The sequence below is a fragment of the Bos javanicus genome, chromosome 22 (assembly GCF_032452875.1).
Source record: "Bos javanicus breed banteng chromosome 22, ARS-OSU_banteng_1.0, whole genome shotgun sequence".
Classification (NCBI taxonomy): domain Eukaryota; kingdom Metazoa; phylum Chordata; class Mammalia; order Artiodactyla; family Bovidae; genus Bos; species Bos javanicus.
The window spans coordinates 37,024,118-37,463,698 of NC_083889.1; the positions used below are offsets into that span (position 1 = coordinate 37,024,118).

The following is a 439,581-nucleotide window of genomic DNA, read 5'->3' on the forward strand; positions in this document are numbered from 1 at the left end:
TTTAGGATAGTAAGGAGACAAGCAAAAAGAACTCAGGAAGAAGGCTAGCTAGCAAGAGAATGAGCACATGGGCCCTGGGGTTTCAAGCTTGCCCTGTATGTGATTACTTAATGAGGGTAGAAATAGATAGGGCCATTTTTCATCCTTCTCCTCCTCTACCAACACTTAGTAAATACGAAGTAGATTATATGTAAGTTTTACAAACTTTTAAAATAGTCCATTTTGGGGGTAATGGGACTGTTGTGTACCTTGATTATGCTGGTGGTTGGAAGTCTGTGTGAATTAATCAAAACTGCCAGAACTCTGCACTAAGATGGGTGATTTTTACTGTGGGGAAATTATGTTTTAATTTTAAAAACTCCCCCCTCTTCCCTCCTCGGCACCCCTCCCCCCGCCCCCGCCCATAGCCCGGCTACAGGAGAGGGACCTGGAGGTGTCCCCTGCCCCTAACTTCCACGGCGAGGGTGAGGGAAGAGCCTTGAGGGGAGGCGGGCCCAGGTGAGGGAAGGGAGTTGGCCCTGGTGGGCCGGCGGGAAGCCGGGAACGGGAGAAAATAGCACAGCTGGGCGCGCTCCGGGAGGGATGGGAAGGGCCCGTGGACCGCGGGGCGAACCCGGGGAGGGCGGGGGGATGCCGGGAGAGAGGGAGGGACCTGCGGGCGGGAGGGCGAGAGGCAGGGGCGAGGGAGGAGGGCCAGGCGTGCGCTGCGGAGCCAGCCGGGGGCAGCGAGGCGGAGACAGGCCACCGGCCGCCGAGGGTGCCCGCCCAGGCGACCCGCCCTCGCGGCCGCGGTGCGGACGGACGAACGGACGGCGCTGCGTGCAGGAGGCGCCCGGCCATGTTCAGCCGGAGCTCCCGGAAAAGACTCTCCAGCCGCTCGGTGAGTGTCCCCCGCCCGAGCGGGGCCAGTCTCCGGGTGCCCCGTCCCGCCGCGAGCGCCCCTGTGCAGGCTCCCTCCGACCCGCGGCTGCGCACCTGTGGCCCCAGGTAAGCCGGCCCCGCGAACGGGGGTGCGGCCCGGGCGCGCGGGAGCGCTCGTAGGGGCTGAAGGCTTTAAGTCCGGATCCCCAATCCCGGGAAAAGCCGGGCTGGGAACCGTGACCCTGAATGTCACAGTCCGGGGGCGCCCAGGGAAGCCCTCTCCTTTGCCCCTTCCCTTCAGACAGGTCAGAATCCCCGTACCCAAGCCCCAGCATCCAGCGTCTTGGAGCTCTAGCCGTGAACCTGACTTTGGGGCGGTTTTAGGGGGGTGTCCCGTTCTGCTCCCTTCCCGGGAGCATCAGTCAGTCTGGTTCAAGGAGAGCACGCAATGGTCGCCTCTCGGGGACTCCGGGGAGCAGAAAGGTCTTGCTTTTGTTTCTTAGAAACCCGTGACCAAGGTGTCTAGGGGAGACAAAGCCCCAGCCAGGGCCATTTCTTAGTGGCTTGGTGCCCACGCCAGAGGCAGCCCGAACTGGGTCCGCACAGCCGTCCCCAGGCGGGAGACCACCCCTCGGGCCCTGCAGCGCTTGCCCTAAATCCCCCAACGTCAAGAGGAGCTTTGAAGTAGAATCAGAGGAGATGGGGTGAGCAAGGCAGGCCGTCCTGCCTGGGACACAAGTGGGGCTCTGGAGGAAGCCCGGTGGTGGAAACATGCTTGTGTTGTCTTTTTGTTTTGAAGTTGACCGGACTGGGGCGGATCGAGAGAGGCCAGCCATGTAATGCCTGTGGTGACCAGTGCCCGGGGTTTGCCTTGCATAAATGGAGGTAGGACCCCTTATGTGGGATTCCTGGAGACAGCACCACTGCAGGGGGAAGCTGCACAGATAAATCCACATATGTGTATATATGCACACATGTGCATTTTTTGCCTTTTAAATGCACTTGAAGTCACATGGAAAGAATGCAAAGGCTGTTCCTTTAAGAGAGGGACTACATCTGCTACAAATATTGAAGGTGGAAGTGGCGGCCAGACACTGTGGATGCAGGAGGGCCCAACTCTGGCTGCAATTCCCTAATGTGAGAGTTTGGGGTCTCTTGTACCACCCTCTGTGAGTCTAAGTCACTCTGTACCAAATGACTCGATTTAGGCAGGACAGTTTTTCCAAGTGCCACAGTACTGCATATGTGGGATTCCTGGGACTAGCTGGTGTTTTCCAATTGTGTTTTTAATTCAGCCTCTGTAACTCTGGGTCCTAACCGCAAACCCACCACTGCCCGCCTGTGCTGTGTCAACCCTCTTCGGTGGCCAGATGTTTCTTATTAATGTGCCGTGAATGTTGACTTCCAGGCAGCCCCAGCCTGGATTGGAATGATTATGTTTGGGGGACAAGGAATCTGGGTGCCCTCCCAGTACATCTGGCTGCTGAGGCTCTGGCGGGGAAAAGTTAGGGTGCAGGCTGACAGGCTCTGTTTGGTAATACAAAGAGAAGGGAGAGGTTCTTCTTGGCAACTTCATGAAAAGGCAAAACTGGGGACAGGACAAAATTCTTCAGTGTTGTAACCCGTTCTCTCTTTGCTTAATGCATCTTCCTCCCTCACCCCCACTCCCCCCATGCCCCTTTGAAGAAGGCTGTTTCTGGATACTAGGGAGAAAGCCTGCTTTGCTTCCCCCCGCCACTCTGTTTGTGCTTCTCTTCTTTTTCCCAATTGGTCATGTGTGCTGGGCACCCAGTTCTAAAGAAGCTCCCAGCCGGCTCCTTCAGAAATTAAATGCTTTTGTTCTTGCCTCTGAAGGGCTGGCAGCCTCTTTGCCTTTGTTTCAGGGCACTGAGCGCAGCCCTTATGGCTCCCGAGCATTTAATAACTTCTGTGTCGGATGCAAGGCCTGGTGACCTTATAAATATGTAATGGGCAGACATAGGCTTCCATCAGTCCCGCTGATGTTGTAGTCCCAGTAGGTGGCTCTGGACTGGCCCCTCGTGTGTCCCAAATGTGAAAGGGGCGATATGTGGAAATACATGTGGAAGCCTGATTTTGTCAGGCAAATCCAGTGTGACAGCACTACTGATCACTTCCTGTTTGATCCATTCTTTGCTCCACTGGGGGTGGGAAGGCAGAGTGATGAACAGGAGAATGATTTCTGGCTCCTCCCCTACTCTGGAGCCTTTAGGACAACTTCTGATCAGAGGCCTGTAGGGCAGTGGTACAGTGTAGCCAGAGTCCCCTGCTTCCAATCTGACTTCCAGCCAGTCATTCTCCCTAGGTCTCAGTTTTCCTATCCAGTTAAATGGGCATCATAATGATACTTACCTCACAGCTTTATTGTAGGGATTAAGCCAGATGTTGAAAACACATTGTTTGCCCCATACCAGGCGTACGATATATATTAGCTTCTGTCAGTTATTTTGAGCTTCCTCTCGGCTAGTGCCTGGGAGGAAGCATAACGAGCTCACTAGAGGTTGTGGGATCTGCTGGTCACTGCAGATTGTCAGGATCTCTGCGTCTTGCAGAACTTTCAGCAATGTTAACCCAGCTGGTTTGGTGAGGGGAAAACAAGTGTTTTATTTTCAGCCCATTATGGAGTCTTTCTTTTGGAAAGAGAGCCTTTCATGAGGCTGGGATGGGTTTTCATGCCCAGTTTCCCCACTAGCAGCCGAAAGCCTCCATGAATAGGGTTTTTATGGCATTTCCATTCATGGCTGGAAAGGAAACAGCTTCTTGCCTTTTGCCCCTTTTCCCTCACGGGCATGCTCTTGGGTGACTTTTTGGAGAAGAAGGAGAACCATTTCTGAGTTACGGCACAAGATTCTTCTTGGGCAGTTAGGAATCCCTGGCATGCTCCTTTTCCAGTACTCTGACTTGGGAGATCTCTGAGCTCCTGGGAGAGACAGTCACGTCTGAATAGGAGGAAAGGCCTGACACAAAGTGGAAAGACTGCCTTTGGCCTGTTTCATGGAGAGTGAATTGTCCTTGTTCCAAAGCAGCATGACACCCTAAATACTGCCATTCCTGGACCTCATCTATTCTTGTGGCTTCCACAAGGTCCCCCTCCCCGGCATCGTCCACACCGCAGGCATCTCCATCAAGCAGAACAGACTTGGGTTCCTGCCTTCAACACCGAAGTTCTAGGGAGGAAGCGGGTTGTAAACAAACTTTGCTTCCCTTTCTGGCGTGCTGGGGCTTTGAAGTCCGGGAGGAGCTGGGCTGTGGCCTTGCTCTGGTTTTGCCTAGCTGTGTGACCTTGGGCAGAAGACTCAGGCTCCCTGAGTTTCATCTTCCTCAGCTCTCACGCTGGGATCTCGCCTCTGAACAAATATTTGAGGGCCTGCTTTGTGCCAGGCTCTCGACAGGTGCTGGGGATGGAGCGAACAGGACAGACAGGGTTCCTGCTCTTGTTCAGCAAATAATTACATTTTAGATAAGGTGGTCTGGAGAGGACTCTCTGAGGAGGTGACATTTGCACAGACACTGAGATGAAGCAAAGGAGGAGGGTCCTGTTGATTCAACCTGGGTCAGGAACTGCCAGTGCCCGCATCTCATGGGAGCGTTGTTAGAAATGCTGAGTCTCGGGCCCTGCCCTGGACTTAGTGAATCTGGCTTCAGGCCTTAACAGGGTCCCCAGCTGATTCATGTGCATGGTAAAGATTGCGGAAAGCTGAATTACAGCACCTGGCACTGCTTACTCCAGCTCACTCTCTGCCCTCTGGGGCTCCTGTGTGTGATAAATTTGCCTCAGGTTCTGTGAAAGTCTGTTATATTTTATGGAGATTTTCCTGAGGGATCATACTCCTTCAATTATAGCATCACCCACACCATTTGGTGGCAAATGAGGGGATTTTTAGGAATTCTTAGAAAAAGTAAATAACAAAACCACAGAATTTCTTGGCCTTGGAGAAGAAAATGTTTGTAACTGTCAGCCAAAGCGCCCTCTTCCGCCCGACGTAGGGCAGTTGGGGAGCAAAGGTGAACACTGTGCCCTGCAGGTGATCTGCACCACCCCCCGCAAAAAAAATAAAAAGCAGCCCCTCATGGCAGCCCAGGGCAAATCCCACAGGGACAGGGCTGCTGAAGGAGTTCTCATTAAGGGGAAGATTAAGGCATCTTTGTGGACTGTGGCCAGGAGAAAATCATTAATAACTAGGCACTTAGTATACTGTGCCATGTATACCACAGCTCTCTGAGCAGGGCTTAATTGGACTTGCTTGTTTGTACCTAGGTTGAGTAGGGAGCGGGGAATAGCCATTTGGACAGTGAAGGTTTGCCCTTTGAATGCCTAGGCACTGAGGAATAGCGATACCAAAGCAACTGTTAGCAGCGACCAGGCTGTACGCTTACTCTGTCCAAAAGTGTGTCTCCCTGTTTGTACGTGCATTTCTGTCACGTCCTCACCAAAGCCTGGGAGGTGGATGTGATGCTTTTCCTAACGAGGAGACTGAGGCTCAGAGTGGTTCCATCATTGGCCCAAGGTCTCCTGGCTACCGAGAATGAAGCTCGGATTTGGCTCTTAACACCCAGCCTGCTTTCTCTGTGACTGTCTGCCCCAGTGACTTCTCTATTCTAAGGAAGAGGTCACAGACTAGAGGCCCTCGACTCATACCCAGCCTGCAGGTGGGTTCTGTGTGGTCTGCACATTGCATTAAACGGGGGACTTTTTCTGACATTAACAGCCAGGTTTCCAGTTTCTCTTAAAGAATCCCAAGCTGTGGTAGCATGGGGCCGACTTTGCTGTGTGGCAGTAACTGGCAACACACAAGCGGTCTTCATTTGATGGGTGTAATCTTGGCTCATTGTGGTCACCAATATTCCAGTTGCTTTCGGGGACCTATTTTCCCATCCTTCCAATCTTTCCCTTGTAACAGTCCTTGGAGCTGGGTGCAATTATTTATACCCCTTCTAATATATAAGGAAAGTGAGTCTTAGGTTTCACAGCTTGCGTAAGGTTCTTCAGTCCCCAGTCAATGCTATTCCAACCATCTCTGACTTCAAAATTCTGTGTTCTGGGCTAGGACTTCTCAGACTTGGCTGGCATGTGAATCACCAGGGGATCCTGTCCAAATGCAGATTCTGATTCAGCAGGCTCCAGGGCAGGGAACTAAGATGCATTTTTCAACAAGCTCCTGGGTGATGCTGATGCTGCTCGTCCAGGACCATACTCTGAATAGGAGTTGGCAACTAGGTCCTGCTGGGCACATCAGACCCTTTGCCTATTTTGTATGACTCAGAAGTCATGCATGGTTTTAACATCTTTTAATGGTTAGAAAAAAAAAGAATGCTATTTCGTGACGTATGCAGATTCTTTGAAAATCAGATTTCAGTGCCCATAAATTGTTATCTGGACAAAGTCACTCCCATGCATTAATGTATTGTCTGTGGCTGTTTTTGAGCTACAATGATAGAGTTGAGTACTTGCGAGAGTGTACAGTTTATAAAGCCAGAAACATTTACTATCTGTCCATTTACAGAAAATGTTCTCCTGTACCACTCATAGAGGAATATGCAAGTAGCTTCTCTTAATTTTAGCAGAAGGATTTCTGAGAACCTTTGGATTCAGGGCTGGAGGAAACATCCCCTTCAACCTGGATGAGAATGGTGCTAAAAAATCAAAGGCAACCGAAAACCAGGGAACAGACTACAGCCATTTCTAAAGGGCATGTGGAGATGAGGCTTGCAAGACCAGATCAATGAACCTCCAGTGGATTGTAAGCTCCTTGTAATCCCTTTAACATTTCAGCTTTGCTGATAAATGTAGATTTGACTCTCGCAATAAAAGGCGGGCTTTCAGAACAAGCCTCCTGGAGTTGCACTTTGATGAGCGGCTGACACGGAAAGCCCAGAGCAGTAGTAGCCTTGTGAAGTCGTTATAATTATGCAGAGTGGTTAGTCTGGGGACAAGGGCTGCCTTTCCAGGCAGGATGCTTGGACTCTGAGTGACCGCGCCCCCGAAGCAGCGCTCACTGGGTCAGCCAAGACTGTGCCTCGAACAGCGTCTTTCCTTTGTTGCCCTGGTAATTGTGTTGATTGATGATTGGGGCAGTAATTTGGGGAGATGCCGGCCTGCTTTCCTTTAGTGGGTTGTAATTTGGCTAAGAAATGGGTTTCCACTGGATTGTTTTTTTTTTTTGGCTTGGGGAGGAAAAACACTCAGTCAGTTGATGTGCCAAGAGAAGTGGGGGAAAAGGAGGTGGGGTGCGTGTGCATATGTCTGTATAATGCACATGTGCATAAGACATGCTCGCAGTCCTCTAGGTAGGGAAAGATACTTACCAGCTAAGAAAGCTGGTTGTCTTACCTTACTTATGTCTTGGGCATTTGATAATATGCCTGATAGAACCTGAAACACCTAAATAGGTTTTTCTCTTGAGGAAATATATAAGTTCATCCCATTGTGGCTGTTTTAGCTCTGATTTTGAAATAAGACATGGCTATTATAGAAAGATTTAAAACATCACACATTCATACATGTACACACACACATATAAAGAATATGTAGCAGAGAGAAGAAAACCTTTAATCCTACCTTCAAAGGCAGGAATCCGAAAATCACAGCCAGTAGAACAAAATCATTCTGCTGTCTTGTTATAGCCTTGTAGCTAAGAATAGTCCTAACATTTTTAAATGGTTGCCAGAAAAAAAATCAGAATTACATTTTGTGGCACATAAAATTTACTTGAAATTTCAGTTTCAAGTCCATAAATAAAGTTTGAATGGAAAACAGCCATGCCTGTTCATTTAGTTTCATCTTTGGTTCCTTTTGGGTTTCTCTGGTGACTCAGTGGTAAAGAATCTGCCTGCTAAGCAGGAGGCTAAGTCACTTCAGTCGTGTCCGACTCCGTGCGACCCCATAGACGGCAGCCCACCAGGCTCCCCCATCCCTGGGATTCTCCAGGCAAGAACACTGGAGTAGGTTGCCATTTCCTTCTCCAGTACATGAAAGTGAAAAGTGAAAGTGAAGTCACTCAGTCGTGTCCGACTCTTCTTGACCCCATGGACTGCAGCCTTCCAGGCTCCTCTGTCCATGGGATTTTCCAGGCAAGAGTACTGGAGTGGGGTGCCATTGCCTTCTCCTGCTAAGCAGGAGACACAGGTCCAATTCCTGGGTTGGGAAGATCCCCTAGAGGAGGAAATGGCTACCCACTCCAGTATTCTTACCTGGGAAATCCTGTGAACAGAGAATCCTGGTGGGCTACCGTCCATGGGGTTGGAAAGAATCGGACACAAGTCAGCGACTAAACAAGAGCATGGCTGCTTTGACAATAGCTGAATTGAGTAGTTGAGACAGCCCTCATGGTGCACAGAACTGAAAGTACTAGGTTAGCCAGAAAGGTCTTTCAGGATTTTCCATAAAATGTTATGGAAAAACCTTAGTGAACTTTTTGGCCAATCCAGTATTTCCTAGCTGGCTCTATACAGAGTATAAACTATTTACTCACCTTACATCTGGAGATATATGTTGTTTATGGTTTGGTGTTTTATTTCAAATTATCATCATCTATTTATTAAGATTATTTAATAAATTTAATGTATTAGTTATTAAGATCTTGTAGAAAATATGCATTCTACATGTGGTCTTTTATAGCTTTTTTTCATACTTGGCAATACTTCATGGACATCTTTATATGTCAATATATAAATGATATAAAGATCTAATATATTTATTAGCTTTTAGAATCCAGTATATGGGTTATCATTGAGTTAAATGTCTTTGGTTCGTGGCTGCTTCAGCTGTTTTCCTTTGTTCTTTATCATATAGCTCATGACAGTAGATCTTGTGCTATGACATGCTGATGTGGAGCTCTTGTCAAATGGTCTTCTAAAGAGATGGTGCCAGCTTTCACCCCCATTTTTTAAAAAATTGGACTATATTTGTGTGTTTTCTTCGAGGTGAAACTTTGACACATATCGCTTATGGAGCAACCTGGCAAGTAACCTTGTTTAATCCCCCCGAGTAACAATTTATACCTGATGAAAAGTGAGAGAACACGTGGCATCGATCACCATCTTGTTTTCAAGATACACTCTTGTCTTTAACCCTCGAAGTGATACTCATAGCCTATTGAAAGAGCGCCATTCATATGCTTCTGTTGTTGAAGGTTGGTGGATAAAGGAAATCGAATGACTTGTTTTGCAGTCTCTCGATTCAGAAAGCTGGAAGATTATCCTTTAACCCTGTAATTAATGAATATCCTAGAGGGAATTCCCCGTGAACTGAGGGAACATTTCCTAAAGGGAATTTTGACATCAAAAATATCAAAAGATCAGCCTGTGTTGTATATGGGAGAACCATGGGCATTGATTTCTGGGAAGAAATAAGTATTTCCAGGCAGTGTCATAAAAATTTCTGTGAAGCTCATGAGAGCTTCTAGGTGCCCATTCTAGCTGAGTGGTTAAAGGGACAGGCTTTGAAGATACTTCGTAGGAACTGTAGTCTTGGTTCTGCCTCTTATAAGCTGAGTATTCTTAGGAAAGTGACTTAACCTTTCTGAGCCTGTCTTGGTTTTCTAATCTTGGTATTCTCAGTGTGGGAATACTATTATTACTCTAAGTTATCCTCTGAGGTTATTGTGAGTGTTAAATGGGATAATGTGTGTGTTGTGCTTCACTGGGCATGATGTATAGGCTTCATATCCATTTCTGGTTGGAAGAAGGCTTAATGGAAACACAATTGGATAAGGAGCAAGAGACCTGGGTTCATGGCTCTGACATTGTAGATTATATGACAGAACAAGGCACTTCCCCACCATGAGCCACAGTCATTCATTTGCTAAAAATGGAGGTGATGATCGTTGTCATAGAGCCTTAACTCAGAAGAGAGAGAGTGGAGTCCCCCTCTGATGTGAGGATTTAGCCTCTAAAGGAATTAGACTTCCTGATGGAATAGCAGAATCCTATGGCTCATTGCACACTCACCTGGGGATATTTACACTTTAGGTTGAATAAAATTAGAAGAATTGGACCCTATACCCTCACAATCTCTTTGAAGTTGTGATGTTTGTAAGAGCATATGATGTTTGTAAAAACAGGTTGCAGTCTGTAACAGGAAGACAACATGTAAACTCTGCCCCTGGGATCAGTATTTATTTACGAAGGGTCTTTTTTTTGTGCCAGGCACTCTTGAAAATTCATGTTCAAAGTAAAAACCACACATAATCAAGACAATACTTTCTTCATTTTCTCCTAGCCTGCTTGATAAGTATGATTTTTTTCCTTGGTGCTCAGTGTGCCATGCTAAACACTTCCATTTACACAATCACCAGTCCCTTAAGCAGAAGCTCCCTTTTCTAAGCTATGAGAAACAAGGATATTTACATAATACCTGAACCCAGATCATACCCTGAAAACTCCTGAGATGAAATCTGCACTGTACCTATGTCTTGTTGATACTACACAGCATTTAAAATTTAGACTAGTTGCCAACTATTGATATTTTGGATAAAAATTCAGACTTAAGGTTTCCTCTGGAATAAAGAAAAAATAGTGAAAACAATGACAAATTGTGGCAACTCGTATTCCTTGCTTCCTTCTAGATAGAATACACTTGTTGAAATTTTTCTGCAGTCCCCAACATTCTCTGAATCACCTGTTACATCCCTGGCTGGCCATGTAGTCATCTGATGTTGTGACCACTGATTTGAAGAAGTGAGTAAGGAATGTGTACTACTAGAAGGATGCTATGAATGGAAGATTGGGATAAAGGTGCCACTTGGTGGCAACGTCTGTGCTAAGCATGACATCTAAGCAGCTAAACCCTCCCTGTCCCAGAGATGTTCTTGGGCTGGAGCTGACGTGATTGAGGACCTGCTGTGTGCTTGGCTTCTTTCTTCTTTTGTCATCCTCAGAACAGTTTTCTAATGCATGTCCTTTATTTTCTCCTTTTTAAATCTGGGGGGAAAAACAAAACAAAACCTGAAGCCCAGGGGAAGCTAGGTGAAATGTCCTAGGTCATGTAAATAATAAGTAGTGGAGTCGGGTTTGAAACCAGGTCTTGAGGGCTTGAGTTCACAAATTCTTTAACAAAGAGAGAGTGTTAAGCTCTTTCATTTTGACTCCCATGGTCTAAATATAAAACAGTACCTTGGCAAAAACAGAATCTTATATTCTCACTGGCCTGGGGATGACATCGGACTATTGTCAGATATCAGAAGAACCCTAGGCTAGTTGGCTTATTTGAGGCTGGGGTCTTGAAGGTGGAACTCCTATAAAATTAGAGGGTGTGGTGTTGAGCTTATTGGGGTGTCTGAAAGGTGAGAAATTGCATTAAATATAATGCGATGTCCAGTAAAAGGCTCCTTGCAATTTTCTAATCAGATCAGCATACATTAAAGGGGGCTCCATTCGGCTTGTTGATAACTTTGGTGTCAAACTGGGGCCTCTGGGGAGTTTGTGAAAGCTGGCGGTGGGGGGGCATTCTTCAGACATGCCATTTGCATGTTTCCTAGAGGAAGCATCCACCAGAGGGCTCAGTTAAGGGAGGGAGTTGGCAGTACTTCCCTTCAGCCAATCAGAGGTCAAAGCAAGTTGAAAATAAGCAAGATGATCATCCAGTCTTCAGATCTGTGTTTTTGAACTTCTGCTCCTCATTACTTTACTAAGTCTCACACCATGCTGCAAGACAGACCCAAGCACATCTGACTGTCAGAAGGCATTTAATGAGAGCGTTATTTGATTTTAGGTTGGTAAACTACCTGATGATGCAGAAACTGCCTTCACAATTCTTTAAAGCTGACTCATTATGTGTACATATAACATCCAGAGCAGGTCCTTCACGTTTGCATGCTGAGGAATTAGGCCTCTGGGGAACTTATTAGAAGAATGCAGGTGTTTTCTTTCTTCAACGACACTATGCAATTACTCTAATAATATAATTTCTCAAAGTCTTTTGTTTCGCAGTTAGGCACCCAGGAGCGCTCCTGTCATTTGCATCCTTGATGACTTGGTCTTTGGAGCTTCTGTAGCGACTTGCTGAGTTGTTCGGAAATTATAGCGACAGGCTTCGGTCATCTTTATGAAGACACGAATTTGCAAACAATAGATAACTGGGAGACTCTCCATCATCCTGAGTCTCGAATATTTGAAGCCATAGGGAAGGACACAATCATGTTTTCCTTGGTTCTGGGACACAAAACCATTAATAGTTGTGTCCAACTGCTAAGGCAGCGGAATCCCACTCCAGTACTCTTGCCTGGCAAATCCCATGGATGGAGGAGCCTGGTAGGCTGCAGTCTATGGGGTCGCGAAGAGTCGGACATGACTGAAGTGACTTAGCAGCAGCAGCTAGGGATTTTGGATAACTTTTTTAAAATTACAGAATCATGGTGATAGCATTTTATGGCAGGTTTATTTTTAACTTTTTCTTTTATGTTGGAGTAGAGCCGATTAACAATGTTGTGATAGTTTCAGGTGGACGGCAGAGGGACTCAGTCGTCCATATACACGTATCCATTCTCCTCCAAATTCCCCTCGCATCCAGCCTACCACATAACACTGAGCAGAGTTTCAGGCAGGTACATTTACTTAAAATAGTAAATAGTATTTAAAACAATTCATTTTGATCCAATTGTTATGTAAGTGTGCAGTGCAGACAGCTTGGAAAATTGAACAAAATCAAATGATTTATTTTAAAAAAATAGCAGTATCTTCTTCACACGAGGTTGAGTACAGATCTCTTAGCTTTAGGGTGTGATTCCCTTCTAGTCTAGTTTGTTTATGGTAGAGTATGATTAGTTGTATTCATTTTCTAAAGCTGCCAAAACAATTGCCCACAGACTGGGTGGCTTCAAACAACACAATCTGTGGCCCCACAGTTGTGAAGGCTGCAAGTCCAAAGTCAAGGTGTTGGTACAGTTGGTCCTGTGCAGGCTCTGAGGGGGAATCCACCCATGCTGTCTTAGCTTCTGGGGACCTTCTTGGCAGTGCTTGGCCTTCGAGGCTTTCAGAAGTATCGCTCCCTTCTCTTCCTCTGTGTTTCTGGCCTTTTCCCTTTTTAAGGACTTGTCATTGCATTTAGGCACGATGATCTCATCAACTTAATTACATCTACAAAGACCTTTTTCAAAATAAGATCACATTTTGAGATTTGGGTGGATCTTTGAAGGGACCACTCTTCGACCCATTGTAATAATTCTGGAAATAAAGCATATATATATATATATTTACAGTATATATACATATATAATATACATTTAATATATATAGTTAAATATATAGTTATATATTAGATATATAGTTAATATATCTTAAAACATATGTGATTTCATATTCTTAAGCAGTATGTCCAATTTGGGCTTTCTAAATGTGTTCTTTGTGAAACGACAGTGGTGTGGGAGGGCTGGTCCTTGACTGCGGGGCACCTTTGTGGGGACTATGCCTTACTTGTCTTTCCTGGGCCAGTTAAATATCTGCAGCAGGAGGGGGCTGTACAAGCTGCTGTTCGTGGATGGCTCTCTGAGACGGAATCTGCTGCCCATATTGATGAATTCAGCTGTCTGAATCAGCTGACCCCCGGGTCATCCTATGAAGTCCATCCATCTTCTTTGAGCTTTTGTTGGGCTTTGCCAGGGAGATGTATAGGAAATGAACTGGTAGTCTGTGGACAGTTATTTGTGGGAAGTGCTTTTCGCCCTAGGACCTTTTAATTAATGTCTAGGCTATGTAATTGATTCACTTGCAAAGGGGAAAAAAAGTGAGCTTCTTTAGAAAAGGAAATTTTTCATCCTCCTAGAAATCAGCCCCACAAAACCCTGCCTGAGATGACTTCCTCTACCCCTCCCTCAGTCAGTACCCCCCACCCCCCACTCCCCATCATTTCTCTGTAAATAACATCAAGAAAATTATAACACTAATTGTACTCCCTCATTCCCTGATTTCTGTCAAATCCAGCATGAATGGATCTAGGCTTTCCAGAATAAATTATGTGAAATAAATTGAAAGCAGATTATGATTTTTTATCATCATGTTAGCTATCATGAATGGAACGTTAACAATGGACTAGGGCATAGTATATTCTAAGCACGTTTCTTGTCTTCCTGTTTAATTCTTGAAACCTGTTCTGACAGAAACAGCACTATCCACATTGTTTTCACAAGGAAACTGGGAGGCTGCAAGAATGAGTTACTTTTCCCGAGGTTACACAGCTAGTGAGTACTCAAACCAAGGTTAGATCTTACAACCCCAACTGTAGTTTGGACTCTTAAACCCCACAGTATGTGCCTGGCTCTGGAAGTATCTTATAATAAGACTCTAAACCGTGGTTTTCACAGTTCAGTATTCATCAGAATCAACTGGAGGGTTGCTCCCCTTTCTCCTCAGAGTTTCTCATTCATTAGATATCAGCAGATGATTAGAATATCTGATCACCTAATAATTTAAGTTTTCTGCTGCTACTGCTGCTAAGTCGCTTCAGTCGTGTCCGACTCTGTGCGACCCCACAGACGGCAGCCCACCAGGCTCCTCCGTCCCTGGGATTCTCCAGGCAAGAACATTGGAGTGGGTTGCCATTTCCTTCTCCAATGCATGAAAGGGAGAAGGGAAAGTGACACGACTCTTAGCAACCCCGTGGACTGCAGCCTACTAGACTCCTCCGTCCATGGGATTTTCCAGGCAAGAGAAACTAGGTGTTGCTGCTACTGGTCCAAATACTTTGAGAACCACAGGTCAACACTGTAGCCCTTCTCCAGGACTTATAGTCACATCCATTTATCAGACCAGATAAACATGATTTAAATGATTGTCCAGTTTACTAGTCCATACGTTTTCTTATCACAAAGAAACAATGTAGGTTACTATTACCTGGTTGGTATTGATGTAGAGCGCTTGGAATTTAGTTTGTAAAGAAGGCCCCACCCCCACAAAAGCCTGCGTATAATCTTAGTTTCTTCCTCTTTCCTGTCATGTAGAGGCCATGAAATTTAATAAAGTTAATAAAGTGGTTTTTGAGCTCTTTTGTCAGCTGGAAAGTAGAACCAGCCAAGGTCTGGTATCCATGAAGATGACTAAAGATAAATGTTCTAGCCCAACCAGACAACCTAGATAGCATATTAAAAAGCAGAGACATTACTCTGCCAACAAAGGTCCGTCTAGTCAAGGCTATGGTTTTTCCGGTGGTCATATATGGATGTGAGAGTTGGACTGTGAAGAAAGCTGAGTGCCGAAGAATTGATGCTTCTGAACTGTGGTGTTGGAGAAGACTCTTGAGAGTCCCTTGGACTGCAAGGAGATCCAACCAGTCCATCCTAAAAGAGATCAGCCCTGGGATTTCTTTGGAAGGAATGATGCTAAAGCTGAAACTCCAGTACTTTGGCCACCTCATGTGAAGAGTTGACTCATTGGAAAAGACCCTGATGCTGGGAGGGATTGGGGGCAGGAGGAGAAGGGGACGACAGAGGATGAGATGGCTGGATGGTATCACTGACTCTATGGACGCGAGTTTGAGTGAACTCCAGGAGTTGATGATGGACAGGGAGGCCTGGCGTGCTGCGATTCATGGGGTCGCAAAGAGTCAGACACGACTGAGCAACTGAACTGAGCCCAACCAGATAGTAAAATACATTGTAAAGCGATATAAAGGAAAACGGTACGTTACTAGAGCAGAAATGGATTTTTTACAAGAAACTCAGATATCTCCCTAAATCAACCCAGGTATTTTAAGATGATGATCTGTGATAAAGGTGATATGTATTTAAAAGCAGTGGGGAAAAGATTCAATAAATGGTGCTAGGACGAGCAGCTTTTCATTTGGAATGAAAAGATTAATCCAAAACTTTTCAGTGTAAAGAACATTTGATTATGGAAAAATGCTTTTACAAATTGGGAAAGTGAAAAGCATATCTAAATTCAAATATTCCTTCTTCCTTTTTCTCTTACTCCCTCCTCTCTTGCAGTGCTGACCCCCTGCTGGTCCCCAAACACAGGCATAGTTTCACCTTAGGGAATCTGCCCTTGCCTGGACATCCCCCGGGACCAGCCCCCTACATACCTATCAGTTTTTTCTCTTGCTTCCCTCCAGATCTCTCTTCCCTTCACGCTTGTGTTCCGTGATCATCTTTAAATTGTGTTCAGATCCCTTCCTTTTCCCTTCGTCTTAACTCTTTGTTTTTTCAGAGCACTTATTAGCACCTGACATTATACTTTTAATAGATTATCTGGCTTTTGTTCTCACCCTAGAATTAAGTTGCCTTAGCTCCACGGGAATTTAAACTTCATGAGGATATTTTGTTCCATGTTTCCTTTGTTCAATTCTCTAATACCCAGAAAAATATCTAGTGTGCAGCAAAAAACCTACCAGAATTTGTTGACTGAATGAATAAATGGATGGATGATAGGAATCCCAGATGTTGTCAAGGAAGATGAGTTATTTTGACATGAAATAATTTAAAAATTGTCAAAACAAAATTGAAAAAAAAATTGGAACAGATAGGATAGAGACAGAGGCCTAGTTTTTTAAGATATGAAAACAGCTCTAATAAAAATATGAAATGATTCATTAGAAAATTGGGCAACTGATCTCATTAGGCAGGTGTTTGAGAAGGTATAATTTGTTTTCATAGTAATGTTCTTATATATATATATATTTTAATTTTTATTCCTTTATTTCTCATGTGTTCCCCATCCTGAACCCTCCTCCCTCCTCCCTCCCCATACCATCCCTCTGGGTCGTCCCAGTGCACCAGCCCCAAGCATCCAGCATCGTGCATTGAACCTGGACTGGCATCTCGTTTCATACATGACATTTCACATGTTTCAATGCCATTCTCCCAAATCTTCCCACGCTCTCCCTCTCCCACAGAGTCCATAAGCCTGTTCTATACATCAGTGTCTCTTTTGCTGTCTCGTATACAGGGTTATCGTTACCATCTTTCTAAATTCCATATATATGCGTTAGTATACTGTATTGGTGTTTTTCCTTCTGGTTTACTTCACTCTGTATAATAGGCTCCAGTTTCATCCACCTCATTAGAACTGATTCAAATGTATTCTTTTTAATGGCTGAGTAATACTCCATTGTGTATATGTACCACAGCTTTGTTATCCATTCATCTGCTGATGGACATCTAGGTTGCTTCCATGTCCTGGCTATTATAAACAGTGCTGCGATGAACACTGGGGTACACGTGTCTCTTTCCCTTCTGGTTTCCTCAGTGTGTATGCCCAGCAGTGGGATTGCTGGATCATAAGGCAGTTCTATTTCCAGTTTTTTAAGGAATCTCCACACTGTTCTCCATAGTGGCTGTACTAGTTTGCATTCCCACCAACAGTGTAAGAGGGTTCCCTTTTCTCCACATCCTCTCCAGCATTTATTATTTGTAGACTTTTGGATCGCAGCCATTCTGACTGGTGTGAAATGGTATCTCATAGTGGTTTTGATTTGCATTTCTCTGATAATGAGTGATGTTGAGCATCTTTTCATGTGTTTGTTAGCCATCTGTATGTCTTCTTTGGAGAAATGTCTATTTAGATCTTTGGCCCATTTTTTGATTGGGTCATTTATTTTTCTGGAGTTGAGCTGGAGGAGTTGCTTGTATATTTTTGGGATTAGTTGTTTGTCGGTTGCTTCATTTGCTATTATTTTCTCCCATTCTGAAGGCTGTCTTTTCACCTTGCTTATAGTTTCCTTTGATGTGCAGAAGCTTTTAAGTTGAATTAGGTCCCATTTGTTTATTTTTGCTTTTATTTCCAATATTCTGGGAGGTGGGTCATAGAGGATCCTGCTGTGATGTATGTCAGAGAGTGTTTTGTCTATGTTCTCCTCTAGGAGTTTTATAGTTTCTGGTCTTACGTTGAGATCTTTAATCCATTTTGAGTTTATTTTTGTGTATGGTGTTAGAAAGTGTTCTAGTTTCATTCTTTTACAAGTGGTTGACCAGATTTCCCAGCACCACTTGTTAAAGAGATTGTCTTTAATCCATTGTATATTCTTGCCTCCTTTGTCAAAGATAAGGTGTCCATATGTGCGTGGATTTATCTCTGGGCTTTCTATTTTGTTCCATTGATCTATACTTCTGTCTTTGTGCCAGTACCATACTGTCTTGATAACTGTGGCTTTGTAGTAGAGCCTGAAGTCAGGTAGGTTGATTCCTCCAGTTCCATTTTTCTTTCTCAAGATCGCTTTGGCTATTCGAGGTTTTTTGTATTTCCATACAAATTGTGAAATTATTTGTTCTAGCTCTGTGAAGAATACTGTTGGTAGCTTGATAGGGATTGCATTCAATCTATAAATTGCTTTGGGTAGTATACTCATTTTCACTATATTGATTCTTCCAATCCATGAACATGGTATATTTCTCCATCTATTAGTGTCCTCTTTGATTTCTTTCACCAGTGTTTTATAGTTTTCTATATATAGGTCTTTAGTTTCTTTAGGTAGATATATTCCTAAGTATTTTATTCTTTTCGTTGCAATGGTGAATGGAATTGTTTCCTTAATTTCTCTTTCTGTTTTCTCATTATTAGTTTATAGGAATGCAAGGGATTTCTGTGTGTTGATTTTATATCCTGCAACTTTACTATAATCATTGATTAGTTCTAGTAATTTTCTGGTGGAGTCTTTAGGGTTTTCTATGTAGAGGATCATGTCATCTGCAAATAGTGAGAGTTTTACTTCTTCTTTTCCAATTTGGATTCCTTTTATTTCTTTTTCTGCTCTGATTGCTGTGGCCAAAACTTCCAAAACTATGTTGAATAGTAATGGTGAAAGTGGGCACCCTTGTCTTGTTCCTGACTTTAGAGGAAATGCTTTCAATTTTTCACCATTGAGGATAATGTTTGCTGTGGGTTTGTCATATATAGCTTTTATTATGTTGAGGTATGTTCCTTCTATTCCTGCTTTCTGGAGAGTTTTTATCATAAATGGGTGTTGAATTTTGTCAAAGGCTTTCTCTGCATCTATTGAGATAATCATATGGTTTTTGTTTTTCAATTTGTTAATGTGGTGTATTACATTGATTGATTTGCGGATATTGAAGAATCCTTGCATCCCTGGGATAAAGCCCACTTGGTCATGGTGTATGATCTTTTTAATGTGTTGTTGGATTCTGATTGCTAGAATTTTGTTTAGGATTTTTGCATCTATATTCATCAGTGATATTGGCCTGTAGTTTTCTTTTTTTGTGGGATCTTTGTCAGGTTTTGGTATTAGGGTGATGGTGGCCTCATAGAATGAGTTTGGAAGTTTACCTTCCTCTGCAATTTTCTGGAAGAGTTTGAGCAGGATAGGTGTTAGCTCTTCTCTAAATTTTTGGTAGAATTCAGCTGTGAAGCCGTCTGGACCTGGGCTTTTGTTTGCTGGAAGATTTTTGATTACAGTTTCAATTTCCGTGCTTGTGATGGGTCTGTTAAGGTTTTCTATTTCTTCCTGGTCGAGTTTTGGAAAGTTGTACTTTTCTAAGAATTTGTCCATTTCTTCCTTGTTGTCCATTTTATTGGCATATAATTGTTGATAATAGTCTCTTATGATCCTTTGTATTTCTGTGTTGTCTTTTGTGATCTCTCCATTTTTGTTTCTAATTTTATTGATTTGATTTTTCTCCCTTTGTTTCTTGATGAGTCTGGCTAATGGTTTATCAATTTTATTTATCCTTTCAAAGAACCAGCTTTTGGCTTTGTTGATTTTTGCTATGGTCTCTTTTGTTTCTTTTGCATTTATTTCTGCTCTAATTTTTAAGATTTCTTTCCTTCTACTAACCCTGGGGTTCTTCATTTCTTCCTTTTCTAGTTGCTTTAGGTGTAGAGTTAGGTTATTTATTTGACTTTTTTCTTGTTTCTTGAGGTGTGCCTGTATTGCTATAAACTTTCCCCTTAGGATTGCTTTTACTGTGTCCCACAGGTTTTGGGTTGTTGTGTTTTCATTTTCATTCGTTTCTATGCAAATTTTGATTTCTTTTTTGATTTCTTCTGTGATTTGTTGGTTATTCAGCAGGGTGTTGTTCATCCTCCATATGTTGGAATTTTTAATAGTTTTTCTCCTGTAATTGAGATCTAATCTTACTGCATTGTGGTCAGAAAAGATGCTTGGAATGATTTCTATTTTTTTGAATTTACCAAGGCTAGCTTTATGGCCCAGGATGTGATCTATCCTGGAGAAGGTTCCATGTGCGCTTGAGAAAAAGGTGAAATTCATTGTTTTGGGATGAAATGTCCTATAGATATCAATTAGGTCTAACTGGTCTATTGTATCATTTAAAGTTTGTGTTTCCTTGTTAATTTTCTGTTTAGTTTATCTATCCATAGGTGTGAGTGGGGTATTAAAGTCTCCCACTATTATTGTGTTATTGTTAATTTCTCCTTTCATACTTGTTAGCATTTGTCTTACATACTGCGGTGCTCCCATGTTGGGTGCATATATATTTATAATTGTTATATCTTCTTCTTGGATTGATCCTTTGATCATTATGTAGTGACCTTCTTTGTCTCTTTTCACAGCCTTTGTTTTAAAGTCTATTTTATCTGATATGAGTATTGCTACTCCTGCTTTCTTTTGGTCCCTATTTGCATGGAAAATCTTTTTCCAGCCCTTCACTTTCAGTCTGTATGTGTCCCCTGTTTTGAGGTGGGTCTCCTGTAGACAACATATATAAGGGTCTTGTTTTTGTATCCATTCAGCCAGTCTTTGTCTTTTGGTTGGGGCATTCAACCCATTTACGTTTAAGGTAATTACTGATAAGTATGATCCCGTTGCCATTTACTTTATTGTTTGGGGTTCGAATTTATACACCATTTTTGTGTTTCCTGTCTAGAGAATATCCTTTAGTATTTGTTGGAGAGCTGGTTTGGTGGTGCAGAATTCTCTCAGCTTTTGCTTGTCTGAGAAGCTTTTGATTTCTCCTTCATACTTGAATGAAATCCTTGCTGGGTACAATAATCTGGGCTGTAGGTTATTTTCTTTCATCATTTTAAGTATGTCTTGCCATTCCCTCCTGGCTTGAAGAGTTTCTGTTGAAAGATCAGCTGTTATCCTTATGGGAATTCCCTTGTGTGTTATTTGTTGTTTTTCCCTTGCTGCTTTTAATATTTGTTCTTTGTGTTTGATCTTTGTTAATTTGATTAATACGTGTCTTGGGGTGTTTCGCCTTGGGTTTATCCTGTTTGGGATTCTCTGGGTTTCTTGGACTTGGGTGATTATTTCCTTCCCCAGTTTAGGGAAGTTTTCAACTATTATCTCCTCAAGTATTTTCTCATGGTCTTTCTTTTTGTCTTCTTCTTCTGGAACCCCTATGATTCGAATGTTGTAGCGTTTAATATTGTCCTGGAGGTCTCTGAGATTGTCCTCATTTCTTTTAATTCGTTTTTCTTTTATTCTCTCTGATTCATTTATTTCTACCATTCTATCTTCTAATTCACTAATCCTATCTTCTGCCTCTGTCATTCTACTATTTGTTGCCTCCAGAGTGTTTTTAATTTCATTTATTGCATTATTCATTATATATTGACTCTTTTTTATTTCTTCTAGATCCTTGTTAAACCTTTCTTGCATCTTCTCAATCCTTGTCTCCAAGCTATTTATCTGTGATTCTATTTTAATTTCAAGATTTTGGATCAATTTCACTATCATTATTCGGAATTCTTTATCAGGTAGATTCCCTATCTCTTCCTCTTTTGTTTGGTTTGGTGGGCATTTATCCTGTTCCTTTATCTGCTGGCTATTCCTCTGTCTCTTCATCTTGTTTAAATTGCTGAGTTTGGGGTGTCCTTTCTGTATTCTGGCAGTTTGTGGAGTTCTCTTTATTGTGGCTTTTCCTCGCTGTGTGTGGGTTTGTACAGGTGGCTTGTCAAGGTTTCCTGGTTAGGGAAGCTTGTGTCGGTGTTCTGATGGGTGGAGCTGTATTTCTTCTCTTTGTTCAGTCGCGCTCCTTTCGAAGAGTTGGATTGCTTTTCTGGGTGCCTGATGTCCTCTGCCGGCATTCAGAAGTTGTTTTGTGGAATTTACTGGACGTTTAAATGCTCTTTTGATGAATTTGTGGGGGAGAAAGTGTTCTCCCCGTCCTACTCCTCCGCCATCTTGGCTCCTCCTCCGGAACTTCTTATATCTTTGCAGATTGCCTCTGGGGCTTTAAAAATGGAGAATCTCAATTGTGAAAGGGCTTCTAAGACTGAAAAGTCCCCAAAGTTGCTAGAAGCATGGCTCCTCACCCATAGGATCCGCCAACAACGCTGACGACTCACTCACTCCAGAAGCATCTCAGAGGCATGCCCTCTCAAAGAGCAGTAATGTTCTTATGTTTCCATTTATTTGTGCGTCTAGTATAAGTAGCTCTTAGAAAATGTTTGTGATGTCTATATTCAATTAACTATAGCATCTCTTTTCCTAAGAAGTATTAAAACAGTATGCATACTCATGTTTTGGGCTAAGCTTTGTTGGCTTCTATCAAGAAGATTAAAAGGCCTTTTAAGATTCCTTAGGATTTGGAGTTGTCTATGGGTATGAACAAGACCCATAGCTGTGCTAGTGTGATCCAAGAGATGACAAGAAAGACCGAGTAAAAGACTACCAAATCCACAACATCAGAAATCACCTCTGTGTCTAGGGATGTGGGCATTTCACCGCTAATGGGTATCTTTCTCTTTTCCTGTCATGACGATTTAGGAGTGTTGCCTGTGGCCTTTAGAGGCCTGGGGACTGAGATGTAAATTCTTTTGTGGTCTGTGAGATTGTACCATCACAATGCAGGTAGTCCTGCCTCCAATGCCAATGCCATTCTTCCCCAGTGAGAAGCAGTGAAAAGTTTTGGAGGCAGCAGGTGCCTTTGGGAAGTGCTTAGTACATATCCGATGTTTGGAAACTTCTCTGGACCTCAGTTTCCCTCATCTATATATTGAGGGAGATTATAGAATAGGAAGCCCTTCTCTCTCCCCCCATCGTTAATACATGGTGATAGTATTGCAAGGGTTTTCCTGCTCAGATAATCAACTGAAGAGATTTGGACAAGAAGAAATTAAGGAGAGAGAACAGAAATTTTTCAGTCAATCCGCTTGCCTGATAAGCGTCCCCTTTTCAGGATGCTCGCACTCTTCTGCTCGCTTGGGTTGTGGTGGTGTAGAATCGTATATCTGCCAAGTGTGAATTTGTTTGTTTCTTACACTACTTATTGCCAGTTACATCTGCTACTGTAGTTAAGTTACCTACATAAACCCATGACATATGAATGTGAGAAGAAAGAAGAGTTATTTATATGAAAATTAAGCTGAGTGCTTGGAAATGACCTGAAGCAATTTAAAAATATTGGGAGAGAGGCAGAAATTGTAAAACGACTTAGATTTTTTTTGACAGCACCTTTAAGTTCTGACACTACTTAAAAAAAAACACCTCAAAAAACAAGCAACAAATAACACCACCAAAAAAAAAAAAAAAGACAAACCAACCGGATAAGAGAAAACCTGCACTGGGAATTGAAGAAGATCCATTATAGGTGTGTTTTATGGTACTGGATCTGTAAGCCCATAAGCTAAATTCCCTTGCCCACTAGAAAGGAATGTATGGTTATGTATTTCAAGAAAATAGAAGATATGTATGATTCTTTTGTGATTCCTCAATGTTATAGACACTGCTACTTTCCTCATGTACTTTGTCTACTCCTTAGAACCATTACCTTCAAAATACTGTCCAGCAAATATATTAAGACAGTATTTCCTAGCCCTCCTTGCTTCTAGGGATTGCCATTGACTAAGCTCTAGCCAAAGGCATATAAATAAAAATAGTAAGTACAGCTTCTGGAAAGTACTTTTGAAAGGAGAGCATGTACCGTTTTTGCTGACTTCTTGTCTACCGGAATGTGGATGTGAGAGCTGGAGCTCAAGCAACTACATTGGACCATGAGGTAGAAGCCCTCTGTTGTAAAAGGCAGAATATGACATGCAATGCCTGGGTCCCTGATGACCGCAGAGACAATAGCACAGCCTTGGACTGTGTAACTCCAGACTGTATTTCCATGAGAGATAATTTTCATCTTGTTTAAGCCATTATTATTTTGAATTTTCAGTCATCTACAGCCACATATCAAGCCAACAGGACTATAACAATGGGATGTATGTTGTATTTTCAGTGGTTGATAACCCAAGCTGTCCTTTTAATTTTAGGAGTTCTTGGTAAGGGCAGGTGTGCTGTTCCAGAATACACTGTTCTGAGGCAGGGATGCCTTCATCTGAAATCTTGGCGTTTTGTAAGTTCTTAGAGTGCATGACTCATGGTGGTAATAGGTATTAAAGAGAGTAATTTTTTCCTGTTGGTCAATTGCTCTCTGAATATGCACTGTTATCTATCGAGGAATAACCTGGGCCAACTCAGGAATGTCATCATGTAGCACTGATTTCACCCTCTGAGAAAGTGCATGTCCTGTTTTGGAATGTGTTTAGTACTGCTTATTTTAGGATTAAAGGGTAGTAGAGTGAAGGAATACATTTAATCCATTTGATGGTCCCTATCGTTTTACCAGCAGACTGAGCAGAGGAGTTGGGTTCACATTACATCCGTGGAGAGGCATGCCACAGCGCTACTGTGTGGGAGTGTGGACAAGGGTGAAACCCTATCGCCTTTGTGTGAGCACAGAACGACATGTGCCTTTTTAACCTCGTAATTAAATAATCACCGTCCAAAAACGTTTCTCTCTGGAACGTCTGCCCCGTTGGTTGTATCCCAGAATAGTTTTGTGTGAAAGTCTTTAAGCAGGAATTACCTTTATGATGGTTATTCCTGACCAGCTTTCTCAAATTATCTGAGCACAGTGTTAAATTGGTAATAAAAAGTGTCTGAGAAAAAATTAGATGACATTTTGGGGTCAAGTTTTCAAAAGGAAGAGGAACACACTGGGAAATGGATTTATGAAAAGCTTAAAGGGAATTCATTCATTCAAGAAAGTTTATCATGTATGTGCTATGGCTTTATGCATGTATGCTGAGTCACTCAGTTGTGTTTGACTCTTTGCGACCTCATGGACTGCAGCCCTCCAGGCTCCTCAGTCTGTGGGATTCTCCAGGCAGGAATACTGGAGGGGGTTGCCATGTCCTCCTCCAGGGGATCTTCCGAACCCAGGGATCGAACCCACGTCTCCTGGACTGTAGGTGAATTCTTTATCCACTTGCCATAAAATACAGTAAAACTGATGTCATAAATGAGTATATTTTCAATTCGTTGGATGTCCCTCTTTGATACATATGCATACATACAGGTATGCACATGCAGTATACATAGATCAGTACGAATGTGTGTATATGTGTGTATATATATGTACATATGTTTTGTTTTTTAACACAAATGGTGGCATAGATACTTACTTTTTATCACTTAACAGTAGATCTTGGAGGATTTTTAACATTAGTATATTATTATATATAAATATTGTTATAGAAAAAAAAACAGACCAGGCAATAGCCCATTATATAGCTATGTCATAATTTTTTTTAACCAGTTGTCTGCTGATGATCATTTAAGATGTTTAAAATTTCTGGATAATGCAGTGGTGCTTTAGCAGACATTATTTGTAGCTTGTCCCTGCCTTTTCATTTGACAGTATTTGCAGGGTAAATTCCTAAACACAGAATCATCAAATCAAAATGTATGTGCAAATTAATTAGTTGAGTATTACTAAATAGAAAAAATAATGGTTTCCAAAGATGTTTAGATCTATCAGTGTATATGAGGGTGAAAGATTAAGTTTACATGACTGGACATTTAACTTCAAAAAACTTTTTCGAATGCCGTTTAAAGCATTTATTTTGTATTGTGGTAAGGTAGTCATGGCTACCCAGGTGGTGCTGGTGGTAAAGAATCTCCCTGCCAGTGTAGGAGACATAAGGGATGCAGGTTTGATCCCTGGGTCAGGAAGATTCCCTGGAGGAGGACATGGTAACCCACTCCAGCATTCTTGCCTGGAGATTCCCCATGGACAGAGGAGCCTGGTGGGCTACAGTCCATAAGGTCACAAAGAGTCGGACATGACTGAAGTACCTTAGCACGCATGTACAAGATAGTCATAGCTGGGATGCCATCTTGATTTATTATGTTGATACACCACCCTCAAGTTTTTGCAAAACCATTAAATTGGATTTAACCTACTTGCCCTGAGGTAGGAGTTTTTAGGTAACTTAATGCTGATGGAGACTCTTTGGGAATAAGATAGATCATCATTATTATAGACAAAGACCAATATACTGTCAGCATGCAGTACCGATGGTGCCCGTGGTACTGAATTCTGGTGTATCAGAGTGTGAGTTTGTGTTCTGTCACATGACTGGGTAGAAAGAGGCAGAAGGCCGGTGTTAATGATTTTGGTACTGGTCCATTCTGCCCCTAATTTTTTTTTTTTTAATCTCATCTGAGTCTTGATTTACAGATCTGTAAAAATCAAGGAGTTTCGTAAATTGGGGAAGAAACCCTCTCTCCCTCACTGTTCCCATCACACTCTAGAAATGTTGCTTAAACCTTAAACCCAGTTTGAAAGGTATGGTTTAACTGTGTGCCTGGCAGCATTTCTTTCTCTCCATCTCCTCTGTATCGTGCTCTGCTGGAAACCACTATTACTTCTTGCTTCAACAGGTACCCTGGTCTACCTAACAGATTTCCCCACTTCTGCCTTTTCACCCCTCTAATCCATTTTCCACCCCTCTAATCCATTTTCCACCCAGCCCTCAGATACAAAGAGGTAGTTCTTATGAAATATTGAGCAGATAAAAATATTAATAAAATATGTATAAGACAAAAACAACAGTGTTGTGATGGACACCCACGAACCTGCCACCTGGCTTTAGGAAAAAGAACCTTACTATCTCTTGTGATTCCATCCTTTTTCCTCTCTCAGCGGTAACTAGTGTCTTGAATTATGAATTTATCACATCCTTAGCTTGTTTCATAGTTTTGCCATAATTTATGTCTTACTAGGCGTCTTTGCTTCTGTAGTGTTCTTTTGGGACACAATATTCAAGAGGTTTCTGAAGCATGTGCCCAGGATTGGCCTTGCCAGGTCATCTGGCACGTACCTGGGACTTCGCTAAACAAGGATGCACTGCTTTCCAAAGTTAATACTCCGTCAGCAGTGAAGGTTCTGCTTGTTCTCATCCTTGGCCATACTTGGTTTTATCTGATCCCTCCTTAGTCCTTTGTACATGGTGGCTTCCTCTCCCTAGAATGTCCTTTCCCCATCTATTCCAGAACTTGCTGCTGCTTGCATCTTTCCACTCTCAGTTTAAATGTCACCTTCTCAGAACATTTCTCTGCACATAAGCCCCTCTTGCCCCCAGACTATAAGGGCAGGAACCTGTGTCTTCTTGGTTCATCATTGTGTTTTTAAAAAGCACCTTGATTTTCTGGAAGGTGCTCAATAAATAGTTGAAATGAGAGTAAGCAATGGTATGAATCAAGTCCTTTCTGGTCTGAAGTCTTCTGTGTCAAATGATGTAAAGATTTGAGAAAGCTCAAGAGAACCCACTCTGTTTGGCTCTGGCTTCAAGGCAGCTTTGTGATGAAGATGGTTTCAGAAGACCTCCTCTGAAGGGGTGTGGATGCTTAGCTACTCTGGTGGAACATTTCCACCAGCAGACATGAAAAATGTCTGTGTGCAATAAATGAATAAATGGAGCGTAAATAAATGAACAAGCAGAGCATACATAAATAGGGCATGCATAAACAGGAGTTATAGACATGCTTGTCTCCCAAGTAACAAAGTAGGTGAAGGTGCTCTTGAGGTGCAGAATTAACCGATATTCTAGCAGCCCTGAGTGGGACTGAAAAGTAAGTGATCCCAGATGGGAGACCTGGGGAGGTTTTAGTCCAGAGCTCAAATTCCCAGTGTGGACATTCGAATTTGCCTGTGGATGTTTGTGGGGTTTTTCCTGTGCTCATGGGAGTTGGTTTCTTTCAGTCCTTAGGGGTGGCCCATTTTCTTTGAGCTCAGCCTGGTGAAAGCTGGGCGGTGCAGCCTCAGTACTGGGCAGACTGGGTCGGAGTGGCAGGTCACTCTTGAAGATTAACACAGAAACATCCCTAAATAATGTTTTAGTATCCATAAATAATGAAATCCATCACATGGAGTCATTTACAGCCTGCAAAGCACTTTCTCATACATAATCTGATTGCCTAGAAATGGGAGGGAATTGACTTGTGTTCAAGATTCCTGTGAAATCCCAGCAACAGGGATGCCATGCAGGGAGGTGATCATAAGCTCCGGCTGGAATCTCCATTACTCATTGACCAGCTCTGTCAATTTGGATATGTCACTTAGGCTCTCTGAACCTCGATTTCCTCATCTGTAAAATGGGAACATCAATACTTCTCTAAGTTTCCAGTGAGGGAAGTGATATGATAATGATAAAACACTTGGCACAGTATCTGGCACATGGGAAGTGCTTCAATTTCTTTTTCCTCTAAAGAGTTATCTTTAATTTATATATGATGGAGCAAGAGATACCCAAAGGAGATTGACATGCTGGAGTATGTAGTTGAAACTGGGCCCAGAATGCAGATCTAGGCACTTTCTGGCCAGTATTTTTGGGACACACTTCTCTCTCAGAACAGCTCAGATATCTTAAGCCTCTCTTAATTAAGCTCTTTCTATGAAAGAGCTACTCTTATTTTTTTTTTTAAGGTTTTGCAAGTCTGTTTTGCTTCAATACATTCTTAGTCATTTATGATTTAAAAAGGGGAGGATTAAGACTGAACAATTGGCAGCAGCCTGTAGATACAAATGCCTTTGAGGACTGCTAAAAAGGAAGCAGGAAGTAGAAGAGGGTAAGTAAAACTGTCAGAGCATCAGCCTCCAGACTGCAGGTCCCTGGAAGAAAAAGCTCTAAGGGGCTCTCTGTGCCCCTTGCTTGTGTGCTGACATGTGAGGACCTCTCTAAGTCTGTGGCCAAGAGGAAATGCCTCTTTGAGAGAAGTCAGCTTAGTGTGAAAAGGATGGGCAGGCTGACTTGGGATAATTAGTGGCCCAGTGAGGCAGAAAAAGCTCCTCCAAGCCTCCTTGTTGCCCACTGGCTGATGGACCTCCCCACCGTTGTTGCAACTCTGATTCTTTTCCTGACATCTTTCCAGAACAGTGTTTCTTAACGTGGCCTCCCATAGATAGAGCACTCCTGAACAAGGATGGAAAAAAACTGACATCTTTTGTTTCTACTAACCCCTACTTGAACTTTAGCATTTCCCTGAATTATGAGTGAAGGTAATGGACCACAGTGATTGCATTAACAATACCTGTACCTTTAGCACCAATAAAAATCCCAGATGTTTTCATATCATGTTAATGGTCATGGAAGTCATCTTGAAAGATCATTAATGCTCATCATTGTTTAGAAATCATGGCACTTAGTAGATTTACTTCTGGATCTTTGTATATCATATTTCAGTTGATATTACCATATAAACCAAGCTATATAAATTATAGCTTATATATAACAATATTTATAATTGTATGCTAAAAACTATAGCTTATATGCTGTGTATTATTAATTATATAAACTATATGTGTAGCGTGTACTTATATGTAAAGACAAATTGCTACATCAGATTTTTAAAATATTTTAATAACTATTTTAACATAACTGGCTTCCTTTATAATCTGATATATTTTGTTTTGCTTCCCTTGTGGCTCAGCTGGTAAAGAATTTGCTTGCAGTGTGGGAGACCTGGGTTCTATCCCTGGGTTGGGAAGATCCCCTAGAGAAGGGAAAGGCCACCCACTCCAGTATTCTGACCTGGAGAATTCATATTTTGTTTTACTCATTGTATTATGAGAAGGGGTTCATGCTGCTGCTGCTGCTAAATCGCTTCAGTTGTGTCCAACTCTGTGAGACCCCAGAGACGGCAGCCCACCAAGCTCCCCCATCCCTGGGATTCTCCAAGCAAGAACACTGGAGTGGGTTGCCATTTCCTTAATGCCCGTAGGGAGGGTGAGGCACAGAACAGATGAAGACTGATGCTTGTTCTGAAGGGAGGATAGAGGAGAGGGAGGAAGAGGAGGATCTGCCCTGGATATTTTAGTTGTTGTCTGTCTTTAGAAGTCTGTGAATTTAGTAGAGTGGAGGTGGCTTTGGCTTTTCTTAACCACACTGTTGAGTATTTATTTTTCAAACTTTCCTTTTCACCAAGAGAAGCATTTTGCTGTTCAGAGACTTGTCCCCCTACCCTCAGCATTTTGTGAAGTGTCATCTTCTCTGATTCCCTGAGGACAGGGTGGAAAGGAGAGTCCCCAGAGGTGAATTGGAGCTTCCTGTGTTTCTGAGGTCCCTCCTCTTCACCGGCATTCACTTCACACACATACACAAGCATGCTTTCGGCTTCCCTCCCTCTTCCCTTCACTGCATGACGAATGCCTTCTCCCCAGCCCTCCTCCCGATGCAAGTTTGAAGAGAGGAGGAAAGCAAAACCAGGCCATTGCCAGGCGCCAGCGAGAACATATTAGGAAACTGCCATGTGTCTTCATCTGTTCGCTTGGAAAGGGCCCGGGCATAGAAGTTCCTTTTTCTCCCAGGCAGCATGGCTTAGAACAGAGCTTCCCAAAGCCACCTGTTCATGTGTTCCCTCTGTGACTTTTGCCACATCTAGGGACCTGCCCTGCTGCTGAGAGGCAATTGTGGGTCGTAAGCCTGCTTTCAGGACCTTGCCTGGGTTCCTGCCCCAGTTCTGCCACTTGGCAGCTGTGTGTCTCTCTAAATCTTGGTGTCAGTGTCCTTATCTGTAAAGTGAGAATTGAGATAGTTTGTACCTTGCAAGGTTGTTAGAAAAATTTAAAAAGTTAATACTAAAGTTCGTGAGAACCATTCTTCAAATCCAGATCTGTCTGGTCTGAAAAACTAGGACAAGTTCCTTACTCTTACTGATGGCTACTGCTTCACCTGGACAGTGATACTTGTCTCAAAAAATAGTTACAGGATTTAACCAAGAGGGACTCTGTGAGGTTTATGGAGTTTTGTGAGGATTAAATGAGATCATAACGTTAATAAGCTTAGAAAAGTGGCTGCCACATATTAAATTAAATTCTTCCATATAAATGCTAATTACCACACCTGACTAATAAAGGTATTTAATAAATGTTAACTTTGGTTGTTGTCATTAAGCCTCTAGGCTCAGTACTCTTTGTTCATTCTCATTATTGAGCGCATGTCTTTAATGTTATCTGGTAATGGCTACTCCTTGGAGCTAAACATCTAATTGCACTGGGAAGACTTTTTACTGATGATGCCTAATAAAAGGGGAACCTCTTTTTAATCTATTGACTCTTCCACTGCACAATTAGTTTGCTTTCAATTTTTGTTTTCTGCCACAGTTGGTAGTCTGTGAAAAGAGGCCTGCCTGTTTTGTTTCTTAAAGACCAAATATTTTTTCTTGGCTTGGTGGTATTCACACCTAGCTACTTAGAATTTAAAGGAAAAAAAAAATGGGATTTTAGAAAATCATTTTAATATCCTCCATGTGAAAAGGGAAAAATTCACTGTAAGACATCTAGTTTAGACTATTATGAAATATTATGTCTGAGAAATGTAATGTGTTCATCTAAAAAATTTAAAGGCATATTACCTTCACTTTAATGGAAATATCAGCAGTGCTTTTTAATTAGGTTTCTTTTAACTCCCCACATTTTCAGGCTAAGAAAAGGTCAAGACAGTTTCTGAAGAAAGATCTAAGTTTTAATTTTTCTCACTTTATAATCACATTCTTTTTTTACTTCTCAATAGCTGACATTCTAAAAATAATCTTGTTTTGGCTCATAGGCTTCCTCTATCTGGCCTAGAATGATTTTTTTTGGAGGGGGGAGATGTTATCACTGCATTTGGTTTCCAGTGATAATCTAGGTGGACTTAGAAGAATTCCCCCAGCAAAACCTTGTGAGGTCAGCCAGGGCAAATGTTTAACATTTCGGCAACTTATCTCCTTGTTTGTTTAGCATTTCTTAGCCTTTGAAGCTTCCCATAAATAGTCATGAAGTTATCACAGAGGGAATCAGCTAAGATGAATTGATGTTATTCCCAAATGCAAGTCCCGTGCCAGGAGCTGGCTGGTGCTTCAGTAAGATGGCGGTGGAAGCAATCTTGCCTGCCCCTCCTCATGGCCTAATAAACTACACCATTATTGGTTCTCTTGTTGGCTAGGCCTATCGGACCTTCAATAAGCCTATTGGATTTTTATTTCATCCTGGTGCTTTGGAGTATGAGGTAGTAAACAGAAACCTGTATCTCCAAACTACAGAGGTAATTTGCCAGTTATATGGATGCTTGTTGGGGGATAATAAGTGCCTCCAAAGTACAACCCCTAATACATGCACACTCCTCAGTGCTACCATCACTTGCAAGGAATTCAGAATAGAAAAATATACCAGGCTCAATGAACTGGATAATTGTCCCAAGCACCTCTTTTGCTTTAACGACAGAGGCAGACTGTTGTGAAATATGGTGGTTACATTGCTCCTCATTGAAAGTCCTGCGGGTGGCACCGTGTCAGCTCCAGAAAGTGAGGAGATTGGAGCTCCAGGTGGAAGATAAAGCATGAAAAAGGCCTTTGTGAGCATCTGCCCTTTTCCCCTGATCCCTTACCCCCTCTTCTAGTCTGCATGGGTACAGTATGGACTTGCATCTGTGAGCCAATCCTTCAGACTCAGTGGCTGACTTGAAATTGAGCAATTGAAAGGAAGGAAAGGTTTCTGCATTGGGAGACTGGGTGATGCTGAATACCGAAAGCCAGGAGGAGGAAGAAAAGAGAGGGAAGGAAAGGAGGAGGGATTCAGGTAAGACAGGGTTGAATGGCCCAGAGGACATTCTGATAGACACATTCTGGAGGCTTATCCTGGATTCGGGCTCAAGAATATGGTTGGGGCTTCAGATAAAGACATTGTTAGTCGGACTTCCCTGGTGGTTCCGTGTTTAAGCATTCTCCTGCCAATGCGGAGGACACAGGTTTGATCCCTGGGCTGGGAAGATTTCATGTGCCACAGGACAACTAAGCCCACATGCCACAACTACTTAAGCCCTCTTACCTTAGAGCCCATGCTCTGCAACAGGAGAAACCACCACAATTAGAAACCCATGCACTGCAACTGGAGAGAGTAGACGCTGCTCACTTCAACTAGAGAAAGCCTGTGAATAGCAGCGAAAACCCAGTGCAGCCAAAAATAAATACATTAAAAAAATTTTAAATAGATATTGTGAGTCATTTGTGTTTAGGAAGTTGAGGGTAGGTAGTTAAAACCATGGAAGCAATATGACCAGGAAAAGGTATGTGTGTCTGTTAGTCATTCAGTCATGTCCAACTCTTTGCAACCCCATGGGCTGTAGCCTGCCAGATTCCTCTGTCCATAGAATTCTCCAGGGAAGAATACTAGAGCAGGTTGTCATTTTCTTCTCCAGGGGATCTTCCTGACCCAGGCATTGAACCTGGGTCTCCGAATTGTAGGCAGATTTTTTATCATCTGAGCCACCAGGGAAGCCCAGGAAAAGGTATAGACACTGTTCTGTAAGGTAAGAAAAGTGTGTTATTGGTGAAGAATTGTATGTGCCTGCAGGTAACACAGACCCCCCTAAAAAAACAAAAGTTAGCTTAAATGCAGTAGGAGTTTTATTTTTAATACATAATGAGGAACACTGAGTAAGTGCAATCGAGGATGGGTTGCCAGCTCAGTGCTGTCACCTGAGACCCTTCTGTTCCGGCTCATCCAATCTTTAGCACGTTCTCTTGTCCTCAAGAGAACACTGTGGCTTTTCTTGCCCCTCTCCCCCCACCCTGTCCCATATCCCCACCCTATACATTCAGTATATTTCAGGCAGGAAGAAAGGAGAGGAAAGGAGGAAAAGCGTTGTTTCAGTTGAATTATCTTCCTTTCATGGATGATCCACCCATGCCATCTCATTGGCCCGAACGTGGTCACATGACCATCCCTACCTGCAAGGGAAGTTAGGAAATGTAGTTGTTGAACTAGATTCATTGGCATCCTGACTGTAATATTGGTGTTCTGTCAGCAGGGCACAAGGGCCGCAGGAAAGTTTAAATTAATGAATTAAACATTGAGCAATATTTATTGAATGCTGACTGTATGAAATATGTAGAAATTCTTCAAGTGGCTTTCTTCTCTTTACAATCTTCTTCCAATTGGATCAGGTCCCACCCTGGGAAAAATTGTATGGTCCAGGACCAGTCTGTTGCTTAACTTCCATTATTGCATTTGGTCTTCACCTAAAACCCTCTGAGACTGGCACTGTTATATCCATTCTACAGGTAAAGAAACTGAGGCACAGAAAGGTTATGTTATTTGCCTGGTGTCCCACAGCTACTGACCCTATTTTCAGTGCTCTCTGCTACTATTTTGCCCCCGTTTACACAACCCAGATCCTACCTTCTGCCAAATCCCTTAACTTTTGGTGCCCAGTTCTCTTGTATCTGTTCATTTCATAAGTTAAATTCCTCACTACTGAAAGGTAAAGTACTTGCTTACCTCTAAAAAAATTACCTAGAATTTACGTTTCTTATTAGAACTTGCATTTTAATAGACTCATTTTGTATGAGAAAGTGACAAATCCAGAAGAATGCATCCTCTAGAGTTTTCACCTGCATGGAAGTGGGAAGTATTTGAGGGGATGTTGTTAGAGTCATTTCAGTGATGGAAAGCTGACCCTGTTGGCAAGATGGGACAGGTGTGTTCATGTTTCAACACCGAATCTGTTTGGGGAAGATAGAGTGAAAGAGAAGGAAATAAATAAGTGTGGACATTTTGCCTGTCATTCTACTCATGGTGGTGCCTAGCACAGTGTGATCAGAGCAGGAAGTACATGAATCTTTTGGTTCTTGTTGATTCAGCTTCCCGGTGCCTCTGGTGGTGTGGGCTTTTTGCCACATCGAGGGGGATGTTAGTATTTTAAAGATACATATTTTTAATTCACTGTGGGTCTTTGGTACAAGCTTGTGACTCTGGCACTCATATGAAGCAGCAGTGCCTTTTGTAAATACTAGAGGAAAGCTGGTGGGATGGATATATCAGGAGAAATGGTTATCATTTTCCAAGATGGCACCTCTTTCAAGTATGTTGTGAAGAGTTATCTTACTCTTGTCAACTTAAAGAAAATGCACAACGTGAGTGTTGTGAGTCAGGTTTTATTTGGGGCAAAATGAGGACTATCACTGGGGCAGGGAAAGGAGGCAGCATTTCACATAGCTCTGAGAAATTGCTCCCGAGAGATAGGAGGAAGGTCAGTATATATGTGATTTTGGTGAAGTGGGAGTACGTGTAGTCCAGCACACATTTTTTGCAGAAAGTTTCTGCTAGTCTCATGAAGGTTACCTCTAACCATGAGGAGCAGATATCACCATGAAGGATCTTAGTGCTTTTTTAAATATGAGGAGATACAAGAATTGGGCTCATAAGATCAGCTCCTGAAAATATCTAATTATCTGAAGACCTGTTTTGCCAGTTTTTCCCAGAGCACAGAGTGCCTCGTTTCTGTTCTCACTCTGAACTCCTTTCAGGACGGTGTTCAGAATCAGCAACTGCAGAAGCAACATGATATAATCCTTGTAGAGGTAGATGGCATCTGCCAATGGCAAGTGCCAATTTGTGGTTGACAGTCTACATGAGTGCTTCTCAGCCTTGGCACTATTGACATTTTGGACTGAATAATTTTTTTTTTTTTTTTGGTGGGGAGCTGTCTTCTGCATTGTGTATTTAGCAGCATCCCTGATCTCTACCAGTCAAATGCTGTGACAACCCAAAGTGTCTTTGGACATCACCACATGTGCCCTGGAGGCAAATCACCCTGGTTGAGAACCACTATTTTTCTTGATCTGACCTTGTATACTAACTCAAAACCTAAACCCTGCCTGAGATGTAACTCCAGTCCATGTTTTTCTAGCTTTATTGAGATATAATTGATACAGACCATTTCCAGTCCATATTTATGGAATCCTGTAAAACTGACAGGGATGGGATATTCGGGGCTTAGAAAACTACCATGCCTCTACATTGGGTAGAGACAATTAGAATCTGCCTAATTGTAACATGCCATTAAATCATCTCTCCATTAAATATTGAGTGCCTGCAACATACAAGGCAGTGCACTAAGGCCATGTACAGCACGGCAAAGCATACATGTAGTTCCTGCCTCATAAAGCTTCTACTCTACTTCTTCACACTCACGGAGCATGAAGCATCCGATTACAGATTTTATTTAATTGTAGCAAGTACTCTACAGGGAAGGAGTTGAGCTGCTCAAGCATCAAGGACTGAAGAAAACGATATTTAGCCATTTAATCTGGAAGATAACCAAGTGATAGGCAAGTGAAGGGGGAACAGTATCCTGGGCAGAGGTAACTGCATGTGCAAAGGTCCTGAGGCAGGAAGGAATGTCACATATTTGGACTGAACACCAGGACAGCAGATGTACAGAAAATAAGGCAGAGAATGGAAGAGATGAATGAAAGGCAAAGAAGAATGTCTGCACCAGATCGTCTTGGAAATTGAGGAGTTTATCTTAAGATTAATGGGAAGCCGTTGAATGATTTTACACAGAGCAGTTAAGATTCAATTTGTGCTTTAAAAGATCAGCCTGTCTCTGTGTAGGTCCAAGAATCACAGGTTTCTCTCCAGACTATAAGGGATTGATCTCTTTCCCTGCTGGACAACTCTGATGGAGCCTTTTGAGGTTACCATGACCATTGGTGCCAGCACCCATCCTCCAACCACCCCAGTATGGAAGCTTTTAAAATTTTAAATAAAAGAAGCCATTTCTGTTCGTGTTCTCCCTTTGTTGTCCTTCTTTAAACCGTGATTGAAGCTAGGCTCACATATCTGAAAACCCCAGAGAAGAAAATCATTTCCATAGCAGCTGTAACCATGGGAAACCTTCAAAATAGCTCCCGTTCCTATATTCCGCTCCGCTCTATTTATTGGTTGGCCGAAAATGAGGACTCGCATTTTGGTGGTGTTCTTTTTGTCAAAATCCATGAAGATGAGAGTCTTCTTTTCACTTCCACATGCACCTTATGATAGCTTGAGAATCGAAAGATGGCCTATTGAGGGTGAGGAAGAAAATATGAGGCCATTAGGATGCCTTCATTTGTTCATAAGTTACAAACACTCAAGGGGAATGTTGATTTAGATAATGAGGTCTCCGGTTTCTCTTCCTCTTGCTTGTTTCCTCCCAGGAAGTACGATAGCACCAAGTACATCTTCCCTGAGAGCTATCAGGAGCAAACCTCTTTTTTTTTTCTTTTCTTTTTGAGACATTTGAAAGTGGTTTCATCAGTTTCCTTTCCATTATATCCTCACGGGCTTTTGGTAACAAGCCATCTCTTTGTCACTCCAGAGAGATGCTCGAAATTCTTCCAGAAACACTTGATTCCCCTTTGGAGAGTTTCTGTCATAAAAGTCAGGGCTTGTTTTGGGCTGAATCTCTGGTATGGTACCTCTTTTTTTAAGGGGTGGGCACAGGGTAGACATGGGCAGGTCATTTCTTTTGATGAGCTGATTTTAGGGAAATGAAGACATGACAGTGAATCAGAAGTTATTGCTGTAAAGGTTAATAAGGAGACTGAAACATCCAAGTTTAGTGTTTGCTTTTGGACTTTGGCCAGGCCACTGGGAGAGGCTCAGGAGGAGAGCTGAGAGAGGAAATATGAAGTTCAGGCAAGTTCGTTACATGCACTCTCATTTCCAAAATGTTTGAAAACCATGTCGAGAAATGCATAAGTTAAACCAGCTGCTGGCAGCTTTTGTTTTCATAGCACTCCAGGGTCACCACAGATAACAGGGCAAGTTCTCCAGGTTCTCAGCATGTATGAGGGAAGGCTGGGGAGGTTTCCTTTATGCAGCACTCTTACTGTAACAGGGTGGCATCCTTTTACCTCCAGAACTCACTGCATGAAAAGAACTCATGACTCTTGTTGGGCTGGACTTAGCATCTCTTATTGAACTTTGAGGTTTTTGTTTTCAAACAAGGTACTCAGGCTCTGGCAATCAGTTAGTTAGAATCATGACACAGGAATTTAAGAGGTTTACCCTGGTTCAAGAGCTTGGCCTGGCCTTCTGAAGTTTTCCCGTTGACATTCATGGGCTTGATTAGAGTTCAGTTGTAAAAATTAAATACAACGATCTATGCAGCTTGCCTGGCATATGCTCCATAAATGTCAGTTCTTGTCTCTTATTAAACTTTTATAAGGGCAGTCTTAAGAGAATACAATTGGATATGTTTGACCGAATCACATTGGGGCTGGGCATGTTGAGATAACGTCAACGGCCAAAGCGAGTGGTGTATCATCCCATCAGAGGCCTGGAACGGTAACCATGCCTTGAGTCTCTTGCTTGAGGTCAAGACTGGCTAGCCTGAAAGCAATCTTCTCAAAATGGTCTCCAGAGCGAAGAGCTTGACAGCTTGCCCTGCTAGCAGTTGGTGGTCTCTTTCAGGCCAGCGGAGTTGGTTGGTCATCACCAAAGATGCGAGTGCCCATGCTTATAAAACTTACTACCCAAAGCTGCCTATTAACATGTTTTTCCAGTTGAGAAGTCATTAATCATTAAATAGGAAGTGCCTCTGTGTCCTTTAGCCTATGTTTTGGCTCACTGAAAATTTTTTCAGTATGCATCCATCTTTCAAGAGTACTTTGAGAAATTCCTAGATGCAAGACTTTTCTTCAAAGACCCTATTGCTCAATTCTAAGATTCGTTTATTTGTTTATTTTTGGCTGTGCTGTCTTCGTTGCTGTGCAGACTTTCTCTAGTTGTGGCGAATGGGGGTTGCTCTCTAGGTGTGGTCGTGGGCCTCTCATTGTGGTGGCTTCTTTTGTTGCAGAGCATGGGCTCTAGACACGTGGGCTTCAGTAGGTGTGGCGCTTGGGCTCCAGAGCATAGGCTCAGTAGTTGTGGCGCACAGACCTAGTTGCTCCAAGCAGGTGGGATCCTGCGGGACCAGGAATCACATCCATGTCCCCCTTCACTGTCAGGCAGATTCTTAATCACTAGACCACCAGGGAAGTGTGTGTTCTGTTGCTCGGTCATGTCTGACTGTGACCCCATAGACTGCAGCCCACTAGGCTCCTCTGTCCATGGAATTTTCCAAGGCAAATGGAGTGGGTTGCCATTTCTTTATAGAGGGAATCTTCCTGGCCCCCACTAGGGGGGGGCCTCTTCTGCATTGCCAGGTGGATTCTTTACCACTGAGCCACCAGTGAAGCTCCTGCTCAATTCTTGATAAGCAAATCTTACATAAATCCCAGAGTAAATCACCTTTCCTTTCTTTGTCCTTTAGAACCTTAGACCTAGGAAGCCTCTTGGAGACTACCTGGAATATCTGGTTGAGAACACTGATTGGCAGGGAGAGGAAGTTCAGTATTATAAGCAAATGTTTTTGCTGGCAGATAAAAGATCAGAATCTGAATCTAATGTGGTGGTTTCCAAAGTAAGGTCTATAAATATTGTGAACATTAAAAAATGATCTTCTAGTATTTATTTAAAAATTACAAGTTACAGATATAAAACTTCTACTTTGCAGAGGACAGTTCGTAACTGATAATCATGTCAGTTGCTTAAGGGTGTTGCTTAACTTGTTCTTGCTCTCAAACTAAGCCCTGCTCTCTGGAGATTGGCAGATGGGGGTAGGAAGGGTGTGAGGATGAGGAGGCTGTGTGAGACCTTCCTCCTTTTAAAGTCTGTCTTTAACAAGAAATGATTTTATGCTAAAGACATCTGATTCTAGGAATCAGAAGATTGGTGTTTTAAATCTCTCTGTGGATGTTATTTGGGCGGGGTGGGGGGACGGTTTTGAATTTAGACAGAACAGGATGCGCTTCCTGACACTTCTAACACCTAAATTTGTGAGCAAATCCTACAACTTGTCAGGTTCCCATTTCCCCCTCAGCATGATGAAGTGCATAATGTTTCTTTCATGAGATTATTGTGAATATTAAATGATATATATTATATATGGAAAGCCTTGACCACAGTGTCTGGCAATAGCTAAATATTATTATTAGCATTAAGATCAGCGGCAGCTTTCTACTCTTGAACTTGAGTCCATGCTAACAGAGAAGGTCCTTCAACTTCCCTGTAATATGAACACATTATTGAAAATATCTGACTTAACTTATTTTCCTTTTTGCTAATCTCTTCACCTGAGTGAATCAGACTACTCTTACCAGTAGGAAAAGATGTGTGTTAGTTGGGTATTCCTTTTTTTTTTTTTTTACTTCTGAAGACTCCTGTGACCACATTCAGTTGAATCTTCTGATTTTAGGCTATTTATTTACCAGCATCCTGATAAACTAAGCATATGAACATATTTTGTTTCCAGCCCTTTCACTTATCCTTGAGAATCTGAGTCCCACAGCAGGGACACAAAGGTTCTATTTAAAACTTTGTGACGATGAAAAGAACAAGAACTCTTGCAGGAACAGGGCCGAGATGCAAAAGAGCTTGCCCTTTCTCACACATGGAACTAATTGTGACATTCATCCCAGGGCCCAAGTCCTGCATGAGGACCCCAGAGCCCATGTTGTAAAGATGTTTTGGAATCCCACCTCTGTCATTGCCCAGTTGGAGGGGCTGTAATATCAGCTTGGAACTATGCAAAAATAATAAAGTTGAACATTCTTTCGGAAAGATGACCCATATGTTTAATATATCACAGTATGTGGACCAAAGTCAGGTTCTATTACAGGCCACATAAAAGCTTCACGTAGGTGGTTTGTCTCCGTCTTTTTTCTTCATTCTTTTCTCAGAATGTGAATTTACTAAGCTAGCTTCCCTGTATGGCGCTGTTCTCTCATTCTGTGACCCACAAAATGAGGGAGATTTGAATCCTGCATTCACCCTTCTGAGTTCTGGGATATGCTTTCATGAGCATCATCTCCTCTGACCAAAAGGGCCATTAATCATAATACTGGAGCTAACAGAACTCTGTGGTTTTCTACCCTTCTCTGAAAACCCCTTAAATCACATTTTTATTTTTGATTAGCTAGTTCTCAATAAATGGATTTTATATAAATTCCTATGGTTTTTTATAACTAGTCTTCAATAGTATTTAATTATTAAGTATTTATTATTAAGTGAAGTGCCATTAAAACCAGTACAGGTGAAAATGTCACTGTATTTCTGTCCACAAATAAGAATTTGTATTTGAATGGCCCTTAACAGTTTGTCAAAACCCTTTTGAATAGATTATTTCATGGGATTATTTCCTTGCTTTTGTTTTTTTATGATCACCATTTTCAGGTGATGGCTCAGAGGGTTGAAGTGGTTTGTTCCACATAGCTGGTGGGTGACGGAGCCATGATGAGAGTCTATTTCTTCCTCTGACACCAGAGTCCTTGCTTCTGCCCCAAGTGGCCTCCCTGTAGTCTTGTTGAAGTTTATATTGACCAAGGCACCAACATGGGAGAATCAAGCATTTTTCGAGCACCTTCCATAGCCTTGTTCTGTATACATGACTTAAACTTCTCTACAATCCTCTGAAGTAAGTAGGAGGTTTTACAGATGAGAAAATAGCCTTAGAGAGGTCCAGTGTCTGGCACAAAGTCCAAAGTTATTAATTTGTAAATTTTAGATTTATTTCTGTGACCTGTGGTCCAGGCTGACTTTCTATAGAACAGTTAAAAACTGTGGGCTGCACACAGTGCCTGCTAAGGAAGGCAAGTCAGTGAAACATTTAGAACAATTGCAAGTGAATTTGTTAAAGTTGGAGCTTCTACAAAGATAATCTGCAAATATTTGAAAAATAGGCACATCCATTGACATTCAGTGGCCAAAGTAGCAGAATACGGTGGCCCATCTTGGTCCCAGGTAACTTGTTTTGTTTTTTCTTTGCTTGAGCAGAAGATTGCACTTTCTCTTAGAACCAGGGAATAGGAAAAGGGTTCAAAGATAAAAGCTTGGTGGGGGTGAGCTGTGCTGTGCTGTGAGGTGAGCTGTGCTGTGCTGTGCTGTGCTTCATGTCACCTCTTCCACTCAGCCCTGATGGCATTAGGTTATTCTCTTCCACTGTAGGAAGAGGATGGAATTTAGATCCTCTGCTGCTACGTCACTTCAGTCGTCTCCGACTCTGTGTGACCCCATAGACGGCAGCCCACCAGGCTCCCCGTCCCTGGGATTCTCTTGGCAAGAACACTGGAGTGGGTTGCCATTTCCTTCTCCAATGTGTGAAAGTGAAAAGTGAAAATGAAGTCGCTCAGTCGTGTCTGACTCTTAGCGACCCCATGGACTGCAGCCCACCAGGCTCCTCTGTCCATGGGATTTTCCAGGCAAAAGTACTGGAGTGGTGTGCCATTGCCTTCTCTGAGTTAGCTATTACAATAGTGGTGTGTAACAAATAACCCCTGAATCTCAGTGGCATGCAACACTAAGCATTTTTTCTCTATTTGTGTATTTTCTGGGTTTGCTGGAGTGGCTCTGCCCTTCCTTTCATCCTCTTCCTGGGAGCAGTGAACAACCCTGAAATATATATATATATTCAGATTCTTTTCCCTTACCAGCTATGCCAAAATGTTGAGTATAGTGCCTTGTGCTATACAGCAGGTCCTTGTTGGTAATCTGTTTTATGTACAATTGTGTATCTGTTAATCCCATGCTCCTAATTTATCTGTCCCCCTTTCTCCTTAGGTAGCAGTAAGTTTGTTTTCTATGTCTGTGAGTCTATTTCTGTTTTTTAAATAAGTTGTACTGATATCATTTTTTTTATTCTACATATAAATGACAGTGTATTAATATGATTTGTCTTTCTCTGACTTTAAGCTTTTCACCATTGAGTATGATGTTAGCTGTGGATTAGTTACATATGGCCTTTATTATATTTAGGTATGTTCCCTCCTTGGCTACTTTCTGGAGAGTTCTTATAATAAATGGATGCTGATTTATCAAAAGATTTTTTTCTGCATCTGTTGAGATGATCACGTGGTTTTTATTCTTCAGTTTGTTACTGTGTATCATACCGATTGTCTTGCCCTGCGCTTAATCGCTCAGTCATACCCGACTCTTTGTGACCCGTGAACTGTAGCCCACCAGGCGCCTCTGTCCATGGGGATTCCCCAGGCAAGAATACTGGAGTGGGTTGCCATGCCCTCCTCCAGAGGATCTTCTCAACCCAGGAGTCGGACCCGGGTTTCCCACATTGCAGGCGGACTCTTTACCATCTATTGGGAAAATACCTGCAAATCCTTGCATCCTTGGGATAAATCCCACTTGATCATGATGTGTGATCCTTTTAATGTATTGTTGGATTCATTTTGCTAGTATTTTTTGAGGATTTTTGCATCTGTGTTCATCAATCATGCTGCTGTTGCTGCTGCTGCTAAGTCACTTTAGTCGTGTTCGACTCTGTGCAACTCTGTTCGACTCTGCCTCCCACCAGGCTCTTCTGTCCCTGGGATTCTCCAGGAAAGAATACTGGAGTGGGTTGCCATTTTCTTCTCCAATGCATGCATGCATGCTAAGTTGCTTCAGTCATGTCCGACTCTGTGCGACCCTATGGACAGCAGCCCACCAGGCTCCTCTGTCCACAGGATTCTCTAGACAAGAATACTGGAGTGGGTCATCAATGATACTGGCCTGTAATTTTCTTTTTATGTGGTATCTTTGTCTGGTTTTGGTATCTGGGTGGTGGTGGACTCATAGAATGAGACAGGAAGTATTCCTTTCTCCACAGATTTTTGGAATAGTTTCAGAAGGATAGGTGTTAGCTCTTCTCTAAACATTTGGTAGAATTCTTTGGTAGAATTTTTACTTTTTTTAAAAAAAGTGGTTCCTGTTTTAAGAAACCACAGTGATATTAAACACAGATATCCCGTTTTCTGAAAGTCCTCTTTATGCTGCTTTGCTTTTACCAAAGACCTTCCTTAGTGTCTGTTTTCACTAACCGAAAGAAATCTAAAGAGAAGTCTTTTGCATTTGTGAAAAAGAGAATTGCTCCTTCACTTTACACTGTTTCAGCTTATGAAAGGTTTCATAGGAATGTTCTACTTTCAGATAGCTGGGCAAACCTGTAGTAGTTTTTATAAGTGTCTTTAAACCCTGTGTTGCTCCCCCAAGTTATTTTGCTTTTTTTGTGTGTGGCCTGAGAAATCTCAGACTCTGAGAACCACTGATGTAGACCAACTGTCCCTCTGAAGCTGGAATCTGGAGATTTCTCCACGTCCGTAAGGACGCTTTCAGATTCTGTTGGATTACCTCCAGAGATAGACAGTTGCCATCACTGGCCAATTACGACCATTGGATCATCCTTCCTTATGCCAGTGAAAAATCCTCTTCCCAGTCGTGATAGGAGACATTCAGTCAGCAGTGATCTTTAGCACTGCAAGAATACAAAGAGGAACACGCTTACCTTCCATCTGCCTAGTGTGCGTTCTTTGAACTCACTAAGTTGGAATTTTGTAATAATTTGCTGTCCATCTGAAACATAGGGATGCTTCAGAAGTTAACTGGCCTTTATTGTAATTTAGAGCCCTGTCTGGATTGAGTAATCAGTGAAGTAACCCAGTGATTACCCAGGGTTGAGTAATCAGTGAAGCGAGAGTATGGTTCTGTAGCCTCAGCCTCTCTCCATACCCCAGGGCAGCCTCTCCCATAGAATTCCTCATTTGGCTGAGGGCCCTGTAGGTTGTTCATTCCATCTGGGGGGATCAGAACCTGAAGAAGTCAGTGTCCTCCACTCTCAGAGGACCTTCAGGCTTGCTGGACTTCACTCCTCTCCCAGAGCCAGGATCTCCACGCTACGAGCAATTAGTGCAGTAATGAAAACCTACAGCAGAGGGCGATCTCTCATGCATATCAAGGCTGCCTTTGCGGTGATGTCTATTAGATTGAAAAACCCATGGAAAAGTTTCTTTAATTAGGCCAGCTTCATAAAGGAGAGAGAAATCCCTTCTCCTAGAGGCCATCTTTTATGTGTAGGAAGGGTGATTTTCTTGAAGGGGAAATTTCCCTCTTCCGCCTACCCCACCTCCTGACACTATTGGGTCTAATTTGTGAAGTTCAAAGATAGAAGGGGCTTTGCTGTAGAGTAGCTATTCTGGATTTTGTTCATTTGTTTTTGTTTTTTTAAATCAAATGTACAGAGTGGTGGGACATTCGAACACAATGCAGCCAGCCTTGCTGACTTATTAGACTATCTTCACAGCCCCCTGCACAGAGGATTAGCCCAGAGAGGATCATTAATGCCAAACATCTGTTTTTCTTTCATGTGCCAGGCACTCACTCTGCTGAGTCTGTCTTATGCAATATTTCATTTAATAGTCGCAAAACCCCATAAGATAGATAGGTTTGTTATTGCCATTTTATGGGAAGGGAAATGGAGACCCTGAGATAAAGGGAATTGCTGTGTGACCTTGAACAAGTCCCTGGATTTCTCTGGGCTCCACCTTGCTCTTCTCTGAAACAAAGACACATTAAATAGGCTCCAAAATCCCTGTTTCCTCTAGGTTCCAGACAAAATCAAATCAAAAGCACTGAAGCAAAACTTATTATGAAAATGGGAAATCTTTATTATGCGGGGGTGGGGAAGTTATCGTAATTGACAAGGAACTAGGGCTGTGCTTTTGCGCTTTGTTGAAAAGTGCCTGAGCTGAGCCTATGGTGTGTTGAGGAACCCAGCATCAGTTTAGTTTAACATCCATAAATGTTGAAATGCTGAGCCTGGACCAATTTTAGCAATAACCTGCCTCAGTTTCTGGGTAAAATGGGAACTGCATGAGAGGTTCTGAAAGCTTGGCCACTTAGCATCTGCTTCAGCTCATCCATGAAATGCAGAAGCAAAGTGTTAGCATATTGAATTATGCAAAAGAGATGCGTCTCCTTTAATTTTTCCTGATAAAAATTTAGCAAAATTCCTGACTTGCCCCGGCTCCTAAAATAAATTTTCAAGAAGGAAACAAATAAAGCTTTTAGTGGCCGATCTTCTTAGATGCAAGTTTTATCCTCTGAAGCATCAGCCACTGTCAGAGGTCTTACTGTGAATCTGTTCTAGTGGTTTTATATTCTTTCATACCTCTCACTGAGTTAGTTTCATACCCAGCCTCTCACTAGGCTCTGCATGCTGGGTGCTACTTAGCAGAGATGCGGTGGAGATAAGAGAGAAAAAGTCATGGTAAGTGGTTCTTAAGGAACAGGGGGCATACCTTGGTTGCATCTGAACTGGGCCATGTGCATTATAAAAGGCAGGGGTGATTCTTTAATGTTTTGAGGGTTTTATAGACCATGTGATGACAAGGAATCATTTTAAAAAGAGAAAAAACTTTCAGGTACAGGTGAGACGCTTATTGGATATATTAAGGTGAATATATTAAGTTTTGCTGTAAGAAACTGGCAGGGAAGATCTGGGCTGGCTGGGAAAAAATATATTCAGGAACTATCAGCTAAAAATATATTCAGGAAAAAATATATCAGGAACATCGATGGTATTTAAATTTGTGGTGAAGAGCAGTTAGGGAGAGGATTGATGTCAGACAGAGAGCCTGTCCAAAGTTTGAGGCTTTGCACTGTTCAGAGGATTTAGAGGGGAAGAGGAATCAGAGAAGGAATCAGAGAAGGGGAAAATGTGTCCTTAGATAAATATTCTATTAGCAGAGTTTAGCACAAATGCACACATATGCACAGAGCACTGTTAAAAGTCCTGGTTCCAGCTTTTCACAAGTGAATTCTCCCCTCCCAAATAACCTTGCCTGGCAGAGATGCTGTTTTGTCAGAGGAAGCAGCAGGAGCTGCTAAGCTGAGATGATGATTCATTATCTGTTAATGGTTTCCCCCCGTGGTTTTTCTTTATTCTCACAACCCCCCACCCTCTTTTAGTGGAGTTTTCCATGGGCTGCAAAATCTATCTCTGGAAAATATCCAAGATTCTCAAGCCTTCTGGACTTTTCTTGACTCATGGAACCTGAGAACTTCTAGGCCAATCAGAATCAGTGGCTGTTAAACTCTGCCTGAAATTTGGTTCACTCCTCTGTATACATACTTATGATGGTTGATTTTAGGTGTCAGCTGGGTAGAGCTGTGCGGAGCCCAGAAAGTTGGTTAAGCTTTATTCTGGGTGCTTCTGTAAGAATGTTTGGGGATGAGAATAACATTTATATCAGTGGACTGGAGTAAAACAGAGTGCCCTCCCTAGTATGGAGTTAGCCTTGTCTAGTCCGCCGAAGGCCTGCAGAGAACAAAACGACTAGCCCTTCACTGAGTAAGAGAATGGTCAGGTAACTGCCTTCGGACTTCATCTGCAGTATCGCTTTAACTCTTTCTGCCTGATAACCTGCAGACTGGAATTGGGCCCTCCATGCACATTTCCAACTTCTCATCTTCCATTATTATGTGAGACAATTCCTTACATAGGCATACCTTATTTGACTGTGCTTCGCAATCCCATCACTTCATGGGAAATAGTTGGGGAAACAGTGTCAGACTTTATTTTTCTGGGCTCCAAAATCACTACAGATGGTGACTGCAGGCATGAAATTAAAAGACGCTTACTCCTTGGAAGGAAAGTTATGACCAACCTAGATAGCATATTCAAAAGCAGAGACATTACTTTGTCAACAAAGGTTCGTCTAGTCAAGGCTGTGGTTTTTCCTATGGTTATGTGTGGATGTGAGAGTTGGACTGTGAAGAAGGCTGAGCGCTGAAGAATTGATGCTTTTTTTTTTTTTGGAATCAAGATTTTTTTTCTTCTTCTTGATTTATTTATTTTTTAATTTTATTTTATTTTTAAACTTTACATAATTGTATTAGTTTTGCCAAATATCAAAATGAATCCGCCACAGGTATACATGTGTTCCCCATCCTGAACCCTCCTCCCTCCTCCCTCCCCATACCATCCCTCTGGGTCGTCCCAGTGCACTAGCCCCAAGCATCCAGTATCGTGCATCGAACCTGGACTGGCAACTCGTTTCTTACATGATATTTTACATGTTTCAATGTCATTGACTCTTGAGAGTCCCTTGGACTGCAAAGAGATCCAACCAGTCCATTCTGAAGGAGATCAGCCCTGGGATTTCTTTGGAAGGAATGATGCTAAAGCTGAAAGTCTAGTACTTTAGTCACTTCCTGCGAAGAGTTGACTCATTGGAAAAGACTCTGATGCTGGGAAGGATTGGGGGCAAGAGGAGAAGGGAACGACACAGGATGAGATGGCTGGATGGCATCACTGACTCGATGGATGTGAGTCTGGGTGAACTCCAGGAATTGGTGATGGACAGGGAGGCCTGGCATGCTGCGATTCATGGGGTCGCAAAGAGTCGGACACGACTGAGTGACTGATCTGATCTGATCTCGAAGATATTACATTTTTCACAAATTGAATGTTTGTGGTAACCCTGTGTTGAGCAACCCCACTGGGGTCGTTTTCCCAACAGCATTTGTTCACTTCATGTCTCTGTGTCATATTTTAGTAATTATCAGAATATTTCAAACCCTCCACCAGGACAAAAGATTATGACTGGCTGAAGGCTCAAATGATGGTTAGCATTTTAGCTATTAAATATTCTTGACAGTATGAACATTGTTTTTTTAGACATAATGCTATTGCATACTTAGTAGCCTATAGGATCGTATAAACATACCTACATAACTTTTGTATGCACTGGGAAACCAAAAAATTTGTGCGACCCGCTTTGTTGTGATATTCGCTTTATGGCAGTGGTCTGGAACTGAACCTGCAGTGTCCCCGAGGCGCGTGTGTAATCAGCTAATATCTCTCAGTCTCTCTCTCTCCCCGACCTGCTCCCTCCTTTTTTCCCCCCACTTCCCCACCTCTCTCTATATATCCCTATTGGTCTGTTTCTGATAGAGTTACCACTATTCTGTATCTCTCTGTGAGCATGAACTTCAAAGGCCTAGCCAGATACAACCTGACTTTTGTACTGCGGAGATCTCCATTTGTTCTGGGATGGCATGGACGATGGTGGAGGTTTTAGCACTGTCTGCATTGCATATGTGCATACTCAGTCGTGATTGACTCTTGCAATCCTGTGGACTGTAGCCCACCTGGCTCCTCTGTCTGTGGGAATTTTCCAGGCAAGAATACTGAAGTGGATTGTTATTTCCTCCTCCAGGGATCTTTCTGACCCAGGGATTGAACTGGTGTCTCCTGCATCTCCTGCCTTGGCAGATGGATTCTTTACCACTGCAGCACCTGGGGAGCCCACTGGCGACACTGAGTGAAAGTTTATTATACAGACCCCAGTGCTGGGAGTGCTGCCGTTGTTAGGTGGTTGTAGGATGCCTGTTGGCCTGAAAGGGCTGTTTTTACCCCATTCTATTGACTGAGCTCTTCCCAGCACAGTAGTCTGCTGACAAACAGCCTTCTTTGCACACTTTACAGATTGTAGAGAACAGCAAGTTAGTGAACAGAAAGCAAGAGAAGAACGAAGGACTAATATATGGACTTCCTTTACTTTAGCAAGTGTATATTCAGTGGATGAAAAGATACCCCAAAGCATTTATAAGCAATGTTTACACAATGTTTTAGAAGCCATCTTCTCATACCTCAGCACCAGGATAGCTGGGCTGTGATTACACTGTGGTTGATGGTAGCACCGAACCAGTATGGTGGTGAAGGAGGACAGGAGTGGTGCCAACTTCCAGGAGCAGCTGAATGGACCAAGGTGGGACCCGGGCAGTGCCTACCCCAGCACAGACCAGGCTTCAGAGAAGGAGGCAGGGGTGGGCAGGGGTGACATGGTCAGCACAGGCCAAGCTCAAGGTGCCTAGGGTATGTGGGAAGAGCTGGCACCCATTCACCAGCCAAGATAAACCAGCATCTGGCCTCCCCCTCACTACAGCAAGGTGCTGGGAGCCGAGCGGGGCCCTCGTGACTCTTTACTGTCACGAGAATGTCTTTCAAAGACCTTACCGTGGCTCCCTGTGTCAAGGATGGATCAGACAGAGCCATCATTTACTACTGATGAGTGCATCAAGCAAAGGAGTGTGCCAACAAAGCTGAATCAACAATTAGGAAAAGTTTAGACCTATTTGAGACACAATACGTGCTTCAGCCTATATATCACTTAGCAATTTCTGACCAGCCGTTCACTTTTATGCACACATATGTGATAGAGAGAATAAAAGAAATTGCAGTTTGGAATTTCAGTGTGCATTTTTATATCAATTTCGAATAAGTTTAGTGTTTTGAATATAATCACGGAATAGTCTCACTCGACACAAAAGGAACCAAGCCAAGTGCTGGGCTTTTTCCCTTTCTCCTCTGCTTCTTGGAACTTTATTGATTTCCTCCCTGCATGATCTATATTCAGAGATTGGCAGTAGCCAGTCAGACCTCTCATCTTGAATCTTATCCTTGTGTTCTCCCTGGAAACTGTCTTAGTTAATATACAAATGGAAGAAACACTAAATTAGACTAGCCAGGCACTGAGTAAAATGTGGGCGTTTTTAGACAGAATAGTCTTTCTGTCAGGAACAAAAGATTCAGAAGCTCGGAGGGTTATTTATAAATCGGTCATATGACAAGGCTCTCGAGGTGCATCCGAGTCAGGAGAGGGACAGTACACGGTAGTGGCAAAAAATGCGATCTTCGGGACCACACAGACCTGGATTCAAGTCCTGGCTTTTCTTTTTACTATGTGTGGACTCTTAGCCCAGTTATGAAACTGCTGGCCTCAGTGTCCACATCTGTAAAAGTGGCATCCTCTCAACATCTATTGCGAGGTTTATTTTAAAAATTAAGAGTAATAATTCATAGAAAGTGCTTAACACAGAGCCCATGACGTAGCAGTTGCTGAATGATTATTCTCCATTATTGCAATTACTGTGGCTTAGTGTATGTTAAGTTGCTTGCAACCCCATGGACTGTAGCCCACCAGGCTCCTCTGTCCATGAGATTCTCCAGGCAAGAATACTGGAGTAGGTTGCCATTTCTTTCTCTGTGGGATCTTCCTGACCCAGCTATCTGAACCCATGTTTCTTACTTCTCCTGCATTGGCAGGTGGGTTCTTTACCACTAAGTGTCACTTAGTAGTTCTAGGCAATAAATCATAACCTCTGTTCTAGGTCTGCCAGAGGCGTTCAACCTTTGTTCAGAGTGATTTGGTCTCTATTTGTTGGTGACTGTCCATCCTGGTTTTCATAACAGCTTGTAAATATTCTTCCAAGTGCTTGATGAAATTACCTTGAATACACCCTCAAAAGGTCTCCAGGATGTCCAGCTTTGGCATTTGGACCACTCTTCCCAGGATATGTTTCTGACTTTGGGCTCAGAAAATATTACTCCCGTCCCTCTGAGTGACCACCAGGGCCTGTGTGGTCATTGATCACATCAGTGGCCCTAAGTCTTCCCTCCATCTTCTGTTTGTGTAGTTTATGGTCCTCTCCTCCTCACACCCTGTGCTCAGCCAAGGAATTGATTTGGCCACTGGGATATCGGCAAACATAGGACAGCCACTTAAAGTGCAGGCATGTTTCTGTTCTCACTCTTCCCTCTGTCATCTTCCAGAGAAAGATGCACCTGCTATTAGCCTCCTGGTCCAGGAAAGGAATGAGAGGTATTAAACAAGGGCAGAGCAGAGCAGCCAAACTCATCTGAAATCAGCCAGCCCACCCCTCAGATGCAGCAGGCAGCCCGGCTCCCACAGACACCGGGGGAAGAGGTGCCAATAGAGAACTGATACAGCCAGGCAGGAAGGAAACGCTCTCTTCCTGTGGTTGATGTATCCACGAGAAAAATGTTGGGATTTTTGTCTTTTTAAATTTTTATGTTGCAAATAGGCTTGATGTTAGAAAGAAAATGTCGCTGCAAGCTGACTCGTCCTCAGGAGTGCCAACCAGATTTTCAGCTTGTGGCAGGATGTCGTTATTTAACGTCTGTTGGGAAATAAAACCTGTGTACTCATTTGAAGCTGCTTGTAAGTGCCACCAACAATCATCTGTACAAATGGGGAAGGGGGCGGGAAGGGGAGTTTGTTTCCTTGCCACATTTTGCTGGTAAGTACACAGACGAGTGAAGGCCCAGTCCTTACATCAGCACCTTGCAAGGCCTCAGAGGTCACAGCTGCTGGGAGCAGTGAGGCTGCTCAGGTGAGGGACTCTGGCAGGGGCAGACACCCAAGACCGCCCGGATCCTCCTGCTTCTGATGCCTGTGCCCTCAGCTGTTTAGGATCCCAAGCATTCCGCCATGATTGCACTCATTATATGCTGGGGGTCTGTTTGGGAGAGAAGGAGGCTTCTCCCACTAGCCTGTGAGTCTTCTGAGGGCAGCAAGTTGGCCCTATTCTTTTTGTTTATGAACTGTCTGGCATGTAGTGGACCCTGAGAGTGAGTGAGTGAATGAATTAATGAATGAATGATGTACCATTAAGTATATTCAAGGTGCTGAATTTTATCCTTGATGGACATATGTACTTCAGAGACTGCAAAAAAAGAAGAAAAAAAAGACATATATGATACTGGACCAATTATATAATGTTTTGAGGGAAGCTCTAGGTTTTACATGTGTAGAGGGCAATAAAGATGAAAATGATTTTGCTTCAACATGAGAATTAGTCAAATAAACGTAAAGGATTTAGCATTGCTCCTGGCATACTGTCCACGGCTAATAGTATGTGAGTGATGGTGGTAAGGCTGATGCTGAGATTTATACTTTAATAGAATAAACTATGAGCACAGACAGAAGTCCCCCAAAGAGAATCCATATGCAAGTACTTGAGTGGAGAGTTATGAGAAACCCACAGTCCTCATGGAAATCTAGGCAGGGGCACAGCTACGTAACCAGAGTGCTGCTGCCCCTGGGAGAGGTTGGGGGCAGAGCAGAGAAGCTGTGGGTGCGACTCTAAGGAGAACGTGGAGTTTGAAGGATGGGTGAGTTGTTGACAGTGGTCGTTCATGTGATCCAGACTTTGGGTCTTTAAGGAATTCTGAGAAGGTACAGTTCCCTCAGGGTGTGCGATTCTGGAAGAGGTTGGTGAGGAAAGTGCCGCCTCCTTCGGGCCTTGCACAAACAGAGGTCAGAGTTTTCTTGGGAGTGAATATAGAAGAGACAGCCTTACTTTATTTAATGGGCTCGTTAGAATTTTATTCCTGTATTCAGGATAGAAAAATTGTATTCCAGAGGACATCCTCAGCTCCTCCTCCTGCTCTCTCTTCCTGTTTCTGCCTTTGTTGCTTCCATGTTTTTTCGCTATTCACAAAAGGTCCAAACTGTAGAACACATCTGGCTTCCAACCTCAGATGCTGCTGATTTACTTCCCGTGTGGTTTTAGGAAAGGTGTGTTGCTGTTTCTTGAATTTTTTAAAATTTATTTTATTGAAATATAGTTGATTTACAATGCTGGGTTCATTTCTTCTGTACACCAAAGTGATTCAGGGTTTATACACAAATACATTCTTTTCTTTTTCATGTTCTTTAACATGACAGTTTATCACGGGATATTGAATATGTTTCCCTGAGCTGTACAATAGAATCTTGTTATTTATTTATCTATATATGCCAATTTGGATCCACTAAGCCCACACTCCCAATGCATCCCTCCTTATCCCTTAGCAACCATGTGTCTGTTCTCTACGTCTGTGAGTCTGTTTCACAGATGAGTTCATGTGTGCCATAGTTTATATTTCACATGTACATAATATATGGTGTTTGTCTTTCTGTTTCTATGGGTCTTGATTTTCTCATCTGTAAAAATGGGAAAGCAGTTCCTACTTCAAGTTTCGTGAGAAGGTCACTTGACGTAATATGTGCTGAGGTTTCTTAATAAATGATGGTGGCCTCCATTACTCAGGTTTTATTCCTTCTGCCATTCAAGTACAAAGGACTCTTTTCACCCTTCCTCAGGCCCTGATGATAAACCAGGCGTCTTCCCAAGGGATAGTCGGTTGTTTACCGTCATGTGCCACGTTTTCATACAGAAATCTCCTTTGAGCATGTTTTATCCCTGAGGCCTTGCCTGCTACTATCATCTGGGCTCGCATTTTACTTCTTACTTTTCATCAACTGGTGGCCACCCCCCAGAGCTGATAACCAGCACTCAAGAGATGGGTCTAGCCCCTTAATTCATGCCAGCCTCCAGTTCAATTGGCTGGTGCTGGTGACTCAGTGTTTTGATGATCATACCCGGTTGCCACCTTTACAGTCATGGATTTGCAGGACAAGTGATTAGGAGGTGAATTATCAGTGCTTATCCATGAGGACTATAATTCAGGGACTGGCAACACCTGGACTGTGATCAGATGGCCCACATATACAAACACAAGAGTGTGAGGGAATCAGAGACTGTCCATTCAGGCCACTTTCTAGAGGAATAAGGTTCGTAAGTGTTTCTCTTCTTGGGAACTATAGGCATCTCGGTTTTGGTCAATTCTTCCTGACACAGGACTGAGTCACAGGTACAGCATCCTTGTCCTTTATACACTAAATACACAAAGCACCAAAAAATGCCCTCAAGCATTTCTGGATGTTCCTGGTGGGAGGATGATGGTGGACATGGTTCTCCGCTCGTGTTTGGTGGAAAACCTCTGTGTGACTGGCCAAACAGAAGCAGTAACAATGTTTTATAAGCACATTGCAGAGTAAAATTTAAAATAGAAAAGCCTACTTAATAAATAAAATCAATGAACATTTACCTTGATACTCAGTGTAACCCTAGCCATTCTTCAAGCCTGACAGATAGCAGCCCTGAACTATTTCCTTTAGCTTATACCCACCAACTACACTTGGCCAGGGATTAGTCTGTGTGGGAAATAAGATGCAGTTCTTGCCCTTCAGAAGCTAACATTTGTAGACCTGCCAGGGTGAAACACCGCTGGCTTCAAAGCATCGCGTAGCAGAAGCCTGGGCAGGGAACTTGTATTTCCTTTACCATCTCACTCTAGAAAGGAATAGACCTTTATCTCATTTACCTGGGATCTTGTAAAGCTGTATTACCCTATGGACTCCAGTTGATGGGTTCATCTTCTTTTCACACTTAGAATGAAGTGGAGAAATGTTATGTGAACAAAAATGCTTTTCACAGTATTCAGTAAACACTGGGACACAGATGGTCAGACTTGATAAACAGCACTGGCCACAGCATTGGAAATGGGCCTTTGGGGCCACCCTCTGGTATTATGAATTAACCCTTTGTTGTTGGTTGGGCTGCCTCAGGGAAGTCGCTGGGGAAGTAGTTATTTTGCCAAGGATTTCAATATTTTAACGATAGGTATGGGGGTTCTCGCTTACTACCCAGAGGCAGCCTTATGTGTCAGTCCTTGGGATCCTCCTTTTCCAGACTGGAGAACACGGCCCAGGTCACCAGATTCTGAGGCCCGTGCCAAGCCTCCCCAGCCCCCACATACCTTTTCATTTTCACCCTATCAACTGTGCGTCCTCATTAAGCACTGTTAGTGACACACAGACTGGACCGAAGAGCTTTTAGAAAAAGTATATCTGTTTATCCCAGGGCAGACCTTATAAACACATTTAATAAAGATGTAAGAAATTTTTAGTTCAGTTAAGTTGCTCAGTCATGTCTGACTCCTTGCCATCCCGTGGACTGCAGCACCCCAGGCTTCCCTGTCCATCACCAACTCCCGGAGCTTCCTTAAACTCATGTCCATCAAATCGGTGATGCCATCCAACCATCTCATCCTCTGTCGTCCCCTTCTGCCTTCAATCTTTCCCAGCTTAGTTTTTAAGCTAAACATAAAGGTTTTTTGTTTTTTTAACTTCCCTTCCGTCAAGTACCAGTTATGCTTTTTCTCTTTTTATACAAATACAAGCTCATGTGGTATCTTTTTAAAGGAGGTTCCGCCATCCTTTGAACCAGATCACCTACACAGGGCTGGCTCCCCGGCAATCTCCTCCCAGCCCTGATGCGAGGTGTTTTTGTTTCTGTGGTTTCAAGACAAACCTCTATCATTTGTCCGACGTAGCATTTTGTGGTCAGGGACATACGTGCAGAAAGCTTATTGAAGTTGATTGGCATCCTCCTCTTACAAATTGCTACCTTTTGAGATTTTCCTTTGGTTTTCTTTGGCAACATTAATTTCGGTCTGGAGAATTTGGCAGTGTCAGATTTCTGCTGGCTTTTGTGTGTTTAATATTATAATTGCCTTTATCTGTTCTTTTTACCTCCAACTTGGGAAGAACGTTTATGCACAGTGCTCTGTGTTTGCACAGAGGATACTATACGTGTATAAATGTGTTTGATTTCTGTTCACTGGTTTGTTTTAACATGGCTTTTCAGTACAACATGGTGGAAATGCAGGCCTTTGAATCCATTTGATAATCATCAACAACCCAAATAAGAACATGAAAAGGGGTATTTATCCCAATCATAACCCCTAAAGATGTATTAGCATTTGAAAGAAAAATGTGCCTGAGAAGATAGAACAGCAAAATGGACTGTTTAGCAAACATTTGTAGAGTTGTAAGTCATTAAGTCATCTTTGTTCAAGGCTTTAGGTGAAAAGACCTAATTTGTCAACTGCCTTATGGAGGAAGAGAAATTTGTGCCTCTAAGACTTGGTAATTTTAGTCAAATCAGATCTTTATTGACATGTAGCGCTGAAACTCTGCCCAGGAACATTTTTTAAACAGATAATTATTTAGTCATGAATCAGAGCCTCTGTAAAAAGGAAAGTGTTGGTGAGTGGAATGGGGAGTGCTCCCTTTGAAATTTAATATCCCTCAATTTGTTCCTTTTCTGAAACTGGGAGAGGCTCATTCTGAGTCCTTTCTTCATTTTCTCCTGTGGTTCTGAGCCACGTCTTGAGCTCTCTTTGCAGAGTCCTTGTGGAAGGCTTTGAAGGACCAGAGAGAAATAGAGTCACTGCAGGGATCTGTACACAGGAAGTGGTGTTGAAGAGGAAGGGAGATGTGACTCAGGATAGAGGAGGGAGGGCAGATTGATAGGTTAGAGCGGTAGAAAGACAGACAGACGGGCCAGTCCTACGCCTGGCTGAGCCTCTGGGGACAGCCCAGGGCACAATGGTACAGCCAGGCACATGCTGTTGTTGTTACGGTGAACCTGGGTGGGGGTTCAGAATATCTTGGTAGTAATAGTAGAAGCACCAGCAGCTGATTTTTCACAAGTTTTGTTAGTTTCGGGTGTGTATAGTGAAGTGAATCGGGTATACATATACCTTTTCTTCTTTAGATTATTTTCTCATGCAACCCATTACAGAATATTGAGTAGAGTTCCCTGTGACCAGCAGCTGGTTTTCACTGAGGCCCACTGTCGGCCATTTAACATGCCAGTGTTTTGATTGGATTATTCCCTCTAATCCTTAGAGCATCCTTAGGAGAATGAAATTTATTATCCTCATTTTCCATAGAGGAAACTGAGACTGAGAGTTAGAAACTCTGAAGTTAAAAGAAATAATCATTCCGTTGGAGAAGGGGGCATGCCGTAAATGATTTTCTTTTCACATGATGCAATCTGTAGGAGTCTCTTTGAGACCCATCTCCATGGGGATATTCCGATTGAGATGTGACAGAGACGGCATAAGTGTGAAAGTGAAAAATACTTTGAAGTAGCCTTCCACTGTTTGGGAAGTCTCAAATTACACTAAGTCAAAGAGGCCAGAATGTATTGATCTGTTTTCATTTTTATTGCAAGACGTAGAACTTTTAGTATAGTAACGTGTCGCAGTTATTCTAGAAGGGGTTCTAGCACATGTTTCTAAATTTGGCCATAAAACCACTCTTTCCCTCCCTCCCTTCTATCCTTCTCTCCCTCCCTTCCTTCACTATCTATTAACTTCTCAAAAAATATACATGAAGTCCCTTTAGAGAAGCATGGATGAAAGTGTAGAATGGATGACTAGAAGGAAAATGATCTAAGTACCCTCCTAGGTTGTACTCCTGACTCTTCATAATTTGGGGAAAAATTTCGTTTCTCTCAGCCAAAGTTTTCCCTGTATAGCTTGGAATTTGTGTGTTTCTTGTACTGTGTTACAGAGATGTGTTAATTGTGAATAGTTAAAACATTTCATTCCGGACACTAAACTGATGTGAAGAGCATTTCATTCTCATAATACGTTGAGAATATGTTGTCATTCTTTAATAGTGGTCCCAGAGAAGAGGGAATTTGAGTTTTCTTTCAGTGCCTAAGGGTTAAATAATCTAAACTATTGAAATCAGTGGTTTTCTTCATGCCTGGGAAGTTGGAAAGAGCATGTTCAAGATGACTGAGATGATCAGATCCTGCTGAGGTTGTATTAACTCCATTGAAAGCCTCAGATGGAAGCTGATAATCCTACTTGGATTAAGAGCTGGATTCTGAGCTGGAGTCCATGAAAACCTTGGTTTTGTTCTTTTGATGTAGGGTTCATGGTGACACTTAAGCCCACATGGGACAGAACTAGAGAGCAGTCACTAGACCAAGGACAGTTTGTATAGTCAAAGAAGAAAAATCACCCCTCCCAGAATCCCATGGGCCAAAAGAGCCTGGACCAAATTAGACAGAGTGTGGCAACCATATTGTGGAAAGAGTCACTTTGTCTTTCTTTTCCTTTGAAGGATCACATGTAGAGCCAGAAGGAAAAAAGACATTTTCCCAACACCGAAAAGGAAAAATGCAGTTGAGGCTTCTGAAATGAACTGTAAAAGGCACAGACCTGTGGAAAGAATACATTTTCTGCTCAGTGAAGTTATGTATTTAGCAGCTTTCTGATGAAGCGTGAGTGTAACCAAGTTTTGTTACTGAAACTTAAGACCAAGTCTTAATGACTGAGGGCTATGGAGGCAAGGCCGCCACCTCACTGTCCGTCAAAGATTCCATCCCAGTTAGAAAGAATGTAAATTGTCTTTCCATCCTCATAGCTCCAGGTTGGTGGTAGTTTTTGCTTTTTCCACCCTTCTTTCTTGTATAGTTCATTGACAATTCTGCTCATGCTTTAAAATAATCCGAGCTCGAAGTGGGGCTTGCATTTCACTGATTTTGATTACTCCCACAGACTGTATTTATTTGCCATTTAAATCATCTTTGTCTGGAGATTTCAGTTCTGCCGCATCTGATCTCTGCTGTTGTTAACTAAGGAAAAGGAAGGGAAGGCAGGTCCCTTCAGAGGGGCCTGTTGTTTGAGAGGCCTCCAAGGAAGACGGGGAGAAAATAAAATTCCTCATGACAAGGAAGGCTTGGCTGCTTACTCAAGCCCTTGTCTGGTGCCTATCACTCTTTCTGGAACTTGATGGATGGATGTGCTTTCAGGAAGGTCCTTATCATGTGAGATACACAACACTTACTGTTTCCATGCAGCTGGGCCCTAGATTCTGTTCCATAGACTCTTGTCCTGCAACTCTGCTCTCCTTTGTCCTGCCACACTGGGCGACATGAGGCACTGGGTGTCCAAGGGCTCTCCCCCTGAGTTCAAGGACCTGGAGTCCTGGCACATGAACCAAATATCAAAATTTGGGATAAATTCAGTTAATTTTCAAGAAAGACTGCACATTCACAGTGCCCTCCAGAGCCATGCTGGAGCCTGAGGCAAAAGGGGAAAAAAGATCAGTACTATGATAAAATGTTGGTATATATTCCTTGTCCTTGTTGATAAGGCCATTTACCCTATATTAAGTACTTACTCTATTGGACTGTGAAGAAAGCTGAGCACTGAAGAACTGATGCTTTTGAACTGTGGTGTTGGAGAAGACTCTTGAGAGTCCCTTGGACTGCAAGGACATCCAACCAGTCCATCCTAAAGGGGATCAGTCCTGGGTGTTCATTGGAAGGACTGATGCTGAAGCTGAAACTCCAATACTTTGGCCACCTCATGCGAAGAGTTGACTCATTGGAAAAGACCCTGATGCTGGGAGGGATGGGGGGCAGGAGGAGAAGGGGATGACAGAGGATGAGATAGCTGGATGGCATCACCGACTCTATGGACACGAGTTTGAGTGAACTCTGGGAGTTGGTGATGGACAGGGAGGCCTGGCGTGCTGCGATTCATGGGGTCGCAAAGAGTCAGACACGACTGAGCGACTGAACTGTGCCTTATGGCACATAGATATCTGTCTAGCATGTGGAACGTGCATCCCTGGAAACGTTAACAAATAGTAACTCATGAAATCACCCTGAAATAGGTACAGTGATTATCCTGATTCTAGAAATCAAGAAACTGAGGCACCAAGAAATTAAGTTACTTGTCTGAAGTCATCACTTAGCCACAAAGGCAGAAGCAGGATACTAGTCCCCATGTGTCTAGCTCTGAGCCTCTTCTGATCTGTTGTTCTTGAGGGACAGAACATTTTTCTCTCTGTTCCATGAGACTTGATTTCTGTTCAGCTACTTGAAGTTTTCCATTTCCATTTCCAAGAGGACTTGACTCCTGCCCAGGAGATAATGCATCAAATTCAAGTGGAACCTGAAATATAAGATCCGAGGAAAGTATGTGGAAGACCTTGATTCAGTTAATCCAGGTAAAAGAGGGAGATGGATGTTAGTCTAGTTGCTTCCCACTTGTACTAGACATGATTTTTATAGCTTTTTAAAAATTGTAATATAGAAAATATCTGTGTGAATACTAGTTGGTTCTTCAGTGATGTTACAGCATAGTTTCATTGCTTTCACTTTCTTTTTCTTCAGATATGTTCATCTCAGAATTCTTGTTCGGAAATTTAGGTTTTGACTTAAAATTTTACCACCCTTGATCCATAGACATGTGTTGACCAGTGTGGTAAGTGCTTAGCACATATGATCATTGACCACTTGAAATGCACTTCGTATTAATTGAGATGTGCTCTCAGCACAGAGTTGTTTGAAGACTTAGTGTGATTAACAGAATCTAAATTATCTCATTAATTTTTATGTTGATTACATACGACAGTGATTTTCTGGATCTACTCATTTAAATAAATATACTGTTAAAATTAATTTCACTTGTTAGCATTTTTTTAATGTGGCTAGTAGAAAACTTTACATCACATATGTGACTCAAATTTATTTCTGTTGCACAGTACCGCTATAAAATATTGCCTGTCAGCTGTTCCATTTTGAGGCAAGAGGTTGGTGTGTTTGTTTTGATTTGTTTGTTAACTGTCGCAGGAGCAAGTAAAATTTGCCAAAAGAGAAAGAAAGGGAAAATCGTAGGCGCTTAAGACTTTTAGCCCAGTTATAGTTTCTTTGTTAAAGAATTTTCACCTTTTGTCTCTGCCGTCTCAGCAGACATGTGAATTCTTTAGGCTGTAGCATTAATTTGTATTCTGAGAGGTTTGTAAACAGCAAAAAACTGGGCCTGTTTTTCAGAACAGCTGCCTGTAAATGATTTCATCAGACTCTAAATACAGCTTAGGTGTTCATTTTGGCGTTGAATACTGATAGGCCTGCCTGTGTTTGCCATGTGCAGGGCTCTGGTGCATCTTCCTCAAAGTCTTCGTGCAGAATGGTTCTCTGGGCCCTAGGGCCTGATGTCGTGGTCCTCAGACTTGAGTTTGCAGAAGAACCACCTGGTGACCCAGAGTGGCTGCACATCCCTGGGGGCTGATCCCTGGGGCATCTGGTTTAGCTCCTCTGGACCAAGCACATCAGCCGTATTATTTCTAACAAACCCCTCAGGCTCACCTCTCCATTGTAACTTGGGTATTAACATGGTCTGTCTCCCACTTTGTCTTAAGGATATCTTTGCTTTTTCCAGAAAGTGTTCCTCAGTCATCCAGTCCCTTTCTCCTTCCTTCTCACACACTATAGAATCTAATTTACTTCCAAGTAGATATCAGCCAGTCTTAGCTATCCAAAAAAAAAAAAAAATCCTTTTAGTGAAAGTGCCTTTATGTCTTAATTGTCTTAACTGCCTTATGGATCGGTGAAATTGAACTTGAAAGATAGCTGAAGTCCTCTTTGAAGTAAATTAGATAATTTTTCAGCAAATGTTAACTTCAGTGCTCTGCACAAAGACAATGCTTCATAAATATTTATTAAATGAATGAATTTCTGTCCTGTTCATATTCTTTGCAAGTTGCATGAATCCTGCTGATCACCTAGGGTGTTTATCTTTAGTGCCAGAGGCAGAAACTAAGTAAACACCTACATGGAGGATTCAAATGAGGGCTTTAATGCCATACTGTAGAATGTACCTTAATGGAGCAAATAAGAAGGACCCTCATGAGTAGTTGAACGTAATTTCCCCCTCCATAATTTTCTTCAGCTCTTTTTGGTCCAATGCATGTAACCATTCCCCAATCTCCATCTCTTCCTTAGAGTGGAACTATATTTGTCTGAACTCTGGCTTGCAAGTGACAGAGACCAGTTTTATAAAGCGGTTTATGCACAAAAGCAAGAATTTATAAGTTGAGCTTATTGCAATACTGAGGCAAGACTTCATGCAGAGGCTCAAGGAATATCATTAGGACATGAGTCTTTCTGTTGCTTGGTTTTATTGTCAGACTGTCTCCACCCTCATGGACCAGACAACCAGATGGTTGTCCATGGTTAAACCCCCTCTTAAATGTCCTCACTCCACCAAAGACCTTGGCTCCCCATATAGCTCCAGGAAAATTTCTGGGAATTGGCTCTGGTTGAAATGTGTATCTTACCTGGAACGTGGCCATGCAAATGAAATGCTCGACTTTGCAAATCTGGGTCACATAACCTCCCCTGGATCAGGGTATAAAGCCAGCCTCACCCAAACTGCTGGAGTAGAGAGAGAATAGTATGGCACCCCAAAGTCAGTGCAAGGTCAGTTGACCATTGAAAAGAGGAAAAGGTACAGCTGGCAAAATAAATCAAAGAACCACTTTAAAAACCTACAAAGGAATTGGTTTTTCTCTTTCTAAATGAGATTGACTATCGCTACAGAAACTATAACCCTTCCCCTATTTCCGAAGTCATGGTTGCAGGCATTCCCAAGTCATCAGCAGACTGGGAGCTCCTTGGGGCAGAGAATGCTCTATAATGATCTTTGGACTTACCCTGGTACACTGCAAACAGCAGGTTTTTAATCAGTGTTCCAATAGACAGAGGGCTTCCCTTGAGGCTCAGCTGGTAAAGAATCCACTTGCAATGTGGGAAGGTCCCTGGGTTTGATCCCTGGGTTGGGAATATCCCCTGGAGAAGGGAAAGGCTACCCACTCCAGTATTCGGGCCTGGAGAATTCCATGGCCTGTATAGTCCATGGGGTTGCAAAGAGTCGGACACAACTGAGTGACTCTCACTTCACTTTACTTCAATAGACAGAATCGTGTGGTATACCTACTGTGTGCCCGGTACTCTTACATTAATGAATATCTCTTGTTGCAGTAATCAAACTGGCTGCTATCCCACAGCCTGCTGAAGGAGAACTTTGAGATGATGCAAACGTGGCTCTAAATCTGATGCTGCCATTGACTAAACAAGTCACCTGCCCCTGTAGGCCTCACTTTGTGTGTTTATAAAATGAGACTGGCATAGTCCCTCCACATAGAGCCAGTGTGGTGATTAAATGAGATTATGCATGTAAAGTGCTTTACGCAGTAGCTGGCCTGTAGTGAGAGCTGATGCACAGTAATTAACAATCAGTTCAGTTCAGTCGCTCAGTTGTGTCTGACTCTTTGCGACCCCATGAATCTCAGCACACCAGGCCTCCCTGTCCATCACCAACTCCCGGAGTTCACTGAGATTCACGTCCATCGAGTCAGTGATGCCATCCAGCCATCTCATCCTCTGTCATCCCCTTCTCCTCCTGACCCCAATCCCTCCCAGCATCAGGGTCTTTTCCAGTGAGTCAACTCTTCGCATGAGGTGGCCAAAGTACTGGAGTTCCAGCTTTAGCATCATTCCTTCCAAAGAAATCCCAGGGCTGATCTCCTTCAGAATGGACTGGTTGGATCTCCTTGCAGTCCAAGGGACTCTCAACAGTCTTCTCCAACACCACACTTCAAAAGCATCAATTCTTCATCACTCAGCTTTTTTCACAGTCCAACTCTCACATCCATACATGACCACTGGAAAAACCATAGCCTTGACTAGATGAACCTTTGTTGGCAAAGTAATGTCTCTGCTTTTCAATATGCTGTCTAGGTTGGTCATAACTTTTCTTCCAAGGAGTAAGCATCTTTTAATTTCATGGCTGCATTCACCATCTGCAGTGATTTTGGAGCCCCAAAAAATAGAGTCTGACACTGTTTCCACTGTTTCCCCATCTATTTCCCATGAAGTGATGGGACCAGATGCCATGATCTTAGTTTTCTGAATGTTGAGCTTTAAGCCAACTTTTTCCTCTCCTCTTTCACTTTCATCAAGAGGCTTTTTAGTTCCTCTTCACTTTCTGCCATAAGGGTGGTGTCATCTGCATATCTGAGGTCATTGATATTTCTCCCGGCAATCTTGATTCCAGCTTGTGCTTCTTTGAGCCCCGCGTTTCTCATGATGTACTCTGCATATAAGTTAAATAAGCAGGGTGACAATATACAGCCTTGACGTACTCCTTTTCCTATTAGGAACTAGTCTGTTGTTCCATGTCCAGTTCTAACTGTTTCTTCCTGACCTGCATACAGATTTCTCAAGAGGCAGGTCAGGTGGTCTGGTATTCCCATCTCTTTCAGAATTTTCCACAGTTTATTGTGATCCACACAGTCAAAGGCTTTGGCATAGTCAATAAAGCAGAAATAGATGTTTTTCTGGAACTCTCTTGCTTTTTCCCTGATCCAGCAGATGTTGGCAATTTGGTCTCTGGTTCCTCTGCCTTTTCTAAAACCAGCTTGAACATCTGGAAGTTCACGGTTCACGTATTGCTGAAGCCTGGCTTGGAGAATTTTGAGCATTACTTTAGTAGCGTGTGAGATGAGTGCAATTGTGCGGTAGTTTGAGCATTCTTTGGCATTGCCTTTCTTTGGGATCGGAATGAAAACCGCCCTTTTCCAGTCCTGTGGCCACTGCTGAGTTTTCCAAATTTGCTGGCATATTGAGTGCAGCACTTTCACAGCATCATCTTTGAGGATTAGTATCTTTATATTTCAAAGAACAAGTGCTGACCATTTGTATTTTCTCAGTCAGCATCTGGTAGGTTTTTGCTATATCCTAGATCCTTTACTAGACCAGATAAAGATGAAATGAAGCAGAGAAAAGTCCCACGCTAGGGGAATGTGTGGTTTATTGGAAGGGGCAGTCAGTTAAACAAGATAGCGCAGGTAATGCTTATGACTGCATGGTCCATGTGGTTGCTTCCCCAGAGTGGTGTACAACGAAAGGAATTTCAAACTCACCCAGGTTTCTAGAATAGCGTGAAGGGGGAGCACGCACCTGCCAAAATGTGTCATTCCCCTTTTTTCCTCGTCTGCTGATTGCCCTCAGCCTGCTGAGACAGGCAGTGCCTGCATGTCGTGGACCTCGATGGCCTTTCCTGCCCCACCCCTGTCACGCCCTACTGCCAAGACTCCTGGAGTTCGGGGGCCATGTCCTTTCTGACCTTGAATTCTCCATGCAGTTACTTTCTCTGCCTCAAAGGCTCTCTCTATCCACTTTCCCTTCAAGACTTAATTCAAGCATCACCTTCTGTGATAGGTCTTCCCAGCCTGTTGGCCTCAGTTGGGTACCTCTCTTCTCGTTTTTCATCTCTCTTGCCTTCCTGGTTCCCTTAGAACCTAGTGCATGTCCCCCTTACACTCTGGACCCTCTGATAATGTGACTGTCAGCATCCCTCAGCCTCCCTAACTGTCATGTGTAGACTATAGGCTGGTCCTCCTAATAACCAGGGAGGAAAGAGGGGAGGGATACATGGGGAGAATGGGATTGACATATGCACACTACTATATATAAAGTAGATAACTGTGTTGTATAGCACAGGGAAGTCCACTGAATACTCTGAAATGACGTATATGGGAAGGCAGTCTGAAAAAGAGTGGATAGACGCATATGTATAACTGATTTCCGGAGAAGACAATGGCACCCCACTCCAGTACTTTTGCCTGGAGAATCCCATGGATGGAGGAGCCTGGTAGGCTGCAGTCCATGGGGTCGCTAAGAGTCAGACACGACTGAGCGACTTCCCTTTCACTTTTCACTTTCATGCATTGGAGAGGAAATGGCAACCCACTCCAGTGTTCTTGCCTGGAGAATCCCAGGGACGGGGGGCCTGGTGGGCTGCCGTCTCTGGGGTCGCACAGAGTCGGACACGACTGAAGTGACTTAGCAGCAGCAGCAGCAGAACTGATTTCACTTTGCTGTACACCTGAAACTAACACAATGTTGTAAATCAACTATACTCCGATATTTCTTCTTAATAAATTTTTTTAAAAAACAAGAAGTCATGATTTTCTGTATTCTCAGGCAGCCCGGCACCATATGGGATGGTGGGAGAGAAGGAAAAGGACCTTCCCAGAGATAAGCCAGCAAGTCCTCTAAGGTTGACAGTCCTCTGTGGGGGCATTTTGAACAGGGTCTCTTCCTTGTGAAAGATGTTTTCTGATACAAGTTATAAAGTGGCAGTAAAGGCAAGATAGCATAGGGATGGCTAGACTTCTCCCGTGAGGATGAACTTTTAGCTCTTACTGACAATGAGCAAGGTGCTTAACCTCTTAAACCTCCTTATCACCAAAAAAAAAAAAAAAAAGACACGATGACAAGTCTTGTTTCCTAGGGTTACTATGAGCATTTAAGAGATGATGTAAGGAAAACCCTTTGCACGGTACTTAGTGTCTAATGAAGTCCCCAGTAGTAGTGGGTGCTGTTGTTATAAATGTGTAAATATATTTTGGAGACCTCCAATGGTTTTTCAAAATGAACCATCAGTAACAGTTTTCATCAAGGAAGTGGTTTGATGGTTTTGTATGACAGTTGGGAAGAAGGAAACAAGAACATGTCATTTGCAAAGGGGGAACATAATTTTGTTTTGGTTGCTTTTTGCTTTTGTTTTTCACACCTGTTTTCTCAGGGGAATGGGACCTAGTGTCTTGCCAAATCTTAACAACAAGTAAAATATGTGGTTTAATGTCCTCAGCAGTCGTCACAAATTGTGAAATCAAATCTCTCATTTGCTTTGGAGCGTCCGGACGGCAAGGACAGCTGGAGTGTTGCTATTTTTTCTTTCAAATAAAAGAGTCAGCTCCTCGTTACCATAGAAACCACCAACCTAATTATAAGGAGTTTTGTTCACTAGATAAAAGTCATCATTTCTCTCTCCTCCCCACGCTCGTACAGGTCCCCAAAATATTGCTGTGGATTTGGTCCTGGATGAAAAGATCTGCCCTCTTTAGCTAAAGGGTTTTAGTGCACTGACCAGCTCACACAGGAAAGCAAGCAATCAGGCTGGCCTGAGACTTTATCAGATACCATCCACAGCTCACATTCTCCTTCAGAAACAGTCATGAGCATTTAGCAGGAACACATTGGTGTTTTTAAAAGTAAACTTCAAAGACAGATGCTCCTAACCCCTCCTACCATGAAGTAGACATGCTCTTTCTTGTTTGCAAATAGAAGGGTGGACCCCAGCTCTGGAATTCTCCTGTTCTAGGCTTTTGTGTTAAGATTCGGAGATCAATCATATTATATAACATTGCAGTGTTTGGAGAGGAAATGCTAAACCTTGAGTTTCTAAGAGCTGACAGTCTGTTTCACATGCGTGTGGATTTTGCTAGGATGGAAAGTAGTTGTTTTCCCTTTACAAATTCGGGTACCATCAGGGCTCACCCAGAGCATGGGGAGGCTTCTTGTGCCTGCTTCTCTCTCCTTGAACTTGTCCCATCTGTTTACTGACCTTCATGCATCTGTGTATCTGAGTGGAGAGACTTTTCTTTGACCCTAGAGAGGTATTCTCTCAGAGATCAGCTGATAGAAAGCTAAGTGGCACTGAAGACCAAGAGTCTTGGATATATTTTGGGCATAAGGTTACTTAGGGATTAGAGATTTACAAATGCAGTTAATGCCTCTTTTTTTTTTGAGATTCCATTTATAGAATCTGCCAGCTGTAGGTCAGTGCTGGTGTTGAGCACATTGCTTGCATTTTGTAGGCACCGTAATACTAATTTGAGAAGGGAATGTCCCATAAGCACATGTCAGGAGTTTTGGAAGATACATCAGGCCATTTGGCATGGGGGTAGGGGGTCAGGAGAAAGCCTGAGAGTAAAGGCAGGAGTCCCAGCAGAAGCTATAAACATGAGAAGAAGGTTATGTAAATATGTGTGGGGGTGGCATGGGGAGAGCATGGGGGAAATGGCCCTACAACTTGGGTAACATCCCAGGACAGGTAAGTGTTTCCTTTGTCCAAAAAAGCTATCTCGATTTGGATGGCGTTTCTTTGACCTGTACTTGCTCCTTGTGTGGTGGTCTCTGCTGTTCCTGATATGTGACCCCTGTTGCGGGTGCTGATGATTGTAGTTGTAATGGTCACGGCAGCAAGGATGGTGGAAGTTGGAAATGCTGGTGATCACCATATTGATGCAGTGCTGGGTGGTCAATATTTTTTGAGTACTTTCTCAGCGCCAGACCTTGTTCTGAACAGTTATATGTCTAGTTTTCCATGTGTAGGGCAGAAACCTAGAAATCGTTGTTCTTTCTCTCACACCTGCCATCAAACCGTTGGCAAGTTTGCTCAGCACTGTCTTGAGAGCCTCTCTCTTGCGCCTCTCTGGCTGTACCCTTTGCTGCCACCTTTCACTGTCTTGCCTCCAGGGTGCTACTCCCGGGGCCCCCAGATTTCATCCCTATCTCTTACAGTGCATTCTCACTGCAGGAAGGTGGCCTTCTGAACCCCACCTCCTGCTTCCCTTCACGTGGACGGTAAAATCCAGGACCTTACGACCATTTAGGCCCCAAACGCCCGTCTCACTGGTTTTACTCCCTGAGGCTTACTCTGCTCCAGTCACCAACCTTCTCCCTTCAGCCAGGAGATTGCAAGGTCAAGTAGAAGAAAGTGAGGATATTATATTGGTGTTTAAAAAGCATCTTTATTCAGATAGTTTATATCCCACACATTTAACCCATTTTAAGTGTATAATGCAATGGCTTTTAGTATATTCACAGGAGTTGGGCATCCATTATCACCATCAGTTTTTAGATGTTTTTATTACTTCAAAAGGAAATCTCATACCCCTTTGCCCTGATCCCCCAAATTTCCCTTCACTCCCATCCCTGACAACCACTTACCTATTTCTTAGCTCTACAGGTTTGTCCATTCTGGACATTTCAGGTTTTATTTTATTTTTTTAAAATGATTAGCTTACATTCCAGCAATATGTATTGGTTTTCCTATGGAAATATAAAGTTTCCTGTTAGAATAAACTTACCAAAATAAATTAATAAGCTTAAACAATGTTGACTAGAATAAGTGGTATGTGTATAAAGGTACAAATTGCTCTGGTGGCTGGTGGAGGCCTGGAGGTAGGCAGGCATCCTCACAGGGGAACACACCAGGGCAATTTGGGAATTGTGGCTGGTCTACGATTCCAGCTCAGCTGGTCTAGTCTACAATTCTAGCTCAACTGGTCTAGTCATCTTTGGACGTTCAGTGCCCGCACACGCGTGTCACCAGAAATACCCAACACTTGACACTGCCTGATGCAAACCGAGTACTTATCAGGCAGGCGATCGTTGCTGGCCAAGTTCAGGCATAGCCGAGAGGAAGCTCTGAGTCCTCCCCACCCTCCACCCTGCTGCAGTTTGATCACTTCTTTGTTGCTTTGTCTCTGCCCCTGCTGCTTCACCTGCCCCAGCAGAGAGCTTTACTTAAAGAGTATCCGCTGACCAAGAGCAAGGGGTAAAGCCTGCCATTTGAGGGTATCTGAGTAGCTGCCTCCACCCTCTGAAACATCACAGCTAGCTTTCAAGTTAGAAACGCATCGCCCTTAACCAAGTTGACAAAACCACAGGTTACCTCTCTATGTTTTTGCAAATTGCATCAAACCAAACATCAAAAGCCCAATTCCATGGGGGCCGAGTGCGTTTGTTATCCGTTTAGCAAATGACCCCTGGACATGTTTCCATACCCCAGCATGTGGAATGCATCAGCAGACCAGAAACATGATCCGTGTTGTTGTTGTTTGGTTTGGTTTGTTTTTTTTACAAAACCATTGCACAAGTAAATTGAGATTTTAAAAATGCTTTTTTCACATGTTATTCTCTGGTTGGAGCAGCCATATGTTAAAGTAAGCTTCACCTATGGCAACAGTTTTCATCTGAGACTTATTTTAGCTGTTAATGAAAGAGTCCGTGGGTGGTGAGCAGAATCTTGTGCAGAGCTGCTAGAGAATCAGAACTAATGGCTTTTGTCTTTTTGCCTTGTGGATCTAAACCGTTTTGATTTTTGTCCAGATTATGGATGGGGTGAAGCGAAGCCACCATTATTGCAGGACCTAAGCTAGCCTCTGTCTGCGTCCAGGGAGAAGTTATTATCTAGGGTGAAGCTCAGTAGGGGAGAGGAGGAGCCAGAACTCAGACTGTTGGCTCCTAATCCCAGCTCTACCACCACTTAATAGCTGTGTGAAAATTATGAGTTCTACCCCTTCCAGGTTTAGGTTGCTTTATCTGAAAAGTGGGCATGATGACACCTACCTTATAGGACTTTTGTCGGTCAAATGAAATAGCACATGCCAAGTTCTTTGCATAATGCTTGGCATACAGTGAACTCACCTGCCATTATTGGTGTTATTTTTGTTGTTTTCCGCTCATTTTCAGAGGCAGTGGAGAATTCGGCTCTCTGGGTACATCTGAAATGTTCTCTGATATCTGGTCTAGTTGCATTTACTTGCCACACTGGCCTCTTTGTTTCTTGAAGACACCAGCTTTGATCCCACCTCAGAGCCTTTGTGCTTGCTGGTCCCCTGTCCAGCCTGCCCTTCTCCCAGCACTTGACGTGGTCACTCCTTGTTAACCTTCAGGTCTCTCTTTAATGTCTCCTCCCCCGCTTCCAATTCTCTGTTACTTCACTGTGTTTCCTTTTCTGTACTTGCCTCCCCCTGAAATTGTCTTCTTCATTTGTCTCCTTGTCTCTTGTCTATTATCCCGACTAGAAGGGGAGCTCCATAAAGGAAGGATCCTTATCTGCCTTCTCTGAGATCGTTGCATGGTACACAGTAGGTACTCCTTAAATATCTGTGGAATTGCAGTGTACAACTTGGAGTTCAAATACAGGGTTTTTTTAAGTAGTGGGACATGAAGTTCTAGAATGAGCCTAATGCTAGAAAGGTTACTGTAAGATTTTAAAAATCTTGCATTCTGATTTTCGGTGTTACCTCTTCCCCAGCAGCCCCTGGATCCAATTTGTTGTCATCAGGAAGAAGGCAGAAAGAATGACAACTAATGTTGCTAGAAACTGAATTTGGTTTAAAGGCCATCAGAGGATTTAGTTTTCACAACAGGATATAAGAAACCATGTTTTGCCTTTGGCAGAATGCAGACAAATGGATGGACTGTGTTACCTCTTCTTGACCACTTAGTGGATGTGTCAAGGGAACGATTGGAAGGATTATAATGAAAAATTTTGTGTCTTGAATGCCACATTTAGGGAAAAAGAGCATCCTTCCGAGGACAGGCATCTCAGTGGATACATGCTGTTCTGTCTCTAGTTCCTTTGGGTAATTGGAGGCAGGAATAAAGAAGTAAACTCATATATACTTATTACTGAAGGCAGTGGCACCCCACTCTAGTACTCTTGCCTGGAAAATCCCATGGACGGAAGAGCCTGGTAGGCTGCAGTCCACGGGGTCGCACAGAGTCGGACACGACTGAGCGACTTCACTTTCACTTTTCACTTTCATGCATTGGAGAAGGAAATGGCAACCCACTCCAGTGTTCTTGCCTGGAGAATCCCAGGGACGGAGGAGCCTGTTGGGCTGCCATCTGTGGGGTCGCGCAGAGTTGGACACGACTGAAGCGACTTAGCAGCAGTAGCAGCAGCTTATTACAATAAATACTATGAGGGAAAAATAAGGCAAAGATATGGTTTTGATAAGAGAAATAATCATTGCAGGCAACCTACTATAATTTGGATAATCAAAGTAAGTGAAGGAATACCTTAGAGAAGATGAATATAGTTTCATTATTTTGGCATGAAAAAAAAATAGACTCTGATAGCCCTTACACCAGATTCCTGGCCCCTCCACTGCTAGCACAGGACAGAGGACAGCACTGACTCTTGAAGGACCCAGTTGGTTTATCTCTTTTTCAGACTCTCCTTGCTCCAGCATCCCTCCCTTTCCCTATCTCCATCCCCAGCCGGTAGGAATGAGCATCTTGTGGTACATAGCCTCACAGGGGCCTTGGACCTGCTGGACATCCTGCTTCTGGGGCACTTTAATGAAAAACAAAATCTCTTGCAGGGAAGGGGAGTAAGGACAATGATGGCTTCTGCGTAAATGTGCTTGTTGGACACCTGCAGTGCTCCAGAAACCTCCAGAACAGAACCTTAGTGCTATTTGGAATTGCACAGAAAAGTGGGTGTTTTGGCAACTGCCACCCATTCTCCCACCCATTCACCAACTCAGCAGGGCTGTCTATTTCTTTAAATCTACTTCTGTTTAGAAAGTGCAGATTTACTTGAGGGCTGACTGTGTGCCAGCGTCCAGAAGAAGCACCTCACAGAAATCTCCAAGGTTTCTGCCACAGGGTGTGCCTCTATATGTGTTATTATTATTGACCACTTTTTCTATATCACATGATGTGTACCTCTATATTAATTATGTTATATTTTGCCACTTTTTCAACAAACAGCAAAACTAACTTACTATATCAGTATGTATCTACAGTCATTTTAATAACAGCATACTTTTCTATGTATCATGTGTATCCTAATTTATTTCACCAAATCCCTGTAACTGGACACCTGCTGGCCTTCTCCCTCAGATGAAAGAATAAGGTTGCTGCAGTGCTTTCTTTCATGGTTCCAAAGTATAGGTCTGGATGTGTTTGTACACAGGTCTTTTTAAACTCATCTAGTTGTTTCTTTAGGATAATTCCTAGAATGGTATCTGCTCCTTACTAAAAAGGATATTTCAGGAAAATTCCATGGCTGCAGACATTCAGACCTGCAAAGAATATAGTTGCTGTGATTAAGCTTTTAGCCTGACTCTCTGTTTCCTGGATTAGTAACTGCTGGTTGGCTGGCTGACTGCCTGCAGCTTCCAAGGAGCAATGCAGTCGGGTAGAGAGAGATGGAAGCTTGGTGTTATATTATGACATGGTACATTTAATAAGAGAAACATGCTAAATATCTAGGACAGAGGGAAGTTGCACCTACCTAACCCCACCCAAGTGTCACATGCTTCTATAGCGTTAGCCATATGAAGAGCAGGGAGGGTGAGCAGTTTGGGCTTATAAAGTGAGATGTACCAGGCAGGACAGCCAGAGACAGAGCCAGAAAATTAGCCAACTGCCATAGCAGAGATAGCTGGATATGAATTATTGAGAATCTTAGGACCAACCTCTGGACTTGATACCAGATATGATGAGGCAAACCTTGGAAGGGCTCTTTTGTTGTTGCTGAGTCATGTCTGACCATTTGTGACGCCATGAGCTACAGCACACCAGGCTTCCCTGTCCTTCACTATCTCCTGGAGCTTGGGCTCTAAGGCTGGCTAATTTGCAGTTTAAAAGTTTTCTTCTGGCTTAGAGATGGAGAATGGTTGCACAACAGACATGTTTAGGGCCAGAGAGATGTGTTGGAAGGAGGATGCAGTTTTAAAAGTAAGAAGCATCTATTTTTCCAGGTCATGGGTTTTTAGACACTGCATGGTCAAAGAATAGGAATGAGAGGAGCAGACTGGAAATTATTTACATGAGAGGCCTCCACCTAAAGCTAAGCTAACAGGGATATTTGACCCCTGGAATTCTACCCCAAAATGTGCATATATGCTGGTCGTTATTAAAAATATTTCCAGTGAGCGGTAAGTTCTTGGATGTTGGGCATAAACAACCTGTAGAACCTATTTGTTCTGGCTAGAATTAGCAGATATTCAAAAGGACCCCCGTAGATGAGTGATCTTAATGGAATGATGACCATCTTCTAAAGCTGGATTATGGTAATAGTCACACGACTTGATAAACTTACTAAAAATCACTGATTTATATATTCTAAATGTATGAATTTTGAGATATACTCCAAACACTTAAAAAGTGGAAGGGTCCCCATAGTCCCAAAGTAAAGAGTGAAAAACCAATAAATTATACATGTTGAATTAAGATGTAAGGATTAACTTCCTTGTTTCAGTTCTGCTAGGTTATGGTGCCTAGTTGTTTAGTCAAAGACTAGTTAGTTTAGATGGTGCCCTGAAGATATTTTTTAGATGTGATTTAGGTTTACAATCACTGACTTTAAGTAAAGCAGATTACTCTGTATATTGTGTGTGTATGTGTGTGTTAGTCACTCAGTCATGTCCAATTCTTTGCAACCCCATGGACTATAGCCTGCTTGGCTTATCTATCCAGGGTATCCTCCAGGCAATAATACTGGAGTGGGTTACCATCCCCTTCTCCAGGGCATCTTCCTGACGCAAGGATTGGACCTGGGTCTCCTGTATTGCAGGTGGATTCTTGACCATCTGAACCAGTGGCCTATATCGTGTGCCTGGGCCTTATCCAGTTATTTGAAGGCCTTAAGAGAAAGAATTGAGTTCCCATGAGAAAGAAAAATTTCTGCCTCCAGGGTGCCACATAGAAACCCCACCCAAGCACCCAGGCTGCTGGCTTGCCCTACAGATTTCAGACTCAAGACAGCAATGACTCTTACCCGAATTGTCAGCCTGCCCTAAGTATTTCAGACTTGCCAGCCCCCACAATTGTATGAGCCAATTCCTTAAAATACATCTCTCTCTATAGATAGATACAGACATGGAAGATACTTTACTGATTCTGCTTCTCTGGAGACCCCTGAATGATGCATAAGGTAAATTGAAGTATTTCAGTTGCTTTCATTTTTTAAGTTGGTGTCACTATAGAAATCATATTCTGTCCTGTTATTCACAGTTGTGCTACTCTTATTTGTGTGTTGGGCTGCCCTGTTGGGTCTGGTTGGTATGGCATGTGTTATGGTGGAAGGGAATTAGGCAGAAACCCTGAGAGTTCTGGATCTGCTCCATGCACACTGAGGGTGTCAGCTCCAGGACACTATGGGTGGGTAGGTAGGCCGTGTAGTCTGGCCTTGGAGGGTGGTCTGAAAAAGGGAGGTGGGAGGCAGGCCAGCCCACTGGCCACTTCTTGTGCAGTGAAGGACCCAACTGAAACATGGGGAATGACTGTCCCTGTTTGACTGAGGCTCTCTGAAACCCAGCCACACTTCCTTGGTCTTCAGTCTGAGTGTGTGTTTTGAAAGAAGACACACCAGTAGTGATGGTCAGCTGCAGCTCTGACTTTTATTAAGGGTTGGCAGGAATCCATATGGAAATGACAGCTGGTCCCCAGATGAGCTCTGGTTCTCTTCACATAGTGTCACAACTCAGTTTGTCATCTTGCATCTTTGCACTGAGGAAGCTAGTGGCTGTTTCTCCTATTTCACTTTTTGCCATGGCTTGTGGGAATTGGGAGAAAAGTCATCTAGGGAAACATTTCTGGGGAATGTTAGAAGAGTGGAGACTTCTTGCACAGAACACACTGGAACTTAAGTTCACATTGAAATGATCCAGTCTGTTGAACACATGCTATGTGCCAGGAATTGTGTGAGGCTTTGGGACTACTATTAGTCGGAACACATAATGTTCTTGCAGTCTTGCTGCCTGAAGGAAGAAACAAAGAAAGAGAACCTACCCTGACTTGAAAATTGGTACAAAGTTCTATTCTGAAACAGAGAAAGAAAGAAAACAACTGTTAGCCATGTCCATGGTTAACCTGTGAAAGATTGCCCAAATGTGGTGCCTGAGAAAGTCTTGTCTGGAGACTCAGTCGTGGTTCACGTGTTGGTATTTAGTTCTGCCTAGGTTCTAGAATATTTGTAGGAGATCACCATATGATTTAGTAGAAAGTTGATGTTGAACTGTAGGCATATTACCTGGTCCAAAGTCTTCCTGCATGCTGAACCACAGGCCAATAAATCGAGTTGTTGGGGGCAGGAGATAGTGACTTCATTAGAAAAGCTAGCAGACCAAGAAAATGGTGGACTGGTATCCCAAAACACCATCTTAACCAAGTTTGAATTCAGGTTTCTTTTATACAAAAAAGAGAAGGGGTACGGTTGGTTGTTATAAACTTCTTGGTGCCAAAATCCTTTGTTTCTTGCAGGTGTCCAAGTAGGTCTGGTCACCATATTCCTGTAAACCTCCAACAAGACAAATGTTATACTCTGTTCTGTAACTTTTAATCTCTATATAAATGGATGTGTTATATTTCAAAGATCAGAGCCTTAAGAACGGGCTACCCTGTGTATTTCAGGCTGTAGACAACATTCTACAAAAGCATGACTAAATATTTGCAATGGAGCACAAAAGTTAAAGCGAAGAGAAAAGATTCAGTGCAGAATCATGTTTGTCCTTCCTTGTTAGTTTTCACTGTTTATTGGCTCTTTTTTGCAGGTCCTTATTCTCTTTAAGGGAACAGTCCTTGTTCCTTCATGCATAAAATCCTTCCACTCAGAGTACTGTGGCAAGGGGCAAATGAAATACTACCATAAAAAGAGTGTGTATGGAGATGCTCTGTGCTGAGCACTAAGAGCTATGTTGTAACAGTCTAAGAAGTGCTCCCTGATTTTTGTGAAATTACAATATAAGGAGAGAAGTGGATCTGAAATGGAGTGTGTACAATTGTCTGTGAATGTGTATGTGTGAGGGTGTGTGCGTGAGCCTGCAGATGAGACCCATGTGTTTAGGAGAGGTATTGTCTCAAAGAAATACCTTTTGACAACTAAAGATAATTTCAAAAAACCATCCATTCTTTCCTTGCTTTTCTCAAACATCGTGGAAAGATACTTGAAAACAGTCTTTAAAAAAAAAACTATTTTCCCCACCCATCCACTTCCCTCATGCAGTTAGTTGCCCTTCATCTTTCTCTTCCAAACTTCCCTAGGAATTCCTTGGAAAACACTCTTCTCCCTGGCCCCCTCCTCCACACATCTCTTTGGTTTCTCCTTTCCTACCCGCCCTCACTTTCTCTCAGTTCAACTTCATAAAGGCTTAAATTAGTCTCCTGAATCAATAATGCAAACTGTCCCGTGTCTTCAAACCAGAGACCTCAGATGGGGAACAGGGAGGGTTTAAGGTAGACATGGGAAGTCAGGTTAACAAAGCCAAAACCTGCGTACATGGACGGAGAAAGGCTGAAAACATGTGCATCAATGGAAATCACATGGTCTCCTGTACCTACTGCTGCAACATGTCCCAACTGTGGGAATCCATGATTAGGGCCACAGATGCTGCCTGGGAAGGTCATGGGAAATCTCAAAGAGGGGGTCTCTGCACTGGGTCTTAGAGTGTTACTGAACAGAAGTTCATGTGCTTGACACACAGTGAGGACAGTCAAACCAAAATGTCAGAGTTTGGAACAGAGAAAGGTTTATTGCAGGACCATGCAAGGAGACAGGTGACTGGTACCCCCCAAACCCTGAACCCCCTGAAGGGTTTCAGCAAAGCGTTTTTAAAGGCAAGGGTAGTTGCAGATTTCTTGGTGTAGCAATCCCTTGTTCCTGCAGCTATACAAGTAGGTATGGTCGCCATATTCCTGTAAACCTCCAATAAGACAAATGTTATTCTCAGTTCTGTCACTTTTTATTTCTACATGAATGGAGAAATGTTATACTCTTAACTTTAAAGTGAGAGCCTTGAGAATGGGCTACCCTGTATTTCAAGCTATTGGCAACGTTCTTAACTTGAAGCAAAAGCAATAATATACAAAGGTTAACATTCAAGAAACAGATGTAATATGGAGTCAGATTTGGTCTTCTCTGTTAGAAGAGGACAGGCCCAAGTGCATTAGTGTGGCAGCCTGAAGCCATGTGCTGTGAACTAAGGAAGGGAAAGATGGTCTTTGTGCCTGAAATGTCAGAGGCGGGGAAGCAGAAGGTAGAAAATGAGACTGAACTGGTTGTTTGGGGGCCGTGTGTACTATGTGCTCGCTCTACACAGAAAATCTCCATTCTCTTGTTGCAGATGGCTCTTGACACCTGCAGGTTGATTTGTAAATGATCCCTCCCATGACTGCAAGGGAAGGTGGCTAAGATTGTTATGGCTGATCCTGGGCAACCATCCCTGTCCCCTGAAAAACTGTCGACCCATGCTGGCAGCATCTTAGTTCACAAAGGGAAGTGTTCAGTGTTTATTTAGCTGCTTTCTGAAAATCACATCACTCTGGGCTACAATGAACAGAAACCTAACTTAAAGTGAGAGATACAAAAAAGCCTTAAATTTTGTTGTACACAGTACCCTGAGGGAAAGGGAGCTCTCTTTTTCTACTCCTTCCCACAAAAGTCGTGTGACTGTCTTTTCTTGCACTTAGGTGGGTGCATATGCCCATCTGTGAACTCTGGTCAAGATGATGGGCTATGCCGATTGGCCAGTCCTGGCTTCTTTGTAATGGGATGGGGGCTGCCCAACCTATTCAAGCCTCATAAACTGAGAGTAGGGGAAGGAGGGGGTTTCCCAGAAGAAAATCTAGATGCTGATACCAGAAGGATCTGGAGGAGACTAAAACCCAAATGCCCACCACAAATAGCTTCCTGTCCATCTCATATTCTCACACTGATGAGCAATGAGAAAAATGACCTCCATCAGAGATGAGTATAGCAATTGTTAGGGCTTTTTATGGAGGAAGGAGTAGAGTGACTTCAGGGAATATATGTGCAGCAGGAAAAAAAAAACAAACAAAGATTTGAAATGAAGCCCAGCATCTTATTGGTTTTTTAGTGTCTTGTTTGCTGAGGAGAATTAAGCAAGAAGAGAACTGATTGCATCTAATTGCCTGTAAAAAGTGTTCAAAAGACATTTTATCACACAATTTAGATGAGTAAACAGCTAGGAGGTGAATGCCACCCTCTGAAGTAATAAACAGAAGGGAAAAGTCTGTCTTCATATTGTATCTATTTGTGCTTTCACCAGTGCCGCCTGTGTTCATGGCTAAAACTGAGGAGGAGTTACATTAACTCAGGACAGATGGTGCTTAATACTGACCACACATGAAGACTGGTGGCCCCAGGCTCCAAGTTCAGGCAGAAGGCAAGACAGATTTACTTCCATATGGGATGAATACCATTAAATGCTAGGATGCTGTGGTTGTAGTTTGGGAGTGGAAATGGCAGAATTACCTTGGTTAGGTAGATACTGTTGTTACTCTTGGTAATTTACCATTTTATAACAGGGCTTTACTATTTACTGCATGCTTTCAGGCACACCTGTTCACTTTATCCTCCCCCAAATTTTGTGCAATTAAAAAGTGTGTCTCCATTTTTACAGATCATTGATTCAAGATCATAAAGCTATACTGTATTGGGCTCAATGCTTGGGCATTTGTGTCCATACCTTTGACTCAAAACCCAGGGATATTTTGACTACTTCATAATTACTAGCCCATAAGTCACTCTCAGTTGTTAAATGCTTACATTTCTCTTTTGGGGGTAGTGGAGGGAGTAGAAGGAAAGATAGCTTTATTGAGGAAGCTGCCAGTCCTGGGGAGAAGGTGGACTCATGCCCTAAAGAACCAACTCCTGCCTCCTCAGACTTTGCTCAGAGATAATATAGGGGAAAGAGGAAGGGGATACATTCTGGGCAGAGTGTAGTGTTCTGTTTTCAGAAATGGTTATCATGACCATTGGTGCCAAACTTCGATCATGTCTCTCTTGCAGTTGGAATATATCAGGCCATGTCTCTGGTTAGTTATTTCTGCTGATCTTGGAGGGTATTTCGGGGAGGCAGAAGGTAGCAGTGGCTCTCCCTGGAGTCACAAAAGCTGGTGGTAGAAACATCAAGGAGTGAGTTCCACCCACTGGAACTCCCACTGTAGGCAGACACCCTGCCTGTGTCCTTATATTTCTCTATATGCCCACCAGGGAGGGATTAAGAATTAAACTGCCTAGGTTCAAGGCTAAATTCACCTCCTCTACCCACAGGGTCTTAGTAATCTTCCTAAGTCTTCTTGACTCCATTCTTTAATTCCCAAAGTACACACATGACGGTTGAATGGGGGAGGGAAGAATATATCAACACTCATATTAATATTTATTTTTAAATAATTTAGCTTCACTAATACTTGAAAACTTTCTTTTGAAATTATCTAAAATTATAGAAAGTTACAGAATTAGTATGGAGAGTCCCCAGGTACCCTTCTGCCAGTTTTCCCTAAGGCTAATATCTTAAAAAAAATTATTGTACGATCATCATAACCAGGAAATTAACATTGACACAATGTCATTAACTCAACCACATACCTTATTCATAATTCACCAGCTTTCCCATTAATGTCTTCGTTTCCTGCTCCTGGATCTTTTCCAGGATCTCACGTTGCATTGGTTTTCATGTCTTCTTGTCTATAACTCTAATCTGTGACAGTTCCTTTTTATTTCATGACTTTGACATAGTTGAACAGAACTGATCATTTATTTGAGTGTTCCTCAATTTGGATTTGTCTGATATTTTTGCATGATTTGATTGGGGTATGCTTTTTTTGACTGGAAGACCATTGAAGTCCTGCTGTTCTTTTCAGTACATCTTGTCAGGAAGTGCGTGATATCAGCATGTCTTGGTATCAGTGATGCTAGTTTTGGGCACTTTTTTTAAGGTAGTGTCTGCCAGGTTTCTCTGCTGTAAAGTTACTATTTTTCCCTTTGTAAGTATTGCTTGTCTTGTGGGGAGACACTTTGATACAATGCATGTATTCGGTTTGTCATTGTACTTTTGCTTATCAGTTGTAGCTTCCGTTGATGATGTTTGCCTGCAACAGTTAATACCGAAGCATTTGCCTAATGTACTTGATTAAAATTTATTAAGTAAGTTCTCTTCAGTGCTCTTATTCAGATGTCATGTTTTATAGTGACATGCCATAGTAGTATTTATTTTCCCATTTTCTTCCTCTGTGTTTATTCACATGAGTATTTTTACCCTCTTAGAGTAATAGTTCATGGGAAATTTGATAAATATCTCATTTTATAATCATAACACCAGAAGAACTTTTTGGAAGCATTATCACTGACTTGTAGAATTGGCAGAAGGCTAGAGAATTTAGCTTGGAAGTCTGAGGTCATGCAGGACCCATGAAAAAGACAATATTCTACTTTTGATAGCCCACTGGAGGCAAAGTCAACCTGACCATTTCACCTGATGTTATATCACCAAGATTTCTATATGCTTCCAGTATTACCAGTTACCATTTTACATACCTGCATAATATTCCACAGAGAAGGCAATGGCACCCCACTCCAGTACTCTTGCCTGGAAAATCGCATGGACGGAGGAGCCTGGTAGGCTGCCGTCTATGGGGTCGCACAGAGTTGGACATGACTGAAGTGACTTAGCATAGCATAGCATAGCATAGCATAGCATAATATTCCACATATTATGGGGGATATTGAATGTTTAGGTTGTTCCAAATTTAATACTGGTACATTAATAAATACCTTCATGCTCAAGTGTTTCTGAAACTTGGGTGCATGCTGGAATCAGCCAGGGAGTTGAAGAAATACTGATGTCTGGGTCCCACCTCCTTTCAGAATCTGATATAACAGATAAGGCTTTTTCTTGGACATGGGGATCTTTCAGAGATCTCCACAGATCCTAATGTGTAGCCGAGGTTGAGAACCACTGGTCTAGAAGCTTCTGTGGCTCACGTGACATACATTTTCTTGTACATAAAGAATCCATGCATTCACTACTACTTGTTGACCACAAAAACTTGTTCTGTTTTCTCTCCATTTGACCTAAAGCACACAAATACTCACACTCAGATGCATTCACACACGTAGGCAACCTAATACTGCTTTATAGTATTACTACTTCCTGCTTATATGAACAAAGTAAGTTTTATGACTTCACTGTGCTTTTTTTTTTTTGTCTATAAAATGGTGATATATTAGTGTCTCTCTCCTTGCATCTTGCGGATGAGTCAAGAGTCAAAATTCATATTCCTTATGCAAAACTCTTGAGTGCAGGCATTTTAGAGCACAGTTTGGCGGTATCTATTAGAATGTGTATCCCCTGCCCTCTGAAAAAAACTTTCAGGCTTATGAGTGTCTTCACAATATTGGGTTGAGAAACCACCATGATATTGTTTGTCTAGGGCTGAGTATTAAAGTCATGGCACCATCGTGATGATGGCTGGATTTAATACAATGCATGGAGGGGTGTTAACCTCCTCTTCTCATTGGGACCTGGCCACTTTTACTGTTGCCATCTCAGCATATGGTAGGTTTCCATACCAGTTCTTTTGTTTGTTTTTCTTATTTCATTTAAAATGTGATTTTGACTTTAACCCCTGATACCATAGTTTTAAGTGACCTGTGTGACATCCTAAGCATTTGCTCACAAATGCCAGATTCTCAAATGAAAGTTGAAATAAAGTTAAGTAACAGAGTGGATGATAGTAAATTCAGGACTAGAATCAGCCTAAATATAATTCTTTTTAAATTCTGAAGCTTTTCATTAATTAAAAATAATAGCTACGGGTACTGAGCACTTACTCTTGACCAGGTATCATGATGAACATTTTACAAGTTGTATTTGATCTTCACAATTGAACCTGCAAGGGATAGCTTGAGTTTGAATGTTTATTCCTTTATTGATATAAAGTTGATATGTAATATTGTGTTAGTTTCAGGTATACAGTAGAGTGATTTGGTCATTGCTTCTACATTGCTATATGTATACAAATATGTGTGTATATATATATATATACATTCTTTATTTTCCAATTCTTATCCATTATAGATATTGAATATAGTTTCCTGTGCCATATAGTAAATCCTTGTTTAATTTACTTTATATGTAGTATTGGGTAACAGTGTGTTTGTTTTCTATGTCTGTGATTCTCTTTCTCTTTAGTAAATAATTTCATTTGTACTATTGTTTAGAGTCCATGTGTAAGTGATATTGTACAATATTTATCTTTCCCTGACTTACTTCACTTAGTATAATGATCTCTAGGTCTCTCTAGGCTGCTGCAAATGGTATTATTTCCTCCTTCTCATGGCTGAGTAGTATTCCATTGTGTATGTATACCACATCACCTTTATCCATCCATCTCCTGATGGGCAGTTAGTATTTATTTTAAAGTTGAGGAAATGTAATAATAATAATTTACTCAATCCTTTTCATATCCCAGATGCTATTCAAACAGTCTTGTTTGAATGCATTTGCTAATAACTTATTTGCTCCAGGAGAGGATAAGTAACTTGCTCATTGTCATACAACCCATCAGCACAGAGCTGAGAATTAAACCCCTTCCAGTCTGCCTGACTGCCAGTGGCGGTTAACTTGATTGCTAGATTTGATTGCTTTCCCTAAAGGCTGATGCTTGGTCAGCTCCCTAAGTATCCAGGTGCAGAGGATACAAGGGAGATTTTTTTGTTTGTTTCATTTCAGTCTCAGCCAAGCGTCTACCATACTGGCAGGTGACATCTAGGAACAGAGGGACTGTAGCAGCTTGGTGATTGCTGGCCCCTGATCCTGTGCTTGCCTGTCTTTTTATGATGCAGTGCCTGTAAGGTAGGGTATGCTTAGTCAGTGTTATGTGACATTAGGTTTATGAATTAAAAATATCAAATAGAATAAATAGGCTTTTGTTAATAATGTTCACACCAAAGGGAAGAAAAGTGCCTGTTGATTTTCATGCCAGACAAGAGTGGACCCTTCAAGGCAAATCAGCTTAGAATCAGTTGTCCTAAAGCTTGTGCAGTTCATCCCAGCCATGTAGGGAAAAACAGTTCCTTCTTGCTTATCATTCACAGTGAAGATGCTTACTTTAAGGGGTGCTGGTGTTGCTAGACAGATTTTGTAAATGTTAGCCCATTTATGCTAGCCTTAAATGCTAGTCTCTAATTGAATCTTGAATGTTGAGCTTCGGGTTCTTTATTCTGTTGGCTTGGAAACCCCCACATTTCTGTGACTTTTCAGAGTCCAAGTATTCATTCTGTGCCTAGCTAATTTCCCTGAAACAGAAATGTTTCCAAAGGATTAATGCCCAGCTCTGTCGCAAGGTGGTCCTTTCCTCCTCACGCCAGCAACCTCCTCCATGCCCAGTTGTCATGTTTCATGAGAAGCTTCGCGCTCAGTGGGCATTTCAGCATGTGTGTGCCAGCGTCTTGCAGCAGCATTTTCCATGCCTCCTGAGAAACAGATTAGGGGAAGTGATGGATGCTGAAATTGGTTTTGACAGATCTCTAATCTTCTTTCTAACTGAAAGCTGTTATTGGAGGGGGGTTCCTAGGGGTGCTTCTTGCACAAATTCCATTTCCATCCCTCTCGGAGCTCTTGTAGCTTCCTCATCCCACCAGCATCTGTGGACTCTGGGTGCTAAGGAGTGAGGGGAGGGACAGCAGAGGGCGAGCGGTCCAACAGTAATTGTGTTCTCACTGTGGAGGAAGAGACCGGTCTTTCTTCTCTAGGTGGGAATGGATTCTTTGGCATTAATGTTCACTTATTAGTCTTAGGTCAGCAGTAAGAAGATAGGTAAAGTGGGGGGAAAGGATTAAAGGGTGGGGACAGACCTGTTCTCTTTTATACAGATGATGACTGTTTGCTTTCAAAGTGCCTTCCAGATGGGCCAAAGGATATGAACAGAAAGTGTAGAGAAGCTGAATGCATGTGGCAGATGGTGATGTTAGAAGTTCAGCTCAGCAGCAATAAGCAGTAGAAAGTAAAACAAAAATGAGACAGCATTTTACCTATTAAATAACAAAGCTCCATTTTTTTTGAATTGTCAGTGATAATACTTAATGTTGAAGGATGCTGGGTGATAGGCATATACTGCTGTTGGGAATACACATTGGTTCAAAATCTCTGGCAAGATATTATAAGCCTGAAAAATATTCATGCACTGTAACTCAGTGATGAAATTTCCAGGAATTTTTACTAAGCAAATAATAATTTTTTTTAAAAGGAAGTGTATCACTTGGGTATTCATAAAAACTTTTTTTTTTCATAATTGCAAATTAGAAATAAATATCTAGCAGTAAGGTTATAGAACATTCTAGCAATAGCTGGAATATTATTGAATGTTATTGAATATTATGGAATGTGTTGAAACAGTATATCCATTAAAACTGTTAACTAAAGTTTTTATGATATGGAAAATGCATATGATATATTGATAAGTAAAAGTTGTCTAGTGGTTTTTTCTTTTTTTCGAATAATACATACATGTAAGAAAAAAGACAAGGGATTTACATCAAAATGTTAATGATTATCATGTCTGGGTGGTATAATTTTCTTTACCTTATTTAAAAAAATTCTGTATATACTTCACTTATTTAATTCTACTCTGTTCAGCATTCATTTAACCAGTGAATATTAAGTGCCAATTATATATCAGTACTGACTTTTTAAAGCAGTATTTGTCTTAGGAGCGTTTTTATTTTTACATGTGCGTCAGTTGATGACAGTATTGAGAGCTGCTTTCTCAGGGCTGTCAGTGGAGTGTGAGTTTTTACAGATGAGGACTAATGAGCCCTCCTGTGCTTCCCACTGTATGAGCCTGCTGGTCAGGAGGAGAAACATGGAGAGGTCCTCCTCCTCCTTCTGTCCTTATTTCATGGTCTCATGAACACTGTGGATTCATGATACTTGGAAAAGGATAATAGGAAAGTGCTAGAGGTGCCATGAACTTACCAAGGGAAATCCACAAACAATGGATATTAAAAATGCAGGAGCTATAAAGAATGACTTTTCTATTTTGGGAGCAGGATATTTATTTTTAAAATAAGGAAGAAAAGATGGGAAAGAGGAAGGGAGGGTGGAGGGAGAGATGGAAGGAGTTCCCCAAAATGCCATCACAATAAATAATAACATTTAAATATTTGTTTAAATGTTTGTAAAATGTTTTAATTTGTAAAACATTTGTTATATGTTTCTTTGGATATGCCAATGCTCTTTCATTGTATAAGTTAGGGCTTTCCTGTTTTAAAACAAAATTACTCCAAATGCATATGAATTATATTATCATTGATTTTGTTTATGAAATGATGGTACTCCAAGTGTTAACTGTTTGAGTCAAATATCTTCACCTCTAGCAAGGAGCCTGTCTCTCCAGCACAGTCCTCAGTGTTTGGTAGGCACAGCTTAGATAACCTTCATCATGATGTCTGACATATTGGGGTCATGGTCCCATCATTTTGGTCAACTGAGTAGTTACCTATATGGATGAATAGCTTTTGGTAGTTGACTGTCCAGTTATTACATCTGTCTAGTGTTTGCAGAAAGCAGGCACATCTGTAGAGATTTGAGTATAAATTCTGAAATTAGACCATTGGGGGCCACATGCCAGCTCTGTATATTTGCCACATGACCTCGGCAAGCTCAGCTCTCTGGATCTCAGTTTCTACATCAGTAATATGGGAAAAACAATTTCTGTCTTAAGGGATTGTTATAAAGATAGAATAAGTTTTTGTTGTGGACTTTATTATTTGCACAAGTATTGCCTCTCCTGGACCCCCAGAAGAATTTATCTGTTTGTTCTGTTGATTTCAAGCATGACCATGTAATATATTTTGGCCAGTGAATTTTGAGTGGAAGGACACATGTTGCTTCCTGGCCTGGTTTGCCATGTTCTCCTTTCCCTCTCCCTTAAGACTGATCGTGCTCTTGGTAGAAGCTGCTCTATCAGCCCCGATTCAGGAGTGGGAAACAATGGGGCAGAGCTACAGCTAGTGACCACGCTGCATGAGGGGTACTCCCTGTGTGTGATCATAAGCATGGGGCTTCTCAGATCGCTCGCTACTGTGGCATGACTTCTCCTAACTTTACTAATATGTGAATTAAATTTTCAGCTCTCAAGTTGGTGCCTGTCACGTGGTAATGTTCAACCAGCATTAGTTTGTGTAGTTATGTGTCTCCACATTTCATATTTTTTCATTTGTTGGCCCCAATATTTGGCTACTTTTAAAAAATCTCTTCGATCTTTTGCTGTCCATTAAGACATGAAAATGTCACTGACTTTGGCCGGTTTGTTCCTATAGTTCAAGAGTAGAACAGCAAAGGGATTATGGGGGAAGATGTATTTAGGAGAGAAGCCGATATAACAGTATTTTTGATCAGGGGTCAAGACCAGTGACTTAAGGACCAAATCTGGTCCAGTGCCTAGTTTTGTAACAACTGTTAGCTAAGAATGGTTTTTATATTTGTTAATAGCTAGAGAAAACAAAAACAAAGAAAATGTTTTCTGACAGCTGAAAATTATGTGAAATTGAAATTTCAGTACCCATAAACTTGTTCTAACAGAGCCGCACCCTTTCATGTAAGTATTATCTGTGGCTGCTTGCCCAGGTTGCCTTAATAATTGGTCCCAGTGTCCTAATCTCTGCATATCATAGGATTACTTTAAATATCTAAAGAACCTATATGTATAGCAACATATTGAAAAGAACAAAAGTCAGTGATGTACTCTTAAATGAGGAAAACCTGTATTACAGAGGGTGTCATTTAAACCTCTTTTTTTGTTTTAAGGTGTTCCTGAAAAAATTATTAGAAATACATATAGACTAAAATCTTAAGAGGAGTGGCCAGGCAGTGGGCTTTTGCCTAATTTTTGTGTTACAAGAATCTGTGCCTTTTGACATTTTCTTTCTGTTTAAGGCATTGAGTATGTAATTTGAGAAGTTATTTCAAAAGAATAAAATAAAAGTATACTGTAAGTTAAAGGGAGCAATAACTCATTTCACAATGTTTGGGGCCTCTCAAGCCCTCATCCTGGGTTGTGCTGAAAAGACAGAAAAGGTTCTGTGCCAGAGAGTGTCTCCTTCCAACCCCATCAACCCCATTCCATTGTTTTATGGGCCATCTGGAAACAGAAACATCCTGTTCTTTCCATACTTTTTCAGTCTTGGCATCTGAACCTGGCATCACCTATGTGCTTTGGAAATTGTACTTCGAATTTGAGAGTTTCCTAGAACCCCATGGAACTCCCAGATGCTCTAGGACCTATGTACTCAGCTGTGACTGGAAGACACCAGTTCCAACTTGTGCAAGTGCTCCAAGGACAGTTCTGCATTTTAAGAGTGCCCTTCTATGACTCAGGGCCAGGACTGCCAAGTCCTTGTAACCTCAGGCTTGAGCGTCAGATGTTCATCTGTAGAGGTGTCACTGGCGCAGCTGAAGAGGGGTGGTGGTGTGGGCTCTTTTGGCAGAGCAGACTTCCTCACTGGTGGACACACCTGAACTGGGAGAAGGGGTGCTGGTCATCTGAGCCATCTGTCTCGGCCGTGGACTCCTCACTCCCAGGCAGGCAGCCTCCTCAGTGTCCAGGAACCACCCTTGGTATAAGTGATGTGACTCTGGAGCCTCCTTCGACGAGTGTGCTTACACAATTCCTTCTTTGTTCTCCAGGGCCTGGGCAGACCAAATGCTCTCCAGAAGGCATCTCAGCAGGTGTCTTGGGATGTGTGTGCTTTATTTAGGCTTCCTCATCCTATAGCACTTACTGGACAGGCTAGATCAAAAAGGCGGCAGCCCTCCCTCCTCCAAAAAAAAAGAATGCGGGAACAGAGTATATTGTTCAAGTCCATTAGAGGGAAAGTGATTCACCACTGTGCATCCTTAGATTATACTGTACTTTTGTTCCCAGGATAAAAGACAGGCAGAGGCGATATAACTCAATGGTTAAACAGTTTGATGAGGGTCAAGTGCACCTGCATTCAGGTCCAGGTGCTGATGTAAGCTGCCCAAGTGCCCTTGGACCTGTGCCTTAACCTTGGTAAATTTTGCTTTCCCCATTGCTAGAAAGAAGATGCAGAAAAAGCACCTACTTCCTGGCATTAAAAGCAATAACTGGGGTGTCATGTGAGGCATAGTGTGATGTGTGGTGCACAGTAAGTACTCAGGGAGTTCAGTTGTTTATCTTTTTAGACTTTCTTGACACATTTAGCCCTTGGAGCAGGTGCAAAGGACCTGTTGTATCTGTGATCCATGTGAGGATTTTTTCGCTAAGCTTAAGAAACGTAGTAGCCAAAGTCGAATTTGGGAACAATTTGCATCTTTTAAAATTTCTGTTTATTCTTAAAATCTTTTTCAAGTTCAAAACTTCCTGCCATTCCCGTCTTCTACCAAGAGAATAACACCAGTAATCGTCACAATAATGGCAACAACAAATACTCAAACCCGTCATTGTGTAAGTATTTTGCTCCGTTCATCCTTATAATAAACTGTATGAAGTTCAAGCTATTATCATCCCCATTTTTCAGGTCAGGAAAATGAGGCACAAAGAGTTTTTTAAGTAAGTCACCCAAGGTTATGCGAGTAATAAATGGTGGAGCTGGGATTCAGTTGCAGACCATCTGGTTGTGGGCCACTGGCTCTTCATGGCACCTTAGGAAGAATTTTCCACATAGCAATGCTCGTTATTTTCATACTTGAATCTAGCCTGTTCCTTTAAGAAGAACTAGACAGTGAATAGTTGAGCACATTCAAAGCAAGGTTTCATTCTGGCCTTGGAAGGAAATGAATCATACTTACTCTTTGAACAGTTTTGAAAAGAACTTTCACTAGATCTATGAAATGTCAAACAAACTGAATCAGATTTTTCCTTTTGTATGAAGGTAAACTCTAGGTAGCTCAGACTGATGATCAAACGAGTTATTAAGTTGAAAAGTATAAACATTTTTCTGCACCTAAATCTTTTTTGCTTTCATTTGTCAGTCTGTCAGGAGTGGAGGATTCTACTGGAGAATTCTGCAAGGCCGAGTTTCTCAACCATAGCACTATTGACATTTTGGGTCACAAAATTCTGTATTGTGTAGTCTGCCCTGTGCATTGCGGGATGTTTAGCAGCATCCTTGGCTTCTATATCACCCTCTAAATTTATTTCATTTTTTGACTGCACCACGTAGCATATGGGATCTCAGTTCCCCAACCAGGAATCAAACCACAGCCCTTACATTGGAAGCCCAGAGTCTTAACCACTGGACCACTAGGCAAGTCCCCTAGAGGACCCTCTAGATGCCAGTAGAGCCCCCCTGTCCCCAGTGGCACAACCAAAAATGTCTCTAGACATCCCATTCCTAATGTCCCTGGGGAGCAGAATTGCCCCCCTGGTGGAGAACTGTGGCTCCAAATTCCCACTAGATCTGTCTTGGAATTCGAGTTCTGTCATGTGCTCTCTCAGTAGGTTAATGTGTGACCGTGTCTTAAAAGCCTTCCCATCTTTGATTCTCTCATCTATGCAGAAGGGCATGTAGATCCCCTCCTATACGATGACTGGGAGTATAAAATGAGAAAACCTAATTAAATTATACTGAATGATTAATATGTATGCTTTGTTTTGGACTCTTCTTTTCCTTCCAAGCTCTAAAATTCAACGATTCTAATCATAAATATAGTTTTTAGTTTCCCTCCAGATGCTAACATATGTATGTGATAAATCAATTTATATTTCTCTGGAAGACAACTCTTGGGAATGAAAGTTGAGAACAATTTCTTTTCTTTTTCCTTTTTCCCCCTTGTTTTGCTGAATTTATATATTCTAACACAAAAAAAATTTTTTTAATTTTTATTCCATGTGAAGAATTGTTCAGAGAAGATCAAGGCCATCTCTTTTGAATATCCACTAACAGTTGAAAAGGAGATGAGTTGAATTAACAGCTCTAGGGATTTCTATTAGCTAAGACAGGGAACTTTCAGACCAAGATCTCGGACAGTGAAAGTTCATCACCAGAGCAGGGGCTAGAATTGCCTTTCTTGGAGACGAGCGAAACCTAGAAAGTCGCTGATCCGGAACGCTCTGAAGCTGCCTTGTAAATGTGGGAAACAGTCTTCGCCTTGCAGGTTTGCCCTTGACTATGCTGCAGGCTCTGCTTCTGTTCTGAGCTCCCGAGAGAGATTCTGGAACAATTCACCGAGTGTTTCATCTTTCTTCCCCATGGTTCAGGCCCCTTCCTTCCCAACCCTCTCTCACCACGCAGCCAACAGACAGACTCAAGAAACAGTTGGCTGAACTTTAGCACTTAAGACCTTGATGAAGGCAAAAACAAAAACAGGGAATAATTAGTCCCAGTTTGTCAGCAATTAATTGTACTTTGAATGTAATTTTTTATTATTGGAGGCTTAGGCGAACAGAATGCCGTGGTTCTATGGTTCTTAAGCAGCCAGAGCACGCCTGAGGTACCCCTGCACTGAGTCATCTGTACAGCTTCTTCAAAAGATGGATACTTGGACCCTGTCTCTGGGCTGTAAGTCAGGAGGGTTGAGAGGTGCCAGACGAATGTATTGAATACACATACACACCATGCTCCTCATAATTACTTAATTGTTGAAAGCATGAGCTTTGGATCTTGGACATTTCATATCTGTGTTTCTTCTCATTTGTAAGTGGGAATAATGATAGCTTCCAACCACACGGGCTTGTTGAGAGGATGGTGAAGACGATTTAAACCAAGTGCTTAGCGGAGCCCAGCAGAGATGAGGCCTCAGTTTGCATTAGCTGGTGGTGTTGCCGCTCAGATCATCGTCGTCATCACCTCTCCTGCCCTGGAAATCTTGGGCTGCTCTCGATTCCTCTCTTTGTGTATTTCCTTCCTAATTATCAAAACCACTTGCCAAATCCTGACAAGTCCAGGTCCTCTTGAGGCTGTTTGTAGCCTTTCCCTACCCCCTTTTTTCTACTTTTCTCCTCTGCTTCATGCCTTGCCAGGACTGCAGGCAGCCTCTTCACTGATCTTCCTGCCTTCCTGTTTGTTCTTTAAGGTGCAGCCAGAGTGATCTTTCAAGTGGGATATCCTTCCCTGGCTTCTCACCCTCCATTGCATTTAGAATAAAAACAAATTTTGCCCTCAGTTTACGCAGCCTGCCTGCTCTGATCACCAGGCATCGCCTCATGCCACTTTCTTCCTTGTCTGCCATGTGTGAAGCACCATGATCTCTGACTACATTCAGCTGGACTTGTGCCAAGTTCTTTTCTACCTCAGGAGCTTTGCACAGGCTCCTCCTGAAGCTCCTGATGACTGTCCACATAGCTGCCTCCTTCTCACTTAAGCTCTCAGCCGTCATTGTCTCTTTAGCTAGGTTTTATTTGACCACACCCATTCAACATCTGTCTCTTACTCCCCATTATTTCAACCTCAGGCTACCCTCTGTGCTCTTAGCATGAGGCACTCTGTCATTATTTTGTTTATTTGTTGTATTTTCTCATACCCTTTCACTGTAATGTGAGAACCATAGGGGAAGCACCTATGTTTTTTTTAAAGTCACCAGCTGGTCTCTGGAACCTCATTCAGTGCTCATCCCACAGAGGATGCTCAGAAAATATTAGTGAGATGAAAGAATGAATGAATTCAAAGTGAATGACTTTGCTTGTTTATTCATTCATATATCCACAGACGTGTGTTGAGTAGCTCCTGGAGACAGGACGAGCTGGATATCTGAAAAAAAGAAGAGATAGAGGGGTGTAATCTACAACCCATGGGAATGTTTTGATTTTTCCAGAGCCCTTGGACTGATTTTACTTTTTGAGCATAGCAAGTTGTGTAATTATATGATTTTTCCTTTTCCACATCAGCTGCTGCAGATTTGGAGCCAAATTTGTGGCCCATACATCTTCTTGGTATGCAGTTTCGCCTCATTCTTGGATCCACTTCACATCCCTGTCCTCATTTTTCTTTTCCTTTTGTTCCTATTTTTAATTTATGCTGTCTTGTATTTGATGTATCCTCATAAGCTGCCTTAACTTCTCCCTGTAACAAGACAAAGTAGACATCCATCAATCTATACAAATTTGACGAGAAGCGCTTTATGAGAGGGATAAATAAAGTGCTTCTGGCGTTAGAGAGGCGGATATTTCCCAGGGGACATCTGTAAGCTCCAGGGAGTGGGGAGCGGGAGGTGAGCGCCTTCTCCAGGAGAGACTGAACATGCCGTAGGCACAGGAAATGTGACTGCAGTGGAGATTAGTAAAGGGAGGATTTAATTCAGGTAACTGGTTATTTTGCCTGTTCTGGCTGCACACTGGAGCTCTGGACCTCATACTGTTTTTTCTCATTATCTTGCTTCTTTAGAAGTACCATATAATTTTCAAAATAATCAGGAGGAGGCACCCACTCTCCTCTTCCTCTGAAGGTTCAGACACGTTTTTCTCATAACTGTCTTATCGATTCTCAGCCGATCTGTGTGATTTGGGAGCACAGGAGCTTGCTGCTTCTCCTTTTTTGTTCACTATTGTGTTTGTTTACAGGGCATCCTCCTGCAGATCTGGACAGTGAAGAGAATCAGACATCTTTGGGGTTCTGGGGGACTTTTATGTACAATGCGGTGAGCTCACCCTTCCTCTGGTTCCACCTTCCTGGTCTCCTCCATACATGGAGCCTGAATCTCTGGTCCAGACCTCTCCCAGGACCCCAACTTGTGTATTCAGAGCTCCTCTCTGTGTCTCTCTCTCTTCTTGGATGATTGGTAGATGTCAGAAGCTTGATGTGTCCAAAATTGGATTCCTGGTCTCTCCCTACCCCCACCCCCCCATTCCAGCTTCATCTTTTGCCACCTCCGTGGATGATAGTTCCATTCATCTGACTTTTCAGGCCAAAAGCTTTGAGGTCACCTTGGACTCTTCTCTTACTCTGGCATCTCTCACTCAGTCCAGCAGGAAGCACTGGGGTCCTGCCTTCACAGTAGCAGCGTATGTGAGTCACCCAGTTGTGTCCAACTGTTTGCAACCCCATGGACTGTAGCCCACCAGGCTCCTCTGTCCATAGAATTCTCCCGGCAGGAATACTGGAGTGGGTTGCGGTTCCGTTCTCCAGGGGATCTTCCCAGCCCAGAGATAGAGCCTGGGTCTCCTGCATTGCAGGCAGATTCTTTACCATTGGAGCCATCAGGAAGCCCCCACAGTAGGCAGACTTTGATCTTTTCCCACCACTACACCATGATTCCCTAATTCTGGTCACTCTCATCTGTTACCTGAATCCCAGTAATAGCATCATTTCCATCCCAGCCTCCAGCAGTCTTTGGAAAACCTTCCAGATGGGCTCCCCACACCCATTATTTCATCATGCTCAGTCTAAAACCCAAAGGTCTTCAGTGGACTCATGTCACCACGTGATCAACAGACCCTTGTCCCTACCATTAATTCCTCTCGGTCTTTATGAGTCTCATAAACCCCTACACTCTCTCAGGCTCACAGCTTCAGCCACATTGGGCTGTTTCTGTTCCTTGAAGAAGCCTTGCCTGCTCCTGCCTCAGGACCTTTGCATCACATGTCCCTTTTGCCTGGCATGCCTTTACCTCCCTAAAGTCTTTGGTCTCCTTGGGCAATCTGTTTCAGATGCCTACATTCCTCTCTGGGATTCCCCATCTCTCTAGCACACTGTTTTTCTTCTATGCAAAACACTTAACTGTTTTTCTTTTTTGAAATGTTATTTATTTATTTATTTTTACCTGTGCTGAGTGTTCGTTGCCACGCAGGCTTTTTTCTAGATGTGGCAAGTGCGGACTACTCTTTAGTTGTGGTGCACGGGTTTCTCACTGCAAGGGCTTCTCTTATTTGGGACGTGGGCTATAGGGCACATGGTCTTCCATAGTTGTAGCACCTGGGGTCAGTAGTTGCAGCTCCCAGGCTCCTGACCACAGCCTCCGTAGTTGTGGCACATGGGCTTAGTTGTTCTTCAGCCTGTGGGATCGTCCCAGGCCAGGAATCGAACCCATGTCTCTGCATTGGCAGGCAGATCTTCACCACTGAGCCACCAGGAAAGCCCCACTTAACCACTTTATAACACAATGGTTTTTTGTGTTTTTTTTGACTGCACTGGGTCTTAGTTGCAACATGAGGGATCTTTAGTCTTCATTTAGGAATATTTAGTAGCAGCATGTGAACTCTTACTTGTGGCATGTGGGATCTAGTTCCCTAATAAGGGATCATGCTTGAGCCTCCTGCATTGGGAGTGCAGAATCTTAGCCACTGGATCACCAGGGAAGTCCCAATGCTTTAGTTTTTTTTTTTTTTTTTGATCTGTCTATCCTTCTCCCTTTTCATACTGACAAAGGTCCGTCTAGTCAAAGCTATGGTTTTTCCAGTAGTCATGTATGAATGTGAGAGTTGGACCCTAAAGAAAGCTGAGTGCCAAACAATTGATACTTTTGAACTGTGGTCTTGGAGAGGACTCTTGAGAGTCCCTTGGTGTGCAAGGAGATCAAACCAGTCTATCCTAAAGGAAATCAGTCCTGAATATTCGTTGGAAGGACTGATGCTGAAGCTCCAATACTTTGGCCACCTGATGCAAAGAACTGACTCATTTGCAAAGACCCTGATGCTGGGAAAGATTGAAGGCAAGAGGAGAAGGGAACAACAGAGGATGAGATGGTTGGATGGCATTACTGACTCAATGGACATGAGTTTGAGCAAGCTCTGGGAGTTGGTGAAGGACAGGGAAGCCTGGTGTGCTGCAGTCCATGGGGTCACAAAGAGTCAGACATGACTGAGTGACTGAACTGAACTGATCCCTCTCCTGCCCTGCAGTAAATGTAAGGCTGAGGATATTTGTCTTATTCTCTAATCCCAGGGCTCTAGGACGGTGCCTGACACATTGCTGATTCTTCATCATCATTGTTGAATTAGTGAATAAAGCCCTGTCTCTTCTCCAGTCGGTGTGCTCCTCATCCCTTACGGTCATTTGATCTGGTACACTGTCCTAGTTTAGGAGCCCATCAAGAAAGTGTTAATTACATTGATAAGGCTGGGGCAGATTCTTCCAGAATAAATTATGACATACCGGCACCCTCCACGTGAACCTTGCTCAATTCCTCTGTAACCCTCTCTTCGGGAGCCTCCTGGATCCATCTGGAAACCATTCCAGTAAACATCCATCCTGTATAATAGATCACTATTTTCCTTGTGCATATGACTCTGGCTCCCCAGAGCCTGCAGTCAGCATGGAGATGGATTTCTTATCTCCGTGGCTTCATTAAGAGTGTACATATTTGGTTGCCAGTGCTACGCTTCTCCACAGTGCAGTTTGTTGCAACAAAAGAAAGCGTTTGCCAAATGATTTGTCAGCATATGCTATAAAGCCACACAGGAACTCTTTATGTAACTGGAAAGTACTGATCCCAATTAGTGACAAATTAAAGACCGAGAAGGAAAAAAATGATGTTGCTTTCTTCAGAGGAACCTAGAGGGTTGGTGTGAATGTATACGGGTGGGGTGGGAAGGAAGAGGAGTCGAGAGGCAGAGAGCAGGATAGGAGCAGACTGTGGGTGATGGAATCTAGTTCAGGGCCCCAGGAGACAGAGTTTAGCATCATGGGGCCCAGTTATCTACTCAACTCCCGTATTCTTCAAGGTGATAACCTTTCCAGGCCAGCTAGTCTCATGCCTCAAGTTCTTGGAAAGAGAGACATTCATAGAGGCTTTCTGAAACAGCAGGGACCAGAGCTGACTTCCCAAGGACTGGGAGTCGTGCTGTGGTGCCAGGCGGAGCCCCCGGGTGGCTTGGTGAGCTGGGATGGTGCAGCTCAGGGAAGGAGCTGAAGTTGGCAGCCCCGTGCGAACTCAGCCGCTTGCAATCCTGGCTGCCTTTGAAAGTGACTCACCTCCACATCAGGGGAGCACATTAGACAAGTCTGGCTTCTTCTCCACGAATAAATATTTGACCTCTTGATGTTCTCCAGGCGTCTTCCTAATTAGGAAACTCAGACAGCTCTCTAAGAACAAAACCAAACATGGCTTCCCAGGGCAGGGCAGGGCCGGGCCTCCTTCCCCTGCCTTAAGACCTCGAGCCCGCAGCACCCAGGTCAGTCTCTGAGACTTGCTTCCTGTGATAGAGTGTGTAAGTGGCATTTTTGGTTTGTTTCCATTAGAAGAAAAGAACTTCCCTTATCAAAACCAAATGTTTATCTAGTAAGAGACTTGCTTCATCTCACATTCTTTTTGGCAACGTCAGCAAGCGAATGTCAGCACTAGGAGGATAGACAAATATGTGTGCTCAGCTGGTTGGGTAGACGATGGTTTGAATTGAGACTGCCCCGCAAAGGACCCGTTGCTCTGATTGACTGCATGCCTGGGGATGGGGAGGACCGTGGAAAATCCTCCTGGTTTATGCTGAAGCTCTTTCTGTGGTAATGTTCCTTAGAATGTTTTTTAAACTGAGTGAATTCAAGAATTTACAATTGTTAGATCAGGGCAGGGTTTTAAACTTTTATGATGTAGCCGCGAGGCTCTCAGACTAAACGGACACCAAATATACTCAGGGCGCGGGGCGTGGTTTGGGGGTCCAGACTCCTTTACTTCAAGGCGTTGTTCTTGAGCTCAGTTTTCTCTGACTGAAAACTAGTCTTCCCTCTACCCGCCCCACCTCTCCCACCAACTCCTACCCTCATCAGCAGGAAGATATTGTACATTAAGAAAATATTTCTTGGGAAATGAAGAAAGGGAATTGGGAGCTGGGCTGCAAACTTCCAAATGGTTCTTGAGTCGAGTGATTTTTGCCTTGCTGCCTGGTTGCCAGAGCGACTTCACCCACAGCCCCCCTTACAACACTTATCCTAGAGTTAGTCCAAGTTGAGGATACAAAAGACAGTCTCCGGCCACACAGTCAGTGGACAAGCTCTCCTGCACATTGTTTAATGATCAGCCCAGATGTCTGTCCTGCGTGTCGGATAAGACAGTCCCAGCAGAGGCTGGATGAGAAACAGGCACATCTCCACAGTTCACAGTGTCGTATCTCTCTTCGGCTAGCATCTGATTACAGCCATGTATATTATTTAAAAGGTGCTTAAAAAAAAAAAAAAAAACCTGACTACAGGGGAAAATCAAATGGCTTTCTCTTCCTGCTCTCTGTGGATGATGTTTTAATCACGGTGCACATAAAGATGTGGTGTTTGCTGGTGGAATTTGTCAAAACTAATAAGGCAGTTTTCTATCCTGTGGCAGCCCCGCTTAAGTAGCTAATGTCGTTACTCGGGACAGCCCCCGGTGTGCTCTGCGTTTCTAGAGTGTGCTATTCTTACTGGTCTCTCTCCTTCAAGACCTACTTGGAAAGAACCACGTCACTGTGTTCGTCACTTTCATGCAAGTCCTGCCAATGTATGTGGACCTGCGTGTTCCAGGGGTGAAAATTACGACTGTTTAGGTAGTTAGGTTCATTAATATAGAAGGGGTTTTTAAATACCAGTAGCTCAGGGCACATGGGGCTTGAGAGTCTGAGGTCCAGAGCTGGGTGAGAGGTAGGTAGCACCTCCTTGGAACTGCTGTGGTCCTAAAAGCCCAGACTAGTTAGTACATTCAGAAGATGCTCAGCCAGGACTGGGGTGACTTGCAGGGTGGAAGATATGCCCAACCATGAGACCACAGTCCACAATAGGCTTCAGACTAACACGTTCCCCAAGTGACATTTGACCCACAGTGGCATAGCAAAACTCTAAAGCAGGGGTCAGCAATTTACAACTCAAGGCTGGCTCATGGCATGCTTTTGTAAATAAAGTTGTATTGAGACATAGTTATGAGGTTTATCCTCGGTGGCTGCTTTCCCTCTGCAGTGGCAGAGGTAAGTAGCTAGGAGAGAGACCACACACCTGCAAAGGTGAAAATACCAACTTGTGGGTCCTTTACAGAAAGAGTTTGCCAGCCTTTGATGGATTTTCAACTTAGAGGCCCCAGTTTTCCAAGGGTATGCATTCATGGCCTTCCGTCGAATGAATCCCCTGAAATAACATGCAGAACATTTCACGTGCGCACGTGTGTGTGTCCCAAATAGGAATTTCTGGAGAAAGAGTGCATAGGTTATAATAGTTTTGGCAAGGTGTCTATGATCCTAAAATAAAGGTCCTTAGCTTGATAGGCAAATTTTACCCCATTTATAAGCTTGTCTTCTCCTTTTCCATGACTTCTATCTCTGTCCTAAGCCCTCTAGGATCCTGCTAAGTAACTGGTGTGAAAGGTAAATTATATGTGGAGTATGAGTGTCTAAAAGGAATGTGTTTTCCTCCGTGAGAATAGTTTTGTTTTAATCAGAGCCTTCCTTCCATGCAAGAATCTAATGGTCATGTCAAGGGGGCAACATTAGAAACAGAATGAAAGATGGGGTTGGGGAGGAGTGGCCAGGAAGGTGTTGGCTGGAGGCAAGTAGAGTTGGACTATAAAGAAAGCTGAGCGCAGAAGAATTGATGCTTTTGAACTGTGGTGTTGGAGGAGACTCTTGAGAGTCCCTAGGACTGCAAAGAGATCCAACCAGTCCATCCTAAAGGAAGTCAGTCCTGAATATTCATTGGAAGGACTGATGCTGAAGCTGAAACTCCAGTACTTTGACGCCTGATGCAAAGAACTGACTCCTTGGAAAAAACCTGATGCTGGAAAAGATAGAAGGCAGGAGGAGAAGGGGACAACAGAGGATGAGATGGTTGGATGGCATCACTGACTCAATGGACATGAGTTTGAGTAAGCTCCGGGAGTTGGTGATGGACAGGGAAGCCTGTCATGCTGCAGTCCATGGGGTCACAAAGAGTCGAACACGACTGAGCAACTGAACTGAACTAAGTGGAACTTTTTTATGTCCTTTTTAAAGAGACAATAGGGCAGTCATCTTTCTGACCAGGAAAGCCAGAAAACCATAATAGAACATGTAAGGCAGTAGGCTAAGTATTTTCTATGAAATGGCTTACATCCTACTCACATCTCGCTCAGGAGTTAGCATCTGTAATGTTAGAATGTTGGCCAGTGCAAAGTGCGCACAATATGACTGTTAGTGACTAGTTATCTTCCTCTGTCCATGGGATTTCACAGGCAGCTAAACAACAAAAAGTTACCTTCCTCAGCCTCACCATCCCCATCAATTGTCTGAGGAAACTGAGGCTCTGGCTTGTTGTCTAAGATTTAGAAGTCCTGGAAATCACGGGCATGGGATCTTGTCTGTCAGTCTCAGGAGGTGGCACTGGAGTCCAAGCCTGTTAACTTCCAAAGTTTTCGCTTTGTTTTTACGCCCTCTTTTTCTAGCCAACTCCATGGACACCAGGATGCGGGTGGTTCCTCTTTCAAAAGCTACCCAGATAGAATCTTGTGGTGTTGGTCTCAAGAAACACATCCTCCTCTCCACTGTATTTCCTCCTCATCTCAGCTCTTTGAGAGACCTTATCTTTAGAGTCCTGGCTCAAGAGCAGAGGTTCTCAAACCTGGCTGTCCATCTATACATCCTAGGAGGCATAAAAAGGGTGCGGATTCTCGGTAACTACTCCAGGACCTACTAGATCAGCACTTCTGAGGATGGGCCTTGAGAGTCTGTATATTTTATAACCCTCTCTATGTAGTCATGTTTCAACCAGCCAAGCGTTGGCCCATCAACTGCTGCTTGGACACTGCTGCTGTCAGTGCCACCCAGGCTCTGGCCATGTCAGGTGGTCAGGACGGGGGCGTAATTGTTACTGAGATCTGACTGCTTCCACAAAGGTGACTCACCCTCCTTTTGGAAACAGGCAAGATGTTCCCTCTTTGCAGTTGGGTCCTCCTGTCCAAACAGAGCCCAGAGTCTGTGGGTGGTCCTAGGCAGGCAGGAGGGCTCCCTTCTGGCAGAGCCGAGAGGGAACAGGCTGAGCTGCAGTTGGTTCTTGGGAAGAGAATAGAGAAGGGTGGGGGTGGTTGGCCCAGAAACAGAGGATCAGGAAGTTGGTTCCCAACTCCCAAGTGGAGTTGGAGGAGGGAAAGAGTATTCCTCTTTTTCTCTTAGGCCTCATTTTAAGATCTTTACTACATCTTCATTTAACTCTTTAAGAGCCGTGGAAGTTAGAGCTACCCCATTGAGAAGAAAAAAGAAAAGCTTCTTGTGTAACAAGTGATAGTCCCTTATTTCAGAGTTTATGAGCGACATCCTCAGGGTTCATACCAGTGACCCCTCTCCCCAAGCCTGGCTAGTTACGAATTGGCCACTGCACTCGAAATCCGCGCGTAGGTCTAAATTACATACCGACTGAAAGTATGAGAGGGGGTAGGCTACAAGCTTGGAAACGAATACAGGACCCAGCAGGCGAGCTTGCCAGATTCTTGATGAGAAATCCGAACCACTCAAAAAAAATTAGAGCAAGGTGCTCTCTGTGTGTGCCTGTTTGCATGTGAACACATTTGCTAGTCTGCATGGGTCTTTTTAGGGGGTCAGAGCAATTAACCTTTTTTCCTTCCTTTTAACTGAACGTTTGGAAAGAACTTGCAGGATTTAAAGTTTGGAAAGTAAGCAGTGAAAGACATATTTATGTTAAAGTCGATATTTGAGAGTCTTCTTTCCTCCTAAGCAACATGAGTAACTACCAGAGGGAATTGAGCACTTTGAGTCATGCATTTTGATGTCTGCCTGGCTTTCCTGGTGAGTTGATGTCCCTGGAATCTCAGGGGTATGTGGAAACGTTTTTTATTATGTGGTCCTCTCCTGAGTTAACTCAGGCAGGGGGCCATGTCATCACTGAAATGTAGATTGCCCATAATATCTCTGCTAATTGAGGTATTAATTATACAGAAACAAACAAAAAAAAAGAGTCCCTTTTCTAATTCTAACTTCTCTAAATTCTTTGCTGCTCAGATGTGGCTGGGTACAAAGTTTGGATTGGGATGTAATCTCCTGTTCAACTAGTATATGGATTTGAGAAGGAATGGCAGATGAAGTCAGCCTAATTAAAATGAAGCTCTAATTAGTTGAAGAAAAGGAGAGAAATGTAGTATCACACTCGTACAGCATTAACGATCACACTCCCCACCCCAAGCATCTTCCCTTGGCTCTGTTAGTATTACTTAGAGACCAAGACTTGAACTCAGTTCCCCTGTGGGCTTCACTGCCTCCTCTGAGAGGGGTCCCAACCTAAGAGCATCCGTGGAGAGTACTGACAATTGCCAAGGAGGCCTGGCTTGTGAATTGCCAACTGTATTCATTATGACTCTGGGCCTGGAGGGACCGCATTGTCTGGCTACCCATCACCATGTTCATTGTTCCTCAAGAATAAAAATATTTCTCTTTTTAACAGCAGACACATACAGAAGTAGGACTAACCCAGGTCTTTTTTTTTTTTTTTTTAACATTTTTATTGGAGTCTAGTTGATTCACAATGTTGTGTTAGTTTCAGATGTACAACAGAGTGAATCAGTTGTACATATACATATATCCACTGTTGTTTAGATTCTTTTCCCATATAGGTTGTTACAGACTATTGAGTTGAGTGCCTTGTGCCATACAGTAGGTCCTTATTAATAAGTTATCTGTTTTATATGTAGTGCTGTGTATATGGCAGCCCCAGTCTCCCAGTTTATCCCTCCCTCATCCTTTTCCCTCTGGTAATTGTACATTTGCTTTCTACATCTGTGACTCTATTTCTGTTTTGTAAATAAGTTCATTTTTATCACTTTTTTAGATTCCACATGTAAGATGAACCAGGTTTAAGGGAGCAGCTGAGCTTTAGCCACTGACCTGAATCGTCAAAGCTGTCCTTAAGGGTGGGGAAATTACAGAAGTGACCTAATTTAAATAATTTTTAATAGCTTTATTGAGAAATAATTTATATACCATATGACTTGTCCATATAAAGTGTACAGTTCCATGATCATTAGTGTCTTCACAGAGTTGTGCAGCTATCAACATTGTCTAATTCCAGAACATTTTCCTAGTCTGAAGGAAAAAAATAAACCATATCCATTAACATCATCACTTCTTCTCTCCCAGCCCTAGTAACCCCTAATCTAGATTATGTCAATGGATTTACTTATTCTGGGCCTTTCTTATAAATCAGTCATATAATATATGACCTTTTGTGACTGGCCTGTTTGATTTAGCTTAAATTAAACTGTTTTCCAGTTTCATCTGCTACTTCTGCTAAGTCACTTCAGTCGTGTCCGACTCTGCGCGACCCCACAGACGGCAACCCACCAGGGTCCCCCATCCCTGAGATTCTCCAGGCAAGAACACTGGAGTGGGTTGCCATTTCCTTCTCCAATACGTGAAAGTGAAAAGTGAAAGTGAAGTCGCTCAGTCGTGTCCAACTCTTAGTAACCCCATGGACTGCAGCCTTCCAGGCTCCTCCATCCATGGGATTTTCCAGGCAAGAGTACTGGAGTGGGGTGCTATTGCCTTCTCTGCCAGTTTCATCTATGTTATAGCAATTATCAGTACCTCACATTTTTCTTGCTGGATAATACAATAATTCCATTGTATGTGTATACCACATTTTGTCTTTTTCAAATGTTGTTGGACAAATTTGTGTTGTTTCCACTTTTTAGCTACTATGAATAATATTGCTGTATACATCCGTGTACAGGGTTTCGTGTGGACATATGCTTTCTTTTCTCTCGGGTGTTATACCTATGAATAGAATTTCTGAATCAGAGAGTAAATCTATCTCTGACATTTTGAGAAATGGTCAAACTGTCCCATAGTGGATACATAGTCTTACATTCCCATCAGCAATACATAAGAGGAGCCATCTCTCCACATCATCACCAATACTTATTATTTCTGTCTTTTGATTATAATCATCCTAGTAGATATGGTTTTCATTGTGGTTTTGATTTCTTTTTCTATGTTGGTTCAGAATGTTGAGTATTTTTTTTGCAAGTCTATTGATCATTGTATACTTTCTGCAGAGAAATGTCTACTCAAATATTGCCCACTTTTGAGTTATCTTTTTCTTGTTGAGTGTTAAGTTTCTTTCTATATTCTAGATAGTAGTCCCAAATCAGATATATGCTTTACAGATACTTCTTTCCCATTCTGTGGATTGTCTCCACTTTCTTGGTGGTATCCTTTGAAGCACCAAATGTTTTTAATTATAACAAAGCCCAAGATATCCATATTTTTCTTTTGTCATTTGTGATTGGGGTCAGAGCTAAGAAACTATTGTCTATTCCAAGATTATGAAAAACTCTTGTTTTTTCATGTAGGAATTTTATAGTCATAGCTCTTACAGTTAAGTCTGTGATCCATTTTGTGTTAATTTTTGTGTGTGATGTGAGGAAGCAGTTCAAATTCTTTATTTTACATGTGGATCCCCAGTTGTCCCAGAACCATTGGTTAAAAAGATTTATTTCCCCCATTGAATTGTTTTGACACTCTTTTAAAAAAAAATCAGTTGACAATAGATGCTTGAGTGTATTTCTGGGCTCTCTATTCTGTTTCATTAATCTAAATGTCTATCTTTATGCCAGTACCAGACTATCTTTTAATTATTGCAACTTTATAGTCCCATCACTTTATGGGAAATAGATGGGGAAACAGTGGAAACAGTGTCAGACTCTGTTTTGGGGGGCTCCAAAATCACTGCAGATGGTGATTGCAGCCATGAAATTAAAAGACGCTTACTCCTTGGAAGAAAAGTTATGACCAACCTAGATAGCATATTCAAAAGCAGAGACATTACTTTGCTAACAAAGGTCCGTCTAGTCAAGGCTATGGTTTTTCCAGTGGTCATGTATGGATGTGAGAGTTGGACTGTGAAGAGAGCTGAGCACCAAAGAATTTATGCTTTTGAACTGTGGTGTTGGAGAAGACTCTTGAGAGTCCCTTGGACTGCAAGGAGATCCAACCAGTCCATCCCAAAGGAGATCAGTCCTGGGTGTTCATTGGAAGGACTGATGCTGAAGCTGAAACTCCAGTACTTTGGCCCCCTGATGCGAAGAGTTGACTCATTGGAAAAGACCCTGATGCTGGGAGGGATTGGGGACAAGAGGAGAAGGGGACAACAGAGGATGAGATGGCTGGATGGCATCACCGACTCAATGGACATGAGTTTGGGTAAACTCTGGGAGTTGGTGATGGACAGGGAAGCCTGGCGTGCTGTGATTCATGGGGTCGCAAAGAGTTGGACACGACTGAGCAAGTGAACTGAACTGATAGTCAATTTTGAAATGGGGAAATGAGAGTCTTCCAACTCTTCTCTTTTAGGATTGTCTTGGCTATTCGGGGTCCCTTGAATTTCCATATGAAACGTGTCAATTGTGAAAAATAGCTAGTTGGGATTTTATATTACGTCCCATATTTGAATAGGTCCTCAATTTACTGGTTGGAGTCCGTAACTCGGAGGTAGTCTAGAGTGAGACTGAAAAATGGAGTGAGAAGACGGTCACCCCACTGACTTTTCCTGCTGCAGTTAAAACACACACTTACACTCACACACACACACCCTTAGGCCCACGTATACAGGTTAACTTGAAATTCTCATCTACCTCCACCATCATCTAGGCCCTTGGCAATTCTGCTACTGTATGTGTTTTGGAAGTAATATCATTATTCCCATTGTACACATCACTTGAGTCTCGTGGGAGATGATTGGTAGTTGGTTTATCACACTGTCTGGTGTAGAGTGAGTGCTTGGTTAAATGTTTACCATTGTTGTTGTTGCTTTCCTCAGTGATATCAGTCACCTAGAGAAGTAATAAGTCCTTAAAAGGTAGATCTCAGTAATATGTACACTTAACTCCTTGGATTAATGACATAGGAAATCAGATGTGAAGTCTAGAGTGAAAGTGAAAGTCGCTCAGTCATGTCCAACTCTTTGGGACCCCATCGACTGTAGTCCATGGAATTCTCCAGGCCAGAATACTGGAGTGGGTAGCCTTTCCCTTCTCTAGGGGATCTTCCCAACCCAGGGATTACACCCAAGTCTCCCTCATTGCAGGCAGATTCTTTACCATCTGAGTCACCAGGGAAGCCTGAAGTCTAGAGTAGCGCTTCTCAAAAGTTAGAGTGTAAGAATCACTCAGGGATCCTATTAAAATACAGGTTCTGATTCAGTGAGTCTTGGATGGAGTCTCAGATCCTGCCTTTCTAACAAGCCTTTGGGTGATGCTTTTGAGGAACAGCGTGGTGGAAGTCCTAAAGGGCACACCCAGGTAAGAGGTGTTCAAGACTGTCGCTGACACTTGGGGACAGACTGGACATTAGAAGGGAAGACTTGCATCAGTGGAAATTGAGAAAGCTATACTAAGAGACTTGGATTGTCTGCTGTTCCTCGTTACTGTGGTCTTTCCCCTTTTGCTGTCCCACAGTATTCAGTAAGTGTTGTCTGAGCCAAAGGTATCCAAAACTCTTTTAGAAAATGTTTGATCACAGACTGCCAAATAGTGTGTATTTACTAATCAATAAAGTATATGCACATACTCCTGTGATTGGCTGAAACAGGCCGTACTTGCTTTGCATGACAGCATGGGACTGTAAAAATAACCATGCAAGCCGAAACTGCAGAGTGATCTTAATAAGCAATGTGAAAATTTACAATTGTATTGTGACCTTTAAATTTTTTTTCAAAACAGTAAAAATTCTTACTGTTGGTTATAAATGCATAGGGAAATAAGAAAACTACTAAAATTAATATTTAGTACACTGCAACTTCAAGAATTGGAAACATTGAGGATTACAATGTTTTACTTCTTTGGACAAACCTTAAGAGCAGTTTGAACAGTGCTTGTCTTCCTCTTATCTTATGATACAGATGAAGCATCTTGTCTAGACCATGGCAGATTGTCATACTCCTTTCTAAGTTGGGATCAGTTTCCATTTTATGCTTTGTAGTTTCATGATATGTAACTGAGAGCTCCTTACTTTTTTGTCATGTGTCACTGACTCTGGAACATATGTGCATGCTCAGTCACATCTCTTTGTGACCCTATGAACTGTAGTCCACCAGGCTCCTCTGTCCTTAATCCCAGGCAAGAGTACTGGAGTGGGTTGCCATTTAGTCCTTCAGGGGATCTCCCCCACCCAGGGGTCAAACCCATGTCTCCCACGTCTCCTACATTGGCAGGCGTATTCTTTACCACCGAACCACCTGGGAAGCCCCTTCTGGAGCGTACATCTTCACCCTTTTTTGTCACTACCATTTGCCTTTATGTCATTAAGTGTTCATCTTCATTAAATTACTCTGGCTCCATATTGCATAGGTATCATTGGGAGGCAAGAAGACAACACAACTACATGCTTTACTGTCTCTGCATGAACTGAGATGCTCAGTGACCAGTCACTGGCAGACTGAAAGAAACGGCTGGTCACTGATCATAATGTGCACCTGGTATTTATTGATAATAATGATTTGTGGACTGAAGCAGTGATGTTTATACTTTATGCAAATCACTCACAGTGAATAAACTATAGAAAGTGAAATTTGAATCATGATGAGCGGCCAGAGTTGAGAAAACTGGAATAACTGAAATTTGTGCGTAAGCAACTATGCAACGCAAAGACTGTATTCCAAAGTATGATATATACGTAAAATAAGATTCACAGTTAATCATAGTATGCAAAAATGTGTACTTCAAAGAGCCATCTTGATCATTTTTTACCAAATTATGGTTAGTTCTCCTAGTTGTTCTTAATTTATAGTCTCTCGTCAAAGGAGCCCGTATCAGAAGTAGGAGGCGCAATAACTCAGCCATTTGTCTCATTTTATGTGTTTTCATTAGACAGTTATATAGTGGATTTTTTGTAGTAATCTGTTGAGATCAATTGGAAATGTTGGTTCAAATATACCAGGTGCCCATATCCCATAAACTCATTTAACCTGGAAATCAGTAACCTCACTGTCAGCTGTCCCAGATTGTAGCTCTCCCGCCTTTTCCTCAGGGTGCTGTCAGTGCCACATAGGCACGCCACAGGACCGTCTGACAAAACTCAAGTGAGGGCCCCTGAGTCAAACCGTGTATAAAATACCCATAAGTTTAATGCCCTAAATTTTAAGTAAAAATCAATTTAAAGATAAACTCTAATATTTTCACTTAATTCACTGTGGAGACCACTAGCCTACACATTCTGGTTATGCTCGAGTTGTGCTCTAGCTAAGGGAAGCGTCCTTTGTTGGAACAGGGAAGAGGTCGGTTTTTCTGTACTGCCAGTGTGGTGAATGGCACTCGAAGGTTCTTAAAGACAGTGTCCTCAAAACTTTTTGCACAACAGACTCACCTGGGACCCTAGTTTTATTTATTTACTTATTCATTCATTCATTCTTGTATAGCTGTTGAGGCACCCCCTCTGGCAAGCAGCCTTTGTACTGTCTTCTTAGTGACCGTATTTGACAAGGAAGGTATCTCTTGTAGTCACTTAAGTACCAGTAGAAGAAACTTACCTGAGCATGAAGTCATTGCTGGTAGCTCTGGCCTCTGGAGATGACTCCATGGTTGTAATAGAGTCCTACAAATGCTGGAATAGGCCTAGGTTTCTTTACAGTGTTCAGTTGTAGCTTCCCCTCTGAAGCCTGTTCTACAGTTAAAAATGAAAACATTTACTGGACATCCCAGTGGGTAGCAGATAATATGGTGACCAAACACCAAAGAATAGTGTTGCCCTTCAAGAAGTTCTAAAGCAAACAAGATCCAGTCAGCCCACAAAGGATGAGGGTCAGGGATACCCAAGACAGAGTTAATTTCCAGAGTTAATTCCCAAAGAGGCTGGTTGAGCTGTTGAAGGCCTCTCAAGAAGTGTGCCTCAGAGCTAGTCTTGGTCCCTTAATTTCCTGGCCCTTTTCCTTGGCCTATTTACGTATAGTGTGAGACCCACCTGCTCTGCAGAGTTTATTAAAACTCTGTTTCCTGGGCTCTACCCTAAGTGGTTGGAATTATAATGGGGTGACATGGAGGCTGGAAGTCTGCATTTTAAACAGGTTACCTGGGTAAGTGCTCATTAGTGAAAGTTGCTCAGTCGTGTCCAACTCTTTGTGACCCCATGGACTATATAGTCCATGGAATTCACCAGACCAGAATACTGGAGTGGGTAGCCTTTCCCTTCTCCAAGGGATCTTCCCAACCCAGGTCTCCCAGTGCAGCCGATTCTTTACCAGCTGAACCACAAGGAGTACTGGAGTGGGTAGCCGATCCCTTCTCCAGGGGATCTTCCCAACCCAGGAATCAAACCGGGGTCTCCAGCATTGCAGGTGGATTCTTTATCAACTGATCTGTCAAGGAAGACCAGGTGCCCATTCAGGCATGCTCAATTTGGAGAATCTTGGTCCTGGCTTAACCTGCCATTATGCAGTCTTCCACCCTTTATGCCTTGTACACGAAGTTCTAGAATTCAGATAGTAAATGGGACAGGTTTCTAGTGTTCCTATAAGATTGATGTGTATATATTGAACACTGGTCCAAAAGAATGATTATCTCTCGTTGGTGAGAGGAGTCGTTTCCTAAGAAATATTTGTAGACAGTACTGAGTTTTTCATAATATATCCAAGTTTGTTGAGAAGTTACTTGATGTTTAGTGGGCATTTAGAGCCACAGCAATGCCCATCTGCCAGCCAGGCTTAGCACAACTTGAAAATGCAGGAGCTTTGGAATTGGACAAGGAAATGGTAACCCACTCCAGTGTTCTTGCCTGGAGAATCCCAGGGACGGGGAGCCTGGTGGGCTGCCGTCTGTGGGGTCGCACAGTCAGACACGACTGAAGTGACTTAGAGCAGTAGCAGCAAGGTCAATTTTTGCTTCTGTTGCTTCTTAGTTAGGTGAAATTGGACAATTTATTTGAACTCTGAGTCTCAGTTTCCTCATCCCAAGTGAAGTATAGTTATATCAGTTTTGAAGAGCTCTTGGGAAGAGTATATGAGAAAATGCAAAGAACTTAATAAAAGGGATATGATTTCTATTCTAGAACTGACATACTGTTTTTTCTATTTGGGGGGCAATCAGGTCATATTTCAAATGCATTAACTGCGTTGACTGAAGAAAACCTTAGGTGAACTCTTTTGTAGACAAAGATTTCTGAAACTCCTCCAAAGCTTCTGCTCTGCGTTTCGCGTTATTATGTGGTAATAATGTGGGTACAGGTACAAAGAGTATATTTAAGAGGTACAAAGAAATATAAAGTGATGTCTTCTTTATACACAAGCAGCTCCCAAGGCCAGTTGGGGAGAAGATAGAGATACTAAGAGCCTTGCTTTTGTTTGTCTCTTGACAGTTCCCGATATGGTGTTACATTTTATCCTCATGGCAACCCGAGGGTTGATAGGGCCGCAAGGATCGTCATCACCTCCATTCCACAGGCTAGGAAATTGAGACTCTGCAGGCTTTTGACTTGATTGTTGTAACTAGTACTCAGACTCTGAATTCTGCTCATACTGCCTCCCCATGCCCATGAAACAATCAGAAAGCAAAGCTTGATCACTAACGGCCAGATGTGTACCTGGGGGTTTTAATGGATTGCTTCTCTTATACCCGTTCCTTTGCATGCTTTGTTTGCAGGAATAAGGTGAGACCCATGCTGGTTTCTGAATGGACTCTGATGTACTCGGGGGCCCTGGAATTCACTTACTGGCCTACTCTTTATCAACGTGCTCTGTCTTGGCATTTTTCATTCTATGACACGTCGAGTTTGTAAAAGCACATACCCCCGGCTACAGCTCATCTCCTTTGTGCTGACTTGAAAATAATTAAGGCACATGTAAAGTCAGCATATCTGTCTTCCGAATGTTTTAAAAAAAAAATGGGTGTCTTGTTGAAATTGAATTAACTGTTGGAATCAAGAACACAGTAACTATTTTAAGTAATTCTCTTGAACTTTTTTTTTAATCTGTTTTTCAATATGTAAAGTAGGCCTATGGCTTCTTACCTACCTCAGAGTAGAATCCAGTGGCTTTAATTAATGACTGTTTCTTAAGGGCCAGACAGGGTCAGCATCAGCATCATCATTATTATTTTATTTTCACATGACCATCACTATCTTCATTCTCCTCACCATTGTCATGATTATCATCACATACAGCCCCTTTACATAATGCCTGTACTTCAAGGACACAGAAACATTTTGCTTTAATAAGCTCCAAAACTTTTTCTCCTCTCCCTCCCAACTACCTTTCCATTTCTGTTGCTCTGGGATTTGGCAACCCAATTTAATTTCTGATGAGAAGACACTCTGGAAAATTGAAATGAGATAACAGGAGTTGATTGGGGAAAAAAAATAACTTCATCTTAACTCTTAAAGCAGAAGACATCAGGTTCCCTAATCCCTTCCTTTCGTCCTTGAAAATAGAACATCAGCCACCGAGTGCACCTGTGCCGATTTCTAAAATGAATCTGTGGCAGCCGTTGCCAGAGTAGCAATTAGACAATTAAAGCTAAATTTCACCTGCAGAGGCAGGCTGCAGAATGCCGGTGATTTGACCTTCCACACTTGGGGATGAGGTAAATAATCCGTGGGAGATGGAGTGATGTCATGGAATTGGTATTGGCAGGGAAATCCGGCGATGGTGTGCTTCTCGGCTGACCTCTACGGCCTGGGGGGACGTTGGATGCAGTGCAGAATTCAACCATTGTTTGTCCACTTCTCCACTGTGATACTCATATTACACCTTCCCTTCTTCCTCGTAGAGTTGCAGATAAGGAAATCACCCAGCCTGTCACCCTGCTGGGTTTGTTTGTTTGTTTTCCCAGAGTACTTTTATCATAACTGAAAGATCTTTTTGATTCCTTTAGTTATTTTTCTGTCTTTTCCACCATCCACTGCTCCCTCACCATATCTGTAACCTCCACAAAGTGAGACCTTCTTATCCATCTTGCTCCTCTTTCTATGCACAGTCCCCATGACAGGAGCGAGTAGCAAATGCTCAATAAACATTGGTTGCATCAGTGTGTTAAAAATGCCTTGGACAGGGACTTCCCTGGCAGTCCACACTTCCACTAAAGAAGGCATGGGTTCAATCCCGGGTCAGGGAATTAGGATCCCTCATGCTGCATGATATGATCAAAAATAAAGAAACACGGTAAAAAAAAAAAAAAAAATGCTTTGGACACAGAAAGCAGAAACTAAGCAGCCCAGAAGCTAAATTTGGCCTGTTGGTTTGCACAATATTGTTTAAAATACTGAATTCATAGTGAGCATGTAAATACGATAAGCTATCATACAGAAGACACATTTCTGGCTTTTCTGGATAGTCTGTCAAAAGATGTGGCACACTGGACCAGCCTTAGGAGAAGAGGCGGGGCCTAAAACAGCGATTCTTAAAGTGTGGTCCTCAGTTCAGCAGCATCAGCATTACTGAGGAGCTTGTTAGAAATACACTGTCCATCCTGACCTACTAAAGCATTGGGCAGTTTTTATTTTAACAAGCTCTCTAGGTGATTTGTTGCACCTTAAAGCCTGAGACCTACTCACTGTCCCTAGAGGTTACTGAGTGACTGGCTTTGAGAACAGAAGGCCTAGGTTAAAATCTGGCTTTGCTGGGTGGGGTTAGAGTTACCTAACCTCAGAGCCTGGTGGGCTGCAGTCCATGGGGTCGCTAAGAGTCGGACATGACTGAGCGACTTCACTTCCACTTTTCACTTTCATGCATTGGAGAAGGAAATGGCAACCCACGCCAGTGTTCTTGCCTGGAGAATCCCAGGGACGGGGGAGCCTGGTGGGCTGCCGTGTTTGGAGTCGCACAGAGTCGGACATGACTGAAGCGACTTAGCAGCAGCAGCAACCTCACTGTGCTCACGTATGTGGACGATAATAGGTCCTTCCTTTTGTGGTTAGGAGGATTAAATGAGTTAGTATATACAAAGCCCTTAGACCCTTAGCATCATAGCTTAACAAATGTTCCTGGCTGTTATCTTGGCTATAATAAGCTGACGTTGAACAGGCAACTTTTTTGTAGTTGGATGTCTACTTTATTAGGACCCCACCCAGCCTGCCTCCTTCCTTCACGTACCATGCTCCGCCCCTGTGGGCATTCAGGCTGTCATCCTTGACATAAAGGAACTTCCTCATTGTCACCAGTGACTCCCACACCCTCCCATCAAAGAGTAGTGTTAGGTACCTACTGTGTGCCTACTGGATTCCAAGCACTGAGCTAGGCTCCTGGGATGTTTTATCTTCTTCTATTTCCCAACAGCCCTATAAAGTTAATATTATTAAATTTACTTTATAGATGAAGAATTAGCAATTCAGAGAGGTTAAGTAATTTGCCTCCGGGCCACACAGCGTGGAGCAGGAATCTAATCCAGGTGTTGAACTTCAAAGTCTGCTTTGTTTTCTCTTAAAAAAAAAAAAAAAAAGGGACCCATGCCATTGTAGCTTACACATGATTTAAAAGGCATTGAAGTGTTTTTAGGTGGTGAGGAGGATGGTTTTAGTTGGTTGCAAATTCTGTGTTGAAGAAAATAATCAAGTGCATAGTGAAAAAATTAATACATATCTAATTCTTCCACAAACCTGAGGGGAAAGTCTGAACTGGTATTAGTAGGTCTGTTAACTATTATATGAAATTTCAGTTCAGTTCAGTTGCTCAGTCATGTCCGATTCTTTGTGACCCCATGGACTGCAGCATGCCAGGCCTCCCTGTCCATCACCAACTCCCAGAGTTTACTCACACTCATGTCCATTGAGTCAGTGATACCATCCAACCATCTCATCCTCTGTTGTCCCCTTCTCCTCCCGCCTTCAATCTTTCCCAGCATCAGGGTCTTTTCAGATGAGTCAGTTCTTCGCATCAGGTGGCCAAAGTATTGGAGTTTCAGCTTCAGCATCAGTCCTTCCAATGAATGTTCAGGACTGATGTCCTTTAGGATGGACTGGTTGGATTTCCTTGCAGTCCAAGGGACTCTCAAGAGTCTTCTCCAACACCACAGTTTAAAAGCATCAGTGCTTTGGCTGGAATTAAATGAAATTCCAGTTTAATAGTCCTTAAGATTATATGTTTTAGTGACATCTGTACTCTATATAGACTCACAAAGAGTTGGACACAACTGAGCGACTTCACTTTCACTTCACTTTTATATTGAAACATAATTGAAATAAATGCTACATCTTTTTACTCAGCCATTTCTGAGGCGACACTTACTGAAATGATTTGTCAAGGATAGTCCGTACAGGTTCTGACCAAGAGGGGTTGTTCATTGAAGGTTTGCTTCATACATTCCCCACCACCTTTTCAAGGGACATATTATTTAATCTGATCTTAGTGATTCAGGGCTTCCCTGGTGGCTCAGATGGTAAAGCATCTGCCTGCAATGTGGGAGACCCGGGTTTGATTCCTGGGTCAGGAAGATTCCCCTGGAGAGGGAAATGGCAATCCACTCCAGCACTCTTGCCTGGAAAATCCCATGGACGGAGGAGCCTGATAGGCTACAGTCCATGGGGTCACAAAGAGTCAGACACGACTGAGCGACTTCACTTTCACTTAGTGATTCAAGGTCACTAGCTAATAGTGATCTGTTACTTGTAACACCCCTTTCTCCACAGGCTGAGAGCCTTTATGAGCAAGTGTGTCTAGTGGAATTGAGTATGGGTGAGCGCCCACGTGCTCAGTTGTGTCCAGCTCTTTGCGACCCCATGGACTGTAGCCTGACAGGCTCCTCTATCCATGGGATTTTTCAGGCAAGAATATTGGAGTGGGTTGCCATTTCCTTCTCCAGGGGATCTTCCCGATCTCCAGGGATTGAACATGCATCTGTGTCTCCTGCATTGACTGGTGGGTTCTTTGCCAGTTGAGCCACCAGGGAAGACCGAAATTGATTATACTTTTAATGATTATTTTTGCAAGTTTAATTCTTGTTATGGCAAATGAAAAGAATTTTTACACATAATAATTGTATAAAGTTCCATTTTCAAATACTTATTTTGGTGAGACGAGGAGCTGATTAAAACTATGCGATATAGGGGTGGGGGAGCAGGAGGTATAAACTATTAGGTGTAAGGTAGGAGGATGTATTATACAACACAGGAAATATAGCCAATATTTTGTAATAACTGTAAACGGAGTATAACCTTTAAAAATTGTATAAAACATGTTTAAAACTGTGCTAAATCAGTAGTACATGTAGTCTGTAGACTTAGGATAGTTCATGGAAGTAGAATATAAATGACAAATGTGTGGAAACAACTGCTCCTGTCATCATGTGCTGATGGACACCCATGTCGAAGAAGGACACCCGTGCCTGCCATTATGCCCAGACTTATCCTTAAGGCCTCTACTTGGACTCATCAAGGCTCTCAGAGGACACCAAGCTCCGTTTTCTTCTTTTTCCTCTCTAGCAGCTTGCTGTCCACATTACCCTCAAGCTTCTTGCCAGCAGAGACCTGGTAGAAAATCAAGCCTAACCGAGGACAGGTAGATAGGGTGTAGGTCTGTTAACTCTGGAGAGAGGGACACATCAGTGTTTTGGGAAGTGGAGCTTGGATCCTACCCTCCAGGGGCAGAGGCTGTGGCTCTGTGACTCACTCTAGACCAGCACCACCCACAAGCAGGTTCGTAAACTGGGAAAAGGATCCTGACCAAGAAGCAGTGCTGGGGGAAGGCTGGGTGGGCATGGGTGTGTGGGTGTGGGTGTGGTCTTGCTCCTTCGTGTGATTTGAATCTGCTACCCTGACTCTTTGAGAAAGAAAAGAGCATCCTTGGGAATTTCCTCCCAGAAATAGGGCAGCTTGCCCAGTGGTTGAGCTCTTTGGGATGGATTGAGAAAGACCTGAATCGGATTCCTGGATATCTGTTACCAGCATTTTGACCTGGGGCAAGTCTTTTAAGCTCTTGTTATCTGAAAAATAGGCATGGCATGTTAAACAAGTAAGTTGACGGAAACCAAGGATGCTGCACGGAACCTGGTATGCCAGAGGGATGGTTGTTGTTGAAGTTGGGTGTCGAGCTGGGTGAGGGGATGCTAATACTATATGCTTCCCAACTAAAACTCTGAAAGCTAACATGTAGGCCTGGGATCACCTGATCATGTACAAGTCAGGGTTCTCCAGAGAAAAAGAACCCAAAAGACACATAGTTGGCGCGTGAAGAACATGGGTTTGAACTGTGTGTGTCCACTTATAGGTCTTTTTCAATCAATGTGTACTAACACTACTATACAATCTGCAGTTGGTTGAATGTGCAGATGTAGAAGCATGGATATGAGGGCCAACTGTAAAGTTATAGGTGGATTTTTGACTGCACGGGGGTCAGTGACCCTAATCTCCATGTTGTTGAAGGTTAAACTGTGTGTGGAGAGAGAGAGAAAGGGGGAAGGAGAAAGAGAGGGAGGAAAGGGTGAAGAATGAAGAGAGGGAGAGAGAGGGAGAGAAGCAGGTGGAGAATGAGGAGAGAGATTTATTTTAGGGAATTGATTCACATAGTTGTGGAGGCTGCAAGTCCAAGTCTGCAGGATAGATGGGTAGCCTGGAGACCCAGAGAAGAGTTACAGTAAGAATCCAGAGGTCTTTTGCTGGCAGAATTTCCTCCTCTTCCAGGGAAGTCAGCTTCTCTGTTAAAGCCTTTGAACTGATATCATGAGACTCAACATATGTTATGGAGGGCAATCTACTTCACTCACGATTTACTGATTTAAATGGTCATCTGATCTTTAAAATACCTTTGCAGAAACACATGGGATCATGTTTGACCAGATATCTGGATACTGTGACCTAGCTTACTTGACACATAAAATGAACCATCACAGATCTTGTTCCTGTGTTCTGGTGGCCTTTGGGGAAATCACTAGTGGAACTGTATTATTGATTTCCTTCTATGTGAAGTACAGTTCTTTATATCTCAACAGGCAGAACTATAATACAAACTAGTTTAAGGAAAAAAAGGAGGGGGTGGGTGTGAGTGACTCAGTGGCTCAAACCGCCAGGGATTCTAGCTTCTAGATCAAGTTCCCCTGATATGAGGCGCCCTCCCTGTTTTGTCTCCATTTTCATGCACGTGCTCTTGGCTTAAAATCTTCACAGAATGTTTTTCTTCTCAGGACTTCCATGGGAAATCCTGCACCTGCATCTCATTGGCTCAGTTGGGTCACATGCCTGCCCCTCAACAAATCACTGCAGCAAAGGCAGTGAATGCACTGATTGGCTTAGACTGGGTCAGGGAGCCTACACTGGAGCTGATCTTCACCCAAGCCAAGTGGGCTGTAGTGCAGAGAAAGAACAATTCCCCGTGGGAATCAGTTGTTTGCAGGAGGAGGATGACAGGTTGACGGAAGGGCTGGAACATCACATGACTACTCCAGCCTCACATTTAAAGCTCTCCTCTCCTTGCCTGTCCCATTGCCCTCCTTTCAGTCTTTGCCTTCCTTATCCTCATCTGTGCCTCAACCATTTTCTATCCCTTTAAAAACCTGGTTCTTGCTTTGCTAATTTTGCAACTCCCAATTCGTCTAAGAAAGCAGATGCCTCAGAAGCAGGCTGCCTCAGAGAGCAGTTTTGCGCCTGATTCTGTACGTGTGATCATTGCCCAGGGACAGTCTGGTACCAGCCTATCAGTCAGTGCAGTGCGTATGTTCCTGGCGTGGGCGGATGGCTCAGAGTGACTTAGTACTAACTGGTGCTGGGAAGAAGGCAAGTTATGCCTGTTCTGTTTGTCCAATAGCCAGAGATCTGCAGGAGGGACTTTGGAAGGGAAACTGGGAGCTTACCTGTGAGTTGTAGCTGACTAGAAGACATCTCACACTAGAAGGATTAACATTAGGGGCAAAGCTACTTGCAAACCCTTTTTTATTTTTGGTCCTAATTGTGTGGGTGTGGGTGTATATTTTAAGACAGCTTTATTGAGATTTAATTCACATATCATACAGTTCACTCATTTAAAGTGAAGAATTTTTTTAAAAAGCGTATTTTCAGGGTTGTGAAACTATCACTGAAATCTAATTAAGAATATTTTTATCATCCCTGAAAGAAACTTCATACCTATTAGCAGTGACTGTCCATGTTCCTCTTCCCCTGGGCCTCTGGCAACCATACTTTCTGACCCCACAGATTTGAGTATTCTGAACATTTACTATAAATGGAATCATGCAATCTGTAGCCTTTTCTGATTGGCTTCTTGCACTTAGCATAATGTTTTCAAGCTTCATACATGTTGTTGCCTATGTCCATGTGTCATTTCCTTTTTATTGCCACCTAATCATCCATTGTATGGATGTACTGCAGCTGATGGGTTACATATGGGTTACTTCCACTTTGGGACTTTTATGAATAATGCTACTGTGAACATTTGTGTAAGTTTTTGTGTGTATGTGTATTTTCATTCCTGGTGGGGTATATACCTAGGAAGGATTGTAATTGCTGGGTCATAGGGAAACTCTGTGCCTAACTAGGAGGAAGTTTGCAAAGCAGCTGCACAGTTTTGCATTGTTACCGGCATTGCATAACCTTGCCAAAGCTTGCTGTTGTCTGTGTTTTTGATTATGGCCATTCTAGTGGGTGGGAGGTTGTGTCTTGTGGTTTTGTTTGGCATTTCCCTGGTGGCTAGTGATACAGGCATCGTTTCATGTGCTCACTGGCTATTTGTATACCTTCTCTGAGGAAATACATTTTACCTATTTTTATTTTATTGGGATGTCTTTCTATTAACAAGTTGTAAATGTTCTCTATATATTCCGGCTGCTAATATTTTTGATTTAGGCTCTTGAATTCATATGAACCTTCTGGGTCAATGAGAATATCTTCTATTCAACCCTGGGGAAAATCAAAGGATACACTAAGTTGTCATGGATAATATTGCTAATAATTTTCAGGTGTCATTTAAAGATGTCTCTGAACCTGACTCCTCATTTCTCTCCCACTTTTTTTTTTTTTGAAGGATGTCAAAATTACTGAAAGAACAGCACAAGAAATATCCCTATACGTTCCTCTAGATCCGTTAGTCATTTATCTTTGGCCACATTTGCTTGCTTTTTCTGTGTGTGTGTGTGTGTGTGTGTTTGGTGGGGATGGGGGAGAGGATGGTGGCAGGTATAATTTTTCCAGGCTGAATTCTTTGAAAGTAATTTGCAAACATAAGGACCCATTACCTCAAAGATCTTTAGCTGGCAGGCTGTGAACCAGGTTATGCTCCTCCATAACCACCATGCCTTTATCATATCTAAGAAGTGTCAGATTGTTTCAGTAGTCCCAAATATGTAATCCATATTCATATTTCCCCAGTATTCCCCCAAATGCTCTTTCCTGCCTTAAAAAAAAAAAGTTCAGGAAAATCCATACAAGGTTCACCTTGGGTGTCATGTCTCCTAAATACTAGAAAAATTTCCTCCTTGCTTGTTTTTTTGTGATATTGAATTTTTTGGAAGAGTTCAGGCTAGTTATCTTATAGAATGACCCATATTATGGACTTTTCTAACTGTTCCCATAAGATTAGAATTAGAATAGACCTTTGTTGGCAGGCATATTGCATGGGTGACGTTATGTCCTTCCCTTGTGTCATATTGGCTGGTACCTGATGTCAGTTTGTCCTGTAACTGTTGGTGCTTGGTTTGATCATTTGATCAAGGGGGTGTCTGCCAGGTCTCTCTATTATAAAGGTAACTTTTCCCAGTATAGTTAATAATTAACCTGTGTAAACCTCTTGTTCCCCAGAACCTTGCACCCAGCTTTGGCATCCATTGATGATCCTTGCTTGAGTCAGTTATTACGTTGGGAGTTACAGAATGTTGAGTTTCTAATTCTATTATCCAGTCACAATTTTTCTGCTAGAATTCTTCTGTCAAGCAAAGCTTTACCTTTTATTTTCTCATACTTTTAAGAATTTCCTTTCTCTCTGCCCTCCTCTGGTTCATTTTTTTTTTCTTTTTTAAAAATAATCATCATGACTTGAGGGTCATTTTAATCACTGTCATTTTCTAATTAAAACAACATTTAAATTGTTTACCCTCTCAATAGGCATTTTTGAGTTCCTACTATGCACTAAGCATTATGGCTTAAAATCCTTAGATTATCTTTAAGTCTTCTTTCAGGCCTAAAATGTTTTGTGATTCTATGAGATTCTAAGGTGCATCCTTCTATGTGCATTTTTATATTTTTCTCTACCTCTGAATTGTGTGTTTAATTCCATTTATTCATTCATTTTATCTTAGTGTTTTGTGAGACTGTCTTTGTAGACTTGTTTGTTTTTTATTAAAGGAAGCCAAAACACGTGAGGCATTGTAGAATAATCTGGATCTCTCAGTGTTCAAGGCCTAAGGGAAAGCCATCTCTGTAGGCGTGATGAAGTTTCTGAAGCTGCCCAAGCTGTGTAGCAGCTTACCTAATTCCCTCCAGCTTACCTAATTCCTGATAAAGTAAATGGCTCTGCAAGTCACAGGCATAGTATTAGATAGGCTTCCAGCTTGCATTGGCTAAGTCATTGGCCACCACCCCCCTTCTAAAATAAAAATAGCACTTAAAATCCTACAGGCAGTTCTGCCTGCCATTCTGTTCACAAGGTCTGTGCTTAGCTCGTGTGTGAGACAGGAGATGGGCCTCTGCTTTTCCAGAACTCTCTTGCCTCTTGAGTGTGGGCTTCTCACGCACAGTCATTTCATGTGTTTAGATTCTCTCTTACGTAAAACTAACAATATAATATTACACATTGCATTTATACTCTTGTTATGCACCATAGCTTATAGTCTGCTGCTGCTACTGCTAAGTCACTTCAGTCGTGTCCAACTCTGTGTGACCCCATAGACGGCAGCCCACCAGGCTCCTCCGTCCCTGGAATTCTCCAGGCAAGAACACTGGAGTGGGTTGCCATTTCCTTCTCCAACGCAGGAAAGTGAAAAGTAAAAGTGAAGTCGCCCAGTCATGTCCGATTCCATGGTAATTCTCCTGTATGAGGTTATCAGTTATATTATACCTCATCGGTAATTCAAGAGATGAGTTAACTGTTGCTGTATTATTTTTGCCTCATTTGATGACTTCAGATCCTAACCTCTGGCTGAGTGTCTATTATCCTGCTCTTGCAAACTCATCTCTATATAGTTTTGACATACATCTCTTTTCCTTTAAAACCTTTTTCCTTTTTATTATGCTGGTGAAACCCACTAGCCTTGGTTAATGACTCCTTCTGAAGTGCTGGTCGCAGTTACGTTTGTGCATGTCCGCCTCCCCTTCACCCCCTACCCTTCCCCAGTAGCTGACAGAAGAAATGGGAATTATGAACCCCGAGATATCCAAAAGTGCCTATTTTACTGCTGTCCTGAAATTAGATCCTTGTCTGCAGTAAATAACGGTGCACACCTAGTGAATAAAAGCATGCCAGTTTATTGGTTTTTTTTTTATCTGTGCTTTTTCCTTAGGAAGGCTAGATTTAGAGCTTGTATTAATTAACTTGGTGGCAAGCAACAGAAACTGATTTTGCTAATTTCAATAAAAAGGGAGGCTATAGAGTGCCTCTCAGATTCTAAGGCAAAGCAGAAATAGCAGACCTCAGAAGAATAGGACCTAAGCGTCATGGGAGCAGGAACCCATGTCCGTTGGTCCTGTTTCTTCCGTCTTGTGCCCCCTGCTAAAAATCCTTCAGTCACGGTAGAGAAAAACTAAATGGACCTGACTGGGATCACGTGCCTGGTAAAGGGTGGATGTCGAGCGTTGGAATGTGATTGACATTCTCACCAAAACTGGAGAAGAGGCATGTTACCAAGGGAAACCTGGGCTCTCTTCCCCATAGAAGAGCAAAGGAGATTGGACAGACATAAATATCACTGCCCTCAATCAAGCAGCACCCTATGAAAATGGGAAAATGTTAGTTACTCAGTCGTGTCCAACTCTTTGCGACCCCTGGGACTGTAGCCCGCCAGGCTCCTCTGTCCATGGGATTCTCCAGGCAAGAACACTGGAGTGGGTAGCCATTCCCTTCTCCAGGGCATCTTCCCAACCCAGGGGTGGAACTCAGGTCTCCTGCACTGCAGGAGGATTCATTAACCGTCCAGGCCACCAGGGAATGCATCTTTGTGAATCATTTCTGTGATGCCTGATACTTTGAAGAGCAAAGTATTCAGTCATTTTCCCTCCCAAAATTGCCATGAATCTTATAACAGACTTTATCTGATGATCCAGACATGCAAAGGATTACCTGTCCCCTAACTTTATCTTCCTTCTCCTTACCTGGTCCTCTAGAAATCCTGGTAGTTAATTACATCTCTGTGGGGGGTGGTGGTGGCGGTCGGGGGTGGGGAACGCACAGAAGGGAAGAGAGAAATAGAGAAAGAAGGAAAATGGCTGAGAATGGGTTAATATGACTGACTCCCTTCTGGAAATTTCCAGCTGTCAAATATTTGTTTCCGGGGACCAGCACTGTTCTCATTAGAAATTCCCTGGCTTGGTCACTGCTGCCTGGAGCTGTGGGTATGTAAATGTCAACTCTCTCACTGGCAAGTTGGTGAAATTTGCTGATGACACAAATCTGCGTAGGTTTGGGAGAAAGCAGGATTGTGAGAAACTCCAGATGCATCAGAGCAAACTGTGAGTCACTCAGATGGGTCAATGGAGAGCCAGCTTGTTGGGTGGCAGTGGGAAGGGACAGAAAGGAATTAGCATAGTTAGCACCAGGAAGAAAGAAGTCAAACCTGAGGCCAGCAGTGTCATCCAGGGGCCTTCTGCAATAGTGTCTCAAGTTCTTTCTTGGATCTGTGTACTAAATTTGACTCTTCCTGTGTCAGAGAGAGAGAGAAAGGAGGGGAAAAAAATAGAGCTATGCAATCAGAGTGAGACTGTGAAGCTCCTGTTCCCACACCCAGAGCTATTTTTAATAAGAATGTTGATAATAATAACAGTTAACCATTTATTGATTACTTACAGGGTACAAGGCATTGTTCCTGGACATGTTATATCTATAATTAATCTACTCAGTAACTAAAGGAGGAAATTCAGTTGGGAAAATTGGGACTTCGGAACCACAGCTAGAATGTGGTCAGAAAAGAGTAAGAATAAAAACCTTAGCACTTCTGCCATGTAGATAGTAGCTGCCTGACTTATTCCTGCCTCTTGCAGTATTAGTTAGGGTCCTTCAGCCCATCGGAGGACCCCATACCAAAGCCCCAAGTTTCAAGTGTTTATTCATATTTCCTATTTTTTAACTTTTTATTGGAGTACACAGTTAATTTACACATATTTTCACTTAACTATTTGTTGATTTGTTTCCCTATTGCTGGACTAGCACCCTTTGAGGTTGAAGAGGAGCCCCACTAGGAAAACCAACTTCTTAATTCTCATTTATACCCATAACCAGAAACCTCAGCCATTTCTCCTATTTAAAGGTTGCTTTAGGCCTCCTAAATTCGTGTTTAGCTCCTTGGTCGAAATGGTAAAATGAGACAGAATTTGGCCCTTCCCTCTCTATTTTGAACTGGAACCTGAGTTTGGCTTAGCATATTAAGAGCCGGGCTCAGAAGGAAGAGGAGGAACCTGGCATTTGCTAGTGAGCAATTAAGAAAGCAGAGCTGACAGTTCCTGAGCACCTGCTAGATTTCAGGACACATTACCATATTTAATTCTCACAGAAACCCCTGCAAGGTATTCGAGAACTGTCCCATTTTATTTTTCTACCCAATAAACTACGCATGGATAGTTTCTAGGGTTTGCCCAGAGATACACAGCTTGCAAATGCTAAAGCCAGCATTTTTCATTTTTGTCTTCTCTTTCTCTCACTCTATGGACTCCACCTTCAAAACGTATTTTGGAGGAGGAAAAGAAAACATAATTTTCTAATCTAGAATAAAATGCTTACTAGAGTACTGACATATGAACCACTGTCTGAATTTTAGAAAAATCTCAGTAGAAATTGTGAAAATGGAACTAAACTTGATAAGGAAATCATTAATCTATAGTAAAAAAAAAATGTATTTAGAATCTGAATCTGACTTAGAGGAAACAGCCCCTCTGTTACCCCCACCCCACCCCAACTTGAGCTTCCATCCAGATGATAATGATGATGATACTTTTTAAGTTGGCTTTATTGAGGTATACATAATTAACATACAATAAGTTCACTTTTTATTTTCTTTTTAAAATTTTATTTGGTAGTAGTTAACATTTATTGAGCACTTACTATGTGGTAGGCAGATTTTAATGCTTTATACACATCATTTTATCTTCATATCCACTCTGAGGTAGGTATCGTTACTTGCCCATCTTTGTTGTTCTAAAATATCTTGCCCAGATTATTGCAGTAGCCCCTCAGCTGCCCAGGCCTCTCCAGGCTCTTCTCAACAGTACCCAGAGTAATGCTTCCAACCTGTTGAATTACTCACATCACCAAAATCGCGTTCAGAATCCCATTGTAACATTCAGGAACTCATCTTCTCCTGCTCTCCCCTTTTCTCGTGCCACCCCACCATCTGGTCTCCACAATGGTCTTAGTTGAGTTCCTTCTTCACTACTTGGAGAGCCTGGAATGCTGTTCCCAAGACATCCGTGGAGCTTGTTTGCTGACGGCTGTCACGTCACCTTCCCAGTGAGGCTGACTCTGCCCAGACTCTTTGAAATTATAAGTATAGAAAAGCCCCAGGTTAAGGGCAGTGTGATAGGCAGGAACTGATAGATTGTTTCCACAACCTCTGCCCTGATGTTACTCCCATGATTGCGTTGTTTATATGGCAAAAGGCAAAAAGGATGTATCTGCGTTACAACTAAAAAGAAGTAAATTCCAGCACTCACCTGATGCAGCTTGAAGTGAATTCTTCGCCTAGAGCCTCTAGATGAGAGGCTAAGACCATGATCTGTTTGCAGGTTTGTGACACATGAAACAGAGAACCTCGTAAAGCCCCCTGGACTTCTGACCTCCAGAACTGTGGGATCTGGAAAGACTGGTGTTTTAAGCTTCTAGGTCTGCGGTGATTTGTTAGAGTAGCAATGGAGACCTCATACAGATGGTGGATAAATAGAATTCCTCTCTTCAGGCAGAGGGGCCTGTGGATCAGCACCCATCTGTGGAGCTCTGTTGGGAAAGGTCTGAGACTGCTGGCAGGCTCTGTGATGGATTAGCAGTGGCTTAAAGTTTGCCACACATGTGCCATCCCTGGTCTGGGCTCTTCCTGCTGAACTAAATAGAAAGGTGTGGTTAGATGGAGTTAAGTTGTTAGGCTAGAGTCAGAACAGAGAACATGGGTCACTAAAGAAAACAAGCCAGCAGAATAAGAATCAAGAATGTAACACTGTCTTAGTTGGTTCAGATTGCTGTAACAAAAATACAGACAACATGGCTTGTAAATAGCAAACATTGATTACTTACAGTTCTAGAGGCTGGGAAAGCCAAGATCAAGGTAGTGGAAGATTCAGTGATGAAAACCAGCTTCCAGGTTCATGGACAGTTGTCTTCTGGCTGTGTCTTCATGATGGAAGGGTCAAGCAGGCATTCTAGAGTCATTTTTTTAACTTAACATTTATTTTACTTAAATAATTGCTTTACAATATTGTGATGGTTTTGCCGTGCATAAACCTGAAATGGCCACAGGTATACATGTGTCCCCCCACCCTGAACCCCCCTCCCACCTCCTTCCCCATCCCATCCCTCTGGGTTGTCCCAGAGCACCGGCCTTGGGTGCCCTGCCTCATGCATCACACTTGCGCTGGTCATCTGTTCTACATATGGTAATGTACGTGTTTCAGTGCTATTCTCTCAAATCATTTATAAGGGTGCCAATCTCATTCTTGAGGGCTCCAGCCTCATGGCCAAATCACCTCATGAAGTCCTCACCTCCTAACACCATCACACTTGGAATTAGTGTTTTAAAATATGAATTTGGGGAATGTACAAATATTCAGTCTGTAGCAAAAATTTGAAATGTAAATTCTATTATGGTACAGATTTTTGCTTGGTTTAATCACTTATCTATCCTCAGTATCTGAAACAGTGGTAGGGCTAGAGTAGGTGCTTAATAAAATTTTTCAACTAAAGATCTATATAACAAGGAATAGGAGATAAGTATATTCTGAAGGTTAACTGAATATGTTTTCATATTATAGGGACCTGATGTCAAATTCCATTTCCACCACTTAACAATTTCCTTATCGCAAACAAGGAGATAAGAGTGATTTCTTGCCAGTGTAGCAGTGAGAATAAATGAGATAACATGCTTATTATCCAGAGCCCCGTGCCTGGCACCTGGTCAGATTTGTCCAGTGGTAGCTGTTTTAAAATCACTATATCCTTCAGGCTTCTTAGCTGTAAGTTATGGCCATGAGCTTGGGCTGATTGGAGCAGGGAGACTGTTATTCAAAGATTATCAGGAAGTTCACTAAATCATCCAGAGGCTGGAGAGCCAGGCTCTGAGCACAGACAGATCAAAGGGTGGCATTCTGTTGAGTCAGCCAAGAGTCATGTCCAAGAGGGGTCCACCTGGACATGGCTGCCACTGCAGCGCACAGTGGCGGCTGCAGTAAGTTATGAGCTGCAGCCGCCACTGTGATGCAGCTCATACCTTACTGCAGCAGCTTCTCCATCCATGTTGCTGCTGGTTGACAGATGGGCATCACCCCCAATCCCTGTTCCTTTGTGTCATCAGATCCAGACTCTAGGCTCTACACAAGGCCACACAACTGCTCAGGGCTTCCTCCAGCTGCCTGGAGAGCCAGGAGTGAGGTTTGGACTTGTCATCTTCTCTGCGGAGAGATAGGTTGTCTGTTCCACTTATAAGGCAGGGATCCTCCAATCGTAGGAAGGAGTTTAGATGCCAGACAGTCCTCTTATACCTCCTGCCCCACGAAGACCAAATCCCTTCTATTCATTTTTTGGTCCTGATCCAAAGTCAGAAATACTGTTTCAAGAAGGCAGGGGAAGCCCTGGGGTTCAGTCTTAGGTTGATTCCAGGTAGAAGGGGTGCTTCCTGGGTCCTTCAGGTATATTCAGATATAGAGGAGAGTGTCTTTTTGTCCATTTGACACTGGCTTTCAATTGACCCCTTCTAGTTATTTGTACCAGGGTCATGCATAGTTAAAGGTCACTTATATCCAGCCTCAGAACGTGGTTAGAGCAGGGAGGCATCTGTAAGCATGAATTCCAATACTCTTTGGCCTTCATGCTTCTGAGAAAATGTGTAGAACTTGTGAACGATCCAGTGCTGACTGATTCCATGGTAATACAGTCAAATGTTGACTGTCATTCTTTTCCTGTGTGTTTTATACCTGAGAATGCTTTCTAGAAATAATCACATGATAATAGATAATGTTATTTAATGCTGATCACATTATAGCCATTGAGTAAATGCTTTAAGTTGTATGTGGTCTCATAAAAATCCTTCCTTTTGTGAGGTGCAGTATAATTGCTTCTATTTTATAGACCAGGAGACTGAGGCTTGGGGAGCAGGTCAACCAGGTTATAAGTAGTGGAATTTGGCTATGAACCAAGGTGTGCCTGACACCAAAGCATATGGTCTTAACCACAAATTTGTGTGAAGCTGATAGAATGTGAGCAGTAAAGATCCTTTTACAGAGCAAGCTGTGCCATTCAGTGTTATGAATTGTCACTATAGTGTGCAAATTCGGCAGAAAGACTATAGAAAATCCACAGGTGCCCTTTCAGATTTGTTGTGAGAATTTGGAAATATTTGAATCTCCATGTCTTTCCTTAAGATTTTGCCTGAAGATGAAGTTTTGGCTTTTTTTTTTTTTTTAATAGTAATGGCAGTATGAGAGAACATATAATTTTTTCTGTAATCAAGATGATGAACTGAGTTGCCTGTATTTATTTCCATTAGCACAGTGATTACATATAATCAAAACCAAGCATCATCAGAAAAGGTCAGATAACAACAAACACAGGCTAGAAAAGATGAGTTATCTTTTCTCAGAAAAGATTTGTGCAGGCCCACTAAGAAGAAGGGGCTTCCCTTGTGGTTCAGCTGGTAAAGAATGGGGTCGCAAAGAGTTAGACACTACTGAGCAACTTTCACTTTCGCTTCAAACTAAGAAGAAATACCTCTATCCCTACCTGCTCTTGACGCCAACCCCCAATACTCTGCTCTGCCTTTTCCTTTTGTTTCACACTTTACCTTCTAACATGCTAATTGATTATTAATTGAAATCTTGATTATCATTGCCTCCTTTTAAAACATAAGCTCATAAGCCTTTGTTTCATTCTGTGATAGATCCCAAATGCTGGGGAAGAGTAGCTGCAGAGCAGATATTCAAATACTGGTCGGATGAGTCGATGAATATAATAAGTAGTAGTAGAAGTAGAATTAGATAAGAGGACATTCTCTAAAAGTATGACATATGTTTGCAGGATGGTTTCAGTCATCTATTGATGGGAAACAAGCCACCTCACGATGCAGTGGCTTAGGACAACCCATCAGTTGGCTACCATTCTATGGGTCAGGAATTTGGACAGGGCTCAGCTTGGGCTTCCCTGGAGACTCAGACGGTAAAGAATCTGCCTGTAATGGGAGAGACCAGGGTTCAGTCCCTGGGTTGGGAAGACCCCCTGGAGAAGGGACTGGCAACCCATTCCTGTATTCTTGCCTGGAGACTTCCATGGACAGAGGAGCCTGGCAGGCTACAGTCCATGGGATCACGAAGAGTCAGACACGACTGAGCAAAATGAATTCAGATTCATTCAGTTCAGCTTGCATGTCTGTCTATGTTCCACGTGGTGATGGCTGAGACAACTCAAATGATTCTAGGGATTTCAGGATGGCCTCATTCACATGACTGGGTCCTGGCAGTTGGCCAGGCTGCCCCATTTTCCTCATGTGGGCTCTCTCCCACCTCCAGCCTGCCGTCTTGCAAGGCCTTTCTCTCCATGGGGCCTCCCTCTCCAGCCTGATAGTCTGGACTTCTGTACATGGTGGCTGGGTCCCCAGAGTGACAGTGGAAGCTCCGAGGCCTCTCAGGGCCACAGCTCCCAGAATGTCTCTTCCACCACGTTGTGTGGTGAGAGCCAGCCCAGATCCTCAGGCTGGGGCTGGGGACTCTGCCTCATGGTGGGAAGAGCAGCACCTTGACAAAAACAGATGGGAAGGTGGCAGCTCTTACACTTCACATTTTCGGTTTTTTTTTTTTTTTTTTTTTCCAGTTTCCTTTTTTCTTTTTTTTTTTTTAATTGTGGCAAAACAAAGGTAACATAAAATTTACCATTTTACCCATGTTTAACAGTTATTGGCATGAAGATATTCACATTGTTGTGCATCACCACCATCCTTTTCCAGACCCCCTCTTTATTTTTGAATTTCCCTAAACAGAAATTTGGTCTTCATTGATCAATAATTCCCTGTTCCTCCTCCTCCTCTTCCTCCCCGCCCCCAACCCCTAATAACCACCATTCTACGTTCTGTCTGTATTAGTACTACCTCGGGCATAATCTGTTTAGAGACATCATTTGTATGGACAGTATTTGTCTTTTTGTGACTGACGTCATTTTCTTAGGATAACATCCCCATTGTTCATCCGTATTGTAGCATGTGTCAGATTTTTCTTCCTTTCTAAGGCTTGTTATACTCTTTCCTAGATACATGCAGCATTTTGTTTGTCCATTCATTCTCCAGTGGACACCTGGGTTGCTTCCGCATTTTGGCTACGGTGAATAATGCTGCTGTGAACACGGGTGTACAGATGTGTCTGCTTTCAGTTCTTTTTGGTGTTTACCCAGAAGTGGAGGGTCTGAATTACATGGTAATTCATGTTTAATTTTTTGAGGAACTTCCATCCTGTTTTACATAGTAATTGCACCATTCTACAGAGAGGGAGCACCTATTAATCCATAATATTAATAACACAAGAACACAACCCATAATATTAATAATACAGGACAAGGAAGCCTGGAATTCTGCAGTCTGTGGGATCACAAAGAGTTGGGCACAACTTGGTGACTGAACAAAAGCCACAGCTAATAACACAGTAATGTAATCTCATTTGTAACTTTTATAAGGAATCTTTTTTTTTTTCCCCCTGCTGCAACTGAAACATATTCTGACACAGTTTCCCTTTATATAAAGATTTTCTTCCTTTATTTTCCCACATCTATGTATGGGTCCTATGGGACTTGATTTATGTCAGGTTTTCCTTCCTCTATTATAGAGAAAGTCTATTCCAAGCTCAACTAAATGGCAAAGGATAGTGACACCCAGGTCTCTGCTTTCTGCCTTTCTTAAACTCTAGCTCACATAGATTTCTGGGCTAGGGTGGCATCATTTTCCCTGAAAAGCTTTGGAGCATTGCCCCAGAAGACAATTCAGAAGTGCCCTCAACGTCCCAGCGTTTTCCAGCCCTCTGTGACTAATCTGAAAATGAATCTTTTGAGAAAACGAAGGGGGAAAAAAGAAAAAAGTACCCTCCCAAGACTAGCAATGAGAAATTGCTAAAAATAATGGTCGCTTTATTGTTTCTCTTCCTAAAGGCCATAGTTTTGGCTGCTGTTAGCTATTATTCATTCCCCTGGGGCACATTTTATTTTCTCTGAAAGACTGTATAGTAAGGGAGAACAACTTATAATTTAGTCTACAAATTGTGTGTGACATTTCTGGGTCCTATTTGGTGGTTTTTATCTCTATTATTGTCTGAGAAGAGCTTTTTGTTCATGGGCATTGTTTGAAAGCAGGTAATATCCCTCATAAACAGGCATCTCCTTCTGCAAAGATATATAGTTTGGCTCCTTTCTGTATTTACTCCTTATATTTATAATACTGTCTGATAGCCCAAGCTATAACAAGAATCATTACTTTGTTCGTATCTATAAAGCCTTCAGTATTGGGAGGAGGTAAAAGTGGGTGTGTTGGGATTTCTCTAGGCTTTTTTTGGAGTAAGAATGTTCTTCCATTTTCCTTTGGAGGTAAACTTTGATTCAGAACTTTTCAAAATTCAGCCACCCAAATATGGATTCTGCAGTGTCCTAAGAAGAGCAAAACAAGGGCTTTGTTGTCTGGCACATGTAGGTTTGAGTTGATACAGACCCATTCATTATCTGTGTGATTTGGGGAAAGTTCTCCGTCTATGTCAGCATGAGTTACTGCAAGTGTAAAATGCTGAAACCAAAAGTACCTATCTCAGCAGACTAATTGGACAGTCAAGGAAAAGTGCCTAGTACAAAGTATAAGCTAAGTAATTATTCTTCCTATGCGTAAATTCTGAGTTCTGATCTTATCAGTCTACTTATTTTCATCTCTGAATGCACAGAGTTTAGATAAGTATTCAAAACTAATCTGCTAAAAAGAACCGTTACAGCAAAAACAGTGTATATATTGCAGAGCTTTATATAATTTGCTTTTTCCCTATGTTTTCAGCTTTAATAGTAATAATTAGAGCACCTGAGGTTTTTTGAGCATTACTGTGTACTAGAAATTGAGCTAAGCATTTTACATGTATTGATTCATTTAAACTTTACACTGGGAACATAGTACACTGGGAACATACACTGGGAACATATAATTATGCCCATTTAGAAATGAGGAAACTAAGGCCAATAAAGGAATTTTAAGTCCCTCTTTAAGTCAGTAAGTAGCATAGCCAAAATTTGAATTCCTGTAGTCTGGCTCCAGTGTCCAAACATTTAACTTCATGAGTTTTCATAGTTTTTGTTCTCAAGACCCTTTTAGTACTTAAAAGAGCATTATTTTATGTGGGTTATATCTATAAATATTTACCATAATCAGAATTCAAACTGGGAACTTGAGAAATTCACTTACTAAATTTATTTAAAATACAAAAATAAGAAACTTATTATATGTTACCATAAATGCCGTATTTTCCAAACCCCCCAAAAATTAGTCTGCACAATGGCATTTTTTTTTAAAATCTTAATGTCTGGCTTAATAGAAGACAGCTGGATAATCATATCTGCTTCTGTATTCAATTTGCTTTGATATTCCAAATTATTGTGCCTCTTGAAAACTCCATTTAACATTCATTAGTGAATGGGAGTGAAAATGACAAGTAACATCTTAGTGTTATTATGAAAATATTTTTACCTCCCAGTCCCCCTGGAAAGATTTTGGGAGTCCCTGGGAGCTTCACGACCACACTTTGAGAGCTATATCTACTGTTTCCTGCTTTTCAGGTAAAAAAGTTTATAATCAGGTTAGAACAGGGAAGGGAAGAGAAGAGGTATTAGGAGCTATTTCTGAACCACCAAATAAAACACAGGGATGGCTGGCACAGTTGGCAGCCTAATTTCACCTACTGTTTCTAATTTAATTCTTGTGATTTGCCTGAGGAATAAATATCTTTAATATATATTTTATAGTTATGAACAATGAGACTAAAATACTGAGTCTTGCTCAGAGACATCCAGCAGAGTTAGGGTTTGAACCCTTCATCTGATTCACTAGTGCCTACTCATTCTTCCCTTTTCCTAGGAAGTAATTGATACACTTTATGTTACTTTAAACCACTATTATTGAGGGCCTTTTATTAATCAGGACTCTGGGTTATAGTGACAGAAGTCCAATTCAAACTTGTTTCAACTAAGAAAAGGAAATATATTGGCAGTGAAAGCAAGTGGTAAGTGGACTTCAAGCATAACAGGGTTTAGGTATTCAGCTAACAAAATCAGACTTAGGATTTTCATTTTTCATCTCTTGCATTTGGCTTCCCTCTCAGTTAGCATCATTCTCAGGCAGGATTTGATCTAGCAAACCTTGGCTTTATCTAACCAACTTGACAACCCATGCAGAAAGAAAGTGAATCTTTCCCCAGAGTTTCTGCAAGTGGTCTTGAGGCTGACTCTTATTGGTCCACTTGGGACAAGAGTTTGTCCTAAAACTAATCCCTGGGCCACAAAGGTAGAGGACTGCAGATTGGGACCATGTGCCAGTCCCTGGAGCCTAAGGGAGTAGTAGGGTCAAACCAACCTACTCCTATGTCAGCCTCAATTATTTCCTCTGAGACTAGGGGAGAGGCGATTCACAAATGAGAACTGGGATGCTCATACCAGAAAAATGAGTCAAGGGATTCTGAGCAGGTAAAACTTGAAAGATGTCTACAGCAGATCCTGTTTTTCTCATGTATACTACCTTAGCTTCCACACAAAGAACATTCCTTGATTTCTGCCTCCCCCTTCCCTTTCTCATTCTACAGGGTATTTTTATGGGATGCTGTGATCATGTCATAATGTTCTTTGGGCCCTGCTCTTAAGGAATTTACAATGTTGTTCTGGAGATGAATCAGACTTACACACAAAATGCTCTAAAAACAGTTACTAAGCAACAAATTAGCATATGGAGATGAAATCCTATTACAGGTTAAATGTCTGCGCCAAGGGATTATATAGAGGATGACAGCAGACACAAGTGTGGGACGGAGCAGCACTTTATGGTATATATTGCATGGCAACAGACACACTGTGCTTTCTTCTGAAAAAGCACGCTAAGTCTTTTTGTCTCTTCCTGGGAAACAGTCTGTCGAAGTTGAAAGATTACAAGTTGAAAGTCAGAAACTGAACAAAAGCTAGATGCCGCCTTCTTTTCCTCATCGCTAGTCCTGGTATTTGCTTTCTGGCCAGATTTTTCATGTGCAAGTAAAATCTAAGAAGCACACCATTCCTTTTTTTAACATTCTACTGCCCTCACATGTGAAGTGTGTACATTTTTCAACAACTGGTATCTAGGTAACTATTCAGTCCTGCACTCTGATGAGGGACAAAATGAAGTAATTTGGGGGGTGATGGTTATTTTCACTGGAACGAGGTGTAGTTCAGAAGAGGGAGTGGCTGAGTGTTGAAACCAGGGAGCTCAATAATACAGGTGCTGATAAACTACCAGGGCTTCAACTTTGTGATCAGATCAAGGTAAATTACAAGAAATGAAATATTAAAAGAAACCTCTTATTTAACCAAGATATTATTTAGCAGCTTAAGATTTCTGTTTTAAAGGGTATTAAAAAAAATAACTTCCAGCATTTCATACACTGTGACTGAGCATTGTTATTAACTGCTGTGAGGCATTTGTTTAAACAGAGAAGGAAAAATGTAGCTTGTATTTAGTGAAGCCTGTTTAGCTGTTAACCTAGCTTCAGGAATTCAAATATTGTTACATTTATTTCAAGAGTCAAAAACAGCCGCTCTGCATTAATCTTCACTTGATTTTGCTTTGAAATTTTCAGGGATTGTTTTCTCCAAAGCTCTTGTTTCCAACCTAAACATGAACAGATCGAAATTTCTTGCTCAGGCATTGTAAAGCTAACTTGATCCAGTGCATAAAAAAAGAAAGAAATGGAAGAAATTGGCATTTCTACAACCAGTTGGAAACTTTTATCTCCAGGTTTTGGGATTTGATGCTTAAAACTGTACTACGTGCGTTGGCCTGAATTCCACTTTCACTCTGAGTCCTGAGTGGTCATCGAAAAGAGCTAATGAGCTTGCCCTTTTCATTCTCAACTTGCTTTTCGATGGCACATAGTGGGACATTTGTTTTTCTTTGCAGTTTCCACTCTTTCCTCCATTTTGATAAAGTCTCTCCACTATAGGTAGTAGAACTCCACCTGATAAACTGGAAACCCATTTCTTTTCATTACTTAGAAGCATTTTCAGTATCATTACCTTGGCAGCCTTGGCTGCCAGAACAAAATACTATAGACTGGGTGACTTAATACAGATTTACTGTCTCACAGTTCTACAGGCTGAAAGGTCGAGATCAGGAAGCCAGCAAGGTTCATTTCTGGTGAGGCCTTTCTTCTTGGATTGTTGTCAGCCACCTTCTTGCTGTGAATTCACCTGGCCTTTTCCTCTGTACATGTAGGAAGAGATCTCTGGTGTCTCTTCCTCTTATAAGGGCATATGTGTGCGTGTGCTGTCGTGTCTGACTCTTCGTGACCCCATGGATGGTAACCTGCCAGGTTCCTCTGTCCATGGAATTTTCCAGGCAAAAATACTGGAGCAGGTTGCCATTTTGTACTCCAGGGAATCTTCCCAACCCAAGGATTGAACCTGCATCTCTTGCATCTCCTGCATTGGCAAGAGGATTCTTTACCACTGAACCACCTGGGAAGGCCGTAGTGGTATCAGTCATGAAGAATTAAGGCCCACCCTTGTAACCTCACTTAACCTCTGTCCTTGTTTGTAGGCCCTAAGTCCAAATACAGAGGGGATAGGGCTTCCATATATGAATTTAGAGGTGATGAGGGAACGCATTCAGTCCATAACAATCTTTTTTGTTTTCCTTTCACGAGGAATGAGGTAAAAGTCTTTTCTGTGTTTCCAAATCACATGGTGTTCTTGTCGACCACGATCTCTGCTAGAATTCGGCAAGCACGCTGTGGGTGGAAAAAGGACACAGTAAACTGTTTCAGCTGGTGAGAGTGATGTGCAAGATGAAAAGCACAGAGAGTTTAATTTCTTCTTATTCTCTCTTCCTATGAATATAGCCTGTCCTATTGGTAACTGCCTATTTATTTCCGGGCCGTCTTCTGATGGATGCCTGTTATTAAAATAGATGGGGCTCTGAAGTAGTAGTAACAGAGACGATTTCCCTGGGCGAGGAGGTTTGCTTAGTGTGGAGATGAGCCCTGTGTTCAGCAATCTAGTCTTTGTCAGAAGACTGGAGAGCAAAGACCCAGGGTAGCACTTTCAGCCTTGTTCCATCGTTTTACCATGGAGTTTCAACGTGTCCAGGCATTTTCTAAGATAATTGGCTTTGGCCCCTGATGCTGTAATTGTGTGTGCCCACTTGTTATTTATTTATAATAGAATGATGTTTGAAACCTGGTAGATGTTGTTCCCTGTTATTGCAGAATTATGGCCAAGACCCAGAATCGGGCCAGAGGGCACAGGTACCCCACATTACAAGCTGAGAAGTTGGAGCCATCCAGGGCTTGCCATCAGCCTCCATTGCAGGAGGTCAGGCCTTGCCTGCTTTACCTCCCAACCCAAGTTGATAGAAGAGGCAAAATAGAAAAAAGATATTGTCTTTTTAGGTAGAAGAATATTTACCCAAAGCCGTACCTTCCTTGCATTCCTGTAAGAGAAGTCGGGGGGATTATCCCCTTGTTGTGAGCTGACCAAAGCTAACGTGACCCCTCTAGATTCTTTGGAAGCGGCTGAAGAGATTAGAGTTGGTTAGCATTAGCCATTCTTCTATAACCTTGCTCCAGTTTTAATGAAAGCAGGCCTCAGACCAGATTCTCCCACACATGCAGACATTTACTAAATGAATATTCATTAGCAGAGCTGGCTCAAAACAGCTCATAAACCCTTTCTGCAAGCCCAGGGCTGTTCCAGCTCGCTGCCGAGTAGAACAGCGATGCTCTTCCGTGGTCAGGGAATGGAATCATCAGGGCAGCTTTACAAAGGCCGTGATACCGGTCCCCCCTCCAGAGATTCCTACACTGTTGATCTAAATGGTGAGGTCTGGCTGTTGGAATTCTGAAGCTTTCCATGCAAGGCCAAGGTTGAAAACCAATGTTTTGGATGTTCCCACCATACCCAGTATGAAATTATTAGAGACCAACCCAGCAACATCGCAGAGGCAGGATTCTGTCTTCTCTAGTTAGGACTCTCCAGTTAGAAAGAATCCTGTCAGTGGTTACATCTTGAGTTGAAGATTATGTCAGGGTCTTATTATAAGGGGTTCAGGATACAGGCCCGAGTGGATTTTTTTCCCTAGTTCATCAGGGCTGGAAAGTGTATTCAGACTGTGTTAGCCCCTTCAAGCATCCTAAACACCTTGGATTTCATAACTGATACCGTTTCTATCATCTGTCATGCTAATGAACAGGTCATTTCACCCATAAGAATCTGTTTTGGCTTCCCTGGTACTAATTAACAAGTGCTGGTTTTTGCTTAAGCTCAGCTAAGGGAAATGTGCTTATGGCAGCTCACTTAGCTTATGAACCTTTCCAGTGTGGTGTAACTGGTCTTCCCAAGTCTGTGTATTCTTGGTAGCGTGTTAGCAGACAACCCTTAAAATTAAGGGTAACCTACCTGGCACATACGTGATATCACCTTGATTGTGCAGGTAATTTAAAGTAAATTACAGTCACATAGCACTGACTGTCCCCAGGGCCAAAGGAATGATGTTCCAAGAGTGTTGCTGATAAAGTCTAGACATGTCCCAGCTGTCAGTCTTTCCTTTTCTACCCTCCAGTCAAGTCAGGACCTGGTGATCTCTGGTCTGCAGGTGGCGGAACTGCTGTAGTAGCTTGTTAACTGTTGTACCCTTAGCAAAGAGACAGGAAAAATGTGACCAGTGGGTTAGCTAGGCCCAACTGGGGCCAGGGTATCTTCTAGTTCTTCAGTGATAAAGATGTTTTCCCCCCATTGTGTCTCCAGGCGCTGGAATTGGAGGTCAGAGTAGAGGAGATAGAGGCTTTAGACTCATGGGGCAAGGCTGCCAAGGGCAGATGGAATGTACACTGGAGGAACGCTGTCCAGGACCACTAACGGAGGCAGCCAGGAGGAGTGGCTCCATTCTTTCAAGAAGACCTCCAGTGACTAGGGCAGCTTGGTGCCCCTGGATCACACGGAATACACATGAAGGAATCCTATCAGAGATACCTGTTCTCTATATAATCCAACCATGTCAGTAAGCTTTTCCTACAGTGACACTACATAGCCGGCCACCCCTATCTACAGTGACCTGTGACAACAGTCGTTTCTCCTTGATCATGTCAGTTTCTGTAAGGTGGGCTGGTTTCATGCTTCAAGGCGTGAACTGCACTGTTTGTGAGCCTGTGGTTGACTTCAGATCTACTCCCATGCGTTTAATCTGGTCCCCATGCTGAAGGGGCAGCAGCTCTCTGGGGAAAGTTTTCCTCATGGCTTTGAATAAAATACAGGAGAATAAACCACTGTATGTCCTGCCTGCTAACATCCTAGTGGCTCAGGTGAGTCACATGACCAGGCCTAGCATCCTTGAGGCCGAGGAAGACACTATCTGAGGCAGTATATTCGAGAGGATGAATGTTTTTGAACCATCATCTCATCTGCCACAGGGACCAAGAAATAGGCACACCTCATCTTTACTGTCATTTTCCTTATCCCAAGGACCAGAACAGAACACTCAGCAAAGGGGGCGTCTGTCTGCAGGTCAAGTCCATACTCTTGTCCACCACAAACTGCGGTGACTCCTTTGAGGAGGGAAAGAAGGCTGATCCAAGGACAAAAGAGAAGTTTTACAAAGAACAAAAGGCTAAGCCCTCGGAAACCAGAACGAGAGGCTTCGAATAACTGAATGTTACTGAAAAATTATAGAGTTGGATTGAGATGTTTGTTGAGGGAGCCTTCCACGCAACAGGAAAAGGCTGCAGAACTCGGAGACGGGTAAAGTGATGCCCTCTCATGTTTATAGCTCATCATGCCCAGACGCCTCAGTAATCTGTTACATATGCCTGCTTTGATGTCCTCGAGGGAAATGCCTTCGTAGATCCCTTGTCTGGTGGTTAGCAGTCAGGAGTACATTTCCCATGAGCAGTGCCTGGGGAAATGCACTTAATTAGCAGGACAAAAGGAAACAGAACAGATGTCTCAAGGGAGTCTTTTCCTTATTCAAGAAAGAAGTTGCTTCCCCTCTTTGGGATTCTAGTTGCCCATCAGTTTGTTGTGGAGAATGCTGCCTTTTCAAAGAGTAATGTGTCTCAAAGTGTGCCTCACCGGATCCCACTGAATCATAATGTAAAAGATTCCCTGGAAAGAGAGCATTCTATGACCAAGTGAATTTGGGAAACTTTAGGTTTACACATAGAATAGTGTGTATTAAGGACTTTTAAAGAGCTAATATGCGTAGCAACTATTGAAAAACAGGGAAGTTCGTAATAATTTTTTTAAATTATGTTTGACTAGAGACTGCTTTTTTTTTTCCAAGGAATACCAGTGCAGCAAAAGGTGTCCTAGGGAATTTATGGGGTAAATTCTGTTAAAATATATCAGGGTTTGGAGAAAAGTGCTAGCTACATTCATATTTTTTAAAAAATTATAAAACCAGCTTTATGGAGCTGTGATTCACATATCATAAAACTTTCCTTTATATTTTTAAAAATATAATTTATTGAAGTAGAATTGATCTACAATGTTGTGTTAATTTCTGCTGTATAGCAAAGTGATTCAGATATACATATATATACACATGTGCGCGCACACACACACAGTCTTCACCCATATCTTCAATGGGCTAGTTTAAACATGTCATTTCCACTAAAAGTTACGTTACCTTATGAGCCTGAGTAATAAAATCATTTTCCCCCAAAAGAATCTCACAGTGGTAAAGTACGTGAGAAAAAGAGTTTAGGAGAAAATGTTGAATGAAACAATTATTGTCATCATCGATGTTTCTTCTTTTTAGGTTAAAGAATCCTTTCCTTTGTTGCGACAGTGTGGTAAGCTTTGTTTCTGCCTGACCATCTCTTCTGACAGATTTCAGGGCATCGTTTTGTTTTGGCTTTTAGGAGCACATGCTTCCTATATTCTTGAATGAATCTCCATTGTCACTTCCTCAGTGACATTTGTGAGCCAACTCCTTTCCTCTCACTTCATTTTTCTTTGCTCACAGCCCCAAGCAATCAACAACCCTGGAAAAGTTTTCCAATTCAGTTTTCTGTTGTTGATTCTGGGTGCCATGTTTTTGCAAGTGAAGACTCTCATAGCCATGCAGGTGACATCCCTGAACGTATGTGGATTCCTACTTCAGCTGGTCTCTCTTCTCCTTGTTAGCTTTGCCATGGTAACTTCAAAGGGATCCTTCTTTCCCATCCACCCCCAACTTTCTTCAGCACGAAAAAATAAAGCCAGTCTTGGATTCTATCTTCAACTTCATTCTCCAGTTCTAGACATACCTGCTCCATCATATCTCTTTCCTTCTTTTCTTCCTTAGAAGGTCAAGGAAAACCTGAAACAGTCTCCTCTGCCCTAAATAGTAACAGTAGCTAATTCATTCCCCACAACAACCCCTTTAAGTAGGTAGTAGGAGATCCAACCAGTCCATTCTGAAGGAGATCAACCCTGGGCTTTCTTTGGAAGGAATGATGCTAAAGCTGAAACTCCAGTACTTTGGCCACCTCACGCAAAGAGTTGACTCATTGGAAAAGACTCTGATGCTGGGATGGATTGGGGGCAGGAGGAGAAGGGGACGACAGAGGATGAGATGGCTGGATGGCAACACTGACTCGATGGACGTGAGTCTGAGTGAACTCCGGGAGTTGGTGATGGACAGGGAGGCCTGGCATGCTGCAATTCATGGGGTTGCAAAGAGTCGGACACGACTGACCGACTGAACTGAACTATCATTATGCCTGTTTATAGATATGAATACTGAGGCACAGAGAGGTTAAATAATTTGCAAAGGTCACACAGTAAATGTCAGATCTGAGATTTAACCTAATAGTCTGTCTACAGAATCCTGGTAATCTATATTTTATTCTTTATTCCTATCAGTTTAAAACAAAGCCAGCTTTATTGAGCATGACATAAAATTTTCCTTTTTAACTTTTTAAAGTTAAATTTATTGAAGTAGAGTTGATTTACAGTGTTGTGTTAATTTCTGCTGTACAGCAGAGTGACTCAGGTATACATATATACATACACACACACACACACACATTCCTTTTCATATTCTTTTCCATTTTGGCTTATCACAGAATGTTCACTATAGATCCTGTGCTATATAGTAGGACCGTGTTGTCTATCCAGGCTTCTCCTTTTTAAAATGAACAATTCAGTGAGTTCTAGCATAATCACAGAATTTCGCAACCAACACCAATATCTAACTCCAAAATGCCCACAAACCCTGGTACTAGTTAGCAGTCATTCCTCATTGCCTACTAACCCCAGCCCCTGCTAATCACTAACCTACTTCCTGGCTCTCAATTTGCCTGTTCTGGACATTTCATATAAATGGAGTCATGCAATCTGCTTTTCTTTTTTTTTTTTTTAATGACTGGCTTCTTGCACTTGGCATAATGTTTTCAAGATTCAGCCATGTCACAGCATAGATCAGCATTTCCCTTCTTTTTATGCTGAATAATATTCCATGGTATGAACTTACCAACCACATTTTGTCCTTCCATCTGTCAGTTAATAGATGTTTGAGTTGCTTCCACTTTTTGACTGTTAGGAATGTAGCTGCCATGAATATTCGTGTATAAGTTTTTGTGTGTATATACATTTTCATTTCCTTTAGATGTATGCTCAGGAGTGGAATTCCTATGTCGTGTAACTCTGTTTTAACATTCTGAGGAACTACCAAGCTGTTAACCAAAGCAACTGTACCACTTCATAATCTCATTAAGAATGTATGCATATTCCATTGTTTCTACATCCTTAATAATACTTGTCTTTTTTTTTGTTTTTTTTATCATAGACATCCTAGTATATGTGAAGTGATATCTAGTTGTATATTTTTCTCTTGACCAAGATTGAGCATTTTTTTCACCTCTTATATCATCTTGGAGAAAATATCTATTGAAATCCTTGGCCATTTTTAAATTGGATTATTTGTCTTTTTATTGTTGAGTTGTAAGAGTTCTTTACATGCATACTTCATTATGTTGTGCTTCACAGAGACTGCATTTTTTACAAATTGAAGGTCTGTGGCAACTCTGCATTGAGCAAATCTGTCAGTGCCATTTTTCCAACAACATTTACTCAATTCATACTCTTCTGTCACATTTTGGTTATTTCTCATAATATTTCAAAATTTTATTATTGTTATATTTATGATGATAGTGACTGTTGATCTTTGATAGTATTATTACTCACTGAAGGCTTAGATGATGGTAGCAGTTTTTAGCTTAAAGTATTTTTTAATTAAGTATGTGCATAGCTTTTTAGATGTAATGCTGTTGCACACTTAGACTATAGTACAGTGTACAAAAACTTGTATATGCATTGGGAAACCAAAAAATCCATGTGAATCTCTTTATTGTTCTGTTTGCTTTATTGCCGTAATTTGGAACCGAACCTACAAAACGTCTCTGAGTATGCTTGTATCCCTGGTGGCTCAGACTGTAAAGAATCTTCCTGCAATGCAGGAGACCTTGGTTTGATCCCTGGATTAGGATGATCTCCTGGAGAAGGGAATGGCAGTACACTTCAGTATTCTTGCCTGGAGAATTCCATGGACAGAGGAGCCTGGTGAGCTACAGTCCATGGGGTCCAAAGAATCAGACATAACTGAGAAACTCACTTTCACTTCACTTTTCATGCTAGTATATATTCTGCATATATATCTCTTATTGGATATATAACTGACAACTGTTTTCTCTCAGTCTGAGTTATCTTTTTGCTTTTCTGATAGAATGCTTTGAAGAATAGAAGTTCTTAATTTTTATGGTGTTCAGATTATCTGGGCTTCCCAGGTGGCGCTAGTGGTAAAGAACCTGCCTGCCAGTTGGTCTGTTTTTTCTTTTGTTGGCTTGTGTTGCTGGTTTTAATCTAAGAAACCACTGTCTAATCACAAGGTCGTGAGGATTTCTTTTTCTTCTAAGAGTTTTATCGTTTTAGCTCTCACATTCAGTTCTCTTATTCATTTTGAGTTAATTTTTATATATAATATAAGAAAATGATCCCAGATCATTTTTTAGTATTTCTTACAGGTCAGGTCTGCCAGTGAGAAATTCTCTCAATATTCATCTATCTGGGAATATACCACTTTCTTCTTCTTTTTTTTTTGAAGGATAGTTCTGATGGATCCTCGGTTGACAGAATTTTTCTTTCAGCACTTTGAATATGCTTTTCTAGTGCTTTCTGATCTTAATGATTTCTGGTGAAAAAAATCAGCTGTCCATGTTATTGAGGATCTTTTGTATATAAGGACTCATTTTCTCTTCCAGCTTTTAAGTTTTCTTGCCTTTGACTTTTTTGTTGTGCCTAGGATTAGATACTTTTAGGTTTATCCTACTTGACATTTTTTAGGCTTCTTGAATGCATAGATAAATGTTCATCAAATTTAGGGAGTATTTTAGTCATTATTTTCTTCACATATTCTTTCTACTTTCTTTTCCATCTCTCCTTCTAGGATTCCTATTATGTATATGTTGCTACAGTTGATGGTGTCTTACAGGTCTCTGAGGCTGTACATTTTTCTACATTCTTTGTTTTCTTCATATTCATCAGACTTGTTGGTTCAGTCGCTCAGTCATGTCCGACACTTTGCAACCCCATGTACTGAAGCACACTAGACTTCCCTGTCCATCACCGACTCCCGGAGCTTGCTCAAACTCATGTCCATTGAGTTGGTGATGCCATCCAACCATCTCATCCTCTGTCATCCCCTCTCCTCCTGCTTTCAATCTTTCCCAGAATCAGGGTCTTTTCCAATGAGTCAGTTCTTTGCCTCAGGTGGTTAAAGTATTGGAGCTTCAGCATCAGTCCTTCCAGTGAAGATTCAGGACTGATTTCCTTTAGGTTTGACTTGTTTAATCTTGCAGTCCAAGGGACTCTCAAGAGCCTTCTCCCAGCACCACAGTTCAAAGTCATTGGTTCTGCAGCGCTCAACCTTTTTTATTGTCCAGCTCTCACATCCGTACACAACTACCAGAAAAACCATAACTTTGGCTATACAAACCTTTTTAGGCAAAGTAACATCTCTCTGCTTTTTAATATGCTGTCTAGGTTTGTGAGAGCTTTTCTTCCAAGGAACAAGCATCTTTTAATTTCATAGCTGTGGTCACCATCTATTTGCCATGAAGTGATGGGACTGGATGCCATGATCTTCCTTTTTTAAATGTTGAGTTTTAAGCCAGCTTTTTCACTCTCCTCTTTCATTTTCATCAAGAGGCTTTTCTGTTCCTCTTCGCTTTCTGCCATAAGTGTGGTGTCATCTGCATATCTGAGGTAATTGATATTTCTCCCAGCAATCTTGCTTCCAACTTGTGATTCATCCAGCCTGGCTTTTCACACTGTGTACTCTGCATATAAGTTAAATAAGCAGGGTGACAATATACAGCCTTGATGTGCTCCTTTCCTCAGACTAGATCATCTCCATTGGTCTATCTTCAAATCCACTGATTGTTTCTTTTGCCAGTTCAGATTTGTTCTTCAACATCTCTAGTAATATTTTAACTGTAGTTATTATGCTTTTCACCTTAAGTATTTTAATTTGGATATTTATTGTTATTGTTTTGAGTTTTTTGTTTCTATTTTTGAAATGTTTGTTTTTTATTATATTCTATTTAGTTGACATGGTTCACATATTTTTCTTTAGTACTTTAGATATGTTTTCCTTTAGTGCTTTGGGCGCATTTTGAATAATTTAAAGTGTTGGCCAGTAAATCCAATGTTTGGGCTTCTTCACATATAGTTTATACTGAATGTTCTTTCTCCTGTGTATGGACGATACTTTCCTGTTTCTTTTCATGTCTCATCATTTGAAATGAAATCTGGACCGTTGAAATGATATGATATTGCATCTCTGGAAACCATATCTATTTTCCTCCCACCAAGTTTGTTGTTGTAGTGTTGTTGTCTGTTCAGTAACTTTCTCGGGTGAATTCTGTCGCATCTGTATTCATTGTCATATGTGTCCACTGAGGTCTCTGTTTGGTTACCTTAAGCCCACTCTGTGCGACCCCATAGACGACAGCGCACCATGCTCCCCCGTCCCTGGGATTCTCCAGGCAAGAACACTGGAGTGGGTTGCCATTTCCTTCTCCAATAATTGGACAAAGATATCCTTAAATACTGGTCAGTCTCCCCTTTGCCAACAGACTGTGTGCGTGTTGGTGAACATCATCAACATGAACAGCTGATAATTCTGCATTAGCTTTCACTTCCACTTATTGAGAACATCGAGGTCAGCTAGAGGTGAGAGTCCTCTTAGGTTTTTCATGGACATATGCAAAGTCTTTCATATGCCTTTGACTTTCTAGAGCTCCAGGAATAGGGAGCTTTATCAAGCCCCCTAGATATTTCTCCAAAGATTTTTAGCCAGCCTCTTTTTCCCCCCAGGTGGTATTATTGATTCAGGTACCTGCAGTATTAAACAATTGCTGCTAAATATTTTCAGCCAACACCCAGGAATAGGGCTTTTACCACTGAGCCAGCTTTGATTCAGGTCAACTGACAGTGAGGCCTGTTTGGGGACTTTCAGGGAACTTTCCACATTCGTCAAACAGTGACAGGTTTCTTGGGATAGGACACTTTGAGGGCTCCAAGCCCATCTTGCCAGCCCTACAGTGGCTGCCAGGTTACTGTTTTTTAAGTTACCGTTGTTGTAAGACTGGCGCTATAGAGTGGTAAAGAGTCTGCCTGCCAATGCCGGAGACACAAGAGATGCAGGTTTGATCCCTGAGTTGGGAAGATCCCTTGGAGTAGGAAATGGCATCCCACTCCAATATTCTTGTCTGGAAGATTCCATCAATAGAGGAGTCTGATGGGCTACAGTCCATGGGGTTGCAAAGAGTCACAGGACTGAGCAACTGAGAACAAGTGTGCTGGTTTTTAGGGCTACAGCAGAAATGAAGATAGGAGGATGGGAAGACAGGTGGAGCATGGGAAGGATATTAGTCAAAATGCTACGAAGCTTGTTGTTCTTACCAATATTCTGCTGGGAGGCTTTTCTTTGTTTGCTTCTTTTCTTCATTTAAAGTCTCCTCTGGTTGTTGCAAACCTTTGGTTAATTTCCGAAGTCTTGAAGAAGTTAATTTTGACAATTTTTTGCCAGTGTTCTTAACTGCTTTTATGGAGAAATAGATTTTTGGAAGTCCTTACTCTGTCATTCTGGAACTTCTTTAGGCAATCCAGTTTCATTTATGAACACGAATTTATAAATCCTTAATAAGTACTCTGAAGACCTACTTATGAATGAAAGTGGAATTCTATAGGACTGTAAGTCATTTGTGCAAGGAAAAAAAATCAAGAAGTGATTTAAATTTTTTCCTGCTACTTCAGGTCCATCAAGAGGACATTTATATCCAGCATGTGCTACAGCTGATTTAAGGAACATTTTTGGTGAATTAAATTTCCATGACTGGATAATGTTACTTTTATATGGATGTGCCCTGATTTTTACTGATGAACATTTAGATTTTTTCCCAAGCTTTCGTATGACAAATAATGGTATAGGGCATGTTATCAGGCACATATCTATGTGTATATAAATCATTTGTCCAGATAAATCCACTGAAGTGGACTACTAGCTCAAAAAGTGTATGTGTGTAAAATCTTGATAGCTAGGGTAACATGCATTTTTAGATCTTTAGAGTTTATATTTTATATCTCATGCTAGTATTAGGAACATTTTTTCCTTTATGGTTCTTTTTTTTGTCCTGTATTTTGAAGAGGTCTAAATATGTACAGGATGTCCGAAATGTTGGGAAACAAGATAAATGATTTTAAATTATATGTTGACTATATTTTCAAATATGTTTCTCTGTAGCCTCCTGACATATTTTCAGATGAAATAGCTCTAAATTTAGAGCACTGAGGCCAGCTGTGAATCTGAAAACTGGGTAGTGAAATTTTGTGACACCCTATAGATTGGCAAGTGGATAGTGAACTTTTTCCCCAACTTTTTTGACACCCTATAGATTGTCAAATAGATACGTTATTTTATCTTCATTTTATCTTATGTATACTTGGCACCAACCCAAAGGGCTAAAAACTTTCTTGATATTTGAAATCATAGTTTTTCAGTTGCTCCTGTTGAATATTTTTCTCTTTCAAGTGAGTTGTAGCAGGATGACTCATGACTCACCTTTCTGGATTTGTACCCAAACAACTCAGCATCTTAAATTATAATAATATATGTGCTCTTCTAGCTGGGTTAGATTAGAACATGATTGAAAGCAATGCAGTACAAGAAGAACCTGGATGTTTATAGCACCCTTTTTTTTTTTTTTTTTCTTTTAAGTGTCTTGAGTTGTGATCTGCCGTCTTTCATTACATAAAGGGAGAATGAAAATGATCTCTTGTTGACACTCTTTCATTCCTTTAATGTTTACCTGGCTGTCTTTTGATATTTTATTACTCATCCTACCTTCTGATGAGCAAAGCAGTAAAATGTGTTTTAGGCAAACCATGGGGAGATGTTAATTGTCTTATTAGGAAAAAGTTGGTTCTTTTGCCAGTACCCTCTGGCACTAAGGGTCAGGAAATAAAAGTGGCCCTTTACTAATTCTCAGTTAAATTATAGGACAAATCCCATTACAGTAAATCCCAACGCAGCAGACTCTTTATATGGCAACAGGATTTCCTAATCTCAGACAATGGCCTGCCCATTGCAGGCAACAAAACCCTAGCCCTAAATATGCACTAGGAGTTTTTCATAATGGAATTGGACCTGCGGTTATGTTTGGAATCAGAATTATTCTTTGGGAGTGGTGATTCTACACATGGGTGCAAAGAATAAATGGCTTCATTTGCCTCTCCCTGAAATGTTCTATCAGCGAACCACAGCAACCCTGTAATAACATGATGAATTCTCCTAAGTATACAGGAGATTAGTAAAAGCTGCTCATCAGGACGTGATCCACAACTCAAGCTCCAATAACATGTGGCAGCTGCCAATCTCTGCCCCCATTGAGGTCCCTGGCCTTAAATTGCTTTCAGGAAATGGCTTTTGAATAAAGAATAGACTGGAAACAACTTTGACTTGTTTCCTTAGTCTCCTAGGGGAAGAGGTCCACAGAGGCTTTCCAAGGATGCTGGATTTTAGTTGCACTGCAACAAGTCCAGTCTTTTATTAATCTGCTGGCTGAGGTCAGTAACCCCTCAGCATCCTCCAGCCAACTCTGTAGGTGCAGAGCTGATGAGGGAGGCCCGTTCTGTGGAGCCTGACCAGGTACCATTTGCAAAGCTGCTTTCAGTCCGTCTGAAGAGGACCTTGGGAGTGACATGGGGGTCTGTAGAATGACAAACTGGATTTCTTCACCCAAGATTTTAAAGAATTCAGTTCTGGCTGCTCATGTCACCTCTGCCAAGATCAGAAAAAACAACCACCCTGTTACCTCAATCACTGTATAGAAATAAAAATACCACTGCTATTATGTGTACTATTAATAATGATGATAGTCGTAAGTTCTTATATAGCACTTTCTATGTCCCAGGCACTGTTTGAAGACTTTAAATACCCATGTACTTTATAGACAATGATACCATGAAGGTACAAACTCTTCTCCCCCACTTTGCAAATGAGAAAACTGAGGTGCAGAGAGGTTGAGTATTTAATCCAGGGTCCCACAGCTATTAAGAGGCAGAGCTGGACTTTGAACCTAGGCAGTTTAGCTCCATAATTCATACACTTACGACTTACTTTCAGTGCACCTCATCTGCAAAATCTCTGGGTGTTGAAATAGTAGGTCTCTACTAAGTGATTGATGATACAGGTGTATTCAGCAAACATTCACCCAGCACGCACCATGGCTGTGTCCCTGGGGTTAGAATGGTGAATGAAAGAAGTCAAGGTGCCTGCCCTCTTTTGTGATCAATGGTTATGCAGATGAACACTGGGAAAGAACATAATTTGGCTCTTTAGTGACCTTTGATGAAGATGCCTCCTCCAAAGCAAGAAAAAAGGAACACGTACCACTGGGGCTGAACACCATAGGGAGGACGGGCAAGGGGAACACATGTGGAACAGCATATGCAAAGGCCAGGGGGCAGTGGGATCATCATCTTCTTCAAGAACTGCCACCCTCCTCGTGAGAGAAGGTGCCTGCAGAGTTGGCCAGGGCAGACCACTGAGGGACCCATAGGAAATGTTTAGGAGTTTTACAAGCAGTGGAAAGGCATCAGAGAGCCTTCTACAGGAGAATGAAAACATTTGGGTTTTAAAAAATTTTTTACTGCAGTATAATTGCTTTACAACGTTGTATTAGTTTCTGCTGTACAGCAAAGTGAGTCGGCTGTATGGATACGTGTATACTCTCTTTTTTAAAATTTCTTTCCCATTTATGTCACCATAGAGCACTAAAAAGGGTGCCCTGAGCTATACAGTAGTTTTTCATGAGTTACCTATTTTATGCATGGTATCAGTGTATATACATCTATCCAAATCTCCAATTCACCCCATCCCATCTTTTCTCCCTTGATGTCCATATATTTGTTCTCTATCTGTGTGTCTGTTTCTGTTTAGAAACAAGATCATCTACACTATTTTCTAGATTGCACATATGTGCATTAATATATGATATTTTTTTTCTGACTTACTGTATGACAGACTCCAGGTCCATCCCCATCTCTGCAGATGACTCAGTTCCATTCCTTTCTGTGACTGAGAACTATTCCACTGTACACGTTCCACATCCTCTTTACCCATTTCTCTGTTCATGGATATTTAGGTTGCTTCCGTGTCCTGGCTATTGTAAATAGTGCTGCAATGAATAAGATTTGGATTTTGAAAAGATCTCTCTGATGTCTCAGGCAGAACAGAGGGGATTGTCACCAGAAAGCATATCAGGCAGAAAGCCCATCCTCCAGTCCGGACCAAACAAAAAAACCAGAGGCAGCCATGTTGGGCTTGGATGTTGGCTGTGGAATGAAGAGACAGACAGATCTGAGGAATATTTAGTGGATAAAATCCACAATTTATCATGGAGGAGTAAAGATGACTCCAGCTTTCGTGGAAACCAAACATCTGAATGAAGTGTCATGTAGAAGCTTCAGACTCAGATTTCGTTCTGGGAGCCCTGGAGCCATCTAACCAATGACAGCAATGTTCTCAGCTATATAGCTGAAGGAGGACATCCTCTGGTGACTCAAATATTTGTTGAGCACCTAGTGTGTGCCAAGGCCTATTTACTTATTAGGCAATAAGTAAACAGTATCGTGGACAGAACTCTTGTCCTCAAGGGTTTAATCACAGAGGTTCTCAATCAGGAGCAATCTCACACCCACACATCACCTCCACCCTAGGGGTTGGATAGTGAGTGGAGTTTGCTATTGGCAGCCAGACAAGCTGCTAAACATCCTATACAGCTTATAGGACGGCCCCTGCAATAAAGAACTCTTTGGCCCCAAATTGTGAAAGTTGAGGACCTTATTAGTTTATTCTTTAGATGAGAAGAAAGAGGAGCAAGCCATGCAGTATATACAGAAGTGTGATGAGGTCAAGTACAGGGTGTTATCGCAGTACAGGGAGTGAAACTCAGCCTTGTTTGTGGGAGGAAGAGGCAATGGAGGTTTCTTTTAGTCCTTGAGTTCTGTTTAATTGAAATTAATTTAAATGGAAGAAGACTGTGGACTCTGGTGTGCAGGGGTTTCTAATCCACACTGCACTGGCTATGTGACATTTGATCTTACTGTGCTTCAGTTTCCTCATCTTCTTCTTTGGTTCTCCCTTCACAGCCCTGTGGTGAGATGAAGGGAGATAGTCCTGGTGAAGACTTGAGCATGTTTTGCACACATTAATCACTCAGTAAAAGCCCATTGTGGACATTCTTTCCTTCAGTTGCCCAGTTGATGTGCTTTTTTTTTTTTCTTAAATGAGCAGGGGACAAAAATCTGCTTGGTTCCAGCACCTTCCCAGCCCCACTTTACTGAGTTGGGCAAGTAGCTTGTTTCTTGCTTGTGACAGGAAAAATGAAGGTGAAGAAAAAATTGCCATCACCATTGGTTTTCACCGTGGTGTTCAGACTTCTGTGGGAACATCTAATGGAAAAGTTGAGATTTCAATGGAATGCTCACCCTTTACTCACTGTTGAGTAATAAATACAGGGCTCCCTAAGGCAAGACTGAGCGCGTCTCCAACCCATAATTGTCCACTTGTAGAACTGTGGTCCAGCATATTTAATCATCATGTGGTAATTGGCTCAGAAGCTCTTTAGGATTTGAGGCATCCACTTCTGTTCATGTGCAAAAGCCCAGTGTATTCATGCAATTGTATTGACTGGAAAGTAAGGTCTTTTTTTTTTTCTTTCAACTCTCCAAAGAACTCATTTAAACACTTAATTTGGCTTTGGGAAGTTCCCTACTGGCCCCTTAAACACCCGACCCACTGTAAAATGATGTTTGGATTGACATATAACCATCTGAAGTCAAGAAAAAGGGAGTATTTGATGAGGTTAGAGAATGGTATTACTATGAATCTGCAGCTTGCTATCGCTGGGTGCGGAGTTTCCTTCCCAGGATGGAGAATGAGTTCAGTTGTCTTCCAGCAAATCAGAGAATGCATCCATCTTAATGGTGTAACTGCTCTACTCTGGGGGCTTGATAAGCTGTGGCCCATGGCCTTTTCTTTACAGATAAAGATTTTGGGAGCACAGCCATGCTTAGTCACATGTGTATGATCTATGGCTGCTTAACATGGCAAAGTTGAGTGATTGCAACAGAGACCATATGGCCTGCAAAGCCCAAATTGCTTCCAGTCTGACCTTTTACAGAAGAAAATTTGTCAACCTCTCCCTGCTCTAGAAGAGTGCTTCTAAAACCCCAATGCACTTTAGAACTGCACTTGAAGATTCTGATTCAGTAGGTCTGAGAATTTGCATTTTTAACAAAATCCCAAGTGATGACAGTCCTGATGGTCCATGGACTATACTTTGAGCAGCAAGGTTCTAGAAATTCATTGGCTTCATGGGTATTGTTCTTACAGGAGGCAGGTTGTTGGTGGTTCAGAGCATAGGGTTTAAGTCTCTATTCTTAGCATTTATTACCTTGTCATCTTGGTAAGATACCTAAGCTTAAGCTTTGGATTGCTGCTCTGTAAAACAGAGGTAGTATCTATGAAGTGCTTAGGACAGGGCCTGGCCTATAGTATGGGTTCAGTTCTTATTAGCTACTGATACATGGGTGTACTGTGGGGCATGTTACCTCAGAGCCAGACACAGTCCCTACTGTGGCCTTCAGTTCAACCTTGGTGTCACCTTAGTGGCAGGGGTCTTACATGTGTTTTTTGGAGAAACTGATTGGCAGTTTTGTTGTTGCTCTGATTGTTTTAAAGAGATGATTATTTAAAGATTGCTTTGGTTCAATTAATTGATAAATCTAATTCTTCAAGCTTAGCATCCAGATCTTACTGTTCTATCATATTTGTAAATTGTAGGCCCCTGTTTACAAGCTTGTTAGTCACTCAGTCGTGTCCGACTCTTTGAGACCACAGGGACTGTAGCTCGCCAGGCGCCTCTGTCCGTAGGATTCTCCAGGCAAGAATACTGGAGTGGGTTGCCATTTCCTTCTGCAGTTTACAAGATTAGATCATTAAATTCTTTATATATTAAAATGCATTCATAATTATAAAGTATTTAGCTTCTTTTTAAGTCATCTGACTTGACTTTCACCTTCCCTAAGGAAGAGACCCGTTCCCTTCTCTGTTCATAATTCTTAAAATTCTTACAGATTGAACTTATGATACACATAAAGTTGACTTCAGTATCCTAAAACTTTTTATTTAAATTTCATTAAGATTTTAATTTGAAGTCATAAATCTATATCAATTACTCTGACATTTTAAATTGGAACTACAAGAGCAACCTGTTTATTTCAGTAGGGGAAATTCTTTCAAATTTTAAAAAGATTAAAATACCAAATATGTGCAGATTCTGTAACACAAACTATATAAAGATTATAGGTTTGGTTCTTTTAAATGTTTCTGAATGTCGTTATAAATCTTACCAGGGTTAAAGCTTACCTACTAAGAAAACATCTCTTTTTAAAATTATTGTTTCTATTTTTAAAATTTTAATTCAGGAAGCATTTCTCATCCTGAACAGTTTGGGATGGGGGGATACCTTGTCAGTTACCTTGAGACTGCATGATGATCAGAAGTTACAGTTAGGATGTGGGTTCCATTCTTAACTATAATGCTGCTGGGAGACCCTGAGTCTTTTTTATAATTCCTGTGTCATCGACATCATAAATCAGTAACTAGGTAGTTGAATAGTCTCTAGCCCTTGCTGCTGCTGCCAAGTCACGTCAGTCGTGTCCGACTCTGTGCGACCCCATAGACGGCAGCTCACTAGGCTCCCCCGTCCCTGGGATTCTCCAGGCAAGAACGCTGGAGTGGGTTGCCGTTTCCTTCTCCAATGCATGAAAGTGAAAAGTGAAAGTGAAGTTGCTCAGTCGTGTCCCACTCTTAGCGACACCATGTACTGCAGCCCACCAGGCTCCTCCATCCATGGGATTGCTGCAAGTTAAAGGTTACAGAAGTGTGGAACACTCTTCCCAGCTGCTCCAAGCCTGTAACTTGACTATTGCATTTCTTTGTCTCTTGCCAGCCAGCTCTGAGGACTCTTGAACTTGCTAGAAAATGGCATTGCTTTAAGAACTTCCTATCTTGTGTAACTTTACTAAATATTAAAATGGAAACCTGTTTTATTTTGCATATCTTGACTGACGTATGGTCACAGCTTCTAAGGCCATTCTGCTAGTGGGGTTGGCCCGAGTCATTAAACTCCTTTGATGATAAAAGCAATCAGGACAGTTAAATATCCTCCATGTGGTGTCTTTGGATAGTATAATTATAGGGGGAAATATTACAGTTAACAGTGGTTAGACTGCCTAGATTGTGTAGTCCAACTGTTTTTCCTTTAAAGAGAAAGGACAGATGTTCAAGGGGAAATTCAAGTTCAGATTCAGAGAAAGCCTGAGTTGTGCCTAGCTGTGTGATGGATAAACTAGATTGTTGGGTCTTGCTTAGGAGACCAATGCTTTCCACATACACACTGTCCCCCCCTTTTCATAACCAAACTTTTCGTTGAAGCTTATCATAATTACTAGGAGACAAATGGCTCTAGATGATAAATTTTTGCCTTCATTTTGTTATTTGAAAATGTGAGTTGGTCTTGGATTATATTCATTTGAAAGGCATTCATTTAAAAAATACTTTTATCCAGCTTTGGCCATTTGATACATGACTGCTTTGGGTACTTTATTTAGTTGTTTCCACCAGAACAGGCTTTTCTGGGATTGGTTTGAACTTTAGGTAAAAGTTTATTTTTTGTTGTGAAAAAGGTTTCCTTCATAGGTGTAAAATTTTATGAGCTAAATAAAGATTTCCAAGAAGAGAGTATTCTGAAATCTCTTACCAGTCTTTTCACTTAAAAAGGGCCATTCTCATCAACCTAAAGGCAAGGAGAATTTTGTGTGGAATTCACACCCAGGCATCTCTGACCTTCTTTATTGGCTTTATTCTGAAGTTAAGGGTAGAAGAACATTTGGTCCTATTTATGCTTGTGGGCCCCAGAAGTTAAACCCATCAGTGGTGTTATAGGTATTAAATATGATCCTTCTCCCTTGAAGGGAATTAAGAAATTAAACCATTACCTTTCTGCTAGTGATTCAAATTAAAATTGCTGTGGTTGAACCAGTCTCTTTATCTCTTCTTGAAATACCTTTGCCCCCATTTGACAATTTTGAGCGATGAAAGATTCTTTGACATGATATATGCAGAGTTGATAGGCATCCCATTTTTTGCACATGTTGTAAATTTTCACAGCACACCAAGACGTCTGACTTTCTTCTTTTCTCAGGCCCCATCCACCTTGCATTTAAATTGCTTTTGAATTGAACACTGCCTCCTGGAGCTGTTGTTATTGTTGAAGCACTTGATAATCAAGTCAACCTTTGAGATTTTCATTAAAGTTCCAGCAGCAGTAGTCACTGCTGCTCAGAATATTTGAATGCTCTGTAGTTTCTGGGAGCTTTGAAAAACTGTTGGAAGTGGACTTGGAAAAACAAGAGAGATGATTTAGTGAATCTTGAAAAATGTCAGCCTCCATTTTGACTTGAGTTCACAATTCAAGTTTTGCCTTTGGTACTTGAAAAGCAGAGTGGTGATAATTAGGATCTGACACTAGTTCTTCTGTCCCAGATGAGGAACACTTCCTGATTAGCTACAGGCCAGTTTTATTCACTCATTTAAGCTCTGTTCATTCAGTGAATCAGTAAATATAAGAGCCGACTGTGTACCTAGAACGGTGAGAGTCCAGGATTATATTCATGGATAAAGGGGGCCTTGATGTCTTGTGCGTTTATGTTCTTGAATGGAAGACCGCCGTGGAGCAGGCGATCTGATGCTCATGTAGTCACAGTTGTGGTGAGTGCATACAGCTGTGTGTAGTGTTTAATAGTGTCATTCACTCGGCCATAGGATGAAGAATAGTTGGTAGTAATTGGAGAGGAACTTCTGGATTCACTTATTTCAACTTATTAGATTGCCCTATAGTGTTGGACAGTGTGTCTTTAGAGCAGCTTCATATGTGTTTGTTATTTATGCCAAAGTCCTTTATCTGGAAAGCTTTGAAAATTAGGATTTAAACACTGTAAGCAAACAAACAGAAAAACTAGGTCATCCTAATATTCCCCAATATGTGTGTGTCAAAGGATATGGATTCACCCATATCCTTCTTATTATCATCATGGCATTAATATGACACACATGATCATGTGTGTATTAATATTCATGAGCTCCAAAATCCATTTTTTCTATGGGTTGACTTAAGCATTTATTCCTTGTCAACGATTTTAAGTTTCTACTCCATCTACTAGCACTGATTCTATGAATATGCAAAGTTTTGGTCTAACAATTCAATAGCGACAGGTAAAGATAGGTCTGAATCATAAATATGACCCCAGTAAAGATAAGTAACGAAAAAAAAAAAAAAGATAAGTAACGAGGAACAAGATGCATGATGGCAGTCGCAAACAGAAATGATTTATTCACTTTTATTTTTCACAAGCCCTAATTCAGGTCCTACCATGAAATTAATAGATCTTTCCCATCATAGGAAATGACAGGTGCATCAGACGTTGGAAGCACTGGAGAGTAAGTGATTCCCGGTATACTTTTCATCAATTGGTACTAAACATTTTTATCATTTCTGTTCACTCTGTCTGTTAATACATGGCTGGCAGGGATGTCTTGGGAGGGTTTTTGGCCATCTTAGGAGCCTGAGCTTCAAAGCGGAACATTTCTATCTCATCCAAATGGAGAGGCATCATTCAGATGTAAAAATAGTCAAGCGCCAGTGTGCAGATTAATATTCCACAGTGAGAAGACATGTGGTCTGTCGGCTTGCCCCCATTCACATGGTTGCCAACACACACATTCTCTCCAGGTGGAGCCCCTCCCCCACTTCTGGCCAAGGCTTGGGTCTGAGAAGTGTTTCCAGATGCAGTCAGGTGCTGACATCTTAAAGGATGAGGGTGGGCTCTTAGGATCCTCAGCCAACTGTGCATTTCCTGGGCTGCACCTTGGACTGGCATTTCAGCCTCGCAGCCGTGCAGTTGTCTGGTCCACGCATGTCCCCCATGAATACCCTGTTACCCATGGGATAGGGCATACTTAAATGCCATCTTGGAGCCCATCAGGCACTTGCCATGCTAGGTGAATGGGCGACAGAAACCTGTGCTGCTTCCATAAAAGGCTGTTGGTCCTTTCTTCATATCAACTGATGGTGCCACTTCTGCCAGGTGCAGGCTGCCCCTAGAATAGTGGTGGGTAGGTTCAGGGTTCGGGGGGGTTGTTAACACTTTCAAGCTGCTCGATACCTCAGAGGGCAGAGGTCATGGAAAGTCAGTGTTGGTGGGAAGAGCTCTTGTGGCATCAAGGCCACTATGGAGAACCCAAGTCCACAGGCTTCTATCCGCCTCTGGAAATTTAGGACCAACTTTGTCTGATGTAAATTTTTTAAAAAGAAGCTGGAAATCCTGCTTTTAAATAAAATCTCCTGATTTTTACACATTACCGCTAATGGAGACTTGTGGGAGTACTACACCAGCCAAACATAACACATGTGGGCAGGGACCCTTTTATGCCGGGCCCTGGCTACTCCAGGTGTGGTCCCTGGACCAGCAGCCTTTCCTGGGAGCTGGATGGAAATACAGAATTGCAGCTCCTCCCCGTCCTGTTAGACGAAACAGCGTGTAAACAAGATCCCAGGTGATTTGGATGCATGTTAGAGTTGGAGGTTTATTATGTTGGGGTCCTCATTCAGGTTCTCATGCAGGAAAACAAGAAGCTTTTGAATTATTGGCTAGAACTTAAATATCTTAAATGGTTAAATGGTATTCTGTTTTAAAAGCACAAAGAGAACCTCATCCTTGAGGTATTAACTTGGATACAGTTTTTATGGGGAGACCTCCTCCCTAAAACCAGGTTAGGGTCCTTGTTCCTGACTCCACCCCACCTTGTTCTTACTGGTGTTAATGTCAGGACCCCATAAAGGCAGAAGCCAGGTCTTGTTCCCTTTGTATTTCTAGCCCTTGTCAGGGTACCCAGAATTTAGGGATGTTCAACACATGAATGAATTAGTGAAATCTCCCAATCTTATCTCAGTTATTGTACATTGCACAATAACTTATTTACTGTTTGAGATGTTTAATTAGACTTGTCAGTAGGAGGAAAACTCACCAACAGTAGAATCTTTTTTATACTTAGAGTCTTCTTGTCCACTCCTATGAGGTATATCCCTCATCTTACTGTTGATATTGTTCTCTTTTACATTTCTGGGACCTGTTCCATGACCTAGCATATAGTAGATGCTCAATAAAGTTGTCTTGAATGGATGAATGAGTAAAAGCAAAGAGCTCAGTACCCTTTAATTATCCATCCAAATTACAGACTCATGGCTTAATTGTAACTTAAAGAAAAACCTTTAAATATGTATAATATAAGTAGTATGTGTGTATATATACATACACACACAGTGCTCACCAGCACTGTTCTGTATTAAATGGGGCTTTAGTGCCCTCAAATACATAGACTATATTACTTTATGAAAATAATGGGATAGTCCTTCATGTTTATCTTACCAAGCAGAAGTGTCAGGGCTACCTCCCTTTCTTGAGTTGCAGTAGGCTGCCCTTACGAAATTTGAAGTGAATTTTAACCGTCTAATCTGATCCCATTCTTTACCCACATCTTATCTAGAATAGCATATTGTGAAGACAGAGAACACAGCAAAGCAGATGCAAATATAATGTTTTCTATGTTAGCGTTCACTTTTTATGTATTCTATACAAAGGTTGTCTGTCATTGGGACAGAAGCTTTTGATACATATAAAATATTTTAAATTGGAATTTTTAAAAAATCACAGACATTTTTGGGTTTTAACGGAAGAGAGAATTGCTTTGCAAGGATTCTGTCACTTGATGGAAATTGACTTCCAATGGTTCTTATCAACATGCAGTAATATATTGACATTCTTACTTTCCAAGAGAATTTATTCTATTCAGTTTTACTCTTGTTCTAGACTGAACTGGCCTCTAAGTTTTGCATTGCTAGGCTTCTGTCTTTGTTTTTATTTTTGTTTTGTTTTTGGTCTATGTGTGTAATTTTAATGACTTATTTTAGACATCCTGATCTGCCATCTAGCATGGCCATTATGAGAGTTTGACTTCAGTTCTGAAAGGCATAGAAGGGCGTTTCAGATAAAAATTCTATTTTAGACCAAAAGACCAGAAAACTTTCTTCCTGTGTATGTGTTATAGAAGCTAGCCTTTCTGTTGATTGTGTAAAATGAAGGAGTAATTGTCATTTTGAGAATTAAAGTACAATCAATGTTGTAGATACTTGATTATAATGAGTTTTTACTAGGCTTTTACAAGATTTCTTTGAATGATGAGGCTGTCAGACAGGCTCTTTAGTTTATGTTCAGTCGCTTAGTCATGTCCGACTCTTTTGCGACCCCATGGACTGTAGCCTACTAGGCTTCTCTGTCCATGGGATTCTCCAGGCAAGAATACTGGAGTGGGTTGCCATTTCCTTCTCCAGAGTATCTTCCCAACCGAGGGATCAAACCCAGGTCTCCTGCATCTAATGCATTGAAAGCAGTTTCTTATAGTCAGCAGATTTTTTTGTTTTAAGAAGAGTAACTTGGTAAGCTTTAATAACTATGTTTGCACAATTAAAGTATAAAAGATGCACATTAAATTAATAATAGCTGTTGAATTAGAAGGTGAATTTGGAGAGTGAGAAAGAGGGAGGATGGGACTTTCACTTTATACACTTTATATTTAAAAAGCTTATATTGCTTTGGGATTAACTGACTAAACTAAAATGTATAAAGAATTGAGGAAGCACATAACCTAAAAATTTTAACATAATAAAGTATGCCTGAAGCTTATTATTTGCTTTATATTTTCAAAATTCTCTCTAAAAGCTGTATTTTGTCAGGTTTTTTTTTTAATGAAATTTGGTTCATGAATGACTAGGGGTACTTTTGTGTGTTTTATTTTTTGTTTTTATTGGAGTATAATTGCTTTACAATGTTAAATTGGTTTCTGCTGTACAACAATGTGTATCAGCTACATGTATACATATACCACCTCCGTCCCACCCCCATCCCAGCCCTCTAGACCATCACAGAGCACCAAGCTGAGCTCCCTGTGCTATACAGCAGCTTCCATTAGCTAGCTGTTTTATGCATAGTAGCACATATATATATGTGTGCGCGTGTGTGTGTGTGTGTGTGTCATTGCTAATCTCTCAGTTCGCCCTACGTCCTTCCCTCCCTTTCCCTCCCCGGTGTGTGTGTGGCAGAGGGCAGAGGTTGACCTCCTCCTTTCACCATCCAGAATTCTTCCTGTGATATTTCCTTATAGCACAATAGTATTTAGTGATCTTGATCACTGATGTAATAGTTCACAATAAACAATGCTTTCCATAATGTATAAAATAAATATTTCTGTGAGAGAAAAGTTAGGAAAGTTGATCATCAGTACTGTGTGGTTTAGGAGCCAGTGGGACTGGGCTTAAACTCTGGCTGCATTATATTCTAGCTCTGTGACCTTGGGCCAGTTACCAGATCTCCGTCTGTGCTTTACCTTACTTATCTGTGAAATACACACTAGTACTGCCCCAAAGGGTTGTTGTAGGATGTAAATGAGTTTATTTACATCAAGCACTTTGAAGCACTTATTATGTAAAGCACTTTATTTACGTAAAACACTGTATCTGTTAGCTTGTGCTGCATAACAAAGTGCCCCCAAATTTAGTAGATTCGATCAATATTTCTTTATGATTTCTCTTAATTCAGGCAGGCAGAGCATGCCTTCTGGTCTCCTCGTCTGGGGCTGGGTTGGGCTGTTGGCTGCTTCACTTAGATGTTTAGGGTGATCACAATTGTGACAGCAGGAGCTGGACTTGTTTACATGGTTGTCATAGGTTTCTGAACAGCAGCAAGAGGGCAAAGCCCAAGTGCACAGTTGCTTTTAAAGCCTCTACTTTAGTTATAGTTGCTCATATTTCCTCTGGAGGAGAGCATGGTTTCCCTCTCCAGTATTCTTGCCTGGGAAATCCCATGGACAGAGGAGCCTAGCGGGCAATGGTCCCTAGGGTTGCAAAGAGTGGAATGCAACTGAGCACGCATGCACACTAATATTTCATTGGTTCGAGCACATCCTATAATCATGCCCAAGCACATTCTCTAAGCAAGCCCATAGCCATTCTGGGAGGAGATACCTCAAGAGTACTGGATGGGAAATCACTCAGACCGTGTTTGCAGACAGTATGCTTCAAGCACCCTATAAGCATTAGCTGCTACTATTACTATTATTATTTTTATTAATATTAACTCTCCAACATAAAGCTCCTAAAAGTAAAGACATATTCAGGTAAAGCTCTTGATGTATCTTCAGTTAGTCATTAGCACTTGCCGTTTCCAAATATTGTGGGAGCCTCGAAAATTAATACTTGCAACAAGAGAGTTTTTAAGAGGAGCTTATTCTGCAGGGTTGAAATTATTGTTTTTGTTACAAACTGTAGCTGTCCCTACTGGTCTCCCTGGGAGCATTTTGCAGGTTATAAAATACAACGATTACTATGGTAATCATATTGCAAGTATAAAATGGCTTTGACCTACTTGTTAAAATGCAGTGTGTATTAAAATAAAGACTGTGAGCTTAAAGCTAAATGAACTCAGAATAAAAACAGAATAGCACATCCAAAGTGCTGGAAAGATCTTCAAAAGGAGAAGAGAGCATTTTATAAAGAGGATGCGTTTTTCCTCATTCTTTTCATTTTCCCCTTGGTCTGATGACCTCTGGGAAATAACACCATCTCAGAAAGCATTTCTGTTCTCTGCCCAACTTGCAGACAGAAATAATTTTTTTTTTTAATAGTACAAGTTAGCATTTGCAGAGCCACATTGTACCAGTCCCATGCTAGGTTTTTTAAGACACTGTTTTGCTTTGTCATCATGATACTTCCCCCCAATAGGAATTATTATTCTCTCTCTATCAGTGAGGAAACTGAGGCTAAGAATAAATGACTTGCCTCAACCCTGGAAATTCCTGCCCTCAGATGCTTGGATCTATAAGAACTCAATAATCAGAATACCTGAGACCCATAAGAAATTGGTTACAATTATGCAAATTGGTCTGTACATTTGTACATTGACTTAATCATTTATTCAAAGATCATTGATTGTGTGCCTGTTGTGTGTTCCACAGTATACTGATTGCTTTGTGGGTCAATAGACAAGCACCTAAGAAGGGTCTTCTAGGCATAGGAAAGCTTCCCAGATGTCAAAGATGCATGGAAGATGAGTGGGAGAAGGATGATGCTGGGTTTCAGGTACCTGGATTAGTAACAGTGAGAAACCAGAGGACCTACAAACAGGGCAGTTTAGCAAAGTTTGAGAACAATTCTGGTAAAGACAGTTGGCATGGTATGTAAGGGTCAGATCCTGAAGGTTTCTGTTAGTCAAGGCCCTTTATCTGAGGGCAGTAGGGAACTAGCAGAGTATTGAGGAGGAATGCCATGATCAGATGGATCGCTGAGCAAGTTCACTCCAGACCCAGTGTATAAAATGGGATTTGGATTGGATGGGATGGGAGGAGAGGCAAGACCTCTGGCGGTGAGTCAGGTTGATGCAGCAGCCCCGGAAAGAGCGAGCAGTGCCGGAACTAGGGCATGGTGGCCAAGGGGCATTTAGAAGCTTCTTGGAAGTGGGGGAAATGGGAGGAGTTAAGCATGCCATCCAATGTCGGACCTAGGAGTCTGGGTAGATGATTCCACTGAGGGAGAAAATTTGGAAGGCGGTAATGATCCGTAGTGGGCATGGTGAATTTTGTGCCTGTGGGACTTTGAGGACTCCCCTAAAAGGAAGCACAGAGGAAGGAGAGCCTTCACGGAAACTGGAGAAGATGCCTCCTCACTTTACTCTGAAGCTCTAGTGGCAAAATGTTTAAAACTTAAGTACTTTAAACGAGTGGCTCTTGAGCACCTGATGATTTTTGGGAACAATGGGCAGAGTAGAGCTGAGTAGGTTGACATGCTTCAGTTTCTTTGTTCTTCGTGTGTGTGTGTGCTTTTTTCCTTTCCTGCATTTAAAGAAGAAAAATCAGGGCTTCCCTGGTGGCTCAGTGGTAAAGAATCCACCTGCCAATGCAGGGGACACGGGTTCAGTCCCTGGTCCAGGAAGATCCCCCATGAAGCCCCTGTGTCTAGAGACTGTGCTCCGCAACAAGAGAAACCTCACAATGCGAAGTCCTCACACCACGACTGGAGAGAAGCTCCCGCTGTCTGCAACTAGAGAGGGCCGGTGCGCAGCAGTGAAAGTCCAGCACGGCCGTAAACAAATCTTTAAAAACAATTTCAGCCAGATTAAAGCATAGGTCTAGGTTAAGAGGGGGAATCATCAATACATTTAATTCAGCAAGAGGCAAGTTGACTTTTTCTCTCTCAGACCATTTGGGATCATTTGGGAGGAGCTTTTTCTTCCCAGTAGAGTTGTGTTGAGAAAGAGCCTAGGGCTGGTTTCAGGCCCAGTTGCAAGGAGTGTTGTGATCAGTTAGAGGCCTTTACTGTGGAAGCTGTCCTTGGGTAATAGCATAGCTGACAGACATTCTCTACCCTTCTCTAAAGAATCCGTTACCAAGAGTGATAACTTTCTGGAAGCACTTGCATTTCATCTCGTGCAGTATGCATTTACCCAGTATGAAGCCTGCCCTCCTTGTTCCTGGCACCCTGCTTGGTAACTTGAGGGCCTCAGTTTGGTTTCATGAGCATAACTCACTAGGGAGTTGAATGTGGCCAGAGTGAAGGTTGACTTTTTACAGCCTGATCATTTCTATGCTACCCAGGGAAGCTTATAAGTTTGAGCTCCCAGTTTTGTCCATAATTATTTGTTCTTTAACATGGATGATTTTGAGACATAATTAGCCCCAAGTATTCCAATTTTCAGTCACATTAATTGACCCTCTGATAATTACAGAAAGGAAAAGAATGTACACATAGGTTAGCTGATAAATTTAGGTCCCATGAGCTCTATTTCCTGAAATTATCCTGGAAATAAGTCTGAAGGTGAAAGCTTCATACAACAAGTAGATTTTAAGCGTTCAGTTATTTAAAATTTTTAATCATGGTGGAGAACAACTGAGTCAGTTAAGTGATTCCTTGGATTTAACTTGTTTTAGTTAATGATGCCTACATACTCGACTGTGTTCATCATTTTCCTTGAGAAAGGTGATTCTTAAAATTCTCTTATTGGCCTTCCAGAGGAGGGTAGAATATTCATTCAGTGGACAGTGGTAATGGAAGATTTCCTTGGAAAACTCCTAGTTTGAGTCTTCTAACCAGGAGACTAAACATCAAGTCTAGTGACCAGAAATGTTGAGTTTTATTTACATCTAGAGGGGAGGAGTAGTGTGTGTGAAACCTCTTCAGTCATGTCTGACTTGTTGTGATCCTATGGACTGTAAACCGCCAGGCTCCTCTGTCCATTATGGTGAAGATCGCTTAGTCGTGTCTGACTCTTTGCGACCCCATAGACTGTAGCCTACCAGGCTCCTCTGTCCATGGGATTTTCCAGGCAGTAGTACTGGAGTGGATTGCCATTTCCTTCTCCAGGGAACTTCCCGACCCAGGGATCAAACCTGGGTCTCCCACATTGTAGACAGACGCTTAACCGTCTGAGCCACCAGGGAAGTCAAGAATACTGCAGTAAGTTGCCATTTCCTTCTGCAGATCTTCCTGATCCAGGGATTGAACCCACAGGAGGAGCAATAAGGGAGTGTAAAATACAAGGAGCCTTGAGACTTTTTGTCTGGCAGCTCATGTTGTTCAGTCACTAAGTCATGTCCAACTCTTTGTGACCCCATAGACTGTAGCATGCCAGTGCTCTATCTCTCAGATAGATAGAGCTTCTTCTCTGTCTCCCAGAGTTTGCTCAAATTCATGTCCAGTGAGTCAGTAATGCCTTCCAACCATCTCATCCTCTGTTGCCCACTTCTCCTCTTGTCCTCAGTCTTTCCCAGCATCAGGTTCTTTTCGAGTGAGTCACCTCTTCCCATCTGGTGGCCAAAGTATTGGAGCTTCACCATCAGTCCTTCCAATGAATATTCAGGGTTGATTTCCTTTGGGATGGACTGATTGGATCTCCTTGCTGTCCAAGGGACTCTCAAAAGTCTTCTCCAGCACCACCGTTTGAAAGCATCAATTTGACACTCAGCCTTCTTTATGATCCAACTCTCACATCCGTACATGAGTACTGGCAGCTGATAATAACTGATTAATTGCTTGACCCTGAGAGTTAGTGACCCATGAGAGGACTTGAGTGTTCCGATCATCAATGAGAGTGATCTCCTTTGGAGAAATGTCTGTTTAGATCTTTGGCCCATTTTTTGATTGGGTCATTTATTTTTCTGGAGTTGAGCTGTAGGAGTTGCTTGTATATTTTTGAGATTAGTTGTTTGTCGGTTAACCAGAAGGGAAAGAGATACGTGTACCCCAATGTTCATCGCAGCACTGTTTATAATAGCCAGGACATGGAAGCAACCTAGATGTCCATCAGCAGATGAATGGATAAGAAAGCTATGGTACATATACACAATGGAGTATTACTCAGCCATTAAAAAGAATACATTTGAATCAGTTCTAATGAGGTGGATGAAACTGGAGCCTATTATACAGAGTGAAGTAAGCCAGAAGGAAAAACACCAATACAGTATACTAATGCATATATATGGAATTTAGAAAGATGGTAACGATAACCCTGTATACGAGACAGCAAAAGAGACACTGATGTATAGAACAGTCTTATGGACTCTGTGGGAGAGGGAGAGGGTGGGAAGATTTGGGAGAATGGCATTGAAACATGTAAAATATCATGTATGAAACGAGATGCCAGTCCAGGTTCAATGCACGATACTGGATGCTTGGGGCTGGTGCACTGGGATGACCCAGAGGGATGGTATGGGGAGGGAGGAGGGAGGAGGGTTCAGGATGGGGAACACATGTATACCTGTGGTGGATTCATTTTGATATTTGGCAAAACTTTAATAAAATAAATAAATAAATAAATAAAAAGCAGAGACATTACTTTGCCAACAACAACAACAAAAAAAGAGAGAGTGATCTCATGTAAGTCATTTTTTTTTAAACTTTGTATTTTGTGTTGGGTATAGCCAATAAACAATGTTGTAATAGTTTCAGGTGGACAGCAAAGGGGTCAGCCATACTTCCATATGTATCCATTCTTGCCCAAATTCCCCCTCCCATCCAGGCTGCCACATAACATTGAGCAGAGTTTCCTGTGCTATACAGTAGGACTTTGTTGCTTATCCATTTTAAATATAGCACTGTGCACATGTCCATCCCAAACTCCCTAACTATCCCTTCTCCTCATCCCTCCCTCCCACTCCTGGCAACCCGTAAGGTTGTTCTCTAAGTCTGTGAGTCTGTTTCTGTTTTGTGAATGAGTTCTTTTCTTTCTTTCTTTTTTTTGACGAATAAGTTCATTTGTATAATTTCCTTTTTGATTCCACATACAAGGGATGCCATACAATACTTCTTTCTTTGACTTTCATATAAGGCATTATTGAAATGCAAGTGGTTCTTTTGAATGCTAGCGTATTACTCCAAGTCACTTCATAACGTGGATTTGGCAATGGTTTGCAATTCCTCTTATCCCCTTAGGTGGGGGTGAGGGGTGGGGACCCCTGTCCATCAATCAGTAATGATTTACTAAGTGTCTACAATGGGCTGTTAAAGCATACGTGAGAAATTCAGAAGATCCTTCAAGAGGTGACCACTGTCTTCCCAATGCTGATTTCTGTGGGAGAGGAAGAGAAGGAGACAGGCGAGCAGACAAACAAAACATGAACCTTCAGGACATACTCAGTGATAGAGCAGCAGCTTATCCACGTGAGATATCACACAAAGTTTTTCAGGCAGCAGGATCAGCAGTGCAGTGAGTCAGGGAAACTTGCAGTAGCCTGGCTCACCCTCTGAGCAGGGTAGGGAAAGGCCTCCTGGAGAAGGAAGGATTGAAGTAGGACCTCGGAGGCTTGCAGGGTCAAGGCTGTGCTTCCTGTGGCCGCACATCGGATGACCACTAATTTTGTGGCCTCAGACAACACCTGTGTATTATCTCATGATGCTGTGGGGCTATCTTCTTTGCCCAGATTCTCTAAAAGCTGAAATCCATGTGTTTTCATCTGCTTCTGTTCTCATCTGCCCATCTTCCAAGCTCGTCAAACTGTTGGCAGGATTCAGTTCGTTATGGTGGTGGGATGAAATCCCTGTTTCCCAGCTGACTGTCACCCAAGAGCTTTTGGGTGACAGTTAAAAATTAAAAGCTGTCAGGAATTTTTAGGTCCTTGCCATGTGGCCCCCTTCATCTTCAAAGTTAATGGCTGAGAATCTCTCTTACATCAGATGCCCCCTCACTCTTTCAGTCTCTGTGTCCAGGAAGATACTAGTGTCTTCCAAGGGGTGATGGGATTAGGTCAGGCTGACTGAAGATAATCTCAATTTAAGGTCAGTTGATTTGGGATCTCAGATTACAGTTGCAGAATTCCTTCACAGCAGCACCTGGATCCATGTTTGAAAAATTGGGAGAAGGCATGTGTATGCCCCAAGGCAGACGTCTTGGGGGCCATATCAGAATTCTGCCTCCCCCATGGTTAGATAGTAAGCTTTAAATGTCCGAGATGGAAACTAAATTAATTATCAAAGTTATATCTTCTAATGTGTATTGCATGCACAGCTTGGAATTGGGAGGAGACCCTTTTAAAGGAAATGAACTTCAGAGTATCCAGATAGTGATATAGAATTGGAGGGGACTCATTGGCTGGCTTGTTTCATGATCTCAGCCCAGAACTACCTCCCTCTCCCTTCTTTCATTGCCTGGCAAACTCTCCTTTCTCTCCCTTCTTTTCTTTCACACACACAGGCAGGTTTTCCCAAGAGTCCACATTCTCCATGGGGTGATTCTGCTGCCTAGGGGCATTTGCTTATGTCTGGAGATATTTGGGGTCATCATAACTATCGGGGATACTGGAGGCATCCAATGGGTAGAGGCCAGGGATGCTATTCAATATCCTGCACACACCGGACAGCCCCTCCAACCAAGAATCATCCAGTCCCCGTGTCGATGCTGCCAGGGTTGATTAGCTCAACAAAATGTCTCTTTGCTGCCACTCCTGGGTCTCTTTTAAGCCTCCATAGTTTTTCTCATACCATTGCATCTGCCTGAACGTGCTTCTCCCCTTTTCCATCTCAAGGATTCCTCGTCATTCTTTGAAAGTTGATTCTACCATCACTTTCTTGTGCTGGTCCAGGTCACTCTCTCCACAGTACTTTTTCACACCCGGGGTACATCACTCAGTGCTTTATCAATGTGTGTGTGTGTGTGTGTGTGTGTGTGTGTGTATACCAAATCTGTCTCTCCCACAAGACTGTGGGTTCCTCTTGAGTGTGAATTGTGCGTGTTTTGGACTGTGAATTATGTGTGTTTTTTTAAATATCTATGTTCTCAGAGCTCGTTACTATAATGTCTTGTGTATAGTAGATGCTCAGTAGGTGTCAGGTGGACAGGTGAATGGATTAATGTATGAGCACCTGCAAAGTTCGTAGACACAAACTACCATCAGTTCTCAGTTTCTGCTCAGTCTTTCTTCCAAGTGCATCTTGCAACCGAGATTCAGCAGTTGACATAAACAGTGGTCTGCACATGTGAAGATGGTGCATCTGGGGGGTCTGGGAGCAGGATGGCCCTGTTTGGGCTCCCATCCCTGCCACTTACAAACTGTGTTATGAGAGGCAGGTTACTTAACCTTTCTGTATCTCAGTTTCCTTCTCTGAAAATGGGAATCTTCATAGTTGCTACTTCAGTGGGCTGTGGGAAGGATTCAGAGAGAGTTCTGTTATAGTCAAGAGTGGGAGGAAATGGGAGGGGTATTCATTTGCATAATGCTTCCTTGTTTTCCAAATTCAAAGTAAATGAACTTCTCCCCAACACCCTCAAAAAACAATGGATGCAGGTCAGCATGGCTCAATGTGGCAGACACTTCCAAAGTCATATATTTGAAAATTCAGGGCCAGAATGTTCCCATTAAGCACCAAAAAAAGAGATGTCAAGATTTACATCCAGAAAAGGCAAATGTTGATACCTAGATCTCTTGATTGATGCTTTTTTTTTTTTAATTTTATTTTATTTTTAAACTTTACAATATTGTATTAGTTTTGCCAAATATCGAAATGAATCCACCACAGGTATACCCACGTTCCCCATCCTGAACCCTCCTCCCTCCTCCCTCCCCTACCGTCCCTCTGGGTCGTCCCAGTGCACCAGCCCCAAGCATCCAGTACCGTGCATCGAACCAATCCCACTGCTGGGCATACACACTGAGGAAACCAGAAGGGAAAGAGACATGTGTACCCCAATGTTCATCACAGCACTGTTTATAATAGCCAGGACATGGAAGCAACCTAGATGTCCATCAGCAGATGAATGGATAAGAAAGCTATGGTACATATACACAATGGAGTATTACTCAGCCATTAAAAAGAATACATTTGGATCAGTTCTAATGAGATGGATGAAACTGGAACCTATTATACAGAGTGAAGTAAGCCAGAAAGAAAAACACCAATACAGTATACTAACGCATATATATGGAATTTAGAAAGATGGTAACAATAACCCTGTGTACGAGACAGCAAAAGAGACACCGATGTATAGATCAGTCTTATGGACTCTGTGGGAGAGGGAGAGGGTGGGGAGATTTGGGAGAATAGCATTGAAACATGTATAATATCATGATTGATGCTTTTGAACTATGGTATTGGAAAAGACTATTGAGAGTCCCTTGGACTGCAAGGAGATCCATCCAGTCCATCCTAAAGGAAATCAGCCCTGAATATTCATTGGAAGGACTGATGCTGAAGCTGAAACTCTAGTACTTTGACAACCTGATGCAAAGAACTGACTCACTGGAGAACACCCTGATGCTGGGAAAGATTGAAGGCAGGAGGAGAAGGGGATAACAGAGGATAAGATGGTTGGATGGCATCACCAACTCGATGGACATGAGTTTGAGTAAGCTTCAGGAGTCAGTAAGCTCCATGGGGTCGCAAAGAGTTGGACATGACTGAGAGACTGAACTGAGATCTCATATTCATACAGATTACCTCTGTTAGAAACGCTCTTTAAAGTTTGAGGCGTCAGTTTTCCCTGTAAACTGGAAAGTTTGCCTTTTTATTTAGGAATATTCTCTGATAGCTCATTTGGTAAAGAATCCACCTGCAATGCAAGAGACCCCGGTTCAATTCCTGGGTTGGGAAGATCCCCTGGAAATGGGATAGGCTACCCACTGCACTTTTCTTGGGCTCCTGTTGTGTCTCAGCTGGTAAAGAATCCATCTGCAATGCGGCAGACCTGGGTTTGATCCCTGGATTGGGAAGATCCCCCGGAGAAGGGAGAGGCTACCCACTCCAGTATTCTGGCCTGAAGAATTCCATGGACTCTATAGTCCGTGGGATCTCAAAGAGTTGGACATGACTTAGCGACTTTCCCTTTCACTTTAGAATCACCTTATCAGGAACAAGGAGGACATAAACCCACATGTCCTGGTCAAATTGAGCTTGAAAGATTTTTCATTACTTGTTGCTCAGTTGCTAAGTCATGTCCACCTCTTTTCATTATTAAGACCTTTTTAAAACATAATCAGAAGTAGAAAGAATAGTATAATGAATCGCTATGTAATAGGTTTCAGTTCAGTTCAGTTGCTCAGTTGTGTCAACTCTTTGCAACCCCATGAACCGCAGCACGCCAGGCCTCCCTGTCCATCACCAACTCCGAGAGTCCACCCAAACCCATGTCCGTCAAGTCGGTGGTGCCATCCAACCATCTCATCCTCTGTTGTCCCCTTCTCCTCCTGACAGTCTTCAAATTTTGCTACATCTCTTTCATCTGTTTCCTTTTACTCGTGGTTCCTCCCTCTTTCTCCTTCTCCTTTACTCTTCTCCCTCCTAAGTATTTGAAAGCAAAGCTCAGACATCATGTGATTTTAACCTTACATACCTAAACATGTTTTCTAAAAAGTACGGATATTTTCTTACAGGACCTAGCAGCACTGACAATAATGCCTCGTTCTCATTTAATTGGAGTGTCATATTTTTTAGTGGCTTGGATGTAAAAGGGTATGAAGCCAGTCCCCTGAGGAACCGTGCGTAGAAGTGGGTTGATAGAAGATAAAGACTCGGGTTTTTGAAAGACCCTGAGTGGAAGAGTTGGCTGGCTTGGCTGTCTGTGGTCCATGTTAGTGGAATATCAGCCACAGCTCACTGGGAGCAGGAACTTAATCCAGGAGCCAGCTGTCTGCTGGTGAACTGAGCTGCCTCTCCTGCAGGCGTGCAGAGTGAGACCCAGTGGAATAGTTTATTTCATTCATTTTATGAATAGTAAATTGCCAACATCTGCTGGAACATCAAAAAAACAAGGGAGTTCCAGAAAAACATCTATTTCTGCTTTATTGACTATGCCAAAGCCTTTGACTGTGTGGATCACAATAAACTTTGGAAAATTCTGAAAGAGATGGGAATACCAGACCACCTGACCTACCTCTTGAGAAACCTGTATGCAGGTCAGGAGGCAACAGTTAGAACTGAACATGGAACAACTGACTGGTTCCAAATAGGAAAAGGAGTACATCAAGGCTGTGTATTGTCACCCTGCTTATTTAACTTATATGCAGAGTACATCATGAGAAACCCTCGGCTGGAAGAAGCACAAGCTGGAATCAAGATTGCCGGGAGAAATATCAATAACCTCAGATATGCAGATGACACCACCCTTATGGCAGAAAGTGAAAAAGAACTAAAGAGCCTCTTGATGAAAGTAAAAGAGGAGAGTGAAAAAGTTGGCTTAAAGCTCAACATTCAGGAAACTAAGATCGTGGCATCTGGTCCCATCACTTCATTGCAAATAGATGGGGAAACAATGGAAATAGCAAGAAACTGTATTTTTTGGGGCTCCAAAATCACTGCAGATGGTGACTGCAGCCATGAAATTAAAAGACGCATACTCCTTGGAAGGAAAGTTATGACCAACCTAGACAGCATATTGAAAAGCAGAAACATTACTTTGTCAACAAAGGTCTGTTTAGTTAAGGCTATGGTTTTTCCAGTAGTCATGTATGGATGTGAGACTTGGACTATAAAGAAAGCTGAACACCCAAGAATTGATGCTTTTGAACTGTGGTGTTGGAGAAGACTCTTGAGAGTCCCTTGGACTGCAAGGAGATCCAACCAGTCCATCCTAAAGGAAATCAGTCCTGGGTGTTCACTTGAAGGACTGATGTTGAAGCTGAAACTCCAATAGTTTGGCCACCTGATGTGATGGGCTGACTCACTTGAAAGGACCCTAATGCTGGGAAAGATTGGGGGCAGGAGGAGAAGGGGACGACAGAGGATGAGAGGGTTGGGTGGCATCACCAACTCAATGGACATGAGTTTGGGTAAACTCTGGGAGTTGGTGATGGACAGGGAGGCCTGATGTGCTGTGGTTCATGGGGTTGCAAAGAGTTGGACACGACTGAGTGACTGAACTGAACTGAATCAAGTATCTGCTGTGTTAGGTGCTGAGGATTGCTGTGCAAAATAAGAGAGATGCAACCCCTTCCCTCATGCAGCTTCCAGTCTGTAGCACTGTGTCCCAGAATGGGAGATGGTTTGGGGTGGTCCAGAATTAGTTAATTAACACTGAGTTACACAGAATGAAAAACAATTCTTTTCAGCCTTCTAAACTTTGTAAGTACATCAATAAGGAGATATGGATTGGGTGCTAGAGTTGCCTCTTCTTTAAAACTTGATCATCTCCATTTTTAGTCAAGAAAGAGCAATGTCATGGCAGTAGCTCTTGGCATGCCACAGTTCCTCAGTTACTGTTTTTTGAGTAATTTGTTAAACATCCTTACAAAAACAAAACAGTAGGAAAATAGTTAATTTAGATTAAAGCCAAAGTGATGCAAGGGATGGTTTTAACTTGGGGGTTTTGCCTGGTTCTGTTTTTCACTGTTCAGATTCGCATACATTAAAACTTACTATTTAGGTTTACAGTTCTGTGGGTGTTTACAAATGCATCTGGTCATGCAACCAGTGTCACAATCAAGATACATATCTCCTCCTAAGTTTTTCTCAATCCCAGCTCCCATCTCCAACCCTTGTTTTCTGTGCCTGTGAGTTTGCCTCCTCTGGAATGTCACATAATGCATTCATACAATATATTGCCTTTGCAGTCTGACTCTTTCTCTTAGCACTACAGATTTGTGATTCATCCACCATATTGCTTATGTTTGTTCCTTTTACTCGCTGGGTCATATTCTATTGTGTGGATGTCCCACAACTTGTTTATTCATATAAATAATAATATAAGGCTCATTCAGCATGTCATTAGTATGATATTTAGTAAAGGCAGATTTAGCAGAAATCCTGCAGGTGGTATACAAATGAGTGAGTCTTGGGAGAAAAAACTAATCTGACCAATTTATGCATTAAAGGGTTGTTGATGGTTGTTCATCTTTTAATCGCTTACCCAAACCTCAACAGTGTGTTTGATTGAAATATAAATAGGTTTCCTGTCATGCTAAGTCAGAGCACAACTTCTGGGCCCTCCAGAACATCCTCTTCATATTCCCTCAGTCATGTATTTCCATTTGTTCGTTTCCTCCCTCCTTACTCCTCCCCCCTCCCTTTCCTCCCTCTCTCTTGCCCTCCTTGTCTTTCTCCTCATTCTCACTCTGATATTCTTCCTCCCTTTCTCCCTTCACTTCCCCGTCTCCTCCCCCTAATATTTCATTGGAGTTTATGTAACTGAATTAATTAGACCTATTTCTCAAGGAGTTGGTTTTCCATAAAATTCACTTTGCAGTTGGCATGACAGAAGAGCTGGCATATTAATCAAATGCTACAATTTGTTCTTTGTATCTGAATCAGGCTGGGGTTGGGCTTCCTGCTTATCTGTTGTCGTTTATACCATTCTGTCCTTCACAGGGAATGAGCCTGGATTCTTTGTGACTGGGCTGGGTGATGGTTGTGAGCGTTGATAGATTGGGTGTGGAAACGCTTAACAGGGCCAGACCCTATCTTTTTAGTTAGTGTTACAGAGTCCCCAGGATATAAAGTGTCTTCTGAAAATAAATAAGAGCCTTTCTTTTCCTTCCTTTGGCTGATGATATCGGTACCATTAAATAGAATAAAATGATAAAAATCTTCGTTCGTTCTTAAATAACATGTTAATTACTGTTCTATGTATTCACTTTGTATTTCTGAAATATATTCACTTTTTAGACATTTTTGTCCCCCAGTGCATTTTAAATCCTCAAGTACTCAAATTATATGTATTTTATATAGTCTTAACATGTGTCTGGTGGGGTGGGGGGTGGCTCTTTGTAGCTAACCAGGAGATCAGAGTCTGCAGCTTTCTCCATTTAGCCTGTTTGCTGCAGAATACAAAGGCTGCTAAAGGATTTGAGTGCATATCTTAAAAGCTCATCAGAAATATTCTGAGCTCCAGATTTTTTTTTCTCTCTCAGCAACATTTCAGATATGGAGGTTCTCCTCGGTTGCCCCTGCTCGTGTTGCTGAATTTAAAATGCCACAGGAAGAAAGAAAGATCTGTTCTGTTTTCTCATCTGTGGAATGAGGGGGTTGGACTAGATGGGAGATGTCAGATATATAGCAGCATTGCTGTCACTCCTTCTCCATCCACATGACAGACATCACTAATCAATCACAGCATGCTTTCCTGCCATATGCAGCCTCAGACTTCTTATCAAGTCAGCACTCCAGGAATCCACTACTAATCAGTCATTGTTAGCTGAAGAGAGAAAATCTATTTTTCTGTTCTGAAACATGATGGGATTTAATCTCTAGTGCAGATTTAAGTTGTTTTATAAAAGTCAGATCACCACTGCATGGTAGCAGGAAGAATGTTGGAAGGCATGGGTGGTTTCAAGTGAAGATTTCATATCACTACGTTTTATGCTCCTTGAAGCCAAGTGTTGTGTTTTATTCATGTGTTTCCGTGTTTACACAGCCTATAAGTCAAACCTTCTTAGTAGACATTAGATACATGTTTGTTAAATGATGCATGAAGGAATGAATGGAAAGCTTGGCCTTGGCTAATGCTTTTGTCTCTAAGATGGCACAGTTCAGTGCTTCTTCCAAAAGGCAGACACAACCTTTACCATTATTGAATTTCTCTAAAATTCAGGCGACTCGTCCAGATTTGGCTAGATAGCTGTGTTCTTATCCACCGAGCATTGGCAGGGCCCAGTAATTTGGCATCATAGGTTGGACTTTACGAGTTTCTTTTCCATGCATCATCCAGGTCGTTCATAAACTTGTTGAGTAATACTGAGAAGGGTCCATCTATTCCTCCCCCTGCTGGACTCTGAATTCTTTCACTTTACTTTGTGGTTAGGAATCTGAAAGTTTCATGATAAAGAGAAGTCTGTTACAGTTTTGGAATTTATCACTGAAAAGAATCACATACTTGACACTTAACTTATGCAGCCTTCATTAGTTATTTTGGAAGAACTGTATTTTAAGTTCCTTTATTGAAAGGGCCAGATCAAATAACTCTTTAAATTTGGTAGTATAATAATGTTATTTTTGCAGGCTAGATTCAGTAAATATTCAATGTTCTTCAAGATAGTTTCTTGAAAAATAGGCTGAAGCCTCTGTCTCTGTCAGCTTTCTGAAGAAAATCACCTTTTAAAACAAGAGGCATTTTTTCCCCCACCTAATCATTGGATTTCATCTAATAGCAAGAACAGCTACCCATTTAGTAAAAAAAAAAAAAATAAAAAATTATTTATAGGTCAGGCATTCTGCTAAGTGCTTTACATGTATTATCTCTAAACCTCAAAACAACGCCAGGACTTAAGTGATATGAATTCCATCCTACAGATGAGATGAGTGACGCTTGGAAAAGTTACATAACTTCCCCAAAGTCAGACTAGATGATAAGTAGCAGTACTGGAATTCAAAGGCAAGCCTAATTCTAAAGTGTTTCCCCCTAAGGATACCAGCTCCCTCAGTGTAGATTTTACCTACTCCAGGAAGCCCTTATCAAGTACCGCCTTCCCACAAGACTGCTTGAGATGTTCTTCCTCTGTCTTTTTATAGTAGTATAGTTTATGCCCCGTTATGGCTGGCTCAGTAGTAAAGAATCCTCCTTCAGGTGATGCGGGTTCAATGGGTCAGGAAGATGCCCTGGAGAAGGACATGACAATGCACTCCAGTATTCTTGCCTGGGAAATAACATGGACAGAGGAGCCTGGCGGGCTACAGTCCATTGGTCACAAAAGAGTCAGACACAAACTTAGTGACTGAACAACAACGACAAATGATGACACTCTCCATCTGTTTATCTGCTTCCTCTACCACCAGAATAAGATTCCTGGGAACAGGGGCGTTGAGTTTCTGCTCATTTGGTTTTTGTGTGTATGCTTTTTTTCCTGCCACGTTTGTTAATGGCTGAATGAACACGTCTTTCCAAGGATGTCTCTGCTATTTCATCTTGGTGCTTAAGAGCCATATTAATGTACAGTTAGACCTGTAAGGACCTTCTATAGTTCAGAATTTGTTAATTTGGGGGATGAAAGACTGAGGGAAATATAATCCAACTCTAAATGTGGAATGGCAGAGTTGCCTCTCTTTAAAGTGCCATCTATTTAATTCTGTCATTGCATTATTAAACTGTTATACTTTTCCTCAGTTCAGTCTTTTATTAACTGTACTTTTATGAGTAATTAATACAGACAGATGTTCTTACATTTATTTATCCTGCCTGAGATGTCTTATGCTTCTTGAATCTGAAGATTCGTGAGTTTTATAAATTCTAGAAAACTCTTAGCCATTATGCCTCTCCTTAATGTCTATTCTGTGCCAGCAGGACTCCAGTTGGACATATGTTGGCCCTTCAAACTCTGTCCTCCATATCGCTTAAACATCTTTATAGTTTTCAATTTTGCATCCCTTTGCGTTTCATCTTGTGTAATGTCCTGAGATGTATATTTCTCTCTTCAGGAGTATTTCATCTTCTGTTTCATCTCTCCATTGAGTTTTTAATTTTAATGAATCTATAGAGGAAAGAGAAGAGTTGCCCTTTTTTTGTTGTTTCATTTCTAGCTTTATTGTGTTTAGTCATTTTAAACTTTATTAATGTTCTTTTTCAAAATGTTGTTTTATTACCTCTAACTCTTGAGCCCTGATCCTCATACTTGCTGACTTACGGCTGTGTTTTGTAATTTACTACCACAAGCTCATGTTTTGAAGGGTCAGATGTCACCCAGGTTACAGAACTGACTCTGCAGGAAAATTTTTCATTTGCTTCTGTGGGGAATTCTTGGCATATCGTGAATGGGACCAAGCTTTATATTAATTGTTCAGTTGGAGTTTGCTGATGCTCACTTTAATTTTTCATATTCCACTCTGAAGAAAGGCATAGGCTGAGGGCTTCTAATTCTTCTAATTCTAACATTTCTAATTCTTAAATGTTTCCCTCCTGCTCAGACCACAGGGAGACAAGTTTCCTTGGGATGGTTGACAGTTTTTCTAATCTATTTGTTTACCAAGGGTGCAGCCCTCAGGGATTGTTCCTGGTTTTCTGGAGGAGTTTCCTAACAACTTCCTACTTCTGCTTGTTCCAAAGCCTCATCTTCTGTCCTACTTGGGTATTCAAACCCTAGCCCCTAGGGAACCAAGACAGACTGTTCTCCTGTTGCCAACCATCTTCCCTTCTGCCTCATATCCCCAGCATGAATTTGCATGTTCATCATTCTTGTTTTTAGTTACTTCTTTTTTCTACCTGGGTACTCTCCTTTCTTAATTGTGAGTCAGCTAAGCCCTTAAAATAATTTTGGTTATATTTTATCTAGTGTATGTAGGGTCTTTGAAGAGTTGGAATTTTCAGGCTGTCATCATTTACCATCTTGCCAGATCCAGGAACTTATTACAAGCTCATGGTAAAGTAAGTAATATACAAAAATATATGGTGAAATAGGAGCCTCCTTCACACTGTAGACCTGCTTAGTTCTCATACCAACTTGCCAAGAATAATAACCTTTACCATTTTCTTAGGCATAATTCTAGAAACATTTTATGCACATACAGCATACATATGTATATATAACACATGCGTCCATGCTTAGTCACTCAGTCATGTCCAGCTGTTTTGTGACCCCGTGGACTGTATCCCACCAGGCACCTCTGTCCATGGGATTTCCCAGGCAAGAATACTGGAGTGGGATACATTTCCTTCTCCAGAGGATCTTCCCAACCCAGGAATCAAACCTGCATCACCTCTGTCTGCTGCACTGCAGGCAGATTCTTTACATGCTGAGCAATTGTGGAAGCCCATATAATACATGAAGATTTATTTAATCAAGCAGGGATATATTTTACCTTCTGCACTGTACTTAGCAATATATCTTGAAGTTGATTGTTTATTAGTGCACTTAACTCTGCTTCTTTTGTTTCATGACTGTAGTATTCCAGAAATAGGTGTTCTGTAATTTATTTTTCCATTTCACCTATTTTTATTGGGTGGCAGTTTTCAGTTATTGTGATGTTATAAACTGTGCTCCAATAAACATTCCTGATCATATGTCTTTGCTGACTATACATCTAACATAATTCTCTTTGTATATTTTGCTCTGTCTCTCCCCTGTGCTGTGATGGGGATTAATTTCCTGTGTCAACTGGCCTGGGCCAAGGGATGCCCAGATAGATGGTAACATTAGTTTTAAGTGTGTCTGTGAGGGAATCTCGGGAAGAGATTAGTGTTTGAATCAGTGAACTTCAAAAGAAGATTTCTACTTCACCAGTGCAGGTGGGCATCTTCCAATCTGTTGAGGGTCTGAACAGAGCAAAAAGGTGGAGGAAAGATCAGTTTGCTCTCTTTGCTTCCACATTTTCCTGCCTTCAGACATTGGCAGTCCTGGTTCTTGACTTTTGGACTGGGACCAGGACTTGCACCCCTGGCATGCAGTTCTCAAGCTTTTGTATTTGTCCAGCATTATAACACCAGCTTTCTCCAACAGATTCTCCAACAACTCACAGACTACAGACCATGGGACTATTCCACCTCTGTAACTCCATATAGGGTGCCAATTCCTATAATAAATCTCTGCATATCTATCTATACACCTTACTGGTTCTATAGCTCTGGAAAATCTTAGTACACACCTCCACTCCCCTTAGGAGTGGTCACCTCAGCATCTTGTATGAAGTCTGGCACTGAGCAGGTACAGAATTCACATCTGTTTCATGAATGACCACGTACTCACCAAGAAGCCAAACCAGCAGTCAGATCATCCCAACCCCCAGGAAATGTATTCTGATTTCAGAAACACCAGCTCTTGACTATCCAGTGGGCTATAGCTGTTGATTGGGCATACCTCCTAGTCCAGATTTGCGCTAACACCATCGTTACAGCAACCGCATGAGATTTCATGATCATGCTTTACAAACAAGGAAACTGAGGCACAGTTTCCATAACTTGTAAGAGGCTGAGACTACAACGGAAACAGCTGGCCTCTTGAATATCACCTTTTAATTAACATTTGTCTTGTCACAGCCGACACAAGATGTGTCAGTGTTCATGCTTTCATTTATTTGTTCATTTATTCCATCAACAAATATTTACTGAGAGCTCACAGTGTTCCAGGCAGGAGGTTGGTAATACAGTGTGGTGAGAGATGGAAACAGCCCTGCAGTGGTGGAATTTACAGTATAAAGGGAGAGACAGATTAAGCAAAAAACAGTGAAAGTGTGATGAGTGCCCCCAAGGTTGTGGTGCAGGGGGTAGTAGTGGGGAGAATTTGGAAGCACCTAGCTGGGGGTTCTTCCCAGTAATTAAGAGAGTCCTCAAAGCTGTGATGAGTGGGATGAGCCTTGAAGGATGAGCAAGATGGGAGGGGTGAAGGCCAAGGAGCAGCCTGTTCCCTGCCTTACTCCTGTGCTCTGCTGTACAGCGGAATTTGGCTTTTGCTTCCCCTGCCAGCGCTAGGGACCTCCACTAGCAAGGGCCAGAGCGCCTGTGTCCTTCTGCTACTGAAAGTGGCCCGTACTCCCTTCCCCACCCCCATCAGCCTTTTCTAATTTTAAAGCAGTAGCTCCCTTGATTGAAATCTCAATTTGGGAACAGGCCTAGGATTGGCCTGTGGCTCGAAATTCTCACCAATAAGCGCCACGGTAGGTGGGGAGGCGTCCCTTTAAGCAGCGGGGAGGCAGCCTGGAGAGCTTGAAGCGTCTCTCCCCGGGACCTGAGAGGTTTTCCTGCATCCGGAGCTGTGCACGGAGCAGCTGCCATCGCTGAGCCCCGGGAATGTCACCTCCCTCGCGCGGAGCCCCTGCAGGGCCCCCTTTGGCTCCGGGTGGTTGGCGGCGGACGCCCCATTGGGCTTCTTAGCCGCAGCCGCATCCCCTGGCCCGGGACTGCGGCCCCTTTCCACCCCCCAACCCCCTTAGTTCCCGGTGGTGGAGGCCCCGCAGCAGCAGAGATGCAAGGCTGAGCCGGGTAAGTGGCGCCCCAGGGCAGGGGTGCCCCGAGGGGGTGCGTGTGCTCCTGGTAGAGACCAGGAAGAGGGGCCTTAAAGTGGGACAGTAACCTCTGGAAGAGATTCGCCCTGCAGCACAGACACTGGGGAGGTCAGGAGCTCCGGGAAGGGGACCTTGGGATCTTTTTGATATGAGCGTCTCCCAGCCTTTGAGCACTAGGTTAACCAATAATAGTAACAGTGTCAGGAGTCACGGACCCTGTTACTGTATTAGGACTTTTTTGGTGGAAACATTTAAACTTCCCTGAACTTGCTTTTTTTCAAAAGCCTTTAATCTCTTAACAGTTCATTTCCCTCAAATGTTGGAAATGAATGGATTGCTCCTGACCTACTTATTTATTTCTCTTAGACTCTCAAAAAATGTGTGATGTCTCCAGGAAGGTCTGGTTTAAAAGATGATGTATTTCTCCCCACATTCCTATGGCTCGTTTTCCTAGAACTTTAAAAATGCCTATTGCTGTTCTTCTTGGTGGATTATCTATAATGAAGCAGCTCAGAAATGTGTTCATTTATTCTCCCTGAATTGGGGGTGGAGGTGGGGGAGAGACCTCCCTCTCCTGGCCTTCCTAGCTGGAATAAAACAGTCTGTGGGATGGGGAAAGCTCCTGGGGGGAATATGTTAGAACCCCTGCTTGTCCAGATTTGCAGATGTACCCTCTTGGCTGCTGGGAGACTTTGGACTTAGTGAAGCCTGAGAGTCTGCAGATCTGGGGTGCCTAGGCAGCTGTATCCTGGGAAATTTCCAAACCAAAATAGTCCATCGGGACTGGAGTGGGGGAGGGGTAAGGTTTATTTAAAAGATGCATTTTGAGCTTCGTCCCTCTCCCCAATCTGTTTTTCCTGAGGTACACATGAGCAAACTTAAAGCCTAATGCAGAGGGCCGGGGGGTGGGGGCGGGGGTGGTGGAGGATGGGGTGTGTGTGTATGTGTTTAATTGAAGACGAGGCTCCTAGAAGAAATGCCTTCCCCAAATGAAGCAAAGTCTGATGCATGAATTGCCAAACTCCATTTCCGCCCATATTAAATTATTTTGGCTTAGAGCAGCCTTCATTTTGCTGGACTGGACTGGCCTTCATTCGCAGTTGTTTAGGTGTTGTGAATCATTTGTATACTTTGGGTTCCTTGCCTTCTGCAAACAGATGTTTTTAGCTGTGCAACTAGTTGAGTAATTAGAGAGATGGACACAGCCCTGTATGTACAGACAGAACACATACCACTTGGGGAGGATTTGGACCTTTCCTTTTTCAAATCATCAATTGCCAAACCCTCCCAGCCGTTGGGCAACTCAGATAAAGGTGTCAAGTGAGCTGAGCAGTGAAGAATTTATATGTGCAGCTAAGTCTGCTCGTCCTGCAATAAAACATCTTCCCATGGGGCCAAAAACTAGGGGGGTGGGGAAGGCTTATAAAAATGATCCTGTGTTCTCAGTCACCGACTCCCCAGCTCTCCCTGGATTTCTGAGAACCTGCCAGGAGAAACTGTTGACTGGGTGGAAGTTTCAAGAAACGCAGAACAGAAATCAGCACAAGCCCTCCTTGAGCGACTTTTATTTCTGTTTGGAGGAAGGGAACACTTTGTTAGAATAACAAATCGTGGCTGCTTTTCAAGAGCAGAAAACAGTTCGTGTTCTGAAGGCAGATTCATTTTTAAGAGTGTGAATCATTTGGTTTAGGTTTTTTGCTTTTCTCTTTTTTTTTTCTCTTGTGGTAGAGGCTTGGAGATGATTAAATGTCTTGTCTGCAGGAAATTACCAGGAGATTTGAGTATTTTCCCGGATCAGGCTCAGATGGTACACAGCTTTGGGTGTAATACAAGAAAGCTCTGTTACCAGGCGATCTTTCTGCAGTGATACCCTCCACCTCTCCCAGCCTGTCAAGCTTCTTGCTCAACAAGCCTTTTCTTTTTTTTTTTGGTGGGGGGTGGGGTGCCTCCATTTAAGAAACTGAAATAACTTGCTCAGTCCCTCAATGAGCTTTTTAAGACCGTTTTATCAAGCCTACTTCCCTGTTGGCCTCCTCCCACTAGCCTTCACAGGAAAAGCTCTTGGCTCTTTTCCCCAAGATTTCCTTTAAGCCCGGCTTGTTTTCCTCAGGGACACAGATGTCTCAAGGAATGAGAGAGGCAGAGGTCTGAACTAATACTCACCAGTTCGGTGGTGGTGACATTTATAGTCTTTGTAGAACTGTTTGCTGAGAAGGCAGGGTGGTTCTGTGTTGGGTTTACCCCTGAAGCACATCAGTAAAATGAAGAATGGGCAATTAAATGCTGGCCAGGGACAACCATGGGGTCCAAGGCCCTGCTTTGTGTAGTGTTTACAGAAATCTGCAGCTTCTGATAATCTTAGAGATGCTCTGCTCCCCAAGCTAGTTTTCTGAATCTTTTCTGAAAGGCACCTGGTCACGTGAAGCACCTCTTAGCTGTGTAATCAAATAGGAGCGCTCTGGGTGAATAGAAACTCAGTATGATACTCTGAGGTCAGTGAGAGGAAGCAAAGGGAATCTTTTTTTTTTTTCCCCCAGCTACTAAAACAATGGTAATTCTAGTTGAATATAATGAAACTTTATGGAAATTGCATGGAGAATTTCCCAAAAAGTTGTGTTGTGTTTTTTTCTCAAGGTCTAAATGACAAAGGATTCTTTCCCAGTATACTTAGCATTTGATTGCCATGCAGTTTTGATTTTTTTTGGGGGGCGTGGGGGAGGATGCTGCAGAGGGTGATGTTGTCTTTTTATACCCTGCTGCTCTGTGTGACAAGCAGAGGAAGACTCGTTTTTTGCAAAGATTTCTATCTGGATGTCTTCCAGAAGATACAAAAGATGGAGGGTCAGTGGAGGGGACAGACAGATGCAGGTACTGTGGAATTCAGTGTCAGGGAAAACTCACGTATGATTTTCCTGCAAGTGTAGCCCAAAGGCCTTTGAGAATTGCCTCACAATTGACTTTTAGTAGTCAGCTTGCATACAGCAATCATACCCATCACAAGGGTCTCCCTCTTCACGGAACACCTTTCCAGGCAAGATAACAGACATCAGGGAGTGTGTAGGTGACATTGCTTATCACATCTCTGAAAGTTTGCCTTGTGCTGCTTTTTCTTTAAAAAAGAAAAAAAAAAAGTGACCACTTGATTTCTTAGTCCCATTTACAAAAGATCCCTTTGTATTCACCTATGCTATAATGTTTCCAGGGATTGAGGCTTTATTTAGGTTTTTGAGGATGAATGATTATCTGTTGAGTTAGCTTTCAGATAAAGTCTGATTTTGAACCTCAGTTTGTCTAGCCTAGAGAAAATGTCTCATATTAACATGTTATAATTGATGATGGCAACCATTAGCTATTAACTTCCTGAGTCTTTGCCAAGCACAGAATACCATGTCTTACCAAGCTTTCTTAGACAGTCTGATGCATGAGAATACCCTTCAGAGAGTCTGTTTCTCAGGGTCTCGGGTATGACCTAGAAATCTGTGTTTTAAGAAGCATCTCTGGTGGGTCCTTGGACTCTCCCTAGGGACACACTTGCCTTTTCATTTATTATCCTTTAAAATCTTGACAGTAAGCCCGGCACAGTAGATGCAGTTATCATCTCTGTTTCACAGATGAGGAAGCATAGGCTCAGAAAGGTTCAGTAGCTCCTCTGGGTCACAAAGCTACCAAGTGGGACTTAAAACCTGTGACTGTCCAAACTCAGTGTCCTTGGCGCTCACGCTAATCTTCTCTTAACAGTTTGGATCTAGTGACCCCTCCCCCAACTCTCTGTGCCACACCCTTCCCTGCTGGGACATCATAAATATGCGGCGGGTGGCTGCAGTCCATGAGGGCCTCTTGTGGCCAAATGTAGGGAGGTTGCGTGGGGTGTAGTGATTCATGTTCATCGTGGAGGAGCGTCTGGCTCATTCGCCTTCGGTTCTCTAACTGTTGGGCCAAGACGACAAAAGGTCAGACTGAGTACTTTGGAGGGGAGGTGCTTTTCAGCCCGGCAGCTTTTGGAATCCATAAGGCATCTCTGTGTCCTCTAAGGGCTCCTTCCATAGTCCCCAGTGTCTCTTCTTGCTTTTTCTCCAGACACTTCCTTCAGGCTCTTCCCGCAAGACTGTTCACAGTTCACACATCCAGCAGGACTGAAGCCTTTCCCTGTTGCCCGTCAGCTGAGCCCACACGGAGCCCCTCTTTTTCCTCCATCTTTTGCATAACCGCCTCCCCCCAGATAGATTGCTGAAGAAAGCAAACACCAAGGGAAGGTTGTAAAGAAAGGAGCAGAGGCGAGGAGGAGCCTCATTTTCTGTCTCCAGCTTTATTCCCCCTTGGCCTGACCTGACCTGATTTCTCTTGCCCCTGGGCTCATGGACCGGGGCTGATTTCCAGTTGCTTAATTGCTGCAGGACTGTGATACAGGGCAAACCACTTAACCTCATGCACTTTGCCTCCATTATCTGTAAAATGGAGTGTTCATGCCAACCCTTTCTCCTTTGGCTACTAGTGACATAACGTCTGTAAGAACACTTTAGACTTTGTTCTGACACATTTTGAAGCCATGATCCCGTTGCCTTCTAGCAGTGGTTCCCCTACAGTGTCGTAGGAAACACCTGGATGGCAAATGGTTCTTCTAAACGAGAAAGCAAAAACGTGGTTCCATGTGTATTTGGAAGAAGCAATACCCTATAACTCTTTTCTGAGGCATCACAATTCATACTAGCATATTCAAGGCTCTAAGCCCTGGAGTAGGGAAACCTGTTTTAACTATGACTTCGCACCTTCATTTATAGCACAGTTGATAAAGAATCCGCCTGCAATGCAGGAGACCTGGGTTTGATCCCTGGGTTGGGAAGATCCCCTGGATAAGGGAAAGGCTACCCACTCCAGTATTCTGGCCTGGAGAATGCCATGGACTAGGCAGTCTGTGGGATCACAAAGAGTCGGACATGACTGAGCGACTTTGACTTCACTTCACTTTGTACCTTCCCTGCTAATGTGACCCCAGAACCCCTTTTGTAGCCTGACTCACTAACATGCTGCAAATGCACTTGGGGCAAATCTGTTACACATCAGGATGTGAGCTCTTCTTGGAAGTAGCCTTTAGACAAGTCAGGAAAGATGTACCCATTTGAATGCAGAGTTCCAAAGAATACCAAGGAGAGCTAAGAAGGCCTTCCTCAGTGATCAGTGCAAAGAAATAGAGGAAAACAATAGAATGGGAAAGATTAGAAATCTCTTCAAGAAAATTAGAGATACCAAGGGAACGTTTCATGCAAAGATGAGCTCAATAAAGGACAGAAATGGTATGGACCTAACAGAAGCAGAAGATACTAAGAAGAGGTGGCAAGCATACACAGAAGAACTATACAAAAAAGATCTTCATGACCCAGATAATCACGGTGGTGTGGTCACTCACCTGGAGACAGACATCCTGGAATGTGAAGTCAAGTGGGCCTTAGGAAACATCGCTACGAACAAAGCTAGTGGAGGTGATGGAATCCCAGTTGAGTTATTTCAAATCCTAAAGGATGATGCTGTGAAAGTGCTGCACTCAATATGCCAGCAAATTTGGAAAACTCAGCAGTGGCCACAGGACTGGAAAAGGTCAGTTTTCATTCCAATCCCAAAGAAAGGCAATGCCAAAGAATGCTCAAACTATTGCACAATTGTACTCATCTCACATGCTAGCAAGGTAATGCTCAAAATTCTCCAATCCAGGCTTCAACAATATGTGAACTGTGAACTTCCAGATGTTCAAGCTGGATTCAGAAAAGGCAGAAGAACCAAAGATCAAATTGCCAACATCCCTTGGATCATCAAAAAACCAAGAGTTCCAGAAAAACATCTGCTATTGACTATTCCAAAGCCTTTAACTGTGTGGATCACAACAAACTGTGAAAAATTCTTCAAGAGATGGGAATACCAGACCACCTGAACTGCCTCCTGAGAAATCTGTATGCAGGTCAAGAAGCAACAGTTTGAACTGGACATGAACAAGAGACTGGTTCCAAATAGGGAAAGGAGTACGTCAAGTTTGTATATTGTCACCCTGCATTTTTAATTTATGTACAGAGTACATATCATGAGAAATGCCGGACTGGATGAAGCGCAAGCTGGAATCAAGATTGCCCGGGGAAATATCAGTAACTTCAGATATGCAGATGACACCACCCTTATGGCAGAAAGTGAAGAACTAAAGAGCCTCTTAATGAAAGTGAAAGAGGAGTGTGAAAAGGTTGGCTTAAAGCTCAACATTCAGAAAAGTAAGATGATGGCATCGGGTCCCATAACTTCATGGCAAATAGATGGGGAAACAATTGAAACAGTGAGAAACTTTATTTTGGGGGGCTCCAAAATCACCCCAGGTCATGATTGCAGCCATGAAATTAGAAGAGGCTTACTCCTTGGAAGAAAAGTTATGACCAACCTAGGCAGCATATTAAAAAGCAGAGACATTACTTTTCCAACAAAGGTCCATCTAGTCAAAGCTTTGGTTTTTCCAGTGGTCATGTATGGATGTGAGAGTTGGACTACAAAGAAAGCTGAGTGCCAAAGAATTGCTTTTGAACTGTGGTGTTGGAGAAGACTGTTGAGAGTCCCTTGGACTGCAAGGAGATCCAACCAGTCCATCCTAAAGGAGATCAGTCCTGAGTGTTCATTGGAAGGACTGATGCTGAAGGTGAAACCCCAATACTTTGGCCACCTGATGCAAAGAACTGACTCATTTGAAAAGACCTTGATGCTGGGAATGATTGAAGGTGGGAGGAGAAGGGGACAACAAAGGATGAGATTGTTGGATGGCATCACTGACTCAGTGGACATGTATTTGAGTAAGCTCCTGGAGTTGGTGATGGATAGGGAAGCCTGGTGTCTTGCAGACTATGGGGTCGCAAAGAGTTGGATTTGACTGAGTGACTGAACTGAACTGAGACAAGTCACTCCCTCTCTGAATCTTACTTTCCTTCTCTTTGAAATGAGAATACAGAAAGTCCCCTAGATACAGATGAGTTCGCTTCCAATACTGTATTTCTAAGTCCAATTTGTTCATAAGTCCAACAAAGTTAGCCTAGGTACCCAACTAACACAGTTGTCTATATAGTACTGTACTGTAGTATGTTTGGCACCCTACTCCAGTACTCTTGCCTGGAAAATCCCATGGATGGGGGAGCCTGGTAGGCTGCAGTCCATGGGGTCGCGAAGAGTCGGAAATGACTGAGGGACTTCACTCTCACTTTTCACTTTCCTGCATTGGAGAAAGAAATGGCAACCCACTCCAGTGTTCTTGCCTGGAGAATCCCAGGGACGGCGGAGCCTGGTGGGCTGCTGTCTATGGGGTCGCACAGAGTCGGACATGACTGAAGTGACTTAGCAGCAGCAGTAGTAGGTTTGCAATAATACAAATAATACATAAAAAAAGCAAACATACAGAAGCAGTGAAACATTTTTAATCATGCAGTACAGTACCTTGAAAAGCACAGTAGTATAGTACAACAACTGGTGTACAGGGGCTGGCATGGAGAGTTACTGATGGGAACAGGGAGACGAGCTGGGAGATGGTAGAGTTGAAGGATCATTAACAGTAGGAGACAGAGGGCCAGCTGCAGTTTCGCTCATGTGTGATGTTGATGGAATACATGTTCACATGTTTGAAAGATCGTAACCTGAAGGTTCGTATGTACAGGACTTTCTGTAATAGTGAGAGCTGCGCTACAGAGTTTTGGGTACTCTGTAGGGAAATAAAAGATGCAGGGATCACCCTCCACTGGCCAGGAACATTTGCATGAGTGCATCATTCCCTCCTTCCTGTGGTTTTCCCCTTCCTTCAGCAGACTTCTCTGTATCCTACTTGCGGCATCTTCCTCTTGCCTCAATTTCCTTTGCTGCTCTTTCTCCTGAACTGCTCCTATCCTCTTCTCGTTCTTCTCCTTTTTGTCTTTATTTGCTCCCTTGCTGACATCATCCAGTCCATGGCTTCCTGTGATGACTTACATCCATGAGTTCCTGTGAAGATTTACGTCTTCAGCCTGGACCTCTCGCCTGAGCTCCAGGCTTACTCGTACAACTCTTTTCTGAGCATCTTCATTAGGCGTTCAGTGAGCTTCTTCAACCTGACGTGTGAGAGCACAACTGGAGATATATTCTCCTCCCCAAGCCTTTACCATTGGCAGGGCAGCCATTGGTGACCTCCAGCCATCCAGTTGTTTGAGCTACAAGCTTTTGGCATCTTTGATCTTTCTCTTTGCACACACTCCCATGTCCAGTGTAGTGAAAATGAGTCTTTTCACCTCTCCCTCAAAAACAGATCCCACATTGGACATGGGAGAGGGAAGACTGATGGAAAGGGAACTAGAAGTCACTTTCTTGGGTACAAAAACTGCTTTACGTTCTTGGTAGAGTATGGGTTTCATGTGTATAAGCATCTGTCAAAATGGATCAGACTCTGCGTAGAAGATACAAATTTGGCTGTAGGTAAATTACACCTCAGTAAGCAATGACAGAAAAGATGTTTATCCCCATCGCTCACCTCTCCACAGGCACAGCTTTATATAGGTGACCATTGTTTCTCACTTTGATTACTCAGTAACCTTCCCAAATACCTACTGTTTTTAAAGCTTAAATCAGTTCTCACCCTTCCTCCGTGTAACAGCTTCCATCAGCTTCCCATCCAATAAGAACAAAATCCATTTTACCACGGACTTTGAGATGCCTCCCTCTTCCCCACAATCTTAACAAAGCCTGACCCTAGTCTGCCTCTGCAAGGACACCTTCTTCCCCAAACAGTCATCCCCATGCTCCAGCCCCTCTGGCCCTTCACATCCAAGGTCCTGCCTGCCTCTGGGCCTTTGTATTTGCTCTTCTTCCTGCTTGGAATGCCCTTCCTCTAGAACTTGGCCTGGCTAGCAGCTTCTCATCATCAACATCCTCAGCTTAAATGTCATTCTGCCAAGATGACTTCCTACCTGGCTTTGCTTTGCTACTCACACCCTGCAACTCACTGTGTTTCTCTTTGCCACATCATGTTCTTTCTTTCTGTCCAGAGCATTTCTCAAGGTATAAAATATTTGTTTTTCTTGGTGATCACTGTCTGCCTCTCCCTAAATCCCTGATGGGCGGAAACTGTGTTACTCAATGTCCATCCTCAGTGTGCAATTCGTGGCACCTTGTAGGGGCTCACTGAGCTGCCTAACCATGACCTTGCTCAGGGTCTGACACAGAAACTGCAAGAAAATTGTTACCTAAAATAGATGGTTAAATTACTTAATATACATTGTTAAATTAAGAATATTTTTTTTACTGTTCTCAACTCCTTCTTCCTTTTAGGGGATGGAGGTATGACTGATAACCTTCATAGCCTCATTGATTCCATGTACTTAATGTTTCTAATTTTCAGATTTTTTTAAAAATTATAAAACAAGATCAGTGGTAGTTACCCCTTGTGGAAGTCTGTATACCCCACTGAGAAAGGTGTTCTTACAGTAGGAGTGAGGCATCCGTGTTTCATCACCTTCTAAAATTGCATCCCCAGCTAATGGTTTTCTTTGAAGACCCCGAGCTTCTGAACTTTCCTGCTGGGGAAGTTTGATCAGATGCAGCTGCTGCTCTGGGATTTCACTCAGGATGCAAAGATTTAAAAAATCAACTGCAGTTTCCATGAATGGGTTTGGAACTCAGAGGGCAGTAAATGCATGTATATTTTAATTTGTTGGAGAAAATTATGCCCAGAGAACAAAGATTAGACTGCATGTAGAGTACCCTAAACCCTCCCCTCTCTGCTCCCAAAAGTACTCACCATCATTGCTGGAGTTCTGGTTTAAAAATCAGAGCAAAGGTTATGCATTCTAGAAATGGAGGTGGGGGGAAAGTCAATAAATATTGGTGGGCATGAGAACATTCTTTTGGGGCAAGAAGAAAATAATACAGATGTTTCTGAAAACCCACAAGCCGTGGTTTGTTTATTTGTATTGTCTGTTGAGTTACTCCCTGGAGAAAGAAACAGCAACCCACTCCAGTATTCATGCCTGGAAAATCCCATGGACCGAGGAGCCTGGTGGGCTACAATCCATGGGATCGTAAAGAGTCGGACACGACTGAACGACTTCTGTGTTCTGTGTGTGTGTTGAGTTACTAGGACGGGAATAGTACATAGATCTTATTTGCCTGGAGCTCTGGTTAAGGACTAGGGGACCCTATCAGAGCTTGGGGGATTGTGTTGTGATTGATTAGCAATATCTGCCATGGGCAAGAACCATGTCTGGTTTTACACATAAAGAATTGTTAGATTTTGAAGGCCCTGTGGAGCTCATCCAGTCCAGCTCTTGCTCTGATAACTACGATGCTGTGGTGGTTGTTGCTGTTCAGTCACTAAGCTGTGTCCATCTCTTTGTGACCCCATGGACTGCACCTCACCAGGCTTCCCTGAGCTTCATTGTCTCCTTGGAGTTTGCTCAAACTCCTGTCCATTGAGTCAGTCTCATGGCATCCATGAGATGCCATCCAACCATCTCATCCTCTGTGCTTAGGAGGCTTTAAAAAAGTAATCATGAACTTGGCAAAGTAATAACTCTTAATTTTTTAGGCCTTTGTCCCCTCGTGGGTATCATCCTTGTTGTCAGCATGGCATACTGCACATCTTCCTAGGACTGCTCGCTGGGCTCTTCCTGTGAAGTTTGGGAAATTCTGCATCACTATAGCTCCTTCTCCAAGAAACGTAAAGCACAATAAACATACTAAACGTCTTGAGAAGTCTAAGTGTAAAGAACCCTGTCTGAGATTAATTCCCAAACTGTGTGACCCCAGGATGCTTCTCAGGGACTCCTGTGGCTATCTTATAAAATATTGTTTACACAATGGTGCATGAATGTTTAGTTAAGGCGGAGCATGTTCATTTCCTATGGCTGCTTTACCAAATTTCCGTAAATCGGCAGTAGTTTATCCTCTCATTGTTCTGGAGGTCAGATGTTCGAAAACCAATGTGTTGGCAGGGCCATACTCCCTCCAGAGGCTCTGGGAGAGAATTCATTCTTTGCCTCTTCCAGGTCCTGACGTTGCCAGCAGCCGGTGTTCCTTGGTTTGTGGCCACATCACTGCATATCTGCTTCCATCTTCACACTGTCCTGTCCTCTGTGCATGCGTTATGTCCACCTCTGCCTTACTCTAATGAGGACACGTACACAATGACATTTAGGACCCAACCAGATGAGCTGGGATAACTTTCTCCCTTCAAAATCCTCATTTAATTATATCTGCAAGGACCCTTTTTCCTAATAAGGTAGCATTCACAGGTTCTAGGACTTAAGACATGCACATATTTTTAGGGGGACAGTTTTCAACCCTCCAGGGGCATGTTGACTCAAAAGTTAGGAGACCTGAATCCGGATCTCTTTTTGCCAAGAACTTTCCCTGACTTGCATCCCATCCATATGCTTATATCAGGTCAGGGTGCATGTCTTTACCCCTCAGAACCTCAATTTCCTCCACTGTAAAATGGGATGTCATTGCATATACTTTATAGTTTTATTATAGAGGTTAAAGAATACTTGTACAGTGTTTGGCACAGGTGAACATTGAGTAAACATGAGCTTATTACTATAATTATATATATTTGCTATTGTTACAGCTACTAACATTATGATTGTATCCCTTCTCTTTGAACCTTATGGTCAAATGAATTTATGTGGGTGTCTCATCCCTGAAATATCCAGGGCTTCTTTCAAAACTAGCAAACTATGATTCCCTATCTGTTAGAGGTCACATTGTATGTTTTGAATCTTTTCAAATGAACATATCCTGTGCTTATAAAGGGAACACAGCCCTGTCACCAGCACACAGATTAAGAATAAAACGTCACCAGTGTCAGAGTGGCCCCTCCTGCCCCTGCCTTTCTTCTAGTGTGATAGGTTTTGCCTGTTTTTGTACTTGACTCTAATGGAATCATCCTCTTTTTGTACCTGGGTTTTTTCCATTCAATATTCTGTTAGTGAGATTCGGTCATTTTGTTGTATGTGGTTGTAGATCATTCATTATAATTGTATACAATTCTGTTTTTAAGTAAATCACAATGTATCCATCCCATCCCCACCCCCGACCCCCGGCCCCATGGGCATTTGGTTAGTTTTTAGTTAGAGGCTATTACAGAGAATGCTGCAAGAGACATTCCCCATATCCTCCTGGGGAACATTTAGTGCTGAGACAAAATACATGATAACTGTTAATCAGAAACTCTCTCCCCCACCTCCCATTCCAACTGCCTGCTTCAGATTCTTTGCAACGTGAATAACTCATAACCAGGGGTCACAGATGATCTAAAGGAGCTGATCCCTTTCCCAGGCTTACCCGGCACCTCCTAAGCCGTTGGCGAAGCCTCTCTTTCCTTGATGTGTTGAAATCTTTTGAACCTCCACACTTTCCAGAGTGCTTTCCCTTGGCCTGCCTTCCAGGGGGCTGAGCCTGGATGTGGTAATTCGAAAGAGTCAACACCCAGCCAGAGACAAGGCTCTGTCTCCCAGCGTCCCACTCAGTGCCACCGCATTCAGTTACACCCCTATGCCGGCGCCAAGCCCTTTCTTCCCAGTGAGGGCCGCCTGAGTCCCTTTCTTTCCCCATCTGGAGCTGCTGCTGCACTTGTTCTGCACCTTCATTTCATACTCCCAAGCCTGGTATTTGAAACAACTCAAACTCTTACAGATTAGAGCATGTCCAACTGAAGGTTGGGGGTAGAAGGGTGGGGAAAGGAGCAGACACAGACTGGCTGAGAAATGTGTGCATGAGCCAGAAACTTGGCACCATTGCCCAAAAAGGTTGGGAGATGCCAGTTTAACTCAGCCATGTAATTTTCCTTTTGTTGGAGAAGGTTGGAACTCACGTTTGAACTGCTCCTGAACTGTTCCACGAGAGGCTCTTCCTAGATGCCCAGATTGAGTCTGACCACGATTGAAGCATTACTACCATGTGGCGAATGGTGGAATCATACATGTGACTTTGCCCAAGGTTCCATTTATTTGTACCAGATGGGCAATTTACACCAGTCACATCTGGAGTTAGGTGGGGAAATGTCGGAAGGATAGCATGCCCAGTTACCAAAACGTTCTAGAGAGATGTAAATGAAATTAGGCTTGTCTTATCCCTTTGAGTCACTCACTGTGTCCCTTTTTTGGTTAGGTGGCCTTAAAGATACAGGTCTATGACTGGTGAATGGGAAACAATGTATTGTGTCTTTGTTGTGCTTGTTATGTTTATTTTTTATTGCCTGGTGACCAAGAAGTATCAAAGAAAGTGGAGATGCTTGGGAAGGGTGAGGTTAACTGGAAGATTTTTTTTTACTAAGTCAACAAAGAATTAAGCCATACTTTTCCGTAGGGTTATAAGATCTTGCGAAAAGGAACAAATAATAGAGTAACTTCATTGCCAAGCTTTTTAGGAGATTTAATTATAATAATAGCTGTCGTTTATTGAGCATTTTCTATAAGATTAGCAGTGTATTTAGAACTTGTCTATATCATGGGTCAACAGATGTTTTCGGTAAAGAGCCGAATAGTAAGTATTTTACATTTTGCAGGACAAGGCAAAGTCAAGGACAGTTTGTAGGTATTTAAGTAATGAAAAAGCAGATTTCCACCACATTTTTTTATTGAAAAATTCAAAATATGATAACAGATGAGTATAACTTTTTCATAATACAGGTGTACTAATGAAAAGGATAGAATTCTTTTTTGAGCCGGTGGGGATTAGAGTTATCATTTCCTCTCAGATTGATTGCAAATGTTCATCTCTAAAAATCAGTCTTAACTCCTGAGCCACACAAAAACAGGTGGTTGACTGGATTTGGCCTGCAGGGTATAATTCTATTTACATTACTGCTGAGCTTTATTTATCAGTGATGATGAAGTTGAGCTGCACAGGACCGAGAAAACCTTACCAGTGGCATAGATGAGTTGGCATGTATTTCTCTCCCTGTGAAAGGAGTTTAGAGATGGATGTCCAGGGCTGGTCTGGCAGTTTCACTATGTCAAAGAGACCTAGGCGTCTCTTTTCCAGCCCTGCTAACCTCAGGATATGTTTCTGTTCCTCAGGGTCATTCCACTGTCCCAGCTGCTGCACCACATCTGTATTCCAGACAGCAAAACACAAAGGGGGAAAAAGAGAGTATCTCCTCTTTCTTTTTTTAATCTCTTGGGGCTTTTCTTTGAAGTATAGTTAATGTAGAACATTATGTTAGTTTCAGTTGTACAGCAAAGTGATTCAGTTATACACACACATACAAACATACATTCTTCTTCAGATTGTTTTCCATTAGAGGTTATTATAAAATACTGAGCATGGCTCCCTGTCCTATGCAGTCAGTCCTTGTTGGCTATCTGTATTATATATGCTGCTGCTAAGTCACTTCAGTTGTGTCCGACTCTGTGTGACCCCATAGACAGCAGCCCACCAGGCTCCCCCGTCCCTGGGATTCTCCAGGCAAGAACACTGGAGTGGGTTGCCATTTCCTTCTCCAATGCGTGAAAGTGATATAGTAGTGTATAAATGTTAATCCAGAACTCCTAATTTATCCCCCCTCCCTCCTGCATCTACTGTATTTTAAGGAGATTCTCCAAGTCCCACCCAAGCCCACTGTTACCTTCTTGGCCAGAACGTGGTCATGTGACCACACAGCTCTGCAGAAGAGGTAGGGCAATATAGTATCTCCTCCAGCTGTTAATGTGCGTAGACAACTATTGCAATCCTGTTCCTGAGGGGACAAGAGAGAGGCTGGGACGAGTGTATGTAACAGGCAGGAAGAGATGAGTATCGTTGGAGAGATGAGTATCTTCCCCAAGGTCTTGTGGGAGCAGACTGGATTTGAACGGGGTCAGCCCAGCCTCCTGTTCACTTCTCCCCCTCCTGTGACTGGCCTTAAGCTTTGCCAGGAGGAACACATGCACAAGTTTAGGAATCAGGTGACGGGTGATTTTTACCCTTGCTGCTTCCAAAGACATTCCCAGGGTACCTATAAGGAAAAATGATGACCATCATTCTTCAGTGGAGAGCCCTGTAAAGGCTGGACCAGGTCACATGGCTGTAGTTGAAGCCTAAACCCGGCCTCCTACCTCCCCCTAAACATGAGTGTATATCTGGAGATCCTGCCAAACCATCTGTCCATCACAGAGCAGCGACCAACCTGCTGAGGCATGCACCCAGAGAGGACGCTGGCGGACCTTGCTGTAAGCCCACCGACCTACCACCCTGCATAAGAGCAAGGACGTGGCAGTGAGGAAACAGTGCCTGGATCTGTGGCCCCTTAAAGTGACCCTTCTCGCTGCTCTGGCTGAGAATTTAGCCAGCAGGTTCCCAACTTCTTATGCTGAGTGGGAAGCTATGTACGAAGTTTCAGACACTTTCCACATACAACATAAACTTCATACTACATACTTCTTTATACTACATATGTAGAAGGAATCTGAAACTTCATATTTTTGTGTCTACATATTTATGTATGTATACATATATAAATACGTGTATATGCATATTTATATGCAGTATGTAGATATGGATATAGATAAAGATATGGGTATCCAGCTGAGAGAGCATTTGAGTGCCTAAGTGTGTTAATCACTCAGTCGTGTCCGACTCTTTGTGACCCCATAGACTGTAGCCTACCAGGCTCCCCTGTACATGGGATTTCCCAGGCAAGAATGCTTGAGTAGGTTGCCGTTTCCTCCTCCAAGGGATCTTCATGAGCTAGGGATTGAACCTGGGTCCCCTGTATTGCAGACAGATAGTTTACCATCTGAGCCAACAGGGCCTAGTATATTTGAATGCTTGCCAAATGCCAAATCATTTCTCTCACTTAATGTCTTAGTAGTCCTTTGGGGTACCATCATCATCTCCATTTTAAAGATGAGAAAATACAGTATTGAGAGCTTAAATAATCTTAGCTAAGACCACACAGCTAGTAACCTAGGCATTTAGACATGAGATTTCACTTTCAATTCTCTTGTTCCTGATTATAATACTGAAGGCACCCTGTGAGATAAAAGCTGTAATAGCGTTTTCAGCAGAGCTCATGGAATTACAAGGGGTGGAATGATTCATTTTGACTTGGGAGGTATAGGGAAAGCTTCCCAGAGGTGGTGACATTTGATCTGGACTCAAAAAATGATTAGGACCATGTGGGTGGGAAGGATGAAATCTGCTGAGACAAATGATTGTTGGCCAAAGATATTATACCGGGCTTCCCTGGTGGCTCAGTGGTAAAGAATCTGCCTGCCAATGCAGAAGACGCAGGTTCAACCCCTGGGTTGGGAAGATTCCCTGGAGAAGGAAACAGCAACCCACTCCAGTATTCTTGCCTGGAAAATCCCATAGACAGAGGAACGTGGTGAGCTATAGTCCATGGGGTTGCAAGAGAGTTTGACATAGTAACTAAACAACAACAACAAAGCTATTATATAATATACTCTAATAGTAAAACTAGCCCGGGTTGGTTAAGAGGTGAGAAATGGGTTTAGTGCCCTGTCCTCTGTGCACCTTCCTTTGACTATTACCATCACCCTAGAAATAGCTGATCCATATTTCTAAGGTGGGGTCTTGTCTTCGTGTGTTTCAGGGTTGTCTGTCACACTAGGGGACAGGGGCAAAGCCTCTCTCCCAGTAGATGACTTGCACTGAGTGGTGATGGTCTGGCATCAAATGGTTTGTTCCTCGCAGTTCTGTATTCATGACTCAGGTGTATCTAAACCTTCTGTGTGTTAGCATAAAGGGATCTATCTCGTCAATTAGAGAGGAGGTGGAAGTAGGTTTTAGTAATGAGGCTCCTGCATAATCACATCAGCAGGCTAAGGAGAGACCGTTAAATAGTTACTGGATTGTTTCATTAACATTTTCGCTGTGCCTACTGTGGACTCTGGAACTCTCTGGACAATGCAGTTGTCTATCGCCAAGCCAGAGATGGGAACATTGGTTGCACCACAGTCTACACCCCTATGATCAGGAGCCTCTGTCCATCTCAGGGCCCCAGAGAGATGCTACTAATCATCTCGAGTTGCTCAGGGAGACTCTGTGGAAGGTGCAGAGAGTGAGATGCCCAGGCACTGAAGGAGCATCAGGTGCCCCACCTTGAAACGCCTCCTGTGAGATCAGCCAACCTCACTGATGCACATTTCAAGTTGCCCTTCAGTTTTTTTCCTCAAGGTCATTGTTTCTCGAGAATTTTGTTTATGCTATTTCTTACTTTGTTTTGTTGGAGTACAGTTGATTTACAATATCATGTTAGTTTCAGGTATACAGCACAGTGATTCAGTTATACATAGGTATACATATATATGTATATATATATTCTTTTTCAGATTGCTTTCCCTTATAGGTTAGGTTATTACAAGATATTGAGTGTAGTTAAACTGAAAAACCACAGTAAGATGTAGATCCTTGCTGCTTTTTTTCCTCCTTCTCAGTTGAAAGGATTCTTTAAACGGAGCTGCGTCCTCCTGGGTGATAGACTGCAGGTCTCTCATCAGCAGGTCTAGCATTTGTTCACCTTCCAAATAAGGCATGCTGTAGGTACTCCGGCCCCCGAGAGGTCTTGAGCTGGTCAAGGAGTCAATTATTAAGCATTAAAAAGCAATTTGTCATCTAGCATTGTGAACTCTTGTGTTATTTTTAGGCCTGGTCTTTTGATTTATGTGGCGTGCAAGGACGGGGTCTCTCCCATGAACTTCTGGAGGGTTGATGGAAGAATAACCAGGGTGAGGGTGAAAAGACAAGTGTGGGTAGGACTCTGAATAACTTTGTGATAATCCAAAAATTCAGGAGTTTGAAGCAAGGACTTTGGGGTCAAATAACACTTCAGATCCCAGCTCTGCATCTTCTCGTTTTTATGACATTCACTGGGTTCCTTGCACCACTGAAGTTTCAGTTTCTTTACCTATAATGTGGACTAATTATAGTGTCTACCTCAGCAAATGGCTTGGAGGACAAAATGAGATAATGCACATAAAGCCATTTGCGGAATACTTGGTACTTAGCAATTATTTCATAATTGATACCTTTATTATTATTTCTTGAACTTTTCATTTCAACCTAGAACTGTCTAGCCTTTGAACTTTCTGTAAGGCCAGATGGGAGATGCATCTTGAATAATTAAAATATGGAAATCCAAACTGGAAGGTGTGAAAAAGAGGTCATTTAATCTAGGGGGTTGCATATTCTGGCCCTCTGGCTATGTCTAGCCTGCAGCTTTTCTTTTTTTTTTTAATAAAGTTTTCTTGGAACACATCTGTGCCCTTTTATGTATGTATTATCTGTGGCTTTTGTCATACTGCAGGGACAGTTAAGTAGTTGTGACAGAGACTCTATGAACTACATGGCCCTCAAAGCCTAAAATATTTTCTCACTGAGCCATTATTTTAAAAGTTTGTTGACCCCTGGTGTAATCCACTGAGGTTTTACCCCCGAAGGAACCGAGTCCCAGTCAGTCAGTTCAGTCGCTCAGTTGTGTCCTACTCTTTGCAACCCCATGGATTGCAGCACACCAGGCTTCCCTGTCCGTCACCAACTCCCAGAGCTTGCTCAAACTCATGTCCATTGAGTCAGCAATGCCATTCAACCATCTCATCCTCTGTCATCCCCTTCTCCTCCTGCCTTCAATCTTTGCCAGCATTGGGGTCTTTTCCAATGAGTCAGCTCTTTGCATCAGGTGGCCAAAGTATTGGAGCTTCAGCTTCAGCATCAGTACTTCCAATGAAGAATAAGGACTGATTTCCTTTAGGATTGACTGGTTTGATCTCCTTGCAGTCCAAGGCACTCTCAAGAGTCTTCAGAGGAAGGCAAAGACCTGTGGAGATAAGCAGCCAAGTCTCTAATGTGAATTCCCTGACTCCTGTGCCAACGCTCCCCCCATTATGCAGGCTGCCTTCTGGCTTGGCAAGGAAGGGGATTATACAAGGTATAGAGAAAAGCTCCTGCCGCTTGAAAACTGTTTCAAATAGACCAGCAAATGGCCAGCAAGTAGACCAATTGTGTCACAGAGGAAATGTTCTCCTAGAGGTACAAGATCAGCACTGAGGTGGTACAGGATGGCACCTACCCCTCCGTTACCATATCAGCTGAAGGTGTTCTAGTCTCATGCTCAATTTTCCCCAGCCCAGCAACCCGTGGGTGGGGAGGGGACACACTTCCACTGTTCCTCCAGTATGTGGTTGCGGTGGGTGGGCATAGTTGATGATGACCAAGTATGAACCTTCCTGGGAGAGAAAGCTGGTGGGGGAGGTTGTTTTCATAGGCTTTTTTGATTCAGAGTCTGTCCCCATCTTTTGATTGCCTTGTATTTTTCCTTTTGTTATTTCCTGCATGAAGCACTTCATTTATTCCTCCCAGCAGCCTTACAAGGTAGGAAACTATTGATACCATACATTTACAGGGGAGGAATGGAAGCTCACAGCGATGAATAATTTGTTCAAGGTCACAAGGTCAGTGGTGGAGCCAAGCCTGAATGAAGCCTGTCAGATTCCAAAGAAAGGAAGGCGCATACTGGAAGTGAGGGAAGAATGTTGGCTTGAGTGCAGGCTATGCCTATTGTTGTTGTCAATACTGAGATCATCTTGGGTTGACTCAAATGCATTCTTAAACTCTTTGCTATAATGTCTCCAGTGTGTTTCATTAAAATGTGAGTTCACCCATAGGAAGGTCAGACCAGACAGGCAATAAATCATGTCTGTATGCAAAGTGGCGAGACCCCCATCCTTAGTACAGGGCAGAGGAGTATGTCTGTCATGTTCATCTATGTGTCCCCAAACCCTCAAACAGAGCCTGGTGTGTATTAGGAGCTTGGTAAATATTTGTGGAGTGTGGACAAACTGGATGGGAAATGTTATGAGTTAAAATACCCAAATGTAACGGGGTTGCTATGCAGCAAAAGAAAACCCAACCTGGGCAAAGGGGTCCAGACACAAACCTGGAGATGGAAAGCTTCAGGCTTGCCGGTCAGGAGGAGCGGCAGTGGGTAACAGACACCCAGATGTGAGCAAGTCCCAGTCTCTGATGGCTCCTCATACTTCTCTGCCCTGTGTGCAAGATGGACTCCGCCTCTGGACAGAAATGTTAAGGGGAACTTAGGGCCGCTTTTCTCCTGCTAGAAAAGGAGAGCTGATTACAGACTTGGAGGAAATGAGGCACACTGATACTGGCGGAGCGTCCAAGGCACAGAATTGAAACACACACGGCGTGTCTGCTATGTCAGGGAACTCCAAGGAGGAGGAGAACTCTGGGGCTGGATCACGGGTATGGTGGATGGGAAAACTCCCATGTCACCCAGGGGCTGGAAGCATTGAAATCAGAGCCCCATGTCATTGATTTACTCATTCTAGTGGAGAACCTCTGTGGGCAGGGTGCTTTGCTACAATTAGTGTTCCACAAAACAGTTTCTGCCCTCAAGTGAAAGTCACTCAGTCGTGTCTGACTGTTTGCAACCCCATGGACTATAGAGTCCGTGGAATTTTCTAGGCCAGAATACTGGAGTGGGTAGCCTTTCCTTTCTCCAGGGGATCTTCCCAACCCAGGGATCAAACCCATTGCAAGCTGATTCTTTACCAGCTGAGCCACAAGGGAAGCCCAAGAATACTGGAGTGGATAGCCTGTCCCTTCTTCTGCGGCTCTTCCTGACCGAAGAAGATCGAACCAGGGTCTTCTGCATTGCAGGTGGATTCTTTACCAACTGGGCGATCAGGGAAGCTCTTCTGCCCTCAAGGAGCATCCATTAGAATGTGGGTGATAGTCACATAAATAGTACAAGACTGCAAGTAGAAAAATATTACCCAGAAGATGGGAGTGCGATTCAGACCTGGACAACGGAATGGTCTAGGAATGGAATGAAGTGGACGAGCTGTGGGGTTCAAGAAAAAGGCGGAAAGGGCTATGTAGTCATGAAGGCATTTACTGTATATCTTTGCTGCAGTTGGGGGTTGGGCCTTGAGGTTAAGAATGGTTAAGTTGTACGGTTTCTTGTGAATAATCTTCACACTGAGCCTCCGTTTGACAAGCCCATGACTAGTACTCCAGTTAGTACTAGCTGCTGTTTGGCTAATTTTTTCTCAGATTGTTACTGTATTTATATTATCTTAGAGAAAGGGTAAAGATTATCAGTGTTTTAAAGGTAGTGAATCATAGTGAGGAAAAAATCTCATGTTTGTATATCAGAAGAGTTTCCTTTTTAATCAGTCTGAAATTACTGCTTTGGATGAGGAATCAAAAAATAACTTTCCTGAAGAGTTAAATTCTCAACTCAGCTTCACTTATGTTGAGTTACTAGCCAAGGTAGTGTGTTGTTATGGTGTCTATGAAGTTTGCTGTTAATTGTTTGATTCGGTTTTCTAAGAGGGGTAAAAGATTTGCTACATTTTGCCATATGGAACAGTGGGAGTAAGTAAAGTTTTTTTTTTAAAGGGAGATGCATTATCCAAGTGAAGGGCTGAGGTTTTCCAGCTGGATTTGTCTCATTGGCTTCACCTCTCACTCCTTTGATGTGAATGGTGATTGATCTGTGGTTCAAGTCACCACCTGTCTGACAGCTAGAGAGGCTGACCTTTTGCTGTTTGTGTGACAACGGACTTTAATTATTAGCCTGAACGTGTGGGTGTCCCCACACCCTCATGCCGCTTGCACATTAATTAACATCTTCCCAGTCCTTTGTGACTGGAAACTTACTGGAGAAGAGGGGCAATTTTCCTTTGGAGTTGACTGGTAAGGTTTGTTTGTTTTTTTTTTTTCTTTTTTTGCCTAATTATTTGCCATTTGGCCATTATTAAATGCTTTCATTGAAATGAATAAGGGAAATGGAAGAGGAGTTGGGTGAAGCAGTGTTCTGCCAAGACAGATCATTAGCAAGAAGTTAGTAGGAATGACTCATGAAAATTAACTGATGTTAAGTGAATTATTTCTAATGTGAATTTTTATTTTCATCTGGTGAGAGGGTGGGCCACCTTTTTTAAAAATGGAAGTATTATGTGCATAGCTTTCTGTTTCTAAATTTTTCAGGAAGTAAAGTTTCAGTTACGTAAGTTTTATAGAGGATGGTTGGGGCTTTCAAGTTTTACAGATTAACGTGTGCAGACCTTAGGAAGGCTGTCAGTTTTCCTGACCCAACTGAGGAATGAGTAGCTGACTTCTCATTGGTGACAGGCTGGTGAAAACCAGCCCAGTTACCCAAAGTCACTTTGATCTCAAAATGATTTTACACAGCCACTTGTGTTTGAGGCCCATTAAAAAATGAAATTCCATGCTGTAACTCCTAATTAAATTAATTATCTTAATTAAGAATCAGTTTGAGTTGTCAGCTCAGTGGTATCCCACACCAGAAGGCCTATCTCATGTGAAGTCTTTGTATCTCAACACACTGCTAAAGGAACTTTAGCGGGGCAATAGTTCATTTTATCCTGTGTCATGGTTATGGCCCAGGTTACTTAGCTTGTGACCTACAGTACTTCAATCTGTGCACTCTTTCTTTTGAAATAGTGTCTTATTAAGTAAGGAGAAAGAGCTTTGTGGCTTGCTTCTAATTGCTGCAGAATTTTGCACAGCTAAACAATGGAATCAGAAGGATCCACCTACAATTAAAGCCTGATTCAGTAAGTTACAGAAGGTTATATATGATGCAAGACAAAAAAGATTGTAAAATAAAAAGTCTTTATTCCCTGAAGATAATAGTCATTTTAAAGTGCTGCTCTTTTTAAACCAGAATGTTTAAAGATACTCTGTAGCCTATAAATCACATGGCAAGGTAATATAAATAGGATGATATGGCTTCAAAAAAAAAACCAAAAAAACCTCACTTGTGTCTTATACATATTAAAATGCATGCATAGTAATAGCTGTAACTATTAAACTATATTTTAGAAGCTTTCTGTTTAAATGAGGAAGAAAATATGATATAGATGATTAAAATGTATCATCTAATCAGAGAGCCTGGCCTGCCTGAGAAGTATTCTGAACTGGAAACTGACCATTCAAGAATTCTAGATTTTTGATGCAGCTCTTCCAGTTCCTACTAACTAGCACTCTGGCTTTAGACTAGTCATTTCATCTGTTTTGCTTTTAGGATTTTCATCTACAAAATGAGATGTTCAAATATGTGATTTTTTTTTTAAATGAACTTCTTTTTGAGCCTTGAAGACCTCTCTCTGATTAAATATTGGTAAGCTCTGGAATGAACCATGTGGATGAATCTTGCCCCCTTCTTCCCTGGAACTCCTTACTGCATGCAAGGGGCAGGGAAACCTGGGAAGTTTGTGAACACACTGTCTATCTGGAACTTGACTGAAATGAATGTTGAAATGAAGGCAGAGGTATCAAATGGGAGAACCAGACCACTAACTGTGAACTGGGCTTAACTCTTTAGGGAAGCCTTTGCTTCTCATGTTTATGCATCTGATTTAGTGGTTCTCAAAATGCGATCCTCCGATCAAGAGCATCAGCATTATCAGCACCTGAGAACTGGTTAGCAGTGCAAATTCTCAGGCTGTGCCCACCCGAGACCCATTGCCAAGCAGAAACTCTGGGTGTGGGGACCTAGCAGTCTCTGCTTAACAAGCCTTCCAGGTGATTCTGTTGTACAAGAAAATTTTAGAACCAGTGATCTAAGTTGAACCCAGACCACAGGCGTTATCAAATGGAGAAACAAGAAGATCAATAAGAGGGAAAAGAGAATGTTATTCTAATGTTAAATGGTGGGGATGTAGGGGCTGTAGGGTGGGCCAGGGTTACCTGAGATGATAACTAAAGTCCTGTCCAACACCAGAGCTCTGATTTTAATAGCATCGCTAAGATCCCTCAGATCAAGTTTTAAAATGATGGCTATGGCAATGAGGTTTTCCAAGGAAAAGGCGTGCACACAGGAGGGAACTTTTTGTTTAATTGAAGTATAGTTGATTTACAGGGTTCCAGGTGCATAGCAGCGTGATTCAGCCGTATATGCATCTTCTTATTCAGATGCCTTTCCATTGTAGATTATTAAGAGATACTCAATTAGTTCCCAGTGCTATACAGGAGGTCTTTATTGTTTATCTTTTTTATATACTGTAGTATCTGTTAGTTCCAAATTCCTAATTTAATTAAGAATTAATTTCCCTTTCCCCTTTGGTAACCATAATTTTGTTCTCTGTGTCTATGAATCTATTTCTATTTTCTAAATGAGTTCATTTGTATCATTTTTTTTAGATTCCACATGTGTATCAGATATTTGCCTTTCTCTGTCTGATTTCACTTAGTATGAGAATCTCTAGGTCCATCCATGTTGCTGCACATAATATTTATCCTTTTTTGTGACTGAGTAATATTCTAGTCTCTCTGTTTGTTTCACGTCTTTATCCATTCCTCTGTCAGTGGACATTTAGGTTACTTGTATATCTTGGATATTGTCTGTCCTGCTGCTGTGAACATTGGGGATGCATGTATCTTTTCGAATTAAAAGTTTGGTCTCTTCCAGATATAGGCAGAGGAATTGGACTACCAGATCACATTGTAGTTCTATTATTAGTTTAAGAAACCTCTGTACTCTTTTCCATAGTGGCTGCACAGTATGAGAGGTAAAATTTAGTTCTTAATTGATAGTCAGGAGAAACCTAACAATATAAAGTCACAATGAACTTAAAAGAGAAACACTCATCCTTGCAGAAATACAGGGTTTATTGGCAAAGCAAGAGCACATGGCTTTTCAGATACCTGATCCTTTCACCCCTGCTTTCTTCTATGCTTGAGAGCTATGAATTTCAAACCATAGAATCTTTAGTTGGAAAATGCTGAGCTGTCAGTTACAGTGAATTTGAATCTTTTCAGAAATCGTCCATTGGAACCCAAAGAGTAATCTCCCCTATGGCTCTGTGGATTTAAACCACTGTCCTAGTTGCAGGATCAGTTCTATCACCTCACTGAAAACCCTGGAAATACTCACTGGATCCTCCTTAAATCTCCTTGGACACACATCACCCCTCAGGGTCCTGACTTTTCTTTAAGATCTACTGTTGTTATGAATGTGGACTCTCATTCCAAACAGAAGCAGCAATCAACATGTAAAACCAGAGCTTCTGAGTGTTTTGAGTGCACTAACAGTGGAAAGATGGATATAAACTATTATGCAGAGAATGGATAAACACAGAGTCCTACTATGTAACATAAGGAACTGTTTTCAATATGCTGCAATAGGCCATACTGGAAAATAATATGAGAAGTATATATGTATAACTGAGTCACTTTGCTGTGCAGTAGAAATTAGCACATTGTAAATCAACTGCACTTCTGTGAAATAAATTTTTTGGAAAAGTGGAAAGATGGTGGGTAGAGATGAAAGCCAGTAACATTTATGTAGCCTTGACTCCAAAGGTTTCTGATCCATTATTTCCCAGATTTTCCTGGACTGAGAAATCCAGTATACCCCCAGAGGCTGCTTTCCTGTTCTTCTTCATCTACCCATTTAATCCTTTTTGTTATGAAACACTTTAAAATACTAGAATTTTTGGCAGGACATTTTAAGGGAGTAGAATTCAACCTTTTTTTATTTTCTTTTTAAAGCGAGCTTTGGAAAATTGAAAGAAAAATTTCCTATGTCATCTGCTCAGTGAACACATAATTTTTTTTCAGAAAACTTGGCTTGAAATTGTCCTATGCTTCTTCACCCTTATTAGTAATAATTCACCCATTGATACTAAATGGATAAATAAGTTAATTCCACAAATTTTAGGCTGAATATCAATGTTGTAGCATACATTATTGATTACAAAAATAATTTATACTCACTGATCAAAATTTGGCAGTGCAGTTTGGAAGGATTCAAAATATACTATTGTATTCTATAACATACTAGTTGAGAACCATTTGTCTACAGGCAACCTCAGTGTAGTCATATATGTATATTATTTATGCAATTATATCTTTCTATTTTCTGTCTCTAACAAGGCGTAGTCTGTTTGACTGAAGGACTATGCCTTATTCTTCCTGTTAACCTGGTGACCAAATGAGGCGTAGATTATGCTAAATTGTGATTTGTTGAAGGCGTACATGAGAATATTTTCTCTCTCTCTCTCTCTCTCTCACACACACACACACACACACACACACACACCCCACCCATTCACTTTTTTTTCCTCTAGACCCAAAGTGAAAGAAAGTGAAAGTCGCTTAGCCATGTCCGACTCTTTGCGACTCCATGGACTATACAGTTGATTGAATTCTCCAGGCCAAAATTTACCAGCTGTACTCCAAGGGAAGCCTAAGAATACTAGAGTGGGTAGCCTACCCAGCGGATCTTGCTGACCCAGGAATTGAACTAGGATCTCCTGCATTGCAGGCGTATTCTTTACCAATTGAGCTATCAGGGAAGCCCTGCCCCACTAGATGTAAAATGGTTTTTTCTTTCATTGTCATCATCTAGTGCCCATATCAAAATGTCCAGCATATATCCACTAAATCCAAGGTAATTAAATGGCAGCCCCAGCCAGCGAGAGCTCCCTTCTAAATATGACTAGATAATTACCCCCGACTTTTTCAAGTGAGAGTCTAATTATTACCTTACTTACGCCATGACTCCCTCTGCCAGCTAACTCATCTCATAACTTTCCTTAAGATGATAAGGTACAAATAAGTATACAAATTGGAGCATATAGAGATGGCGTTTTTCCACTTGAACTGAGATCCCGGTTTCTAGCTGTGGTTACCAAGTGGTAGAATAAATACTTTCACTGAGCAAAATCAAACAGCATGAGGCATTCCATGACCAGAGCTGATTTCAGCAAGATATCAAGGCCAAAATATTGTAACTTCCCAAATGTTGCAAGGGTCTCTGTGAGCCACTGCTGGGATTTCAGGCACATGAGCACTTTTTTTTTCTCCTGTTTGTTTTTCTTCTATCTTTGATTGATCCATCAAATAAATGGCTGGTAGGTACTTTCCTAAAAAACTTAATTTTCTCTTTCCACTATTTGGCTGCTACAAATGGGAATACTAACAATGAAAAGATGAAAGAACATGGATAGTCCAGAAAGAACATACTAGGAGACTCAAAGATGCAATTTTATGAGGCAGAAATGTTGAAAGGCACAGGGTGCTGTGTGATCAGCCATCCAAGATGGCTGTTCTCTTGCCTTCTGTGTATCTCCTGCTCTGCCAGTCCCTGCCTCACCTGTCCTCTGCCCACCTGAGTGACCTTCCCTCTTAATTGCAGAGCCTAATTTATATACTTGTCAGTTCCTACTATAACTGGTAACCTCTTGCTATGTCTTGCCGGTTGTTTTCAGCACATAATGGGTATTGTTCTAGGACCGTGCTTAAGACGTGTAAGATCCTCCCTATCTACTAAGCCACTGAAGTCTCTGTCACTTACTCCAGGCTCTTCTTCAGTCATGAAGGTGTGTAAGCACAGGGCTTGCAGAAATGTGGGGTGCAGCCCAACTGGTGCAATGGCCAAAACTGTGTAATTTTTAAAGAAGTAAACTAGGTCCTAATCGCAATACCTCTTATTCTGGAGTCTCAGTTTACTCATCTATGAGATGAGCTGATTCAGTTTGACCCCTTCCCACATGTTTTTCTTTTATTTTGTGTTTTAATTTTATTGGAGTACAGTTGATTTACAATGTTGTATTAGTTTCAGGTGTACAGCAAAGTGAGTCACATGGACATGTAAATATATTCATTCTTTCCCAGATTCTCCTCTCTCGTAGCTTATCACAGAATATTGCATATAGAGTTCCTTGTGCCATCCGGTAGGTCTTTGTTGACTTCTGTTTCTTATGTAGTAGGGTGTATATGTTCATCCCAGACTCCTGATTTATCCCTACCTCCATGTTTCCCCTTTGGTATCCATAAGTTTGTTTTTGATATCTGTACATCTACTTTGTAAACGAGTTCATTGGTATCATTTAAAAGAAATTAGATTCCACATTCCACAAATATATGCTATCCTATATTTGTCTTTCCCTGTCTGACTTCCTTCACTTAGTATGATAATGCCCAGGCCCATCCATATTGCTGCCGGTAGCATTATTTCCTTCCTTGTTCTGGCTATGTAGTATTCCACTGGATATATGTACACCGTCTTCTTTATCCATTATTCTGTCAGTGGACAGTTATGTTGCTTCCATGTCCTGGCTATTGTAGATGGTGCTGCAGTGAACACTGGGGTGCGTGCACCTTTTCTAATTATGGTTGTCTCTGGGTATTTGCCCAGGAGTGGGATTGCTGGATCGTATAGTAGTTCTATTTCTAGTTTGTTAAGGAATCTCCATGCTGTTCTCCATAGTGATTGTAGCAATTTACATTCTCACCAACAATGTAGGAGGCTTCCCTTTTCTCCATAGCCTCTCCAGCATTTATTGTTCGTAGGTTTTTTAATGATGGCCATTCTGACTGGTGTGCCACGTGGTTTTTCTTAATTATAATACTCGTAGCTGACATTGTTGCACTGTCCCTGTGTCAGGCACTGTCCTGAGGGCTTCCTCTGCATTTTCTGTTAATCCTCAGAATATTATCATCTGCCTCCATTTTACACAGAAAGGCTCAAAGAGGTGAAATAATTCTTAGTCCATAAAACTACTTAGTGGCAAAGCTGAGATGCTGACTCGAGCATGTTTAATACCAGAATTTGTGCTCTTAACCTTTACTGTCTCTGGCCTCCAAAGAGGTAGTAATAATTTGTTGCAAGGTAGGGTTTCTAAACTACTCGTTGACCAGCAGGTCCCTAAGGGCCCCCCAGGGAACCTCTGGTAATGTCTGGAGACATGGATAGTTATCACCAGTAGGAAGAGGAATCCTACTGGCATCTGGTGGATAAAAGTCAGGGATGCGAATCAACACTGTACAGTGGGAAGCACAGACCCTCGCAACAAAGGTTTATCCAGCACAAATTGTCCATATGGCCAAGGTCAAGAAACCCTGCTCTAGGCCCAGCCTAGGAACGTCCTCTTCACCAACTGTCACAGAAGATAAATGATAAGTGCCTATCCTTAACGGATGTCACCTTTGTTTTTAGAGTTGAGTATACAAGTGCATCGCAGAACATCTCTGTATTTAAGAGCCTCTGACTTTGGTACAAGACAGACTTAGGTTCCAATCCCTGTTCTATCCCTGGTTTTCTTTAGGGCCATCATTTATACTGTTAAACCTCATGTTTCTCATCCCTCAAGTGGAGATACTCCTTCCCTATCTTGGAATGACTGGGACACAGTGAGTGCCTAGTTAATCATCCCAGCCATCTCTCATCGTCCTCTTTCCTTTTATGAATACCTCAGGCATCCAGCGCGTGTACAGATGGCCAGGTATGCTCCTAGCTCTGCCAGTAATGCTGGCAGGACCCACAGACTGTCATTCATGGACTGGTGCTCAGTGTCTTCAACACACAGGAGACGGAGTAGGCGAAATGCACCCAAAGAGAAGCAGCTGTAAAGTCACGGTGGCCGCGTGTGGTTGCAGGAGGCGGGGTGGTGGGAGGAAGAGAGTCCAGGAATCTTGGCCCCCAGCCAAGGTGTCGACTGCACTGGACTAGCAGCGTTGGCTAGTTTTATTGTAGAATAAATTGTTGCTCTATAATGTAAATGGAAAATTAACTTATGTAACCAATCAAAGAAATCCCTGATTCTTTGTGCAAACATTCCACTCAGATAAGCTGAAGATTTATGTATTTTCTTTCAAAAGACCTTTTTCTGCACTAGACAGGGTGGGGAAAAAGAGTGCATGCTGAAGAGGGACGGGTGGTGAGGTAGAGGAATTTCCCTGATGGAAAGGCCACAGATGAAAATGTGTATTTGACAGATGTAGTGCTGGGTTCATGTAACTTTAAGGTAAAATGTAAGGTTTCAGGTAGACTGTTGAGAAGGTGACATTAAATATGCCCTTTTCCTTCTTAAAGAAAAGATCATTATCGTCCTGTGCACATTATTTATTTATTTAGGTCAGTGTGAGGATGGAAGGAGGAGGAAGGAAAATGAGGGTTCAATTCAGTTCAGTCACTCAGTCGTGTCCGATTCTTCGCGACCCCATGAATCGCAGCACGCCAGGCCTCCCTGTCCATCACCAACTCCCGGAGTTCACTCAAACTCATATCCATCAAGTCGGTGATGCCATCCAGCCACCTCATACTCTGTCATCCCCTTCTCCTCCTGCCCCCAATCCCTCCCAACATCAAGGTCTTTTCTAATGAGTCAACTCTTCGCATGAGGTGGCCAAAGTATTGGAGTTTCAGCTTTAGCATCAGTCCTTCCAATGAACATCCAGGACTAATCTCCTTTAGGATGGACTGGTTGGATCTCCTTGCAGTCCAAGGGACTCTCAAGAGTCTTCTCCAACACCACAGTTCAAAAGCATAAATTTTTCGGCACTCAGCTTTCTTCACAGTCCAACTCTCACATCCATACATGACCACAGGAAAAACCATAGCCTTGACTAGACAGACCTTAGTTGGCACAGTAATGTCTCTGCTTTTGAATATGCTATCTAGGTTGGTCATAAGTTTCCTTCCAAGGAGTAAGCGTCTTTTAATTTCATGGCTGCAGTCACCATCTGCAGTGATTTTGGAGCCCCCAAAAATAAAGTCAGCTGCTGTTTCCACTGTTTCCCATCTATTTCTCATGAAGTGATGGGACCAGATGCCATGATCTTCGTTTTCTGAATGTTGAGCTTTAAGCCAACTTTTTCACTCTCCTTTTTCACTTTCATCAAGAGGCTTTTTAGTTTCTCTTCACTTTCTGCCATAAGGGTGGTGTCATCTGCATATCTAAGGTTGTTGATATTTCTCCCAGCAATCTTGATTCCAGCTTGTGCTTCTTCCAGCCCAGCGTTTCTCATGATGTACTCTGCATATAAGTTAAATAAGCAAGGTGAAAATATACAGCCTTGACGCACTCCTAAGAGGCTCCAAATAAGACCTCTGATCCATTAGGCTACAGACAGAAAAGAAAAAAGAGGATTGGAAGTCATATCTGGCATGCTGAGCTTCCCAAAGAACCAGTTAGCTGATCTGAGCAAAATAATGTATGTGCAGGGCTTTTTTTCCATTGTCTTTCACTCATAGTGAAAGGCTCCAACATCACTGCAGATGGTGATTGCAGCCATGAAATTAAAAGACGCTTACTCCTTGGAAGGAAAGTTATGACCAACCTAGATAGCATATTCAAAAGCAGAGACATTACTTTGCCAACTAAGGTCTGTCTAGTCAAGGCTATGGTTTTTCCTGTGGTCATGTATGGATGTGAGAGTTGGACTGTGAAGAAAGCTGAGTGCCGAAACATTTATGCTTTTGAACTGTGGTGTTGGTGGGTATGAGGTGGGTAGTGAGAGGCTAATGCCATGGAGAATTAGCCATTTTGATTTAGGGAGATGTCCAAGCAAAACAAAACAGTATCTTTTCCCTGCTCAGCTAGTCCCGAAGGCATGATTGAGACTGCTGACTTGTAGGCTGTTTTATACTACTTTCCCAGGCAATACTGCTGGCTTTGTTGGCACAGCCATCCTGGGAGGCAGGGAATGGAGGAATGGTTTTTATAGTTGAACACAAGTGGATTCTCTGAGCAGGTCCTGCTGCTGCTGCTGCTAAGTCGCTTCAGTTGTGTCCGACTCTGTGCGACCCCATAGACGGCCACTAGGAGCCCCACTAGGCTCCTCTGTCCCTGGGATTCTCCAGGCAAGAATACTGGAGTGGGTTGCAGTTTCTTAGTCTGGCTCAAGTTATAATTACAAAGTCAAATCTAGGACAGGAGCCCCATCCCAGAATCCTAAACTAGGCTTCTTACCGTTGTGGTACTAAAGCCTTAGAAATAACTGAGATGTTAGGGCATCTCTGTAAGATAAAGCACTGAAAGCCTGTGGGGGTTAAAATATACACACACCCACATATGTATGTACATATGAATGCACATTTATTGTCAATCTAAGTAAATAAAGGACTCCCCAATGGCTCAGCAAGTAAAGAATCCACCTGCAGCGCAGGAGATGCAGGAGACCTGGGTTCCATCCCTGGGTCGGGAAGATCCCATGGAGAAGGAAATGGCAACCCACTCCAGAATTCTTGCTTGGAGAATCCCATGGACAGAGGAGTCTGACAGGCTACAGTCCATGGGGTCTCAACAGTTGGACAGGACTGAGCATGCACACAGGAAGTAAATAAAGGAGAAAATAACCAGGATAATAAATGTGAACTGTCTCTGCCCTGGTGTTTAGGAGAGAATCCGTGGGGACTGTGGAAAACTAGAGACTGTCCCAGGGAGGAGGGCTGCCTATTCAACTCTAGCTGATCTCTGCTTCTTGGGGACTTGAGCTCAAGGTGGCCAGATCTTCAGAGTCCTTTTTTGGTTTTACTTTTTTTTTTTTTTTTTAAGAGAAGCTATTGTTCAGATTTTGGGTTGGCAAACCACAACCTGCAGATGAAATTCAGCCCAGCACCTGTTTCCATAAAGTTTTATTGGGAGATAGCCAAACCCTTCTGCTTGCAGGGTATTAGCTTAATGGCTGCAGCAGCAGAGTTGAATAACTGTAGAGTCAGGGACGATAGGGTTGTCAGAACCTCCCATACCTTCTACTTGGCCCCTTATAGACAGAGTTTTCTGACCTCTGGTGTAGACTTAATTAAACCCTCATGTGGGCCAATTGCCATGTCCATACATCTAGCCTGCCATCTTGGACCCTCAGAGGCCTCTCTTACCCTTGCTCACTCCTTCTTCTTTTTGTGAGAGTTGGGTTATAAAGAAAGCTGAGCGCTGAAGAATTGACGCCTTTGAACTGTGGTGTTGGAGAAGACTCTTGAGAGTCCCTTAGACTGCAAGGAGATCCAACCAGTCCATCCTAAAGGAAATCAGTCCTAAATATTCATTGGAAGGACTAATACTGAAGCTGAAACTCCAATACTTTGGCCACCTGATGCGAAGAACTGACTCATCTGAAAAGACCCTGATGCTGAGAAAGATTGAAGGCAGGAGGAGAAGGGGACAACAGAGGATGAGATGGTTGGATGGCATTACTGACTTAATGGACATGAGTTTGAGTAAATTCTGGGAGTTGGTGATGGACAGGGAAGTCTGGCGTGCTGCAGTCCATGGGGTCGCAAAGAGTTGGACAGGACTGAGCAACTGAACTGAACTGAGCAGTTCGTAGCGATCACTTAGACCCCTGGATCTCATACTTACAGCCCACTTTCAGACTCCTTTGGAGGAGTCTGAAACACTGGGATGAACAGGCTCCATGTCCAGATTCAGCAGGTCTGGGTAGGGACTGACACTCTTCCTGATCCATGAGTTCCCTGGGGAAGCTGGTACTGCTAGCCTGAGGTCACACTTTGAGAAGTGTGTCACACTTTGAGAAGGCCCAGTACTCCTGGTCTTCAAGCAGAAGATGGAGTTGACCAAGAAAGATGAATAAAGTCTCTAGAACCCCTAAGAAAGACGGAGCATCTGCATGGCCCAGAAAGGGGTGGAATGAGTTCTCTGGAGTCTCAGAGTTTTGGAGTTGCTCTGTTTCCTCAATTAGAAGAGCATCCCTTGGAATTCCTCCGGACTCAGCTCCCTTAGCCTGAAAAGAGGCTCTAATTGTATGAAAAGTGTTCAGTACAGGGAGACCTGGTTTGATTGCACTTTGTTGGGCTTAGCAGATACTGTGTTTCTTACAAAGTGAAGGTTTGTGGGTACCCTGCCTTGCGCAAGTCTGTCATTTTTCCAACAGCATTTGCTCATTTCAGGTCTCTGTGTGTCACATTTTGGCAGTTCTCGCAATATTTCAGGCTTTTTCATTGTTATTACATCTGTTATGGTGATCTGTGATCAGTGATCTTTGATGTTACTGTAAAGGTTAGGATTCACTAAAGACCCGGATAATGGGTAGCATTTTTTGCAATAAATATTTTGAAGGTATATGCATTTTTTTAGACATACCATTGCATACTTAGTAGACTACAGTGTAGTGTGAACATAAGTGTGCATTGAGAGACCAAAAAACCCATGTGACTTGCTTTGTTAGGATATCCACTCTATTGCAGTAGTCTGGAATGGAGCCTGCAGCAGTGTCATGAAGAGAGGCTGTAGCTCACTAATCCAGTGTTCATGACATTTGTGAGAAGCACAGGAACTTGTCCATTAGTCCTGGAGTACCTTGTTTCTCCAGCCGCTCCCCTTGACCTGTCACTTTCTTAGTGGTATAATTGCATGCTCCCATACCTGGCCACACCCAGGGCCCATAATATTTAGATCACCCCAAACCCAGGATGCATAGAATGAGAAGAGTTAGATGAAGGCTGGCAGTTACTAGTGATTTGGATTTCAATAAGCTTCAGTTTCTTTATCTGTGGTAAAGGAATCTTGATATAACTTTGAAGGGTTGTCAGGAGGGTTCAGTGAGATGATGTGTGTGTGTGTAGTAAGTGTTACCTATAAATCTGGCTTATAGTCCCTCCACTAATGCTGAGAGCCATCACCTTGGATATCCCAAAGGACTTCTGACCTTTGGAGTGTCTGTGGGTACCACCTGGTACCTTTGATTCGGCTTTGTCAGAGCATCCCTCCAAGAGGGATCCCCGTTTTCTCGGGGCAGCTGTCTCTGTCTAATCACTGACCATGACCTTCTTTCATTCTTCATGTTTCTGATTGCCAGTAATAAAGCTCTCCTCCTTGCCACTAGCTGAACCCCTCTTCTCTGCTTCTTTCTGCATGGGCTCCTAGCAGCCCTTCCTTCCACAACTGCCCCAGCTGTGAAGAGCTAAGCACCAAAGACTCTGCCAGCCTCGGCCCCAGCAGGGCTCCACGCATGCCATTTAAGGGAAGAGGAATGTGGCTCCTGCCAGATGAGTCAGGGGCTGCTACCGCAGAGCAGGGGTGCTAAATAATTTACCACAGCAGCCTGCTCTGACATCCATCTGGGCCTGTCCCCTTGTGACCCTGGAGACACACCAGCAGGGTTCCTGCTTACACTGGTGTCCCGGAGAGCAGGCAGAATAAACAAAGCAGCAGGCAAACTGCCCTGGCCGTCAGTGGCTCTGCGGGCCTCAGAGTCAGGGAAGAAGGCAGGCAGGGTTGGGGGAGTGCTGATCTGAGGGTGCTGACGGCCACTCCAGTCAGAGGGCTTGGGATGGTGCCTCACTGTCCTGACTCTAGTACGTTTGCACTCAGACTCCGTTAATGTTTTTTAAGAACCTGCTCTGTGCTTGGTAATTTTGCCTGTATTATCTCGTGTAATCCAGAAAGTTCCTTGAGGCAGCAACTATCAGATGAAGCTCATGAGAAAAAGCTAGTAATAAGGTGCAGAGTCAGGGTTTGACCTTGGACATACCCCACCTATCACTCAGAGGTTCCTGGCCATCAGGGACATTTCTCTCTCCTCCAGACAGTGATTCTCCTGGAGTTCAGACTCCCACATGTTAGGCCAAACATTACCCATTTCTCTGAAGTGACTCAGGTTATGGTGGATAAGTAAACCTCTACCATTGCTCGTTTTGGCTGGAAATTCGAGTTCAGGTGTATTTTGTGTGTTTGTTTTTGTAGTTTGAACTTAGTGTTGGCTTGGTCCTCTGCTGGCTAGGAGATGGTGTTCACGGTTGAGGGCCTTGTCCTATGAACTTCCTCTCTGAGAGAATGTGAGGGTCTTCAGGCAAGGTTCCCAGGTTCTCCTCCAGGGCCTCATTGAGCCTGGAGAATAGTGGAGGAATGGGAGCACAGGCCTGGAGGAGTAGAATGATGAATTGGAACAGAACCAGATGCTGGTGAGGCTTTTTCTCAGCTCAGCATGTCAGGAAGACTTGGTTCTGCAACTCTAAGAAGGTAATTTTGCATAATACATCACACGAAAAATCTACCTTCCTAGCCACTCTCATTAAATGCACAGTTCACCTCAGTGTGATAGCTGGGCAGGTCTCCGATTTCTGTTTTACAGTTGATAATATTAGTACCTAACACTTACCGAGTGTTCCTGGTGTGTCTGAAGCAGTGCAGAATGCCTTGCAAAGATTGTTTGAACTCCTATAACAAGAAAAGAGATTACAATCAGTTCTCACCATTTATTCACATTTTTCCAAGAAGGCTTCTAAAGAACCGAGAGTTTAAGTAATTTCCCAGTGGCGTATAGACCACAAGAGCCAGAGCCCAGAATCAAACACAGACTTCCTGATTCCATTTCCAGGACTAGTCCCATTATAGTTGGACTTTCTTTCAAACCAAGATAAATTAGATGCCCTTTATAGCGAGCTATTTATAGATGTTAAAGAATATTTAAGATGAAAAGGAGCAAGGGTGGAATCCAGCACAGAGGGTTGAGAGATATGCATGCCACATCTACAGTTCTCAGCCTTTCGTCTCCATCAATCATCTGCCTGACACCAGTCACAGGTGTGACAGTCTCCCAGGGCTGTGATCAGCTTCTGAGGAAACTACAAAAAAAAAAAAAATGTTATATGGAAATATAAGACTGTGGTTATCCATAATTGTCACAACCATGAATGAATCATCAGCTGTGGCAATTTACAGTCGGCCATGTCATGGCTCAGTGGTAAAGAATCCACCTGCCAATGCAGGAGATGTGGGTTTGACCCCTGGTTGGGGAAAATTCCCTGGAGGAGGACATGGCAATCCACTCCAGTGTTCTTACTTGGGAAATCCCATGACATAGCAGCCTGGCAGGCTATAGCCCATGGGATTGTAAAGAGTTGGACATGGCTGAATGACTGAACAACAGCATGACATGCATAAGACAGGCTGCTGGTCATAGGTATTCCATTCATTCAACCTGTATTTACTGAGGGCCTACTATGTGTCAGGCACTGTTCCAGACTCTGCTGTTAGGGCACTGAGCAAAAATGACAAAACTCTGTCTCCACCCCGCACCCCACCCCGCCCCGCCCCTGCAGCATGGAGCTTACATTCTAGGGCTTGGTAGGGAATCAGACCATATAGCAATATACACAAGTAAAATGTGTAGTGATTTCAAGTGTTAAGTGCTGGAAATTAACTTCAGAATGGCAGTGTGAGGAGTATGGCAGACCCTTTAAATTGATCAAAGAAATGGTTGTTTGCCGTAAATTATTTGTTTTTTAAAAAACACAGAAAAACAAGCATTTATGGTTTTGAAAAATTGGTCCAAGTGTATGCAGCAAATGGAGAAACAACTATTCAAAAAAATCTATTAAATCTTGATAAGAACAGAGAGTGTGTGACATGTGAGCCTTGACCCTTTCATCTCCCCTGTTCTCCCCAACACAGATCAGTGTGATGGAAACTCTGCTCTGAAAATAAAGCAGCCAGGAAGGTGGGACTCCATCTCCCCTAAATTCCAGTGAGAGGGAAAACCTCAAAAACTGGCAGCACCATGCTCCTGCACAGGAGCCCTGCTTTAGTCAGATCAGATTGTGGAGCACTTTATGCCTCAGGGTATTGCTGAAGACAATAGAACAATCAGAGAGCAGTTAGCGGAGACTAATAGCTGGGTGTGATACCAATAAATACAGACCAGAGGCAGGTGCTCAGGGAGACTGTGCTCATGCCCTCTGAGGAGCAACATCAGAGGCTGTACACTGCAGGGAAACATACTTCACTCAACTTGACTAGCCAGTCACTAGACAAATAAGCAAATAGCAACAAGGTCCTGGAAAAAGGGAGAGGGAGTTAGTGTTCAGAGTTGCTCCAGTGTATTATCTAAAATGTTCAGCTCTCAAAAACATATCATGAGTCATCCATAGAAACATAAAGTGTGATCCATAGACAGGAGAAAAAGAAGGCAAAAGAAACTGTCTGTGAGGGGATATAAATGCCAGATTTACCAAAGACTTCAAAGCAGCTATTAAAATATGTTCAAAGAACTATAAGAAACTATATCTAAAGAATTAAAGGCAAGCATGGTTACAGTGTCTCATCAAATAGAGAATATCAGTAAAGAGGAGTTTTAAAAGAATTATTTTAAAATGGAAATTTTAAAGAGTATAATAACAGAAATGAAAAATTCACTAGCAGATTTAATGTGGAGAGAGAATCTGCAAACTTGAAGATGAATCAGTAAAAAGATTATTCTGTCTGTAGGGTAGGGAGAAAAGAAGAAAAGAATGAGGGGGAAAAAGCAGAATCTTTGAGAAATGCGACATACCCTTTAAGTATACTGACATATGCATAATGGAACCAGTAAAGGAGGGAACGGAGAAACAATTATTTCAAGAAATAATAGTGGAAAACTTCCCAAATCTGATGCAAAAATATTAGTCCATACATCCAGGAAGCTAATGCACTCCAAGTAAATAAATCAAAAGACAGCCTCACTGATACCATCTTAGTAAAAATATTGAAAAGTGAAAAGAAAATCTTGAAAGCAATAGGGAAAAAACAGCCAGTCACATTCAGGGGAACCCCAGTAGGATTAACAGCTTATTTTGCAATCTTGACAAAGACACTAGTAATAGTTCCTGAAAAGGTTAAACAGAATTACCTACCACATGACCCAGCAACTCTGTTCCTAAATACATACCCAAGAAAAATGAAAACATAATCGCAAAAGCTTGGACACAAATATTCATGATCGCATTATTGATACTCATCAGTATCATAGAAACATCCCAGTGTCCATCAGTTGATGAATGGATGAATAAAATGTATGTTCATACAATGGAATATTATTCATTCATAGAAAAGGAAGGAGGCTCTGGTCTAAGCTGCAACATGGATGAACCTTGAAAATATCACACTAAATGAAAGAAGCCAGTTACAAAAGGTCACATATTATATGATTCCATTTATATGAAATGTTCGGAATAGTTAAATTTCTAGAGACAGAGGTAGATTAGTGTTTGCCTTGGCCTAGGACCGTGGGGGCGCATGGGGAGTGATGCTACTTGCCAAGAGGTTTCTTTCATGGTTGGGAAAATCTAGAATTGTATTCTGATAAGGGTTGCACAGCTCTGTGAATATACTAAAACTTACTGAACTGTGTACTTTAAATGAGTGAACTCTGTGGTTTATAAATTATCTCAATTTAAAAATTGCTTATAAGATTGCTAGGTGCTATGGAGAAACATAAAGCAAGGAAAAGGTTTGGTAGTATTAGGAAGGTGGGAGGGGGGACAGTCACCGGCAGAATAGGGAGCCCTCACTGAGGTGACATTTTTAAGACTTGAAAAGACAAGAGATGGGCCAGGGTACCATCTGCAAGAAGAATATTTCAGGCAGAGGGAAGAGCAAGTGCAAAGACCGCTAGGCAGGCATATGCCTGGTATGTTTGGGCACTGGTGTTTGAATGACAGCAGGGCGGAGAGTAGCCAGAGGAGGTGTCAGAGAAATCACGGGGCAGAGATCTCAGGGGCCTCATTCTGAGAAGAGCGGCGTTGATGGGTTTTGAGTGGAAGTGTAACATGCTCTCATGTTTGTTTTCAGAGAAACACTGTGGTCACGGTTTTGTGCATAGACTGAAGGGGCAAAAGTAGAGGGGAGAGTTGATGGTGGCTCGCATCTCCATCCAGGAGAAAGGTGGTAGTGGCTTGGAGCAGGGTGAGAAGAGTGGAAGTGGTGGAGTGATGTTACATTCTGCCTATGTTTTGAAGGTCGAGCCATCAGGACTAGTCAAAGGTTATAATATATTGAGTTTCAGGGGTCAGATAGTAAATATGTCAGGCTTTGCTGGCCAGTCTCTGTTGCAACTACTAAGTTCTGTGGAAGCATGAATGTAGCTGTAGATGATAAATAAATAAATGGGTAACATTATGTTCCAATCGAATGCTGTTTGCAAAAACATGAAACATCCACTTGGCTAGTGGGATGTGGTTTGCCAACTCCTGGATGAGGTGTCAAGGGCAAGAGGAAGAACAGAGTGAAGGGTGACTCGAAGGTGTTTTCTTTTTAACCAGGAAAGATGCAGTTGCCATTCACTGAGATAGTGAATACTGCAGATGGGCAGATTTGCTGGTGGGGGAGGAGGGTGGTATTAAGAGCCGATATCTGGACTTGTTAAATGTGAGAAGCCTTTTAGACATCCAAGTGTAGATGTGACCCTGGCAGGTGGATCCATAATCCTTGTATTCGTGGAATAAGCATGGCCTGGAGTTGGCCATGGAGGTGGTGTTTAAGATCCTGGAGCAGATGAAAGAAGTGAATGTAGATAGAAAAGAGAAGAGGTCTCAGGACTGAGCCCTGAGGTAATCCAGTGTTCAGCTGTCAGGGAGGTGAAGAAGAACAGCCAGAGGGTAGGAGTAAAACCGAGAGACTGTGACATCCTAGAGGCTAAACTAAGCAAGTCAGAGAGATTCACTCCATCTTTTCCTTTCCCACTCACAAATCATGTTGGAATGCACATGAGCAGAGAGATGTTCTTACAGGAATAATCCAAAATCCCTCTAATTTCTAGAGGAGAAAAATCATTGTCAAACTTTATATTCATTCGGCAAATATGCATTAGCTATCAGGCCACTGGCCACTCTACTGGGTGCTCAGAATAAAATGGTGGGCCAGAAAAGGCAGGTCCCTGCTCTCAGCGATGTACAGTCTAGTTAGAGAGAGACACTAATGAAGTTATCATTAACATTGAACGTGGATGGACCAGAACTACATCCACAGTTGTAGAATCTATGTAACAGGACACGGGTTCTAACGGAAAGGACACACATCTAAGACAGCAGTACTGTGAGTTTTGTACAGAGGAATTCATCTAATCTGGATGACCAGGGAACCGTCTACATTTTTTGTCTGTTTTTAATAGTAAGTTAATCCCAACGTATTGCACCCTTATTGGGACACAGCTGCTTTTTGAAAAGTTGGCTGAGAACGTTTGAATTAGAGGAAGAAATACGAACTTGATCATCAGACCCAGGACCAAGTCTTAGTTGTGGGTCCTTGTGTCATCCTTTTATCCCTTTTGAACCTCAGTGTCCTCATCTGTACAACAGAGGATAATCAGAGCTCTGATCTGGGATCAAATGAGAGACTGTGCAAAACGCCTGAGTTATAAATCCTTCCCAGTGCTTGCAAAAATCAGTATGTCAGTTTACACATCTGTGACCCTCTGTGTCCAGGATAATTTTCTCGACAGATCTCTGTTGCCAGTTTGGTATTTTATGAGGCAGAGTCATTTTTCAGTCTCTTCCAGGGCATCCTCCATTTTCCCAGCATTCTCTCCCAAAAGAAGGATACAGGAGCTTGAGTGCCTGCATTTAGAAAGTGCTGGAAAAGTGAAGCACCCTTGTGCAATTCTTGGCTGTTCTCCTGGCCCTTTACATAGAGAAAATTCAATTTCTTATTCTGCTGTTAAGTGGAAATTAGTAGTTACAAAAAGCTGCTGTAATAAGTGCAGCTTTCTTTATCTAAAACAAAAGTAATGTTTGCTAGCACACACTGTCACTTTAACAGTATTTTCATGGAAATGTGTGATGGTAAGCATGTTTAAATCATTGACGCAGTTTTTAATCTTTTGGGGGAAGGGAGCAGTCTTTCATTTTGATTTGCCCACACTTGCTTGTCCATATTTCTCCTTTTAATTAATGTAATTAAAAGAGGATAAAAGGCTATGTTGAAATTTTGTGCATTAGATTATTGGGATCAAGAATAATTAAAATGTATGAAATGTGGCTGGTTCCTGTGTGGTGGAAAAAAAAAAAAAAGGAAGGCCTCTTTCTTTTTTGGATTTAAAGTGTGTCAGGTTATTTTTCACAAGATGCAGAATGTGTCTATGGTCTGAGACGCATTTATGATGATGGAACCTGGTATAAATGGGTGAGAAAAAAGGGGTGCTATCGAGGGGAGTAATTCTTACCTTTATCATGAACAATTTTATCATTTACGGCTGCATTTCTTATTCTTGCTCCCTTCTGTGAAAACCCAGTGGGAAATAATAGTATATCCTGTTATATTGTTAGATGTGAAGTGCTTTACAAAGCCCTTCATACAAAGTAACTCATCTGTCTCCATTCTATAGATGGAGAAACTGAAACTTAGAAAAGGTGATTGGTTGTTAATTACCAAGGTCATGCAGCTAGGAGGTAATAGAGTTGGATTTAGATTCAGGTCTTTTTGTTGGGCTCTTTCAAGGACAATTCCCGCCGCCTGTTGGAGGAGGCAGCTTACTATAAGTCTGAATTGGAAAAGTAGTTAGAATCTCTTGAGAAGAATCTGTTTCAGGTATTTCTATTTTATGAAGGCAGTTCCACCTTTGGGTGTCTTGTTTGCATTTACCTGCAGTAGAGAAACTCAAGTTGCTTTTTTAATTTCTGTATGCTTACATGGGTTATATGTTGTTGCTTGGAAGTTAATAAAAATCTAAAATATTTTGTTTTCTCCCTGTTGGGGCAAAACAGATGCAGTTTTGATCTCTAGTATTCATTTAGGACTATTAACAGTTCTTCGCTGTTAAACATACTTTTAATAAGACATCGTGGGTTTAGGAGATTGTGTTATTTTTTTTTTAATGAATTTACATGGCAAAAATAAAATTTGACAGCTGTGGTAGGCATTGGTAGGACTCCTCATAATCTGTTCTTTTCCTCTTTTTTTCGGGTATACAAGTCCCAGTCCCTTTGCAGTTGGGTGAGGTCATGGAACGTGTTTGACCAATAGAACTGATGTAATTCACCTCCAAGCTGAGGCACCTAAGAGCATCTCCAATTGTCTCTTCTTCTTTTGCTGCAACCTAGAAATTATGTGTTGAGATCACAGATACACAGGAAAGAAGCAGACTGGATCCCCAAGTCGCTGCTTGGAATGGAGGTGCCTGGAGAGGCTCTGGGCCTCCAACCAACTTTGAGTGAAAAATCAGTTTTCTTTGTGTTAAATAACTGAGATCTATGATTGTTACTGCATAATAGCCTAGCCTATCCCAACTAATGTAACAATTTTTGGTCAACCTCCTCTTCTTCATTTTGAAAAATTTACTGGATTTTGAAATCTAAATGTCAGAGAACCAATCTTGAGTAGATTATTTAAAGCTATGTAAAACAATCTCTCTCTCTTTATATATAGTGTATATATACACTATACACATACATATATAAAGTTTTAAAAAAGTCTTTAAAAATATATAATAAAATATGTATTATATACTTAAAATTTATAATATAAATAAGTTGTATATACAAAATTATATAACTTGTAAGTTTTAAAGAATAATAAAATATATATTATATACTTAAAGTTTATACTACAAATAAGCTTTATATATGAAGTTATATAAATTACAAGTTATAGTAAGTTTTAAATAATACATTCTTTTAAAATATATAATATGTATTTATGGTATGTGTATATATATTAACTATGTATACATACCATTTTTAATAAAATTAAACTTAAATGAATTTAAGACCATTATGAGATAAGTGTTTTGAAACTTGGTAATATCCCTTATAGTAGTTAAGATTTCACAATTTCACGGCCAGAGGTATTAGTGTAAACTAACCAGGTCCGGGGCTGTCTTGATCTCTGTAAAGTGCTCCTAAGAGCAAAAACACTGCCGTTGTTCTGAGTAACCCAGGCCAGTTCATATCATCTTCAGATTCAAGCATCTTCCTTAGATCCAAGTGAAATCCCTCTTTAGTTCATTGAAAATCCATTCCTCCTTATTTTACATCTATGGAAATGGAGATAAAAAATTGTTCATTATGACTGTCCTCATTAAAGCCCTTCATCTCAGAGGCCACAGCCCTTGTCATCACTTACCCTTCTCTTCTGCGAGATAACCAGCCATGATTCGATTACCCTTTCCCCATAATCCTCTAACAAGATTTTGACTAATGCTGGTGGAATGGAAAGATGATTTGATTTTTCTCGCATGTGTGAAGCGGTCTCTTTGTCATAACCTGCCAGTGTCCTGTTGGTGCTCCTGCAGGGGAGTTTTCTTCTGCTCTGTGCGAGCACTTTTCCCTTAGGTCTGTACCCTTGCCCCATCTGCAACACCCTCTCTACCAGCTAAAATTTGACCATGACACTTTTAGCACTCTGTTCATTTAGGACTTCTGGATTTTGTGTCATGCTTATTAGTAAGACCTTTCCCTTATAACCTTGGTTTTTCACGCCCCCCCCCGCCCGCCACCTCAATTTTTTTTTTTTTTTTGACCTTCATGATTCAGATCACATTCTTCTTGATTCCTGATGACTTCAGCCTCAATCAACCTTGGCTTCTTTGTCTCTCTTCTTGTATACTATATGCAATTATGGTCATTTGTGTAAAAATAATACTGTGCTATCTCAGTAGAAGGTGTTGAAGGTCTCATATGTGTTGCCAGTTCTCCCCTCCCCCACCCCCAAGAAGTTCGCTGTCATGAACCTGCGATTTCACTCTGTTGTGTCAAAACAGGATGAGCTTCATCCCTATTTACCAGGCCTCTAAATTTCCAAAATAGTTGTTGCCTCACCTTGTCCAATTCCTAATGGCATATTTTCCAAAAATCCAGAATAGGATAATATTGTCCAGGATGAAAATAATTGTCACAAGGAATTATTGATCCCTGTTTTGTGATTTCAGCCATCTTATGCAAGGGTAATGCACAGCCCTCCAGCTCCCCACCTCTGAGCTGCACTCACAGAGCACACCCTGTCAAAGGGACATTAGCCACGTAATTTTGCACCACCACCCTCTCCTGACTGCAATTAGACCTTCAGGAACTCTGCAGTCGCCTATCATAACATGCATCACACTCTAATTGCTTGCTTAATTGTCTTCCCCTCTGACTTCTTAGCTTTTTAAAAGCAGAGCCCATGTCTTTCTTGGTCACCATGATGTCCCTAAGGCCTAGCACACGGACTGACAAACAGGAGCTCATTTAATAAGTGGATGGTTCCATGAATGAATGGATGAAGAACCCAATGCTTGCCAGAAACACAGTTGTCTGTCTCTGTTGTGTAGATTCAGAGGAAGGAGACCCCTGGGGCTTCTTGGTTATTTTCCCTGCTTTCTTTCCAGTTTCATAGCAGTTGAAAAGTATCTGTGTTGCTTCATGGAGGAAGACTGTGTCAGCAGCTCACTTAGGTGAAACTTTTGAGTGGTGCCCTAGGAATGGGGAAGATTTGGCTGTTTTCTGTTTACCCACTTTCTCCTGCCTTTTGAAGTTTGGTCATTAACAAGTAGTGCCAAAATGAATAGTAACTGAAGGGCCATCACTTCCACGACCAACAGCTAACATTTATTGAATGTTTGCTGGGTGCTAGGTCCAGTGCTAAGGACTTCACACTGAGGATTATTTGCTCCTCAAAACAGTTCTGCAAGCATAAGCTCCTCTTGTTTTAGATAAGAACATAAGGTCCCCAATCAGACAGCGAATGTTAGAGCCAAGGTCTGACCACAGGCACTCCATTCCAGACCCCTTGTCACACCCTCCCCTCTTATGAAATGGATGGTCACATGCCAGATTTATTCCAGGTGAAGATCAATCACTTTTCACACTTTCTGCTCTGCATTCCTCTTCATTGCTTCCCTGTCCATCACTTGTGAATTGCTTCTTGTGATTCTCCTATGATCTTGACAATAATAAGTACATCAAAGAGGCTCATCTTCAGATGAAGAAACTGGGGCACAGAAAGCTGAAGCTACTTGCCTATGATCACACCGGAGTAGGGTGTCACTGCTTCCACTTGGCCATTGGTGGCCCCAAGCTGGTCTGTTTGATCATCTCAAAGGATATTGAGAAGCAAATGCTTCCCCACGTCCTCTGAGTTCTGTGTGATGGAGACCTGAAGCAGAGTCTGACTCATTGGCTTGTATTCAGTTTCTATTAGTAAAAAGTTTTTCCAGGTCCCACAATTTTCACCATGAAAGATTTTCTGTGAAGCAGAGAGAAGCAATTTGAAATAAGTTATTAAGCATTATTAATACAATTATGTATAACAAAAGACACAATTTAACTTCCTCATATCCGACAAAGAGATTCATTTGAAGCTTCAGGAACTCCAGCTGGAAGGGCAGAGCTCATGGGGGTGGGTTCTCCAGGCAGGGGCGTGGAGAGTGTGGGCAAGGAGCTGTGCTGGCTGCTTTGTCCACAGGGACGCTTCTGCATGATGGAATACACCTCTCCCCAGCTCCTCCCTCACCTCCACCTGAGGACCCCACAGTGCATCCCATTGCAGGCACAGAGTCCAGCATACTGCCTAGATAGCACTGAAAGAACAATTGATTTTAAACAATAAAAGAGGACTAGGGATACTCGGAGAAGAGATACAATGGCCAGCCCAGTGGAAGGAAAAGCTTAGTGCTTTTTTTTTTTTTTTTTACTTTACCCAAAATATCAGAAATAACTGTTACTTACTGTTGTGCTTGGTCACTCAGTCATGTCCATCTCCTTGCAACCCCATGAACTAGAACCTGCCAGGCTTCTCTGTCCATGGGGTTTTTCAGGCAAGAATACTGAAGTGAGTTGCCATTTCCTTCTCCATATTTAGACTTCCCTGGTCACTCAGCTGTTAAAGAATCCACCTGCAATGCAGGAGACCCTGGTTAGATTCCTGGGTTGGGAAATCCCCTGGAGAAGGGAACAGCTACCCACTCATGTAGTCTTGCCTGGAGAATCCCATGGACAAAGGAGCCTGGCAGGCTACAGTCCATGGGGTCACAAAGAGTCGGACACGACTGAGAGACTTTCTCTTTACTTCTCCATATTTACCGTTGCTGGTAATTGTGTTAGTCCTTGCCACATTTCCACTCAGTATTTTTACTTTATTGAATTAGAGCAAACATGTACCTATACCCATACATACACTGTTCACATACATACTATAAAGTTTTAAAAAACGTATTCATGGCACAGAGTAGGTACTCAGAAAATATTTATTGAATAAAAGGATGGTACAGATGAAGAAACTGTAGACCCTAAGTGTGGAAGCAAAGTCTAGCAGGAAGCAAAGTCAGGATTTAAACCCCGGGCTATCCAATACTATAAAATTCTTTCTTCCTGACTGTTTAGATAGGCCTCTTTGTTGGTACAAAAAGATGGAGATTGAAGACCCAAAGGTCTTTAACAGAGCTGTAGACTAAAGTCCAGGAAATGTGTATTCTGGCCCATCCTTGCTGGAATCCCTCTGTGGCCCTGGAAAAGCTGCTTCTCCATCCAGAACCTCACTTTCCTAGTGTGAAAAGTGGAGAGATGAAAGTTGTGCTTTCTGAGGTTCCAGCGGCCCTCAGAAGCATCTGGGAAGCTTTCTGGTTTGTCATCTCTCATACTTACTTGGCGCTGGGGTCAGGCTTGGCAGAGTGGCCAGTCCAACAGCCAGGCACTTGAGGAAAGCAGTCATTTGTGTTTTATCTCAAGGTGCACAAACATTCAAGGATGACATAGCCCCAAGCCAGAAAATTCTCTGAAATGAAAGTTGGAGAGAGAAGAGAAAGAAAAAGAAAGTAGAGACAATTGGGGTTGGGGGAGAGCTCTGATTGCACCCTGCGTTGATGCAGCACATAATCTGAAACAGGCGCTCAGGTTCATAACTGTGCCCAGATCTGGTCCCTGGCACATAAGAGCACAGCCTTTAAAAAACAACAACAAAAAAAGGTGTGCATCTTTAAAGCCTCTCTTCTCCTATGTGATATTTTTGTACCCCTTTGGAGGTTGTGTTGCTGGGGCGTTTGCATCCAGCAAAGGCTTTCTTCGTCCTTCCTGCCTTGGGGATTATTGATTTGGAAGGCGAGGCTAATTTACATGTAAATAAATCTCAGCGCTGGGCAGAGGGGACGGGACATCCAGATGCCGTGACTGACTTGCTGACGTCACGGCTTCATTAGCATGCGGAGGATGCGAGCACTGCAACAGCGACTTCGGCACCACCAGCAGCTCCGCCGACAGTTATTAGTATTTCTCGGCGGAGCTGCACAGTTCCTGGTTCTGTGTCTTGAGCTCCGCGACCAGCTGACTGGTTGCCCCCAGGTCTGGCTCAGGATCAGCTGGTGACGCTGAAGCTGGGGTCTGTGACTTCCTGCAGATTGTCGTGAAGAAGGGGAGTTCATATGAAACTGGGGTTCTCGCGAAGGCGAACGGATCCGAAGGGAGAGAAGAAGTCACACTTTTTCCCCTGCCTGGTGGATCCCAGGAGGGTCTGAATCCAGCAGTGCTGTTTCTGTGAGCGAAGGAAGAGCACCGCGGGCTCCGCTCCTGCTGCTGCTGGCCTCAGGAAGGGTCCTGATTTGGAAAAGGGTTTCCAGAAAAAGATGCTTTGGCTGCCTGCCGTCCTGCTTGCCTTCTTAGGAGCCAGACTCAGGGGAAAAGTGAATTGGGGCAATTGACAAGCTCAGAGGGTCTGGCGGAAGCTTCTATCCAGACTGGGAATTTAACTCTCCCTTGAGGTAGGTAAGAAATTTGTTGGAATTCACCAATTGAACAACAGTGTATTTTCTAGGAAGGATGAGAAGGCTAGATCTAGAGGCTTTGCATGGGGGGTGGGCAGGATATCAGGGCTCTGTTATCTTGGTGGCGAGGCTGTTTTCTGTGGTCCTCTGGCACCTCTGCCCTTATCATGCTTATTGGAAAACTCAATTGCACAGTGACATTTCACAGTTCTAGGGAGTCCTGAAGAATCACTTAAGTCTTAGTGCTTTAGAGGCAGCTTTTCTGTAAAAGAAGTGCAGCTGTCCTTAAAAAAATAATAATACTAAAAGGGGAGAGGGTTTAAAAACCAAGCACACACCTGGCTGTGTGCTTGCATTTTGGCTCAGGATGTCAGAAACCATTAGAGGCTCTGGGAAATGAAGACTTAAGTGAGACTTCCAGGTGAAGAAATGGCGCTGGAATTATTTAGGTTTAATTTTAGCTAGTGCTTTCAGATTAGAAATGGTGACAGAGCTCCAGAATATGACCGCACAGCCCGGCTGAAACACATGACTCAGTGTGTTCTCTACATTGGGTTTCAGAGTGGAGTGTTCACAGTGAGCTCTCCTCAGCTCTCGGTTTCCCCAAAGCCAATCACAGCATCCCTCATCTGCCATGAAGGTCTTGGTGATGAAAGACAGATTTTTAATCCTATTTTTTTTGTTGTTGTTGTTATGTTGTCTTAGAATGTGCTGAGGTCTGATGGGGCTTTTATGAGCCATAAATAATCTGGGCTGGGCCAGATGACAGGGGGATAAGTGGTCTGTACCAGCTGTGATGCCATCCGCTGGTCCAGGCGTGGCTCTTGTATAACTTCCCCATGTATGCGATTTCCCCGGAGAGTTCTGCTTCTAGTCAGCGCATCCATGGCCAGTCGGGGGAGGGCTCCAGTGTGCTATGACTCTGTAGACAAGGCCTGTCTTGTACCAGAGCTGCAGCTTGCAAGGCTGCAATTTGCTTTGCTTGAATATCTCTTCCCAGAGAGTGTTTTAAACCATCTCAGGGAGACTTAAACTAAATGAAGCAGCCTGGCCTCCTTGCTGGAGGCTGAATTGGCTACTCTAATCCCGTTTTCCAGAAGGCTTCCTGGCTGCTGATGGCTTTCACAGATGGGTCAGGATGAGTGTCCCCTTGGGCCCCAGAGCAAGTCACAACTTTTAACAGAATTACTGTATTTTGGAAATTTGGATTTTAATGCCTCCTTGAGTGCTTGTAAAGGTTTTGACTTTCCGTCAAATGTTCTTTCCCCTTGGAAATTCTTTCTCTCTTTTTTTTAAATGTGAAAATTAAAACATGTTGGCTCCATCAGACATTACAGCCTGTAAACAATCGTGGGGCCGCCAGAAATGGTAAAATAGCATTGTTTGAAATGGCAGGTTTGTAAAGGTTCACCATGCAATGTGGGGGGGTGGGGAAAGAAATATTGGAAGGAAGGTGCATTCACGGAAGCTTGAGGAATGAACAGGGAATTTCGCAGTTAGGCAGTAGGGTATGATGTTTATCATCAAGGACTCAGACTCTGGATTCAGAAAGAGGTGAAAATACTTGAGCTACCTTTCTGAATATTGTTTCCTGCTCATGTAATGAGAAGAGCAATAGAACCAACAGGCAGGTGTAAGGATGAGGTGACATAGGAAAGCACCTAGCACAGTGCTAGCTAGCTACATAGTAAATGTCCAGTGAAAGTTAGCTATTACTGTTGTTACTGTTGTCATCGTTAGCTTTTTATCATCATTTTAATAAGTGTAGTTGCTAAAAAAAAAAGACAACCCACTGAAAAGACAGTATGCTCACATCCATTTGCATGCAGAGAGGTTCAGCCAGCAGCAAAGGTGCCATCTTCAATCACTGTAATGTCCCAAACCATTCCCACTCAAAGCCACTTCCCACCCTACTGACTGAGTTGACATAATAAAGTGTATTGTCTGTCTGCTGTATTTTGCAGAGCTAGAAGTGACCTGATGCTATGATGAAAATCATCTCATCTGCTGGGGCTCAGGCACCTTTAAAGAAGTTCTCTTGTTTGACTGCCGACAAGTCTCATGTAGACCATTAGAGTATCCAAATTAGAATCTATGCACTTCTGGGTTTCTGTGCATATGTGTCTTCTGATCCAACATTGCATGTGTAGGAGGCCTGCCTTTTCTTTCTTCTTTCTGTGCAGTGCAGAAACGAAGCATCAAAGGGAGGCCTTTGAATACATTCTTCACCTGATGAATGGCTCCTTGGAAGTTCCATGGCTTCATTTACGCCATCATATTGGTGACGTTAGCTTATGCATCGGCTGTTAAGGGAAAAGAATGGTACTCCCTACCCTACCTTCCTGTGACCTAGGCATCTGCCCTTGACTTGTGTCGATATACACCATCCATCTTTCCTAGATTTTTGCCCTTCCTCTGTCCTGCTGGTGAGCATACTTCAGTCATGCAGCTTGATAACTGTTTCTCCCTATTCTTTCAGCATCTTTGTTTTAAACGTAGATGAACTGGAACTCCAACGCAGAGGTCTGAAGGACACTTACAAGTGACTCCTTTACAGTCAGAGGAGTCTGGCTTGAAGTTCTTTCTGCAGAAACTCAGACTTGGGAATTGATCACTCCAGTTGTGTCTTGCATAGAAAATCATAGTTCTCCCTTAATGATAGCCTCCCTCCATTGCCTCCTGATTGTATGTGTGATCTTAGGAGAGTAGCTTGAGCTTTCTGAACTTTGATTTCCTCATATAAAACTTAGGCATAAATTTCCCTGACTCAGTGGGACTCATGGGCTTGCTCGGGAATGGGGGCAGCACTGCCTTTGCCCAGTTCCTGGCTCCTATGAGGTACTCAACTTGCTTTCCTTCTGGGGCTGATGACTTTGACATTTCCCATTGAATCCGAACCTGTGAACCCCAGGGAGCAGTAGTTTTCATACTCATTCGACAGAGGAGATGGAAGGCCAGAGAGGGAACATCACTTACCCTCAGTGACACAGCTGGTAACAAGCCCTGGTACCCAGTCTAGTGTTGCTTCTGCTACACGTGGATTGCAAAGGCGCTGAGTCTGAGCAGGGCTTTTTTCCTCCCTTACGTACTGCTGGTCTTGAATTAGCAGGAACCTCTCTCTTTAGAAGCCGGAAACATGATCTTCTCTCTTCTCTGTTGTTTTCCAACACCCAAGAGTGAAAATGCTCTGTCCGTCAGACAGTAATGCTAGGTGACATTTGGGTAAGGGCTTTTCTTTTGTGCTTGAAGACCTACTAAAACCTTTCTCTTTTCATACCCTCCTTGATTGTCATGCTTATAATAGGTCATTGCTGGTGACCATGAACTGTTGCCAGTTAAGAAGCTGGAGGTCTAGGCATTGGCAAAATCTGTTTCCCTCATTTATGCTCTTGGCTGACATTTGCCACTTTGCTCTTTTCCTCATCTGAAAAGATTGTTCATGAAATGTTCTCATTCTTATACATTGTCCATGTGTGTGTGTAGGATGTGTGTGGGGGTCGTGGTGGTGGGGGTGGGGGTGGTTTGGGTGTATTTGAATGAAGCAGGGGAGAAAATACTGGATAAGATGACATTGAGATTCCAGCATCATGAGTCTCCGAGCGTCTCCACTGGGGACCTGGCTAGTTGATTTTGGAGACTTGGCTTTCTTGTTGCTTTGGCACGCTGTTTGAGCAGTTCTTTGTTCAGAGTCTAAAATCCAGAAGCAATCTTCTTCCATTATTTCCCTGGGGACAAGGCAGAGGGAGAAAGAAGGTGGAAGGAAAGAAAAAAGGCGGGTTGCGGGGTAGGGGGTGCTGTTGTTTGTGAAGACAGAGATTAGAGAGATTGGATGAAGGAGTCAGGAGGAGGGGAGAGCAGGAAGCAGCTGGGAGAATATCAGAGCAGTCTCCAAACCACCATGAACGTGCTAAGCCGAAGTTCGCTTTGGGTGACGTCACAGCCCAGAAGACAAGCACCTGTGTTCCACTTCAGCTAGAAATGCCTGTCCCCATCTGTCCTACAGGATCCATGCTCGGTCTCTCTGTCGTGTCCGACGCTTTGGACTGTACTTCATCAGGCTCCTCTGTCCATGGGATTTTTTAGGCAAGAAAACTGAAGAGGGTTGCCATTTCCTCCTCCAAGGGATCTTCCCCACCCAGGGCTTGAAGCCGAATCTGCTGCATTTCCTGCCTTGCAGCTGGATTCTTTACCACTGAGCCATGGGGGAAACCCACAGAATCCGTAATGCAACCATTTGCCATGTTAGATTCTAAAAACCTATATGGGGCTCAGCACAGCAAGTGTTTTCCACCAGAGCACCATGGCCTATTTTTAAAAGTGCATTTATTCAATAGAGCACAGTTTTTAGTACAGTACAAGCCAGCCAGCCTCCTTGGTGGGTGTGTAGCCTGTACTTCAGCACATATTTGGTTGTAAAGTCCATCAGGATCAAGTCAGTTGAACTGAAGACTCAAGTTTCATGAGAGCTGACATGGAAGAGAATGCAAAACACTGCCCGGAGCACAGAATCCAGAAGCATCACTGGTTGGAAGTGGAGACCTCAGGGGAGTCAGGGCTGCTGGCCTTGTTGGAGAAAGCGTAACCAGAGTCGGTCACTCAGGACAGTGGGATGACCTCTAGGAAGAAGGGATAGTGGTGATTTCTGAGAACCCCTGTTCTTCCTGGTTCTGGCATTCGTGTATAAACCATCTTGGGGCACTGGAGGGAACCTGGGTTGGGAGGCAGAGATGGAACCAAGGTGGGGCACCTTTTACAGTCAGCTCTGTGCCTGTCTCACGGTAGATGGGGATTTGAGTTGTCTCCATTTGTCTTGCACTGGGAGCACCATTGACTTCAGCTCCCCCACCCCTTCTTGGTTTTTAAATATTAAACCTTACAAATAGGATCCAGCCCCATCCAGGGTTAAAATTAACTGGGACAAGAATTCTTAGCATTTCATTTCAACTGGGCAGGATGCCATTTTTCCAGCTCTTTTCTTGGCATCCATTCATCAGTTTTGAGTCCTCAGAGATTCTTGTTCGTGAAAGTTCCAGGACTCAACTGAGAAACAGCTGTATTTTCTGTGGTCACCAGGTCAGATATTTTTCAGGGTAGCTGTTAGTATATATGTCAATGTATGTTATGGGTGTCTACGTGTCTGAAATAGTTTTGTGCTTGTGTGAATGTATGGCAAAGGTAGTAGGTATCATAGGTTGAACACTTACCATATTCTAGTTGATGTGAAGGATGGTTTCCATACCTTTTCCATACCTTGTTAATCCTTGCAGCAGTTACACAGCTAGATATTATTAACTCCATTTAGTAAGAGAGAAACCAAGGCTCCAAAAAGTTAAATAACTTGCCCTACTTTATACAGAGAAGAAAGAATAAAGCTGGAATTCAAACCCAGGATGGTCATCGTCAAAGCCTGAATGAGGCCCACCATTCTGGGTCTCCTTACACTTTTTACTATAAAGTATTATGAATGTTTTTTCTTTGCCTTTTAAATCTTGTATCTGTGGAACCCTAACGTGAGAAATACCTCATTATGTAGCCATTGATTGATTTTTTTTAATTGGAATATCATTATTTTCCAACATTGTATTATTTTCTGCTGTACAGTGAAGTGACTCAGCTAAATGTACACATGCGTCCCCTCCCTCCTAGACCTTTCTCCCATCCCACCCCTCTCCGTCATCACGGAGCACAGAGCTGAGCTTCCTGTGCTGTGCAGCAGCTTCCACTGGTAGCTATTTGACACATGTGGTGGATTTATGTCAGTCTACTCTACCAGTGTGTCCCCCTCCCCCTTCCCCACTGTGTCCACGTCCATGCTCTATGCCTGCATCTGTTTCCAGGGTGGGAATAGAGACGCTATGTCTGCGTCTACCCTGGAAATAGACCCATCTGTACCATTTTTCTAGATTTCAGAAATCCTTTTGCTTGATCTTTTGATAAAATCGGCAATATCCAAGAGACTGTGTCAGGCACAAGACAGAACAGAGTGGCTTCTTCATCGCCAGCTCTGAATGTGGCTTTTAGAATGGAAGTGTGAGGTTTGTTGGGAAGTTGGTAAGACACACTCTGATGAGGAGTGAAAGCTCTGGGCAAATGGAAGCAGCCCTTCTGTTGGACTAAACAGAGTGTGGGCAGATCTGCTGCGAGCCGAGTTGAGTCCAAAGAGAGAGGCCAGGCTTGTGGGCTTTGGATCCCCTCATCGTGAGCTCTTCAGGTCCTAACTACAATGTGTGTTTCCCCTTTCTGAGCCTCAGTTCTTCTCTCCCTAAAATAAAGGCCCTGGATTAGGTGATCTGTAAATTGTCTTCTGGCACTGACCTTGATGAGTGTGAACTTTCAGAGGGAATTCAGCCTTGTCGGTGGAGGTGTGCGATTTGCTCCAGTGGCTGCTCTTGGGCGGAGAACTAAAAGGTCAGGTTTTATATCTGGCCCTGACCTCTGTGTGTTGTGAATATGCGCTGGAATATGAAAAGCAGTAGCCCTCCAGAGAGCCACTTGGAGCTTCCTGCAAAAGCCTCTGACCTTTGGATGTTTCAGATGTTTAGTTCGGTGGGGAGCGGGTTGGGGGGTGTCTGCATCCCTCGGTGCCGCTCGGTCACTCTCGGAAGCCCTTCGGGCTGTGTTCTGTACACGCATCCTCCTCAGTGCCTGAGCCCAGGACTCTCCAGTGCGTCGTACATGCACCTGGGGGTGTTGCTGATTCTGCACTTGTAGCCAGCTCTCTGGTGATGCCGGTGCTGCTGCTTCTCGGCCACCTGTGTCACAAGCACAGAGGACTCCACAGGAGAGGAGATTGGACTGCGTTCAGAAGGCCCAGGTTCGAGTCCCAGTGGTGTCATTGTTTATTGGATTGAACCTGAAAGAGATCACTTAGCTGCTCTGTGACTCAGTTTCTCCTTCTGTGGAGTAATAAATAATTAATGACTAACAGTTAATTGCTTACTATGTGCCCAGCACCATGCTCACTATTTTTTAAGTCTTTAAAAATTTTTTTTTTTATTAAAGCATGGGTTGCTCTGCAATGTTGTGTTTCTGCTGAACAGCAAAGTAAATCAGCTTTACATAAATCAGATACACACACATCCCCTGTTTGGGGGATTTTCTTTCATTTAGGTCACTGCAGAGCTCTGAGTGGAGTTCCCAGTGCTATACACTGCGGTACAGTTATCTGTTTTACACATAGTAGTGTATACATGTCAATCCCACTTTCCCAGTCCATCCCACCTCCCCTCTTCCCTCCTTGGTATCCATACATTAGTTCTCTATATCTGTGTCTCTATTTCTGCTTTGCAGATAAGTACATCTCTACCATTTTTCTAGATTCCACATATATGTGTTAATATATGGTATTTGTTTTTCTCTTTCTGACTTCATTCTGTGTGACAGTCTCTAAGTCCATCCGCATCTCTGCAGAGGCACAATTTTGTTCCTTTTTATGGCTCATGTTCACAATTTTATGTGTTATATCTTATGATAACCTTGTGAGATGGGGTCTGTTATGCATTCTATAGATGCTAAGCACAGAGATGTTAAGTAACTTGCCTAATGTCACACAGCTAGTAAATGGCCAAGCTGAAATTTGAATTAAATCACTTGATTCTGAAGCTTCCACAGCTTGTAGAAATGATAGGTGTGAACCATCTTGGAACTCACATGTGTTTTACAAACATACCATATGAATAAATACATTTATTTCTATGATCTGTATGTTTATAAACATTTAGGACACTTTGGTGATCTCTATATTTATAAGTGTTTAGGACACCTGAAATGGTAAGAAGTTGGTGATTCCCAATTGAGACAGTATTGTTTTTAAGGGAAAAAAAGTACTGTTTCATTTTATATTAATTCAAATCAAATGATTTGTGAAATTTTGAAAAGCACAGGTATTTATTGCTGTTGTCTTGGGTTGTTCAACTAGGAAATGAAAGTGTCAGCTAAGAGGAGTGGGAGGTTCTGGTTAGCTAAATTTCTGGCTGTTTAGAATTAGATCCCAGTTCATTTTCAATCTTGTTTTTGCAAATTTGGACAATATATCCAATTACTCTTCTGCCTTAATAGGAAGAGCACAGTTACCCAACTGTGTCTTGTGATTGAGGATATGGCAGCCGTATAAGTTATTATCCTGAACACGAATTTCCTGCAAGTGGATTGATTGTGGGTTGATTGTGAACATCATCTGAGTTTGCTGTCTCCCCCCTTGCTGGACCCCAGGCTGTGATCTGGCAGGATAAACAGATGTCTGCTTTCTTCCTTGAAGGGGTGCCTCCTTATTATTCTTCTAGAAGCTTCTGTTTGAGTGACAGAGGAAACCCTGAGTGGGGAAATGTATTCTTCCTTGCATATGTACCCGTGTTTGACCTGCATTCTCAATGTCCCAGCACACTAGGAGTTGGCACATGCCTGGCGCCTGCACACCTTTGTCCACTGTGGACCTCCCTGATGACACTCCACACTCTTTGTCGAGCTCCAGCACAGCCTCAGACTACTCCTCACCCCAGGACTCAGGTAGCCTATATGGATCAGTTGTAGTTGCCCCCGAGAGATTGAACGTACATGCTATGTCTCCTCTTGGACACTGCCTGGAAGTTGATTCTTTCAGTTTGGTGAATAAATACCAACCACCTATTAATAACGCGTCTGCCTGCAATGCAGGAGACCCAGGTTCGATCCCTGGGTCAGGAAGATCCCCTGGAGAAGGAAATGGCAACCCACTCTAGTACTCTTGCCTGGAAAATCCCATGGATGGAGGAGCCTGGTAGGCTACAGTCCATGATGTAGCAAAGAGTTGGACATTACTGAGTGACTTCACTTTCACTTTCTTTCACCTATTAATTCTTAGGCATGCTAAAAAGACATTTTATTTTCTACTTACTCTGTGTTGTTTTATTCTTCCTCCCCTAAAGTGGATGGACCTACAAGCTTATTGAAAGTTTCAGTTAGTTGAATTTTTAAAGTTTTAATAGAGTGTATTTATTTCTCTGCGACTTACATCCTGTTGTTCTGATTAACATGGTGGCCATTCTTACGGCTCCTGTCACTTTTCATTACAAGTGATGTAGGCTCTTTATCCAGCTTTCCTGCTCTGATGGTCCCAGAAGAGTACCTGCTATCCAAGGGACTGTTTCCTGTAGGCAGCCTCTTGGCAGCTCAGCCAGGGGCCAGGTGGCCAGCACACATGCAGAGGCTGCTGTTGGCTTACTGTGCTGCTGCCAGCTGATGTCCTCTCCTGACAGCTTAGCTCTCAGGATTCAGGAGTTCATGTAAATTACTGCCCAAGTCTCCTACTTGCATTTGAGGTCACATCGCAGAAGTCAGCTGGAGAGCCTGTCGGGACTAGAAGCTTGCCACCAATTGTGACAGTGGATCCCCCCCCCTAGCCTAAGCCCCTCCCCCTGCTTCCTGTGCAGGTTGGGCCACCACACTGAAACACCTGGCTCATTAGGAAGCAGGGGGAAAACGTAGAGTGTAGAGCAGAGAATTCCCTTGTTCCTGTCTCAGCAGCAGGAGCTTGAGTTCTTGCTTGAATGGCTTCTGAAAGGTTGAAAAGCAGCCCTAATCACCGGGCTAGGTTTTGATCAGACTAGCTTGAACCTGCCTTCTGCTCATTTTGGCGGTTGGACTGCCTGACACCAGTGTGGTTTGCCCTTGCCATCCTTAAAAATGGCCTTCCAGCCTGTATCATTGAATGCCTGAGATTCAGCATCCTACGTGGTCAGGATGATATCATGTGCTCTTTTGAATTTTTAAAAGCAAACGTCGCAGAGAGTGAGAAATAGAACATCTGCAAAACATAAGGCAGTGTCTGTGGGCCTGCGGGGAATAGCAGAGAAGACCTTTTACACTTAGCCAGTTCTCTAAACCAGGTGTTTTTAACTTGAAATCCATGAGCACCAAAGGAACAGTAAAGACTGACAAACTTTATGAAATTAAATGCAGCATTTACTATGAATGTATGTATGTTCACCATTTTAAGGAAAAGGATCCCAGCTTTCATCAGACTCTTAAAGATGTTAAGTCACTTGAAAGTTAATAAGAAGTGCTGAATTGGATGGTAGATGGTTGTAAACTCACCCAGGAAACTCTCCTGAGGTTAACTGGGGACTGGAAAAAATCCCTCATGCCCTATACAAATATTTCACAGTTCTACAAAGCTCTCTGGAACTGGAAGGAGTGAATTACCTGGTTCTCTCCCATTTTATAGATGGGTAAATTGAGGTCTGGAATATCAGATGCCAAAGCCACAGGAGTACTTCTTTCTTCTGTGTTTCAGATACTTTTTATTATTAACTGAACAATTCCAGCAAGTTTTTGGAACATTTACTTTAGGTTAAACTACAGCTTTTCAGTCTTTCTGTATTCAAGGCATTCTTTCCAATTTTGGACATTTTGCAGTACACTTAGCCGAGTTACATTACATGGCAGTTACAGTATGATTCTTGGTCATTCTCAGGATATATTCTCTGGCCTAGCTTTCCTGTGTCTTCTTTAATCCCAGAAGAAGACAGTCTTTCTTTGATGTGGTTTTGATGATGTACTACTGATCTTATAGTTGACTCACACTTTCCATTTTTGGCATCATTGTAATAATGTAGATTTTCAGTAATCCCAAAAAATGAATATAAAAAATTTTTTTCACACTGATTCTGTCTTTTTTGTATGCCCATAAAGTGTTCAGCCTCTAGTTGAGAACTACCAAGCTAGATTCCAGGCTGGATTGAATACTTACTGTTTTAGGTTAGAGTTACAGTTACAAGATAAGCTCCTTGATCTTATGGAGGTTATAGTAGGAGAAACATTTGATAGATCCACCAACAGTAAAGCAGTTTCTGATAGTGACAAATGTTAAGAAAAAAATTAAAGAATAATAGAATGAAGAGTGAATGAGAAGGGAAAGTGGGCTATTTTTCATAGGGTTCTTGGTGGAGGTGCCTTTGAGTAATTACATGGATAATGAAAAATAGGTCAGCTCAGAAGGAGCTCAGGGAAGGATGCTCCAGGCAGTAAAACAGCCACTGCAGAGGTCCTAAGAGAGGGATGGCCTTGGCACACATGCAGGCACAGAGGACAATTAAAAGGTCATTGGGGCTGAAACATAGTAGAGAAGATGGGGGGCAGTGGGACAAAATGAAGTTGGAGAGACGGGAAGGGGCCAGTTTATATTGGATCTCATAGGCCAACGTTAGGGAGTATGTGCTTTAATTGTAATGGGAAGCCAGTGGAGCTTTTTAAGCAGGGCAGTTGAGTGATACCGCCATTGTTTTTAAAAACAAAACAGAAAATAGATTCTACAGAGGCAAGAGTGGATACAGGGAAGAATAAGTAGGCTGTTGTACCCCAAGCAGGAGGTGATGCTGACAGATAGGGAAAGGTGGAAATAGTGAGTAGAGCTCATGGATAAGTGACCAAGCCTCATCTCGTGCACCAAGAAAGCCCACAGTCTGAGCTGCTGTTCATTGTATCAACTCAGCCAGAAGCACGAGGGCGTTGCTGCACCCCCTGAGTTTGGGGGAGGGAGGCGCGTCTAGGAGACATACATCCTTCCACCATCACCTTGTCAAATCTGAATATAACAGATTCTTAAATATTTTCAGTGTCTCACTCCTGTAGACCATGTGAATTCAATTCATCCAGGGCTTCTCTCCAGTAAAACATGAAACCAGGAGGTGTTATTTTCTTTCTGTGTACTTCCCTCCATCCCCTTGCTGCTGCAGAATGAGGGGACTGGTCGTAGCCCATAACAAAACCACATAAACCTTTCCACGGATCGGGTTTGAAGAAGGGAAATCAGCATCTTGCCTCTTTTTTTTTTTTTTTTTCCTATTTTTTGTCTGTCCCCGTTGTGGGAAACCCTGAGAAATGTGTTTTGTTTTTTCCCCTGGACTTGACTGAAGCCAGGTCTCTCCTGAAAATAACGTCTTTCCCTGTTGTGTCTAACTCAATCTCAATGGCAGGGCTTCACTTCCAGCCTCAGTACTTGGTAAACACCCAATTTCTTGACACTCTTGTTTCCCAAGTCCACTGGGGTCATCTCGAGCCGTTGGCCTCATTCACGGAGGAACGTGGATTTCTGGGAAGTCTCTGCCTCCAGCCCTTCAGCATGGATATTAAAGGGCCCCTGTCAAGTTTTGAGGGGTGTGACCATTGCCAGAATCCCCACAAGCCAGGCCCCTGAGGGGTGCTCTCGCCAGCTGGCCCCCGTCCACACCAGAAACGGCTGGATTGCAGAGGTTCTCTGTATATGGAGCTGGCTGAGTTCCCCTGGATGAAAGGCAGGCTAATATAAACTGAAAATGTTATTAATAAGCAGCCACTTAAGAATTTCCTATGACTTGCCAGTGATTTGGGGGCCTCTGTGTGAACAGGGAGAAAAGCACAGCTTGTTTTACATGGATTAGGGGACCAGTACAGCCCGTCTGCCGGGGCCTCGAACAGGCGCTCGCTCAGGTGTTCAGTGAAGGGTTCTGGAACCTAGCCGGTGCAGGTTTGTGTTTCCAGTTTCGTAGTCTCTCGGCTGTGGGAGCATAAGTGAGTTTCAGAAACACTTTGGGCCTTGGTTTTCCCCATCTGTAAAATGAGGAAGATATTACTGATTTCCATCTCTTACTGTGCTGTGAGGATTAAGTCAAGAACGCGTGGAAAGTGTTTTGCACAGAGCCTGGCGTACCCTCCAAAAATGTCCTTTTCAAAAGGAAAGTTAGAAACAGCACACCCCAGAATTGGAACCAAACTGACTCTATGTGCCCTGCTTCAGGGTGAAAAGTAGAAGATTTGGCATTCTAGACACAGCACGCTTAATAATAACGGCCACAGTGCGTGGCTTCTCCAAGCACCACCTTCTCCTTCTGTGAAATGGCAATAATAACCCTTCCTCTGATGAACCTTGGTAGATATTTTTGGCAGTTCACAGAGTTCCCCGAATTGAAAGTGCATGGGAAGCTCAGAAGTGTTTGATTAGTCCCAGGGTCATTATCCAAGCCTGTTTACCTTATTGTATCTTGGTAAGAAACTAAGGTCATCTTTGTGACCTTGAAGTGTTAAAAGCATGGTAAAATAAGTAAGCCTTAGGTAAAGACGGTAATCAAATTCCCTTCGTCACTCCAGCACACCTTCAAGTATATATTAGGTGTTTAATAAAGACTTACAGAAGTGATTTGTTTGCCACCCATCTGTTTTCCATTGATCTGTTTCCATCCCAACTAAAATATATTAGTAGGGGCTAGATCAACTTCTAGCAAACAAGAACCATGACTATTTTTATTGACTTGTTTTACTTTTTGTCCCTACACATAGCACAGGGCCTAGCAAACTGGCCCAGTCAGATTTCACTATAGCCAGCATAGTGAAGGTATCATTAAATACCAGCTGTATTATTTAATACAATGGCACCCCACTCCAGTACTCTTGCCTGGAAAATCCCATGGACAGAGGAGCCAGGTGGGCTGCAGTCCATGGGGTCGCTAAGAGTCAGACACAACTGAGCGACTTCACTTTCACTTGTAGGTATTATTTAATCCTAACAGCCACTCAGTGAAGTGGCAGAGATAGGGTTTGAACCCAAGGCACTGTGCCTCCAAGATCTTAATTCACTGCACGGTCACAGTATGCTATTTTTGAGTACTTAGGGGACATTTAATGCTTCAGATTTGGTCTCCATGGGGTTAGCCAACTTCTTCTACACAGGAGGTAGTGACTGAACAAGCCCTTTGGCAGGTGGCATGGAAAAGAAAAGCAAAAGGAGAGGTGTTTTGTGGAGTCTTACAATTCTCATTTTGAAGTCAGGAGGTGAGGAGTGTTACAATTGTAGTGTTACAATGTGTAGTCATTTCCTCAGAAACTGTTCCCCTGAGGGACTCATCTGGAAAGGAGGAGCTCTTGGAACTGGATCTGCTCAGCACCCAATGAAGGAAAAACGTACATGCCATAAAATCACAGAACATATGGACCAAGTGAAATGGAGGAACTGGTCCAGGCATAACCATTCCATCTCTCTGGTTGCTTCTTAGGAAGGCGGTGGGTCTGAACGCAGCTCAGGAAATCAGAGCTTCTCTAGGCACTCACAGCCTTTCCTAACGGATGCAGTGATGCAGGTAGCAGTGTTGCCATGGAGACACCATCAGTGGCCAAGCTCTTTCCCTTGAGGGTTCGCTCTTAGTACTCATCATGATGCTGAATTAGCTAGCTGTGTGTTTGGTCGGCAGATTTCTCACTGGCCTGTGAACATGTTTACAGTAAAGTGAAAACTCCTTCACTTGGGTTGCATGTGTACTCTTGCACCTGCTGACTTGTCACCATCTTAGACTCCTCTCAGTGTCTTGATAGCACCTTGATCTCTCTTACCTGCATGCCTTTATCCACCTGTCAGGAGTATTCCTTCTTTCTCTTTCTGCCTAGCAACCTCCTACTCAGCAAGATGGTATCCAGTGCCCAGCATGTGCTAGGTGTTCTATTAATAACTGACCTAACAACAAAGTCACAAAACCGTTCAATTTTTTATTTCTGTGTTTCAAAACTTATTTTGAAAAACTGCAGTGTTGTATACAGTTAACAAGAATAGCATGATGAACTTCCAGATAGCCTTCTAGAAAGGTCTGTTGCTAACATTTGGCACTTTTGTGCTGCTTGTTCCCCCCGCCCTCCCTCTTTCTCTTTTTTGCATGCACAGGCACACAATGCATGCACATATATTCTTATTTTTGCTCAACCCTTTGAAATTAAATGACAAGCATAATCCTTGACCTGTGTGTTTTTCAGCATCTGTCTCCTAGATAAGCACCTTCTCTTAAGTAACCTCACAAGAACTTTGAAATTTATAATCTAGCTCTCTGTGACTATATTTTTGTGTCCTAGTCACACAGGGGCTTCTTACTATTTTGTTTTAATCCCTCACAATACCCACCAGAATGCATAGTATATAGTAGATGTACAGTGATTAGTTGTTTAATAAATGAAGCCGCCTGCAGCAGAGACTTGGGACAGTCCCCTCTTCCCCCTGGGCGTTCACCTTCTCAGAGTCCTCTGACCCATGGTTCCTCCATCCAAAGGAACTATCACTCTCTAGCTTGCCTGTTTTGCATGTGGGGTGCACCACAGGGGCCCAAGTGTAATTCTCACCCAATGACTGTTGGGAATTGGGTGGGGGGTGAGTACCCCTGCCTCTTTGATTCTCTAATAGGAAGACATCTGTGAGGAATGTTCTAGACCATTTTCCATAGCTTCTCCACTAAATGAGTCACAGTTGCCCAGAGCTGCAGCTGCCCATCACCCCTCCATGTGTTGGCATCGTTCTCTGCCCTGCATCCCTTCTGCAGTTCCTTCTCAGGAGCTTGGGGATCACCTCCCAACCTTCTTTATGTTCTTTATGGTTATGTTACGTTATATTCTTTATGGTCAGAGATACTCATAATACAAAAAGGCATCCAGGAGGCTTAATTTAAAAGAAAAAAAAAATGTTTCCACTGCCTAAAAATTCCAAGATAAATTAGTCCAAAGTAGGGCACCATGTATGTTTCTTCATGGAAATATGAATTGACGTATTAGAGGAAACAACTGCCACTAAAAATGATCCTGTACCAAGTTGGGCAGCGCCTGGCAGGGATAATCTCCTCTTGGTGCAGATGGCCAGAGCCGCTGGAGCCCAGACAGAGGGCAGGGAGTATGATGGGCCAGACAGCGGGTTTTGGCTCTGCACTCGCACCAGCCTCGTACCCAGCTGGCCCCGTCACGGTCTCCGCCCTTGAGCTTCTGTGTTGATTAGGAAACCGTTCTTCCTTTCTCACAGAGATAGAAATCTTGCTTCCAGACATGGCAAGTGTCAAGGTTCATGCCTGGGTCCCTCAGTCAGACTGAGTGTTTCAAGAAAGAGGAAAAACACAGTATTGTGGCTGGGGAGATGGGGGGGTGAAGGAGCCAGTGAGGCTGCAAATAACAGGATATGCTGACGTCTGGGTATCAAGACAGGGAGATAGGAATTCCAAGGCGAAGAGAATTCAGGAGAAAGGAAGAGCTTTCCTTCAACGCACTAAGATGGCCTCTTCCCCCAAATCACAGTGCTTCAGTACAGGCAGGGGCTCAGCCGCCTTGGTCACCACCATCCATGCCGACAGTGGTGGAGGAGGAGAGGTCACACATGGCCTCCTGAGACATTCACTCCATACCCTTCGCCATGCCACAGCCTCTGCTTGCCTTTCCTCTGCCTGGAGAACTCTCCCTGGTCTTCCCCAGAGCTGGCTCCTCCTCCATCTTGTGATCACAACTCATGTGTCATTTTAGTGGGGAGGCCTGTCCTGATCCATCCTTGGCCCCTCTCTCATCTCCTTGTTTGCTTCCATCATGACAGTCACTGCACTCTGTAAGTGGCACGTTTATCTATGTGTTGACCTGACTGTTGTCTCTCTTCCTCACTTGACTTGAAGCCCCTTGAGGTTAGAGATACTGTCTGAATCCCAGCATCTCTGTACAAGGCCTAGCACCAGTAGATGCTCCATCACTGTTTGCTTGAATGGTTGGACAGATAATGAGAAGGATGGGAAGATGCACACAGAACAGAAGGAAGATTTGACCACTCTCCTAAAAAGTGATAGAAAGAGCTTTGGTCTTGGAGTTGGAAAACGTAGGTTCTAATCTGTGTGACTTCAGTTAAGTTGCTTATGAGTTTGTAGGATCATGTGTGTGAAACGGATACAAATGCCAACTTTATAGGGCAGCTGAGAAGGAATAAAGGTGATGATAAACTATGGAACAAAATGACTGTTATAAACCTTTTGTAAATGTAAGAAATTGCATAAACATTAGAAATATATTAGAAAACCTTTCCCTGCCATCCCCCAGTTCCCAAGCACATACTGGAGTCAAGGCCCTGGAGGTCAGACTTGTCCCATGGAGTCCTCAATCCTTTCGGGACATGTTTCCCCCTCTTGGAACATCCTCATCTCATTTCGTTTCAAACCAGCCTTCACAAGCCTATTTCTGACCTGCCTGCCTTCCTGTCTTTCTGACCCTCGACTTGTGTTTTTGTGCAGCGCTTGGAAGGAGGGAGCTAAAGCCTTGTCATATGGGCCCTGTGATCATGTGACTCAGGCAGTTTTGGAGGGGAACAGCTAACGTGCTTGGTGATAACTCAGTTTTGACAGTTCTGATTTACTCATCATGGGAGTATCTCAGTGATACCCATTTTTCTAAAAAACTCTTTTTTGTCGTTTTTCTGTTGTTGTTCTTGTTTTTTATGTAGTTATTTTCTTTGGCCTTGCTGGGTCTTTGTGCCTGCATTTGGACTTTTCTCTAGTTGTAGTGAACAGGGGCTAGTCTCTATCTGCAGTTTGTGGACTTCTGACTGCGGTGGCTTTTAGCACACTGGCTTCAGCAGTTGGCGGTGCACAGCCTTCGTTGCCCTGTAGCATGTGGAATCTCCCCGGACCAGACACCGAACCTGTGTCTCCTGCATTGGCAGGTGTATTCTTAACCACTGCACCACCAGGGAAGTCCTCTGAGCACTAAGTGAAAGCAAGCAGACTCCACTTGCGGTTCTTACCGGCTCGCTTACACAGCACGGTAATGGCTTTTCTGCTACGAGTGCCCACTTCTTTTCATTCCTTACATCGAGGCAGCCTGCAGCCTAATAAAATCTCTCTTCACTCAAAACATGTATTTACCTGTTTTCTTGGTCAAACAGATAAGGTAGGAAAGCTGTTCCCAAAGGTAGGAAACTCAGAATAAGTTTTGGCTCCTCTTAGGTCAGTGTTTTGCATGCGTGTGAAAAGCTGGATGTTTTTATAGGGAACTTGAGGGAATGGAGCAGCAGAGTGGACTGAGGAAGCCAGGCTCCTACCCAGCCCCCCAGAAGTCCGGCCTGCCCAAGACAGACCCTTTAGGTGGCTTGCAGTGATGTCAGTTACCGCACCACTGAGAGTCTGTGACCGATACACAAAGACACAATTCAGAGCCAAGGCTTAGTGGTTTTAGATTATCCATGACCCATCTCTCCCTAGTTGCACAGCAAATTGAAAGTTGATAGCTGTTGAAATCCAGTTTTCAGATTTTTCTTTTCTATCTATCTGAGGGACCCAGCTTAACTCTGGGATGCCCTTAAGTATGTATGCAGTTCCCACGTTGCCTGGTGTTCTCTAGACTATGTACATAAAGTCTCTGATCCTGCTACAGGGCACCAGATCAGAGCAAACCCACTTATCTGGATTGAAGAATGCACATCTTTTTGCTGAGAGTGTTGTGTGTCCATGTGTGGGTGGCTCTGGCTCATGTCTTTTTATTTCAGGCCAGAGTCTAGTCTCTCGGTACTCCCTGATAGCGCGCACACATAAATGAAATCTGGTCTCCAGTTCCTTCGCATAAGAGGAAAAGAGGGCCCATATCTGTTTCTGTTCAGCAGTGATTATCTCTGGGATTGTGAATGTCTGAATTATTTTTTTCTTCTTCTTGCTTATCTGTAATTCCTGATTCTTTTCTACATACATTATATGTTGCTTTTCTTTTTATGATAAGGGGGCAGTAACATTAAATTACGATAAGGAGAAAAAGGCTTACTCTTTTCCTCTGGTTAAAAGTAAAAGGAGTGATTCTTATGCCTTTAGTGAGCTGAAGTCATGGAAGAATTTAAATACCAAGGACACATCTGTTAATTAGCAAAAAGCTTTGGAGGTCTTTGGGGTATTTTAGCCCTCTGTATTTCTTTTTATTATTAATTTTTATTGGAGTCTAGTTGCTTTCCATAGCCCTCTGTCTTTAACAAAAGTATCTTTTCCCACACCTGATCTCAGCTGCCTGAGGCATTGCTGTATTGAGCCCAGAACTGTGCGTTCCTTATCCCCCACTTGATTGTTGGGACTGAGCCACACTTTAAGCAGTCTGCCCCATCTGCTGACCCTGCCAGTCTGACCCTGTGCATAAAAGTGACCTGAACCTGTCTGACCATGAACTTGGCACAGGGAAGCCCATACCACAGGGAAGGAAGAAGGCAGGATAGATGGCAGGCTGGCAGTGAGAGGCACTGTTTGATGACTGATACGGTCCTGCCTCTCACCAGCGTGTTTTCACACACATGCCCCAGTGGTGCCCAGCTGAGTGACTTAGTGATACAGTCACTTAGTGACTGAGTGGACTTAGTGATACACAAGTTTAATACATCATAGTCAGGACAGTTGGCATAGATGCCCTGAGACCATTGGAAATGTTGGTAGAACACGCCAGTTTCCAGACCAACCTCTGACTCAGGTGCCCCCTTTTAACTGGGAGGATTGTTCCAGAAGCGTGTCCTCCAAGTGCATGTCAGATTGGAATGACATGGAATGCTGGTGAAAATGCACTTCCAGGGCCCTGTGTCAGACTTGTCAAATCAGTCATGGGGGTACATCTCTACACCCTAGGCATCTCCATGTAATGTCTTAGAAACAGGGCATACAATTTCCCATGACGAGAATCATCATTATCTGCAGAGTTTGATGATAAAGAATTATCTGTCTCTTAAAAGTCATCCAACAGCCTCTGTTTTTTTTTTTTTTTTTGTCTTTCTGCCATCCCTCAAATTATTGGGCATCTACTTCATATTCTGATAATACTAGAAATGACCTTGAGCTGTCCTTGGAAGTATGCTGGTTTCCAGATCTGTGTCTTTGGAACCCTTGAGATGTTAGGACCATGAAAATGGTCCTGAAGTTTAGGAGAAGGTGGAGCTTAAGAGAAGTTGAGCCCAGGACCTCCTGCTGTCTCATGGACTTGGGCAGCTCTGTTTTATATAATGAGTTTCCACATAGGAGTTCTCTTGCAAAAAAATATTTTCCTCTCCTTAAAAAAAAAAAAAAGGAAGGATGAAAAAGAGAAGGGAAAGGGGAAGGGGGACAGGGGAAAGACTTAATGATATTTCCAATCCTATCCAAACCTAGAATCCTGCAGTCTACAACTTGAACTTGTCAGCATCATGTGACAATGAAGACTCCTTTTTTGCCTTCATCCTATCACTTCTCACACAAAAGGAGACATTGTGGTTCAGGGTTCAGTGTTGTAAATAACCTGTCAATGTCTCAAAGATGAGACACAGCCCCCCAACAGACAAACACCCCCGATCCATTTATAACGAATTCTTTTGCATCATGGTCGGTGGGTTCATTGGTATAAATCATTAGGCATTTTGCAAATGATTTGGTCACTGATGCAGATGACCAGAGTTCTTTGAGACAGTTGAAAGGAGAGCCTTCATCTGCTGGTCTTGGGTATGTCATGGAAGAGCCAATTGTAGCTTCTGAATACAAAAGCGAATGAATTCATAGCTGCAACTTTAGGTGGGGGGGTGAGGGTGGTGGCGAGGGTTGTTGCTGGGTAGACGGAGGGAGAACGGAGGATGCAGGAGCTCTGCTCTCTGAATCATGCCTTATTCCTTGGAAACCTGTCATTCACAAACCCAATTATGTACAGGTAGAATGTCAACTCTGACAGAATGAAACCAATGCACGCTTTGTATGATTTTTTTTTAAATGAAATTCTGCTTTACTAGCAGATTCTATCTTCATAAATGTCTATTTAAAAAAGAAAAAACCAAAACCAAATCATATATTTCCCCACGCACTCCTGAAAAGCTTTAATCAGTGTGTTGAAAGCGAGAGCTCTTAGGTGTTGCGTGCATTTTGCCAAGAGGGAGAGAAAGACGTGAGAATCCAGAGAAATCCTCTTGGCTTTACCTCTGACCCTCCGCGCCTTTCTCAGCATCTAGGCCTTGCCGTTGCTCATTTGTAAACAGGAGTTATTAAATTAGTCTCTCCAAAGGCTGTCATGGAAGCGCTCAAAGGTTAAAAATTCTTTGCAAATAAAAATGCCTTGCCACAGCAGTGCCTGTTAATTATAAATGAGGAATGGAAGGCAGACAGCTAACGGGGAAAATACATAAGGTCCTGATGGTTTTGATTTACCTTTCTTTGGTGGTGTTTCTTTTCCTCCTCCTGTTTTTCCTGTTTGGTTTTGATTTTTCTGAATGTGTTTGTTGTTGAGTGAAAGGCTGCTCTCTGGTGGGAATGAGGTATGCCTTTCGTAGGGTATTAATAGGGTTTGGGGGTCAGATGGATCCTACTTTGCATCTCTGTTCTGCTTTGTTTTCTTCTCTGGAAGGTGGAGGTGATAGTTCCTCTCTTGGAGGACTGGTGTGCAAAACTGAGCTCACAGGTGTCAGGTGGAAGCAAGTGATATGCTGTGTGCCCTCAGCCAAGCCCTGCTTGCCCTCATTTTGCCTCACCATTCTAGCTTTGCATTGCACTGAGCAGCTTTAATGTACTCCTTGATTGAATGGTATGTTGGGTTTTTTGTTTATTGTACGTTTCTCCCCCTCTGAGTATATAGATTCTGTGAGGGGAGGGATCTTTGTTTCTTTTGCTTGGATGTCGCTAGTGTCTAGAGCAGTGCCTGGCAGATGGTAGGTACTTGGCGGTTACTTGTGAAATGACTAAAGAGGACCCTTAGCCCTCTCCTCTTTCTCCTCTGTTCAGGCTTCTATTCAGTGAGACTCATTACGGATCTGGTTCTTTAATTCTGTTTGGCTTTTGTCTTTGTTCCTTCTTCTGGAGCTTCTGTTCATTAGACTATGTCTGTCCAGCATTAAAAAGTATGCTCTTCCCGGCCTTGCTGAATAAATGAGTTTCACTGATGAATATTCTAGAGACTGAATTTAGAAAAAAATATCTCTACATTTTGTTCTAAAAGTGTGACTTGCTAGTAAACCATTAGTCACCGAAGAGCTTCCTAGACTTAGTTAAACATAGGGAGACTTTTTTCCCCTTAAGTCATACACTGACATAAAAAGTTCTGGCAGGGGGCGGGAGACAACCTTGACTGCTTCCCGAGACCCCTGACTTCTTTACAGTAGGTGATTAATTAACGAGTTACTGTTAAAATGAGCTCAAACTATTTTTAAACGCAACAGCCAGGATTTGGATAAAACTTCTCTGAGTTTGGAGATGCAAACCAGATCCCAGTGTGCCTTCTTTTAATGTATGTGTTCAGTCAGATGAAAAGCAGGAAGTAGAAGAATCTGACAAGCCTCCCTTGGCTGGACAAAACTGATTTCGTTTCTTCAAGTACATTTTGGTATCAAAATTCAGGCCATTAAAAGAATAGGGACCCAAAAAACCCCCTGACTGATCATCTCCGTAGATGCAAAAAAAAGCATTTGACAAAATGGAACACCCTTTGTTGATTAAAAATTCTCAATGACTATCATAGATGAAAACTTCTTCAACTTACTGAAGAAAAGTTACCCTAAAACCCCACAATTATGTAATACTTGATGGTGAAGGGTTGGTTGCTTTTTCTTATGGTCAGGAACAAGACAAAGAGCAACTTAGACATTTGCAACTTAGGATCGCTGGAGGACCTAGGTAAGGCATAAGACAGGATAAAGAAAAAAATAGGCATTAGATTGAAAAGGAAGGAGTACAACGATCTCTATTCACAGATGACGTGATCTTGTATATAGAAAGTCCTAAGGAATACACACATTCAAAAAAATGGAAATAAATAGAAAGACATTCTTTGTTCATGGATTGGGAGACTTAATATTGTTAAGATAGCAGTACCCTCCAAATTAAAGATTCATCACAGTGCCTGTCAAAATCCGAACTTAAATTTTTTCAAAAATTGGCAAGATAACCCTAAAATTTATAGTTAATAGTGCAAATGTCAGGGGCCCACAAAAGGTAAAAAAAAAAAATGTTTAAAAGAATAAAATTGGAGGACTCACACTACACAATTTCAAAACTTACTATAAAAGAGCAGTAATTAAGACAGTATGGTACTCGTATAAGAAGAGACATATAGACCAAAATATGAAATGAAATTGAGTTGAGAGTCCAGAATAAATCCTTATACTTACGGTCAACTGATTTTTGACAAGGGTCAATGCAAGTGAATTGAATGGTGCTGGGACACTTAGATAGCCACACAAGGATGAAGTTGGATTCCTATTTCATACCATATATGAAAAGCACCTCAAAATGGGTCATAGACCCATAAATAAGAACTAAAACCATATAATTCTTGGGTGAAAATACAAGAGTAAATCTTATGACCTTAGATTCCTTAAATATGATACCAAAAGCAGAAAGAACAACAGGGGGGAAAAAATGGACTTCCTCAAAATCAAAAACTTAGGTGTTTCAAAGGACTTCATCATAAAGGGAAGACAGTCCACAAATGAGAGAAAATTTTTACAAAGCATGTTATCTGATAAGGACTTGTATCCAAAAAGTATATAAAGAATTCTTCCATTTCAACAATAAAAAGACAATTTTAAATGAACTAAAGATGTGATAGACATTTCTCCCATAAGATATACAGTCACATAAAAGGAAGTGTAACCTCGTGAGTCATTAAGAAAGTACAAACCAAAGCCTTTTTGGGAAGATGCCACTTCGCACCCACTAGGCAACAATCACAGAGAAAGACAACGACAAGTGTGACAAAAATGTGGAGAAAATGGAGCACTCATTCATTAATGGTGGGAATGTAAAAAGATGTAGATATTTTGAAAAATAATTCGGCAGTTCCTCAAAATGTTAAACATAAAGTTACTGTATGATTCAGCAATTCCAGTCCTAGGTAAGTACCCAAGAGAATTGAAAACATATAGAGAACTTGCACATAAATAGAGTAGCATTATTCAGAAGCAGCGAAAAGTGGTAACAGTCCAAATGTCTACTGACTGATGAATGGATAAACAAAGTGCACTATACCTGTATAATGGAGTATTATAATGCAGGAAATGAAAGATTGACATGTGCTTCTGCATGAGTTTATCTTAAAAACATCCTGCTATGTGTAAGAAGCCTGTATCTAGTAAAATTCCATTTATGTATATGGTAAGACTATTTGTAGTAAGATTCCATTTATGTGAAATTTCCAGAAATTTCCAGAACAACTAAAACCTTAAAGACAGGAAATAGATTAGTGGTTGTCAGGGCCCAGGGGGAGGGGAGGCTGAGAAGTTACTGCTAATAATGCACTTGGAGTTTCTTTGGAGGGTGAAGAAAATGGTTTAAAATTAGATAATGGTGGTGCTTTCACATCTCTATAAATATATTAAAAACCAGTGAATTGTACACTCTAAAATGCCGAATTTTATGGTATGTGAATTACATCTTCACAAAGCTTTTGTCGAAAAATTCAGGCACATGGGGATTAGAATTCTGGGCTGTCTCATCACTTTTATAAGGTGCTCCTGAAACTAATTCTAAAGGTCAGAGTGCAGGTAGAACAGCTTATTTTCTTTAAATCTTTTTCCTCCTTTACTTTTTTCCTCTCTTTTTACTTTTTATTTCACTGGTGGAAGCTAAAAGTGCTTTTGTGTTGCTGACATCAACGTTTTTATTGCTTCATCATTTTTGTAGCCATGGAAAAGGGAACAGATGGTAATCTTAAAAGAGAAATGTTCAATTTAGGGGAGAGAATTGTGTCTTTGGCTGCTATCTTTTGAAATAATTCACATGCATATTGCTCTTGTACATTAAAAAAACAGCTACCAATGTGGGGTAATTTGGGGTTTCTGATTAGAATTTCAAACCCACAAGCATCTTCAGTGGAGATGAAAATGTCTTTCCCAGGCGATCTTAGGGTCAGATTTGTTTTGTGGGGGAAAAAAACTATTTTTACTCTTCTTAAAGAAAATCTCACCTGCAGTTATTTTTAAAATCACTTTCTTTTCCTAAGGTCTGGAAACTTTTTATAAAAATGGAATGTTGTCAGTATTTGTTAAATCTCCTGGTAATATTTCTGGTCTGACTATGTATGGTATATATTTAATTACTATTCCAGTCAAGGAAATTGTGGTCATGGTGCATATCCAGTGTTCTACCTAGTAAAATAAAAGGTATTTTGACTTGCCTCTTGGGATACTGATTTAGAAGAGGTCGGCATCCATGTTTAAATGTCCTTAGCATGCTTACCTGGTGGCCTCTGACTGTTCAGGGGCTTTGCAGGTACTCAGGGCCACGCCTTCTACAAAGACAGGCGGGGTGTGGAACACTCCTTTAGATGCTTTTGCCAAAAGCCAGTTGCCAAGGAATGTGTTTATGGTTTGGGATCCAAGGGCTGGAGTGTGGCAGGCCAAGTGGAAAAATGGTTTCTTTTGCCTTTCTTCTCACCTCCTGCCTTCACTGCTTGCAGGAAGATCTGCCTGCACTGCAAGTGCCCTCAGGAGGAGCACATGGTGACGGCGATGCCCCTGGCGATGGAGAAGACCGTCAGCAAACTCATGTTTGACTTCCAGAGGAACTCGACCTCAGACGATGACTCAGGCTGTGCCCTGGAGGAGTACGCCTGGGTTCCCCCAGGACTGAAGCCTGAACAGGTACCATTCTTTCTCTTCTTCTTCTTCTTTTAAATATTTATGTATTTGGCTGCACTGGGTCTCAGTTGTGGCATGAACTCTTAGTTGCAGCACGTGGAACCTAGTTCTCTGAGCAAGAATTGACCCCTGGCTGCCTGCACCGGGAGTGCAGAGTCTTAGCCTCAGGCCTACCAAGGAAGTCCCAGAGATACCACTCTTGACGGAAGGGCAGTCATGGGGTTGGCTTTTCCCTTGATCTCGGCCGTCGTTGCTCATTCCGGTTCAGAAGGAAGAGCTGACTTTGCTGAGTCTGAGAAGATGTTGCTGTACGGATGAAGACATCTGGGTCCCCAGTGAGAAACCAGGAAGAGAAATGAAACTGCGCTAATTCATTCTCCATTTCCATTGAAGCTGTTACCAAAAGATTTTCTAGAAAGGTCTAGAAACATTAGGTAATGAAACTGCATTTTTGGAGAGGGAAGGGGTGTCCTGCATTGGCCATCAATCTTACTGTTAAGATTCTTTGTAAAGGAGAGTAAGGAAATGAGGATTTACATAGTGATCTGATGCTGCGCTGAAAAGTTTGGCCCAGCTTGACAGAGAAAGACACTGGCACTTCCTGAAACATTTTGGCACTGCCCACAGGCGATAAATACTGCTGGCTTGGTTAGATGAACTTGGTTTCTTTCTGTATCACTGCATTTCTCTCAGTCATATACAACCTTCGCTTTGCATTTCTTGGTCTTTGGAATTTTCTCCTGTTCCAGCCTCCTGTTGGTTTAGAAGCCCCCCCCCCCCCCCGCCCCGACCCCGCCACCATAAGCTGGATACTTTCATGACCCTCCTTGTGCATTTTTGAGAGACAGGTTTATCACAGCCTTCAGTGTTTGACCACTATTCCCTTCCTCTCACGTAGAAAGGTTCTTTCCCTGTGTCTGGCAATGCTGTAAAGCTTAAAAAGCCCTAAAAGGTTTTAACTCTGGAACTTTAGATGTGATGCTCTTAGAAAAAGTTCTTTATGATGAGAGAAGACCCAAAAATTCACCAAGAACTTGAGGATAAGACCCTGATAACATCTTGGTTAGCCATTTCTCATTTTTCTTCTTCCAATAATGAGGTTGTCATTTGACAGATGGAATCGCACGCACACAGCCAGGATTTGTTTAACCAGCAAAGGATTGTTTAAAATTTTAATTAGTCACTAATACTTAGAAACTGCTCGTACTTAAAAAATTTTAATTTTAAAGTTGATATTTAGATCTTGAAATTTTGAGAATCTGGAATCTTACTTTCAGTAGAATCTGAAATCTTACTTTCTCAAGGATTGGTGTGCAGGCCACTGATTTGAGTGCGAGACATTCTTTCCAGAGTTTCAAAAGAGTGAATCTCCAGGTCAGCGTGGTCATGACTAAGCCCATTTCATCCTTTTGTGTTCATCTTCCTATACCCTATAGGCATTTGAGTTTTGTGAATTCTATTCTAATTCTTACTAGGATGAAAATGTCTTAGAATAGAAACTTTCACAGAAAATAATCTCTGTGAGAATTGAAAGGAATTCTGTGTTGGGTTATCAGCAGAAATAAATAAGAATGTTTTCTCCCAGGGGCTTCCCAGGTGGCACTTATGTTAAAGAAACCACATGCCAATACAGGGAGACATGAGTCATGGGTTCGATCCCTGGGTTGAGAAGATCCCCTGGAGGAGGAAATGGCAACAACCCACTCCAGTATTCTTGTCTGGGAAGTCCCATGGACAGAGATGCCGGAAGGGGCCTGGAGGGCTACAGTCCGTAGGGTCACAAAGAGTTGGACGCGATTGGAGAGACTTAGCACGCATAGAAGTTTTTTCCCAGTTTGTATATTAAGGTTAAATCTTTATTTTCTTCCGTTTCAGTAAAGACTGTATTATTAATAAGTTGAAGAAGAAAGAGAGTATTTGATTGAGTTTGTCTGGAAACTCAGATGAGGTGGTGGGTGACTAAATATCTGTATTTGACATCACCTTCTACTGCCAGTACTTGAGCAGTGAGTTTTCACACCTTGGTACATCTGTGAGCCTGTTTCGTTTTTCTTGCTAACCTCATTTCCAGCAGCTTCCAAGAGACCCACCCTTCTTTTGTTCATGTTGCTTCCTGCTGAACTGGGCTCTGAAATTCCAAAGTTAAGCTATTTTCAGTTCCCTGCTTAGGTAGATTCTTTTCTAAGGCCATTAAGTATCATTCTGTGATGTCCAGATTCAGAGAACATTTTCTACTGACCTAAGAGAACAGACAGTTGCCAAAGTTAAGGGGCTTGGTGACATCCATCAATTCTAAAAATGATTGCTTACGTATTTTTGAAGGCCACTTGCTTCATCAAAAGTGAATATCTTTGGGGAACATAAAACATCTTTCTTTGATTTGTTTTGAAAGAAAATGATTAATGCTATTAAATCAGTGGTTTGAATTATGTCACATGACAGAGTATTCCCATCTCTTGTAATTGTATTTTTCTTCAAACGGTTTTCTCTATTCACAACACTTACTCAGACCTATATGACACAGATGATTAGAGAGGAAATTGTTCTCCAGAGAGAGACTATCTTTTCAAGCTATTTGAAGGGCTCTATATTTGCCTAATAAAATATGAATCTGCATTAAAGGTGTTTCAGGGGATCATCTTGCATGAAAAAAATAGTCCTCAGATTTTTAAATTACAAGATCTTTGAAAGTCTATTACTTATGGAACTGATTATAGGTTTAAAGATTTTTTTTCAAAGGTTGCCTGGTAGGTTTTAGAAAAACTTAAGACCCAGATACCTCTTACTAATAAAAATTCTGGTATTTAATATGATGTTAGTTGTCTCTGACTTGAGAAAAAACATTTTTCTATCAGGAGAAATTACAGTGGATATTAAAATGCTTTGTGCTGGGGGCAAAATACTCAAGACCAGTTAGGGTTCCAAGTAATGTGTTTTCATTTTTGTTAAAAACCTTTCATTTCATTCCCTGGTTGTGAGGTTGGTAATATACCTTCGGGTGACACTCTTTATTATTCTGTTTCTTCTGAGAAATGCCTTCAGTTAAAGAAAATGGAAATTAAAGCTACCCCACTTTGAAAAGGAGGTATTCTTGAATATGGGCAGTTAATTTTATTAAAATCTACTAAATGCAAAAAGCCAGCCTTCTTAAAATAGTATAAAAAACCATAAAGATAACAGTTGATGCTGGAAAAGAAAGGCTTCTAAGGTGTGTTTTTTAATGACCAGACGGAAAACTGATCAGAGAGGTTGCCAAGATCCTTTGTCTCCGCTTGCTCCAGGTGAGGCATTTAATATTATGCAGAGAGCCCTGCGGAGGCAGGACGGAAAACTAAAGTCTTCCCTGATGGCCCATCCGAGGTCATCTGTAAGGCTCCAATTTCTCTTCAGACTCCAGCAGGTCATTGTATGCGCTCTGTCTCCTAGAACTGCTCTGGGGAGACATTTATAGTAGATAATACTTTAGGAAGAATTTGGAAATTATTTAACAAGCTGTAAGGAAGGAAAACGGTGAGCAGGGTTTCTAAACCTCAGTGCAGTTGACATTTTAGGCTGAATGATTGTTGCTGTTGGTGCAGTCCTGGGCATTATAGGATGGTTAGCAGCATCCCTGGCCCCTACCACCTACTTGATGCCAGTAGCACTCACCACGCCCTCCATTGGGATGACCAGACCCAGACACGTATCGGAATACCATTCATTGCCCCTGGGGGATGAGCTGGGCACCCTGGTTGAGAACCACTGGGTAAAAGTAATGTTAAAACCTGGAGGACCTGTCAACACAAGCGTGGCCCAATCCGGACAAGAAAAGGATGACTCAGTTGAGTAAACATTTATTTGAGTACCTCCCAGGTCCTACCTCTGGTATTACAGCTGCTGCCTTGAAATGAGGCTGAGTATTTGGCAGAGTGAGAAAGGTGATCCCACGCTGCTTGAGCAGAGGCCAGTACTCATCCTCCCGATAAGTCAAAACAAGGATTGAAATGGTGTGAGGAGCAGGTTGTTGGGTGGATCACCATTTGTTCTCCAAAACAAGATAGCATTCTCTTTCCATAAGGGGAAGACTTTGCCTATTGAAAAAAGGGAAAGAAAAGAAGAAAGAAAGCAGATAAAAATCACTCATAATTCTGCCAACCGCAGAAAACTGTTTTCCAACGTTTTTGGAATGTGTGTGGGCTTCCCTGGTGGCTCAAACAGTGAAGAATCTGCCTGCAGTACTGGAAACACAGAAGATGAGGATTCAATCCCTGGGTTGGAAAGATCCCCGGAGGAGGGCATGGCAACCCACTCCAGTATTTTGGCCTGGAGAATCCCATGGACAGAGGAGCCCAGCAGGCTACAGTCCATGAGGTCACAAAGAGTCAAAAATGATGAGCAATTAACACTTTCATTTTCATTTGGAATACATGTAACAAGAATCTATGTGTATAGGCTTACATTTCTGTTTTGTTTTGGACCAAAATGTGATGATGCTATCCATTTATCTTGAAATTTTTTTCAATTCGTGTATTGTGAACATTTTTTTCTGTTTTTTTTTTTTTCCCTGTATTTGAAAGTCGCTCAGTCATGTCCGATTCTTTGCGACCCCATGAACTATACAGTCCATGGAATTCTTCAGGCCATAATACTGGAGTGGGTAGCCATTTTCTTCTCCAAGCGATCTTTCCAACCAGGGATCGAACCCAGGTCTCTTGCACTGCAGGTGGATTCTTTACCACCTGAACTACCAGGGAAGCCCAAATTTCTGTATTTAGACCCAGATTATCTTTTGGAATAGGTGCATAGTTCTCTGTTAGTAGTTACCAACCTGTAGTGGCACCACTCGCCACTAGGGGGCATTTGGAAGTGTAGGTTTAGATGGGGGCAGTTATTGTCAAAATGGTTAGGGGGTTTCACTCCAATTTTGATGGGTAGGGGCTTGGGATGCTAAACGTTCTGAGAAGTACCAGGCGATCCTGTGCAAAGGAGAATTGATCCCGCCCAAATGCCAGGAGCACAACCATCAAACAGCCCTGAACTGAAAAGTTATTTTTGAACATATGCATCCTTGGTAGCTTTTCTCTGTATTAAAGCAGTAGCAGCCAGCATCCCTGTACACTTACCTGCTTCTCTCCTTCAGCACAATCCCTAGAGGTGGAGAGGTCATGGGTAAACCCCTTTAAGGCTTTTGATTCATTGTGCCAGTAAGACTTTTGATTCATTGTGCCAGTAAGACTTTTGATTCATTGTGCTAAACTGACGTCCAGAAATGCTATGAGTAGTGCATCCTCTGGGTGGATAGCTTTCATTGGGTCTGTGAAGATGTGGTTTTTCTCCTGGTGCTTCTGCCTGTGATCCTTGAAAATGTGAACAGACCATCAGATTGCTTCTCCTGAGTGAATGTCCTTTTATCGATGTTTTGGATACTCCATGGAGAGTTCTCTGATAGGAATGTCTTCACATCTTTGGTCTCCCAATATTGGTGATTTTACCTTGACCATAACCCTATTTTTGCACATAAACAATGGTAATTAGGTTATTTCTCCAGAACTCTCAACTTTCGCTTCAGACTGCTGCAGGAAGGATGAATAGTGGATACTAGAAGTAATTGCCCAATTTGGGGCTTTCAAAGCATTTTTCCATATGTGGCAAAAATAAACCATCCAATATTACCTAAAAGATGGGAGTGAATTAGTTGGTTTAAAATACCTCTTGGGAATATGTAAAATTCTTTATTTGGCTTTTAATTTAATGATTGTTACTCATCCATCAGATGTCAGATTAAATGTATTTCCTGAAGGAATTTCTCTAACCACCCCACTCTTCCAATATAAGATTAGATCCCCAATTCCCTGCTTCCAAGAGTCCCTACCATTTCCTTTTCATTATTTTTCTTGCTTAGTCACTAAGTCGTGTCTGACTCTTTCATGACCCCATGGATATAGCACCTTTCAAACTTGTAATTACTTAACAGTATAATTATTTCTTTAATATTTGGCTTTCTGACTTTGCTTTAAGATTCAGGAGGTCAGGGGTCTTATCTGCTTTGTTCTTTAGGAATTTCCTAGTGCCTAGCACAGTGCCAAGCACCCTACCAATATTCGTTAAGAGACAGGCAGGTGACCAGGAGCCTTTGCAGAACCAGTGATGTTCAGGGTTGCATCACACTGAAAGGATAAAGGTCTTTTCAATGTTTTTCTACATAAAAACAGGATTATTCTGTATCTGTTATTCCTGCTCCCTGTGTTTTTCTTAAAAACATACTCAAGCAGATTCCCCGAATAATCCCAGTGGCTTCAGAGACGTCTTAGGTTGGAAAGGCAGGAGATGGATGACATGCGGGGAAGGACTGTGTTCTGGCACAGACTTGCGGCAGCACCACCAGCTCTAACACTCAGGGTGCCAGGAGCCAAGGGTCTGGCAGAAGCCCTCCTTATTTCCAAAGCAGAGGACCAGTTGTGTCACAGAATCACTTGGAGAATACATTTGGAGACACAAGGGGAAGTATCACAGTGCAGTGGAAAAAGCTTCACTCCCAGAGTCTAGTAAGTCTGGCTTCTGCTCCCTTTCTGACCTCGGGAAAGTTGTTCAGTTTCCAGCAGCCTCAGTTTTCCTTCTGAGGGTGATGATAATAACATGGAGACAATTATTAAACTTGCTCTGAACCCTTGTTTCATGCCCAACACCATTTTCAACTTTACATGCATTACCGTGCTTAATTCTTAAAACAACGTGATTTGGTCGTTATTATTCCTGTTTTAGAAGTGACTGAAGCAGGGCTCGGAGAAGTGAAGTAACTTGCCCAGGATCACACAGCTGAGAAGTAGCAGAGAGGAATTCAGTCTCAGACACCCAGAACCCAGAGCTGCTACTCTTTAGGCCTATAGGTCTAGCACAGGGCTGGTCTGGCCCCGAGTGAGGGAGCATGTAGAAAGTTCCCAGGGCGGTGTCTGCACACAGTAGATGCTCAGTAGAATGACTGTCTCCTTATCACCCTTCTTGGAAGCTACTGCCCTGAGCAGGCAGCAAAAAGTGGGGAAGGAGCATCAGGCTGTCCACATGGAGGATGGTTACGTCGGGTGGGAGAGGGTCAGCATAGAGTCGGCCAAAATCCAGGGTTCCTCCTCAGCCTTTTCAAAAGCTTTAAAAATCATTTCCATTCTGCTGCTGCAGGAGCTGTTCTGCTCCCCAGGTTCTCTTCTGTGGGCTTGCTGTAAAGGTGCAGCTTGTTTCTCGTGAACTTCTGGGCACACTGAACCAGATCAGTTTGGACAGGGGCCCAGGCGAAGCCACCTGATTCTGAAAACTTCAGCATCCCAAGTGGGCTTTGGGGATGTCTGCGCTCTGCCAACCCCCCTTCTTCGGTGCCTGAGGTTACCTGTATGTAGCCTCTCAGTGCCCAGATCGGTGAGGAGTGAGTTCCAGGGGCATTTTCTGTAGACCATTCAGAGTGCAAAGAGAACCTTTCCACAAAGCAGAATGGCCACCATTCTGAGGACGCTCAGGTCATCTAAAGGCATGGTCCTTACTCTGCCGCTCGCAGCCTCTTCAGCAGCCATGTCTAGCGGGCGGGCTTCGTGCCAGCTTTCCACTGTGCTGGAGAACTCTGTGACGAAGGAACAGCGACCGGACTGTTTTCCTCCCTTCACTGGTCCCCTGTGCACCCGCTCTGTGCAGGTACCCTGCTGGGCCTGCAGATGAAACAGTAACCAAGGTCTGTGAGGTTTCTAGTGGGGCTGTTGGAGACCTGTCCGTTAGGAAACAAATGACCGAGATAATTGAACATTGCAAATTTTAAAATGATGTAAACAGTAGAGTTGTAAACACTTAGTGAACTCTTGCATGCACCAGGCACTCTCTTAGGTGCTTTGCATTTAATTAACCATGAAGATTAGGTAGCATCACCGACTCAATGGACATGAGTTTTAGCAAGCTCCGGGAGATACTGAAGGACAGGGAAGCCCATGGGGTCACACAGAGTTGGACACAACTGAGCAACTCAACAACAACAACAACAACAAATGAAGGAAATACAGTGGCTTCTGTGATCAGGACTGTGGGTCAGAGTGTTGGGGCAGTGGGGATTGGCTGATTTAAATTGATTGGTCAGGACCTGCCTCTCGGGGGACGTGGTCTTTGAGCTGCTACTGAGTGATAGGAGGAAGCCTACCCTGCAAAGATCTGGCTGGTTGCAGAAGTTCAGAAGTGAAATGAAATCCGTACTCACTTTGTATCTGTGCTCAGAATTTGGAGAGGGCATTGTGGGATGGTCTATGGAGAAATGAGTAGGGCCTGTGCCATGCTGAGCTCTTGGCAAGGCAGCCACCCACCAGCCTGAGGGCTGGGCAGTTCCACTGCTGTTCCTCGCCCTGGGAAATCAAAGGCGCTCCCGTCACCCATCACCTTGACCTGTCTGCCTGTGAGCAGAGATAAGGCAACACAGATTCCCCATTCAGAGGCGACTAGAGAGGGAGCAAGAGGCCTTCACCAAGCTGAGTGCGTAATGTATGCTTTATGTACGTTTGTGTCTCCCCCTTTTGTCATACGGCCTACCTTCTAAAATGTCAGCCTGTTGGAGAGAGACAGACATGGTCCTGTTCACCACCACATCCTCAGTGCTTAAAATAATGTCTGAGAGATTATTCAGTAAACAGATGTTACATTAAATAAGTCACATTTCATCCCCATAGAAAATCCCCTTTTTTCCCACTGAATACCTTGCAGCTCGAGGGTCAGAGGCTTGACCAGGGTGCCCCAGCTCATAAAGGGCAGAACCAGGATTCACTCCAGCCTTCTACTTGACCCAGGACCTATTTGGGCTCCTCTTCCTACACCACCCTCACCTCCATGGTGATCCACCCAAGATATCAGATCCGAGGAAGCTGACTTGGCATGTATTGGAGGCGGGAGCACTATGTGTCACACTGGGCTCTTTCATTCCTAGGGGAGACAGATTGCTTTTCATCTCCAGGTCACCCTGGTGACTAAGGAATTCCTCTCTCCCCACCTCCAGTTTCCCCACCACTGCAGGAAGTAGCAGAGCCCTACCTTCCTCAAAGACTTGTTTCCCTATCAGCAATCTTTCTATCTCTGGCTCTTCTCAGTCTCTCATCCTGGCTGTGAACCCACTTGGTGACAGACACGTTTTGTCATCTGCTTCCACTGGCCCTCATGTTCCTGGTATGGTGTCTTCATACCTGGTCACTCAACAGTGATATTCATTGAGCAGGTATTTATCAAGTGATAAGTATGTTCCAGGTACTGCAGGAACAGCCATGAACAAACAAACAAGTATCCTTGCTCTTTCAGAGCTGACACTCTAGTGGAAGAATCAGGCAGGTGAACTATTGAATGAACAATACACTTTCAGTGTGCTGGGAAAGCAATTTTTAAAAAGGGGGATAATGTGATTTAGAGCCAGGGTTGGCAAAATTTTTCTGTGAAGAGCCAGACAGTACATATTTTAGGCTTTGTGGGACATAGTCTCTGTCTCAAATACCCAACTCCAACGTTGTCCTGTGAAAGCAATCAGACAACACATAAATGAATGGGCATGGCCATGTGACAATAAAACTTTATTAGCAAAACCAGACAGTGGGCCTGATTTGACCCACAGGCTGTGTAGTTTGCTGGTCCCTGATTTGGCGAATCTACTTCTTCAAATGAGGTGACCAAAGAAAGCCTCTCTGAAGAGATGACATCTAAGCTGAGTTGTTACTTGAAATGATGGTTAGGTTACCTGGATTCAGCCATTCCAGTGGTTTTCAAAGTCTGGTTCCCATACCAGCAACATTATTATCACTTGGGAACTTAGTAAAACATACAGATTCTCAGGCTGTGTCCCAGACCTGCTGAACCAGAGCCCTGGAGGTGGGCCCAGCATTCTCTTTCAACAGAGCCTTAAGGGGTTTCTTATGCAGGCCAAAGCTTGAGAACCTCTGCTCTTGGGTTCCCGAAAAACGAGAGTGTCAAAAGTTCAAGGAGCCAAATCTTGGCTCTACCACTTATTAGCTTTGTAACCTTGGATGCTTTAACCTTGTTGTCTGTCAAATGAAGAGGCTTGTGCCCAAGTCTAACATAGCTGTGAAGACTAAATGAATTACTCTGTCAAGAGCCTAGGAGATGCTGACTCATAGGAGCTCCTCATGAAATGGTAGCTGCTGTCATCACCACCCTCGTTATTTGGGTCTTCCGGACACTGATGCAGATTTGCGCGTGGACAGCAACAGAGGATCAGCCCCAGCATCTTCCCTGTGGGCAAGATGTCTTTCATCCCCAGCTTGTTGCCCCTGGCTGGTATCTGCAGAATGTGGCCTGATTACAAGGCTGTTTGTTAAAGGAGAATTGAAGATTTTTTTTTTAATTAATGTATTTATTTTAATTGGAGGCTAATTGCTTTACAATATTATGGTGGCTTTTGCCGTACATTGACATGAATCAGCCACGGGTGTACATGTGTCCTACCATACTGAACCCCCCTCCCACCTCCCTCCCCACCCCATCCCTCTAGGTTGTCCCAGAACACCAGGGCACCACTTTGAGTGCCCTGCTTCATGCATCAAACTTGCACTGATCATCTATTTCACATATGGTAATATACATGTTTCAATGCTATTCTCTCAAATCATCCCACCCTCGCCTTCTCCCACATAGTCCAAAAGTCTGTTCTTTACATCTGTGTCTCTTTTGCTATCTTGCATATAGGATCAAGATAATTTTTTTTCAATTCTTTGCCTGGTCCTGCTTCCTCTGCCCCCTCCTTAGCCTGTTAACCCAGAAGATGCTCTGGTCCCTGCTGTTTGGGAACCATGAACTCTATATCTGTGACTCACCATTGGGCCTGGGCCACAGTGCTAGGCACTCAGCTTTTCCATTCACTTGCAGGCTATTGACAGTTTGTTCTTTTTATAGAAGAAGCTATTTATACCAAGAGGGACAGAGGCTGGCAGGTGTGCAGGCATGGGGAAAACAATGACGAAGTAGTTCATCTCTCTAGGCCTGCTGGGTGGTTCTGGTTCATAGAGAGTGAATCTAATAACCCCTCAAAAAAAACCCACAAACACAATCATTAGAGTCACCAGCCACTCGCAGTGTCGTCTTCATTTCATTACTCCATCAGCACATGCTGAGCTCAAAATGGGATTTCATGGCTGCGGTGAGACGCACGCCTCCCCACCTGGATTGGATTACATTTCTTCCAAGCTGCTTCTCTTGTGTTAGCTTTCACTGTCACTCACTCCAGAGATCTCGGTGCTGGGTGAGGAATGAGTGGGAAGGGAAGGGAAGAAGGAAGATAGGAGGAGGCCTGAATGCAACCTCCTGCCGTTCTCAGGAAGCCAGTCACATGAGCGACGCTCTGTTGATCTTGGCTCCAGACATGCGCTGACGTCATCCGATGGTGATGGGAAATATGCCTGTCTGTGCAGCCTTCAGTAAAACTGCCTGTTAATGAACTTGTTTTCAAAGGAGCTGTCAGAGGTGGGATTAGAACTTGGGTTCAGACTGAAGGGCCTCTGCCAGATGAAGTAAGCAGCAGTGTGGCCAGATGCCCCCAGCAGGGCCCTCTCAAGGCTTGTGTGCAGAGCGTGAGGCCTGGAAAAGCCAAGGCCCATCTGCAAATGCAGGAAGGGAGACCTGCCCCTGGAGGTCCCACTCTCAAGACAGATGGCTCCCACTTTTATAGTAAGTGTGTACCAGAATCCTGGATATGGGGAGTGAGCCTCAGGACTTTGACATCCTGTAGGAGTTCACAGCTGTGTACCCTTTCTGCCGACTGAGCAGCCTATGCTGTGGGCTGGTGTGACAGTTGATTTCCGATCAAGATGATCCCCGCCGCCTTCCGACTCATGAGACATTTGAGTGGCTTCATGGATTGGTTGGATGAACCTACCATCAGGGCAGCTAGTAACTGCCTTCCTCCATATGTCCATCTATTTGTCCATCCATTCATTCATTCACTAGTGCATTCAGCTGTGTGTCCATTCAGCAGTTATGTACTTATTAAGTGCCCATTAAGTGCACGCCCTTAGTCTGGGTGTGATTTCACTGTGGCTGTTTTCCAAGTCCAGTTTAGAACTGGTGCTTCCCAGGCCCTGTGTGGATGGTGTGCTCTGTGTAGTGTGGAATTGCTCACAGACAGGTGTGGACAGTCCCTCTCTGAGGAAGACCCACACGGACTACAGGCTTTGTGCTGGTGCCCCATGGCGTCCACCTTTTAAGTACCTGTGCCCCTGAGCGCATAGTGTTCCAGAGTATAAGCTTTGACACTAACTAGCTCTGTGTACACATCATAGCTGTGTTGCTCTAACGTTGGCCAAGTTCATCCACTTCCATGAGCTTTCGTGTTCTCTGAAAAATAAGAATATCATTATCCAAACTGTAGCATAGATGTGAGGATTAAATGAGGCAATGCCTTAAGCACGTGGCTTTAAAAATGGCAGCTTTTAGCTTTCTTTTTTTTAATAACTCCAAGTTGGAAACAACCCAGATGTCCATCAGCACCTGAACGGATAAACAAATCGTGTCATATCATAGAGTAGAATGCTACTCTACAATAAAAAGGAATGAACTCTTCATATATGCAATGACATTCACGAACCGCAAAATCATTATTCTCAGTGAAAGAAACCAGACCATAAAAGTACCTACTGTATGATTCTATTTATATAAAACTCTCAAAATTTTAAACTAGTCTGTAGTGACAGAAAGCAGACCAGTGGTTACTTGGGGCTGAAGAGGTGAATGGAGAGAGTGGGAGGAAGAAACAAATGAGCAGAGGAAACTTTTGAAGGTAATAGATATTTCAGGATCTTGATCATGCTGATGGTTTTGTGGATCTATGTCTATGTCAAAACCTATCAAGTAGTATACTTTAAATATGTGAAGTTATCTTATATCAAATACTTTAATAAAGTGAATGAATGAAGTTGCTCTTTAGCAAGCAGGAAGGCAAGCATCCTTGAATGCCAGTGTTGGAGTCTTCCTCATGTTGCTTGGTTGCCTTAGCAAGTAACTGAGCCCTTTGGCCAAGTACTGTCAGAAAGAATTGCTCAATATTAATTATGCACAATAAAAACAGAGATTTGGGACAGAAACTCGTCAACATCCAGATGGATGGCACTAAAAAATCAGTTCCACAGACTGGCTCTTTGCTTCGTCTCTAAATGCTCTGAGACAGTGCCTGACATACAGTTGGCCCTCGATAAATAGTGTGGTGGTTATTGCTCTGACAATTAGAAAGACTGATTAAAACTCAGTGATCCTATCTTGCTAAGGGAAGCTAGTTATTCAGGTGATGTCTGAACCTATATTTCCTGCGCCAAAAAGATAAATCCGTAACCTTTCAGCTTGGTAGAGGATGAGGGCAGCCACATGCAGTTGTCTAGTTTGTGTGCCACACAAAGGTGCCTGGCCAAGGCGGTGGTGAAGGCTAATTCAGCTGGGCTCTGGTGACTACAGATCAGAGGGTATGTGTGCATGTGTGCTAAGTCACTTCTCTCATGTCCGACTCTTTTTCAACCCTGTGGGCTGTAGCCTGCCAGGCTTCTCTGTGCATGGGATCCTCCAAACAAGAATACTGGAATGGGTTGCCATGCCCCACTCCAGGGGATCTTCCCCACTCAGGGATCGAACCCGGATCTGCATCAGCCTGCAGGTTCTTTACCACTAGAGCCACCTGAGAAGCCCACTAACCAGAGTAGGAAATTTTATTTAACCTAGAGCACCTTGCAGTTTACCTGGTTGTGATACAACACTCCCCTTCTGAGATTGGGAGCTTGCTTTTTCTAACTTGTAGTTGGGGTTGACAGGAGGGTGTCTTTTTCTAATCTCCATAAAACTACCAAAAGTCTAGCAGCAACCTAAGATGGACTGTAAATATTAACTAGCCAAGCTCAATGATGACTTTTCATTTCTTCCATGAAATCCTGGGTTTCTAGGAAACCTCCTTTCTGATTCTTGCCAAAGGGTGTCAGGAATAAGAAATGGTGTCTTCATCCTCATTGGCACTGAGTATTTGGTAGAGGAAAGGAAGTAAGTTATGATTTCTCAAGTTTTGATGGTTAAGATGTTGAACACTTCAGCCTCTCTTTTGTTCCCTGCCTCCTTTTCCATCATTTTGTAAATCATTGCAAGTATCATAGCCTTGGATGGAGAGGCAAGCAGAGAAAGGAGCTGAAATGTCAACTGACTAATTTTGTCAACCACTTGGCAACTCTGTTCATGTCATTTGAGGCAGACGGTCGACTGAAACTGTGTAAGTCCATTTTGAAGTTGGACTTGTGCGTGGTTTTGAAGCATCCATCCTTGCCTGGACCCCACTGCTGTGTGGAAATCAGTAATTCATCTGGATGATGAATATGACATGAGAAATAGCTCTGCTGAAATATGGTCAGTGGGTGGTCCTTCCCAAGCAGAGTGATTAAAATCCGTGGCTGTGCTATCAGATGCATATGGTACCTGATCCAGCTCTCCGGCTGCTCTCTGGCTATATTTATGATTGGAACAAGTTATTTTACCTTGATGCAGTCATTTTTCCTCATCTATAGAATGAAGATTGGAGAAGGGAATGGCAGCCCACTCCAGTGTTCTTTCCGGAAGAATCCCATGGACAGAGGAGCCTGGTGGGCTACAGTTCATGTGGTTGCAAAGAGTCAGACGTGACTGGAGTGACTTAGCACGCATAGAATGAAGATAGTGATGGTTCCTGGCTTGTACAGCAACTATCCCAGTACCTGATATTTTAAGAAACGTTAGATATAATTACTGACTGGAAAGGCCAAAAGTGAAAACATTTTTCCTGAAAAAGCCCATCTCAGGGGGAAAAAAAAAGAACTGGGAATGAAATCTGAAGCTCTTGTCCAGAGTTTGGGGGTTTAGGGGTGGAAGCGATATAAGACTCATAGAAATAAGACTTAAGGAATTATTAAACCTAAGTCTTGTAAATGACATTTAAGAAACAGTCTCATAGAAAGTGTATGACTTGCACGTTGTCACATAGTCAGAATTTAGAGAGCGGAGTTAATTTATCTCAGCATTCTTCCCCTTACTACAGGGAGATTTACCTAGGGGCAGTCGAAAAGGCACATGTATAGCATAGGGAGCATGAAAGTCTAGAAAGAGTTACGAATCAGAAGAGTTTGGACCATGGTTATCTAAGTGGCCTTCCCCAGGTTTCTTAGCACCTTCTAGCTTCTGTTCCCCATTTGGAAAATAAGGTGGTGAAATCTTTTCTTCCCACTCTTAAGTAAGAATAAACAAAATATTATTTCTAAATTGCTAGAAGAAAGGTGATAAAGTTAGTGAACAGCTGTTACTATTGTCATCCTCTATGGCGTTTTAGTCGCTAAGTCGTGTCTGACTCTTGCAACCTCATGGGCTGTAGCCTGCCAGGCTCCTCTGTCCGTGGGATTTCCCAGGCAAGGATACTGGAGTGGGTTGCCATTCCCTTCTGAAGGGGATCTTCCCGACCCAGGAATCAAAACCTGGTCTCCTGCATTGCAGGCAGATTCTTTAACTGAGGTACAAGGGAAGCCCGGTTATACTCCGTAGCCTTCATAATTTTTTGTTGTTTTGGTCTATTGATGCTGAGACAGTTTATTTTTTTTGCTATTCATTGATTGATTTTGCTGCACTGAGCCATAGTCACAGGATCTTTCGGTTGTGTCACTTGGGAGCCTTAGTTGCAGGACCCTTACTTGTGGTGTGCAGGACTGAACTCCCTGACCAGGCATCAGGCCTGGGCCCCCTGCCTTGGGAGCATAGTCAACCACCAGACCACCAGCGAAGTCCCAAGACACATGCTTTAAAATCTCTCACAATGTTTATACATTTGTTTCTTCTTGTATTTCTGTTTTCCTTATATTTTCAGGCTGTATTTTTGGATACTTACAAGTTTATGAATACATTCCAACTTTTATCAATTTGTCTTCCTTTTATTATCTTGTATGCATTTATTTTAACATCTTAAGTCTTGTATGCATTTATTTTAACATGAAAATCATTTTATGGTCCTTTAAAAGTTTATAAACAGGTGCATTAATAAAATTTTCCAGGAAAATAAGTAGGAAACTGATGGCTCAATCAACAAATTGTGTCACTATTAATTTTGAAATGATCATGGAGCTGTTAATTAGTTGTAGCATCTCTTAATCCATCCTAATTATGTTTACATAAATATAGTTTCTTCAGTGTTAATATTGTATGCTAGCTTTTTTGAGGGGAATAATTGCAAGACTGTACTTTTCCATTCTTTTATTTCAATGTTTTCTTAGGGATTTGTTTTAAGTAAGCAGCATATCATGGATATTGAGTTTTTGTTTTTAATCCATATCGATAATCTTTTAATTGATGGATATATTTACATTTATTATGATAACTTAGATAATTATTATTCCCACATATTTTGTTATTTTCTATTTGCTATGTTATTTTCCTCTGCTTTGTTTGTGTTTTCTTGACTTCCATATTTTAATCAAGTTTTCCCAGTTTCTCTACTTTTTCTTGTTGGAAAACAATACAATACGTTGCTGTTTTTCTCCTGGCCACTTTGCCATCCCTTAACATCCAGCCCCACTGGCTGTCTTGCCAATCTTCAAGTATCCCAAGCTTCCTCCAGCCTCAAGGCCTTCTCACTTCCTGTACTTAATGCACTGCTTTCCTATGTAATTCATTTTTAACAAGTATCAGGCTTTGTGTGTCCCTTTTAAGTCTAACGGAGATCTCACATGATGTACTTTAGTACCATTTGTTACGTGGCTTATAAGACTTTCCCTTCCTTATGAGGCACCCTGAGCCTCAGTGTATTTCGAAGCCACCTTACATAACCTTGAATTCATATTTGCTCACACTTAAGTAAATTTTTAGATAGTTTCTCTTTAAACCAAAATCATATCAATGCTAATAATTTTTTCTTTCAGTAATCTTTTTAATTTTTACAATTTTTATAGTTTTTAAATGTTACTTTCCACTTATGGTTATTACAAAACATGGGCTGTATTCCCTGTATTACGCAGCACATCTCTGAGCCTGTCTTACGCCCAATAGTTTCTACCTTCCACCCCCTTCCCCACTTTAACCACTAGCTTGTTCTCTGTATCTGTCAGTCTGCTTATTTTTTGTTATATTCACTACTTTGTTGTATTTTTCAGGTTCTGTGATAGAAGTGATATCATGCAGTATTTGTCTTTCTATATTTTGTTTATTTCACTTAAGCATAATGCCCCCAGGTCCATCCATGTTGCCACAGATGGCAAAATGTCATCCTTTTTATGGCTGAGTAGTATCCCATTGTGCATATACACCACATCTTCTTTATTCATTCCTCTGTAGATGGACAGTTAGATTGCTTCCATATCTTGGCAATTATACATAATGCTGCTATGAACATTATGATGCATGTGTCTTTTTTAATTAGTATTTGGGATTTTTTTTTTTTTTTTGGTTATATGCCCAGCAGTAAAATTGCTGGGTCATATGGTAGTTCTTTGGGCTTCCCTGGTGGCTCAGATGGTGAAGAATCCACCTGCAATGCGGGAGACCTAGGTTCAATCCCTGGGTTGAGAAGATCCCCTGGAGGAGGGCATGGCAACCCACTCCAGTATTCTTGCCTAGAGAATCCCATGGCCAGAGGAACCTGGCGGGCTGCAGTCCATGGGGTCACACAGAGTCAGACACGACTGAGCGACTAAGCACGCATCCACATGGTAGTTCTTTACTGTCTGAGCCACCAGGGGAGTAGTTCTATTTTTTGCTTCTTGACAGACCTCCGTACTGTTCTCCACATCAGCTACAGCAATTTATGTTCCCATCAGCAGTGTACAAGGCTTCCTTTTTCTCCGCATCTTTGCCAATATTTGCTATTTGTGTTCTTTCTTGATGACAGCCATTCTGGCAGATGTGAGGTGATACTTCATTGTGGTTTGATGTGTATTTCCCTGACGACTAGTGATGCTGAGTATCTCTTCATGTGCTTGTCGGCCATATGCATTTCCCCTTTGGAAAAATGTCTGTCTAGTTCTTCTGCCCATTTTTTAAATCCAGGTGTTCGTCTTTTTGATGTTGAGATGTTTATACATGTTGGATATTAATCTTTTATTGGTCTTGCCATTTGCAAATATCTTCTCTTCTTTTATTGAAAAGACTGTCTTTGCTTCATTGTGTATTTTTGCCTTCCTTATTGTAGAGTAATTGGCCATAAGTGTGTGGATTTATTTCTAGACATTCTTCTCCTGTTCTGCTGATGTATGTGTCTGTATTTGTGCTAGTCCATACTGTTTTGATTATTGTAGTTTTATAGTAGAGTCTGAAGTCGTGAAACATGATTCCTGCAGCTCTGTTTTCTGTCTCAAGGTTGTTTTGGCTATTTTGGTCTTTGTGTTTCCATACAAATTTTGAAACTATTTTTTCTAGTTCTGTGAAAACTGCTGTTGGTATTTTGATAGAGATTGTATTTAAATTGTAGATTGCCTTGGATAAATATAGTCATTTTGACAATATTGATTACTCCAACCCAAGAACACAGTACATACAGTGTATCTGTCCATCTGTTTGTGTTGTCTTCAGCTTCTTACATCCGTGTCTTTCGGTTTTTGAAGTACTTTATCCCTGGGTACTTTGTTCTTTTTGCTGCAATGGTAAATGGAATTGCTTCCTTAATTTCTCCTTCTGATACTTGATTGTTAATGTATAGAAAGGCAACAGATGTCTGTGTATTAGTTTTGTCTCCTGCATGTTTACCAAATTCACTGATGGACTCTAACAGTTTCCTGGTGGCATCTTTAGGATTTCTTATGAATAGTGTCATGTCATCTTCAAACAGTGACAGTTTTTATTTCTTCCTAATTTGCATTCCTTTTATTTCTTTTTCTTCTCTGATGGCCTTGGCTAGGACTTCCATATCTATGTAGAATATAAGTGGCAAGAGTGTATATCTTTGTCTTATTCCTGATTTTAGATGGAATGTCTAGCTTTTCCCCATTGACTGTGATATTAGCTATCGGTTTGTCATAGATGGCCATTATTGTGTTGAGATATGTTCCCTCTGTGCCCATTTTCTGGAGAATTTTTATCATGCATAGATGCTGAATACTAGTAATTTTACACTAGTAATTTTAAGATCATTTTATGTTGTTTACAGCTTTGCTTCTTTCATTAATGAAGATAAGAACTGATCCCCAAACTCCCTGTTTTCCGAAGTCTACTTCCTTAAAAAATGGATGTTTAAAATTAACACCTTTTTCTTTTCATTCATTTCCTGTTTTACAAAATGGCTTAGAGGATCTATTAGTAGAATAGTTAAAACAACAGTACAGAATACTGTAGGTGCAACATGGATGGATCCAGAGATTCTCGTGCTGAGTGAAGTCAGACAGAGAAAGACAAATATATGATATTGCTTACGTGTGAAATCTTTAAAAAATATTACAAATGAAGTTATTTTAAAAACAGAAATAGAGTTACAGATGTAGAAAACAAACTGATGGTTGCTGGGGGCGGGGAGCAGGGAGGGGAGAGGAGGGATAAATTGGGAAATTGGGACTGACGTGTACATACTGTGCGTGCTAACTCGCTTCAGTCATATCTGCCTCTATGAGACCCTACGGACTCTAGCCCGCCAGGCCTCTCTGTCCATGGAATTCTCCAGGCAAGAATACTGGAGTGGGTTGCCATGCCCTCCTCCAGGGAATCTTTCCAACTCAGGGATCAAACCCTGAGTTGGATCTCTTTTGTCTCCTGCATTGTCAGGCATGTTCTTTACCACTAGCACCACCTGGGCTAGACATGCACACACTATGCTATGCTAAGTCACTTCAGTCGTGTCCGACTCTGTGCGACCCCATAGACGGAAGCCCACCAGGCTCCCCTGTCCCTGGGATTCTCCAGGCAAGAGCCCTGGAGTGGGTTGCCATTTCCTTCTCCAATGCATGAAAGTGAAAAGTGAAAGTGCAGTCTCTCAGTCGTGTCCGACTCTTCGTGACCCCATGGACTGCAGCCCACCAGGCTCCTCCGTCCATGGGATTTTTCAGGCAAGAGTACTGGAGTGGGGTGCCATTGCCTTCTCCGATGCACACACTACTTTATATAAAATAGATACCTAATGAGAACCTACTGTATATATATAGCACAGATAACTCTACTCAATACTCTTTAATGACCTATATAGGAAAAGAATCTTAAAAAATGTGAGTATATGTATAATGGAGTAACAGTCAGATACAACTTAGTGACTAAACAACAACAAAATCACTGATTCACTTTGCTATATAGCAGAAACTAATACAACTCTGTTTTTTCATCCACATCAAAGTTTTTATTACATAATTCAAAAATTTAAATTTTGTAGCAGTAATATTTTTTAACTTTTTATCTTCTCAGAGTATAGCTGGTAAACAATGTTGTGATAATTTCAGGTAGACAGGCAAAGTGACCCAGCCATAAATATACACATGTATCCATTCACCTCCCTTCTAGGCTGCCACATAATACTGAGCATCCTCGGCTATTGTGAGCAGTACTGCAATGAACATTGGGGTGCATGTATCCTTTCAGACCATGTTTTTCTCCAGATACATGCCCAGGAGTGGGATTGCAGGGTCTCTTGGTAGCTCTATTTTTAGTTTTTTAAGGAGCCTCCATACTATTCTCCAATGTGGCTGTATTTACATTCCCACCAACAGTATAGGAAGTTTCCCTTTTCTCCACACCCTCTCCACCCTCCAGTGGCACCCCACTCCAGTACTCCTGCCTGGAAAATCCCATGGACGGAGGAGCCTGGTGGGCTGCAGTCCATGGGGTTGCTAAGAGTCGGACATGACTGGGCAACTTCATTTTCATTTTTCACTTTCATGCATTGGAGAAGGAAATGGCAACCCACTCCAGTGTTCTTGCCTGGAGAATCCCAGGGACGGGGGAGCCTGGTGAGTTGCGGTCTATGGGGTGACACAGAGTTGGACACAACTGAAGCGACTTAGCAGCAGCAGCAGCAGTTTGACTGGTATGAGGTGATACCTCATTGTAGTTTTGATTTGCATTACTTTAATAATTCGTGATGTTGAACATCTTTTCATGTGCCTCTTGGCCATCTGTATGTCTTCTTTGGAGAAATGTCTATTTAGGTGTTCTGCTCATTTTTTGATTAGATTGTTTGTTTTGATGATGTTAAGCCTCATGAGCTGTTTGTAATTTTTGGAGACTAATCCCTTGTCGGTCAGATCATTTGCAAATATTTTCTCCCAGTCCGTGGGTTGTTTATTTTCATTTCTAACACAATTTTATGAATCAACTATACTCCAATAAAATTTTTTTTAAATAAATGCTGTAGGTAGCAGAGGGAAAGGAGATGATCATAACAGAAGTTCAAGACTAAAGGTGGCTTTTACACCTGGGCACTGTCATAGGCTACTCAATATCTGATTTGGGGGGAAGAGACTAAGCATGTGGATGAACGTGTTTTAGGCTAGATATTGGGGATGTCAGAATGCTGAGGAGTGCCTGTTGGAACTGCTTATTTGAGTCTCAGCCTAGTTGATACTGAGGTCTCTTCTCTTGCAATTATTAACTAACTTTGATTGCTCCAATGTTCTCATGCCACTCCAAGAGCATTCAGAAGACTCTGTCATGTGCTAGGAAGAGGTGCTATGTGATGGGAATTCTGTGATCTATAAAATAAGGAGTTAATGCCCTAATGCTAAAATTCAGGAGAAATTACTCCCCTGGATGTCAGTAGTGATTTATTTCATGGGCCTTCCCAGTGGACACACAGTTACGATATTCTCATTTGTTATGGATTCTAATGACTGAAGTCAAAGGTACCCCTGCACCCTTTAATTGTTTTATTAAAAACAGAAGGAAAATTGCTTACAAAAGGACTTAAATGTAAGTGTAAATACATTGTCTGACTCATTTTTTCCCCACTGATTCTCACCATAGTATCAGAGTATTACTGCAGACGAACATGTAATAAAAGTAACTCTCAACTCTAGTCAAATTCATGGAAACAGAAAGGAGAATGATGGTTACCAGCAGTTGGGGAAAGGGGGATGGGGAGTTAGTGCTTAATGGGTACAGAGGTTTAGTTTGGGAAGGTGAAAAGATTCGAGAAACAGATGGTGGTGATGGTTGCCCAAAAATGTACTTAATGCTACTTAAAAATGGTTAATGTGGTAAATTTTGTGTTATGTGTATTTTACCACGAAATGAATAAATACATGAAATTAAAAAATAAAATAAATTTTAAAATTTACTTTGAGGAATCAGAGCATTCACCTCCAAGAACACCAGGCCTTTGTTGGGGATAGATGTGGACATATTAACTTCTCTTGCGTAGATCTCAAAGAAAAAAAGTTTGTCAAGCCTGAGTCATTTCACATGACCTTTACTATATAACATTATGCACACACTATTCAAAGCAGACACATTACCAAATAACACTGATGATTTCTATCGTCTTTGGAATTCCACCTGGTTCTTGTGGCTTTCATGATGAAGGAGCCTCTCTAGTCTGTTTATTATTCCAGGTTTTAACAGGAACCACAGGCTTGAAGAATGAACTGTGACCGCACTGGGTATGGAGTCAGCAAATGCTCAGGGCAGACTACAATCCTGTGAGTGGTTTAGGGAGACATTGGAGTGAAGTGGAAAGAAAATGAGCTTTGAAACCAGACCCAAATTTAAATCCTGTTCATCCCCTTTTTCATGAGCAGGTCAGAGAGGTCATAGTCTCATAATCTCATCAGTCCTCATTATTCATGAAGTCAGTTTTTACAGATTTGCCTCGCTCTCCAAATTTGTTTGTGACCCCCAAATCAGTACTCACGATGCTTCACAGTCATTCCCAAACAGGTGCAAATGGACAAAAAAATTTTTTAATTGAAGTATAGTTAATTTATAATATAGTGTCAGTTCTTAGTATACAACAAAGTGATTCAGTTTTATATTTTTTCAGATTATATTCCATTGTAGGTTATTAAAAGACAGTATAACTCCCTATGTGACACAGTAAACCCTTGTTGCTTATCTATTTTATGTATGATCGTTTGTATCTGCTAAACTTATATTTTTATTTTATACTCCTGTCCCTCTTCCTTTCTCTCTCCCTGTTGGTAACCATAGTTTGTTTGTCTTCTATGTGTGTGAGTCTGTTTTGTTTATAAATTCGTTTGTGAGTCTGTTTTGTTTATAAATTCATTTGTGTTATTTTTTGGACTCCACATACGTGATGTCATGTAGTATCTGTCTTTCTCTGACTTCGCTAAGTAGAATATTCTTTAGGTCTGTCCACTTCGCTGCAAGTGACAATATTTAATGTGGATCATATGGTAGCTCTACTTTTAGTTTGTTAAAGGAACCTCTATACTGTTGTCCATAGCAGCCACACCAGTTTACATTCTCACCAATAGTGTAGGAAGATCCCCTTGTCTCCACATCCTCTCCAGCATTTATTGTTGTAGACTTTGATGATACCATTCTGACCAATGTGAGTTGATACCTAATTGTAGTTATGATTTGCATTTCTGTAATAATTGATGATGTTGACCATCTTTTCGTGTACCTGTTGGCCATCTGTATGTCGTCTTTGGAAAAATGTCTGTTTAGGTCTGCTGCCCCTTTTTGGTTTGGGTTACTTTTTAGAGTTGCATAGGCAGTTTGTTTTGGAGATTAACGCCTTGCCAGTCACATCATTTGCAAATACTTTCTCCCATCCAGTAGATTGTCTTTCCATTTTGTTGATATATCGTTGCCTTCAGAGGGGCAAACAGTTTTGAGTATTATTTAGTCATAGAATGTCGTGAAGTTCTGATAGATGCTACCATATGAATGAACCTAAATGAAATAAACCAGACGCAAAAATATTGTATGATTCCACTTGGATGAAATATCTAGACTAGGTGAATTTATAGAGATAGTAAGACAATCAAAGGTTACCCGGGGCTGAAAGGAGGGAGAAACGGAGAGTTATTGCTTAGTAGGTGGAGAGTTTCAGTTTGCTGTGATGATAAGTTTTGGAAGTAGATCATGGTACAACATGGCACATAGTCCTATATATACATAGTTTTGGAAATAGATGACATACAACATAGTGAATGTAATTAATGCCACTGAATTGTAAATTTTAAAATGCTTAAAATAGCAAAACTTATATGTCTTACCACAATAAGAAAAAAATTTAATTTCTTAATTAAAAATGAACTTGATACAAAGCATTGGTGCAAAGCCAATGATATTTTGGTGTTGTTTATTACTGTGGCATAATCCAGCTCATGCTAACCAAGCCTTCCTGCCTGCCTGTTCCTCTAAAGTGGGGTAATATAGGACATTTAGAGTTTTATGGACATACGTAACCTTGAACCTGCAGGCTAGTATGCTACATTCGGTGATCTTTCGGTTTCTCAGAACAGGGAAGACTAAATCCTTGCAGTCATATCCATGATACATTTGAAACTTAATGAGGCAAGTGGTGTAACTCAGGCTAACAGTAGCCTTGGCAGTCAGAAATACCTACTTCATAATGTATAAATGAGCTCCTTAGTTTTCATACTTCTCTGTGGGTTCACACCCTTATTATTTTAATGTGAAGAAATAAAACTGCCTTCAGTGAACTGATTCCAAACAGAGATCACCTGTATTTTAAAATGGGTGTGCAACAGTGTCCTGTGAAAGGAAGTCTACATGAGAACGAATTCTCTTGAAATTACAGCATGTGTCATTATGCGTTGCTTTCTACAATTTAAAAGTTGAGTTTAATCTTAAGATATCTTCTGTTGCTATTTTCTAAACTTTTTTCAAAATGGTTCTCCATGACATTGTGAATCTGTACTTATTAAGAATGGGGGAGGGAATGGACTAATTATGTTCACAACTCTCTACTGTTCTTTCCTTTTCCTTTTTTTTAAAGAGAATTTGCCAAAGAGGCAGACTTACAAGTTTCCAGCAGTGATGTACTGGAACTGGGCTCTTGGCAGTATCACAAGTTGCAACTGATCAGTTTTCAGAAATTTTGTAAGCCATTCAGCCCTTTTTCAAACTCAATTGTGTAAACTTATAATTGCACCATATTAAAAACAAAGATAATAAATACTCAAACTGCAGCACTTCATGGTGAGGTTTCCCATACTTTACTGTTATCTGTGCTCGTGAGGTTATTTCCTGTATTACATCTGTGTGGTGGGAATACTGTGCAGTTTTATGCTGCTGTGCACCTCTTCCCAGTCCCTCATCCAGTGACATCACATTGGTAGCCTGGAACCACTCCTAGTGAAATTATTTAGATCATGAAAATGAGCAAATGCTACAGATTTAGGGATGGATTTATTGTTGTTGTTTTTAACTCTGCAGTATTTTTCTCTGCCTCTAATAGCTTTTGCATTACTTTAACTTTGCCTTAAAGTCATTTGCCTATTTGTCTTACGTGTGTGCGCACATGTGTTCAGCCACGTCCAATTCTTTGTGACCTCATGAACTGTACCCTGAAAGGCTGCTCTGTCCATGGAACTTTTCAGGAAAAAAAATGCTGGAATGAGTTTTCATTTTGTGCTACAGGGGATCTTTCCAAGTCAGGGATTGAACCCATCTCCCTTGCATTTCCTGCATTGGCAAGCATATTCTTTACCACTAGTGCCGCCTGGGATGCATTTGTCTTACACACTTCAACAAAATATAACCTCCTTCAACCAGGAGTAGTTTCTTATTTGTATATGTGTCCTTTCCATACAAATCCCTCAAAGTTCCTTGCATGTAGTAGACTATTAGTCTGCTCAGGCTGCCTTAACTGAGTACCACAAACTGGGTGCCTTAAACAACAAAAATTTATTTCTTCACAGTTTGGGATGCTGGATGTCCAAGATCAAGGTGTTAGCAGGGTTGGTTTCTGGTGAGACTTTTCTGGGCTTGCATTTGGCCACCTTCTTGCTCTGTCTTCACAGGCCTTTTCTCTGTGCATGGGTGCTCCGAGTCTCTTCCTCAGTTTTCATGGATATCAGTCTTTTCTGATTACAGCCCCAATCTTGTCACCTCTTTTAACCTAAATACCTCCTGAAAGGCTCTTTCTTCAGATACAGTTACATTGGGGCTTATGGTTTCAGCATGTGAACAGAGAGGGGGAAGGCACAGTTTAGTCCGTAATACAGACATTATGACTTATGGATTAGATTGCTTCAAAGCTAAGAAATATAGATCCTTCATTGTGTGCCTGGCTTTTGGCTACTTGCATTACTGGCCTACCTCAGAGATTTCCGGTTTCAGTTCCAAACTACCACAGGAAAGTAAGTGTTGCAATAAAGTCACTAATTTTGTGGTTTCTCAGCACATGTAAAAATTGTATTTATACTATTAATTGTGGAACAGCATTATATCTAAAAATGTTCATACCTTACTTACAAAACACTTTAGTGCTTAAAAATACTAACCATCATCTGAGCTTTCAGCAAGCTGTCATCTTTTTGCTGGTGGAGGGTCTTGCCTTGATTTTATGGCTGCTGACTGATTGGGTTGGTGGCTGTTGAAGTTGAGGTGGCTGGGGCAATTTCTTAAAATGAAACAGCTATGAAGCATGGGTTGACTCTTCCTTTCACAAATGATTTCTCTATAACAGACAATGCTATTTGATGGCATTTTCCCCACAGTAGAACTCCTTTCAAAACTGGAGTCATTCTTCTCAAAACCCACCAGGGTTTTATCAACTAAGTTGATGTAATATTCTAACCCCCTTGCTGTCATTTCAACAGTCTTTAGCATTTTCAGAGGGGTAGATTGTATCTCAAAAAGCTACTTTCTTTGCTCATCTGTAAGAAGCAAGGGGTTTATCTGTTAAAGTTTTATTCTGAGATTGCAGCAACTCAGTCACATCTTCAGACTCCACTTCTGAGTGTAGTTCTCTTGCTGTACCTACCACATCTGCAGTTACTTCCCCCACTGAAGTCCTGAACCCCTTGAAGTCATCCATGAGGGTTGGAATTCAGTTCAGTTGCACAGTCATGTCTGACTCTTTGAAACCCCATGAACTGCAGCATGCCAGGATTCCCTGTTCATCACCAACTCCTAAAGCTTGCCCAAAGTCATGTCCATTCAGTGGGTGATGCTATCCAACCATGTTCTTCTCTGTCATCCCCTTCTCCTCGTGCCTTCAATCTTTCCCAGCACCAGGGTCTTTTTCAGTGAGTCAGTTCTTTGCATCAGGTGGCCAAAGTATTGGAGCTTTAGCTTCAGCATCAGTCCTTCCAAAGAGTATTCAGGACTGATTGCCTTTGGATCTCCTTGCAGTCCAAGGGACTCTCAAGAGTCTTCTCCAACAGCACAGTTCAAAAGCATCAATTCTTTGGCGCTCAGCTTTCTTTATAGTACAACTCTCACAATCATACATGACTACTGGAAAAACCACAGCCTTGACTAGACGGACCTTTGTTGGCAAAGTAATGTCTCTGCTTTTTAATATGCTGTCTAGGTTGGTCCTTCTTCCAAACTCCTGTGAATGTTGATATTTTGTGTCCTCATGAATCATGAATGTTCTTACTAGCATATAAAATGATGAATCCTTTCCAGAGGTTTTCAGTGGACTTTGCCCAGATCCATCAGAGGAATCACTTTTGATGGCAGCTATACCCTTAAGAAATATTTTCCTTAAATAGTAAGAGCTGCAAGTCAAAATGACTCCTTGATCTATGGGCTTCAGAATGCGTGCTGTGCTAGCAGGCATGAAAACAAGATGAACAACTCCATCAGAGCTCTGGGATGACCAGCTGCACTGTCAGTGATCAGGAATACTTCAAAAGGAATCTTTTTTTCTGAGCAGTAGGTCTCAACGGTGGCTTAAAATATTCAGTAAATCGTGTTGTAAACAGATGTGCTGTCATCTAGGCTTTATTGTTCCCTTTACAGAGCACAGAGTAGATTCAGTGTAATTCTTAAGGGCCCTGGGGTTTTAGAATGGTAAATGAACATTGGCTTCAGTGTAAGTCACCAGCTACTTTAGCCCTTAACAAGAGAGTCAGCCTGTCCTTTGAAGCTTTGAATCCAGGTATTGACTTCTCCTCTCCAGCTATGAAAGTCCTTGACGGCATCTTCTTCCAATATATGGCTGTTGTGTCTACACTGAAAATCTGGTGTTTAGTGCAGCCATATTCATGCATTGTCCTAGCCAGATCTTCTGTATAACTTGCTGTAGCACCTTGTACTTTTATTTATGGAAAAGACTTCTTTCCTGAAACCTCATGAACCAAAGCTTCAAATTTTTCTTCTGCAGCTTTCTCACCTCTCAGCCTTCATAGACTAGAAGAGAGTTAGGGCCTCAATCTAGATTAGGTTTCGGCTTAAGGGAATCTTGTGGCTGGTTTGACCTTCTGTCCAGACCACTGACACTTCCAACATATCAGCCATAACTCTGTTTTGCTTTCTTATCACTTGTGTGTTCACTGGAGCAGCACTTTTAATTTCCTTCAAGAACTTTCTCTTCACATTCACAATTTCCCTATTTGGAGCAAGAGGCTTAGCTGTCAGGCTGTCTCAGCTTTCGACATACCTTTTGCACAAAGCTTAGTTATTTCTAGCTTTTGATTTAAGGTGAGCGATGTGCAACTCTTTCTTTCACTTGAACACTTAGAGGCCATTGTTGGGTTATTAACTGGGCTAATGTCGGTATTGTTATTGTTGTCTTTCAGGAAATAGGGACCCCAAGCAGGAAGAGAGAGAAGGGGGAATTGTTGTTTAGTAAAACAGTCAGAACACATGCAGCATTTATTAAGTTTGACAAATGGGCACATTTCATGGTGTCCCCAAACAATTACAATAGTAACCAATCACATCTCCCCCAAGAGCATACTCTCACTTAGTAAATCTTCAATTTGCTTTCTTGGGAAAAAAAATCGCTGATCAAAGATTGTTATAACTAGCATAATGACAGTGAAAAAGTTTGAAATATTGGGAGAATTACCAGAATATTGACACAGAGTGAGAGAAGCCTATTGCACAAATGGCACCACTGCACTTGCTTGTCACAGGATTGCCACAAGCCTTCAGTCTGTAAAACAGCGTATCTGCAGAGCATAGTATAGCAAACTCAATGAAGTGCTGCGTGCCTGTGCATCATTTGAGCCTCACAGCAGTTTCGGAGTAAATATGATTGTTCCCATTTCACAGAGAGAGACATTGAGTCTATAAGAGATTTTTTTTTAATTGCCTAATAATACACCGATGAAAAGTGTTCAAAACATTTTTCAGACCCAAAGAATGTGACTCCAGAGTCCAGACACCCAGCCACTCTAGGAAACACCTCCGCTGCTGTTTTATACATACGTATGTGTAGAGCGTGTCTCAAGGCAGTATTAAGACTGTTATCCAAAAAAAGTAAGCAGCTGTTTGTAAATTTTGCCTAGGGCGTGTATGCAAATGTGTGGACATTCTGCAAAGTGCATGTGTCCTGGGGATAAGGGGGTCTTGAAATTGCGGCTTCAAGGGGGAGTATTAAGACTCCAAGTTCTTCCATTTCTGACACCTCTTCTTTAAGACAGGGTAAAATAAATAACTGTCAGATAGCACTCCAAACTAAATGGAAAGTATTTTCTAACTAAACACTGAAGTTTAATATTCTAAATAAAATTTTTGTTAACTGAAAGGGTTGGATAGAGAGCGAGCATGTGAGAGCAGACAGGCATTAGCCTCAGAGCAGCTCACCTGGTTCTGAATCACAGTACCTGCCTCGATTGTAACGTGATTATTGTCTTCAGTTTCTTTGAACAGAGTTGACTCAACTTAAAAGAAATTCTCTGGCTTCAAATCAAAAAGGGTGTTGCTTTTGTCCCCTCCTCTTAAAGAAGTAGTACATCAACAAGTCATTTTAGTTAGCCTTCTCTTAGCGTCTTGCCATCAGTTACATTTGGTGAAAAAGTAAGTGCTCTGATTCATCCTGAAGCCTCACCTGTATATCCTGTTGCTGCATGCCCCATCCACATCCACTGATAAACCAGAAAGGCAGAGATGAGATCTGAACACAGCATGCATTGATTCTCCAAACGTTTGTTGAGCACCTACTGTGTGCAACACCTTCTTCTGAGAGTGAACAAAACCCCAGGCATTCATATTCTAGAGGGAAGAGAGAGATAGTGAACAGGTAGATTATGTATCAGCAGCTGGTAAATTTCTCTGGGGGGAAGCAGAGTAAAGGTTTATCATTTTCAACACTAGTGACATTTTGATCCAGATCATTCTTTACTTTGGAAACCACACTATGCACTATAGGAGGTTTAATGGCTTCCCTGGCCTTGACTCATATGTAAATAGCACACACACACACACACACAAATATACACATGCACACTCACACACACCAGTTGTGACAACGTTCAGACATTGCCAGATATCCCTTGAGGGTCAGTGTAAGGCCCAGTTGAGAAGCACTGGTCTAAAGAGTAAGAGGTCAGGGCCCTGGTTCATTGGGTCAGGGAAGACCTCTCTTATAAGGTGACTTTTGAGCAAAGACACAAGAAGCGAGGACAAGCATCTTGTAAATATCTGGAGGAAGAATGTTCCCAGCAGAGAATGGCTAGTGTAGGGGCCGTGAGGTGAGAAGGGTAACATGGAGGCCATCGTGAGCAGGACTGAACAGGAAGAATGTATTAAGGGATGGGATCAGCCACCTCTTCAGGAGGCAAGATCATGAGCCTGTCGTGAGGACTGTGGCTTTGAATCAGAGCGGGATAGGAAGTCACGAAGGGTTTTGAGAACAGCAGTGGGACCTGGGGTACATTCAGATGAGATTGTTCTTACCGAGTAATCACCTACAAGGGCACAAAGGTGAAAGCCAGGTGCACAAGCAGCCGTGGCAGTGATTCTTGTGAGCACTCAGTCGAGGCAGGACTGGTTGTGAAGGGGTGGGGGACAGTGACTGGATTTGGGGGATGTTTTGAACGTAAATCTGATATGATTTGCTATTGAATCAGGCATCAGGTGTGAACAAAACAAAAGCAGAGGTCTTTGAAATCTTCTTCTTTGCAAACATCCCAAATGAGCTTTTTTTGCCTTGATTTTTTTGATCCTAATCCTATGGGAGCTTAAGCCTGATGCATACATTGTTTAGGCATTAGGTTTTAGACTGTTATTTCCTGGATTGCTTCCTGAGTAAACCAATTACAATTATAATGTGCATCTCCAGGAGAAAAGGCAAGGAGCCGAACTTGGTACGATTTTACCTCTTCGACGCCACTTAACAACACTTCTCTCCTATTGCTTGGGTAATGAAATTCTGGCAAGGGAGATGCCAAATGAACAAACAGGCCCTCAGAAGCAGCCCATCACCCCATGCTCATAGCTGTAATGCTATCTGATTATCCTCCAGGTCCCCATTTGGGAACTCGTGTGCACTTTTCATAAAACCCACCGTGTTCACATGCATCTCTCCCTTCTCTGTAGCACCTGCCTCTGAGACCTCAGGCATATGGTTGATATTGCCTTCCCGGATTGAGGTAGATGAACCAGGGTTCTAAGCTTCTCAAACTGTGAGACAGAGAGAATGTGAAATAAAGGCCCAATATTCTGGGCAGTCTCTGGGTTAAGATGGGCTTTTATAAAACCTTCCAAATGTGTCAACGCACATTGGTGATTACACTCTGTGAGTTTTTACCTTTGCCTTGTAAAGTCACATTTGCTTTCCCCTTAAAGCAGTGTTTCTCCATGTTCGGTATGAGATTTTTATTAAGTTTCAAAAGGGAGGGATATATGTATACCTACAGCTGATTTATGTTGAGGTTTGACAGAAAACAGCAAAATTCTGTAAAGCAATTATCCTTCAATAAAAAATAAATTAACTTAAAAAGAATGCAGATTTCTGGGTTCTTTGTGAGATCCAGAAGGATAAAAATGGGAATAATGTTCAATAAGGACCTCAAATGATTCTGTAGTATGTGTATGCTTGAGAATTGTTGCTATATCATTTGGGAATTACACTCACTTCCAAACTGAAATCTAAATAAAGATCTAGTTTATTTCTCTCACTGGTTGGAGAAGTTCAGTAACAGGCAACCCAGTGATGGTGTATGATGGCTCTGTGGTTTATTCAGAAACTTTCGCTCTTAAAGTTGCTTCATGGTGCAAGATGGCTGCTGAGCCCCCAGCCATCATTTGTACGTTCCAGCCAGAAAACCGGAAGAAGGGGAAATGGGCAAAGGGGGCTTTCGTCAACTACTTTACCTCCTTTAAAAGAGCTCTCCCAGAAGTCACATCTTTACGTGTCATGGGCCAGAATTTATTCACATGGCCACATGTTGTTCCTTCAGAGGTATAGAATTGTTTTTCTGAGCTGAGTATATTGATGCTGTAAGTAAAATAATGGTATTCTAATTAAGGAAGAATAGAAAATGGATGTGGAGAAGGTTCACATATAAAAATACTTAGGGGCATAAGAGCCACTCAATTAAAAAATACATTGTTTGATCCGTTCCTTTATTGAGACAGTGAAGGACAATTGATTTTCAAATCAACCCCCAAATTCTGACTTCTTGTTGGGATCTCAGTCTAAGAAAAAGGGATGCTTTTGATATGGAAATGTACCCCTCAAATTTTGAGCACTTTGCCTTTAGAATTCCTCATTCTCGCCAGAGCTGATGAACTCGTTTTTAAGTGCTATAGAGAGGGAGACACTTACAAAATTGAGTGAGAGCATATAACTTCATTGGCCTCCTCTGGGTCTCCTGGGATATCTGGTAATCTCATGGGTTGGCTGTTGAAGGAAAGCACATGAGTAACTCTAAAATTCTTAAAATAGGCTCCCTGAACCAATAGCAGGGGCATCCCCAGAGGTGGTTAGAAATGCAAATGATCACCCCCAACCCCCAGGTCCTCTGGATTAGAGATGGGTATTTTAACAAGCCTTCCATGTGGTTGTGGTGGAAGCTACAATTTGAGAACCACTGTTCCTGCGTAAAGCACTTTTCTCTCCAACGAGTAGTCACTGACTTTTTGGCTTCCATCTCTGCTCCAGCAGAAATGTTATCAAATGTGCAGTTCCTTCTGAAAAACCCAGTCTTCCCAACTGCACAAGGTCTTGCTTCATCGACTTTATTTGCACACACGGAATAAAGCTCTGACAATCCGTCTTGACACAGACTGCAGTTATTGCCAAATCTCACTGTTGAGAGTAACATGTTTAAATAAAGGCCTTCAGCTATTTCGTTTTCCTAAACCAGTGTATTGTGTTCAGCATGCTTTTGTTTGGAGGAAATGTACCTCGTATGGCTACACCCAGGTCACAGTCATAGGGCACCTCTACCCAAGGATCTGTAACCGGAGTGAAGTCCCAAGCACATGCCACAGAGCTGCTTTTGGAGAAATACACTGAGTATGCACAGGAGGAAAAATCACATCATCAACCTGTCGGATAATGGTTTGGTAGTGATCATCATTGACAAAATTCTATTGGATTTGATTATTTACTTGTAAAAATTAACAAGAGAAACATGTTTGGGCTAAAATGAGCAATCTGCAGGGTTTTCAGGGGTGGTGCCAAATTTAATTTTTGTAGTGCCAGAAAGTATATTAAATATTTTCCCCTTCCCATTGGTATGATTGGTGTTTGTTTTGAGCTATACAGTAGTTTTATTATGGAAGATGCCAGAGCATTTCCATGCATGCAGCATTTCCATGTTCAGCCAGAGACAGATGGGGAAAGGAAGCCATTCCTCCCTCCTTCCCATCTGTCTGCTAATTCCCTTTACTCAGTGAAGAGCTTGCAGAGTCCAGCTCCTAAACACCAGGAAGAGACACAGAAGGCAGCACAAAGTGATTATTTTTCCTCCTGGACTTGAACAGGCTTTGAAGAGCCTTGAAAGTGGTGAAGCACCGACTCACTCTCCTCCCTCAGAGCAAGCCAGATTACCCACCGTGTAATATGGGAGTGATTTGGTACGTTGTTAGCTGCTTTGGTTTAATAATGGAGCGTCTTACTAAATAAGCTCTTTTATTTTTGTCTGGAGAATCCCATGGACAGAGGAGCCTGGTGGGTTACAGTCCGTAGGGTAGAGGGGGTGGCAAAGAGTTGAAGCTTTTAAGTCTTCCTCCAACTATTATTTGAAGTCATCCACCAAATTATTGCTAGCCTTGAGAGAAATTATTTTAAAACACTTTGTATTCAAGGACTTACTGGAATACTGATAGAAAAGATACATTTCAGTGGTGGTGATCAATAGACTTAAATTATAAAAGGAAACACAAGATATCCAGCCAGGAAGGATGTTCCAAAAGAGTCACTGCCTCTGCAGACCTAAGAATTCAGTCTTTAGGGTGGACCTCCGAGGACTAAAGTATTTATTTACCAGCTAAATATCTCTAGAGCTCTCCATCACTTCCTCCCCCTTAGCCCAGTCATGTGTTGGGACTTTTTTATCCTCCAGTAGGTGGCGCTCTGGTAGGTAAAGAACCCTCCTGCAAATTGCAGAAAACTTAAGAGACCCAGGCTCAGTCCTTGGGTCAGGAAGATCCCCTGGAGGAGGGCATGGCAACCCACTCCAGTATTCTTGCCTGGAGAATTCCATGGACAGAGGAGCCTGGTGGGCTACAGTCCATGGAGTCACAAAGAGTCGGACACAAGTGAGGCGACTTAGCATGTATGCAGCACTTAAAACAGCCTGAAACTTCTCCAATCCAGCCTGCAGGTGTGGTTCTCACCCAAGAGCCTTCCATAAGGAACTGGAATTGAGCAAGACTCATCAGTCTAAGGTGGACTCCTGAGCTGAGGTTGTGTCAACTCCCAGTCGTGTGGGGGATCTGCTGAGAGGAAAGAATAGAGCAAAAAACACCAGCCTTAGAGAGATGGGAAATCCCTTTCCAGTCATTTTCCATTGGAAGTTTCCATTTCCTCATAGGGTTTTTGAGAAAACACTACATCTTTTTAATAAGTTAGCTTTCTTCCCCCTGAAACCAAACTAGCTTAAACAGCATTTTATTCCTCGCAACCTTCTTTCTTAGACCCATTGCAAGTGGGAGCTTCACAGATTTGGTCTCACTCTACAAGCCAGCGGTGTAGCCTACCTCTTAAAATGGAAGGGAGGCCACGAAAATCTGGATTGTCCCATTTGAAGCATACCAGGCTGGATGATATACTTACTGCTGTGTATTCTTATTATTTATTGTTATTGCTGGCTAAATACTTTGCCTCCACTCTCATTTAATTGCCACAATCATGTGATAAGGATTCTGAGAGGTTTTAACCTTCTCAGAAACACGGGAATGGGTAAGGACAGAGCCAGGACTGCAGGGTTCAGATCTACTTGGCCATGGCTGCAGAAGATACGGGGAAGACTCCAGCCTGGGTCAGCCTTGGACAGTAGCGGACAGGGCTTATTCAAGGCACCAGTTCAGAAGATGACAGCTCTGGGCAGTGGAGACAGGACTGTGTGAGTGATAAGGGATGATTGCCAGGAAGGTCAGTGGAGCTCACATTAGACTCTTCATGATTATGCATCCACAGTATGATGCATTAAAAAAATATTTTTTTATTGAAGTATGGTTGATATATGGTGTTGCGTAAAACTGGTCTTCCTTCAGTTCTATATATGTATACATTCTTTCTGTAGTCTTTTTGATGACAGTTTATCACAGGATGTATTTCCCTGTGCTATCCAGTAGGACTTCATTGCTTATCCATACAGTGATTCATGTTATATTAGTATTTACCCCTAATGTTCTGTAACTATCATGGGAGTTGTGAGAATGACAAAGTGATGATGCCACAAGGCCTTTCCACCCGTCATTTTTTGACCTGGGAGGCAAAACCCATTCCCCAGTATAACTGCTTATTTATCTGTGGCCCTTGCAGGTGAGCATGTGGGCTGCAGTTCTTCTGCGCACACAATGCTGTGCCAGTCTGTGATGGACTCATCACCAGCTTCTAATCCCAAGCTAACTCATGATCTGGGCTCACATGTCTTCTCAGAGAGTGCCGGTAATCTGTGGGCTGCCTTCAAAACCTGAATTCCAGGCCCTGGCTCCCTACCAGTGTCTATAGGGAGGGGTTGGAGGCCCTGGGTTCCAAAAGTCAGCTAGTCTAGGACAAGAAATCTGCTTATGTTTGCCTTTGGGATTTGATTAAGAGGCTGCTATGCACATGATGGTGAATGGTTACGATCATTTGTTACAAAAATAAGAATGACTTTCACATTTTGTTTAAGGTTTTGTCATCATAAAGCCTTCTTCCTCTCTCTTCTAACACTTACGATTTCATTTCTGGAGATCAAAGTAGACAGAGCTTTCATAACTCTTCACCCCAGCATTCCTAAAACATATAGTCATATCCAAGGCTCCCTAAACTCCAGGGAATGTGACCATGGTTGAGGAGTGTAACAAATACAGTGAATTTAGGGCCTCATGTCTTCTGTCTTCTCTGTTTTGTTGAATGAATGCCTTGTTTCACAAGAGCTGGTCATAATGCTTAGAGATAGTTGAAAAGTATTTTCCATGATATCATCTGAGCTTGTGGTAATTTTTTTTTTAATCTCTCGTATATAAAGCATACCTTCTGTTTGGCCAGTTTTTTCTCCTAGCTTGCATGCAACTGGATGGTAGAATGTCTGTTTTCTTTTTCAGGCAAAATTAGATGTTTAGTGCTTTCCCAAGTCATTGTTAGGGTTGAATGAGCTTCAGAGACTGAAAGAATATATCCTAACAGCTGTAAACAGGAGCATTCTAACATGTAGTAAAAAAAAAAAAAAAAAAAGTTGGTGATGATCTTTAATTACATGTTCTGTATCCCAAATTCAGTGACTTTTTAACAGACCTGATCTTCTGGCCTGTCCTCAGGAAAAGCTGAAAACCTAGAGGGTTTTTAGTGTAGGTGGAGGCTGAGGGACCGAAGAGTCCTCCAAGTGCCAAAGACTCCAGCGCCGAGACAGGCACTGACACATCCTTTTGGCTGGGAGGGCAGGTTACATGCCGGAGACACACAGAGAAAATGGTAAAGTCAGCTCTCAGGGGAGCCTGCTGAGAAAGCCCTGGCCCCTGGGGTCATCAGCATGTTTGCCTAAATCTCTTTTTCTAGGAAAGTTTGACGGGTTTGTTTCTCCCTTACCAAGAGAGGAAAAGCCCCAAGACATGGGAGATCCGCGGGACTCTTTCTTCAAGAATAAATGTCTCTGCTTGCAACGAGAAACTCCTAGGCTGTGGAGTTTCACGAAGGGTGGAGACAGTGGGAAGCAGATTGAGTCTTGCTGTGGGAACCATCTCCCCAGGATGTGGGAATGGGCAGATGGTTTGAGGAATGGGTGAGTTACCCATGTGCTTTCCCACCCTTCAGGTTCACCAGTACTACAGCTGTCTGCCAGAAGAGAAAGTCCCCTATGTCAACAGTCCTGGAGAGAAACTTCGAATCAAGCAACTATTACACCAGCTGCCACCGCATGACAATGAGGTAAGGGGCTAGAGGGGCCTTCAGAAGCCTTTGCTTAGAACTTTCAGCAAATTATTAACTTTTTCGTCATCAGAATGCTGTGGTCAGTGAGATCCCTGAGGAAAAACTTGGGCAATTAATTTTAGATTTTAGTTTCCTTAATTAGAGGTAAAAGAAGCTGTCAGACATCTTCTGGAGAGGGTTACTGAAAAGCAGAATCTTACTGTGGGGTTGATTTGCCTCTGTGCCTGGTACTATACTAACTACTGGGGGCAGAGAGCACTGAACTTTAAAAGTTCAAGTCCAGGTTTTCTTAGTTGAAGAGTAGGCGATGCCAGTTTCCTGAGCATGTTAGATGAATGAGATTCCCTGGGCAGTTCAAGCCCAGCACAGACTTTGTGACTCTCTTAGATTTTCAGCATCTTTTCTTAGTAAATGAGTGTGGAGGTTTTCCATGTTACACTGCTGTAGAAGTTACGTGTCCAGATTTGCAGCTGTGAACATCTGTGTTTTTGTTATTTCCAATCCAGCTTGCCAAGGTTATCCTTTTTACTCCTGAAAGTATGACTTGCAGATTGTCTTTTTTTCTGAACCCAGACAAGGGCACTCTAAGCAGGCATTTATCATCTTTGAAGTCAAATTTGATCCTAAAAGGAAATTTGTGTATGTGTTTTTAAAAAGTCATCATGCTTGGGAGGTTTAGGTTTGCAAACTAGAAATTAATGTTCAAGTATCTGGTTTTTAAAAGTAGTGATCCTATAGAATCCAGTTGTCTACTTAACTCTAATTGTGTTTTAAAGAAAGCCATAATTTCAAGGTAAAAGGAGAAATTTAAAACTCCTTTAGAGAGCTGGACCCAGCTTTTTACCAGCTGCCCCCACCCACGAGCTCAGTCCCTGAGGAAATAAGTGTGTGGTTTTTTAGTCTTTATCTTCCCACATTTGAATAAAAGGAATAAACCAGGAGCCTCAAAAATTAATTTGAATAAGCAGAGCAAAAGCTTAAAAACTGAAGCAACTCTCTAGAAAGGGAGTCACAATTCCCCTTCCTGTTGTTTATTTCAGACTTCATGAAACATTTAAATAATGCTTTCTCCTTTAAAGAGGAAAGCAAGCATTGTAACCTGATGCCCAGGTAACTAATTTGAAAGTGAAAATGCCAGTTTTTACAAGCAGGAGGGGTGTGCCTGTGTTTCAAAGCATGTCCATAAATTGTCAGTGGTGTAATCGTATTCTCTGGGTTATTCAGATCATGGCAGTACATTCTCCACATGAAGACTCTTTTTTTTTTTTTTTTTTACTTGATAGAGGAACGTGGTCTGCTCTTACCTGCTCCTTTCTGTTTTTTCATTGTTATTTCTGTTTATGGTTGACTGTGATTTCATGAAAATAGACCCTTCAAATTTTTTCTTCCTACTGGTGAAAATTGCTTACACATGACCCAATGGACAGATTTGTCCATTCGACATGGCCTCTTAAAGGACAAAGGGTGATTCTAAAGTAAATAGTTGATCATGCCCTTTTTCATATAGGTTAGACAGTTTTGATGTATACAGCTGCAGTGGTTTTCAACTAGTCCTAGTTCAAAGGTTGCCCTTTGACCATCTGTAGGACAAATCATCCAGGCAATTCAGTTAGTGTTCCAGATGTCCAGATTATTCTGAAGTAAGACAGAGGGTGGGATTAGATCCATGTGTCCAAAGATGTCTAGATCCATGACTTTGGGTGGTACAAGGACATGGCAGTAAATAATACTTAACCATATAATGAGAGACGCTCTCCCTTTTTTAACTGTATTTCATTCCTTGTGGCTGAGTGATCATGGGGGAAATTTCAGTTTGGGTGGGCCGGTGTCTCACACCTCTCCAACTCCTACTGATCTCCATTTTTAAGTAACAGCATTGAGAACCTCCGTTTTAGAATCTCCTACAAGCAAAAGTAACCAGCTAGAAGCCAACAGTATGGTTTTGTTTTCACTCTTGTATTTAGTTTTATGACTGCCCTGTTTTTTCACAAGTGATATTGCTTTTCTATTTATAGTCATAATATACTTTCTTTTCAAGTAAATGTATTCAAGTAAAAAAAGAAATGAGTTAGTTTTTAAAACAGTATTAACTAAATAGTAGTTCAAGATTACAGCAAAATTCCCAAGGTGTGCATAAATAAAAGAGAGAATGGGAAATAGCAGATTTGAATATCTTTAATGTCTGTCCCTTAATTTTTGTGAGTTTCTGTGTTGAACGAGAAGGAAACTCTCTTATGCAAGTTGTTAACCAAAGCCCGGTGAGCAGCCCTCTCCCTCCTACACACAGAGAAACACGCAAGTACTTCCTGAGAGAACACAGAGAGCTCTGAACCAAATTCTCAGTCTCACGCCTTGGTTCCCATCTCATTTTGGGAAACAGACGCCATGAGCGTGTTGACCACAGTTCTGGCTCGTTGGCCTGGAGCCATCCTTTGGTGTCAGGGATCATTTCCTTGGGCCCATGGAGGTGAGAGTGAAAGTGAAAGTGAAGTTGCTCAGTCCTGGCAGACTCTTTGCGACCCCATGGACTGTAGCCTACAAGGTTCCTCCGTCCATGGGATTTTCCAGGCAGGAGTACTGGAGTGGGTTGCCATTTCCTTCTCCAGGGGATCTTCCCAACCCAGGGATCGAACCCAGGTCTCCTGCATTGCAGGTAGATGCTTTACCATCTGAGAGTGAGAGTATGATGATCAGTTTGAAGATCTACATCAGTTTGTAGAAGAAGGAAGTCCCAGATGTTGACTAGCAGCAAAGCTCTCCCAATGACGTGGCTCTCAGTGTGGTGAGCAGAGAGGGGCAGTGAGCATGAGAAACAGGTACCAGCCACTGGCCTGCCTGAGACTTGTGCTCCAGAGTTTCGAGCCTCTAGGAAGCTCTTTTGATGGTCAACAATCTCGGGTAGACACTCACCTAAATAGCCCCAAGCCTGGTGGTATTCAGGTGCCCACCAGGACACCTGAGAGTGCACATGTGTTTAATAAGAAAAAAGTCTGAGGCCAGGGCTTCAGGAATCCTCAGGAGCAAGAGATGACCACCCCACCACCCCCAACCTTCCTGTGTGTCTGTCCAGGTTCGCTACTGCAACTCCCTGGACGAGGAAGAGAAGAGGGAGCTGAAGCTCTTCAGCAACCAGAGGAAGCGTGAAAACCTGGGCCGTGGCAACGTGAGGCCCTTCCCGGTCACCATGACTGGAGCCATCTGTGAACAGGTGAGCGCATGGTCTGGGGTGTGCTCGGGAGGTCACTCAGGCATCCTTTCCCTGATTCATTCACTCAGCATTTATTTTCTTGAGAGCCTATTTGATAGGCCTGGGAGATACAGCTGTGAGCAAAAGGTTTGAAAGCTTGGTCTTGCCCTTGGAAGGAGTTCTGTCCTAGGAGAGAAGTCAGACAATAATGTCAATAAATAAGAGGAAAAAAATGCAGTGGGGAAGAGAGTTAATGCTGGGAGTGTGAGGTGGCTGTAATTTTCAGGGAAGTGGCTGGGAAGGCTCCACAGAGACAGTCAGGAACTGAGGGAGTGAGTCATGTGATGGCAGGGGAAGCGGGGTGTGAGAGAACAGCACGTTCAAAGATGCTGCGGCAGGAGCGTTTCTCTTAGGGCCCAGGAATAGCAGGTTGGCCATTGTGGCAGGGCAGGGGGGGCAAAGGAAGAGAATGCACCGGTCAAGTCCAGTTTAATGGAGAGCTGTGTCAAACACTGGAAGGAGAGAGAGGGCCACTGGAGGGATTTGAGCAGAGAAAGGACATGATGGAATATTATTTTAAAATGAGTGCTTTAGAAAGTGGAGTTTGCCTGGACCATGGCCACTGTCTTTCCCAGGATCATCCTAGGACCAGTGCCCTTTAAAGAGGTGGTAAATGGTCATCTCCTTGGGTCTGAAGATTCTTTAGCAAAGTGCATGGACCTCCCGCATTCTTTCTCGGACCTCACTTAGTTGAGAGTTTGGGTTTGTTTTTTCTTCTAGTCTCCTGTAGAGTGCTCCGGGCATGGTGGAGAAGGGTTTCTAAGAAAACAGGGTGGGAATCAGGCCTGCCTGGGTTCACCCTCCCCGACCTCTTGACCTCCAAAAGCCTTCTGGGGCAGATGGTCATGTACTGAGCACTTTTCTTAGCCCTGCTGCTCAAAGAGTGGCCCCATCTAACTCCTTAAGCACTTCAGGGACCCATTCAGGCACAGATTGCAAGAGGATACATGACCTTAACTGGTGAAGAAAAGGCAACATACTATGTGAACAGAGGGGATGCCATTTATTGGGGGGCCCTTTTGGGGAGGGATTTCAGAGAGAGAAGTTTGGAAGGCTCAGTGGATGAAATGGAGATGCTACTTAACAGGGGAGCCAAAGCACCGGAATTGACAACAGGGGTCCTCATCCTTGACACCCACCCCTGAGATGCAGGTGGTCAGAGTTTAAGATGTGAGGTTCTGTGTGCTCCATTCAGAGCCTCTACCACGCTTGAGTGGGTTCTTCTTGACCAGCCTAGAAGGGCTCACCTGAAGTAAAAGGGAAGTTGGGCATTTCACAGGCAGATATCGAGAGTGACACAGAATAGTGATGACAGCATGGAGACAGAAAGATGTACGTTTGACACATGAGTCTGCCAGGCGACCTTGACCCTATTACTTTTCCTAACAGTTTTGTCATCTCCAAAATGGGGGTATTGAATACCTAGGTCGTAGAATCATGGTGAGGGTGAAATGGGATTCTGTATTGTTACAGTAATCAAACAAGGATGCCATTAGACTGGGGTGGCTCTATTGCCTTGGTAGCCTGTATCAGCAGACCAAAACCTGAACCAGTCAGGGTACCGGAATCTGAGAAAATGACACTGAAGAACAACCAATTGCAAGCAGCCAGCTGGGCTTTCCCAAATAAGGGGACCACTTAATCTCTATAGTCACTGAAATACTTTCCTTGCTTTTACTTCCATGACTTCTCTATAAAACTATCTCCCTGGGTTTCTGTCCCAGCCACCTTCAGTTTGATGCTTGCTACCCAATTCAAATCAGTGTTGGAGCAAATAAACTGGAAAGCTTTAATGTGCCCCCTGGTTTATCTTCTAACAATACGCATACCTCAGCTGTACTAACGTTGCCCCACAAGGCAGGGGTATCACTTTCTGTAATGTAATGTCTTTCTTATGTCTGGTCACTTGCATGAATCAGCTCCCAGAGACTACTCCATGAGACCTGGACTTAATTTTCTATGAAGCATCTCAGTGCTTTTGACGGCAGTGTGTGGGAAAGGTCTAGGGGTGGCCTTTCTGCTCTTCAGACGTTGCCCCCAGAGTCAGCCTCTCAGGTCGGGCTGGACTCTCAGCCCAATACCATGATCAGCAGAAAGCCTCCCCCAGACCTGTTGCCTCACACTTTATTGTTCCCTCCAAGACCCTTGGACTCTATTCATTTTATCTTAAGCCCAACTGTAAGCATGGGTTATCATGGATTTTACCTTGCTCCTTTCTGGGCAGGGGAAGGAACTATGGAAATGAGTGAGAAGATAGGAAAGGGAGAAAAAAGAAGTCCTTGCCATAGTCTGGCCTTAGGAGTAGTACCTTTTCATTTGGGACTGTGTACAAAGATATCAGAGGAAGCAGGCCAGAATCATGCCTGAGAGGCTTCTAGAGAAACCTAGATGGTAAAAGGTGGGCATGTTCTTATGAACCCACTCCCCTGCCACCCTAAGTGTAGGCCCCGCCAGCTCCCCGAGTCCCTGCAGGCTTCCTTCTCGCTCCCCCACGCCACACTCTTGCTGCAGGCGTTTGACGTGGCTGGGCCTCCGGCAGGGAGTTTGCAATGTCTCAGAGATAATGAGACCTCCGCTCAGTTTGCTTCCTGTCAGCAGAGCTCTTCTGTGTCACTGCACTGACAGACTTTGCCTTTCTCTCCCACCTCTGTGATTCTTTATTTTCTCAGTGACAATGATCTTCATCTTAATTGTAGGCCCTAGGAAGGGATGGTGGGGGTAGAGGGGCAAGAGAAACCAGCCTGCCACGTGTTTATAGCAGGTAGCACAATAACTCGTTTGAAAGTGAGTGCTCAGTAACGAGCTAAGGATGCTGGCAGTTGTGTATCTTTTCCTCATGGCGCTGAGAGCTGGGGGCTGCTGTTCCTCGTACTGACCTGTTTCTGTTCACCTCGCAGTGTGGAGGCCAGATCAATGGCGGGGACATCGCTGTGTTTGCATCACGTGCCGGCCACGGTGTCAGCTGGCACCCACCCTGCTTTATCTGCACCGTCTGCAATGAGCTCCTGGTGGATTTGATCTACTTTTACCAGGATGGGAAGATCTACTGTGGCAGGCACCACGCAGAGTGCCTGAAGCCGCGCTGCGCAGCCTGCGACGAGGTCAGAGCTGGCTCCGCTCACTGGGGCGCGCAGCCCCACTGTCACCCCGGGCTTTACCTCAGCCAGCACGTTGCCCTGTGGTTCCTGCATGGAGGAAAACCGCAGGCCTCTCCAGCCTCTCCTATTAACTCTTTTGAGAGCGGGTCTGGCCCCATCCCTGTTTGCTAGAATGTCCAGGACTGTGACCTGCTTTGCTGAATTGGACAGTCTCATAGGAAAACAGTTTCTAGGGCACTAGGTCATTTCAGAACTCTTAAAAAAGGGGGAGGGGGAGGGATTGTTGTGGAGCTTTCAGTTTCAGCCCAAATCCAAGGGAGCAGTCATCATTAGTAATAATGTGTCATTTCTGAATTATCTTAAAATCTTGGGTTTCCTGAGATTCAATGCGACAGATTAGGATGAGAAGAGAAGAAAATGAGTAGCATGATGTGATTCTCCCATAATCTATGAAAGTCCTGATGAGGATTCCAGGGCAGGTGGCTGCTCCATTAGGATCCTTCTGCCCCATACACTCACCCAGGTCAGAGAGCAGACTGGACCCAAGGTTCATACTTCGTCTTTCCTCCCAGCCAAAGTACACCCAAGTGTGGTCTGAGAGCTGAAAGGTAGAAAACCTGGGTTAGTATAAAAGTTGGGAGCAGAAAGGAAAATGTTCTAAGCTTGACCGATTTTACAGGAATAATTTGGGGAAAAGGTCTTAGGCAGGGGGTTCTTCCTGTGCAAAATATACTTTTGGTTCTTTCTTGACCCTGTAAGGCTATGTGGGACCCTGTAAACGACCCTGCACTTTGTCACCCAGAGGCCACCGGTACATGGCATTTCTTCCTTAAAAACTGCCCATCAGAGACTCACTCTTCTAGGAGGAAATCTGTCGGTCTTAACTAATACGGATTCTCATGCTACTACTGATGTTCATAAGAGACGCTCTGAGCAGGTAGTCGGTCCAAGTTTGTGATTCTAGGCAGCACCTTTCCCTGCCTGCCTCAGTTGCCCCATCTGGAAGCGAGTGCTCGTAATACTTTATCTAATAGGAAATGAAGTAGGATGTTAAAGCACTTTGAAATTTTTGCTTATTGAGGTCTAATTCATACAGCATAAGATTTACCCTTTGAAGGTGTGCAATTCAGTGGTTTTTAGTGTATTCACAAAGTTGGACAACCATTACTACTGCCTAATTCCAGGTCATTTTTATCATCCAAAAAGAAACCCCAGATGCATCAGCAGTCACTCCCCTTTCTCCCCCTGCCCCCAGCCCTGGCAACTATTCATCTAGTCTCTCCATGAATTTGCATATTCTGGACATTTTGTGTAAGTGGATTAATGCAACATAGGACCTTCCATGCATGGCTTCATTCACTTAGCATGATGTTTTTGTGGTTAACCCGAGTTACAGCGTGTATCAGTACCTTCCTTTTTATGACTGAATAATAAGCAACTGTATATATCACATTTTGTTTAGCCATTTATTAATTGGTGGGCATTTAAGTTGTTTCCACTTTTTGACTGTTTTAAACAAAGCTGCTGTGGACATTCATATACAGATTTTTTTGTAGGCATATATTTTCTGTCCTCTTGAGTCTATATCCAGGAGTGAAATTGCTGGGCCATATGGTAGTTCTATGTTTAACTTTTTGAGGGGATCTAAACTGTCTTCCAGAGCAGCTACACCATTTTACATTTGCAGCTATCAACGAATGAGAATTCCAATTTCTCACATTCTCCTCAGTAGTTATTACTGTCTGTCTGTTAAATTATAGTCACCTGTGCTATGCTGTGCTTAGTCGTTCAGTCGTGTCCAACTCTTTGGGACTCCATGGACTGTAGCTCACCAGGCTCCTCTGTCCATGGGATTCTCCAGACAAGAATACTGGAGTGGGTTGCCATGCCCTCCTCCAGAGGATCTTCCCAACCCAGGAATTGAACCCGGTTTCCCACATTGAAGCAGATTCTTTACTCTCTGAGCCACCAGGGAAGCCATATAGTCACCTTAGTGGGTATGAAATAACATCACATGGTGATTTTGATTGGATTTTTCTTAATGGCTTATATGTTTATCTTTTCTTCCATGTGTTTGTTGGCTGTTTGCATATCTTCTTTTGGAGAGTAATGTCTCGTTAAGTCTTTTGCATATTTTTTCAGTTGGGTGATTTTCTTTATTGTGTCCTTGTGAAACTTGTTTAATATTTTGGAGTCTAGTCGCTTAGATCTGTGATTTGCACGTATTTTCTCCCATCCTGTAGTTATATTTTCACTTTCTTAATGATGTCCTTTGAAGCATGAAAGTTTTGATTTCAATGAAATCCAGCTTCCGATGTCTCGCTTGTTGCTTATGCTTTTAGTGTCGTAGCTAAGAAACCATTGCCTAACTGGAAACAGAGTTTCTGAAAATTCACATCTTTACTTTTCTCCTAGACATTTTATAATATTTTTGCTTTTACATTTAGGTCTTTGATCCCTTTTGAGTTAACTTTTATATATGGTGTGAGGTAGGGGTTCAGTTTATTCTTTTGCATGCAGTTATTCAGTCGTACCAGGCAGGTATATTGAAAAGACTGTTCTTTCCTCCATTGAATGTCCTCGTCACCCTTGTCAATCGTCATTTGGCCATAAATGTCTGAGATTATTTCTGCCTTGAGTACTGCAGTTTGTAGTACGTTCTTAAATCTGTGCTTTGAAATTGAAAACAAGTCTGTCTCATGGTTCAAAACAGAAATACCTCTGAGGGTTAGGCGGTTACCGTAAATAAAGGTGACTCATTTTAAGGTTACAGCAAGTGGTGAAAAATATGACAAACTGCAGAACTCATCACTCATCTGAAAGCAGCAACCCCTTTTATTGTCGCCATGCAGGAATGTGTAGCACACATTGCCAAATACTGTATTTTCAAAAAACACTCGGGATCCCAGGTGTTTATATGACGTTTCTCATTTAAAAAAGATACCATATATAATCCAAATTAAACAGATAATGGCCAAAATGTCCATGAGCTGTCAGCTGTTAGTCCTGCTCTATATTCTTTTTGTTAGACTATTCTTTGTCTGAATACACTGTGGTTAAATTAATCACTGGCCAGGTCAGAAACTGTTTAAATGTGCTTTAGGAAAATCCACATGTGGAAACTGATATAGGTATAGAGTAAATATATACGTATCTACTTCTGTTTAATAACTTGTGGGTGGGACCAGTTTTCCTACCGTTTTAGTCTGGGGCCCTCATAGCTCTCCTCCTTCACAGTGTATTCTCATGGCTGTTTCTTACCCACTGACCTTTTGGCCTCTCCCTCTGCAGATCATCTTTGCGGATGAATGCACAGAAGCCGAGGGGCGACACTGGCACATGAAACACTTCTGCTGCTTCGAGTGTGAGACGGTGCTGGGTGGCCAGCGCTACATCATGAAGGAGGGAAGGCCCTACTGCTGCCACTGCTTTGAGTCCTTGTATGCAGAATATTGCGACACCTGTGCCCAGCACATAGGTGAGGCAGCACTTGGTGCTCATCCTGGTCCTACTCTGACTGCATCTCCTTTGTGTCTGGTATAGTTAGAATCCCTTTGGTTGCAAGCAATAGCAATCCAGCTGATACTCCCTTAAGTGCAAAAGGGAATGTCTTGGTTCATAGTACCGGAGAAGCCAGGGAGGATGTTGGTTTCAGGTAAGGATGGATCAAGGGATTGAAGAGAATCTGTTTTTTTTTGTTTTTTTTTTCCTCTGTGTCTCAGCTTGCCTTCTGTTGGCATCATTTGGCAACAGGGTGCCTTCACAAGGTGTAACAATGACCCCCACACTTATACATACCAGCTTAAGCACTGTTCTCTAAAAAGGATGGAATCGTGACTTTTCCAGTATCCAAGTCAGGTCCTCCAAATAGAAATGCTATAGCCGGCCATTAGGTCATCTGTTCCACCCTAGAAAGAAATGAATAGGGGGTTCCTGTTGGTCTGACTGATTCATAGACCCACCCCCAAGGCGGGGCTACATGATGGACAGTCTTAACTACCAAGCAGAGGAGGAGAGGTCTCAGAGGAGGGGAAAATATAAACAGTTGCCTTCCACAGCCTCCTCAGAAAACCTCAGGGATCAGCAGAAGGAGGAAACAGAACGGTCCTCTTGGTAGGAAAAGATAGTCAAGGAAACCAAGTGGCAACTGGCATGCATGTCCTGAAAGAAATCAGCAAAATCCGACCCAGCCAAAAAACAAAGCGAGAGAACCTCAAATAGCTCCGAAGCTATAAACGCCTCAAATAAGTGGCAGATTTGAGATGGTGAAAATCATTTTCCCTTTTCAAGTAACGGATTCGTTCAGCCCTTCAACACTATTCCTGATCATGCAGCATCTGGAGCGTCTTCACTCAGCTCGCCTGTTCTGGCACCTTGAGAATGAGCTGCCCTTTAAAAAGAGAAGAGAAGTTGGCAGTGGATGAATGTCTCTGAGACCAGCAGCCTGATCTTCCTGTGGCTTGTGCAGTTCCAAGAAATCTGCCTGGAGGCTGCCAGCTCCTTACCTATAGTGGGGAGGTGTGGAGATCATCAGTCTGGGAGCCCGTTTTACCTCACGTAAAAGATTTTATCCGGAACAAAAAGAGGTGGCCTTGTCTCCCTGGTTCATCAGAAGTGATGCAGTCAGATGAAAAGTTAGTTCATAACTTGAAGGGCTTGGGTGCTGATTAAAATCACAGCTTTCAGACACCTACTATATCCTCAGGGGTCCTTTGTCACTGGAGGGTCCATCCCGTGGGCTCAGACCTGCTTCCATGGAGCCCTTCTGAGCTGAAGTCCCTACCAGGCCCCAGGATGAACAGTGCTACACCGACCTGGGTCCAGCAGCATTCCCATCTGGGAGCTGGGCTGTCACGAAAAACCCCCTTTCCCCAGCCCCTGAAATCTTCACCTCTTACAGCCTGATGCCTCAACCGGGTTCCCACCAGCTTCTGTTTCTCACAAGTCAAAGCGGTTAAACAGACATACTTCCCTTTATTCTGAGAGCTAGGAAAGGAAAAGACCCTGATTCTGAGAAGGACTAAGGGCAGGAAGAGAAGAGGGCATTAGAGGATGAGATGGTTGGATGGCATCATCAACTCAATGGACTTGAGTTTGAGCAAACTCTGAGAGATGGTGAAAGACAGGCAAGCCTGGTGTGCTGCAGTCCACGAGATTGCAGAGAATCAGACATGACTGAGCGACTGAACGAGGAAAGGCGGGTCTTAATCTGGACAAGGGGCTGGGGGTGGGACTCGATCAGGAGAGTTGGTGTGAGGTGCTGACCCAGCACGCTCACCGTGGCTCTGGGTCTACAGGAAGGTGCCTGCATGGATGAGAGGGGCAGAACGCGCAGACACCTTGCATACAGCAGCCATCCCCCTGCTTGTTAGTATTTCTGTTTCTTCTGTCCCTTTTCAGTGAGACTGAAAAGCCTCTCCAGAAACTGCCACTTAAAATTTTTGCCCAGCAGCTTGGAAGAGAGAAAATACATCTGTCACCATGGCATGCACACCTCTGTTTTCTCCTCTTTCTGTCCTCTTTAGCTTTGATTGCCATTCCCTTCTCCTTCCCTCTGAAATCCATAAAAAGACATCCATGCTTTATCAGAAAGGGGGACCACTGTGGCCTGCAGTATTATCACTGCTGTAGTTAAAATGTTGTCCCTGATTTATTTTTTTCCCTTAAATCCACTTTTCTGTAAAACGTACTTTTCCTGCAGCAGAGAAAGGGTGTGCTCTGTGTATCATGCATACCACAGTGTCTGGGTGCTCTGCTCTGACCATATTATCCAAATATTCCCTATTTATACAGCCGTGCAGCGCGGACCCTGCATCAGGCAGCTGTTGCCAGGGCAACGGTACTTTTGCCTGCACACAGCAGAGTAAACAGTCCTATAAACAGACCAAGGCTGTAGCAGCGGTAGACATATACACCCTCAGAGAAGTACTTAAAGGGCTTAGAGAGGGAATAAAAAAGGAACGCTTAGATGTGGAACGGCCAAGCCCTTTTCCAGATGTTTAGAGTTCAGGAGCAGTTCAGAGCACCATCTGACATCATTGATGTTTATCAGGGGCCACGTTCCTATGCCGGCTGGGCCACTTTGGAACACGCCTCATCCTCCGCTCTCCCCACCGGGAGCCAGCCTTGTGCGGGGCCTCCACTCCCAGAACTAGGCCCACACTGCTGCATCTGGGCGTGTTCCCTTGCAGGAGCGTGGAGAGGCAGCTGGTGGAGCACAGGCCATAGGAACTGGACTTCCCATACCTCTGACAGGCAGTGGGTGAGGCTGCAGCTGCTGGGGAGGCCACGCTGAGTTGGAGCTCACTGCGAGGACCCAGGGCAGCCGGGTGTCAGGTCCAGTTCTCGGGACGAGGAGGACGGGGATGGGGAGGACCTAGCCAGCCTCAGCTCTTTCTTGAACAGCATCCAGATAGCAGCCCTCAGGGCAAAGAGAGACAGGTGTTGAGACCTCATGAACACACAAGAAGACCAAGAGTTAGCAGAGTCTAAGCACTGACTCTATCTTAACTCAGTTCTCACAGCAGCCCCAAGAAGTAAGTACTGTTGTTATCCCTGTTTTAGTGTGGAGGAGACGCAGGCCCAGAGACGAGAAGCCACTTGCCTAGGGTCACACAGTCCTTCAGCGGCTGTACTAAGCTGATAGGTTTCAGAGTCTTTATAACCTGCTGGCATGGTGTGGGGCTGTGGTTTGAACCTGTATTTGTCTGAGTCCTGAGGCCTCACTCTTGAGTACTAGAGGGTTCTGCCTGCCTCTGCTCCCTCCAATAGCCTGGTGAGGGAAGTGTTTTTGTGGGGGTTTTGCTTTGTTTTAAATTTTTATTGAAGTATTTAGTCGCTTTACAATGTTGTGTTAGTTTATACTAAACAGAAAGTTAATCAGCCGTACATCTATATATATATACACATACTGTATATGTACATGTGTATATGTATGTATGTATGTATGTATGTCCTCTTTGGGAGGATTTCCTTCCCATTTAGGTCCCCACAGAGCATTGAGTAGAGTTCCCTGTGCTACACAGTAGATTCTTACCATCTGTTTGATACTTAGTATCAATAGTGTATATTTGTCAATCCCAGTCTCCCAGTTTATCCCACCCCCTTTCCCACTTGGTGACCATACATTTGCTCTGTACATCTGTGTCTCACTTTCTGCTTTGCAAATAAGATCGTCTATATCAATTTTTTTCAGATTCTACATATATGTGTTTATATATGATATGTTTTTCTTTTTGTGACTTACTTCACTCTGAATGAGAGCCTCTAGGTCCATCCATGTCTCTACAAATGACCCAATTTTGCTCCTTTTTATCGCTGAGTAATATTCCATTGTGTGTGTGGAGCTCCAGCTCTGGGCCTGCTGTTTCTAGCCCCATCCCCGCCAGTTCTCACTCCTCCTGGGGAAGTAGTGCTGTGACAGGGACTTGATTGAGTGTCTCACTCACCTTGGGGTGCCCTTGTGGCTTCTCCTGTCCCTCTAAATATCCCCTTTCGGTCCCTATAGCCTGACGCCTAAATAAACAGAGACCCCCTTAGTTTGGGGAGGAGCTCCTAGGAGAAGATCATACCTTACTCTTCTCTCTCTGGACCAGGGACATAAAGACAGTGAGGCGAACACAGAGAGGGCCCGGAGAGGCTGCTGCACTCGTGGCCTTTGGCTCTTGCCCTTCTCCTTTTCCCCGTTTCTCATTCACACCCTCTCTAGACAAGTCTCTAAAGGTTATTCCTGGAAAGTTCAGACTCGGGACTGTCAGCCACCACAGGTGACAGTTCCCATCCATACTGCCTTTCAGGGAAGACATTTATCACGAGCTATGAGGAGTCTTGCCAAGGTCCCCTCCTATCCCACAGTCACTGCTGGGTCTGCACTCCTATGGGGTTGGGGGAAGGGGCCCCCACCACTTCCAACTCCCATTCTGCCTGTTTAGTAACTGCTGTCAAAAGGTCTCCCTGTGTGGTTACCTTAGTAACAGATGCAGGTGCCTCTCTCACTGACCTGGCGCAGGTCACGTGCACAACCTTAAACTAGTTATTGGGTTTGGAGGAGATATGGTATTTTTATTGAACAGTGCCAGTCCAGCTGTGGCTTTAGCCCCGCCCAAAGCTCATGGCCAAGGGTGGCAGGAAGATGGTGTCTCACCACGGGGTTAAGTCCTGTAACTGGAAGAGGGCAGAACAGCCAGGGCTATGGGAAGTTCCTGGAAGCAGGTGTGACAAGATTATATAAACCAGGCACAGCTTTGGCACAGGGAGGAAATTACACAAGGAATATGCATGCTTATGGTAAGGAGATGTCTTTGACAAACCAGGTCCAAGTTTTTCCTTACATGAGCTGAAATCCACTTTTTTCCTTTCCACTGAGCTGCTAAACTGATGTCCCCTTAGAGTGTCATACGCTAGTGAAGGGATTCAGTTCACTTGCCCATTCCACATGTGAAGAGGCCCTGGGGCATGAGCCCCAGGCCATGTTCATGGAGATACCCCGGAAACTTCATCATCCAGCTTCACTTTTAGTAATTAATAGATGCACGTATGTAGTGGCTCGTTGTCAAGCAGTATTCGTGCTGTGAAGAAAATATAGCAGGTGAGGATGGACAACAGTCATGGGTAGCTGTGAGGGGGGGACAGGGCCACGAAGCAGAGTGAAAGAGACAATTATCAAGGTCACGGTTAGGAGCCAGACGTGCCACGAAGCAGAGTGAAAGAGACAATTGTCAAGGTCACGGTTAGGAGCCAGACGTGCTGGGCATAGATCTCATCTGTGATTGCTAACTCTTGTACACTGAGCAAGTTATTTAATCACCTATGCCTCTGTGTTCTCATCTGAAAAGTGGACATAGTATTAGAGATCTTCCTCCTGCAGTTGAGAGGTTAAGTGAGTTCACATATATGCAAAGCATTTAAAGCGGTGATTCTCACACCTGAGTATCATTATTGCTGTTTATCTGGAGGAATGTGCCCTGGTCAGAAGGATTCGTGGACAGGCCACTTTGATCTGGTTTCTCTGCCCTCAGGGCACATGAGTTAAGGCGGACCTGACTGGTAAAACACGGCGACTGTCATAAGACACAAATACTGTTTACACGGGAGCCTGATAGTCTACTGTAGACATTTTATTCTGTAGCATCTAGAACCCTGAGTCAAACCAGTGCTGTACATTTCATGTTGTGTCACAGCACTCTGAGCAGCTCGTCACCCTATTCGTGTCCCTTCTTTTCCCAGGAATTGACCAAGGTCAAATGACCTATGACGGCCAACACTGGCACGCCACTGAGACTTGTTTCTGCTGCGCTCACTGCAAGAAGTCGCTCCTGGGGCGGCCCTTCCTCCCCAAACAAGGCCAGATCTTCTGCTCGCGGGCCTGCAGCGCCGGCGAGGACCCCAATGGCTCAGACTCCTCCGATTCCGCCTTCCAAAACGCCCGGGCCAAGGAGTCCCGGCGCAGCGCCAAGATCGGCAAGAACAAGGGCAAGACGGAGGAGCCGCTGCTCAACCAGCACAGCCAGCTGCAGGTGAGCTCCAACCGGCTGTCGGCCGACGTGGACCCTCTGTCACTGCAGATGGACCTGCTCAGCCTGTCCAGCCAGACGCCCAGCCTCAACCGGGACCCCATCTGGAGGAGCCGGGACGAGCCATACCACTACGGGAACAAGCTGGAGCAGAGCCAGCCGCAGAGCCCCTTGCAGCTCCTCAGCCAGTGCAACATCAGAACTTCCTACAGCCCCGGCGGGCAGGGCGCCGGAGCCCAGACCGACGTGTGGGCCAAGCACTTCGGCAACCCGAAGAGGAGCTCGTCGCTGGCCATGAAGGGCCACGGTGGCAGCTTCATCAAGGAGTGCCGGGAGGACTACTACCCGGGCAGGCTGCGGTCCCAGGAGAGCTACAGTGACATGTCCAGCCAGAGCTTCAGTGAAACCCGGGGCAGCATCCCAGTCCCCAAGTACGAGGAAGAGGAGGAGGAGGAAGGGGGCTTGTCCGCTCAGCAGTGTCGGACCCGGCACCCCATCAGCTCGCTGAAGTACACTGAGGACATGACGCCCACTGAGCAGACCCCGCGGGGCTCCATGGAGTCGCTGGCACTGTCTAATGCAACAGGTAGGTTCTGGTCTCCTGGTACCCTGAGAATGTTCTCAGGGTCCTCTGATTGCTGGTCCTCAGGATTTTTGCATCATGCCTGCCACATGCCCTCCTCCACCAGGTTGTCAAGGAAGGTGAACCCCATGCCAGTGGCTCCTTTGATTGGATTCCTTCTAAGTGGAGCCTGACACAGGGGTTAAGGTGCCTGTGATGAACATGGTGCTCGCGTGTTGAGAACATGATGCCAAGGAAGAGGAGCGAGAGAGACAGGGAAGGACGGGGAGGAGCCAAGTGGAAAATGCTGTCTGGGCTGGGGTCACGCTTCAGCCTGAGCCCACAGGGGGCTCTGAAGGATGAGTGGGACCATACGGTGGGGTGGCTTCCTTTTTGGGACAAAGGGACAGATGCTTTGCTCAGTCATGTCAGTCAGTCATTGGTCCTGGGCAACTGGAGAGCTACTTGGGGATGAGGTTGTGGATGTGGGCACAGGGGCAGGAGAGCACCTCTCGGCCAAAAGCGACATTAAAGAGAAGGGGTGGGCGGTTGTGAGCTCCAGTATCTTATTAGGGAGCTGGTTTTAGTGTGTGGATAAAGATGAAAGAAATGAGGACAGATAAGGAGCAAGCAGGCAGGCTGAGAAGGACAAAAGTGTTGAGAGAGACATAAGACAGACAGACAATCCATTGCCTGCTCTTGCCGACTACATTGTCCAGCTGTTTTGTGTACACGTGTAGACAATGTCGGCATTCTCCGAGATGACACTGTGCAAAGTGTCATCTGAGGAGCAGGTCTATCCACAGTGCACCTGGAGATAAGTACTGATATTAACAGTGTTTACGCTCTCTGGGAGCAATTTGACATTATTGCAACATCCAAGCGCATGTTCAGTGGGCTTGTCTCTGCTGGTTCAGGTGTGGACTGGACAAGGTGTTAGAGACCGGTGGGTGAGTTGTCTGTGGCATGTGCTGGGTGTCAGTCCTGTCCAGGTGGGTCACATATCAGGCCGTACTGGGCTGAAATATGAAAACTGGTCCTTCACTCCAGATAGATGGAGAAATGCTGCTTGAAGGAGCATTGAGTGTCTCTGCCTTTTGTGGATGGGACACCAGGAAGGAGACACATGTCTGTCCATTCCAGTAGGGATCCCAGAGTCAAATGTGTCTGTCCCAGTGAAAACTGTGACAGCCTTATGCACATCAGCCCCCTCTGGAGGGACAGCCGCCGCTGGCTCCAGCTGGTTGTTGCCGCCTGCAGGAATGTTTATTTATTTATTCAACTAAGAGTGATATAGCACTCACCATGTGCCAGACATTGTTCCAAGCACTTGATAAATAGTCACTCAGTTAAATCATCACACCTCTTTGAAAGAGAGAGACTTTTAACATTCTCAGTTCAGAGTAGAAGAAACTGAAGCACAGAGAGGTTGAAGCACTTGCCTAAAGTCATCCAACTTTTCAAAGCAGAGATTGGAACTTCTGCATGTGACCCCAGAGCAGTGCTCTTCCGCACATCAGGCTGCCAACCTCATCTGAGCTCCATGCTGTCAGATCTTCCAGGTTCCCAAATAAGTTAAAATTTTGGATTTTTTTTTTTTTTAATGTAAAGCCGATTGGAACTCTCTGCTGAACGCAAAATGTGTCTCTGAGTTGTAGGATATATGTAGGTTGTGTTATTAACCTCATCATCCTCTCCAATGCTTTCACAGCTGTGTGCTCCTTTGTCTTGGAGGACAAAGAGCAGATATCTTTACCCCCATGTTTCAGATGAAAAAAATGAGGCCTTGGTGACTAAGCATGTTGCCTAATGTCATACAAAGGTGCAATTAGCACAGAGTGATGACTGCCTGGCTTCCAGCCCAGTTTGTACTGTTCTCAAAAGATTTATATGCTATAATTATTTAAGAGGCCAGAAGATATGTATGTAATTCAGACTTTGAAGTGGAGTTTCTCAAAGCTAGACCACCTGTATCAGAATCATTGGCTGCTTGATTGAACCATGAATTCCAGGGCCTCCTATCCAGGCCCAGGATATCAGACCCAGTAGAGGTGGGGCCCAGGAACCTGCATTTTGAACAGCTCTGTGCTGGTGCTCATACAACCACTGTCTAGAGCAGTTGTTCTTAGGTTTGTCTGTTCTGACTTGATTGTTCTCACAATGTAACTTAGGAGGAAATCAGGAGATCCTGATTGGAGGTTCAGTTCAGTTCAGTCGTTCAGTCATGTCCAACTCTTTGTGACCCCATGAATTGCAGCACACCAGGCCTCCCTGTCCATCACCAACTCCCAGAGTTTACCCAAACTCATGTCCATCGAGTCAGTGATGCCATCCAGCCATCTCATCCTCTGTCGTCCCCTTCTCCTCCTGCCCCCAATCCCTCCCAGCATCAGAGTCTTTTCCAGTGAGTCAACTCTTCGCATGAGGTGGCCAAAGTATTGGAGTTTCAGCTTTAGCATCATTCCTTCCAAAGACATCCAGGACTGATCTTCTTTAGAATGGACTGGTTGGATCTCCTTGCAGTCCAAGGGACTCTCAGGAGTCTCCTCTTGAGAAGAAAGGTCTTTTGAACACCACAGTCCAAAAGCATCAATTCTTCGGCGCTCAGCTTTCTTCACAGTCCAACTCTCACATCTATACATGACCACTGGAAAAACCATAGCCTTGACTAGACGGACCTTTGTTGGCAAAGTAATGTCTCTGCTTTTGAATATGCTATCTAGGTTGGTCATAACTTTCCTTCCAAGGAGTAAGCGTCTTTTAATTTCATGGCTGCAATCACCATCTACAGTGATTTTGGAGCCCAGAAAAATAAAGTCTGCCACTGTTTCCACTGTTTCCCCATCTATTTCCCATGAAGTGACGGGACCAGATGCCATGATCTTAGTTTTCTGAATGTTGAGCTTTAAGCCAACTTTTTCACTCTCCTCTTTCACTTTCATCAAGAGGCTTTTGAGTTCCTCTTCATTTTCTGCCATAAGGGTGGTGTCATCTGCATATCTGAGGTTATTTCTATTTCTCCCAGCAATCTTGATTCCAGCTTGTGCTTCTTCCAGCCCAGCATTTCTCATGATGTACTCTGCATAGAAGTTAAATAAGCAGGGTGACAATATACAGCCTTGACATACTCCTTTTCCTATTTGGAACCAGTTTGTTGTTCCATGTCCAGTTCTAACTGTTGCTTCCTGACCTGCATACAGATTTCTCAAGAGGCAGGTCAGGTGGTCTAGTATTCCCATCTCTTTCAGAATTTTCCACAGTTTATTGTGATCCACACAGTCAAAGGCAATGGCACCCCACTCCAGTACTCTTGCCTGGAAAATCCCATGGAATCAGGAGTCTGGTAGGCTGCAGTTCATGGGGTCGCTATGAGTCGGACATGACTGAGCGACTTCACTTTCACTTTTCACTTTCATGCATTGGAGAAGGAAATGGCAACCCACTCCAGTGTTCTTGCCTGGAGAATCCCAGGGATGGCAGAGCCTGGTGGGCTGCCATCTATGGGGCCACACAGAGTTGGACATGACTGAATCGATTTAGCAGGAGCAGCAGCAGCACACAGTCAAAGGCTTTGGCATAGTCAATAAAGCAGAAATAGATGTTTCTCTGGAATTCTCTTCCTTTTTCAATGATCCAGCAGATATTGGCCGTTTGATCTCTGGTTCCTCTGCCTTTTCTAAAACCAGCTTGAACATCTGGAAGATTGGAGGTTAGAGGTTGGAGAATGTTGGAAAGACCAACTAAGTACATTTGAAGAATATATAGTCTCCGACCGTAAGGAAAAGGCAGGTAATTTATCCTCAAGATTTTCTGTAGATCCTTGGGCAAAGCAGCGAGTACCCCTCTGTCTCTGAGAACTTTTTGGAAAGCAACCCTGAACCACATCCGACAGAGCTGAGAAAAATTGCCCAGACCAGCACTGTCTGATACGGTAGCCACAAGCCACATGTGACTATTGAAATTTGAGTAATCAAGATTCATTTTGATATTTGGCAAAACTAATACAATTATGTAAAGTTTAAAAATAAAATAAAATTAAAAAAAAAAAGATGAAATGAAAATTTCAGGCCATTAGCTATACAAGCCACCTTTCAAGTGCTCACCAGCCATGAGCTGAATTTTAAATTTCATTTCATTTTAATCAGTTTCATTTTCAATCACCACGTGTAGCTAAACCAGAGGCTACCCTATGGATGGCACAGATGAAGGGAGGGAGCTGTTAGGGTGGGCAGAATTTTAACCCCATTATTAACCTTTTTGGGCTTCCCTGGTGACTCAGCCGGTAAAGAATCCACCTGCAGTGTGGAAGACCTGGGTTCTCTCCTTTGGTTGGGAAGATGCCCTGGAGAAGGAAACAGCTACCTGCTCTGGTATTCTGGTTGGAGAATTCCATGGACTGTATAGTCCATGGGATCGCAAAGAGTTTGACAGGACTGAGTGACTTTCATTATCATTAATATCTTTGGGAATTCTGTTCTGAGCCCTGGTTTTTCAAATTCTAACTTACTTCTTGGTTTGGACTCCCTAGGTTCAAATCCAACCTGCCTATAGGAGCTGTGTGGCCTTAAAGCAGTCACTTAAATTCCTTAAGGGTCAGTGGCCTCATCTATGGCATTTGATGAGTAATAGGACTTCCTTTGTAGGGTTTCTGTAGAAGGAAATGATCATACACTTAAACACACTAATATAGTCTTTGACACACACGACTGTCTCCAATGGTTACCTAAGTTTTTAGTTTTTATTTTTCTCTCTCATCCTAAACATACTGGTGCATGGTTTTGGCCTCTCGGGATGTTTTGGCTTCTGGTATCTCCCAGCATCCAGCTACTATGCAGGTTTTCATTTTTAGGTTTGAAACTGTTTTTGTGGGCTCCTCTTTTTCCTAATCAACCTGAGAAGAGCATGGAAAACAGGCCTAAAGAAATCCATTTTGAGCCCCTGTGTTTCCATGGATCTGTCAGACACGGCAGTGTTGGAAGGGAGATTATAGCTAATATTTGCAGCACCGTTCATAGCATCCTTCACCATGAGACCTCACCCTGAACGCCTTTCACATATACCAAGGACATGGTGTTAACTAGTCTTTTTGCTGCTGACCCTTACTGTTGCATGTGAATTTTGCTGGAAAATTCAGTAGTTTTTTGAGAATGCAGCATTGTGAACTGTGTGTATCTTTAAACCCTAGAATCCCAGGCTATGAGTGAAGGTTGTTTAGTCACTGAGTTGTGTCTGACCCTTTCATGACCTGTTCCTCTGTCCACGGGATTTTCCAGGCAAGAATACTGGGCTGGGTAGCTATTCCCTTTTCCAGAGGATCTTCCTGATCCAAGGATCAAGCCTGCATCTCCTGATTGTCAGGAGGATTCTTTACCACTCAGCCACCAAGGAATCCCTGGGAGTGAAAGTACAAATCACAAAAGGCTCAGTCAAAAATACCTTGATCTTTCAGCGAAAACTAGGTTTCAAGATAATGGATTTTTTTTTTTTTCTCTTCCATGGCCAGTAACTTGTTGTTAACTATGTCTGCAGTGTTTAATCTGGCACGAAGCATGAGCTTTTTGTGGGCAGCATTTTTTCCTTACAGCAAGTCTGAAAAGCCAGGGAGCCCCAGTGGCTTGCCAGCCTCAAATCTCAGTTGAACACCTGCAGTTTTGGTTTAGAAGTGGGAGTGGACTCTCTCTTATCATCGGCAAACGTGGTCCATCCCTTCTGCTCACTCAGAGTGAATCAGGCGGGCTTGGTCACCATTTGCACCCCCCACTAAATGGAGTCTTGCAGAAGCTCTTTAAAAAAAAAAAAAATTAGCTGCACTGTGCAGCATGTGGGAGATAGTTCCCTGACCAGGAATCGGACCCGCAAACCCTGCAGTAAAAGCGTGGATTCTTAACCACTGGACCACCAGGGAAGAACATTGCAGACGCTCTTTGACCCTGCCATTGTCTAACCACGCCTCTAAAGCAGCTTGCAGCCTGGGTGATGGTAGTATTATAAATAGGAGTAACAAAATCAACAACAGCTACCATTACCGGATGTTTATCATGTACCAAGGATGATTTTAAGTACTTTACAGGAAGTAACTCACAACACCCTGTGAGGTAGATAAGAGTTATTTCCATTTTATAGGTAACTTAAGTGAGACCCAGAGAGGCTAAGTAGCCCGAGGCCACATGGCTCGGAAGTAGAGGACCGGGATTCCTAGCTCCAGAGCCTGTGCCCTGGACCCTGTGCCATGGCAGGAATGCTTGATGGTGATGATATAAGTGAAGATAATCGTAACAGATCACTGACTGGGACATGACCTGGTAACAACTTCATATATAACATCTCTTCCAGTCTTCATAACAGCCCTGTGAGAGAAGTCTGATTATTATACCGATTTTACACTAAAGTGTAAAGTGTACATGGGCACACTAAAGTGCAGAGACATTGTGACCTCCGCATGGCCCCACTAATGGCCAGGACCTGAGCCCTAGGTGTGGTAGTCTTCAAAGCCCTTACTCTGAACCTCGATCTGCATCTTCACAGGAAGATGGTGGGTGGTGTTCACAGTCTAGAGATTTGCACAGTGACTCTCTGAAGAGACAAGGATTCCTTTTCCTGTGCAGCCAGTTTGTTGATCGGTCTGTTAGGCTCAGGCGGGACTAGAGGGAAGCCTGAGAGCCCAAACACCAATGGAGAACTGAATGGCAGAAGCAGTGGAGGTGGTCCGAGGTGATGTGCCCAGGTGAGAGGCAGGAAAGACAAAGGAGACGAGTACAAACCATCCCAGGGTGAGCACCCAGGCAGAAGGCACTCATGGGGAGGAGACCGCGGCCATAGTGCCAGGTGGAGTCTGGGTTCAAGTCACACTGGAGCAGACATAGAATAGAGCTGGAATTGGGAGTGGTGACTTCAGGTAGATGCCACACAACAGCCGGAGACTGTCAGCTGGTCCCCAGGAAGGGGGACAGTGGTGAGACTGACGCTAGGGCTGTTCCTTAAGGATCAGCCAGATTCTATAAGGAGTGAAGGGTCAGAGAGAGCTAGGACCTGGAGAATCAAAATGCAGATGTGTATCGGAGTGAGAGAGGGGAAAGGCGGTTTCTCTGTTCATTCATTCAGTCAGTGAGCAGCTGTGACTGGAGCTCCTGCCCTGAGCTACAGCAGAAGGAAGGAGAGCATGGGCTGTAGGCCAGTCTGCCAGCTGGAAACCGGAGTTTGTGGTTTAATACCTATGTGACCTCAGGCAAACCTGGCTTATCTATTCTGTCTCACTGTCTCACAGTATCACATTGTCCTCATCTTTTGGGGGGGGGGGGATGTTGGGGGGGCCCACAGTACATGGCTTGTAGTATTTCAGTTCCCAGACCAGGGATTGAACCCAGACCATGACAGTGAAAGCACTGAATCCTAACCACTGGACCACCAGGGAACTCTTTTACTGTCTTCATCTTCCAAATGAAATGATAACATTGCCTTGTAGAGTTGTTGTGGGAATTAAATAAGTAAATTCCCATAAAGAATTTAGCACAATGCCTGACATCCTCTGAGTTACTATTAGAGATTACACTTAGTAGGTGCCATGCCTCTGCAAGGTGCTAAGGTTGCAGTGAGCAAAGACATGGCCTTGCCTTCCTGCTCCTCATAGTGTAGTAGAATTTAATACATAATAACAATCTAACCTCAGATATGCAGATGACACCACCCTTATGGCAGACAGTGAAGACGAACTAAAAAGCCTCTTGATGAAAGTGAAAGAGGAGAGTGAAAAAGTTGGCTTAAAGCTCAACATTCAGAAAACGAAGATCACGGCATCTGGTCCCATGACTTCATGGGAAATAGATGGGGAAACAGTGGAAACAGTGGCAGACTTTATTTTTCTGGGCTCCAAAATCACTGTAGATGGTGACTGCAGCCGTGAAATTAAAAGATGCTTACTCCTTGGAAGGAAAGTTATGACCAACCTAGACAGCACATTCAAAAGCAGAGACATTACTTTGCCAACAAAGGTCCATCTAGTCAAGGCTATGGTTTTTCCAGTGGTCATGTATAGATGTGAGAGTTGGACTGTGAAGAAAGCTGAGTGCCGAAGAATTGATGCTTTTGGACTGTGGTGTTCAAAAGACCTTTCTTCTCAAGAGGAGACTCCTGAGAGTCCCTTGGACTGCAAGGAGATCCAACCAGTCCATTCTAAAGGAGATCAGTCCTGGATGTTCTTTGGAAGGAATGATGCTAAAGCTGAAACTCCAATACTTTGGCCACCTCATGCGAAGAGTTGACTCATTGGAAAAGACTCTGATGCTGGGAGGGATTGGGGGCAGGAGGAGAAGGGGACGACAGAGGATCAGATGGCTAGATGGCATTACTGACTCGATGGGCATGAGCTTGGATGAACTCCGGGAGTTGGTGATGGACAGGGAGGCCTGGCGTGCTGTGATTCATGGGGTTGCAAAGAGTCAGACACAACTAAGCGACTGAACTGAACTGAAGCATCTAATTGTACTATTTAAAATTACATCAGTGGTAAATGTGGGGCTAGGAGAGTATACAGAGAGGGCTCTAGCTAAGTTAGGAGGATCAGAGAGGACAGAAAAAAAATGCTTAAGGGGGTAAAGGGGAAGGCGCATTCCAGGTAGCAAGAGCAGCATGTCCAAAGGTCCTGTGGTAGGATGTATGGCAAATATAAAGACCTGAAAGAAGGCCCTATGGCTGGGTGATGCACAGAGGATAATAAGGCTGGAAGGCACAGGGGGAATAGTGCAGAACCACTTCAGATATTTAAGGGTTTGGGCCTTTCCACGAAGGACAGTGGAAAGCACTTGAAGTTATAGGCCAACAGGGAGGGAAGTGACATGATCAGGTTTGCATTCTGGAAAGACAGCTTCAGCTGCTGTGTGGGAACTGACTTTAAGAGGGTAAGTGCTGGTACAGAGAGACCCATTAGGAGGCAGTCCAGGATGTGCAGCCAGGAGAAGAGATGAAGGCAGCAGCCCCCACGGTGTAAACACAGCAGTGACTGAAGACCGTGCACGTGATGGTGACCTAGGAGAGGAAATTGGCAGAGCTGGGGGAACGATCCCGGGAAGCAGAATTGCATGGATGTCAAAACATAAAAGTTGGATCAGTTTGCCTACCCTGTGATTTTTCGACCCAGGCCAGCATCAGTAGAAAGTCCATGCATGATTCACTTGGATACTCAGACAAACAACAGAGGTAGAAACCTCCCATCTTTGATTAGTGTTGTATTGGCGTGGCATATCCACACCTTTATTATCTTTTTATTGAGCTATAGTTGATTTATAATATCATATTAGTTTCAGGTATACAACATAGTAATTCAATATTTCTATAGATGATACTCCTTTTAAAGTTATTACAAAATAATGGCTGTATTTTCCTGTGCTGTGTTATCTACCCTCTTGTTTATTTATTATAAGCATATATGCATAGCACGTTCACGCCTTTAACACACATCACCTACACACCTTGACAAGGAAAGCTCAGTTGCACAATAACTGGAGGTATTGATTGCTAGCGGGTAATGGGGTAATTTTTTTTTTTTTTTTAGCGTTTATGGCAAACTTAAAAAGAAGGAAAAGAAACTTCAGTGTGAGAATCTGAAGTAACAAATGGAACAGCCCACTTTACCAAGAATGTCTGAGATGTTTCTTAATCCTTTTAATGTGAAACATTTGTATATTTAATTTGAGGCAGGAACATTTCTCCCATTCTTCTGCATAGCTTAGATATCCATCCTCTAACCCAATTTCTGTATTTAAATTGTTGGATAAAACTTCCTAAGCAGCTGGCACCCATGACTCGAGGAGTTAGCCCTCAAAGGTTCTCATAAATCATATGGCCCAGGACTTTCTGATCCTTTCCTCCATGGGGAAGACGTGGAAGATGCCCAGTCTGGAATTACAGGTTCGAAAACCTGGAACTCACCTTGAGTTCTGTTGTCTGGTCCCAGAGCCAACCCCAGGTCTACTTGGGGAAATGCATAGGGATCGTCTTTGTTCACTGGAATTCTGAAACTCTTTTGTTTGCAAGCCTTAGAATCCCAATTCCAATGGGTGTAAACAAACAAGATTTTGTTTTTCATCATGAAGTACAGAGTTCCCAGACTGGGAATTCCTGGTACAGCTGGTTCCAGGCACACAAACGATGGCATCAGGACTCAGCCTCTTTCCTGTCTCAGGTCTTGTTTTCTGCATGGTGGCATCATTCTCAAGTGACTCCTCCCCGGAGTAGGAGAGGGTGCTTAGCAACCCCAGGCTAACATCTGTTAACATCAGGTCAAGGCGAATGGGCTGATCTTCTTTAATAGTGTCCGTGACAGTCCCAGAATTGAGTTGCATTTGCGTGACTTTGGTCACCTAACATTTGTTAAACTAACTCCCAGGTTGAGAGGGAGCTGGAGGGAATCATTGAACTGATTGGCCAAGCCTGGGTCACATGTCCATCCTGGGAACTGGGCAAGTAGGGTCAAGGTCATCAAAACTGTAGGAATGGAAAATGGAGAAGAGGAGCTTCTCAAAGGGAAATCCAGATAGTCTTTACAAAAGAGGAGGGATGGTGCTGCAGGAGTACAAACCACAGGCATGGCACCCATCTGGGGCAGACCACCCCCCATACACACACCTTGATCTGGTTCCTTCCTCCAAAAGCCCCACCATTTAAACTTGACATCAAATGTCCATTATGGTTGTTAGCCATGTTTTGTTTTGTTTTGTTTTAATGGAGACAAAGCTCTGGTCTTTGGGACATGTCCCTGTGCTGATTGTAATGTGAAGGTTCTAGATGGTTTGGAGGGGCAGGTTAGATGGTATCCAACCCTCTGGCTCTGTGTTGAGGATGTGATTCAGGAGTGCTTTCTGACTGGTTTCATGGGCTGACTTCCTTGGTGCCCCCCTACACACAGGAAAGCGTGCCCTCTTGGCATTTCTCAGCTCTGAACCAGGCTCACAGACCAGGCACCAGATGAAAGCCAGCAGAGCGAATGTCGTAGGAGAATCTGTTTGTTCCTTGTTTTTTTGCTGAGTCAAAGCTTTGGTGTGTGGGAAAGCAGAGGACATTGTCAGAGCCAGGGGAGACAGATGGGGAACAGTGGACAGACAGACAGAGCCCAGTCCACAGTAGCTGCCTGTCATGGTCTCGCTGATATTTTCTGGGTCCAGAGAAACTTTTCCAGTGTCCTGGTTTTTAATAACCACTCAGGAGGCTTATTTATAACCTCCTTGGGCATGAGCAGTCAGCTATGCTGAGAGTAAGTAACCGTGGTTGCTGACAGGAGAGAAAAGATCGCTGATTTTATTCATTTTATTACTGAAAAGGCAACACTGGAAAAAAGAAAATGGGTCTAGAGTGGAGACCAGAGGATGATGGGCTTTTTAGAGTCATGAGATTTTTCAAAGTGAATTTTTAAAGAATGAGTGTGCATTTGTCTCAGAACCTTTGAATTTGGGAGTGTCACATGGGAAATCAGATAGTTCTTATCCACTTGAAAATGGTTTTGAAACTCAGATTTTTAGGATTTATGCCTTTAAAATATCGACAGTAAAATGTAAAAGAGGAAAATTGAGAAAAATGACAGAAGTGGGAGAAAATATCGTAACACCCACCACTTGACTACTGCTAATATTTCAGTGACTTTTCCAGTTTTTCCCTATATACTGGTATATCATTTTTCTTGGAGTTGGAGGCATATTGAATATTTTGTGTCCTGAATTTCTTAATTTGCATTCTATTGTTAGCTTATTTTCAGAGCTTTTGTACCCATTGTTTTTGATGACTGCATTAGTATTCCACTGAATGAATGTTATCGCATCTCTGGAATTGGACATTTAGGCAGTTTCCAATCTGATTTTATTTAAATCTTGATTTCTTTGGTTTCCATCAACAGAACATACTTTCTTGACCCTCCCTTTTCTTATCAACATAAACCTTCTAAATATTTGGCTCAGAGGCTCACCAGATCCTTGACCTCCTCAGCTTGGCCCCTTGGAAAAGCATTTTAGTATCTCCTGCACAAGATGTTCTGACCACAGGGTGATGCCTATCAGTTATACTCTGCTGACCCTCACCTGTCTAAGCCACCCCTCTTCAACCCATACATGAAGCATCTCCCAGAGCACTGGAAAATCAATGTGATCGAAACCCCACTTCCTAGTATGAGCCATGCGGAGCCAACTTTGGGGGAGTGCATTTCTCCGTATAAACAGTCATCCCCTCCATCAGTTAGACTCATCCAGGGCCCACCTACATTATATTCATCTGGGATGCTTGTCAATAATGTAGATTCTTGGACCCCATCCCAGACTCACAAATAGAATCTCTCAGGGCTCAGCTTTTCTAACAAGTGCCCCCGGAGAACTCTCAGGCCTGCTAAGTTTGAGAAAGGACTGTTGAGCTAGAGGAACCCAGACTTCTCATCTTGGTGATCAGATAGTTACTATCATACTTACCATCTTATCTGTGGCTGGAATGCTCATCTATCCTGCAGTGCCCTTCTGCATCTCCTCTTAGCCCTGAGTTCAGCCTCCTATTTAGACAAAAGCAAAATGAATTATGCTTCTTCTGAGAAGCTCTGAAGATGTCCCCAAGATCAACTTGCTCTTGATAATAGTAAATATCATTCTAATTAGTTAAGAACACATGATCTGAACCATATGGATGGGGTATTCCTTAATTACATAGTATGGATTAAATATGAAAGAGGGTGATGCTTGCCAAGTGGTTTTGGCATTCTCACTGGATACAGCAGAAAAAGTGGACAGTAAAACACTCTAGTCTTCAAACAGGGCCTGTTTCAGTTCTAAATCAATGTGAAAATCAAAAGGCCATGAAACCAAAGTTTCATAAGAATTTGAGACAGGTTGATTCGTTGTTTGTTCAGCATCAAATTATTTTCAGTAGCCCTCCTCAATGTTTTACCAGCATCACCTTGAGAGCGTCTAGTTAGCTGTCTGTGGGTGGATGGATGGGTACGTGTGTATGTGTTTTCTGAGCTCTGTTCTTCCAGCCAGCTCCTCCAGCCTGCCCTTCCCAAATCAAAACCAGACCATGACATGTTTTTGGGAGGCAGCTGTCACAAATCAGGCTGAGCAAACAGGCGGGGCACCGTCTAGAAGATAAAGTCTCTGTGTTCCAACACAAAATTACTAAGAAAAAACCTCATGTTTTCTTTGGTACAAAAACTTTTAACAGCTTAAAAATGTCATGCTGAACTCCCCATCCACTAAGTAAAGATATAGGACATATTTCTTCCATTTTTTTTTTTTTTTTTTTCCCCGCTCTGTTCTGGAAAATCCTCTTTCTCAGCTCTCACCCACCCAAGGTTTTGGTGTTCCAGTTTGCAGACTGTCCAGCCCCCGTCTTCCCTTTTCTCTGTTAGCTTCCCCATGTACAAGAAGTGGAGGGAAAAACAGGCTCATTATACTCCTTGCACAAAGGAGTAGAAACCGTCCTTCTGTGCATTCCTGTTCTCTGGACCTTTCCTGGGAACAAATCCTTCACTCTCAGCTGTGCTACGTCTGAGGGATTCTCATTTCTTGAAGTTAAGCATCTTACCCAGTCAGATCTGCCTTCCTGAGTGTGTTATCCATCCAAAGACACCTGTGAGGACTTATTTTTTATTCTAATATTGTGCTTTTGGTGCTAGCATCCATAGAAAGGATTCTGTAACTGCCCTGGACTGCTCCCCTGGCTGGAGCAGAGTTTTGACTGCTGCCTTTCAAAACGGAGGCGCTGATTTTAGAAGGGCAGAAAAGTCCATTTCAGGTTTTACTTGTGTCTTTTCCTGGAGAGCAGATTAAGCTCAGAGCTGGAAGGGAAATGAGAGAACAGCCTAGAACAACTCATCCTTTTTCTTTCTTTCTTTGTGTTTGGATCCTGGGTCCTGGGGAAAAGATCAGGGGGAGAGTGGTGGGGAATTCCCGTTGCCTGAGCTGCACATTCGTGGACAAACACTGACTCAGGGTGAGCGTGATGGTCTAGATGAGTGGCTCTCAACGGGGGCAGGTGGAGGTGGGGAGGGTGGGGATTTTGTCACCCAGGGGACATTTGGCAATATTTGGAAACAGTTTTATTTGTCACATCTTGGGGTGCAGGGTGTTCATGGCTGCTAGTGGATAGAGAGCCAGGGTCGTACTGCTAAACATGTCCAGTGCACATGAGAGCACCTCCCCTCCCAGAAACTTTTTTAATTGTTGCTTGGAGGATGATGGCTTTCCAGCGTTGTGCTGGTGTATGCTGTACAACCACGTGAATCAGCTGTATGTATACGTATAACCCCCCACAACTTCTCGAGCCTCCCTCGCACCGCACCCCCCACCACCACCAATCCAACCCCTCTAGGTCATCAAAGAGCACCAACCCAGCAAAGAATTTTCTGGCCCCATGAGTCAGTAGTGCCAGAGTTGAGAAAGCCTGGTTTAGACATTGGGAATTCATTCAGAAAGCATCAGCCTCCATCAAAGCCTCTCAGAGCCACATCTGAGGAGGTCATGATGTCACATGGCAGGTAGTGGGTCTGCCTGGCCTGGCATTTCAGAAGGCCCCTCTGCAGCTGAAAGAACCCTTTCTGCTTGTTGGTCTGATCCCAGCCACACCACAGAGAGTGGGTTACTGTTTCAGGATCAGTCCAACTTGGTTGAAACTCCCATCACCGCTCTAGCTGCATGGCCTCAGACAAATGGCTTCAATCTCTCAGCTTCCTAGAGAACAAATGTAAATTTCTGCCACGTGGGGCTGTGGTGGAATGGGAGGTAATATTCAGAAAGCACTTAACTGCATGCCTGGCACTTGGCCGTCTCAATATTTGAGAGTTATTATTACTCTTATTATTAGGTGCCCCAGAGCGCCAACCTCCTGTCTCTTTCCTTTTAACTCTGTCTCAGCCTGTTGCTCACTTACCAGGGAGAAGGAAGATTGCAGAAACTCAGACCTCATGATCACAGACAGGGATGGAGGGAGAGGGCCTGGATCCATGGATGAGCCTGAGGTCTGGCGGTTCTATAGGTGTCAGAGATCCAGACCACGCTGGTGCCCACAGTTGGGGAGCTCTGTGGCTTGGATTTTCAGGAATGTTTGCAGCTAGAAAGATGAGCCCCTTGCTCCGGGTCTTGATGTCCCACCTTGTCTGAGCTGAAAAAAGCTACGGGAATCTGAGGCCTAAGTATGCCCATATAACACCTCTTAGTGGTAATGGAGCCTGGCCTCCCTGTGTAAGGACGCTAGACTGTCAGCTCCTAGGCTTGAGCCTCTCCCTTGCTAATCGCCCCCTCTCCCCAGTACCAATTAACTTTTCAGACAATTCTCATTTGCTGCAATTTAGAAGAGTTAATTTGTTGTTTGAGTCTGTGGATGAGCGATCTCTGGGCCCTGAGTTTAGGAAGACAGTCGGGGGGTGGGGAGTCCCAACAATAGAAATTTTCCATTGAGATCATTATCGGCCTTGGAGACTCACTGACTAGTGAAGTCTGGCTCTTAGCTGCAGATCTGTTTTGAGTTCAAGCCCCTCGGCAGGGAGACAAATTCCAGCCTGCCCGGAGGTTCTCATAAAGGTCTCCCTGAAGCACCCCAGACGTCACCATTTTTTAAAAATTGCAATTGCAGTTGATTTCCAATGTTGTCAAAATTGCTGCTGTCCAGCAGAGTAACTCAGTTACACGTATATGTGTTCTTTTTCATACTCTCTTCCATTGTGAGTTATCACAGGATATTAGATAGAGTTCCCAGGTCTCACCATTCTTAAGTGAACCGTGGATGGCCAGGCTTTCTGTCCCTGAGCATTTTACCTTGTGGCCCTTTCTGCTCAGGATGAGGGCAGCCCAGGAAACAGATGGCTTCCCCTGTCTTCTTCTGCCCTCTGAAGCTGTTTATTGTGGGGACTTTAGTCAGCTCATGTGGGTGATGCATCTTTATCTGTCAGTATTGTATGGAACACAGCAGCTTGGAGGACATTTGTATTCCAGCTTTTCTCTGAGCCCCAGGACTGCTGCAGAAGGAGCATTGTAAATATCCTTAGTGGGTGTTCAGAAGTTCCGCCCCCACCCGTTGTCATCCGGTAGCTGAACCCAAAGCCCTCCTGGGAGCTGTAAAAATCATTCACTCTCATCCCAGACCCTAATCCTGCATATGTTAGTGGGACAAACTGTATAAGATGCCCTGTCATCCTTTATGGTAACCCCCTGCAAAACACGTCTCTAATGCACTGGTTTTCTCGAGTTGCCATTTCTATTTATTTACAGAGTTGTCATTTCAAAGGGAGCCATGCTCGTGTGTCTCCCTCATCCACTCACAGTCCCAACAATCCTGTTTTTTATCCATCTTCTATACCAGAGTTTGATATGAGATTTTTTTTTTTCTTTTTGAAACAAAAAGAATGAGGAAAAGAAAGACATTTTAAACATGTTGGCTCTGACTTGTTTTATGGTCATTTATTCAACAAATACTTATTGGGTGCTCCCGCGTGCCAGGCACTCTGTTCATTGCCAAGTGTACGCTGGTGAATAAATCAGACTCAGTCCCTGTGTGGGTCAGGGCCCCAGCGGGAAACAGATGGCACAGGAAAGGGTAATTAAAGGAAGCCTAATGAAGGAGGCCACTGGGTAGTAACTGAGGCCTTAGGCAGAGAACCTCAGCCAATGTTCAGCCTGGCAGAGGGAGCCAGGGTGATAAGCACCATGCTACCCTCTGATTTCCTACTGGGAATCAACCCCAACCAGAAGCCCAAGAGTAAGAGAGCCAGCCATTGATGCAGCTTTGTGGGAGAGCAGGGTGGAGATGGTTATAATTGTAGCAGGGAATGTATAAGCACACACTAAGGCGGATTATGGTATGTGGTATGAAGGACATGAGCAGGGTAGAGATCTGAGAGAATATTGAGGATTAACAACATTAGAAAGATTGTCATGGAAGCTGTCTGAAGTGGTGTTTAAGCTAAGAATTGGATAAGAACTTGACCTTGCATAGGAAGGGAGGAGGAGAGGAAGAAGATGAAAGGCTTAAGAAATAGCATGTGCAAAGGCCCTGAGGCAAGAGAGAGCTTTACAGTTCTGGTAACTGGAAAGCAGGCCAGTGTGCTAAGAGTGTAGTTGTCGAGGGGAGAGCTATACTTAGAGCTATGAAGCACTCACATTTTATTGCTGGCTCAAATTGAGCCTCTTGGAATCCCTCTGAGAACACTGTCCTGGTCCCTTTTCAGTGGAGTGTGTAAGTAGGAAGAAGTCAGATGACTTGCAGAGTAGGTTGGGGAAGCAAAGGCAAGAGTAAGGCCAAAAATATCGTGCGTGTTGGGGAGTGTGAGGGGAGAACTTGTCATTTGAAAACAAAAATGTTTTGGGGGGAGAAAAAGTCTGTGAACTGTTTCTGTTGATCTTTGGGTTGCTGTAGCTTATTTTTGCCTTTTGGTGCTGATTTCTGGCTTGGTCATCTGCTGGATTTCATATACATAGTGTATTTGAATTTCACCCCTGGTATCCTGTCTTAGCCAAGCAAGTAATATATAAATCTGATTAAAGCAAAGCCTTTCCTGAAGTAAACAGTAAGCCCTGAAAACATGTAGCTAAACATATGATTCACAAGTCTCCTTCTTTTGTTGCACGAATTAGCCAGTTTGGGCCATAGGGAACAGACTCTAGGGCTCTTAGGACAGATGCATTGGTCCTTAGGAAGAAAGGTGGATATTTCCTGGGTGGATGTTACAATAGTTACAGAAGGCTTTCTTCCAGCCTCCAGAGATCTGAATCCTTCCTCGTTTCCTCAAAATGTCTTCCTACAGTGAAGCGCCAGGAGTTCAACAAGATTTTCCATTGTAGGGAGGAAATCATGTGACTTTGTCCTCCTAGAATCTCAGCACCATGATAGGAGATGAGACCAAGTAGGTTCACAGTTTAGGACAGTTCAGTGACTAGTGCCCAAGGCTCATCCTTAAAAATCTCAGGAACCATCACACATTTGTTTAGGGCCCTTGGTGGTCATGGACTTAGTTCTCATTAACAAGGAAAGGGAGCCAGTACCTCATGGGAATTCCTATCTCAAGCTCAGAGGTACCAAGTGAATACTTAACACTGTTTTAAAGAGAATGGTCACCAGGCCTTCTCCATCTCTTTTAAGAGAGAGTTTCATTGGGCACCTACTGGAAAGATGGAAGATAGTGCCAGTGAAATAGTAATAAGCGATCTAAGAAAGAAACAAGTTTTTATTTCAGTCAAGTTGAAGGTTTTAACCTGGGAACAGCCTCTTAGAAGGCTCCAAGAACTCTCCCACCCATTAGAGGGCTACATATAGTTCTAGAAGTTTTTGAGACAGAGGGGGCTCTACATGAAATGACATGTTACTGACAGTTTGTACAACCTAGATCTGTAAGTATGAAGCGGTAGGCCACTGTGACCCTTCACAAGATCAAGAAGGAATATCTTTTTTTGTTTCTGGATATATATTTTATTTCTTGTGGACAGTGGTGACTAAATCCCACTCACTCCATAAAAGAATGTTATCCTTCAAGGAGCTGTCTTGGTGGTGATGGGAGAATGCTGCTCTTCACGGTTGAGGAGGTATTTCTGCCGGTGAGGGAGGTGTGATTGATGCCTAATGTACAATGGAGGAGAGAGGTTCAGAGGGCAGAAGAAGAAAAAAATTAAGTGCTTTTTTTTGGGTGGGGCGCATGCTGCATGGCATGTGGGATCTTAGTTCCCCAGCCAGGGATCGAACCCATGTCCCCTGCATTGGAAGTGCTGAGTCCTTCCAGACCACTTGGGCCACCAAGGAAGTCTGAAGAAAAATTTTTATGTTCAAATTTTTCTTATCTGGCCACAAAATATGAATTTTATTTCACAGTAGACACTATAATCTTTACACAGTGGTTCTCAATCTTTACCACATATGAAATCATCTGGGGAATATAAAAGAATACAGATGCCTGGACCCCACCCCTAAGAGTTCAGTTTAACTAGTCTGAGGTTTGTCCTAGGCCAAGGGATGTTTTAAGACTTCCCGTAATTCTACCAGGCAGATGAGCTTGAGAAGCAGTGTATTAAGGCAAATCCAAATTCTTCAGCAGGTGCATTTATTTCTGGCTTCTGGGATGATTTATGAGTGGTTCTGCTTCTGGTGCCCTAGTTTGGTCTGTTTTCTTTCTGTCTGTGAAGTAGCACACATCCTAAGGGAGAGAGCACTCATTTCTGAGCATACAGGATGCTCTCTGGTAATATCTTTGCTCTGCCACATCCTGCCCAAAAGCATCTAGAAATTGCCATTAAGGTGATGGTCTCAAGGGTCGAATAAGCCCCTATTTAGAGTTCTTGGCTTGGACTGTTAGCAGTTCTGTGACCTTGGACAAATTACCTAAACTCTTTGAGTCTGAATTTCCTCATCTACAACAACCCTTTCAGAGAGTTAAATGAGAAAGCACTGAATACAATTCCTGAGCTCAGTCGCTCAGTTGTGTCTGACTCTTTGTGACCCCATAGACTGTAGCCCGCCAGGCTTCTCCATCCATGGGATTTCCCAGGCAAGTATACTGGAGGGGGTTACCATTTCCTTCTCCAAATACAATTTCTGAATCATAGTAAACACTCAAAAACATTTGCAGTTTTCATCAGCAGAGATGCACAAAACTCTCAGGATAGATGCATTCTGATTTTGTCATAGCTAAGGACTAACCCAGGAAAATCAAATGAATGACAGTAAAGAACAACAGCAATGCTTATTGCTTTTATTCCCATCTTGGAGATGGGGAACCCAAAGATCAGAGAGTTCAAGGTCACGTGGCTCATGACTGGGCCCGTGGGGATGAGAGCAGGTTTGCCAGGCTCAACTTTCCACCACCATTTCATATTGCTCTCCATAAAGCTCTTGAAAGAAGAGGGGCCTCCTGGTGATATCGGCCCTTAATCTGGCTGAGAAAAGGAAGTTGACACAAAGCTCAGGTTTTTCTCCGATGGGAAGGGTTCTCCAGAGAGGTATCAGCCAGTGAAGCCAGAGTGGGCAGGGTCGGCCGACTGCCACAGGCACCTGGAAAAATCCTCTTCCTCACCCTTTCATTGTTGGCTTCCCTTCCTCACAGCTGTCTAGCCCATATGCCACCACACAGGAGCCAGGGCGCCTGCCTGGGCTCAGCCTAGACAACCTCGGCAGCTGCCATGGCAAGCTTGGGGCGACCGGCTGTGCCCGGTGGGTCCCCCCCTTCCTCTTGCTCACTGCTGTTCTGTGCTCTGGTAGAACCACGATCCTCTGCATCTTGCTTTCAGTAGTGGTTCTGCTACTGAGCCAGTGTATCTCACAGCGAGCCCGCTTTTTAACAAAATGACAGGAGACTTTTACACCCCACCCCACCCCCGCTTCCGATTCTTTGTGCCTCTCCTCTCTCGTCCAGATGCTGTCCTCTTTACATCCCCAGGATCTACTGTCATCGATAGAGCTGAGGTCCTTTAAGTGGGACACTGTGTTAACCACTCAGGTAGACGTTTCTTGGTTAATCTTTGTAATGGTGCTGTGAAGCAGACGTCTTGTGTCCTTTCTGTTTCACAGATAAGGAATCCGAGACTTACAACATGTTCAGAGCCACAGTACAGCCAGCAGCTTGAACCAAGGTCTCAACACTTGAGTCCTGTGTGTTTAGTCATAATCCCATGGTTCTCTACCAAGATCTTCCCCCCCCCGGAGTGGGGAGTGGGGGACATTTGTCAATGTCTGGAGACCTCTTGAGTTGTCACAAGAGAAGGTAGGATGCTCCTGGCATGTAGTGGATAGAGATCAAGGATGCTGCCAAATATCTCACAGGGCACAGTCCTACCCCCACAACAGAGCATGATCTGACCCCCAAGGTCAGAAAGCGCCAAGGTTGAGAATCTCTGCCACAGCCCTAAACTGAGCTACATTTTCTTAGTTCATACTATGAAAATGATGGTTAATACGGTGTTAGAATGCTGACTGTGCTTTGTAAAGTACTCCCGCCCCTCCTCACCCTCTGTCTCTCCCCGGGTTGGGCAGAGCACAGCCTCTTCACTCCCCGCTTTAATAATCCCTGGGTTTGACTTTGTCAAGAATTCACTGCATCACTTTGGCAGCAGAGGTTGAATCTGTCTTCCTAAGTTTCCTTCCACCTTTGCAGAAGTTCATGGATATGCTAGACCAGCTTCAGGAACGCAGTGGCTCCAGATGTGGAGAAAGCAGGTGGGTTCTCTCAGACCACCCAGGCCTTCTGCTTCCCCTTCTCCTCTGTCTGCTCCTCCCCTTCCACCACCACCAACACCTCTCTTCTCTGTTGAGGGTTCCACTTTAATCGGTATCTGCGGTCCTCATTCTAAGTCTGAGGGGAAAACCCCAAATCACAGAACAGGACCAAGAGAGAGAGAGTAGGTCAGGATTCTAGGTTTGCCATCTCTGGCTATCTTCAGCATCCTGGCCTGGTGTGGCTCAGGCAGGACCCCCAGGGCCTGTGGGCACTGCTGCCACAGCCTCAGGAGGGAGGGCATAGCCTATGGTGAGCTGGGCAGGTAGGAGGTGGCTTTCTACCTGGCCTTGGGAAGACACGCTCGGTTGAGAGCTTAAGCCTTCAGTCAGGCTAATGCGGATTTGAATGCTGCTTGCTGTGTGATCTGGAGGACTGATTCTTGCCAACCCTAGATTTCTTTGCTGAAAAATGAGAAGGACTATACCCACTGTCCAGGGTTGATGAGATTTGAATGAGGTTAAACATGTGAAATTGTTGAGTACCATGCCTTGCCCATAATAGATATCCAAAAAGGCACCTCTTGTGAAATCCTCAGTGGATACAGACTGACAGAGGACAAGCCACAGAGGTGGGGCGGGGAGGGCACATGGACAGTGGTCTTAGGGATAGTAGTCATGGTAATGATGGCATTCATTACTGAATAGCTGCTATGGGATGAGGGCTATGCCTATGCATTAACTCACTGTGTACGGGTCTGTTCTTATTCCCTATTGTAGCCCCCACAACAGTTCTCCTCTTCACTCTTCCTTGGCTTGTTTTTGTCTGCAGCACTTAACACTATTTGGTGTAGTAAATATTTTAATGCTTAGTTTTTTGTCATTCTCAACTAGTGGAATGGAAGCTGCATGCAGGCAGAGACTTCATATGGTTTGGTTTTTTGCTGCTGTTGCCCCAGCAGCTGAAAGTGCCTGGCAGCTGAAGCACAGTAGGCATTTGGTAAATCTGACACGTGGTAGGCATTCCTGAAATATGATGCTGAAAGAAAGAGTCTCCATTTTACAGATGAGAAAACAGAGGCTTAGAGAAATTAAGAGATTTGCCCAAGATCAAATGGCTCATGAGAGGCGGCTGGAGTCCTGAGCCTTTGTGAGCAGACTGCCTCATAAAGCAGTGTTTGGCCGGTGGTGATGACCACAGATAAATGTCTATGGGGCCCATACTTAAAACCAGGTACAAAGGCAGCAGGTGCTTTGCTTGGGTTCAGAACTTCCAGGTCGAGGTGTGGGTGGAGATGGATGGTTTGAAATCTGAAACCACCTGTCCTTCTCACGTGAGCTCCAGGTATTTTCAGTTGCAAACAGCTCTGAATAACTTAGCACAGGATTTGGGGAGAAACTTATTTTCTTGTCCCTTCTCACTGTGTTCCAGAAATTACAGATTTGTATTTAATACCCCTGTCTCCAGCTTTGTTTCAGCCCCAGAGAAAGCGCACCTGGCTTCTGGATCTCCTGGGAGATAGGCTAACGTAAAGGGGGTAGGCTGCCAACTTTCTCCATGGAATTTTATAAGCTTCTCTAATTACAAACAATTCTTTTTTTTTTTTTTTAAGTTGCACAATTACAGAAATGTGTATTATGTAAGTTGAAGTTGTTCCATCAGTTCTCCTCCCACCACAACCATTGGGTGAATAGTCCTTTGGTATTTATCTCTGGGCATACACTGACAGATACAAACAAAAAAGTCATTGTGCTGTTTTGCAGTTTATTGTTGATTTAAATATTTAATTTATTTATGTATTTATTTTGGCTGCCCCGGGTGTTAGTTGCAGCCTTAGGATCTTTTTATTTGTACAGCGTGTAGGATCTTTCATTGTGGCATGCAAAGACTTAGTTGTGGCATGTGGGATCTGGTTCCCTGACCAGGGATAGAACCTACATTCAGGGCAGGGAGTGCTAGCCACTGGACCAGCAGGGAAGTCCATATTGTAGTTTTTTTCTTTTATTTTTTATACTTAACAGTATACCTTGTTCATCTTTCTTTGTTGGTCTTTGTAGCTCTAACTCATCTGAACCTATATGGTATCTCATGGTATGATTACAGTATCATCCTTTTACTATATCCTCTATTGCTGGACACTTGGTTTTTTTGCAAGTTTATACTGGCACAATTTGTTTTCCAGTAAAAATCTTTTTACTTACGTCTGTGTGCTTATTCACGTTTTCCAGTAGCATGAATTCCTTGGGGATTTCAGGATCAAGAAAGTTATGTAGATGCTACCACATTGCCCTCTTGGGTTGTGTAACTTTGCCCTTAGAAGACTAGGGGCCCTGAGATGGTCCCTTGGTAGGACCAAATCCTGCTTGAGGACAGGCGCTGTACATCAGGCTCAGAGCGGTCACCTACTTGCTCTGATATTCAGGTGTTTTTCATGCTCAGAGAGCAGGGAGGGACCTGCTCTGATGGCCCAAGAGTTGGAGACAGACCAAGTAAAATCCCTCCCTCTCTACCAGCCTCCAGCATCCTGATGGGTTTCTCGGGTACCAGCCATCTGAACAGTTTCCAGGGGAGCTGGGTTGCCATCTACCCTGTCTGGGTTGGGGAATTAAGTCATCAGTCTTCAGCAGCCAAGATCTGGCGGGAAAGGTAACACAAACTGTCCTGGAAATGGTGTATCTGACAGTGACCCGGCTCTTGGCAGGTCACAGAATCCTCGCACCTTCCTTGGCGCTGGCACAACCAAATTACATAACAGGCAGCTTTTCAGACTCTGAAGTCCAAGGTTGCTGGCGAGTTAGTGGAGCTGGTGCCGGGATCTGTTTACATGTTCACAGTCATATGACTTCAAAGCAGTGGGGTTTTGGGGGTTTTTTTGGTGTTTTGTAATTTTAAAGGCATCAAAATTAATTGAAGAGCTTGTTAGAAATGCACATTCTTGAGCCTCCCTCCTAGAAATTCTGATGCAGTAGATCTGGGATGAGCCCCCCAGGTAAATATGACCCAGGTGGTGCCAGGACCACACTGTATTTTAACATGAGCCTTGTCTGTTCAGTTAGGACTTTCTAGGGGCAGAGTCAGGCTCCAGGTACCACGTGATTCATTTACGGGCTGGTGATAGATTTAGAACAGTGAAAGATGACCAAGTTCACACATCTTGGGTTTAGTCTCTCTCTCACTTCCCTGGTAGCTCAGCTGGTAAAGAATCCGTCTGCAGTGCAGGAGACCCTGGTTTGATTCCTGGGTCGGAAAGATCTCCTAGAGAAGGGATAGACTACTCACTACAGTATTCTTTGGCTTCCCTGGTGGCTCAGACAGTAAAGAAATCCGCCTGCAAGGCAAGAGACCTCAGTTTGATCCCTGGGTTGGGAAGATCCCTTGGAGAAAGGGACGGCTGCCCACTCTAGCATTCTGGCCTTGAGGATTCCTATACGGTCACAAAAAGTCAGACATGACTGAGCAACTTTCACTTTCACTTTTCTTTTGTTTCTGCCAACAAACTATACCCCTAAATATTTCCTGACTACTTAGGAATCATCTAATTATTTTCATTGATAACCCCTCTGGCAGCATCCCATCAACTCCTCTTGCTTCCCTTTTACCCCCTTGATTAGAACTTACCTTTCTCCTACACACCATTCCCTCGGGAATCAGGTGCTGCCTTGGTCCCTATCCACTAATCCATACTGATCTGATCATGAGCAGTGTCTCTCTCAGATCATGGAATCAAAATCACAGATTCTCACAGAAGTGGGTGAAGGGGATCAAAAGATACAGACTTATAAAGAAAATAAGTCATGGAGATACAATGTACAGCACTGTGACTCTAGTTAATAATACTGTATTGTATACTTGGAAGTTGCTGAGAAATCTGTAAGCAGGTCAAGAAGCAACAGTTAGAACTGGATGTGTAACAACAGATTGGTTCCAAATCGGGAAAGGAGTATGTCAGGGCTGTATATTGTCACCCTGCTTATTTAACTTATGCGGAGTACATCATGGGACATGCCAGGCTCGATGAAGCACAAGCTGGAATCAAGATTGCTGGAGAAATATCAATAACCTCAGATACACAGATGACACCACCTTTATGGCAGAAAGCGAAGAAGAACTATAGAGCGTCTTGATGAAAGTGAAAGAGGAGAGTGGAAAAAGTTGGCTTAAAGCTCAACAGTCAGAAAACTAAGATCATGGCATCCAGTCCCATCACTTCATGGTAAATAGATGGGGAAACAATGAAAACAGTGACAGACTATTTTTTGGGGCTCCAAAGTCACTGCAGATGTTGACTGCAGCCATGAAATTAAAAGATGCTTACTCCTTGGAAGAAAAGCTATGACCAACCTAGACAGCATATTAAAAAGCAGAGACATTACTTTACCAACAAAGCTCTGTCTAGTCAAACCTATGGTTTTTCCAGTAGTCATGTATGGATGTGAGAATTGGACTATAAAGAAAGCCGAGCACCCAAGGATTGATGCTTTTGAACTATGGTGTTGGAGAAGACTCTTTAGAGTCCCTTGGACTGGAAGGAGATCCAACCAGTCCATCCTAAAGGAAATTCATCCTGAGTATTCATTGGAAGGACTGATGCTGAAGCTGAAACTCCAATACTTTGGCCACCTGATGTGAAGAACTGATTCATTTGAAAAGACCCTGATGCTGGGGAAGGTTGAAGGCGGGAGGAGAAGGGGATGACAGAGGATGAGATGGTTGGATGGCATCACCAACACAATGGACATGAGTTTGAGGAAGCTCTGGGAGTTGGTGATGGACAGGGAGGCCTGGCGTGCTGCAATCCATGGGGTCACAGAGTCAGACACAACTGAGTGACTGAACTGAGAGAGTAGATCTTAAGAGTTCTCATCACAAGAAAAACAAGTCACTATGTATGGTGATGAATGTTAACTAGAATTACTGTAGGGATCATTTTGCAGTGTACACAAATATTGAGCCATTTTGTTGTACACCTGAAACTAATATGATCTGTCAATTATATCTTAACTGGAAAAAAAAATCTTTTGTAGTACCTAAAAAAAACTTGCAGACTCTCAGCTGGGAGGAGTTTGGAGAATCTCTGGTGGAGGTTCAGAGGAAGAGGTAAGGTTCAGAGAGAAGGGATTTATTCAAGATCCTTTTGGTCTTTGCAATAAAGTTGGGACTGGACTCCAGTTCCTTTGCTTTCCAGACCAGTGAAAAGTTCATAGTAAGCAAAGTTCATAATCAGCATATAATCCATGGAATTTCGCAAAGGAAAATTAAAGATTGGGCTAAGGTGGGGGGAGAGTGGCTTGTCCTGTGGGTGAGGGTCTAGGGCACGTGGCCTCAGTAGTTGGGGAGCACAGGCTTACCTGCCCTGCAGCGTGTGCAGTCTTCCCAGAACAGGAGTCAAAGCTGTGTCTCCTGCATTGGCAGGCAGATTCTTTACCACTGAGCCACCAGGGAAGTCCCCTCTCCCTCTTCTGTGGGTTCTCTGGCTCCCGAGCCAGAGGTCTGATGTGCAGTTGCAGCTCAACGAATCATCACACTCAGGGCACCTCTTTCCAGATCAAGCAATGCCCTAGAAAGTCCCTTAGCCCATCCCTCCTCTCCAAAGTACACTGTGTCCTGACTTCCAACAGCTTGTATGAGTTTGGGCTAGTTTTTAATTTCCGATAAATGGCATCATACTATGCATATTCTTTTGTGTCTGGCATCTTTTACTTTATGAGATTCATGCGTGCTGTTGCATATAGCAGCAATTCCTGTTTATACTGGAGAAAAATACCCATAAATGAAAGAATTTTACAAGTGCTGCTTCTGGTTCCAAGCTCTTTCATATTGATGGATTTTTACTTCTCTTTGCCTCCTGTCCCTCCAGGAGAGTGGAGGGACTCCTGCCATATTCCTGCTACTCATAAAAATAAAAGGCAGGAGATCAAAGACCAGTTCTAAAATAGCTCCTGTGTGACATTGGGCATATTATTCCAACTTTCTGTTATCCACTCAAAAAATTATGCAACAACTCCTGTTGTTCAGTTGCTCACTCCTGTCCAACTCTTTGCGACCCCAGGCTTCCTTGTCCTTCACTGTCTCCTGCAGTTTGCTCAGATTCATGTCCATTGAGTCAGTGATGCTATTTAATCTCGTTCTCTGCTGCCCCCTTCTCTTTTGGCCTTCAATCTTTCCCAGCATCAGGGTCTTTTCCAGTGAGTTGACTCTTCACATCAGGTGACCAAAGTATTGGAGCTTTAGCATCAGTCCTTACAAAGAATATTCAGGATTGATTTCCTTTAGAATTAACTAGTTTGATCTCCTTACAGTCCAAGGGACTCTCAAGAGTCTTCCCTAGCACCACAGATCAAAAGCATCAATTCTTCGTCACTCAGCCTTTTGTATGGTCCAACTCTCACATCCATAACAATTCCTAGGAACTTTCTCTATGACAATACACAGAATAATGCTTTTAATAGTGACAAATATGGGATGAAGACAATGAGAGTATGCCATCTTATTTCTCTGGGCCGGCACTGTTCTCAGGACTTTGTGTGTTAACACACTTAACACTCACCTTCCTGCTAATGAGGTAGATTCTACTACTATTCCCACTTTACAGCTGGGAGAACTTTACAGCATGGAGCTGCCCAGGGTCTCATGGTGGAGCCATAGCTGTAAGGGACAGAGCTGGATGCAGTCTGCGAAGCCAGTGCTTTTCTCCACCGCCCTCTGCTCCTTCTGGGCGTTTCCTCAGTGCTGCCCGCAAGCATGGGCAGGATGCTCTCAAACCCCCAATGACCTAGAAGAAGCCCCCTCTGGTTCCTGGTCACCCCCTGGCCTGGTGCCCGCTGCTCTCCTCTTGCTCACTGTGCTCTAGCCCTTCTGTCACTTCTCAGAGCACCTGGAACTTTCTCTGGTACAAAATATTCTCATTCCTCTGCCTAGAATACTTCCCCCACCAAACTCTTGGTTTGACTGGCTCCTTCGCTTCCTCTATGTCGGACCCTCATTATCACCAACACAGGGCTCTCCGCCAGCACTCTGTCTAGGGAGGACCAGTCTTTAATTCTGCATCTAAGCCTCGCATTTCTTCCTTGCCTCCTAATGACTTGTAATAGCTGTAACGGTGTGTGATTCAGTCAATCTGCTTTTCCTGTACGGTGGAATATTCCTGTGAGGTGCTGTCTGAGAGGGCCTTGTTCACAGTAGCACTCACAGTGCCCAGCAGCGGCAGGGCTTCAGCAAAAACCCTTTTGAAGAAACCATGTGAGTTTCTGGTCCCTGGCTGCCCGCTCTCTACCACAAGGGAGCCGTTTTGCTTCTGCCTCCCGTGGAGTCAAGTGTTTCCTGAACAAATACTCCAGTGTGGTCTGCTTGGTGACTGGGGCTGATGGCTTCTGGAAAGCAGTAAGGGGCCAGTGTGAGCTCAGAGCAAACGCCAGCTAGTCATCATCAACTGGTTCAAATTTTCTGCTCATCTTTTCAGTTAGCCATCGGCTTTGTGGCCACACAGCCACCACAATCCCCCACGGAGCTGAGGAGGAGTGAAAATTGACCCCACATGTTTCAAAGAGTGCTGTCTCCTGATTTTCCCCTTCGCTACCTTTAATGCGTCTGTCTGTTATGGGGGTGAGTGTATCAGAAAGTTAATGCACAAGTGAGCAGGTAGAAGGCTAGCGACTTCCAGTCCAAGCCCATGTTTTGATCTTGATCAGGCTCGTCCTGGTTGACTATACTGGGTCTGTCAGATCTGAGACTTGACTCAAGTCCTATTGTGATGCTGGTCACTTCCGGACCACACTGGTTCAAAGGCTTGTTCCTCCCATAGTGCTGTCCACTGGGAAAGCCAGAATTAGTCATGGCCTTCTCTGGGACCAGCTGGTCTTCGATTTCGGGACCAGTTTCCCTGTGCATCAGGAATGAGGAAGTGACCCGCTCTCCCCTCCCCTCCCCCATAGCAGCTGATAAAGGAAATTGTTTCAAGTCTCCCTGGTACCATGGAAACAGATGGCAGACGCGTGGCCTGTGTACACTTACAACCTGCTGGTCACTTGGGACCTGCTCGATGGGCAGACCACCAAGGGAAGAAAGGAAGGTGTGCCCAGGGCTCGAGATTTCAAAGCTTCAAATGGGGGAGGGAGGTAAGACAGCCAAGGCCTGGAGCTCAGGGAACTCCTGAAACCCACCCAGGGAAGGACAGGCTGTCAGGAGTAGGTTTGTTGAGAGGAGTTTAGAGAGAAAACAGCTTGGCAGTTCCCTGATTTGGGAGACACTCCGCCTGGGGGAACACATTCTTCCCTCTTCAGAAAGTGGGTGTGTCTGCCCTGCCTGGTGGTCAGGCTTAACCCCGCTGCTCCCAAAGTGTCAAGGACTAGTCCTCCTCAGTCTGCCATCAGCTGCAGCTCCAGAATTAAAAGTGTTTGAGCAGCGTTTCTCCGTGGAGCTGAGTTCGTCCTCGAGACTGGGATGGTAAAGAATCTGTCCACAATGCAGGAGACCTGGGTTCAATCTGGGAGATTGAAGACCTGGGAGAGCCCCTGGAGAACGGAATGGCTACCCATTCCTGTATTCTTGCCTGGAGAATTCCATGGACAGAAGAGCCTGGTGGGCTACAGTCCATGGGGTTGCAAAGAATCAGACGCAGCCGAGCGACTAACACTTTGCACACTTTTCTCCATCGGGCTGTTTGTCCCCCAGGGTAGATTTGGCATTGTCTGGACACAGTTCGAGTTGTCGAAAGTGGAGTGGGGAGGGTGCTTTAGGCACCTAGGGCAGATGCTGCTTAACCTCCCACAATGCATGAGGCAGCGCCCCACCCCCCCTACCCCCGCCCCAGCACAGAGAATCATTCTGCCCCAGATGCAAATACTGCCAAGGTTGAGAAACCCTGGATCAGTGTCTCTGAAGGTATGGGCTTTTCTGGAGTAGAAGCTCCTGTAGTTGCAAGGAAGGATTGCCCTTGAAGTGCTGTCACAAGCCAGGCAGTGCTTCTCTAACCCTCAAGGGCATGAGAATCGGCACCAGAGGATCTTGTGTGAATGCAGATTCCGATTCTACAAGTCTGGATTGGCTGCTATTGTCCCTGGTCCGCAGATCACATTTGGAAGAGCAAGCGGTTTTGAGTGCATTCATAATCTCCCCCTCCTTCCCTTCTCACTCTCCCTGTCTCTCCATCCCTGTTCCCCCAGCCTTCCCTGTCGTACTCTGTTCAAACCCTGTCACCTGGGAACATGTGGTGGTTAAACCGCACTGCCCAGATGACAGAGTCTCTCTAGCTGTTGCCAGTTTGAGGTTCAGGGTGTTGATGAAATCAGTCGACTTAGCTGGTTAAAAAAGAACCCAAGGGACCTGAGCAGACTACTCCCCAACACACACACTTAAGCAAGATGGTACCCCAAAGGCATTTTTTGCATGGTCTCAGACACTTAGCCTAGACAGAGCCCTTGACTTCGGGGATGCTCACACATGATACAGTTTCTCAGACTTTCCCGTTTTAAACCAGAGGTTGAAACTATTTCTAGAAAGGGCCAGATAAAAAGTATTATAAGCTTTGCAGGGCATGTAGTCTCGGTCACAGCGACTCACTCCTGCCACTGTAACAAGGAAGCAGCCATAGACAGCATGCAAATGACTAAGTGTAGTTGGTTTCCAATAAATCTTTATTTACAGAAATAAGTACATAGTGAGCTGGATTTAGCCCCTGAGCCATAGTTTGCAAGTCCCTATTCTAAACAGTTCCTTTTTCTTCACGTTTCTGCTTCAGAGAAAAAAGAAAGAAGAAAAAAAATCTGGAAAACCTAAATCACCAGTATGGGTTGTAAATAGAGGGCAAAAATGAGTAGATATTCTTTCTTTTACTGCATCAAAATGTGAATGCATCCTTCAAGTGGGCAGAACCATAATTTTCTCCCTATGCCAGTTGTTTTTTCTTTGTGGTTTTGTTTTCATTTTGTTTTTGCTGGGGTTGAGAGGGATTAGAAAGGGCAATAAATAAGGAACAGCAAGAGGTACCAAAAGAACTGCCAGTGCGTTTAAGTCTGCATTTTCTTTTTTCTGTGCTTCATCGAATACTTTCTACCCTTAGGATCAGTGGAGGGAGGGGGCACCACAAAGATTGCCTTTCTCTTCCATCAGGCCCAAAGCTTTCTTTGAAGGTATTGATTTTTTGCATCGTCACTGGCTTCTGTTAAAACCTCCTGTTTGCAGTGAGGGGGCATTGCTTGGACAGAAACGCTTGAGTGTGGCTTAAAGCGCCTGGCTGCATTTTCCAGTTGACAGTTTAACCGTAGGGAACCGCAGGCTAAATTCAATACTGACCTCTCTTTGTTGGGGCACGTCTTGTGGGACCTGAGGGAAACCCACAGCCCCTGCGGTGTGTGGACGTTTCTTTTGCTCCTGGCCATACTCACCCCAGGGATAAAGATAAATCGCAGCGTTTAACTCCCCAGTCACCATCTAGAGCTTCTCACAAAGGTTGCTTTATTTGGAGAGGAAAAAACTCTCTCTGTTAATAAGACAGGGTGCCGCCGGAGGGGAAAGCGACTTGGCATCTGTGTCTCTGGCTGTGTGCTGGGATCTTCTGCCAGGGTCTCCAGGACTTGCTGGGACCCTGACAATGCCAGTGTTAAGTGTGGGGTCAGACCGTGGATTTCCGCTGGAGCTCTGGGGAGCTCTGAGTGCAGTTTCTGCCTCCTGTACACATACGCATAGCTGTGCTCATTCACACACACGCACGCACGCACGCGCACACACAGAGTCATGGCTTGGGCAGCAAAAAAAAGTACATTTATTGCAGGAGAACTGAGGGGCATCAAGAGCCCCATTCAAGTAGATTGTACTGATGTGCTTTAAAAAAAAATACACACACATTTCCCTTCTTTTTAAAGCTATTTTTAAACATTATTTTTGACTGCACTGGGTCTTTGTTGTGACGCACGGGCTTCTCACTGAGTGGCTTCTCCTGTGGTAGAACACAGGCTGTATGGCACGTGGGCTCAGTTGCCCCGTGGCATGTGGGATCTCCCAGAGCAGAACCCATGTCCTCTGCATTGGCAAGTGGACTCTTAACCATTGGACCACCAGGGAAGTCCTGATGTGCATTGTTCTGACACTGAGTCTCATGCTACATGGAGAGTGTGCGCTCTTTCATGGGGAACTTTTAGGCCTTGTTTACTTTCTTCCCATGCATCGAACACCAGGTGCTGAGATCGGGGCTAGAAAGCAGGAACCAGCTCTGGCCCTCTTGATGCTTATAGGCTGGTCATATAGAGATGGACAGAGAATCAAAACTACACAAATTTATGGCAGTTGTGACAAGGCTTAAAAATGACATTTTTCTCAGCTAATCATCACCACAGCTTGTGAACTCAGGTACTGTGTTATGCCCATTTTACAGATGCATCTCAAGAGGTCTCAAAGTTGACCCAAGTCCCCTCTCCAGTTCTGCTCAGAATTGGTTCTCGAGTTGCCTCTTCATTGAAATATGAATCTATTCACACACAGTACAGTCTCAGAAATGCATGACTTTGGGGCTTATAAGAGGCAGGTTCAGGAAAACAGCATACAGTATTTGCTAGATTATTTCTCCTGACCCTAATTTCATTCCAGGGCTTGAGTAGAAAGCCCAGCAAAAAACATCACACCCTCCTCCATAGCTTTTGTTTCTCAGTGTGATTTTTGAAGAATTTTTTTTCCTTCCTTACATTTATCTGCTCAGGCTAGTCATTCATCATCTTGCATTGCTCTCCTCTCCTCTCCGCCTTTGGATTGGGGAGGTTCTGGAAGTGATTAGGCTGTTGTAAATCAGCTTTTATGATGTGCACGTCACCGATAAGCAGTGCGGAAAGCAGGAGTCAGAGAACTCTACTCCTCTTGCCCTGACAATTATCCCAGTAATGACATTTAAATTTTTTTAAAAAGTGACTGAAAAGTACGATGCTTGGCAGAATAGTTGCTCAGTAGGCATATCCAGTGTTTAAATTGGGCTCTTTAATGAGAACACTGCATTATATTTACACCGTTTTATTGAGTTACAACACATATAAGGTAAAGCAAACTAACATTTAAACTGCACTTCAAGAAATTTTTCCATGTGCATTCTTTTATAATCATCACCCAGATCTAGGTGGAGAACATTCCTGTGCCTTGAATATCTCCCTTGCACCCCCACCCATTCTTCTGACCTCTCCACCGCAGACAGCCTCAGCCTCTTCTTGAACTTCACATAAATGGACTTGTACTGCGTGGACCCTTGAGCCTGTGGGCATTTTCTATGACGTTCATCCATGTTGTCCAGTGTACATATTCACTCTCATTGTGTAATATTCTATTATAGCATGGTTTTTCAACCGGGGTAGTATTGACATTGGGGGCTGGATAATTCCTGGCTGTGGGGACTGTCCTGTGCGTTATAGGGTGTTCAGCAGCATCTCTCTGCTGCTGCTGCTGCTAAGTCACTTCAATCATGTTCAACTCAGCAACCCCACAGACTGTAGCCCAACAGTCTCCTCTGTCCATGGTATTCTCCAGGCAAGAATACTGGAGTTGGTTGCCATGCCCTCCTCCAGGGGATCTTCCTGACCCAGAGATCAAACCTGAGTCTCTTACGTCTCCTGCGTTGGCAGGAGGTTCTTTACTACTAGTGCACCTGGGAAGCCCCAGTAGTGTCCCCTATCCCTAGTAATTTCCCCTAGAATTGAAAACCATTGCATCATATCACTGTACTAGAATTTTAGGAAACTTTTTATATGGAAATTACTTCAAACTTGCTGAACAGCTGCAAAAATAGAACAAACAATACCCATAATGTATTTACCTAGATTTTTAACAGTTTACCCATTTGGTTTATTATTTGCACTGTCTTGCACACACACATCGGAGAAGGCAATGGCACCCCACTCCAGTACTCTTGCCTGGAAAATCCCATGGACGGAGGAGCCTGGTAGGCTGCAGTCCATGGGGTCGCTGAGAGTCGGGCACGACTGAGCGACCTCACTTTCACTTTTCACTTTCATGCATTGGAGAAGGAAAGTCAACCCACTCCAGTATTCTTGCCTGGAGAATCCCAGGGACAGAGGAGCCTGGCGGGCTGCTGTCTATGGGGTCGCACAGAGTCGGACACGACTGAAGTGACTTAGCAGCAGCAGCAGCAGCAGCACACACACATACACACACACACACACACACATACACACACACACAATGTATTTCTGAACCACTTGATAGCAAGTTGCACCTATCTTGGCCATTTACTACCGTATACTTCCATGTGTATTTCCCAAGAATAAGTTTCTTCTCAAACATGATCCCAATTATTAGTTAACCACAGAAAATTTAACATAATGCATTGATCAGTTGGCCCTATGTCCCAATTTTTGCCATTTAGGAGAAATAATCCATTACAGTGTTTATTTTTGCTTCAGTGCAGATTCCAGTCCAGGATTAGGGATTGTGTATAGTTGCTGTGATTCCTTAAGATCCTTTAGTCTAGAATGTTGACTCAGTCTTTGTCTTTTATGATACTGGATTTTCTTTAAAAAAGAAAAAAAAACAAACAGTGCTTTTTGTTCTTCATAGAATAGTCCTCACGTGGGGCTTATCTGGTCTTTCCTCCTGCATCCATTCAGGGTGTGTGCGTTCTTGATGGAACACTGCAGCAGTAGTGTGTCCTCCTTCAACCACCCCATCGGGAGGGGCATGATGGTGATGGAAACTCATTGGTAATGGAGGTAGTCAACAGTGTTGCCTGATTTCTCCTCTGCAGAGTTACTTAATTTTGCCTTACAGAGGATAAGCAATATGTGGGGAAACATTGACACCGTGCAAGTATCCTGCTCTCCAAGCAAAGTTTACCCAAGTTGAGCAGATTTCACATCTTGCATGAGCCAGTCTTTACCTATAATAGTTAGAAAATGATGATCTTCCAAATCCAGTACTCTTTCTGTATGTGCACCCCATTCTGTTGTACACAAAACCCACTCTTTCCCCCATTTATTTATTGGTGTTTTTATTTGTTATCAGTATGGATTCAGGAATTCTAATTTTTCCAGTGGTTTATAAATCATTACAGTTTTAATGCTCAAATTGCTCAGCTTTAGCTGGTGGGATCCCTTTGAAGTTGGGACCTGTGTTCTTCTGAAAACCTCCCCCCTTCATTTTTCAGTCTTAAACACTTCCTTACCTTTCAGTACATAACAAGATGTTCCACGCTCATCTTTGTCCTTCCTTTCTCCAATCCTGGAATTATCCATTTCTTCAAAAAATTCCTGTCTAAATCCTTATAATGGGGAATGTAGAAAATACCACAATTTATTTATCCTTTCTCCTGTTAACTGACATTTAAATTGTTTCTGGTTCTGGACTAATATAAAGAAAGCTTCACTTAATACCCTTGTGCATTTTTTGGACCCATAAACTGATTTCCATTGGGCATGTAATCAGGAGTGGCAATGGAAAGTTACAGAACAACAAGGACAGGGAACTGTATTCAGTATCTTACAGTAACCTGCATTGGAAAAGAATTATATATTAGAATATATAATTTATATATATCTGTATATATGTGAAGAGTCTAGAAAGAATTTATATATATATGAAACAATATTTAACAGAATCACTTTGCTAAACACCTGAATCATTGTAAATCAATTATGCTACAGTTTAATAAATAAATAAATAAAAAGGAACCATAGAATCTCCACTCTGGTTATATACCCAACAGAAATGAGTACACTAAGATCACCAAAAAAAGTAACACAAGTATTTAAAGCAACTGATTCATAATTCATATATATACATGCACACACATACATATATGTATGTATATTTAGTTTTGGGCTTCCCAGGTGGCTCAGTGGTAAAGAATTTGCCTGCCAATGCAAGAGACTCAGGATTGATCCCTGGGTTGGCAGGATCCCCTGGAGAAGGAAATGGCAACCCACGCTAGTATTCTTGCCTGGGAAATACCATGGACAGAGGAGCCTGGCGGGCTACAGTCAATAGTGTCACAAAAGAGTCGGACATGACTTTGCAACTAAAATACCAACAACATATTTAGCTTTAGTAGGTATTGCTTCCCAGTGGCATTCATGGTAAAGAACCTAACTGCTAGTGCAGCAGACTGAAGAGATGTGGGTTCGATCCCTGGGTCGGGAAGATCTCCTGGAGAAGGAAATGGCAACCCACTCCAGTATTCTTGCCTGGGAATCCCAGGGACAGAGGAGCCTGGCGGGCTACAGTCCTTGGGGTTGCAAAAAGTCGGACGTGACTGAGCGCGCGCGTGCACGCACACACACACACACACACACACTGCTAAGTAGTGTTTCACAGTGCTCATAACATTAGTTTTGTGCGGGGAGAGAAAGTCGTTGGCCCCAGTAGGTGGGGAGGAGTAATCAGTGGGAGGGGTTATAATGGGCCAGTGCAATTCAAAGACATGTCGCCTGTGACCAGAAATGACAGAATTGCTGTTCTTTTTCATTGATAATGATCAAGAAATGCTGAGATTTTGCCACCTGGTCCATTCTTAAACTGCTTTTTTTTAGAAAGAGTGCTGTTTTTAAATGGACAAAATGTAAATTACTCTAGTCAAGAATCTCCTCCTACCTTCAAATTGCTTTTAGTCTCAATGATGGCAGTGACAGCACGTCAGGATTGCAGGGCTCCTGCTGTTCGAGAGCATTAGGATCACTGCTTGCCCCCATCCCCACCCGAGTCCTACTGACATCTCTGACTGCTAGGTGTCCGTTTGGAATCTTGGAACAGTCATCTACTAAACAGCCTGAGAGGATAAATATCCCTCTGTCTACTTCCAGGGAGTCAGTTGGTTTTCAAGATATCTGGGATAGAGGCCAAGGGACAGCAGGCAGACCAGGAAATTACTGGAGGCTAAAGGTGGAAGTGCGGAGAAGGCAATGGCAACCCACTCCAGTACTCTTGTCCATGGGGTCGCTAGGAGCCGGACACGACTGAGCGACTTCACTTTCACGCATTGGAGAAGGAAATGGCAACCCACTCCAGTGTTCTTGCCTGGAGAATCCCAGGGACGGGGGAGCCTGGTGGGCTGCCGTCTCTGGGTTCGCACAGAGTCGGACACGACTGAAGCGACTTAGCAGCAGCAGCAAAGGTGGAAGTGAGGTGGTCCAGTACTATAGGACTCGGCTCTAGGCTCAGTGTTGCTAGGAAGTATTTGGGCATGGCTCTGCCTCTGAAGCTTAAAGGTTCTTTGTCCAGAGAACTTATAGATAAATCATCATTAGAACCAAAGAGGTGATTGAAGCACTTTGGAAAGTGAAATTCTGAACAGAGGAAACATTGTATATAAGATACACCGAAAGGCTCCTAAGTAATTTTGATGAAACTTTGGAGGCATGACTAGTCAAAAAAAAAAGCTTTTTAACCAGGTGCCCCCTCTAGGTGGACGCTGGCCCACTGAGGAGTGGGGAGAGCCCTCCTGCATACTTGCTGAGCAAGCTTTTGTGCAGAGTACAACTGTGTGACGGTTTGCAGCGACCCTGGTTAGATGACCGTTTCGGTGACCGGTGGCGATGGAATCCTCATCACTGCACATTTGTATTAACTTCCGTGAACCTCTCCTCTGTCTCCCTCAGGCCTCTCCGCGGATGGTGGCGCCAAGCGCCAGGAGCACCTCTCTCGGTTTTCCATGCCAGATCTCAGCAAAGACTCTGGGATGAATGTGTCCGAGAAGCTGAGCAACATGGGCACGCTGAACTCGTCCATGCAGTTCCGCAGCGCTGAGTCGGTTCGCAGCCTGCTGTCCGCTCAGCAGTACCAGGAGATGGAGGGCAACCTCCACCCGCTCAGCACCCCGATCAGGTACAGAGACCTGCAGGCGCACGGAAGGATGCATCAGAGCTTTGATTTCGATGGGGGGATGGCGGGCAGCAAGCTGCCGGGGGCAGAGGGCGTGAGGATCCAGCCCATGAGCGAGCGCACGCGGAGGAGAGCCAGTTCGCGCGAAGAAAACCGCCGCTTTCGGCCCCACCGGTCTCGGCGATCCCGACGCTCTCGCTCAGACAACGCCCTCCACCTGGCCGGCGAGCGCGAGGCCCTCTCTCAGTTAAAGGAGAGACCCCCCCTGAGAGCCAGGGAGGACTATGATCAGTTCGTGCGCCAGCGGAGCTTCCAGGAGAGCCTGGGCCAGGGGTCCCGGCGGGACCTGTATGGCCGGTGCCCCCGGACCGTGTCGGACCTGGCTCTGCAGAATGCCTTTGGGGAGCGCTGGGGCCCCTACTTCGCTGAGTACGATTGGTGTTCCACCTGCTCCTCCTCCTCCGAATCTGACAACGAGGGCTATTTCCTAGGAGAACCCATCCCCCAGCCCGCCCACCTGCGATATGTCACCAGTGATGAGTTACTGCACAAATACAGCTCCTATGGCCTCCCCAAGTCTTCCACACTAGGTGGCAGGGGACAGTTGCACAGCAGGAAAAGACAGAAGAGCAAAAACTGTATCATTTCTTAATCCAATGGGGAGTCAGGGAGTGGGGGAAGATGGGAGCTAAGAATGTAGATTCAGAAACTTGCACTGTTGGAAATTTTAAAGCGCTTTGGGGGTGGGGGGTTCCAGGGAGAGATGAGAGGAGCTCTCCCTTGATGGAGGCAAGGTTACCTATTGACTCCATAGGTAGTCACAGTTCTTGGCATGTTGAACATTATTTGCACATTTCACTTTGGAAACGCTGTAGGCTCAACGGAGGCCAGGGTTGGTCACCTCTTTCTCCGACCGTCTGTGTTGAGTTGCCACTGGCAAGATGGCAAAATTGTTTCCTGCTCGCTTATATATATATACATACACACACACACACACACACATATATATATATATATATATATAGCCTCTCTGGTTTTCTTCCTTTTAGGATCCTTTTTCCAGTAAGTAATTTGTTTATTAGCCAGGACCCCACACTAAGTTATTTACATGTCCATTGTAAATGCAATGTAAATGAGAGTTCTGATAAAATATTTTTGTATTTTGTAATATCAAAGGAATTTCTATATCGTAGGACTCAGTGGAGCCTTGCATGCACGTCTAGCATTGTCTTTTGAGTAGTATTACAGGGTGGTCCAGGACCACTTTTTTTTTTTTTCCTTTTCTTTTTTCTATACAAATTTGTTACATGTCAGTGAGACCTTTTTCAAAGGATTTTATTCAATTTGGCTTTTTGTGGCTAAAAAAAAACTCACAAATTACCTGTTACACCCAAAACATTTGATGCTCCATCCATCTTAAGGAGCCATCCTTAAGTCTGCTCCCACCCTCAGTAGAATCTCTTCTCTACAAAGTGGTAGTAATTTTTTTTTTTTTTAATAATTGCCAACGTAACTTCTGCCAATTAGAAAAACCAACCAGTGTCAGTCAAGTTCCGTGAAAAATGCCATCCCCACTGGAAACACTGATGTTGCTCACCATTGATCTGTCCTGTGGGGAAAACAAAAGTGACTGTGCGTGGTGCCGTTGTGTGATGTCAGCATGACATTGTTTTGAGTGTGGCATTATTTCCTGGTGCTCGTTTCCTGGATTGTATTATCCGCTTTCCTTTACCAAGGCAGACAGAACAGCTGCCTTAGCCTGACAACCGGTTGTCCTCAGCGCAAATGAACTTCAGCTTTGGGAAATTCAGGCCAGAAAGGTTCCGAGGGGCTCTGGGAGTGACGGTGCTTTCTAGGTCGTAGGTCATATGTGGAGATGGAGGGCCGCTTCCACCCGCTCAGCACTCACGTCAGGTACACAGACCTGCAGGCGTGGAAGGATGCATCAAAGCTTTGACTTCGAGGGGATGGCAGGCAGCAAGCTGCCAAGGCCGAAGGGCACAAGAATCCAACCCACAGATCAAGGGTAGAGGCTGAAGGGGAATATGAAGGAAAGTCAGAGCAAAGAAGAACTTCCAGAAATGAAGTATAGGAGAGGTGAGAACCACCTTTGAACAACCCCTGGTGCTGGTGGGAAAAAAAAACAAAACCCAGTTTAACTCATTCTATAACCAGAGTATCTGGGTTGCCCAGAAAGATTGAGCCGCTCAGGAGATTTTGTGTTATGGTTCTGGAAAACAGATGTTGCTGAAAGAGAGGTTTCCGTTTTGAACTTTGGGGACCGTCGGTCAGATAGAAAATGAGCTCACAAGTGAGTGTGCTTAAAGAAGACATTTAACGGTTGTGTTGTTTATAGTAAACTAAAACCTCCTACCTAGCTTCGGTTAAGAGTGAAGCGCTTGCTTTTGCTTCCATTCTCCTCCTTCCCTTCATGGATTGTGGGTGAAGTGACCCATTGAGGGGCCCACCTGTAGTGAGATGTACTGTCAGTGTAGTGTGCAGTGTATCTCAGTGGCCATCTGCCATGGTGAGGTGAGCCTGGTCTCTTTTCAGTATAGTAGTTAATATTTTCTCATGTTTTCTTATGCAGAGGATGTGGAAAGTGGCTTTTTAGACACCATCCCACATGGGTCTGGGGAAGGAAGGCTGTAAAGGATGTGGAAGTGGCACTCCATTCAGGATGTATTAAAATAATTTGCTTTTCAGGTATTTATATGACATTTGTCATTGTCACTGATGTTTTTGAAAAAGCGATGCAAATGTTGGTTGTGGCTGTTTTCCGCATGCTTTCTTCATATCTAAATGCTTCATTAATTATCCAAGCCTCTGGAGAATTAACTCTATTAAGTTTGTATAGTGAGTTTGTAAACTGCTTGGCAAACTGATAAAGACATAATGTATACCACCACGCTACCAACGTGGCAGGTTTCTGGTAGAAACCGGGCGAGTCCAATTTGGAGTTCTAAGTTTCTGGATTGATGAGAATAGAAAGGCATTTTGGAAAAAGAAAAGAGAGACAAAAAGTAGATCATTTAACTTAGCAAATAACCGAAAATAATGTCTGTCTTCCGTGGCCTGGAATCCAAGGAAAGAAATTCTCCTAGTAAACGTTGTTTTCTTAATCTGTCCTTTTAAGAGTACCTCTTAACATTTCCCCAATGAGGCTTTGACCACCATCAGCAGAAAGAAGAAAGTGCCCTAGACACTGGCAACTGAGCAATATGCAAAGGGATGAGAGGAATAAGCAGTTTCAGATCTAGCTGCCCAGGGAACGTCCATCAGCTGAACTGGCCAGAGCTGGAGGTGTGGTGAGATAGAAGCCTTAGGGCTTGCAGTCGAAAAAGCAAGATCACCTCCATCTTGTCCACCACTGCAGATGCCTCCTCCCCACCCTAGATGCAGCCAGGCACCCTGTGGAGATTGCTGGCAGAGGCCAGGTAAATCCTCATTGCAAGGATGGAACCTCCAAGGGAATGCCCGAGAGAGGGCAGGTCATCACTGTGTTAGGAATTCTGCCTCTTAGTGATAACTTACATCCAACATCCCAGAATCCCATTCCCCAAAATTCAGCACATTCCTTTCTGAGGCCGGATCTGGTCCTTACGTGATCATCACCAGAAGCTCTTACTTAGTCAAGCTTTCCTCCACGGCTGGGGCTTGCAGTCATCTCTTCTTAGATCATCATTTGATCTTTAATAGCCTGTGTTTAGAAAAGTAAATCTTTTCCCTGTTGATTTTCTTCTCTCATGCTTTGGTTTGGTTTTTCTTCCTACCTCTCCTCGTATTGATATTCTTATCTTTTGGATAAAACCACACTTTAGCGTTCATTTCATTTCCTGTTGCTGCTCAGTTCATTGGCAACAGAACTGGCCCTTTCCCAAGTTAGAAGTCAGTGACAGTTTTCTGAATGGCCCTGCCAGTGCATATCAACCTTGATACTATGAGCAAATTTCTTAGCAGGCTGGTGGCATTCAGGTAGCCTCCCATCTGTCATAGCATTCTGGGATTTCTACCAAGTGTGAAGGTAAGTGAGGTCAGGGAAACCAAAAACATACTTCTCAGTTTTTGCCAATGTTCAAGGATGGGGGTGGTTTTTAGAGTTGGTTTGGCCCTGTCCACCTATATTCACCTTCTGTCCACCCTCCGCCAGCCCCACAAACAAGCAGTTTGTCATTTCTCATATGGCAACTGAGGGTAGCTCTTTTTCTTCCCCTTGTCCCATTCTATAGGATGTTTCTTCAATACAACAAGATTATATTTTCCTCTTCTGCAATAGCTTCCTGCTTCTTGGGTACCACTAGCCATTGTTGAGTTCAGGTGGGGATGTCTCTGCCATACCTATAATGTGGGCAGATAGAACCAGGGTACCCCTTCAGAGAGCGTGGATGCAGCCTCAGAAATCTTTGCAACACTCTAGCCAGCCAGGACCAGTTGATCCGAATGGATTTGCTTTGTCTGATAACAAATCTTACTTGTGAACTGATTCTTCCTTGTGTTTCTACCCTGGGCTCTTTTGCCGTTTTCCCAAAACAGTTCACCATCTATTCAGGAAGCATCATCCATAAATCATTGTGCGATGCCAATCCCTATGCCCCTGTATTGCAGATGCTAAAGGAGGCTGACTTCTTTAGACTAAACAAAAATCTCTTTGGCCTCCTTTTCCATTTTCGGATTCTTGGCCAGTTATAAGCAATCTGTGTTTGCCATTTCGCAGAGGTAAGATAAGAGTCCGCCCCATTCTTTTCTAGTCCCACCTTCTAATAAAGAACAACACAAATACTTAAATTCCAAGGAGAAGTGCTCTTTGCATATTTCTCTCTAACAGAAACCAGATGCTAATGCATAAGAAGGAGGAGCTATCTTTGACAAAGGAAAGTGGACGTTGAAATCAGTCATCTGAGGATTTCATGCCAGAAGGGTTGCTATCAGCAACTGTTTAGCACCTTCAGGGCTTTGACAAGGACTCTGCGGACAGCATTCCAGGTACAGAACTCAGCCAAGCCTCCTCTGCCAATCTTGAAGGCAGTTCCAGATTGCTGCCTTTTGAGGTATGTTTCTTAAAGCATGAGAGACGTGGAAATGAAGAGAGTTTTTGTCTTGCCTCCAGTGGTCAGTCCCTTTGGGGCCTCAGCAGACACCAGAGCCTGCTTGTCTGACTACTGGGAAGCAGTCATCAAGGTTAGAGTTGAAAAAAGATTGCAGTCTTTTTCCATTTTCTCAAAATAGAAGTTCCTTCAATACAAGACTCCCAGAAAGCATGACTTACTGTTGGGGGCTGTACTAGTTTATAAGCTTACTTCCTGCTTATAACTTTCCCCAAACTGGCTTGTCCCAACAGGAATCTAACATTGTGTTAGAAATTACTTCTGTGGTTTAGATACAGAATCCATGAGAGGGTAGGGGGAGTGTCTTATTCTATCCTGAGAGTTTTGAGATGTCCCTCACCCTACCAAGTATTTGGCCATTGATGTTCCATAGGTCGCTGACCAGGCCTTTTTAAATGTTTCAGAGAGAATTACTCAAGCCTTTCTAGTTAATTTCCATGTTTCTCCATAAAGTATTTGGTTCTATCCTGGACCCTGACTTCGCATTCTAAGGCCTGTGGGTCCTCCTTTTTCCCTAGCAGATGAGGACCTCGGCAGTTCTCCTGCTCCGAAACGCATTCTTTCCTATACAGGATCATTTTGTCCATCTTCTGCTTTAATTCCAAGTGCGTAAACAAAACCTCAAAGGGCCTCAGAAGGTAAGGCACACCAGAGTCTGTGTTGTGTGTCGGGTGTCAAGCTATTTGTTTAGAAGGTCTGCAGTGGACCTTTGGTGTGGGCTCTGCCAGAGACTGTTGTGAACACTTTGCTTGAGATCCGTGCCCTGTGAAATGGATATGATGTTTTACTGATGTCTGTAATACATTTGTAAACTTCCAATAAAATTTGAATAAACGAAATGTTGCCGTTCTTCTCAGTCTTCCATTACTTTCTAGGTTTTTGGAAGTCTTTGCCTTTGAGCATCTCAGCAAAGGAATAGAGAAGGTGCACATGTCAGGAGAGGTGAGATTTGCTATGAAAGATGAACCTGATTGTTCAGATCAGGATTTCTCAACCTGGGCACTATCTGCATTTTGGTCCAGTCCATTCTTTGTGGCATAGAACCATCCTGTGTATAGTAGGATGTTTAACAATATTGCTGACCTCTACTTATTAGATGCCCCAAGTTGTGACAACTAAAAATGTTTGCTCCCACCACACCTATTAGGGTATTTTTTTAAAAACGAAGAAGGAAAAAGAAAGTAACAAGTATGGGCATGGATGGGGAGAAGCTGGAACACTTTTGCACTACTGGTAAAAATATAAAGCAGTGCATCTTCTGTGGAAACAGTATGGTAGTTCCTCAAAAAAATTAAAAGAACTACCATATGATCCAGCAATTCTGCTCCTGGGTATATACCCAAAATAATTGAAAACTGGGCTTCAAAGAGATAATTAGTACACCCGTGTTGATAGCATCATTCACAATAGCTAAAAGAGGCAACCCAAATGTCCACTGATGATGAGTGGATAAGCTAAATGTGATCCAAACGTACAGTGAATTGTTCTTCATCCTTTGAAAGGGAGGAAATTATGACATATGCTGCAACATGGATAAACTTGAGGACCCTAAGCTGGGTGAAATAAGTCAGTCACAAAAAGATGTGTGTAATTCTGCCTTTACAAGCTACCTAAAGTGGTTAAATTCACAGGCACAAAGTGGTCGCCTGGGGCTGATAAGAGCTCCTGGGAAGATCTTTGAGTATACATTTTCTCTTTCCAAGATGAGAATTCTGGAGATTTGTTGTACAGCAATGTAAGTGTACTTACTACTGAACTGTACGTTCAACAGTGGCACATTTTATGTTATCTTTATTTTACCATGATTTAAAAAAAAAAAAAATCTCCACCCTTAGCTGAGTGTCCCCTGAGGACAGAAAGCACTGCTGGTTGAGAACCACCAGTTAAAATGCTTTGTACCTTCTTAGTATCTTCATTCCTTGAGGATTCTTAAAACTGACTTCAACCCTGGGCCACACAGTTAATTTTCACTTATTAGCAGGAATTGAAACCAGCAGATGGCTGAAAATATTTGTATTCACTTCTAAGCAAATAATAAGTGGATTGTGTGAAGAGTTCTATGCATAGCTGTTTTCTGGTTAGGATGCTATTAATACTGTCTGGGAGCCAAGACCAAAGCAGCATGTAAATTAGATTTCCGCATGTCTGATTCACAACATTTTGGAGCTGCTGGATACTACAATATTGTTTATTCATTCACTCAGCAAATGTTATTGAGAACCTGCTCTGTGCTGGGCACTTAGAAAACAGCAGTATATACAAAGCAAAGATCCCTATCCTAAAGAAGTTTGTGAACTTGACTTTCTACTAAATGAGAAATCTGGAACAGTAAGTAGTCCCACCCACCCTAAGCACAGGACTTGGGAGCTGCAGATGGGAGTTATTATAAGCCCTTCTGAGAGCCTTTGGATGAAGGCTTCAGAGATGGCAGTGACTGTGTGTGTTCTGCTCACACACCCTCCTGGAGAGCATGCCCATCAGTCAACCATGGTTTCACTATATGAGCCCCCTCTTTCTGTGCCTCAACAAAACGATAGGAATCAAGAATGGCAGCCAACCCATAATCTGTAAGTGACCTAGCATGACGTCATAAAGTGGACCAATCAGCTTCTCTCTCTCAAGGTAAATTAAGAAATTCCATGTAAATTGGCACAGCCCCTATGGAATACAGTATGGAGGTTCCTCAAAAAAACTAAAAATATAGTTGCCATATGATCCTACAATCCCATTCCTGGGCATATATCTGGACAATATTGTAATTTGAAAAGACAGATGCACTGCAGTGTTCATTGCAGCACTGTTTACAATAGCCAAGACTTGAAACCAACCTAAATGTCCATGGGCAGAGGAATGGATAAAGAAGGTATGGTATACACTGCTATAAAATGGATAACCAACTGTGTGGCACATGGACCTACTGTATAGCACATGGAACTCTGCTCAAGGTTATGTGGCAGCCTGGATGGGAGGAGAGTTTGGGGGACAATGGATAAGTGTATATGTATGATGAGTCCCTTCGCTGTTCATGTGGAGCTATCACAACATTATTAATAGGCTATGCTCCACTACAAAACAAACAGTTAAAAAAAGAAACTGTGGTGACAATACACAAATCATAATCAAATTTTGCTACTAGTGAAAATTAATGCAATTTTTAAAGGTGTGGTATCTATATAGAATAAAATATTACTCAGCCATAAGAAAGAGTGAAATAATGTCATTTGCAGCAACATGAATTGACCCAGAGATTATCATACTAAGTGAAGTAATTTAGACAAAGACAAATACCATCTAATATCACATGTGGAATCTAAACTATGACACCAGCGAACTTACCTATGAAAAGACTCATCGACGTGGAGAGCAGACTTGTGGTTGCCAAGACAGAGGGAGGATGGATTGGGAGTTTGGGATAGGCAGATAAAAGCTATCATATACGAATGGATGAACAACAAGGTCCTATTGTATAGCACAGGAAAGTATATTTAGTATCCTATAATAAACCATAATGAAAAAATATGAAAAATAATGTGTGTATGTGTATATATATATATATACATGTATGTATGTGTTACTGAATCACTTTCTGTATAGAAATGAACACAACATTGTAAATCAGCTATACCGCAATAAAATGAAAACAAAAATTCCAAGAGGCAGTGGAGGTGAAGCTAAGAGAATGTGTCGGGAGAGTGGGCTGGTGAAGTCCGGTCAGTGCACATCACGATAAAATGAAGGATGTGAAGGATGAGGAAGGAGAAGACAAGGAAAGCAGAAGAAGATAAGGAAAGCAGAAGGTCCAGCTGAGAACAGGTCCAAGAACAAAGATGGACACGAGCGCAGAGATGTGAAATGACCCCGAGGACCTGGTCCCCACGACTCCCTCACCTCCACACAGATGCCAGTTCCTTCCTTGGAGGTGCTGCTCTAGGATTGTTGCAGGATTTTGGTCCTTCACACACTCCCTGTGTTTACGTACTGTCACATTACATATCTGCGCAGGCTGCTCTTTGCACTGAAGTGTTCCTCGCAACCCTAATTCAGCCATGAAGGATGACTTCTGAATGCCAGCTGCAACACCTTTTGTTTTGCCCCACTCCGCGTTTGTTTTCAGTCCCATCTCAACCACTTGCTAGTTGGGTCCTCTTGGGAAATGCCTGCATCCTCTCTGTTGTCTTGGGTTTTATCTAACGTGAGCATAGTGGGATTGTCGTTTGGGTTTATTGGAATAATGCACGTGAAGCTCTTGGCACTGTGTCTGCCATTGTAAGAGCTTGAAATATGTGGTGGTGGTGGTGGTGGTTGCTGCTGCCGCTGTTTTTACTACTATATCCCACCCAAAGAGAAAGGATGGCAGAAACTGGATATCATTAGTATCTTGTCTGAGAGTGTTCATTGTCTTCTAATGTAAGCATTTAGTAGGATTTTGCGACACCCCAAAAAGGCCTGAATCTTGACAATAGTTAAGAAATGCCTGCAGAGTTAATAATGCAAGTCTCCCACAGAGGTTCCGATTCAGTGAATCTGGGCTCGAACCCCAGAATCTGCTTTTAAAAGCTGCACTGGGTCTTCATTGCTGTGTGCAGGCTTTCTCTAGTTGTGGTGAGCAGACGTCTCATTGTGGAGCATGAGCTCTAAGCACATGGGCTCAGTAGTTGTGTTAGTCAGTCACTAAGTCGTGTCCAACTCTCTGTGACCCCATGTATGCAGCACACCAGGCTCCTTTGTTCTCCACTATCTCCCAGAGTTTATTCAAAGTCATATCCATTGAATCAATGATGCTATCTAACCATCTATTCTCTGCTGCCCCAGTAGTTGTGATACAAGGGTTTGGTGGCTCCGTGACATGTAGAATCTCCTGGATCAGGAATTGAACCCGAGTTCCCTGCATTGGCAGATGGGTTCTTAACCACTGACCCAGCAGGGAAATCCCAGAATCTGCTCCTTCAGCATGACCCTCCATTTCAGTCTGATGTAGCTAGGAACAGGTCTCCCAAGCTCACCCACTCCTAAAGAAGCTGAGTCACAAGGCCTTTGGTCAGGATGGAGAGATCTGAGCCTGGAGTTGAGAATCCAGTTTTGAAGGCTCTCGGGTATATTCACTCTTGCCTAGGAATGACAGTCTTCAAACAAAGAAATTTAGTTTAACTGACTTTACTTTTTCTGAGAGATATATACCACTGTATATCAAAGAGATACGTGGAGTGATGCACAGCATTTGCTTGTTATGCAAAGTGTGGTCTGGCTGCTCGTTACCTAAAAGCCTATGCTTGAGACGCTAGGTTGGTGGGAAGGAAAGTTTGCTTTATCTAGGAGTCTGGTAATAGCAAGGGGAAAGGGCAGACATGTCCAAAGGCAGAATCCCACCCCCAATCCCCCCACCGACAGTCAGTGGACAAGAGTTTTAGAGGGGAGTTTCAAGGGTGTACAGGCAGAGGGACGGGCTACAGGCAGAGACAACACCGATGAAACTGCTCATCGGTTGTTTGACCAGCGTCATCTTGATTCAAGTATAGTTAATCTTCAGTTCCAGGGTCAGTTTATTTCCATTTGTTTGAGGCTGTTTCTCAGAATTGTGGCAGCTTATGTCATGGCTACAGTCTGGTCATCAGGGAGTTAGCCTCTTCCACCTAATGGGAGTTTCATTATCTACAAAACCGCTCAAAGGATATGGCCCAGAATAGTATCTATAGCCATTGAGGAGGATCTAAAGGTTCTTATTTTGTTTAACAAGTAAACTATTATTTTGTCTTGTTTGACTATTTTCCTTTGTGTCTGCTTTTTCTCACTTCTCTGGTTAATTTTATTCTTTGACCAAGGTTTTTTGTTTTTGTCTTTCTTTTTAACAGACACAAGACAGGCAGAGGGCATAGGGATGGGAGTGGAGAAGGACTTTAGGGTCCTGCTCTGTTTCAAGCTAATTGTAAAATGCCATCTAACAATTAAGTTAGGATTAGAGAATTGCTACTCTTGGCTCATGTAGCCAGTGGCTTTCACAGATCAAAATTACCTAGGTAGGTTATTAAATATCCAGAGTCCCTGGCCCCATCCCTAGAAAGTCTGATTCAGCAAAGCCTGGGAAACTGAATTTTTTGTAGACATCTAGGGATCTGGGAAGACCCGTTAGGAAAAACTGCTCAGAGCCTCTCTCATCACGGGGAATCCTTCACCTCCTGTGAGTGAGCCCTTCTGTGCTAAATGCATGCAGCTTGTGTGACAGAGCTTCAGTCTGGAAGGGTCTGCTTCTCACATGTTCATTCACCATATGTGTAAAGTACACAGGTTTCCTAATGGCCCAGACTGAAAAACATCAGCCTCTTTGGAAAACCAGTGTCAGGGTCACTTCTAACCACAGCTGGTTTTGTCTGAGAGAGATGTCCAGGCAAGACACCAAGAAAGAAACCTTAGGAGAAGATGCAATAGAAAAATAATCAAAGACAAACGCAGGCTGAAGTTTAGCCGGAAATGGTTAAGCCATTAAATGACACAATCGTTCTCAGCAGAACAGATTTCTCAACATAATACTAGCAGATACTTGTTTTCCTGCTAGGCTGGCTGATTCTGGAGATAACACAGATCATCAGGGTTGATGGGCGGCTTTGTACCATTAACACAGAAGTTAGCAGACACAGGAGACTGTAAGTACCAGAAAGTGATCCCAATAGCTAGAGGAATTTGGACCATAAAAGGCAGTTGTCTCAGGCCACATACTTTGGATTTTAGGTGGTTGAAGCTTACTTCAAAGTAACTTGAGCATAATGGAAAGAGACAGAATTTATTTGAAGGGGACTGTGTGTCTTGAAAGAATTGAGGGCAGCCCCTTCCTGAGAACTTGGAACCAGGAAGAAGAAAGCCACAAAGACGTCAGAAAAAGAATTTTATCCCGATTTTTAAATCTTTTTCCCTTCAGTTGTCTTGATTGGCCCAACTTGGGTCACATGCTCATTCCTGGTTGAATCAACTGTTGGAGGAGATTGGGTGACTGCTTGGTGCCAGCGTGCTGGTCAAGTACTAGTTCTTGTGGGTAAGGAAAGAGTTTTCAGATAAAGTCATGGGCTGGACAGACACCCCAAAATGTACCTCCTGTAACAACTCTCTTAGATCCCACGGGGAGGAACCAGGATTGTTATCTATTAATTGTATTTTTAAACAGCCGGGTACACCATACTTACTGAATTGGAGCAACCATCTCAAGTGAAAGTTTCTGCCATTCTCCAGACCTAGGCCTCCAATTGGCCCAGTCTTAGCCAGGTATTGCATTCAAAGAAGCACAATTCAGGAACCAAAAAATACCAATCAGTATTTCAAACCTGTACTATCTCTGAAGGAAATGCTTAGGGGAAGCACAGTGGCTGAAACCACCCACCCTGGCCAGGCACCATAGTAACCATTTGCATGAGTTGTTTTACGACAGGAGGTCCTGGTAAGGAACATGGAACTAATAAGCCACCACCAACCAGAAGAGTTCAGGAAAGGTCAAAAGGAAACACCACATGTCCGACCGCCTCCCAGAATCCTTTACTCTGGCATCCATCTTGGCTAAACAAGGCATGCACCGGACTCAGAGTCAGAATGATTGGCTAAGGACAACCTGGAAACTAATCCCATCACCATAAAACCCAAGACTGCGAGCCACATGGCAGAGCTGTTCTCCTGGATTCCTTACCCTGCTGCTCTCCACCCAGGTGCCCTTTCCTAATAAAATCTCTTGCTTTGTCAGTACGTGTGTCTCCTTGGACAATTCATTTCTGAGTGTGAGACAAGAGCCCTGTTTCGGGCCCTGGAAGGGGTTCCCCCTTCCTGCAACAAAATGGCAAAGGAGGAGATGAATTTTTTAATGCATAGCAAGCATCTTAAAATTCTCTCTCTCCATGGCTACCCCCTCATTATTCTGTACATGGATGCCAGCTTTTCCCACCAGTTCTGTCTCTTCCACCCTGAAACATACCCTGTACACAGACTTTTTCTGTCCAGAAGTCCCTGTTCCCTCTCCTGCTCTTTATTATACAAATCCATCAGCTACTCTGCCCTGCTTTGTTTTTCCCTTTGCTTTACTAAATATCCAAACTCCCCGCATACTATGCAGTCTCTGATACTAGATGAATTTTTTCTCTAAAATTGCAGGACCACAGTGGTCTTTTCATCTGACTTCATCGACTGTATGAATTCCATCCAACTGGTGGTCTCAGACCAGGTAAGAGGATGACCCTGAAAGTCACTGTATCTATTCTTATGGTCAGGGCCCATAACCCAGGAAACCTTTGTGGTCAGGCCAGGACTCATATCTGACACTTCTCTGGCTGCAGCTCTTTTTGTCTCAGAGAGATGTCCACACATGAACATAAGCTATGAGCATAGTGTGCATATGATGAAAAAATAGTATTAAAGTCCAGCCAAGTGATCATTCCACATCACCCCCTGCACACTCTGCCTTGCATCCAGCCCTTCAGACCTGCCGTTCCATCCACTTAAAAATTCATACATCCCTGCCTACCTTCCCTGTTCTATCTGTTCTTGACCTGCCTGACTACTCCTCATTCTTCAGGGCTCAGCTTACACCTCATCCTCCAGGATGGTCCTGGCCACTTGGAAATATGTATCTCTGCCTTGGGCTCCCTGGGACTTGTGAGTTTATGCTTCTTCTCCATTTTAGCCTGTATCCCACAAGAGCCCAGGCATCCTAGTTATTTTTGCAGCCTGTTCCTTTGGGGCCTAACATATAGTAGAGCCTCAAAAAATATTTTGAAGGAATATTAAAAAGGAGATTCCTAAAAATTCCTGATTGAGTACATTAAAAGGGAGAAGGGAAAGCAGAGCTCAGCCTTCTACACTTGGATGTGTGCATTGCCTCCGTGGCTTCACGTCCTTCGAAGATGAACGCTCCTATCTTCCGAATGCTGAGTTGCTGTGGGGCAAAATTTCACACAAAGCTCCCTGTTAGTGCGTGTGGCTGAGATCAGGTGTGCATTACTGAATTTCCCCCTAAATTGTGGTGTGTTTTTTTTTTTCTTAAAAAACAAAAACCTCCAAGCATAGTGTTTTCCAGTTTCAAAGAGTAATAATGTGTCCTTGGACTCCACAAGGAAGCTATCAACATTTCAAGTACTGTCAGCTCAAAATGCAAAAACCCAAGTTAAGAGTTCATGCCATGGAATTATAATCAGTTTATGATTTAATGAAACAATAATCACTAGGAAGTGAAGGTTTAAGAACAGGCAAATCTATATTGATCAGGAAAATGCTCCCCGGGAATAAACTTTTATTAGCAAATGGGATAAATTATCATATTTCAGTATTCTTCTTTCATGGGTCGAGTGCTAATTACATGACTGTTGTAGATTAGAAAATATGTCTGAACAAGCCTGAACAGAACCTGGTCACACTTAGTAGATAATAGAAATCTGCAAGTGAATTAGAAGTAAATGAGATGGTACAGTCCTTAATAAAAGCCCCAGTGGCAGAAGAAACACAGAGAAGGAAGTTGATGCTTTCTATTCAGTAACAAAAAGTGAATCTAGCAAAAGCGAATGTTATCCTAATTTTTCAGGTACAATCAAGTGTGCTTATTGTAAACAGGATCCCAGTGGACAGAGGTTTGCAAAGGCATACATTCAAAAGGTAGGTGATGCTACTGCCATAAGACTTTTAGAGGCATTGAAACCAATTTAATTCTTCTACAATCTAGAGTTTTCTCTCATCTCTCTTTACTGAGGTGGAAAAACAAACCTTACCCGCTAAAAAAGTACAGGTGAAGAAGTTTTCCTGACCTATAAGAGAGATCAAAGGGCTCTGAAAAGTGAAAGTGAAAATCACTGTCATGTCTGACTGTTTTTGACCCCCATGGACTATACAGTCCATGGAATTCTCCAGGCCAGAATATTGTAGTGGGTAGCCTTTCCCTTTTCCCAGGGATCTTCCCAACCCAGGGATCAAACCCAGGTCTCCCACATTGCAGGTGAATTCTTTACCAGCTAAGCCACAAGGGAAGCCCAAGAATACTGGAGTGGGTAGCCTATCCCTTCTCCAGCAGATCTTCCAGACCCAGGAACTGAACCGGGGTCTCCTGCATTGTAGGTGGATTCTTTACCAACTGAGCTATCAGGGAAACCCAAAGGGCTCTGAAGTCAACATTAAATTTCTCTGTCCTAGAAACAGGGAGAACTAACAGTATTCCTTTCATTTCCTAATTATTCCTGGATAGCCCAGGAAGAAAATTGTCTCATTTATTTGCAAAATCTATCCTGTAATCTCCAGAGAAGGCAATGGCAACCCACTCCAGTACTCTTGCCTGGAAAATCCCATGGATGGAGGAGCCTGGTGGGCTGCAGTCTATGGGGGTTGCTAAGAGTTGGACATGACTGAGTGACTTCTCTTTCACTTTTCACTTTCCTGCGTTGGAGAAGGAAATGGCAACCCACTCCAGTGTTCTTGCCTGGAGAATCCCAGGGACCGGGGAGCCTGGTGGGCTGCTGTCTCTGGGGTCACACAGGGTCGGACACAACTGAAGCGACTTAGCAGCAGCAGCAGCATCCTGTAATCTCATCTATCAACTGTTTCAAAGTTGTTTTCCAGTTCTGCAGAATGATGGTTCAGGGGGCATTTTGTGTAAAGAATGGGTGTGGCTGAGATGCGTGATGCTCACTGAATAGCCCTGTGTTGCCTCCTACATCCCTGCCCCTGAGCAGTGGGTGGGGTCATGTGACTAGCACTAGTCAAAGAATTGAGGGAAAGTGAGGTGTCACCCCTGGGCGTTTGCCTGCAATCTCACCACGGTGACCAGGATGCCCAGGGTGAGACGCTGAATCATTGGATGGGAGCAGACCAGATCCCTGAGTCACTGCACAGAAGACATGCTTAAGCAGCCTTGTTTCGATAAGGAATACAGCTGGCCCTTGAACAACTAGAGGCTCCAACGTGTCACCCAGGTGAAAATCTGAATATAATTTACAATGGACTCGAGTGTGTGGTTTCTCCATATCTATGCTTCCTCTGGGCCTGAGATTCTGCATCCATAGATTCAACCTTCGATGCCGTAGTGCTGTAGTATTTACTACTGAAAACAAACCGTGTGTAAGTGTATCCGCATAGTCCAAACCCGAGTTGTTCAAGGGTCAGCTGAACACCTTTGTTGTATTAAACTGTGGAGGTTTCAGTATTGGTTTCTATAGCAAAACTTGGCCTACTGCGACTAATACATGGGAACCAATTTAATCCTCTCAAGAGTCCTCCTTGCCTAGACCATCTATTCATGTGAGTTATTTCATGACTACGAGGGGTTCTGAAGGCCATAGGCCCAGTGCTTTGGTGGTTTCTTTTTTGACTTGCTGGCTTTGGTTTCATTACATTGTTTGACTAGTTACCGCCTCAGTCCACAGCAGTGGCCTTGGATACTGCAGTCTTGGAGACCATAAGCTCCAAGCCAGTGCACACCTATGTATTTTTCTCACCAGTGTATTCACACATGCTAAGCTCAGTGTGTGTACAAAGTAGGTGCCTCCCAATGATTTATTGGATTAAAAGAATAAATGTGAGAATTTAATGACTCATGCAGAGGTTATCCAGACTGCATGAAGCCCCCATCACCCAAAATACTGCCCTTGAAAAATTGGAAAAGACCTCCCCCTTCATACAAAGACAGAACCTGTGGGAGAAAATCACTGAGCAGGACTCGACCTCCTGTGTGTTGTTATTCTAGGATTGGGGATGAAGCAATGAATAAGTCAGATAACCTTCCTGCTCTCTTGAAGCTCTGCTTTTCTCCTGTCGAATTTTCAAGCCAAAATTTGGCCTTTGGAAAGAAAACGTTCTAATCATCTAGTTATCTGAATTATCTAGTAAGAAAAATAAGGCATGGCAGAAGGTTCAAGTCCCCCCTCAGTATGTTAACTCCTCAACCCTCCCTTGCCCAGAGCCTGTAGCTACTCACCAGTCTCCTTGCTTCACCATCATTTCTGGGGCTCCCCCTGGAAATTCCCCCTGACCCTGTTTCTTACTTGAACTGAGGAGATGACCCCTACCTTCCTCCCTTGCTGAGGAACTCATCCCTTCAGAAAAGCTGTTTCCTCCTGTGAGTTTCTCTTGCTCTGCTCCTGGGTCAGCATCCCATAGTTTCCTTTTTAATCAGTGGTTTTGGGCATGGCTTGCTAGCCTGTCCTGTGTTAAACATCTCCAGTCTGAGTCAGTACTGTGAGTGCTTTTGAAAGGGTCACTGACTCTGCAAAGAGATGCCCCCAAGTGTCCTAACTAAAGCCTGCATGGCAACGGCCCAGTAACTCAAGAGAAAAAGTCTGCTTCTTCCATCTGGTCCTCAGAGTGTCATCTGGGGCCATGCAGAGTAGTGTCAGAGCAGTGCTATGTGCTCAGAAGGGCAGCCCAAGTGCACAGCACCCATTACCCCTTCTGTCAGCGCTCTCTACCTCCTGACCCCCCGCCCCGACCTGGTCACCACACAGCTGTGAATACAGAGCTGGCTATCCTCAAGGGGCTGGGATGGGAGGAAATTCTCCAGCATCCAGTCCTGCCTTTGTCCCTTCTAGAGTCTCAATTGCTAGGCCAGTATTTTGAGTAGACCCAACCTTACACATGAGGTTACACATGTTCCCCTGAAACAAGTTTCTCACATCATCAGGGTGGCCCTCCTCCTCCTTCCATTTCTTTGTTTTGCAAATTAATGCCATATGCACCACCTTTTGAATGATTTTCTTAAAAAAAAAACTGAGGCAAACCCTAATGTTCATAGCAATAGCCAAGATATTATATATGTATCATTTACAATAACTTAAATAGCTAAAATATAGAAGCAACCTAAGTATCCATCAACATTTGAATAGAGAGAGAGATGTGGTGGTATGTACGTACACATATATACACGTGCACACACACAATGGAATAATACTCAGACATTAAAAAGAACAGAGTTTTGTCAGTTGCAACAACATGGATGGACTGGAGGGCGTTATGCTTAGTGAAATAAGTCAGACAGAGAAAAACAGTAGGAAAATCAATTTGGAACCAACCAACAGATGAAGTATTTGGTACTATTCAGATGCTTCAATGGGCTTCCCTGGTGGCTCTATGGCAAAGAATCTGCCTGCCAATGCAAGAGACACAGATTCAAAATTTGGGTCAAGAAGAGCCCCTGAATAAGGAAATAGCAACCCTCTCCATTATTCTCGCCTGGGAAATCCCATGGACAGAGGAGCCTGTAGCCATGGCTTCAGTCCATGAGGTTGCAAAAAAGTCAGACATGACTTAGCAACTAAGCAACAACAATTCTGATGCTTCTGGGGACCTAGGGTCTTTTAAAAGCAAACAATGCACAGATTTAGACTGCTCACATTTTATATCTTGGCTCTGCCTTTTGGCAGCTGTGCATCCTTGGGCATGTTTGTCTGTCTCTGTGCCCCAGATAGAAAAAAAAGATGGAACATGTGAGAGGCCAAGAGCAGTTCTCTTTGCTAAGAAGGGAAATGAAACCCAAGTGTAAATGAATAAATGAAACCCAAGCAGGCTGAGCCAAAGAAAGAGATGGGTCAACTTGGTTGACTCCGGTTACTTTTCCTTCCAGCCTGACCCCCATCAAGATCCTTCTTTTTTAGGTGAAATTGATCACCAAGCTTCCAAGCTTAGAAACCAGGTCTGCTGGGGGAAGTGATGAGATGTCAAGTGAGAACAGGAGGTCCCTTCTGACATGCTGTTTGAACTCCAGGCAGGACACGGTTCCATTTACTCTCCCAGTGGAACACCACATTGCTTCCTCTTGCTCTCTTCCAACAGAGACGATCTAGGAAAGGGCAAGGACCAAGTAAGTAATCAAGCCTTTGGATCTGATCCACGTGACATCCTACCTGTGAGCCCCAGAGAGATTCAAAGTTGGCAGTTCTGGGGCCAGTCCATATTTACACCATTTCCTGATGGCCCCTTCTGACTGGTCTTTGGCAAGCACAAAAGAAAGTTTACTTGGGGACAGCCCCGGTGGTCCAGGAGTTAAGACTCGGCACTTCCTCTGCAGGGAGCACAGGTTCAATATCTGGTCAGGGGACTGAGATCCCACACGCCTCACAGTGCAGCCAAAAAAAAAAGTTGACTTTCCTCTTTTAAAAACTATTTATGTTTCCGACACTATGTCTAATACCTTTAACGTCTTTTAATAATTATTGTTGTCTAGTTGCTAAGTTGTGTTCAACTCTTTGTGACCCTATGGATGGTAGCCTGCCAGGCTCTTCTATCAATGGCTCTTTCCAGGCAAGAATACTGAAGTGGGTCGACATTCACTTCTCCAGGGAATCTTCCCGATACAGGGATCGAACCTGTGTCTCCTGCATTGGCAGGCAGATTCTTTACCACTGAGCCACCCAGGAAGCACCTCCTTTTAATGATTACACTTATACAACTGAAGTAGTCTTTAGTTGTGGACCTGGTAGAATGTCAGAGCTTTGGATAAGTGTCTTCCTGGGCCGTGGGGGTCAGACCACAGCACTGAGGGTGAGGCTGGGGTGGAGCTTCCCCTGAATGGAATGAAGGGCTTCATTGCCAGTTGACTGTGAGGGGAAGAGAGAACCTTCTTCACAGTGAGGCTTGAGGGGACTAGGGCCAAGATTCTGAGGCATGGAGAAATTCCAGGGATGGCTGTGCTGTCTGGCTATGTCAGGGCAGTGATCACGCATGGCCCATGAGGACACCAGTCTCAAGGAAATAGAACGTGAATGGTGCCCCATAGAACTGTGCAATAAGATGGCCCCATGCCAAACAGGACAAAAACTGGCTCAGTGGGAGACCTGGGATGGACTTGGGTTTATGCCTAAGTTGAGGGGCCTGGCCATAGTCATGCTTGGGCTGACGTGGTAGAGAAGAAACCATCTTTCTCCCATTGCTGTAGTCAGACTGGGTGAAGACAGAGAGCAGGCAGTAAGACTAATAGCAGGAGTGGCCCCTGGGATACACGGTGAACATGAAGCCAGCTCTTATTTGTAGAAGAGGTGGCAGGTGTCCTGGGAAGTGAATGAGTGAGGCAGAAATTATGTCTTTTGGTTTCATAAGGCAGATATTACCTATGAGCAACCAGACATCTGACTGTGATTAATTAATACGCTTCTTGGACATCTCAGCAGTGGCCACAGGACTGGAAAAGATCAGTTTTCATTCCATTCCCAAAGAAAGGCAATGCCAAAGAATGCTCAAACTACCACACAATTGAACTCATCTCACACGCTAGTAAAGTAATGCTCAAAATTCTCCAAGCCAGGCTTCAGCAATATGTGAACCGTGAACTTCCTGATGTTCAAGCTGGTTTTAGAAAAGGCAGAGGAACCAGAGATCAAGTTGCCAACATCCGCTGGATCATGGAAAAAGCAAGAGAGTTCCAGAAAAGCATCTATTTTTGCTTTATTGACTATGCCAAAGCCTTTGACTGTGTGGATCACAATAAACTGTGGGAAATTCTTCAAGAGATGGGAATACCAGACCACCTGATCTGCCTCTTGAGAAATTTGTATGCAGGTCAGGAAGCAACAGTTAGAACTGGACATGGAACAACAGACTGGTTCCTAATAGGAAAAGGAGTTCGTCAAGGCTGTATATTGCCACCCTGTTTATTTAACTTATATGCAGAGTACATCATGAGAAAAGCTGGACTGGAAGAAACACAAACTGGAATCAAGGTTGCCAGGAGAAATATCAATAACCTCAGATATGCAGATGACACCACCCTTACGGCAGAAAAAAAGTTGGCTTAAAGCTCAACATTCAGAAAACGAAGTGGCATCCGGTCCCATCACTTCATGGGAAATAGATGGGGAAACAGTGGAAACAGTGCCAGACTTTATTTTTCTGGGCTCCAAAATCACTACAGATGGTGACTGCAGCCATGAAATTAAAAGATGCTTACTCCTTGGAAGGAAAGTTATGACCAACGTAGATAGCATATTGAAAAGCAGAGACATTACTTTGCCAACAAAGGTTCATCTAGTCAAGGCTATGGTTTTTCCTGTGGTCATGTATGGATGTGAGAGTTGGACTGTGAAGAAGGCTGAGCGCCAAAGAATTGATGCTTTTGAACTGTGGTGTTGGAGAAGACTCTTGAGAGTCCCTTGGACTGCAAGGAGATCCAACCAGTCCATTCTGAAGGAGATCAGCCCTGGGATTTCTTTAGAAGGAATGATGCTAAAGCTGAAACTCCAGTACTTTGGCCACCTCATGAGTTGACTCATTGGAAAAGACTCTGATTCTGGGAGGGATTGGGGGCAGGAGGAGAAGGGGATGACAGAGGATGAGATGGCTGGATGGCATCACTAACTCGATGGATGTTGAGTCTGGGTGAACTCCAGGAGTTGGTGATGGACAGGGAGGCCTGGTGTGCTGCAATTCATGAGGTCGCAAAGAGTCGAATACGACTGAGCGACTAATCTGATCTGATCTTGGACATCTAGGGTGAATAAGGGAGATGGGCTCAGGTGGGCAGGCAGGGACAAGGAGTCATTGTATTTTGGAGCATCTGTGTGGGGTGATAGTGCTGTACCCCTGGCTGGGGACTGGACATCCCAGGTACATGTGATTCTGTTGGTTTGTTTCCTGTGGAGAAGAATGATCAAATGGTTATGAATTTTAGATATGCTTACCTGTGTAAAAAATAAGAAAGTAAGTTGTGACTTTTATGAAGGTGTCAAATTCTAGTTTGTTGTAAATTGCAGTGGTTTGAATTTTGATGCCCAAAAAGATCTGTCCAAGTCTTACGTCCAATACCTATGAATGTGACCTTCTCAGTAGAGGTCTTTGCAGATAGAATTAAAGATCTCCAGATGACATCATCTGAGATTTAGAGCAAGCCCTAAATCCAGTGACCAGTGTTCTTACAAGAGAAAGGAGAGGAGGAGGAGCCAAAATGGTGGAGGAGTAGGACGGGGAGAACACTTTCTCTCCCATAAATTCATCAAAAGAACATTTAAACGCCGAGTAAATTCCACAAAACAACTTCTGAATGCCGGCAGAGGACATCAGGCACCCAGAAAAGCAACCCAAGTCTTCGAAAGGAGGTAGGAAAAAATATAAAAGACAAAAGAGGGAGGGACGGAGTTCCGTCCCGGGAAGGGAGTCTTAGAAAGAGAGAAGTTTCCAAACACCAGGAAACCTTCTCACTGCCGAATCTGTGCCGAGCTTTGGAAGCACAGAGGGCAACATAACAGGGAGGAAAAATAAATAAACAATTAAAACCCGCAGATTGCGAGCCCTACAGTTACTCCCCCAGCGGAGAAGCAGCGGAGATGCCTGCACACGCCATTAGCAAGCGGGGGCTGGGCAGGGAGGTGTGGCGCGGGCTGCATCACTTAGAGTAAGGACCTGGCCTGAATACCCTGAGTGCTATCTGAGCGAAATAATTTGGGCTAACAAACCAGACTGTGGGATATCTACCATACGAAAATCCAGCCTAACCTAAGACACCACCAGGCCCGCGCACGGAACAAAGGACTGAACAGAGATAGCCAGCTGCTGACCATCCCCCTCCGGTGACAGGCAGCCAAAGCTGGAAGGGGACAATCGCAGCCCCAGAGAGACATTATCTATAAAACTGTAAGCAGGCTTCTTTGCTAACTAAAACTTCTTGGGGGTCTGGACAGTCAACATCTGCCTGAGAAGGTACGCTGGTTGTACACCTAGATAACCAAGCGGCGGGGAGGCGATAAGTCGCAGCAGTCGCGCTGGCCAAGCACCTCATCACCTGAGCTGCTCGGACCTGGGAAGGGCACAAAACGCAGGCCCAACTGAGTTTGCACCTCTGAGGACTACCCGAGTGCCTGACCCTGAGCGTCTTGGACCTGGGAAGTACAGGCAGCCCAGGGCCGGCCACGGGTGGTTCCCAGCGGAGCAACCTAGAGCCTGAGCAGTGTGGGCAGGGAGGCTACATGTGCTGTGAGCGGGGGCAGACCCAGTGTGGCTGAGGCACTGCGAGCATACGCCAGTGTTATTTGTTTGCAGCATCCCTCCCTCCCCACAGTGTGACTGAACAAGTGAGCCTAAAAAAAAAAAAACAAAAAGTGTCCTCCACCATCCCCTTTCTTCAGGGCAGAAACCAGACACTGAAGAGACCAGCAAACAGAAGAAGCTATAACAGAGGGAACCGCCTTGGAAGCTACAGGCAATAGATTAAAACCCTGTGGTTACTACCGACTACATAGGAAGGGGCCTATAGATCTTGAGACATACAAGTCGGACCAAGGAACTAGCCAAAAATGAACTGAACCCACAATACTCACAACAAAACCAGAGAAAGTCCTAGATGTATTTTTACTATTTTTACGATCATTTTTTCTTTCTTTCTTTTTTTAATTTTTTCAAAGAATTTTAAGTCCTCTATTGTTCCTTTAATTTTCACTTTTATAACCTATTACTTTGCAAAAAAAAAAAAAAAAGACCCTATTTTTTTTTTACAGCACACTTCATATATATATTTTTTTTTAATAATTTTTTGACCTTGTTTTTTTTTTTTTTTTCCTTCTTTTCTTTAACATTGTATTTTTGAAATTCCAAACTCTACTCTAGATTTTTAATTTTAGCTTTTTGGTATTTGTTATCAATTTTGTACCTATAGTTTTTTTTATAATTTCTGTGACTTTTTTTTTTCTGTTTCTTTCTCTTCTTCTTTTATATAACATTGTATATCTGAAATTCCAAACTCTACTCTAGATTTTTAATTTATGCTTTTTGGTATTTGATATCAATTTTGTACCTGTATTTTCTTTATAATTTTTGCGACTTTGTTTTTGTTTTGGTTTTTTTTTCTCTCTTTCTTTTTCTTCTTCCTTTTTTTTTTAACATTGTATTTTTGAAATTCCAAACTCTACTCTAGATTTTTTATTTTTGCTTTTTGGTATTAGTTATCAATTTTGTACCTATATTTTCTTTATAATTTTTGCAACCTTGTTTGTTTTTGTTTGTTCATTTTTTCTCTCTTTCTTTTCCTTCTTCTTTTCTTTAACATCGTATTTTTGAAATTCCAAACTCTACTCTAGATTTTTAATTTTTGCTTTTATGTATTTGTTACCAATTTTGTACCTTTAAGAACCCAATCTTCAGTACCCATTTTTCACTAGGGAGCAAGATTACTGGCTTGACTGCTCTCTCTCCCTTTGGACTCTCCTTTTTCTCCACCAGGTTGCCTGTGTCTCCTCCCTAACCCCTCTCTACTCTACCCAACTCTGTGAATTTCTTTGTGTTCCAGATGGTGGAGAACACTTAAGGAACGATTACTGGCTGGATATGTCTCCCTCCTTTTCATTCCCCCCTTTTATCCTTCTGGCCACCTCTGTCTCCTTCCTCCTTCTTCTCTTCTCTGTATAACTCCGTGAACATCTCTAAGCAGTCCAGTTGTAGAGTGCACATAAGGAAGTGATTACTGGCTAGCCCACTCTCTCCTCTATTGATTCCACCTCATCTCATTTGGGTCACCTCTAACTCCCTCCTCCCTCTTCTCTTCTCCATGTAACGCTGTGAACCTCTCTGGGTGACCCTCACAGTAGAGAAACTTTTCATCTTTAACGTAGATGTTTTATCAATGGTGCTGTATAGAAGGAGAAGTTTTGAAACTACTGTAAAAATAAGAGCAATAACTGGAAGCAGGAGGCTTAAGTCCAAACCCTGACTCCAGTGAACTCCTGAATCCAAGGAACATTAATTGACAGGAGCTCATCAAACGCCTCCATACCTACACTGAAACCAAGCACCACACAAGGGCCAACAAGTTCCAGGGCAAGACATACCAAGCAAATTCTCCAGCAACAAAGAAACACAGCCCTGAGCTCCAAGATACAGGCTGCCCAAAGTCACCCCAAAACCATAGACATCTCATAACTCATTACTGGACACTTCATTGCACTCCAGAGAGAAGAAATACAGCTCCACCCACCAGAACACTGACACAAGCTTCCCTAACCAGGAAGCCTTGACAAGCCACCTGTACAAACCCACACACAGCGAGGAAATGCCACAATAAAGAGAACTCCACAAACTGCCAGAATACAGAAAGGATACCCCAAAATCAGCAATTTAAACAAGATGAAGAGACAGAGGAATACCCAGCAGATAAAGGAACAGGATAAATGCCCACCAAACCAAACAAAAGAGGAAGAGATAGGGAATCTACCTGATAAAGAATTCCAAATAATGATAGTGAAATTGATCCAAAGTCTTGAAATCAAAATGGAATCACAGATAAATAGCCTGGAGACAAGGATTGAGAAGATGCAAGAAAGGTTTAACAAGGACCTAGAAGAGATAAAAAAGAGTCAATATATAATGAATAATGCAATAAATGAAATTAAAAACACTCTGGAGGCAACAAATAGTAGAATAACAGAGGCAGAAATAGGATTAGTGAATTAGAAGATAGAATGGTAGAAATAAATGAATCAGGGAGGATAAAAGAAAAACGAATTAAAAGACATGAGGACAATCTCAGAGACCTCCAGGACAATATTAAACGCTACAACATTCGAATCATAGGGGTCCCAGAAGAAGGAGATAAAAAGAAAGACCATGAGAAAATACTTGAGGAGATAATAGTTGAAAACGTCCCTAAAATGGGGAAGGAAATAATCACCCAAGTTCAAGAAACCCAGAGAGTCCCAAACAGGATAAACCCAAGGCGAAACACCCCAAGACACATATTAATCAAATTAACAAAGATCAAACACAAAGAACAAATATTAAAAGCAGCAAGGGAAAAACAACAAATAACACACAAGGGAATTTCCATAAGGATAACAGCTGATCTTTCAATAGAAACTCTTCAAGCCAGGAGGGAATGGCAAGACATACTTAAAATGATGAAAGACAATAACCTACAGCCCAGACTATTGTACCCAGCAAGGATCTCATTCAAATATGAAGGAGAAATAAAAAGCTTTTCAGATAAGCAAAAGCTGAGAGAATTCTGCACCACCAAACCAGCTCTCCAACAAATACTAAAGGATATTCTCTAGACAGGAAACACAAAAACAGTGTATAAATTCGAACCCAAAACAATAAAGTAAATGGCAACGGGATCATACTTATCAGTAATTACCTTAAACATAAATGGGTTGAATGCCCCAACCAAAAGACAAAGACTGGCTGAATGGATACAAAAACAAGACCCCTACATATGTTGTCTACAAGAGACCCACCTCAAAACAGGGGACACATACAGACTGAAAGTGAAGGGCTGGAAAAAGATTTTCCATGTAAATAGGGACCAAAAGAAAGCAGGAGTAGCAATACTCATATCAGATAAAATAGACTTTTAAAACAAAGGCTGTGAAAAGAGACAAAGATGGTCACTACATAATGATCAAAGGATCAATCCAAGAAGAAGATATAACAATTATAAATATATATGCACCCAACATGGGAGCACCACAGTATGTAAGACAAATGCTAACAAGTATGAAAGGAGAAATTAACAATAACACAATAATAGTGGGAGACTTTAATACCCCACTCACACCTATGGATAGATCAACTAAACAGAAAATTAACAAGCAAACACAAACTTTAAATGATACAATAGACCAGTTAGACCTAATTGATATCTATAGGACATTTCATCCCAAAACAATGATTTTCACCTTTTTCTCAAGTGCACATGGAACCTTCTCCAGGATAGATCACATCCTGGGCCATAAATCTAGCCTTGGTAAATTCAAAAAAATAGAAATCATTCCAAGCATCTTTTCTGACCACAATGCAGTAAGATTAGATCTCAATTACAGGAGAAAAACTATTAAAAATTCCAACATATGGAGGATGAACAACACCCTGCTGAATAACCAACAAATCACAGAAGAAATCAAAAAAGAAATCAAAATTTGCATAGAAGCAAATGAAAATGAAAACAGAACAACCCAAAACCTGTGGGACACTGTAAAAGCAGTCCTAAGGGGAAAGTTCATAGCAATACAGGCACACCTCAAGAAACAAGAAAAAAGTCAAATAAATAACCTAACTCTACACCTAAAGCAACTAGAAAAAGAAGAAATGAAGAACCCCAGGGTTAGTAGAAGGAAAGAAATCTTAAAAATTAGAGCAGAAATAAATGCAAAAGAAACAAAAGAGACTATAGCAAAAGTCAACAAAGCCAAAAGCTGGTTCTTTGAAAGGATAAATAAAATTGACAAACCATTAGCCAGACTCATCAAGAAACAAAGGGAGAAAAATCAAATCAATAAAATTAGAAATGAAAATGGAGACATCACAGCAGACAACACAGAAATACAAAGGATCATAAGAGACTACGATCAACAATTATATGCCTATAAAATGGACAACGTGGAAGAAATGGACAAATTCTTAGAAAAGTACAACTTTCCAAAACTGGACCAGAAAGAAATAGAAAATCTTTTTTTTTTTTTAGAAATAGAAAATCTTAATAGACCCATCACAAGCACGGAAATTGAAACTGTAATCAAAAATCTTCCAGCAAACAAAAGCCCAGGTCCAGACGGCTTCACATCTGAATTCTACCAAAAATTTAGAGAAGAGCTAACACCTATCCTGCTCAAACTCTTCCAGAAAATTGCAGAGGAAGATAAACTTACAAACTCATTCTATAAGGCCACGATCACCCTAATACCAAAACCTGACAAAGATGCCACAAAAAAAGAAAACTACAGGCCAATATCACTGATGAACATAGATGCAAAAATCCTTAACAAAATTCTAGCAATCAGAATCCAACAACACATTAAAAAGATCATATACCATGACCAAGTGGGCTTTATCCCAGGGATGCAAGGATTCTTCAATATCCACAAATCAATCAATGTAATACACCACATTAACAAATTGAAAAATAAAAACCATATGATTATCTCAATAGATGCAGAGAAAGCCTTTGACAAAATTCAACATCCATTTATGATAAAAACTCTCCAGAAAGCAGGAATAGAAGGAACATACCTCAACATAATAAAAGCTATATATGACAAACCCACAGCAAACATTATCCTCAATGGTGAAAAATTGAAAGCATTTCCTCTAAAGTCAGGAACAAGACAAGGGTGCCCACTTTCACCATTACTATTCAACATAGTTTTGGAAGTTTTGGCCACAGCAATCAGAGCAGAAAAAGAAATAAAAGGAATCCAAATTGGAAAAGAAGAAGTAAAACTCTCACTATTTGCAGATGACATGATCCTCTACATAGAAAACCCTAAAGACTCCACCAGAAAATTACTAGAACTAATCAATGATTATAGTAAAGTTGCAGTATATAAAATCAACACACAGAAATCCCTTGCATTCCTATACACTAATAATGAGAAAACAGAAAGAGAAATTAAGGAAACAATTCCATTTACCATTGCAACGGAAAGAATAAAATACTTCGGAATATATTTACCTAAAGAAACTAAAGACCTATATATAGAAAACTATAAAACACTGGTGAAAGAAATCAAAGAGGACACTAATAGATGGAGAAATATACCATGTTCATGGATTGGAAGAATCAATATAGTGAAAATGAGTATACTACCCAAAGCAATTTATAGATTCAATGCAATCCCTATCAAGCTACCAATGGTATTCTTCACAGAGCTAGAACAAATAATTTCACAATTTGTATGGAAATACAAAAAACCTCAAATAGCCAAAGCTGTCTTGAGAAAGAAGAATGGAACTGGAGGAATCAACCTACCTGACTTCAGGCTCTACTACAAAGCCACAGTTATCAAGACAGTATGGTACTGGCACAAAGACAGAAGTATAGATCAATGGAACAAAATAGAAAACCCAGAGATAAATCCACGCACATATGGACACCTTATCTTTGACAAAGGAGGCAAGAGTATACAATGGATTAAAGACAATCTCTTTAACAAGTGGTGCTGGGAAATCTGGTCAACCACTTGTAAAAGAATGAAACTAGAACACTTTCTAACACCATACACAAAAATAAACTCAAAATGGATTAAAGATCTAAATGTAAGACCAGAAACTTTAAAACTCCTAGAGGAGAACATAGGCAAAACAGTCTCTGACATACATCACAGCAGGATCCTCTCTGACCCACCTCCCAGAATATTGGAAATAAAAGCAAAAATAAACAAATGGGACCTAATTCAACTTAAAAGCTTCTGCACATCAAAGGAAACTATTAGCAAGGTGAAAAGGCAGCCTTCAGAATGGGAGAAAATAATAGCAAATGAAGCAACTGACAAACAACTGATCTCAAAAATATACAAGCAACTCCTACAGGTCAACTCCAGAAAAATAAATGACCCAATCACAAAATGGGCCAAAGAACTAAATAGACATTTCTCCAAAGAAGACATACAGATGGCTAACAAACACATGAAAAGATGCTCAACATCACTCATTATCAGAGAAATGCAAATCAAAACCACTATGAGGTACCATTTCACACCAGTCAGAATGGCTGTGATCCAAAAGTCTACAAGCAATAAATGCTGGAGAGGGTGTGGAGAAAAGGGAACCCTCTTACACTGTTGGTGGGAATGCAAACTAGTACAGCCACTATGGAGAACAGTGTGGAGATTCCTTAAAAAACTGGAAATAGAACTGCCTTATGATCCAGCAATCCCACTGCTGGGCATACACACTGAGGAAACCAGAATTGAAAGAGACACATGTACCCCAATGTTCATCGCAGCACTGTTTATAATAGCCAGGACATGGAAGCAACCTAGATGTCCATCAGCAGATGAATGGATAAAGAAAGCTGTGGTACATATACACAATGGAGTATTACTCAGCCATTAAAAAGAATACGTTGGAATCAGTTCTAATGAGGTGGATGAAACTGGAGCCTATTATACAGAGTGAAGTAAGCCAGAAAGAAAAACACCAATACAGTATACTAACGCATATATATAGAATTTAGAAAGATGGTAACAATAACCCTGTATGTGAGACAGCAAAAGAGACACTCATGTATAGAACAGTCTTATGGACTTTGTTGGAGAGGGAGAGGGTGGGAAGATTTGGGAGAATGGCATTGAAACATGTATAATATCATGTATGAAACGAGTCGCCAGTCCAGGTTCGATGCACGATACTGGATGCTTGGGGCTGGTGCACTGGGACGACCCAGAGGGATGGTGTGGGGAGGGAGGAGGGTTCAGGATGGGGAATACATGTATACCTGTGGCGGATTCATTTCGATATTTGGCAAAACTAATACAATATTGTAAAGTTTAAAAATAAAATTAAAAAATAAAAAAAGAGAAAGGAGAGAGAGACACACAGAGAGACATACAGATGGAGAAGACCCTGTGAAGATGAGACAGAGATTGGAATAAGGTGGCCACAAGCCAAGGAACTCCAGGAGCTGCCGGAAGCTGGAAGATGTACGGAAGGATCCTCCTTTCAAGCTTGTGGAGGGAGCATAGCCCTGCCAACCCCTTGATTTTGGACATCTGGCCTCCAGAACTGTAAGAGAAAAAAGTTCTGATGTTTTAAACTGCTTGGCTTGTGATAATTTGTCACAGCAGCCTCAGGAAACTAACACAAGCATATTCAGTGTTTGCTGGTATTAAGTGAAAACTGAGTCATGATTCCATGCCCCTTTCTCTAATGGGAGATTCTTGAAACCTAGTCAGAGCATGTGGCTGATTGATTTAATGCTGTTCTGAGGCTGCAGTTCTTAAACTCAAATGAACATAAGAATCCAGAGGCCCATTAAGACATTACCACCCCAGCCCCGCCCCCGCCACCCCCAAGGTTCTGATCCAGGAAGTCTGGGAAGGGACCTAAGAATCTGAACTGTTGACAAGTTTCCAGATTCTGCTGCTGCTGCTAGTTTGGAACCACACTTTGAGAACCACAGAGTTAAAGTTACAGGCTCCACACCAACCCCACTGCCACACCCCTAAAGGGGAGTGCTTCTAATTTTAGAAACTAGTGGAAATTTGGGGGAAGGCATCCCACTTGGGAAGAATGATGGAAAGAATAAAATTTGCTTTTTTATTTCCTGTGATTTACAGTGGGTCAGAGTTATAAAGGTATAAAGGTATAACAAAGACACAAAAGGTATTCTATTATGAGCAGTTTTGCCTCTTTTCCCAATCGATCCCTGCCATTTTCCTCCGAGTTTAGACAAGTGTATGGACTGATCTGGTGCTTAGTAGGTGGCTCATTTGAAGTCCTTGGGGAGGTGGTGAATCCATGCAGTAGTCGTAAATGTGGTTGGAACTGCAGGGTGATTTTGTATTACTCTGGACCCGTCTTGTACACAGTCACTCCTCCCAGCCTAGCCTCCTGCTGCACGTGCCACTCTGCCAGTGAGGTCAACCAGGTGTCAACAGCTTCATGGAAATAGTGCCGCCACTGCGTCTCCGTAGATCCTTGTTCTGGGCCACTTGCTTCTTGCTTCCTCCCCTGGATCTTGCCTCACGCCTTTCAGACTCAACCTAATGTGCCTAGTGCAAGAAGTTAATGCTCATGAAGTCATTATTGATGCTAAGGAGCTGAGCCAATGGATAAGTATTTCTCTTTTTCAATTCCTGGGTGGACAGTCCTGGCTTCTCTCTTAAATGACTTCTCAAAGTGTCCTTTGAGAAAAGAGATTATTTCTAGCCCACCTAGGTACCTGTCCAACTAAATAACAATTCCTAGTATAGACTTTTCATGTCTTCCTTATTTGCCACTCCATCCTTCACTCCTGCTCCCTGAGACCATTTCCCAAAGAAACCTGTCTGCACTTAAGCCTTTGGCTTGGGCTCTGCTTTTTAGGGAATAAAAATGAAAACACTTAAATGTACCCTCCTTCTTCCTTTCCCACCTTTTGGAGATGGATGCAAGTCCAAAGACTCAAAGGGCACATGTGCATATGAAATTTGGGGTGTCTGCTAAAGGGAAGGTGGACATTTGTTGGCTTTTATTGTGTAGCTTTGACACAAAGAAATGGACCTTACCCATGGATGATGCATGGAAGTAGGTAGAAGAGTTGAATTATCTCCCATCACCCATTGTCCTAGGAGAAAGACCTTGGATTTCATTGAGTCTTGTCATCAGAGAGAGGTCCTTTATTGGCTTGGGCAGATCCCCAAAAGGCTTGGAGTTCACCTCTGCCTACAAGTTAGCGATGTTCCTGAAGGAAGACCCTACAGTTTGTTCTAATTTAATGCCATAAATATGCTTTAACTTTTCATTTATGTTTAATATTGTACTTATTTATGTGGTTGTGCCGGGGCTTAGTTGCAGCCTGCAGGATCTAGTTCCCTGACCAGGGGTCTAACCCAGGTCCTCTGCATTGGGAGCTTGGCGTCTTTACTGTTGGACCACCAGGCAAGTCCCAGCTTTGGTTTCTCTGAATCTCCTAGACTTACATACGTTAGTCCAGTGCTTCTCCAAAACTGCTCTAGGAAGCTTTTAATTTGCCCATTGTGGTAACATGTAATTGACATAAAATGTGTATTTTAACCATTTTAACTACACAGTTTGGTGGCCATAAGTACACTGACACTGTTGTACAACCATCAGTATCTATTTCCAAACATTTTTGTTCATCCCCAATAGAAATTCTGTAACCATTAAGCCACAACTCCCTAGTAACTTCTAGTGTGCTTTATGTTGTTGAGTCTAAATATTTCACCCAAATGGAATCATACAATATTTGTCCTTTTGTGTCTGGCTCATCTCACTGAGGATAATGTCTTCAAGGTTCATTCATGTTGTGACTTGTGTCAGAACTGTATTCCTTGTTATGGCCAAATACTATTCCACTGTGTATATATACCACATTTTGTTAATCCATTCATGTGTTGACAGAGTTTTGAGTTGTTTCCACCTTTTTGCTATTGTGAATAATGCTTCTAGGAACAGGGTATACAAATGTCTGAGGCCCTGCTTTATATATATATATATATATATATATATATATATATATATATATATATATGCCTTTGGTATATACTCGGATGTAGAATTGCTGGATCATATAGGGAGTCTCCACAGCAGCTTTATCATTTTTCTTACCCACAGTACAAAAGATTCCATTACCTCCACATCCTGGCCAATGTTTGTTGTTTTACATTTAAAAAAATAAGAACCATCCTTATGGTTCCATCTCCCTAATGGGTGTAAAATGGTATCTTATTGTGGTTCTGATTTGCCTAATGACTAACTAGTAAGCTTTCAAACAAGTCCACATTCCTGAAGTCTACCTTTGGGTATTTGTATTGGCTCTGTGATTGGGACCATAGACCCAGTCAGCCTCCTGTCTAGTCTCCTTGTTGTTTTTCAGTCGCTAAGTTGTGTCCAACTCTTTGCCATCCCATGGACTGCAGCATGCCAGGCTTCCCTGTCCTTCCCTATCCCCTGGAGCTTGCTCAAACTCATGTCCATTGAGTCGACAATGCCATCCAATCGTCTCATCCTCTGTTGCCCTCTTCTCTTCCTGCCCTTAATCTTTCCCAGCATCAGGATCTTTTCCAATGAGTCAGCTCTTCACATGAGGTGGCCAAAGTATTGGAGCTTCCACCTTTTATAATTCCCTGGAATGTTAATCTAGTCTTTGCATATGTCTAATGATATTCAGCTTGCTGCTTTCTGGGGAAGCCGAGCCCAGTTTTATGCAGTAAAAATGATGCATCTCTCAATCAAAATTTGTGTCACTAACATGGGCTTCCCTGGTGGCTCAGATGGTAAAGAATCTGTCTGCAGCAGGAGACATAATACATGGCATTTCTCCTCTGCCTGAAGACACCGTTCTCTCACCTCTACTTCCCCGGGCTCCTTCACCCTATAGCTTCACTCTGGAAACCTTCTCAGACCATCCCCATCCCCAGGCTGAAGATGGAGAACCCTAGCACCTCAGTCTCCCTCTGTCATTGTGTTTCCACATGTGTTGTAATTTCCTCTTGACTTGTCTGTCTCTGCTACCACACTGTGAATTACTTAAAAGCTCCCAGCTGTCTAAACCACTGTACCCCAATGTCCCCTCACTGCCTCATGCATAGGTAAGCACTTGACAGAGATTGAAGCATCCATTGAAGAAGATACATTCTGCACTAAATGCACAAGAAAGCACTTTGGGTTATTCTTCAGCATGAAACTCAGTTAAACTTGTTAACATTAAGAGCCCCCCAATCAGCAAAAAAAGAGGATTTACTAAAATCCAGTTAGTCTTCAAATCAGGGCACTTACAGAAGTATCATCTGTAAGCAAAGGGAACTAGACAGACTGCCTAATTCCTCTCTCTCCTCTCTCTCTCCCTCCACACAAACTTACCGCAAGACATACACTGTTTGCTCAACCTGGACTTTATTTGTGCTGAAGAAAAATAAAGCACCTTAGGGTATATTTAAACAACCCCAGAGTTATATTTTTACTTGTGTATTTTACCTACAGCGTTGGAAAATGTGATTTTTGTCCCAATTAGAAGAGGTCTTTTCAGCTGCTGACACATGTTTATGGAGCATCTGGATATAATCTGATTAGCATCTGGTGTGAGGCTGCGAGATACTCTCTCTCTGGGTCACCCATGGAGAAGGAAAGGCATAAACTTGGATTCATTTGGACCATCCTTGTGTTGACCTCTGCTGGGCTTCCTGTCCTCCAGGACATTGCCAGAGCTCATTTGGACAGAGAGCATCACCCTAAACTCTCACAGTCCCGCTGTACTTGGAGCAGAAAACAAATGTTAGCACTTGGAGCCAGTCATCTCTCCTCTTTTCCTCTGTATACATTAGAACCAGTTTGGAATGCATGACACATGTCTTCAGAAGGAAAAGTATCAATAATTAATAGGCTTTCCCTACCCCAGCTGCAGACACTGCCAGCTCTTTGGTTGACATCGTCTCCACTCACCTTCAGTTTGCACTCTCAGATAAAGTTGCATGATACATTTCTTGAGAAATCTCTTCCTAGTTTTTGTTTTGTTTTATTCTTTTATGAGGCACAGCTTTAAAGGAAAACAGTTTCATGAAGCTGTGTTTGTTTATTGTGGAAGTTAGTTTTCGTTTTAGGTTGAAGCAGTTCGAGCTGGTTTCCCGAAATGTAAACAAATGGGTATCCTCTCCCTCACATGTTTAATTATTGATGTTTGTTGAATATATTTCACTGAACTGGGGATGTGGGAATAGCCACTTGACATTCATCACCCAGCATAGAACAGCTTAGCTGAGAAGGCTTCAAAACGCTATTCTGTAGAAGAAGGAAGAAAAGCGGAGCGGGGGGGTCGGTGCTTTGAGCACTGATAAGTGGCTAATTGGGCAGGATCAGAGATCATCCTAAATTCATAACTTTTTGCGATGGGTTTGGAGAGACAAAGTGACTTGTAAACATTTGGCTGAGTCTCACATACCCTTTACCTATGTAAGTCCAGTAGGGCCAAACAGACTGCTTTATGTTAGCGATTGAAGCCAAATAAATATTTACTGCATGCTTCTCATCTATCAGGCGCTGGAAGGCATGCAGAAGGGAGCAGGTCCAACACGTGCCCTTGTCCTGACTATACACAGAGTGTCATGAGGAAGACTGTCCATCAGAGATGTTCACACACATCAGCTTAGTGTGCTGAGCTGAGGGAAGGTCGTGAATGAATATGTAGACCCAAGAAGAGTGAGGACGGAGAGGTGCTCTGTTGAGGTGGTGAGGGTGGCTTCCTGAGGATGCATCACTTCAGATGCTTGGAGGCATCTGTCAGTTGGAGGCAGAGAGTTCAAGGCAGGGACAGCAGCTTGTGCAAAGGATGGAAAGAGCCTGGCACATTCGTGGAACTGAAATAGCTCCAGTAGAGGTGGAGCAGAGAATGAGAGCCAGAGGGTAGAGAATGAGACTTGGGCTGAGGGAAGAAGTGGGCAATGCCAAGTCCCACAGGCATTTTGGGCCTTAATGATGCTTATGTTCTTGTTGTAAGAACAATGGAAGCTCCTAAAATTGCATAAGTTGGGGAGAATGGTATAATCAAACTTAGAATCAATGGTTATTTGAAGAATAAATTGTACCGATAATAGTAGAAGCAGAGAAACAAGTCAGGATGTATGGCTGAGAGTGCTAATTGCTCAGTTAATAATAATTTTCCTGTTTTTGAAAAAAATCCTGGTCTATTCTAGTTGGTGGTATCACTACATCTCCCTAACATCTCACAGCTAGGATTGTACAATGAGATGAAAGTCAGATTTCAGGGTAAGACTTCTGAAAACCTTTCGAGAGGGATTGACTCATCTGGGAGAAGACCCTTTGGCACTTCATCGTCTTCCCCCCAGCCTCTTGTTTGGAGTACAGATGTAATGGCTGGAGCTTCAGCAGCCATATTGGATTATGCAATAATCAGACTTGGACAAAGGAGGTGCCAGAGGGGATGGAGTGATAAAGGAGTGAAGGCTTCCCATAAGAGGTGACGCTTATATAGCATTTTGAAGGACCAGAATGATTTGATCAAGAAAACAAGCATTAGGGCAGCAACTAACATTTTATGGTATTTTTATATGGTTAGTTTTATTTTCATTTTCATAAACATGAAGGATAAGGCCAGGGGTTGAAAATGGTAGTTCATAGTCATATGCAGCCCTGTGACATATTCTATTAGAACAACACTTGGTTTCAAAAATTTTTAATTCCTTGTCAAGCTTTAAAATTTAAGAGATTTTGTATAAAAATCTGAGTTGGAGGAGATTCTCTTTAAGATCTAACAAGATCAGTACCCTGTTTCTGCAAAACAAGATAGTTAGCTGAGTCCAAGTAGTAACTGCCTGCATCTCTTGACTCACTCATTTCTGATATTCCCTGCCTGGCCCAGTGGGTACTTCAGTCTGCAGACCTGGAGCAAGGCTCTCTGCCATCAAGTCCCATGGGAAGCTGCCTATAACTGAGACTGTCTCAGGACAAGTGGTAGAAATCAAATGTTCATTGCATTAGGAGAGTTCAGTGCAGATAAATTAGAATTGCTACCTTGTTGAGTTTAAGCTTGGACTAGTGAGAGGGAAGAAGGGTACACAGAAGCCAGACTGGGGAGGTTGTGTGAACATTTTCTGGAAAACCATCGGGAGCCAAGGAGTGCTGTAGACGTGTGTGTGTGCGTGCACTCAGTTGTGTCCTACTCCTTACAACCCCTTGCAGTTGTAGCTCTCCAGGCTCCTCTGTTCATGGGATTTCCCAGGCAAGAATACTGGAATGGGTTGCCATTTCCTCCTCCAAGGGATCTTCCTGACTACGTTTCCTGCATTGGCAGGTGGGTTCTTTATGGCTGAGCCACTGGGGAAGCCATAGAACCCCTTTATCAGGTATGTGTTCAGATTTCTGCTTTGAAATCTGGGTGAAGAATGAATTGGAGAAGACTGTATTTTTGTTGTAAGCAAGTATAATTATCAGTTTGTATACAGTTTATGAGTTTGTACACACATTTTTTATTTGACTTTTATAACACTTCATAAGTCAGCTATCATATGTATTTATTTTAAATAACCAGAAAAGTGATATTCAGAGAGGAAATAAGACTTACCCAAAGTCACATAGTAAGTGACAGAACCATAACTTCTAAAACCAAAAGTCAAGGCGATTTTTTTTCCCCCAAGATCAAGTTTGCAAGACAAAAGATGACAACCTGATGAATTTAAGTAATGAATTAGCAATCAAGAATAAATACATATTTTAAAAATAGATATGATGAAATAGTTATATTCATCATCCTGAAGCCTCCTTTTCTTCTTCTTCATTTTGTTAAATCTAAATGTCACTGACCAAGTCTTGATGGTCTTTCATTTGTCTTTTGTTTGATTTCTTTCTAAATATCCTCCCGTTCATCTTGGTTCCCTTTTCCTCTCACTTACTCTCAGTTTCTCCTTCCTTCTCAGTCCAGGGCTGTTCTCCCAGTAAGCCCCGACGCACATTCAAATAGCTGAGTTTCACCAGAGCTCTCACTGAGGTATGTGCTCACTGAAGCTGCCAGCCCACCATAGCTGGGTATTACTGGTACCTTGTCTCGCCCACCACTTCTTGCCTCCCAGAGCCCACACACATCTAAGGGTCATTAGGTTAGGACACACTGTGAGAAATCGCCCCAAACTTCAGGATTGGCCGAGTCAAGCAGGAGAATGAGAACTACCCAGGCAGCCTCAACCTCCAGGGAAAGGCATCCTACAGCTGCCCTGGGTGTCCTGTTTCCAGGATCTGGCCACACCAACACTCACCTAAGGCATGCCGTGCGTATTTGGCAAGGACAGTGGCCATTCATGCCGGCCGCTCCCCGTGTGCCCTTCCTTTTGAGAAATGCAGTGCTTAGCCTTCCCCATCCATACACACCCTCTCCTCTGCTCTTCCAGGGAGGGAATTTGGCTCAGAAATCCACTCAGGGCTCCCAGCTTCAGCTGGCCATCTGGCATGACGGCTGCCTCCAAATTATGTTCACATCCATAGATAACCAAGTGGATTATCTCCAAGAATCATCTTCTCAGTGAGAAGAGAGGAGGCGGAGAAAATATCGCATTCATGTGCTTGCCTGGAAAAGACCGTGGACATCAGCAATTTGCCCTTGCTGGCAATAACATTTGGTTGCTGCTCTGTAATGCAAAACCTAAATCAGGCTTATTAGTATGAAGCTAAAAGGGCCTGAAGGGCAGCCAGGGTTTCCAGAACAGGCATCCGTTGAAGTCTGGCGCAGCCACAGAGCTGACAGGTCCCAGTTGGGAAAGGTCAGTGAGGGCTCAGAGCATTCCGAACGCCTCCCTGACCCATTAACCACTGTAGGTATAATTAAGATGCATGTCCTTCCATTTCTGGATGTCATCTGCCTGTTGACAAGTCGTTCAGAGAATGAAAGCTAATGTTTAATAATTAGTCCAAGCAAAACATTGTCGGGGAGGCAGAGCTGGAAGAAGCTCAGCGTCTTGTTGGCCTCCAAGCAGCACAATGAATAGAATTGATGTCAGTATGTGTACCTCATAAGAATCTCTGCCCACAGACTCAAGAAGTACAGTCTTTCTTTACCTGCCCTGAAATCCATGATTCTCAATCAGGTGTTATGTAGGTTCCTAGGGGACATTTGGCAATGTCTAGAGACATTTGTGATTGTCAAAGCTGGGAGCAGAGAGGGGACGCTACCTGTATCTAATGAGCAGAAGCCAGGAATGCTGCCAACATCGTACAGTACACAGAATAGACCCCCGCAGCAAAAAGTCACCCAGTCACAATGCCTGTAGTGCCAAGGTGGCAAAACTCTTCAATCGACATAACTTCTAATGTAAGCTTTCCACTCTAATAATAAGAGAATTAACTTCTTTATGTGTTTAAAGATCAGTTCTTTGATAAATGTCAGTTATTATTGGGGTTTTGACCCGGGGCTGAACTGTACTTCCAAGGTTTTAAGCTGAGAAAAGATTGGGTGAGGGTAGGGTGGGCTTCCTAGGTGGCACAGTGGCAAAGTATCTGCCTGACAATGCAGGAGATGAAGGAGACATGGGTTCAGTCCCTGGGTTGGGAAGAGCCCCTGGAGAAGGAAATGGCAACCCACTCCAGTATCCTTGCATGGGAAATCCCATGGACAGAGTAACCTGACAGGCTACAGTCTCTGGGGCCAAGAAAGACTCAACATGACTGAGTGACTGAGCACACAGTGGGCACTATGCTTAGAGCAGGGAATCCTTGGGGACACAGTCAAAGGTCACATTGACTGAAGCCTGACTTTCAGCCCCTGTTCCTTGAAGTCTTTCCTTCTCTGCCAGGAGGTTCAGTGTTATCTCCATGGCTTGAGGAGCTGCGGCCCATTCTCCTCTTCGCATTTTATGATCTAGTCTCTGCCCCCCTGATTTTTCTATTACTCTGTCTTCTTGCAAACTCCTTTGTTCCTCTTAGCACTGCAGAAATCTCCTACATTCTGTAGGGGACAGGAAATCTCCCAGGCCTCTTCTGCTTTCTTCTTAGGCATGCGAGTGCATGAGTGCTAAGTCACTTCAGTAGTGTCCAACTCTGTGTAACCCTATGGACTGTAGCCCATCAGGCTCCTCTGTCCATGGGATTCTCCAGGCAAGAATACTGGAGTGGGTTGCCATGCCCTCCTCCAGGGAATCTTCCTGACCCAGGGATTGAACCTGTATCTCTTATGTCTCCTGCATTGGCAGGTGGATTCTTTACCATTGGTGCCACCTGGGAAGCCCCTTCTTAGGCATACGCCTCCCTTAAGCTTAAATAAAGGGAAGCAAAAGGATAGGATGGAGGAGAGTAAAAAAACACATGAATTAATATCTCAGAATATTATCCAGCAGTGACAAATGTCATGGGGAGGTCAAATTAAGGAGTGTGCATCATTCTTGACCTGGATCTAGCAGGGGTACCAAAGCCTTCTTGTCTTCTGCCCACAGCATCACCTTTCATGCCTGTGGGTAACACAGACTTAATATCAGGTTTCAGATATGCTGACCTCACTTATCACCCACTGAATGAGAAATGTTTTAAGGTCTCAGCCTTGGAGAAGGTTTCTTGGAAAACATTTCCACCTTGGCATAGGAAGAAAATATTAAATTTTTGCATTCACTGGTTAGAGATGACCCAGCAGTGCCAGAAATACCCACCAAGAGTTTGTTATAAACAATTAAAAACCCTTTGGAAATAATCCCACAGCATCTGTTAAAATTACAAATAAGCATACCATTAGACCTAATAATATTTCTTCTGGGATTCTTTCTTCTGGGAATAAAAGAATTTTGAGCACTGTTTATAGAGGTGAAAAGAATATAGGGAAAAAAGCCTGAAAGTGAAATGAACGAATTGAGGTGCATCCATACTGCATGTGGTGGTTAGTTTAATATGTCTACTTGGTTGGGTCATGGTGCCAAGATACTTGGTCAGAGACTCTTCTGGATGTTTCTGTAAACATGTGTTTTGGATGAGGTTAACATTTAAATAGCTGGACTTTGAGTGAAGCAGATTACCCTCTGTAATGTGGATGGGCTTCATCCAATCAGTTGAAGGCCTTAATAGAACAAAGACTGACTACCCTTAGCAAGAAGTTCTGTCAGTAGATGCCTCTGGAATCAGATTATAACTCTTCCTGTGTCTCTGGTCACCAGCCTCCTCAGCAGACTTTGCACTTAACCAGGCCTCTACCATGTCATGAACCAGTTCCCTAAAATCAGCCTCAATCTTGTTCTCTCATTCCTTTTTTTAAAAATATATTTTATTGCAGTACAGTTGATTTATAATGTTAATTTCTGCTCTACAGCAAAGTGATTCAGTTACACATATGTGTGTGTGTGTGTGTGTATGTGTGTGTGTATATATATAGAATATAGTTCCCTCTATGGTGGTATACAGTAGGACCTCGTTTATCCATTCTATAGTCATTTACATCTGCTAACCCCAAACTCCCAATCCATCCCTCCCCCACCCCATCTCCCCCTTCGTAACCACTAGTCTGTTCTCTCTGAGTCTACTTCTTTTTATTATTACGCATTTATTTATCTGGCTGTACCGGGTCTTAGTTGCAGCACATGGGATCTAGTTCCCCGACCAGGGATGGAACCCAGGCCCCCTGCATTGGGAGCATGGAATCCCAGCCACTGGACCACCAGGGCAGTCCCTGTGAGTCTATTTGTTTCATAGATAAGTTTATTTATGTCATATTTTAGATTTCATGTGTAAGTGATAACATATGCTATTTGTCTCTTTTTTACTTACTTCACTCAGAATAATAATCTGTAGTTCCATCGTTGTTGCTGCAAATGACATTGTTTCTTTCTTTTTCATGGCTGAGTACTATTCCGTGTGTGTGTGTGTGTGTGTGTGTGTGTGTGTGTGTGTGACATTTTGATCCATTCATCTCTCGATGGACATTTAGGTTGTTTCCATGTCTTGGCTACTGTAATAGTGCTGCTCTGAATATACAGGTACATGTGTCTTTTTGAATTACAATTTTGTCCAGGCATATGCCCAGGGTAGGATTACTGGTCAAATGGGAACTCTGTTTTCAGTTTTCTGAGGACCCTTCATACTGTTGTTCATTGTTCTTGTTTAGTCGCACAGTCCTGTCCAGCTCTTTTGTGACCCCGAGGACTGTAGCCCACCAGGCTCTTCCTTCTGTCCATGGGATTTTCCAGCTAAGAATACTAGAGTGGGTTGCCATTTCCTTCTCTAGGGGATCTTCCTGACCCAGGGATCGAACCTGTGTCTCCTGCATTTGCAGGCGGATTGTCTACCAGGGAACCACCTGGGAAACCTCTGTTTTTCCATAGTGGCTGCACCAATTTACATTCCTACCAACAGTTTCTTCACACCCTCTTCAGGATTAGTTATTTGTAGGCTTTTTAATGATGGCCATTCTGATCTGTGTGAGGTGATACCTCATTGTAGTTTTGATTTGCAGTTCTCTAATATTAGTAATGATGATCATCTTTTCACATGCCTATTGGCCCTCTGTGTGTCTTTTTTGGAGAAATGTCTATTTAGGTCTTCTCATTTTTTGATTGTGTCGTGTGTTCTTTTGTTATTGATTTGTATGAGATATTTGTATATTTTGGAAACTAGGCCCGTGTTGGTGACTTCATTTGCAAATATTTTCTCCCAGTCCATAGGTTGTCTTTTCATTTTGTTTGTGGTTTCCTTTGCTGTATAAGAGCTTCCCTGGTGGCTCAGATGGTAAAGCGTCTGCCTGCAATGCGGGAGACCCAGGTTCGATCCCTGGGTTGGGAAGATCTCCTGGAGAAGGAAATGGCAACCCACTCCAGTATTCTTGCCTGGAGAATCCCACGGACAGAGGAGCCTGGTGGGCTACCGTCCATGGGGTCGCAAAAGTCGGACATGACTGAGCGAGCTTCACTTGCTGTGTAAAAGCTTGTAAGTTTGATTAGGCCCCATTTGTTTATTTTTGCTTTTATTTCTATTGTTTTGGGAGACTGACCTAAGAAAACAGTGGTACAGTTTATGTCAGAGAACGTTTTGCCGATGTTCTCTTCTACAGGTATTGTGATGGCATGTCTTGCAGTTAAGACTTTAAGCCATTTGGAGTTTGTGTGTGTGGTGTATGATGGTGTCATTCTCTCATTTTCTTATAATGGGCTTTCGTGGGAGTGTTTTCTCAAGCCGCACCAGTAGTACTCGAATCCAGCCACGCACCAACCATCACGCTGGGGCCTTTGTTTTATTTGTTTATTTCTGGCTGTGCTGGGTCTTCATTGCTATGCGGGCTTTTCTGTAGTTGTGGCGAGTGGGGCTTCTTCCTTGTTCCAGTGTGTGGACTTCTTGTTGCAGTGCCTTCTCTTGTTGTGGAGCACAGGTTCTAGGGCACATGGGCTTCAGCAGTCGCGGCTCCAGGGCCCTGGAGTGCAGGCTCGGTGGTTGTGCTTGGGCTTAGCTGCTCTGAGGCATGTGGCATCTTCCCAGCTCAGGGATGGAACCCGTGTCTCCTGCATTGGCAGGTGGATTCTTAGCCACTGAGCCACCGTGGAAGTCCCCCTTTATTTTAGAAGCACTGACTCCCATGAACCCAGTGTTTTTCCCACCTGGGTTTGCTCAGTCAGAATGAGCACTGGCTGTTCCTGGGGTATCTCCCCTTCTTTTACTCTTCTCTTCCCTCTATGCTTTTTCCTTCTTCTCTACCTGTCACTGAAGCCCAGGAGTTACTCGAAGAGGGTACACAGTCAGAGGTGGAATAAAACCACTCCAGGTTATTTGTCCCCCACTCCAGGCTCTAGGTAAAGTCCTGGGGAACCTCAAAGCCATTACCTTGGGCCTCATCAGAACTCCAGCTGCCCATCGCCAAGTCTACTGCTAACTCATTTCATTGTTGTTTTAAATTTGGATGCATATGGTTCCCCCCTCAAAAAACAAAGCAGTGAAGGAGGCCTCTCAGGTCAACAGGAAGGAAATCCCAGGGCTCCACAGCTGAGGGCCAGGCTCCAAATCTCTCCTGCACCCCACCAGCAAGGTCTGAAGATCTGGGACCTCCCAGAGCAGAGAGGAGGGGATGTGGGATGTAAGACTGAATGGGCTGGCCACCTCCAGCTCTCATGGTCATGGTCGCCTCTGCTGAATGCGTCTTTCTCTTTAGAGATGCAAACGCTCACATAGCCCTGTGTAATGACTTCAAGTCCATTATCCCATCTGATTCTCACTCCCACACGATGGATGTAGGGCTGTTGTTGATTTCATCTCCACTGACAGATTATGGAACCGAGGCTGAGAAACTAGTTAGGTGACCTCCTCGTGCTCAGTCCCTCAGTCATGTCTGACTGTTTGTGACCCCATGGACTGTAGCCCGCCCAGCTCCTCCATTCATGTAAGTTTCTGGGCAAGAATGCTGGAGTGAGTTGCCATTTCCTCCTCCAGGTGACCTTCTCAGACTCAACTAATTCGTAGTAGAAGAAATGACATTTGAACCAAGGTTTGACTGCAAACTTCTTCCCCATACCCACTACACTGCCTTTTCACCTTACTTAGATTATTTGTTAAAGGACACCCTCTTTGCTATTCCTTAAATATCCAGCCTTTAATCTTTGATGATAAGATGTGAAAAGCATTCTCTTGTAATTGACAAGGCCTTTGACGCACACTGTTTTATTTGTGTGTTTGCTTTCACTGTAAGCTGTTTGGCATCTGTCTTTGTTAGTCATCCCATATGAGGGGTTTTTACTTTATACTGTCTGCATCACAGATTATTCAGGGCAGACAGTTTTACAGATGTGTTGGGGACAATATGAACTTGAAATTGACAAGATATATATTTTTTCCCCTCAGTGGAAATTATTGTTCTGTTGATTGGGTGGTTTGTCTTCTTCATTCTGGGGACACGTGAACAATGGAATTGAAAGTTGCTTCTGAGCCAACAGATCAAACAATAGCAGACCTGAGAGTGAAAGCAGAAGAGTGTCTTGCAGTTTGTGATAGGAGTGAACTTCCCCAGTTAAGGAAAACTTTCCCCATCTTAAAAAAAAAAAAAAAATACAGTGTGGAATAGAGCCAGGCCCACAGGCAGCAGGATAATAACAAGACTGCCAGCAGAATACTCTAGGGCCTGGGTTTTTTTTCTTCCTGACAAAAGAGGAAGGTCTGTGTTTTTGCTCATAGAAACATTTTGCCAATGGAAAGCCCCAATACTATAATTTCAAAGTATTTCCCAAGTCTCAGCAATTGGTAAGAAGTGGAAATACTCATTAGCCATCAAGAGAAGAGGGGAAAAAGGGACTTTGAGTTAGGCTATACATTTTGGCCATTTTGGTGATCCATAGTATTTTGATTAAAAGCCAGTGAATTATATAAGATTGCTAACCCCTGGTAGAACCAAAGAAGTTGAAAGAATTACTTTAAAATATATATATATTTATTTATTTAGGCTTTGCTCAGTCTTAAATGAGGTATGTGGAATCTTTTTAGTTGCAGCAGGCAACTCTTCTTTAGTTCCAGCATGTGGGAGCTAGTTACCTGACTAGGGGTCAAACCTGGCCGGTGCATTGGGAATGTGGAATTCCAGCCACTGAACCACCAGGGTAGTCTCGGAAGTTGAAAGAATTACTAATGTATTGCATGGACAACTGATCTCATTGATCAGAAATCTGTCTGATGACCAGTTTCCTCTGCTCAACTCAAGGTGCACTTGAACCTCACCTGAGTTTGGTCTGCATTTGAAGCCCTGGAAGGTGATTGTGGATCCTGTGATTCTCTGGTCTCATAGCACGTCCAGCTCAGCTACAGTAAGAGTTCCTTTTTGTGACACTGGAACTTACCAGTCTGAGATATGGGACACATTTCCTTAGTAACGTGGAAGGCTAGAGTTGCACTATGCCCTTGCCTCCCTCCTAAAACCCAAAGGCCTTGATTTAGCGTCTTGGTCTTTTTATGCCAAATTGAAGAATAAAGTTGAAGGAAACACTGGCTGGTGTCATGTGCAGATGAGCCAGTGACCTGGAGACAGAGATGCAGGCCATTCTGAAGGCCAAGTCAAACCTCTGTCATTGTCAAGAAGATGGAATAGCCTTGACTTTATAGGAAATGAGATGCCACCATATCACACTGTGGGGCGGGGTAAGGAAGGACCCTCATTAATCTGACCTGAGTGACTATCCCTTCAGGCTCTTAACTTCCATATCTCTCAGGCTTTAACCATTTATTAAGTCATCCAGATGCACTGCCAGCCCACCTTTTTGAACAGCACTGAAAAAGACCCCAGCTTCCTTTCTGTTTGCTCTTCTGGGGCAGACAGAAAAATAGCCTTTTGCTTTTTCTCTTAATTAGTCAAGAAGCTGCATTGGTTTCTCCCTTTGTGGACAATGGACCACCCTATAAAAGAGAACAAGGCTGTTCGGAGTTGTGTAAATACAGAGATGACAAATCGAAATATTAAAGCAGTCAGCTTTGGTATAAAACATGTTGTCAAGATTTTTTAAATTATTGAATTACTTATGGTATGGTTTTACATTTTTATTAGAGTATAACTGATTTACAGCATTGTATTAGTTGCAGATGTACAGCAAACAATATCATTTATATATATATGTATATCCTTTTTTTTTTTTCAAATTCTTTCCCCATGTAAGTTATTACAGAATATTGAGTAGAGTTCCCTGTGCTATACAGTAGGTCCTTGTTATCTATTTTATATATAGAAGTATGGGTATGTTAATCCTCACCTAATCTATCACTTCGCCCCACATTTCCCCTTTGTAACCAAGTTTGATTTTGAGATTTGTGAGTCTGTTTCTGTTTTATACAAAAGTTCATTTGTATCATTTGTATTAGATTCCATGTAAATGGTATCATGTGATACTTGTCTTTCTCTGACTCACTTTACCTTGTATGATAATCTCTAGGTCCATCCATAATGCTGCAAATGGTGTTGTTTCGTTCTTTCTTGTGGCTGAGTGACAGTCCGCTGTATATAACACGTACCACACCTTCTTTCTTTATTCCTCTGTGCGTGGACATTTAGGTTGCATCCATGTCTTGGCCACTGTAAATACTGCTGCAGTGAACATTGGGGTGCATGTATCCTTTTTTAAACTTTTATTGAAATATAATTGATTTACAATGTTGTATTAGTTTTAGTATACAGCAAAGTGAATCAGTTATACTGAAACATGTGTGTGTGTTAAGTTGCTTCGTGAGTGCATGCTAAGTCACGTCAGTCGTGTCCAATTTGTTGTGATCCTATGGACTGTAGCAATCTCCTCTGCCCATGGGATTCTCTAGGCAAGAATACTGGAGTGGGTTGCCATGCCCTCCTCTGGGGAATCTCCCTGACCCAGGAATTGAACCCATGTCTCTTTTGTCTCCTGCATTAGCAGACAGGTTCTTTACTACTGGCACCACCTGGGAAGCCCATACAGATACATAAACCAATTCCTTTTTTAGATTATTTTCCATATAGGCCATTATAGAGTGTTGAGTAGAGCTCCCTGTGCTATATAGTAGGTTCTCATTAGTTATCTCATTTAGATCTACTAGTATATATATGTCAATCCCAGTCTCCTGATTTTTCCCTTCCCATCATCCCCTGGTAAGCACAAGTTTGTTTTCTACATCTGTGACTCTACTTCTGGTAGAAGTAGTACTAAGTTCTTCTGTACCTTTTTTTAGATTCCGCATAAAAACAATATCATATGATATTTGTCTTCCTGTGTCTGACTTACTTCATCAGTATGACAATCTCTAGGTCCATCCATGTTGCTGCAAATGTCATGATTTTGTCTTTTTTATGATGGAATAGTCCATTGTATATATGTATCATATCTTCTTTATCCGTTCCTCTGTTGGTGGACATTTAGGTTGCTTCCATGTCTTGGTTATTGTGAATAGTGCTGTAGTTAACATTTGGGTACATGTATCTTTTAGAATTATGATTTTCTTGGGATATATGCCCAGAAGTGGGATTGCTGGATCTATTTCTGCTTTATTGACTATGCCAAAGCTTTTGACTGTATGGATCACAATAAACTGTGGAAAATTCTTCAAGAGATGGGAACACCAGACCACCTGACCTGCCTCTTGAGAAACCTATATGCAGATCAGGAAGCAAGAGTTAGAACTGGACATGGAACAACAGACTGGTTCCAAATAGGAAAAGGAGTACATCAAGGCTGTATATTGTCACCCTGCTTATTTAACTTATATGCAGAGTACATCGTGAGAAACGCTGGGCTGGAAGAAGCATAAGCTGGAATCAAGATTGCTGGGAGAAATACCAATAACCTCAGATATGTAGGTGACACCACCCTTATGGCAGAAAGTGAAGTAAAAAGCCTCTTGATGAAAGTGAAAGAGGAGAGTGAAAAAGTTGGCTTAAAGCTCAACATTCAGAAAATGAAGATCATGGCATCTGGTCCCATCACTTCATGGGAAATAAATGGGGAAACAGTGGAAACAGTGTCAGACTTTATTTTTCTGGGCTCCAAAATCGCTGCAGATGGTGATTGCAGTCATGAAATTAAAAGACACTTACTCCTTGGAAGGAAAGTTATGACCAACGTAGATAGCATATTGAAAAGCAGAGACATTACTTTGCCAACAAAGGTCTGTCTAGTCAAGGCTATGGTTTTTCCTGTGGTCATGTATGGATGTGAGAGTTGGACTGTGAAGAAAGCTGAGCGCCGAAGAATTGATGCTTTTGAACTGTGGTGTTGGAGGAGACTCTTGAGAGTCCCTTGGACTGCAAGGAGATCCAACCAGTCCATTCTGAAGGAGATCAGTGCTGGGTGTTCTTTGGAAGAAATGATGCTAAAGCTGAAACTCCAGTACTTTGGCCACCTCATGCGAAGAGTTGACTCATTGGAAAAGACTCTGATGCTGGGAGGGATTGGGGGCAGGAGGAGAAGGGGACAACAGAGGATGAGATGGTTGGATGGCATCATCGACTCTATGGACGTGAGTTTGAGTGAACTCCAGGAGTTGGTGATGGACAGGGAGGCCCGGCGTGCTGCAATTCATGGAGTCACAAAGAGTTGGACCTGACTGAGCGACTGAACTGAACTGATGGTGGTGGTAGTGGTTTAGTCGCTAAGTCATGTTCGACTCTTGTGACCTTATGGACTGTAACCTGCCAGGCTCCTCTCTCTATGGGATTCTCTAGGCAAGAATACTGGAGTGGGTTGCCATTTCCTTCTCCAGGGGATCTTCCTGACCCAGGAATTGAACCTGGATCTCCTATATTGCAGGCAGACTCTTTACCAACTGAGCCACCAGGGCAGATCATATGGTAGTTCTGTATTAGTTTTTTAAGGCACCTTTATACTGTTCTCCATCATGGTTGTACCAATTTACATTCCCACCAGTAGTACAAGAGGGTTTCCTTGTCTCCATTCCCTCTCCAACACTTACTGTTAGTAGACTTTTTTTTGATAATGATGGCCATTCTGACTGGTGTGTCATGATTTTTCCATTGATGTATTGCCTGGAGCTTTGGAATTAAACATTAGTATGAGGCATGTAAACAGTTAAAATGCGCCAGCCCGGCTTCAGCTCTAGTCTTTGTCTGTTGACCTCATACAGCACTAGGAATAGGCAGTGTAATGTTGTGCTTTACAGTTTCTGAAACACTCAGTGAATCTTCACGATAAGGCTGTGGAGTGATGGTATTGTTTCACCCATGTTACAGATAAAGATGTTGAGCCTTGACAGACGTTGATGGAGTTACTGTTTGCTGGAAGCTTCTCTGATACAGTGTAAAGAATTAGTATTTGCAACTTTTTCTCCTCAGATTGGTCAATTACATTATTGTTCATTCAATTTATGGAAAGATAGTGCAACTGTTCACAAAAGTGAGGTGCCACCGTGGTGCACTAACACGGGGAATTTGCCACAATATTGAGCAGATGCTGTGCAAATATGTGTATTTACTGTTTTTTGTAAGCTGCTATTTTCTTTATTATATATATATATGTGTGTATATATATATATATATATATTTTTTTTTTTTTTGGCTGTACTGGATCTTTGTCGCAGCATGTAGGCTTCTGTAGTTGCAGAACATAGGCTTAGTTGCCCTATGGCTCTTCATTCCCTGACCAGGGATTGAAGCTGTGTCCTCTGCATTCAAAGGCAGTTTCTTAACCACTGGACCACCAGGGAAGTCCCCGAGGGTGTGTCTTTATTTATGTGTGATGAATAGAAAGTGTTCTGGAAGCATGTTCATACAACTGATAACAGCGGTCGCCTCTGTGGAGGTATGTGAGATAGCAGGGACGCCTTCTCTCTTAGTTTGATATACTTAGGTATTCTTGGACTATTTAATGATAAAGATACATTGCATTTGTAATCGAATTTTCTTTTACTAAAGATAACTAAAGCATCTTCCCTACGTTAAATCTCTTTTTTCCTCTCTGTCTCCAATTCTGCAGACTTGCACAAGCAAAAAGGATATAGTTACCCTCCAGGGTAGAAGTAATCCACAGTGACATTGACCCTATGACCACTGGCCCACCGTACACCGTCCGGACCCTTGTGGGAGGCAGTCCATGAATTTAAAACTAGGAAAGAGCAAACATTGACTCCATTGTTTGTGCAAGGCACTTTCCCCATGTCAGCTGATTTGAGCCTCTCTCTATACAGACAAGGAATAATTAGCCCTCATTTTACAGATGATAAATCCAGAACTTAGAAAAAGTGACTTGCCCATGATCACACATAATATGTAGCAGAGCTGCCTTTGTGGCTTTTCTATACCACACTGCCTCCTGGAAACTAGCTTAATACAGTTGTATTTAGGTGAAACTTAAGATCCAGAAGAATTATCATTGGTTTCTATTTCTGTTTTTGTGAAAGACCTTTTCAGTTTAATTTTTCTTGGCAATAGTCTTTGTGATCCTAGTTTAGAAAAATGAGGGGAGTCCCCTGGGGGGAAAACAGGGGCCATCGGTTAATGTAATTTTTGTTGTTCAATATTCATTTTATGAGCCGAATAGAAATCTTGGTAGCAGAGGCATTTTGAGTGAGAGTTGGTGACTGCAGCCCTCACAGCATTTCAAGCTTTCTCTCAGCCCTGAAATACACCCTCATTCATCATTGTCTGTTCTCTCTCAGTCTTTTCATTGGTCTAGCTCTTCTCTCAAAGTAGGAATGTGCAGGCTCCCGCCTGGCGGAAGCAGATAGGTTACAACTCTAGAAACATTTTTGTTACCAGGTAATACTCTACTGTCCGTCTACACTGAATATCACACCCACACACAAAATGTCAACTGGAAAAAGAAATCCACTTGATTTGTATTAAATGACTTGATTTTTCCAAGCGTGTTTATCTCAAATCTTGGCTAAATGATAATTGTACATTTAAGGAATGACCCCAGCTCTCTCAAGTAAATTTAGTTTTGTTAAGAACCGGGGGAAGTAGAAAATAACACCAGAAGATGAGGTCACCAAATTATTAACAATGCTTACATGAAGCAACAAGATTTCTAGCAATTTTTCATTTCTTCTGTATACTTTTCTGGTTTATCTCAGATTTTCCACAAGAAAACATGTACTCGCATTTTAGTGTTAGTCGTTCAGTCATGTTCGACTCTTTGCAACCCCGCAAACTGTAGTTTGCCAGACTCCTCTGTCCATGGGATTCTTCAGGCAAGAATACTGAAGTGGGTTGTCATTTCTGTCTCCGGGGGATCTTCCTGATCCAGGGATTGAACCCGAGTTTCCTGCTTTGCAGGCAGATTCTTTACTCACATTTTAGTCAGACTAAATGTTATTTTTTAAATTCCAAAAAGCAGGTTAAAAAGCTTTACTTGCATTATTATTCTTGATATTTAACAATGTCCTTTAAAAATTTTTAGGGAGAAATAGCAAAAAAAAAAAAAAATGTTTATAATATCTGTTTCTAAGTGAAGGCATTATGGTTGGTTTTTTTTTTTCTTTATATGTTCATGTATTTTTCATATTCTCTCTAGAGAGTTGTATAGAATGTTTAATCTTAAATAATAAATGTTTTTAAAGACTGGAAATTTGATGGAGGGGTAATTCTATTAAGCTCCAAAATGCTATTATTGCTTTTATAACAATGACATATCCCCTCGTTCCTAGAATAGTTGAGATTTCTCCAAGATACTTAATTTATGCTTGAGGAATAATGTATCTGTCTTTCAAGCTCTAAGTCAAAAAATGCATTCATTCCTCCCAAACTGATTTAAGTTCTTTCACTCACAAAATAATAATAAGCCTCCGTTCTTTAACATGTCATCTCATGATGATGCTGTTTGGACAAGTTCTCATCTTTAGATCATCTCCTTTCCTTGGAAGACCTGGGACCCCAATCACCCACACTTCCCCTCCAGATGCTGTCTCGGGCCACGTTTCATCAAAAGGATCCATATTTTTCTTTCTTTCTTTTTTCCCAATATGCTTCACAGCTGGAGCTGTTTTTATGGGGTCAGTCCCGATTATTATAAATGAGATTTCACATCTGGGACAGCATGGTGATCCTTGGATTCAGCCAGCCACCCTCTAGCTCCATTTTCAAAAGGTATCAAATGCCAGTGTTCTCAGGGAGAGAAGAAACGTGATAAAGGGATTCACATAGGAAGGGCAGCTTTACCTTCCTAATTCTGAGACATTTATCTCTTTGTTCATCGTTGGAACTCTTGAGTCAAACTTATATCACCATCCTTGCTTTAAAAAAAAAAAAAATTCCTTTGACCAGCTGCATCTAATTTGAGACTTTGTTTCATTAAGTACTTACAGTAAAGGTCTTTGGCAAACCTAAGAATTAATATTATGCCAGACGATTTTTTAAAAAAAACATATAAAGAGTTCCGAATTAGGACTTAATTTAAAACCAGAATTCTTTGCTTTAAATGAAAAGTTTATTTATTTTTTTAAAAGGGAGGGATGCTTTTTCTAGAAGGAGGAAATAGTGACTGTAAACTGCAGCTGCAAATCAGAGCAGCTTACCAGCATCAAAAAAAGAAAAAAGAAAGAAATCTGTTTATGGAGCGCAACATTCCTTCTTTGACACAGTAAGTAAATGCAATATGGTGACACAGGCCATTTAAGTAAATACCAGCTCTAATAATAGCTGCATATCAGTTGGAAGGTATTTTTATCATGTGTGTGCTGGCTCCGAAGCCATAGCCTTCAACAAGCAGAGCGAAATGTGTGATCAGTCTGGCCCCATTTCAGAGAAAGAAGTGATTGATTGTTTGATCCCTGGAGGCATTGATGCTGCTTAATGGGTCCTTAGAGCTAAGAATAATGGAGGAAAAAACCCTGCGTGTCATTTGATAATCTCCGTGGCTAAGGATAAGAGTTTGGGAGAGGAAGGAGTGGAATAAGAAAAAGAGGAAATTTAATTCCCCAATTAATCTTACTCTGTTTCTGACATAATTCTGGATGGCATAGAGTATTAAAAATTGACATGCCTCACATTCATGTTCTTCCCCTCCATTCTATGTCTTATCCATCTCTGTCAGATTTTCCCTAGAGAATGGGGATAGGATTCCCCAAGGATTTGTGACAGAGGACAGAAGAAAGTGAACCCTCCCTACATTTTGCAATATTTGATTTAGTTTTCACCAAAGTTCACCTACAAGTGGTCTTATGAGATGAAAGGTACTCTCAAAGTGGTTTGAAATATGCTAACATTCTCTGACATTTTCTTTTAAAAATGGAGCCTAATTTCCATTCCCTTGAGTGTTGGTTAGACTTAATGACTTGCTTCTAACTGATAAAATATGGCAGAAGGTTCAGCCTGAGACTTCTGAAACCAAGTTCATAAAAGTCATAGTTCTGTCTGTCTCTCATCACTCAGTCTCAAGGAAGGCAACAGCCATGTTGTAAGGATGCTCACCCAACCTGTGGAGATGCTTGCATGGTAAGGAGCTTCTCCTAAGATCCTACAAGGAACTTGAGACCTATTACCAATAGAGCCAGCCCTGTCTTCAGATGACCATAGTCCCAACCAGCAGCTTGCTGCATCGGCAGGAGAGACTGTGAGCCAGAGGTACCCAGCTCAGCCACTCCCTTTTCCTAAGACAGGGTGTAACATCATAAATGGTTGTTGACCTCATGGCTAAGGTAACTTTGTTGATAACTTAGCAGTTCTTCACCTTTTTTCTTGATGGCTAGATTATAATACAGGAGAAGGCAATGGCACCCCACTCCAGTACTCTTGCCTGGAAAATCCCATGGACAGAGGAGCCTGGTGGGCTGCAGTCCATGGGGTCGCTAAGAGTCAGACACGACTGAGCGACTTCACTTTCACTTTTCACTTTTATGTATTGGAGAAGGAAATGGCAACCCACTCCAGTGTTCTTGCCTGGAGAATCCCAGGGACGGGGGAGCCTGGTGGGCTGCCATCTATGGGGTCGCACAGAGTCGGACACGACTGAAGCAACGCAGCAGCAGATTATAATACATTCCTCTTGGGCACATTGGTAACAACTGTGCGACTCTGTGCGACCCCATTAGGTCATGATTTACTCTTCGGATTTATGTACATGTATCGTATCCTTGAGGCAGAGCTGTGTTCCCTACTGCTTTTGGACAGGCTTAAGTATTTTTATATCTGTCAGTCATTCAGTTGTCACATATAGTTCAGTGCCTGCATGTGTGTCCAGTCGATTCAGTCATGTCTGACTCTTTGTAACCCTACGGACCGTAGCCTGCCAGGCTCTGTAGCCCATCAGGCTCCTCTGTCCATAGGATTCTCCAAGCAAGAACTGGAGTAGGTTGCTGTGCCCTCTTACAGGGGATCTTCCTGATACAGGAATCAAACCCCCATCTCTTTCGTCTTCTGCATTGCAAGTGGATTCTTTACCCTCTGAGCCACCTGGGAAGCCCATAGTTTGGTAGACAGTAGCAGTAATGTTGATTGTTTTGCCCATCTCATTCTATAGATATGTCGAAAGTGGCCTAGTTGTACCTAAGTGAACACATTTAGTGGTGGAGATGTCAGTGATCTGATCAGGATGGATGACTTTCATAATTAAGATGCAATAACATTTAAAACATGAATTAGCATCAGAGGCTAGAGATCCTCTTAGGAAGATAACTGTCTCTGGAAAAATACTGTGATGAGTTTTCAAGGAAAAAGATAAGGCCCTAAGAGCTTAGATTTTGCAAGAGTTATGATGGCACTTGGTTAAATGACCATGTATTAGAAAGAATCCCTTATAATCATGGAGGTGGTGGTGGAAAGTTAGAGACAGGTAACCGAGAGAGAGGCTGCAACTCAACCATGGAAATGGCCTTGGGTGTCTTAGAAACAAGATTGTGTAGCATTGATTTTTAGCTGTTTGAATTTCTGCAGTAGAAGTCCTGCGTAAATATTCTCTAGGCTTTCAATAAAATGTTCTAGTTGTGTGAGAGATTCATTTAATGGAAATGAAGAAGAAATAACTAACAAGGTGTGAGAACTGAGACAAGGAGGATTACTTCAGCAGAACCAGGAGCTCAGTCAGGGCTGTGGTGATTCACAAATACCTAAGCCCCTCAAGGAATTTAGAGAAGTCTTGGGGATGGCATTAGCCTTCTCCGAATCTATGAAGGGCAGATCTGGTTCCAGCTTGACAACCTGGCTAACATCCATGTTACATGCATAGCTCTTTTCGGCCTTCCAAATTGTAAATCTCCAGTATGAAGTTTTGCTCGTAAACATGGGTTTTCCTTCATGTGCGTGTTCAGAGTTCTATCCCTCTAGATTGTGATGTTACCTAGACTATTTTTTTTCACCCATTTATCTACAAGATATATTTCTAAAACAGGACTCTTTCCTGCCTTCATGTGGGGAGTGTATGTGTGTTTGTGATCTGGGGGGCTTTAAATGAAATAATGTGCGTACAACATTCACCATAGTGCCTGTTATATAGTAAGCCCTCAATGCAATACATTAGTCTCACAGATCAACTTTAGTGCTTCTAGACCAAGAGAATATAAACCATAGAAATTAGGCAAAATCTTGGGGAGAATATTAAACCTTCCTCAGAACTTAAGATAGGGCCTCAAGACAATTTTGGTTAAGTCTCAAGGGGCATGCTCGCCTCTTGATTTTAACTGGAAAAATAAATAGGAATGTGATGGTGAAGGTTCTTGAATGCTCTGCTAATGATGTTGTTGAGTAAAGCAATGACAGTCCTGTGTCTGTTTTAAAAAGATCTTTGGCTATGTGGGTAATGGCTTAAGGGACAAGAGGACTCAGGGAGTTGCCTAAGAGGCTACTGCAATAGTCCTAGTAAAGATGATGAGGGCTTGAATAAATGCTGAGGCTATGGGGATGGAGAGAAGAAGTTTGATTTAAGAGCCTGGGAGAAGGAACTGCACTGTATTTGGAGACGGAGTGAATGTTGTGGGCAAGGTAAGGAAAGAAGGCAAGGACCACAGAAGAATATTTGAGCGTGTGGGTGACCAGTGATACTGGGGGCAGAAGACAAGGCAAGGGCTGGGATAACTGAGGATTTCAGCTTGGGCAATCAGGTGATTCCTTTAACCAAAATAATAAATAAGGGATAAGTTTATTTTATCTCCTTTTAGGAATTTTTAAGAGTTCTACACACAAGGAAGCCTGCCCCTGACCTGCCCGAGAAAGTTCCAATGAACATCCCCCAACCCCACCAAAAGAGAGAGAGAGAAAGGAAAAGAAAAAGGCTTTAAAAAGTCCTCATGTTTGCGTTTCACCTGGCACCTCTCTCCACCCTATATTTCACCTCTGGCTTGAGAAGGGAGAACTTTGCCCCAGGGAGGCCCATAGTTACAATGAAAATTCCTGTGTAACAGTAAATCTTCCTACCTTCAACTGATGACCCACTTGTAAGAAATAAGATTCAAAAGAAGTCACAACTGAAATCAAATTCCTCCCTAACGTAAGAATCAGTCAGTGCATTTGGCTTGTGTGTGCCTGTGTGCACACATGTGAATGTTGGTGAGTGTGTGTATCACCTCTCGTTTATATACACAGACATAGGACACAGTAGTTTAGAGAACACCCTTTTAATAGGTCTTGGTGTTGCCACGGTAACATGAGCAGAAGCAGTACTCCTAGTCACTTAGGGAAAACCTGCAGTTTGTGATAGGCACCTGTGGAGAGATTTCAGCTACCATGTGGACCATTATAGCATGTGATGCTCAAATAACCTCCTGGGTTCTGTTTATGTTTGGCTGCTTCTAATCTTGCTCATATCTGTTTCAGTCAGCCTTTTCCCAGGACCATAGCACTCCAGCTCTCCTCCTTGTCCTTGATGCTGAACAAGCCTTCTTTATAAAGGTCTCTAGGCTGCTGTGAATTGAGCCTTTCCCCACTTAGGTGATATTGGTGCAGAAATAACTTACAGTTCTTCTATACCTTGAAGATGGGCTTCCCAGGCAGTGCTAGTGATAAAGAATCTGCCTGAAATGTAGGAGACCCAGGTATGATTCCTGGGTCAGGAAGACTCGCCCTGGAGAAGGAAATGGCAACCCACTCCAGTATTCTTCCTGGAGAATTCCATGGACAGAGGAGCCTGGCAGGCTACAATCAATGGGGTCACAAAGAGTTGCATATGACTAAGTGGCTTTCACTTTCACTTTTCATTCTTTAAAGATATTTGAAATTATATACCACTAAAAATAGTTTTAGAGAAAATAGGCTTCAGAATGCCAGGAAAATTCATTTCTTAGGTTATTTATGTACGTGCTCATGAAAATGACATGTCTGTGACCTACAGACTCAAAATACCAAGTCAGAGGTCAGTTACATGTGGGGGAGGTTTCAGAAATGCCCTACTCATTCACTCCAAAAGAAAATCGATCTGGCCTTTAGTATTTTTCATAGGAGAATTGGAAATAGTATTCATTAGAGAAATCTACTTCCCTCCAACTCCAAAGGGACTTCAAATTTTCCAATTGTACTTAAATATTGTGTCTCTGGTAATGGCTGTCCTGAGGGAGAGCTGCTTCCTTCTGGATAACATTCAAATAATCTTCAAAGGCTTCTATCTGCTAAAAGTGGTTCAAAAATGGGATTTACTTAAGAATTCATCCTAAAGTACCAAACCCTTACTTTTGCTGTGTAATCTGTATATGATATCATCTACAAATGTTGTTATGGGCCTTTAATAAGTCAGTGATTTTCTCTTTTGAGCTTCCGTTGAAACAGACCTTGTCATGAAAAATTTACCAGTATTAATTTTAGAATATTTTATAGTAAAGATATGAGTTTGTGTATATTCACACAAACATGCACACAGATATACTTATATATATTTGTATGTACATGGCTGCTGCTGCTGCTAAGTCACTTCAGTCGTGTCTTCTGTGCGACCCCATAGACGGCAGCCCACCAGGCTCCCCCGTCCCTGGGATTCTCCAGGCAAGAACACTGGAGTGGGTTGCCATTTCCTTCTCCAATGCATGTACATGGCAACCCACTCCAGTATTCCTGCCCGGCAAATTGTGTGGACAGAGGAGCCTGGTGGGCTATAGTGCATGGGATCAGAAAGAGTTGTACATGACTGAGCAACTGAGCACTCACACACACATATTTGTATGTAAGGACACATGTGTATTTTATGGCATGGAGACAGTTTGATTGTGGCATCAAAATTTCATGATGTGTCTTCTCCCTCCATGTGACTGTAAGTTACTTAACCTCTCTGCATCTCAGTTTTCATGTCTGTACAATTGCAATAATAACAGTTATCGTGTCACAGAGCAGGCTGATGATTAAATAAGTCAAGAAATTTATAGAGCTGAAGACAGCCTAGAGCCTCATAAGTGTTCTGCACATGTTAGCTGTTTTTATTAGCAGTCCAAATAACCCATATTCTAAGACGGTGAGTCACCAGCAAACAGGAAACTTTTCAGTTATCAGTGTGTTTTACAATGTGTCACTTGGTAATGGTACTAGTATTATTCCTGTAGTCTGCTCTTATTGGAGAGTGTGACTCAATGGTACCACCTTCTCCCTGCCCAGGGTTTTCGCCTGGAGAATTAGCCATTCAGGTGGATATCTCTCTGCTAAAGCCTTCAGCTTGTCAAGAGAGCAAATTAAATCCTCGCAGAGAAAGCTGTTTCATTTGTGGTCATTTTTTGTCCTTACTGGTGGTGATCCTGGTGAGGGAGTTGTTCTCCACTTTGAAAATCTCCTTTCCCTTGTTGGTATAAGTGTGAGGAAATAGTGTATGAAATTTCTAGCCTGGATACATATGTTCAAGCAGGGTTGGAATTTCCAAAAGGAGGAGGAGGATAGTTGGCTTGTAGATACCCTTGTTGAAGATAGTTGAAGATGTCCATGATCATGGTCATGGTCATGGTGGGAGTGTTTCTATAGGTTTTTATTAGTACCTCAGAAGTTAAACATATACCATTAACCTTAAGGAAGTCTGGGCTCTAGAAAGGGTAATGGCTGGAGTGATGTAAGAAAGGTTTGGTAACAGTGGCTCCTCTTCACTGAGGTCTCCCTCTGAGGCAGGTGCCACACTCAGCACGCTGTTCACTGTTCCTTACCCACCCCACCACTCAGGGGAGACCCGGATAATGCCTCACATACAGTAGCTTGGTGTTTCGTCCACACCTATGCATCTGCATCTTCAGACATCTCTGAGGAGGTAACATTGGTCCCTAATCACATGAAGCATGCTCTTACGCTTGTTTCCATAGACCGTATGTTACAGAGCAGCTTTATATTTACAGATACATTGAGTAGATAGAATATTGGAACCTTCTGTACTAGATGGCAAGTTGGCAGACTCTTCACATCTTACATTAGTATGGTATGCTTGCGATGATTAATGAACAAATGTTGAGACGCTATTACTAAAAGTGTGTCAAAGTCCATACTTTATTCAAAGTGCCTTAGTTTTTACTAGATGCCCCCTTTTTTGATAAACCTTGTTTCTATGCTTCATTCAGATGGCCTACGTTTTTAACCTCATGCCCCCAGATCACTGCATTACATTAGTGGCCATGTCTCCATAGGCTTCTCTTGGCTGTGAGAATTTCTTAGTCATGTTTCTTATGACCTGGACAGTTCAGAAGAGTCTAATCAGGCATTTTTTAGGATGGCTGACAGCTGGAATTTTTCTACCGCTCTTCTCATCCTGAGACTGGGGTGGTAGGTTATTGGGAGGAACACCACAGAGGGAAAGTGTCATTTCATCACCGCTTAGGAAGGGGACATGATGTTAACATGCTTGTGACCTCTGGTGTTGATCGTGAGCCCCAGGCTGGGGTGGCTGGGCAGGTTTGCACACTGTAAAATTTCTCTGCTCCCCACTCTCCATACCATTCCATAGCGGAGGCAAGCCACTGTGTACAGTCTACCTCTAAGAGGTGGGGAGTTCTCTTCCCCTTCTTGCAAGCAGAGTAGCTACAGAGATCATTTGGAATTCTTCTTCATGGGAGATTTGTAGAGTCATTTCTCAAGTGAGACTATGCAGAAGAAAATTGGCCAGAGAGAAAATTATGGTTGACAGATGTGTAGAGATGAAGTATTAAAAGCAACAAAGGGAAAGCAATCTGAGAAGTAGCATTTTTCATGTATTTTTTAAAATTACCTAAATAGACAAAAATGTGCAAACATATTTATTGCTGTATTGCTTATAATACTTAAGGACAGAAAGCAAGTAGAATATACAAACAACTCATGGTACATTCATATAACCATTAAGTCAGACACATTCTGTATATTTGAATATATAAAATTATTGGCATAGAACTATAATAATAGTATGCTGATGAATGAGTATACATAATGTAAATATGCACATATATAAATATACTTGAAATATAAGTATATACACATGTGTGTTTAAGCATATACAATATCTGAAAGATTAGCTAATATAGGAAAAAATTACTGTCATTATCTCTAGCTGGTAAGACTATATGTCATTTAGAATTTTCCTTTGTAATACCTATACTTTCTATTTTCTTCAATAGCTTTTCATTTATCTAATAAAACATTAAAAATTAAAAGAAAATTGCTTGAAGCAAAAGCTTTACTGACAAATGCAACACTAGCCCTAGTGTTAGTGTTCTGAGTCATGAAAACCCCGTTATATGCTAGCTTTTAAAATGCCTCTAATAGAACTTGGAATAGAGAAGAAGGCAAGAGCTTCATTATGTTTTTATGCCATTTCCTCTCACACCAGTAATTCTGTTAATAACTGTAGAACATCCTTTCTCCATTCTGGGCCTCTGATCCTGGAAATCAGAAAACAAAGAGAAAACAGAGGGCCGTGTCGCTCCAGCCTTTGCCCATCTTCTCTGTTGCCCCAGGAGCCTCCATTCAGTGAACGCACGGTCCTCTCTTCAGGACCACCCCCCACCTCCCACTCGAGCGCTCTCCTCTCTTGGTGGCCTCCTCTCCTCTTGCTGCTCACAGGTCTTCCTCAGTGCGCTAGGTTCCTTAGCATCGCCACCTAAGACCCTTCCTCATCTTGCACCAGCCTCTTCAGTTTCAGTCTAATCCCTCACTCGAGTCAAAAATGGATCACTGCAGCTGAGCGCCAGGCTCAGCCTGTGCAGTCGGCTACTGCCTTCCTGACCTCACCTCCACACCTCACCTCAGCTCTCCATCCTCTGACCCCTCTCTTTCCTTAAAGGTCTAGATTAATTGCCCCGCCCCCACCGGTGCTCCGCCTCTTACACAAACACACACACACACACTTTTCCCAGCTATCCCAAATCCTGTGATTCTTCTCCTGTTTTATCTTCAAGAGCACCTCTTGTCTACAAGCTGTTCTCAGCAGAAGAACTTAAGAGACTGGTATAGTTTCACTGAATCCCGTAAGAGCAGAGCTTACTTTCTCCTAGTCAGGTCCTCCTGGTGCCTAGGAGAGCAATGCATGCCGTTGGCCCTCACTAAATGTTTACTGATGCTCATGCCTCTATGACAGTCTCAATGAGAGAGAGAGCTAATGTGTGTGTGAGGTACGAATAAGCATAATATAGCATTCAAAGCCCAGCAATGAGAGCAAGACTGCCTCCGAGCTCTGTTGCTCACCTCCTGAGTCATCACAAGTTCCTTACCATTTCTGAGTCTGTTTCTTCGTGTGTGAAATGGGCATGATGATGGGACCTGCCTCACAAAGCTGGGGTGAGGATGAAATGAATCATGTGAAGCTCTTGCTGGTTGCAAGTTGTCAAACAAGGTTAACTCTTGTCATCATTAGCTGACATGTGACCTAACTCCTCCTTCAAAATTACACAGGCTGTGAGCACACAGTCTGTCTCATCGTCCACTGTTACGCCAACACAATTGTTGTTGTTTTTTTTAATTTTAACTTTTTTTTATCTCAGAAGCCTAGTTCTTTGTTTTGGAAATAATTTAATTGCTAATACATCTGTTTGTATCATCTTCAATTTTTTTCCATCAATGTGTAGTACTTTTGGAGTACACATCTTTTGTCTCTTTAGGTAGGTTTATTCCTAAGCATTTTATTATTTTTATTATTTTTATTTTAATTGGAGGCTAATTACTTAACAATATTGTGGTGTTTTTCCCATACATTCACATGAATCAACCATGGGTGTACATGTGTTCCCCATCCTGACCCTCCCTCCCACCTCCTTCCCCATCCCATCTCTCAGGGTCATCCCAGTGCACCAGCCCTGAGCACCCTGCCTCATGCACCAAACCTGGACTGGCGATCTGTTTCACACATGATAATATACATGTTTCAATGCTATTCTCTCAAATCATCCCACCCTCACCTTCTCCCACAGAGTCCAATAGTCTGTTCTTTATATCTGTGTCTCTCTTGCTGTCTCGCATATAGGGTCATCGTTACCATCTTTCTAAATTCCACATATATGCATTAATATACTTTATTGGTGTTTTTCTTTCTGACTTCACTCTGTATAATAGGTTCCAGTTTCATCCACCTCATTAGAACTGATTCAAATGCATTCTTTTTAATAGCTGAGTAATATTCCATTGTGTATATGTACCCCAGCTTTCTTATCCATTCGTCTGCTGATGGACATCTAGGTTGCTTCCGTGTCCTGGCTATGGTAAACAGTGCTGTGATGAACACTGGGGTACACGTGTCTCTTTCAATTCTGGTTTCCTCGGTGTGTAAGCCCAGCAGTGGGATTGCTGGGTTGTATGGCAGTTCTATTCCCAGCTTCTTAAGGAATCTCCACACTGTTCTCCATAGTGGCTGTACTAGTTTGCATTCCCACCAACAGTGTAACAGGGTTCCTTTTTCTCTGCACCCTCTCCAGCATTTATTGTTTGTAGACTTTTTGATAGCAGCCATTCTGACCAGCATGAGATGGTGCAATCCCTATCAAGCTACCAACAGTTTTTTTCAGAGAATTAGAACAAATAATTTCGCAATTCATATGGAATTACAAAAACCTCGAATAGCCAAAGCTATCTTGAGAAAGAAGAATGGAACTGGAGGAATCAACCTTCCTGACTTCAGGCTCTACTACAAAGCTACAGTCATCAAGACAGTATGGTACTGGCACAAAGACAGAAATATAGATCAATGGAACAAAACAGAAAGCACAGAGATCAATCCACACACCTATGGACACCTTATCTTTGACAAAAGAGGCAAGAATATACAATGGAAAAAGACAATCTCTTTAACAAGTGGTGCTGGGAAAACTGGTCGACCACTTGTAAAAGAATGAAACTAGAACACTTTCTAACACCATACACAAAAATAAACTCAAAATGGATTAAAGATCTAAATGTAAGACCAGAAACCATAAAACTCCTAGAGGAAAACATAGGCAAAACACTCTCTGACATAAATCACAGCAGGATCTTTTATGACCCACCTCCCAGAGTAATGGAAATAAACGCAAAAATAAACGGGACCTAATTCAACTTAAAAGCTTTTGCACAACGAAGGAAACTATAAGCAAAGTGAAAAGACAGCCTTCAGAATGGGAGGAAATAATAGCAGATGAAGCAACTGACAAAGAATTAATCTCAAAAATATGCAAGCAGCTCCTGCAGCTCAATTCCAGAAAAAAAAAGCAACCCAATCGAAAAATGGGCCAAAGAACTGAACAGACATTTCTCCAAAGAAGACATACAAATAGCTAATAGACACATGAAAAGATGCTCAAGATCTTATTATCAAAGAAATGCAAATCAAAACCACAATGAGGTACCATTTTATTGTTTTTGATGCAGTGCTAAATAGGATTGTTTCTTTAGTTTCTCTTTCTGATCTTCTGGTGTCAGTGTGTAGAAATGCAACATTTCTGTGTATCAATTTTGTATCCTGCAATTTTACCAATTTCATTGAGGAGTTCTAATAGTTTTCTGGTAGTGTCTTTAGGATTTTCTATGTATAGTGTCATATCATGTGCAAAGAGTGACAGTTTTACTTCTTTTCCAATGGACTGCTTTTTATTTCTTTTTCTCTGATTGCTGTAGCTAGGACTTCCAAAACTATGCTGGGAAAAAAAAAAAGTGGCGAGAGTGGACATCCTTGTCTTGTTCCTGATTTAGAGCGACTGCTTTCAGCTTTTCTGCTTTTTCAGGTATGATGTTAGATGTAGATTTGTCATATGTGGCCTTTCTTGTGTTGAGGTATGTATTCCCTCTGTCCACTTTCTGGAGAGTTTTTATCGTAAGTGGGGCAACAGAATTTAGACGTGCACATGCTGCTGAGGATCAAGGATGATGTGTTGTAGCTGCTTTAAAATGTACCCAGAGCTTGTTTTAATCAGGTGTGCTGCAGTGGGAAGCACAGAGACGACTGCCTTTGGAAGCAGAGTTTGTTACTCAGTGTTCCCAAGAGGAAGGGGCACCCCACACCACGCAGAGCCACATGGAGGAGCACCCGGGTGGTCAGGAGGCAGTAGGAATGAGGGGCAGCATGGCAGAGCCTTTGTTATTAAAGTGAGGGTTGGGGGGTGGTTATGTAGAGGTGTCCCTTGTCAGGGAACAAAACACAGATGTTGGTGTTTGTAGTTGAAGGATCTGTAACGTTAGTTCTGTGTGCTTGTGAAACCCAGGGATAGTATGGACATAAACAACTTTGCCTGTTAGTTTGGCCCATGATTTCAAGACACTAACTTGTCAATTACAGAATATCAACAATGATGATTACAGCAGCCCACGCTGACTTCTCTCCATAATTGCTCTTTCCTTTACTTTTCAGTGTCACCTTCCTTTCTACCACTGTGTCTCTTCCTCTTTTTGAACTTTCTGCTGGGCCCTGGGTTTTATTTAGATCTCCCATTCTTTGGCCCATTTTTGTTTATCTTTCTCCTACTGTTTGACCCTGTTTCTATTATACCCAATGAAAGGTTTTCTCAGTTTTCTACTTCCTTCTATCTATGAGGGCTGTTCCTTTTCACAGTCAAGACTAAAAACTTGGAAAACAGAAGGAAGCCAAGGCTGCGTTGCCATGTCAACCCAAGGCAGAGCTGACTTTTCAGCATTGCACACTCATCTCTCTGCCTTATGGACTAGCGGGGTGCTGGAAAATGGGTTTTGTCCACCCAAAAGGCTTTTGGAAATTATTGAGGATGCCTAAGCTTTGTCTCTGGGCCAGCCTGTCCTGTGGCTTCAGTGAACTTCCAAGCGAGATCTGGTGACATTGATCTTGTTTTGGGGACAGAACCCAACTACAGCCCAACACAGTTGTCCCCGTCTGCCTTTTCTGCAGAGAAGTCCCACTTAATACCCACACCAGTCCATGGCTGGATAATTACAGGAAATCCTGATTCCACTCAGCTGAAAAGAAAGACTTCTCAAAGAAGAATTTCAGGCTTTCTTATTATTTCCCCTTTTCTTGTAGTCTGGCTCTGTGCCTTTATTCTGCTTTTTTTTCTCCCTGCAAGTCCCACCTCACCCCTCCCCACACCGTCCTCTGTTTAGATGAACAGGAGACCCCTCATATGCCGCCATCCACTTTGACTTGGTTGAACTTCTTTTCTCTTTTTCTGTAGGGAGAAAAAATTAGATTTTACTATATGACCTTTGATTACTATTTTAGTTTTTGCTTTTTTTTTTTTTTTTTGAGGTAGGGAAACTTACTGGTAAGTGGCAAGCTCTCTGGTTTTCATGTCTGCTCTGTTCTAGGGGGTGGCGGAGAGGTTCTCACATGAGGACCCCCTTTAATGAGTGATGGCAGCAGAAAGATGGGGAGTCACCCAGAGTTCTAGAGGGAACTCTTGATGTTGGTATCTATTTACGAGCACAAAGACTCAACAGGAACCCTGGAATTTCCCTCCCAGTAATTGTCTTTCTTTGATTCTGGCTTTTGTGTCCCCCAAAATCAGGCAGCCTGCTATTTGCAGGTCTCCGTTGCTTCCCGTGTCCTGCTGTGACCTCAGCAAGGGTAACAGAACAAAGGATCCTAGCAGTGCTTGTTAAGGAGAGCAGGGTGGGACCGAACAAACCCACCCGAGTTCCAGCCTCGATTGGAGACCAAAACGCAGCTGCACGTTGCTTCATTTGACTGAAGCAAATGCAATCCCTTTTCATCTTCCCTGACATTTATTATCCCGAGGAGGGGCTCTCAGGGGAAAGGACATTAGCCACAAATATGACAAGGGGAAAGGACAATGAGCCTGGTCTGAAGCACTGTATTCCAACGGTTGACAGCCCCGGTTCATCCATCAATATTATTGACTTGGCCAAGCTTCAGGGTGGAGTAATTTCTGTAATGCGATTTAGCTTGTGCCACAGAATGGTGTGTCTGGGATAGAATGTCTGAAGCCGGTCGTCTGTGAGATACATTTTGGGCAACACTCTTAATCTTAAAATTAGAACTGCTTGCAGCCCAGGAAGATGCTTAATTAGATTCATCTCGGAGCCACCAGCTGTTCCTGAGATGCACAGAGACGTCTGAAGTCTCTGTGATTCTGTGGAGACGGGAGGGGGCTCCCTGTTCACGAGCCAAGGCTGAGAGACCCTTCAGTGGAAAGCTCTCCAGGCCTGAGTGGCACACACACAGAGCTCGCGTTTGCCTCTTCCTCTGTCCTCTCACTCTGCCCTCAAAACCTAAGGAGCTCTTAGTCACGATAGTCATATGTCCACAGAGGGCTCCTGTGAGTCCGTGCACAGCCGGCCCTGTCCCTCCCATTTCCTCCCTCTCGGCATCTCAGGGGTAAACCATGTCTTTGCCAGACTGACATCTGGACCCTGAGGATGTAGTCATGGGGAGGGGACAGGGAAAGAATATGAACAAAGGAAACCACCAGGCAAGAGGGGAAGGTGGGAAGAGTTTTTTTCTTTATTTTTTCAGAAAGGCTGAGTCGATCTGTAGAACCACAATTTGGGAGAGCGTGACAAGCCTGGGTGAAGGGAAAATCATGCCGCTGAGACTGAGGCAGTTTCATGATTTGGGGAGTCTGCGGGGCTGGAATTGTACATTAAAGAAAGGAGACCGTGAGGAGTGTGGTGATGAGTTGTGAGACTATCAGGAAGATTCAAGAGGAGCTACCAGCCTCAGGTTGAGAGATGAAAGGGGCCTTGGGTTCAGAACTCAGCCTCCCATTCGCAAGGGAACTCTTCTAGGACATTCCTGCAGAATGGCCACCCGGCCTTTACTTGGAAACCTTCGGGAATAGGAGACATACTCTTGTGTTGGCAAGTGTAGCAGACTAGTTGAGAACACAAGTGCTTGAGCCAGACCGCCTGGGTTCAAATCCAGGGGCCACCAGTTCCTGCTGTGGCCCCTTCGGTATGTTACCTAGCAGCTCTGTGCCTCGGTTTCTATACTGATAACTTAGGGATGGTGATAGTAGAGGGTTATTTTGAGGATTAATTTTATACATTTGATATTTTTAATTTATTCATAAAGTCTATATGTCACTAAGAGCAGTGCTTGGTCTATAATGACGAGCGTAAGTGTTTTCTATTGTTATCATCAGGCTGTTCCATGTATAAGAAAGTTCTTTTTCCGATTGAATACTGTACATCTGGCTTCTTTTATTCCTGCCTATTTCTCAGTCCCTGAAATAACTCAGACCAGTGCTTCTCTGCTTTCCACACTGGTACCCTCCAGACATCTGAAGCGGTGCATCGTGTCCCGCTTTGCTTTTCTTCCTTGTGTTGTAGAGGAGGGATTATGCAAATGCTGTTCCTTCTGTCCAGAACACTTTTCCTGGTCATGTTCTGACTCAGATTCCTCATTTTTCAGGATGCCTTCCCACACCAGAGTAACTTACACAATATTTTACCCATGTTCTCTGCGTCTGAGTAGAAAGATAACACAGTGCAGATTCTCACAGCCATTTGAATATGTTGCCAGTTCATCATATGCCTTGTTCATCTTGGTAACCCTGGCACCCAGCACAAAAATGCTATTGAATAAATTAGATGGGACAGAGAAAAAGTTGGATGGATGCAAAGTGACAACCTTCTTAAAAGGCACAGAACAGTTCTCTTGGAGAACAAAGTCTTTGGAGCAAGGAGACAGGTGGTAAGATGCTCTTTTCAAATATTTTTAGCGAACAGGCTTGCCTTTGATTACATCAGCTGACAATTTTGTCCCGATTAGTTGCATCAGAAAGGGAAGTTTTCTTGGAGTTTTGATTTTGCATTGCTTGTTCAGCTTTCAGACTCTGCTTTGCTCTGCAAATTCCTATTTGAGGAGAATTGAAAAACAAAAGACAAAGAAGCAAGAAAGGGTAAGTGGATCCAGATGGTGAAGAAATAAAGGCAGGCAGTGAAGACAGGGACAGCAGAGGTGGATGAGCCCTTTGGGTCTGCATGTGGGCAGAAGTCCTTTGGAAGAGCAGAGAGAGAAGACAGTGTTTTGATATTAATAGAAGTCATTGGCTAGAGTGTAAAAGAGTTTAAAAATGGAGCATCCTGTGGAGAGGCTTTTTTAAGGGAAATGTGCTCTGCACTAAAAGTGTTCTCTATTAGTGTTTTCTTTTGAGACCTGAGTAAAGGTTTTGGTGGCTCCAGATGTGTATTTTCTGCTCTTTTTTTTGAATAGGGCATTGCCCACAGCCCCAACCCTGTGCGATCCCACTTGTATTCCCACTGACCTGCTTTAGCCGGTCCTTTGGGTCAACACCCACATCCATGGCTGCTCTTGTCCTGTGGAGCAGTGAGTGGCGCTTCACTGTAGCACACGGCAGCCCCAGGTAAGAGAACAGCTGCTACTCAGAAGCAGCAACGTCAGTGTCTATAAATGTGTGAAATAATGAAGCATGTGTGCAGTCACAATAGCCCATAGGCCTCTTCAATTTTTCTTTGTATTAATACAGGTTTCCCATTTGGAACCAATCATTAATTACAGTCTGTACCTGGAGACTGGCCCAAAGAGCAAATTATTTTGCGAGATAGGACCAGAGCAATAATATATCCTTGCCTTTGTTTGTTCCTATAAATTAATGGTCACAATGTTATCTGAAATAGAAAATTTACACAAAACGCCAGCATTCTTTTCCAGGCTGGGCTACTGGTTGCCACCAAAAGATATTTGGGTGACGTCTTTGGTCTGCAAAGCTCTTATAAACCTCTGTCCATCTTTGGAAAAGCCCCCTGACAATAGGGAATATGTCCAGTATTCTGACTCCCCCAAATATAAAAGGATGAGCTATTCCTGTCTAGTTTTAGCCAAGTGTTCATATTTTCAACTTGCTTTTTTTTCAACTGTACAAAGAAAGGAAAGTTGACGTTCTTTAGGTTTTCAATGGAAAGATAGTGTATGTACCCTACCTAATAAGAGATCATAATTTTAAGAAAAAATGGTGACCAAAAATATAAAAGAACTTGCATTATGGTAACACATGGAAGTAGAATCCTTAAAGATAATTCCCCGTTGGACTATTTCTTATACAGTACATCGATTTTGGCCCCTCTCACCCAAATCCAGTCTTTTTGCAGGTTCCTAAGCTTTGTACCCTTTGGGGATTAAGCGTTTCCACTTTCATTAGAGAACACTTGGCATTAATACTGTGATGAGAAGCTTGGAATTGTGTATTTTAGCTAATCTTCCCAGACAGCTCCGTCAGAATTGGCCCCAGTTTTTAGGAATAAGTTCATTTTAAAGTAAGTTTTACTTGACTATTGGAACTATTTCAGTTTGCTACCAAATCTTGACTTTATTTTTACCATTAAACGACTTCAAACATTTGTGGAAAGCTTTTACCACATTCTCTGTGTTTTTAAGAGACAAGGTGGCCAAAACAGTAACATGTTAACAGTGAAGGTCTCCGAAAGGTGATCTTTAATTTTCTTCTCTTTGGGTAATAGTAAGAAATCTAACAAGAAGGAAAATGGAATGTTATTTTTAAAGTATCATTTAAAATATAGACAGAACCTTCTCTTGGCGCTCCCAGTCTTTCAGAGGACGGGGAGTGGAAATTTCTCTGGCATCACTTACATGTGTTCTCGATTGTTTATAAAAGGTTCAGAAGAGAAAACTCAGCAAAAAGAGGGAAGAGACAGGATAAAAAGGAATTGTTCATGGAGACATGCAAAAACTGGTTGACTTAGAAATGTCTGAAAAGCTTAAAAGTGATTTAAGCTAAATCTATGCAATTATTTGACCAACTTAGGTAAAAAAAACCACACTGGAAAAAACAAAACAAAACACTGAACACATATACACGGAATCTAGATAAATGGTACTGATTAATCTATTTATCAAGGAAGAAATGGAGATGCAGATGAAGAGAAGAGACTTGTGGATGCAGCGAGGGAAGGACAGGGTAGGATGAGTTGAGAAAGTAGCATTGATGTATGTACGCTATCATGTGTGAAACAGATAACTCGTGGGAAGCCGCCGTATAACACAGGGAGCTCAGCTTGGTGCCCTGTGATGACCTAGAGAGGTGGGGAGGGGAGGGGGGAGGGGGGGTGTGGGGGGGTGTGTGTGTGTATTATAATTATGACTCTTTCTCATTGTTGTATAGCAGAAACCAGCATATTGTAAAGCAGTTACTGCCAACTTAAAAAAAGCACTGATACTCCTAAGCATAAGTATTTTATCTGCATCAGTTTCTGCCTCATATAAATATAAAATTGGCCTAAAATGTTAAAAAAATCAGAAGCATTCTTGTGCTCTTTCTGTCTCTTGCTCAGAATGTGAGCACATCACAGATTAAAATAAAACCGAAGGCGATTGGAGTTTCAAAAGGCATTATCTGGGAAATCAAGGGAAGGCTGAGAGTGGGTGGTAGGTGAATAGATATTAAGAATAAAATCTCCTCGGCTGCTGGAGCGTCTGTGGAATGGTGCCCACCCTCTGCTAGGCTTTGGGAGGCAGGGGAAGCAGCGCTCTCATGTGGCTTTGTGACATTCAGTGACACGCGCCTCAGAGCTTGGAAGTGTGGCACAGAGAATGTCACGGTGTAAGGGCGGTCTGTCTCCGGGCAGTGTGACATGGCTATCTCAGGCACTACTTGGGGGCCGAGAGATTGTGCAGAACCAACCGCTGAGCAGTGTTGATCCGAGGAGATAGCATGGTGGAGATACGTGAGATTATTAAGCCTTTGGAACCCACACATGAAAGGAAAATCCAGGAGAGCCGGCTGTGTACAAGCAACGGAGGTGATGACCGTGTGTGAAGACCTGTGTTTTGTTAATGACTGGCAGTTGTTAATAAAGGGCACTCCCTGGAACAACCAGAACTGGTACATACCTAAATGCAGTCAGCTAATATCCTTATTCAAAGGTTTTCAAGCTAAAAGGCAAATTGCTTCACTGCAGGCAAAAATTCTCCATTTAAGACTCATAATTAGAAGACGCTTTATCCACCTAATGATCAGGGGGATGCTGATGACTAGAAATGCCTGCATTAAAGACGCTAAGCACATTTGCCTTCAGTTCAGAGTGAAGGTGGAAATAGTAAGGACCCTCTGAAGATACGTATCTTCAGTTCTTTGCAGTGTTGGTGCTAACGGTTCTTCTGGAGTTCAGCCTTGGATAAGGTGAAAGTGAAAGGAAGTTTAGTCTCTAAGTCGTATGTGACTCTCTGCAACCCCGTGGACTGTAGCCCACCATGCTCCTCTGTCCATGAGATTCTCCAGTCAAGAATACTGGAGTGGCTGGCCATTCCCTTCTCCAGGGAACCTTCCTGACCCAGGCATTGAACCCGGGTCTCCTGCATTGCAGGCAGTTCTTTACTATCTGAGCCACCAGGTGGCTCAGAAAGGTGAGCGGAGAATCACCCAGATGTGAGCGTGGACCCTGCATCCTCTAGCACAGCGAACTCTGATTCCTGCAGCATAAGTCAGTCCTGTCCAAGCTGACTCTCTCCCACAAAAGCAGATCCTATGCCCAACACCCTTCCCTGCATTAGAACCATGACAGAGACCTTGAAACAGATCAGAAGGGAACTGACAGAGAGAGATTACATCGGTGGAAGGAAAACCGACGAGGTTAACGTTTCCTCAAGTACATGGCTGACTCGAGAAGAAAAGAATAAAGTGAGATACAGACACAGAAGGACCACCAAACCTTGGTCTGTTCACAGTGAAGGATTAGGGGCTGCTCCAAGCTACCCACTCCCCTCTCTCAGCCTCCCTTCAATTACCTGCAGTTGAAGGGAAACTGGTATTTGGGGTCTGAATTATCAAGCTGCTGACCTCACCGTCTCTAATTCAGTCTCTAAATACATCGACTTAGTCTGATTTTCTAAAATAACTTAAAATAGCAACTTTGTGCCTATATTAAGAGGTATCATTTTTTTTTTATTGGAACAAAAATGATGAGCATATGCCCCCTGACACATGACAGGCACTTGCGGGCTTGGAGCGTGTCCCCGACCCCACCGTGATTATACTGACCTCAGACATGAGGCTGGAGGCAGGGAGGCCAGGAGCCCGGTGGGAGTCTGCCGTGCACTTGTCCAGCAGACGATAATAAAGTAGGGGACTGTGGGTTAATATTTTAGGACGTCCATCCGTTTTGTCAGGCACCGGAGCCTCAAGATCCATTTAAGAGGGAATTGATAGGACTCAGTGACCGACTAGATAGATGGAGGAGGAAAGAGCCAGAGGAGAGCTGATTTTTCAAGCTCAAGCAGCTGAGTGGATGGAGAGGCCATTTCCACGGCGAGGAACGCAGGGCTCGGGGTCATCCCTAAAAACATCCATCATTGTGCCGGGTGGGAAAGCCCTCGGGAGGTTATTGAGCTCTGTGGGACCGTGTGGTCGGCTTTTTAATTTTCTTGCTTCTTTCTTAGCTGACACACTGTCAGCTGTCACGTCTCGCTACTGTCAGGGTGCCCGCTTTTAAGCTTTTTCCTCCTTTATTTTCTAATTTGCTGTTTCTGGAAAACCCAGGAGGCAGAGTGGCTAGAAATGTTTGGAAAGCAGGAGTCTATAGGGGCAAAGTGATGGTCCATGGGCCAGTGTGTATCATAAAGTCCCCGGCTCTGTGACTTCTCTCTCAGCTGCTGCCAGGACTGCTCTCGTTTTAAATGGATTAGGTCTTCACAGATCTGGCATTCAGAGAGCTATGGACATATTTATTTCTATTTTTAATAGCAACTTTGAGAATAAAAGAGCTCCTTTGAGTCATCAGGTGATTATAAATTTTTAAGGTAGGGCTTTAAAATTTCTTGGCTGCCGGATAATAACTAATAGCTGGCATTTCTTGGGCACTTGGTATGGATTAGACCCTGTTCTGAGCACATTTCCTGTGATATCACTATGGATTGGTCAGTGTTATTATTATATTTTAAAGCTTTTATTTTGTTTCAGAATAGAGCCGATTAACAGTGCCATCATAGTTTCAGGTGGACAGCAAAGGGAATCAGCCACACGCATACATGTATCCGTTCTCCCCCAAACTCCCCTCTCATCCAGGCTGGGCAATATTGTTACTGTGTAGTATTATTAGTAATACTGGGAAGTATTATTAGCAGTAATACTGAGCAGTATTATTATTATTACCCACTTTATAGACAGGAAATCAGAAGCTCTGGGAAGTAACTTCCTAAGGACACAGTCCCTGCGCAGCAGAACCAGGATTCAGAGGCAAGCAGGATTCCACAAAGTGCTAACCCAAATGTGCTATAGTTACCTGGTCATGTAAGTGAGTGGGGCTTAGAACCAACTGGCAAATGGTCTCTGTGACTCCTTCGGGCATAAAGATTGAAGATGGTTAGTAATGCAACCCAGGCTTACCTCCCCTGTCCCTACCTCCCTCTGATTCACAACACACAAGCATCGGCCACATCAGACATGTTCGCCATTCCCTGGCTTGGCTACAGTGCAGAAAAGCAAAGCAAGGATGGAGCAGAGTTCACAAGTTAGGAGGCTAGGTGGCTGCTGGTCCAGTCATAGAACGCACCTGGCTAATCCACTGAGGCTCGCTGGCTTGTGGTGTTGTCGCTGTGTTTCTTTCTTCCCTGGTCCAAGGGTGTTCTCCCTGTGTGCTTCCATTGTCGTACGGGTTGAACGATGTCCCTGCAAATTGAAATGTTGAGTTCCTAACCCCCCAGTACTTCAGAATGTGACTGTATTTGGTGATAGGCCTTTAAAGATGTAAAGTAGGGACTTCCCTGGTGGTCTAATGGTTAAGACTTCACCTTCCAATGCAGGGTTTGCAGGTTCAATCCCTGGTCCGGGAACTAAGATCTCCACATGCCTTGGGGCCAAAAAATCAAAACATAAAACAGAAGCAATATTGTAACAAATTCAGTAAAGACTTTAAAATGGTCCATATAAAAAAAAACTTTAAAAAAAAGACATAAACTAAAATGAGGTTAGTGCTAGATCCTAAAGCAATCACTGTTTTCCTTATAAGAAAAGAAATTTAGGATACAATCACAGATAGAAGAACCCTGGAGTAGGCAATAGCAACCCACTCCAGTATTCTTGCCTGGGAAATCCCATGGACAGAGGAGCCTTGCAGGCTACAGTCCATGGAGTTGCAAGGAGCTGGATACAACTGAGCAGCTAAACAGCAACAGACCTAAGGTCAACAAGATTTCCTGTGATGTTTTCTTTTAGAGGTTTTCTTTGGTGTGTGTGTGTAGATTTCATATTTTATCAGTTTGTTTGTTTATGTGTTTTGACAACACTTCGCTGCACACAGGATCTTAGTTCCCCCACCAGAGCTAAAGCCCTCGCCCCCTGCAGTGGAAGCAGAGTCTTAACCACTGGGCCACCAGGAAAGTCCCTCTTCTGGAAGTTTTACAGTGTTGGTTTTAACATGTTGAGAGAGAGGGATTCGATTTCACCTTTTTGTATATGGATACCCCCTTTTTCCAGCACCGTTTGTTGAAAAGTCACCGTTGGTTGCATTGCCTTTGTGCTGCTGTCAAAATTCAGCAGCACACCCGTTGTCTGTACGGATGTGAGTTTATTCGTGGGTTATCTAGGCTGTTCCACTGACCAACTTTTGTCTCTCTTTATACCAATATGATACTGTTCTCATTACTGTTGTTTACAGTGCTATTGCTATATTTGTTTATGTGTGTGTGACATTATGACATTTCATTCCTAAATGTTTCAGTATACAAATTTTAATACTAAGGGCTTTGTCATACCTAACTTGCAACAACAATGAAAATTAGTGCTAATCCACAACTATAATTTAATAGTTCAAATATCTTCAAATATCTCTAATGTCTCCCAAACATTTATAGTGTTTAAAGGCATTAATGAAAATATTTTCTCAATATCTGCAGCTTTTCTTGGATAATTCAGAATTATAAACTTTTTTTCCTGGATCTATTTTCACATTTTATCATATTGCTAGGAATTCATCCTTTCAAATTTGGAAAACTATTGTGCTAAAATTGATTATTCTCTTCTCCTAAATTACTTTAATCACTTCTGTCTCTGTGGTTATTTCTCCTTTCTCATCTTGCCTATATTGCTCACACTCTTTTAATCTCTCTTTCAGTCTCTTACATTATCAGGATCTTAAGGGGTTTATCTATTTCATTGTTGTTGTTTTTCAGTGGGTAAGTCATGTCTGACTCATTGTGAGCCCATGAACTGTAACTCTACAGGCTCCTCTGTCCTCCCAGCATCAAGGTCTTTTCCAATGAGTCTGCTCTGTTCATTAGGTGGCCAGAATATTGGAGCTTCAACTTCAGAATCAGTCCTTCCAATGGGTATTCAAGGTTGATTTCCTTTAGGATTGACTGGTGTGATCTCCTTGCATCCAAGGGACTCCCAAGAGTATTCCCCAACACCGTAGTTCAAAAGCATCAGCTCTTTGGTGTTCAGCCTTCTTTATGATCCAACTTTCGTAAATGGCTACTGGAAAAACCATAGCTTTGACTAAATGAAACTTGGTTGGGAAAATAATGTCTTTGCTTTTAAATATGCTATCTAGATTTGTCATAGCATTCCTTCCAAGGAGCAAGCGTATTTTAATTTCATGGTGGCAGTCACCATCCACAGTGATTTTGGAGCCCAAGAGATAAAATCTGTCACTGCTTCCACTTTTTCCCCTTCTATTTGCCATGAAGTGATGGAACCAGATGCCATGATCTTAGTTTTTTGAATGTTGTTTCAAACCAAGTTTTTCACTATTCTCTTTCTCCCACACCAAGAGCCTCTTTTAGTTCCTCTTCACTTTCTGCCATTAGAGGGGTGTCATCTGCATATCTGAGGTTGTTGATATTTTTCCTGGGAGTCTTGATGCCAGCTTGTGATTCATCCAGCCTGGCATTTTGCATGATGTACTCTGAATAGAAGTTAAATAAGCAGGGTGACAATATACAGCCTTGACATACTCCTTTCCCAATTTTGAACCAATCTGTCATTCCATGTCCAGTGCTAACTGTTGCTTCTTGACCCCCATACAGGTTTCACAGGAGACAGGTAAGGTGATCTGGTATTCCCATCTCTTTAAGAATTTGTTTGTTGTTCAGTTCAGTTGCTTAGTCATGTTCGACTCTTTGCGACCCCATGGACTGCAGCACAGCAGGCCTTCCTATCCATCACCTACTCCCAGAGTTTACACAAACTCATGTCCACTGAGTTGGTGATACCATCCAACCATCTCATCCTCTGTTGTCCGCTTCTCCTCCTGCCTTCAATTTTTCCCAGCATCAGGGTCTTTTCAAACAAGTCAGTTCTTTGCAGCATGAGTATTGGTGACCAAAGTATTGGAGTTTCAGCTTCAGCATCAGTCCTGATGCTGATTCAGGACTGATTTCCTTCAGGATGGACTAGTTGGATCTCCTTGCTATGCAAGGGACTCTCAAGAGTCTTCTCCAACACCACAGTTCAAAAGCATCAATTCTTCAGCACTCAGATTTCTTTATAATCCAACTCTCATATCCATACGTGACTACTGGAAAAACCATAGCTTTGACTAGATGGACCTTTGTTGGCAAAGTAATGTCTCTGCTTTTTAATATGCTGTCTAGGTTGGTCATAACTTTTCTTCCAAGGAGTAAGCGTCTTTTAATTTCATGGCTGCAGTGACCATCTGCAGTGATTTTGGAGCCCCCCAAGATAAAGTCTGTCACTATTTCCCCATCTATTTGCCATGAAGTGATGGGACTGGATGCCATGATCTTCGTTTTCTGAATGTTGAGCTTTAAGCCAACTTTTTCACTCTCCTCTTTCACTTTCATCAAGAAGCTCTTTAGTTCTCTGTCACTTTCTGCCATAAAGGTGGTGTCATCTACATATCTGAAGTTATTGATATTTCTCCTGGCAATCTTGATTCCAGCTTGTGCTTCTTCCAGCCCAGAGTTTCTCATGATGTACTCTGCATAGAAGTTAAATAAGCAGGGTGACAATATACAGCTTTGGTATACTCCTTTCCCAGTTTGGAACCAGTCCGTTGTTCCATGTCCAGTTCTAACTATTGCTTCTTGATCTGCATACACATTTCTCAGGAGACAGGTCAGATGTGATATTGTATTCCCATCTCTTTAAGAATTTTCCACAGTTTGTTGTGATCCACACAGTCAAAGGCATTGGCATAGTCAATGATGCAGAAGTAGATGTTTTTCTGGAATTCTCTTGCTTTTTCTATGATCCAGCGGATGTTGGCAATTTGATCTCTGGTTCCTATGCCTTTTCTAAATCCAGCTTGAACATCTGGAATTTCACAGTTCATGTACTGTTGAAGCTTCGCTTGGGAATTTTGAACATCACTTTACTAGCATGTGAGAGGAGTGCAATTGTGTGGTAGTTTGAGTATTCTTTGGCATTGCCTTTCTTTGGGATTGGAATGAAAACTGACCTTTTCCAGTCCTGTGGCCACTGCTGAGTTTTCCAAATTTGCTGGCATATTGTTTGTTACTATCCACAGTCAAAGGCTTTAGCATAGTCAATGAAGCAGAAGTAGATGTTTTTTCTGGAATCCCCTTGCCTTCCTCATGATCCAGTGGACATTGGCAGTTTGATATCTGGTTCCTCTGCCTTTTCTAAACTCAGCTTGTACATTTAAAAGTTCTCAGTTCACATACTGTGGCAGTCTAGCTTGAAGGATTTTGAGCATTACCTTGAAAGCATGTGAAATGAGCACAGTTGTAAGGTAGCTGGAACATTCTTTGGCATTGCCCTTCTTTGGGATTGGGATGAAAACCGACCTTTTCCAGTCCTGTGACCACTGCTGAGTTTTCCAAATTTGCTGACATAATGAGTGCAATACTTTAACAGCATCATCTTTTAGGATGTGAAATAGCTTAGCTGGAATTTCTAAGCTTTGTTTAGAATAGCTTTGTTTGTAGTAATGCTTCCTAAGGCCCACTTGACTTCACACTCCAGGATGTCTGGCTCTAGGTGAGTGATCACACCATCATGGTTATCCAGGTCATAGGGCCTTTTTTGTACAGTTTTTTTGTGTATTCTTGCCCCCCTTCTTAATCTCTTCTGCTTCTGTTGGGTCCTTATGCGTTCTGTCCTTTATCATGCCCATCCTTGCATGAAATGTTTCCTTAATATCTCCAGTTTTCTTGAAGAGATCTCTAGTCTTTCCCATTCTATTGTTTCTGTCTATTTCTTTGCATTGTTCATTGAAGAAGGCCTTCTTATCTCTTCTCACTATTCTCTGGAACTCTGTATTCAATTGAATATATCTTTCCCTTTCTCCCTTGCCTATCACCTCTTTTCCTTGGCTCTTTGTAAAGCCTCCTAAAATGAGCACTTTGCCTTCTTACATTTATTTTCCTGGGGATGGTTCTGGTCCCCGCCAGTAACATCTACAGTGTTACGGATCTCCGTCGATATTTCTTCAGGCACTGCGTCTATCAGATCTAACCCCTTGAATCTATTCATCACCCAGAAGTAACATTTGGATTTATTTATCCTCTGATATCTTCTTATGTTACCTTTTTACTTGGGAGTTTATCTCTATTTTATCCTTCTTGCTAGTTTCTTTGGATTTCGTTTGTTGTTCTCTTTAGGAAATTATAACAGTGAAATCTTAGACCCTATTGGTCTTCTTCTTTAACCGAAAGTGTATTCAAGATCAAGAACTCTGAGTATGAGTCTCCCTCTATCTTACAGATGTTGTTTGCAATACACTGCTCTCTGTTGCTTTCTGCATAGCTGCTAGTTTCTCTTCTGGATTTCAGTTTTAATCCACAGATTATCACCAGCTGCTTTTTAGTTTCTACATGGATGAGCTTTCTGGTTGTTTTATCTAACATCTTTTTTCAAATTTTTTATTGAAATATACTTGGTTCAGAATGCTTTGTTAGTTTCAGATGTAAAGTGACTCAGTTACACACATATATAAATATATATATATATCTTTTTTTTTCTTTGAACTCTACCATATACTCAATGTGTTGTTATTACAAGACATTGAGTAGACTTCCCACCCTGTTTTGAATTGTTTTTCTTTTTTTTTCTGCTTTCCCACTCCAGGACACTGCTTGAGGGCAAGTGTCCTTTACAGTTCTGCAGGCCTTGTGAATTTCAAGGTCCCTAAATACCGGTGACAACAGAGGATGAGATGGCCGAATGGCATCACTGACTCGATGGACGTGAGTCTGAGTGAACTCCAGGAGTTGGTGATGGACAGGGAGGCCTGGCGTGCTGCGATTCATGGGGTCGCAAAGAGTCGGACCCGACTGAGCTACTGAACTGAGCTGTACTGAAGCACCGGTTTTCAAGTTGTTGTTATAAGAAATGTCCACAAGGTGGCAGCTCTTCTTCATGTTTCACTCAGGTTCCTGGGGCATCAGTTCAGTTCAGTTCAGTCAAGTCCGACTTTGCAACCCCATGGACTGCAGCACACCAGGCTTCCTTGTCCATCACCAACTCCTGGAGCTTACTCAAACTCATGTCCATCGAGTAAGTGATGCCATCCAACCATCTCATCTTCTGTCGTCCCCTTATCTTCCTGCCTTCAATCTTTCCCAGCATCAGAGTCTTTTCTAGAGGGGCATATATATATATATATATATATATATATATATATACACACACACACAAATGCCTGTGTATATGTTAATCTCATCCTAATTTATCCCTTCAGCCCAGCCAGTTTTCCCCTTTGATAACTAGAAGTTTGTTTTCTACATCTGTTAGTCTGTTTCCATTTTGTAAATCAGTTTGTGTTGATTTTTAGATCTTAAGCATAAGGGATATCATGAGCTCTCTGTCCTTCTCTGACTTCCTTCACTTAGTATGATCACCTCCTGGCACATGCAGCTGCAGGAAGAAGCATTCTTTCATTTGTTTTTATGGCTGAGGTACAGTCCACCGTACCTGTGTGCGTGTTCAGTCATTTTAGTCGTGTCTGACTCTGCGACCCCATGGACTGTAGTCTGCCAGGCTCCTCTGTCCATGGAATTCTCCAGGTGAGAATACTGGAGTGGGTTGCCATGCCTTTCTCCAGGGGATCTTCCTAACCCAGGGATTGAACCCGTGTCTCCTGTGTCTCCTGCGTTGCAGGCAGATTCTTTACGCTGAGCCACCGGGAAAGCCCTTTATTGTATGTATCTATGTATGTGTGTGTGTGTGTGTGTGTGTGTATAATATATATATATGCCACATCTTCTTTTTCCATACAGCTGATAATGGGCATTGTGCTTGCTTCAGTGTCTCAGTCAATGTAAACAGTGCTACAGGGAGCACTGAGGAGCGTGTGTCATTTCGAATGATGATTTCTCTCCGGGTGGAAGCTCTGGAGTGAGAATGCCGATCCTGTGTTAGCTTCTGGTTTTTTAAAAACCTCCATGCTGTTCTGCATTGTGACTGCTACTACTACTAAGTCGCTTCAATCGTGTCCGACTCTGTGCGACCCCACAGACGGCAGCCCACCAGGCTCCCCTGTCCCTGGGATTCTCCAGGCAAGAACACTGGAGTGGGTTGCCATTTCCTTCTCCAAGGCATGAAAGTGAAAAGTGAAAGGGAAGTCGCTCAGTCGTGTCTGACTCTTAGCGACCCCATGGACTGCAGCCTACCAGGCTCCTCCGTCCATGGGATTTTCCAGGCAAGAGTACTGGAGTGGGTTGCCATTGCCTTCTCCAACTTACATTTTCAGTAACAGCATAGGAGGGTTCCCTTGTGCCCACGCCCTCTCCCCCGTTATTGTTTGTAGTCTTTTTGAGGATGGCCATTCAGATTGGTGCAAGGTGATTCTTCGTTGTAGTTTTGATTTGCAGTTCTCTAATAATTAGCGATGTGGAGCATCTTTTCATGTGCTTTCAAGAAAAAAGAAGAAAACAGTGTTTGTTACTTGTGGTGACGTCTTGAGGTTGATTTCTTGAAGGTCCACCCTGTTTTGAATTGTTTTCCTTTTTTTTCCTGCTTACCCACCCCAGGTCACTGCTTGAGGGCAAGCGTCCTTTACAGTTTGGCAGGCCTTGTGAATTTCAAGGGCTCCTACGCACCGGTTTTCAAGCTGTTGTTATAATAAATGTCCACAAGGCGGCAGCACTTCTTCATGTTTCACTCAGGTTCCTGGGGCAGCGGGTGCTCTGGCCAAAGTCCTGTTCCTGGGTTGTAGATTAGAATGGACTGAGCCATGGCTCGAGTCTTATGACTTCTTCCCCCCTTATCCTGCACCCCCAGAGAAATCCCAAGCCCTCCCCAAACTGCATTCCTGAGTGCTGTGGTGCTCAGGTGGGGCGACTCCCAGGAAGCTGGCTGCTGGTGGGAACCCCCACCAGGAAGTTTAGAGACCAGGTGCCTTGTCAGAGCTCTTTCAGCCCAGAGGGTCCACCGTTGTGGGGGTGCACTAGGCTTGGTTGAGCTCTAAGGGGGGCCCACCTGGATCTGGGGTCCCGTGCACCGGGGGCCAGGAGTTCTAAGTTCATGGGGGCTCCTTTGCTGGCACATCCTCCCCAGCTCCCTCAGCTCCATCCCAGTCCAGCCGTGAGCACCAAGAATGCTCAGGCCCCAGGGATATAACAGCACCACAGGTCACCCAGGCATGAGGGGGCAATTCCATTGCCATTTCTTTTCTTTTCCTTTCTTTTTAAAATTAATTTTTATTGTATACTGGAATATAGTTGATTTACAGAGTTGTGTTTGTTTGGGTATACAGCCACCTGTTTCAGTTATACATTTCCATATGTCTGTTTTTCTTCAGACTCTTCCCATATACATGATTACAGACTGCTGAGTAGAGTTCCCTGTGGTATACAGTAGGTCCTTGCTGCTTATCATTACATCTATATTACCGTGGAATGTTAATCCCAACCTCATAATCGATCCCTCTCTCTGCCACACCTTTCTCCTTTAATCAGAAGTTTGTTTTCTGTGTCTATGAGTTAGTTATAACCAGTTTTATTTAGTGAGAATACAACAGCTGTGAAATCTGTATGCTTTTGAATGTTTAAGATTTTAATTGTGGTTATATACCATTTATTTATAAGTTTTAATAGGTATTCTCGTACCTTTGAAAATAAGGTACATTCTTTATTCAGTGGATGTAAGACTCTATAAGCACCAGTTATATCAAACTTATTGATTGTATATTTAATTCCTCTATGTTTTTGCTTTTATTTTTTTCTTTTCCTTGCTGGGTGTGCTATCTAAAGGAAACATTAAGAAGCCTCTGATTGTAATGGTGATCTTGTCAAATAGTTCATGAATTTGTCATCATTTTTGCTTTGTGTTTTTAGCTTTTATGATTTGGTGCATAAGTGCTCTCTCTGTCATACTGCTTTAACAACTATCAGCTCTGTGTTTACAAAACAGCCCCTTATACCCTGTTGAGTGATTTGACCCTCTCCTGTTCACCTTCTCCCATCATGAGAGCTCTCTCCAGTCATCTGTGATTGGTTTTGAATTTTAATTGTCTCCTTGGGAGGGGTATTTGGGTCTGATAGTTCCTGGCAATTTGGTTCCTTTCAAATATCTTTCTGACGATTAGTAGATCTTGCCTGGACTTTTTGTTTGTGGTTCTTCTCTCCTGGATGCTACTGCGCTGTGGCAGAGCGGCAGGTGCAGTTTCAGACCATTCTTCCGAGTGTCTCTGTGTGCATGTTGCTGGGGGAGGGCTGCAGCTTGAGGGTGTCGGGGGACAGTATCAGTCAGGGCTGTCACCTTGCCCAGTGCCAGGACTTGCCTCCCTGTCACCCTTCATCACAGGAGTCACAGATGACTGTCAGACTCTTTCCAGCATCTGCCAGTATCTTGTCATCATCCTTGGTCTTCCTAAGTCTGGGCTCCAGGTGCTTGCCCAGCCCATGGGGGAAAGTGCTTCTAGTAATTTCATCCACCGCACACAGCTGATGGCCTCACCCATCCTTGGGCTTCTGCAGGAGGACCCCATGAGCTGCAGGTGAGAGGAGGTGAGCGTGGAGACAGAGCACTGATTTCTTGGTGCCTCGTTCCAAGAATCCTTCTCATCCTCTCTGAGGGTAGAGTTTTGTTTATTTTTTATTGATTTTTAAACATGAAAGTATAGTTGATTTTCACTGTTGTGTTAGTTTTAGGTGTACCGCAAAGTAATTCAATCACATATGTATCTATTCTTTTTGCAGATTCTTTTTGATATTAGGTTATTACAAGGTTTTGAATATAGTTCCCTTGCTCCACAGTAGGACCTTCCTGTTTTGAGTACAGAATTCTTGGAGTCAAGCTTGCTTAAGAGCCGGCCTCTAGACGTGTGAACTCTTCAAGTTTAGACATGCCTGCAGTGACAAGAAAGCTGCAGCTCAGCAACTGTAGCCCTTTAAACAGATTGTGTGCATGCTGCGTGTTAAGTTGCTCAGTTGTGTCTGACTCTTTTGAACCCCATGGACTGTAACTCGCCAGGCTCCCCTGTCCATGCCTCTGAAAAGGGAAAAGATAAGACAACAGTACATGGAGTGATGGTCTCGAGCACTCATGACCTCCTTGGAGAAAATATTTTTTGAGAGACCATCTATCTGATTAGAAAGCAGCATCCGTGACATAAACCTGTGTTGCTCTTTCTGTGGGCTTGTACTAGAAGGCCTGTGCTCACTGAGAAGAAAAAAAAAAAAAAGACTGTTCCTATAAACTTGTGACAAAAAAAGCCATAAAAGCCACTACAGATGGTCTGAAATGTTTATTCTAATACTTCCCTGATCAGGAGGAGGACACAGGAAGCTTTGCAAGGTTCGAGAAATTGTTGACAATGTGGAGAATCCATTTTTTTCTGCCTTGTGTAAAGCTAAAGATTAATTGGAAGGAAGCACATTGGTCCAGTTGTGCTAGAATGGATGTTTTTAATGTTTTATTGTGCTAAAATATGTATAGCATACAATTTGACATTGTAATCATTTCTACCTGTATTGTTCAGTGGTATGAATTACATTCACAGTGTGGGATAACCTTTACTTCTATTTCCAAATTGTTTTCATTCTCCCCAAAGAGAAAGTTTGTAACCATTAAACACTGACTCCCCACTCCCCCTGTCTCTGGTGACCTCTTTTCTACTTTCTGTCTTCCTGAATCTACCTATGGGGCGAAGTACCTTTATGAACCAGAAAGCAGTAGAAACTAGTCTTAGGTGAAAGGACTTAATTTTGTAGACAAGTGAAGCCATACAATGTTTCGGAGCAAGAAATACGATCTGATCTATATGTAGCTTCCGGAGCTTCATCTGGCAGAAGTTTGTGGGATGAATCGGGGTCTGGAGACCAGTTGAGAGGCTGTTATAAAGCTGGGGTAAGGAGCATTAGGAGCTGCTACTGAAATGGAAAAGAAGATTTAGGAGACGTTTTGGGGAATATTTGGGAGGAAGCCGCTACATGACCTGGCAAAATTACCTTGGGGAGAAAGGGGGGATGGAGGGGAACAGATGTTTTGAGTCTAAGTAACTTGTGTGATTGCTTTGTAAGCTATACTTAAATTCAGCTTCTGTGAAAAAGTCACAAAAACAGTTATGTAAATTATCAACGCAGAATATAAGAAAAAGGTCAGTATGAGGTGTGATGTTCTTTTAGGATAAAGCCAAACTAAAGAACAAAGAATTCTATCTTCTCTTAAACTTCACGGTTCATATAATGCGGCCCTTCATGGGAAGGGGAAGAGGTAAGGATGGGTGATCAGTCACTCTAGAGTAATGGAAGGTGACAGCCCAGGGCGTGAGAGGGAATTAATTCTGTACAGAAGATCAGTCCTCCTGGAGGAGTATGCTGTGGTCAGTGCTGGACAATAGTAGGGGTGAGATCATAGCTAGGGGCCTGGAGTCTCGAGTTCAAATCCCACTCTGTCACATCCTGGCTGTGTGGCCTTGGTCAAGCTACTTAACCTCTATGAGCCTCTGACATAGGGAGTCATAAGAGTATCTATTTCATTGGGTTGTTGTATAGATGAAATGACTTAGCATTTCTTGGGTGCTTTTAGAAGTACCGAGCTCATGTAAATGCTTTGTAAGAATTTGCTGCCATTACTATTATTGTTATTAGGCTAATTTAAGATATAAACCAAGATAAATGTTTCCCTGTAAGCTTGAACAATATAGTTTACCAAGAAAATCAGAAATGAAGAAATTACAGAGTTTCAGAAGCAGCCATATGGCTCAAATATCTGTTTTCTGTGGTTTGAGTTAACCAAGAATACTGACTTCCATGTCAATGCTAATTATTCATTTTTTGGTTAAAAGTTATTTTTTCAGCACATAATCAGCATCATTGTAACTCACTTTTGAAGATTTGTTGACTTGGACTTTTTGTAATAAGATATTTAGATTGTCTCCGTGGCTGGGTCTCCCTTTTCTTTTCCCCTCCTGACATGTGATATTGAGTTGAGCACATAGTAAGGGTTGAACCGTCATGTGGTTGACTAAATGAAGGAAATAATAAATTACGTTTATGCTTTCCAGTCATCCACATCTGTAATTGGGAATGCGAATTTAAATAGATCTTTTGCTTCACTTGTAACTGAAATCAGGGACTGTGTTTTGAAGGTCATATTTAGCTTTCAGGGGCTTGTGGTAAAGAACCGACCTGCCAGGGCAGGAGACATAAGGGATGCGGGTTCTGTCCCGGCGTGTGGAAGATCCTCCGGAGAAGGAAATGGCAACCGGCTCCAGTATTCCTGCCTGGAGAATTCCATGGACAGAGCAGCCTGGTGGGCTATAGCCCATCAGGTAGCAAGGAGTCTAACTAAGCACAGCACAGCACAGCACAGCACAGCACAGCACAGCACATTCAGCTTCTAAATAGTGGGTTTTCCTATGATTTTCGTTCCTGGAAAATTCAGAAGACTCCCAGATTTGCTGTGTTTAACTTCAAGTACCTCCACATCTCCTTTGCACAGCTGCATGCCACCTTCCCCACCCAGCCGAGAATTCCAATCGCCAGGTGGGCTTGGGGCCCCCGGGAACCGAGCTCCTGCGCTTCCTGGACTTTGCGAGACCCGGCGGGCACTGCTGCCCTCTGCTGGTGACCGCGCAAAACACCGCTCTCCATTTGCATCATCTGGGCTTCTCAGAGGAGTATCTCTGAAACCTCCCTTACCCCGACCCTAAACCCTGTACAGAAAAAAAAGTTCAAAATCAAAGTAATACTAAGTGGTATAGATGAACAATAGCACGTCCATCACAGTTCTGATTTTTCCTGCCATTATACCACAGTTCTTGTTTAAATACGACTTCGCTGGTGGCTCAGATGGTCAAGAATCTGCCTATAGTGCGGGAGACCCAGGTTCTGTCCTGGATCAGGAAGATCCCCTGGAGAAGGGAATGGCAACTGACTTCAGTATTCTTTCCTGGAGAATCCCATGGACAGAGGAGCCTTGGGCCTGGTGGGCTACAGTCCATGGGTTCACAAAAAGTCGGACACAACTGAGCGACTAATACATACTTATTTAAATGTTGACTGTTTCGTTCTCAAAGTTCGCTTTCTCCCACCTCTGCTTTGCTGAATGGGCTGGTTGTGGATACAGCGCCATTTTCATGTGTCCACTGTGGTGTTTTCCAAGTTTTCACAAGTAGAAATTGGAATTTAGATGCCGTGTGTTCTAGACTGGTCGCACGACACAGAGCTCTGTGGTTTGTCTTAGATTCCTGGTAACAAAAGTCAGAGACTCACCCTTTTCTTCTCTTTTCATATTTCACGTCCTAGTGGTTACCTGTAAATTCATACCTCTTTCTAACAGCTTTCCTCTTAGTCCTGTTGACCGTTTTTGTTGTTAAATGATAACATTTGATTTCTGGAGATCACTCCACATCGACTCATAAGGATTTTTTTATTCTTGTTTAGCGCAGCCTACTGCTTCAACATGTGTAACATGCTGTTGTTATTTTGACCACTGTCCTGTATTTGGGCATTTACACTGTTGGCAGTATTGTGCAATTTCATATAACACTGCCATGAATAAGCTTGTGCGTTTGAGTTTGTGTATGAGTGGAGGTGTATCTTCAGGGTAGCTTTTCAAAAGTGGCATTGCTGGGTCAGAGGGTGAGTGTATGTGTGGTTTTGTTCAGTTTCACCAGACTGTCCTCCCCCCGGGGCAGAGGCTCCCTCTGAGACTGTTAGTGACTAGGATTTATTGTAAGGATACCTGGGGGCAGGGGAGGGAAGGAGGAAGGTAGGTAGATAGGTCAGTAAGAATGGACAAACGGGCATTTTAACCATGTGGCTCTATCTCATGAGGACTTGGGAAAATAGTCTGGTTGGCAAGGTGGAGGCATATACTGGATGGACCTCTTGAGATGATTAGAAATGGTAGCACAACTCAGCTTGTAGAGACAGAGAGTTGCTACTGGTTCTGGACCTAAGCGGCAGTCTTCCCTGGTGGCTCAGATGGAAAAGAATCTGCCTGCAATGCAGGAGACCTGGGTCAGGAAAATCCCGTGGAGGAGGGCGTGGCTACCCACTCCAGTATTCTTGCCTGGAGAATTCTATGGTCAGAGGAGCCTGGCGGGCTAAGCCCATAAGATCACAGAGAGTTGGACACGACTGAAGCGACTTAGCGCTGGACCTAGGGCTGACCTTGGTCCTTTCACAGCCTGGTTGATGACTGTTCACTCGGGTGCGCCTGCCCTCTCTTGTGACACCACTCTTGCCTGTCTCTCTGCTCTTCTTACACCGCCATCTGAGTCCTTGGGTCTGTAGGACACACAACCCTTCGTCCTGCTCCTTCTGGCCATGATTTCAGCTCGCACTTAACTTTCTGACTGATTGTGGCCACTCTGCCTGCATGCCTATTTCATGCTGTGGTTTCTGGGTGCCCTGTATCTTCCCTTCAGGACAGAACTGGTCACACCAGGGCATCTCCTAGGCCATCTACAGTTCACACGGGATGTCATGTGCCCCCTAGGGCAGTCTCTCCAGAGGGGCTATGGGTGGAAAGAGAAATATGACAGGAAACAGGATTGATATTGATATAATTGAGCAATTCACCAGAAATGGGAGTATGGCTGCTCTGAAGACTTTACCTATTATGTTCTCAACAACTACACAGACCAGTTGTAAATCTCTGCTTTTTCCTATCAACATTCTTATTTTTAAGCTGGGAAGAGGAAATTAAAAAGTTATCACATGGTCTGTCACTCCTTATGTTGTATATAAAGGAAGGTGATTACTAATGAAAGTAAGAAAGTTGGTACAAGGTAACTTCCTTAAAGGATGGTCCTAAACCAAGCCCCTCATGTTGATCTTACCCTAAACATCAGTTCAAAAACAGCCTTTCTTTACCATCTCTTCCCTGTTGGCTCAGATGGTGAAGAACCTGCCTGCAGTGTGGGAAACCCAAGTTTGATCCCTGGGTCAGAAAGATCCCCTGGAGAAGGGGATGGCGACCCACTCTGGTTTTCTTGCCTGGAGAATTCTGTGGACAGAGGAACCTGGCGGGCTACGGTCCATGGGGTTGCAAGCAGTCAGGCATGACTGGGTGGCTAACACTTTCACTTGGCCATCTATCCCATGAATGTGTTTATCGCACTATTCTGACCACTGTCTGAATAATTTACTTAGTGGTTTGTTGGTGATTTGCCCCTCCCGTTCCTTCCCCACCAGAACAGAAGCTCCATAAACAGCATCTACTGGTCTGCCCTGCTCACATGGCATGCAAATCACTGCTCGGCACATAGTAGGAGCTTATAAATTTTTGTTCAAGAAATGAATATACTAATGGGGAGGCTGTGTGAAAGTGTCGTGCGGTGTGATGCATTTGACACTTCCTGCTGTGTGCAAGTGGCTTCTAGTCATCAAAAATTAAACGGGTATTGGTTACATCGGTTACTCAAAACCTCAAAACCAGCTCCAGGAATAAGAGCATTTTGTAAGCTCTCTTCTTCCTCCAAAATGCTCTTGTGCAGAGGTGCCATTTAGCGAGGGAAAAACGCGCATGCTACATGGTTTGACCTTTATGCTGCAGTAACACTGGTATGTAGTGTGTTCTGAGCTGATGCCCTTAGTAAACTCAGCATCCTCTGAGCTGCCCACCAGCAGGGACCCTAGCAGCAGCCGAGGGAACTGTGCCTGTATAAACCCATCTCAGTCTTACCCAGGGAACCCGTAATCAAGCCTCATCTCACATCATGTCTTTGAAAATTCAGTGAAAAAGCTCAGAGTGCATGTAATTAAAAGTGAGCATCGCCACAGCCAAGCAGATAAAGCTAATTATACACTAAGAGGACCCTTCTTTAATGCGGCGGGCATGGCCGTAGTCATCCCATCAACAGCCCTCGGGGCCCGGTGTACAGGGAGCTGACCGCGTTCTGCTCAGAAAGAAAGACTCCAGTCCCCTGAAACAGGACACCCTTCTCAGAGCCAAATGCTCTCACATAAAGGGAAAGCACAAATGCGGAGGAGGAGGAGGGCCCGCTCGGTCGGATGTCTAACTGAAACCAGGCTCTCGGAAAAGAGCTCATTGTGACCGTCGTCATAAATGAAGAACGTGTGATTTTAAAATAAACCCTAGAAGCAGAACTTAAAAGAGGACGACACACATGCCCAGACCCCTCCATAGGCCAGTGTCAAGTCAACATTTTAATTTCTACAGGGCAGAAGCCTAAAAGAGGAGACGTGTTTAGTTTTCCCTCCATGAGACAACAAAGACCCCAGACTTGACGCTTCTCTAGAAGCTTCTGTGTAGAACTAGTTAATCCAGTCAAATTGAGTTAATGGCTACAGAGAGGTTGATGGAATGGGCAATTTCCTGTTCAATAATGAGCTGTCAATACGGAGCAAAGAGCTACTTTGATCAAATCAATCTTAGCAACAGTTCAGGGTTCCATTGATTTCTCTGCAATCAGTGGGGACAGTGTTAAAAAGTAAAGGAAAATACAGAGCTTACTGGAAATATGTCTCCTCTGAGAGCCAGGCAACAGGACCTGGGCCAGGGCATCCAGGAGCATTGGCATCTGGCTGGTGACAAGTCACAGGATCCCCGATGATTTAGGTCTTTGGACAATTGTAGTCCAAGTTGAGTTATGAATCCATAGTAGAATTGGAAGGCAGAAAATGCCAGGCACGTATAACTGAAAGGGCTTTCCAGGTGGCGCTAGTGGTAAAGAACCTGCCTACCAGTGCAGGAGACATAAAGGACCTGGGTTTGATCCCTGGGTTGGGAAGATTTCCTGGAGGAGGGCATGGCAGCCCACTCCAGTGTTCTTGCCTGGAGTATCCCATGGACAGAGGAGCCAGGTGGGCTACAATCCAGAGTCATGAAAAGTTGGACATGACTGAAGCACCACAGCAGGCATGCACACGTATAATTGCAGCTGCCTTCTCTACATTAATGACTATGAATACAGGTTTTGCCTGGAAAATCCCGTAGATGGAGGAGCCTGGTGGGCTGTAGTCCATGGGGTCGCTAGAGTCGGACACAACTGAGCGACTTCACTTTCACTTTTCACTTTCATGCATTGGAGAAGGAAGTGGCAACCCATTCCAGTGTTCTTGCCTGGAGAATCCCAGGGATGGGGGAGCCTGATGGGCTGCCGTCTATGGGGTTGCACAGAGTCGGACATGACTGAAGTGACTTAGCAGCAGTAGCAGCAGCATACAGGTTTTCTCTTAAATCTATAATGAGATTTTGATCATATATTCAATTCTTATCACAAATCTCAGTCTCTGATGATCATTTTTGGGAGGTTGAGGGCATTCTTTGGTTCCTTGCTGATTTGAATTTGTCTCCCCCCGCCCCACCGCCCCTTCTTTGAATTGAAATACTTCATATCTTACCTCCAAGTTTCAAAACACTGGCTAATACTTATATTGGATTTGTTTAGAGCTAGGCTTCACCTGAAATCATAAATCAGGTGACAGAAGTGAAGATTTTCACATAATTTCCTGAGAAATTTATCTTCATGTAAAAAATGTGAAAAGTGAGGTGAGATAAATAAATGACAGCTAAAAGCATCCCAAGTATAAAAGTCAGCATTTATCTTGTGTTCCTTGTAACCAGTCTACTATTTTCATTCCAGAGTGTTCATGGCCATCAGAGCTCACCCTCTTGTCTGTGGGGTTAAAGTAATTCCTCAAACGGAAAATCTCTGCCAACTTCATGTCTATTGCTTCGGTGATGCCAACCAGCCATCTCATCCTCTGACGCCCTCTTCTCCTCCTGCCCTCAGTCTTTCCCAGCATCAGGGACTTTTCCAATGAGTCAGCTGTTTGCATCAGGTGACCAAAAGACTAGAATTCTTTAGTCTACATTAATGACTATGAATACAGGTTTTGCCTGGAAAGGACTTTGCCTGGAAGGACTCAGCATCAGTCCTTCCAGGGAGTATTCAGGGTTGATTTCCCTTATGATTGACTGGTTGAATCTCCTTTCTGTCCAGGGTCTCTCAGGAGTCTTCTTAGGTGCCACAGTGCTAAGGTAGCCATTGTTTGGTGCTCTGCCTTCTTTATGGTCCAGCTCTCACAACCGTATGTGACCACTGGAAAGACCATAGCCCGGCCTATACGGACCTTTGTCGGCAGAGTAACGTCTCTGCTTTTCAGCACTCTGTCTAGGTTTGTCATAGCTTTCCTGCCGAGAAGCAGTTGTCTTCTGATTTCATGGCTGCAGTCACCATCCTCAGTGATTTTAGAGCCCGAGAAGAGGAAATCTGTCGCTACTTCCACCTTTCCCCCTTCTATTTGCCATGAAGTAGTGGTAACCCCACTACTACATGGGGTACCCCATGGTTAGGATGCCATGATCTTACATTTTTTTTGGTAACATTTTGTTTTAAGCCAGCTCTTTCACTCTCCTGTTTTCCCTCATCGAGAGGCTCTTTAGTTCTTCTTTGCTTTCTGCAATTAGGGCAGTACAGCAGGCCCTTCTGTCTTTGGAATTTTCCAGGCATGAACATTGGAGTGGGTTTATAGTGTTATGATGGCATAAAGAGTATTTACAATTGAGCCATGGATTATTTCAGAAACTTTTTTTTTCCTGTACAACTTTGGTGCAGTTGGGATTAATAACTGTCCTGTGGGTTTAAGGCATAGTTTTCTAAATTCCTATCTCAGACCTGGACTCTTGGGCAAGAGTATAAATCTATTCTCCATATTTTCAACCTCATCATGTATTTGATCTGTTTGTTCTTTTTGGAGATTCCCTTCTAGAGACCTCTGCTCTATTTATTCACTAATTCACTCATTCATAACATTTTTGTGGATGCCTGCTAGGTACCAGGCCATCTTGTAGGTACTGGATGTGCACAAAAGATAGATTTCTTATTTTCCTGGAGTTTACATTGGAGTTAGAGGAGACGGAAATAAGCAATAAGTATAATAAAAAATGGACTTCCCTGGTGGGTCAGTGGTAAAGAATCCACCTGCCAATACAGGAGATTCAGGTTCAATCCTTGGGTTGGGAAGATCCCCTGGAGAAGGAAATGGCCACCCACTCCAGTATTCTTGCCTGGGAAATCCCATGGACAGAGGAGCCTGGCAGACTGCAATACATGGGGTCAGAAAATAGTTGAATGTAACTTATCAACTCAATGACAACAAATAATAAAAAAATATTATTTTAAACAATGGTACATTGTATGGGGGGAAGAAATCAAGCTTGGTGAGATGGATTGTGAGTGCAGGAAGAGGAGCATAATGAAATTATAAACACAGGGGTTGAGAGAGGTGACATCTGAGCATCTTTGAAGGCGTGAGTGGGTCCTAGGGAAGCATGTTCCAGGCAGAGGGAAGGGTTAGGCAACGGCTGTGATAGACAATATGCCTGGTGTGTGAGGGCAACAGCTAGGAGCCGACAGCTGCAGCAGAGTGAGTGAGGGGAGAACTGGCGAAGGTGACAGCACAGAGATACTGGGAAGCAGCATCTCGCAGGGCCTTGTGGGGCAGTGGGGACCTTGAACTTTATTTATTTGTTTATTTTTATTGGAGTGTAGTTGCTTTACAATATTGTGATAGTTTCTGCTGCATTGTGAAATGAATCAGCCATCCGCACACACAGATCCACCCTCTTGGACCTCCCCACCCCGACCCTCCCACGCCTCTAGGGCATCACAGAGCCCCTGAGCGGAGCTTCTTGTGCTTTATCGCAGGTGGCCACTTTTTTACACAGAGCAGTGTATTCCTCTCCCAATGCATCCCACCCTGCACTTCCCCGCACCACATCCACATGTGGGTTCTCTATATCTGAGTCTCTGTTCCCGCCCTGCAAATAGGTTCCTCTGTACCATTTTTCTGGATTCCATGTATATGTGTGAATACACAATGCTTGTTTTTCTCTTTCTGACTTACTTCACTCTGTGTGACAGACTCTGGGTCCATCAACGTCACAACAAATGACTCCGATTCAGGGAACTTGAACTTGAAAAGGATCACACCATGCTAGCTGTTCTGTCAAAAAGAGCACAAGGAAAGATGCTGAGAGAACAGCTAGGAGACCACAGTGATCCGGGTGATGGGATGGACCAGGGTGTTCACAGGAGAAATGGAAAGTGGTCAGACTCTGGATAGATTCTGAAGTGTTACAGTCAGATTTCCTAGTGAACTGAGAGGAGAGGAGAGGAGAGAGAAAAAGAGATACCAGGGAGAATCCACTTCCTGCTCCAGTCTTCCTGTAGTTTGCTAGGTGAGGCTGTCATCCTGAGCGCTCTCTGTTCCATCCCAGGGGTTCCTCTCCTCTTGGTTGGATTCCCGGTTTTCTGGGTAGAGTTTCTCCTCTGTGACTTTCTTCCTGAGAGCGGGTGCATGGGATGTACATTTGAGAGTTTTGTGGGTCTTCCAATGCTCATATTCATTCTGTAATAAAGGCTGAGAATGGGATTCTAGAGTGGAAATCTCTTTGTCTTGATCTTTGAAGGCCTTGTCCCATGGTCTTCTGGTCCACAATGTCACATTTCAGAAAATACAAGTCATTCTGATTCTTACTCCTTTCTAAGTGACCTTTTATTTCACTATTTTTTTTTTCAAGTGATGGCCATTCTATTCTATCCTATTCTTGGCTGCACTGCAGCTTGTGGGATCGTAGTTCCCCGACCGAGGATTGCACTCCGGGCCACGGTAGTCAAAGTGCCAAGTCTTAACCCCTGAACCCCCAGGGAATTCCCTTTTCTTTTCTTTGAAAACCTTTGGAATTCTCTCTTTGTACTCAGTGTTCTAAGTTTTCAGAGAGAGGTATCTTTAAAAAAAAATCCGTGTTGCTGACTGCTCAGTGGATTCTTCCCACCTAGAGATGCCCTGTGCTTCAGCTCTAGAATATCTCTTAGTTTCTACTATTCTCTCTTTCTCAGACTCTTGTTCAGGTGGTGGCTGTCCTGACTGCTACTGTCTGAACACCCTCAGGGAGTTTCCCACTTCGGATTCTCCAGGAGAAAACAATTTGCCTAACCAGCTCGAGTTGAGACAAACCAAATGAGTCATGAACTTCCAACCAGCCAGTGTGTCAGTTTCCTTCAGCTTCACTTCATCGGATCAGCTTTGGGTCACGTGACAGAGGGGTACTCCTGAGAGGCATTTGGGGACAGGCTTATTTCATTCAGATAGAGATAGTTGGAGATATTCTTTGCTGTCAAATCTTTGGTTCAAGTAATAGATCCTGGGCTAGATTTTTTTTTTTTTCCCAAGTAAGTTGTAAAAATATTTTAAATATGATATACATTTCTCTTTATATGAACATTCTAGATGGATCAAAGATTTAAGTGCAGAAAGCGACAAAGAACAAAAGAGAAAAGCATCAATATGCCAGAGGAAAACACGGGTGAATATTTTTTAAACCATGGTGTTGGAAAGGTCTTAATAGGACTTGATAATGCTATCAGGGAGCATAAAGGAAAAGAATCA

General features: G+C 43.0%; 1 protein-coding gene and 1 non-coding gene across 4 annotated transcripts; both read left to right on the top strand.

The window, feature by feature from the left end:
- The first annotated feature begins 546 nt into the window (after nucleotides 1–546).
- Nucleotides 547–350,130, top strand: PRICKLE2 (prickle planar cell polarity protein 2). Of its 3 annotated transcripts, XM_061396478.1 has the most exons (9): nucleotides 547–880; nucleotides 1,661–1,746; nucleotides 252,267–252,450; nucleotides 289,694–289,807; nucleotides 292,881–293,018; nucleotides 295,955–296,158; nucleotides 299,447–299,633; nucleotides 305,381–306,253; nucleotides 343,964–350,130. In XM_061396478.1, the coding sequence occupies exons 1-9, from the start codon at nucleotides 839–841 to the stop codon at nucleotides 344,836–344,838; spliced, it is 2,703 nt and encodes a 900-aa protein (XP_061252462.1). In that variant the 5' UTR covers nucleotides 547–838; the 3' UTR covers nucleotides 344,839–350,130. The 3 variants fall into 3 exon arrangements, with proteins under 3 accessions (XP_061252462.1, XP_061252463.1, XP_061252464.1); XM_061396479.1 differs by lacking the exons at nucleotides 547–880; nucleotides 1,661–1,746 and adding an exon at nucleotides 177,846–178,893; XM_061396480.1 differs by lacking the exons at nucleotides 547–880; nucleotides 1,661–1,746 and adding an exon at nucleotides 226,386–227,111.
- A 36,703-nt stretch (nucleotides 350,131–386,833) lies between these two features.
- Nucleotides 386,834–386,905, top strand: TRNAC-GCA (transfer RNA cysteine (anticodon GCA)). The gene has a single exon. It is a non-coding gene; the product is annotated as a tRNA-Cys (tRNA).
- The last annotated feature ends 52,676 nt before the right edge of the window (nucleotides 386,906–439,581 follow it).

Excerpts from the sequence above, each read along its gene's own strand:
- PRICKLE2 (XM_061396478.1), top strand. The coding sequence starts at position 839 with ATGTTCAGCCGGAGCTCCCGGAAAAGACTCTCCAGCCGCTCG. Across the intron at positions 1,747-252,266 it reads TTTGCCTTGCATAAATGGAG|GAAGATCTGCCTGCACTGCA; the intron begins GTAGGACCCCTT and ends CACTGCTTGCAG. Across the intron at positions 252,451-289,693 it reads CAGGACTGAAGCCTGAACAG|GTTCACCAGTACTACAGCTG; the intron begins GTACCATTCTTT and ends CCCACCCTTCAG.